The 463373-nt window shown below is 43.7% G+C and overlaps 5 protein-coding genes, 1 long non-coding RNA gene and 1 pseudogene across 13 annotated transcripts; 4 read left to right on the top strand and 3 right to left on the bottom strand.

Annotated features, from left to right (window-relative positions):
- Window positions 1-44586: 44586 nt before the first annotated feature.
- PEBP4 (phosphatidylethanolamine binding protein 4) lies at window positions 44587-313035 on the bottom strand (the record flags this gene model as incomplete). 4 transcript variants are annotated; one of them, XM_082200676.1, is made up of 7 exons in its annotated part: window positions 44587-45994; window positions 78451-78567; window positions 83969-84014; window positions 211789-211887; window positions 308069-308201; window positions 309452-309574; window positions 312916-313035. In XM_082200676.1, the coding sequence occupies 6 exons, from the start codon at window positions 309571-309573 to the stop codon at window positions 45903-45905; spliced, it is 609 nt and encodes a 202-aa protein (XP_082056802.1). In that variant the 3' UTR covers window positions 44587-45902. The 4 variants fall into 4 exon arrangements, with proteins under 4 accessions (XP_082056802.1, XP_082056800.1, XP_082056801.1 ...); XM_082200674.1 differs by having other exon boundaries at window positions 309452-309579; window positions 312916-313030; XM_082200675.1 differs by having other exon boundaries at window positions 309452-309579; window positions 312879-312999.
- LOC309519579 (organic solute transporter subunit beta-like) lies at window positions 118102-119084 on the top strand. Its single transcript, XM_082200724.1, has one exon. It carries the CDS (start codon window positions 118258-118260, stop codon window positions 118753-118755), a length of 498 nt encoding a protein of 165 aa, XP_082056850.1. The 5' UTR covers window positions 118102-118257; the 3' UTR covers window positions 118756-119084.
- An 18835-nt stretch (window positions 313036-331870) lies between the features above and the next one.
- LOC309519653 lies at window positions 331871-340748 on the bottom strand. Its single transcript, XR_014213936.1, has 3 exons — window positions 340560-340748; window positions 333693-333890; window positions 331871-333609 (listed from the first exon to the last, which is right to left on the bottom strand). It is a non-coding gene; the product is annotated as an uncharacterized lncRNA (long non-coding RNA).
- On the top strand, window positions 340730-370566 carry RHOBTB2 (Rho related BTB domain containing 2). Of its 4 annotated transcripts, none has more exons than XM_082200400.1 (10): window positions 340730-340846; window positions 358002-358203; window positions 359228-359331; window positions 360884-361069; window positions 362083-363095; window positions 364864-364982; window positions 366735-366885; window positions 367978-368066; window positions 368730-368835; window positions 369312-370566. In XM_082200400.1, exons 1-10 carry the CDS (start codon window positions 340791-340793, stop codon window positions 369542-369544), a joined length of 2259 nt encoding a protein of 752 aa, XP_082056526.1. In that variant the 5' UTR covers window positions 340730-340790; the 3' UTR covers window positions 369545-370566. The 4 variants fall into 4 exon arrangements, with proteins under 4 accessions (XP_082056526.1, XP_082056528.1, XP_082056527.1 ...); XM_082200402.1 differs by lacking the exon at window positions 340730-340846 and adding an exon at window positions 346986-347164; XM_082200401.1 differs by lacking the exon at window positions 340730-340846 and adding an exon at window positions 349792-350031.
- A 5692-nt stretch (window positions 370567-376258) lies between these two features.
- On the bottom strand, window positions 376259-396934 carry LOC309519508 (tumor necrosis factor receptor superfamily member 10B-like). Its single transcript, XM_082200577.1, has 10 exons — window positions 396787-396934; window positions 390769-390892; window positions 387749-387880; window positions 384669-384783; window positions 382959-383065; window positions 382569-382664; window positions 380995-381035; window positions 379700-379867; window positions 379041-379104; window positions 376259-376933 (listed from the first exon to the last, which is right to left on the bottom strand). The coding sequence occupies exons 1-10, from the start codon at window positions 396883-396885 to the stop codon at window positions 376641-376643; spliced, it is 1239 nt and encodes a 412-aa protein (XP_082056703.1). The 5' UTR covers window positions 396886-396934; the 3' UTR covers window positions 376259-376640.
- Window positions 396935-414350: 17416 nt separating this feature from the next.
- Window positions 414351-433766, top strand: CHMP7 (charged multivesicular body protein 7). The gene is made up of 10 exons (XM_082200538.1): window positions 414351-414730; window positions 416447-416621; window positions 418623-418808; window positions 421120-421253; window positions 422990-423038; window positions 424070-424189; window positions 426222-426320; window positions 426942-427002; window positions 428452-428637; window positions 429961-433766. The coding sequence occupies exons 1-10, from the start codon at window positions 414441-414443 to the stop codon at window positions 430023-430025; spliced, it is 1365 nt and encodes a 454-aa protein (XP_082056664.1). The 5' UTR covers window positions 414351-414440; the 3' UTR covers window positions 430026-433766.
- Window positions 433767-440434: 6668 nt separating this feature from the next.
- LOC309520365 (D(1) dopamine receptor pseudogene) lies at window positions 440435-442950 on the top strand (annotated as a pseudogene). Its single transcript has one exon. The product of its transcript is annotated as a D(1) dopamine receptor pseudogene (transcript).
- Window positions 442951-463373: the final 20423 nt, after the last annotated feature.

Raw genomic sequence — 463373 nt, 5'->3', positions numbered from 1 at the left:
ATTAAATAATATATCCTCTCCTGCCTCCCTAATCATCCCCACAATGAACGAGAGCTGTACAACGCCGTTATTTGCCCCCATAAGTCATATTTGTCTGTCTTCCTGTTTGCTGTGCTTAATGGCATGCAGAAACCTCACCTCATATTTCTAGTATTGCCTCTGCAAACAATCCCTTTCTAGTAACCAGCTTCTAGGTTTCTAGAGCTCTGCACCATCTTATGACATCAGCTTTGTTCTTAGGAGTCTACCAAAGCCCAGTTTCACTCCTAGTGCCTACTTAGGGGAGCATTCTATGGGATGGAGTCCCTTAGGCAACAGGAAGGGGTTTCCTTGTCTTGAAGCCCCTCCTCCAAAGGAATGGGAGATGGTAGAGGAAAGGCAAGTGGCCTGGCAGTGAGAGATGCGGAGAGGCCAGTCAACAGGAATGGGAGCACAGTGTGTCCAAGGGTGAGGCAGGGCGCATGGCTGATGTGAGGTCTAGTGTGGTGTGTTAGTAAAGTCAATGATTACAACAGCACTGTTAGCAGAATCACTTAAATAACAGAGTCCAAAAGGAACAGTCTTGGTAACAATTTACTGAGGAAACCTGAACAAAAGCAGTGTACAACTGAGCAGTGTACAGTCCTGCAGGCCTTGGCAGGGATATACTCAACCAAACCTAGAGAGGAAAAGCTCCCTGAGATCCACACAGCCAATCAGGGCACATGCTACCTCAGCAAACAACATGCTACTCTTCCGGGTTGCTAAGCAACACCCCCCACCCCCTCTTGGCTATTTCATAAGTTCTTAAGTTACAAACTGAATAATCCCTGCTGTTACTGTACACTTTCAAGATGATGTTGGGCTAGGACAGAGGAGACTTCAAGTTCAAATCCTCACTTGGTAATAAAACTCACTGGGAACCCTTAGGGCAGTCACTGTCTCTTGGTCTGCCCTTCCTCTCAGGCTTTTGGTAAGATAAAGGAGGGTGTAGATATTAGCAGCAATCTCCAAGCATGAAATCTTAGTACTCAAAACAGTAGCACACGCACAAGAAAGAGGTAGCAGTAGGCTTGGGGAATCTTAACGTTTGCAAGGGTAAAAGAAATATTTGGGGAGGGGGAAATGCAATGGGGAGAACCACAAAAACAGCCCAAGGAGGAGTGAGCATGCTCAGTGGCACACAAAATGCGGAGTGTCTGCTGAGGAGAGGAATGGAGGAGAAACAAGTGGAGTGTCCTGGAAAAGGCCATGGCTGGCTGAAACTTTGAAAGGGAGCAATCAATACTGCAACATTTTGTTGTAGGTCCCCCTTGTGTAATAAATAAGTGTGGAGGAGGTGACAGTGCTCTTTTTTGACAGGTACAAAGAAGAGAAGATTATCTGGAAACAACAACATGGGCTGCTGCTGCTTTGGCTATAAAAATGCAGGAAGGCTTTGGGTGATTGAAGTCAGCATACCATTCTAATATTGTGCATGTGGCAGCAAAACACCTAATGCCACTCCAGTAGGATACAAATATTTTCTTTCTTTATTGCTTTCCAAATACAGTCTATATAATAATTATGTGCCTTATCTTGGTGTGTTATGGCATGCAAAGGCTGAGGATATCAAGTCAATTGATACTTCTGTTGTCTGATTTGGGAGCTTTAAATCAGACTTGAGCTGTAATCCTATACACCCTAACTTGGGAGTAACTTCTTGACAAGTAAACATGCATAGGATTGGGTTGTGCTGCTTTTCAAACTCAGTGGTCTGGTGCTGGGGAGAAGCATCCTAAGGAGTACTGAAGGGGAAGGGCCATAGCTCAGTGGCCTCAGAGCACTGGCCTTGCATCGAGAAGGTCCCATGTTCAATGCCTGGCATCTCTAAGAGGCCCCCTGCCTGACATGTTGAAAAGGTGCTGCCAGTCAGTGCAGAGTTGACCATTCTGAGCTAGATGGACCCGTGGTCTGACTCCATAAAAGACGCTTCTTTTGTCCTTAAGCTCAGCTGAGCTGTTAAAAGTTAAAGGAAGACCCACCTCCTCCCCCGTGGTCTTCAGCACCTGCCCTTTGCATCTCCAGGCTTGCTTGGTTGGGATGACACACAGGCAGCTCTGGCTGGTGTCCACTGGGAGACCAACAGAAGGGAAGTCAGAAGGCAGGCCAATGGGGGCTGGCTGAGGGCCAACTGAGGTTGGTGGGGCAATGCCCCATTTGCCCTCATGTACCATGAGGGTGCTCTTAGTTGTGGCACTCAGATTGTGGGACTGCCTCCCTAGGGAGATTTGCCTGGCTTCCCTCTCTCTTCAGATGGGCTCTCAAGAATTTGTCTGGCTTTTGGGTTTGGCTATATTTCTTCTTCTATTGACTGACTGCATCTTATTGTGCTCTCAGTTTTAACTATATTTTTAATTTGGTTTTTGGACATTAAATTTTATTAGTGTTTTATTTTGCTTCTATTTTAACCTATGGGGTTGAAAATCAGGGTATATAACAAAATTTGGAGTAGCGCTTTAGTAGAAAAAATGACAAATAAATTGAGAGTGGCCAGAGGAAATAGGAAATACAAGTTTATCTCAGATTGGCTTAATTTTGTTATGTGTGATAACAAACAAACTATGATAAAGCACTACCACTACAGTATGTTGATCTTTGGAACTCTCTTAACTATTTGTTCCTGATGTAATATGAAAACACCTTCAAACAGGTCAAGTTAAAACTCTGGTGAAAATAGGAAAAGCAGAACCTTAACTAGTGATGTACCCAAATGTCTCTGTAACATTGTATTCACTTTATCATGTTTATATTTGGGTTTTAATATAGGAAATTAATAAAATAATGTAAAAATAAAATAAAAGAAAGACATAAATATTTTTAGAAACAAATAGATATTTTACATCTGATGTAAAAGCACCAGAGTGCAATTGGACAATTTCTAACCAATAGAAACTTGTAGGAGCTTCAGTATGGAAAGTAACAATAGGATATGTGAAAGATAGATATTTTTACCTTCTTGAGAGAGGGCCAAAGAGTTAAGTTAATGGTGTTGGTCCTTTCCACCTTCTTGGCCACATAAATTTCATGCAACAGCAACTGAATTCCCTATTTCCACTTTCTTCTAAGTCACCTTGGGCAATGGAACAAGGGCTTCTTTGCTATCTGCATCTTTGGACACAATGCTTGGTAGACGCGTCTTACAAAGAAGCTTTTAATAGGTACATTTTGTAGGTGTGTTTGGAACAGAACCAATTGTTGTATGGATAAATCCCATTACAACAGCCATCATTGCATCTTTTGTTTTTTATAGTAACCCTCCTTGCTCTAAGGGAAGAGAAGGGTTAGACATATCAGCTCTTGATTTACAGGTGGAGAACTGAGGCCGAGAGAAGGACTAATAGCTGCCTTTCACCCCACAAAAAGAGATCAGCAATGAGCGCACTCTTCATACATTCACGTTTATTCTGCTCCTGTGAAAAAAATCTGTCTAGCTCTTGTAAAGCCAGATCAGCAAGTGACAAGCTATGAGGTGCTACAAGGGAACCCTCTTCTTGAAGTATGGTTAATCCTTCCCTCCTCCCTCCCCAGCCTTGGGGGACTAAGATTGCACACAGGTGAGGTGAGATATGTGCAGATCAGGCCTGTTCCCTTGACTCTAAGCGCTGTGGTACCACCCACTTCCCCACGGCCTAACCCCAAACGCAGAACAATAACAATAAAAAAGTTGCTCCAGACTTTATAGTGGAGGGACTGAGTGTTTGCTTTCTTCTATTGGCAGGCACAGGTGAGAATTTTCATCCGTAATTACTGTGCAGGAGCAGGCAGGCACTGGCCCAAGCCGTCCTCACCCTGTGAGATGGTGAAAGGCAGGTTCCAGCCCTGCATCCATCTGAGTGCCAGGAAGCCCAGCCCCAAACCTGGCATTGCGCCACATGCATGGTACCAAACAGTATGAATAGAGAGAGAGAGTTGCCTGGGGAGATGATGAGTCTACAGTGGGTGGAGGGGCAAAAGAGCAGGCAGTGTGTGAACACATTGCTAGCTACACCTTTTGCCTCAGACATCTTCTGCCACCAAGTTCAGGGAAGGGGGGTGGATGGAGAAAAATACTACTCCTCGCTAATAATCTAAACAGATGGTTTAAAAAGACTTGCGCACAAACATTTTAATTAGAGACTGAGTTGTTTGATTGATAAAGTCCCTGCCTCTCAGGATGGCAGCTCTGTTCAGAGTGTAAAACAAAGGAGTTAATAGTTTACACAGAGAAAGAGAAAGAGAAAGAGAAAGAGAAAGAGGCCAGTCCTGAATCTCTTTATTGCTTGTCCAGCTGTTGGCTGTTCCTCTGCTCTGAAGTAGTATCACTGAAGGAATGTCCCAAGACTGAGGGATTGAGGTACATGTTCAGGGAGGGGGAGTGAGCAGGAAATGTGGCTTGCTCACTTTTTTCCAGTTATTTTTAAGTCTTTCCTGTGACTTCTACAAAACATGTATGGGCATATGAAGGCTGAAAATGACAAGGCCTTAAGTGTGAAATAAACTGTATGTTGAACCCTGTAATTGGGTAAGTTGCTAGAGTACTACAGTACTAGCTGTGTAGAGCTGCCTTTGAAGATTGCTTGAGGCTAGAATTGAACATGACAGCTCCTCTCCTTAAGGAGATGGTTCACAAGCAGCACATTCATTTGGTGCTTCAGAATTTGGAAAGCCATCAGTGGCTTACCTACTATATACTACCTGCTCTCTATGTCTTGATTTGATACTTAAATCAGCAGAGAGTGAGTGCTCTTTGGACTATGCCTTATGAGTGCCATGCTTGTTAGAGAAGGGGGGTGGGGGTGGGCTGTCCTCAGTCACTGCTCTATTATAATGGAATACATTTCCCTTTGGAGACTTGCCAAAGCAAGAACTTGAGCATATTCCAGAGGTGCTGAAAAATCTTTTCTATACCGCCAACACTTAAGGTGGTAGATATAAGTGCTTGTGTTTGGTTTGGGGAATATTCTCATTGTGTCATCCAGCAGAGCTTTTCTGAGTAGTGTGGGGCCTGTTATAGTCTGGCTCAAAGGAGGTGGCAGAACCAATGGCAGCTTGCTGTGACTTGTTTGCAAGGCATTTTGAGGATAAAATCGCTTGCATCCATCGGGATCTTGACTCTGCTGTTACAGCAGATGAATCTCAAGGGCACAGTCTAGTCCTGTTGTGCTGGATGAGTTTCAGCTGGTAAGGCTCGAGGATTCAGACAAGGCTCTTGGATTGGTCAGGGTGACCACTTGCGCTGTGGACCCTTATGCAACTTATGCAGGCGTTATGTTCCAGGGATTGTACCTAAAGCTAAAATCATGTACAGTCAAAACACATTGGGTGCAGTGACGGGTGGGAATGCCAAAGTCTTTTTTCCTGGACATCTGCCCCCTTTTTAATTTATTATTATTATTTTGTCAGGCGTATAAAGCTGAATGCACACAAGTTAAATATGTGCAAATTGCATGCTTACTGTCTCTGTTTACCGTCTTCTCCACTGATTTAAAAGCCAAGATGGATAGGTTTATTTTGGATAAAGGACAAGAAAAACTTACTTGCCATGCAATATGTTAGCTACAATGCAAACTCTACCTTGGGAGCTGCATAGTGTGCCCATGTGTGTGCTTTTACATGGCCTATGCACTAGAGCAGTAGTCGTCAAGATTTTCAGGCCCCCCATTTGGAAGCCAAGTCTGAAATGTTTTACCATATATTTCCATACTAGTACAGTACTGCTACTCTTGCGACCCACCTTACACCAGGCCTACAGATGGGTGAATCCTAAGGATTCTTAAGGACTGCCTGATCCCTTATATCCTAGCCTAGTCACTGAGATCTAAAGATAAATAGAATATACGGGTGGAATATATGTGTGAGAAATATGTACACTTGAGACTCATACATTTGGCAGCTAAAAAAGTAATGTGAAATATCCTCAATTTCACTGGACTCACAAATACAAAATCTTTGGTGAGTTTGAATGTTCTTACAACATTATCAATGAATGTGCCTTGATTTTCCACAATAAACATATCCACAATTCTGAGATCTTTAAGTGACAGGAGTCAGATAAATGGGGGAGGTGACAGAATGCATTGTTCAGACCGTCAGCTTCCACTGAAACCATACATTTTGAATATTAGCATCCATGCTTGTGTGCCTATGTGGTCCTCTCAGCTGTGTGGGTTTTCAGCATCACCTGGTATGCAAATTCTCTCTCGAGGTCTTGTGACTTTGGGGTTTGCTGCCCCAGTAGCCAGTGTAGATGAACTCAGGAAGGTCACTCAGATTTGGATGGTATACTTCCAGCCCAGGCAGAGTAAAAGGATGCACATGAGAGCAAAGGACAAAACCAACTCCAAGGAGGGATATAGACAAGAAGTAACCGTTGAAAACACTGTTGAAAACACCCAGTACTAGTCCTACCCAGAGTAGACCCATTGAGGTTAATGACCCTAAGTTAGTCATGTTCATTGACTTCAATAAGTGTATGCTGAATAAGGCTAGCACTGGATACAACCTATTGAGTATGTGCATTGCTTAGAAATGCTAAAGATTAAGTGATATATAAATGCCTTAAATAAATCAATAACTAATATCTCTGTGAATTTGCCATTTATGAGAGTATATATGTGGGAATGTTGTGGGTAAAAGGAGAGGATATACAGCAGAGTGCATTCCCCCTTTACACAGCAAGAAGCTGGTTGCATACTCATGTGAGTCTCTGAAGACAACAAACAATTCAATCTGACTTGCCCAGATTGGATATGTTCCTGGTAAGATCCCTTGAATTCCTCCTAAAATAATAAATCCCAAAAGAATAAAAACACAACTGTCTTATCCATAAGTAACAAAAAGAAGTTTTACTCACAATCAGGCAGAGCACAGTGTGACCCCTGAAGGCAGGCTTTAGGCTTAAAGTTACAAATATGTACAAATAGGTTTACCCCATATGGGAGATAACCTGGGGAGACTCTGGCTGGCAGCCATCAGTGCAGTGGAAGTGAAGCAGGAAGTAGGCAGAACAAAAAAGAAGGGAGGTGGCTACATGACTTGACCTTTTACCAGGTCTGGAAAGGTCACACCCACCTACTAGTCACATGCAAAAGAAGGATGCTCCAGCCAGGTGTAACAGGAAGTTCAACTGGCTGGACCAACATCCCCTGCATGACCACTCTAGCATGACCACTCTAGCAAAACAGGCAATGTTGTACTTGACTGCTCCAGTGGATTACATCTCACCAGGAATGGACAGAAAGAAGATTGGGATCTACTGGCAGATCTCTCTGTGATTTTCAGTACATTGGCAAGGATTTGGGGATTCCCAGTTGTTTAGTAATATTAATTTCCCACCTAAATTAGGCTGTTGAAATGAAGAAAGGTTTGGGATAACCAGGAAGGGACTTTTGGGTGAAAATTCTGATACTGAAAACAAATTCTTAGGCTCAGAGGCAACTTGTTCTTTAATTCTAAATGGATGTCTTTTGTACTCAGCTCGGGGGTTCTAGTAAAAACTAATGCAGTTCAAAGAAGCCTGAAGCCTACCCCTATTCTACACTATAGACATAAAATAAATAGCAGCCATTCTCCTGTCATTTTGTGACTGGTGTTTAGGATCTCTAGCAAAGGATTCTCTGGACCTTTGCCAAACTACAATTCTCAGGGTTCTTTGCAGGAAGTAATGTAGAATAAACCAATAAATGGATCTAGGTTTGTAGTGTAGATAAGGCATTATTTGCATAGGAATGTTTTTGGGTTGTTAATAATACCCAGCCATAGATTTTCCCTTAACGGCAGGAGGCTGGGGAAAATGGGCACCTGAAAGGATAGGATAGTGGTAACTGGATCCTTATTATGCATTTAAAGGATCTAATATATTCAGAATTTTACCTCTAGCCCAGCATGGCAGACTTGGTTCGTCCAAGTAAAAACCTTGACATCTGGCAAAAGTAAGCAAGATAACTGTGTGAGACACCTTGAATTCTGGCAGTTGTGTTGACTTTGAGACAAAGCAAGGGTTTTGGAAACTCTTATGTTGGTTCTATATTTTGTTTGGATTCATCAAATCATGTACCTAAGTCACAGAAAATATCTAAAGAATGCTAAGGCTGCTGACTACATGCCATAAACATAAAGGTAAAGGTAAAGGTACCCCTGCCCAAACGGGCCAGTCTTGACAGACTCTGGGGTTTGTGCGCCCATCTCACATCTATTGGCCGGGGGCCAGCGCTGTCCGAAGACACTTCCGGGTCACGTGGCCAGCGTGACAACGCTGCTCTGGCGAGCCAGAGCCGCACACGGAACGCCGTTTACCTTCCCGCTGGTAAGCGGTACCTATTTATCTACTTGCCCCCGGGGGTGCTTTCGAACTGCTAGGTGGGCAGGCGCTGGGACCGAGCAGCGGAAGCGCACCCCGCCGCGGGGATTCGAACCGCCGACCTTTCGATCGGCAAGCCCTAGGCGCTGAGGCTTTAGCCCACAGCGCCACCCGCGTCCCTGCCATAAACATAGGTGTTATTTAATCACTACACAGATTCAGTGCCAGATTTACGTAAAAGCTAAACAAGCTATATGATTTATGAGTTTGGTCGGGTGGCGGGATTTAAGTTGAATAAGCAAAAAACCAAGGTTTTGGGAAAAAATCTGACACCTTTAGAAACAGATGGGTTCCAGAAGGAGACAGAGTTAAATGTGGTTAAAAAAGTGAAATACCTAGGGGTTAATTTGTCTGCTAAAAATTTGAATTTATTCAAAGACAATTATGAAAAATGCTGGTCAGAAATCAAAAAGGATTTAGAAATCTGGTCAAGATTAAAACTTTCCTTGTTGGGTCGAATTGCAGCTGTAAAAATGAATGTATTGCCAAAGATGTTGTTTTTGTTTCAAACCCTTCAGATTGTGGACAGAGTGGAATGTTTCGGAAAGTGGCAGAAGGATATCTCTAAGTTTGTCTGGCAGGGCAAAAAGCCCAGGATAAAATTTAAAATACTAACTGACGCAAAAGAAAGAGGGGGATTTGCCCTGCCGGACTTAAGGTTATATTATGAAGCTGCAGCTTTCTGCTGGATGAAAGATTGGTTCCTCTTAGAAAACGCTGATGTCCTAGATCTGGAAGGGTTCAATAATGCTTTTGGATGGCATGCATATCTGTGGTACGACAAGGCAAAGGTTCACAAAATGTTAAAAAACCATATTGTCAGAAAAGCATTATTTATTGTCTGGACTAAATACAAGGACTTGCTAGAGAATAAGACCCCGAGGTGGTTATCACCAATAGAGGCTAAGGCCCGAAAAAGACTCAATATGGAGGCCAGTTGGCCGAAATATTGGGAGATAATAGAAAAAATTGGAGACAATTGGAGGTTGCAGAGCCTGGACAAATTAAAGAATAAGGTGCGAGATTGGTTACACTATGCTCAAATTCAAGAGGTTTTTAAAATGGACAAAAAAATAGGATTCCAGGTGGAAAAATCGAAGCTAGAGACAGAATTGCTTGAACCAAAGAATAAGGTACTTTCGAGAATGTATAACTTGCTGCTTAAATGGAATACCCAGGATGAGACAGTCAAATCAGCCATGATAAAATGGGCGCAGGATATTGGGTATAACATTATGTTTGAGGACTGGGAAAGGTTATGGACCACCGGAATGAAATTCACGGCATGTAATGCTTTGAAAGAAAATATTATGAAAATGATATATAGGTGGTACATGACCCCAGTCAAGCTTGCAAAAATATATCACCTGTCTGATAACAAATGTTGGAAATGTAAGGAGGCTGAAGGGACATTCTTTCACCTTTGGTGGACTTGTCCAAAAGTGAAGGCCTTCTGGGAAACGATATATAATGAGTTAAAAAAGGTATTTAAGTATACTTTCCCCAAGAAACCAGAGGCCTTCCTTCTGGGCATTGTCGGCCAAAAGGTATTAAAGAAGGACAGAACTTTCTTTATGTATGCAACCACAGCAGCAAGAATACTTATTGCAAAACACTGGAAGACACAAGATTTGCCCACACTGGAAGAGTGGCAGACGCAATTGATGGACTATATGGAACTGGCTGAAATGACTTGCAGAATCCGAGATTTGGGAGAAGAAACAATGGAAGAGGATTGGAAAAAATTTAAGGACTATTTACAAAAATATTATAAGTTATATGAATGTTAAGAATTTGCATGATTTGGAAAATATAGCTTCAGCAATAAGATTCGGTGATACAGGAAATTAAGTTACAATTATGAAATGACTAAAGTTTAAAGTAATTTTATATTTATTTTAAGGTAAAAGTAAATTGATAACAAGTATTTTAAACCCAAAATATAATTATTTGAAAGTACAAAGGAATGCATGAAACAAGGTAACAATTTGCTGATACTTTTATTGTAAAGAATGCAGGGTGAGGGAGATGTGGGGAAGTCCGGTTGGTTATGAAAAAATGTCTTGGAAAGGTGGATTTCTTTCTTTCTTTTTCTTCTTTCTGTTATTTCTTTCATATATCTGACTCTATATCTGTACCTGAAAAAAGCAATAAAAATATTTTTTTTTAAAAAAAAAGCTAAACAAGCTATAGCTTAGGGCCCCACTCTCTTGGGGCACCCAATTTTTTTTAAAGGGAAACAAAACTGGATGTACATTTCCAAAATATAAGATAAAAAACAAAATTAAACCTACATGCAGCAACAATGTTTTGTGTTGTGTAGTAAGTAATGCTAGCCTGCTCCCTAAAAATACCACATATAAAGGGCCCCATTTCCTTCAGTAACTTAGGACCTCATCAAACCTAAATCCGGCCCTGCATAAATTTCTCTCTTACCAAGCTGCCTGGGAGATGGAGCAGAATTTGATTCTTGCAAGTCCTTGGAAAACACAGTTTGGGCCAACCCTGCTTGCCTAGCTAAATGCCCTTATTTGTGGACTGACATCTCAAGTGTTGCTCACTGGAAGGACAGATCCTGAAGCTGAGGCTCCTAGACTTTGGCCACCTCATGAGAAGAGAAGACTCCCTGGAAAAGACCCTGATGTTGGGAAAGATGGAGGGCACAAGGAGAAGGAGACGACAGAGGATGAGATGGTGGGACAGTGTTTTTGAGGCTCCCAACTGTGGGAGGCAGTGGAAGACAGGAGAGCCTGGTGTGCTCTGGTCCAGGGGGTCATGAAGAGTTGGGCAAGACTAAATGACTAAACAACAACAACAACAATCTCAAGTGTTTGGAAGCAACAAGGCCCAAATTAATCTAGACAAGGTAACCAGTGCCTTGTTTCATTTCCAAATTTAAAAATGTGTTGCTTTTACATGCCTGCCTGAACTAATATAGCAGGATCTGTTTCCACTTGGAAACAAGAAGACTGAAACAAAGAAGAAAGATTATAATGGCCGGGTAGCACGGAGATGTTGGTTCTTCTTGACAACAGTTTGTCAAATCTCTTGCCTGGTCTTCACTGTGCACTAGTTTTTTGCTGAAGCATGCTGCTGTCACAGCTGATTTGCATCTCTTGATTAAAAGCTTTCCCTACTAGATGCTCCTCACATCTATGCTACCAATTCCCCACATTTCCTGCTGCACTTCGGGACAGATGCATTGCGTCAGGACACTGCTTTCTTCTGAGACAGGAAGTATTGGTCAATAGGGATGGGTTGGTGTTGCTGAAACAGTACCATGTGCTGGTCTGGTCTACTGCACACTCCACTGAGTCATTTGTTGACATTGTCGTAGGTGGCAGCTCAGAGGCAAGGCAGCTTGAAGCTTGGTGAACTTGTTAATGAGTAAGGAAAGCCGATTGTCATTTTTAGAAGAAGGACCAGAGGTGTGCCTAGATTTCATCTAATCAGAGGTAGCTGAGATTTCTGTGATTGGGAATTGTTCAGATGTCTTAGCCAGAACAGCCATATACTTTCACTGTGGCAGATAGACCATTCTTCAGGTAACAATATCTGGAAGCTGTGTGAAGTCATTAGATACAAGAACAATAATAATAATTTTTTGGCAGCTTCCTTTTTGGTGCTGTTCCAAATTCACATGATAGAGGAAACTGCCTTGTAGTGGGTAAGCCCACAGGTTCCCCTGGAAGCCCTCTAGAGACTCATAAGGTGGACAAAAATGTATATTAGAGGAGTGTGTGCATAAAAATTCATATATTGGTGAAATTAACATACAAAATATATTCTATTAAGGAAAATTACTTGTTGAAGTGTGCATATCAGGCAAAATTTCACTCAAAAATGTATATTAAAAATTTGCACTAAAATGCTGCTGAATTTTCATGAGGACTATTTAAAGAACACATTTGTAAACCAATGCAGAAATGTGGAAAATTGAATTGAAGATTGGAAAAATGAGAAACTGAGAGAAACCAAACAGATAGACTTTTCCATCCCCACATGTGGCTATAGGACAATTTTTAGTCCATGAGGAGGAGTGTGAGAATGTAACCTTGGGCTTATCCACACTTACTGTTCCTTCACTGTTTCCAGGCACAGTCCACACTTTAAAGTGCCGCGTCTGAGTCCTTTTTTCTTTCTTTTTTGCTCCAGAGCGTTCCCTGTGAAAACCTGCTCTTCAAAGCTCAATTGGAGCAAACAGCACTCCACAGAAAATCTGAATTTATGCTTGCTCTGATCGAGCACTAAAGAGAAGGTTTTTGTAGGGAAAGCTCTGGGGCAAAAAGCAAACAAACAGATGCATGATGGAGCAATAGGAGGCTGCTTTGTTGCACAGCCAGCAGTAATGCTCATTGTGCTTGCAGCACGGAGCATGTGATTTTTTTGGTCACATGACTTCACTCTTAACTGTGGAAATGAAAAGTCCACCTAATTGTGGAGATGCCACCTAGCAAATGGTGGGAGTACCGGGGACATCGGAGCAGAGTGTTGAGTCAGGTTTGGAACTTGGATAGAAAATCTGTGGAGTGAAGAGGTCCATCTGCCGCTGAAAGAGCTGAACCTGGAAGAGGGCAGCAGTAGCAGTTGGCTGATGGCACCCGGATGCACACACACGTTAGCATAAGGAACAAGAAGACATTCAAACAATTAACTGATATTGTTATAATTTGGCCGTTATTGGGGAATATTGGAAAACGAATGATTTTTTTTTTAAAGAAGACATTCAAACAAGTGTGAGTGTGTAAGGAATCACAGAATCTTAGAGTTGGAAGGGACCCCGAGGGTCATCTAGTCCACCCCCTGCAATGCAGGGATCTCAGCTAAAGCGTCCATGGCAGATGGCCATCCAAGCTCTGCTTCAAAACCTCCAAGGAAGGAGAGTCCACCACCTCCCGTGGGACCTGTTCCAGCTCTTACTGTCAGAAAGTTTTCCCGAATGTTTAGTGGGAATCTCCTTTCTTGCAACTTGAAGCCATGGGTTCGAGTCCTGCCCTCCAGAGCAGGAGAAAACAAGCTGGCTCTTTCCTCCTTTAAAAAATTAATAAATAAAAATAAATCTTTTTTATTCAGTTTCACACTCTACATTTGGATTCAAACATTAATCATAATCATCAACATTTAGGATTCCCTGAATCCTCAGACTCCCCCCCTCCATGCTTTCCATACTCAAACTTTTCCTACTGCATCACATCACTATTTTTTTTAGAACAGTCCATTTTTACCTTGGTTTTTAATATATTACAAGCGTTACTCTAATCCTGCCAAAGGTTTTAGCTGTTTACAGTCTTCTCTTAAATGAATTGTTAAATTTTCCCATTCCTTCTTAAAGTTTCTATCTTCCTGGTTTCTGATCTTCCTGGTCATTTTCGCCATTTCGGCGTAATCCATCATCTTCACCAGCCATTCGTCTTTGGTTGGGACTTTATCCTTTTTGCATCTCTGAGTCAGAAGTATCTGCGGTCATCGTATACATAATCATTTCAGCTCCCTTGGTATCTCTGCATCTAGAATTGCTAGTAAAAAAGCTTCCATTTTTTTCACAAACATTTTTTTCATTATATATAATTTCCCAGAATGCTTTTGTTATCTTGCACGTCCACCACATGTGACAGAACGTGCCTTCTTTCTCCTTACACTTCCAACATACCTTTGAAGCAGTTCTATACATCTTTGCTAATTTTGTAGGTGTAAGGTACCAACCATACATAGCATGCTGTAAATTTTAAGTTCTCCCTCCATAACTTTTCCCAATATGTAAATTGGATATTGTGCCCAATATCTTTTCCCCATTGTATCATTACTGATTTAAGTTGTTCATCTTTAGCAACACCTTATACATTTTAGAAAGTAACTTCACCTTATTTTCCAATAAATCTTCTTCAAACCTTGAAATTTCCTTACTAAATCAAATTTTCTTATCAATTTTAAATACATAATTTAATTGGTGATATTGCAACCAATCTGTTACTAAATGTCTTATGTCCTCAAATCCTTTCAGCTTTAATTGTTGTTCTACTTCCATTAGCAACTCTTTATAGGTTGCCCATTCACTTTTTGCATTAATCTTTTTCAAGGATAGGGACGCAGGTGGCGCTGTGGGTAAAACCTCAGCGCCTAGGACTTGCCGATCGCATGGTCGGTGGTTCGAATCCCCGCGGCGGGGTGCGCTCCCGTTGCTCGGTGCCAACCTAGCAGTTCAAAAGCACACCCGGGTGCAAGTAGATAAATAGGGACCGCTTACCAGCGGGAAGGTAAACAGTGTTCCGTGTGCTGCGCTGGCTCGCCAGAGCAGCTTCGTCACGCTGGCCACGTGACCCGGAAGTGTCTGCGGACAGCGCTGGCTCCCGGCCTCTAGAGTGAGATGAGCGCACAACCCTAGAGTCTGTCAAGACTGGCCCGTACGGGCAGGGGTATGTTTACCTTTACCTTTTCAAGGATATCGCTTCCAATGGGGAAAGCCACAATGGTGTTCTCATACCAAAGATATGCATGCCATCCAAATGTATGACCCCCAAGGTCTAAAATATCAGTATTTTTAAGGGTTATCCACTCCCGCAGCCAACAGAGACAGGACGGTTCATAATATAACTTCAAATCTTGCCACGAGAATCTACCTCTTTCTTTCTTTTTCTTTTTAATAAATATTTATTAAGGTTTTTACAATGTTACAAAATGAAAAAGAGAAAAGAAAAAATACAAAATAAAAATAGTTAAAAACAATTCAATCTTTTCATCACTTATCTTTCATTTACTTGTTTCCCGGACCTCCTCATGCCTCCCCTTTTTGTATTCCAGTTCAATTTATTGGTTCAGCAATTCCTTTCCCTCCTTATTTTATCCTGATCTTTAATCTTGATATATTGTAACCTAAATTTACCTGTTAAGAATCCAATTTTTTTTCATATTCTTTTATACCATTACAGCTAGAAACCCCTTAACTTCAATCCAACATCATTCTAACATTCATTAATTTTACAATGTTTCTGTAAATAGTCTTTAAATTTCTTCCAATCTTCTTCCACCGACTCTTCTCCCTGGTCCCGGATTCTGCCAGTCATTTCTGCCAATTCCATATAATCCAGCAGTTTCATCTGCCATTCTTCCAGAGTGGGTAGATCTTGTGTCTTCCAATACTTTGCAATAAGTATTCTTGCTGCTGTTGTAGCATACATAAAGAAAGTTCTGTCCTTCTTTAACACCGATTGGCCGACTATGCCCAGAAGAAAGGCCTCTGGTTTCTTCAAGAAGGTATATTTAAATACCTTTTTTTAATTCATTATAAATCATCTCCCAGAAAGCCTTAATCCTTGGGCACGTCCACCATAGGTGAAAGAATGTACCTTCAGTTTCCTTACATTTCCAACATTTATTATCGGGCAAATGGTAGATTTTTGCAAGCTTGACTGGGGTCATGTACCACCTGTATATCATTTTCATAATATTCTCTTTTAAGGCATTACATGCCGTAAGAGAATCTACCTCTTTCTTTGGCATCTGTTAATAATTTATATTTAATCCTTGGTTTCTTCCTCTGCCAGATAAATCTAGAAACATCTTTCTGCCATTGTTTGAAGTGTCCTGCTCCACTGACTATGGGTATTGTTTGAAATAAAAATAACATTCCTGTCAAAACATTCATTTTCATTACGGAAATTCTTCCCCATAGTGATAAATTTATTCTTCCCCAAACCTCCATATTTTTCATTATTTCTTTTCAAGTTGTTACAAAATTATCCTTAAAGATATTTATATTCTTGGCTGTCAACCATATCCCCAAATACTTCACTCCCCCTTCCCAATTGTCAATTGTGTTGCTAGTTGTAACTTATTTTTATGTTGTTCTGTCATATTTTTTTACCAATACTTTTATTTTGTTTTTATTTTACTTGAATCCCACTACCTGACCAAACTCAGGTATTTTATATTCCTTGCCAGAGTCTCTAGTACTAAAATAAATAGTAAAGGCAACAGGGGGCAGCCCTGTCTTGTCCCATTTGTGATTTTGCATTTTTCTGATATTACATTATTCACTATCAACATTGCCTGCTGCTCTGTAAAAATTGCGTCAATTTCTCTTAGAAATAATTCTCCAAAATTCATCATCTCCATAGTTTTTTTCCATAAAGGTCCATGACACATTGTCAAATGCCTTCTCTGCATTCACAGACATCAAGGCTGCTTGCTTTTTATTCCTGACTTCCAGATATTCTATTGTATCAGTTATGTTCCTTATATTATCCTTCATTTGTCAGCCAGGAAGAAGTCATCAAGCTGGCTCTCTCTTCCATGTGACAGCCCTTAAGCTATTTGAAGACTGAAGGAATGTGAGAGTTGTTGAAGCACATACTGTATGTGCCAATCTACAAATGAAATGACAGGGCACACAACCCTTCATGAAACACACCCCTCACTACACAAGAGACATCCTATACACTTATAGAGTTACAAAACTATGCATTAACATATAAACAAGTACCCCACAGACATAGGTTGTGCACTCATGGAGTTATGTGAACAACCTCCAGAGCAGTTTGCAAAAATGAGACTAAAATACAAAGAAAAATTAACATATTAAAAATTAATTCCTCAAAATACATGTAAAAGCCTGGGAAACTAAATATCTGCCTGGTACCAAAAAGATAACAATGTTGGCATCAGGTGAAACTCTCTGGGAAGGAAATCCACAAATGATGCCATCACTGAAAAGGCTCTCTTGTTCAGATATAGGCTCACACTGACAAGCTTATGTTCACTTGTACACATTTACATGTGTCCATTTCATATGCATGCAGAAAGAGAAATCCCTTGTGCGGGTAGGTGGGGGTTTTTTGTTTGTTTTTTAAGAGCATACCAATGTCATCAATACATGGCAAGCTCACTGCAGTCTTCCTCTCTCCTGTAGAGAGTTCACATTATTTAATCCTCTTGTAATATTTAGAAGTTGACTACATGTTTTGTGACAGTTACAACTCAGTGGCAACCCAGGTTTTTCTTATTGTTCAGTCTCTCCACAAATTGGTTCTGAGTAGGTAGCTATGAAATAATCTAGTAGGTTTTTGTTTGTACTAGGTTTGTTTAAATAAAACTAGATTTTGTTTGCCTTAATTTTTTCTGTCCATCTTCCCGACTCCATGAAGAATCTTGCACCTCCCTATACTACCGTATTTTTTGCTCTAGAAGACAACTTCCCCCCTCCGAAAAAGTAAGGGGAAATGTGTGTGCGTCTTATGGAGCGAATGCAAGTGGGAGGCTCTGCTCAGCGCTCCCTTTAAAGAGCACCGTGGAGCAGCTCTTGGGGGCTTTTGGGGGAGCCTTTCTCCCGCTGCCCTGAAGAGGTCCTATAAGCCAGCAGCGATCCCTCTTGCTGTCCTGGCTTCTGGCTTAGCCGCGCGCAGCCTCTTCCAGGCAGGGGGAGCCTTCATCCAGCTGCCCTGAAGAGGCTTCGCGCGGCTATCCCAGAAGCCAGAACAGCAAGAGGCTATCCCAGAAGCCAGATCCCTCTTGCTGTTCTGGCTTCTGGGATTCAGAATATTTTTTTTTCTTGTTTTCCTCCTCCAAAAACTAGGTGCGTCTTATGGTCTGGTGCGTCTTATAGAGCAAAAAATACAGTATTTTATCTCTGGGTAGTTTAAACTTTTAGTAGATGGGGGAAATTCTTAGCGGGAGTAGATAAAATGTGATAGTATACCAAGTATAGGAATAGTTTGTGAAATGCCCTTAATGTCTGGTGCTAGTTGGCTAGTATAATCATATATTTCCTTTTAGCATAGTTCATCTGTCATGTAACAATGGAATGATCACTTTATTTTCAGTTTCAGGGAATTTGAAAGGATCTGCCTGTGTAGAAAGTAGGATGACCACACTTGTTGCATTGAGAAATGCCCAGATAATGGCACCAGATAACATACTGACAGGAGCACTTCTCTTTAGATGACTTAGAATAGTAGTTAATCCAGCTCTGATGCCATCAAGTGGAATGTTTTATGTGATGATGTAATGAACAACCTGCATGTTCCAAACCTCTTAATAAACAACTGCATTCATTACAAGATATCATTGCAACAAGCAGTAGATTACTTGGTTTTGGAGCTGTTCTAAGTGTTCATACAAAGAAAACCAATATTAAACCAACAGAGGAAACAAGTAGGCAGATATGTGGGTATGCATGCAGGCAAACCCTGTAACTTCAGCATCTGCTGCTGAAAAGGAATGAGGAAATGAATAGGTAGCCTCTCCTTTGTTGCTCAGGACCCCCCTTTCCCCACCCTGCTCCCCACCTTTGATGAATGCAGCAAAATCCACATTAAGAGCCATGGGCAAGAAGGAATATTGTTTAATGAAAATTGATGGGTGAAAAGAGGAAGCAAAGACATAAGCATGAAAGGCTAGGGATGGTTCCACTTAAGAGCTGGAGGAGATGTGGGCTACCCATGATATATTTTGGTCACTTTTTGGTTAGTAATGCCAGAGGGTCTGGTAATGCCATAGGCTGATGTCTCTCCAAGGGAGCTTCCTGTCCAGCCCGCTCCTTGGCCTCCCCTGTTTGCTTTTTACTAGGCATGATGAGCTGAACTATTTTCTGACTGAGAGTGGCCTCTAGAGCCTTAAGGACATGAACACACAGGCAACCCTTCCTTTTCAATCAGAAAAAGGAAGCCCAAAATGACCACAAGAAGAGGCAAAAAACGATCAGGGTTGCAGTGGGCCTTCAAGATGGGCCCCCTCCTTGGAACATCTGCAGAATGGGATGCAAATGCTCAAGTGGCAGCTTATCCATTTACTCAGCTTATCCATCTTTAAATGGAAGCTTGTGATATTTCATTCCTCCATGGTCCACTCTAGGCCCAAAGAAAGCATGTTCACTGGCAGAGAGGAAACAGAGGGCACACTGACACTACATTCCTAGAGTGGCTTAACATCGGATTAACTGCCATGACTTTTCCCAGACCAAACCTGAGAATTGTTGTTTAGCAAAGCTGCTGAGAATTCCAGAACTACATTTCTCAGGATTCACTGAGAAGATGGCATGGCTATTAGAAAGAGCTTCAATGCTTTACTGATTATTGGCCACCAGTCAGGATGCCAAGTAGGGGAGAGCTCTTTCTCATGGCAGGAGTGAAGAACTGGATCTGACCAGTGGGTCTGATTCTTCTCTCCACACACTCAAACGTGGGCTGTGTTTGACAGGGGGTAGGGCTGCCCATGTGCCAATCACCTGATGCCAGGTGACATTTTTTTAGCTGCATTGGCAAAAAGAATAAGTGTGCACACCATTTCCCTAGCACCAACAATTAGCTGGTAGCACTAGGCAAGGGGTTTTGTAGGTGCTGCCCCTTTGATCTAAGTCCTGCCTTTAGCTGACAGATGGGTGTGGCTTGGCTGAAACAGTCTGGCTGACCAACAGGGAAACCTGGCAGGACTGGGGTCAAGGTTCCCCACCCCTGTCTTATGGGTTTCTCAGAAGCATCTGGCTGGCCAGTGTGAAGAGCTGCCCCTACCATTCGGGGGGAGATCTGAGTGTGCCACACAACATTCCCTAAGGTGCTGCCAGGTGTGGTGGAAGATGCTTTTCCATTACCAGTTGAAGCAAAATTCAGCCTACCTGACTTTGTACATAGAAAGGTGGAAGGTGATGTCTTGCCCATCACCTTAGGCAATGAAATGTATTGGGCTGGCTCTGTAAATACTGAATTATATAGACTTTCAATCTGATGCAGAGTGGCTTTTCTTGATTAAAAGCCCATTATAATTGACTAAAAAGATGTACCTGATAAACTTATCCAGGCTTTTTAATATTAAATACATTATTTTAAATCTAAGTACTTCTAAGCACTACAGCATCTTAGAAGGAAAAGGTAAAGGACCCCTGGACGGTTAAGTGCAGTCAAACTTGACCACGGGTGTGGGGCTTATCTCCACTTTCAGGCCAGGGAGCCAGTGTTTCTCTGCAGAAGGCTTTCCGGATCATGTGGCCAGCATGACTAAACAGCTTCTGGTGCAACAGGACAGCGTGACGAGTGCCAGAGCGCACAAAAACACTGTTCACCTTACCACTGAGCCTCTGGGACATCTTAGAAGATGCATTCCCTGGGATATATCCGAGAGAAAGACTGGGGGAACAGAGGGAACACCTTTTAGGATAATGCCTGCTGTGACAAAGGTGTGTATCCTCTAAAAAAGGATTATTGTTTTTCTCATATGCAAATGTATATAACCAATAAACTGACAAAAACTTGTGCGATAAAACTACTTTCTTTAACCAAGTGATGGCCCTAAACAAAGTCTTGAGTACCTGTGCTTAAGTCAGCACAGTCCATAGCTCCCCTGACCAAGCACATTCTTTTTCCGGCTCCCCTGTGGCAGTCACTTACACTGGGGATTCTCCCGTTCTGCCCCCCGCCCCTTTTGGCACCATTTTTGTCAGGCACATAAGTGGGAGCGCATGTCTTGATGGGAACCCAAGCAATGCCACTGCTCCGCAGGGCCAAGCTGATATGCTCCACCTTGGCAGGCCCAGCCTGCCTTTTCTGGAATTAGTGTGCACACGAGGGGGGCAGGGGGGGCAAAACATGATTAAGATCAGAAGCAGAAATATTTTGTTATTGCAGGGAGTGAAAGCGAGAAACACAGCACAGGACACACATGCAGACATGGTCCTTTCCTGCAACATCCTCACTGTCCTCATAAAGCTGTTAAGGAGGAGCATAGCAAATCCCGCCTCCATATGGAATCAATAAAATTGTGACCAATTTTAAAATCCCAGAAGGTTGTCTTGTCCAGTTTGTTCCCCGTCTTGGCTCAGGCCTTGCTCCCTGGGGTGGTGGGTCAATGAGAGTGAGTCCGCAATGGAAAGAGAGAATCATATAATAAATACAGAGTAGTAAGAGAGCAGTCCTGGAGTGCTGCTGCCAATCAGTGTAGACAGTACTGAGCGAGATGGTCAAGAATCTGACTCCTGTGTTTCTGATGAGATGCCTAGAAGCAATGAACCTCCATCCAGTCAGGGACGGTGTCTTGCTCAGCCAGTTCTGCTACTGCCTCACAGGCCATATGCTAAGGGAGGTGATGCTTCACTGCAGATTTTATCTTCTGGCCCAATTATTCTCAGGCACATGTAACCCTCTTTGTTTGCTGGAGGCCCTAGAGGTCCTGGCTGGGATATGTGCCACAGCAGGCAAACGTCTCTGCAGAAAAGGCCCTTGGACTCCATACAGCATAAGCAGGCGAGGCAGACTAGGGCTCGGAAGAGCCGGGTTAGTGGCAGTCGAGATGGAACAATTTACTTCGGGCTAAAGAGCAGAGGAGTGGCCAAGGATTGACTCCAGTAGGCTTTTCTTTTATAGCTTCTAGATGAGGCATGAAAAGCCTTCTCCAGTTCCCAGTGAAGTTTGACAGGCGAAAAGCTCTTCATGTTGGCAAAAGCTTCTTTTCTCACACCAGATTGAGGGTGGGGTTTTCTTTTTGGCAGACTTGAGCACAGCACAGTTTCCCGTAGTCAGGCCAGGTGATGATTCTATGATTCTATGGTTTGTGGATAAACCAGAGATTTTTAATATTGTTACGAGCAGAGCTGTTTTTTTCTAGAAAAAGAGGTGCCAGAACTCACCATGAATGCCTCCCTCATTCTTAGAATCATAGAATCATAGAGTTGGAAGAGACCACAAGGACCATTGAGTCCAACCCCCTGCCAAGCAGGAAACACCATCAGAGCACTCCTGACATATGGTTGTCAAGCCTCTGCTTAAAGACCTCCAAAGTAGGAGACTCCACCACACTCCTGGGCAGCAAATTCCACTGTCAAACAGCTCTTACTGTCAGGAAGTTCTTCCTAATGTTTAGGTGGAATCTTCTTTCTTGTAGTTTGGATCCATTGCTCCGTGTCCGCTTCTCTGGAGCAGCAGAAAACAACTTTTCTCCCTCCTCTATGTGACATCCTTTTATATATTTGAACATGGCTATCATATCACCCCTTCACCTCCTCTTCTCCAGGCTAAACATGCCTAGCTCCCAGTTTCCAGGCCTTTGACCATTTTGGTTGCCCTCCTCTGGACACGTTCCAGTTTGTCAGTGTCCTTCTTGAATTGTGGTGCCCAGAACTGGACACAGTACTCCAGGTGAGGTCTGACCAGAGCAGAATACAGTGGCACTATTACTTCCCTTGTTCTAGATGCTATGCTCCTATTGATGCAGCCCAGAATTGCATTGGCTTTTTTAGCTGCCGCGTCACACTGTTGGCTCATGTCAAGTTTGTGGTCAACCAAGACTCCTAGATCCTTTTCACATGTACTGCTCTCAAGCCAGGTGTCCCCCATCTTGTATTTGTGCCTCTAATTTTTTTTGCCCAAGTGCAATACTTTACATTTCTCCCTGTTAAAATTCATCTTGTTTGTTTTGGCCCAGTTCTCTAATCTGTCAAGGCCATTTTGAAGTGTGATCCTGTCCTCTGGGGTGTTAGCCACCCCTCCCAGTTTGGTGTTGTCAGGGGTTCAGAAGCAGAGAAGCAGAGAAGGGTGGAAACAGAGAGCGAGGGGGAGGAAGCCGAAGGGAGAATGAGTGATGATGACGACCCGAGATCTCCAAGCCTAAGCAGTGAGTCAGAGGACTCCCAAAAGGGAGCCCCAGTGAGCAGAGCAAGGGGGGGATCCGGGGGGACACCCCAGGAGGAAGGGAACAGAGGAGATTCAGAGAGCAGCAGCTGGAAGTCGGGACCCACGCTCAAGACTGAGAGCAGCAGGGAGGAAGGCAGCCAGGCATCGGGTTCCGGAGGCCGTCAGCAGGAGGGAGGGCACGAGTCAGGGGTGGTCACGCCCTCCTCAGAGAGCGAGGCAACGGTCAAGAGGAAAGTAGAGAGTTGGGCGCGCGCGCCAAGTTCAAATGCAGCGGAAGCTGGAGCAGTAAGCAGCCCGGAGAGTGAGCCAGGTCCCAAAGCCCGCCGAAAGGAAGCGGAAGGATCAGGGGGGTCAGCGTCAGAGGAGAGTAGAAGGGAGGAGTCCCAGGGGGGCAGAAGGACCCAGAGACGGAGGGAGAGGCGAAGGAGGTGGAGCAAGGCTAGGGTATTAAGCTGGTGTGCAAGAGGCGGGGACTCAGATGGGTCTTCGCCGACCTAGGGCAGAAGGTGTAGAGCTGCACGCTGCAGTTCGGAAATGAAACCTGTAACTCAATAAAGACTCTTTTAAAGTGGACGCTGTGTGGCGTGGTCCTATGTGAGCTGGGACCTGGTAGCAGCTCTGACAGTAAGACCCATCTCTTCAAAGCTTCAGAAACCTGAAACCTCGCAGCGGGAGCAGAAGCCGCTAGGGGAGGAAGAGGGGTGTCTGTAAGCAAGCTCACAAAGGTTAGCAAGATGACGGAAGAACAGAGGATCTCCGCGCTGCAAGAGGCAGTGACCCAGTTGTCCTCAGAGGTATTGGCTTCCAAGAAACGGGAGGAGGAGACTACAGCCGCCTACAGAGACCTACACGCCAGGTTTGAAATGCTTGTTAAGCAAGGGCAACCGGGACCCAGACCGGAGGGCGTGGGATTGGCACGGAGAGCAGGAGGGCTTGTGGCTCACTTCGATGGGACTTTGCAACAGTACCCTAATTTTAGAGCAGACGTAATGTGCGCACTGCAACTGCTGGCAAAAGACTTTAGAGATGAGGAAGAGAAGGTGGGGTTCATATTGTCCCATTTGCATGGGGATGCCAAAGCCTGGCTGCGCAATTTGTGGAGGGATAAAGATCCGGCGCTTCAGAATGCAGATGCCTTTATCAAAGCGATGGATGCGTGTTTTTTGTCTACTATTGATGTGGATCTTGCCAGACGGGAGATTCATGGACTAAAACAAGGGAGGGCGAGCGTCCGGCAGTATCACGCCCGATTTTTTGCGCTGGTCAGTGCTTTAGAATGGGATCGGGATTCGCCCCCTGTCAGAGACCTCTTCTGGGAGGGTCTAAGTTCTGCGGTTAAGGATGAAATTGCAAGGGGGGAGAGGCCCCGAAGCACGCAGGAGGTGGTCCAAAGGGCGCTGACTGTGGGGGTGAGGCTGGAAGAACGTCCATGGTGCAGAGATGAAGGACGTGGAGGGCGCGAAGCAGCGAGAAGTTTCTCTTTCGTTCCGAGGGAAGCAGCGCGTGCGCAATCCACACCTCCGCCAGGAGGGGGAGGGGAACCGATGGAGGTTGGAGGTGCAAGGGCTCAGTCAGCAGCCAGAGCCCTAGCACCGGCAGCAGTGAAAGCGAAGCCTCCTAGAGGGAACAGGAAGTGTTACATCTGCGAGGATCCAGGCCATTTGGCGAAGGAGTGTCCCCGGAGGCTCCACAAGCACACTGCAGCCTCAGCAATGGTGACTGCAGCAACGCAGCAAGGAGAACCACAGCAGGGAAACGACGATGTCTGGCTGGAGACGGAGGCACTGGGGCCCAGCCAGACGCATCTGTGAAGCAGTCCCCAGCGATATTGCAACCCACGGATCCCCTCCCACCCAAACCAGTAGTGCAGCTCACAGCATCTCTCCAGCTACCCGACGGCGTCACTATCGAAGTGCCGCTTTCTGTGGATTCTGGAAGCAACGCAGACTTTATAGCGCAGAGCTTTGTGGAGCAGCACGCTATACAGCTATTGCCTGCCACTCTGCCCCTGCAAGTCGTCACAGTGGATGGCAGAGAGTTGCTAGGGGGGCAGGTGGTGAAGCAGACGCCACCGATGGTGATGCGCCTTGGCAACCACAGGGAAGTCATCAGTTTTAATGTCACCCAACTGTCGGACACGCCCATTGTGTTGGGCATGAGTTGGCTGGACAGGCACAGTCCGACACTGGCTTGGTACCAGAGACAACTGATCTTCGGCTCCTCTTATTGCGCAGAACACTGCATCCTGCCCCGACGGGAGGGAGAGGAGGAGGAATCACAACTGCAGTTGGGAACGTTGCAAGCGGTCCCCCACAAATACGCGAGCTTTTTGGAGGTCTTCTGCGAGAAGGAGGCGGACAAGCTACCCCCTCACCGGCCATATGACTGCAAGATTGACCTCCTACCGGGGGCGACGCTGCCGAAGGGGCGGCTATACTCCATGTCTGAAGATGAAATGCAGGAACTCAAACAGTTCATCGAGCATAATCTGGAGCGTGGCTTCATCAGAGAGTCCAAGGCAGTGGGGGGCAGTCCCGTTTTCTTCGTGAAAAAGAAAGACACGCCCCAAAAAAGACTCGTTGTGGACTACCGCCTTTTGAACCAGATGACCAAACCGTCTGATTACCCCATGCCCAGGATTGACGACCTCCTCGCGACGGTGCGCAAGGGACGCGTGTTCACCAAGTTGGACCTGCGAGGGGCGTACAATCTCATCCGCATGCGGGAGGGCGATGAGTGGAAGACGGCCATGTTCACGCCGCTGGGCACCTACGAATACAGAGTTATGCCCTTTGGATTACAAAATGGCTCTCACTGTTTTCAAGCTTTTATGCATCACGTGTTGGAGGGACTCCTCTACAAGACATGCGTCTGCTTCCTGGATGACATCCTGATTTTCTCTGACTCGCAGCAAGCTCACGACCGAGACGTGAGGGAGGTGCTCAGCAGGTTGCAACAACATAGACTGTACGCCAAGCTGGAGAAGTGCCAGTTCGACACGACGGAGGTGGATTTCCTGGGATACAAGTTGTCGGACAAGGGGATAGCCATGGACAGCACCAAGGTTCGTGCGGTATTGGATTGGAAGAGCCCGCGCAACCGGAAGGAGGTCCAGCGGTTTGTCGGCTTCGCCAACTTCTATCGCAAGTTTATCAAGGGGTTCGCGATGCAGACGGCAGCAATTACGGACACGCTCAGCTCCAAAAAAAAGAAATTCATCTGGACGGAGCAGGCGGAACAGTCCTTTCAAGCGCTCAAGCATCTCTTCGCATCGGAGAAGCAACTGCTGCATATCGACCCCAGTAAACCGTTGAGGGTAGAGACAGACGCGTCAGACAGAGCCGTGGGAGCTGTCCTGCTGCAGCGAGACCCGCAGGGGGTGTGGCGGCCGGGAGCGTTCTACTCCAGAAAGCTCAGCAAGTCGGAGCAGAACTACACCATCTGGGACAGGGAGTTGCTGGCCATTCATGCAGCTTTCAAGGCGTGGAGGCACTTCCTAATCGGCGCCAAGCACACGGTGCAGGTCTGCACGGACCACAAGAATCTGGAGCACTGGCGCACGGCTCAGTTCCTGAACCAGAGGCAGATACGTTGGGCGGAGTTCTTTGCTGACTTCAATTTCCGAATAGAGTACGTCCCAGGCGACACCAACATCATGGCGGATGCACTGTCCCGAAAACCGCAATACCTAGAAGAGGTGACGCCAGCGGCGGCCATGCACATCTTCGCACCGACGGCGTGGGCGTGTGCCTCAGCTACAGTAGACCTGGATGCGGTGCGACGTGCATTGCGGGACGACTCATTCGCGCAAGACAAGATGGCGGAACTGCTCAGAGGCACGGCTACCACGGACGAGTTCCAGGTGCGGGACGGCTTGCTCCTACGCAAAGGGGCTGTCTATGTACCAGGAGACGACCTTCGCGCCAAGGTACTGCAACAGTTGCACGACGCACCCACGGCCGGTCACTTTGGCACAGAGAAAACGATGGAATTAGTCGCGAGAGACTTCTGGTGGCCCAGGCTGAGAGGAGAGGTCGCGGACTACGTCGCGAGGTGCGACACCTGCCAGAGGGCCAAGCCGGTACACAGACCACCGGCGGGACTGTTAGAACCGCTGCAAACACCGTTTGAACCGTGGGAGAGGGTGGCCCTGGACTTTGTGACGGATTTACCCAGCTCGAGAGGCAAGACAGCTGTGCTAGTGGTGGTGGACTTGTTCACCAAGATGGCACATTTCATTCCGTGTGCGAAGGTGGCCACGGCGGAACAAACCGCCAAACTGTTCATAGATCACGTGTTCAAAGTGCATGGCCTGCCACGGTCTATCCTGTCCGACCGCGGACGCCAGTTCATCTCGTCTTTCTGGCAGAAGCTGATGGGTTTTCTGAATGTCAAGGTCAATCTGGCATCAGCAAGACACCCGCAGACCAACGGGCAAGCAGAGAGGGTCAATGCCATCATGCAGCAGTACCTGAGATGCTATGCCAATCAACAGCCTGCGACGTGGGTGGATTACCTGCCGCTAGCCGAGTTCGCTTACAACAACACGAAGCACGTGTCCACAGGAGTGACGCCGTTCTTTGCCAACAATGGGAGGAATCCCAGAACCTTCCCGGGACTGGAGAGAGTGGGGGAAGGAGAACCACAGACGGCGGACGCGTTCGCGTCAGAGCTGCAGGCGGTCCACGATCAACTCAGACGGCAGCTGGAGCTAGCTAAGCACGCCTACAAGGTGCAAGCTGACAAGCACAGGCGGGTTGGCGAAGTGATCCAAGTGGGAGACTGGGTCTGGTTGGCAGCCCACGCAGTGCCGACCAGGTCACTTGCCAAGAAGAAGTTGGGGCACAAGCAGATCGGTCCGTACCAAGTCGAAGCGCAGATCAACCCGGTAGCCTTCCGACTGGCGCTGCCGGAGGGTTCCAGAATGCATCCGGTGTTCCACAGGTCGGTGCTCACTCCCTACAAGGCACCTCACAGGTTCCAGGAGCCAGGGACGGCGCCAAGTCCGCTCCGGGAACGGACGGAGACGCGGGAGGTGAAGCACCAGGACCACATCAACGAGGTCACGGAGATTTTGGACTCCAGATGGGGGGAAGAGGGAGTCGAATACCTCTTAGCCAGAGAGGGCACCCGGGCCAGCGCCAATACCTGGGTACCAGACTACGCTTTGGAGGAACCCCTGCTCAAGGACGAGTTTCATGCCCTCTTCCCACACAAACCCATGCCAGCGAGCTTCTTCGACGACTGGTTGTTCACACCCACACTTTCTTCCAGCACGTTCCATGGATTCGACTCAGAAGGGGAACCCGCACGGAGCACCCGTTCCCCAGAAGGTTCACCGGCAGGTTCGGCATCAGGCAACTCGTATTGGGGGGACGATCGACCAGAGGAGCAATGGCGCAGGAAGTGGCTGGAGATGCCAGGTCGAGCGACCGACGCAGAGACTGACATGGACGGGTTCGGGGAGGACCTCGGGTTCGAGCACGGCGGTACAGAGATGGAAGAGCAACAAGTCAACGTCGACGACCGCGAGGGGGAAGACTCGGAGGTCTTCAGTTGGCGGCCACCCACGGGGAGCGACCTGTATCCAGCATTCCCTCCCATGATGATGGAGCACCCAGCACCCACACCTGACAGCGGGGAGGGGGGAAGGGGGGGCTTCGAGGGGGGGATGGATGTCAGGGGTTCAGAAGCAGAGAAGCAGAGAAGGGTGGAAACAGAGAGCGAGGGGGAGGAAGCCGAAGGGAGAATGAGTGATGATGACGACCCGAGATCTCCAAGCCTAAGCAGTGAGTCAGAGGACTCCCAAAAGGGAGCCCCAGTGAGCAGAGCAAGGGGGGGATCCGGGGGGACACCCCAGGAGGAAGGGAACAGAGGAGATTCAGAGAGCAGCAGCTGGAAGTCGGGACCCACGCTCAAGACTGAGAGCAGCAGGGAGGAAGGCAGCCAGGCATCGGGTTCCGGAGGCCGTCAGCAGGAGGGAGGGCACGAGTCAGGGGTGGTCACGCCCTCCTCAGAGAGCGAGGCAACGGTCAAGAGGAAAGTAGAGAGTTGGGCGCGCGCGCCAAGTTCAAATGCAGCGGAAGCTGGAGCAGTAAGCAGCCCGGAGAGTGAGCCAGGTCCCAAAGCCCGCCGAAAGGAAGCGGAAGGATCAGGGGGGTCAGCGTCAGAGGAGAGTAGAAGGGAGGAGTCCCAGGGGGGCAGAAGGACCCAGAGACGGAGGGAGAGGCGAAGGAGGTGGAGCAAGGCTAGGGTATTAAGCTGGTGTGCAAGAGGCGGGGACTCAGATGGGTCTTCGCCGACCTAGGGCAGAAGGTGTAGAGCTGCACGCTGCAGTTCGGAAATGAAACCTGTAACTCAATAAAGACTCTTTTAAAGTGGACGCTGTGTGGCGTGGTCCTATGTGAGCTGGGACCTGGTAGCAGCTCTGACAGGTGTCATCTGCAAATTTGATCAGGATGCCCTTGAGTCCATCATCCAAGTCGTTGATAAAGATGTTGAATAAGACCGGGCCCAAGACAAAACCCTGTGGCACCCCACTAGTCACTCTTCTCCAGGATGAAGAGGAACCATTGATGAGCACCCTTTGGGTTCGGTCAGTCAGCCAGTTACAAATCATTCTCTTAGAATGGCCACCGGCGCTCACCTGAGAGGTGCCAGAACTGAGTTCCGGCTGAAAAAAGTCCTGGTTATGAACCACCCCAATCTCTTTTGAGCAATGCAAGATTCCACCAGGGTTTGTTTCCTTTGAAAAATGAGGCACTGTGGGGACACTCTAGAGTCTTTAGGATATATGGTTTTATTTACACCTATATATACCTGAGTTTATAGGGACGCAGGTGGCATTGTGGTCTAAACCTCTGAGCCTGTTGGGCTTGCCGATCAGAAGGTCGGCGGTTTGAATCCCTGCGATGGGGTGAGCTCCAATTGCTCGGTGCCTGCTTCTGCCAACCTAGCAGTTTGAAAGCATGCCAAAAAGTGCAAGTAGATAAATAGGTACCGCTTCAGTGGGAAGGTAACGCCATTTCCATGCGCCACTCTGCTTTTGGTGTTCCATTGCTGGCCACATGACCCAGAAAAACTGTCTGCTGACAAATGCCGGCTCCCTTGGCTTGTAAAGCGAGATGAGCGCCGCAACCCCAGAGTCGTCTGTGACTGGACTTAACTGTCAGGGGTCCTTTACCTTTTTACACCCGAGTTTACTGAGGAGAGAGTTCTGAGCATTCACATCTCAAGAGGGGCCTTCTTGCAGGAGGGCAGTATTAGATTCAAAGGCAGCCAAGCAGCCATCTCTGTTCTTCTTTAAAGCAGTTTGTTCCAGTCAGTCTGCATGGCTTCTGACTCCTTCCTCCTCCTTCCCAGAAATCCTCACCCAGCCCAACACAACTTCCCCTTCTGCTTACCATTGCCCTGTGTGACCCTGGCAACCTTCCCCTGTGTGCCTTGTTGATGGCTTCTATTGATGGTTAATGACTGGCCATTTCAGCCTTTGTTTCTTAATGGCTGATGTCAAGCTGTGCTAGTTTGTTACCCTAAAGTTAATCCAGCAGTGTTTGGCACAGTTTTAATCAAACCTTGATTAATCCAAACTTTTAATAAATGAAAGAATTATGAAGAGGATCTGGCATAGCCCCATCCCATAATAAATTTAGGGGGAGGCGCTGTAGGTTAAACCACTGAGCCTCTTGGACTTGTTGATCAGAAGGTCGGCGGTTCGAATCCCTGTGATGGGGTGAGCTCCCATTGCTCGGTCCCTGCTCCTGCCAACCTAGCAGTTCGAAAGCACATCAAAGTGCATGTAGATAAATAGGTACCGCTCTGGCGGGAAGGTAAACGGTGTTTCCATGCGCTGCTCTGGTTCGCCAGAAGTGGCTTAGTCATGCTGGCCACATGACTGTACACCGGCTCCCTCGGCCAATAAAGTGAGATGAGCGCCACAACCCCAGAGTTGTCCGTGACTGGACCTAATGGTCAGGGGTCCCTTTACCTTTAGTCCCCCCAACTTATAACAATATAATAGAAATTTGACTGCAGACAGTTTGTAACTCATGTAGGTAGGTACAATTCACATATTGTAAAGCTACTTAGTCCAATTTGCTTTATGCTATTATAACATCTCTGTCAATTTTATATTATTTGTTATTATTAGGCTACTTGCAGCTCTTTCAATTTCCCTAACTATAAAAATTGCTGTTACAGATGGGTAGCCGTGTTGGTCTGCCATAGTCAAAATAAAAAAATTCCTTCCTGTAGCACCTTAAAGACCAACTAAGTTAGTTCTTGGTATGAGCTATCGTGTGCATGCACACTTCTTCAGATACACTGCTAGTGTATCTGAAGAAGTGTGCATGCACACGAAAGCTTATACCAAGAACTAACTTAGTTGGTCTTTAAGGTGCTACAGGAAGGAATTTTTTTATTATAAAAATTGCTGTGATTGTTACTGGATTCATCTGGTAACTAATGTACCACAATAATTTTCTTTTGTTGGTTAGGCTTTCAAAAAAATAAATAATTTGTTTGCTAGCTGAACCTATAACCAGTGCTGATTCCAGGTTTTGGATGGCCCTGGAGTTGAGGTGGGGAATCACAGGCCTGGAAGCCAAATGCGGCCCTCTATATCTTTCTATCTGGCCCTTGAGACTCATCCCAGGACATACCCCTCCTGAGCCACATCCTCCTTCCCCACTGTCTCAAGGCTGCCCTTGCAGAATGCAGCAGGCAGGGAGGAGGATGAGAACAAATCCAAAGTTAGTTGGCTCTGTCTGTCATTGGTTCTGTTTCCACTTCCTGTTAGTCTCCCTGCCCTTTGCCCTACCATTCCCAATGGGCACCAGCCACCACTGAGCTCAAAGTATCGCAAATGGTTCTCCACCACCCCATGTTGAAGTAGGTTATGTTGAGAGATGATGGCTGGCCCATGATCATCCCGTGACCTTCATGCCTGAGTGGGCATTTGAACCTGGGTTCCCACAATACTAGCTTTCTTCTCTCACCTCTTTGGCATCTACCTGGGTGTTTTTAGAGACAAGATGCATCCACCAGCACTCCCAACTCAGAGGTTTCACATTGGGTGACTCTCAGTCTCAGCTGGAGGGTTGAAACTTGAATAATGGCAAATCTAGCAACACACACACACGCAAAAATAGAGACACAGTATGAACAGCAATTTACCAGGGAAAATTCAATACAATTTATTTTGCATTCTTTAGATATGAATTCATTTTGGCACAGCGTATGCCCAGTTCTTGGGTTTTCCAGCTGATATTTGTGACATTGCTGCTTTTGTGCCTTAACAGGTATATTGGCTCAGAGAGATGCTGATGGGTGCCTTAAAATGTCCCTGTTGTCCCTCCCCACCACTAGGCCCCTGCAGGGCCTGAGCAGTACAGGTGGGTCTGCCTGCTTCATCATGTTCCTGATGTTTGCTCCTCCTTTTGTGCAAGTCTGAGCATCCCCATTATGCCCCCACCCCAGTTACCTTGGGACAGACAGTGAAAGGATACCTTGCCGTAGGGAAATCACATTGCAGGCAGTCACGCACAGGGGTAGCTCATTAAGCAAAGGCATCTGAGGCTGCCCTAGAGCCATTGGTTGCAATTTTCATTATGATAATTATTTCAATAATTGTTAAAATAGATAATTATTACCCTGCTGATTTTTAGGCATCCAAATTTTGCACAAGCTTCCCCTGAACTATGGCCCAGTTTCAGATGAAATGACTCCTGGGACCTGCCTTTGGTTACAGCAAGAACACGCCCATTCTCTTTCCTCCTCTCCCACTTTTAAGCACGTTTTTAAAAATTGAGTTTATGACAATGTTTATACTACATGACTGCTATTCTTTCTTTTCTTATTTACATAAAACAGTCATCCAGAGGAATCAGAAATGTGGACAATGCAACTTGGGTCCAAGCAGCCCAACCTCATTCTTGCTTTGCCAGCAATATCAAGAGGAAGGCCATTTATTTCAGAGCTAGTTTTTACCACCAGTCAATGTTGCCCGAAGGCATGTGCAATGTGCATCTGAACTGTGCTCGCTAGATGTGGTATCATTGTTTTTTGCATGAGGGAGCATTCATATGAACCGACCCAGACCACGTGATCACCGTCTGAGGCCCTTCCTCAATGCCCACAATGCCCCCTCCACAAGAGGCCCAGAGTGTAGGAACACGAGAATGGGCCTTTTCTGTGGTGGCTCCCTGTTAGCGGAATGCTCTGTCTAGGGATGCTCACCTGACTCCTTCATTACAGATATTTAGTTGCCAGGTTAAAAACGTTTCTCTATAAGCAAGACGTTGGCTGACTGAACATTCTGTGGCTTTTAAATGTGCTTGTGGGAGGGGATTATTCATTTGCCTTTCTTTGTTATGTATTTGGTGTTGTTATTTTGTAATCTTTTGTAGCAAACCACCTTGTGATCTTTGGACGAAGGGGGGTATACAAATTTAATAAATAATTAACTAATAAAAGCATGTAAATTCCACACCTGCAGCCTAAACCTACAGAGCATTACTGCTGGATTTTGTTGAATGTACAAGCTGGTCCTTAATCAGGTTTATGTGTACCATGTGTTTAAAGATAAACAACAATAGTAATAATTATGTGCAGCCAGACGAAGGATGCTTGAGGAATCCGATCTTTGCAAATTCCTACATGAAATTACTAGATTCATACCTCTTAAGACTAACCTGCATATTGGAACTTGGCTATCAACTAGATTTCACACTTCTCAACAGCTGCATTTGTCAGAATGCATCTTTGAATAATATTTTGAAAGAAAATACACTTTCAAATATGCATTTATATGAGGATTTTAGTACACATTTTGAGAGGATTTTTTCTTTTCTTTAAAAACACTGATTGATGTACCTCGGGTTGAATGTGCTTCGGGATGCACACGTTCGAGTTGTGCTCCGCGGCAACCCGTAAGTAACGGAGAGCGTTACTTCCGGGTTTTGCTGCTTGTGCATGCGCAGACGCTCAAAATGACGTCACGCGCATGCGCAGAAGCGTCGAAAAGCGACGCATGTGTGCACAGATGTGCCGTCGCTGGTTACGTTTGCTTCTAGATGCGAACGGGGCTCCAGAACGGATCCCGTTCGCATCTAGAGGTACCACTGTATAAATATAATGGAACTATGCAAAATACGTGAGAGTTATACAAACTGGAAATTGCAATATCCACCCAATCCACTTATCTAGGCCATCCAAATTCTGCACCAATAAAAATCAAGTTCTCCAACCTGTATATTTCTTTTATTTCATAAAATTTGTATATTGCTTGATTGTAAGGAAAAACTTCAGAACAGTTTACAAAAAGCGGCCTATTAAATTATGCATATTGAGCAATGAAATTCTCTTCTCTTGCACACTGCAGCCCTCCCTTATTTTACTATTTTTCATAATTTTGCTAGTTGTGGAGCTATGCAGTGCACTGAAGCTGCACATCTAAGGGTTGGGAACATTTTTAAGTGAAACCCTTTTGGCTTCTGAGACTTCAGGAGTCATTGTCCACACTTTTAAGTGCTCAGCCACAACTGTGAACAAAGAAAAGTGAGATTCTCAGGACGCTGAACTGTATGCCCAACATACAGCTGTGCCGTTGATGGAACTGCAGAATATGCACAGGCTTCCGGCCACAGTATGTGGCTTGCTTAAAGCATCTGGATGCGTCTTACTGAGCCTATGGCTGCAGACACACCATTCCTTTATAGCATATTTAAAGCACATTTCCCCTCCCCAAAAAAGATTGCAAACTGTAATCTACCCCTCACAGAGCTACAATTCCCAGCACTCTTAACAAATCACTGTTCTCAGGATTCTTGGGGAGCTGGGCAGGAAATGTGCACCGTCTGAAGCCCACCAACTGGCCACAGGGGCATTTGCTTGTCAATGGGACACTATTCTGTTGTGCATATCATGGGTGACAGGAGTGATATTACTAACTGGGTCTGCAATGCTGACACAATGAGGTCTAAGGGACACAGTTGGGGAGAGAAGCAACAGCTGGTGACTGGGGGGAGGGTTCCCTTGCCCCACCCCTTCTGAGCAGTGCCCTGCAGAAAATGCTTAGAAGCCATCCATCCTCTGTAACCACTTCCTTGCCCAAACGTAGACAGACTAGAGGAAATAGGTTCTGTTTTCCTCTTCTTTTGTTTCCAGTGATTATTAATATAATTCTGAGAGAGCTCAGAGGAAGTCAAGAAGGGGCAACTCTGCAGTGGGCGAGACACAAATCTCCCAGGGTGGGGCCTGAAGATACATGACGAAGGGCTGTGTGGGAGCTCACTTGGAAACTCTACGCAGACTACTATGAGTTCCACATTGGAACATAGGAAGCTGCCTTATACTGAGCTGGACTTGTACACTGTCCAATCCATAGCTTCCAAGTGAGGATAAATATTAATACGCTGATTGGTGAATGTGGTTTTTGGAATGAACAAGACCACCTGTCCCTCTAGCTATGTTCTGTCTACACTGACTGGCAGAAGCTCTCCTGGGCTTGAGGTGGCGGACTCTCCTAGCCCTACCTGGAGATGCTGGGATTGAACCTGGGACTTCCTGCATGCAGAAGTAGTGGCCAGAGTATCAGACCAGGTCCTGGGAGACCAGGCTTCAAATCCACACTCAGCCATGAAGTTCACTGGGTAATCTTGGGTCAGCCACTGTCTCTTAGCCTAACCTGCCTTGCAAGGTGGTTGTGAGGATAAAACAGGGAAGGGGAGAATTATGCATGCCGTCTTGAATTACTTGGAGGAAAGAAGGGATATAAAGGTAATAATCAACATCACCCTTGTCATGTTTTGCCACTGAGCTACTGCCCTTCCCCTTTCTTACAAGAAAGGCTCATTTTAAATGAATAACACACACAAGCTTCCACAGGACAAGAGGAAATTTAGGGAAGGGGGGACATTTAGGGAAAGTTTGGGCATCTTTTTGGAGGTTTACCAATTTTAGACTAGCTTAGTGAAAGTTGGATAGGGGGTTGGACCCTCGGGATCCCTTCCAACTCTACCATTCTATGATTAAGGAATGATTCAGTGTCAGGAATTATCTATTGTATGTTATACTTTTTAAAAAGGAGGGGTTTGGGGCAGTTGCATTGAGCAATTTTCAGGTGGAATAGCAGTATTTAAATAACTACATCTAGCACAGAGGGGCTGGACCTCAAGCCTGGGGTCACATGTGGCCATCCAGTCCTCTCTAGATGTTCCTCAGAGCGCTTCCCAGGCCAAACACCTTCTCATCAGGCCACCAGGCCATCAGCCCTAACTGGTCTTGCTTTGCTACTATGCAGCAGTGTGGAAAGCTTTCCAAAGAGTTTCAGAGCGCCCGAGACTGAAGCAGAGCTACCCTGATTACACGAACACTCAAAGTAGTCATTTGGTGTAGCAATATTTTTAGAGCTGAAGGATCTCTTGAGTGATACACATGATGTGCATAGACAACTTAAAAAGGAACCTTTCAAATGTGCTAGAACTGGAAATCATGTAAGAAGTAAACACGAATATTCTTATGGGGATTGCATTACCAATATCCTGGCTTCTCTCCAGTGCTGGTCCTCTCAGCAGATATAGCCCCATGTTTCTGCATAAAAATAGTGGACATTCTACCTGTTGGAGCACTTTCAGGCCATGGAAGTTGAGAAGAAGAAAAGAAAAGAAAAGCCCCAGACAGTGGTGAATAGTTGGAGCCAGGAATGAAGATAAAAGTTTCTCTTGCAACTTTGCTTTCAATTCTGCTATCATCCCTTATGGCCAGAAAGAAATGAGTGACATGGCTCAGATACCATCTCCCTTCTAGAAATGTTGAGTGCAATCCAGCACATAATTAAGTGCAGTAATCTTGTGGAAAACAATGGGATTTAAGTATGCTTAACTGTGTGCTGGATTTTGCCTTGTATGCCCAGGAAGAACATTGTTTTGGATATTGTGTTGTTGTTGTTTAGTCGTGTCCAACTCTTCGTGACCCCATGGACCAGAGCACGCCAGGCACTCCTGTCTTCCACTGCCTCCCACAGTTTGGTCAAACTCATGCTGGTAGCTTCAAGAACACTGTCTAACCATCTTCGTCCCCTTCTCCTTGTGCCCTCAATCTTTCCCAGCATCAGGGTCTTTTCCAGGGAGTCTTCTCTTCTCATGAGGTGGCCAAAGTATTGGAGCCTCAGCTTCAGGATCTGTCGTTCCAGTGAGCACTCAGGGCTGATTGCCTTCAGAATGGAGAGGTTTGATCTTCATGCAGTCCATAGGACTCTCAAGAGTCTCCTCCAGCACCATAATTTGGATATTAGACAAGATAAATCCCTGTATTGTCTGGAGAAACCGGCAACATGCATGCTTGTTTTGGCAGTTATCAAGGTTCCTTCTATTAATCCAGTTGATGTCTTTGGCCCTACTTTCCAAAGAATTAGCAACATGGTAAGTATCAGAGACACCGGGACGAGGGTGGCGCTGTGGGTAAAACCTCAGCACCTAGGACTTGCCGATTGCATGGTCGGCGGTTCGAATCCCCGCGGCGGGGTGCGCTCCCGTCGTTTGGTCCCAGCGCCTGCCAACCTAGCAGTTCGAAAGCACCCCCGGGTGCAAGTAGAAGGTAAGGTAAAGTGGGAAGGTAAACGGCGTTCCGTGTGCTACACTGGCTCGCCAGATGCAGCTTGTCACGCTGGCCACGTGACCTGGAAGTGTCTGTGGACAGCGCTGGCTCCCAGCCTATAGAGTGAGATGAGCGCACAACCCTAGAGTCTGGCAAGACTGGCCCGTATGGGCAGGGGTACCTTTACCTTTACCTAAGTATCAGAGAATGTAGATTCTTGGCACAAAAGCATCATTTGTATATTCTGTTGTCAAACATATCCCACAATGTTTCTGCTATCATCAGAAATCAGGTGATACAGTATGTGACTCCCTCATACCTACAGTACTTAACAGAGCTGGTTCTAAAGCTTGGCACTCTCAGTGGGAACTATTCTCTCCAACTTCTGGTTTTAAACAGTGCAATCCTACCCATATCTACTTAAAATTAAGTCCCATTGAGATCAATGGGGCTTTCTCCCAGGAAAATGGATAAAAGATCAAATTCATTTCAAACTAACCAACTGATAATGCATTCATAATTTGCCTTACTGTAAGCTATTTTCTCATACTCATTCCATTGCAAAAACACGTTATAATGGAAATTCAGATTAACTAATACCAATCATACTTCCTCTGGATGCTAAAAATGATACCTGCACAAAGATAAAAGTAAATATTCTGGAGGGAATAAGTTTAAATCTATTTCAGTGCTGACCTGTTCCATTGCAAGACTGCTGAAGCCTAGCCTCTTCCTCCAGGATGTGACGTGTTTCCTTTCCATCACTGACTGATTTAGAAACAAAACTTTCTACATTTAGCCACAGAGAGAGTTAGCTTCTCTCTTTTTCCTTATGAGCAAATGAAAGAATAGAAGGGGGTTGGCCAAGTGATGACTGTACTTTACTATTTTAAAAAGAAGTTCATTAAGTAACAAAACCCACAATCACTATTTTCCAGACATCACAACACGGGCAAACACTGAAGTGAGAGTTTGTGGTTATGACCAGATTAATGTCCCTGCCATGCAATGTATAAGCTACAATGCATATTAACTACACCATGTAGACTAACCCACCCTGGGACTTTGAGATAAAGGTGGGTAAGAAATCCTATAAATAAATAAATGAGCATGGACTCGTGTATGTGCAGGGAGTGGTATTGACAAGCTTTGCGGAATCCTAAGGTTTGCAGAAATAAAGCGATAAAAAACAAGAACATTTAAAACAGGGCAAGCCTTGCCAAAAAAAAACCACTTACAAAAAGCAATCCAGTGAGGGCTGAGCATCCCGCAATCACCAGGAGAAGGTGCTAAGCGAACAGGTTTGCTTGAGGCCCCTGGAATCACAGAATGATAGCGCTGGAAGGGGCCACAAGGGTCATCTAGTCCAACCCCCTGCAATGCAGGAATCTTTTGCCCAACGTGGGGCTCGAACCCACAACCCTGAGATTAAGAGTCTCATGCTCTACCAAGTTAGCTTGGCTGGCTAACTGAAACCCTGAATAGGAGCACTTCTGTGGGTGGGTGTATACACTGCAATGCTTTTGTTGCTGTAAGTCCTACTTGTTAATCATAATACGAACAACCTGGGGGAAAACTGGACATGATGTCAAAAAGGATACAAGGAAGTGGAATACCTGTGTGTCAATTTTAGTTCTCATTTTTCTAATCTAACATTCAGCTTTCCACATTTCTGCAGTGATATGTGTTTGTTTTTTTAATGCTCATGAAAATTCTTCAGCAGTTTAGTTTCTCCTGTACATTCTCCTGTACATTTGTACATGAAGTATTGATTAATGTGCACATTTTTGTAAAATATGTTGCATTTTAGTGCATTATTTTCACCAATATATTCATTTTTATGCCCATTTCTCCCTAATATTATATGCATTTGGTAAACATTGTTTGGTGGGAGAACTGCATTGCAAGATTTGGATAAATGTGAATTTTGAGGGATGGTTGTGTTTTGGAAATTGTGAATTAGGTAAATTCATCTTTAAATCTGAAATTAATCAGATTTCTGCCTCAGTCACAAAAAGCTAAAGATCCCACCCCTCACCATGGGATGGGACTCCACAGACCATTTTCATCAAGCACTTCTTCAATCCCACTTCTAAATGTAGCACTGAGATGCTGAAACCCAGTATAGTTACTTATCACTACAGCAAATGACTCTGTAATAATTAACTGCCTTTGGTCTCACCACGTCTGTGTAAGTTGCTACTATTCCCATTTTACAGTTGGGGAACTTGAAGCTGACCGATGTGAGGAAGGGCTGGGAATGTAACCTTTGCAAAGTCAGGCCCCAGGACACTTTTGGGTGAAGGTTGACCCCACTTTTCACCACAGAACACAGCTGAGTGGATTATTAGTCCTCTTCCTCAGCCTGGTACTTTTTTGGCTGCCAGGGGATTTTAAGGACTCTTTTCTGGCCCTTGCTTTGTCCTCCCTCCTCCCAGTCTTTCCCCCCACTCCATTTTCTGGGGACCCATAAGCAGGGCCGTCTTTAGCAGATGCGGCGCTGGGGTGAAATATCCACCCAGTGCCCCCAAATTACCACGGATAGTGTTGGGGTGGCCATAGCTGTGCACTGCCAGCCATCAGGGGGGGGGGCAACTCTCCCCCATGCCACTGCAGGAGAGCGATCCCCGTAGAGGCTTGGGAGTGAAGTTGCACCCCTCCGAAGCCTCCTCGGGAGGAGAGCGTTCCTCTCAGAGGCTTGGGAGAGAAGCTGCACACCCACCAGCCATATGGTTGGCGGGGCACAGCTTCCATCCTAAGCTTGGCGGGGTGCAGCTGGTGGGTGTGCAGGGAAAGAGGAGGCCACTGACAAAGCCATGCAGCTCCCCCACTTGCTGGGGAGCCAAGGGAGGCCGGCAGCCTGGCGCAATGCACCACTAAGCCCTATGGGAAAGACAGCTCTGCCCAAAAGGCCCTTTGAGTCTGACTGCCAGAAATTTGAGTGCTCCAGGCCTTTCCTATTGTCCCATCAAGTTGCCAGTTCACCTCGCCCTATGCTCCATGACTCTCCTGTCAGCTGCTGAACTGAGCCTTTACCCAATGTGGCACAGTCAAATCAAGATAGAGGTAGGATGTGACCACATATCTCCTGGATGCAAGGCCAACTCTGTCAAGACTATCTGATGGGACCACACTACTTCTCAACACTTGCATTTTTGAAAATGGCTTCTACAGACTTATGTCAACCTGACTATGGACTTCCCAAAGCCATCTCATTGGCCAGAATAGACAACAGCATGATAGGCTGGTTCATGTCTACCCATTCTGACTTATGTATTCTATTCTAGTGGAAATTGCCATAACTAATTACTTCCCTGTGTAAATATGACAGGGACTGTGTTATTCCTCACCTGTTGAGGTTTTACTATGAAGTTTTCTAAGACCTCATCCTATCTCCTTGATTATCAATAATACCATATTCCTAATTATTCATGGTTTGTGGTCATTCTCATGTCCATGTATTTCAAGTCCATTCTTTGACTTCCCTGTTGCTCAGGACAATAGCAGAAAAGAATCATGCACTCTGACATACTGACAGACATTAGCAAAGAATTAGATTGAGGCAAAACAGAACATTTTAAATGGGTGCATATAATATGTTTGTTGGAGTGGCTGCCAAATCAAGTCTGACTGAAAACCTCAAGGATTTTCAATTTTAATTGATTTGTTCTTTAAATGTATTTGTGATCTGAAATGTCTTCAACACTAATATATTAATGCGTCTTACTCTGCACATGCACAAGCATTTTAAAAGATGTCTCATACTCCAGACAATACAGAATATAAGTAACTAGGATGGCAAACCAAACCCCACTCACCTGGGAATGTGCCCCATTGAATTCAATAGGACTTACTTCTGAATAGCCATGGTTAGGATTGCACTGATCCCAGTTGATGCTCTGATGCAACAAATTGACAGCACAAGGCTGCTCAGAAGTAAGACCCTGTGGGTCACTCCAAGCAGTGGGTTGTATCCAACTAACTTCTCCTCAGACCAGGCCCATTGAAATTAATGGACCTAGGTTAGCAATGTTTATTAATTTCAATGGGTCTACTCTGAGCATTGCCATTTTTCTCTGTATCACAATTAGAAGCAAAACAAGAAAAAAGGGACAGGGATAGTTTCCTAGAGAGTTAACATCTGACTCTCCCAACTCCCTTTCTCTCCAAAGTAAACATGCTCGCCACAAGGAATTAAAGGCAGAGAGGAAAGGATGACTATAGTCTGACGACAGGATGTCAACAAAGTGTGACCTTTCATTTCTACTGGCTCCTCAGCCTTAATCTGAAACACCAATTACACCCTCTACGAATGATAAATATAAAAAAGAGAGGTCTCACTTTAGCTGACTTCCATGACATGCTGAACTGTCATTTCCTCTTGCTTCTAATTTTAACTCACAAAGCAACTAGGGTTGTGTGTTTTGGACTTTCTTCCTCTTTGCTTGTGGTCTGTTACAAGCCAAAGCTTCCTCTTTCCCTCATCTATGCTAAGAACCAGTCCTTACGAAGCTTGCATCACTCTGGAAATGGAATCATGACAGACATTCATGAGACCTAGAAATGTTGTGGGTCGGAAATGCATATCATGCTATTTCAGCTTACGGCACTGTTTCCTTTCTAAGCTGACATGAGATACCCAAGTGGCCCCAGGAAGCAAGGAATGCGTAGGCCAAGGCCTGGCTGGTTCATCAGCTATGGCCATTTCTGGACCAGGCTCACCTGGTCACTATTATCTATGCCCCAGAATACAATTAGATTAGGGCAATGTTCTTTGTGTGGGGCTGCTCTTGAAGATGTCCTGGAAGCTGCACCTAGTGCAAAATGCTGAAGGTTAGCTGCTATATCATATTTCTAGGTGGAGTCACAATACCCCAATCCTTCAGGAGTTGCACTGGCTGCCCCCATGGCACCATGCCTTATTGAAGGTTTTGACTTTAGTCTACAAAGAGCCAGTGTGGACTCGTAATCTGGTGAACCGGGTTCGCTTCCCCACTCCTCCACATGCAGCTGCTGGGTGACCTTGGGCCAATCACACTTCTCTGAAGTCTCTCAGCCTTACTCACCTCACAGACTGTTTATTGTGGGGGAGGAGGGGAAAGAAGATTGTTAGTCGCTTTGAGACTCCTTAGGGTAGTGATAAAGCAGGATATCAAATCCAAACTCTTCAAAGCCCTGAATAACTTGGGACTCCAAATGCTTGTTGGAGCACCTTCTCTAGGATGTTTCAACCTGGGCTCATTGGGAAAAGCTCTGCAGGTGGTGCTACAAGTCAGCACCTTCTTCATTGTGGCACCCCAATTATGATTGCCCCCCTCAGTCTTGTCTTTCTAATACCAGGTGAAGACATACTTATTCACTCAAATATTTGGGAGGAAATGAAATAGTAAGGCCATGTTGGACATTTAGTATGTGACAATCTTTGTGGTGTTTTATGATGTTTTATGTGTTCTTGTAAGATTTTTGTGTGGTTTTATATTTTGTACTCTGCATTCTTTGGATGAAGGATGGTTTAGGAATATGCTGATGCTGGATGATGATGTTAAATTGTCTTGGGCCATCCAGCTCTGTTCTACAACCACTGGAACATAGCAGCTTTCAAACAAACATCTGACGTTTCTGCTTCTTTGATTTTTCTACTGGTTATAGAAGCCAATAGTCATCTTTCTAAATCTAGGTCTGTAGATGAAAACACAAGCACAATTTGGTTTTTCATGCTCTGGAACTAATATGCTGCCCTCTCTTATCATGTCAGAGTTCCTGGGGAAGGGGGCAAGAGGAGGATACCAAAACATGGCGGGGAGAGTGTTCACTGAAGAAAGCATGCACCTGTAAGCTGCATGTTTTGATTGATGGCCTTGCTGTGACAATTGTGTGTTATCCATAATTGTCGGTCCTGTTAGGATGACTGAGTCAGCAAGGCTCTGCTAGGCAGAAAGACACTTTTCCTCCTGAAGAGAAATCACAGGAAAGTGCCTTATACCTAAGTCAGTCCATTGGTCCACCTATCTCAGTATTTTCTTCACCAGAAGTTCTTAAACTCCTTCCCCTCCCAGGGGCGTAGCACTCTCCGCCAGTGTCCAGGGTGAGTGCACATGTGCCAGGCAGGGGCAGAGTGCACTCACTCAGCTCTCACCACTGGGCAAGCAGGAGGCATAAAGGGTGCTCTTCACTTTCCACTTACCCAGCCCTCACAGATCTCGGGGGGGGGGCATGTGCCTGGTTCATGCCCTCCCCCCAATGTGCGCCTGGAGCAACGGCATCCCCGACACCCCTACGCTACACCACTGCCCCCCACCCCTGCAGACCACTTGAAAATTGCTGAGGGTTTTGTCAGACCGCTTAATAAACTTTGTCATTCTACATTGTAGAGCTTCACTTGTTTTGCTTCTGTATTAAATATGTGGAAAAATAACATGGTCTTTGTTTTTTTCTTCAGCACCATCATCAAAATCTGATTGAAATTCACAGGTCCTAAGCCAGGCCACTGAAAAGAGCCACTTTAACTGGTAAATGGTAAGAGAAAGATTCATAGATTGCACCAGTGCCCTGATACAATACTCACATGCCAAAGGCCAGGACTTTGCTAACCAGTTCAGTAATCTTACACTGGTCAAAACAGTCTCAATCTCTGCTAGAAAAAAATTAAGCAAGTGCAGGGTCCAGGGCAGATTTCCTTGACTGTTCTGCAACTTTTCCAGCATAGACCATATCAATGGAGTTCATGGACCACCAGCAGTCCACACACCACACTTGGAGAATGTCTTGTCTACACTGATCAACTGTCCAGTCTGTGTTTCAGACCAAAGTCTTTTCCAGCTTTACCAGGGCAGGGCAGGGCAGGGCAGGGCAGGGCAGGGCAGGAATTGAACCCGGAGCCTTTTACACAGTCAAGTTGATGTTGAGTATGGTTGATGTTTTACTGTTTTGGCTATGATTTTATATACTGAAACATGCCAGGCGCTGCAAGAATGAGATTGTTTCACAACCCTGGAATAGGAAAGCTATAGGAAACCAGAGTCAAATCCTGCTGTTGCTTTATTGTGATTGCTGCAATGCATAGTAGGTATTACTACTTGGGGGTGTGGCAAACACACACACACAGAAACACCATAATGTCTGGAAAGACAACCATGAAGGGAAGTACTGTAAAAGAGTCGAGGTGGGCAATTTAGTGCCAATGAAATACCTAAAGCAAGAAGCGTCTGTGCAGCTCGAGGACACATGGCTGAAGCTCTGATTGGGCCTTTCAATAACAGTAACAGTTAAAAACAGCCTGTATAGGAAAGAACATTCCTGCTGTGGCTCTTAAAACTTTGTCAGCATTGGATAGAACTCAAATGATTTGAAAGGTCTCCAGTTGTTAAATATATTCTGTCTTCTAATACTGCTGCTACTTAGATGATGATATGTTGTGGACTGCACTAGAGGTTCTCTTGTTTATGCCTGACTTAAGAAATAATTAGTCTGAGACCAATTTGTATTATTAAACATGCTGAAGGCTCATGCATGCTTACCTTTTGCCCTGTTCTTTCTAGGCACAGGTCCGTGTGTTAAAGTTTGGTGTCTGAGCACAATTCCCCCGCACTCTGGAGCTTTCCCCAGGAAAACCTGCTCTTTAAAGCTGAATTGGAGAAACTGACAATTTGGGTTTTCCCTTGTTTGCTGTTTGCTCCAATTCAGCTTTCAAGAGCATATTTGAAAAACTTCGGAGCAAAGAAAAAAGGAGGGGCACTCCTGCATGGAGCTGTAGAGCCTGGAAAGAGCAGAGGAAAGGTAAGTGTGGATAACCCTGAGAGGGACACGTGTAAACAGTGGACTCCAGAGCCATAACCTCTACTTTCTTTTTATGCAAACAGTGTTAGTATAGAGGGAGCACAACCTGGCTTGCTGGAAAATATGCATGGTTATGATTTCAAGACCCATCCTCCAGGAATCTAGCTGGTTAGTGGCAGAGATGTGTGTGAGATACTAGGTTAGTTAGAAAAGCAACTGCTGGAACCAGACTGTTGTCATTTTGATCCAGGCTAATATAAAAAGAACCCTAAGGACACATTCAGCTCCACACAAGTCCTGCAGATTCTGCCTCCATCCCATATACTGCAAAATGTCTGGAAAGCTAGAGTCTTTTACATGTTACTCTTCATGCCAAAGTGAACTAGACGAAGGTTGGAATTGTAAGACTAAATCACAGCAACATCTATGATGTCCTCTGAGCTGGCAAGTCACACCAAGAGCCTGGTGCTGCATGGAGATGATTCACTCTTAGTTTTCAAAGAGAAAAAGGGATCAAGCCAAGCATTTCAGCTGAAAGGGGAATATTGCTGCCGATCTTGCTAGTTGTTGTAGTTCTTAGTGATAAACTGGGTTGAAGCCACAGGGGTCCCAAGGTGAGAGTAATCCACAAAGTTCTCCATGTCCCAGGAACCTGGAAAGGGAAGAGAAATGACAAATTCTTACTCTTACTCAGGATCAAGCTACATGTGATGATGGACAAACTACCTCAATCACATATCCAACAGGAGCGCAAGTAGAGCATCAGCTGGATCCTCCCTTTGCTTTCTGATCATCTGGAACCTCTTCAACTGTTGGAGGTTGGCTGAGAAGAAATGTGTCCTGACATTTGGTGGTGGGAGAAAGCAGACAGACTGTGGGGAAGTAAGCTGTGCGTGGCGACACGGTTTAGCTCAGGGGTCGCCAAACTTATTGGACCAGAGCATACATTTTGAATTTTCAGAAAGTGCTGTGGGCATCAGTCACAAAATGGATGTAATGGGGAGCATAATACAAAATTAGAGAGTACACTCATTTCAGCTTCCACCACCACACTGCTGCAAACAGCCTCAAGCTTACCATGGGAAGTTCAGATTGTGGTAGTCACATAATACTGTATTGATTTCTCTCTCACACAGTGATGCTGTTGCTGTCTAAGGTCACAACCAACTTGCCATTAAGTTTGGGCCTAGCTGTTTCATTTTTAATCTAGTCCGGGGCTAGATTTTACTTGGGGAAAGACTCCTGAAAACTCATGTTTTCCCATTCATTCCTCTAGTCAGCATTTCGTGTCGTCTCCACCTCCATCTCTGTCCACTTGTCGCAGCCAAGTTGAGCAGGCACATTCAGTCACACACACCCTGGAGGCATCTGTGTGCTAGACTCAAACTTCCAGACCTGCACACAAATGAAGCACCAGTAACCGTGGAAGAGGAGGAGCGAGCCTGTACATCGCTTTCCTTTTTCAAAATCTCATTTTGCAGGGCTGCAACAATCAATGGAAGTAAGTGGCATGCAAATTCAAGACCCACAAAGCCGAGAGGAAAAGGCAAGGATAAGCTAATCAAGAGGAGGGCTTTTAAATGTGTATCAAGGAATGACATCTACCCTTGTGGACAGCAGGGTCCAGAATCAATCTAAATTGAAGGCAGTATGTTGAGGACAAGAAGGAATGATTCTAGATTGGGGAAAACCTACATTTTAGTGCTACAAACAGGTTTGTGTGTACACAGCCTGTGGGAGAAGAGGACAACCAGTGGTTTTTAAATGAAAAACGTATTTCCCTCAAGCTTCTAATCCCATGACCTGAGAACCATGGACAGAGAACAACAACAACAGAGAAACAAGAAGTGAAATTGTATCTAGTCTCAGAGAGCTTGCTTTCCCGCCCATTAACTTGCTTGGGCAGCCATGGCTGCAACATTCTGTGAGGAAGTCACAGGGTGAGTCATGAAGTACGTATGGCTTCAAGGCCAAATTCTGCACAAGGGGGAAAGTCCCATTTCTTCTTCATTCATCAATAAAGCTGGCATTGGGTGGGGCTAATTTTTACAATGAAAGCTTTGTATAGATGAGGGGAACATCCTTCTCCCCACCTGCTGAGGCTTCATTGCCCCTGACACTTTTCACCCAGACCAACTCTGATACCTACTGCAATAGCTCCTGCTCCTATTTCTTCAGCTGAAGGCAGCAGGAAACTGCACATTTCATGTTTAGAGCTTTAAGGCCCTAAAGACAGAAATGCGCACACTGCAAATTGCTCTCATTGTGGCGAAGCTTTCCCATTACTTATGGTGCCTTTGACTGTTCATAAGAACACAAGAAAAACCTTTGTGGATACACCAAAGGTCCATCTAGGCCAGTATCCTGATTCCCAGAATGGACAAGCAGGTCTTCTGGTTAATTCCCAAGCAGGACACAAAGGCAGTAGACCTCTCCTGCTCTTGTTTCACAACAGGTGCTGCTCAGAGACATATTGTCTCTGAACCTCAAGGTTCCACATGGCCATCATGGCTTAAAGGAACTTGACCATGAGCCACTAGGTCAAACCTTGGCTAAGCTTAGTGTCCCATGGCACAAAAGAGACCAGCAAAGCAGCCACAAGCTCCTCTCCAGAAGCCTGCAGGCACATGCAGTTTAATTAACCAAGCCATTGTACAGGGATATAACTTGGGGGGGGGGTTGGGGGGGCACCCTTCCCCCTAAAACAAGTAAATCAATACAAAATACTTGAGGTTCTGTCCCCCCAGCATAAAGCCTGCCCCCCAATAAATCCTAGCTACACCCATGCCATTGTGTATTTTGCCTACACTTCCCACTGGTGTACACGCAACAAACATATCTATTGCTTAAATTGTCAAGCTCAAACTTCCTAATCTTTTAACTATAGAAGCAGCTAATCAATAGTAGGTCAACTCCCATTGACCCACAATAAAGAATAGGGTAGAAGTCCCCAAAGCATTGTCCTGCCTCAGTTACATTTAATTGTTAAGAAAAATATTGCCATGCGTTAGATAAAATGGCAGGGAGGCAGGAAATGACAGTAAGGTAGCTCAGTTCTTTTAATTCATTTCCTTCAGGCAGTGGAATTGGTAAAACTGCAGCTTCTGCCTAGACTCACCAGTGCTTAGCATCCTGGGAACTAAAGTCATTTGATTACAATCTTGACACATGACTGGGCTAGACCTTGGGTCTTCGTTTGGTTGGAGACTGGTTGTTATGGACCTGCTGTCCATGCTGCCTTCCTTGTGATTGTTGCTGGGCCAGGAAGACTGTCTGCTTTATCTAAATTCAGATCTTGAGGTTTAATGAACATAACAAACCAACCAACCAACCCTGCAGCTCTTGCAAAACAGTGAGCAAAATTTGGTTGCTTCATCATCTGCCTCCAAGGCAATGAGTCCAGCAATGAACAAGCAAGGATGCAGCTGAGTTCAAGTGCCTTCCCTTTGCTGCCACAAACTGAAAGAGGAACCAGTCGAGGTACATGCTTCTACGTGCCTGGTGGCTCCTTGTGGCTCAGTGCTGGAGAGCAAGAGCAAGGAGCTTCTATGCACTGCTGTTCTGCTACTAAATGAGAAGAAAGCCCCTGCTCTACAGCAATCCTTGTTTCTTGCTCCCTCCATACAAAGTTGGCAGTTTTGGGTTAACCCCAAGGAAGTGTCAGTCATGGAGCTTAAGCTGCTCCCATAACTGGGAGAGTACACATTGTGCAATGTCAGTTCATTCACTTTCCCCAAAGAGTCCTCCGTTCTTTACTGAGGGAGCAAACTCAAATTATAGCAGCAATTGATTCTGCATCTGGCTTGCTGCATGCATACACACCATACATTTAAAACGCATTTAAAGCACACAAATTTCCCCCAAATGAACCTGGGTAATGTAGTTTGTTAAGGGTGCTGGGAGCTGTAGCTGGGTGAGAGGTAAACTACACTTCCCAGGATTCTTTTTTGGGGGAGCGGGGCGGGGCAGGGAGGAAGGTGCTTTAAATGTCTGGTGTTTATGCAGTCTAATTGAGCTGATTCAGGAACACCACCTTGCATTGTATACAAGCAGAAAAAGCAACTTACCAAGTTCCATGCAAAATAAAAAAAATTCTCATGTGAGGTTTTCCTCACATGACAAAGAGGAGACTCCCTTTTATGACCTCTCACAATCACATATCTGAGTCGTGGTTGCAATGACAGGTACCATATTTAGTACTTGCCAACTTTGACCCTTACTCATGCCGTCAGAATGAACTCAGGCTTGCTAGAGAGGTTAAAAGCAACAAAAAAGGCTTTTATGGGTATGTTCGTAGCAAAAGGAAGAACAAAGAAACAATGGGGTCACTCAGAGGAGAAGATGGTGAAATGCAAACAGGGGACACAGAAAGGGCTGAACTCCTCAATGCCTTCTTTGCCTCAGTCTTCTCCGATAAAGAAAACAATGCCCGACCTGAAGAATTTGGAGCAAATGATTCAGCAAAGGAAACACAGCCCAGAATAACTAAGGAGATAGTACAAGAATATTTGGCTAGTTTAGATGTATTCAAGTCTCCAGGGCCAGATGAACTGCATCCAAGAGTATTAAAAGAACTGGCAGATGTGATCTCAGAACCACTGGCAGTCATCTTTGAGAATTCCTGGAGAACAGGCGAAGTCCCGGCAGACTGGAGGAGGGCAAATGTTGTCCCTATTTTCAAAAAGGGGAAAAGAGAGGACCCAAATAATTACCGCCCAGTCAGTCTGACATCAATAGCAGGGAAGATTCTGGAGCAGATCGTTAAGCAAACAGTCTGTGAGCACCTAGAAAGGAATGCTGTGATCACCAATAGTCAGCATGGATTTCTGAAAAATAAGTCATGTCAGACTAACCTGATCTCGTTTTTTGACAGAATTACAAGCCTGGTAGATGAAGGGAACGCAGTGGATGTAGCCTACCTTGATTTCAGCAAGGCATTTGACAAGGTGTCCCATGATATTCTTGTAAAGAAGCTGGTAAAATGCGGTCTTGACTATGCTACCACTCAGTGGATTTGTAACTGGCTGACTGACCGAACCCAAAGGGTGCTCATCAATGGTTCCTCTTCATCCTGGAGAAGAGTGACTAGTGGGGTGCCACAGGGTTCTGTCTTGGGCCCGGTCTTATTCAACATCTTTATCAACGACTTGGATGATGGACTCAAGGGCATCCTGATCAAATTTGCAGATGACACCAAACTGGGAGGGGTGGCTAACACCCCAGAGGACAGGATCACACTTCAAAACGACCTTGACAGATTAGAGAACTGGGCAAAAATAAACAAGATGAATTTTAACAGGGAGAAATGTAAAGTATTGCACTTGGGCAAAAAAAATGAGAGGCACAAATACAAGATGGGTGACACCTGGCTTGAGAGCAGTACATGTGAAAAGGATCTAGGAGTCTTGGTTGACCACAAACTTGACATGAGCCAACAGTGTGACGCGGCAGCTAAAAAAGCCAATGCAATTCTGGGCTGCATCAATAGGAGTATAGCATCTAGATCAAGGGAAGTAATAGTGCCACTGTATTCTGCTCTGGTCAGACCACACCTGGAGTACTGTGTCCAGTTCTGGGCACCACAATTCAAGAAGGACACTGACAAACTGGAACGTGTCCAGAGGAGGGCAACCAAAATGGTCAAAGGCCTGGAAACGATGCCTTATGAGGAACGGCTAAGGGAGCTGGGCATGTTTAGCCTGGAGAAGAGGAGGTTGAGGGGTGATATGATAGCCATGTTCAAATATATAAAAGGATGTCACATGGAGGAGGGAGAAAGGTTGTTTTCTGCTGCTCCGGAGAAGCGGACACGGAGCAATGGATCCAAACTACAAGAAAGAAGATTCCACCTAAACATTAGGAAGAACTTCCTGACAGTGAGAGCTGTTCGACAATGGAATTTGCTGCCAAGGAGTGTGGTGGAGTCTCCTTCCTTGGAGGTCTTTAAGCAGAGGCTTGACAACCATATGTCAGGAGTGCTCTGATGGTGTTTCCTGCTTGGCAGGGGGTTGGACTCGATGGCCCTTGTGGTCTCTTCCAACTCTATGATTCTATGATTCTATGAAATGTGGTATTGCAGAGAGATTGCTTAGTTTGGACACCTGAGTTTTCATTGAAAGCCCCTAATAATCTATAAAATTCACTGGGCGGACCAGCACTTTGTGTACTATAAAAGGGTACTTACTACTATAGGGGATTCAAAATTGGACTGGAGTTTAGATTAGTAGGCCCCCTAGGAATGTGTTGGTTCATGCCTCACACACCTCAGAGGCATAGCACTTGGAAATAGGAGTTCCAGCATTAGCCCCTTTGACCGACAGGCAATGTTGGCTAAGAATAAAATAAATACGATGTGTTTGGCTTTCTGCTCTTGCCCGGTCAATAGTGCAGCATCCTCTGCATGCACTGGCAGCTTCATCTCTCCAGTTCAGCAAAAGAAAACCCAATCCCTTAGTTGAGAAAGACCCTCATGGGTGTGGATTCAAATATGGCTTCTCAGAGTCTTGGCCTAGTCCCGACAATCACTAATTACAAATGGAGCTGAGGATAAAAACCTAACCAGTGCCATCAAATAGTAAACATGTTTATACTCAACAGACCACTTTCCAGTTTAAGGATGCATCCAGCCTCTTATCAATCTCTACGTTTCCATGGAAGCTGGAAAAATTGACTGGGATGTGGGGAGTAAGTGTGGGATGTGAAACACAGCAGTCAAGTCCTCATTCCTAGAGTGGACATGCAAGGGGATGCTTGGTTCAGCCAGTAGAAAACTTCCTGTTTCCTCCTGGGCTGGGACAAACTTCCTCTGCATGTGACTAGAGATGGGCGTGACCTTACCTGCCCAGGTGACAAAACAGATGGTGAACTAGATGGGACATTAGCTCATCTTATGTTCTTAACCCTTCTGCCAAAATGGCTAGATGACGGTGAAGCAAAGCTATGCACTGTATGTGCTGGAAAACTGGTGATGATGGTGCAAAGAACATTTACGGTAAGTAAGGGAGACTTGACCTAATGCTAGGTATTTGATATGGGTTCATAGAATAACAGAATCATAAAATTGTAGAGTTGAAAGAGACCATGAGGGTCATCTAGTCCAACCCCCTGCAACACAGGAACATGGGGCTCACACCCATGACCCTGAGATTAAGAGTCTCATACTCAACAGCGACTGGCAGTGATCTACCCCATTTTTGGGGTTCAGGTCAAAGTTGTTGAGCTGCTTTGGGGGGAGCCAGTGATCTATCAGTGATCTACCACAGATGTCTAGTAATCTACTGGTAGATCATGATCTACCTGTTGGATGTGCCTGCAATATTTCATTTCATTCCTTTAAATATTTGACCTTATAAAAAACAAGGCATGAGACGCAAGCTTCCCTGCCTCCCTCTGACAAGCCCACACTTGCTTGCTGAAGTGGGAATTCAATGAACTCCTGCCCTCTTCCCCAATCCCGCCTTACAGAGCAGAGATTGAGTTCTCTCTCTCTTGTGAATATGTTACAATCCTTATTGCTTTGATATGAAATGGCCAACTCATTCACTAATCTTGGGTGTTGGTGACTCACCAGAACTCTTTAATAACCAAAAAGGGGTCGGGGTGGGAAAGAAGGAAGGAAGAGTGAGCCACTGTAGGTCAGAAGGGCTGAAATCCATTCTGTGTCTGAACAATGAGGGACTTCACACTTGGCTTGGCCCGTGGTTGGAGCTCATTTCCTGCAGAATTATATCATAGTGTCTTGCCCTTATCGGAGCTCTTACTCAGCCTAAGAAGTTGAAAACATACAGCAAACATCTGCTCTTTCCATTGCTATCGTTTCTATTGAACAGATGGCAAAAGTGAAGCACAGTGGGGAGAGAACTGTTTTGTCCAAATCATAATAGCCAAACTGTAAATAAGAGCAAGAGGCCCAATGTTTGGCATTTGGGATGATAATGAGTATTGATGCTCCCAGGGTGATGCAGATTCTGCTCCCATTCTGCTGACATACAACTACTTTTAGTAAAATTCATCTTCTTCTCAAGGCCCATGATAGTGCCAAGTCCATTACCATCATACATCTTTCTTCCCTTCTGCCTGCCACAGCAACACTAACCAGTATCTTGAGGCTGAGATTTATCCATTGCACAGTTCTGCTCTTCACTGCTTGTCACAGCAATCCTGCAGTTCTTTTGCAGCCTACTTGCTGTGTGTTTTCATCAACCATTTCTCATATGGCAGGAGGTTGGACTCGATGGCCCTTGTGGTCTCTTCCAACTCTATGATTCTATGATTCATATGAACTGGATGTCTCCATCAACATTTCATTGTTTTGAACAAAACAGCTGAGCCTGGCTGTGGTATCACTGCAAATCCAAGGTCATGTTACTAAGCATGCAGACACAAGAAGAATGGCCCCAGAAACCATCCAGCATACAGCTTTGCAGGCTATAATATCCTGGATGTTGACTCTCACCACTGACAGAAGAACTCACACAGTCACAGTCATACTTTGTCCTGGTATCAGCAGAGTTGGTGCTTTATAATTTATCTGTCTCATCATTGGGACTCTTCTGGGTGAAAGGGGTCCTGAAGCTTTTCTGCAAAGATTAATGATGTCCCAGTGGCGGAAGGCGGGAATCCTTTTTGCAATTAACAGTACCTAGTCTTGTGTAGTTTTGATTACACTGCTGAACACACTCATGTTGTAGCCCAGTTCATTTAACTTGAGGAGACTGCCAAGTGGTAACCCCTACTGAGAAGCTAGCTGGTGAGTTTGGATGATGTTCTAGGAATTCCTTATACTTCTGCTTAATTCCTTTTTAATTCTCCAATTCCAGCTGCATAGGCAGAAATACTGGGCTCATACAAGTGTTGGCTGTGAAGGTCTAAAGGGACCGGGAGAGAATCAGTTTTAGAGCATGCCGCCATGGTTTATGACCAGCTGATTCCTTCTGGAACAACATTAGCTAATTCTAAAAAGACTGCACAAATATTAAGTTCTACAGCAGCAAAGGTTTGCTTATATTAAGATTATCTTTATACAGTCATTTACATATAATAACAATTCACCAATTGAGGAGTGGGGACCCAACAGCAGAGAAAAACCATGATGACATTATGGCTCCTTGGGATGTGTACTTAGAAGATAATGGAAACACATTTCATTACATCACCACCTTACATTTTTAGGTGCATACTTAAAACATAAAAGCTAAAGGATCCCTGACCGTTGAGTCCAGTCGTGGACGACTCTAGGGTTGTGGCACTCATCTCGCTTTACTGGCCAATGGAGCCGACATTTGTCCGCAGACAGTTTTTCCGGTTCATGTGGCCAGCATGACTAAGCTGCTTCTGGCGAAATCAGAGCAGCGCACGGAAACGCGGTTTACCTTCCCACCGGAGTGGTCCCTATTTATCTACTTGCACTTTGATGTGCTTTTGAACTGCTAGGTTGGCAGGAGCAGGGACCGAGCAACGGGAGCTCACCCCGTCGTGGGGATTCAAACTGCCGACCTTCTGATCAGCTAGGCTCTGTGGTTTAACCCACAGCGCCACCCGTGTCCCTATACTTAAAACATACTAGGGATTAAAAAAAAAAATTATGTGAGCTGACTCCTGTAGCTAACCATAACCTATCCCAATGTGATCTTTGCATTAATTCTTATCTTTAGTATGATCCACACAGGGATGCCCTATTCAAATTCTCACCAATGCAAGTCTCAGGATGTATGGAAGCACAGTGTGGTAGCTGGCTCTGCCCTAATCAGGGAAGCTGCAGTCTTGGTATGTAGCTTACTAAAATCCTCACTGGGTTTGGGATGTTCCAGTATCTACAGAATGAAGTTTATGAATCCAGTTCATAAACTATACAGCAGCAGAAATCCCTTTTAGCGAGAGGGCAAAGTGATCTTTCTATCTCAACTGCAGTCAAATAATCTTCTATTTTCATTTACTTTTCTCTATGCTGCTGAATGTGTCAGTTCACATTACCCCTGAAAAAAACTACAAATACATACAGATTCACCCTATCCAGAAAAAATCTCACACAGCTTGCTAGTATGCTGAGGACATATCAAACATAATTGCTACAATTCTGCAAAGATTTATTTGTCTTTAACTTCCTTCAGTTAGTGTCACTTTCCTCTTTCCATTTCCCACTGATTTAATGAAGTATTTAAATTAAAGACCAACAGAGGCCACAGTTTAGTGCCCTCTTCTGGACACTTGAAACTTTAGGAATGTCTGCCATTAAATTTTTCTGAAGCCTTTGCGTGATGAAATTTGATTCCCCACCACCACCTGGACCCTTGTTTGTACTGGAGGTTAAAACTGTACATTATTTTAAAATTGTATTTATTTTATACTATTTTATTTTATTTTATTGATGTTATTCTATGAAAGCAGCTCTGGGGTCTTTATGATAAAAATAAAACCTCTACAAAAAGAAGAAGTTATGTCTATCATTAAAAGTTCAGTCTGTTTTGTGAAATGGAATTATCTAGACTTGGAAAATAATATTAATAATATAAATGTAGAAAAACCTTTACTTGAATTTTACATTCAGTGTACATGAAAGTATTTTGGAAGGAAATTTAATTACAGAAGTATCTATGATCTCATCAAAGAAAGCTATGGTCATAATATTGGGCACAATTATATACAACTAAGTTTCAATGAAATTAATAGGACTTTACATACATAATTACAAGCAGTACTTTTGGCCAATGTTAATATGTAGTATTAAATTAGGGCTTGCTCAAAGGCAACGTTTCCCATGTCATTGAAGACATGAGGCGCTGTAAGTATTAGCATTCCTTGTGGTATGAGTGTTCATTGTAACAGGGCCATTGTCTATTACACACTCTTCTCCAAGAGAAACCGATCTGTCCAAAGAACAGAATGCAAAAACATTCACAACTCTCCTCTGCACCTGCCACCCAGCTACTCAGTCAGCGAACTGTGGGAGAATGTCTCTTTCCCAGGGGCATGGCATGTGGGGGGGGCAGAGGGAGCCTGGCCCCGGGTGTGAATTTTTGAGGGGGGCAAAGCAGGTGCCCCTAGTGCTGCCCAGCCCATTGGAGAACCCAACCCTGGTGGAGAGGAGCACCAGGACAGACTGTGCTGGGGGTGCCAGCATGGGGGCTCCTGCTCCATGCCCACCAAGAGCTCTGAGACTACCATCATTGGGGTGGGGCAGGGGCCTGCTTCAATAAATGCCCCCACTGCTAATATGCCTAAGACTCAGTTGCGTTTCATTGGCCGGACTATGCTTTTCAAATGGAAATATATTATTTATAGTCCACCTGTTGCCCTGCACAGAACAGATCACAACAATAATTCCTAGATCCTTCTTAATCTCAGAGTATTTTTAAAACCATGCTTGATATTTAACAGTTTGTCTTACAAGATCAGATAGAATATGATAAGTCAAGGTTGCTAGCTCAACTCCCACATGGTTCTTGGGTCTCAGTATCGTCACAGCAATGGATGGTTTTATTTGCCAATATATCTCCAAGTAATTCATTGGATTCTATTGTCTTTTTATATTTCTGACAACAATGTAAAAGTCACTATGTGATTTTTATCTGTCTTTACTGGTATAGAAGTCAAAATACAATGTTGGGCAAAATGCTTCGCAATGGAGCCATATGGTGGATGATCAGGTCATCTGTTTCAACAAATTTTATCTAAAAAAAAAAAAACCCTCATAAATGTACTCTGTGAATTTGGCAGAAAATTCTGAGAATAGCTTTATGATTCAGCAGTGAAAAAAAGCTAAAAATAATCTTACATCAAGTGTTTTAGTAGCAGAGCCTCTCTGGTAAGAGTCAACATCCTGGCACAGCTGTTTGACAACTTATAATACTAATGTACTAGATTATTCCAAAACTGTAGACACAAGAAAAATCCACAGTTTAAAAGCTCAACAGCCTGTAGCTGAATGATACTGCAATAGGATTATAATATTACCTTTTTAAAAGGTTTGATACAGAATCTTTTGGGAGTTGGTTTTTGCTACTAGTCTTGTACTACACAGAGTCTTCTCTCAGTTTTCTGTGCTTTTGGCTGCTTTTGGCAGAGAAGCTATATCTGCCATACAGAGAAGTAGTAGGGAGTGTCAGGTCTTTGATATCCCATTCTTGGGAATTCTTGCCGGACAGTAAGATTGCTGTAATTCTTTTTTCTTGAAAAAAGTAAGGCAGATCTCCTTAAATAACTCTGTCAATGGATATGCTGTGCCTTGTGTACACGGATGCCTTCTTCAATCCCTTCTCAAAGTATGCCTTGCTAACGCTGGGAAGCAGGGCAATCAAGCAACTTTTCTCTCCATCCCTTCCCAAAGGAAACTTTTAGCACCATTCTGTGGCTCTGTGTGCAGTTAGATGCACTTTGTTGTTGTTTAGTCGTTTAGTCGTGTCCAACTCTTCATGATCCCATGGATCAGAGCACACCAGGCACTCCTGTCTTCCACTGTGTCCCGCAGTTTGGTCAAACTCAAGCTGGCAGCTTCGAGAACACTGTCCAACCATCTCGTCCTCTGTTGTCCCCTTCTCCTTGTGCCCTCCATCTTTCCCAACATCAGGGTCTTTTCCAGGGAGTCTTCTCTTCTCATGAGGTGGCCAAAGTATTGGAGCCTCAGCTTCACAATCTGTCCTTCCAGTGAGCACTCAGGGCTGATTTCCTTCAGAATGGAGAGGTTTGATCTTCTGGCAGTCCACGGGACTCTCAAGAGTCTCCTCCAACACCATAATTCAAAAGCATCAATTTTTCAGTGATCAGCCTTCTTTATGGTCCAGCTCTCACTTCCATACATCACTACTGGGAAAACCATGGCTTTAACTATACGGAACTTTGTTGGCAAGGTGATGTCTCTGCTTTTTAAGATGCTGCCTAGGTTTGTCATTGTTTTTCTCCCAAGAAGCAGGCGTCTTTTAATTTTGTGACTGCTGTCACCATCTGCAGTGATCATGGAGCCCAAGAAAGTAAAATCTCTCACTGCCTCCATTTCTTCCCCTTCTATTTGCCAGGAGGTGATGGGACCAGTGGCCATGATCTTCGTTTTTTTGATGTTGAGCTTCAGACCATATTTTGCGCTCTCCTCTTTCACCCTCATTAAAAGGTTCTTTAATTCCTCCTCACTTTCTGCCATCAAGGTTGTGTCATCTGCTTATCTGAGGTTGTTGATATTTCTTCCAGCAATCTTAATTCCGGTTTGGGATTCATCCAGCCCAGCCTTTCGCATGATGAATTCTGCATATAAGTTAAATAAGCAGGGAGACAATATACAGCCTTGCCGTACTCCTTTCCCAATTTTGAACCAATCCGTTGTTCCATATCCAGTTCTAACTGTAGCTTCTTGTCCCACATAGAGATTTCTCAGGAGACAGATGAGGTGATCAGGCACTCCCATTTCTTTAAGAACTTGCCATAATTTGCTGTGGTCGACACAGTCAAAGGTTTTTGCATAGTTAATGAAGCAGAAGTAGATGTCTTTCTGGAACTCTCTAGCTTTCTCCATAATCCAGCGCATGTTTGCAATTTGGTCTCTGGTTCCTCTGCCCCTTTGAAATCCAGCTTGCACTTCTGGGAGTTCTCGGTCCACATACTGCTTGAGCCTGCCTTCTAGAATTTTAAGCATAACCTTGCTAGCGTGTGAAATGAGTGCAATTGTGCAGTAGTTGGAGCATTCTTTGACACTGCCCTTCTTTGGGATTGGGATGTAGACTGATCTTCTCCAATCCTCTGGCCACTGCTGAGTTTTCCAAACTTGCTGGCATATTGAGTGTAGCACCTTAACAGCATCATCTTTTAAAATTTTAAATAGTTCAGCTGGAATACCATCGCTTCCACTGGCCTTGTTATTTGCAGTGCTTTCTAAGGCCCATTTGACTTCACTCTCCAGGATGTCTGGCTCAAGGTCAGCAACCACACTACCCGGGGTGTACAAGACATATCTTTCTGGTATAATTCCTCTGTGTATTCTTGCCACCTCTTCTTGATGTCTTCTGCTTCTGTTAGGTCCTTTCCACTTTTGTCCTTTATTATGGTAATCTTTGAACGAAATGTTCTTTTCATATCTCCAATTTTCTTGAACAGATCTCTGGTTCTTCCCATTCTGTTGTTTTCCTCTATTTCTTTGCATTTCTTGTTTTAGAAGGCCTTCTTGTCTCTCCTTGCTATTTTTTGGAAATCTGCATTCAATTTCCTGTATCTTTCTCTATCTCCCTCGCATTTTGTTTGCCTTCTCTCCCCCGCTATTTGTAAGGCCTTGTTGGACAGCCATTTTGTTTTCTTGCATTTCATTTTCACTAGGATGGTTTTTGTTGCTGCCTCCTGTATAATGTCACTAGCCTTCATCCATAGTTCTTCAGGCACTCTGTCCACCAAATCTAAATCCTTAAACCTGTTCCTCACTTCCACTGTGTATTCATAAGGGATTTGATTTAGATTATATCTTACCGGCCCAGTGGTTTTTCCTACTTTCTTCAGTTTAGGCTTGAATTTTGCTATAAGAAGCTGATGATCTGAGCCACAGTCAGCTCCAGGTCTTGTTTTTGCTGACTTTATAGAGCTTCTCCATCTTTGGCTGCAGAGAATATAATCAATCTGATTTCGATGATGCCCATCTGGTGCTGTCCATGTGTAGAGTCGTCTCTTGTGTTGTTCGAAAAGTGTGTTTGTGATGACCAGCTTGTTCTCTTGACAGAACTCTATTAGCCTTTGCCCTTCGTTTTGAACTCCAAGGCCAAACTTGCCAGTTGTTCCTTTTATCTCTTGATTCCCTACTTTAACATTCCAATCCCCTATAATGAGAAGAACATCCTTCTTTGGTGTCATTTCTAGAAGGTGTTGTAAGTCTTCATAGAATTGGTCAATTTCAGTTTCTTCAGCACTGGTAGTTGGTGCATAAACTTGGATTACTGTGATGTTAAAAGGTCTGCCTTGGATTCATATCAAGATCATTCAATCATTTTTGAGATTGCATCCCAGTACAGCTTTTGCCACTCTTTTGTTGACTATGAGGGCCACTCCATTTCTTTTACGGGATTCTTGCCCACAGTAGTAGATATGATGGTCATCCGAACTGAATTCACCCATTCACGTCCATTTCAGTTCACTGATGACCAGGATGTCAATATTTATTCTTGCCATCTCATTTTTGACCACATCCAACTTACCAAGGTTCATGGTTCTTACATTCCAGGTTCCTATGCAATATTTTTCTTTACAGCATTGGACTTTCCTTTCGCTTCCAGGCATATCCGCAACTGAGCGTCCTTTCGGCTTTGGCCCAGCCGCTTCATCAGCTCTGAATCTATTTGTACTTGTCCTCCGCTCTTCCTCAGTAGCATGTTGGATGCCTTCCGACCTGAGGGGCTCATCTTCCAGCATCTTAACTTTTATATGCCTGTTGCTGTTGTCCATGGAGTTTTCTTGGCAGGGATACTGGAGTGCCTTGCCGGTTCCTGCTCCAGGTGGATCATGTTTGGTCAAAACTCTCCACTATGACCTGTCCATCTTGGGTGGCCCTGCACGGCATAGCTCATAGCTTCTCTGAGTTATTCAAGCCCCTTCGCCACAGCAAGGCAGTGATCCATGAAGGGGAGATGCACTTTAGTCTACTAGTTTCAGCAGGACTGTAGCTTGCCTAGCTCTCTGTTTGTGTGGATTTTTGATGCTGAGAATTTTTGACAAGTTGTTCTCTGTAAGCTATAATAACTTTACTCTGCTTGCTACTCAGCCCCAATAGAAGAATGATAACCTTCCAGATAACCTGTTGACTTGATGCTTTTTTTATTTATATGTTGCAAGTTTGAAAGCTGTAGGGAACATTGTGGACAGTTTGGGAACTCCTGCTCTTGAACATTGGCTGTTTGCTTCAAATTATATGCCTCTCAAGCCATATATGCCCTGATTCTGGGGGGCTGCCTGAGCCCTTCAAACTCCTATTGAAATAATAAGATCATTTCTCTGCATGCAGCCTTTTATCTGATCAGGAGCTGTCTGGTGTAGAAAGCTCTTTGATAAAGGCATCTCAATTCTGTTAATCACTGAGGCACAGGTGATCAGCACCTTTCCGAATAAGGACACACATGGAGGTGAGACTGCGTGATGCACTGTGCTGTACCACACTACCACCTCTACAAAGCAATTTCTTTCAAATATTCCTGCCCATATTACAGCAAAGTGGAGCGTGCTTAAGAGTGAACTGTCTCTATAGTGTAAGTGCCCAATTATCTTAAAGACTAACAACTCAGCTAAAGTTTCCTGATCCATCTAGGAGAAAATAAGTGAGTGTTATAAACAGCCAAATTTAGCTTACAAGGAGCTGGGAGGAGCAAAATAAACTGCAGATGAAATAATTAAAAAACAATTTTGGACATAATTACAGGAGAACACTGCAGAGTAGCATGGGTCTCAAGCTTTCCTCTTCATTAAGTAGAGTAGATCTAGCATTAGTGTATTTAATTACTTGCAGAGATTCAATGTATCATTATAGCTGAAAGAGAATAGTTTTTGGGATATGCAAATTTTGCTCAGCACATCTATAGAATGTTTGCTAGTCCTAACATCTAGTATACATCTGAGCAACGACTACAGTATGTCCAGTGGCGTAGCGTGGGTTGTCAGCACCCGGGGCAAGGCAAGTAATTTGCGCCCCCTAACCCGTGGATTTGCGCCCCCTTATCCGTGGATTTGCGCCCCCTAACCCTAACCCCCAGATGTTGCGGCCGGTGCGGCCGGCCCCCCCTGCACCCCCCACGCTACGCCACTGAGTATGTCCAACAGAAATCTCAATACATGCAGGTCCTGCTGTCTGAATGCTCATTACATGAAAATTCACTTATCCAAACAAGAGGAATTTGTACCCAAACCTCACTATATAAACAGCTGATGCAAATACCTGAACAGCCAGACCTGTGAAAATGACTTTCCTTAATGCTGCATTTTATTGGTAAAGAAAGCCCAAGTTTTTCCTATTGTGTTATTTACACCGGCAGGATTCTCCCGTTACTCTCCCCCAGATCTTCCTCCACTTCCGATTTGTGCTACTGACCTGTTCTTGGTGGTGGCCTGGCCTTTTTCTGCTGGTTTTTCAACCAATCCCCACTCCTCCCGCATTGTTGCTGTATGAGCCTCTGAGAGCAGCCAAGCAAAGGTGTGAGAGAGCCAAGCTGAGTGACATGGTGGACTCTCCTCGGTTGGGGCAGCCACTGCCCCCTTCCTCCTCTGCTGCTGAGGAGGCAGCAGAGGCTGAGAGTGAAGCTGCCTCCTCGGTTGTTGAGATGGCGGCTAAGTCACCGCCTCTGAGTGGGGAAGCTGCAGAGATCCCGTTGGAGCCCAGTCTGCAGAGCACCAGCCAGGCTGGCAACTGGGATGGCCAGGGCGAAGAAGAGGAGGGCCTGGGCTTCCTCTTTGGTAGCCTTGCTGCCGCTGGTCCCGTCACTGCAGCAGCCGCTCGCTCTTGGTCTCTCTGGATCAGTTCAGACATTATGCAAAACACTTTTAAAGAAGAAGCTGAATGGTGATTTACAGAGTTACAGCTACCCCTCACAGAGCTACATTTCCCAGGATTCTTTGAGGGAAGCAATGTCCTTTCAATGTGCATTAAAGAGCCAACCTGGCTGACCAGAAAAGACAAATACTGTACATGGTTGGGATTGGATTTGGGGGTGTAGTGAGGAGGAGATTGGATAACAGCCACATGTAAGCCTATTTAAAGTCAAAGGCAATATAGCAGCTAGCTTAAATTCCATATATTATTAAAGTTGCAGGTTAGCAACTTTATATTAATAATATCAATATCAATATTGATGATATTAACCTTGATGATTCTATACACACACATACACACACTTAACTATTGCAAAGTGCAGCCATATTATGGACCATCTACTACCAAGCCAGGTCCAAAGTCCTTGCATTAATTTACAAATCCCTCATCAGCTTCGATCCAGAGTATCTCAGGGGCTGCCTGGATCTTTATCCCAGCTCAATCAGCGATATCGTCAGCAGGGGCGTTGCTGGACATTCCCTGAGTTGGTGAGGCTTATTGGACAACAACAGGAAACTGTGCCTTTGGTGTCAACGGCCCATTCTTGTGGGATGCTCTGCCAAGAGAGGTTCAGCAGCACCTTCTGCTTCAACACTTATACGCCTGGTGGAAACATTTCTGTCCTCTCACGAAGATAAAAGGAAGGGGTCTGAATTAAGACACCAAAGTCAAGTTTCCCATCCTGATGTGCATTTGTTTCCCGTTTCATCCCCACATAAGCGAAAAGAAATTATTCCTGATAATTTCAAAAACTAGAAAGGGGTTGTCAGTCTGAAATCCACAGCTGGGTTCATCTAAATCAAACTTGGCCCTCCAGCTGTTTTGGGACTACAGTTCCCATCATCCCTGACCACCGGTACTGTTAGCTAGGGATGATGGGAGTTGTAGTCCCAAAACAGCTGGAGGGCCAAGTTTGGCCATCCTGATCTAAATCTTTGATGGAGTAACACTGACACCACAATATGCTCTAGAGCAGCAGTTGCCAAACTGCCCCTAATGGACCACTTGAAATTTGCTGAGGGTGTTGGTAGAACATTTAATTTGAAAGGAAAGTTGAAGTAATTTTAACATCTTTTAGTATTTTTACTTTTGTATGTTTTAAAGTTTGGTTGCATTTTTTCTTGATTTTTTTTCTTTTATCTTTTTGTAAACCACTTTGGGGTTTTATAAAAATTAAGCAGTGTATAATTTTTTAATAAAATAAATAAATACATTTTAATTGTTTGTTTTTTGCCTTGTAATGTGTTCTGTCAAAAGCTGCATAAATTTAAATGTATTTTTATTGCTTTTGTTTTAAAAAATCATTCTTATTGTATTTTATTGTTTCATGTAATACAATAAAAGGAAATAAAAGAAATAAGAAAGCAATATAAACACAATTAAAATTTCAATATACATATTTAATTTGATAGATCTCTCATTTTTAACCACAAATCCAGAGAACGATTGCAGGCCACCTGAATGATGTCTGTGGACCACAGTTAGGGAAGCTCTACTCTGGAGCACTGGTCTGCAGGAATTCCCTACTGGGTCATAGTCTGGTCTACAATGGCTACAATTACACTATTGCCTTAGTGGTAAAAAGAAGGAAAGAAAAGAAATGGGTCCCCAAATACATGTTTAAGTTAAAGGCAGGTCTCAGGACTGAAAATGTTGAAGACGTGCTCTAGAGAGAACACTGCCCATAAACAAAAGTGGACTCCCCTTGTTTGGGGAGAAAATAGCATATTTGACTCATATATTTATGATACTTTTTAGCAAAGAGCCTTGTATTTATTGGGAAATACCGTAAATTCTGGCATATAAGATGACTTTTTAACACTAGAAAAGAGGTTAAAAAGTCAGGGGTCATCTTATACACCGAGTATCCACCCCCCCGCTGTTGCTGTGGCAGCTCCGAAGCTGCCGCAGCAGTGGCGGACTCAGCTCCACACTGGGAGAGAGCCGCCTGGCGCGGAGCCCGCCCACTGCTGCTTTGGAAGCAGCAGCAGGGGCGGCGTGCTCCGCTCTGGGCAGCTTTCTCCCGGCGTGGAGCTGCCCAGCGTATTAGGCAACTGGGCTTATAAGACGAACCCCCAAATTGCAGCTGCCAATTTGGGGGGTCGTCTAATATGCCCAGTCGCCTAATACGCCGGAATCTACGGTACATCCACCTGGACCAAGCAGGGTTTGTTCCAGGATGCAAAATTACAGACCCAATTAGAAAATTACTGAACTTAATATATCATAGCAAGCAGATAACTTCAACATTAGCCTGTCTATCATTGGATATATTTAAGGAATTTGATTGTGTAGAACCCAGGTATTTGATTTGATTGAAGTGATAAAAAAGTTTGGATTTGGCCCAAAATTCATTGGATTATTAGAGAACATAGCAATGAAAGGATTAATATCATCCCTATATAAATCAACTACAGAGGCATATTTCTCTTCCCAGAATAGTATGAGAGAATGGTGGGAATCAAATTGGGATTTAGAAATTGAGGAAGATGCATGGAATGGACTGTGGATCAAAGCCTGTATAAATCTATTTTGGCAACGACAAGAGAAAGAGCCCTCAAAATAGCACAAAATAGCACATTTAATACCTAGACCTCTAGCTTATATAAAACCCAACAGCTCTCCTATGTGTTGGAGAGGGTGTCCCACTATCGGGACATGCAGACATATGTGGTGGGAGTGTTCAAAAATAGAAAAATTCTAGGGAAATGTCTTTGCAGATATATCTTTCATTACAAGACAGACAGTCCCCAGGACTGGAATTGCTTAATTTGTACAGCCAGGACTCACCAAGAATTAGAAATAAAGTTCTTATACTTTATAACGACCATAGCCAGAACATGGAAAACATTGCAACTGTTAACCATAGATAAGTGGTATGAAGCAGTCTGGCAGACAGCTTTGTTGGAAAACCTAACCTGGAAACTGCGGGTAGCAAGAGACCAAAAGAAAAATGATAACTTCTATGCAGCATGGGACAATTTTATTGAACACACAGGTAGTGAGGCACATGCGTTTGGGGTGGGTAACATAGTTTGGAATAGAAGTATACATTTTAACCTTTAAAATTGTTGCAAATATAATGTACTCCTTCCTTTTAATGAGATAGGAGCACATGGTATGTTATTTTATGGTTTTTAAGATTATGAGAATGTTTGGCAAATAAACGATTTTTAAATGAACAAGAAAAAAGCTCAGGCCTGCATACAAGCCCCACTTGCCATTTGAACTAACCATTTGAGCAACTATGAGAGGTAAGGTTAGGCTCAGAGCTACCCCAAGACCAATGTGTAAGCTTTGTGGTAAAATGAAGATTTGAACTCAGATTTCTCCAGTTTAAATCTAGCACTCTACCCTGTACACCACACTGGCTTTCACCTGAAAGCATAGCTCAGTTGTTTTAGAGCATGGTGATGATAACGCCAAGGTTGCAGGTTCGATCCCCATATGGGGCAGCTGCCTATTCCTGCATTGCAGGGGCTTGGACTAGATGATTCTCAGCGACCATTCCAGCTCTACAATTCTATGATTGCTATGATTACTTACTGTCCAATTCTAGACACCCTAGTATTGTCTTTAGCCATTAGATTCCTCCATAGGCTGCAACTAGCACACCTCAAAGAATAGCACTATTCATAATACTTCCCCCATCCCTCTTAAGATGAGTGAGTGAAATTCTGGCTTGTATCCCATTCCTGGAGGTATTTAGGTCTGTGGGTTGCTAGAGCAAGGCCTTTGCAATGGTGGTCCTTTTATCATGGAATTGCCTCCTATATATTAATTAGTTCTGTAGCCGCAGGCATTCAGTAAGACTCATAAATCCTTCCTGTTTCAACAGGCCTTCTGTTTACATTGTTGCTGCTTACCTGCTTTCAAATGTGCTTATTTTGGCCTCTGTAGTTGTTTTTGCAGGTAATGTTTAAACTGATGGTTCTGTTTCAATTGCATTTGTTTTTATGATGCTAACAATTTTAACATAAATGTTAAAACAGTGCTTTGAACTAAAGGATAGAGCAAGACATTCTTTTAATAATCAATAAATAATGGACCCAGCTGTGGGAGGCCTCCCTGGCTATCAAGCAGCTACAGGTTGGATTCTGAATGCCACCCTGATGCAGTCCTGAAATTCAAACCACATGTTATGCAGGAGATCCAAGATCAGATCTCTCCATGTTTTCTTAATTTTAAGACAGGCGCAGGAGGCTCTGAATTTCATTGGACCACTGACACTTGGGAGAGGAGCGTTCTTCTCCTGATCTAATGCACTGAGGACAGTGAAGCAGGTCCAAAGACAGATATAACAGGTGTATGCCCATTGTTGAACCTACTTTGTGGTGGTGATCGCAGTGAAGACTTACGTCTCTGCCTCTGTTATGTCCTTCGTCCAGCACAGCTTTAGAGGGTCTCTTACATTCTGGCCCAAAGGTGGTGGAGGAACCCTCAATAGCCCACTGTGATTTACTTGCAAGTCATTTTGAGGATAAAATCGCTTGCAACCATTGGGATCTGGACTGCAATATATATATATATATGCAGGTTTTGGTGTCTTCGGGTGTCTTCCCGTGTAAGAGTCGGGGTGTCTGGGCGACGTTTCGACGAGGTCTCACTCGTCATCTTCAGGCTGGTGCTTTCGGCTTCTTGTTACTGGAACAGAGCAGAATCTGGTGTTTGAGTTCCTATAAATACTGTTGAGGGGTGTGGTGTATAGCCTCCAACGTTCTGGGCAGAGAGGAAGTTCCTAGATTAGTGTGCCTTTTCTTCTTTTGTTCCTTAATTACTTGAGGGATATCTTGAGTGATTTCATGAGTGATATTCTGAAGAAGAAAAGGCACACTAATCTAGGAACTTCCTCTCTGCCCAGAACGTTGGAGGCTATACACCACACCCCTCAACAGTATTTATAGGAACTCAAACACCAGATTCTGCTCTGTTCCAGTAACAAGAAGCCGAAAGCACCAGCCTGAAGATGACGAGTGAGACCTCGTCGAAACGTCGCCCAGACACCCCGACTCTTACACGGGAAGACACCCAAAGACACCAAAACCTGCATTCCTGTACCCGTGAAAATCTACGAAAGCATATATATATATATATATATATATATATATATATATATATATATATGATAATTTTTATTGATTTTAACAGATAAATTATAAAATGTACCACAAAACTTATCACTTATACAATCTTTTTAGACTTCCATCAGCACCTCTGATGATCCACCGTTTTATCTACTTCTTATACATTTCTTAACTTTATATTGCCTTTAAGTCTCTTAACAAATTATCCTTCCCCTTATCCATTTTTGCAATACTTCTAGTAGTACTCCTCACAAAACTTCTTGCAAACCTACAAACGTTGTCTGATCTTCACAAATACTTTTCAAATAGTCCATAAATTTACTCCAGTCTTCCGTGAATTTCTGGTCCCGCCGGTTTCGAATTCTTCCTGTTAGTTTATTGGGATCTGGACTGCAATATTATAGCAGGACAGTTTCCAGCAGTATCCAGAGCATTGTCTATTCAAGTTTTAGTGGCTGAATTTCAGTTGATAAGGCTTGGGGATATTGATACAATAATATGGCACTTTGATGGGTGTGGGTTACCCCAGGTCCCATATTTTTTTTCTGTGGGTGCCCTGGGTGCCCAGCTGCCTCCACCCCCTACTGCCTCCATGGCCACCTCCGCACACTGCCTATCATGCACAGCCACCTCTGCTCACCACCCACAGCGGCCACACTGCTGCCATTTCTGTGGCCTCCTTTGCGCAGAGGAGGCAGGTGGCAGCAACTGGACCGGGGCCTGCAGCTCTGCTAGTTGCCACCACTGCGCCAAAGCGTACAAGCAGCACCGCCATTATGGTGCCATGTGACATGACATCATCACATCACATGTCGCAATGTAATACATCGGCGCACACCACGACATTGGGCACCCACAGTGTGGGGTCCAATCAGCGCCTCTGTCCAGTAGGGGCAAATATTAATGCGTCTCTAGGAGAGAGAGTGATTCCAGGCTGTCTGAAAGAGGCAGCAGTAAAACCTCTCCTTTTAAAAGCCTCCTTGGACCCAGAAGACTTGAACAAATCTATGCCAATTACATATATCTCCTTGAATAATGTTTTGGACCAGGCAGTCACTGATCAACTTTAGATTCCCTTGGATGGGACTGTTTTACAGATCCATTTCAATTGCATTTAGGCACCAAGATTGCGAGAGGGACAGGTGAAGTATGCCCCTGCTGATTTTTCTTGACGTCTTTGTGGCCTTTGATACCATCAGTCATGGGAGATGATCTAAGATGGGAATAGAGGGTATTGCTTTGCAGTGGTTGTGCTCCTCCATGGATGGTCGTCTCCAGACGTTGCTGCTTAGAAGATTTTGCTTGGCCCCATGGAACCTCAGGTGTGAGGTTTCTCAGGTTCAATTTTATCCCCCAATCTGCTCAATATCTACATAAAACTGCTCAGTGTGGTGTAGTGGTTAAGAGCGGTAGTCTCGTAACCTGGGTAACCGGGTTCGCGTCTCCGCTCCTCCACATGCAGCTGCTGGGTGACCTTGGGCCAGTCACACTTCTGTGAAGTCTCTCAGCCCCACTCACCTCACAGAGTGTTTGTTGTGGGGGAGGAAGGGAAAGGAGAATGTTAGCCGCTTTGAGACTCCTGAAGGGGAGTGAAAGGCGGGATATCAAATCCAAACTCTTCTTCTTCTTCTTCTCAGTATGGACACTGGGAGTTTTAGAGTTCATTGTCTTCAGCATGCTGATGACACACAATACTATTTCTTAGCAGCTCAAGCAGGTGAGGCAAGGGATGTGCTGAGACTGGTGCCTGGCCTTAGTAAAGGACTGAATGAAAGCCAATAAATTGAAGGTCAATTGAGCCACTCTTAGTGGGTGGTTCCTCAGTATGGAATGCTTCCTGTTCTGAATGGGGTTATACACCCCTTGAAGAAGCAGATATGCAGCCTGGAAGTACCTTGCATCCAACAATGTCATAGAAAGTGCCAGTAGCCTCCTATCAATTTTTACTGGTAGTCTAGCTGCAATCCTATGTGCATGGGAATAGCGTGGCTTCAGTGATCTATGCTCTAGTAAACTGCAGGTTAGACTGCTGCAATGAGTTACATGTGGGGTTGCCTTTGAAGATGATCTGGAACCTACTGTTAGTGCAGAATATGGTGATTGTTAATTGAGACAAGAAAGCATAAACATGCAATACTGGTTCTAGCTTAACTGTACTGGCTGCTAATTTGTTTCCAGGCCCAATCAAAGTGCTGGTTTTGATTTTTAAAACCTTATACAGCTCAGGCCCCCTATTACTACAGGATCACTTCCTCCCAAAGGCCCCTTTCCATATGGCACTTCTGATGGAGGCCCAGAGGGTGGTGATGAGAGAACAAGCTTTCCCGAGTCGTTCTTTGTCTTGGGATGCTCTCCTGAGGGAGGCCCATCATCATTTTGGCACCAGACCAATAGGTTTTTGTTTTTCTGGGTCTTTGGGCAGCACCTATAACTGGATGTTTTTACTTTGGATGTTTTTAATGTCTATGTTTCATTACTGTATTTTTTCATGTTGGGATGCTTTCATTGTAGGGAGTGATACATAAATCCAACCCACCTAATAGGAGTGGTCCATGGGGAGGGGCAGAAATGCTTACCTGGCCTCCTGGCAGGGACTTTGCTATGGCTTTTGGGTAGGAAGAGGGGCAAGGCGGTGGGGAGGGTGCCACAGTATGAACATCTTGGTGGAGCCAGTCTGGCATCAGTCCCTCTGGTGTGTTTATAGTGTGCCGCCCTCTCTGCCACCTTGCTGTTCTCCCTCCTGGTAAGCCAGTGGCCCTTCCTGCTGACTGCTCCTGAAACCTAACTTACGTTCAAGTCATGCAAATGTTGTATTATGCCCACTGAAGAAAAAACTGATGGCTAATTTTGTGAAAAATAAATGAGACACCCATGATTTTTCTAGAATCTCAGAACTTATCAAACATACCTGTTCCTTCCACAGCGCTCTACAAGCCATATACTGATTTCCACAGGGTGTTCGCTGATGTTTAAGAGAGAAGAAAATCATACTAGAACATAGGGACCCTTTCCTGACAAACCAAGTGAAATCTGCTATGTTATGACTAGGGTGGTGTGATGCCAGAAAATATCCAACATGGCATTCATAACAAATATATTACCATTGTTTGGATGATCATTATAATTATTATTATTATTAGGACTAAGCTACTTGAAACATTTGTGTCTGAAAGTATCATCACAGCACATCAACCAGCTTAGTTTTTAATAAAAAATCCTCCTTAAAGCTATTTAAAGATTCAAAAAAAGGAAAAAAGAAGAAGACAATGAATGGTAAGGGACAAAATGATTGAGCTCAGAGAAGAGACACATCTTCTTTTAGAGTCATATTTCATGACATTTGGAAATCTATACAGAGTGGGAGAAAATCCTCAGAACAGGGATTTGACAGTACTAATGGAGAAGAGAGTCACACTCAAGCTTCACTCAAGAGGCAGCATGAACTCCAACAAAACTTTCTTTAGAGTGAAGGATATATATAAAAAGCTAAGAATGAGATGGGGGAGAACAGATACACAAACACAGTACAGCGGGCTTCTGTTCCTGCACTTCTTAGCAGAAACTCCATCTAATGCCTACTCTCAAAATAAATAGTAATCCTACCACATATTATATAAATCACAAAAGGAAGAAGAAGATAATAATAATAATAATAATAATAATAATAATAATAATAATACTTAAGCATATCAAAACCTTTACTCACTGCAAATGAAAATAATTGCTTCCTGCTTCTGGTAGGCCACTTGGATTGCAAACCTTCCAAGTGCCCTGATTTTTCAAGGACAGCCATGCTTTCCTTGAAGGTGCCTCCAGCTCTTTGTCCTGGGGCACGCCAATTTCTCAACTGGCTGTGGATGGGGCTCATGCAAGCAGCTCCTGCAATGGCAGCAACATTGTGAAGGAACGCTTCCTGGCTTTTGGGAAGGAGGCACGAGGCTCTGACAGGCTCCTAGAGCCCTCCTGCCTCCTTCCCAAAGCCAGCAAGCACATACGGGGTTTGGGGAAGGAGGCAGGAGGGCTCTCACACCCTGTCAGAACATAGCACCTCCTTCCCTAAGTTGGGCAGAAGTTTACAGGGCTTTGGGAAAGAGGCACAAGGCCCATGTCCCAAATTTTATCAGCAGCATGTGGGGCACATGGGATGAGAAAAGCCAGGCAACTGGGATCAGCAGCTGTCAGGGTTCAGCCCCTCCCAGAGTTTGAACCTGATGAGAAGCAAGGCGTGCTGGGCATTCCAGCAGAACTCCACGCTGCCTTGACACTCTGGTTCAGCTGCAGACCCAGGACTTGAGAATAGGAATGCTTCATGGATGGGGACTGCCTCATGGGTTAAGTAACCTGAAGCCCTGCATGCCTTGGGGAGCGTCCAGAGCCGTATGCAAATGGACTGCTACTCTGAGCACGAGACTCAATTCTGGAACCTCCCAGGTGGGCACCACTGCCATAAGAGAACCAGGGGAGTGTTCATGGTGCGTTCTGGAACCTCTTTTTCTAGAAGAATAACACAGGGCCTTTCACATATGCACTCATCCACCACCCAAAGATTCTGATCAATTACCTCTCCACACACGTCTGTATACCTGAAGAAGCATCTCCACCCCCATCGTTCAGCCTGGACACTGAGGTCCACATCTAAGGGCCTTCTGGTGGTTCCCTCACTGTGAGAAGTGAAACTACAGGGAATCAGACAGAAGGGCTTTTTGGTAGTTGCACCCGCCCTGTGGAAAGCGCTCCTGGCAGATGTCAATAAGACAAACAACTGTATAATTTTTCGGCAACATCAGAAGGCAGCTCTGTTTCAGGAAGCTTTATTGTTTGCTGGTGTTGTTTTATTGCTGTTTTTCCTGTATTTTTGTTCAAAGCCGCCCAGAGTGGCTGGGGCAACCTGGCCAGATGGGTGGGGTATAATAAATAAATTATTATAATATTATTATTGTCCAATAAATGCAAACTTATTAGGCATTTGTTGCACACAGTCTTATCTATACCACTGATGTTGGACTTACACTGTGGGCATTTTCTGAGCAGAAATAGCATAACATTTTTTAGCTGGGAAAATGTGATACTTCCCTGGTGTCCAAAAGGGTACAAAGCTGTTGGCATTCCCTCTTGCACAGCCCCAATGCAACTCAGCATGAGCGCCGAACTAGCAACACACATGTAGTAAGATTATTGATGCCTGCTATTACACCTATACCCTTCCTACCCGCCCCCCCCAATCTATAATGTATGGATGAGGTACTGCACTGCTGCCACTGTGCAAAAAAGCTTGGAGAAGAATCCTAGAAAGAAAGAAATGCTCAGCTGTGTGTAGAAGGGCCCATGAACCAGGGTCTAATTCACAGAATCATAGAGTTGGAAGGGACCCTGAGGATCATCTAGTCCAACCCCCTGCAATGCAGGAATAGGCAGCTGTCCCAGACGGGGATCAAACCTGCAACCTTGGCATTATCCGCACGATGCTCTAAGCAATCATAGCAACACTAGTGGCCAACAGGGTTGGAAACTTGCTGAGAGGCCCAAACCACCTTAGGAGTACAGTGGTACCTCGCAAGACGAATGCCTCGCAAGACGAAAGAGTTTTCCGTCTTTTGAGTCGTTCCGCAAGACGAATTTCCCTATGGGCTTGCTTCGCAAGACGAAACGTCTTGCGAGTTCTTGCGAGTTCGTTTCCTTTTTCTTAAAGCCGCTAAGCCGCTAATAGCCGTGCTTCGCAAGACAAAAAAACCACAAGACGAAGAGACTCGCGGAACGGATTAATTTTGTCTTGCGAGGCACCACTGTACATAAAAGGAACACAGAATAAAGTAAGGAAGAGGACACCTTAGATTTCTTCTCCATTATTCAAAAGTCAGAGGCAGAAGTGTCCTGGTAGTATTCTACTTCAGGTCAAAAAAAGTGATCTGACAAATCAGTTCCGCTTCCAAGTGGGACCAGGTTGCGCTTGGGCGACCAGGTCCCTCCCCTGCCTCCGCGTGGTGTGGGGTAGCGTCCCGCTGAGGGGGTCTCAGCCACGCCATTTGCCAGGCGACCAACCAGGGCGCTGTGGGGGCGTGGCCGGGGCTAATTTAAACCACGGTGTGACTCTGGAAGCTCCTCTTTCAGCCTCACACCACCCTTTTTTAGGCGGCGGCGCTGGCCTAAAACTTCAGTTGGTTGCCGTTGAGGGGCCTGGTAGGACTTTTTCCACTTGGCAAATTGGCACTGGCCACTTGGTTTTTGCCTACCTCGTAGCAATCGTCACAACTTTGCAAGGTTTGGCGGTTAGGCACTGGAATAGCGATGGGTGGGGGAGGGGAGGTGCGGCCATCACCTGCCCCTCCATGCGTAAGGGTATTCCGTTAAAGGAATCCGGGGGTGTGGATCTTGTCCAAAGCCTGGCGAGGGGCTAGGGACCATGCCACGACCCCAGCAGGAACCCGGGGGGGGGGGGGCTCGAGTCGATCCGCATCAGCGGGGCTCCCCCTGCTGGTGGTTTACCCTTCCAGACTTACTGCAAGATGGGCAGATATAGTCTGTTGATGCCAATGCCTAAGCCAATACCGCTCACATTCTGTAACCAATAAAGTTGTGGCCTAAATTTTGCCCATTAACATTAGCCTAAATTCTGTGTCCTTGTTTCTTTATTCTCCTGGGGGGTGGTCTGGGGGCCTTGAAGTGCAATAACAATCATATCCAAAACTCTGAACTGTCTTGCTGGACTCTTCAGTCTAGCTAAGGCCAACAAGAGGATGTAACCTAATAGCATTTGGTTTACAGGTGGAGAGGGAAGTGCAACCTTGTTTGGAAAGTTGCTCTTCTTGCAGCTTGCACAGACTTTGACTCTTGTAGAGGTGACTAATGCCTCTTACAGTTTGCACCTGCTGTTTCTCTGGCTCCACAAACAGATTTCATGTATGGCTGAGGATTCTCGTGTGCTGCAACGTCGCCATGGGTGAGGCATCCACATTCCTTTCATCTCCCTCCTGAAATTCTGCTTGTGCAAAAATTCTGAATGCAGTGTTTTGCTCTAGGAGCCTAGCTGTCCCCGTGTGACAAAGACGTGCCTTGCTCAGCAGAGCTGTTATTTTATAAGCATTGTTTCAAGACTGTTTGTGCAACCTCAATTGCCAAATCTAATTATTCAAGATTTTATCTCATTGCTTGATATGCATAATAGCTCTGAGGTGTCACTGATGAAACTCCTGCAGCTCTTAGATGTACCAGCAAGGTCTTGTTCTCCGTTTCACAGCCTCTAAGACCCCTCCTCAAAGTGGACAAGAAGGCATATATGGGGCAAAGCGTCCCTTCAAGTAAACTGGCCCCAAGCAGTCTAGGGCTTTATATATGAATAGTAATACCTTAAACCTGGCTACTATTACTTACCCTGTCAATGGCTGGATAATTAGTGCAAAAAAAAAAAAAAAAACCAACCCGAACCAAAACAACAACGCAGCAGACATTCTGTGCTTCTCAGGTAAAGTGTTTCACAATGGGTGCTTCTGCTTCCATTATAGGAGGATTGGGGAAACTGATGGCTTGCTGTGCCCTGCTAAGCCTCTTGCACTGGCCCACCAGCCTTCTTGGCAGCAAGCCAAATAGGCCTGCAAAAGCACCTTTTTCAGCTACCACCACTTCAAGCACTACCTGAAGGGAAGAGGGGACAGAGCAATCCAAGCCTTGTTAACAACGCTCTGCCTCCATCCCTCTTCAGCTATCACTTGAAGCAGCAAGTTCACGAAGCCTTCCATCACCTTCCCACCTTAAAGCAGCAGTTCCCAGGGGCTTCCCTCACTTTTCCTGCTGGGAAGACTAAAAGATGAGAGGAGCCACTGCCTCGAGGTGTACTGCATGCCTTGAAGCAGTGGTTCTCAAAGGAGCAGCTCCTTCTTTGTCCTGGGCTCACTTGTGTCAGCTGAGTGGAAAGAGGAATCCAAGAGGGGAGTTTAAACACCCACTTTTGATTATTGCTCTCGTCTCCCCCCTCACTGATCAGCAAAAAGTTGAGGATTGTGCAGGTTATAGGTGTGTTTGCTGTGTGTAGGGATGGGCAGGGCTGTCAAATTTTGTTTCTCATTTTCCCACTCTTGTTCAGCTCTCTACATTTTCAACCAGTTTGCATTAAAAAACAAAAGCTCTCACAACAATTTATGAGTGTTTTAGTGTTAATTTCTCCTAATGTACATAATTTTGTATGCAATTTCCCCTAATTTTTGAATGCTATGTCACTAACAACCCACCTCACCAGGTGGCTGTGAGGGTAAACGGGGAGGGAAGAACCTTGAGCTCTTTGGGGAGAAAGGCGGTACATAAATGTAAGAAATAAAATGAATAAATAAATGCAATTTAATGCATGTTTTACCCTAGTACATGCATTTTTGTACACATTGCTTGGGTGGAGAACTGCAGTACAAAATTCAGAGAAATGCAAATTTTGAAGACAGCTGTGATTTGACTTGCATATTGTTTTAGAAAGTGTGAATTAGTTAGGTTCACCTTTCAATGTGAACTGAACTAAATCTCTCCCCACCCCTAGCATGCATTCATTTGTAATAGTGACCACATCCACTCCAGCCACTTGCACTTTTGTCTTGGCCTTCTGTGATGAAGGTCAGCAGAGGTGCTATTGATAAGCATTGTTTAAAGACTGTGCAACCCCAGAGGGCTGGCCAAGAGGAAATGCAGCAAAGAAGGTCCCCTGCCCCTGGCATTGCAGCTCCATCCTTGAGGAAAGACCTGCTCTTTCAACACTAGAGTTGCTTCCTGTTGCTTTTCCCAGGTTCATACGTCTCCCCACTGGAGATCATAGTCATGCTCATTTCAAAAGTACATCATTCTCTGCAATTTATTTCCAAGTATTTCTCACTCTAAGAAGAGATTTGGAGGAGGAGAAAAAAGGCAGCCTTGCCCTCTGCTGCGCTGTTCTATCAACTGGCTTGAAAGCAAGATAATTATTATCACGATGATTATTTTTGAAAAGTAGCCAGTTTTCCCCTCCTCGGCCATTTCGAATTCTAACTGGGATAGATCTATAGTCAAAATGTTGCAACAGTTCTTGTAGTGATGAGATCAGTCTGTGACATTTATGATTCCACATTAATAGGTAGGTAGATACAGATACAGACTTTTTCCACGGAGCTCAAGGTGACATAGAAGACTCTTGCCCCATGTCCGTGCTATCTTGGATGCAGCTAAACCGGGCAACACAGATTAACCCATGGTCACTCCTCTAAGCAATTCGATTTACAAGGTACTCTTACTCTTAACATTCAACCAAAATCTATCCTCCTCTAACTTAAGACCATTTGATCTGGTCTCTCCCCCCCCCCCCAGGGAGTAACTAATGATATGCCTATGGGAAGCCCTCTGTAAGGACCTGAGTGCAAGTCATCTTCTACTCTCAAATCCCAGAAACTGGTATTGAGGGATTTGCCTTCTTCTATGTGACAGTCCTTTTATAGGGTAGGAAGGGATGCAGGTGGCGCTGTGGTCTAAACCACTGAGCCTCTTGGGCTTGCCGATCAGAAGGTTGGCGGTTCAAATCCCCACAACAGGGTGAGCTCCCGTTGCTTGGTCCCAGCTCCTGCCTGCCTAGCAGTTCGAAAGCACATCAAAGTGCAAGTAGATAAATAGGTACTGTTGTGGCAGGAAGGTAAACAACGTTTCCATGTGCTCTGGCTTCTGTCACAGTGCGCCAGAAGTGGTTTAGTCATGCTGGCCACATGTTTGTGGAAAAACACCAGCTGCCTCGGCCTGAAAGCGAGATGAGTGCCGCAACCCCATAGTCGCCTTTGACTGGACTTAACTGTCCAGGGGTCCTTTACTTTTTACCCATAGGGTAAGGCCATTCCATATGACATAGGAATTAGGACTTTTCTGTGAGAGCACCTACTCTTCAGAACTTCATCCCATTACATAGCAGACAAGTGCTGTCTTAATTATCATTTCAATGCCTTTTGAAAACTTTCCTTTTTCAACAAACCTTTTAAGTGCAGATTCTTAATGCAGTCTATATCTGTATCGGATTTGAAATTACACACACAGAGAGAGAATCATTGATGTTTTTATTGCTAATCACTTTGGGATGTTTCATGGGAAGCTATTTATAAAAGAAATTAAAAATAGATAGATAGATAGATAGATAGATAGATAGATAGATAGATAGATAGATAGATGATAGATAGAGTATCTCATGGTCATTCCTACCTCGTCAATTCAAAGAATTAAGACTGGTGATAACAACAGGAAAAGCTGGTTCCCATGCTGTCATGAAATGCATCCTTTACATAGTACACAACCATGCCCGCTGCTAGGGTATTTTTGATTAGCTCTACAAACATTCTAAAGTACCTCCACATATTCACAATTACATTTTATCATGCTGAAAACAGAGACAGAGATACAAACTGGAGAAAATTAATACACTGATGCATTATTTTTGCAATGTACTAAAAGAACAAATGTCCTTTTCTGCTTATGGAATAAAGTGACATAATCCCTTACCTAAAGATGCACTTTTCTCTGGGTTCAGGTATATAGTTTCGTCACCTGGCTGTTCATAGAGGAGGAACTGGTAGCGGTGGTAACCACTGTTGGGTGGTGGTGTGGGTCTTCGGTAGTCTATGAGGTATAAAACAATGATGTTCAAAGGATGCATTGTATTTATTCTCTTAACAACAGACACCCACCCCTTGACAATCCAAGATATGGCCTCTTTGTAATAGAAATCAGCCAAAGTTTCTTTCTTGCGCTTTTAAATCATCCTATTTATTTACTTATTCCAGGAGCTATATACCCAGTCTCCTCCCATCTGCAATTTCCCTTGATTTCTTGGTCAAGTTCACCTGTTATTCAGCTAGGGATACTGGAGAATTCTGTTGAAAATGTAAAAGGAAATGGAAATTGCTGCTTTTCATGTGTTACTCTGTGGTTAGAAATGGACGTTAGTCAAGTGAACAAGATCAACATTCACTCACATTGCTGTTGTTTAAGTCTGTAAAAGATATGTACTTAATTACTTTTTAAACATTGTTTTGACTTTCCTTTACATTGAAATGAATCTAAGTTGTGTGTTAAATAATTATTTAAGTTATATAACTCATGTTAAATAGTGGACAATGAGCCAAATAATGTAGATTGAAGAAACCGAACTGCAGCTAAACAGGGACAGCGCTGATTGTGAAGCACACAGGTTGGAGTGGAAATTGCTGCCTTCCCGCATTCCTATACCAAGATTGATGTGTGAGTACATCCTTCTTTCTTCCCTTTCCCTCCCAGGCATGTGGCTGTATTTTTAACTCTATATTGCTCCATATCAATTTGTTTGTGTTGCAATGTTGCACCAGACTTTAGGACTAGATTATTTTATTTTATCCAGCTAAAGCTCTGATTCCTATTCAGAGAGGCCCTATTTAGCCATCATTACAACCCTGTTATGGTTTTTAAATGGGCAGTTCTGATTAAGAGAGCAGATGGGGATTTGTGGTGTAAACCTCACATCTCCTTGAAGAGCACCTGGTGTGTATAGGTGCGCTCTGAGCACCTTTCCCACCCTTCCCACTTCCCTCCTCTCCTCTGGTGCCTGGCTCCTTGCCATGTGCTCACAAGCGTGCTCTTGCCTTTTTCCCTTTAGAAAAACTTCCCTTTAACCTTACCTACTTTTCCCAGCGACTGGAGCTCAGATCAGTTCCTCTCTCCAAACCCCACCTCTCTTTACCTCCCTTAACCTGTCTCCCAAAGGATGACATCCAAGCCTTAAAGCATTCCCTAAAGGGATCATTTAGACTCATTCCAGTCACTGTCTGCTTCTCAGTACTCCATGCACACAATCTATCATGTTGTTCAACATTCTGCAGCCCCTCCCCTAAGCAGCTATTTCTCCCTCAGGTTTTTCTTTAGGCACTTTCTGTCGCATTCTCCCCCCCCCCCATGTTGGACTGCTAGAGTGCACTCTGTGTGGGTCTGCCTTTAAATATAGTTTTGGAAACTGGGTTGCAACCACCTGATTAGTGGTTGGTGCCAGGCAGGCAGAACATAACACACCTATATTATACCGGTTGCACTGGTTACTCGTGTGTTTCCAAGCCCAACTGAAAATATTGGTGGTGATCTTGAAAGCGTTAAATGGGAAATTTGGGATGGGATATTTAAAGGATCACCTCTGCTCATACCCTACAATCTGCTTCAGAGGTCCAGTTTAAGTGCCCACCTGGGCGAACAATCAGAAGAGGGCTTCTTGGTGGTCTCAGGAGGGCAGAAAGACTGTTTGACTTCCATACGTTTGAGTCTAGTGCAGGCATAGGCAAACTCAGCCCTCCAGATGTTTTTGGCCTACAACTCCCATGATCACTAGCTAACAAGACCAGTGGTCAGGGATGGTGGGAATTGTAGTCTCAAAACATCTGGAGGGCCGAGTTTGCCTATGCCTGGTCTAGTGCATGGGTTGTACTATATCAGCAGATGGAAGCTACACTTGATTCCTGGAGAGCTCAGATTTAAATGGAGCCAGGATATCACTTGCTATCAACCTTCAGTGCCTCCCTAGTGAGTTGACAATTCCCCACTCCCCCTGTGTCATGAAAAAGAGCCTAATACCAAGCAGAGCTATTATGTATGCAGATGCTACCGGTTTAAAACCCCAATCTTAGCTTGAAGGGCATTTCAGATTGGATTCAGGAAAAGAAGATGTGATGTGAAGGGACCGGACCAGAGAGGCTAAAATTCCTCCAGAGTGTATAATGATTTTTTGGGTGGGGTGGGGGTGGGAATCTTCCTTGAACAGCATCTCAGATGGTTGAACACATTTATTGAAAACATATTTAATTCACAGCTGATGCTCTTTCTCCATTTTGTTTTCTTTGGGCAACAAGACTCCTGCTTGGGCCCAATCCTGAAAACCCTCCAGCTGGTGGAAGATGCTGCAAGGTCAAGCTATTTGTGCCATGTGCTTATATTGTTGATGCAGAGTAGTCTATGAAAGAAAAATCTAGGTAATCAACATTCTATCTAATGTAAGGTTTTCACTTGTATTAAGTGCAAACCATTGTTAGCATTGCATATACAAATGCTCAAATAAATGGTGGTTCACATTTTTCAAATGTTCTGCATGATTTGCTGCTGCTATTAACAGGGATTAGAGCTGAGAGTGTACAGGCTGTCACTGCTGGCATAGAGTAAATAATATGAGCAGATATGTTACCCATGGTTTTCTCACTACAGAGTATTTTAATTTACAAAAACCATCTCTGAGATGATGAAATGGGAGGGTACAACTACCAGCCCAAGATACATCTCTGATGGAAAGGTTTATCCACACTACTTTTTACCACCTCTTCATTTTGTTGTACTAGATAAAGAAGAGATTAATATCTGCTGTCCAGCCTGAGTGTACAAGGATTCCTTAGCTTTGTTGTTCAGCTGAGATCTCCTCAGGGAGTGCCCTGAGACTGCAATGGGTAGGGCAGGGAGAATTCTGCAGACCTATACATGTCTACTCTGAAGTAAGTTTCACTGAGTTCAATGTGACTAACTTCCAGGTAAATGTGTGCAGGAGAATAGCAGCCTAAGGGCATATCTGCATCATGATGCACAGCACATCCCAACCTCATCCCCCTTTCTAATGATCCTCCTGCAAACAATCATATATTGAGTCACTGTACCATGATAGAAATGGAGCCTTCAGCTTGCTTATTGGTGTCTTTTTTTGGTCAATTTCTCTTGCGATCAAAAGTAGAGAAGTTCAATTGACAGTTTTATTATTTTTTTTAAAAAAAAGCATTTGAAGAAGATGTGTGCTGCAGTGTTTTTGGGGAAGGTGGTGCATAGTCCTACAAACAACTTTTTTTATTTTAAGGAAAGTGTCTAAGCATTAGTGGTGGCACTGCTGCACTGGAAGGAGGTAACGTTGTTAATACTGTATTTGCCACTTCTGTTTCTTTGGTGCTTGAATGGGGTGGGATCAACAGGTAAAGATAAATGATTAATTAATGACTTACTGTACAGAGCACCATCAGTATGTATGACATCTTACAGAGTTACACAGGCAAAACAGATTCCAAAGGACCAAATAGTCTAAGATATATATAGCTATGCACACACACACTGGGGAAAACAGCAAAGAGAAAAACAAGACTAGGAAGGTATGCAGATATAAATGCTGTTGTATGTACTTAAAGCACATTAGCTGCAGCTGGAAATAAGGATTAAGGGGATAAGCCTCAGACCATATGGAATAGGAGGTTAGAGGAAGGATTTAAAGGCAAAGAGAACAATCACTTTTAGGAGGAATACAAAATACCCTGGGTGAGGAGCTGTGTGTATGGTAGGAACATGACACTTTCTAGAGGGGCAGCCACATTAATCTCAGACTCCATGTGGTCCTCACAGATGCAGTGGAAGGCCTTGCAGGGTGTGTATGTGCACACAGAGGGGTGAGTGATGGTGGTAGTCTTCCATAATAAAATGTTTCTGGGAAATGTTTAAATTCTGGGGCAAAGTGGTTCCCATCTTGGAGAAAGTCATTTGTATCCACCTGTAATTATCCATATCACTTTACTCAAACCTCTGTTGTTTTAAACCACCATTTGCCTCTCAGTTCCTTTTGTCCTTGCTCTATTCAAACTTCTGCCTTTGTTTTAAACCAGGGGTCAGCAAGGTTAACCTTGCCTGGGCTGGTTCACTCCAGTGGAGATCCCTCTGTGGGCCGGATTGCATGTGTGTGCTTGAGCATGTGCGCCCGCAATTTCTGGTGTCTGCGTCTGCACAGACATGATTTTTGACATCTGCGCATGTGTGATTTTCAGCACTGCGGAAGCGAGTTCCCATACCAGTTTAGCGCAGCGCACGGGGACTCGTCAAGCGAGTGGCTTGGTTCGGGGGCGGCTGGTTAAACAACCCCCATGGGCTGCTTGTGGCCCATGGGCCTTAGGTTGCCGACCCCTGTTTTAAACCACCACTGTTCCCCTTTCAGTGTTCCACACTTCTCGTTTCCATGCCATGGCTGCTGCTATTGGGCAGCCTGTCTTCATGCAAATCCAGGATTGCAATGTGGCACTACAACACCTCCAATAGGGGCTGTGCCATGGCATTCTTACACTGTTATTATAAAGAATGAAACAGTTTACCATGATAATGTATTCTGTATGTGCTTACTTTGATGCTTACTTTTGCTTTATGATATTGGTACAGTGGTACCTCGGTTAATGAACTTAATCCATTCCAGAAGTCTGTTCTTAAACCAAAACCATTCATAAACTGAGGTGCGCTTTCCCTAATGAGGCCTCCTGCCGCCAGTGCCCTTCCCCTGTTCGGATTCCATTTTTAGACCGAGGTGAAGTTCTCAAATTTCCGGTTTTGCGGAGTTTGTAAACCGAATTGTTCTTAAATCGGACTGTTCTTAAACCCAGGTACCACTGTATTAGCATAAGTGTATGTATACTTATGCCTGATTGGCCAAAGTGCAACCAACTATTTTAATAAAATATTATTTTAAAAGTGTCATGCTGCAGATTGGGAAAAGGACAGGTGCCAGGTCTAAGATCATTAACTAGTCTAGGGAAAGAAGTGGAATCCAGAGAGGTGCTGTGGGTTTTGTGTCTTGTGTTGTCTGGAATTTTTTTTAAGGATTCTGAACAAAAGACAAGGTAGTGAAATGCTTCCTTCTGTGGGTTTCCATTGGATTCTTTTCATTCGTGAATAAGGATCCTTATGTTCCTTGGATTTATTAATCTGCTTTCAGGGAGCTATCTTCTTTCTAGTCAGCAAGAGCACTAAAGAAATACATTTTTTAAACCACCCGACTGCTTCTTAACGGATTAGAGACCTGGTGGCTGTGTCACAATATCCAAAGCCCTAGGGATTCATTTTCCTGTACTGAGAAGGGCTGTGGCCTTATTTGACTTAAAAGCAACCAAGATCACATACATGAATGGGAATCCATAACGCCTACACAAAAATAGAATCCAGAGTCTGCTTTCCATTCAATGTCAAGACTCTTGGTAGGAGGTGTCCAGTTTCTGTTTACCTGTTAATACACGGCCTTTTGGATTCCCTTTCTTCAGGTCAGCACCCTGAAATGAGAGGAATAATTTTGCAGCTCAGTGTTGTGCCTCACCAAGAAACAAAGCAGTCAGCCTTTATGTTTCATTATTCTGCATAGTCCTTGTTTAGTCAAACATAACAAAGCAGGTACAGAAGCTGGCAAAGATGGAGTGTTGCACACCAGCCAGAAGCCAAAATAACTCGTACAAAGCCAGCAAATTGATCTCTGGGCTAGAGGTCCTCATCTCCTGACACATGCTGAAAGCAAAACCAATAAAATGGACAGTCCTACTGTTTGCAGGCCACTTCCTCCCAGGGATGCCAACTAGAATTAAATACTGGTGTGTGTGTGTGTGTGGGGGGTGTTAGCCCTGCCCCATATGCATGCACACCATTTTAATGGCAATGGTATTTTACTGGGGTGTGTGTGAAGGGAGCTGAACCCCTAGGAGTTGGTGCCTATGCTTCCTCCCAAGGTTCCCATTGCTTCCACCTCATTGGTCAGTTCTTCCCTGTAAATGAGGTTTCATGGTTGCCACTCCTAACCTGTTATATCTCTGTTATATCTCTCCACTCCTAGCCTTGAGGGGTTGCAGAACTAGGGAACAGCAGTCTGACTACTTTCAACTGGAAATTTTAGCTGTGGCAAATAACCGCTACAACCTTTGATGAAAAGCCTTTCATACCAGGAGAATAAATGTTATTTTTAGCTGCTTTATACAAAACAGAGGATATAATAATTCACTACAAAGTCTTGTCTGGTTGTTGCAACAGAAGTTTCTTCAAGTTTACTTAGCATTCTTTAACTTTGTTTCCCCCTCAAAAAAACCCACTTGACACATTGTTTTGTGTCTAATCTAAGCAGAAATGATGGAGAGGGCAAATGTACTGGTGGGAGCTGTAGTTTGCTTGCTAATTTATATTTAAAGTGTCATAGCCTTGTATATGGCAGCCCAACACATTGTAGAGTTCCCCTGAATCACAGGCTGTGCTGTCACTGTGCCACAGAGGAACTGACAGACTGATCACACTGGACCTGTTATCTGGGCAACAGGTTACTAAGAGGGCTACAAAAGCTTGCTTTTAAAGCCCTGACACCATTGTGTGCACAGGTATTCAGGCAGTAGCTAATTAATATCTTTGCAATGGCAAAAAGGTCACTGCAGTTTTAGAAAGCACATCAGCTGGCACACAGACAGCAGGTACAGTATGAGCAAAATGCCTGCAAACCTTGCAAGGCCCACTTCCATATTTCTATATGTTCATCAACAAAGTTCTAGCAAATTCAGTGGGGAATTTCATATGTGATGCTAAAATGTGTATTTGATCTCTCATGTTTTTGTGTGTCACATATGAACGCTGTTAATGTGAGAGAAAATTCAAGATGTGTCAAATGTACAGTGTAGTCAAAGTAGACTTTATGTAGACCCTGGAGAACTACAGCCCATCAGTGTAGACTGTAGGCAATACTGAGCTAGACAGAGCAATGGTCTGATCCATTATAAGGCAGCTTACAACTACAATGAACGCCTGGTTTTGGAGGAGGGTACGGGTTCTGGGAAACTCCAATGACAGCGTGTCATTCAACTGCTGCTCAGGCTTGGCCTGTCCATACTATGTGGTTCCTGCTCCTCCTCTCCCATTATTTCCCAACTTCTTCCTTCCTTCCTTCCTTCCTTCCTTCCTTCCTTCCTTCCTTCCTTCCTCCTCCTCCTCCTCCTCCTCCTCCTCCTCCTCCTCCTCCAGTATGCCCAGTGGCAAACCAGTCCTATAGATCTATACTATCTGCCCCTTCCTCCTCTCTGGAAGGCTCCTGGGGAGGCTGTCTCCACCACTCCTCTTTGTCTGTCCAGTCCCTGACACTTCCCCTATCACTGAAGAGCCTTCCCCTTCAGAGAAGGCATCTGGGAATAAATCTTGTCAGTGTTCCAGCCCAGCTGACTACATCTCCATCTCCAAGGCGGTGGCGGCGACAGCACCAATGTGAGCAAACCATGCCTGCCCAGCCTCTATGGAGGAGAAGGACCCAGTTGCTTGCCCAGTCCTGATGTAACCTGTGTGAATATCTATGCCTGTCCTACTCTATGCCTGGCATGTATAGGGCACATGACAAATGGTGAACCAGGGTCTTAGCTAAGCCTGGCCATATATCACAGTGCTTAGTTGTGCTTTAGCCGTTTGTAACCTGCAGACCCATGTTGGAATGCTGTACTGATTTAATCAATAGAGCTTTAAATTTTTCCTGTTATGGTAATGGTTCAAGTTCTGAGTTTGAGGAACTCGGAAGCAGAATAACAAGATACAAGAAATCATTATCTATGGGGATATTGATTGCAAAAATGTGAAAACTGCGTACAAAGGTGTGTTTTTGGGGAGAAATCTGCACTAAAATGCTGATGAATTTTAATGAGGGTTATTTTCAAATCACAAATTGGTATAGAAATTAGATAACTGAATTTAAGATTTTCTAAAAATGAAAAATTTAGAGAACCAAAGTATTATTGGTCTGTTTCCAGTGTTTTGGTTCCCTCACAAAGTACTTGCTCCATTTTTTCAGTCCTAAAGTAGTACTGATTGTGGTACAGACCTAGATGTTCTGAAAGGCAAAGCCATAAGCTTCTGATACTATTTCAAGTGATAACATGTACTGTACTACAATGAAGTATAATGCAAATAGACACATTTCTAAAATCTCCTGATTAGGCTATAGGGTAATCTAAAAAATAATATTTTTTTAAATAAATCAGCAGCTGTTTAATAATAATTTAACTGCTGTTGAATAATTAGGTAGCAAGTAAGTACAGAAATAGGTTAAGGAAGCTAACAGTAATGAGACATAAGGAACAAGGTAGTAATACAATAAGGAATAAGGCAGTAATACAAAGCAGCGCTTGCATGCATTGTGTGCCAAATGTTTCTGTGTAATTTCCTGCCACATCTGTTGCTACTGTACTCTTATTTCCCCCTCCCACTCAATTCTGCTTTGCAACATCCCCTGTTAATGCAGTCATACCCACACACCTCTGAACCACTAATACATTTCAGGTCTGACCTGCTCCAAGTACAGCAGTTGTTAGCATTTGAAGATGCATATTGATTACTGTTTGAAATAACTGAGAATGTTGGGTTCCAAAAAAAATGGAATTAAGTCCCCCCCCCCCCATCATGAACTGGGCATTTATTGTGGAATAGCAACACTTTGTTCACTCAATTTTTACTGGGAATCTGCACAACACCATGAACAAGACATCCTCCTCTTATACTGTATTTCCCTGTTCAGCTTCACTTTTTCCTCACAGTTCAGACTGTGTAAAATTCAGTGTAATAGTAACACACGTAGAGATGGCATATTGTGCTCTATGATGGCTAGTAATAACTTTTCAACTTCTACAAGATGACTCTATAGCCCCTGTATAGATGACTCTAGCCTCTCTGTGATTTGGTTCTCCTTTCTGGGAATCAATTCTATCACATCTTGTAGAAGTTGAGACATATTTGCCAGGTCAATTCAAATACTATGTTATGGCCTGCAGGTGGAGGTTAAGAATTAGAGAACTGGGCCAAAACAAACAAGATGAATTTTAACAGGGAGAAATGTAAAGTATTGCACTTGGGCAAAAAAAAAAAAAAAAAAGTGAGAGGCACAAATACAAGATGGGTGACACCTGGCTTGAGAGCAGTACATGTGAAAAGGATCTAGGAGTCTTGGTTGACCACAAACTTGACATGAGCCAACAGTGTGACGCGGCAGCTAAAAAAGCCAATGCAATTCTGGGCTGCATCAATAGGAGTATAGCATCTAGATCAAGGGAAGTAATAGTGCCACTGTATTCTGCTCTGGTCAGACCTCACCTGGAGTACTGTGTCCAGTTCTGGGCACCACAGTTCAAGAAGGACACTGACAAACTGGAACGTGTCTAGAGGAGGGCAACCAAAATGGTCAAAGACCTGGAAACGATGCCTTATGAGGAACGGCTAAGGGAGCTGGGCATGTTTAGCCTGGAGAAGAGGAGGTTAAGGGGTGATATGATAGCCATGTTCAAATATATAAAAGGATGTCACATAGAGGAGGGAGAAAGGTTGTTTTCTGCTGCTCCAGAGAAGCGGACACGGAGCAATGGATCCAAACTACAAGAAAGAAGATTCCACCTAAACATGAGGAAGAACTTCCTGACAGTAAGAGCTGTTTGACAGTGGAATTTGCTGCCAAGGAGTGTGGTGGAGTCTCCTACTTTGGAGGTCTTTAAGCAGAGGCTTGACAACCATATGTCAGGAGTGCTCTGATGGTGTTTCCTGCTTGGCAGGGGGTTGGACTCGATGGCCCTTGTGGTCTCTTCCAACTCTATGATTCTATGATTCTAATTTAAGTAAAGCCCTGCTGGATCAGGCCAAAGGCATCTTGATCCAATAGCCAGTGCTGTAGTGGTAATTTATGAAATGCAGGAGCCCTTACAGCCACACCCTCAGAGTCCCATGCCATAGCACAAAGAACAGTCAAAATAGATTAAAGATCAGCAGCACAATAACAGAATTCCCACTTTATTAGTATCAGGTGACAAAAATAGATTACTGAACTAGCAAAGCATGATGTGGTGGTTACTACATTGGACTTTTAGCCATGACATCCATTGGTTTATCTACCTTAGTGCTGTCTACACTAGACTCCTGTTTAAGACAGGGGTCCAAAGGCCCATCATAGATATGACACCATTCATGAAATCACCAATTGCATGGATACCACCCACCAAAGTAAATGGGGGGGGGGGCTCCCCACCTCCACAGTCTGCATTCTATCTTTAGCAGAGGGGAGAAATGGGGGAACTTAACTGTTTGCCTCCTGTTGTGCTCCTAATCCTGACCCCAGTCCAGAGGATTCACACAGCTGTTAATTGTGTGAATAGTGTCATGTCTAGTTGGGCTCCTTATTTGGAGATTGAACCTGCATTCTTTTTGCATGCAAAGCCATGTGCTCCACCACTTAGCTACTGCTCTTCCCTTCACTTTTTGGCAAACTTCCATGACCCCAATTCATAACTGGGAATCATATCAGTAACCAGAAGCCTTTTGACTTTTTTATTAGCTTAATGGTCCTTGTTTGAATAGTAAGTCACTAAGAATCGAGGATGCCTCCCTCTCCCACCCAGCAAGGAAACTAAAGGGACCAGCAACAATCTTCTGGACAGACGGGGTCCCAGCAATGGCACAGAGCATTTCCTCATTCCACTTCAATTACCGACTGCAAACTGCCCGCCCACTGCGAAGCTTTCTAGCCCCTCATTGCTGACTCCTCCTGACCCTGCCAGAGCATGGGGTCAGCAGCACATTTCTGTGAGTGCAAGGAGAGATGATTTAATCTTTTCATCCACTTTTTCCCATTTATCAGGAGGAATAAATCACTTTCCTTTGCCTGCCAAGCTCATGGGCTGGTGGAAGATGGAGTCAGGCAGAACCCGCCTCCTTTGAAAATACCGTATTTTTCGCTCTATAACACACACCAGACCATAACACGCACGTAGTTTTTAGAGAAGGAAAACAAGAAAAAAAATCTAAACGAAATAGTGGATATATGATTTTTGTGGTTCATGCTGTGGCCACAGACATGTGATCTGACAGTTTGGAGTAGCCCAATGCAAAAATCCTGAGGATCCATGTGGATCCATGCTTTGTAACCACGGAGGAGGGAAGGAAGGGGAACCATGGATCCTCCGCTCATGACTGCAGCAGATCCCCCTGCCATCCGTAGGCATTCCCTCCATAACACGCACAGACATTTCCCCTTACTTTCTAGGAGGAAAAAAGTGAGTGTTATGGTGCAAAAAATACGGTAGCTTCCTGGTGTTTGCTTCTGCCTTTGGCATGGGAGTTGCTGGCTTCTGCTGTTTCCTTGAATGTGCTGATTAACACCTCAGTACAACAATAAACAGAACCCCTAAATACAAAAGTAAGTCATTTAATTTCCCCCCAAAGGTAAATATACTAGGTATTCCCTGAGGGTACCACAGTCTACTACTCGAATTCATGCTTGTGGCACATGGACCCAAAATGGAAATAAAAGCATTGAGTCTAATTGGCTGGAAGGTACCTGACGGTCTTGATGTCCGTGCCTGGTTTAATTCAGATTGTAGGGAACAGATTATTTATTTTGAAAAAGATATATTGGATTGATGTCTCAGAAAAACCGCACAAAGCAAACAATATTGTTCCAGTAGTCAGCTATCTTAGAATAATGTCTCTACTACTAGTTTTACGTAGCAAGAGCATTACTCTTGTTTTAAAGTTTTGTTTCTTGTTATTAGATTTTTTTAAAAAAATCTATTTGTACAATCTTTTATATCCTGATTGTTTATCCTAATTAACCTTGGATTTCTTTTGTGTAAGAATGGCAGAACAGACATATTCTAATAACTAAATAGTGCATAGATAATAACACGTTGTTATTGTTGTTTAGTCATTTAGTCGTGTCTGACTCTTCATGACCCCCTGGACCAGAGCACACCAGGCACTCCTGTCTTCCTCTGCCTCCCGCAGCTTGGTCAGACTCATGTCCGTAGCTTCGAGAACACCGTCCAACCATCTCATTCTCTGTCGTCCCCTTCTCCTTGGGCCCTCCATCTTTCCCAACATCAGGGTCTTTTCCAGGGAGTCTTCTCTTCTCATGAGGTGGCCAAAGTATTGGAGTCTCAGCTCAGGAAGTATGTCCCAAGCATTTTGTTAATAGCAACAGCTATTTGACGCATATAATGAATTTGTCTAACCTTTTTATTGAACTCTACTGCAGCAATACCTAAGCATTTATACAAAGCTTCACCATGCTCAAAGCGCTTCACATACATTATCTCAATGATCCTCAGTGTTCTGTGAGGAGATAATTTTATTTCCCTCTACCACACACCCAAAGCTTTTTGAATTGAAAAACCCAAACCCTTTTAGCTTTTCATCGAATAAGGGGAATTTTGTTGCCTTGTGTTTTGTGAAACAGCCTTTGAAATAAAGTACGTGTTTTAAAATAAAGGACACCTGCCATCTGTAGTGCAAAAGATGTGCAAAGGGAATAAATTACCACTTTTCTAATCTGCTGGTGTTGTACACCAATTCTGTCCTGTCCTGTTGTTCTGAATCTCTCTTTACTTACTTACTCAGCGTAACACACGTGGCTGTTCTGAAAGCACAGCACTTTTGGAAATCTGGGTATTTGAAGATTTGGATTATGAAAGCAAGTGCTTTTTTCTGAGGGGTCGCAGGGGTATGCATACCCCTAAACATTTTGTGAATCTAACGGGAGAAGAAACTAAAAAAAATAATTTTTTTAGTTTCTTCTTTAGCAAGGTGAATCGTCAGTTCTGTTGCTACCCCCGATGGCGGCCTCATTTGCTGTCACAGTGTTTCCTGAGTCTCAGATGGAAGCGGGTGTTTAATGTGTGAAGTAGGAGTTGGAATCTAGCACAGTGATTGGTATTTATTTGTTTGTTTGTTTTTCCTGATTTGAACTATAAAATGATGATTTTCTTGAGTCGAAATGAGAGTACCCTTAAACATTTTTAAAGGAAAAAAGCACTGATGAAACCTCCAAAACAAAACACAAAACAAAACAAAAACATGGGTTTTATTCCCCTCAAATCTGGCTGTACATAGTGCACAGCAAAAGATGAGCACTATGTTCTTCTTACTCTACATATATTGCTAAGAAAGAGAAGACTTGCAGTGCAATCCTGTCTACTCAGAAGTATGCCCAACTGAGTTTAATGGGATTTACTTCCAGGTAAGTGTGTGTATAAGATTTTGACATGCTTTAGAAGTCAGAAGTCTTAGGAATTATAACTCCTAGCTCATGCATAGTTTGCATCCATAGTGGTACAAATCTATTGGGAGAGTTGGCTAGGCTTAACTAAAGCTTAAAACCATAGAAATCTTGTGGTACTCTGCTCCCTGAATAGCCAACACAGATGTTGCTTATCTAAGGCCCACTCCAGAATGAATGGTCATTGACAATTAAACTAAGTACTGGTAAGTGGATTTGCCTTGTGAAGATATTGCTGGTGGAAATCAGAATTGGCATTTGTTTCCCCTGTGAAAAGTGTTGCGCAGTAAGTGTTGGATTAATGGCCAGATGGAATTAACCTGCAGTGAATTACCCTTTCTCCAAAATCTGTGTAAGAATAGAATTTCAGAAAATGATGGCAGGCTTAGCATGGCTGCTATTTGAGTCAGTGTGTTTGGCTGTTAAGCAGAAGGTTGGTGGTTTGAGCCCACTGAGGGACAGCGGTGGGTAAGAGATAAAAAGAAACTTGGAAATATGGGACAGGTTAAGATTATCATTTTGGGGTAGGCTCTCCACAGTAAAAATGAATGTGTTGCCTAAAATACTTTTCTTATTCTAAGCCATCCCAGTAGTGGACAGTGCAAGACATTTTAAGACCTGGCAGAAAGATATAACAAGATTCATTTGGCAGGGCAAGAGGCCAACAATAAGTTATAAACTTTTGACAGACAGTAGAGAAAGAGGAGGCTTTGCACTGCCAAATCTTGAGTTGTATTATGAAGCCGCATGCATTTCTTGGATCAAGGAATGGCTAGTATTAAAAAATACTGATATTAGATCTAGAGGGCTTTAATAATCATTTTGGCTGGCATGCGTACTTATGCTACGACAAGGTGAGAGCCCACAGAGACTTTACAAATCATGTAATAAGATCTCTGTACTCTGTCTAGATAAAAAACAAGGGTATCCTGGAACAAAAGGTAGTTGTTACCAACAGAAGCCATGACTGTAAAAAAGGTCAATATGATGAATGATTGGGTTACATATAAAGAAATTCTTTGTGAAGAAGGCAACCAATTAAAACTCAAATTTTTTGAAGGAATAAAAAGTAGAGTCAACAATGGGTTACAGTACCATCAAATGCACGACTTATTCAAACAAGACAAACCAAGAGGCTTTAACAAAGAACTACCAAAGTTCAAAAGAGATTTGATATATAACAATGAGAAAACATTGTCCAAAATGTATAAAATCTTATTAGAATGGTCAGTGAAGGACGAGGAGGTAAAATCAGCCATAATAAAGTGGGCAAGAGATTTAGGTCATAACATATAACTCTCAGAATGGCAAAAATTGTGGAGGGAAGATCTTAAGTTCGCAGCATGTTATTCTATTAAGGAAAACTACATGAAGGTATTCTATCGCTGGTATATAACACCCGAGGAAATTAGCGATAATGTATAAAAATAATTCAGACCAATGTTGGAAATGTAAGGAGGTGGTGGGATGTACCATGTCTGGTGGACCTGAATAAGAATGAGAGAATTTTGGGATTCAGTCTATAATGAGTTGAAAAAGATGTTCAAAATTTCATTTCCCCAAAAACCCTGAGGCATTTCTTTTAGGGATTATCAGGAGGGAGACACCAAGAAAGTTAAAGAAATTATTTATGTACACTACCACAGAATTGCACAGAATTGGAAAAGTGAGACGATACCATCAAAAAAAGATTGGCTGATTTAACTTATGGAATATGCTGAGATGGATAAACTGACAGGACAGATAAGGGATCAAGTGAATTTTTTTTAGTAAAGATTGGAATATATTTAAACAATACCTGAAAGACCACTGCAGAGAATTAATTTTTTTGACTGGTTTAGATTAACTCTTGTAATGAGAAACATAAAAAAGTAGCAAAAAATTGGTTACCAATAAACTAGATTTATTATGAAATGCATTCAACCAAGAACTCTAAAGGACCCAAGCAGCAATCTAAGCTGCTGTCATCTTGGAAATTTTGGTGGTGTGCAACAATATAATTTTTTTTGTCCAAGTGGTGTGAAATTTCAAGGGTTCTAGGTCAGGATTCATGTTTCCTTTTGGAAATGAGGCATGACAGAGACTGTGGTGTCTTTAGGATTTATGGTTTATTTACACATATATACAACCTGAGCCTGCGCTGGAGGGGCTCACAGCATTAATACCACAAAAGGGTCTTGTTTCTCCCATAGATGGAGCCTTGGATTCCAGCAGAAAGTAGTCATGACACTCTCTGCCTTTCCAGACGGCAGCTGTCCTTCCAGCTTCTGGCTCACATAACAGCTACTCCCACTGTCCAACTCAGGTTTTGTCCTTCTAAATATTTAAGAGTTGAAGGAGGGGCCCACCCATTTGTCATCTGGCACAGAGCCCCCTTCCCTTTGTTCTTTTAATGGCTCATCACCCAGGCAATTACCTCATCAGGAAGAAGCAAACATGTAACACTATACATTCTTGTTGCATGTTCCAATATGTGTACAAATGTCTCCATCTGTGTCCTGTTCTGGCCTGTTGATGCAAAATGTATTATATAATGGGGCCAAAGAAGCAGATTCACCAAAGGGAGGCGTCAACCTCTGTGAAGCTTCAAAAGCTGCTTTATTTTCCCGGCGCTCTCTGAAATGGCTAAATGCACAAGAGAGTTGTGGTAGGGAGTTGGGCTGGGCTGCGACACATCAATGCCACCTAGGATGAGCAAATTTTACTTTAATAGCACTGTCAACATGTTGTCTGCTGGGAGGCTACTCAGCTGTAACTGCCGATAGAGATTCACATATTGCTGCATAGCCACTGCTCTCCTCTAACGCGAGTTAAGCTAATGGACACTGATGGGCTGCCATGGCTCTTAATGCTCATTGATGACCACATTAATATTTCTTAATGACACCATTTGGTTTTAATGTGTCTATTTTTTAATCCTGCGAATAAGTTTTGTGGCCAGCTCTAAGGGGAGAAGGAGAAAGGCATGGCTTCCCTAAGTCTGTGGGATAAAGGATGATCAGTGATGCCACCTTCTACTTGCTAGGTATTATGTGTCAGGAGCTCGTCCTACACTCGAGTAGGACCCTGGCAGAGACACATGCCCGACTGGCATGTTCTCTCCCTCCTGGTCGATCGGGAGCTTCAAAAACTTTCTTCAGCCCAAACATCACAGCGACCGATGCCAACAGACACCAACAGACTTAGGGATCCGCAGAGTCTGCGCAGTTCATGTAACAGATCTCAGCAACTCAGCATTTTGGCTAATCAACTTTATTTACATATAAACACACATGGAACACTGCAACATGGTTCCCTCTCTCTCTAGTATCAGACAGCAAAGAGAAAGAACAAAGGGCAATAGTCCCACCTCAAGGAACACAGTAACACAAACATCCTGTCTCCATCACTTGCCACTCTGTGGAGTCAAAACATACACCGTCATGTGATAGACAACAATCCCATGACTGCAATCACGGAGCAGGAATTCTAACACTATGCTGTAAGTGTGGGCCAATTCACCCTTGCATGTTCCTTACTCAATGAATACAGCATTAAGTCATGATCTCCAAGTGTCTGGAAGAAAGCCACAAAACAGGACACCACCTCAACCAGATCTAAAGGAGAAACAAAGTTATTGTAAAAAAATGTTTTTCAAGTGCTCATCCATTCAATCAATCGCTCTGATGGAATCTGAGCCTGCATAGAACAACTTCAAAAATTTGTAAAGCTTTAATCAGGTAATTGGCACTCACTCCTTCCTCCCATTATAGGATGAGCATCTTCACGCTCAGTTCCTTCTAACTGCCTTCAGAACATTAGAGAGAGGCATTTTTATATTTATTTATTAAATTTGTATACCGCCCTATACCTGCAGGTCTCAGGGTGGTTCACAGGAAAAAAACCCACAACATAAAAACACAAAATACACAATCAAGATAAAGGGAAAACAACCCAATAACTCCCCCAACACATTTAAAAAGGGCATTGGATGTGAATCAGCCAAAGGCTGGTGCCTAAAGGTGTACAGTGAAGGTGCCAGGCATGAAGGAGAGAGGGGTGTATGAATGCGGATATGACCACTTGAAAAACACCAGTAACAAGTAAAAACATAAGAAGAGCCCTGCTGGATCAGGTCAGGTTATTTTCACTAATATATGCATTTAATGCACTAGTGCATGGATTTTTGTACACATTACGTGGGTGGAGAGCTGCCCTGCAAAATTCAGAAGTGTGCAAATTTCTAAGAATGGCTGCATTTCTGTTCCTATAGTTTGGGAAAGAGTAAATTAGGAAGGTTTGCCTTTAAAAGCAAGCTGCATCAAATTTCTCCTCCTACCCCAGCCCTAATCATAACAGAAGCAGATTGCTTCAAGACAGTTGTGACTCATTTGCTGTTCAGCGGCAAGGCTCCCTTAGCTGGAATGGCTTTGGCCACTGCCACAATTTCTTCCATGGCTGAAAACTGTTGGGGAGATGTGTGTGAGGGACAAATAAAGTGAACTACTCCTTCCCTACAGTAAGTCATCTCCAGAACATGTCTGATCCTGATCAAGGGCAAGCAGGGTGGAAAGGAAGGAACGTGGAAGACAGAGGAAAAAATGCTTTCTAAGGACTCCAGCTACAGGAAAGTGGGTGTGGGAATTGACACAATAACTGGCAGGAACCCAAGACCGACAGATGACTGATTGGACTGAGATCTGTGAATGAAAACAGATAGCATTTGTTATACATTCCCCCCTCCCCTCCCCCCACCCTCAGCCTTGCAGTTAGCAGAGAACAAGCAGCACATGGCAAGACAGGATGGAGCACTGCTTCTCACACTCCTGGTACCTCTAGTGGCATATATGGTTGGTCAAGTGTCATTCCATAATGTGGTTGCATTGGCAGTGCTGTTCTAACAGCACACCACTAGGATTAAGCAACAATTAGTGAGAGTTAATCTCCAAACAGGCCGCTACCTCCTCCACTACCTGTTTTAAAGCACACTAGAGTAGTAGTAGTGGAGGGCAGCTTTAAAGTTTGTACAGACAGAAATCTAAATGTATGTATTATTCTTTCACACACTTTCTCTTGAATATATTTACCAAGATGATATTGCTCTTATAAACACAAGGAAGGATGATATGGGCTAAACTACTTTGAAGAGAATAAAACCTCAAGGGATCTCCCACAAAATCAGTTCTAGAGCTGGAAAGTGGTCTTGATAGGAAAGACAATTATGCAGATGACTGTAAAGACTGCTATCTATTTGGCACTATGAAGCCATCTCTTGCAGCCTCTGTTTTGTTTGTTTTGCCTCTTCTTCCAAAGCTTTGGAGCTCAAAATGGAAATGTGGCACCGGTCACTAAATTAGAGAAGAATATCAATTCAGTCATACGTTCTAAGTGCAAGATCTGGTGACCCGCAATACATGAGAAATGGGGAGGGGCACAGCCCGTACTTTGTATGCAATGAATCTTGGCCCCAGGCACAGTTCTCAGCTTCTCTAAACAAAAGGCTATCAGATTGCAGTTCCAGGAAAGACCCTGCCAGTCAGAGTAGACAACACAAGGCTAGATGGACCATTTGTCTGACTCAGTGCAATAAACGCTGAATGTGCCTTGCTAAATGTCATCCTTGCCCTATGTGCCTCAAGCTTTGATTCCCTTCAATGAATGCTAGAACCCGGTCTTATAGCAGGCTATTTTGTTCTATTATTCAGTCCAATTTGTTGGATGCCACTGGTGGATTTTAATTTAGAGGGCTGGGGCACTTTTAGTGGTTGGAAGTCACAGGTTTGTATGTTAAAAGAAGAGGAGGAGGAGAAGCTTCCAGGTGCCTAATTTTACAGTGCCTAGCCAAAGAGGATTCTTCTGCCTTACTCACCTTCATATACATTTGCCAAACACCTCCCCGCCCCCCAGTCTATTTTCTGCAATTTTGCCATTGGATTCTGTTTGTGCTCTATGTCTGAATAACGGTGAGCATCAGGAGAGTCCTGCTGGACCAGACCAAAGGCTGTCTATTCCAATATCCTCTTTATTTTATTTTGATATAACTAGGGGCTGCCCTGCTTGCTCGCTCTGCTTGCCAATGGTACATCGTCACCAGCTCCTGCCAAAGCCACCTCTTCCCCCTCACTTTCCCTCACTCCTTACCAAAGCCATCCCTCCCCCTGACACCTTGCCACCCACACTTTCTAAGTTGCCAACCGTCCTTCTCCTTGCAGCTCCACAACCCCTTTTCCCTTCACCAGAGGTGGGACACCTTTTCTGCCCTGAGGGTCAGATCTTTATCTCCCCCACCCCTGGTGGACCAAAGTTATCACCTAATGTCATGGCATGTCAAGTGGTGCTTCCCTTTGAAGTCCCAATTACTGTACTGAGACAGCAGAGCAAACAGTGGGGCTTTCAAACAGCCTTTTGTAAACAAAAAAGGTTCGAAATTAAGAATCACATTTGCTTTTTGAGCCCCTCTTCTACTTGCTGTGTTAACTACAGAGGCTGGTTTTCACCAAAGAAGGGAGTATATGCTCTTCTTTTAAACTTACTTTCCCCTCGATTATTTCCATATGTGGTGGACTTGCGATAAGGTAAAAAAATTTTGGGAAGCAATTTATAATGAACTCAAAAAAATATTTAGATATACTTTTCCCAAAAGACCAGAGGCGTGTCTATTAGGCTTAATAGGAACAGAAATTAAAATAGAAGATCAAAATTTGTTCATGTATGCTACAGCTGCCGCGAGGACCCTTCTGGCCCAAAGATGGAAAGTACAAGATATACCAACTATACAGGAGTGGCAGGCGAAGTTGACAGAATATGCAGAACTTGCCAAACTGTCAGGGAGGATCCGGGACCAGGGAGATCAAAGATACCAAAATAACTGGAGTAAATTTATTGAATACTTAAAGAAGAATTGTAAAGAGGTCAAGACACTAGCAGGATTGACATAATACCTCCAATGTATAATAGTACTAACTTGAGAATGATGTGTGTGATGGAAAGAGGATAAATATACCAGTTGTGGGGAAGGAGGGGGGTTGTGACTCGGCAGAGTCAAAGGAAATGTATGGTGCTATTACAATTTGTTGGAAAAGAATATGTAAGGAAAACAATAAAAATTTACTTGCAAAAAAAAAAATAAACTTACTTTCCCCTCCCATGTCTAAAACAATTTTTTACAGTGCAATCCCATGCATAGAATTTCATCGAATTTCATAGAATCATAGAGTTGGAAGAGACCACAAGGGCCATCAAGTCCAACCCCCTGCCAAGCAGGAAACACCATCAGAGCACTCCTGACATATGGTTGTCAAGCCTCTGCTTAAAGACCTCCAAAGTAGGAGACTCCACCACACTCCTTGGCAGCAAATTCCACTGTCAAACAGCTCTTACTGTCAGGAAGTTCTTCCTCATGTTTAGGTGGAATCTTCTTTCTTGTAGTTTGGATCCATTGCTCCGTGTCCGCTTCTCTGGAGCAGCAGAAAACAACCTTTCTCCCTCCTCTATGTGACATCCTTTTATATATTTGAACATGGCTATCATATCACCCCTTAACCTCCTCTTCTCCAGGCTAAACATGCCCAGCTCCCTTAGCCGCTCCTCATAAGGCATCGTTTCCAGGCCTTTGACCATTTTGGTTGCCCTCCTCTGGACACGTTCCAGTTTGTCAGTGTCCTTCTTGAATTGTGGTGCCCAGAACTGGACACAGTACTCCAGGTGAGGTCTGACCAGAGCAGAATACAGTGGCACTATTACTTCCCTTGATCTAGATGCTATACTCCTATTGATGCAGCCCAGAATTGCATTGGCTTTTTTAGCTGCCGCATCACACTGTTGGCTCATGTCAAGTTTGTGGTCAACCAAGACTCCTAGATCCTTTTCACATGTACTGCTCTCAAGCCAGGTGTCCCCCATCTTGTATTTGTGCCTCTCATTTTTTTTGCCCAAGTGCAATACTTTACATTTCTCCCTGTTAAAGTTCATCTTGTTTGTTTTGGCCCAGTTCTCTAATCTGTTAAGGTCGTTTTGAAGTGTGATCCTGTCCTCTGGGGTGTTAGCCACCCCTCCCAGTTTGGTGTCATCTGCGAATTTGATCAGGATGCCCTTGAGTCCATCATCCAAGTCGTTGATAAAGATGTTGAATAAAACCGGGCCCAAGACAGAACCCTGTAGCACCCCACTAGTCACTCTTCTCCAGGATGAATTGCTTTTAATTACTGTTTAATTGCTTTTAATTACTGCTTTTAAAATATAATTTTAGATGTTTCTATTTTAGTTTTAAGCCACCTTGAGTTCCATCAATAAAAAGGCAGGGGACAACAACAACAACAATGTTCTTTGGTGTTCAGAGGTGTATTGCTTTTAAACCTGGAAGTTTTGCTTAGCTATCCTGGCCAATAACTGCTTATTGACCTACCCCTATGAATTTCTCGTCATCCCCTTTTAAACCCTGTGCAAATTGGAAACACAAACAGCACCTGTAGAGGAGTTCCTTGATAAGTTCAGACCTCCCAAATATTTAAGATCTGTCCAAGAAGCAAAACTCCGAAGGGCCAGTGAGATTTCTCTCTTGTAGGAGCTCTAACTACTCAAAGGAAATTACAAAGAGCTGTGCAAACAGAAGTAAAACTTCCCAAATCTCCTCCCTGTGGCTTTATTTCATAGGCAGCCTGAAGGCGTAGCTGATGCAGCGGCTTTGCAAATGTTTAAAGTACAGCTGACAGGACGGCCTGCCAGCCTTCTCAGGCCCCGGCCAGCCCTTTCACTGAAAAGCAGGTGGTCCCTTCAACACTCTTGGAATGTCTAGGAATGCTCTGCCTTAGCCTTCACCAGCCTAGTGCCCTCCATATGCTTGGAATGACAACTGCCACCACCTGTGGCCAGTGGCCATGGTGGCTGAGGCTGATTGGAGCGGCCTGGTGAGAGTTCTACAAACTCCTTGTACATCTCTATGGAATATGCAGGCATGTGAAAATCTATGAGGTACTCAAGCAATATAACGACTTCCATGCAGATGTTTTGGAATGGTGATAGATAGAGGACTTTTATTATCTTTGTAGCTTGCCTCCCACCTTTTCCTTCCCCAGCTCTCCTCCTGAACTATTGCTTTGTTCTTGCCCAGTCTCTGCCACACCAGATCCAGCTAAGGAAGACAACTCCAAGCAGAAGGTGAGAGAAGTGGCCTGCCATACAATACTAGGCCTGTAAAAACTGCACAAGTTTCTTCCTGCACTGGGGCTACAAAATCATAAAAACCCTTTTGTTGACTGAGTGTTGGCAACCACAAACCTGATCTATTGATTATTGATTCTCACCCGGCTTCCTATTGAACTTTCTGCTTCTTTTAGATATTTTTAACTGTCTTCTGGGCAGCCCTGAGGTTCTTCAGAAGCTTACTGGAGTTTCTCAATAAGCAGATCAGTAATGTATTTCTTTTATTTAAGAAAAAATATTAATAAAGAAAGGTGCAAGGTGGCTTACAACAAATTCAACAAACCAATAATTATAAAATCAACAGAACACAAAAGACTGAATGGAAACAAGCAAAAGAAAAAGGCAGTACCCAACAGCACAAAAGCAAAATAAAAGCCTCAGCTGATCAGGTTTCACCTGTTGTCTGAAGGTTGTTCCTCAGTGTATAAGGAAAGGACAGAAAATTTGAAAACTGTTATCCTAGAATATGATAGTTCTGAATATCAGCAGCCAGTAATGACCACTGATAGATCTCTAAGCTATACAGCTAAACTTAGAGTGCTTACTGTGTAGCTATACTGATACATGCCTGATCAAAAACTGGTGAACTTAAGTGAGTTCCTGATAGCATATTGTGACCTGCTACCACAACACCTTGTAAGGTACCCTTACCTTTTTCATATCAAATAGAAGGGATCAGTAATGACATAAGCCTGTACTCTTAACATTTTGCTGATGTGCACATGCAACACCCACCCGCATGCTGTGAATTGCTCATTCTTCCATCCCTGACTGATGATTTCTAGGATTACACACCCTCCCGATTTGAGTATGCAGTTAAATGACCCTGTCTGGAAAACATCAAGTCGTGGAATCCCACGCAGATGGTTCCGTCCTCTGGATGACTCATCTCTAGCTGGGCTCTGAAATAGGACAGGGGACTCACACGGAAGGGAGGGGGAGAGGAAGGAGAAGCCTGCGGAGGCTGAGGTTCCCCTAGAGACCTCCTTCAATGGTTGAGTTAATCTAGCAAAACTGATCATCTGCCCCAATTCAAAGGCAGGTCACACAGTTATGGTTTCCTGGTGCTTACAATCTCTGCTCTCTGATGCTTCCCCCCACTGGGAACATGCTTGCTGAAGTTTTATCAGACCTTACTCACTGCCAAACTAATAATACCTCAGATGCTTGCTTTTAAAAGTGAAATTAAACTGATAGTCTCGTGACAGTATATAAGCAGAGGTTTTCATATGTATTTATTTATTTATTGAATTTATATACCGCCCTATACCCAGAGGTCTCAGGGCGGTTATGTTGACACATAATAAAGTAATTGAACAGAAATTCACATTTCTCCACTTCTCTGCATCCTTCAAACTTAAGAGTTCACCCAATATGCCTTATTTTACTGTTTCCTTTGCTGCCCTGCCACAATTCAGATTATTGTGAAGTGTGTTGCACAGCCACAGACTACATTATGGGACAACTGTGATCTATATGGAATTTCCTTTCTGCATGCAACAGATAAAGCCCAGCATGGGAGAAAGACACCATATTTTCTCTACTTTACTCTTTACCCAGTAAAGACTCTACTCCACAGGTCTGTTATAGTACGGGTCATAACAAACAGGACCCCAAATTCTAAGAGGGCCCCTTTGCAGAAGAAGAGAATTTTTTAAAACCCTTAGAATTTAATGCAACTGCTTCTGAAATAAGAAGCAGAAGAAAATGCTGCTTTTTGCTCTGAAGAACAAGAAATAGCAAGACTGGTAGTAGGAACTATAGTCTGACAAATTTCATTCCTAATACATTCTAGCATACAAAAGAATGTACAATAATTTATGAAAACACTGATTCCAATCATTATAAAATGCTTAATTATATTCAATGACATACGTCATAGTTTGATAAAATAATAATAAATTAACTTTTCTTTGGGTTAGGATCCAAAGAGCTATATAATTAGTTTCATGCACCCAATGGTGTGTCACTTTGATAAGTTGATCTAACTGTGGTTTCTCATGCAGCACATTTTGAAATGATGGGGAATTTTAATGTGGGCCTTCTTTTCAAAGCAAAATGTAAATTTACTAGGCGTGGACATGCCCTTGGGTGTGCCCCAAATAACTTTGATCTTTAGTCTTGACTTGATACTTTCACCACTTTTTGAGTTATGTTTTAGCCTTGCCAACAGTATCATCAGTATGTTCTGGACTATCATGTACTGCAGGAATGCTGTCCTGCAAATCCCATGGGTAGTTCTGGAAGGAGGTGGTGATGTGATCCACTAGGAAGAAAATCCAGGAACTGTGAGTAAAAAGAAGAAATCCATAGTTTGGCAACTGCCACAAGCAAACAGGAAACTGTATCAGGCTTAGCTGAAATCCACCACACCTTTCTCTTTGCACTGGGCAAAGGGAGATAGGAACCACTCCTAAATTTCAGCATGGCAAGACATTGCCCCATCAAACTAAGGGGGTATTAGTGTCACACTGTTTGGATTAATGATAATACAGATGTCTTTCTGTGGACATTCTTCTGCTCTTGCCTCAAATCTGGGAAGGACCAGAGTTCAGATGTAGACCCCATACTTTTCATGAAGATGGTCTAGTTAGTCCCCAGCATCTCCAGTTAAAAGACTCCTGGGTGGCAGGACTGGTTGGATAGCTATAACCAGTCAGACTACAAAATACTGGGCTCAATGATCTGAATCAATGTAAGGCAGTTTCCTCTGCTCTTCTGGAAACCTGATTAGCAGTGAGAAGTGAAAATGGGCACTTACAGAACAATTGTATGCATATCTCCTCAAGTCCGACTTGCTAGTTTCCCATAGGCATCTGGTTGGCTTTGCAAACAGGATGCTGGGTTAGACAGGGTCTTAATCTGATCCAGAAAACTCTTATGTTCTTAGGTAAATACATCCAACTGAATTCATATATAAAGGATTGCAGCTATAATATCTTATTCCCATGTAACGTTTTTGAAAGTTCAATAATTATTACATATATATAGAAAAGTAAATAACCATGGAGAATGAAAATACGGATATTATAAACACTGAAAAGAAAATGTACAGTTGAATATTATATTGAAAATTATTGTGGGGCATAATATACCAAGAGATGCTATATGTACCCTTCTATATACATTATAAACAGAAATAAAAACCACAGATATCCAACTGGTTTCCAGCTTACTAAGCACAAGGTTAGGCATTCTCAAGAAATGGACAAAGTCCCCTCCTACTACAAGAAACTGGCTGGAAAAAATTGGAAATTCCATGGATGAAAAATGATGGGGGGGGGAGAGAGCTCTAATCAATATTCAACATGACAAATTGATAGAAAGATGGGCATTGTTTACTAGAATGATAAAGTTAATGGTAACATATCTATCACAAGGGCTTATTATCCACATTTACCTTTTCTTTATGCTTTCCAGGCACTGTGTGCACCTTAAAGCTCCATGGTGTACACCCCCCCCCTTTTGCTTTCTCTGTGAACAACCACTCTATAAAGCTCATTCGGAGCAAATGTCAATCCACGGGAAACCCAAATAGCTGTTTGCTCTCATTAAGCTTTAAAGAGCAGATTTTTGCAGAGAAAACTCCAGGGCAACAAAAAGGTGGAACTTTAAAGTTCGAACCTGTGCCTGGAAAGATGAGGGCACTATCCCTGAGTAGATAATTTGTAGACCTCTCTTTGTCAATGGGGGACAAGGAGTAAGTATAAACGCTTTTTAAAAAAGTGTTTAACTTATTTGTGTGTGTGTGTTTTCTTTTTGTGAAGTTTTTTGGGGAAATACTGTAAACTAAAAAAAGAAAAAATAATATTGTTCTAGAAAGTCTTCTTCCTTTTCCCTTTTCCCTTCTTTGGGTTTGTGTTTTTATTGAGATTAGTTTATTTTATCTTTGATAAAAAGATACTGGATATTTAATATTAACTTTTGCATATTTTCCTTCAAACTTTAATAAAATCTGTTGGGGGAAAATAATGCTGAATAATTTGCAAAACAAGATTATGAAAGGATTACAAAATATTCCAGGTATTTTATTCTTTCCTCCATTCTCTTTTCAAAGCTATCCTTAAGGCCCCGGAAACTGATAGCAAATACTGCAGCAAATACATTCCTTCCAAAATGCTTAGGCTCTCATATCTCAGCAGGGGTCGGCAACCTAAGGCCCGTGGGCCAGATGCGGCCCAATCGCCTTCTCAATCTGGCCTGTGGATGGTCCGGGAATCAGCATGTTTTTACATGAGTAGAATGTGTCCTTTTATTTAAAATGGGTTATTTGTGGGGCATAGGAATTCGTCACCCCCCCATATAGTCTGGCCCCCCCACAAGGTCTGAGGGAGAGTGGACCGGCCCACGGGTGAAAAAGCTTGCTGACCCCTGTATTACAGACTAATCTGCAAGAAAATTATATAAGATTAGCTCCCCCCCCCAATATATTTTCTCATCCAGGATATTTTTCTTTGTGGAAAACATATATGTTGATGCATCATTCAATGAACAGCAGGCGATTCTTATCTTTAGCATGCAGCAGCACTCTTCTCACCCTTAAAAGGATGCAATGCAAAGTGTGGTGATTGAAATCAGTGAGCATGTCCCCAAGTATCTGGGTATCAAAGAATAGCTGATTTCAGCTTGGCTCAGGGACAACCTTCACCACGTTGTGGTTCTTTTTTTGTTTGTCTAATATTGGCAACACTAGTTGGGAATGATAGGATTGTGTTGACTTTTGGCTGGTTTTTTATTAGAAAAAACTCCTGTGCAGTTGACTGAGCTACTAGAAAGGCAAGAGTGTCCTCAATGTACTGTCAAGGGGAAGGAAGAAACAGAGACCTGAAAAGCAGAAATATTTTTCACACTGCAAAGTATTTGCAGTGGAGGCTGGTCCATTGGGGAGAATGGGGTCCTGCTCACCAACCCCATTCTGTCCCAAATCAGCATCCACACGCCTGCCAATCCTGTTGGTGGCAACATTCTCTGAAGTCTCATCAGGGACAAGGATATGGAACAAAACTAGAACTAGGTGACTCTGCCTGTCATGGGCTCTGGCCCAGCAGTCCCACTGAGTGCCAGCCCCCATGGGCTACTTGCACCCTAAACATCCAAACTAATGAAACAAATGTTCTGGCTTTCCATGAGGGAAATACCTGGGGGAAATCTAGCTCAGCGGGTTTCTTTCATTCACTGACAAGGACCAAGTCACAAAATGGTGTCCCAAGAGGACAGTCTGAGGGTGGAAATACAGTTTGGAGGAGAAAAAGGAAGTTGACAGTTCTAGTTGTCAACACATTTGCCTTAGATTGGGGAAAGCTACTTATAAAACTAATGTAACTTACATTTTAAATGTTTCTCAGCAGATTGGAAAATAGGAAATGTATAGCTATCTTAGAGTGGGTTGTTGTGGGTGATAGGACAACTGCAACTAGTTTTGTCTCTGAGATGTTTGGAAATTTGAGATTAACTTTATGCCTGCAGCTAATTGCCCAGACACTTTGATCCATCTAAAGTGAATTGGCTTTAATGAATGTAAATGACAAGAGATCAATCAGTCACTTGAGAGCTGTTGCTCCTCTCTGCTGGGTATCGCCACACTTCATTCAAATCATATTCCACTATGGTCAGACTGTTAACCTATTAATACCACAGTGCAGTGGCTTGACGCTGGGATGTAAAAGGGCAGACAGGGGTGGAATTTCTGCTGCCATGGGATCTGATTTTGTATTCCTTGTCCTTGTTGGTTCAAAGGATTTTGCTCAGTTTCATGGAATCAGTTGGCTTGGAACTCTACAAGGTCTCTTAATTTTGTTGCCAACAAACAGAAACCAGGTCTACCAATATCACCAGACGAATAAAACTATCAATTTTCAAATGTTATAAAATTAAAATATTGTAGAGGTCTCAACTTATAACAATTGCATTTCAAAAGGGTTGTGCATAATGTGTATAATGGCTCCTGCTGAAACTGAGAAGGTTTACACAAGCTCAGCTGGTGGAGCATGAGGCGCTAATCCGTCTTCTGTATCAAGTGATAGAAACTAGAATAGAAGAACCAGGAGCCAAACGTCTAGCTGCCATTTGGGGGAGGGGCAACACTTTTTATTTATTATTTTGATAAGCATGAACTCATACGCAATTCATATGTGACACTGTTAATATCACATTTTTAATAGAAATTGTTAATGCGTGTTTAATTGGGTGTTTACAATGAAAATATTGATGCCATACTTTGGTTTTCAAAACTGCTCTTTATTACTAAACTCCTTAACATATTGTCCATCCTTAACATATACTTCAAGGCTTCAAAGCACACACATTTCAGTAATCCTTGAGGGTCAACCGGGTGCAAAAAATGGCACCCAGGCTTTTTGAGGTGCTCGCAAATGGAGAATCTTTAGGCACAAAATGCAGCTATTTTCAGCCCCTGTTCTCATCTGAAACATCCCTTTTTAGCTGTTGTTGGAGTGGGTGGGATCAGATGATTCTTGGGGTCCTTCCCATCTCTGCAATTCTAAGTTCCATGTTTCTCTACTGCTTCCTGCTATTGCTTCCCTCTTTATTTTGGAAGTGTTTATGCTACTTACTTTTAAAATGTATCAGTTCTTTTGCTGTTGCTTATCTTTCTTTTTTTTAATTTCTGTATATTCTCATTCTTGATCTGTGAGTTCCTTGGTTGTCAATTGCTAATTAAACGTATTTTTCCCACCCGTTTTTCATCTTTGCAGCCCCTTTGTTGCTTCTTATTAATGGAATTCATTTCTTGTGGGAATTCAGCTAATTGATTCTATTTCCTGGTTTTAAAAAAGGACCAAGAATCATCTGTTTAAACTAGCCTATGACCAAGTTGCTATGGTTTTAATTTTGGCATTCTTCTTTTGTTCCTCCAGTTTTTAATTATTTTAGTCTTGTTACTATATTGCATTGTAAACTCAGGCAATGCTTGTTTCTTTAGGACAACACACCCAGTTCTTCCATACTGGGTGCTGAGCAGAGAAGGAGCCTGTGAAACACTTTCCCAGCTACAGGAAAGAGGCATAATTTCCTTAACACATACAGTCCTCTTTTATTTTTTATTTTAAATGGGCTTGTGCAACAGCACCAAATCCTCTTTAATGGTGCAATATTATCAAGAGTCCCCTGGAAGTGTCCTGGAAGGGGTGGTTGGATGAAGAGGAGGAACAGGAGGAGCACAAAAGCTTGCTTCTGATAATACCAGAGGGGATCCTAGTGGGCTGGGACAGGGTCCATTGGGCCCCCAAGAAGTCTCAGAGCTGGCAGAGGAGGCTGTGGGTCCCAAGGGTGCAGGAGCGGATCCTGGGGAGCGATCAAGAAGAATGTCAGGGAAAAGTCTGTGTTCTGTGCTTTCAGAAGACCCCAGTCAGGCCAGTCCCATGCCAGCCCATCTTGTTTCAGCTGTGGTGAGTTAGGCTGCAAAAGAAGGCTGCAGTGATGAATGCAGCACTCAGCATTCCATGAAATGATCATCCAGACCAGGGGTCTGCAACCTTTAAGACAAAAAGAGCCACTTGGACCTGTTTCCGAAGAAAAAAAACACTGAGAGCCGCAAAACCATTGTGACATTTAAAACAAATATATCTCCGGAGCCGCGATCTGACAGCGGGCGGGAAGGTGATGTCGGGGCGGTGCGTGACTAACGCACACACCGCCCCCATGCGACGTTACAGCCAGTACAGCGCCTGCCACAGTGGGGAGTGTCGGGGCGCACAATGCGCCTCCTCCCCTCGCTAGTATCCACCCTGGAGCCACGGCAAAGATGTAAAAGAGCCACATGCGGCTCCGGAGCCGCGGGTTGCTGACCCCTGATCCAGACACTCTTGTGCTCAGATAACATTGAAAAGATCATTGACTTGAGGGGCAGAGATTACACCCTGGGAGATCTTTCTGTATGTCTGAGGAAGACATACCTTCCATCAGCCCCAAGGCTTCATCCCTGTTGGAGCTGATGGACTGGTCTGATGGGGTATATGAACCTCCTTTGACATGTAAACTTAATACAGCAGAAGTAAAGATGAAGAAGTTCATTCCCAAGCCTTTGCAAATTCCATAGTCAACATGTTCAGTCTATAGAATGTTGTGTGAAACATGTCACAGAGGCAGCAGGCAGGGTTTATACCCATGAGAAATGCGAGGGCTACAGAGGCCAAGAAGCAAGTCATCAGCTGAGGTCCAAGAATGAATCAAAGCCACACTTGATGAAACTTATTGTTTAAATTTCTTATTAATTGATGTCTTACTTTCTGATGTTGTTTTATGATTACAAGGTAACGTTGTATGCTTAGTGGGACGTGTTTTATGCAGGGAAACTAACAATTTTGTTAGCATTAGCTGACATTTTCGGAATGTAAAATTAAAATAATTTGGTTTTGCGAGGACAGTTAATGTGCTTTTTAATCAAATGTAGATTTAACTAGTTAAATGTTGTCCAATCACAAAAATAATAACAGATTTGAATTCCTCATACCTAAAAACGTATCTTAAGACCCCTCACCAAAGAAATTTGCAAAAATTAAGTTCTATCTCCTAAAATGACACGCCCTACTGCCCCACTCTTTAAAAGCAAGGAGCGGGGGGGGGGGCACGTTGGATCAACCTCTTCGTAACCCTCACCATGCAATCCACCTGTTGTGTCTCTTAACCCTTGTCTTCAGTACTGCACTGATTTGAGCATTACATATTTTGGCAGAAACTGACCCCAAGTTTGAGTTCTTCATCTAGTGATGAAGATGTGTGACTTTGCCAGTATGCAATTGAATCCCTCCTGCACAATAGCAGCAGTCCAGTGAATGTCTGGAAGCACAGTCTAACCCAGCCTGTTCTGCACTGAGCTTTTTCTCTCCTTATTGGCATTAAGTGTTTGGATTTGTAAGCGCAATAATAGCAAATCTTCATTTGCTATGGAGGAAGGCTGTAAGGGTGAGCATCAGGCTAAGGCACTCAGGATATGCCTATCATCTACCCATACCTGCTTGCAGCTCATCCAACAGAAATTATTAGGCTCTCACTAGTCTCTCCCCTTCACAAATTATAGTCTGCATACATTCATACATGCATGAAGGCAAGTGCTACTTATGTGACCAAACTAAGCCCTTAATGGCTTCAGCCCTGTATACTTGAAGGAGAGTCTCTGCCTTCATCATTCAGCCTTGACACTGAGGTCCAGTTCTGACAGCCTTCCCTCACTGCAAGAAGTTGTATTTTTGTAGCTGCAATTTTACTATATTATGGGGAAATCTTCATAAAAAAATCTTATAAAACTGACTTATCAGAATACAACCCTAGTTACTTAAACAATATTTTATAATTTAATATGTGTTATTTTCACATTAGTTGTTTTAAATGGTTGATTAATTAGTAAATGGGATGGAACAGACTTAGGAACAGACATACATAGAATCATAGAATCATAGAGTTGGAAGAGACCACAAGGGCCATCGAGTCCAACCCCCTGCCAAGCAGGAAACACCTTCAGAGCACTCCTGACATATGGTTGTCAAGCCTCTGCTTAAAGACCTCCAAAGCAGGAGACTCCACCACACTCCTTGGCAGCAAATTCCACTGTCGAACAGCTCTTACTGTCAGGAAGTTCTTCCTAATGTTTAGGTGGAATCTTCTTTCTTGTAGTTTGGATCCATTGCTCCGTGTCCGCTTCTCTGGAGCAGCAGAAAACAACCTTTCTCCCTCCTCTATGTGACATAATTTTATATTTTTGAACATGGCTATCATATCACCCCTTAACCTCCTCTTTTCCAGACTAAACATGCCCAGCTCCCTTAGCCATGAAACTGGAATGTACTAGATACAGATCCATCCCTACTCCCAGAGCATGTATTGGATATTTTAAAATCTCCGTTTTGCATGCCATGTAATCAGCAAATTCTGCTGTGTCCACTAATCACTGCTTTCTGTTTAATAGCATTTATAGCACAGCAAAACTAATAATCATAACCTGCATTTCTATAGCACCTTTCATCCTGCAAGATACCAAGGTGATTTATATCACCCAGGCATATCACAACAATAAAGCTAATTAGTATTGCTAGAATACTTGATTTGTTGAGTTTTGTGTAAATATCAATCAATCATTCCCTGTGGCTTCCCCTGACCAATGAGGATTGCTGTGTAAGGGCAAACACAAAACTACACTATTCCATTCTAGATTAATTCACAAGACCTCACTATTCCAATCCACAATAAATTATCACGTATCCGCAAAATTAACCATGAATTAAAATCATGACTGCATACATATAAAAGGAGGAGGGTGAAAGAATATAAGAAAGGCACTCTTCTTTCATTCTTTAATCGCTTGAATCATGTTGATAAAACAGTGCTTAAAGAATGTTAAGGGATAAATAACATTCATTAGGGATCTTGCAAATACAGCCGCCTCTTCAGTGGAATAGGGCAGCTAATTAGCACCCACAGCAATTGCTGAGGGGTTTGATAATAAGGAGTGCAGCATCTTTGTTCTGTGCATGTGTGGTAGATGATGTTATGACTGTGTTGCAATGTGTCCCTCAGCCTTGCATGAGAAGCTATATGGAAAGTCAATGGTGAATTCACAGGGCCATTTTTTGTGCAGCAAAGCCAACATAAACATGCTGGGGAATTAAGAGAAGCCTCTGAGGTGCTGATCTGGATCCCGCCACCTTCAGAGATTACATGGGTGATGGCAGCAGATGCGGCTTTTGTGCTGTGGCATCCCATCTTGTAGTATTTTTCTTTAATTCTTTTTGGTGTGAAGGGAAAACTTGTTTCATTTGCCCAACCCTTATAAGTGTTTAGTAAGGTTTAATGAGGGGATGCGGGTGGCACTGTGGTCTAAACCACTGAGCCTAGGGCCTGCTGATTGGAAGGTCGGTGGTTTGAATCCCTGTGATAGGGTGAGCTCCCATTGCTCAGTCCCTGCTCCTGCCAACCTAGCAGTTCAAAAGCACGTCAATCTGCAAGTAGATAAATACCGCTCCAGCAGGAAGGTAAACGGCAGAGTGTGCCGCTCTGGTTTCGCCAGAAGCGGCTCAGTCATGCTGGCCACATGACCCGGAAAAACTGTCTGTGGACAAACATTGGCTCCCTCGGCCAGTAAAGTGAGATGAGCGCCGCAACGCCAGAGTTGTTTGTGACTGGACTTAACTGTCAGGGGTCCTTTACCTTTTAAGGTTTAATGCTGCCATTTTATCCTACCTTATTCCCCAGTCATACCTTGTTTTGCGATGTTTATGATTCATTTTAAAACTTAATTTTAAAAGATTTTTCATACTGTTGCAGCTAAGTGTTGAGGCATTAAAAAATTGCTCAGTATGCTAAAATCTACTAAAGACTGGAAATGTTGACATTGCTCCATTAAAAAAGGTTGTGTAAATTGTCCCTAAATCTGTTTCCAAAATCAGTTTGCCATCAATTTGTTTTCCAGAAAACAGCAATTGTCTCTTTAGGCACATTGTTCAGCTTTCTTAGTGCCGGGTCTCATAGCTGCACTGATGGGCTACTGGACATCCAAATAGCCAGAGCTTTGATAGCTTCTCCTTTGTCTTTTCAGGGTCAGCCTGGAATTGCCTTGATTGCTTTTGCACTTATAGTAACTGCACCTCCTTGCTTCAGACCCCCATTTTCCTCTAGATTGTCTTAAATAGAGGAAAACACCATAAAAATATATTGAAAAATAAATATTGCAAGCTACACTTTTTCTGATGCCCCTTGTTGCCCAGCCTCATAGATGGACATACTGTAGGTCATTTACTAAATCAAAGAAGCCTAAATTAATTCTCAACTGGCTGTTCATCACGTTTTACAGTCTAGGGGCACTATGCCATCCTAAGTGTGTACTAAATAATCCAAAGAAGCTGCAGCTGCAGCACATGAAAGCCACTTTACATCTTTCAGTAAAATATCTGTAAACAGCGCACAAAAAGAACATCTTAAATGAGTGTTCTGAAGATGTAGGATTGAACAGACATCATTCCTCCTAACAGTGAACTTGGGTGTTGAGTTCCTTTCAGCCTGAAAGCAAAATACATAGGTCTACCCAAAAATAAGGTAATGGCTTCTACTTAAAATCATAGAATCAGAGTTGGAAGGTCCCAAGGGTCATCTAGTCCAACCCTCTGCAATGAAGGAATCTCAGCTAAAGCATCCATGACAGATGGCCTTCCAACATCTGTTTAAAAACCTCCAAGAGTCCACCACCGCTTGTGGGAGTCTGTTCCACTGCCAAACAGGTCTTACTGTCAGAAAGTTTTTCCAAATGTTTAGTCAGAATCTCCTTTCTTACAACTTGAAGCCATTGGTTCGAGTCCTACCCTCCAGAGTTGGGGAAAACAAGCTTGTTCCCTCTTCCATGTGAGCGTCCTTAAGATATCCTATTTCCTCTCAGTCTCTTTTCCAGGCTAAACATACGCAGCTCCTTCAAGCGCTCCTCATAAGGCTTAGTTTCGGCCAGTGTGGTGTAGTGGTTAAGAGCGGTAGTCTCCTAATCTGGTGAACCAGGTTCGCGTCTCCGCTCCTCCACATGCAGCTGCTGGGTGACCTTGGGCCAGTCACACTTCTGTGAAGTCTTTCAGCCCCACTCACCCCACAGAGTGTTTGTTGTGGGGGAGGAAGGGAAAGGAGAACGTGAGCCGCTTGGAGACTCCTGGAGGGGAGTGAAACGTGGGATATCAAGTTCAAACTCTTCTTCTTCTTAGTTTCCAGACCCCTGGTCATCTTGGTTGCCCTCCTCTGCACACCTTCCAGCTTGTTAACATCCTTCTTAAACCAGGTTTTTAAAACACCTTTAGGTGCAGGTTTAATATTAAGTGATTTAAAGGGAATGGTTTATACCTGAGAACACAGATCTCAAGTGATAACACCAATTCCCACAAATCTTCTTAAATGGATGACCCCAGGTTCTAGAGGGAGAAAAATGTCTCTCTATTCAATACTATGCATCATTTTATACATCTCTATCATATTCCCAACTTCACTGACCTTTAAAAAACCCCTAAACAACTCCAAACAAAACGTTTCCTCATAGTGTGTGAATCTGGCTGGGTGTATTGAGAAAGGTGCTTTTGCTCACTTTCCCTGGCGTTATTACCTTAGGGCTGCTTCCCATATTACACTTTGAAGTCATGGGAGTGTTTTACACCGTGTGTGAGAGGGTTTATATAAATGAGCACGCTAAGGTAGAAATAGGTACTGCCAAGCTGCTCTCCCTTCTTGGCATCTTCATACATTTTTTAGAATAACACCCTCTAACTTGCCCTTCATCCATACATCTCAGGGTGACATACAATATTATAAATCCTTTACCACTTGTGAGATATTTTCCAGTCATTTATCACTATAACAAGATACACAATGCCATATCTTTCTCCTTCAGTCTCTCAGAGCCATTTCACACATTATACAAAGATAAACTGAGATTTGCCATCACGGGTAAACCCAACCAAGAGGTGCAGAAACTTACAGCTCTCTGCTAAGTGGACCTGCCTGGTGCACATGTATGCAAGTTATTTTTACATGTAACATTTTCAGAACCATCCCAAGAAATGTATGAATTGGCCCTCAACTCACAGTCTCAGAATGCCACCCTCTGGGTCCTCCCTCCCTCCTTCAGCAAAACAAGTACAATATTTTAATAATTGAGGACTTACCCTCACATTTGGGTTTGAGAGGTTTTTCTGTTGTCCCACTGCTTTCCCCGGGAAAACCTGCTGTTTACTGCTGAATCAGAACAAATGGCATCCACAGAAACCTGGATTGACGTTTGTTCCAATTCAGCAGCAAACAGCGGGTGGGACAAAAGAAAAACTTCTCAAACCCCTGCCTAGAAATCACAGGATAAACAGAAGTGCAGCTGAGCCGTAAGTTTCATTTACATAGGAGTACAACTCTTGAGCTGACTGTATTTCTGCAGTGGTGGATGATACAATTTTAGATGATATAATTTCTAAGCTTTGCTCAGCATGAATCATCATGACCCATTGGCCTCACAATTCCCCTCCTGTGTGGTAAAATCCTAAAGGGGAGGATTCGGGGCAGGTGGGAATTCAGCCAATATACCTTCCCTTTGAATCCTTGTAGTGAAGTGGTTGTAAGCCAAGAGTGGAGATCCTGTAAAGCACGTTTGAGCGCTAACTCCTATTAGGACCCCATGCAATGGGTGTAGTGCCCTGAGCTGAGATAATTATTGTTATTGCATTACATGTGTCTATGGGAAGATAAGTGGCTGGCAATTAGGAGGACCCTGGGGGAGGAAGCAGGGAGGAGAATACATGGACTACTCCAGGACTCATGTACATTCCCTGTAGGTGAGATAAAGAGGAAACTGGTAGGCAAAACTGAGATGGTTCAGAGTGAGCCTGAAGTGTGAGGTAGGGAGAAAACCATGCTATTCTGCTCTGGCACCCGGCCTCAAGGGCCAGGAAGATGGACCATAATATTTTAGTTAGTGATATTTTAGTGTATTTTTGGTTTTTATGGAAGCCGCCCAGAGTGGCTGGGGAAACCCAGCCAGATGGGTGGGGTACAAATAAATAATAATAATAATAATAATAATAATAATAATAATAATAATATGGCATGGGAAACTCTACAGAGGGAGACTTGGTCTCAAGTCTTTCAACTCTTAAAAGCTCGTTGGGAACCATATTATTCTTTTGAACTGTAGATGGCTTCCTTCTTACCTTTTTTAAAAGGCTATAAATCTTCCTGATGACTGTGGCCCCAATCACACAGCACTTCAGGAATAATTTGAATGCAGAAACCACATGGGCTAGCTTGGCCAAACTGAGTTCCTTCATACCCATAGTTTCTGGGTTCCTCTAGACTTTGTTATCCTTTCTTCTAGACCACACGTTGAGAATATAGAGAGATGCTAACATTATGCTGCTGATGCACCCCCCTACTCAGGTCTACGTGGACAAATTCAAACCTGGAAATGGCAGGAGAGAGCTGGAAAGTCCTTGTGGCTCACAAGGAGACCCTGCCCAGAGCCTGAAGAGGATGTCAGTGAGCCAAAAGTTCATAAACAAACATGAGCTCCAAAATGGTGTGTGGGAGCTCTCACTGCTGCTGTGCTATCCTGTTCAACAGATGTTGGGCGGGAAGCGGTATTGCAGTGGGTCTGAATGCACTGTTCCTTGTTATTTCTGGCAATTTGGAGGCAAAGGTAAAAACAGGCGTTTAGAGGCTTTTTAGAGGGTGCTCCCCTCTTTATTTTGCTTATGGCGTTGGGGCCTGGAACGTAACCCCCTCGTATGTGGGGAGTCGCCTGTATTAACAGGGGCACATCAAAAGGACAAGATGTCCCCCACTCATTTGGATCATGACACTGTTGCAGACCAAAGAATCCCAAGCCGTACTTTGCTAGAAGTTTGACTCATGTTGAATCCCTGAATATGGTTCAGGACTTGGTGTCAGGCTTTGGAATCAGAGACTCAAATATCATGTATGAATCCTTAGTATAGAGTGCCCTTCCCTGCCACAGTTACCAAGGTCAGCCTCCAGACATCTAGAATTCAGGAGAATGTATTCTAGGCAGGCTCTCTTCACTGATGTCTCTTGAGTATTCAACCAGAGCTCTGTGAGTTTTGGATTCTGACATTTTAGTGGGCCCCTTGGAAGTTGCTTCCTGACTGGGAGATATTATTTCTTTGATTGTTTTTGGGAGTTTGCAAAGTGAGAAACCAGAACTGCCATCAGGATGTTATAACCAAACAGGAAACGTCTGTAATTTGAGCAACATGAACCCATTCCCATCCGTTTCATTATTCATTTTTTATTGATGGGAACTTTTGCATAAAAGTAAAGTTTGCTTTGCTGAAAATTATGTGAAATTAAAGTTCCCAACCTCTCCCTGGCTTCCTTTGCTTTCTCTGAGCTCAATTTCAGGCTAACCACTTTGTTCTTCCAAGCTACTCCCACCATATCCTCCATCCTTTGCAGCCTGGCTTTAACTTCTGCCCACAGACAGTGTAATGATCTCTAGAGGCATCAGAAAGAAAGATCATTCCAGGAGTTGCTTAACCCTTGCTGTGATGACTCAGCTGTAGAATTTGGTCTGATCATGAGGCAAAAATAATGGAACCAAACCAGGCTGCAGTAGTAAGAGAAGCACACTTGCAATCATCGGGCTGAGGCCAATCTACAGCCTGCCAATGGGACTTTGCTTGCTGTGAACTCATAGAGACTTGAGACTTTTACTGTAGCAGAGAGATTAATCCTAAACACTATTATTATTGCCGCATGGTTTTAATCCTGGCAGGAGTTGAGCAGCAGCTCTTGCCAAGGCAGCAGAGACAATGCCCTGCACTTCGTTCTTCTCCTTAAAAGCCAACCGGAACAATGGTTCCCATGGGGCTCAGGGCTTTCTCAGCAGACAGAGAATTTGGCACAACCCCCCAAAGAACTCTCTTCCTGTGGTCCTGGAGGGAGCTCAGAAGAGAAGGAGCTGAAATTTCCCACCTAGGGAGTACATGAATTGTGAGATGCAATGCTTAATTTAAAAAAAAAAAATCAGAATAATTTATTTTTTACTGAACCTAGCCAGATTGCAAGAGCTGATTTGGAATCCCAAATTCCATGTTAACATGTGAGATTCCCCTCTCTCCATTTCAGTAAGAAACATGCAAAGAAATGTGCAAAGGAAGATGCTTAAAAACTACATAAAACCTAACAAAATATTTATTCATTTCTTGAAACACTTTCCCCTGCCTTTCAACTTAGTCCAAGGTGGCTAAGAACAACTAAAAGACCAAAACAATACAATACAATACAGCAATACAAAATAAAAACACAAAAATCAACAAAAATTGCAGGAAGCAGAGCTAAAATAAAAAGCACCTGTCTTAATTCCAAATATTCTAATCAAAAGCAGCAAAACTGTAATAAAAAGTAGTGTTCAGAAAAGGTATAGCATCAGTATATCAGAAATGGGTGTGTGTGTAAAAAAATCTTCTTGTCTCTAGAAAGGGAACAGGCAGGTAGCTTGGTGTGTCCCCCTGGAAAGAGGGCTCCAAAAAGTAAGAGCCTTGCAGTGAAAGGGATTCAGATACACTGCTGAGCTTCTGAGATAATACTGTCTCAGCGACTCATTGTGTAGTTTTAACAAAGTCCTTTTTCTGCAGTCAAATGTTCTGGGCCAACTGCCTCCTTCTTTCTTTATTATATGTGTACAATGCAATAGAGTACAAATACTAGCATGATCTGTCTCTGTCGCATCCCAGCCTGGTCCAATATCTTGTACTGGGATTAAAGAATGTCCAGTGAGACAGCTAGGAAAGGCACTTCCATTTCAGGATCTGATGAGCCACTCCCAAGCTGAAACAAACAGTCCAGCAGTGAACACAGACCTGAGTGGTCACTCTGCCCTGGTCATGTCTAGCCCACATGCTCAAGATCCCCCAGAGATCAGTGGTAAGCCAGAAACAGAAGAGAGGCCTTCAGCGATGCTTCAGGAGCTGCTGTGGTTTTTCTGGAGAGAAGAATCGGCTACATGGAATTACTGCATTGTCGGCCTTTCAGTGCTGGTTCTGGTTGTAGGCATAGTCCTTTTGTGGAAAAATATTGCAGCAAACAGAGCCCAGAAGATTGCCCTCATGCACCAAGAAGGGTATGTAGCGGGCCAGCCTGATGAGACGGAAATGAAGCAAGCTTTTGTGCCTTTGAAGGAAGATAACAACTCTGGTTCCCCCACAGAGAACTTCCTTCCAAAAGTAGAAAATGCAGGGCAGGTGACGATCCATTGGAAGGATGGGAACGTTACAACCATGTTTGCAGATGCGCCGGAAGAGGATGCATAGGGTTATACAAGATTGCCATTAGTTTTTTGGAAATTGGGTTTCTAAGCCAAGCAAAATTCATCAACTGGACCCAAAGTAGCTGCAAAGGGGGGAGGTATTAATGTTACATGTGGTGCAAGGTACCAAATTGACCATTTCTATTCATGCAGTGGGTGTAATTATAATTTAAAAGTGCTCCTTTAGATTTTCTTTACAGGGGGTTTGAGATGAAAAGAGAAAATAACTCAAAAGTTCCATGGTCTGGTGTACATCCAGGAGTGGAGGGCAGGTATTATTCTGTACACCTGTATGATCAATAAATGCTTTCCATATTTTCTTAATTAAAAAAACAACAACAAAACTAAGTCCTTTTTCTGATCTCTGCCTTGCTTTCCCAAATGTAAAATAGGAGTGAAACATGTGACAAAAGTTTACAAATGTTATGGTAACTTTACAATGTTCATACAAAAAGTGTAATAAAGGAGTAAGTACAATATAATTCAGAAATAAGGGAAGATAATGATAATTAAATAAAACTATAAAAATTTTCAAAAAGATGAATAGGTAACTTCTCTTTACTATGTCGCCTTACTTTAGAATGAGCAGGAAAATTATTTTTTTTAATGTCTCACATCACTGACCTTTGGAACTAGTTGTCCAAACAGTAACAGGCCTAAGTTTAAAATGGAGAAAAGTGAGAAAGCCAAATGAAAGATAAAAATATCAACCAGCCTCCCAGCCAGGCAGCAACCCCCGTCTGAGCTTTGGGGGTGCCATGGCCAATTCTACCTCCAGGCCCGATATGGGGTCCCCCTTTCACTATGTTGATCCTGCCCAATGCTATTTCTGCCCTTGAATATATACAATGTTATTTTGCCTAAGAAAGAAAAGCCATAAATTTCACTGAAGGAAAGGCAAAAAAACCCTGTCAGTCAGGCTGACAGAAAAAGTCATTTCCAGCCCTGTCAACCAGCAACCTGAGCACTCTAGGGGGAAGCCTGATAAAGGGTTCTTTCCTCTTCCGCTCCCACGAGGGCCCATGGGAGAGGTTTTCTCTTACTTGTCCTCATGGGATCAAAATGTGGGGTGGAACTCTGCTCCGTTTACTGTTTGTTGGGCCAGGCACTGCATTCCTGTGTGGATTAGCTCCAGAACAAGACTTATCACAAACAGGCAAATTCCAGTAATGAGATCAGTGCAGTCTCCACATCCAGGTATCAGAAGCACTTTCTAGATGCAAGTTTTGCGGAAGACTCTCGTGATCTCGGGGGGGGGGGGTTCAGCTAGCCTGAAGCAGCCCTCTGACCCATTGAGTTATGACAGGGAGAAGAAGGGAGTAAGTCTACTCTCCCATGAAGGGTGGTTTTTTATGTTTTGTCATGATGTGAGCTGCCACTTCATGGGCTCTCTTTTTGTTCTAAAATATTGATACAGGGAGAAAAAACTCTAACTAAAATGTTGCATGACTGTAATACAACAGTTAGGGAGACGAACAAGATTCCATCAGTCTGAAATGCAAGGTTTGTAATGAACAGTGCTCAGAATGAAGAAATCCACAATATATCTGCACATGTGCGCGCGCACACACACACAGCCTCCATAATTAACTTAATAGGTCTCTTACAGTATGCCCATGTGAGTGATGTTCAACATATTCAAGTGTTGACAAGACAGTGCTGAATTCAACGCCCATATAATGGGCAAAATCAGGTGCTGAGCTCAGACACACCTTCATTGTCTGAAACTTGTAGTAAAACTACAGGAGTTGCATTGTGAAATATTCTGGAAGTAGATAGGGTTGGTGTTGAGAGGTTGCAGAAAGTCAGCTCGTTAACCCTTTTGCTGTCACAATTTGGAGCTCGTTCTGAAGATAAATAAGCTCTTCTATTGAAGGGTTGCACCTTATGAGCTAAAAACCTTCTGTGTTCAGCTGGTTATCAGGAAAGAGTTTGGCCCACACCTGCTATTAATACTATATTATAGAATGAAGTTTTACTATTATTATTTTGGTCAACTTTTCTGAGATTCTTAGAAATGTGGTAGTCATGAATATAGAACACTGAGCAATATTCCATGTTTGAAACACTTCTGAAAAGTAAATCTGCACCACCCAGATTATTCTGAGACTTAGACTACAAGTAAAAATGAGAACTGTGAGCTACATTACAAGTACCAGGGATGAAAAGTAAAGGGTTTCTTTTTTAAAAGAAACCACATGACTCAAGTAAGGAGCTATATTATTGTTTTCTGGTAAAGCTTCTAGTAACTGCAGTTTTACAATAATCTGAAATTGTTTTGCCCAGTGTATATTTACAAGCATGTGAAACAAACACACACATCTCTGTCTACAACATGCATGTAGTTTGCATTATTTGTTATTAACTACTACTGCAACGCAATCTCACTACAAAGGGCGAGTCATGACCTACTAAATCCATCTAAATTACAAAAGCGTGCAACAGAATAGATGGTGAAAAAACACAGTTCTCATTTAGGCATCCTTAATAATGACTAGATTTCCCACCAAGCTGGTCACCTGGGAAGGAAAGGGAACAGGATCTTTTTGAAGCCTTTCCTCTTCCATATATTACATATGGAATGACTTTCCTACTAACAGATGATTCAAACTGGACAAATCTGCTTCAGGGAAAAATCAGGCATGTTTATTTGTGATTACGTTACCACTTCCTATGTATGTGCATATTTGAGCTACCATGTTAATTTCTACCAAAAGGATTGTTGTGCTGATCCCTCCAATATGATGTGAACAGAGATGAGGAACACATTAGAACTATTTGAAGTTAACTTGTCCCAGAGAATATTCTGTCATGTATTGTTGGTGCAGGTGAGAGAATAACCTGTCTTTAGGGGGTGGATGTATCAGTCAGTTTTGCTTTCTTTTAGTTTCTCTTTTTTCAATATTCAGTTAAGTTCTCCACATTTCTGCAGCAATTTGTGAAGCTTCTTTCTTAAAAAAAACTAATATACTTATTTTTGTACACATTTTCTGGTTGGAGAACTGCATTGCAAAATTTAGAGATATGCATATTTCAAAGGATAGTTGTTTCAGTTCACACATTGATTTGAAAAGTGTGGATTGGTAGTTTCTCATTAAAATACAAACAAAATCAAATTTCTTACCCAACCCTAGATGTCATACAGCCATAGCTGTCAACTTTTCCCTTTTCTTGCGAGGAATCCTATTTGGAATAAGGGAATTTCCCTTAAAAAAGGAAAAACGTTGACAGCTATGCATACAGCAAATCACTCTATTCCCTGGAAGATACCTTGTTAGGGAGAAATTTAGCATAGGACTAGAGTTAGAACTAATTAGTCTTTCACTAAAAGATAGGTGTGAATGTATTCACTGAATGGTAATTCTGAAAATACTTCAGAATTACTTCCATCTACGACTATTCACAAACATCTTTTAATGGATGAATTGGTTCTGAATGTGGATTTCCTACCACTGGGATACATAAAGTTCCTGCGCATATAAATTGTACAGAATAGCTGACTCTATCTGCATGAATCTACCAGTCTGAAGATGTATGAAGAAAAGATACTACTAATCTTATGTCCAGATATGTCCAGATAGCTGGTATTTGTCTAGCTCGTGGTTCTCATGCATCTGCAGCAGCACAACCACATACCTTCCTCTGCCCCAGCTGCAACAAAACATGTCTCTTCTGTATCATTCTCTACAGCCACAACAGGCGCTGTAACTCTCCAACGGTCTGACTTCACTCCAAAGTCGCACTCCTCCACTGTCAGATGGACGTCAACATAGTTCTCAGTTGTACTACACACTGAGCACCATTTCCCCCATAAGTTGATTGTTGTGGAACAACAAAGCCTATGGTTTTATAGGTGTATGTACATAACACTAACCTCTTACTTTCTATAGAACTCTTATTAATTTGTTAGCAATGTGATGAAAGTATGTGACCAAACAGCCTTTTATTTGAAGAGCATATTCTCAGTTAGCTAGCTTGACTAGTCCTTATACACTGTTTTATGTGACTTTTGTCCTCCATACAAAACTCATTTGTTTCTGGATGTGTTTGGGGACTTGAAGCAGTTGACTTTCCAGGCCTGGCTGCTGCTGGGTGCAGGGCAGGAGAAAATAAGCTGTAATTCCCAGTGGACAATATGGTAAAGTGCATGACACCACCAGCACATAGACACCAACTTACAAGCTGGGAGAAAGCCCTCTTAGACAACAAACTTTTCCCGTGAATTATGTAAACAAATTCTGAGTTGAATCAAGGACAGTTCACCCCTAGCCATGTCTATAGCATGGAGACCTGTGCTTTATGGTCAAACTAGATGGGCCCTTAATACCCAATACACAGTTTTGCATTTTGTTCTTCCTTAACTAATTACAGGGAGGCAATTTTCACTGTGAAGGCTGCAGAAATGGGACTTCTCTTTTCACTTCCCCACTGAGATTGGAATGGAGATCAGCTTTCTTCTACAGAGCTAGGAGCCTTAGAAAGGAAGTCCTCATTGGTGCAAGCCATACTGGGGAACTTTACTTCTGCCCTATAGCATTTGCATTATGAGATCCATTCTGTTGGTGCTGAGGTCATCAGAGGCCTTTTACAGCTGAATAAGGTGAGGCAGAAATGCTAATTTAGTCTTCAGAAGCAATAAGGTGCTGTATGACAATTAACGCCCTCCCACCAGATGTCAAAGAGAACAACAACTACCAGACTTTTAGAAGACATCTGAAGGCAGCCCTGTTTAGGGAAGCTTTTAATGTTTGATGTATTACAGTATTTTAATATTCTTTTGGAAGCTGCCCAGAGTGGCTGGGGAAGCCCAGCCAGATGGGCGGGGTATAAATAAATTATTATTATTATTATTGTTGTTGTTGTTATTAACTGAAACTCAGTCCTGACAAGATGAAGATCATGTGCCCAGGAAGGTGGTGTTTAACCTAAAAGGTAAGGTGCATCTCTAGAGTGAAATGGGATTTGTCTTCCCCTTTTGAGGCTGAAGTAGGCCTAATGGTACAAATAACCTTTTATCACTTGAGGCTGTTATGCCAACTGTGGCCCCTCACAGAGAGAGATAACCTAGCCAGTTATCTATGCCCTGGTAACCTGAAGGATGGATTGCTGCAATGTGCTTTAAGTGGGGCTATGTTTGAAGACTGTTCAGACATTGCAGCTAGCCCATAATACTAGGGTCTGACTGTCAGATGTTTTGCAGGAGAAATTTCAGAGCTTACCAGAAATTTAGGTGTGCACAATTAAAGTGGATTAAAGTACATTGTCATCCAGACACATCAAGCCCATTTTTAAAGGACCTGTTTGCTGTTAGGAAAGTGATAGGGAAATTTGCTGCAAGGTGTGGGATGAACGGGAAGATGTATAACTACTGTGCAAGCAAATTGGGATGAATTTATGATTAATGGTCACTGTCATATATCAGAATGAATGCTCAATAATGATTGGACATGTAAGCTTTATGCAAACAAATCAGGATGAATGCTCAATAAGCAGGTCATCCAGAGGAGCCTGAGACTTCTGACAGGGATTCGGCAAAAAACTAATATATTGCCTGTATTGAAATGAGCCCACTCTTTCCCAGTGAATTTCTAAGCTCTATTCATGGTGGTGGTCTCAACCTACATGACTTAAGTCCCAGAAATTAGTTGGACCCATCTACTGAGGTTGCCATCTGAGGCCTTTCTCCAGCTTCCCAAGCCACCTAGAATGGCAGGTTGGCAACTGGACAAAGAGCCTTTTCTGTGGTTACTCCTTGCCTTGGGAATGCCTTCCAAAAGGAGGCCTGCCTGGGGACTTCATTACTATCATTAAGGTGCTGGGCAGAACATTTCTGGTTTCCCAGGTTTTAACTAAAACTGCATGCATTCTTTAACTTAAAACAGAACTTAAAACAGTTTGCTTTTATCATTTGTTTAAACTGGTGGGTGCTGGTTTAGTTTGTTATTTTAATTTGCTTTATCAGTTCATATGCTTGATATTATCATTATTTTGATTTGTACTTTTTGGTTCTTACTACTCTGTTAGCTGCCAACATATATCTATTTTGAAAATGCAGGATATAAAGTAAGTAAGTAAGTCTGCCTTCCCTTTCCATGTGCTGCCTTCACAGTGAGAATTGTGCTTCCCGACTCCTGTAATTAGTTAAGAAAAAAACAAGGTACTTTGCTGCCTGCTATGTGTTTAAGCGCATGTCTAGTTTGGCCTGAGTGGCAGGTGGAGATGTGTGTGTGTGAAAAGAATTGCACTCCTGACTTAAGGATAATGTGGAAAGGTACTGTCTTATGAACACTGTTGTAAAAGCACAGTCTCCTGTACAGGTTTCGCATTAAGAAAGAACCTCTAGTTATGCAATTCATGTTGCAACCAAAGATGGTGTAATCATGGCAATGAATGCAGAAACCTGCCAGTTCAATGAACAGCCCTCCTGCCTTATTTGCTTTCTCTTATGCTGTTGCCATCACCCTGTCTCACAAGGAAAGTTCCCATCATGTTCATTGGGAATGGCTGGCAGTTGCCTCCAAGGCTGCACCCTTTCCTAGTGCCTCAAAGACATCTACAATTGGCTTCATGGAAGGGGAGGGGGGTCTTTTAGCAGAAGTTGCTGGTGGGGCTTCACCTTGCAACGATTCCAGACTAGGCAGAATGCCCATTCCAAACATGTCACACCAGTTGCAGGTATCTAAAACTTTGATTGGTGTTTTTAAACAAAGATACAAAAGAGGGTGCATCATGTGCCCTGGTCCTGGCAGTTTCAGGCATTGTTTTGCTTTGCTTTAAGGCAGATCTCCTCTTCCACATGCACAGTGGAAGAACTGCGGGTAATTCCCCAAGGCAACCTCCTTCACAATAAATGCTTTGCACTTCTGCTTAAAGTGCTGTTAATCCAAGGAACTCAAAGTGTTTTGAAAGCCATAGTTAAACCTGGTGACACATTTGAGAAGGTAACAAGTCTGTTTCCTCACTTTACCACTGAGGAAAATGAAGCACAGAAACATGTGGCAAGTTATCCAGACTAGCAGAAAACAGGAAGATTGAGGGACGATTGCAGAGGTTTTCAACCTTTGTGAGTCCATGGCTCCCTTGACCAACTATGTTCTTTCTGCGGCTCCCCTGTGGGGCTCAGGAGCCCAGTTATGTCCCCCTTTGCCTGCAGAGCTGGCAGCCTCTCACCCTTTTTCAAACATTGTCCCTTGTGGAGTGTTCCCTCAGCCTCCTCTCCTCTTTCTTTGGGAGTCCTCTGGGAAGTTGCAGCAGCCGCCCCGGTCTCTGAGCTGCCTGCCCCACCCCAAAGAGAGGTGCCTCCTCATACTGCACCCCCTGGCCAGCCCCAGAAGCACGATTCACCTGGGAAGCTTGTAGCCAGGGCTACAGCCACAAACAGCTGTGCAAGCCTTTGGGAGGCAGAGACGCAAGAGGGCATCAGAGGAGGGAGGGAAGGAAAGAGGGACCCCTGAGCATCATTCAAGGTGCCCCAGGGTGCCATGGCACACTGGTTGAAAAACACTGATGTATTGTATCTTGAGGCATCTCTGGATGTTTGGACACAAGGTAGGGCTGTCTTTAAGATAGAGCACAGGAATATGCACATTCCAACGCTTGCCTTAACTAAAACTAACTCTTTCCCACTTTCTTCTTCTGAGAGGATTTCTACTATAATGATGATTCTGCTGGTGCCATCTATATAGCTTGTCCATTTTCAGTGCTCATCTCTGTAATGTTTACAATCTTGTTCCATATGCCTTGAAGCAGACTGTTCAGGATTCTCCCACCAGATTTCTTCACCAACCCCACTCCTGAAATCCCTTTCTTGGGTGTTCACAATACCACTTCACATGCATACCTTACTGGAGATTCTGCCAGCTTACACTTTATACGGCCCCATTTTGGGAATGGGCCTTGCACAAAGCCCCCTCATTAGGCTTGGTTTCTCATAAGAAGGATCACTTGTAAACCTGTAAGGACTGCATCCTTCTTATGAGAAACCAAGCCTAATGAGGAACAAGGCAGGAAAAGAGGAGATACGATAGCCATCTTCAAGTTTCTAAAGGGATGTCACATGGAAGATGGAGCAAGCTTGTTTCCTCCTGCTCTAGAGGCTAGGACCTGATCCAATGGATTCAAGTTACAAGAAAGGAGATTCCAACAAACTATAAGGAAGAAATGTCAATAAGAGATGTTTGACAGTGGGACAGACGAGAGGTGGTGGGCTCTCCTTCCTTGGCCATCGGTTATGCATGATCTAGTTGAGTTCCCTGCACTGAAGGGAGCTGGACTAGATCATCCTCAAGGTCCCTTCCAACTCTGCAATTCTATGATTCTGCAATGCACATGCTGGTAAGTCATGCCCCAAAGATCATACAGCCTAAACCAGACCTGCCCTCTCAAAGAACGAACTGCTTATTTGTCAAGGAGAGGGTGTGAAAACACAAGATGCACAGGGCTGTGGTACACTGGAATTAAGGAGTTATCTGGGAGTTAGCTCTGCATTGTTATGGAATTAAGGTTTACCTGAGTGTTAGTGTTTGGAGCTCTATATGCACATTAGGTTTAAGCCTTGAAGACATTTCAACACAGCCCAATTTCCCTAGCTAAATGGGATTTCATCCTAGTCTCTTTAGGTTACTTCATTTGATGTGTGTACGATTATAAATGACTCTAAACTGCCCCTCCCCTGTGCCCAAAATGGTGATAGAGATTTGTTCTTTTTCTTTTCTTTTCTTTTCTTTTCTTTTCTTTTCTTTTCTTTTCTTTTCTTTTCTTTTCTTAAGATTATGTATCCCTATCATTTGATTCAAGTTCTCAAGGTGGCATATTCCACTGCAGGGGATGTGGATATTTACTGTATATACATGGGTCATTTTATGCAGATCTTATAATAATTTTTGACACGTTAACATTGCTCCTTTGTTAACTGTTGTTAACTTTGTTGCTGTCTCATTCTAGGAGACAGCAAAAAGCAACATTATCATGTGGCAGCACTGAAACACTGTCGGTCCTGGAAAAGATATAACCCCAAATGAGTTGGGTTACAACACTAGCATTATAACACTTATTGTTTGCCTGTATAACCCACCATTCTTCAATTCTGATCCCCATTAGGGCTTACAATAGATCAAAGCCAATCAGCAACAATAAAATAACAAACTGGATAACAAAACTGATGATAACAGAAGAGCAGCAACCAAGATCAATAAATAATCATAGATTTCATCAATAGATTTCAAAGGCTGCCAAAGATATGTGCAAATAAAAAAGATTTTTAAAGGTATCCAAAATCCGGATTGTACGCTCGGCCTGCATGATCATGAAACAGGGTGAGGCAGCCGCCTCGGGCAGCGGATCTGGACCCTCGGGGGGGGGGGGGCAGATCCACCCGCCTCTGCCTCTGCAGTCACCTCCTCTCCACCCTCCCCTTCCATCCAATGCTGATTTTCGCTCTCCCCTTCATTCCAATGCTAACCTCAACTCTCTGTTTTCACCCCAATGCAGATCTTCACCTCCTCCCTCTCATCTCAGTGTATGTGTATGTATGTATGCTATTTTTGGCTTGATTCAGGTGCTAAAATATATTAGGCTGGCCCTGATTATAGACAACTGACATATGGACCTAACCTGGGAGCCACTAATAGTAAGAACTTGTCCCTGATGGCCATCTCCACACATCTGAAGGAGAGGACCCCCCAAGAGGGCTGTCTGTGGATGATCTTAATCCATGGGTCAGAGACTCCTTGAGGCATCCTAGTCCTAGACCATGCTGAAGCCTCTTGTTTCTTTTCTACGGTCATTTGTGGTGGTCTTCTCCATTTTCTCCCCTTGCATAAACCCTTGCATAAAACCACAACCATTTAAGCAACAACCTTTCTGAACATTTCACAATTGAGAAAGATGAAGCAAAATGTTGGGAAAGAGCCTGGTAGAGTCTAAAAAGACAAATTCAAGACTTTTTCTTAGCTAATCAGAATGCCCTCTACTGGCCATATTTAGCATTCCATGCCAGATTCATTCCAGATTCATTCCACAAGGATTCATTCCAGATTTCAAGCAGCACTGGGCTGGGGTTTATAGATGAGACCAAGTGAACACACTGGACCAACTAGGATCAGAAATGATCTTGTTCTCTCTCTCACCTCCCTTCCATAATTATTCAAATTTGTACATGTCATGGTCCAATCTCTATGAGTACTACTAAATTAGTCTGATGATACTTTAAAATGTAACAGAAATACAGTGGTACCTCAGGTTACATACGCTTCAGGTTACAGACTCCGCTAACCCAGAAATAGTACCTCGAGTTAACTTTGCTTCAGGATGAGAACAGAAATCGTGCTCCAGCGGCGCGGCAGCAGCAGGAAGCCCCATTAGCTAAAGTGGTGCTTCAGGTTAAGAACAGTTTCAGGTTAAGAAGGGACCTCCGGAATGAATTAAGATCTTAACCCGACGTACCACTGTATTCAAAAGGGGTTTGGTCACCAGCTTACATTACCGACTTCTGTTTACTTGTATTGAATTAATCGCAAGAGCTGATTCTATGCCTGTTGGGTACCTTCAGCATCATGTTCCTTAATAGGAGGGAAGGAGAATATGTTGCAGTCGAAGCTACCCTCAGTATACAAGGGTATACTTACGCTGCCTCACTCTTCCTGGGAAGCAGCCCCACCACTCAAGGTCATCTTGAATCCTGATTCTGTCTTCTGCAGAATTAGCTACCCCTCCCAGTTGGGTGTCATCTGCTAATTTGATGAGCACCCCCTCAATACTTTCATCCAAGTCATTTATGAAGACATTGAGCAACAGTGGGCCCAGGACAGAACCCTGTGGCTCCCGACCCAGAGCCTCCTAGTACTACTTTCTGGTAGCAGCCCTGCAGGTAGGAGTGGAATCAGTGACTTAACCTTAAACCAGACTGAACTGGATATAGACAATTGTACCATCAATCCTTTAGATTTCTGGATTTTTGTGTTGTACCTCTTTGTCTGAATACATCTCTATGCCAAGGTTTCAGTCAAACTAAGGCCTTCTTAGTGCTGAAGAATTTTCATACTTAAATAGTGCAGCTTGGATTGAACGGATCCAATGTTACTTTCTGTACCGAAATTTCACCCAAACTGAGCAGACGTTCGTCAGAATGGCTGCATTAATGCACTTGTACTGAGTAACAGCAAGGCTTGCCAACCAATTAAAATTATTTTTAGCTGGTTAATCATTTGCCTTTTGATCAATTAATCAATTACATTTTAATAAATTTGCTTATTACTCAAACCTCAGTATGAATGCCTTTTTGTGATACAGAAGGGCAAGATAAATTACAATTTAATAAAGCAATAGCCTAAAAATGATAAAGAAAAAACATGCTATGCCTTTCACACTCAGACCTAATGATTTAAGTTGCCCCATATTAGTTACTTACTGCATAGAGCTTGCATTGGTCTACCTAAAGAATAAACACCAATTTGCTGGGAGGGGACAGAGACCTTGTTTGCCTAGGCATGTCTTAAAGGATTGGTGAGTTGGTTTGGATGAAGTCTCTTGGTCACAACCAAGTCTATGATTTGGGATCTGTGAGATGTGGGGGTTGTAGCCAAAGGAACTGCTGCACTGGTCAAACAAATTTCTTTGCTAACTTCATGGCCTAGTAAGGTTAAAAAAAAAAAGGTAACGGACCTCTGGACAGTTAAGCCCAGTCAAAGGCGACTATGGGGTGTGCTGCTCATCTCACTTCAGGCCAAGCGAGCCGGTGTTTGTCCACAGACAACTTTCCAGGTCATGTAGCCACCATGACTAAGCCGCTTCTGGCGCAACAGAACACCGTGATGGAAGCCAGAGCACACAGAAACACCGTTTACCTTCCTGCCACAGCAGTGCCTATTTATCTACTTGCACTGGCATGCTTTCAAACTGCTAAGTAGGCAGGAGCTGGGACAGAGCAACAGGAGCTCACCCCGTCACGGGGATTCAAACCACCAACCTTCCAATCGGCAAGCCCAAGAGGCTCAGTGGTTTAGACCACAGTGCCACCCGCTCCATTATGGCCTAGTCAGGCCTATAAACACACCATCTCCATGACTAAAGAGTGGGCCATGTTGCTATATAAGAGAAGGGGGGCTGCTGTTCTTTTGTTCTTCACCTGGGCTGAAGCAAGAAGCTGGAAGCACGATCTAGTGGTGTCTAAATGCTGTGAGCCCTTCCATCCTATGCTCAGATTGTATATGTATGGGGGGGGAACCATATATCCTAAAGCTACCACAGCCTCTATTGGCCTTCATCCAAGGAAACTAAATCCTAAATCCTGGGTAAGCATAGGCACTCTGGGAGTCTGTTGCTGCTTGGAGAGCAGGGTGCATGGAATCACAGTGACTGCATTTAGTGTTAAGTTATGGCCTTTTGGTTTTCCTTGTTTTACGGTGAGTTATGCTTTAGTTTTACAATTTATGTTTAGCATTATATTCTACAGTTGTGGTAATTGGCTGGTGTGCAGTCGACATTTTGTGCCATATTACATCCCATAGTAAAAGGTAAAGGTACCCCTGCGCGTACGGGCCAGTCGTGTCCGACTCCAGGGTTGCGCGCTCATCTCACTCAAGAGGCCGGGAGCCAGCGCTGTCCGCAGACACTTCCGGGTCACGTGGCCAGCGTGACAAAGCTGCAGCTGGCAAGCCAGCACCAGCGCCGCACATGGAAATGCCGTTTACCTTCCCGCCATAAAGCAGTACCTATTTATCTACTTGAACTTAGGGGTGCTTTCGAACTGCTAGGTAGGCAGGAGCTGGGACCGAAAGACAGGAGCTCACCCCGCTGCAAGGATTTGAACCACCGACCATACGATCGGCAAGTCCTAGGCACTGAGGTTTTACCCACAGCGCCACCCGCGTCCCTATTACATCCCATAGCTAATGTCTAAAACAATAATACTGTTTTGTAAAAAGAAAGGCTGCAATCCTATGTTACACATACCTAGGAGTAAGTCCCATTTAACACAGTGGAACTTATTAATTCATAGACATACAGTGGTACCTCAGGTTACATACGCTTCAGGTTACAGACTCCACTAACCCAGAAATAGTACCTCGGGTTAAGAACTTTGCTTCAGGATGAGAACAGAAATCGTGCTCCCGCGGCGCGGCGGCAGCAGGAGGCCCCATTAGCTAAAGTGGTGCTTCAGGTTAAGAATGGACCTCTGGAATGAATTAAGTACTTAACCCGAGGTACCACTGTACATAGAATTGTGCTGCAAAGTGTGCAACTCTTAACAACAGTCCATTTCAGCTTTAAACCAGACTTAAGCTTGTGCAAGTAAAATCACACACCTCATCCCAGCCAGTAGTTAGTTAATTTTAGACTCTATGCTTATGGAGGTCTCCCTCGTTAGATGGTAAACTTCACTTTGACCTATGCTCAGCCAACGCTGCTGCACATGTTCCTTCTGCTGTGTAGGTCTCTCAACCTTTGCCCCAATGTCCACTAACCCCACCCCACTCATGGCATGCATATACCCACACATCTCACAGTACAACCTTCTACAGTCCCCAATATGTCTCACAAAGTTGATCTTAACTCAGTTTTTAAGCTAGTTAAGACTACTGTCGTTTTAAGTCTACCCTGTGTCTTATTCAGCTAAAAGCCTCCCTGCAGTTTAAGACTGCAAGGCTCAACTGATCTCCTACTGCAGGATGAATGGCACAGGAAGCTTTGCAGCTTGTGGGACCAGCTGTCCCATCTTGTTCATTCAGACTCTCAAGCTGAGCTTTTTGTAGTCCTCCTGCAAACACACTGTGACTCAGAAAAGATGAATGAACTGGGGGCTTATGAGGAGATTATAGCGGCAGTATAAACCCATCTACTGACAGAGAGGTGATAAGAGGACGTGGCAGGGCAGCTAGGGCCGTTCATGGAGTGTGGGGGCCAGGATGACAGAGTGCCTGAAAGGACCTCAGGGAAAAGCGGCCAAAAAGTGGCACTTGGCTTAATTTTATGCAACACCGGCCCCATGTGGGTGGGGATAATCAGACTTAAGGAAAAGTCATATTCCTAATAAGGTTCAGAGTAAATACTGGGGTCATCATCAAAGGAAGGAGTGCAGCCCCATCTGGAACATCAACTTAAGACTTTGGTGCGAGGACAGATGACAATCGCATTTCTATAAGATACTCTTCTTAAGCACAGGAGCCGCATACTCTTATCTGCCAGTCCTGATAGAACATATCTCAAAAGAGTGATTTTTGGTTACTGTTGAAAAGGTGCTCGTATATTTGACTGGTGCAGCAGAGTCAAGGCTGGGCTGTTTTTTTCAGTTGTGGCTCTGGGGAGCAAAATCTGGTGCCCATGGGACCAGGGACCAGGGACCGGCTTCTGTTCCTTGTAGCAGCAGCAGCAGCAGCAGCAGCAGCAGCAGCAGCAGCAGCATCTTAAGCTACTGTTGTCTCTCGGAATGCTATTACAAAGTCAGACGTTTACAAAGACAACTGGCTTATTATTTAGTTTCAGGCATAATGTAGACAAAGCTCTCTGATGGCTGAGGACACAGGGAAACTGCTTCACTCAATTAGTATTTCTGACATTAAATTGTCAACTTTTTTCACTGTTTGCTAGTTTAAGAGTGCGTTTGTTTGAAGCTTTCTATGAACCTCATGACCGAAATATGGATCGAAAGAGGATATTGGCCTGGCAAACTGTAGAGGAGAATGTGAGTGGATTTTGTATATGTGATCAATTTATGGGTTTCACTGTATAAACGCTATAGCATTATCTATATATTGAGTATTACTGTGTACTTAGCATATATTGGCTTGCAAACTTTTTAGGCTTTTCAAACAATTTTATTTTACCCTTCTTTCAACTGAGGCGCAGAATAATGTGAATTTATCATCTTAAATTCTGAGATTAGCACAGAAATTAACTTGTGGCCATTGCATGGGAGAAGAGGCTTGTCACAATTATTCTACACCTGCTGGAGTTGGAAGGAGGGATACTGGATTTGACCCCAAGTTAAACCCTTTTCTCCCCTATGCTTTGACAGAGAAAGCGAAAGCACTAGGATCAATTTTGTAAGTAGAAACAGCCTAAGACTTTCCTGCTGGTTATTCAAAAGGGAACCCTCCTTGCACACTATCCTAATGGTTCCCAAACTCCTTTCTTTCAATAAGAACAGGTAAAATAATTTAGAGAACCAGACTATACAGAATATCCATCAACTGAAGGGCTCTATGACTTAATCTTGCCATGCCAGTTAAACTAAGACATAGGTCCAGCAGAACAGACATTTTGGTAGAATTTCATGTGCTGACACACATGGCCATTCCACCAACAAAGATACTCCAGCAGAGCAGCAACAATGGGGTGAAGGCGTGGGCAGGAAGGACAGAGCAGACTTGCGCCAAACCCCACACCCTTTCAATCCACAGCCACCCCCTCACTGATGGTGCAACTTTAGATCAGCCCCACTGACTTCAAGGGGAAGGGAGGAATTAAAATTAGCTGCCCTGTGTCATTTCCACACACCCCTACATCACCCCAACTCTATCATCATCATCATCATCATCATCACAGGGTGGTTTACAAACTAAAAACTCAAAAATATATACCATAATAACAAACAAAAACAAACAACAAACCCACCACAGTTTAAAAGGCCACATATTGTTTAATCAGCCAAAGGCTTTGGAGAAGAGGAACATTTTTGTCTTGTGCTTAGCAAGGCAAGCCTCCCTGGGGAGAGCATTCCACAAGCAGGGAGCCACTGCAGAAAAGGCCTGTTCTTGTGTTGCCGCCCTCTGGACTTCCTGCAGAGGAGGCGCGCAAAAAAAGGCCTCAGATGATGATTGTAGGATCTGGGTATCCTTCTAGGAGTTCCACATACCAGTGAAGGGAAAGAAGGGAGCCTCAAAGTGCTCTGGGTCAAGACCACATACACACCCTATTTGCATGAAACCCATACATTCACAACACCACCATCACCCCACCACCCATTCTCCTTGTCACCTCATTCTGCCTCTCCTCCTCCTTGTAACATCTGCCTGCTTATCACCTCCCACTATGGAGTGGAGAGTCTGGGCTGGTGATGCAGAGCAAGATCACTGGGGTGCGTGCCTTCTTCTTCTTCTCCTTTGTGCAATATGCATCAAAATGTTTGTTATAAGGAGCACGAGAGGATTTGAATCCCTGCCCGTAAAAATGTCTGGGGACTGGAAGTACTAGGGTCATGTGCCAATGGGGATAAAGTACTGGGAGTGCTCTGATGCCATGGTGTGTGTGGCTGTGCAGGCATGTATGCTGCTGATAGCATGTCCCCCTCATGCTGAGTTCACTGGTGCCTCTGTGCATGGGAGGAAAGTGGGTGGTATTGGCAGCACCTAATTTGTCGCGGGGCTTTTGTCTTTCCTCCTGGGCTAAGCACACATTGGATTGGGTGGCAATAGTAGCAGGATATCGCTCAACTTGGTATAATGCCAGAGGTGGACCAAGGCTCCTTGGTGCCCTTGGAAAGGAGTTGTATCAGCAGACACCCACCCACACCCACACCCACACCCCCGTCCCTTGGCCAGGAGCTGTACCGGGAGAGACCATAGACCAGAAAGTCTAAAAGTTTGCCTTTCATGCTCCACCAGGGACTAGAGGTGTACCAAGGCTTCTTACCCCCTCTGAGCTCTGCCCTGGCTGACTTGGAAGGGGCTCCTGCAGGGCTCCTGCAACAGCCCATGCAGGTGACCAGATTCCTCCACTGAGGGGCCCAGAGGAGCCTGCGCCCCTTGCCTGGCTGTCCAGAGGAGCAGCCCAGGGAGCGCACACATAGGCTCCCAGCCGCTCCAAGCCAGAGTGGAGAGGCACAGTTTTGGCACCCTGCCTGCGCCTGCCCCTTTGGTAATGTTACTATAAGATTGCTCTGCTTGTTAATACATTGTCAGTTACATATGCTGATGGGTAAAAGCAATGGTTTTGAAGCAATTTTGTTTTAGAAGAGGCATCCCACCTATGTAAGAGAAAACAGGAAATGCATCTTTTAAGATGGTTCTTGCCATATGCAGTTTAAATAAATAAATAAATACTATTTATAATTTTTTTATAAATTAATTAAAAGAAATACTATTTTAATAATGTGCTGTCTGATAAATCAGGAGTACCTTTTATATCAAGTATAAGTTGTTTTAATCTGTTAAACACTGCAGCCCTAATATATAGGTTGTGTACAGCTCAGCTGTAATGCAAACCTTTACAACCCCATTTTTCTTTTGGTTGCTGCAAATACTTGCATTTATTCTGATGTAATAATAATAAATGCTTCTAACCCCCTCAACAGTTTTGATTTCTTTTTTAAAAAATGCTGCTCCTGTTAACTTTCTTGCTCATAATCCCTCCTGTGTAAAGAAAGCACAATATCTGGTCAAAGCATGCTTGGAATATTGAGACGTGAATCAGTAGGTAAAAGGGATCCCAGGGTGAGCTTGCTTCTCTATCTTTCTACTTGAAACATTTCTTAACATGTGAAATACATTATAAAAATATAATGTGTGAACATGGCAATCATGTAACATATATATACTCATCTGATGGGCTGCAGTGTTCTGTTGAGTGTGCAGTTGGTGACAGTCCTGTTTGCCTTTATGTAATGCGCGAAAAGGCCCCCCATGGGAATTGTCTTTGTAGGCATGACTCTGACAGAGCCTTAGTCATTGTGGAGAACGTTTTGTTGATACTTTGCATCAGGCCAACAGAAGAACAGGGGAGTGAGAAATAAAATACCATTTAAAAGTCTCTTTGTCACACATACACTTATAGAACAATTATGTATGTGTCTGCTCAAGAAAAATTCCCACTGAGTTCAGTGGGGCTTACTCCCAGTTATGAGGGTATAGGACTGTAGCCTTATACACATGCACAGCCATGTATAATCTATGCATAGACAGCCTGCCCAATTTTGTCAAGGAATAAAGCAATGAAGATGCATAGAAATGCTTTGCCCTGTGTGTCTTTGGCCTGTTGAAGCCCCTTCTGCTCACCGCTCTGTTTATACATGATAGACAACTAATTAACATCCAAGCCTCTTGAAAGGTCTTTTCAGAGGTAATGTACTGACAGATTATGTCAGTAAGGAGCACTGATTTGTCTAAGCAGTGATCACATTGTTTCAGACTGAATGAGGTGAATATTAAACTGCTTTAAATGCACTCTTCATAAAGCACTAATTACATACTCCCAGGGGAGAACAGGCAAGGAATACTAAACAGCAGAAAAGTCAACAGAGTTCTTTTTATAGTATGTTGCTGGGTTCTGTGTTTTTCTTTCTCTTGCACTCTCTCTCTCTTACAGTAAAATCACAGCACGCTGAAGAATACACATTTATAGCACAATGGTTCACATCTAATTATATGGCAATCATTAGTTTTAAACTGGCTGCATTATATTTTCTTTGATATACTGTGCCCCCCAGCATCATTCTGCATCAAACATTTCTAATGGCAGATTTTCTCCTCTTCCTAACAAATGATTTTTCACTAGAATTTGCTTATTGTCCTTGGTTTTTTTTGTAAATCTGATTTAAATTGGCAGGAATAAAAAGGGCAAATGGGGGGGGGGGAGACGTCTGTTTAAGCAAAATACAAATCTGCATGCTCCCTCCTGGAATAGTACATTTTATTAACTGCTAGATACTGTATTCATTTTTTAAAACGAAAAAGAAGCAGTAATCATGTAGCACTACTTTCCTATGGCTCTTGCTGAACCCCTGGGTTCAAATATACAGTTATTCCATAAAAGACTTTGCTCTTTTTCTTTTCTTTTTTGCTGCTGCTAGGGAATTAAAGCAACCATGAGCCAGATGCAAACTGCAAATAAAACTCTGGAATTCTATTATTCTGAGGGTATCAAAAGAAGCAGGGAGAAGCAGTGGTAAATGGCGCTACTCCCACCAGTACTGGGCTGCTGCATTCATGGAATGCAGCAAAGACAAGAGTTGGAGTAAGATGGATTTGGTCAACTAATCTACTGGCCAAGACAAAGAAGGATGGGCTGGTTCCCTGGCTGTTCCCCAGCTATTAATCCCAGTTTGTCATATTAAAAAACCACAAGCTTTAAGAAACATGGGCACAGCAAAGAGGACTAGTGATGCTAACAGCCAATGAAAAATTATTTTGATGGTTTGTAAATATTTTCTAGAATGCCTCCAAAACCTTGGATCAAAGCAGGTGGGATGCCTAACATTCCTTTTCTGCTTCTTTCTGCCCTGCCCTGTGTAGTGTAGGGTTGAAGCGTGTGAGCTGTTTGTTAAGATTTACCTGGTTCACACTTCATACCTGCCAAATTATGATCTCTCAATTGAAAAATATAGATCAGTATTAACCTACCTTAAAGGATTGTTGCGTAATTTCAGATTATTATCTCAGTAATCACTATTAAGTGGTTTGAACATACTAGAATACTATATAAAAATGTTAAGTATTACCTTTCTTAATCTGTTTCGGAGGACTATTTGATCTTCGATTCATCTTGGTTTATATATTCCCATTCAGAGAATGGGCTGGTTGAGTTACAGTAAGATTTTGATTTCATTTAGGCTGCAAAATGATTATTCAATCAGTATAACACATGCAAAGCTTCTAGCATGGTTGATGGAAAACTCAATACAAATTCAAAGTACCCTATTTCTCATATATGAATATACTTGCAAGTCAGCAGAATCCATTTCCAATTTTTATTATTTTCCATGTACCTGAATCAGGAGAGCCTGGCACATCTCCAGATTTAGCAGATATGTGACAGTTTGGAGGTCAACGTATGGAGAAAAAAAACCTCTCAATTTATAATGCCACATCTATGGGGGTGGGGAGAGATTGCATTACTTGCTGCAATGCCCCGTTTACAGGTTTTTATTTCTTTATCAGAAAGGACCACTGGTAAACTTAACAGCTCTTACTTTGCTTTAATCAAACCATTTGCTTCAAATGCCTTTGTTGTCGCAGAATAATGCCAAATAGTCATAGATTTATATCTTATTGATGGCTTTATGATAACTGATTTCTGATGGCTTCAACTGTTTCCTCTCAGCATGTGATTTATTTGTTTTTAATATTTGTTCTGACCTCTGTGTTTGTTTGTTTTTACTTACTAACAACCTTCTTCTGATTCTAATTTCCCCCATCCCACTTTACTAAATAATGAAAAACCAAACCATTGATAGCAAAGCTCATGTGCTGCTGATACAATATTCTGGCAGGTTCAGCCCTCAGGGCACAGCCATTGCCTAGGGACAGAAGCTGGTGGGAATTGACTCTCGTAGACACGAATACATGCTGTGGCAGTGATGAGCCGCAGGTCCCCTCTCTTCCACATGTTGTGGCAGGCCTTTATGGCTTCAGCCTTTCAGGCACAAATAGACATCCAGTTTTCTCACCCATCACCAGCTCTTAATATTCATGAACCTGGCTCAGGAAATGCTTTGGGTGATAAGGTCTAAAAGCAACCCTCGGGGACATGATTTTGTGATATTAAGACAACACAGTATCAAGCTCCCATAGTAATTATGAGCTGGGAAAGTGCACTTACCCATGACAACAGAGGTTGAATAACAGACACCCTGTTAAATCAGCTGACTTTGGATCTCATACTTGCCACCAACAAAACTCTTGGTGTGGATAATGCAAACTGTCACTATTAGAATGCCTTATGCTCTTTGCACAAGGGCTCTGTAGGATGGCTTTCCCATGTAAGTAAGTAGGTAAAGGGGTGGTTAGATGCCTATTACGTATTGATGGTCAACAAAAATGCTAAAATGATACGCTTGCATTTTGAAAAGTGGAAGCCCCTCCGTGCCTCCTAAACGCTGCAGCAGCAGCAGCAGCAGCATGCCACCAGCTAGCCTTTCATTATGTACATATGCAACTTTCATAGAGTTCTGGAGAAAATGACTTTTCATACAGGCACATGGTAGTTGACCAGATATTCTTAAACTGCTGTAATTCTCTTTTCAGTCAAGTTTTGACACCTGTCTGATGGGGACAAGAATAAAGAGGGGCAGGAAGAGTGCACAGGCAACCAAAGAGCAGCATGGGCAGTAGTAGAAGACTGTGGCAAGCCTAGGCAAGAGTTGGAGGGCTGGTGTACCTGGTTATGAAATAAAGCCATGCTTGCACTTCGGTGTGTTTTTTCAGTGCTGCTGCCAGCTCCTAGTGCAGCAGACAAAAGGCAAGCAGAATAAGGGAAAATAGTAAATGTAGCATGCACAGAAGTGATACTATGTCTTGTTTTGGAATTAACTTGTGTGGTACTCTTGCCAGAAAGGCGGCTGAATTGTTAGTTTTTCCATCTATGTGTTCCCACCTTATAAGAATTAAACATATCCCCACTTTGATGGAATTCCATCAAATTCCATTCAGTTTGGTCCTCAAAGAAGTACAAACAGGAACAACCAACAGAATTATGCCTCCCTTCCATCGCTGTTCCTCTGGCTGGTCAGACCCTGCTTTTGGGGGACACAGTCTTCTTCAGCACAGTGGATTTCAGCTACAGGTTGGTGTTGTTGTTTAGTCGTTTAGTCGTGTCCGCCTCTTCGTGACCCCCTGGTCCAGAGCATGCCAGGCACTCCTGTCTTCCACTGCCTCCTGCAGTTTGGTCAAACTTATGCTGGTAGCTTCGAGAACACTCTCCAACCATCTCATCCTCTGTCGTCCCCTTCTCCTTGTGCCCTGTATCTACAGGTTGGTAGATACAGGTTAAATAGTAGGGTGCCCACCATGGGCCTTGCTTTGGGGTTCTCCCACCACCACCTCGCAGGTCTTCCAACCAACTGTGGAGGAGTATTTCTGCCTATATAAATCTGGGACTGTTTAATTCCCCACCCCCCCTTTTAAGTGACCAAGGAATCCAGAGTAGCAGAGGTGGTGGTGCTCCTCTTCCATTGCTGGCCAGCTACTTCCACTTCTGCTGTCCCCACCCACAGAGAGTAGCACAGGCAGCAGCCCAGCAGCAGTGAGAGAAGAAAGATGATGGCCGCCGCTGCCACAGCAGCAGCAGCAGCAGCAGTTAGGACTGCCTAACTCCGCACTCTTCTTGAATGCACTTGGAGGCCAGTGTCATTTCCTGTGGGTAGCAGCCTTTGCCTTACCATGATGCAGGGCCTGTAGTTTCAGGTTTTAAGGGGAATTCAGCAACAGCCTAGACCAGCTGTCCAGGTTGGCTATGGAATAAAAATCCTTATTCAAGAAAAAGCTGGACGTTTATCTTCCAGAGATGCTTCAAAATGAGGTATAATTAATATCTTGCATAATTACTTTACGGAGCACATTGCCAAATAATATGATGATGGTCAGCAGTTTATTTTTTTTTTTGTAAAATTTTTATTAGTTTTACAAGAGTTTTTATAACAAACAAACATAAAAGAAAGACAAACAAACAAACAAATATAATTTCAAAATGTCCTTTCATAGACTTCTTTCCTCGGACTTCCCCATACCTCCCCTTTCTGCATCCTCATGTCCAAATTTTTATAGCAACTTATAAATGTTTTTTCCCGTCCTAATTCATCATAGTCCTTTCTTAATCTGATCTTATATTACTGCAACCCTTTCTCTCTGTAAAATCTCGACATTCTAAACTTCATCAAGTTTGTAATAGTTCTTAAGATAAATCTTAAATTTCTTCCAATCTTCTTCCGCAGTCTCCTTTCCCTGGTCACGAATTCTGCTTGTCATTTCCGCCAATGTCATATAGTCAATCACTTTCATCTGCCATTCTTCCAAGGTGGGCAAATCTTGTGTCTTCCAATACTTTGCGATCAGTATTCTTGCTGCTGTTGTTGCATACATGAAAAAGGTTCTATCCTTTTTTGGCACCAATTGGCCGACAATGCCCAAGAGAAAGGCCTCTGGTTTCTTAAGAAAGGTATATTTAAATACCTTTTTCATTTCATTATATATCATCTCCCAGAAAGCCTTAATCTTCGGGCATGTCCACCAAAGATGATAAAAAGTACCTTCAGTTTCCTTACATTTCCAACATTTGTTATCAGGCAAATGGTAAATTTTTGCTAGCTTAACTGGGGTCATGTACCACCTATAGACCATTTTCATCACATTTTCCTTTAAAGCACTACATGCCGTAAATTTAATACCAGTGTTCCACAACCTTTCCCAGTCAGCAGACATAATATTATGACCAATGTCCTGTGCCCACTTAATCATAACTGATTTAACTGTTTCGTCTTGTGTATTCCATTTCAACAGCAAGTTATACATTCTTGACAAATTCTTAGTATTGGGTTCTAACAATTCTGTCTCGAGTTTTGATTTTTCCATCTGGAAGCCAATTTTCCTGTCTTGTTTGAAAACCTCCATTATTTGATAATAGTGGAGCCAATCTTGTACTTTGGGTTTTAGTTTTTCATGGCTCTTTAATTTCATTTTCTCTCCATCCTGTTCTAAGATCTCGCTATACTTTGGCCATCCGACCTCCATATTAACTTTCTTGTGGGCCTTAGCCTCTAAGGGTGACAACCATCTAGGGGTTTTGTTTTCCAACAGATCTTTATATCTCATCCAAACATTAAGCAACGCTTTCCTTACAATATGGTTTTTAAAGGCACTATGCACTTTGATTTTGTCATACCATAAATATGCATGCCAGCCAAATGCATTATTGAAACCTTCTAAGTCCAAGATATCTGTATTCTCGAGGAGCATCCACTCTTTCAGCCAGCAAAATGCTGCTGCTTCATAGTACAATTTTAAGTCCGGCAGGGCAAATCCCCCTCTTTCTTTTGCATCTGTTAATATTTTATATTTTATTCTGGGCTTTTTGCCCTGCCAGACAAATTTCGCAATGTCTTTCTGCCACCTCTTGAAACAGTCCATCTTGTCAATAATCTGCAAAGTTTGAAATAAAAATAACATTCTAGGCAATACATTCATCTTAATCACTGCAATTCGGCCTAACATTGACAATCTCAAATTTGACCATATTTCTAGATCTTTTTTAATTTCTGACCAACATTTTTCATAATTGTCCTTATACAGATTCAAGTTTTTAGATGTTAAATTAACCCCTAGATATTTCACCTTCTTGACCACCGTCAGACCTGTCTCTTCTTGAAACTTATTCTTTTCCATATCTGTTAGGTTTTTCCCTAAGACTTTAGTTTTTTGTTTATTCAATTTAAATCCGGCTACCTGCCCAAATTGTTGGATTATTTCCAACACTCTTTTTGTACTAGTGTTTGGCTCCTGCAAGGTCAATACAAGGTCATCTGCGAACGCTCTTAACTTATAGTGTTTGGTTCCGACCTTTACACCTTTAACTTGCTGGTCATCTCTAATCATGTTCAGCAACACCTCCAGGACTGAAATAAAAAGCAATGGGGAAATTGGGCACCCCTGTCGTGTTCCTTTTTCTATCTTAAGTTCCTCAGTTATTACATTATTTACAATCAACTTAGCTTTTTGTTCGGAATATATTGCACCCATACCATTCTCAAATCCTTGTCCTACCCCCATCCCATGAAGATTCTTTTTCATAAAACTCCACGAAATATTGTCAAAGGCTTTCTCCGCATCCACAAATATCAAAACTGCTTTAGTGTTTATGTTCACCTCTAACTTTTCCAGAATGTCTATTATGTTCCTAACATTGTCTGAGAGGTGTCTTTTTGGGAGAAAGCCTGCTTGGTCTCTGTGAATCTTCTCCATCAGTACTCTTTTAAATCTTTTTGCTAAAATGTCTGCAAAAATTTTGTAATCCACATTCAATAACGAAATTGGGCGGTAGTTCTTCAGTTGAGTCTTTTCAGTCTCTGTCTTTGGTATGAGTGAGATATATGCTTCTTTCCACGATTCGGGTGCCTTTTTCCCCTCTAAAATCTCGTTACAAACTTCCTTTAACGGTTGTATCAGCCATTCCTTTAAAGATTTGTAATATCTGGAAGTCAGTCCGTCTGGCCCTGGAGATTTGCCCAATTGCATGTCCTGAATGGCACCCTCTATCTCTTGTTCTGTTATTCTCTGATTTAACTCCACCTTGCTATGATGAGAGATTTTTTGTAATCCATATTTATTAAGGAATTTATCTATGTCCTCTTCATTTTGTAATCCTTGGGAATAAAGTTTTTTAAAATAACTCACAAAACAATTTCTTATCTCGTTGGGTTTAGATATATTTTTTCCATCCACTTCTAGACTTGTGACTGTATTTAATTTCTGTCTTTTCTTAAGTTGCCATGCCAGAAGTTTACCACATTTGTCTGCCGACTCAAATGTCTTTTGTTTCATTTGCTTTATTTTCCATTCTATCTCTTGGTTCATCAATTCCATATATTGTGTTTGATACAACTTAATCTCCCTCAAAATCTCCTGGGACTTTGGTTTTGATCTTAATTTTTTCTCTCCTTCTTTTATCTTTTCCAAAAATTTTTCCTTTTTCTCATTCTGTTTTCTCTTCTTTATTGAATTTTGTTGAATCAAAAATCCTCGCATCACAGCTTTACTTGCGTCCCAGATCACTCTTTTTTCCACATCGCCCTTTAGATTGATTTCAAAATAGTCCTTTAGAGTTTTTTGGGCCTTCATGTGGATCTCTCTATCTCGAAATAGGGTGTCATTCATTCTCCATCTAAACTGACCAGTTGTTGTAAATTTCATTTCCATCTTCACGGCGTTATGGTCGGAACAGGTTTTTGGGCAGATTTCTACCTTCTTAATCTTCGGAGCCATTCCACTAGTAACCCATATTTGGTCGATTCTGGTCCAGGTCATCTTTGCATGGGAGAAAAAGGTTCCCTCTCTTTCAAGAGGGTTCCTTGTTCTCCAAATGTCTATTAAGTCCATATTTTCAGTCATTTCGAAGAAAGTCTTCGGGAGTCTCCCTTCTTTAGTAAGTGTCAGTCTTTGTGTCTTGTCCATGTTTGTAGAAACTACACCATTCATATCTCCCATGATTATCATATTGTATTCCAAATAGTCCATCAAAGTTTCATGGAGTTTTTTGAAGAATTCTGCTTTACCTTCATTTGGCGCATAAATCCCAATTATCAAAAAATTTTCTCCTTGTACCTGAATCTCCACCGCTAAATATCTTCCTTGTTCATCTTTGAACATCATTTTTGGAGCCCACTTCTCTTTTACATAAATCACAACTCCTCTTTTTTTCACTTTGTCCGACGAAATAAATTCTTGTCCCAATTTTTTATTCATAAGCAGTCTCCTGTGTGCTCTAGTTATATGAGTTTCCTGTAAGCAAATCAAGTCCAATTGTTCTCTGTACAAAATATGGAATATTTGTCGTCTCTTCAAAGGACTGTTCATCCCATTACAATTCCAGCTAAGGAATTGCAGGGCCATCTTGTTATTTTTCTGGTATTCCTCCAACAGCTCCCAGTTGTTGTTCCTCCTCTGTTGGTGGTGGAAGGTTCTGTCCAAACGAAAGGTTCAGGATATCTATTACACTCTTTTGCTCAGCAATTGGGTCTACAGTTCCTTTCTGTAAGTCTTCTTGATTTCTTTGCAGGAACCTGTCTTTATCCTGTATCGTCTTTATTTTCACCTTCTTCCCCCTATAGTCAAAAGACAGTCCCTGTGGAAATTCCCACCTGAAGAGAATGGTGTTCTTCTTCAACAGGTAGACCAAATCCTTATAAGAAGCTCTCAAGTCCAAAATATGTTTAGGAATGTCTTTAAAGATCTGTATCGGTGAGTTCCCAATTTGTAAGGCCTTTTCAAAGTGCAGTCTTAGAATTTTGTCTCTTTCCTCCTTCGATCTCAAGGTAATCAGACAGTCTCTCGGCGCCTTTCTGTTCTGTCTTCTGCCCAGTCTAAATGCTGTTGTGATTTTAAATTCGTCTTCCTCTAGATCTTCCCAGGAATCAGCAAACTCTTTCGTTAAAAAGTCCGTAAGATTGTCTCCTTCGTCCTCTGGAATTGATCGTAATTTCAAATTCCTTTCTTTTCTTTGTAGTTCCCACAATGCCAGAGTTGCGTCGTGGTCATAGACCTTCCTGGCAATCGGTTCTAATTTTTCCTGGGTCTCTCCAGCAATAGTTCTGGCTTCCTCCGCAATTTGGCGTGTGGCAGAATTTTCTTGCGTAAGCCTGTTTATAGATTCTGTATTCAGGTCAAGTCTTGTTGTTAAATCTGTCAATTTCTGTGAATTCTCTGTCAATTTCTTGGTATTTTCTGCCGTCTGCTTTGTTAGATTCTCCAGAGACTGGTTTATCTTAAGAAGGGCTTGCGACACTGCATCCATGGAGACTGCTGTACCTTTTTCTTGTCCTGTTGTCACTGTAGGAGTTATGCCTGAGATCGAGCCTCTTTTCTTGTGTTGCTGTAGCTGTTGTTGATATTGCCTTGTCTTGGCTCTCGTGCTTATCTCGTCTGCTGGGCCACTCATATCCCAAGGTCGTTTCCCACGAGAGCCTTCTCCTCAAGAAAAATTCCACTGTCCCAAAGCGTAGCAACTTTTAATTTACCCTCTAGAGGGAGCAAATCAAAATGTCCACAAACAAAGGCAAAGAGTATTTAAAAAGCAAATTTATCGGGAGGCTTCTATATGTATATTGCAACACTTTCCCAATAGATAAAGTCCCAGCCTTCCCTGATATATTGTGTCCAGAAAGTCCCAAAACTTTGTATCAAATAGGCAATGAGACTTCCACTTTGTTACTTTCACAAGAATCTCAAGTCAGTTCAGTGTTCCTTTGTTCTAATAGCAGTTTGTGCCAGGTTGAAGGCTGCAGAGAGTTCCCTTTCCTTTAAGTTGGTCATGCAGCTTATAAAGTCACTTATTCCTCCCCTCTGCCCTGCAAGCTAGAGGGGATAGTCAAAGTCCAAATGTCGGATTCAAGCAGTTAAAAGCAATATCCCATACGGATGCAGCTCAGTAACTTTCGTTGCTTTAATTGTCATGCAGTCGGGGGAAGGCAGACTTCCTTAATTTTCGCCTTTCCCGTTTTCAGCCTAATTTCAAGTAGTTTTGGCACGAATAGAGGTCCAATCTTACTCACGGGTCTTTTTTGTCCAGATTATTCAGGAAGGGAATCGGCGCTCTCCACTAATGGCGACGCGGCTTCACCCTGCGGGCTGGGTAGCGATTCTCAGCACCGCGCTCCCCGTTGTCGTTCCGGAGCCTTTAAAAAGGCTCTTTCTGCGGTAAAGGGGGGCGCTTCAGGTGCCCACCGAATCTCCTTGTTCACAGGCTCCGTTCCTGTGATTTTAGGGGTCCCCCGCTTGCCGTAGAGGGTCAGACCCGAACTCGCAGAGCCGTCCTCTCTCCGGAGCTCGGAGAGGGAGCAGCCATTAGCGCTGGCGCCGAACCGGAAGTCCTTGATGGTCAGCAGTTTAGAGGACTGAATATACTCAGTAGTCAGTTATTGAAAAAGAAAAACAGAAACCTAGGAGTAAAATTTCCTGCCTAAGATCCTTACAGCTCATAATTTTCTGGAAGAGGGCATGACTAGCTGACAGGAACTCTGAAAAAGCACTGCAACAGTACTACAAATACTTAACCATTTCTTCCATGTAATTCACTTTACATTTAAACAAAGACTGCTTCACATTAAGTTATTAAGACGCTCACAGCTTATACACACACTATAGAAAGAACTTGCCAAAGTAGTAGTAGTAGTAGTAGTAGTAGTAATAATAATAATAATAATAATAATACCCCGCCCATCTGGCTGGATTTCCCCAGCCACTCTGTGCGGCTTACAGAATATCTACAATCATAATAAAAACATCAAGCATTAAAGAGGTCCTGATACTGGGCTGCCTTCTGATGTCTTCTAAAAGTCAGATTGTGGTTTATCTCTTTGACATCTGAAGGGAGAGTGTTCCCAGGAAGGGCACCACTACCAAGAAGGCTCTCTACCTGATTCCCTGTAACTTCACTTCTTGCAGTGAAAGAATCAGCAGAAGACCATTGGAGGACCTCAGTGTCTGGGCTGAACGATGGGGGTGGAGACATTCCTTGGAGATACACACACACACACATACTTATTAAAAAATTAAGACGTGTTAATTTCAAAGGAAAGCTGTTTTTCAATTTATTTATTGGTTCAGGAAGCATGAATTATGTAGATTCACATTAAAACGTGAACTGAACAAATTTCTCCTCCATGTCTACTCTTGTACTGTCAATAATAAATCTTAAGTCACAAGCCTGATTTAGATAATTTAATGTTTATCCTATTTTGTGAACTGCTTTGTGGTCCTGGTACAGGCTGAATAGCAGGACATAAATAAATAACATAAATCAATATAAATAAGGCACCATCTTAGCAGTTGATATGACCATACAAAGCTTTCCTTCTGAGGTGCAAAGATTTCTTGGAAAGGGAGAGTCATCCAGCCTTTATATTTCTTTCTCTCTTCCTCTCTCAAAAGAACATGAAAGAATCTGATAATTACTTCTATCTACCACTCAACTGTACTAATTACCAACCTATTTCTTCACAGTATGACAGACACAGGCTCTCCAAAACACATAGAGATAAATTAGCACTAATTGGTTTTCCTCTGGCTGTTTGAATTAGTATTTAAAGCTCCAATTACAAAGCAGAATAATTACTATTAATGTCCTGTCGCAGTACAAAAGGCAGATATCTGGAGAACAAAACCAGGTGTGTTATTACACTGATTACAGAATATTTAACCTGGCTCATTAAGACAAAGGAAAAAAGGAGAAAGACAGACAAAAAATTGGAAGATGCTGGGAGATTCCTGCTGGGATTAGAACCCTTCAGAACCTGGGACAGTGGCGATTCACCGGCGTGAGAGACAGAAAGCCACCAGAAAAAGCACCACTAGAACAAAACAGTGCCATTATGACAGAAGGCGAGCACGGTGGTGTCGTTTCAGGAAGTTGAGCCAGTCAGCTCCATAACAGGCAGGAAGGTGTGTGAAACCTTCAGACGGGAACAATGGGAGAAAGCTTGCCTGCTCCTCCGGCACGCTTTCCAGCTTCCACTTTCTTGACATTTCAATCACACTAAATTGAGATACGTTGGGGAATACAAATAGCTGCCATCTCTGTTAAAAATCAGAAGCATAAAAGGAACTTGAAAAATCTGTGGTTGTTTCCCCTCCCCCTCCAGCTCTCCCATTTGTCACTACTCCTGCTGTTTTTAGTCCCAAAGTCTGGCTTTCTGTTCACTTCATGTGGCCCTCCTCTCTAAGTGCAGGCATGAGACAAAGCGTCTATCAGAATTTGCTCTTTATAATGGGGACAATGTGCAGATGCATACAGAAAGTGGCTGTAGCTGAAAAACATGGATTTAAATAGGGTGATCAACCCGGTTTTATATAGACTACATAATGGTCTGTCACATTTGCTTCCGTTCACTACAACAGCAATGTCCTCTTTGATGAATGGAATGATGATGGGGCAGAACTGAGCCTGCTCCCTGCCACTGTAACCCCCGTCATCAGGAACCAAGTCTATTCCTATCTGCATTAAGTTTCTTGATCACAGGAGAGTGTGATGGAATGCTGTTGTTGCAGCTATATTCCACATTTTAGCAAGAAATGCACAAGGCAGTTTTGTTAGGAGCTGGTCTTTAAAATACATAGACAGCAAGCTTCATAAACCTTCTTGAAGGTAAATTTCAAGAGGCTTGCAAAAAGGTGCAGTATCTTATTTTTCTGGTTCTTGATGAACATGATTGTCACACTACCAGATATTGCAGAAGTTTAACATAGATGTGCGGGAGGGTGGGGGAAGCACCATGACTTTTCCAAGTTGGTTCTTGAGTTGGTAAGATGTTTAGTTCTATCTCTCTGAACATAAGACATATTACTGCAGATGTGATATTAACTTTTTATGATGTGAACATCTTTTATTTGTTTAAGAAATTTATACCCGCTTTTCACCACATGTCTCAAAGCAGCTTACATCTTGCAAACTTGAGTCTCTCGGAGCCCCCTTGACTCTAATCTGGAATGTGCCCATTCAGTTTGTACAAATCAAGGATGCATCACATGTCTGTACCAGCAGTAGAATAGGACCACAATGAGATCCATCCTCTGAAACAATAAGGTTTAAAATATGGACAATGAGGACCCCTGAAACATATGTCTCTTGAATTTTTATTTAGGCCCTCCCTTTCCATAGAGGCACAGGTTACAGCAACAGCCAAGGCAACATTTTTCCACCTTCGCCACATCAAGCAGTTGGTCCCTTACCTTTCCCACCCCGACGAGGCCACAGTGATCCATGCGATGGTCACCTCCAGGCTTGACTACTGTAATTTGCTCTACGCGGGGCTGCCCTTGAAGCTGTCCCAGAAACTCCAGCGGGTGCAGAATGCTGCAGTGAGGCTCCTCACGGGGTCTCTGCCATGGGAGCATATTCACCCAGTGCTTTTCAAGCTGCACTGGCTCCCGGTGGAGTACAGGGTCAGATTTAAGGTGCTGGTTTTGACCTTTAAAGCCCTTCACGGCCTAGGACCCTCGTACCTACGGGACCGTCTCTCCCGGTATGTCCCATGGAGGACTTTAAGGTACATAAATAGCAACATCCTAGAGGTCCAGAGCCCTAAGGAAGTTAGATTAGCCTCAACCAGAGCCAGAGCCTTTTCAACACTGGCCCCGGCCTGGTGGAAAGCTCTGTCTCATGAGACCAGGGCCCTGCAGGATCTGATTTCTTTCCGCAGGGCCTGTAAGACAGAGTTGTTCCACCTGGCCTTTGACTTAGAGCTAATTTGATCCCCCCCCCTCTTTCTTTTTCCTTTTTTCTTTCTCCTCCTGTGATGAGGCTGCATTTTAATATTTTAATGTTTCAATATTTTAACGTTGTATTTTAATCTTGTTTTTAAGTTGTATTCATTCAACTTGTTTTTATTATTGCTTGTTAGTCACCCTGAGCCCGGCCTTGGCTGGGGAGGGTGGGGTATAAATAAAAATTATTATTATTATTTACTCTCACTGATTTCCCACAACTTTTCAAATACAAATTGAAAAGTCATTTAGTTGGCTTACAAAAGGAATACACAGTTCTAGCTCTTTAGGTCCTAGAGACCATCTCCTTGCTCAATGCACTCCCTAACCAAGAACACCGCTTGACAATATTACTGGCGTACCAACATAGGGCAGTATTCCCAACTAGCAGCTGCATTCCTGGCAGTGCTCAGGAATTCTAAGAAAGAAAAGAAAGCACAGTTCTGGAATCAGTGGTTAAAATCAATGCAGTTTTGAGAGGTTCAATTCAAAATAGCATCCAACCATAGATGAGAACCCACTCCTTTAACTCAGAAGCCACCAGGCAAAATTTGGTTATGACATCTTCCTAGGTATCCAGATGCATAGCAAGCAGACAAACTTTCCAAAATATATGGCAGATTTTGGTCTAAAGCTTATCTCAATTTCTTTCCCTACATTGCTTCCATAGAAATGCATACAAAGCTGCCAGAAAGCAGCCAAAGAATGTCTTCTTTGTAGGGTTTGAGTGGCCAGATGTGAATATGAATTACCGGTATATAAATTGTGGAGAAGGTTCCAGCTGACATTTCCAGCACTAAAAAGACACACAATTTCTGTCATTTTCTTACATATAGTTTCAAAATCCACATAGGGAGAAAGCATCAGTATGTTTAGCAGCAACAGTTTGTTTAAGCTGGCATCTGCTTCTGGGGCTAAGCAGGTAGGGGGTTATTTTTATGCAACGTATTTGTTTTTAAAACATGCTGTTGCCTGCCCAGATCCTTTGGGATGATGCGGGATGCAAATTGAAATAAACAAATTGCGTTTTATTTCTAATCGATCTGTGTTGAATGCCAAGCTACAATAGTTGGACATGTTACAATTTTGGTGTGTGATGCCCTTGTGTAGCTTCTGCTGATGAGAGATGAAGGGCTTTCCCAAACAATCAAAGAAATCAAGCTCCCACTGCATTTTAAACTGAAGTGGCAACACTTCAGCTCATCTCTCTCTGCTTTCAGGAAGCAGATTAAAGCTGTTACATTCCAGCTTTCTTATTGGATTCATTGCATGCAAGGTCTACGTTGATCTCTACTGGTTTCAAATTGATCTTTTAACATTATTGTATTGTGGGTTGTTAATGCTGGCATTGTATGGATTAGAAGCTACTCTGAACATCAATTTGATGGAAATGAGAACTAGAACATTCAATAGGACAGGTAGTGTTTTTGAGGGGTTGCGGGGAGGAAGCTAGTGGAGAGTCTCTTAATCCAGGCAGCAAATTAGGGGAAGAGCGAATTGACTGATTGTTCAAAAGCCTGTTGTGGGAAGAACAGCTAACTACCGGTATTTATTTCTGAGATAAGGTAAACTGACTATCAGTAACAGTAGGAAGTCCTACTTGTTAGATTGGGGTGGAGAAATGAAAGAAAACTTGCACTCCAATCTGAATGGTTTGTGCAGTTTTGAAGAAACAGATTCGTAACAGCTGTAAGATTATGAATTAATGCTCTTGCTGCCTTGATCTGCCATATGATTGTGGCCAGCTCTGTCTAGGACTAGGGGACTAGGGCTCGTGGCTGTTTGTATACCTCCTGCGCATGCACAAAGGTGCTTTGATCTTTGTGCAAATTTCTACTGTTGCACAATAACTGATCACACTATTTCATTAGGTGACCTGAAGTTTTGGGGAGAAGGGGAACATGAAGGTCTTCTTTAAGATTCGAAAATAAGAAAGGAAGCAAGAATGTAACTGAGTCTTCACATAACAAATGGATGTTTAACAGAACTTACAAGTTTTCCAAAGCTGCATAGATAAGTTATTTTCTTTAAAATCTTTTTAGCTCCAGACATTTTTATCACACTTACATTAAGTCTTCAAACATCAATAGCACTTCATCATTAACAAATAAGTTGACAGCATATGTTCCCTAAATCTTAAACAGAATGCTTAGAAACAGGCTGGTGGAGAGAAACTGTAATGGATGTTCTTAACTTAGATGATATTCTAAGAGGTCTGTGCAGTCAAGCCATTGAGCTCTGTGCCTGCACACAGCATCCTCAGAATTTTTTAGAGCAGTGGTTGGGAACCTCTGCTGATCCTAACTGGACCTACCCCATTTGGCGCATTTGGCCCATTTGGCAAAGCCAAACTCACGTGCCTTACACCTGATTTACATATGACATCAGGTGTGGGGCAGGTAAAGACACAGGTCCCTGCCAAAACTGAGCTTTGGAGGCACCACTGATCAGTGGATCCAACAAAGACCTGTGTTTCTGCAAGGAACAGACTTATCACCAGCTCTTGCAAAGGCACAGCAGGGATTGCAAAGTAATGTGTCATTGGCTGTGAAATTGATTTCATACTGTGTGGACAAAGGAAAATGGGTCATTTTACATCACTGGGACATCAGGTGACTGACAGGTGGGCGGGTCAAATTGGCCCTCCCACCTATCCATGTTCTAAGCTTTTAAGGAGGCATGGAGTACCGTATTTTTTGCCCTATAGGATGCACTTTTCCCCCTCCAAAAATGAAGGGGAAATGTGGGTGCGTCCTATGAGGCGAATGCAGGCTTTCGCTGAAGCCTGGAGAGCCCCAGCGCCAGCCCCACAAGGTCGGGGGACAGAAGGAGGCGGAACGCCGCCATCCCGCTGTCTCCCGAAGTGGTTTGGAGGCTGACGGCGGGGAGAAGAGCGCTTCTCCCCGCTGCCTGCCCCACCACTCCGGGGACAGGAGGGAGACGCAGCGCATCTCCAGGCTGTCCCCGGACCTGATCTCAAGGCGGGCGGCGGGGAGAAGAGCGCTTCTCCCCGCTGCCTGCCCCACAAGCGCCTGGGGGGGGGAATATTTTTTTTCCTTTATTTCCCCCCCAAAAAACTTGATGCGTCCTATGGGTGGGTGCGTCCTATGGGCCGGTGCGTCCTATGGGGCGAAAAATACGGTAAGTTCTTGCCTGGTGCAGTCCAGGAGGCTTGCTGAAAACATTCCTCACTTGCCTGTTACAGTTCCATATCTTGAAGGTCCCCTGGCCCATTATCCTGAGAAGAATCGAGGTTGTGGCAAATCACTTAGAAGTAAAATAATGCTGAGTGCTTTCTAAGTTATTTAAGAGGAACGTGAGTGCGCACCACATCACTGCACTGTCCCCCCTTAGGGAGGGAGACCCAGACTTTGTGCCTACGCCAAGAGGTAGCAGGAGTGCATTGCCACTGAGGGCACAAGAAGACATGACATGTCCAGTTCATGAAGAGGATCATCCCATGTTTTCTAAAAATACTGACTAGCAGGTGTTTTGTGTGGGTCAGCACCACAGAGCTGAGACGAGTGCTTAACCCTTTTGTGCCATTTCCCCAAAGAAAGTTGCTCTCCTCCAGAAGCTGCTGTTTACACCATCGGGAAGAAAGGGCACCTGAATGTTTTGCCCTTTGGGGAGAATAGCTATGGGCATCTCTACTAGGAAAATAGTTGGGGGAAACCTGTGGTCACAATCTGCATTATCCACCCTAGTGGATGAACCTCATTTTTAAAAAATGCAGCAAACTCTAATCACAGATGTTTAGTGTCATGTCTGATAGTAGCTATCTGGTTATCTTTGTAAAAAAAATATTATTATTAATAGAATTCAATGACATAAAAATACAGAAAGGATTGATGTAAATTATTGTTTTGTTATTAAATTCATTTAATTAATGACCATCTTCCAAAACCATGCCATTAGATGACACTCCCACCACGAGTTTTTATGGGGTGTTTTTTTTTACGGAGCCAGCATTTGAGGGGGTTAATATATGATTGAATTAAGGATGTGTAGTGCCATCTAAAGATTATTTTAAGATTAGATTCTTGGGTGATCTGCCCTTTGGTATTAAAGTCATGGGCCAAAATCAAGTGTTCAAGCAACATTACTTCATTTTTTCTTGCTGTTTAATAATATATTTTGCTATAAAGGAGCTGACTTGATTAAGTTCAGACCAAGAGTGCTCTTGTTCATTTAAAATTTCTTAGATTTCTTGTTCTATTTTAGGTTGGGCATTACTGTAGAAGTCCCTATAATCACTTTATGGAACTTTTAAAAAAAATCTGGTTTCTATTATTTTATAGAATATAAAATATAGATGATAAAAAAGAAGAAAGCGAGTAAGTGGGGACTGGATAGGAACCAGTTGTTTCCATGTAGATTTGAAAACGTATTGTGGTTTTTAGAAAGGGACTTTGCATCCATTTGAGGTCCTTAAGAGTCTTATTAAGGAGAAGGGCTGCAACTGCCAGTACAATCATCTTCTATACTGACCCACATTTTAACATTTTCTTTCTTTACTAATCACAAAACTTGTCTAAAGTGATTTGCCTTGTAACATCAATGAATACTAGGCATACCCTACCCTGTGCCTTGTGGCTTGTATAGATAACTTTTTGGTTATCGCTCCTGCCAGCTCGGGTACAGATATAGATATAGATATAGATATAGATATAGATATAGATAGATATAGATATAGATATAGAGATGCAGGCTCCCATTATGCTTTGACAAGAATATACCATTTCATTGGAAATAAAAAATGGTAACCCCTGGAAAAGATACAGCGGTCTTAATAAAGAATACATAGAATCATAGAATCATAGAGTTGGAAGAGACCACAAGGGCCATCGAGTCCAACCCCCTGCCAAGCAGGAAACACCATCAGAGCATTTTAATTGCTGATATCTTCCGTAAGATTGATACATTGTCTTAGACATCTTTTAATAGCTATCTGATTCTCCACCACTGTAGACTATTGAGTACATACAAAGAAGCATTGTAAGTCCTGATGAGGTTAGAACTGTGAAAGGAGCTAGATTTTCAGAGGCCTCGTCCTCAGGAACCCCAGGCTTCTCTGGCCAATGGACTCTTCCCAGGCCACACACCCCTCCCAAGCCATGCCCCTCACCAGCCTTGCCTCACACTTTCCTTGAATGTTTTTTGCCTGGCTGGAACGTGTCCTTGAACTCTGATTGTGAGCAGTGTTGGAGCTTCATGATCCGGCACCGGGGGGCGGAGAGCAGGCGGGGCTGGGGCTGGCATGCATCCTGGGGGCGGGGCACGCTGCCTGCAGGAGCGGGCGCCCAGCGCGGGGGGGGCAGACGTGATGGCACCCTGCCGGGATCGCGCTGCCGGGGGCGGTGCGCTCCCCCCCCGAACTCCTCTTCCTCCACCAGTGATCATGAGACTATCTTGCCTGAATAAAGGATGCAAAGGTGTGTGCGAGTGTGTGTAGAAACTAGCCTACAGTACAAAGTTAAAATTTATATTCCCTCTTTCACACACTTTTGTCTCTGGTGCAGCCCACGACTGGCATGTGACTTTTAGGAAGCTGCCCGAAGTGGAATGCAGCCATTAAGATGAAAAAGGTTCCCCACCCCTGGCATAGCGAATGACAAAAATGGTAGATTCTATGAGAATGAGAAGGGACGGAGCGCCAAACACTTGGGGTTGGTTGGATACTGAAGAAATCAAAAGAAATCAGAATGATAGTTTGCTAGCCCCGTGGAAGGCAGCCTCTTGATAAAGAGCCTTAATTAATGAGTCTGGCAATACACAGACTGAACTCAATGATGTGATCTCAGAGAAAAGTCTCAGTAATGTTGCTTGCATGACAACCGGAGAACCAAATAAGACGGCCTCATCCCTTAAACGGTCACAGAAATACTGGACCTCCTTTGACTGAGAGAAAGATCAAGAATACCAACTTTCTGACTGGAGTGCTAGGATGCAAGATGCTCAGGTACAGAATCTGACTGTGGGATCACAGAATAGAAGTTTGTTGGTTTGTACTATAACTGGCAATCTGGTTGAGCTTCTGCCTCGTGCAGTGAATGCTCAACCAGGGAACTTGATCTCCAGGGATATTATCACTCACTTAAAGTGCAGAATGTTTTATACACACATGCACTACTGGTCTCACACAGCATCATTTACTCTGACCAGGGGAACCAGAACGAGGTCCCCTTCTATTTTGGTCTGAAGGAAAGACCTAGATCATCCCAGAAAGCAACCCACCTGCCTGAGTTTACAGAACCCAGATCAAACTTAAAGCTGCGTTGAGATGACTCTGTACAGACTCGTGGGTGTGGAATGAGTGGGGAGGAGGGAGGGATTTCTTTTTAAGAGACAAGGTGGGTGGAATGCGGGGATGCCAGCTGGCAATGGTCTATATTTCTACTGACAAGGCTCTACCCTGTAGGTGTGAGGAATTCCAATTAAATATGCAGCCTATTTGTCTGTGTGTGGGAGAAGGTTTGCTATGAAGGAGGGAAGCCTCACATTCAGCTACAGAGCAAACTGCTAAAACAAAAATCAGCTCTGTTCATCAAGGGAAACTGGTGGAGGGGTTTCCCACAGTCTCTGAGGTAGCTTGACTGAAAGCAAAAAAAAAAAAAAGTTTTAAAAAAGGTCACACACTACTCCCAAGGGTCAGGTGTAAGCAGGATGATCCTGACAATGACCAGTAATAAAACTAAGCATTTTATGTTGATTTCTACATTAATGCAGTGTGTTCAAAAGCCAATAAGCAATATACAAAAGCCAATAAACAATCAATACAACTAATAGTCATACCAGAAGAGGAATGATCAGACAGTATGCTATCATAATTATGTACCTTCATGTTACTGGTCCCTAGGAAATGGTATATTAATGTCAGGAACTTGTGCAGCATACAAAGGTGCTCACAAGCCTGAGACACAGGATAGATTTGAGGTCTTTGGGGGCCCATGGGCACATCTGCAAACAGGCAGATTTAGGGGAGCACAACTGGTTTCCCCACACTGAGTGCTGAGCTGAGAGGGCACCATAGGGGGTGCTGCAAGAATGATGAGCCACAGAGGCAAGAGGTGGGGGAGCACCTGAACTTTGGTGTCACACAGGGTGCTACTGAAATTTTAAAGCCCAAAGGGTGCCACTGCTGGCACAATATGCACACCACAACCTATTTTATTGGCTACAATATAATGCTTCTTTCAAGCCTAACTTCAAGGGGTAGGCAGAATAGAATAACATGATTACTTCCCTTGATCGGAACACTATACTTCTGTTGATACAGCATTAGTTTTTTTGATGCTGTTGATTCATGTTAAGCTTGTGGTCCACCAAGACCCCTAGATCCTTTTCACATGTACTACTGGCAAGCCAAGTGCCCCCATTTTATATTTATACAGTTGCTTATTCCTGCCTAAGTGTAGAACCTTACATGTATCCCTGCTGAAATTCATGTTGTTAGTTTGAGACCAATAGTGGGTCCAATGGTCAAGGTTTCTGCAGAGACCAATAGTGGGTCCAATGGTCAAGGTTTCTGCATGTGCTGTAGAGGGAAATGTGGGGCAGATGGGACTCATCAGCCTCAGAAGGCAGGCCACCCAGGAGAAGGAAAACTCTCAACCTAAACCTCTGCTGTTTTGTGGGATATCTTTGGGAGAAGAAAAGGCTAAGGGGCAAACCCTACACAAATCTGGAGTTGAGTCCCTCAGACAGGTGGATATTGTACACCTCCTTCCGGAAAATCCTGTGGCCAAGCTGGTGCCAAATGTATTGTTCTGCTTTATTTTGGACCACATCAGCAAAGCTGATGGAAACAACATTTGTCGTTTCTGGCCAGACCTTGCCACTTCTTGCTTCTCATGACTTTGAACTCTCGGCTTTCTTGACCCCCGGACCGTCTGACTTTGTGAACTGAGATACTCCTGACCTTAGGACTGGACTGGACCTTGCATATGGACTCTGCCTCCAGGCAAGAATCCCCCTGAGACTTGACTGGTTGGCTGGCCTGTCCCACCACTGAGCTCTGCCATGGCTGGGCAGCACGGAACTACGACATTTGCAGTTCCTATGTGACACACACACCCCACACCCGGCGCAAGCCTGGACAGTGTGTATGGAGGGCTTGGGCTGCTGAGACGATGACATCCTCAGATTGTCCACAATAATATCACAAGGGGCTTCGTCAAAAGCCGAACTGAAGTCAAGATGCGTTATGTCCACTGCATTCCCCTGATCCACCAAGCTTGCAACTCTATCAAAAAAAGAAATGACATTCACCTGGCATGACTGGTTTTTGAGAAACCAGTTTCTGCTCGATTTGACCATATATCATAAAGCCATCACAGTCTCCACTGTCTCTCATTCCAATGAAACCTGAACCCTGGGTAAGCACCAAAAACACCTGCAATCTCGCACTGCTTGGAGATTGCGGTGGCATGCAACAGAATGTTACTGAATTATGAAAAGATGAACACTTCTCTGTATACCTTTATAGGTGCTTGCATAATAAACAGCAAAGATTACCTGCATTTTAGGTCATTCCAACATGGTGGCAGAGGGTGAGAAACAATGTCAATCTGGAATGTGACTAGCAAAGAGAAAAGCATGCTGAGTTTTCACAGTTGGCAAGAAGTAGCCCTAATGAGCAACAATGACATGATACTGTTTCAATGCTGCTTTAAAGATGACTGAATGCCAATCTATTCCCCTCCTCCCCCGTGCTAAATATGCATTAAAAAAACCCCAAAACCCGTCAACATCATCCAGATATTAAAAAACTAGTATAAGTCTCTATTACTTTCTCCTCCAACAATGAGGGTCCGAATAGAGGCACAGCTAGGAGACCAGTCAAAGCTGATGGAGGGCACTCCATGCCACTGAGGTCACTTGGGCCTTGAGTGACAGCAATGAATCCCCTAGCTACATACTTGTTCCTTCAGAGGGAGTGTAACCCCATTCAGAGCAAGTCCCAATAATAAGTTAAGCTTCAGTGAGGGATCCCATAATTTCACTTAAGCTTTATACTTGCATTTAGTATAACAGCCTGTCAGGCAGGCAGGGATATTATTCAGGCAGTGGAGTAATTTATTTAATCTACTCATTGAAAATTGGGGTTTTATTTGATTGTGTTTGGGGGGTGGCAAAAGATATAATACAGCCCAATCCTCTCAGATATGAAAAGCTCACCAACAGTGATTCTTCCAATCTATACTATCACTTTATCATTGAAATCACCCCACAGCAATCCCCAGGGTCCTGATCAATGCAAAACTGTGGTCATACACTAATAGGCTACACTGAATTAATTGCTCTTGTATATGCTGTCAATCTCATTAGCAAGATATTAATTAATCTTATATTTGTAATTCTATCAACAGTGCCCTCCAACAGCAAAAGCTGTATTGATTAAACTCCTTTCTTCAGTAATTCTGGCATTCACAAATGAAATCAATGGCATGTAATGATTTATTTTTTTATGTGTAGGGGTAAATCTCAGAAGAATTAGTGTTGAGGTATCTAGTATGTTAGAACAGGCACAAAGATTCTAATAGCAGTAATTGTTACACCAACTAAGACAAAGTGCACTCTCATGAAGTCAGCAGCCCCTCCTGACCAGGCAAATTTACGGAGGACAGTTTGTTAGCAATGCCAAGTAATTCCTCTGGCACAGAAGCCTAGAGTCAGTTCTGAGGCAAGATATTTATTCTTAAACTGCCTGGGTGTATGTTTAATGTCTCTAACCCTCTCAGATATGCGACTTGTGATATGCTAACCAGCTAATACCTTTAATAATTATTCCCCGGAAAACAACATTTAAGAGACTTTGCCCTCTTCTACTAGATGTTGTTGGGGTGGAGATGAACAGTTGCATCTATTTAAGAAAAGTTCATTTTTTAAAATAGTAAATAATATGCCCGATGAGAAAATTAGTTTAATCAACAGGAAATCCCCATTGACTCCACCCCTGCCACATATAAGCTGTTAGCCTAAGTTCCAGAACTAGGCATCTTGACTCCGGGAAAAACTTTTCAATTGCATCGGAGGCCAACCACAAAATCAGTAAGTAAGGAAAGAACCCAGCAAACGTCTTCTGAGCATGTTCCTTCCTCAAAGGCCCTTTCTAAAGAGGAGCTGGTGCACTTTGCTGCCATTTCCCTCTACTGTTTAACTGAACTGAAACACAACCCTGAACCTAAGAACACTGGATAAAATATGCTTTTAATATGCTCAAGCTATTTACATATTTACAGGTTGAAGTAGCGTGGTGTTGTTACACGCCACCCCAATTTCCACAGCAGTGCGAGACTTACCCATAGTTTGTGTTTCCTTTAGAAGTGAGGCACAGTGGAAACTGGCGACTTTTATATACTAGTTTATTTACACATACTGTATATACAACCTGATCAGTGGCAGACTTTGGGCTATCAAATGTCACACATGCCCTGCACAACACTAACATTTGGCCCCCCTGTCTCTCATGCTCCATTCCACAGCACTGTTGTGGTTCCCCCCTGCAGTGCAGCCAAACCAGTCATGCTACCCTAAAGCCGCCTCTGATCTGAGCCTCTGATGGAGGGGCTTACATCATTAAACTCCAGGAGAGTTCTTGCTTCTCCCATTGTCACTGCCTTAGTTGCCAGTAAAAATCAGCCCTGGCCCCCGCCTTTCACTCCCCTTCAGGAGTCTCAAAGCGGCTGTCAGGGCTGCCTCAGGTCCCAGCTCACAAAGGACCAACGCCAAGTTCACTTTATATACAGAAATGTTTATTGCAGTTCATTTTCCGCTCCACAGCCGAGGCGTGCAACCCCACGTCTGTTACGCTTAGACCGCTGAAGTCCCCTCTGAATCAGTCCCTCCCCTGCACCAGTTTAAGATGCTTGCTTTACTCCACCTCCTCCGGTCTCTCCTTTTCTGCAGGGTCTTCCTGCCCGCTGGGGTTTCGCCCCTCCTGGATTCCCCTGACGCTGAATCCCCAGACTGCTCTCCCTCCCTTCTGCGGGCTTTGGGACCTGGCTCCTTCTCCGGGCTCTCTGTTCTTCCGCGCGCCTGCACATTTGAACTTGGCGCGCGCGCCCAACTTCTAACCTTTCTTTTGACAGTTACACTACTCCCTTCACTGCCCTCCTCCCCTTCCGGGAGGATGGCTTGTTCTGACCCCTCCTCCTTCTCTGTTGCCGGAGCTGCTTCCCCTGACACACTGGGACCTCCCCCCCCCTCACTGCGCTCTGGTGGGGAAGCTGGCCCTGATTCCCAGCTGCCACTTTGGGGTCCCCTGCTGGCCCCCTGCTCCTGATGCATCCCCCCTGGGACTCCCCTTGTCTTGACCACAGGCGCCCCCTTCTGGGAATCCTCTGATTCGCTGGAAAGACTCATGGAATCCCTGGAGTCTTTGTCATCCTCCTCCTCACTGTCCTCGGACTCTTCCCAATCGTTGTCCGTCTCCTGCCTGCTCTGTGCCTCTCTCCCTGAACCCCTGACATCCATCCCCCCCTCGAAGCCCCCCTTCCCCCCTCCCGCTGCTCGGGCGCTGGTTCCGGGTGCTCCATTGCTGCGGGGGTGAGTGCTGGAAACTGTTCATTCCCCCGGTCTGCCGCCCCCCAACTGGATCCGGCCAGTCCTGGACGACCTCGTCTACGTCGATCTCCTCTGCTTCCAGTTCAGTGTATGTGTGCTCGAACCCGGGTTCCTCCCCCAATACGTCCATGTCCGCATCTCCCCCAGTTACCTCGGGCGATGCTGTTTGCCAAGGCCCCCTTAGCCACCTCCTGCTCCACCCCACTTCTGGCTGATCGTCCCACCAGTAAGAGCGGTCCGTGTCCACCCCCGAGCACGATCCCCTTGGAGGGCTCGATTCCGGCGTCATCTCCTCTACGGAGGAGAACCCCTGGAACGTGCTGTCAGAAAGTGTGGGTGTAAAAAGGCAGTCGTCGAAATAGTCCGCTGGCATGGGTCTGTGTGGGAGGAATGCATGGAACTCGTCTTTGAGAAGCGGTTCCTCCAGAGCATAATCCGGCACCCAACTATTGGCGCTGGCCGGGGTACCTTCCCTGGCGAGGAGATATTCTACTCCCCCCATCTCGAGTCCAGAATTTCCGTGACCTCGTTGAGTGTCGTGGCCCTCGGTGACTTCCCCCCTCTGGTGGCTTTCTGCGTGGGTCTGGTGCTGTCCCTGGCTCCTGAAACCTGTGTGGGGCCTTGTAGGGTATGAGCACTGACCTATGAAAGACCGGGTGCATTCTGGAACCTTCTGGGAGGGTCAACCGAAAAGCTACAGGATTGATCTTGGCCTCAACTTGGTATGGCCCTAGCTGTTTGTGTCCTAGCTTCTTCTTAGCTAACGACTTGGCTGGCACTGCCTGGGCCGCTAACCATACCCAGTCCCTCACCTGGATGTCTTCCCCTGCCCTCCTGTGCCTGTCTGCCTGCACTTTGTAGGCGTGTTTAGCTAGCTCCAAGTGCCGTCGGAGCTCCTCGTGGACCTCCTGCAATTCTGCTGCTAAATGCTCAGCTCCCTGCGGTTCCCCCTGCACCGTCGTCTCCAACCCCGGGAAGGTTCTGGGATGCCGCCCATTGTTGGCGAAGAACGGTGTCACCCCCGTTGACGTGTGCTTCGTGTTGTTGTAGGCAAACTCGGCCATCGGTAGGTAGTCCACCCAAGTCACAGGCTGTTGATTGGCGTAACATCGCAGGTACTGCTGCATGATGGCGTTGACCCTCTCTGCTTGGCCGTTGGTCTGCGGATGTCTTGCCGAAGCTAAGTTGATCTTGACGTTCAGGATACCCAGGAGCTTCTGCCAGAAACTGGAAATGAATTGGCGACCCCGGTCGGACAGGACGGACCGTGGTAAGCCGTGAACCCTGAACACGTGGTCTATGAACAGCTTGGCGGTCTGTTCCGCTGTAGCCACCTTCGCGCAAGGAATGAAATGCGCCATCTTGGTGAACAGGTCTACAACCACAAGTACCGCCGTCTTGCCTCGCGAACTGGGTAGATCAGTAACAAAGTCCAGCGCCGCCCTCTCCCACGGCTGTAGTGGCGTCTCCAGCGGCTCCAGCAGTCCCGCTGGCTTTTTGTGCACTGGCTTGGATCTCTGGCAAGTGTCACACCTGGCGACGTAATCCGCGACCTCTCCTCGCATCTGGGGCCACCAAAAGTCCCTGGCTACCAAGTCCGCCGTCTTTTCTTGCTGAAGTGACCCGCGCTGGGTGCGTCGTGCAACTGCTGTAGAACCTTTGCGCGGAGATCGTCCCCCGGCACGTAGAGAGCACCTTTGCGGGTTAGCAGGCCGTCGCGTATCTGGAAATCGTCGTCCTTCGCTGTGCCCCTCCGCAGTTCCTCCATCTTGGATTGTGCGAACGGATCCGTCTGCAGCGCGCGACGCACCGTGTCCAGGTCCACGGCGGCTGAAGCGCATGCCCATGCCTGCGGTGCGAAAATGTGCTTGGCTGCCACTGGTGCCGCTTCCTCGAGATATTGTGGTTTCCTGGAGAGCGCATCTGCTATGACATTGTTGTCTCCCGGGATGTACTCTATCCTGAAGTCGAAATCCGCAAAGAACTCCGCCCAGCGTATGTGCCTCTGGCTCTGGAGCTTCGCCGTGCGCCAATACTCTAGGTTCTTGTGGTCCGTGTGGACCTGCACGGTGTGTTTGGCTCCGATGAGGAAGTGCCTCCACGCTTTGAAAGCCGCCTGAATGGCCAACAACTCCCTGTCACAGATGGTGTAGTTCTGTTCCGACTTGCTGAGCTTCCTGGAATAGAAAGCGCAGGGCCTCCAGTTCCCTTGCGGATCTTCCTGCAAGAGGACGGCCCCCACCGCTCTGTCTGATGCGTCAGTCTCAACCCGCATGGGCCTGCTGGGATTCACATGTAGCAGCTGTTCTTCGGATGCGAAGAGGCTCTTAAGCTTCTGAAAGGACTGCTCCGCCTGGTCCGTCCAGGTGAACTTTTTCTTCTTGGAACTGAGGGTGTCCGTGATAGCTTCCGTCTCTTTCCCGAAACCCCTGATGAACGTGCGGTAAAAGTTGGCGAAGCCGACGAACCTCTGGACCTCCTTCCGATTGCGCGGGCTCTTCCAGTCCAATACCGCGCGAACCTTGGCGCTGTCCATGGCTAGTCCTTTGTCGGACAGCCTGTAGCCCAGAAAATCCACCTCCGTCACGTCGAACTGGCACTTCTCCAGTTTGGCGTAAAGTCTGTGCTCCCTTAGCCTCTGCAGGACCTCCTTCACGTCACTCTCGTGCGCCTCCTGCGATTCCGAGAAGATCAGGATGTCGTCGAGGAAGCATACGCACTTCTTGTAAAGGAGTCCCGCTAGCACGTGGTGCATGAATGCCTGGAAACAGTGGGAGCCATTTTGGAGACCAAAAGGCATAACTCTGTATTCATAGGTGCCCAACGGCGCGAACATGGCCGTCTTCCACTCATCACCCTCCCGCATGCGTATGAGATTGTATGCGCCGCGTAGATCCAACTTGGTGAAGATCCTTCCCTTCCTCACCGTCACGAGCAAATCGTCAATCTTGGGCATGGGAAAGCCCTTGGGCTTTGTCATCGAGTTTATGGCCCTATAGTCCACAATGAGCCTCTTTTGGGGCGTGTCCTTCTTCTTCACGAAGAAAACAGGACTGCCCCCCACTGCCTTGGATTCTTGGATGAATCCCCGCTTCAAATTGTGCTCTATGAACTCCCTGAGTTCTTGCATCTCATCCTCGGACATGGAATACAGCTTCGCAGTCGGCAGCGTCGCCCCTGGTAAGAGGTCAATAGCGCAGTCGTAGGGCCAGTGGGGTGGCAACTGGTCAGCTTCCTTTTCGCAGAAGACATCCAAAAACCCCTTGTACTTGTGGGGGACCCCCTGCACCATGCCGAGGTGCAACTGCTGCCCTTCCTCCTGGCCCTCCTCCTCCTGGCCGGTCTGGATGCAATGTTGTGCGCAGTAGGATGAACCAAAGGTGAGTTGTCGCTGGTACCACGCTAAGGATGGGCTGTGTCTATCCAGCCAACTCATGCCTAACACTATAGGCATGTCTGACAGGCGGGTGATGTTGAAACTGATGACCTCGCGGTGATTTCCAATCTGCATCACCATGGGTGGCGTTTGTTGTACCACCTGCCCCCCCAGCAGCTTCCTGCCATCGACTGTGACGACGTTTAAGGGCAGCGTGGCTGGTAGAAGCGCTATGCGATGCTGCTTGATGAACTGCACCCCCACGAAGTCTGCGTTGCTACCAGAGTAAATTGTAATGGGAACTTCCAGGGTGAGTCCATTAGGTAGCTGGAGAGTTGCAGTGAGCTGCACCACTGGCTTGGGTGGTAGTGGGTCTGTAGGCTGCAAAAGCGCTGGGGACTGCTTTACTGACTCGCCTGGCTGAGCCCCAGCATCTCTGCTTCCAGCCAGGCATTATTGTTTCCCTGAAACTGCTCTTCGTGGTGCACTGCTTCTGTTACTGTTGCTAAGGCTGCAGTGTGCTTCTGGAGCCTCTGGGGACACTTTTTGGCCATGTGTTGTGCACTGTCACAGATGTAACACTTCCTGTTCCCTCTAGGAGGCTTCATCTTGACTGCTCCGGACGCTGGGGCTCCGGCTGCTGTCTGAGCCTTAGCACCACCAAGCTCCATTGGTTCCTCCCCCCCCCTCAGCGGAGGCGAGGGATGCGCACGTCCCAGGTCCCTGGGAAGAAAAGGAGGCGCTCTAACTGGTGTGCGCAGCTGGCGACCCTCATCACTGTTCCAAGGGCGCTCTTCGTGGCGCACTCCTATCGTGAGCGCTCTCTGCACGACGTCTGCAAGGGTTCGAGGCCTGTCCCCCCTTGCCAATTCATCTTTTACGGAGCCAGTGAGTCCCTCCCAGAACAAATCTCTCACTGCCATGGAGTCCTTTTCCCAGCCCAGCACATTCAGCAATGCAAAAAAGTGGGAATGGTACTGTCGTACTGTAGCCTTGCCCTGCCGCAATCCATGCATCTCCCGCCGCGCCACATCAACGTCCACGGTAGATTGGAAGCAAGCGTCCATGGCCGCGATAAATGCGTCAGAATCCCTGCGGGCAGGACCATCTTCGCGCCATAAATTGCGCAGCCAGGCTTTAGCTTCCCTATGCAAGTGGAATACAATGAAGCCTACTTTCTCCTCCTCATCTCTAAAGTCTTTCCGAAGCAAATGCAGCGCATATACGACGTCAGCTCTGAAACTGGGATAATGCTTCAGGTTCCCATCGAAGTGGGCTACTAAACTGCCCCCCCGCCGTCCAAGCCCAATTCCGTCTGACCGGGACCCCGGGAACCCTTCTTTGCACGCACGTTCCCACCTGGCTTGCAGATCCTGGCATCGCGCTTCTGCTTCTTCTCCTTTCTGCTTGGAGACCACTACCGCAGTGGAAAGCTCCGCGACTGCGTTTCGCAGGGCTGCTATTTGCTCCTCAGTAGTCATGTCTGCCAACCTTCGTGAGCTTGCAAAAAAAAAAATATTGCGGTTTTGGAGAGGGGACTTACTGTCAGGGCTGCCTCAGGTCCCAGCTCACAAAGGACCAACGCCAAGTTCACTTTATATATAGAAATGTTTATTGCAGTTCATTTTCCGCTCCACAGCCGAGGCGTGCAACCCCACGTCTGTTACGCTTAGACCGCTGAAGTCCCCTCTGAATCAGTCCCTCCCCTGCACCAGTTTAAGATGCTTGCTTTACTCCACCTCCTCCGGTCTCTCCTTTTCCGCAGGGTCTTCCTGCCCGCTGGGGTTTCGCCCCTCCTGGATTCCCCTGACGCTGAACCCAACTTCTAACCTTTCTTTTGACAGTTACACTACTCCCTTCACTGCCCTCCTCCCCTTCCGGGAGGATGGCTTGTTCTGACCCCTCCTCCTTCTCTGCTGCCGGAGCTGCTTCCCCTGACACACTGGGACCTCCCCCCCCTCACTGCGCTCTGGTGGGGAAACTGGTCCTGATTCCCAGCTGCCACTTTGGGGTCCCCTGCTGGCCCCCTGCTCCTGATGCGTCCCCCCTGGGACTCCCCTTGTCTTGACCACAGGCGCCCCCTTCTGGGAATCCTCTGATTCGCTGGAAAGACTCATGGAATCCCTGGAGTCTTTGTCATCCTCCTCCTCGCTGTCCTCGGACTCTTCCCAATCGTTGTCCATCTCCTGCCTGCTCTGTGCCTCTCTCCCTGAACCCCTGACAGCGGCTAACATTCTCCTTTCCCTTCCTCCCCCACAACAAACACTCTGTGAGGTGAGTGGGGCTGAAAGACTTCAGAGAAGTGTGACTGGCCCAAGGTCACCCAGCAGCTGCAGGTGGAGGAGCGGAGATGCGAACCTGGTTCCCCAGATTACGAGACTACCGCTCTTAACCACTACACCACACTGGTGAAGTCAAAGGCAGGGGATAAATCTATGAAGACAGCAAACAACATATACTTTTTATTTTTAGTATGCTTTCTGATAATGTGATTTAGCATAAAGCAGGCATCCCAAACTTGGCCCTCCAGATGTTTTGGGACTATAATTCCCATCACCCCTGACCATTGGTCCTGTTAGCTAGGGATAATGGGAGTCCATGAGGCATCCCAAAGCGATTTACAATATAGTAAAAACATACATAAAAACAGTTGAAACAATTGGATATATAAAACATTTTTTTAAAAAATTGCATATATATAAAATCAATTCAGATCCAACAATTCAGATACCAACTGGAATAAAAATTGTCATTTAGAAGGCTAGTTGAAAGGGATGTTTTTAGTGGGAGCTAAAAAGAAAACAGAGAAGGTATCTGTCTGATATATAATGGGAAAGATCTCTAAAGGAGAGGTGCCAACACATTAAAGGCCCTGTTCTGACACTGGATGGAATGGACCTCCCAATAGGATGGTATTTGCATCCTCTCCTGCGTAATACACAGTATGTTGGGGCATGTGTGCGACAGAGACAGAGAGAGAGAATATCTTTCAGGCATCATGGTCCCAAGCTGTATAGGTCTTTCATAGAATCACAGAATTGTACAATTAGAAGGTACCCCAAGGGCTTATCTAGTCCAACCCCCTGCAATCTCAATCTCAGCTCAAGCATCCATGACTGATGGCCACCCAACCTCTGCTGAAAAACCTCAAAGGAAGGAGAGTCCACCTTTCTTTCTTTTCTTTTAAAAAATGCTTTATTAAACTTAAACAACAACAAAAAACCATACATTTATGTCGTTTGTTACAAGGGAAACAAAGTTAGAGTACGTTCCACTGTCAAACAGCTCTTACTATGGTCTGTATTCAACTAAGTCCTTCTCAGAGTAGACTGAGTAGATCTTTACTAGCTAGAGCCACAACCCACTTACTGAGGATTTGGGGGCAGTGGGGGTGGGGGAGAGAAAGCTCTGGGTTTGAATGCAGCCAGTGAAGGAGGCAGGGAAGTTTTGGGTTTTGCTGATGGTGGGGAAGAGGCAGACTTAACTGAAGCTGTTTTAAAGTCTGACACCATGCCCAACTTACGTAGTACAAATAGCTAGATCTTTACTAGCTAGAGCCACAACCCACTTGCTGAGGATTTGGGGGCAGTGGGGGTGGGGGAGAGAAAGCTCTGGGTTTGAATGCAGCCAGTGAAGGAGGCAGGGAAGTTTTGGGTTTTGCTGATGGTGGGGAAGAGGCAGACTTAACTGAAGCTGTTTTAAAGTCTGACACCATGCCCAACTTAAATATTACAAAAATGCCAACAGTCTTCAGCACACTCATGAAAAGAGAGTGGGAAATGACTTTATAAAAGGATGGCCCAGTGAAACAACTGCTTTTAGGCAGAGCTTACACTAAGCAAGCAGCAGCTTAACAGGAAGTGATCTGAAATATTGGGGGAAAGCTGTTTTGCTAAAACACACCACTTCCTCCAATATTCCCGAAGACATACAGTGCAGCAAATCAGATCTATGATCCCAGCACTGTCTATGTTGGTTTACAAGAATTAGAAACCATTATAAACTGCTTTCAGATTTCAGACCCTGACAACAAAGAGGCTAGTTTTAATCACAGCTTTTTTTATATACTAAGAATGGCAAACCATAGTGGGAAATGCCTGAGTGGATGTAAAAAATATTTCCTGATTAGCAGAGGCAATGGATTTACAAATGAAAATGGAACAGCTGAAAGACTGACTAGTGATTAGAAGAGTGACTAGTGGGGTGCCACAGGGTTCTGTCTTGGGCCCAGTCTTATTCAACATCTTTATCAATAAAAAAATTCCCCTCCCCACCTTCTCACTATATAGAAGGATCTGGCAACTTCTGTTTCAGTGTATCTGAAGAAGTGTGCATGCACACGAAAGCTCATACCAAGAACTAACTTAGTTGGTCTTTAAGGTGCTACTGGAAGGAATTTTTTTATTTTGACTATGGCAGACCAACACGGCTACCTATCTGTATCTTTATCAATGACTTGGATGATGGACTCAAGGGCATCCTGATCAAATTTGCAGATGACACCAAACTGGGAGGGGTGGCTAACACCCCAGAGGACAGGATCACACTTCAAAACTACCTTGACAGATTAGAGAACTGGACAAAAACAAACAAGATGAATTTTATCAGGGAGAAATGTAAAGTATTGCACTTGGGCAAAAAAAATGAGAGGCACAAATACAAGATGGGTGACACCTGGCTTGAGAGCAGTACATGTGAAAAGGATCTAGGAGTCTTGGTTGACCACAAACTTGACATGAGCCAACAGTGTGACGCGGCAGCTAAAAAAGCCAATGCAATTCTGGGCTGCATCAATAGGAGTATAGCATCTAGATCAAGGGAAGTAATAGTGCCACTGTATTCTGCTCTGGTCAGACCTCACCTGGAGTACTGTGTCCAGTTCTGGGCACCACAATTCAAGAAGGACACTGACAAACTGGAACGTGTCCAGAGGAGGGTCTTTAAGCAGAGGCTTGACAACCATATGTCAGGAGTGCTCTGATGGTGTTTCCTGCTTGGCAGGGGGTTGGACTCGATGGCCCTTGTGGTCTCTTCCAACTCTATGATTCTATGACTGTAAGGTGTTCTCCCATATCTGGGGATCACATTGTAGGAGGAAATAGAGCCCAATTAAATATTTGGTTTTCTAGAGTCTGTAAGTGTGGGAGAGGAATCCTCCTATTACATTTCTGTATGGGAACTAGACAGACATCAGACCATTACAAATATTCATTTTCATACTAACTCTACTATCCATCAGAAAGTAAACAAGAGAACTCTTCCTTCTTCACTTTCCTTCAGTGTAGCAATATGGGACAAAATAACCTTCCAAACTTCTCCCCTCTTCATTCCTCATTGTGAGTCATGAGGGTAATTACCTAGCTGCTTTCTCAACCTAAGCAGGTTAACGTTCATAAGATGGAGCCCAATGAGACTTACAAAGTGAGGGGGGGCAGGGAATAAAAATAAAACCAAGTATAAAAAGCAAAACAAAAACCTAAATATATATCTATAATATATATAAAAAGGAGATGGAACTCAATCCACCCCACTAAAAGGATAAATGATGCTATACAGATGGTACATCACCCCCAGCAAATTGGCCAAAATGTACAAAACCAACTCAAATTTATGCTGAAGGTGTAGAGAGCTAGAGGGAATGATGTACCACATGTGGTGGGGTTGTAAAAAAAGAAAGAACTTTTGGGAACTTATATATAATGAATTTTAAAAATTATTTAAAACAATGTTTATAAAAAAAGCAGAAGCCTTCCTCTTAGGTATTATGGCATCAGACATTCCAAGAGAGAAAAAGAGGGGGTTTTTGTACAAAACAACGGTAGCAAGGATGCTGATTGCCATGCAGTGGAAAGGAGACAAAATTCCATCAAAAGAGGAGTGGCAAGTTAAACTGCTTGAATATATGTTACTAGAGAATATGATGGAAAAGATCAGGGACAGATCGACCCAAAAGTTTAAAAAGGAATGGGAGATTTATAGGCAATATTTAAAAGCACATTGTCCCCATATTAAAACTTAGAATGCTTTGAATAACTCTTGGAATTGCATAAGGTATAAAGAACACAAATAAGATATAATACAGGCTAAGTTTAATGAAAAATAGAGGCAAGTAACAAGGAAACAAAAAACCCACACCAAGGAGGTTAGAAGTCGATGGCTGAAATGTTTTTGTGTTCTCGTGTTGTACTGTTTTATTTTCTTTTTTGTGAGTTATGTGCTGTGTGTGTTTTGTTTTCTCTGTGTGTCTGTGTCATTTATAAACCAATAAAGATTGAATTTTTTTAAAAAAAAAGGATAAATGAAAAAGACACCACATATATGTCTAAAACCCATTAGATTAATGGTTAAAAACTTGGGGGAACAGAAACATTTTTGCCTTATTTTATTGAAATTCTATCTTATCTTTCATCACGCAACAATATGAAAGCAGATAAAACCATAAAACAAAACAATTCAATTCAATAAACATCCGTTACAATGATGGGCATAGCTAAGCCAGGGCAGGGAAGGCAAATGCCCCCCATCAAGTAAAACAATAGAAATACAATAGAAATATAATAGCAATGCAAATAACTGACCAATCACATCGGTTCTGCTCCCCCTCTAACAAAGTTCTCTCCCCCCCCCTAAAATCCTGGCTATGCCCATGATTACAAAACAAAAAAAACCAAGACTAATTATCACCATGTTCTCATTCAGCCTGCTCTGTTTAAAAGATGACAATACAATTGCAGCTGGCCTCACCATCTGAACTCTCCTCTACCAAACACTCAAATGGTAAAATGAAGCCAAAGGGTGGGGAGGGCATACCACAGCCAGGCTCCACCACTAAGAAGGCCCTGTCCCGAGTTATTGCCCAACATGCTTCACTTGTGGAATGACAAGAAGGTCCTCCCCAGAAGATTGTAAAGCACAGGCATAATGATACAGGGAGGTATTTCTGCAGAAGACTCTAATCAATTTGGCTCCAACCACTGGCCAAAGAAACAACAACTGCAGAGAGTTGTCTCTGCCAGAAAGGACACTCGGCTCCACGTGCTAGTTCCCCTGGAGCTGAGAAGCAACGGAGAAAGGAAACTCTGAGCCCATCCACCTGCAAAGGGAAAAGACGCATCTACTGCCATTCAAAAAATAACATCTGCAAGGGAAGATCAGCCTGCCTGAGGTCCATATAAATGCTTTCTTTGTTCTGCCCTTGAGGAGAAATTGCTCTACCTTTCCCCTCCTCTCCTTTGGAAGCTTAATGGCAGGACTATATCTCATTTTTGTTAATGTTGTGAGCCAGTCTGGGAGATAATAATTGTCTAAAAAGCTATGGAAAATATAGTATTTAAGTAAGTAAATAAAGCTTAGATTTGGCAAACTAGTATGTGTGGGACTGTACACAGGTATGTGCTTCTTGAAGCCAGCTGCAAGGGTTTCTGGTTCAGTTCATACAATTTTATCTATGTCCTCAAGTTTTTCCATCTGTAAAACATTAAACAGTAACGCTAATGTTCACCAGCTAGAAGGTAAAAGGACATATTTGGATTTTAAAATTCCGTGATAACACAGTATTTTAATAGCTAGTTTCGTTAGTGGCTCTTAAAGCATTTCAAACAATAATTTTAAAATTCTCTCCCCACTCTATATCCAATGGGTAGGCATATCGTGGATACTTAAGTGGGGTGGATGCAACTTGCCCTACCTGAGCCTGCGCCAGAGTTGGAGACTGCCTTGTTCTTTTCCACTTCATTGTCATATGTATACTGTAAGCATCCATAGTGAGTGCACATGCATTCTTCTTCTTTTTTAATTCTAAAGCTGGAAGCTCCATAGCAACCTGCAGCTCCCAGGTTCCAACTCTGGTGCTTTGATCACCCTGTCATTTCATTTAAAACTATACATCTCGAGGTGTGAGGAACTCCAATTAAGTATTCAGACTCTTTGCCGAGGGGGGAGGGCAGGCTTTGCTGCGGAGGAAAAAAGACTGGGCTTTATTGCAGTGACTAATCGCTCAGATTCCAATTGTCTGGTGCTTTGGGAGTGGGAGCACAAGAGAGGGCTTTCCTCTGCGGTACAGCTGCCTCTGCATTCCCTTTTCTGGAAATGTGCTATTTTTCACTGCTTCCGGGACTCCTTACATTGTCAGAAGAACACACTTCCTTACTGAGATTTTGCTTGTACTTGGAAAAAGCACAAGCTCCCTATTCACTGGGATGAACTACATACATCATCATGCGTTACATGGGTGGCGCTGTGGTCTAAGCCACTGAGCCTCTTGGGCTTGCTGACTGGAAGGTTGGCAGTTCAAATCCCTGCGACGGGATGAGGTCCCATTGCTCTGTCCCAGCTCCTGCCAACCTAGCAGTTCAAAAGCACGTCACAGTGCAAGGAGATAAATAGGTACTGCTGCGGCGGGAAGGTAAATGGCATTTCCGTGAGCTCTTGTTTCTGTCACATGTTCCGTTATGCCAGAAGTGGTTTAGTCATGCTGGCCACATGATCCGGAAAGCTGTCTGTGGACAAACGCCGGCTCCCTTGGCCTGAAAGCAAGATGAGTGCCACAACCCCAGTCCAGTCGCCTTTGACTGGACTTAACCATCCAGGGGTCCTTTACCTTTTTTACCTTTACTGTCCCAGCAGATATTCCCTCCCCTAACTGCAGAGTTCAAGAGGAGTACATGGTTCCTAGTATCTGTACTATAGGAAAATCCTCTAAATTACAGCTCTACTGAATTGTAGTCTCCAGCGGCGTAGCGTGAGTTGTCAGCACCCGGGGCAACGCAAGTAATTTGCGCCCCCCCTAACCTGGGGCAAGGCAAGTAATTTGAGCCCCCCCTAACCCCTAACCTGGCGCCCGAACGACGCCGCTTGCCCGGAGGAGGAGGGGGGCAGAGAGGCGAGGAAAATGCAACGGCCCAGCAGCTGCAGCAGCACCGGCGGAGGCGGGGCTGTGAGGAGGGGCTGCCTGGCGCGTCCTCCGCGGCGAGCGCTGAGAGCCGCTGCCTGCCGGACGCCTTCAGCCCGGACGCGCGCACAGCTTGTCGGTTCCGCGAGACATGCGGCTCCGCTACAGCCTGCGCCTGAGGCTCTTCGGTGACTCCGGAAGCAGCGAGCGCGCCCCCCCAGATGTTGCGCCCGGTGCGGCCGGCACCCCTGGCACCCCCCACGCTACGCCACTGGTAGTCTCCCTCTGAGCCCTCTGCTTAGCATCAATATACGAACATCCTTCTGATCACCTAAATTAAGTCAGTGTTAACCAACATCTTGCCTAATCATAGTTATCACTGTATCATAAACAAGCAACAGTTTCTTTACTCATAGAGATGAAGGAACAGAATGATAGGCTGGAATGTGGTAGCTATTTCAAATGTATGCAAATTTAACTTACTCATTGGCTTGTAATGAGGTTGAGTTTCAATACATCTAGTTGGATGGAGGAAAGTTCTCTAGTCAGGGTACTTTAAGTGGCCCATGTGGCAATACTACTCTACTGATCTTATCAACTGTCTGACTGCAATGTATATAGATAACATATAATCAAAGCATTTAAATATCTCATACAAAACTAGGCAACAAAAATCTCAGATCAAAGCTAAGGAAGAGCATCATCTGATATTAAACCTTCCACCCATGAGCTTGAACTATCGTTTGTCTGAATGAAGGAGGCTCCACTATCAGTATCACCCTTGAAAGAAGGTTGTGCTGTTATTAATTAATTAAGCACCCCTATGTGCACACCATTTCACAAAGAAAATATACCATAGGTCTCTGTCCTGAGAAGTTTACACACAAGGAAACAAAAGAGGGAAATGGAGATAAGATTATTGCAATTACACATAGCATGGCTCACAGAGAAAGATACAGGTATATTGTGCGAGGGAACAGCAATTCCAGTGGAAACAGCAGAAGGGAAGTGTGTGTGTGTGTGTGTGTGTGTGGAGAGGACAATTAGTTGGAATGAGATTAGGAAAGAGAGGGGGATGGGGATGCCATAGTGTTTGAAACAGGCATCTGAGGCAAAATCAGGAGTTCAAGCAGTCTGGGCATAGGAAGGCTTTTCAGGGCCTCTGGAGAAACCCCTGTTGTACCCAAGCAGTCTCCGTTGTATGGCTGTTCTTACTTGACCTTGAGGAGGAGTGTATGGGGTATACCAGACTGCAGTCCAGGAGGTAAGGTTGCAGTTTCAAGAGGAGGAGTTTGGATTTGATATCCCGCTTTATCACTACCCGAAGGAGTCTCAAAGCGGCTAACATTCTCCTTTCCCTTCCTCCCCCACAACAAACACTCTGTGAGGTGAGTGGGGCAGAGAGACTTCAGAGAAGTGTGACTGGCCCAAGGTCACCCAGCAGCTGCATGTGGAGGAGCGGAGACGCGAACCCTACCGCTCTTAACCACTACACCACACTGACTCTCCAAGTCCTTGAAGAACTCCCAGCACACAGACACAAACCTTTCCATTGTTGAGTTTTCCTGATTTTCTTACTAATGGGTTTCAGTGATGTGTTCACACCATACATGATTCTCCATTGCAATGTCATGGGGGAGAAACATGTCTCAAGGCAACCACACCCATAGAGGGGTGCACATTTCCCCCTCCCCCTCTTGGCCACACAGCTCCTCCCCTCCCCTCCCCTCCTTGCAAAGGTACCTGTACTGCAATCCCAACTACTTCTACTCAGAAGTAACCCCACTGAATTCACTGGGAAGCAAGTAATCTTAGAACTGCAGCCTCCAGCTTTAGCCTTTCCCATACCCTGTGGAAACCACTTTCCACTTGTGTGGGGGCTAAACACAATCTTAGCTCTTTCACTCACCCCAAAAGCAGAGAAGCTGCAAGGGCAGGTGGCCTGCATGCCCTGCAAGGCAGATGTGGCTGGGCATGTCCTGCCAGTCCTGGAATAACCCAAGACTTACTTTCAAAGCATGAAACAAAAAGGTGAAGGGGTTTTTTAATGACTGTCTTAGAATCAGAATGGGAGCTGAGGAGGAATCTGGGTAGTTCAGAAGTCCAGACGACACCCACCTCAACATCACAAATCAGGTGGGAAGTGGAGGGCAAAACCCAAGTGCTGAATTAGTGTTATGAAGAATCGAAATGTATTTTCTTTGTCTGACCCAAAATCAGAAAACTAGAAAAAATCCAACAACAAATCCCTGCAGGAATTGTCTGAAAGTTGTCTGAAAGCACTAATAAAAAGAAGAAAATAAGGGGAAGAAAGACAGACTAAACCAATGTTTGCTTGCACCCTAGGTCTGGAATCCAAATGAGGCTTTTATCCATCTCATTCCGGGCTGCTGCTCTCAGGTCCTTCCTCATGGAGCATATCGAGCTCAGAGGATCCATTTCCTGGCCTGGAGTCCAACCCTCTCCATCAGTTCTCTCCTTGTTTGTTCCCTGAAATCCAGTTATGAAGAGCACGTGATTCCAGGTGAAAAGGAACCTTAGGCTCAGAGGTTGTGGTCTCTGTAGGTTCCTGTTCCATAGTGCTTTGGTTGACAGACTGTGACTCTGGCTCTTCTGTGGCCTTCGCTGCTGGTACTTCTGATTTGGCTGGCCTCCTCCTCCTCATTCAGTCGAAGATGCTGTCCAGGGTAAGGGTCATGACATATAGGAAATTCGCAGCATAGCCAAAACCTGAACCTGACTCTCTTGAACAGCAAAACAATCTAACCACCAAGCAGGTCCTTGAAGCCATGATAATTTGCATGGTTTAATGAGGATTCACATTTAAGGGCTCCATCTTCCCTTCTTCTTGCTTCAGGACTTCATTCAATCTTACAGGATTTATTTATTTAACAAAATGCATAGACCAGTTGATTGTGAAAAAAGTGGTTTTCAACAAAAAGTTCACATAAGCAATTCTATTTCATAGAATCATAGAATCATAGAGTTGGAAGAGACCACAAGGGCCATCGAGTCCAACCCCCTGCCAAGCAGGAAACACCATCAGAGCACTCCTGACATATGGTTGTCAAGCCTCTGCTTAAAGACCTCCAAAGTAGGAGACTCCACCACACTCCTTGGCAGCAAATTCCACTGTCGAACAGCTCTTACTGTCAGGAAGTTCTTCCTAATGTTTAGGTGGAATCTTCTTTCTTGTAGTTTGGATCCATTGCTCCGTGTCCGCTTCTCTGGAGCAGTAGAAAACAACCTTTCTCCCTCCTCTATGTGACATCCTTTTATATATTTGAACATGGCTATCATATCACCCCTTAACCTCCTCTTCTCCAGGCTAAACATGCCCAGCTCCCTTAGCCGTTCCTCATAAGGCATCGTTTCCAGGCCTTTGACCATTTTGGTTGCCCTCTTCTGGACACGTTCCAGTTTGTCAGTGTCCTTCTTGAATTGTGGTGCCCAGAACTGGACACAGTACTCCAGGTGTGGTCTGACCAGAGCAGAATACAGTGGCACTATTACTTCCCTTGATCTAGATGCTATACTCCTATTGATGCAGCCCAGAATTGCATTGGCTTTTTTAGCTGCCGCGTCACACTGTTGGCTCATGTCAAGTTTGTGGTCAACCAAGACTCCTAGATCCTTTTCACATGTACTGCTCTCAAGCCAGGTGTCACCCATCTTGTATTTGTGCCTCTCATTTTTTTTGCCCAAGTGCAATACTTTACTTTTCTCCCTGTTAAAATTCATCTTGTTTGTTTTTGCCCAGTTCTCTAATCTGTCAAGGTCGTTTTGAAGTGTGATCCTGTCCTCTGGGGTGTTAGCCACCCCTCCCAGTTTGGTGTCATCTGCAAATTTGATCAGGATGCCCTTGAGTCCATCATCCAAGTCGTTGATAAAGATGTTGAATAAGACCGGGCCCAAGACAGAACCCTGTGGCACCCCACTAGTCACTCTTCTCCAGGATGAAGAGGAACCATTGATGAGCACCCTTTGGGTTCGGTCAGTCAGCCAGTTACAAATCCACTGAGTGGTAGCATAGTCAAGACCGCATTTTACCAGCTTCTTTACATGAAATGTTTCACATTTTCTTTCTGATTTATATACACCAAAAATTCCAGCTAGTCATTGCACCCAATATATTAATTAGGACACTGACCAGATGTTATACCTAATTGCCTAGATTTCCACAAGGAAACACTCAGCAGTATTCCAGATTCTGTTTTCATGCAACAGCTTCTATAGTTGTCTTTACCACTGAATGTACTGGCTGTGATCCAAACTCTAGGTTTCTAGGCAAGCAGAAACAAAGATCTTCCTAAATGGCTTCCATGTGACAACAGGTATCTCCGCATTCAGAACTGACAGCTCCACATATATGTTTTTGTGTTCTTTTTACATCATGCGGGTCTTTCCATGCAGCACAGCTGTGAAAAATGTGTGTCCATATCTACTCATTAGACAGGCAGATAAACCAAGAATGCCAGAAGCACTGTTGCCATTGTATTATTTGTTTTCATCCCAGAGTGGTCAAATACTCCTACAATAAACCTGACACAACCTCCTTTGTTCCATATCACCCATATATGGAGGCCATTTGAAATCTGAACAGTGTGGCTCCATCCCTTCTTTAATTCATTCCGCAACCCTTAAATGGCACCTAAAAGAGTGAGCTTGCCAACGCTGAGTGCAGCATGTGTTGCTATGGGGATGAATGTAGTGTCACACAAATTTATTGCTAACACTTCCTTCAAAGCTTCACATTGGAGAGGCAGAGACCACAAATGTGTGTAACAGTTTGGAAATCTGCTCATAAAAGTTGATGGTAGCATACTGCACTACACTGCCAAAATTATTCCCAGTAGAAAGAACTCTTCCAAAACTGATGGGTGATAACATAGGTGTCAATCTTGGTAATCCCTACTTTTTTATATTAGTAAAACAGTGTTTTAGAGGCCATGCCTGCTGCTGGGGCCCAATTTAAGCATGACGTGATGCAGGCAATACCGTACCCATGAAGCAATGCTTGCACCCAGCATCTTATTTATATCATGTATTTGGCTCCTACATGTACAAACCTGCCATTCTAGTCCAAGGCCGGCTTAGGACAGGATTCCTGGAATATTAACATTTCAACTGCATGCAATGCAACATGGTTTAAATGACAAGTCAGGTGCAGATATCTTAGGACAGGTAAGTTCTTTTTGATTGCCAGGCTTGAGGCTCTGTGGAAAACAGGTCAAGTTCAAGTCTGAATATGGTTTTCATAACAGGATTCTAAATGTGTATACCAAGTTTCAGTCCAATCTATTCATCTCCAAAGCATAGATCACTATGATATGTTTTGCTTCTCTACCCCGAGGTTTTGAAAGCAGGTGCAGGGTTGAGCAATTACCTTAACTGGAGAATAACATTGCTAATGTATGCAACATGTTTCAATGTGTTCCCTCAATATTGATGTTAGATACTGTATCACAATATGCTTTATATTTTTCCTGGTGCTCTTGAAACTGGGTGCAGGGGGTCAAAATTAGATTTTTTAAACTTGAAATGTTGAATGTTGTCATCAATAAGCACACTATTGTTCATTCATTTACTATGCATTTAATATTTCCTAGGCCTCTTTGAAAACATGTGTGGGAGTTGAGCTGTTGACTCATCTTAAGTTGTTGACCTACTCAGACCTCTAGATCTTTTTTACATGTACTGCTGTCAAGCCAGGTGCCCCCGATCTTATATTTGTGCATTTGATTGTTCCTGCCTAAGTGTAGAACATTACATTTGTCCCTACTGAAATTCATTTTGTTAGCTTTGGCCCAGTTTTCCCATCTGTTAAGGTCATCTTGATTCCTCGTTCTATTTTTTGAGGTATTAACTACCCTCCCAGTTTCATGTCACCTGCAAATTTGATGAACAAGGGTGATGGAAGTTGTAGTACAACATCTAGTGGAAATCAAGCAGGCTACCCCTGCAGGAATGTGTAGATAGAAGTTTTTGTAATAGTTGAGCAATGCACACAAATGATCATGCTTAAACACATATATCAAGGCAAAACCACTGGTATAAAATCTGTGACCGGAACAAGTTTTATCAATTGTTATGTACTGAGCTGAATCCTAGAACAATAGGATCCAGAATGCAGCAGTTTGATTGGTCCGCAAGAGCCACCCAATCTAGCTCCAGGTGAAAGTGAATCAGCAACCTGATTGGCCTGCAGGAGCAGCCAATCAGGCTTATGGAGGAGGTGAATCTGCAACCTGATTGGCCTACAGGAGCAGCCCTGAATTAGCCAATCACACCATTGTGTAAATAATGTACAGTGGTGCCCCGCAAGACGAATGCCTCGCAAGACGAAAAACCCGCTAGACGAAAGGGTTTTCCGTTTTTCGATGCGCTTCGCAAGACGAATTTCCCTATGGGCTTGCTTCGCAAGATGAAAACGTCTTGCAAGTCTTGTGATTTTTTTCGCTCCCCACCTTTTCTAAGCCGCTAATAGCCTTTTAGCCGCTAAGCCGCTAAGCCTTTAATAGCCGCTAATAGCGCTAATCCGCTAAGCCGCTAATAGGGTTGCTTCGCAAGACGAAAAAACCGCTAGACAAAGAGACTCGCGGAACAGATTATTTTCATCTTGCGAGGCACCACTGTATATATAGCTAGATGTTTTGGGGAAAGGTTCATTCATTGCTACTATGAGCTGAATAAAGAGCGTGAAATTCACACTCAACTCCGAGTATATTTCATCAATGAGCTGAGGTATTGTGTGATAGCAACTCTTTCACAGCCGCTAGTTTAGGCTTTTAAATAAAGGGACAAAATAGGCTTCCCTTATTGAGAACTTCCTGGCAATTTCCACAATGAGCTCTGAAACATTTCCAGAGTGGGAACTGCAGAGCAGTGAGACCCTACTAGTGTTTGATCTTTCCTAGGCCTATAGCAACACTGTGCCTCACAATCTACCTGAATTAACTTGGAAAATCTAACACAACCCTAAATCACTAAAGTGGTTCATAATCTCTAGTTTACCCACAGACCTACATTGACATGATAAAAAGGAAAAATCCTACCTCCCTGATTATATGACAGGGTAGCTGAAGCATATCAGGAGTCAAGGCTGGCACTTCCATGGGGTGACGGAAAGCAATTTGCCATGGTGGCAGCCATGGGCAAGGGTGCAGTTGGAGTGGCGGGAGCAGCAGCAGCAGCAGCACAGGCGTGATGGCGGGGCAGGGAAGGGACATGGGTCGGGGGTGGGGACAGAGCATTTTGCCTACAGTGGCACCATGTGCCCGGGGCTGCCCCTGTTAGTTGTAAACAACTCCCATTAAGTGATCTTGACCATGCGCTGTAAGGTCGTTTCATCCTCATTGGACAAGCCATCCTCTAAGGCTGAGCCATCCTCAGGGCAGCATATCATGAGCTCTGAAGGCAGGCCCACCAGTCACACAGGCACACAGTTGTGTCCCACCTCCAAGCCTATAGAAGCGCACTGGTTCTCTCCAGTCACCACACCTGCAGACACAGCTGACGCAGCACTACATATTGCTCTAGCGCTCAGGGGACAGTATAAGCAATGAAAGGTCAGTAGGATCTAGGACTGGCAAACAGCAAAACGTTTTGAGCCTTTCCCAAAATCTGTTAGGATTGCCACCAACTCCAAGCTGAAAAAACCCCTTGTCTATCATCATTTACATTTCCTTATGTTAATAGATGTGAATTTTAAGTGACCCATTGTCTATCTGTGGGGCCAAAACACACACACACATCTGCATGGCTAAAAAGAATTGGCCAGGTGAGATCTCAGCCAAGCTTCTGTCCCAGGTACACACACTTGGGCTTCCTGTGGGCAACAGCTTCCTTTACTGGCAACCCTCTAGGAAGAACGCCCCCTTTTGAGCACCTTCCTTTCCTCCAAACATGATCTGTGCTTCCTTTCCCCAATGACATGATCAAAGGGCTTACTCCCTCTGAGTAAGGATGTCACAGCAGCTGTCTAACACCCCGTAGGTGGAAAGCCCCCATGTGCTCCCCCGGGATAGGATTTAGCAGGCCCTCCCCTGCACTTTACATAACTTCTGTTGCTTAGTCACAGCTTTGACTCCTTTTTTAAAAAAATGTGGAGCGATTTTCTCAGCAGCATCAGAGCACGAGTCACTCCAGCGAGGGAAGTCCCTTCCTTTCTCATGTTCCCTTGGTAACCGAGTGCATTTGCCTTTCAAATGATACATGACCGGGGTGCTGTAGGAGTTCCCTCCTGCAACACAGAGCTCTCCCACACAGACACATATGCCTGATTAATCACTGATTAGAAAGTCTCTTCCACAAGGTAAACCTGGGAATCAAAAATCCCGTCTGAGCTCTCCTCTACCACCTCCATTTAAATGAAGATGGGAACTGGTTGCACACCAACTTGGACCCCGGGACTTTGGCATTTAGATGCAACACGAGCAGAGCCAGCTACAGAAGAGATTTTGGCCTAGAAAATGGTCTAGCCTTCAAAGCCTTCTTACCCCACTTTAACAACCATGGCTCCCCCCCCCCAAGAATCTTGGGAATTGCAGTTTGTGAAGAGGGCTGAGAGTTGTTAAGGGATCCCTCACAGAGCTACAGTTCCAGTACCCTTAACAAACTAAAGTTCCCAGGATTCTTTGGAGGAAGCCACCACTGTGTTTTAAATGTACGGCATTTAAAACAGTTCTATCACTGAAGCTGAGTAGGAGGTCTGGCTTTATATGCTGCCTGGATCACACCATCTGGGCCTTGGGCCTGATCCAGCAGGTTCTTCTTAATGTTCACAGTGTTAGTTTCGGTTTGTCACTGAGCAGTGCTTTGGAGTCACAAGACTCTGTTTACATTCCACACATCCCATACTGTTGGAAGTTTCATGGGAGATGGATGTGACATTAGTGTTTTCCTGTTCCTTTATTTCAGTTGTTCTCTGCTCTGTGAGAGAGGATGTGTTTTTTGTCTGCATAGTTAGGAAAATAAAACTCTTTGCAATGTAGCCATAAATCTCATCACTTCTGCGTGCTGCTTTAATTCTCTGCTGGATGGGAATGTGCCTGAGGCCTCATCAAAGGCTCAGGTCATTAATCAGAGGCAATTCCAAAAGACTCAGCCAGAGGGAAATGAGCTTTATCAGCTTGGCCGAGCGGAGATCCCGACATTTTTGGTTATGGGCCCAGAAGAGCGGAATGCAGATTATTTTCTCTGCATGTCGAGAGGGCAGATCTCACTGCCTGAACTAACCTTTGCAAGAAGGAGTCTGAGGAATTGAGGCAGGTAGTGGTAATGACAGATTAAGTTCTGGGCCTAATAAGCAAAGTAGTAGCTGACAAATACCCAGATCCAGATGATATCTACATGAGAGTTCCCGAAGACCTCATATGTTAAATTGATTATCTTCTAAGAAAAAAATGTGTAACTTGTCCCTTGAAGACTGTAAAGTAGGAAATTTAACACCATTTTTAATAAAAAGGGATCCAGTGGGGATCCTGGAAATTATAGACTGGTTAGTTTAACGTCTGTCCCAGGAAAACTGGTGGAAATTATTGTTAAAAATAGGTTAACCAAGCAAGAACAAGCCTTGCTAAAGCAGAACCAGCATGACTTCTGCACGAGTAAGTCCTGTATCAAGAACTATTAGCATTCTTTAAGATTAAAAACAAGAATGTGCATAGAGGTGATCCAGTTGACATAGAGTATAAGAGAAGACGTTCACTTGTGGATTAGGAATTAGTAGGAGGAAGCAGAGAGTAGGAATAAATGGACAGTTCTCCCAGTGGAGAGATGCAGAAAGTGGAATTCCCCAAGGAGCAATATTGGGACGTGTGCCTTTTCACTTGTCCATAAAGGATCTGGAGTTAGGGGTGAGCACTGAGGTGGCCATGTTTGCTGATGATACTAAAATGTTCAGGGTTGTTAGAACCAAAAGTGATCATGAAGAGCTCTGAAAGGACCTCTCCAAACTGAGTGAAATGGCAAATGTAGTTTCAGTGTAAACAAGTGTAAAGTGATTCATATCAGAGCAAAAACCTTAATTTCACAAATATGCTCATGGGGTCTGCATGCGCAGTGTCTGACCAGGAACAAGGCCTTAGAGTCATAATGGATAGCTTGATGATGATGTCTGCCCAGTTTGCAGCAGTAGTGAAAAAAGAAAATTCCATGAGGTCTAGCAATCTAGAGAAAATAAAACGGCTGCTATCATAATGCCATTATACAAATCTATGGTGCAACCACATTTAGAGAAAAGGTGAGTAAGAAAGAGGTGACATGGCAGAAGTTTATAAAATCATGCCTGGAATGGAGAAAGTGGACAGAGAAGGGTTTTTCTTCCTCTCTCATTATCTCATTACTTGTGGACATCCAATGAAGCTGAATGGTGGAGGATTTTGGACTGAGAAAAGAAATTATTTATTCATGCAGCACACAGTTATACTATGGAATTCTCTCCATAGTATAGGGAGGCAGGGAAGGCTTTACAAGAGGAAGAGACATTCAGGAAGACGAAGGCTATCAATGGCTATTTGCCACAATGACCATGCTTTACCTTCACTGTCAGAGCCAGTATGGCTCTGAGTAGCAGTTCCTGGGAATCACAGGTGGGCAGAGTGCTGTTGTGTGCACATCTTGCTTGTGTGCTTCAAACAGGCATCAGGTTAGTTACTGAGAGAACAGGATGTTGGACTCAGTGGGCCACCAGCCTGATCCATCAGGCACGTCTTGTGTTTTTGTGCAAGATGCAACACTACTTGTTTCATCTGGAAACTAGAACCAAAACACTCTCCCTATTCATAAAGTGCAAGGTGCAGCATCACTGCAAAACATGCGTGTAATACTGCGTGTACGCATCTAGTCATAGCTCACAGATCTTGTAGGTGGTTCAACACAGTGAAGACAAATCAACAGCAAAGACTTAAATGGATTTAATAGTCAACCTCTCTCCACAGGAAGCTAATTCTGTGAGAAGGGCAACAAATCTGTAACAGGGAATCTTACCACCCTGCACAAGCTACTGTTCCCAGGAATACTGATGGGGACTACAGCGGTACCTCGGGTTACATACACTTCAAGTTACAGACGCTTCCGGTTACAGACTCCGCTAACCCAGAAATAATACCTCGGGTTACCTCGGGCGGCACGGCGGCAGCGGGAGGCCCCTTTAGCTAAAGTGGTGCTTCAGGTTAAGAACAGTTTCAGGTTAAGAACAGACCTCCAGAACGAATTAAGTACTTAACCCAAGGTACCACTGTACAATGATAAAGTCAATTCAAGCTTGCCGTGTACATTTGCCTGAGATATTCTGTAGCATCAAGCAGAGACTGACCCCAGCTAGGGTCACTTCTGGCTAGCCATTCAAACCCTGATTCATACCTTCATATGCACCCTTTTCATGGCACCCCTTGAAGTACTTTGTTTATTTATTGACTTTATATAACACCCTTAATCTGAGGATCACAAGGTGAATTACAGCATAAAAACACAAAAATACTTAACATAATAACAAACAAAACAGTAAGCCATGCACCCCACAGTTGGGAACTGGCACCTAAGTACCTTTAATGAAGGTGCCAGGTGAGCCTCCCTGGGCATTCCATGAATGGGGAGGCACCCCAGGAAAGGCCCATTGCACCCTCCAACATTTCTCTGATGAAAATAGGGATGTCTCATTCCATAATAATAATAATATTACTATTTATACCCCACCCATCTGGCTGGGTTGCCCCAGCCACTCTGGGCAGCTTCCAACATACATAAAAACATAATAAAACATTGAACATTTTTTTTAAAAAAACCTTCCCTATACAGGATTGCCTGTATTGGCTCAGGGGTTGGATAACTCCATACCATCCAACATTTCTCCAATGAAAATACAGTGGTACCTCTGGATGCGAACAGGATCCGTTCCGGAGCCCTGTTCGCATCCTGAAGCAAACGCAACCCGCATCTGTGCATGCACGGGTCGCGATTTGCCACTTCTGCACATGACGTCATTTTGAGTGTCTGCGCATGCACAAGCAGCAAAACCCAGAATAATGCGTTCCGGTACTACCGGGTCGCAATGGAGCGCAACCCGAAAACGCTCAACCTGAAGCGTATTCATCCCGAGGTATGACTGTAGGGACAGCCTAAGGAAAAAAGGGACATTCTGGGATCAAATCAGAAACTGGGATGGCTTAAATCAGGGAGGTCCCTGGCAAATAGGGGCATGGAGGGTCTGCGCTCAATGTGCAGCCGCTCTTGGAAAATTCAGCTAATGTGAAATGTGGCAGCCAGACTATTGCCTGGTACTGCTTTGTGTGTTGTGGATCATATTACACCAGCCATATATCCACTGGGCTGGCTTCCAGCTTGTCTCTAAGCACAATTTGAGGTCCAGGATTTCTGGAAGGCCTCCTCCCAAACAATCCTAAAAATTCAACATCTTCACCAGAAACACTGTTTTATGTCCCAGCACCAAGAGAGGGCAGGTTTGCAGGCGCTTGGGACAGGGCCTTTTATGGAGTAGCTCCCCAGTAATGTAACTCCTCCCTCCCTAAGGTGGTCAGGTGCTCACATCTTTGCTTAGGTTTAGGCAGCCTATAAAAACTGTTTTGTCCTACCTTTGATTTTAAAGGGTTTCTAATGTTTCTAACTCAATGCTTTTGTTTTAAAAACAGTTCTAGTTTAATAGGCACTTTTGTTGTTTAATACAGTGGTACCTCGGGTTACAGACGCTTCAGGTTACATATGCTTCAGGTTACAGACTCCGCTAACCCAGAAATAGTGCTTCAGGTTAAGAACTTTGCTTCAGGATGAGAACAGAAATTGTGCTCCGGCGGCATGGCAGCAGCAGGAGGCCCCATTAGCTAAAGTGGTGCTGCACGTTAAGAACGGACCTCCGGAACAAGTTAAGTTCTTAACCCAAGGTACCACTGTATACACACACACACACACACACACACACACACACACACACACAAAAGAAAAGAGGGCTATGAATATAGTAAATAAAAAAATTAAACTGAAACTCAAATGCTGTTTTAAGAATTATGCAAACTAATCCACACCTCGTACTATGCTCACTGGCAGAGGAAGAGGTGTGCGGGGGGAGCGCACCACCCCCGGCAGCGCGATCCCAGCAGGGTGCCATCGCGGCTGCCCCCCCCCCTGCGCTGGGCACCACGCCCCTACAGGCAGACACCACGCCCCCAGGACGCGTACCAGCCCCACCCCCGCCTGCTCTCCACCCCCCCCCCAGTGCAGGAGCACGAAGCTCCGCCACTGACTACGCTAACATTCTTCAACTCCCTCTCCCTACATAAGGTTTGTTTCTTTGGCACAAAATTGTTAGGAGAGTATTCTCAGCTCTAAATATAAACTGCACTGGGTGGTGGTAATATGGTGCAGCCTTAGTGGTGCACTTTAGTGTGTAATCTGAGACAACTTTCCCCATCTGTAAAGCAAAGCAGAAATATTCATAAAAAACCAGCCTGGGCAGTGTCAAGATCTGAATGAGATTAAGGCAGGAGTGTCATATACACAATTAGTTGCTGTCAGAGCTGCTTGAAGATCCTAGCTCACAGAGGATCACGCTAGCCAGCGATCATTTAGTAAAAGTCTTTATTGAATTACAGTTTCCATTCTCACGCTGCTGCGCGCAACTCTACGTCTAGTAGCTAGATCGACGAAGCTCCGTCTGAGTCTCCGCCCCGTGCGCACCAACTTAATATCCTAGCCCTGCTCCACCTTTTCCGCCTGACTGTCCTCCTCTGGGTCCCTCTACCCCCCGGGGCTTCTTCCTTCCGGGATTCTTCTGACGCTGACCCGGACCCTCCTGCCTCCTTGCGCCGGGCTTTAGGACCTGGCTCCCTTTCCGGGCTGCTTACTGCGCCGCCTTCCTCTGCATTTGAACTTGGCGCGCGCGCCCAACCTTCCACTTTCCTCTTAACCGTTTCTTCGCTCCCCGATGGAGGTGTGGCCACTCCTGACTCATGCCCTCCCTCCTGTGGTGAGCTGCCAGCGCTTGCCCCCTGGCTCCCTTCCTCTTCCCTGCTCTCTGGCGGTGACGCTGGTCCCGATTTCCAACTGCTCTCCTCTGAGTCCCCTCTGGCTCTATCTTCCTGGGGTGCCCCCCTAGACTCCCCCCTTGCCCTGGCCACTGGTGCTCCTTTCTGTGAATCCTCTGATTCACTGGAAAGACTCGGAGATCTCGGGTCGTCGTCATCACTCATCTTTTCTTCTGCCTCCTCCCCTTCGCTCTCTGTTTCCTCCCTTGCCCTTGCCTCTGCTCCTAAACCCCTGACATCCATCCCCCCCTCGAAGCCCCCCATTCCCCCCTCCCCTCCTTCCGGTGCTGGAGCTGGGGTGTGCTGTTGCAAAGGGACGAACGTCGGATATCGTTCGCTTCCCGTGGCGGGCCTCCATCTGAAGTCTCGCGGGTCTTCCTCCCTGCTCTCGTCGACGACGGTCACCTCCGCTTCCATCTCTGTGCCGCCGTGCTCGAAACCAGGGTCGTCCCCGAAAACGTCCATGTCCGTCTCTCCCTCACTTCCTCCTGGCGGCGTTGCTCGTCCTGGGCCTTCCAGCCACCTTCTGCGGAACTGCTCCTCTGGTCTATCGTCCCACCAATACGAGGGTTCTGATGCAGATCCCGAGGGTGACCCCTCCGGGGAACGGACGTCTTGTGTCGGGTCCTCGTCCGAGTCGAACCCCCGGAAAGTGCTGGCCGAAAGCGTGGGCGTGAAAAGCCAGTCGTCGAAAAAGTCTGCTGGCATAGGTCTATGTGGGAAGAGGGCATGAAACTCGTCTTTGAGTAGAGGTTCGTCCAAGGCGTAGCCCGGCACCCAGCTGTTCGCACTGGCCAGGGTGCCCTCCTTGGCGAGAAAGTATTCTACCCCCTCTTCCCCCCATCTGGAGTCCAAAATCTCCGTGACGTCATTGATGCGCTCCTTCTGTGCCACTCCCGCGTGCCCCGTTCTGTCTCTGACCGGACTCGGCGCCGTTCCGGGTTCCTGGAACCTGTGCGGTGCCTTGTAGGGAGTGAGCACCGATCTGTGGAACACCGGATGCATTCTGGAACCCTCCGGAAGTGCCAGTCTGAAAGCTACCGGGTTGACCTGCTCTTCGACTTGGTAGGGTCCCAGTTGTTTATGCCCTAGTTTCTTCTTGGCCAACGACCTGGCCGGCACTGCGTGGGCTGCTAACCAGACCCAGTCTCCCACGTGGAGCTCTTCGCCAACCCTTCTGTGCCTGTCCGCTTGTACCTTGTATGCGTGTTTGGCCAGCTCCAGGTGGCGCCTCAGCTGATCGTGGACTTCCTGCAGCTCCAACGCGAACGCATCTGCTGTCTGCGGCTCCCCCTCCCCCATTCTTTCCAGTCCCGGGAAGGTTCTGGGGTGCCTCCCGTTGTTGGCGAAGAACGGCGTGACCCCCGTGGACACGTGCTTCGTGTTGTTGTAGGCGAACTCGGCAAGCGGCAGGTAATCCACCCACGTCGCAGGCTGTTGATTCGCATAGCATCTCAGGTACTGCTGCATGATGGCATTGACCCGCTCCGCTTGCCCGTTGGTCTGCGGGTGTCTCGCCGACGCCAGGTTGATCTTGACGTTTAGGAAGCCCATCAGCTTCTGCCAGAAATTCGAGATGAACTGCCGCCCGCGGTCGGACAGAATAGACCGTGGCAGACCGTGAACCTTGAACACGTGGTCTATGAACAGTTTGGCGGTTTGCTCCGCCGTGGCCACCTTCGCACACGGAATGAAATGTGCCATCTTGGAAAACAGGTCCACCACCACCAGCACTGCCGTCTTGCCCCTCGAGCTGGGCAGATCTGTGACAAAGTCCAGAGCCACCCTTTCCCAAGGTTCGACCGGAGTTTGCAGCGGTTCCAACAGTCCTGCCGGCGGTCTGTGCACTGGTTTGGCCCTCTGGCAGGTGTCACACCTCGCCACGTAGTCTGCAACCTCCCCTCTCATTCCAGGCCACCAGAAATCCCTGGCTACTAATTCCACCGTCTTCTCCTTGCCAAAGTGCCCGGCCGTGGGCGCGTCGTGCAGCTGCTGCAGCACCTTGGCGCGAAGGTCGTCTCCCGGCACGTAGATGGCCCCTTTACGGATGAGCAATCCATCTCGTAGCTGGAAACCGTCGGCCGCAGCCTTGCCCCTTTGCACCTCCGCCATCTTTGCTTGCGCGAAGGAGTCATCCTGCAACGCTCGTCGCACCGCCTCCAGGTCCACGGTGGCCGCGGCGCACGCCCATACTGTTGGTGCGAAGATGTGCATGGCGGCCGCTGGCGTTGCGTCCTCCAGATACTGTGGCTTACGGGAGAGGGCGTCCGCCATGATGTTAGTGTCCCCCGGGACATACTCTATGCGGAAGTCGAAGTTCGCAAAAAACTCAGCCCAACGTATCTGCCTCTGGTTTAGGAACTGTGCCGTGCGCCAGTGCTCCAGATTCTTGTGGTCCGTGCAAACCTGCACCGTGTGCTTGGCGCCGATCAGGAAGTGCCTCCACGCTTTGAACGCTGCATGAATGGCCAGCAACTCCCTGTCCCAGATGGTGTAGTTCTGCTCGGACTTGCTGAGCTTCCTGGAGTAAAACGCTCCCGGCCGCCACACCCCCTGCTGGTCCTTTTGCAGCAGGACCGCCCCCACGGCTCTGTCCGAGGCGTCTGTCTCCACCCTCATCGGTCTGCTGGGGTTGACGTGAAGCAGCTGCTCTTCCGACGCGAAGAGACGCTTGAGTGCCTGAAAGGACTGCTCCGCCTCCTCTGTCCAAACGAACTTCTTTTTCTTGGAGCTAAGCGTGTCTGTGATGGCCGCTGTCTGCATAGCGAAGCCCTTGATAAACTTGCGATAGAAGTTCGCAAAGCCGACAAACCTTTGGACCTCTTTTCGGTTGCGTGGACTCTTCCAATCCAATACCGCTCGAACCTTGGCGCTGTCCATGGCGAGCCCCTTGTCAGACAACTTGTAGCCCAGAAAATCCACCTCCGTCACGTCAAATTGGCACTTCTCCAGCTTGGCGTAGAGCCTATGTTGCTTTAGTCTGGTCAGCACTTCCTTGACGTGTCTGTCATGCTCCTGCTGCGATTCCGAAAAGATCAGGATGTCATCTAAGAAACAGACGCACGTCTTGTAGAGAAGTCCCGCCAACACGTGATGCATGAAAGCTTGAAAAACGTGGGAGCCATTTTGCAATCCAAAAGGCATAACTCTGTATTCGTAGGTACCCAGTGGCGTGAACATGGCCGTCTTCCACTCATCTCCCTCCCGCATGCGAATGAGGTTGTACGCCCCTCGCAGGTCTAACTTGGTGAACACTTTTCCCTTCCGCACCTTCGCCAGGAGGTCGTCGATTCGTGGCATGGGGAAGTCCGACGGCTTGGTCCCATTGTTTAAAATGCGATAGTCCACGACCAGTCTTTTTTGGGGCGTGTCTCGCTTTTTAACAAAGAATACAGGACTGCCCCCCGCTGCCTTGGACTCTCGGATGAAACCGCGCTCCAAATTATGATCTAAGAACTCTTTGAGTTCCTGCAGCTCGTCCTCTGACATGGAATACAGCTTCCCTTTGGGCAGCGCCGCCCCCGGCAGCAGGTCAATTTTGCAGTCATATGGTCTGTGAGGGGGTAGCCTGTCCGCCTCCTTCTCGCAGAAAACTTCCAAAAATTCTGCGTACTTGTGGGGAATCGCTTGCAGCGTGCCTAGCTGCAGCTGTGACTCCTCTTGCTCCCCTTCCTGCTGGGGCATGATGCAGTGTTCAGCACAAAAGGAAGAGCCGAAGGTCAGCTGCCTCTGGTACCAAGCCAGCGCCGGGCTGTGCTTGTCCAGCCAACTCATGCCCAATACAATGGGCGTGTCCGATAGCTGAGTGACGTTGAAGCTGATGATTTCCCTGTGATTCCCAAGTCGCATCACCATTGGCGGCGTCTGCTTCACCACTTGCCCCCCTAGCAACTCCCTTCCATCCACCGTGACAACCTGCAGGGGCAGCGTGGCAGGCAGCAACTGTATAGCGTGCTTGTCAACAAACTCCTGCCCTATAAAGTCCGCGTTGCTGCCCGAGTCGATGGTAATTGGCACGTCCATGGTGATTCCATTGGGCAGCTGGAGAGATGCGGTGAGCCTCACCACTGGTTTGGGCGGGAGGGGGTTCACGGGCTGTAAAATCTCTGGGGACTGCTTCACTGACATGTCTGGCTGGGCCCCAGTGCCTCTTCCTCCAGCCAGACATCGTCGTTTCCCTGCTGTGGTTCTCCTTGCTGCGTTGCTGCAGTCACCATTGCTGAGGCTGCAGTGAGCTTGTGGAGCCTCTGGGGACACTCTTTCGCCATATGCCCTGGCTCCTCACAGACGTAACACTTCCTGTTCCCTCTAGGAGGCTTCGCTTTCACTGCTGCCGGTGCTAGGGCTCTGGTTGCTGACTGAGCCCTTGCACCTCCAACCTCCATAGGTTCGGCTCCTCCTCCTGGCGGAGGCGTGGATTGCGCCCGCGCTGCTTCTCTGGGAAGGAAGGAGGGGCCCCTGGCTGATTCGCGCCCTCCACGCCCTTCGTCCCTGCTCCACGGACGTTCTTCCAGCCTCACCCCCACTGCCAGTGCCCTCTGAACGACCTCCTGGGTGGTTCGGGGTCTCTCCCCCCTCGCGATCTCATCTTTAATCAAGCTGTGCAACCCCTCCCAAAAGAGGTCTCTTACAGGGGCCGAATCTCTGTCCCATTCCAGGGCACTGACCAAGGCGAAAAAGCGGGCATGGTACTGTCTGACGCTGGCCCTCCCTTGTCTTAGCCCATGCACCTCCTTCCGGGCAAGATCCACGTCAATACTTGATAAAAAACACCCATCCATCGCTTTAATAAAGGCATCTGCATTCTGGAGCGCCGGATCCTTATCCCTCCATAAATTGCGTAGCCATGCTTTAGCATCCCCATGCAAATGGGCCATGATGAATCCCACTCTCTCTTGCTCATCTCTAAAGTCTTTATGCAGCAGTTGCAGTGCGCACAGTACGTCTGCTCTAAAGTTGGGATACTGTTGCAGGTTCCCATCGAAGTGAGAGACCAGCCCGCCTGTTCGTCTCGCCAACCCAATTCCCTCCTGCCGGGGTGTCTGCTTCGTCAGCACGTCTAACCTGATCTGGAGATCCCTGCAGGCGGCAGCTGCCTCCTCCTCTCTCTTCCTGGATGCGAGAGCCTCGGCATTCAGTTGTGCCACTGCTTTTCTGAGTTCCTCTATCTGCTGCTCAGCCGTCATGTCGTCTGCTGTTCGTGAGCTCACTAGTAGGCACCTGTTTCTCTCCCCTCCTCGGGGCTGTAGATGCCCACAATTTGGAGACGGAGCTTACTGTCAGAGCTGCTTGAAGATCCTAGCTCACAGAGGATCACGCTAGCCAGCGATCATTTAGTAAAAGTCTTTATTGAATTACAGTTTCCATTCTCACGCTGCTGCGCGCAACTCTACGTCTAGTAGCTAGATCGACGAAGCTCCGTCTGAGTCTCCGCCCCGTGCGCACCAACTTAATATCCTAGCCCTGCTCCACCTTTTCCGCCTGACTGTCCTCCTCTGGGTCCCTCTACCCCCCGGGGCTTCTTCCTTCCGGGATTCTTCTGACGCTGACCCGGACCCTCCTGCCTCCTTGCGCCGGGCTTTAGGACCTGGCTCCCTTTCCGGGCTGCTTACTGCGCCGCCTTCCTCTGCATTTGAACTTGGCGCGCGCGCCCAACCTTCCACTTTCCTCTTAACCGTTTCTTCGCTCCCCGATGGAGGTGTGGCCACTCCTGACTCATGCCCTCCCTCCTGTGGTGAGCTGCCAGCGCTTGCCCCCTGGCTCCCTTCCTCTTCCCTGCTCTCTGGCGGTGACGCTGGTCCCGATTTCCAACTGCTCTCCTCTGAGTCCCCTCTGGCTCTATCTTCCTGGGGTGCCCCCCTAGACTCCCCCCTTGCCCTGGCCACTGGTGCTCCTTTCTGTGAATCCTCTGATTCACTGGAAAGACTCGGAGATCTCGGGTCGTCGTCATCACTCATCTTTTCTTCTGCCTCCTCCCCTTCGCTCTCTGTTTCCTCCCTTGCCCTTGCCTCTGCTCCTAAACCCCTGACAGTTGCGCATAGGACTCTTCCTATACATGCTGCACCTGATTATGTTTGCTAACTTGTGCAAGTAGTAGTATATTTAAGCCCTCCCATATGTAATCAACTATTTGCATTGCGCTATAATGTTGATTCATGGTTATTTGTTCTTGTAGTATGTGAACAGGTGGAAATCTGAAAATATATTTTTTCAGATCTTCAGACCCAAGAGGGGCTTATTCTGACCCCTGTGTGGGACAGCCGCATATTTCTGCCTTGCAGAGGGTTGGACTAGATGATCCTCAGGGTCCCTTCCATCTCTACAGCTTTACAATTCTAATGCAGGAAAGCCCCACTTTTGAATTTTGACTCTAGGACCTGCTGATATCACCCAAAGGGCTCCTGTATGAATTACTGTTCCAAGAATGAGCAAACGATTAACTCCCACTCCATAATCAGTTCCCCTCATCCCTGGTGTAATGTCAGGAGTTCCAGCCTCCCTGTTGCTGCTTCATGTTTTTGAGGTTCAAGTGAACTCAATTTCAAACTGGCTTAAAGCCAAGGCACCTGCGCTCACACTGTGCTTTTGACAGGAGAAACCGGTTAAGGCTGCTTGTTCAGAACAGCTCAGAGACCAGCAAACCGGCCCTGATCTTGCAACTTACAATGTAGCAATGTTCTGTCAGCTTTCTTCCTGATGTATAAATTTTGCAAAACTGCAGGGCTGAGTCCCATTGAGTGTAAGATTAACAATTAGGCCTCTTTCCGGCATCCCCAAAGAACACACGTGGGACTGAATATGTAGACTGCCCCTCATTTTTAAGATATTTAACAATAAATGTCACAGGAGATTTGTACCATCTTTCACCTCTGATATCATATGAGATTTACCGCATACGGTTTAGGGCTCTTTTGGGTATCTGATCTCCACAGGCTGCCTTCTGCATTTGCAAGAATTCTGGAACTCCCTGCCTAATGGCATCAGGCAGTTACTTTCGCAGTACAGTGGTACCTCGGGTTAAGTACTTAATTTGTTCCAGAGGTCCGTACTTAACCTGAAACTGTTCTTAAGCTGAAGCACCACTTTAGCTAAAGGGGCCTCCCGCTGCCGCTGCACCGCCGGAGCACAAATTCAGTTCTCATCCTGAAGCAAAGTTTTTAACCCGAGGTACTATTTCTGGGTTAGCGGAGTCTGTAACCTGAAGCATATGTAACCTGAAGTGTATGTAACCCGAGGTACCACTGTACTGTTTTTGGTGCCTGCTAAAAGACAAGCTTTGTTTAAACATGCCTACCCAGATATGTGGAATGATATGTGGTTTTAATTGTTTTTTTGCTTATAATTGTTTTTATTATTTTTGAATGTTTTAAATAGCTGCTTTTTACTGTTTTTATTGATACTTTTATTGTTTTATTCTTTTTTGCAAACTGCTTACAGGTTTCTTTTATCATCAGGCAGTACATAGATTTTATGAATTAGATAGAAATAATTTAATAAAAATAAAATACCACCTTGCTGTAAGGTGCACTTAACATTTGAAAAGGTTAAACAAACTTTCCATAAAACAGCAGGCCTGAAGTGGAAGAGGGACATTGGCATATTTTTCCATTATTAGCATGTCAAGAACCGCATGCACTTGAATGGGACAACACTGTCTTATGCGACCAATGCCTCTGATGTAGGAACAAGTCAGCTGGGATTTACAACAGGGTTGGAGGGGCAGGGTCTGAAATAAAGCCTGAGAGACATCAGGGCAGATCCCAACTATTCAACCTGTTCAAATTGCTCACTAGATTTCAGGACTGACAGGCACAAAATACGCTGGCCCAAATAACACGTTTGCAAAAATGCTGCGTTGCCATTTTGGTATATTTTATCTGTCCCCCCCCCCCCTTGATGAAAGAAACTAATTAAAAAGCCATCCTTTAAATAAGCAGAGGGAGAGTTTGCAACCTCTGTTTTATTGAATTGAGACAAATTATTAGCCTTTGCATGCTAAATGAAATAGAAGCATCCTGGAAAAACCCTAAATTCAGTCTCCATAAAGTAGGTACCTGCTGTGAAAATGAAGGCAGAGAGAACTGATTCACTATCATCCTCAGAGCAACCTTTGCAGTTGCCTACTGAGTGGGGTGGGTAATCTTTGTCACAGCACTGAAAAACAAATGTTAACAAGTCAATGGCTGCCTGTGTTGAAATTTCTTCCAAGGCATTAACTGGCAACAGGCACAAAGTAATAGCATTTGGACCCTGGGCAAGTTGGGAGGCACCCACATCATTTTCATTTGAGGTTGAAACGGAATTGTATATGAAATTGTTAGAAATACTGTAGGCTAACAGCTCTTATTTGAGGAAAATTATTTCATCTGTAGCAGAGCAATAAATAAATAAATAAATAAATAAATAAATTTATATGCCAAGGTAGTTCAGATTCTGAATTATATAAGGCTGAATGTTATAACATTAATTATATAAATTCAGGGAAAGTGCGGAAATGTGCCCATTTTTGCATCATTTTGATTAATTTTATCATACGAGTAATGAAAACAGTTCAAAGCTCTTTCTTCTTTATCTAGATATTGGTTGTAAATGACTTGTAGGCCTAAGAAAGGTATTTTTGTGTTAAACACACAAAGTTTCTACAGCTTTTTCCCATGAAATAAGAGGTGCATTTGCACTTGTGCTCTCAAAGGGCAGTAGGCACAGCAGTAAACTACTTTTGGGTTTTATCCAACATTAGTCACACTCAAAGTAGGCCCACTGAAATTAATAGATATGACTCACCTGGGGCCATTAATTTCAATGGATCAACTCTGAGTAGAATGTAGCTGGCAACTAATTTTTGTACTGCCTGTGAACTGTTATTACTCTCTACACTAACATGATGCTGCAGAGAGGTACAGAAGTTGCATAATTTACTTCTGAAATTGCCCCTGGAGTAAACTGTTTGAGAGGGTATGGGTGTAAATGCACCAGAAATCCTTCAGCCCAACAAAAGGTGACCTTGTTCCTTCTCACCCAGGTTCAAATCCCAAGGGTGGGCAGAGTGAGAGAGATGAAGCAGGTAAGCCCAATCCACCTTCCAGAGTTGTCTGAAGCAGTAAGTTTCAGTTTATTGGCGATCATCCAGATTCACCAAAGATAGGCAAATTATGAAGAAATTATGATGGCCTTTGTTAGCCTCATCCTCTGGCATTTGTTTTATGCTAAAATATTACTTTTCCTCTTGGCATTAAAATTAGTTTTCTTGGGAAGGGGAATTGTTAAGCAGTTGTGCTTTAGATTGTAATTACCTGCAAGCATTAATTACAATTCAGAAAAGAATACACCTTAGTGGGAGCTCAAACAGAGGCTTGGCCCTTTTACAGAAACAAACAGAGTGCCTGGGCTTTGCAGTAAATATTGTGTTAATTCTATGCTCTTGTTAAACTGGGGACAGGAATGAGCCATCGGCATCTCTAGTTACTCATCCGTTTGAATATATTGTTCATAACAGCGCAAGTGTGAGGAGCAGGAAGCCCATAATGTACCAAAAGTCTTGAACCATAGTTCATTTGGAGTAATGCAGTGCCCAGGTAGCAACATCTATAATTCAGGAAATAAACCAGACATTTATCAGAATCTGGGGATAGCAGCAAAAGATTCTCCAAAGATATATACACAAACTGATTCTAAGGGTTTGAACAAACAGTATGTTTTTATAGAAATGAGAGTACTCTTGTTCTCCTCTAGTGGCCAGCAATACCCTCATTCTTTTTCCTTTCTGTTGAAATTTGGTCAATCCATTTTTCATGTTGCTCTTGTGTTACTTTGAAAAAGCTGAATCACTCGCCCAGGAGTGAAACTAGGACTACTCAGTAGAACCATATGCTACTACTGTGCCCCTGTAATAGTGCCACAGGCACTTATCGGAGAGTTCCTGTGGCCTCAGTGGTGAGAAGTATTTGCAAGGATACAAATGGTTGGAGTGTGGTGCTGATAATGCCAAGGCTGCAGTTTCCATCCTTGTATGGGGCAGCTTCATATTCCTGCATTGCAAGCATTGAACTAGATGATCCTCAGGGTCTCTTCCAAATCTATGAAACTACTTTCTGGACACCACAGGGCTTATCTGCCACCCTTTTCACCATTTCCATTCAGCAGCTTATCTCTTGTGGTTTGGGGGGGGGGTGTCCCATTGCTTTTTCAGAAGAGATAAACGTTTTCCAAGAGTAGAACTTTTTCTGTGTGGTTCTGAATGTCGACAGCTGCTCTGGGGACTCACTTTGAAAAGTGTATTGAGGGGACCAATAAAGTTATTACCAAGCAGGTGTCAAGCTATGAATGTTGTCCTGTTCCTTAAGACAAACTGCGATGGTTAAATACTGTCATTTTTAAATCATTCATATACTGAAGCTGTGATAAGATGTGTGTGTGTTGACCCTTTAATAGGGCCTTTAAAAAATGCTTATCTGAATAATGTAACATGATTTGAGAGTTCACAAACCTTAGTCACCTCACCTTTTGCAATCTCCAAAGCATGAGATGGGTTTTTCACTGCCAGGGTGCCAAAGTTGCCATGGCTGAGATTTATGAACATCCTTGCTCACACTGCCCACTGGGTCACACAAGCAATTAACTTCTTAAAAGTGTACCAGTTCTGTCATGTAAAATAGTGTGAGCATCCTTCATTAATTGAATGAACTGACTAAAGGTCTGTCCATATTGTGTGATACAAGCAGGGTCCTCAGCCCTAGTGGGACACAGGGTATAAAAGCTGATTATAATCCCTATCTCCCACCCCTTCACCCCATTCCCAAACTTGAAAAATATGAGGTGATCATGTAGCTCTGCCTCAGTACCATGATGCATTAACACTTCCCCCAGGTGCAGGTGGGCGTCTGAAAAGCAGCACAGCCAAGGGGGGATTTAAGAAATTGCTCTGAAACATGCAGCAGGAATTGTACAGTAATGACAATAAAGCACCATAAACCAGTACTTTTATGTATTTAGGTGTGCACCTGTACACACACACACACACACGCTCAACTCACCTTTCCCTCATACATATTTATGGCCTGCCCTGCACCCCCACCTTTTGTCATTAACTTTCTGGAGGACTAAAAGGAATGCCACACCTCCTCCCCTAAATCCAACATGCATGTGTCAACTCTCAACCTCTTTGCAAGCCTAGGTATGGCACCTTGTTCTCCTCAAAGCTATATAAAAGCAGCACTTTGCCTTAATGGTGCCCATGAAATTACAAAGATTAGCTGTTCTATTCTTCTAGTGTGCTGACCAATCACATTTTCACGTTGGTTCCCCCACCTCCTTCATCAGTAATAAGTTACTGCTGTCATATTGTTCTGGCATCTTAGGCTGTAGGGCGGCATTGTATCTCTCAGCCATTCACTGATCCTAATGCTGTTGACTAAATACTGTATTTAAAGGCAATATAAACAGTTTGATTTTTAAAATACACTTGATCTATAATTTATATACATACTTTCTCAACTTTTATTTTAAAACAATTAGCCAAAGAGCTCTTTTTTCCCTGTGATATTTACAGCTAGGCTGACAGTAACAGCAATTAAACCCCATCTGTTTGCAGGGCATGAATAATAACAGTTGACACTCAACTTCCAATACAATTCATGGAAAACGTGTTAAACACAGAAACTTGTTGCAGCAAGTATGTGCCCTCAGGGCTGGTCTATGCCACCCTCACACATGGAGCTCCGAGGCAGCAGCACCAAAGCTGAGATTTGTTTCCTTACTCTGGAGAATTCTCCCCACCACCACATTTATCTAGATGTCATTAAATAGCACCATTTCCAGTGAGAAAATAGTTTTCTCTGATACCAACAAGGAAAATTAAAACTAGAAAACAAATATCTTGCCTTGAGGACCATATAGTTGTAGAAGACATCAAGAGGGGGGCAACTGCCTGACTTCTGCCTTTTCCCATTTCTGCACTCCGTATACCTTGTTTGCCCAAACCACTTGTGTTTCCCAGTGAAATTAGGACTACATGATTGATTACAAATAGCAGACTCTGTCAGGGACTCCGTCTTCCCATTGGCTTCATGAATCTGGTTAAATTTTCTCAAGGGCTTCTGGAAGAAGGGGAGAAAAGAGGACTGGTGAAGAAGGGAAAGTAGGGGGTCTCTACTTTCTGGGTTTAAGAAGATATAGAGAAGTATCTCTTCAGTTTCTTAACAAACATAGGGCTTTTAAAGTTAACACGCATCAAGACCTTCCTTATTCTGTTCAAACCTGTCTGAATATGGAGTTCATCATTGGAAGTTCTGCTCTGCTGACCTCTTTTATTAGATTTCATTAGATTATTAGATGTATAATGGGTGAATAAAAGAAACAGTATTTTCTGTTGTGGTGCCTAGACTACAAAATTCCCTTATGAAGCAGAGTTGCTTGGCTCCATCTCACTCGCCTTTCAGAATGTAGTTATGGCATGTGTTATTCTGTATGCTTTTAGGATGCCCTTTAATTGATTGATACTTTAATGGTATTGTTACTGAGAGTTCTTGCAAATTCTTAACAATTTTAAAATAAATATTCTGTTTTAATTCTATAGTTTATAGTATATTAATTTTGCTAGCCACTTGGCTATTTTTAAATGGAAAAGCAAGACTGGAATATTTGGAAAGAAAAAATCAGTCTGACATGATATTTCCTTGTTTCCTGCTCTGGTTGAACACTGTAGTTGTCTCAGTAGAGTGCGGATGAAGTAGGTCACATTCACACCATACTTTTAAAGCACATCCTTCCTCCCAATAAGTGTCTTCAGAGCAACATGATGCCCTGTGCTGTTGCACTGCTCTGGAACCTCTTCAGAAGCAGGAAAGATTAGAACAAGTAAACGACCCTCGGAGACTTTGTGCATTTAAGGTACAGTGACCACAGAGGGAGGGGTGGAGTAGCCAGAGTGTAGTGGGGCAGAAAGCATCTGATCTGGGAGGCTCTCAAATGTTTCTGCCTCTCTACCACCATGTTCCATGGTACCTATTCCGGGTTAAGTGTGCATCAGATTACTACATAAAGCATTCTGCATTAATATACTTTTAGGGTGTGATGAAGCAAGCGCTGAGCAATGGAAGATTTTTAATACTCCTTGTATGAGACACCCGATAACTGAAATAACCCTGACCTTATTTCTGACTATGTGCTTTGGCCTCGCAATGGCAGAGCTCTGGCAGGTAGAATGTGCAAATGACACCCCAGAATACCAACACACAAGGAGATTGCATGCTATAGGGAGAGGGAACCAGCTAACTGGTGATTCACACTGATAATCTCTAATGCTGTGGTCAGCAAAAGCCTCCATCGCATTGATTGCCAGTGCAGGAATCAACGAACAAGGGCAGCACAAATCACACGTGGAAATGTCCACTAACCAGGTAGTCTGGAAAGAAGATTAATGTAAGAACCTCATGCAGCACTTCAGGAGATAACCCAGTACGCATGCAAGCACCCCCCTTCCTTCTCTCTCACTCCCCACCCCAAAAGAGCAGAAGGTCTAGCTGAATTCCCCCTCCAGCAAACTTATAACTCAGTTCCTATAATTTCTGAAATACTCTACTACTCTTAATGTTAATAAAGCTCTTGTTTGCTTAAGTTAGCACTTGTTTCTATGGTGACACTTGCCACCCAGAACCTATTCATCAGCCAGTGAGAGGAAATTCACTGACAAAGTCAAGCAACAATAAGAAAGAAACTGCTTGCAAAATCCTCAAGGGATGAGTGCCCCTTTAATGGAGAGGCCTGGTTCTTTCACAGAAGGGTGCTGTAATTTGTCCCTCCCTCTGCACAACTTCTCACATGTCCAAGACAGAAACATATACACAAAGAGGATTAAGAGATCATTGCTGATGAAAACAGCCATACTCTTCATGTCACAGAAGCAGCTTGCTAGCCTAACATCCTACTGGGGCATGCATTTCACACTGCTACCGTACTGCACAGAAGGAACAGCTGTCTTTGTACCATGTTCCTCGCTGAACAGATTGTTTCCTTTACCGTCCCTGCTGCTTCACCTTCAGGCATCAAAGCCTCCTTAATGAGAACACCTGGAGCGCTAAGAGAGAGGGCGGATTGCCTGTGCCCCAGGATGGGCACAGTTGGGACCCCATTCCCACACTATATGTGTCAAAGAAATATCCTGCAGTGAAAATAGTGCTTCAACTCGGCAATGGCAGAAGTAAACATAGATTCGTGTGGACTACCAGCCAGCTCTTGGGTGTACAGCCTTCCATGTGGGTGAGAAGCATACCTAGCCATTTCTGTAGAAGAATATGGGGACCAAATCTCCAGAACACTCTCTTTTGTCACTGAGCAAAAGTAAGACGGGAGAGAAGAAATGTGACCCTGTGGTTAGAAATGAGGAGTGAAATTGACTGGGTTCTGTTCCCAACTGCCCAAATTTATGCTTGATGGAAGTCCCGGCTCTTGCGCAGGCCAGATAGCAGGGCAGATCGGTAAGTCTGAGTAGTCAGTTTTCCCAGACATCAAATTCTGTTGTTAGAGCAAATAGTTTATTGCATTCTGCTGATAATCACAGTTAGAGTGTTCTTTTCCCCTCCCCCTTTCACTATATCACAAGAAGGAATTATCTAGGAATTCTCCTCTGACAGAGTTGTTTTTTATAATCATTTTTAACTACAAAGTACTATTCTAATAAATATTAAAATGAGAACAGCAAAGGTTTGCAGATTTACTGTCATTCTCACCCTTATTCCCCGTGATTGGGTAGGAAGCAAAACAGAATTTGAGGACACAATTTGTCCTCTCTTTACACTTTTATTCTACCTACTGATTTTTAAAACAACAGTGCATTATTTACTGGATCTCTATGTATACCAGTTCAGTCTCTGCCTAGTTACCTGATACTCTTCAGTATATGCAGGATAATGTGATAAATTTATTTCTAATTCACTGCATTATCTTTTGAATATTTTAATGACTCATTGAATGGAATAAAAAAAGCTATTTCAAATGAACAATTATGCTGCATTAGAGTAAAGGCTGATTATATTTAAACACTGCTTGCATGGATAACGGGACATATCGACCTCCCGCCTTTAAGAGCTAATTTGGCTCTTATCTCTAAATAATTTTACACTGCAAATTACCATGAACACCTAAAGGGCTTTAAAAACAGTCATCAAAAGATATTATTCCACTTTGTAGCAACATTTTTAAAATATATACATTATTTTGGAGTTAAAGCACCCTCTTTCTGACAATTCAAGAAACAGTGTCGTCAGTGATGATAAGCAATGAATGGTGAATTGTGTAACAGAAGGTGTTCAACAGATTAGGCTGCTAAAATTTACAACATGATGGGTGAAAATTCTGGCTGAAACCCTACAGCAAGGCTGAATTCACCATGAAGAGGCTTGGTGAAGTGCCAGAGAAGGGCAGGGCACAAAATGTCATGAACAAGTGGATGCTACTGAGCCAAGTCTTATCTTTCTCATTAGGGTTTCACCTCACCTCTATTTTCTATATGTCGGGTTGGGAACCTGTGGTCCTTCAGATGTTGTTGGACTCCAGTCATCTCTGACCACTGGCCAAACTCACTGGGGCTGATGAGAGTTGGAGTCCAACAACACATGGAGGGTCACATGTTTCCCTATCCAGAAAATACCTAAGGCAATGGCAGGATGGCAGAATTTAAGAGTGATCTCCTTCTTCAGACATACACAGGTCTCCTGTTTACATGATGTCAGTTATCATAATCTGCTCCCTGTAGCAACTGCTTTTCTCTGTGTGGAAGAACCTATGGCAATGGGAACTTCCCAATTCTGAGGGCATAACTGCATACTCAATTATTTGCAGCAATGTTGGAGAATTTGTTTTTACAGGCTGTTTGTGATAGATTTCCATTGGAATCGCAGTGTCTGGAGAGGGGGGATTTAACCCTTTCATCCCCAGCTGCAAGCCTGATGAAAATCCATCTCCCCACTGCAATTAGCAATAGAATAACATCGGTAAAGTAGAATTGCTAATTGCAGCAAGGGGTTTTTTCATCAGGATTGCAGCTGGAAAGGGTTAAACATACATACTGAGGTCCTGAGGAAATCACTTCCCCGCTTGCCTATGACTATGTCTTTAAAATCAAGGGACATAGCGGCATGCCATAGTATTAATATAAAGTGCAGTTAGGCCCTCACACTGCTATGGCTATGGAAAAAAAGAATCAACAAAATATTGCCAGATACATGGATGCATTAGACTGGGAAAGAAAGAGCAGATTTGGAGACATACACAAAAAGCCCCTCTGGTTTAGTAGAAAAACAGTTACATTGATTCCACTCAGACATAGCTCAGTGATTAGATTTTTTAAAAATCTGGCTCCCAGAAGATCCCAGATGGAAAGGCACAATTCAACACCATAAATTTATTGCATCTCGTACCAGTGTATATGGATGTAGGAGAATTCAATCAGAAAAGGAAGCAGGAATGGAAATTGCATGCTCAAATGTTTGGGGTGTGGAACTTAAATCACACATGCAAATATGAGCAGTATCATTTTTAAATGTATTACTACTGTATTATCATTCTAATTTATTACCTGCCCTTCAGCCAAAGGTCCCAGGGTGGGTTACAATTTTAAAAATTAAGTCTGCAAACATTATGTATATAATTATGTTGTTTTCTGCATTGTTTTTGAAGTTTCCATTCAATTGAAATGCACAAAAATCATTATATAATCAAATGCATAATTCGGCCACAGCAGATAGTGAGGTGAACAAGGTAGGGTTTAGCAGAAGCCAAGCTGTAGTAGGAAAGCAACAGTGATGATTCCAACAAACACGGAATCATCGGTTTCCTTACATCCCCACAAGTGTCAATCTCCCCCATCTCTCTGTTCATGATTTCCTAAAAATGTTATTACGATACAAATCTACGTCTTTCCTCCTCTCAGGTATAAGTGTTGTAGCTATGAAGAAAACAGAACTTCCACTGCACTGCTATCTGAAACTGCACCATGTCATTTGAGCAAACATCCTTTCCAGAGAATTGTGTTGGATTTCAGACTTTCTTTCTTGCCTTAAAAGTTACTTTTAATTACAATAATTAGTAACACTAGAAAGATCTGCACACAGAAGGAAGAAAGCTAGCTCCAGCTTTTTGTGATTAATAAATTAATAAATATTAAAATTAATGAGAGACTTTCAGGACCTCATTGTTCAGGAATGTGTAAGGATTCCTGTGAAAGAATTTGTATGGGAGTAAAATTGTACACAAGCTGCTACAATTATTCTGAATGCTTTATTTCTTCAGCCAATTATGAAAATCATGGAAAGTATTAATATCCAATTTTAATTTGCTCAATATTCCCATTAACAATAAAAAGTCTAATTAAGGTATCTGTACAAAAAGCCCTTGGCAGTAATTTCAGAGAAGAATAGAGAACAACTAGATATTTCTTTTTAAATACAGGTTGCAAATTAATTGATGTCTTAATTAGGCTTTAGTACCAAGACTATTAGATCAAATCAGAGCTGAAAACATCTAAACTTTTCAACAAATTACAAAATACAAGAAGGCATGAAGAAGCTGGTTTCCTAGATGGCTTTATCTGAAGCGGGTAACTCATGGAAGGGAAAGTCAGAGACAATGCAACATATTAGTGGAAATAAATAGTAATAGCTTTCCTTCTGCCCCCCCCCCAATCTATGATTCCCTGACATTTAAGAAACATTCCTGAATTAAAGTTCATACTACTCTAGTCTAGCACAGAACTATGATTACTAACATTTAAAAGCACGAAGGACTCCTCTCTACACGATCTCTTAATTCATTCAACATTCATCCCGATTTGCTTGCACAAAGTTTATGCGTTGCATTATACATTATTTAAATTTTTCTAGTTTTAATAGCTTTTATCTGTTGTAAAATATCATGTTAAGTTGCTATGAGACTTTTTTTGGTACAAACTGACTAACAAATGTAAATAATAATAATACACAGTAATAATAATACACAGTAATTAGACAATAGCCAGTCTTTATTGAGCTTTTCTTCTGAGTTGTTTATGGGGCAGTAATATAACAATTACTGGGATGCGGGTGGCGCTGTGGGTAAAAGCCTCAGCGCCTAGGGCTTGCCGATCGAAAGGTCGGCGGTTCGAATCCCCGCAGCGGGGTGCGCTCCCGTTGTTCGGTCCCAGCGCCTGCCAACCTAGCAGTTCGAAAGCACCCTCGGGTGCAAGTAGATAAATAGGGACCGCTTACTAGCGGGAAGGTAAACGGCGTTTCCGTGTGCGGCTCTGGCTCGCCAGAGCAGCGATGTCACGCTGGCCACGTGACCCGGAAGTGTCTCCGGACAGCGCTGGCCCCCGGCCTCTGAGTGAGATGGGCGCACAACCCCAGAGTCTGTCAAGACTGGCCCGTACGGGCAGGGGTACCTTTACCTTTACCTAATATAACAATGAGCATCAACCCTGCATTCATTTGCTTGTGGAGTATTACATAACTTCCCATTAGTCATTTGTTCATCCTAGACTTTTCCATTTATTTCCCCCATCTCTTTCCAAAGTCCGTTTTTAAAGTGGAGTTGTTAAACTAGTGTGCTTAAAACCACTTTAACTACACAAACCTAAGGTTCCAATATGTACTTGAACCTCTCCTGATAAATGCTGGCAGTCTAGTGGCACATTAACTGAAATCCCTTGGCCACATCTTCTCAAAGTGAAAAGAACAGATATACTCCGATATCTCACAGAAGCAAACAGGGACACACTTGTAACTCACTTTTCTCATAGAGAGCATCTCTAATGAAGCTCCACTCCCACATTACAGAGAAGAATCTGCGCCAAATGCTATATTCATTTACTCTGCAATTATGTGCTTAACCTTCAAACCCCCCAAAGGTAAAGTTGTTTGGGGCACAGATATTCTGGAAAAAACATAATTCTCCTAAAATCAATGTGAACTTCACCAGTATATGAAATGGCAGGTAGTATACAACTCAGCAACTTGCTGTTTTGTTTTTTTAATTTTACTGAGGACTGTAAGTATTTACAAGTATCAAGTAGAAATATAAACAAATAAAACTCCAGACAAAAGAAAAGGCCAAACAAACTAAATTTGCCTCTGCACAAATGGAAGCTAAAAAATTCTTAAATCAAGTGGGACTTGCAACCAAATGAAGACAAACAACTGGGAGACGAAGGCAGTGGAGAGAAAGACACAAAACTGGAAGGAGGAGACTGGCAGCAAATGGGGGCGAAAGATGGGGGGGGGGGAGAAAAACAAGATGAAGAAGACGCCTGCAAAAAAGACTCAGCAGCAAGAACAGAAAAGACAACACACAGATGGCTTCTTCTCTGCTAAGGTCCCACTGAAACTACCAACTTCTAAGTTTGACCAAGAGCTTTATAAGCAAAACAGGCAATAGGTGCAGTGGCGTAGCGTGGGGGGTGCAGGGGGGGCGGGCCGCACCGGGTGCAACATCTGGGGGTTAGGGTTAGGGGGCGCAAATCCACGGGTTAGGGGGCACAAATCCACGGGTTAGGGGGTGCAAATTACTTGCCTTGCCCCGGGTGCTGACAACCCACGCTACGCCACTGAATAGGTGGCCTATTATTCTCTTCTTTTGCTTTCAATACAACCATGTAAAGCGTTTTCTGCTTCTGTGGGAAAGGAGGAGGGGGTTAGTGTTTATGTCCTCTAATTTCACCTTAGCTCATGAGCATTTGGCTCATGAAGGAAGAGACAGGTTATTTCCACTCTCAGCCATAGGTATAGAGATTATTCTGTTGGGAAGGTTGGGAGGATGGGGGGAGGGGGAGCTTGAATGTTGAAATTAATCCCTATAGGAATTCAGAGCATTTTTATTTTTTGTTGATGGAATATGATAACAACACTAAAATTAATATGATGCATAATAGATCTGCTGCCTTGAATATGTTGCATGATTTAAAATTAACCTATAATGCTACACTTAACTGCAATAAATCCATTTGCCCCTTCTTGGCTGTGTGGCTTTGCAGGCGGGCACCAGACCTCCATTGTGAACTGGCATATGGCAGGCTGGATCACCCTCCTGCACCAATTTGGCCAATGGCGGCAGGAATTGGAGGGCATTCCCCTGGGCATGGGACCAATTGCCTAATGATGATGATGATGATGATGATGCCACGGTATATTGAAGGCCTGCCCAGCCTTTCAGCCTCTCCTTTTGCTGTGCCAGTTCTCCCACCCTAACTCCCGCAGTTGAGGGTTGTTTTGGATGGTACGGCCTTGCTATGGACAATGCTGGTCACCATATTTCAGGACTGGTTAGGAATTTTTCCCATCTGGCAAACTGGCATCAGCCATTTGGTTTTTCACCTACCTCATAGAAATCATCACAACTTTGTAAGGTGGATAGGCATTGGGTAAGCTTAGATCTTGGTTGGTGGGGAGGTTGTAGCCTCCACCTGCCCCTCCCTGGGTGAGGGTATCCTGTTAAAAGGATTCAGGATGAGTGACTCCTGTCCAATGCCCTGAAGTGGGCTAGGGCCATACCCCTCCATACCACTACGGGGACCATTTGGGGGATGCCCCAATTTGATGTAGGTCATAGAGTGTCCTTTACCCTTTACCCTTAGTAACACTGGAAGCAGACGGGCTGGAATGATATATGCTGCTGCTTACCCCAATACCTATGGCCAAACCTTCACATCTGTAACCAATAAAGTTGTAGCCTTATTTAATCCCAAAACATTATTCTGTGTCATAGCTGTCAACTTTTCCCTTTTCTTGGAAGGAATCCTATTTGGAATAAGGGAATTTCCCTTTAAAAAAGGGAAGCATTGACAGCTATGTTCTGTGTGTTGTCTAGTTATTTGAGCTTTAAAGCGAGATAACCCAGAGCTTGCTTTTTTCTTTCTTTTCCTTTTACAAGAGATGCATATCAAACAATGGAAAAACAATACTGATACGAAATCCTTCCTTCTAAGTGAAAGTAGAAATTGGGACACCTCACAAGGTACTTCCAAAAGTAGGAGGTCAGCAATCTGGATTTCTCTCAAACTTGATTTTCAATTAAAAGATATACTGAGTGACCCTAAAGATTTATCATCCTAAAAGGTCTGTTAGATAACTGCTAGCTGACATTATGCTCTATTTATGGATCTAATACTCAACAAGAACAACTTCTGGATGAAACCTTGCCATTACTGCACTCATTTAAACAAGGTGATGATAGGTGGTGACTTAAATCTTGTCCTTAATTATTATTTTGATAAATGCAGAACGTTTCACCTATCACAAAACTCATGCAAACTGCCTCCTTTTAGAACATCCCTCTAAACATACAGTCGTACCTTGGAAGTTGAACGGAATCCATTATGGAAGTCAATTCGACTTCTAAAACATCTGAAAACCAAAGCTCCTGCAGCCACGGAAGCCCCATCAGATGTTCGGCTTCCAAAAACAGTTCGCAAACCAGAACAGTCACTTCTGGGATTACAATGTTCAGGAGCGAAAACGTTCGAGAACTAAGCTGTTTGAAAACCAAGGTACAACTGAATTACATAAACACAATTACTTTGATGACTGGTGCATAGCCAATCCAGAACTAAGGAAGTATACATGTATGTCACAAGGTCAAAAATTATGCCAGATTGGATCATTTATTAATCACAGAAGGCCTTATCTCTCAGGTTCACAATGTGGACAATGGTCTTCTTAATATCTTGGACCATGCCACTGTTATCACATGAATACAATGGGGAGTACACAAACCTAAACCTTTCTATTGGAAATTAGACCCTTGATATTAATTTATTTATTTTTTTACTAAAGAGAAACTCCTTAAAGAGATTTATGGATTTTTTTCAGATTAATGATATGGGAGAACAGACAACTACTGTGGTTTGGGACAAGTTTAAAGGTGTGATGCGTCACATACTTATAAGTGAAAAGAAAGGAAAATTTTAAAAGAGAAATAGAAGGTAAATGCCAATCTAATTCAGGAAATACAAGATCTTAAAACTGAACATAAATGCACACGAAGAGTGTACAGAAGACTTAAGAAAAAGAGCAGAACTAAGATCTCTAGAAGTCCTGCAAATACTTAATTCACTTCAGAAGATAAAGCGATATTATAATGAATATTCTGCCTAGCAAACAAGTATGCATAAATCAAACAAAATGAGTTATATATTGTGTTAAATGCAAAAAGGTAAAAAAATAGAAAGATAAAAAAAATTCTGGAGGATAAAAAAGGGTATACAAAACTTTATTAATCTGAACCACTGGACACAACATTCCTAGAAAACTAGGGAAAAAACTTGGAATCATTAGATCTTTTACTCTAGCAGTAATCCAAAATGGGATTAAAAATATGTTCCGCAAAGCACCTGGTCCTGACAGATTAATTAGCCTTTTTAATTATTATTATTTTTAATCAAAACAAATCTCACCTGAAATAGTTTTTCTGCATGAATAGAGGGCAAGTTCCTGAAACTTGACATACCTGAGTTAACACAGTTAGACCAAAACCACAGAAAGACCGCAAACAGGTTGAATCACATAGACCTAATTCACTGATAATCTGCAAGTGTACTGGCCATATACTGGCAAGATATCTGGGTTCACTGTAACCTTACCAAATCTAAGCTGATGTGTATACACACCCCACCAAAGCTACAACCACACTGCCACATTGGCTTGAAACTCAACCATGAAGAACCATATTAGATAGGTATGCAAAATACACACAAATCTAAAGTGTTTCTCTATCTTCATACAAATCCCAGACAACAAGCATAGGGTTGGTTTTTTTGAGCTCAAAGGTAGTTTGTAGTCCCTGGGCTAGATCACAGAGCACAGATAAGGGATGTTCCCATGCCTTTGGAGAAAGAGGCCCATGCACTTCCTGAGATGGTTCATGAACACTTTAAAGAATCTCCTTGGCCGGACTGAGCAAAAGCTGAAGAAGAGTGATTTTACATATCACCATCTCCCCTTCATCCCACCCATGAGACCAATAGTGGCCCCAGCCCCACCGACACTAACTTGTACAGTGGACGCTCGGGTTGTGAACGTGATCAGTGTGGGATGCACGTTCGCAACCCACATCTGCACACGCGGGGGTTGCAATTCGGCATTTCTGCGCATGCACAAAGCATGATTTAGCACTTCTGTGCATGTGCGACTGCCAAAACCCGGAAGTAACCCGTTCCGGTACTTCTGGGTTTCAGCGGTCCATAACCTGAAAAAACGCAACGTGAAGCGGCGTCTGCAACCCGAGGTAGGGCTGTGTAGTGCTGGCCATGATGTCTTTACAGGGCCATCTGTCTGTAGACAGACCTCTCCTCCAAAATAGTTGCTAATTAATTAACTACTGTTCATTTAATCACTGTTAACCACTGAGTAAGGTGAGATAATGATGGAGGAAAGAGCCAGGTATATCTGAACTCGGCAGTGTTTCTAAGCTACTGATGCATCCTCATGAACAATGTAATAACATAAACACACATGCTACTCACTCTGATTCCAACGACAACCCAATGTCTCCAGAAACGGTATTCTGGATTCGCTCTGCTAGGGGCATCTGGATCTACCATGATGAGAACATACTTCTTCCCCTGTAAAAAATATAGATATTATGTATTTAAAGTATTTCAGCCTGCTCTTCACTACAAAAAGCAGAGAAAGAAAGAAGAAAAACTGTTTGTACGTGTTTCATCTGGTGTAATGATGCGAACCGAAAGGTCGGGCGCCATTGTGGGATGGCGACAACGCCTCCCCTGGATCTGGTAGACATGCTTGAGGCGGGGGGTTTTCCTGGGCTTGGGTGATCCCTTTGGGGCTTCACTCAGGCCCAGGAAGTGGATCACAGCAGACGCCTACTTGGCCAATGGCAGGTGGGCTGTGGCTCCAGCACCAGCCCCAGTCCTGGGGCGGATCAGACTGAGCCAGCAAGCTTAATTTGTTGGCTTAAAGAAGGTAGATTTCCAGGGGGGCGCTGAGGCTTCCCCCCAATAAAATGGGGCGGTAGGCCAAATAAGTTTGGGGACCTCTGGTCTAGATCCTCAGGGGGAGGGGGCAGCCTCAATGCTCTCTAAATCTGTTTCCACAACAGACTAGTTCCTAAGCTTCTCACTGGTCACACACAGTGATTGATTGTAAAAGATGGGCAGAATAATTTCATAACAAAATCTAGAGGATTAGCCAACAGCCTTTTGCAGCAAAAAACTACTAAGAGTCTTAAAGACTAACCAGGTTATGATGTCATAAGCTTCATGGACTTAGCTTTGTTCTTGCATAATATCCAAGTGGTCTGTCATTAGGCAGTGATATCGCAACTGTCTCTGAAACTTTAACAATCTAATCTAAAGACACATGAAACTAAAAATCATTTTATGCTTAAACTGGTTTGCAAGGAGGGCATCCAGTTTCAAATGTGTGAATTCTAAGCTAACTCAATGACTGTTGTTTTTTTCTTCTTAGAAACTCAGGGCTGGGGGTTAAATGTGGGCCTGGAGAGAGTGTGGATCACTAGTTTACAGGAGCGGGAAAGGAGATCAGAAGAACAAAGGAATACTCATCTTTTTCAAGGGGGGGGGGAGCTAATCACACCTTGGTCAGGGGTAATTCAGTTAGAAGAACAATGCAGTAAATGCATGTGCCCCTCCCTAGTGCATTAAATTAGCAGCTTCCCAACAGTAAATCTGATGTAAAGGAGGGGGGAATGTAATTAGTAATTTGTCTTCAGACAAGTCATTTATTAGCTCCTTCCCCTATCTGCAGGATGGAGATAATAATATTGGCCTAAATTACAGGACTATTGTAAACATTATTTACATAAAAATGTGAAACATTTTTGAGCTTTCTAAAGCACTATATAAATGCTAAATATAACTCTATTATATTCTTAGCAGAGAGCTGTCACAGAAGTGTTTGTGTTCGAATACATGGATATAACATAAAGCACGGTTGTATGATTTGGGGCGAGTTGCTCAGCAAAGCCTGTAAAGCACTTTACATAAGCAGATATTTCCTGGATACCTGATTCCACATCCCCATCCCACTTAGGACCCACTCCAGGGTTCTCCAGCTCCTCCTATTCCTTCTCAAAATCTGACCACTCCATGACACCTCCATGTTGCTCATGACATACCGGTACCTACAAACACAGGAATTTGCTTTATGCTGACTCAAAACATTGGTCCATCCAGCTCAGTCCTATCTCTCGCTGAATGGCAGGGGCTTTCCAGGGTTTCTGACTGGGGTCTCTCTCAACCATGCTTGGATATGGGGGTTGAACCTTCTGTATGCAAAGCAGATGTTCTGCCCCTGTGTCATGTCCCTTCCTGTCTTTTAGATTCCATTAGGAGCAACTTCTGATTCATTCACATCTTACAAAAAAAAACAAAAAACCACCAAAAAAAAGGCCAAGCAAATCTGCTGCTCAGCTAATATATATATTATGTCAGCACAATCTTAAGAGTTAATTATTGTGATTGGGGGAGATATAAAATTCTTGGTTTACCATGCTTGTGCTCCCTTTATTGGCCTGTATTTCCTTCTCACACATTCATGCCTAATTTCTATCCTGCCAACCATGCTGAAATTTATAACACCACACCTTAAATATGAAAATATTTTGAAATGACCATGAGGCAGGAGATTACTGGGGGTGGGGTGGGGGGAAACCTACACTGAAAAGTGTGAAGGAATTTGATTTCTAACTTTAGGTGGGTTCTTGGTTTTGCTATTGTTGTGAATCTCTCACTTCTGCGTTGGTGCCCAGCTGGTGGGAACAGAACGTGTAGTCATGGGACTGTCATCGTGTGCTGTCCAGGTTAACATGTAGCATTTCTATTACTATTAACAGACTTTCTGCTCCTCACTCCATCTGTTCTTCTAAATAATTGCAGTTGTACAGACCATGTCTTCACTGCAGGCAGGCTCTAGGGAGATAGTGCTTTTATGCACAAAAAAGTGTTAAAAAATAATAGCAAACACAAGAATAGAGCGCAAGTGAAGTTAACAGCAGGCTTGGATTTCAGTACAGATTGTGGTCTACAAAGGCAACAGTACACACAGCTTTGGGGTGGTCAGATGAGACCCTTAAACAGGAAGAAGAGAAAGTTGGTAACCTTGTGACAATGCTGGGGTGCTTCATCTCCATTTGTGTATCAAATTTGTCATTTATATGATGGCAAATTATATATTCCATGCCTGCATTAGATTTTTTTTTTAATGCCATAGGAGGAGTGGGACAAATAAATTTCAGACTAGATAACACTTGCAGCTTGTAAGATAGAATTATATCCTTGCCAGCACAGGGACATGATGCCCACTGCAGGTGCAGGGAGGGCCACAAGAATGGACACAGGAAACTGGTTTTAGGTTGAATTAAGCCACAATGTTATTGATTACAGGAAAGAGTAGGTTTGGCTAAGGCACTGGGCATGTATCCTGCATCAGGCAGCCTGCCTGCTACCTGATAGGAACCTGGTGCTGGGGAGTCGCCTTTGGGAGACGTGTATTGGCCCACTGGTCCCCCTCCCCCATGGACTCTCAGACAGAGTCACCCCTTCTGGACCCTGCTAACAGGATACTCCTGCGACTAAGGATCCAGCCACATGCCTTATCTCCCAATGTTGTGATGAGGTAGGCAAAAACCTGCAAGCCAGCCAGTTTGCTTGCAGGAGAAAATTCCTCCCTGTCCCCGAATATGGTGACCATGTAAACCAGAGCTTTCCAAATTGTGTGTCATGACACGTTAAGTGTGTCGGCTGCAGTGTGTAGGTGTCGCACGAACACTCCCCACACCCCTTTCAGGGCTGGAAAGGGGTTAGTAATATGAAAAGTTTGGAAAGCTATGGTGTAAACTATAGCAAGGTCCATAGGCAACACACCTGCTCCCCCACTGGGTGGACCCCTAAGGACTAGGTCGCTTGAAAATCCCATGACGATCAGCCCAGAGGGTGGACTGCACTTGGCTGCCCGTTTAAATAGGCATGGAGTGGGCTGGAGACTGATTGGCTTGCAGGCACTGCCTGTCCTTACCTGGGAGCCCAATGCAGTCAGAGTTGGGTGGCACCAGGTGACCATCCCCTCCCCTGGCCACGTCAGAAGATGGCAGCCCTCCATGGCCACACCATGCACCAAAGAGCGCCCACCCAGAACCCTAGGTCAGCAGGTATTGCTAAAGAGAAGGGAATCTTGAACTGGTCTTGTTGACCAGACAATGCTGCAGACAGGATCTAACAGTACTGTCTTCACATTTGTATCTGGACCATCTACCACTGCTTGCAGAGCTCTTTTGTTTTACAGGATCTGCTGTTCCAGGCCTCCAGTGTTGTCACCTGTACACTACTGCACTAGTCTGCAGAAGAAACTTCTCTACACTGGCCTTTTCCTCTGAAATGTGTGTTTTCAGTGCCCCCACCACAATTTTTGTGACTATAATCTGTTTTAACTGTTTTGAATTCTGAATTCTAAATTGTAGTAACCCACCCTCATAGCTGCTGGTGAAGGGCAGGTAAAACCATTATTTATAACATACGCTCAGCATTCAGCTTACAGTTGGAATAGGTGAACCCAAACATCCCTCTGTGGCCTGTTGTGGAAGGCAGTGACAGGTTTTATTAGGAGGCATAGCTCTTGAGCCACGCACACCGGCTTGCCCCTGCACAGCTTGCACGAGTGTCGTGAGCACATTCTGTGGTGTGCTCACACTGCGTGGACATGTTGCCACAGGATATTGAGGGAGCCCAGACCCTTCCTGGGGTTTTTTTTGGGGGGGGGCCAAGATCCCTCAGCACCCCTGTCTTGAGCTATAGGAAGCAATGGTCTGACAGCTCCCAAAAAACCAACCTTCCTTCCTTCCTTCCTTCCTTCCCAGCAAATGGCACTGGAACAAACTGGAGACCCCCCCCCCAATAATATGTTTGTTTCTTGCAATCTAATATTTTAATCAGCTGCAATCAGTTCTGAGTTCTACAACCTTGGTGATGAGGGGGGAAGCTTTCTGAATATTCAGCTAAACATAGATAATGAGGGGCAAGTGTGTTGCAAAGAAGTTTCAGCACAGCTAAAAACCAGCACCTTAATGTGCAGTTCACAAAATATTCTACCTGAGTCACTGGGGGAGCTGGGAAAGTCTAAGATTAATCAGATAGGAACCAGGGTAGAGACTCCATTTGAAAATGAAACTCTCTTAGGAGTGGGTAGTTGACCTCTTATTTCTACTTGAATGGCAGATATTTTGGATGTTGCATCCTTTGCATAGTTAAGCAGAGCCAGCCACTGTCCAGCCTTGATATTCTGTGTGCCTTAATTCCCCCATCTACAAAGGAGAAATAGCCACCTTACTGTGCTTCATTGCAATATTTGAAGGATTAATTAGTTAACGTCTGTAGAGTGCTTTGATGATGGAAGTGTTAAGCATCACATTTGAGCTACTAATTGCTTCTGGATGGGAGAAGCCGTGTATATAATTTGAGTTATTATTGTTAAAGGCACGAGCTGTTCAGATTACCCACAGGTTTGGAAACTTGCTCCGAGCAGGCAGGGACTTTTTTGAGAACCACAGCCAGAGAGGCAAGCAGGGCAGAAGGAGAGGGATTAGTGTATGAAGACAGGCGACTTGAATAGATCCAGAGGAGATGGGGCAGTGCAGAAATTAAAGACTTATCCAAATGAAAGCAAATAGGGTGTTAAGTGACACACATGTAGAGCTCATGGTTTCCTAGGTAACAAGTGCACTAGGGAACTGCCATACATGCGCTATCTAATCAGCCTAGCACATATCCACAGCAACTGAACAATACCAAATAAATGTGTTGGGTCCAGGCTGGATCGACACTGGTTCCCTAAGAAATTACTGCCTGCCCTAAAGTACAATCTAAAAGGGAGTGGGGCTGGACTAGATGAATTTGAAAAGAAAAGAAAAAGTCAGCCCCATATCCATCTCTGCATAACAGCAGCCCAGGAAAAAGCTTTGCTGGTCTGGCTTTCATCACGGTGTTCCATTGCACCAGAAGCAGTTTAGTCCTGCTGGCCACATGACCTGGAAAGCTGTGGACAAATGCCAGCTCCCCTGGCCTCAAAAGAGAGATGAGCACTGCATCCCATAGTCACCTTTGACTGGACTTAACTGTCCAGGGGTCCTTTACCTTTACCTTACCATGCTATAACAGGCATAACTTCTAAAAATGTAACACAGGAAGGATTTATGTGTTCACTAACTTCTGAAAGCAACATCTAAGCTAAGATTAGAGAACAGTTCAACATAACCATGCTTATCTCAGAGGTAAAAACCTTCCCATGTTACATTTTTAGATATAGAAATGACTTGTGAGAACACGTCTGCTGCAACTAAAAAATGCATTATAGGTTAAGCTTCAATTTCTGCACAATCAGAGAAATATTTTCTATCCTTTTTACAATATTCTTACATGTTTGTTCAATGACAGCCTTGCTGTCATAGCACTCGTGGCAGGACATGTGCTTGTGAGGAGAAAGGCAGCAACAGCGGTGAGGGTGGCTAGAGAAGTTGTGATTTCAAAACACACACTAAAGGTTCACAAAATGGTGCAGGTAAGGGAGGGGCAAAAAAGTTGCATCACTTTACACTAACTGCCTCACAAATAGCTTATATAGAATAGGCAGCAGTAACACCTGCATTAAAAAAAAAGAATGAGCTCTCTGGGGGAAGCATGTCATTTTCCCAGCTACAAAAATTTCACTTTCAGTGTCGGGGAGATGAAACACCCCTGCAACAAAAGACCAATCTTAGGGTTTATTGCGCAACAAACTGGATGTGTGGTATGGTGTCCATTCAGTCACTCTTCTTCACAAAGCATGAAAAGACCTGCTGTGAATTTTCATTCCTGCTAGTGGTGTGAGAATTTGTTTTTGGGATGCCACTTGTAATTCTGCAGCCGATAGGCCCATTTTAGGTTGTGCCACCCACCTGTTGACGACAGGTGACTGTCAGGCACTTGGGGTGGGCATTGTAAGGGGCTTTGCCAGTTCTAAAATAAGCAAAACACCAAGCACAGGGCTGGCAGAGATGTTTCCTGGAACTCCATTGTGCCACAAATTCAGCAGGGCTGAAGTCGCTGCCCATCCCTATCTGAGCCGTGATTTCAGCCCATGTTTTCTGTAGGGATCAAGTCCCGCAATAGAGCTGCTTCTCTACCATGTCAAGGGTGGGGCAGGTGCATATGGCTTAGGAGAAGCAGCCTCATGATGGCCCAGTTTGGGAGGTGTGCAGGGGCCAAATTTGGCCCGTGGGTCAGAGGTTACCCACCCTGAGGTATGAGAAGAAAGTATAGAGAACTTTGTTATATTGGTTAAGCATGATTTTATGATGTGTCAGATGAGCATGAATACCAGGGAGACCAATAGAAGCAGCTTGTGGCGTGACATTTAAATAAAAACCAAAGCTAGAAAAGTTTCAGAAAAGAGTAACTGGAAACTGATCAATGTTCTGAGGCCAACTCCCCTATGAGAGGGAGGATACAATATCTGAGGCTTTTCAGTGGAGAAAAAAAGGCAACAGGGATATGATGGGGGTGTTTAAGATTACCGTATGTATGGTGTGGAGACCGTGGAAACAGGGTAAGTTGAATGTTGGAAGATTGGAGATAGGCAAAAGGAAGTACTTCTTAGTTAAACAATGGAATTCACTCCCCACATATGAAGTGATGGCAACTAACTAGGATGGTTTTTAAAAAGGATTAAATACGTTGGAGGATAAGACTATCAAAGGTTTAGCTAGCAAAATGGTGATGTTCTACCTCCAGGGTCAGTGATGAGATGCCTCTGAATAGCAGCTGCTGGGAATCACACCAGCAAGGGGGGAGCTTTTGCACTCAAGTCCTGTTTTTGGCCACCCTGAGAACTGGATGCTAAACTAGATGGGCCTTTGGCCTAATCCAGAAGAGATCTTCTTATGCAGTGTCATCCTTATGTTCAAAATTCTATAATACTCTAGGAATAGTAACTAAATTGCCATCAAAAGCCTGCTTACACGCCAAGTTTCTTAGATCTTCTGTAAAGGGTTGCATATGAATTATTATTATTATTATTATTATTATTATTATTATTATTTATTTCTACCCACCCAACTGGCTGGGTTTCCCCAGCCCCTCTGGGCAGCTTTCAACAGAACATTAAAAACAGAATAAAACTTCAAACATTAAAAACTTCCCAAAACAGGGCTGCCTTCAGATGTCTTCTAAAAGTCGGATAGTTGTATATTTCCTTGACATCTGACTGGAGGGAGTTCCACAGTGCTAAATTGCTGCACACATAAGAGAAGGGCGTTGCATAGGTACTCTTAAACAGTAATCTGATTTCAAATTTTGCAGAAGACAAATGCAAATTCTTACACTTCTCCATCCTGACTCCTGCCTTGCTGGCAAGAGGCTGGTAGGGTGTTGGAGTTGATGGTTTGCCAACCTTCACTTTTCCCTCAGGCCAGCCTTAAGATTACAGAGTTAATGACTTTTCTAATGGGAAGGTAAAAGAAAACCAACAGCCTACAAGCCCTCTTATCTAGCCAGTAAACACTCGTCCACTGTACTGTGCAGCTCAAGGAAGCTTTCATTAGCTCTGGAACAGTCTCAATTCCAGTGCTATCTGTGGCACCGCAGATCTGTTTGCTATATAGTATTTATATTATACACATTCAGCCTCTTCTCTCCAGGGTCCAGCAGTGCTAAACCAGCCAAATATTTGTGCAGTATATTGTTCTAATAATAAATGATTTATTCAGCATCATTGTAGCCAATTTGTTAAAAGCATTTTCCTAGGCAGAGTTCATGGACACAGTAAAAAGAGATGCCATTTAAGAATGTGTTATTTTAAAATTTACAAAGCCGTGACCATTACATTTTTAGGGGATTAATTGTGCACATAGTCATACAGTCCTACCGAATGGTCAGGGCAAGCATTCAGGGGAGAGAAGGCCAACTTCAGGGCAGGGTGGCACACACTTATTCAGATATTTCTCCAGGAGCCAAAAATGTAGTGTGCTACATCAACTCCTTTATGGGTCGCTATAATAAAGTTGTTGCCATTTTGAAATAAGGGCTTCACAGTAATAAAGCACACATGCTCAGGCACTACATTACATAAATTGCGTGTACACAATATGTATATATTGCAAAGTTTACATGTTTACAAAGATAACAACAGAAAGTCGTGCGGCACCTTAAAAACATAATAGGTTTATTATGGCATAAGCCTTTGTTCATCATATGAACGAAGTGTTATTCTGAGTTGCAGGTACACATAGTCATCATTATATATCGCAGTTGTAGGTACATATACTCATCATTTAGAGAGAAAAGCCATTTATCTCTATATATATTGATGGCTTTTATCTCTAAATTCAAGTAGTAGACTTTCATAGAATCATAGAGTTGGAAGAGACCACAAGGGCCATCGAGTCCAACCCCCTGCCAAGCAGGAAACACCATCAGAGCACTCCTGACATATGGTTGTCAAGCCTCTGCTTAAAGACCTCCAAAGTAGGAGACTCCACCACACTCCTTGGCAGCAAATTCCACTGTCGAACAGCTCTTACTGTCAGGAAGTTCTTCCTAATGTTTAGGTGGAATCTTCTTTCTTGTAGTTTGGATCCATTGCTCCGTGTCCGCTTCTCTGGAGCAGCAGAAAACAACTTTTCTCCCTCCTCTATGTGACATCCTTTTATATATTTGAACATGGCTATCATATCACCCCTTAACCTCCTCTTCTCCAGGCTAAACATGCCCAGCTCCCTTAGCCGTTCCTCATAAGGCATCGTTTCCAGGCCTTTGACCATTTTGGTTGCCCTCCTCTGGACACGTTCCAGTTTGTCAGTGTCCTTCTTGAACTGTGGTGCCCAGAACTGGACACAGTACAGTACTTTCTCTCTCAATTATTTCTGCCAACTCAGAATGTCTCTTCATCTTTCCATCCTCCTGCATTATTTCATCAGAGTTTTTCTATACATGCTCATAGCCTTTTCTATGCACAGATGTTTTAGAAACCTCTTGAGGTGTGTCTGAAATGTTGATCCCTCATATGAAATAAAATAAGGTGCAAGTTTTAACATGCAATGGGTAAAGGTGGATCGAACATGCAATGGAACAGCTTCGAGGGGAAGTGCCATTTCTAAAGAGAATTAAACAGTTTAAGACAAACAAACAATTTTTTTGTTTACAGATATACCAGGTTAAATTCAAGTTTCCATAATAGCTGTGTTTGCCAGATGTAAGCAAAATCATCATCATCAATCTTTATTACGGTCCAGAGACCCAACAAAACATTACAAATTAATACAGAGTTCATACAGTCTACCTCCAGGTTAATCAAGCACTTTGTTTGGAATATAGGGCTCGTTTGTTCTTGCAACCACCGATAAAAACTTTGCCACTGCCAATGTTCTAGCTTTTGTCCAGTCTTCCAGTAGGAACCTGACATAGTGAGTCTCTGACTTTCCCGGGAAAGGCACCAGCAAGGGTAGTATCAGTTCAGCCCTGGTCTGCTCATACTTCGCACAATGTAACAAAATATGATCTATGGAATCAATGTCTTGAGCACACGATCAAAGTCTGTCCTGGTAGGGAACTCCTCTCAACCTACCATCCAGCACTGCAGAGGGGAAGACATTCAGTCTGGCTTTGGTGAAAAGCCTTTGATAGTTAGGTACTGTTAGGTTTTTGATGTAAGATGTTAACTCAAAGACATACCCATATTGAACTCCTGCTGCCAGCGGACTACAGACTGCGTGTGACCGAGATCGCAAGTCACTGTGTGCATTGTCCCATAATCTTTGCTTTAAAACCTTTGCTTTAAAATCCGCTCCCTAAGCTTTTTTCCATTGAGAGCAATGGAAGGGAAGCATCATTCTTAAAACTGAAACAAGCAGGGATGGAAAATAGGAAGCCTTGCCTCAGTGCTGCCTTATACAGTGCTGCAATATACCATGACGAGGGCAAATTTATACTTTTCATTTTTCTGGAGATAAAAAGCAATTACAAATATAGGTTATAGATATAAAAATAAGTCTGTAAGGGACAACACTATAATTTCTCATCCTCTGTTTCCCCTCAACATACTCAATCATCTCTATCACATATGAGGTATAATTGGGTAGCATACTTAAACTTCCACTAAAATAAAACTGCTGGAGAAAGCCTAAATCAAGTACATGGCAGCAAAAAGAGACATTAAATGAAACAAAACAAAACAAAAATACTCTGCCTGTAATGGAAGTTTGGGGATTTCTTCCCCTTCATAAAAGTTGCTTTGGCTAGACCAGGAGAAATTACATTCTCTCCCTTTTAGCATGTAACCAGAACTGCTTTTATATCTGAATAATGCTGTCAATAAATTTCTTTCGAAAGTTTAATTATCAAAATCATGTTTAAAGCCATGCCACTCACAATATGTTTCTCAGCCTGGATCGAGACAGAGATGTGCCTATTCAGAGACAAGGAAGTCACCTGCATTAATGAAGGAAACTCAATACATTTTAATATCTTACCAAGGAGGAGGCAGGAGGCGAGCAGAGCCTTCGACAGAGCAGGCCCTTCCAAGCCAATTACTATCACACAGGGAGACAGGCAGATTGGTGACATTTGACATTTTCTGGGAAATATTTTCATGCAAAATGGCACCTCCATCACAAAATATTTTCATAATTCTGAGATTTTGTTAAGATCTCACTGGGGGACATTTACAAAAAAAAAGAAGCAGCAGCAGCTACACTTACTATTCTCTGACCAGAAGCTAAGGAATAGCTCTGCATAGCTATGGCCTTCCTGCCCTGCAATTCATCTTTTACTGGTATATATTTACAATTGTGAAGAGTAACTTAAGGGTCATTCACAATGGGTAACTTGCCAGCCAAATAACTTTACCTGGAGGTTGGAGGGAACATTCCTTCCCACCTTCAGATCATGTAAGATCCACTTCCTCAAGCTTAGGATCTCACTGTTAAATGGCTAAATTCAGAGGTCTCCACGGCACATATCAAGACAGCAACGTTCATCAGACCAGATGATAAACAAAGTGGGGTGGGAGAGATGGGCATATGCTGGCTTTTTAAATTACCTAGCACCACTAAAAATTAATTTGTGCCTTTGCTCCTTAGTTTCTCAGCCTACAAAGGAAACTCTGTATTTTTTGCTCAATGACAAAGACTGACCTACGTACTGTAACTACCATACTGTTTTTTGTAGTTCTGGAAATGGGGAATCGTCCATTGGCCAAAAAGACTTTGAGGAACTTGAAGCCTGCACAGAGACTGCATTTGAGCTACATTCTACAGTGGTACCTCGGGTTAAGTACTTAATTTGCTCCGGAGGTCCGTTCTTAACCTGAAACTGTTCTTAAGCTGAAGCACCACTTTAGCAAATGGGGCCTCCTCCTGCTGCCGCGCCGCCAGAGCACGATTTCTGTTCTCATCCTGAAGCAAAGTTCTTAACCCGAGGTAATATTTCTGGGTTAGCGGAGTCTGTAACCTGAAGCGTCTGTAACCTGAGGTACCACTGTATCTTAAGACTCCTCATAGTTTTACCACCAGTCAACATTTTACCCCCCCCCCCCCTTTCCTGCTTGACTCTGGCCTAATGAATAGTTTTGGAGAACTTGAAATATAATTTGGAAACATTTTGTTTCCAAAAGCAATGCCCTGGAATGTATTTAGGATTTTTTTTTCTTATGGGCCAAAACAGCTACCTTTTGTGCAGATCATAACAAATACAGTGGTACCTCTGGATGCGAACGGAATCTGTTCCGGAGCCCCATTCGCATCCTGAAGCAAACGCAACCTGTGATCACAATTTGCCGCTTCTGCGCATGCACGTGACGTCATTTTGAGCGTCTGCGCATGCGTGAGCAGCATTACTTCCAGGTTACTTCCAGGTCACCGCAGAGCGCAACCCCAAAAATGCTCAACCTGAAGCAACTTTAACCAGAGGTATGACTGTATTGGTTCACCTGGTAAGCTACCTGTGACCTCTCCTCTCCTCCATTATTTTGCATTTGTTATTTGTTCCTTGATAACCTCATGCCTGGATTACTGCAATATGCTTTACATGGGACACCCTTGATGCTTCAACTAGTGTAGAGCTGACTTGTTCATTTATTTCCTGGGGTATGGAACAGAGATCACATAACTTCAATCTTACAGTATCTGTTTGCAACACAGGAAAACAGGAAGCTGTCTTATACGGAGTTGGGTCCTTGGGTCACCTCGCTCAGTACTTTCTCATCTCCATGGTTTCTGGTAGAGATCCCTGCCAGAAATTGAACCCGGGGCCTTCTGCATGCAAAGCAGCTGATCTACCACTGGGCTACAGTTCTTCCCGGACAAAGGCAAGGTGTAAGTTTTTACCACTAAAGCCCTGAACAGGCTGGATCCTTCCCTTTCCTGAGCACCTTCTCTCATATTATTTATTTACAATAATTTTATATCACTCAATATAATATAAAACTCAAGTATTTTCCTTAAAAAAATAAAAGTACAAAAATATCATTCAATAACACTACCTAAAAACTAAGTAAAAAACAACAACAGAACACTATGCTTGGGCATGTTAATAGAGACAAAAAAGCACCTCTAAAAGAATTTGTGGGTCCTCCTGGTGAATTTACTGTGAGAATAATGTCCATATACAGTTGCCCAAATAGGCTGGCCTTACCTTATTACCTTACTATTCTGAAACCTGATGCACCAGCTTATCTCAGGGCGAACCTAAATTAAATTTCTAGAGCAGAGATTATATGTGTGTGTGTGTATGTATATCTCACAAGATTCTATCTTTTACATATCATGCTAACAATGCCTATAACTGATCTATAAGTTTTACATGACAGACTGAGGGTGCAAAGACTTGGCTATAAAGAGGATCTTCTGGGGAGGGAGGCCGGTGTCGACCAAGACTTGTTGGGTGGGAGGCAAAGAGCCCAACAGAGATGACAAGCAAAGCCAACTAGTTCTAGTTTTGTCTCTGTCTCGCTCGCTGCTGAGTTCTACAAGGGCGGCAATGAGACTGAAGAAGCTCACTGCCTATGCCAGCCTATCCTATACTGCAAATATAATTAATATCTCACCTATTTCTTCCTGATATGATCCTGGATGAAAACCCACTAAGACATTCCACACCCTTGTTCCTTACAATTTAATGGGCACTTATAATTTAGGGTCCCTAAACTAATTGAAGGAAGGCACCAGCACATAAATGAAGAAAAGAGGACTCAGAGGTTCACAGAAAAATAATTTATGAAGAACTAATTTGTTTTTAGTTGTAACACTCCTTTTCAAGGGCAACTGAATCAATCCAATCAAGACTGCAGACTATTTGATAGCTTCCGTTGCTTTATGAGTTAAAGCACGTTGGACCTTAAGAACCAACTTCCGTATACTTTTGAGGTCTCCTTTTCCCTTATTTCCCAAAATTAATAACATGTCCAGTCCTTGATTCTGAGATCACTATATACAACCCAACAAAGTTCACAGGAAGACTTTGGTGTTCAAACAACTGTGAGAAAATGGGAGTCTCTCTCTCTCTCTCTCTCTCTCTCTCTTTCTCTCTCTCACACTCTCTCTCCGAATGGCACGTTTTAAGCAGCTATAGCAATGAGGAACCATTACTTTGCTTTTTGAAAAAATAATAATCTTAAAGATGGGTATTAACACCATGAACTCCTTCACTATGATGAGAGCTGCACAGCAGCTGTAATTGCTGAACCCTGTGCTACCAGACACCTCTAAAAAGCTGAAATGACTTTAAATGCCTAAACATTTTAAAACAAACCTTGGAGCAATTCAGCTTCTACCTCCTTGCCAGATCTCTCTTTCTCCCCCCCCCCTTTTTTTACAGTTTCCAAGAGCTGTTTTATGCCTCATTACCTGCACACTGTGAGTGATGTCTGTCGGTCCTAGAGCTGTAAATACCTTAAATCATGCTTCATTAAGAATATCTATGGTGCTATTAAAGAGCTATAATAGACAACGAGTTAACAGATGATTAAATATGAACTCCATTTGTGTCAGTCACCAGCTTGCAGGAAAAGGCTTTAAGGTTTTTTTAAACTCACACTCATTAGCTGCTGAAATGTGGCTCAGTCAGGTGCTGTCGGTGGAACTGGGAGAGGCAACACTTGGCAGAGTGGCAATAATAGTTTCTTTAAATTAGAACAGTTTATTTCCTGTTTTGTTTGTGGAAAGAGGGGCAAGGGGCCATTTTCCTTTATCAGCAGAGCTTCACATCCCTGAGGAATCCACATGTCCCACTCCAGAGCTAAACAGGACCAGCTTGTGCCCTCCTTGCTGCTGGGGTTTGTTTTCCCAAACTGACAACACTGAGAGCCCTTGCCTGGCTGTTTCCAAGCATGCAGTGGAATACCACTTTGAGGCACATGCAACAGATCCATCTTTAATGTTTGTTAGCCAGAGACAAATGAGAAGGGGAGCAATCAGGACAGCGGTTCATTCCTGAAAACAGGACAGTGGATTTGCTGCACACATCTACAGAAACACTGTGCATTCTTACCTCGTTAGCTTTTGAAGTACCGTATTTTTCGCTCTATAAGACGCACCAGACCACAAGACGCACCTAGTTTTTGGAGCAGGAAAACAAACAAAAAATATTCTGAATCTCAGAAGCCAGAACAACAAGAGGGATCGCTGTGCAATTAAAGCAGCAATCCCTCTTGCTATTCTGGCTTCTGTGATAGTTGCGCAGCCTGCATTCGCTCCATAAGACGCACACACATTTCCCCTTACTTTTTAGGAGGGGAAAAGTGAGTCTTATAGAGCAAAAAATACGGTATTTTTTGCCCCACAGGAATGTACCCAAACCTAAAAGGCTAAATTAGTTTCCTCCACATTCACCTACTCTATAATAATAATAAAAAACCCTATAGACTTCCTTACTGTTTCAAAATCCTGAAAATCTGTTTGACCAGTAGAAACAACATTAGGCTGTCAACTTTCAAATTCCAGAAGTGAAGGGTGCTAAAAAGTTGTAACATGACTTGGGAAGTCAAAAGATATTTTGGTTAAATTAATATAATTTGGTTCAGCTTGGTAAATAATTATATAAAATTATTTCCTTTTTACGTTTTTGTGGAATTTCCCATAATTTTAAACTTATTAACATTTTTGTGAAAAAATGTGTGTAAAATAGCATAGAAATCAAAACTTCAGAACTTGACAAGCATCCTCAATTGCAAGTGTGTGTGCAGTGAGCCTGGTGGAAGATATATCTACCACTTCACTCTGGAGAAAGCCTCAAAGAGAGAAAAACCAGCTGAAGTTATTGCAAATAATCTTATAGGTCTCATGAGGAAGAAGGGCATTGACAGGAGCCTGCAGGCCATTGGAGGTGATTTTTCAAATATTAACATGGGCTGGGAGGGTGGTATCATGCGCCTGGTTGGTTTGTGCCCTCCAAACCAGTGAGAGCACCACTTGATCACAGCAGGTGATCACAGATCACGTGGGCAGGTAACATTGGCAAGATGTGAGAAACTTGAAATTGCTATTGAACTTGAAATTGATCCTTCATTCACCAAACTCTCAACTGGAAAGCCTCTTACTTCACTGAGGGACAACATCATGATGAATGATCTGTCTACTAATCAAGAGTAAGGATATCAGATCATACAGGACATAAGGACAAGAAAACTTCCCATGGATTTGGCCCTTCTTGGTCCAGTGAGTCATTCTAGGTGGTTAGTAGCATCAAAGAGGCTTTGTCACATATGGGTTTCAAAACATGGCCTTAAAGGCAAAACCCTCAACAACTTACGACTGGTAGTAGAATACATTGTTTGCATGTACTACCCCTGCTGGTTCAACATCAAAGTAAAATACTACTGGGTGGAAAGCCCACGCCACATCTTGTTTCAGAAGGTCAGCGGTTCAAATCCCTGCGACGGGGTGAGCTCCCGTCGCTCGGTCCCTGCTCCTGCCAACCTAGCAGTTCCAAAGCACGTCAAAGTGCAAGTAGATAAATAGGTACTGCTCCGGCGGGAAGGTAAATGGCATTTCTGTGCGCTGCTCTAGTTTGCCAGAAGTGGCTTAGTCATGCTGGCCACATGACCCAGAAACTGTACGCCGGCTCCCTCGGCCAGTAAAACGAGATGAGCGCCACAACCCCAGAGTCGGCCATGACTGGACCTAACGGTCAGGGCTCCCTTTACCTTACCCCTGTTGGTTCAACATCAAAGTAAAATACTATTGGGTGGAAAGCCCACGCCACATCTTGTTTCAGCTGTGGCAATTTAGGCTGCAAAAGAAGGCTGCATTGGATACTGTTTTGCCAACCAACCAGCATTCAGCATGGCATGCATTCCATGAAATGATAATCCAGACACTCTTGTGCTCAGATGACCGTGAGGAAAGGTGTCCAAAAGATTGTTGATGAGGAGTGGAGATGGTGGCACACTGAGAGAGCTTTCTGTATGTCTGAGGAAGACATACTGCATCGACCCCAGGGCTTCATCTGTGTTGGAGCTGGTCTGATGGGGTATATGAACCTCCTTTGACAAGTAAACTTAATACAGCAGAAGTAAAGATGAAGAAGTTCATTCCCAAGCCTATGCAAATTCCACAGTCATGTTCAGTCTATAGAAAGGTGTGTGAAACATGTCACAGAGGCAGCTGGCAGGGGAAATGCGAGGGCTACAGAGGCCAAGAAGCAAGTCATCGGCTGAGGTCCAAGAACGAATCAAAGCCACACTTGATGAAACTTATTGCTTGAATTTCTTATTAATTGATGTCTTATTTTCTGATGTTGTTTTATGATTACAAGGTGATGTTGTATGCTTAGTGGGATGTGTTTTATGCAGGGAAACAACAATTTTGATAGCATTACCTGACATTTTCAGAACGTAAAATTAAAATTACTTGGTTTTTCAAGGTAATTTATGTGCTTTTTAATCAACTGTAGATTTACCAAGCTAAATATTTTCCAATTACAAAAATTAATAGCAAATTTGAATTCCTCACACCTAAAAACATATCTTAAGACCCCTCACTGAAGAAAAGTGTAAAGATAAAGTTTCACCCCCTGAAGTGATATGTGCTAATACAACATCATGGGGGAGAACTGCTCTCAAACCACTTTCAACTCGCTTAAAAACTACCGTCAGCTCTTGACTAAAGCTCAAGCTCAAGAGTACACAGATACAGCGGTATCTCGGGTTATGAACTTAATTTGTTCTGGAGGTCCGTTCTTAACCCGAAACTGTTCTTAACCTGAGGCACGCTTTCGCTAATGGGGCCTCCTGCTGCTGCTGCTGCCGCACCGCTGCCGTGCGATTTCCGTTCTCATCCCGGGGCAAAGTTCTCAACCCGAGGTACTACTTCCGGGTTAGCAGAGTTTGTAACCCAAAGTGTTTGTAACCCAAAGCGTTTGTAACCTGAGGTACCACTGTATATGTTAAAGATAACTATGTTTAAATTGATTCTATATTATGTATTAAGTTTACGTGCTAAGTCCCATTGAATTAGGTGGGATTTACATTTGAAGAGAATGAGATTGCGATGTAAAAATATTTTAGGTACGAGGTACATGGAAGAGTAATCCTGTGATAAATGCAAACTAGTTTAGAAAAGTCTCACAAAGTAATAAGAACAGAACAGAAAGGTGTTCCTTTTTCCTTGCCCTGCAGCTTCCCCCCTGGAGTGACTCCATTGGCAAGAGCACCTCACGGCTTCAGATCACTTTAATTCACAACAAGAAATATGTGATTTCTGCAACAGGATCATGACTATTTGTGTCCATCCTAATGAAAACGCCTTGCCTTGATCTGATTTTTTATATTTTCTTGTAGACAGGCAGATTTAATACATTTATTAACATCAAGCCTTCTTTCCTTGTTTCCAGAGCCAAAAGAGAAAGAGATCAAAAGTTCCTTCTGTGAACCCATTCCAAGGTAAGCAGGTCCACTTCTTGCCCAATCATTCACCTGGAGCATCGTACCTGATTATTAATAGGACTGCAGTATTTGGAGTATAAAGTTGAACTGCATGAGAAGACTAAAACACTTATTCCTGGGGGCCGTGTTAACAGATACAGTAATTGAATCCTGTTGCTTCTATTCAGTTAGATATCCTTCTATGATTGAGTTAACTGGAAATGCCATTTCCGTCTTGTTCAAACTCTAAGTGGCAAAAGCCCTTTATCATTTACTCCCAGTCTTTTCTAGTCTTTCTTCCTGACCTTCCTGTCCAGCTGGGCCAGAGGTCAGGCCAGATCGGCCGGGTGGGTCAAAGAAAGAAATTAACTCTGGTTCCCCTTGGGACTGCGTGCTGCCATGTCATTCAGAGAAAATTACACGTGTTGGGGGGAAATTGAGCACTGTCGCTGGAGGACTAGTTATTAGACTTCTTCAAAAGCATTTCAGAAGCTGCCAGAACAGACTTCTCTGCCAAGCCCACCCCTGAAATTTAATGCCCCTTTGCCTACGACTGTTTGTTTATCTGCAGAGAGGTTGACTCAAACCTCTTCCGCAATCCTTGAGTTCAAGGTGATTAGCAGAATGGATCTTTCCTGGAATCTGAATGAAAGCCGCACAATTTAAGATCCCATCAAATCCATATTGGAAAAGGTGGGGAGAGGGGAACGCACACAAGGAGCCTCTTTCCTGTGATTAATTCAGTGAAGCAGGCAGATGTTAGTATTTCATTTGCAACTCAACAGGGCTGGCTCTACCACTAGCTAGAGCAGGGGTAGGCAACCTAAGGCCCGTGGGCTGGATGCGGCCCAATCGCCTTCTCAATTCGGCCCACGGACGGTCCAGGAATCAGCATGTTTTTACATGAGTAGAATGTGTCCTTTTATTTAAAATGCATCTCTGGGTTATTTGTGGGGCATAGGAATTCGTTCTTTTTTTGCCCCCATATAGTCTAGCCCCCCCCCCAAGGTCTGAGGGACAGTGGACTGGCCCACGGCTGCAAAAGGCTGCTGACCCCTGAGGTTGAGTGAGGTAGTGCCTCAGGTGGCAGGTGCTGGGGGGGGCGGGGGGGCAAGGTGTTGGCGGAGGGAGCAGTGTCTGCCCCTAAGCTTGGGTGCATTGCAGAACACTGTTCTGTCTCCAGACCTGCCAGTCTGGTGGTGTCTATATGTGGAATGGGGGTTGTCCCATGGGGGGTGCCTCAGGCAGCAAAGTTTTGGGGCTGACTCTGCAATGCGATCCTTGATATAATGTGTTTCTTTTCTGTGAGCATAAGAAAAATGAATTACCTTGGAGATTCCTACTTTCTGGCTCCACTAAGCCTAACCTAAAGATGTCACCTAGCTGTGAACTTACATAGGTGAATGGCATCCCAAAATGAAATGGGTCCTAAGTGGAGGGGGTTTTTTTAAGTTCCAAATTTTCAATAATATTTTAAATGTGCAAAGTGATAAAATGTCAATGTTAATGTGTTAATTTCTACAATGCCTTGTTTCTCTCAAATCTGTGAAAAATGTGAAGCTTAAATAAGTCCTGTGAAAAGGAACAGTGCATCATTAACACAGCTAGATCTATATCACAGACTGAAGCAATTACCATTCGGTGAAACACTGCAAGCTGTGAAGAGCTTTCATTACCAGAGGTTTTACAGGTCATTCACCTTCGTCCAATCTTATGCTAAAACAAGCATTTTCTGCTCTATAGATTTCAGCTTCACTTAAATCAGTAATTGCTTTGATTTTGGTACATATGGAACATGGGGACTTCATGACTAAGAATTCTATTAGTCAATAAGTTTGCTGCTTTTATGAACCATTAGTCATCTTGTCTCCGTTCTTTCCCACACTGGGTTATGGATGGAGATCTTCATTTTCCTGTCCAGTTAAACCTGCCTTAAGGACTACCTATCTGGTCCAATTATGCTTCCCAGGTCAACCAGCAGCTTAAACCATAGGCTTTTATTTTTTATTTTGTCACACTTGGCTGTTCCTTTGTCATTTAGAAACAATGGTTGAAAAGAAGAAGGTTGATATTTCAAGTCAAAACCTGAATGTTCACTTTCAAATGTGAACACAGGATACGTGCTTGCTCTGCATTTCAGCACGCATTTTGCAATTTTTTAATCAGAAAAACAGGTTGCTTCCCTGTAACCGCAGTTCCTTGAGTGATCATCTGTACAGTCACACAGATTGTACAGCCAGATTGTGGTTGCACAGCTTGCATTCTGAAAACTTCTGCAGCTCAGAAGATCCTGCCGCCCCTGCAGCAGCTGAGCAAGGCAATCCCATGCTAGTGCATAGCCACGCTTCACACCTCAGTTATTTAGAGACCACCACAAGCCCAAATCAAAGGCACTGGGTAGCTCAGCTGGTTAGAGCATGCTGCTGTTAACGCCAAGGTTGCAGGTTCGATCCCTGTACAGGGCAGCAGCATATTCCTGCATTTCAAGGGGGTTCGACTAGATGATCCTCAGGGTCCCTTCCAACTACAACTTCCAACTTTTAACTTATGCATTCTAGACATGGGGCAAGTGGAAGTGTGGACAAGCCTTTGGTTAGGATGGCACTACAAGTGCCGTTTACTCAACTGCGGAAACCTGTGCCTATGTGCCGGATGGGCAGTAGGGGATCAGGGAGCAGCCGTGCAGCTAAGGGAGGGATGAAAACAGGATGCAGCTACATAATTGTGCAGCCACTCCTGTTGCTGTGACTGAAAGGCAATTTTTGCTGGACGTTGCAATGGAAAACAATGCATGGTGTGAAAGCATTATTGAAACCACTAACAAGAAAACCAGGAGAATTCACACAAAAAAATCCTCCTGTCTGACTACACCCTTTATAGTGTCTGTGCAGGTAAGACATGCAAGCTGTAGGCAATGTGCGTCACCTGTCCAACCGAGAGGTGGGGGCATATTACTCAAAGGCTCTGTGAGAGACCCCATAGGAAAGATACCCCCACATATCACGTTACCAGCTCCTAGTAATACCTTTTCATCTATGAAATGATATCATGTGTTCTGTTGAGATGCTGCAGGGGGTGGTCAGGTGCCAAGGAGGAATGGGGAGAAATTGGGGAGGGGGATGACCCTGGGAGGATCATAGCAGGTTGTGGCATGAGAATCTGAGCCAGAGGAGGGGGTCCAGCAGGCTGCGAGGAGGAGATCTGGATCTGTGATCCCTCAGCCCCCATGTCCCTGGATGGCCCAATCCTGAGTCACTCACTGTGGAGCTGCCTCTAGCATTTTCCCGTTAGCAAAGAGCCCTCCCCTCCTGGGACAGAGCAGGGGGGAAAGTGTAATGTTGAACCAGCTCTGGCTCTGCCCCATCACCAAGGATGTGGTGGCACACCTCACAGAGGCAGCCTCTGCAGAGGGGGAGTCCCTTGCTTGCCCAGTCCTGAAGCTCAGGGTGTAAATTGCACAAATAGAGGTGGCCACATCACTCTTCAAAAGAAGGTTACAGGGGGCATGTTGAATGTTGGGTCAACATCTTAGCTATACCTGGCCATGTCTTGCTATACTCTGCCATTCCTCACCTGTTTGTAGCCTGTAGGCCCATATTGGGAAGCTGGAGTGATTTATATATATATATATATATATATATATATATATATATATATATATATATATATATATTTGCTTTCGTAGATTTTCACGGGTACAGGAATGCAGGTTTTGGTGTCTTCGGGTGTCTTCCCGTGTAAGAGTCGGGGTGTCTGTGCGACGTTTCGACGAGGTCTCACTCGTCATCTTCATGAAGATGACGAGTGAGACCTCGTCGAAACGTCGCACAGACACCCCGACTCTTACACGGGAAGACACCCGAAGACACCAAAACCTGCATATATATATATATATATATATATATATATATATATATATGCTTTCGTAGATTTTTTTTCGTAGATTTTCATATGTTTTATATATATATAAAACATTTTTTTTGGTTTTAGAAAATGTTATACATTTTAACTTTAACCATTTCAAACATTAAAATAAAAGGTTCTGTTGACCCTTTGGACCTCCTTCCCTCCCTCCATGGGTTCCCTATTTAAATTTTTCTGCATCTTTTTCCTTCATCCATCTTTTAAATATCTATAGTTGACACACTTAATTCCACACTACAAGTGTCATTACATCCCTGCCAATGATTTTAACTGTTTACAGTGGTCTTTAAAATAAATTAAGAATTTACTCCAATCTTTAAAAAATACTTGATCTTCCTGGTTTCTGATCTTCCCCGTCAATTTCGCCATCTCTGCGTACTCCATCAGTTTAGTCTGCCATTCTTCTCTGGTCAGCACTTCTCTTTCCTTCCATACTAGAGTGATTTTATCAGTAAAGCTTTCATAACACTCAGATGTAATACAGTACAGTGGTGGTGGTGGTGTTTAGTTGTTTAGTCATGTCCGACTCTTCGTGACCCCATGGACCAGAGCACGCCAGGCACTTCTGTCTTCCACTGCCTCCCACAGTTTGGTCAAACTCATGCTGGTAGCTTCAAGAACATTGTCCAACCATCTCGTCCTCCGTTGTCCCCTTCTCCTTGTGCCCTCCATCTTTCCCAACATCAGGGTCTTTTCCAGGGAGTCTTCTCTTCTCATGAGGTGGCCAAAGTATTGGAGCCTCAGCTTCACAATCTGTCCTTCCAGTGAGCACTCAGGGCTGATTTCCTTCAGAATGGAGAGGTTTGATCTTCTTGCAGCCCATGGGACTCTCAAGAGTCTCCTCCAGCACCAGAATTCAAAAGCATCAATTCTTCAGCGATCAGCCTTCTTTATGGTCCAGCTCTCACTTCCATACATCACTACAGGGAAAACCATAGCTTTTACTATACGGACCTTTGCTGGCAAGGTGATGTCTCTACTTTTTAAGATGCTGTCTAGTTTGTCATTGCTTTTCTCCCAAGGGTACAGTGGTACCTCAGGTTAAGTACTTAATTCGTTCCGGGGGTCTGTACTTAACCTGAAACTGTTCTTAACCTGAAGCACCACTTTAGCTAATGGGGCCTCCCGCTGCCGCCGTGCTGCTGGAGCATGATTTCTGTTCTCATCCTGAAGCAAAGTTCTTAACCTGAAGCACTATTTCTGGGTTAGCAGAGTCTGTAACCTGAAGCGTATGTAACCTGAAGCATATGTGACCCGAGGTACCACTGTAATGAGTCCAGTTCCAAATCTGACAAAAGCAGCCAGAACAAATACTACAGTAATGGGTCAACCAGGACTATTTAGTCTTAGAAAAATGAATCGTTGTTGTTGGCATCCGTCTGTCTCAAGAGACAATGGTATGTACCTCCAGGGGTGAAATCAAACATTTAGCGGCACTGAAATGACCTCTCTGGGGTGCAAGCCTGTGCAGTGCAGATGGAGGTCCTGGGCTGCCCCAACAAGAAGACCCCCCCCCTCTTGTCCTCACTGAGGTGATTCAAAGGAAAGCAGAGCAATACGCCTGGCACCAGCCTGGCTGCAGGAGTTGATGGAAGGAGGAGTACAGGTTGCCATTCAACTGTCCTAGGGATTCCACTCTGGATTTGTGTAGCATTTATTCCTTTGCCTTTTCTTCTCCCAAAAATATCCCGCAAGGCAGCAGAGGTTTAGAATCAGAGGAGTTACCTTACCAGGTTGACAAGCCCTATCTGGCCCTCAAGCGTGTGCTGAAACTGCCTTCTTGACTGTTGGACTTACTATTGTTCTCGTCCACTCTATCTGCCAGAGCTTGTCTTCACATGCTGGGGAAGTCCCTAACTCACCAAGGGTTTGAGATAAGGCTGCCATACATCCAGTACTCATCAGCTGGAAATAGCGTCCGGGCAGAATTTTTGAAAATTGGCTAAGAGGTCTGGGGAAACCCATATGGCAACCCATAGTAGCTCCAAAACTCAACAACTTTTGTGTCCAAATTTTCACTTTTTGAAACATGGCAGCCCTAGTTTGAGACCCACTGGCTATCCTCGCCTGCTTTAGTTGGAGAGTTGAAGCCATTTCCCAGAGTGTGACCACTGTCACATGCTGACAGCTTTTAGGAGCCACAGGTGAGAGCTGAGTGCAGAGTGGGAACCAAAGATGTCAAACTAACCCAGAAGCAGCACAAAGTGTTTCCCCCAGCAGAGGTCCTATCCCTTCCCCAACACTCCATAATAGGTCTAAAATTATGCTATGGACAGGCAATGAGTAGTCTCGTCAAAAATATGCTTATCTTCTCTGATGAGACTTTCCTTTTCTACACTGAAAGCTGATTTTCTGATTCTAAAAATGGCCTCGTCTTAATTTAATTATTTATTGGCTATATTTATATAGCCTTTCTGCTCACAACTGCAGCCTGCATATTATATATTATTTCTTTATAGCCATTTATTAACATCCCAAAGCTCCTTAGCAATAAAAGCATCAACAGTGAAAACATGTATAAAACAATTTTGTATATAAAAACAATTTCTAATCCAATACAGATACAGACTGGGATAAAAATCTCCACTTAGGACAGCTTGTTGAAAAAGACAACAGAGACACCGCTTGTCTGGTATGTACCAGGAGGGATTTGCAAAGGATGGGTGCCACCACACTAAAAGTCCATCCTACGGAACAGAGCTCCTGATAAGACAGTGTCTGGGGGAGACCCCCTCTGACACAGTCAATGATCATTTGGTTACATAATGCATGAGACTATAGTTTAAATATCTGCAGGTTGGAGTACTTTCCTTTTTGTTTTTCTTGATATTTATGTTATAGTTATGCAGTATTTTTGATGATCTTGAAATGTGGCATTCAGGAGACTGCAGGTATCCTGTCAGGGAACTGCCATCGGAGCTAGAGGTAGAGGAAAGGCGCCAAAGGGATGCAGGAGAGGGTCCCAGTAGGGAGAGAGGCAGCCCATCTGCTGGGGAAGGAAATCAGCATAACACCAGTGGAGAAGGGGGGCAGATGGGGGAATCGGAGAGGAATCTCCAAGACTCTTTGCCGGAGACCAGCGGAGAGAGTACGGGTACTCCGCTGCCCACACCCTCCCTGCGCAGAAGACTTCCGCGCAGGGAGAGTAGGAGGAGACTTGGCGTCAAACAACTTTTATGCTGGAAAAGGTTTAAGAAACGCCCACTGACGGATTCTGCCAGCGACTGAGACAGCCACGATGCTGGAGGCTCTTCAGTCAGAAAGGGTTAACCAGGTAACCTCGCCAGGAGTGGCGGCAACGTACGCACGAGCAACCCCTAAAACCATTACATATCCCTTAATGGATACTGCCCACCATGGTCAGTTTTGTGCCTTATGCTCAAAATATGAAGCCTGGTGGCAAAAGAACTCTGAATTACAGAAATACTCTAAAGTGTCTTTAGGCTCAAGTACTTTCTGTCTTTGCACATTTACTAGGTTACTAAAATAACCTGACTGTAAAGAAAAGTTTTCATCATGGTAGCATGGAATTCTCAATGTGACCAACAAACTGAAATCCCATGCTAGTTTGGGTTGTTTGTACAGCTCACAACAGCAACTTAATGACAAAGGGAAAAAACCTTTGGAAAGTACCCAGGCTTGGAATGTCTAAGGGGATGTCTAAGGAAAGGAATGCCATATGAGTTCTTATACACAGTGTTCAGGGGAAGACTTCCTCTGAACAAGCTTTAAGGCAGAGCTTTCCAAATATTTCATTTTGGTGACATACTTTTTAGACATGCATCATTTTGTGACACAGTAATTCAGTTTTACTAGCAAACTGGAGTGCAGGGAGCAGTCATATGATACACAGCCAACATACTAACGTGTCACGACACATAGTTTGGAAAGCTCTGCTTTAAGGCATATCCAACGCTTGGTGGGGATAAAAAAAAAACACATTGGAAACACTTTATATCATAATAAAAGAGTTATAGCTGCACATTCCTGAGTATTCAAGCAAGGAAATGTGAAGTTCTCATCATGGAAGCTGGCTCCAAATTCTTCCAGTCCACATACAATAATGCTTTAGATTAGCAAAAGGATTTCATAAAACACCAGTGCCTACTTGCTAAGGAACTGATATGATTCCGAAAGTGACAGTGTGACTTGAAAACATCACCAAACCATTAAGCTGAAGCAAGCAAGCAAGCAAGCAAGCAAGCAAGCAAGCAAGAAAGAGGTTAGTGATACCCAAATATCAGCATTAATGACTGGATCAATATTAGAGGACCTCTAAACAGCAACTCATGAAATTAGTATCTTTGTGTGATCAGAAGCTGGAAAGGTATGTGAAATTGCTTCATGGATAATGTATGAGTATGATCACTACTGCAAGATTAACATAATAGGGTAAGAGAGCAAGAGGTGAAACCAAAGAAGGACAGGTTTACAGAAATATGGTTCCTATTCCTTGGATATACCATTGTAGAAGATGGAGAGCTTTGACTCCCCAGCAACTCAGTATTCATTTTGGCATGATGCAGCTCTGTAATGTGTGACAGTTCTTAATTTATTAGTCTTAATTGTGTAATACAACAATTCATTGATAGTATACTTGTAAGATTGAAGACGCCTCTGATTTTTTTTTTTATGACTGTATGTTTGTTATGGGAAGATTTCATTTTTTAAAAAACTAAAAATGATATCAGCATCTTTCAAAATAAAGCAGTAAGCACATGGAAGGAAATAGTTAACTTTTAAAAAAGAATGGAGATGCTCTAATTGGTCAAATATTGAACCTTGAACAGACAGAGCAGTACGACTAGAAAGCAGTTTAGCTAATTGTTCTGAAATATCTTTAATTACCAATTTCATTAGCGCAGTTGGAACCTGGTCCCTGGGGGCATCCCTGTTCAAACAAAAGAAACCGGAGGAAGCGCAGAGGAGACCTGTCTTGCCTCCTGCTGTTCTCAGACATACAAGAAACAAGCAGTTCATCCTCTTCATCAATATGACATTTGGGAGATGAATCAATTTTTGCCCTAGAGGAATCAAAAGTGATGTATCTACAAGCAATATATACAATAAGCTCAGCTGAAGTGACAGGTATGGATGAAGCAAAGACTTTCTTCAGAAATATTATTTTAAAGTTGCCCAATTTGAGGTGCTGATTATAACCTTTATAACCCTGAACAGGCTGGGGCTGGTGGGAGTTGGAGTTTCCCACCCGTGCCTTAGAAAGTGCCTTCTTCACACGTACCTCCCTAGTGCCTGCAGCCTGAAGGAAAACCACTTACACAGCCATTCTTTTGCTGAAGGATCTGCTGATCCACAGGCAGAGCCTTTTCAGCTGGGGCCTCTACCCACCAATATATTATCTATTCAGGGGACTTTGTGTGGTCTCTTGACAGTTTCAGGCATTTTAAGTGTCAGAATACAACTTATTTATAATTTAAAAAGCTTCTTTCACAGCTCATGTTTTAGCATTATCACATTAATTAATTAATTAATTAATTAATTAATTAATTGTGGCGGTTTTATTTTATTTTATTTTACTGTCTCTGTGAGTTTCACTGTATAGAATTCATTGTAAATTGGGGTAGGGAAAGGGTAGTACCCCTGGTGGGGGACATGTCATGCTCCTTCTGGGGTAGCTTGTCCACCTTTGGTCCCCACCCTGCACTCTGCTCTCACCTGTGGCTCCTAGAAGCTGTCAGCATGCGGCAGCTGCCACACCCTGGGGACGACCTCGACTGGCTGGCTAAACCAGGTGAGGGTAGCTGCTGGGTCTCAAACCTTCTGTGAGTTAGGAACGTCCCCTGCATGTGAAGACAGGCTCCAGCGGATGGAGCAGACGAGACCAATAGTGGGCCCAACAGTCAAGAAGGCGGTTTCTGCTGTAGAGGGAAGTGAAGGGCAGATGGGGCTTGTCAATCTAGGAAGGTAGGAGAAGGAAAATTCTGATCCTAAACCTCTGCTGCCTTGTGGGAGATCTTGGGGAGAAGAAAAGGCTAAGCATTAAACCCTACAAAATCCAGAGTGGAGTCCCTAAGGCAGTTGGGTGGCGCCTTGTATGTCTTCTTCCAGCCAAGCTGCTGCCAAATGTCTTGCTCTGCTTTCCTTCAGACAAGAACAGCAAGGCCGGGGGGGGGGGCGGTCTTGTCGTCTGGGCAGCCCAGGACCTCCATCCACACAGCCCAGGCTTGTGCTCTCGGGGGGGGGGGTTGCTTCAATGCTGCTGACACAGCGGTTTGACTTCACTCCCTGAGGTGCATCCATTCTCTCAAGGAAGATGGATGACAACAAAATTCTAAACTATATATTTCTGTGTTTTAATTGTATGTCACCATACTGTATGACAGAAAGGCAACTCGGATTAAATAAGTAAACAAATAAATAAAATTTTAGCACCTGAAGAATAATAAGCAGAACTTTCTGTGAAAGGGATGCATTTCTCACAGTATGGACACTGGTTCTGTTTGGTTGGACTGATCTTATATAGTTCTCTTTGGAACCTTTTTTAACTAGAGGGCATTGTTTCTCTCTCAAGAGATACCCTTCTGAATCTTATAAAGCAGGAATGCTACCTAATTACAGAAATCTCAGTTGCTCAATTAATTGATTAATGAAATCTTCATTTTCATGTTATTATACAGAATCATCACCAAATTATGCATGCCTATATTGCAGCAAGCAGCACCCTAAATTCCCTTTTTCTTTTGCACAAGGGAGGGAATGCCTCTGCTACAATGACACTTTCCACCTGCAGTTTTTATATGTACTTGAATTAAAAGTAATAAAACTTTTGTGTGTGCGCGCACACACCACCTGAGTAGTCAGGGGTAGCTTTTAAGGGTTTTTAAATCAATTACTCACTAATTGTTTAATTGATTTAAACATGGCATTCAAAGCCTGAAGTCACTGGCTTTTTAAAGATGGGAAGAAGAATCAGATCCAGTGAGATGTGTGATTATTCAAAACTAAGTCTCACAATGTCCAGATTCAGAGTCATTCCTCTCAAGTCATAGCCATATGAAAATAAAGTTAATATCCATGGGCAATACTCCCAGGAACGTTTGCAGAGGAGTGCAGCCTTGATAACCAGCTCTCAGGTCCACTCTTCCCTGGAGAAATGAGCACCAGGCTCCCTTAATATGTGGGCAGACTCCTCTGCTCTGTCTGTATATAGAGCATTGTCTCTTTCACTCCACAATTGTATGGCAGTCTATTCACTGCAAAGAGAAACAGAAAAACTTTACAACAGGCAAACTTTAATCTCATTTCTCCCTTCCTCAACAGCAGGATTAGAGGACCCCAAATTCGAGGGGAGAGTCAAGTTTTCCAAGCATACCAGATTAAAATAGAGCTCCTGATTTGAAAAGATTTATTTATCAAATTTGTAACCCACCCTTTCTCTCAAAAGAGCCCAGGGTGGCAAACTCAAATATAATAATACAATACATAATAAAACCATATTTAAAATATTTGAAAACAATGGAAAACATTAAAAACATATAAAATATGTAAAATTGTCCTTCTGAAACTGTGGTATCTTTTGGGCACCCCACATGAGGTAAAAGAATAGCAAGGGGGAGGATAGATTTTTAAAATGCATCTTAAGTTCCAAAGAGATGAAAAATTCTTGAACAGTGAATGTTTTCCCAGGGGTGAGTCAAACGTTATGGATTCTTGTGACAGCCTGCCTCCTACTGGCTGAACAAGGAAACTACTTTCAAATGCTGTGTGAGAAACAGCAAGACGAGATATGAGCCCCACCCAGGACAGATCTTCTGATGTGTTCCATTACCGAAGATAAAAACTTCAGGCGCCCCTGTTGGTCCATGGGGAAGACCCAGGCAGGAACACCATCGTGTTAGGACTAACCAAGAGTGAGCTAGCTTTTTAACCTCAGTGTTGAACAAAAAAGGAAGAATATAAAGAGAATGTGTTGATGGTAGAAGCAAAGTCTACAATGAAGTGAGGTATCTTTGGCAGGGATATAAGTTTTAGGGGAAATGTTGAACTGGAAAATTGCCCACTGCGCCCTAAGCAGATGAAGATCGGGTTTAGAACCTTTACTGGACTTACATCTAGTAAACAAGAATAAAAAGAAGCCATGCTAATTTTACATGCTGCATAAATATCTGAAAAGTTTTTCAAAAGTAACAGGGGTGGGGGTGGCTGCCTAACACCTCTGCCCCAATCTTCCCTTGAGAAAAATAGCCCTCCCACAGCAGACAATTTACCCTTTTCCAAAAGAAAATTGTGGGACAAGATTGTTGGTGAATGTTACCTGGCTTTCAGAAATCCAAGTAAAGTATTCTGACAGATTATTTTACACCAGTAGATCCTGAAGGCCCAAACTCCGCAAAATGTGCTTTGCAGAGAAATTGGCACCCAGCTTGCAGAAAAATGTGAGACTGGTATCTGCTGCAAATAGAGCCCTGGTGTCCTAATTAAAACACATTTTGTATCTTTAAGAATGGTTTTAGTACATTGGCAACCCAAATAAGCAGAAGAATTTGTATTTGGCAACCCAGTAAATTAATGTTTCACATATATTCATGCTTGTTCATATATAATGTATAAAACCACTTAATTTTTCCCCAAACCTTTTATTAAGAACGTTGTGTTTTTAACTTAGTTTGATTGAAAGCGTTGTCATCTTTGCAGAGCAGAATGTTTCAACTTTGAAGAGAAATAGTGCAGGCCGTGGTGATGGCACAGCAACCAGAAGAGAACAGCTACCTTTGTGGGCCTGCCTGGGCGTGAATGGGTTTTTGCTTATAGGAGGGCAGAAAAAAGCTGGGCCTGTGATGCAGGCAATCTGGAGTTTTTGCTACTTTAAGAAAAGTTCCCATGCATATGGAAAGAACTGGATCTATGTGTTGTTCCTGTGCATGTGGAGAGAACAATATGGAGACAGTTCAAACCTGGGTCTTGGCAGAGAAGAATGCGGTTTTCACTAGACAATTGGATTTCTGGATTATTTGGGGAATAACTTTTGCTTGCTAAGACATCTGACTATTAAAACCTGCTCTCAGTGTCAATTCAGAGAACAACCAATTCACAAAAAGGACTACAATATTTGGAGAATACTGCACAGCAGAGATTTCAAAAGGCAACACATGACTTCGTTCTTCCACCTCAATTATTTTTTCCATTTTTATGGAGCTCTCTGGCCAGGGTCCTCTTCCTGTGCAGAGGCACCAACTTTAAGGAGTCCAGATCCTTTTGCCCCACCCCCAATATCTGCCCCTTGCGCCCAAATTGTCCATGCCAAGCCACTGCAGCCCCCTTCTCCACCGCTGCTGCATGAGAGCACAGGTAAGGTGTCCCGTTGCCCACCTGCCTCCCTCTCTCTCGGGGTACCTTCCCTCCCGGCTGGGGGGCTTTACCCTGGGCTGGGCTCGCTTGGCTCCAGCCTCCCTCCCTCCCTCCGCCTGTCCTCCAGTGGATTCACTGTTCTTGCTGTGTTCCTTCCCCTCCTTGACGAGCGTGTGGATTAGGGCAAATGTGCTACCAATTTATATTCCTCCTTTCCAGAACTTCTCTTCACAAGAAAGAGAAAATTCCTAAACTGTGTAATTTCAGCTTTAGGAAAGAAATTTTGGAACCTTCCATTTTGTTCCTGTTATTTGTTGTTATATTCCCTTGCAAAAGCAATACCCCAGGTTGTTGTCTGCTTGTTTATTCTGGTACTTTTGCACCCCCTTTTTGCAAAGAAAGATTCCTAGCTGTGTGTCCCAGGCCCTGTCAACTTGGCACACAAAGCAACATTGTTCACTAACTCCATCCCCAAACCAGCTGAAAGAAGAAACAGTTGTGCACTTTCAAACACTGCTAATGACAATGCTACAGAGTAACTAGGCTACTTTGGGCCCATTGCTTCTTTGACCCAATAAGGTTTCAAATAAGCTGTGATATTTTTGCACTGGGCATTGACTAACCTATGAGAATTTGCCAAGAGCATCTTGAATCACCATCTTAAGACTGACATATGGCAGCCAGAGGTTTCTAACATGCCCCCTTTCAGCAACGTACTTCTGCCCCTCCCCCCCATTGAGTCTGAGGAACAGTGCTATGAAATTTGAAAACTAGCTTATGGCTTTGCGATTTTTTTGTGGCCCTAATAAAGGGAGTATGATACAATATGAGTCTATATGACTCTGTACATTTATTGCCTTCCTGTAGACGTTGCAGACAGATTCTATAATAGCTGGGAACTAAGCAATGAGAAATATAGGACGAAATATACCATGCCTTGGGGTCATTGCCTTCTCTTAATCTTACAGAGTCCTAACATTGCATGGCCAGATTTATATGATTGTGAAAATCCTCCCCCCCCCCACCACCACCAACACCACCCAAATACATACACATCAGTTTAAAGTGGGGGAAATGTACAACCTGACACTGCACCTTTTACGTGTCAGCCTTCGTAGCTGTCAAAATGAAGCCGTTAAGTGACGGCACCCTCATTTCCTTGTTAAAAATCTGACTGCTCCCTTAGGCTACAATGGAATACATCGCCAAATTAATGAGGATGTGACAAAGTTTATGGGTCACATTACATTCATCTCCCATGGTTCTGCTTGCACAAACCTGAAAAAATGACTGAAAACAACAGGAGCCAAGGGTGAAAGACCACTGGATTTTTTTGGGAGCATGTGCATTCACCAAAAGAACAATCCTGTACATGTCATAATTAATCAGCCACTTGTTAGACAAGCAGAGAGCACTCTGCCCCTCTGGTAAGGGAGCTGGATTAAAGCCTTGTCTATTTGCTGTCTCCCTCTATGCAGCTGTCTTCCCAAGCCCCTCTCCTGAATATGCCGCACTGAAAGGGGGCTGGGACATTATGAAAACTCTCACATCTCATGCCATACATTTCCAAAATATTGCCCACATTTATTCCATGACATCTCCCACTACTCATACTGGAAATTGGACTGTTTCAGAAGAATCTTTTTTAAAAATAATAACAACTGTGCTGAATTCCTAAACAGGCACTAGAATTTAGAGAGACAAACTGATAAAGACAATAACTTTTATTGGGGCTACATAATGGCACAAGGGGTATGTGAGCTTTTGAGTTACAAAGAGGTCTTCGTCAAACAGAACTAAACATTCATTCTCATTTATTTCGAGTGCAAGAGTACAACTAGTGCAAATATTTTATAACCCTGAAATCAGTAATGTGCTTGCTAAAACAAAATATCTAGCACCAAAAAATAAAAGCCAGTGAGATTTGGCAAAGCAAACCCAAATTGTATATTATAAATTAAATTAATGTGAATTAGATTATGAACATCCATTCATTAATACAATTGAAGTATCAATCAAGAATGTCTTAACATGATACTCGTATACCAAGCAAACCACTCAGGTAAATAATTAAGTTAATTATTAATAATTAATAATTAAGACAATTAAGTTACAATGTGGTGGCTATATACCGGTAAATGTATTAGTTGTACATGTCATGCCACTGAAGCTTATTAAAGAAGCTTCAAATCGAATGTGGCCAGAAAATTTGTATCTGCATTTCAAAGCTAGGCTTGCATACCAGAGAGGTCTTTGTTCTAACTGGCTTGACTCATATGCATTTGCCTATTTTGAACTTGGAAGTGTCAGGTCCCTTCCACTACAAAGGTGAGCCCAATAAGTGTCTTTTCCTTGCTCAGGGAAGATCCAGATTACCTAATTAATTGGATGTTCCTTTCCATGCAGGGTATTCATAGCTTTGCTTCCAACCTGCAAGCAGTGCTAGTGCCAAGCTACTTTGCACCCTTGGCAAGGCAAACTACTTGCACACCCCCCCAAAAAAAATTTGCTAACTCAGTTTGCAAAAACAGATGTCGTGTAATGAAAAGAAAAGCACAAAACTCGAAGCTGCTAAATTTATTTTAAATTTGAAGAATAAGCAATACAGCAATCTTTATATTTCTCAAACACAAAACACAATACTATATAGCACAAAAATAATGTTGAATAAACTTGTGAATTGCGATGTTAAAATTTAAGCCTCCTAAAAGTTTCAGTTTCAGGCGCACTAAAATCTCACTTTGAGTGCCCTTTCCTTTGCAAATTTTGGCACCAATTCCTTCAGGTCAATGCTTAGGAATGTTCAATTGATATAGGTGCTAAGCCAACTAGGCTCTTCGGCAACATGGTTGGGTGTATGTAAGTTTTTATAACTTTGAGCTTTAAGAAACTGTGTTCACTGCTTGCCACTGAGAAGTGAGAAGGATTCTTAGAGCAATAGAAACGTTAGACACATTATCCAGGAGTTTTAGTTGTAGTATAAAGAGAAGTACTCCTTGTGATGCCCTAGATTTCAAAGTCTTCAAGCTATTGCTGTAAGTTCACAGCACAGACCTTCAGCACCAATATGTTTGTTTCCAATTGTGCATCAATGATTTTTTCCAAATTCTCACAGGTCTTAAATACATCTTCAGTAGCTTTTTGTTGATACTGTTTATATCATTCAGGAAGCCAAATAGGGAATTATATTGTTGTAGCTGTGGGAATCTCTCTTCAGCAAACTGTATGGCCATGTCTAAGACGTCTAGTAGGGACCTACTTTAAATTTCTGCTTTGGATCTTGTGGTGACTCTTCTTGCCTCAAATTCAAACTGTCATTTCTTTCTCCTTTTTTCTAACTTATTCTGTCTCAAAGTTTGGTATTATTTCTAGCTCCTTTGCAATCTCAGTAGCCTCTATCAAAACTTGTTGAAAAGCCTCATCACACCTTCAACCCACAAGGTAATTCTTGGTCACTTGCAATTGTCTTATGACTGAATTTAAATCAGCTCTTTTGCTTGTAAGACCGACTTCAAAAGGGATGTTGTGCCATGTAACAAAGGACACCACAAACTTGAACTTACAAATTGCATTGGTAAGGGCCTTAGCTTCAATTCAGGAAGTATTTCCAGATAAACCTAGCCTTGTGTCATCAAATATATTTATTAAAGCATCATATGTACCACCAAGCTGATATCTCAGTGTTTTCAAAGGATCATTCCAACTGTTCCATCTTGTTTTGCAAAATACTCAAATTTAATGGAATACAAACCTTATGGTTGGTTCTACCTATAGTTCCTGATATCTTTATGTAAACCACCCTATCCCAAAATAAAAAAATTCCTTCCAGTAGCACCTTAAAGACCAACTAAGTTAGTTCTTGGTATGAACTTTCGTGTGCATGCACACTTCTTCAGATACCTTCTTCAGTATCTGAAGAAGTGTGCATGCACACGAAAGCTCATACCAAGAACTAACTTAGTTGGTCTTTAAGGTGCTACTGGAAGGAATTTTTTTATTTTGACTATGGCAGACCAACACGGCACCCTGTAACTGCACCCTATCCCATTTGTGTTTCCTTTATCAGGAAATCTTTTGTGCTTTGTCCAACTAAGGTAATCAACATCTTAGTGCAAAGAGAAATGAGATGTTTTCAGTATGTGGGTAGTTAAAGTACTTTTCATTGCAACCCTGTCTATGTGTACACAAAGTAAGTCACACACACACACACACACACAGAGAGAGAGAGAGAGAGAGAGAGAGAGAGAGAGGTGGTGACAACTGAGACAAAGAAGAGATGCATCAGAAACGCATCAGAGGAAAAACAAGGATACAGATTTGCATAAATGTTGGATATATTAATTGATATGTAGATGCAAATTTAGAAATAATTATTGCAATTTAAACAGAAATATAGTACTTCTGTGACTAGGTTACCTGATTGCCTACTAGGTCTTCTGCCTCCATACTAATGGCCGGTGGGCACCTTCCATGCTCTTGCTTTCCCTGCTGATGGTTCTTTTATCTCTTAGCCAGAAATGGACTGGGCAGACTTTCAAACAGAGCAGGGGTGGGGAAAACGATCCAGGCAGCAGACTGTGCACTGTGGTCCCTGTCCCACACCCCACTCCATCAGCCTCCCCCATGTCAATCACGATGACACCAGGTGGACCAAAACAAAACAAATAATAATTGGTAGGGGCAGCTCAAGCCACACTTACAATGGAAGATTCTTTTCATTGCCAGCTTCAGTTCAAAACAACGTAGTCAGGCCTCAAGCTTCTGAGCCAAAAGTTTCCCATCTTGAAATAGAACAATCCTTCAAATTATGTGTCATCCTCTGACAGACCTTCCAATATTTATTCATGTTTTCTATGTTTTTAAGGTTTCAAATGTTTTTGTTTTGTTGTAATTGTATTTTTGTTGCTTTGTTATTTGCCACTATAGGCTCTCAGGAGAAGAAGGGTGAGATGGAAATTTAATAAATTAATTTAAAAGTTTCCAAAATCAAACTAAGACCCTACAACTTTCTACCCTTTGGAAGGAACACAAAAACACATCCAATGAGAATATATGAAGTCTAGGGCAGGAATGAAAACTCCAAATATAATTTGTGAGACAGTGGAATTAAAAAAACACTTTCTCACCAAGTGCTTATCTGCTCCGCTTAGTGAGCTAGGAATTATTAAACTTGTTTCTTCTAATGCCATTTTATCAAACCCCTTGTTCCCAGTGTCAGTATCACTACTACCAAAAACTTATTTTTATGAGATGTTGTTCCTTTCAGAAATGCAGGGAATGGGAATAGTTCTGGGTGTTGGGCTGGATTCCTTTTTCACCACAGCCTGGAAGTCAGTACATGGCATAAGCAGAGAAGCATGAAGGACAAATCTCCCAGGAAACAAGAGTGACATTATTTACCTGCAAAGATGCGTTGCCACAAAAATGATTGTTCCAACCCAAGAAAACGTGTGTGTGTGTGTGTGTGTGTGTGTGTGCGTGTGTGCGTGTGTGTGTGTGTGTGTGTGTGTGTGTGTGTAAAGCTGGGGGAGGTGGCGAACGGAGTCTTTGACCCAGATGAAAGAAAGCCAAGTTTCGCCCCTGAGTTCCAGAAAAAGGTGTTGGCCTCAGCATTCGAATTATGTAGGCCTTTTAATGGCTCCCACCAAAGTCAGCCAAATCATGTCTTCTTTGTAGCCTTCCAAACATAATAGTTAAGGGAGCCACCTCCCCCACCCCCCAATAATCTGAGCACTGGTCTTCCTTAATAAACAGGAACTGCTAGAGTGGATGTGACTATTATCCTTGCATCACTTACACCAGACTACACCTTTGTAATCACTCTGCATTCAGCCAGTAATAACTACCATTGCCACATTCAGTACTCACAATTGTTCAAGCCTAAAGTGTTATAACACCCAAGGATCAAACTGAAATTTTATGTGGAGGTTTATTAGGCAGTTACTAAAAATAAGCCTCACATCACAGATAATTCAGAGGAACAATCAACTATGGACTTGAACGCAGTGGGGGCAGGATTTAAGATTTCAGCAGTTGCAGGGCAAGATTAACAGCAAGGTTGAGCCTGCTGTTAGATTCACATTTAAAATATACTGCAAAAAGGAGTACACTTCAAGAACATTTGTTGTGTGCATGTATGAGGATTTAAAACAAAACTGTTCTCCCATAATTTTGAACTAGCCAGCCAGCCATGAACACATTCCCACATTTTTGCATGCCAGCCAGAATTATGCACACACAAACCCACGCCCAGCCAGGCCTCCTGCCCAGATGCCTGACATATTGATGCCTCTTTCCTTGGTCATAAGACACACACACACACACACACACAGTCCTGCTGGGTCAGACCAAAGGCCCATCTAGTCCAAACTCCTATTCCCACAGTGGCCAAACAGATGCCTGTAGAGTAGTGTCATGGCTGTACAGACCCAGAGGTCCAGCAATAATTATTCTCAACCACCCCCGTGCTCCTTATCCTCAATGCAGTCCTCACCAGCCACTCCTGATCTACTATTGCTCCTCCTCCTCCTCCTCCTCCTCCTCTAAACCCAGAGACTGGTGGAGAAGGGGATGAGCCAAGCGAGGCAGCAGTAGGACAGGCAGGTGAGTGGCAGCTAGGTTGGGAGCAGCAGGCAGTCAGCAGCTGTGGTAGGGATGGCTCTGCCAACTAGCACAGCAATATTTGAAACTGCTTGCCTGCCTCCCCCTCCTTGAGAGGAGCCTGCCCAGCCTGCATCTGCTTTGTGTATCCTGACCCCGTCGCTTCTTCTCAGCCCCTGGGGTAAGGCCAAGAAGAGGGAGCGAAAGAACTGCTCGGAGGCTGGGACTCTTCTCTGATGGCAGCAGCAAGGGAAACAATTCAACACCATCATGATTATTTGGAACATGGCAAAGGCATAATCCACCCCCCTCCCTGCTCTCAAAACAGGACTCAAAGCAGCCGGCAGCTATGCGAGAACAAGCAGGAGAATCCAACTTTCTCTCTGTTATTAACATCTGAACAGCTGCTGGAAGAGAAGCCATGTGAAGGAGCAGAAGAAAGTGGCATTATTTTTAAATGTTGCCAAGCTATTTGACAGAGCCCTGAAGAACATAACTTAGCAAAATTAGGTACCCCAAAAACCACATGTAGTGCCTTGCTGTAGTTCTAGCTCTGGAACATCTCCTATAATATATTTGTGCAGACTAGACTATAATTCAACATCCTTTTGCAATCAATAGGAATATATATACGCATAATTGCACTCTTTTACCCAATCATACATAAGTATTTTGGCACCGAAGATATGCCCACTCAGTCCACTTTCATACAGGTTGATATTGTTAGGAGTTTGTGGCACCAGAGTTTGTGGGCACAAGACACCCATAATTCCTGGATTTAGTAAGAATTTAATCAATGCTTGGAGAGTTATACTGAAAGTCAGACGCTTAATAGCTGGGCTCAGCCACCTGTGTCAGGAGATTGCTTGAGAGATAGGCCACTAATAGAAAACAAAGTTATGGAGATGGGCCAATCCGCAAAGCAGAGACTCTGTGCCAAGAAGCAGATGGGTGGAGTTCTGCCCTAAGCTTAGGGTGAGTTAGCAGAGACAAAGCAGAGTTGAATTTAGGATTGCAATTGAGGATGGTGTAAGTTTGAGGGAAAATAGTTGCAGGCTGTAAGCGTCAGCAAGTTGGAGAGAAAAAGGTGTCAGTCTGTTAAACACAGCAAACAAATAAGAGGAACAGAGGGGCATGGCTGACATCCAAGACTGTGGTCATGGGAGGAGCAAGAACCTCTGGGAGTGTAATGCTGTGAGGCCTTCCATCATAGGCTCAAGCTGTATATTTGTGTAAATAAACCATATATATCATAAAGACATAGTCTCTGCTGCTCCTCATTTCCAAAGGAAACATGAACCCTGGATAAGTGACTGGAATCTTGTACTGCTTAAAGATTGGTATGGTGTATAACAATATCTAAACATATCACCAGCACCCCATGAGAGGCTAATGAAGGAAGTAACCACATAATTCATCCAACCATTATGGTTCCTGATGTAACATGCAATATGGAAGTGGCTTCCATAGGAAAATGATAATGTACAAATCTCTATCGTTATTAACAATAGGGCTGCAGAAGGAAATGCACATTTAACCCCCGCCCTCCTGGGGGATTCTAACTCATGTACATATTTAATTACGATACATTCTTACCTTATGCTCAGAGATCATTTTACCACCACTGTAAAGCAACTACATCTGAGCTAGAAACCAGCCTCAAAGCTATGTTTACAGTCAATTAAACATATACTATTCTCAGCTGACACTATGTGAGAGACACAAAGGAGAGGAAGAAAATGTATTGCAATTATATTTACTTAGAGAGATGATCTAAAACGCTGGTGTGGGAATTGTAAAAGGACAAAGCAGTGAATGTTTGGGAATCAGATTTCATCCAAAACATATCACCATACCCAAAATGTTACTCCCCACCCCCACCCAGGAAGAAAACCCTCTGCTAAGTCACAGTTTCAATTTTCTGCAACTTGTTAGCTCTACGAGTTTTCTCTAGACACCAGTTGCTGGGACAGCTCTATAAAGCCTGCCTGCCCTGGGGGTGGGGCTCGTGGCATTTGGGGGGTGGAACAAGGGGGTGGCCTAGCCACCTTGTGCTAAAATTATTGTTTTTTTAAAAAATGGGGATGGGATTTTAACTCAGGTGACTGTAGTGTTGCTTTCTTTAAGGGTGGAGTGGAGTTGTTTTTAACTGTTCTTAAATTCGTATTTGTATTTTTTGGTTTTATAAGTTTATTTGTTTTAGTGGGAGTGGGACAGGGCAGCCCAAGAGTGGGCCCCAGCCAACAGAATGCCTGAGGCAGGTTCCACTGGAGGCGATGCTTTGGGACACGCAATCTCAGTGATCACAGGAAGGAGGAGGCGTTGCCAAGGAGGCAAGTCAAGGCATTGTAGGAAGACTATCCCTGCCTCTGGGTCAGGTCCTGACCAGGATACAAGTATCAACAAGAGTGTCCCTCAAGGTGGCTCTGTGCAACGCCAGGCCAATGATACATAAGACCGCTGCCCTCCAGTACGTTTCCGAGCACAATTCAAAGTGTTGGTGCTGACCTTTAAAGCCCTAAACGGCCTCTGTCCAGTATACCTGAAGGAGCATCTCCACCCCCATCATCCAACCCGGACACTGAGGTCCAGCACCGAGGGCCTTCTGGCGGTTCCCTCGCTATGAGAAGTGAGGTTACAGGGAACCAGGCAGAGGGCCTTCTTGGTGGTGGCACCCGCCCTGTGGAACGCCCTCCCACCAGATGTCAAAGAGAAAAACAACTACCAGACTTTCAGAAGACATCTGAAGGCAGCCCTGTTTAGGGAAGCTTTTAATGTTTAATAGGTTATTGTATTTTAATATTCTGTTGGAAGCCGCCCAGGGTGGCTGGGGAAACCCAGCCAGATGGGCGGGGTATAAATAAATAAATAAATAAATAAATAAATAAATCCATGATTTGATAATGGATGGAAGAATTGACCCAGCATGCGTAATAGAGACTTGGCTGGACACAGCAGGTAGGCCTGTTCTTGCTGCTGCTTGTCCACCAAGTTTCTCTTACGCAGAGCAACTCAGGTCATGTGTGTGGGAAGGGGGAGTTGCAGTGATTTTTAGGAAGTCCTTAGTTTTCACCAGGTATCCTATTAGGAAGACCCAGCTTTTTGAGTACATGTTCTGGAAGTTGGGTAATAGGGGCAGTACAGGATTCCTATTGGTGTACTGACCAAGGATTCCCTGCCTGAGTGCTTCAGGTCATGGCGGATGTTCTTCTGGATGTTCTAGTCTGGTGGTCCTGGGGGATTTTAACAACCATGCCATCACAACCTTATAAGGGGTTGCTTGGGACTTTGTGGAAAGCATGGTCTCCACGGAGCTGCCCCTGAATAAATCTGGCCCTACTCACAGCTGTCGACATGCCTTAGATCTGGGGTTCACCTCTGTGGACACAGGAGATCCAGCATTAAGAAGTGCCATGGTCAGATCCCTTCCTGGTGCAACTAGACTTCTTTGCGACCCTTTCTCTCCATAGGGAGGTGGGACAAAATCGAAGTCCGCCTCTGCCACTTAAATGATCCTAATGACTTCCGGGGGGGTGTATTATCCCATGTTGATGGCTTCTCAGCTGATTCCCGGGTGGCTCGCTGGAATGCGGAGTTAACCAGGGCTATTTACTGTCTGGCTCTAAAGTGCCCTCTCCAACTGCAAGGAGCCTGGAACTTGGAGCATGGTTTTCCTGGATCTGAGGGAGATGAAACAATTGTTCAGAAGGCTAGGGCATCGGTGGCAAAAAACTCTCCGAATCGGACTGAACACAGGTTAGAGCTCAATGTCGAGTACACCAAGTGGCAATGGAGACAGAGAAGAGGACCTTCTTAATTAAATTAACACTGAACATTCTGACCTAAGAAATGCAATCTTATCAACATGGATAAAATGTGGCCTTTTGCCCTAAATTACACAGGACCATCCTGGAGATGTAAACTAATATTCTACCAAAGAGAAAAATAATAAAAATCTTGATAGGCCTGTGCAGTGATAGAACCATAAACAGACATGTTCAGCAGCTATGAACTGACACATTCAGTTCAAGCTGGCATACAGCTTCTGTCTCGTCCCTCATTTTCTAACACTGAAATCATTATGGGTGCTATTGAGACTGAGCACCCACTCCTTCCTGCTGAGGAAAGTATAAGACTGAGTATATACTGAACTGCAGGAGGCATATTTAAACCAAACAATTTGTCACTCCATACAGCACACTAAAAGTTTAAACCTGTTTATTTTTGTTCAGAAAAACATGAAGTTGCAGCAGGTAAATATCCATAAGTAAATATACTGCAGGAATGTTTTTTCTTTCTTTCACTATTATGACTCGGAAGCAAGATCTCATCTCATAAAATGATTTAATCACCGTGTGATGATAGCTGGCTAAGATACAGTTGAGCTCTGGGCAATGCCAAGAGAAATAATGAATATAAAAGAGGAAGCCTTAGTGACACTGAGGACACAGATTGACAGCAAATTAAATGAAATAGCCAGATTCTGTTGATGTGGCTTGAAATCCAGAGACAGAGTTGGTATATGAGAGATAATTTCCTAAGGTTTTGCCAGATCTACCTTACACTTCTCATTTCTTTCTGAGGACATTGATTTTTACATGCCGTGGTGCAGAATGGGTGACAAATACCTCAGAGGAGCTTTCTTTTATGCACTTGGTGCACACTTTTACACAAGGGCGGGGGGGGGGAGTCTCTGTTGGTAATTCCTCATGGCTTAGATGCACAGCTTGTAACTACAGGTGGCAACCATTTTGCAGTTGTCCAATTGACGTGTGACTGCCAACATACTTTCAGCCCTGGAACGGGGCAGGGGGCAGGCTTATGCACGACCCCTGATATGCACAACGACCCAGAATGCAATCCCCCTGCAAACGGTGAGTTGCATGCAATCAGTGTAGCAGGCCTATGCCTGGATATCTCCATACCAACTGAGATTAGACTGGCATCCCCCTTGCTGAACTTCAGCCTCATGACAAATACTTTCATGTTCCAACAGGCATTTTAAGGTAGCGTTCAGTTTTATGATGAATTCTTACTGTTCTATTGTTCCATTAGTATGATGGGATGATTAGCTGCTTGTGCTTAAAATTGTGCCCCCTCAGAGTTTGTGCGGCCCCACAAACCTCTGTGTGTGACAGAGCTCCTCAGACATGTCTGCTCTAGTCACTCGTAGAGTCTGACAGTGGCTGCCTGCGGAAGCGCTTCCAGCAAAGAAGCTCCTTAACGGAAACGCGTCTCCTGGACTCACGACGTGGCAGCTTCCGGCGAAGCATGGGTCTCCCTGCAGTTGCTTCTGACACCTCCCCGCTATTTTCGCTGGAAGTGTCTCTCACCCCTTTCTCTCCCCTGCTGTTCCCTGCCTGGGCTGCTGCGTCTCTCTCAGCATTACTGAGATCCTCCTCCAGAGACCCCTCGCTCCCCCTGCTGGTCCCTGCTTTAGCTGCTGACTCCCTTCCAGCCTCTGGGAGCCCTACCAACTCCCTTTCCTCTGATGTCAGTTCCCTGACAATTAGGAATGTGTTGGACTAGTTGATCCTCAGGGTCCCTTCCAACTTTAAAAATCTATGAGTCTACATAAAAAACACAGTAAAACATTAAACATATTAAAAACTTCCCTATACAGGGCTGCCTTCAAATGTCTCCTAAAGGTTTTATAGTTACTTATCTCCTTGACATCTGCGAGCACCACCAGCGAGAAGGCCCTCGGAGCTGGACCTCAGTGTCCAGGCTGAACGATGGGGGTGGAGACGCTCCTTCAGGTGTACGGAGTCAAAGGCACTTAGGGATTTGAATTGTGCTCAGATATGTACTAGTCTCCCCCCAGAGTACAAAAAGACACAATACCCATTGTAAAATGATGTGTTAAAACACTTCCTTGTGTACTTTAACTGTGTTGTTTTACTGTTTGCTGCCCTAGGCTCTTTTGAAAGGAAATGCAGGACAGAAATTTAATACATTAATAAATATTTAGATTGCTTTTATGTTGCCCTTCAGTTTAAAAACTCTCAGGGCAGCTCACATAATTTAATACAATAAAATAATAAATTAAGGTATTTCCTGAAAGTGGAACCAAGAACATGTCCAAGCTTCTGCTGTAGTTGTGCACTGCAGGTGAAATTCAGTACGTGGTGGTGGGCAACCTGTGTTTCGGAGGAGTTTGTCTGCCTGGCACTACCAGTCTTCTCACTGAGGAGCCCTGTCAAGTTTCCAAGGAACAACAGGATTCCTTAGAAACCAACTTAGAAAACAGCGGGTTAAATAAATGTTTGTTGAAGTAGAATTTAGATGTACAAATGGCCAATGCCATACAGGTGGGCAATTTCTTTTACATCACTTCACTGGAAGCACAGCCAGGGGAATTACCTTTGAGGCGAAGGAATAGCACCTCCAGTTGAATCATGAATACCGGCATAAAGAGATTTACAGCAGAGTAATTTCTACTGCTAAGATCCTGATGGGTCATCTCTATCCTATATACATATCAACTAAAATAAAGACTCATCAACAAAGCATGGATCCTCAGCAGGAATAATATTCACTGTGCATGTCTGAAAATTCTGTGCTCCCAATTACAGGATCTTCACTGAGGAAAAACTATCTTACAGCCTGTCAAGCTGCAGTAATTACAGTGGACAGACAATATTCATTAAATGACATCTGCTGAGTGCATGTTTTAAAATGTGAGACTCATATGTCATGGTGGTTCCCCATCATGGTAATGAAGAGTTAAGAGTGGCACCTGCCTTCAAAGCATGGTAGCAGAAGAAAAAACTGTTTCAGAAAGGAATGAGTGAGTGTGTGTGCGCACACACACATACACAAAACCACTGGATTTGACAGTGCAGTACCCTGAATTTCTCCCCAGGCCATAGATGGCAAAATAGAAATGTGCCAGCATTGCTTAGTAAGACTGCAGTAAATGTGAATGTAAGAATGCATCAGAACAAAAAAATATGATTTCCTGAGTAACGAAGCTTCAATGAAGTTTGAAACAATGTTCAAAATAACCCTTTGAACTCCTGTCTGACAACCATTCCAGGAGGCTGGCTAAATTCTGCTAACCAGACTCCTTTACACTAACAGTTACTGTTTCTATCTGCATATTTATTGGCTTTTATTAACAGGTGGCCTCAGTGGCCCAGAGTGCCTTCCATCAGCTTTGTCTGGTAGGCCAGCTACTGCCCCTATCTGGACAGGGATAGCCCAATGCATGGGTGGGCAACCTAAGGCCCGGGGGCCAGATCTGGCCCAATCGCCTTCTCAATCCGTGGACGGTCCGGGAATCAGCGTGTTTTTACATGAGTAGAATGTGTGCTTTTATTTAAAATGCATCTCTGGGTTATTTGTGGGGCATAGGAATTCGTTCATTTTTCTTTTTCAAAATACAGTCCAGCCCCCCACAAGGTCTGAGGGACAATGGACCAGCCCCCTGCTGAAAATGTTTGCTGATCCCTGGCCTAACTTCTGTTGCAGACGCATGGGGGGGGGGCAGGAATATGTGGCTCTGAGTGCACAATTTTGAGGTGGTGCAAACCAGCCCCCCCCACACAGGGACCCCAATCCTGTCCTGCCTGCCACTAGGGCCCCTGGCCTGGCCTCGATTCCACAGGGGCAGCCCCACGTAGAATGTGTTGCAGTATCTAACCTAGAGGTGACTTGGGCTTATAAGTACTTAGAAGCTACTGTTGGAAACTTGGGGCCTAAATTTTGGTAGACAGGCGGAGAATCACTGGGCTTCAGAATCAGAATCCTTCTTGTTGATTCTTAGTTATTCCAAAGCCCAGCACGACATCACCCCATCCCTCCTCCAAGTTGGAAGAAGAAAAGGATCAGTTGTGACCACAACAAATTCTGGCTGACTACCAAGGCCAGCCAGAATTTGTAGATTTGTGATGTGTGTTGGCTGAATTTTCTACACTGCCTTCAGATCTCATGGGAAACACAGGATATAAATGTTTTAATTAGAAATAACCCCTTTCGTGGTCACAAGCTGTGTTCTTGTCTGAATCACAATCTGAGAGGAAATTCATTTTAAAGAGATTATTTAAGTAATGTTTATAGACTTTTGCAAATGGATATATTTTGCCTCAACTTACAGAATTATAGACTTCTGCTAAGTCAGAATTCTATATATTTTTACATACCTAAATTGATGCTCTGTTTTTCTAAAATGCATCTTAAGTTTTGCTTAACATATGATTCTTTATTACTTAGAAGCCTTCTGCCACTTGAAAACAATACTTTTTATTTAATAGAGGAGAGAGGAAAAGTACAGACGGAACACTGAGTGTTATACTATTTACACCAGGAGTAGGTAACCTAAGGCCAGTGGGCCGGATGCAGCCCAATCGCCTTCTAAGTCCAGCCCGCGGACGGTCCGGGAATCAGCATGTTTTTACATGAGTAGAATGTGTGCTTTTATTTAAAATGCATCTTTGGGTTATTTGTGGGGCATAGGAATTCGTTCATCCCCCCCCCCCCCGAAAAAATATAGTCCAGCCCACCACATGGTCTGAGGGACGGTGGACCGGCCCACGACCGAAAAAGGTTGCTGACCCCTGCTGACCCCTTTCCCAGGGGTGGGAAACCCATTTGGCCCACAAGGGACTTTGGGGAAAGCCACTCCCACCAACCCTACACCTGATATCATGTGTGATGCCAGGTGTGGAGTGGGCAAGGGCAGAGCTTCAAAGGCACATTTAATAGCTTAGAGGGAGCCTCAAATTGTTCCTTTGCTCCAGCAAGGGGCACTCCCACCCTGCACATCAACGGAGCATGCTTTGCTTAGGAAGGGAGGAAGCAGTTTCCATTCAGTGGAACAGAGGTTCAAAGAGCACTGTGTGGCTCTATACTGGGGCTCTGTACAGTGCTTCTTAAACACCTGGGGATTCAAAGCACAGCCAATCTGACATCACTAAGACACTAGGGGACCCTGCCCACCTGTCAAATTTGGCTCGCCAGGGGTGAGGAGATCTGGCCCAAAAGTTTAGACCTATGTCAGTGCTTCAGAAACTTTTTCTCCCAAAGAGGTTTGATATCGTTAGTAGCCATAATTGTGATAACAAATTTATCAGAAGTATCACTGGACTTCCGGTGCTTCCTGCCTTAATGGGTGCAGCTCCCACATTAGCGGGGATCATTTGCAGAGAATAAACAAGGATTATTTGAGGGCAACTGTCCTTGCAAGCTCCCCCCAGGGCCCGGGGGGAGTGAGCTTCACCCGCAGATTGTCTTGATACCTGGCTCTCACTCCGGCAAGGAATCCGGGAGGCAGGAAGATGCTGGCTGCCAAAGAACTTCGCTTACCGGTAACTCCCTAACACAGCCATTCAGATGCAGAGGCTCTTCTGTTTATTAGGATGAAATTGGCTCTAATTTACAGACGTGTGCAGGATGGATGGGACAAGATTATAAACTTCCATGTGAAGCCGCTACTGAGTCGCAACGTTTCAAACTAGAAAGAATATTTCCTTTGTAGAAAAATACGGTATGTTTGCTACATAAGTGATTCGGCAAACTTCCCCCTGAATGCCAACAAACTCATAAAAAGCAAGGGGAGAAAAAGATGGTGGGATTATATTTATGGATTAATATGAAAATAAAACTGTGTGAGAACACTGAAATGATTTAAAGCACCAAACTCCCACTTATCGCAATTTGGACTATGGTCTTTGAAGATCAGCCGTGGCTCTGGCAGGACGCTAGATCATTAGTGATCTAAGAGTTGGAGGAGAAGGAGAAACTGGAGAATCACCCAGAGCTCTGGCAAGGACACCAGATTACTCCTTATCTATACTCAAACAAGCAAAGATGCTGTGTGCACAGCTGAACTTACATGGGAACAGAGGAAGAAAAAGAGCAAAAAAGCAGAAGTAGAGATGCTGTGTAGGACATGATCAGAACAGGAAAGATGAAGAAACAAATGGAAAAATAAACTTCTCACACAGGGAATTTACAGGATATAGAACTCCTTCTGCGGAAATAAAATTTATTAAATGTGTTAATACGAATGGAGGTCAAGAACTCTGTAGCTGTTGATAAGGGACTAAGATCAGGACTGAATGTAATTGGATTAATCAAGATTTCGGAAGCAGGAAGAAATAAGAACTTTGCACCCTGAAGCCCAGCACATGGGAAGTCTCACAAATTGTATAATTGCTTTATAATTGATATATATTTGGATATGAATTGTAATTTGACACTGATAAAATGTGGCTGTTATTGAACTTTAGTGATTGAAAATGAATAAAAATTATTTAATAATAATAATGATAATAACAACAATTAATATCAGAAGTATCAGTGGGTTTACTCCCAGGAAAGCTGTGAATAGGATTGCAGCTTCAGCCTCCTCTCTCATGCTTGAACATTAAAAGTCTTCCCAGAGCAGTTCTAAATAGGACATTTGATAATTACTTGTTGGGTGTGGCATTATAGAACACAGCTGAGTAAAAAGGGGGAAACTCCATGTTACAACATTAGGGAAAGGTCAGAAAATAAAACCAGCAATGCTATATCACCACTATGCCATCTACAGTGAGACCACAACTGGAATACTGTGTATTGTGCAGGTTGCCTCACCTCACAAAGGATATTGTACAGCTGAAAAATGGCAACCAAAATGATCAATTCCTCTATAAAGGTTGGACCTCTGGTCCTGATCCAGCAGGACCCTTATGTTAAGAATTTTGGTCAAGAGAACACCATTGCTAAATAATATAGTAATCTATTATGTGCTGAGTGGAACCTCCACTTTAATTCCATTTTTAATTAACTGTAACTGTCTCAGTGACAGTAGAATGCTCTAGCATGGATACAGCTCAAGTCTCATATTACAGATCAATCTCTGAACAGCATTAGAATGGTGGGTCAAAAAACTGGATATACATTTCCATGAAACAACCTCTTCAAGCTTTTATCTGCAATGTAAAATATATGAAACACCAAGGACTGAAAGGATGAACTTCCCTAAAAGATTCCTGGGAAACGTGGTTTGGATTCCTATTTCCCTGTCCTCCAAATAAGTATTGTTCCCTAGATTTCCTGTTGGATCGGGAAATGACGGATAAACAAGTTTGACTTTGTAGTGTATATGCACACAGATTTTTTTTAAAAAAACCAAACAAACCTGAAGGCTGAGGAAGAAAAGTTTTATAGCTGTATCTTTCCACCCTTTCTAAAATTCAGGAACCTGGTCAAATGACTTCAGTTGCCTTTGGGCAACCTGAGAAATGTTTTGAAAATTGTATCAGTGCAGATGTGTTGATTATTCCATCAATGGGACATTATGGTTTTCTGCTGAGAGCAGCTAAGGACCAGCTCCATCGAGAGAGGGAAGAATTTAGTGGAGTCTCTTTGAGAGTATTCTAACTCCCTGCTGCTGTGGCTGCTGCTTATCTGAAAAGGAATCTGCAGGAGAGGGCAGTGGGATCTCCAGGTTGTGGCTGTCAGAACACCTCTGCAGCATTCCCTCTCCTCCCACTTGCCAAATACTTGCTTAATAAGGGAATCCCAGCTCTATGTGGGCTCTGTAGATAGTTCTCTAACTGCAGGAATCTATTAAATGTAAAAAGACTAACCGTTGCAGTTGGCAAAGCATCAAAAGAGAGGCTGTCATGAGACTGCTGCTCTAGCTCCTGCAGATTAGATTATTGATCAGCTATTTTATGAAACTCAAAGGAGGATGGCAAAAGGAGGGGAATCTCCTTTCATCCAATACAGAGTCAAATACCTCCTCCTTTGTACCTGTCCCATAATCCCCTCACTTGAACTAGCAACATCCTCTGCACTCTGATGCTGTACTTATGCAAGACAGACCGACCGCGGCAACTTATGTAACAATGAACCGATGACCAGGAGCTTGCTGTTGGTCTCGCTGTCTGAACACAAGCAAGCCTCTAGCTAAGGACCATCATTCAGATATCTTTTAACCTATTGATTCCTCACCATCTCCATGGGCTAACTGGATGAGTCTCTTTATCCAACTTGAGGAGGTCTCACTCTCACCCGCATTTCAGTCACTGTCCTTTCTGAAGTGATGAGCTCCAATTCATTTAGAAAACTTCAGCAAAGTGCCACTATGTATAAACAAGCAGGTACTCATGGAGCATACTAGAAAAAGACATTAAGCAGCCGCATCATCCTTACCAATTTTCTATTAGCAGCTGGTCAATGGGACTGTCATGAACTAGCAGGATAACAGAGGAAAGGAAGGGGATCCTGGCAAAGGGTGCAGCTGTGACTGGGACCCACCGGGGCAGGCCAGGTATGGGAAAGTACACACAGGACGACAGAGGACGGTGAGGGGATGGAGGTCAGTGTGCAGGACAGAAGAGCAGGACCCATCATCAGAGCCAGAGAGGCCCCCGTCTCCATGAACAACATGGGCTCTGAGGCGCAGGAAGCAGAGGGACATATGCTCTGGTAGGCCGAGGCAAGCCAGGACACTGGTTGGCCAGGTGGGGCTCATTAGCTCAGCAAGGAGGCGAGTGGTTCCTCCGCGGGATTATGCTCAGGACAGGTAAGGGTCACATAACTTGTGAAGCCCAGGTGCTACAATCAAGACAAGAGAGAGAAAAGGGGAGCAGGGCTGTGGGGCTGTGTCAGCTCAACTGCCCATGTTGATGGACCTCTATAGGACTGTGTTTCAAGTCTGACCCTGGACTGCATTTCCTGACTGCTGGACATTGGACTTGACCTACTGTCTATGTCAGGGGGACTTGCTGCCAGGTAGGCCAGTTGCTCATAGGGAAATAACAGAGCAGTATCACAACATCTCAGGTGGGCTTCCTAATCACCCATATGATATCTCCTATGGGGGGAAAACCCCTTTACATGATGTTGAAGTAGCAGACTCCTCTGTAATTCCCACAGGAGGAACCTGTCCAATAGCCAAATATGTTTGGACAAGGGCAATACATTGCCACCTGGCTATGGAAGATGAGGACACCTTAGACCCTTTTGGAGCCTGAGCAAAATATGCAAACAGAACCTCTGGCTTTCTAAACTCAGCTGTGTGTTTCAAACAGAAACTCAGAGCATAGCAAGCAAGATGTGGTGGGGTAAAAAGGAGGCAATACCACCTTCTGAGCAATGAAACAAAGAGTTCATTTTAGGCATGAAACATGGATCAGGTCCTAACACCACCTTATCCTGGTGGAACACACAGATGACAGGGCCCCCAACTCAGAAAGCCACCAGGCCAAAGTGATGACCATCAAAATACAGTTTTAAAGCTCAGGATATTCAGTGGCAGGAAGCCATGGGGTCAAAGGGAATCATAGAATCATAGAATCATAGAATCATAGAGTTGGAAGAGACCACAAGGGCCATCGAGTCCAACCCCCTGCCAAGCAGGAAACACCATCAGAGCACTCCTGACATATGGTTGTCAAGCCTCTGCTTAAAGACCTCTAAAGAAGGAGACTCCACCACACTCCTTGGCAGCAAATTCCAATGTCGAACAGCTCTTACTGTCAGGAAGTTCTTCCTAATGTTTAGGTGGAATCTTCTTTCTTGTAGTTTGGATCCATTGCTCCGTGTCCGCTTCTCTGGAGCAGCAGAAAACAACCTTTCTCCCTCCTCTATGTGACATCCTTTTATATATTTGAACATGGCTATCATATCACCCCTTAACCTCCTCTTCTGCAGGCTAAACATGCCCAGCTCCCTTAGCCGTTCCTCATAAGGCATCGTTTCCAGGCCTTTGACCATTTTGGTTGCCCTCCTCTGGACACGTTCCAGTTTGTCAGTGTCCCTCTTGAATTGTGGTGCCCAGAACTGGACACAGTACTCCAGGTGTGGTCTGACCAGAGCAGAATACAGTGGCACTATTACTTCCCTTGATCTAGATGCTATACTCCTATTGATGCAGCCCAGAATTGCATTGGCTTTTTTAGCTGCCGCGTCACACTGTTGGCTCATGTCAAGTTTGTGGTCAACCAAGACTCCTAGATCCTTTTCACATGTACTGCTCTCAAGCCAGGTGTCACCCATCTTGTATTTGTGCCTCTCATTTTTTTTGCCCAAGTGCAATACTTTACATTTCTCCCTGTTAAAATTCATCTTGTTTGTTTTTGCCCAGTTCTCTAATCTGTCAAGGTCGTTTTGAAGTGTGATCCTGTCCTCTGGGGTGTTAGCCACCCCTCCCAGTTTGGTGTCATCTGCAAATTTGATCAGGATGCCCTTGAGTCCATCATCCAAGTCATTGATAAAGATGTTGAATAAGACCGGGCCCAAGACAGAACCCTGTGGCACCCCACTAGTCACTCTTCTCCAGGATGAAGAGGAACCATTGATGAGCACCCTTTGGGTTCGGTCAGTCAGCCTGTTACAAATCCACTGAGTGGTAGCATAGTCAAGACCGCATTTTACCAGCTTCTTTACAAGAATATCATGGGGCACCTTGTCAAATGCCTTGCTGAAATCAAGGTAGGCTACATCCACTGCATTCCCTTCATCTACCAGGCTTGTAATTCTGTCAAAAAACGAGATCAGGTTAGTCTGACATGACTTATTTTTCAGAAATCCATGCTGACTATTGGTGATCACAGCATTCCTTTCTAGGTGCTCACAGACTGTTTGCTTAATGATCTGCTCCAGAATCTTCCCTGGTATTGATGTCAGACTGACTGGGCGGTAATTATTTGGGTCCTCTCTTTTCCCCTTTTTGAAAATAGGGACAACATTTGCCCTCCTCCAGTCTGCCGGGACTTCGCCTGTTCTCCAGGAATTCTCAAAGATGACTGCCAGTGGTTCTGAGATCACATCTGCCAGTTCTTTTAATACTCTTGGATGCAGTTCATCTGGCCCTGGAGACTTGAATACATCTAAACTAGCCAAATATTCTTGTACTATCTCCTTAGTTATTCTGGGCTGTGTTTCCTTTGCTGAATCATTTGCTCCAAATTCTTCAGGTCGGGCATTGTTTTCTTTATCGGAGAAGACTGAGGCAAAGAAGGCATTGAGTAGTTCAGCCCTTTCTGTGTCCCCTGTTTGCATTTCACCATCTTCTCCTCTGAGTGACCCCACTGTTTCTTTGTTCTTCCTTTTCCTACGAACATACCCATAGAAGCCTTTTTTGTTGCTTTTAACCTCTCTAGCAAGCCTGAGTTCATTCTGTGCTTTAGCTTTTCTGACTTTGTGTCTACATGTGCTGGCTATTTGTTTGAATTCCTCTTTGGTGGTTTCCCCCCTTTTCCATTTTTTGTACACATCCTTTTTTAATCTTAATTCAGTTAAAAGTTCTTTAGATAGCCACCCTGGCTTCTTTAGGCACCTTCCATGTTTCCGTCTCATTGGTATTGCCTGTTGTTGTGCTTTTACTATCTCCCTCTTAACAAACTCCCAGCCATCATGAACTCCCTTTCCTTTAAGTATTGCTGTCCATGGGATCTCACCCAGCACTTCCCTAAGTTTTATGAAGTCGGCTTTCTTAAAGTCAAGAAATTGAGTCCTAGTATGCTTGGCTGCTCCTTTCCGCTGTATAGTAAACTTCAGAAGAGCATGATCACTCGCGCCTAATGATCCTTCCACATCTACCCCACTAACCAGGTCATCAACATTGGTTAGGACCAGATCTAAAATGGCTGTTCCTCTTGTTGCTTCTCCCACTTTCTGGACAATGAAGTTGTCTGCAAGGCCAGTGAGGAATCTGTTTGACCTTATGCTCTTGGCTGAGTTTGACGTCCAACAAATATCCGGGTAATTGAAGTCCCCCATTACTACTATCTCCCTTCCTTTTGCATGCTTGGCCATCTGTTCCAGGAAGGCATCATCTATGTCCTCCGTTTGGCTTGGGGATCTATAGTAAACTCCCACAATGAGGTCTCTGTTATTCTTCTCTCCCTTAATTTTGACCCAAATGCTCTCACTTTGGCTTTGAGGTTCTAAATCTTGGATCTCTTCACAGGTATACACATCCCTGACATATAACGCCACTCCTCCTCCTTTCTTGTCTGGTCTGTTTCTCTGAAATAGATTGTATCCCCCCATTATTACATTCCAATCGTGGGACTTATCCCACCAGGTTTCAGTGATGCCTATTATGTCATATTTAGTTTGCTGTACCAAGAGCTCAAGCTCATCTTGTTTATTTCCCATGCTTTGCGCATTAGTGTACAGACATTGAAGTCCATTAATCATTCCCCCGTGTCTCTTATTTAAGGATTTTTTCCTCCCACCACTAGGTCCGCGTGCTGTTTGCTCCATTTGGTCTATGACATTTGGATGATCATCTTCATTAATTGATAGACTCCTACCTTCAGGAGCATTGTCTCCCTCCCCCACATTAGTCAGTTTAAAGCCCTCCTGATGAGGTTTCTGAGATTTTTGGCAAAAACATTTCTCCCAACCGTTGTGAGGTGCAGCCCATCGCTTGCCAGAAGTCCATCTTCAAGAAACTGCAGTCCGTGATCTAAGAATCCAAACCGTTCCTGTTTACACCATTTGCGAAGCCAGCTGTTCACTTCCACTATTTTCCCCTCTCTCCCTGGGCCACGTCGTTCAACTGGGAGGACAGACGAGATGACAATTTGTGCATTTAGTTGCTTCAATTTCCTGCCGAGAGCCTCGTAGTCTCTTTTGATCTTCTGGAGGCTATTGCTTGCAGTGTCATTGGTTCCCACATGAACCAAGAGGAAGGGGTATTCGTCAGTGGGTTTTATGATTCCTTGCAGTCGTTCAGTTACATCTTGGATCTTAGCCCCGGGGAGACAGCACACTTCCCGAGACATCTTGTCAGGCCCACAGATCACTGCTTCTGTTCCCCTCAGTAGGGAATCCCCTATCACCACTACACGCCTCCTCTTGGGTTTGGTCGGGGTTCTTCCGTGAGCTGTCCGTTCCAAGGTCACCTGCACATTCCCTGAGGACTGACTTTGCTGCTCGTCTTCATATACCTGATCGACTGTAATGAGGGAGAGATCCTCAAATGGAGTCTGCTCTTCGTCTTCCATGCTAGGGGAGAGGACCTCAAAGCGATTGTGTATTTCTAGACAATCAGAGTGGACCCTGGGCCTCCTACTTCTTTGAGTCACGTTTCTCCATATATCTGGCTCCTGTGTTGGTGAACAAGCCTCCTTCTCAGGGGAGTCCCCTGTCTCCTCCTTGGTGGGGACGGTGTGCTCTGTTGCTTCCAAGAAGAGCTCCAGCTCTCTAATTCTTTAGAGCGTAGCTACACGTTCCTCCAGTTGCTGGACTTTGTCTTTTAATAGGGCAATCAACATGCAATTGCTGCAGGTAAAGCTGCCTGCAACCTTTGGCAAGATGGCAAACATTGCGCAGGAATCGCAGGCGACTGCAGCTGTTCCCTCCCCTTCCATCATGAGATCGTGTTGTTGGGGGTGGCTACAGAGGTCCTCCATCATAAAAAGCTTGAAGACAGGACAAATAACTTCCCCCACAAAAAAAAACAAAAAACCTAGGTCTCCCCCAACAAACGTTTGAGACTAGCTCCCCTAAATCTAAAAGCTGGGTATAACTGCGCGCGCCGCTAGGCGCGCGCCGCTGCCCTACAAACTCTGATAAGCTCCTCCCACAGCTAATCCCCTGCCTCAACAGAAACCCTGCCCCCTCTGACCTTTACACAGGGAAAACAGCTAATCAGCCACCAAGAAACACACACACACAAGAAAGCCCTTTTTGCTCCTTGGCAGGGAGAACCTGCCAAGACTGAAAAAATGCAACTGAGGTTCCAAGCAGGGAAATGATGACACACTCTGGGAGAAACCATCCAAACTCCTTCATGAGGCTTTTTACCGTTGCATTAGAAGACAACACAGGGCAGCACTCAACCCTTTGTCAAAACCAGACTGAAGAAAATCTAAGAAGTGCTGCACATTCCTTGTCAACTAGCACCGAAGTTCCTCCTTCAACCTCAAAGAAACCTCTAAAACCATCTTCAGTCTTGAAAAGGGCAGAGTTGTTGCCCAAAAAAATAGGTCAGAAGCAGACACCAACATCAACTCCAACTTGGCAGACAAGACCACCTCAGACAGAACTTGAGAAAGCAAGAACATGGATGGCCCTGAAGACTCTGCTTGGCTCCAGTAGCAGCAATCCTCCCTTCAAGCAGGCCATGCTCGCTTGCCTGGGGCCCAGGGACGGAGTTTCTGTAGAACAAAGGTATAAACTCAAACACAAAAGCAGCTGGTCCTTGGCGGGGGGGGGTGGCAGCTTAGCCCTCCAAGGCCTGGGGCAAGTGTACCCAGCTCCCTCTGCCCCCCCCCCAAACAGGCTTGCCTACAAGGTACATGCTCCCCTCTGCTTGGTAATTTAAAATGAATGAATGAATGAATAGATAAGCAAGCAATTGGGCTTTGGTCCTTACTATCATGTGAGACATCCTCATGATATCTCCACCTCTGCTCTCTACATCACTTCCCACACCAGTCAGCGTTTGCTAAGGAGCTCCACATTTTATCTGCTTTCTAAAAGATTAAAGAATGAGCCAGGAAAGGGGATATAAGCAAGTAACTGTTTGAGGGTTGAGGTGGCAGAGGCAACTATGAGATTTTTCTAGAAAAATAATGCAAACAGCTGCTTCCACAGTGAGTTGAGACAGATGGTAAACCATAAAGATATGCAAGAGGCACAGCCCTTCTGGGCTCATATTACTAACTTGCTTAAAAGCCAATCTCTGTGGAACCAAAACCCTATAGACGGGTAAATGTATTTATTTCAACTTCATTCTGGGATGCCATTTTGTAGCAGAGCAGCAGACACTGTGTGCCTTGGATCATATGGGAGAGAATTAAACCTTCTCTTTTGAAACTTAAACTATCTCCTGAATACCGGTAGTTAGCGTTCTAATTTTGTAAGCCGTCCAGAGGAGTGTTATAGGGTGGCCTATAAACAAGGTAATGTGTATGTATTCACATAAACAGTCACCCATATGCTACATATGCTAACAGGCTTTCAAAAACGGATCCCATAATGTGCACCCAGTGCTCCATGTGGAAATGCATTTATTTTCAGATAGAGCATTTGGTCTTCCTTTCCCTGGGATCTCTCAGCAATGTAGTTTGAAACTACTTAGTGCGAATACTTAAGACCAGAATCCTAATCTTCAGATTTCCCCCCCCCCAAACGACAAACTCATTAAACCAATATGCAATTTCCATAAGTAGCTCAGTGAGCACAGATTTACTGCATGCTAATAGCTCCTGATGTGTAGAGAGTTATTGAAAATGTTAGCACTGTAATTAAAAACATTAGAGTTGGTCTTAGTAAATCATAGCTATCTTACTTCCTAGCTATCCTAGCCTCTTTAAGCATGATGCCAAAATAGTGTGAGGAATGGTACAGCAGAATTATCTTCTGTGTTACAGTTTGTCCGTGCCCATTCTAAATTCAGCTTACACAGCATCTAGCATAAGAAACATCATTAGGGCAAGACTCTTGGCTGCTACTGTCATGCAAGTAACAGTTTCCACTGTCCTGTTCACAGGTGCCCCTGGCTACCTTTCCTTCCCATAGGGATGTTATTTGCAGTGATGCATTCTTGTCTGACTATCAATATAGCCTAGTGAGTTCAGTGACAGTTCTAGAGAGGAAAGCTAGCAGAAATGTCAGATTCAGCCAAGGCATTAGATAGACAGAGAGACAAACAAGAGTATTTAGTACTGGGTAGAAGTTTCTTTATTTTCCGGGTGGCTATCAAGAGGGGCTGGAGCTATTTTGCTGTAGCTAGGCAATCAGCTAATGAGCTTTTGGAAATATTCAGAGTTTTAATAACAAATTATACAAGATAGTAAAAACAGAGATTGGGTTCAAAACAATCCACATTTTAGAAAGAGACCTGAGAAGATTATTAATTAAAAACTAAAGGCATTAAAAGTATTATTTCAGTTACATGAATATGCATTTTATTTTAAAACCAAGATACAACTTTGACACTTTATGCCATACAAAGTATAATACCCCAGGTCTCCTCCACACAGGCAGAATGAATGATTAAACGGGGAGATGAATGGCTTCCACAGTTAGCTTAACTGTCTTAATTAAAAAGTAATAGCCATTAATTCACTACATGGCTCAAATCAGCTCCCATTTCAAAGAAATGGGCCACCAACTCTGTATTTCTATGACTTGTGAAAATTCAGGAGGGGAGTTTTCATACTAATGAAAAGCACACAAACGCACACACAGAATCAAGAAACCTCAACCTCCCCCTACATCCCATACCTTAAGAAACAGAAGGAATAAAAATAACCCAGCTGCATACAATTCAATTGTTGAAAAATAGCGAGGATGTAAATGAAGGTGTATTCTTATGTATAACAGTGTTTCCATCAGCTCCCCATGGCAAGGCGAGAAACTCAGCCTTTCTGTTCTGCATGAATAAATATGTATAAAAAAATCCAATATTGCAAAGAACTAAAATCCAAGAACCACAATAGTGTTTCTCAGAGGCTGGGAGGAAAACAAGCCTCCAGCTTTTCTGAATCTTCAGTATTTATGTAAAGAACCATTGAAATGATAATGTGGAATTTTCCCCATCCATGTGCAAGAATTCTATTTTTCTTTGTAGTGGCCTAGAAAAATTCAGATGCTAAAGTCATCTGTACAAACCTGTTAACAGTAGCAATACAGGCATGCTCTATCTTTCACACCACTTTTGTTAATTACTTTTAAGATAATGCCAATTATACACAGGGAAAAGGACTAGGCCCTTTCATTTTTTAGTCAGACCACACCTGGAATACTGTGTCCAATTCTGGGCACCACAATTTAAGAAGGATGTTAACAAGCTGGAACATGTGTAGAGGAGGGCAACCAGGATGATGAAGGGTCTAGAAACTAAGCCTTATGAGAAGCGCTTGAAGGAGCTGGGTATGTTTAGCCTGGAAAAGAGGAGCCTGAGAGAACATATGATAGCCACCTTCAAATATCTTAAGGGCTGTCACATGGAAGAGGAAGCAATCTTGTTTTCTCCTGCTCTGGAGGGTAGGACTTGAACCAATGGCTTCAAGTTACAAGAAGAGAGATTCTAACTAAACATTTGAAAAAACTTTCTGACAGTAAGAGCTGTTCAGCAGTGGAACAGGTCCCACGGGAGGTGGTGGACTCTCCTTCCTTGGAGGTTTTTAAGCAGAGGTTGGATGGCCATCTGCCATGGATGCTTTAGCTGAGATCCCTGCATTGCAGGGGGCTGGACTAGATGACCCTCGGGGTCCCTTTCAACTCTAAGATTATATGATTCTACTTTAGACGTTCAACACGGGCCTCTGAAGACATAACCTGCAGTGTACCATAGGCTCTCTGGTCACAGGGTGAGAATATGTGCAGGCAGGCCACTGGTACTCAGCTGCAAATTGTATCATGCTGCAGATGTCCTTAATTTCATTCAGGGCATTATAAAAAGATATAGGTATGGAACCATTCTACAAATCCAGCATCAGGACTTTATCACCTTATACCAAAAAGAAAGAAATAAAGAGTTTGCATTTTATTTTATTCATTATGTTTGAGCAGTTGTACAAGCTCAAATTCAATGGAGAACACTAAAATACAAAAGGCATGTAAATATATCCTGGAAGTCTGAAGCAACCCTGCTCTGGTCAAAAACAACATGAAAGTAGCATTATAATTTAATGCAGGGGTATTTCACCTCCACGTAGTGTCTTGTTTAGTCATGTATCCCTAAATCAGTGGTTTTCAACCTTTTTGATTCCACAGACCCCTTGATGAACCACATTCTTTCTGTGGCTTCCCTGTGGGATACAGGGAAAGCCACTTACATGGGTTTTTTTATGGCCTGAAATGATGCTGGAGAGGACCAACATTTGTAACTTTTGGGTTGCTGCTAATATTACCAGGCAGAGGACCTTCTCGGTGGTGGCACCTGCCCTGTGGAACGCCCTCCCATCAGATGTCAAGGAAATAAACAACTATCCAACTTTTAGAAGACATCTGAAGGCAGCCCTCTTTAGGGAAGTTTTTAATGTTTGAAGTTTTATTCTGTTTTTGATGTTCTGTTGAAAACAGGGTATGTAGAAATAATAAAAAATTATTATTATTATTATTATTATTATTATTATTATTATTACCCAAGTATGTGCTCCGGAGTAAATTAAATGTCTTACAGATGCCTCTATCTCTGTCTAAATGTGTGGCTTTATGATCAATAGGTTGTCCCGTTTTGAAGGTAGAAAAATTGAAGTAAAGGAATAATGATCAAACCATCCAGGGGGCCTGGGGCAACCTCTGGGCTTCACATCCCCCCCTCGGCTATGAAGCTCACTGGGTATGACCTTGGCAGCCGGTCACTGCCTTTCAGCCTGGCCTTCTTTGAAGGGTTGTTGTGCAGATAGAATGGGGAGTGGTGGGAGAACCACATACACCACCTTGAGCTCCCTGTAGAAAAGATGGGATATCATTGTGATCACACACACACACACACACACACACACACTAGCCCTGAACGTGTGAGGCACAACCAAGCAGGAAGTTCTCCTGTACAAGCCCCTTTCAAACCAACGGGAACCCAAGCAATGGCTTAACTCTGCTGTCCACACTCAGCCTGCCTTTCCTGAAACCAGCAAAGACAGCAAAACAAGATTAAGAAGAGAAGTAGAAATGCTTTGTTACTGCAGAGAAGGAAAGCAAGAAACACACAGCACAGGACACACATGCAGACACTGTCCTTTCCTGCAACAATATCCCTGGCTCCATAAAGCTGGGTAAAGGAGGAAGAGGAGGGTTGCTGGGGAGAGAGGTAAAGAAGAAGAGGGGGAAGGATGTTGGGGGTAGAAGGAGAGAGAAACACAGATACACTACCCACTTTCAGGATTATTTTTACATCCTTCCTTATAGAACTGGGGGACTCTCAAAAAAGGAAGGAGGTTATTGGTGCTGGTGGGGGTTTGGAATGGGGGCATTACTAAAAATCACATACACCAACCAGCTATTTTGCTATTTTCTTAAATTTCTCAGTCCCTCTGGATAAAACAATTTCCTTTCTTTCTCTATCAAGCCACAACAGCCTTCCTAGGCTGTTTATTTATAAATTACTATTTTATTAGAAGAATTTCATTTACAAAGAAATAAAGTGATAAAAGAAAAAGAAGGAAAAGGGTGTGGAAAAGAAAAGTGCAGAAAGGACAGTGTAGCACCATTAGTAACATCAGTTACTTTTCCATACTTTGTTATATAGATGTACGTGATGTTATCATCTTAATACATACATGGTTATTAATAACAGACTACATTCAGTATAAACTCATTCCAAATGTCAATATATTTATCCAGAAAAAGGCTACGTTTATAAGCGATCCGTTTATATGTTGAGAGTGTTGTCATGTTGTTAATCCGTTGATTTAATGGGATCATATCCTTATTCTTCCAGTTCATCAGTATCAGTCTCTTAAACACCATTTCAGTGTGTAGTATCTATTTTCATTGTCCTGTTGTCAGATTCCATACAATAGGTATATAATTCAAAAGAATATTCTCATCTGCAAATTTTAACTTTCTCCATACACTCATATTTATATAGTCCAGCATGTTCTTCCAAAACTTAGTAAGTATACAACACTATAAAAACACATGTTTCATAGGATCATAGAATTGCAGAGTCGGAAGGGATCCCGAGGGTCATCTAGTCCAACCCCCTGCAATGCAGAAATCTCAGCTCAAGCATCCATGGCAGATGACCACCCAACTTATGCTTAAAAATCCCAAGGATGGAAAGTCCACCACCTCTCCTGGGAGTCTGTTCCACTGCTGAACAGCTCTTACTGTCAGAAAGTTCTTTCTGGTGTCTAGTTGGAATCTCCTTTCTTGTAATTTGAAGTCATTGGTTTGGGCCCTCCCCTCCAGAGCAGGAGAAAAGAAGCTTGCTTCCTCTTCCATATGACAGCCCTTGAGATATCTGAAGGTGGCTATTGTATCTCCTCTCAGTCTCCTCCTTTCCAGGCTAAACATTCCCAGCTCCTTCAACCATTCCTCATAAGGCTTTGTTTCCAGACCCCGGGGAGGGATAGTTAATGAAGCAGAAGACAAAATTGGGATTCAAGATGACTTTAACAGATTGGAGAACTGGCTCCAAACTAGTGTCCAGATCAAAGGAAATAATAGGACACGGGTGGCGCTGTGGGTTAAACCACAGAGCTGGGGGCTTGCTGATCAGAAGGTCGGCAGTTCAAATCCCCGCCACGGGGTGAGCTCCCATTGCTCGGTCCCTGCTCCTGCCAGCCTAGCAGTTCGAAAGCCCATCAAAGTGCAAGCAGATAAATAGCTACCACTCCGGCGGTAAAGTAAGTGGCATTTCCGTGTGCTGCTCTGGTTCGCCAGAAGCGGCTTAGTCATGCTGTACGCCGGCTCCCTCAGCCAATAAAGCGAGATGAGTGCTGCAACCCCAGAGTCGTCCACAACTGGACCTAATGGTCAGGGGTCCCTTTACCTTTATTCTGCCTTGGTCAGACCACACCTGGAATACATGTCCAGTTCTAGGCACCACAGTTTAAGAAGGATGTTGACAAGCTGGAATGTGTGCAGAGGAGGGCAACCAGGATGATGGTTAGTCATGGTCAGTCTGGAAACTAACCATGATTCTATGATTCATAACTGTGTCTTGATATTATTTAAGCTGAATTATGTTCTGAATGTGGAGTTCTGGGATGAAACGGTTAAATCTGCAATGATCAAATGGGCACAGGATGTTGGTCATAACATTATGTTTGCTGACTGGGAACAGTTGTGGACCACAGGTATGAAATTTATGGCATGTAATGCCTTAAGAGAGAATATTATGAAAATGATTTACAGATGGTACATGACACCAGTCAAGCTAGCAAAAATCTATCATTTGCCCGATAATAAATGTTGGAAATGTAAAGAAATCGAAGGTACATTCTTTCACCTTTGGTGGACGTGCCCAAAGATTAAGGCTTTCTGGGAAATGATATATAATGAAATGAAAAAGGTATTTAAATATACCTTCTTGAAGAAACCAGAGGCCTTTCTCCTGGGCATGGTCGGCCAATTGGTGCCAAAGAAGGATAGAACTTTTTTTATGTACGCTACAACAGCAGCAAGAATACTCATTGCAAAGTATTGGAAGACACAAGATCTACCCACCCTGGAAGAATGGCAGATGAAGGTGATAGAGTACATGGAATTGGCAGAAATGACTGGCAGAATCCGAGACCAGGGAGAAGAGTCGGTGGAAGAAGATTGGAAAAAAATTTAAAGACTATCTACAGAAATACTGTAAAATTAATGAATGTTAAAGGGATGTTGGATTGAAAACAAGCGGTGTTGGTAAAAAGATTAATAAGAATATGTAAATATGGATTGATAATGGTGGAAAATATATATTTACTATAGGTTAAGATGCTGAGTAAGGTTAAATGATAGAGGATAAGGATTTGCTGAACTAAATATCTGAATTGGAATACAAAAAGGGAGGTATGAGGAGGTCAAGAAACTAGTGAATGAAATATAAGATATGAAAATACTAATCTTTTTTCTGTTTTGCTTATTGGCGTTTTTTATTCTTTTTTATTCTATTTTGTTAACTGTTCTTTATTGTGTATTTTTTATGTGTTTTGTTTTGTATTTTTTATTTTTGTAGTTTTTCTTGGTTTTTGTATTCTATGTTTAAATTTTGATGCCTTTGATTGTTTATGAAACTTCAATATTACTTTTAAAAAAATGAATGTGGAGTTCTGGACCTCTACATTGGTATGACCAGACTACGAATCTCTGAACCAAGCTTTCAAAGCAGAATCTAGTACAAATAATGGTTCCCCCCGCCAAAAAAAGTCAAGTTTTTAGCTCTTGTTATTGCAGAATCTTTTTAAATGTAAAAATCATCTATAAAAGAAATCAGAAGGTCAGACAGCTTGGATGAAACTGTGGTATATTATTACATTTAAAAGCAGTGCAGTAAAGGAGGTAATGCTGAATATTATGGGAATAGATCCTGAGAGTGGCAACACGAGAACAGACCTTCTCTGCTGCCGTGGTTCCTCATTTGTGGAATGCCTTCATCATGCATCTTTAGGGACAAGGCCTTTGGCTGATTACATCCGATACCCTTTCAAATGTGTTGTGGGAAAGGGTGGGGGAGGGGGTTATTGGTTTTTGTTCTTGTTTTTATTATGTGTTTTGTGTCTATCTTGCATTATTATGTTGTGAACCACCCCGAGATCTATAGAGGGTGGCATGTTGTTGTTGTTGTTGTTGTTGTTGTTAGCTGCCAGACATTTGTGGCTCTGTAATGTTGTAAGTTAGTTTAGTGGACTTGGGTGGCTTCCCTACTAGAGTCTCTGTGTGTTGCTGTATCTTATCAGCTGCAAGGGGACTTGAAGTAGTGGTTCCACACAGCACTATATTCTTCATAACTTGCCCATCCACAAGGGGGAAAGTCTAAGAGAGTTTACTCAGAGGTCAGTCCCATTTGGCTCAATAAGGCTTGCTCCCAGATTGTAGCTTTAATTAGGCATCTTCTCCTCCTTGGCATCACTCAGAAGATTCCCCATTCAATAAGAGGCAAAAAAAATAAACATCACAATTTTGCAGCTATGCAATTAGGATTTAAAAAAATAAAACAACATGTTCTAATCACCCCACCACATTTTGCAATGCTGGGTCAAGCAATGGTGGTAGCCCCAGTCAATGTGCAAGCAGAGAGAGAGATTAATTTTGCTCCAGAAGAATACAACATTGCAAGCTCACTCGTTGGCTGCCACAGATGCGAGGGAGCAGACAAGATCGCAATTCTGAATCAAACAACACTGGGAGGAGAGAGTAGCCTAAGGTGAAAGAACCACTGGTGAAAAAGTATTTTGCCACACCAGCTTATTCCAGTCAAATCAACCTAAATATGGGTAGGAAACCGACAGCAGAGAAGAATCTTTCAATCCCAAACCAACCTCATCACTATGCCTGCTCTCCTCACAGCAGGAGCAGCAGCACTCCTGACAGCTGGGGAAATTTCACTGGTCTACAGCCTTCTCCCCATTGCTAGGACTATGGCGGACATAAGAAGAAAGGGGGGGGGACAAAGGAGAGGTGGGGCTTCAAATGGGTATTTTTTGGCAGCATGAATGCGTGCCTGTACCGATAACATAAAAATGTTTGCATTTTTGTAATTTTAGGAGCGAACTTTATACCATTAGTTTCACCTGCTTTGGTGAGGGAATACAAGTAACTGAGAGCATAATTAACTGCTCCCCTGTACAAAAGTACAGCACTGTGACTGTTATAAGAATTCTAAGGTCTCAAATATAGATTAAATAGCCATAAATGCACACATATCTAAATATATAAACCAATAGTGCAGGAGAGCAATATTGAAGACATTTTGACTCTCCCAATGACCTTAAATACTCCTTTGCCATAAGGGAGGCAAATGGGGAAAGCCTTCCCATTGTCTTACAAATTCTGTCTTAAGGGTGTATTTGTGTATGAATAGGGTGAGCCTGTGACCTGGATTCAAGAACTAAAGTATTAACCATCACAAAAGAATGGCCAGGCTGCCGAGGTAATGCAATCAGCGACCATTATCAGGTATCCTGGCAGACATGATTTCTTCTGTAGACCACCTCCTATGATGTATGTGTGATGATTTTGGGTGGACTTTGGCTAAGGGGGTTGGGCAATGTTGAAAGTCTTTAAAAGTTCCTGCACACTTTTCTTCAGGGTCTCTCCCTCCTTGGAAGGAGGGGAGGGAACTCTGCCTTGCTTTCCACTGGATCCTGCCTCCATCCATTCTGACCGATCATGGATTTAGGGGATTCAGAGTCCCATGGGGAGTTGGGCAACAAAAGCCAAACCCCAATTTTTACATCACTGTTTACACCTGAAAATATTATGCCACAGATGGAATGAATATATCATTGTAACACAGAACCTCAAAAAAACAACTTCAGGAAGACATTCCAGAAAGCACTAGACTGCGATGGATTAGCAGCTATGTTATTTGGAATGTCCAAAATAATTGGGTGTCAAATGACATTAATTTCTGGGGGTGGGGAAGCCTTAATGTGGAAGCAATCTGGTTGAAACTTTTATTAAGAATTGACTGAGGCGGATTTAGGCAAGTTATTTTGTTACCTGCACACCTAAATCAGGAAAACGACCTGCCTTGGTCATTTTGTGAATAAGGGGTTGTAGCAGTCTGCATGCCTTAAACTGCTACATAAATCAACCACCGAGCATTCTGGGCTGCTTTCTCCCCCTGGCAGCTGAATATGCAACTCTGTTAAAATGTATACTCTACAGAGGAGGAGGAAATGTACATTCCACCAGCAGCAGGAGCTCTAAGCAAGCGAAGGCCAGCCTGCTCCAGCGCCAGGGCTGCTTGCCTGCCTGCCTGCCCCTCCTCCCTCTTGTTACACAACCCTGCCTGGGAGTTCCTGTGTGGGCAGACGTGGGCTTTCCTCGGAACTGACAGCAGCTTCTCTCAGTGGCTCAGCAGAACCTGAGCAGCTTACATAAACAGAGATACCCAAGTGTGGGCTGCAGAAAGTCAAAGAGGGGGAAGAAGGGGGAATTAGCAGTCTCACCTCTTGCAGTGGAGGTGAAAGAGAGAAAGATGACTCAAGTGTTTTATAACTTGTCACATTCAAAACTGCAATTTGTAGGCAGGGAATACATCTCCAAAATAATCTCCTCTCCCCCCCCCCCACCTCCCACCCCACACTGTCTAATTGAGATCCTCCTCTTCACTCCACCCCCAGGAAAACAGAAAATCCATCACAGTGGCAGCTGGAGAGGAGCTAGAAAACCCCAGGACTTTCGCAGGCTGCTTGGCAACAAAGGAGGATCCCCCTAATTTAGAAGAGTTACTCATTTCTGTCAGAGGATTGTAAGGAGGCAAACAGGAAGCAGGGGAGGAGGAGGAAGGGCACAGAAGGCTGCAGGAAAAGGGTTCGCCACAGAGCAGCCTGCTGCACTCCTGGCCTCCTTCTCTGCAAGCACTTCTGTCTCTTTGGGACGGACACTCAGAGCTCGGTCAGAGACGACCCTCCCCTTTTCCGGCAGTAGAATGCCCAATCAGGTTCTACCTCACAAAATGGGATGCTATTTTATTTATTTGCGTACTGCCCTTCATCTGAAGATCACAACATAAAAATAAAAAATGAGAAAAGAAAATACATAGTCAAAACCAAAAATAAACCAATAACCCCCCCTACCATAAACATATTTAAAAGTACATAGAATGCTAATCAACCCAAGCCGTGGTTAAAGAGATTCCTTCTTCTTCCGCTAGAGCCTAAAGATATGCAATGAGAGCACCAGGTGAGCCTCTCTGGGAAGAGCGTTCCACAAATGAGGAGCCACCACAGAAAAGGCCTGCTCTCGTGTTGCCCCCTCCAGACCACGTGCGGAACAGGGGCATGAAGAAAGGATGGATGACGCTGTCACTTGAGGTTCTTTCAGGATCTCATTTTTGCAATCATAAATTCACTTCTCCACATTTCTGCAGCAATTTCCAATTTAGGAAAAACCTCATGAAAACTAGCATTTAGTGCGGATTTCTCCTAATAAACACATTTTATATGCACTTTTGATTATATACATATTTTTCAAGCAGATTTCTGCAATATAATGCATTTTGTGTGTTATTTTCACTAATATGTGACTTTTAGGAACACTTAACATAATACATGCATTTTTGCACACATTACCTGGATGGAGAACTGCATCACAAAAACAGGAAAAGTGGATTTCGCCTTTAAATAAAAACTGAATTGAATTTATCCCCCATTGCTACTAACAGACAATACATACACATTTTATTTCTTCATTATTAGCTCGACTCCTACTGCTGTAATTTCTGTGGAATCTCGTTTACTCCTTGCTGAAAGGTAACAGCAGTAACTGAGCAGCCAGCACCAAGAGTATATCTGAATAGATGCTGGATTCAGATGGAGTTGGTCACCTCTCAACCTAATTGTTGGATAAAATGATCTTGTAAAGTGCAGTCTCTTCCATACTCCATCTACTGCAACAGAATAAAGATGTCTATGTTTGAGCAAACTTGTACAAAACCAGGTGAACTTTGAGTTCCACACCCACAATGGGGCTTTTGAGGCCCATGTCACTTTAGAAATCAACCGTCTCCCACCTCTTGGAAGAACAATATACAGCAATTTTCTTGTAGAAACTTCCTGGGGATCAATGAAACCCCTTACTGGGGTCTGCTTGTGTTCCACTGATATCCCATGTACATCTTTTATGTATGTGTTGCAGAGATTACTGAAATGAAGTAATTAAAGAACTTGGCCACTATACAACTGGGGTGGGGGTGGGGAAGGGATAGAAATGGAGTTTCCTTTCATCCCTGGTGAGTGTATACAAGCAGATTGCTGCATATTGTTCCAAGGTGTAGGAGGGTGCCGGTGTCTTGAGGGGGCGTGAACCTCAGAAGGCCTGCTGTGTTTGTGGCACTCATATCAAGCCCCATGGGATGGAACCTCAGTAACTTGCAAACCTTCTACTTTCTTGGAACCCTGTTTGAATCAATTCGGATGCCAAGGAATTCTAGCATGCTACACAGGATTCCAGAAACCCAAAAGACACTTTCCAAACCTATCAGGCTTCTGCTGTCACCACTCATCAGATAAAACCACCACAAACTGCTTCCAAATCCACCTGAGCAAAGGATGGAAAGAAGCAATGCCTTCTTTGCCTCAGTTTTCTCCGATAAAGAAAACAATGCCCGACCTGAAGAATTTGGAGCAAATGATTCAGCAGAGGAAACATAGCCCAGAATAACTAAGGAGATAATACAAGAATACTTGGCTAGTTTAGATGTATTCAAGTCTCCAGGGCCAGATGAACTGCATCCAAGAGTATTAAAAGAACTGGCAGATGTGATCTCAGAACCACTGGCAGTCATCTTTGAGAATTCCTGGAGAACAGGCGAAGTCCCGGCAGACTGGAGGAGGGCAAATGTTGTCCCTATTTTTCAAACTTTAAAGGACTATTTTGAAATAAATCTAAAGGCCGACGTGGAAAAAAGAGTGATCTGGGATGCAAGTAAAGCTGTGATGCGAGGTTTTTTGATTCAACAAAACTCAATAAAAAAGAAAAAGCAGAATGAGAAGAAGGAAAAGATCCTGGAAAAGATAAAAGAAGGAGAGAAAAAATTAAGATCAAAACCAAAGTCCCAGGAGATTTTGAGAGAGATTAAGCTATATCAGACACAATATATGGAATTGATGAATCAAGAGATTGAGTGGAAGTTAAAGCAAATGAAACAAAAGACATTCGAATCGGCAGACAAATGTGGCAAACTTTTGGCATGGCAATTGAAGAAAAGGCAGAAACTAAATACAGTTACAAGCTTAGAAGTGGATGGGAAGAACATATCTAAACCCAATGAGATTAGAAACTGTTTTCTGAGCTACTTTAAAAAACTTTATTCTCAAGGACCACAAAATGAAGAGGACATAGATAAATTCCTTAATAAATATGGATTACAAAAAATCTCTCATCAAAGCATGGTGGATTTAAACCAGAGAATAACAGAACAAGAGATAGAGGGTGCCATTCAGGACATGCAACTGGGCAAATCTCCAGGACCAGATGGACTGACTTCCAGATATTACAAATCTTTGAAGGAGTGGTTGGTTCAACTGTTAAAGGAAGTATGTAACGAGATCTTAGAGGGAAAAAAGGCACCAGAATCGTGGAAAGAAGCGTATATTTCACTCATACCAAAGACAGAGACTGAAAAGACTCAACTTAAGAACTACCGCCCAATATCATTACTTAATGTGGATTACAAAATCTTTGCAGACATTTTGGCAAAAAGATTTAAAAGAGTGTTGATGGAGAAGATTCATAAGGACCAAGCAGGCTTTCTCCCAAAAAGGCATTTATCAGACAATGTAAGGAATATAATAGACATTTTGGAATTGTTAGAGGTGAACATAAACACCAAAGCAGTGCTGATTTTTGTGGACGCGGAGAAAGCCTTTGACAATATTTCTTGGAGTTTTATGAAAAAGAATCTTCATGGGATGGGGGTAGGCCAAGGATTTGAGAACGGTATGGGTGCGATATATTCTGAACAAAAAGCCAAGCTGATTGTAACAATGTGATAACTGAGGAACTTAAGATAGAAAAAGGAACACGACAGGGGTGCCCAATTTCCCCATTGCTTTTCATTTCTGTTCTGGAGGTGTTGCTGAATATGATTAGAAATGACCAGCAGGTTAAAGGCGTACAGGTCGGAGCTAAACATTACAAGTTGAGGGCTTTTGCAGATGACTTAGTATTGACTTTACAAGAGCCAAACACTAGTACGAAAAGGGTGTTGGAGATAATTCAACAATTTGGCCAGGTAGCTGGATTCAAACTGAACAAACAAAAAACTAAAGTCATAGAAAAAAAATTAACAGTCATGGAGAAGGAGAAATTTCAAGAAGAGACAGGTTTGACAGTGGTTAAGAAGGTGAAATACCTAGGGGTTCATTTGACATCTAAAAATTTGAACTTGTATAAAGACAACTATGAAAAATGTTGGTCAGAAATTAAAAAAGATCTAGAAATATGGTCAAATTTGAAACTGTCAATGTTAGGCCGAATTGCAGTTATTAAGATGAATGTATTGCCTAGAATGCTATTTTTGTTTCAAACTTTACAGATTCTCGACAAGATGGACTGTTTCAAGAGGTGGCAGAAAGATATTGCAAAATTTGTCTGGCAGGGCAAAAAGCCCAGAATAAAATTTAAAGTACTTACAGATGCAAAAGAAAGAGGGGGATTTGCCCTGCCGGACTTAAAACTGTACTATGAAGCAGCAGCGTTTTGCTGGCTGAAAGAGTGGATGCTCCTCGAGAACACAGATATCTTGGATTTAGAAGGTTTCAATAATACATTTGGTTGGCATGCATATCTATGGTATGATAAAATCAAAATGCATAGGGCCTTTAAAAATCACATTGTCAGAAAAGCGTTGTTTAATGTTTGGATAAGATATAAAGATTTGTTGGAAAACAAAACCCCTAGATGGTTGTCACCCTTGGAGGCTAAGGCACTGAAGAAACTCAATATGGAGGCCGGATGGCCAAAGTATTGGGAAATTCTGGAACAAGACGGAGATAAATTGAAATTACAGAGTCATAGAATCATAGAATCATAGAGTTGGAAGAGACCACAAGGGCCATCGAGTCCAACCCCCTGCCAAGCAGGAAACACCATCAGAGCACTCCTGACATATGGTTGTCAAGCCTCTGCTTAAAGACCTCCAAAGAAGGAGACCCCCACCACACTCCTTGGCAGCAAATTCCACTGGCGAACAGCTCTTACTGTCAGGAAGTTCTTCCTAATGTTTAGGTGGAATCTTCTTTCTTGTAGTTTGGATCCATTGCTCCGTGTCCGCTTCTCTGGAGCAGCAGAAAACAACCTTTCTCCCTCCTCTAAGAGCCTGAAAGCACTGAAACTATACCGCAAACCACTCCCCCAATGTAATGAGAACTAGAGACCTGCTTTTAAAAACCAGCCCTGCCCTATTTCTACTGATCCAACATATCAGAAATTCTGTCTCTGAAACGATCTCCACCCCCTTCCTGCCCACCCGGCTAACTTGCCGTTGATGAATACATCATTTATGTATGCGACCACAGCTGCTCGGATGTTATTGGACCAGAGATGGAAAGAAGATAAAGTCCAGACCAGAGAATAATGGCAGATTAAGTTGATGGATTATGCCAAAACAGCAAAAACGACCGGAAGAATCAGAAATCAGGAAGACCCAAATTCTAATAAAGAATGGGGGAAATTTATAATTTATCTTAAAAACCATTGTAAACAGTTAAAATTGTTAGTAGGATTGGAGTAACACCTGTAGTTCAGTGTTTCCCAACCTTTTTTGGGCAAAGGCACACTTGTTTCATGAAAAAAATCTCGAGGCACACCACCATGCCAGATGGGGAAAGGTCACTTTTTACTTATGTAAAAAAAAATAAAAAAATAGTAACAGCATAGAAGGTAATGGTTATCTCTTGAGAAATTGAAACCTAAAGATGAGAAATTGAAACCTAAAGTACGAGATTGACTCCATTATTATCAAATAATGGAGGTTTACAAACAAGACAAGAAAATTGGCTTCCAGGTGGAGAAATCAAAATTAGAAACTGAATTGTTAGAACCCAATACCAAGAACTTGTCAAGAATGTATAATTTGCTGCTGAAATGGAATACACAAGATGAAACAGTTAAATCGGCTATGATTAAGTGGGCTCAGGACATTGGTCATAATATTATGTTTGCTGACTGGGAATGGTTGTGGAACACCGGTATAAAATTTACGGCATGTAATGCCTTAAAGGAAAATATTATGAAAATGATCTACAGGTGGTACATGACCCCAGTCAAGCTAGCAAAAATTTATCATTTGCCTGACAATAAGTGTTGGAAGTGTAAAGAAACCGAGGGTACCTTTTATCATCTTTGGTGGACGTGCCCGAAGATTAAGGCTTTCTGGGAAATGATATATAATGAAATGAAAAAGGTACTTAAATGTACTTTCCCTAAGAAACCAGAGGCTTTTCTCTTGGGCATTGTCGGCCAATTGGTGTCAAAGAAAGATAGAATTTTCTTTATGTATGCCACGACAGCAGCAAGAATACTCATCGCAAAGTATTGGAAGACACAAGATCTACCCACTCTGGAAGAATGGCAGATGAAAGTGATGGACTATATGACGTTGGCTGAGATGACTGGCAGAATCCGCAACCAGGGGAAAGAGACGGCGGAAGAAGATTGGAAGAAATTTAAAATCTATCTTAAGGACTATTATAAACTTGATGAATGTTAGAATGTCGAGGTTTTGAGAAAGAAAGGGTTACAGCGATATAAGATTAGATTAAAGGAAAGACTAAGAGGACAGAGCTTTGACAGAACTATTTAGAACTTGCTGAAAAACTTTGGACATTGGGATACAGAAAGGGGAGGTATGGGGGAGTCCGAGAAACAAGGTTTATGAAAAAAAAAGGGTATGAAACTATACATGTTTGTATGTCTTTTTATATGTTTGTATTGTTTTAAAAATTTTGTAAAACCAATAAAAAAAATTGAAAAAAAACAAATGTTGTCCCTATTTTCAAAAAGGGGAAAAGAGAGGACCCAAATAATTACCGCCCAGTCAGTCTGACATCAATACCAGGGAAGATTCTGGAGCAGATCATCAAGCAAACAGTCTGTGAGCACCTAGAAGGGAATGCTGTGATCACCAATAGTCAGCATGGATTTCTGAAAAATAAGTCATGTCAGACTAACCTGATCTCGTTTTTTGACAGAATTACAAGCCTGGTAGATGAAGGGAACGCAGTGGATGTAGCCTACCTTGATTTCAGCAAGGCATCTGACAAGGTGCCCCATGATATTCTTGTAAAGAAGCTGGTAAAATGCGGTCTTGACTATGCTACCACTCAGTGGATTTGTAACTGGCTGACTGACCGAACCCAAAGGGTGCTCATCAATGGTTCCTCTTCATCCTGGAGAAGAGTGACTAGTGGGGTGCCACAGGGTTCTGTCTTGGGCCCGGTCTTATTCAACATCTTTATCAACGACTTGGATGATGGACTCAAGAGCATCCTGATCAAATTTGCAGATGACACCAAACTGGGAGGGGTGGCTAACACCCCAGAGGACAGGATCACACTTCAAAACGACCTTGACAGATTAGAGAACTGGGCAAAAACAAACAAGATGAACTTTAACAGGGAGAAATGTAAAGTATTGCACTTGGGCAAAAAAAATGAGAGGCACAAATACAAGATGGGGGACACCTGGCTTGAGAGCAGTACATGTGAAAAGGATCTAGGAGTCTTGGATGACCACAAACTTGACATGAGCCAACAGTGTGACGCGGCAGCTAAAAAAGCCAATGCAATTCTGGGCTGCATCAATAGGAGTATAGCATCTAGATCAAGGGAAGTAATAGTGCCACTGTATTCTGCTCTGGTCAGACCTCACCTGGAGTACTGTGTCCAGTTCTGGGCACCACAGTTCAAGAAGGACACTGACAAACTGGAACGTGTCCAGAGGAGGGCAACCAAAATGGTCAAAGGCCTGGAAACGATGCCTTATGAGGAACGGCTAAGGGAGCTGGGCATGTTTAGCCTGGAGAAGAGGAGGTTAAGGGGTGATATGATAGCCATGTTCAAATATATAAAAGGATGTCACATAGAGGAGGGAGAAAGGTTGTTTTCTGCTGCTCCAGAGAAGCGGACACGGAGCAATGGATCCAAACTACAAGAAAGAAGATTCCACCTAAACATTAGGAAGAACTTCCTGACCGTAAGAGCTGTTCGACAGTGGAATTTGCTGCCAAGGAGTGTGGTGGAGTCTCCTACTTTGGAGGTCTTTAAGCAGAGGCTTGACAACCATATGTCAGGAGTGCTCTGATGGTGTTTCCTGCTTGGCAGGGGGTTGGACTCGATGGCCCTTGTGGTCTCTTCCAACTCTATGATTCTATGATTCTATGAAAGCAAGGTTGTAGCACCAACCCCATTCATTCCAGCAGCTGGCCATCACCCACTCACTCCAAGCCCTGCAAAAAATATCATCACCATTATTATTATTATTATTATTATTATTACTACTACTACTACTACTGCCCTCCACCCACAGATATCAGGGCAGCTCACAGCCTGAAACTACGGTACTAAGCACATGCTAGAAACTAGAACAAAGGCAAACCAAACCAAGCCAGCAACCCTCCTTCTCCCTTTTTTGTGAAACAAGCCTGTTAATTGTCCATTCAACTAAAAAAAAGGCACTGAAGGTTTCTGAGATCAATGCAAGCTAAAAAGCATTGCAGGGGTTTGGGCTAGATGACCCGCAGGGTCCCTTCCAATTCTATGTTTTTCTGAAAAACACACACGCACAACCCAACTATGCAGTGGCGTAGCGTGGGTTGTAGGCACCCGGGGCAAGGCAAGTAATTTGCGCCCCCTAACCCATGGATTTGCACCCCCTAACCCATGGATTTGCGCCCCCTAACCCTAACCCCCAGATGTTGCGCCCGGTGCGGCCGGCCCCCCCCTGCACCCCCCACGCTACGCCACTGCAACTATGGTCCCTCTGCAGTCTTCGCTCCAAGCAACTGTGTGTGAGACTTGCTCCCCAGAAAATGTGCCTTGTCTTGCTACCAGAGGTTTTTGGTCTCTTGTCAGCCCCCTCCCCCCCCCAATCTATTCATACTCCTTTCTCCTTAATCTCCAATACAGTGGTACCTCCGGTTACAGATGCTTCAGGTTACAGACTCCACTAACTCAGAAATAGTACCTCAGGTTAAGAACTTTGCTTCAGGATGAGAACAGAAATCGCGCAGCAGTGGCGCGGCGGCAGTGAGAGGCCCCATTAGCTAAAGTGGTGCTTCAGGTTAAGAACAGTTTCAGGTTAAGAACAGACCTCCAGAGCGAATTAAGTTCTTAACCCAAGGTACCACTGTGTTACATTTTCCTCTGGTTGAGACTTAAAACAGAAAGCCCTAATTCCCAACTGTGTTTCTTGCTGCAGTCCTACTGTCTACTCAGAAGTAGGGTCCTATTAGATTCAGCAGGGCTTACTCTCAGGTAAGTGCAGTTAGGGCTGCAGCCTTTGTGACCCAAGTTTTGGGTCCTTTTTAGGTTCAGGATGTCACTGCTTTACACCCACACCCCACAATATTTGAAAATGTAAGCTTTGTACTTAAACACAAATTGGCCAGGAACTTCATTGTCTGTGTCTTTATTAATTTATTTAAAGAACAACAAACTGGTGGTTTCTTTAAATTTTTGATATGTGGTGATTTGAATCATGTGGATGAATTAGAAGAACTGCTGAGTCTTGAATGAGTCTTGCTTTGCAATTGAGAATTTCATTAGATTTTCTTCTGCATTTTCATTTTATTTTGTTCTAAGTGCTTGTTAGAGATAACGTGTCAGCTTTCCCAAAAAAGTCAACAACTCTGGGGTTCCCCACCCTTAAAAAAGGTCAACAACTCTGGGAAACGGGGGGCAGTGGCGCCGGAGGGATCTTTGCACCATAGTGCCGCATATGCTTAAGACAGCCCTGACTATACCAAGCCCAATCTCTGGTACCTTGCCAGAAGAATACAATTGTTCCACAGCTTCCCTTCGTAATCCTACTTACTAATTTCTGGGTTTGCTTCTGCCCATGCAAAAGCCTTTTAGAATCCCTCCTACATGCACACCATTTGTAGCACAATTCCCATTTCTACACTCAGAGTCTACCCTGCATGCAAGGCAGCAAGTGTCAATGGCAGGAGTACCACTGTGGGGGGGTCTCACACGTCTGCGGCAGATAACCGTGTGGGAATGACTGTCTCCCTCAACCGGTGAAATTAACAAAAAGAAGAAAAATATGCTTTTGTATGTGGAATGTGGGCAGGGCACCTTGTCCTTTGCCTGCAGCTGCAAAGTGCACTGGGCCAGCCCTGGTATCACTGCTTCTCTGGTGCCCATCTTGCTGAAACAGCGCAGTGATTCTGGAGGCAAAGGACAAGGTGCCACAGTTGATGGTAGCCAAAGCTGCTGAGTCCAGAAAAATCAAATTGGGCAAAGAACATCATCAGCAAGAGTAACCAATGCTGCTTCTGTCCCCAACCCGTCTGAAACAAGGATGGAGTAAGTCTAAATAATCAATTATCTCCAAAAACATCTGAAGCTGTCCGGCCACTCATCTCTCCAACATTGTTGCCTTGAAAGGGAATACTGGCGACTGGGCAGGCATTGCCCTATAACTCTGCATCCACTTCATTATGGGGAAGGGTTCCTTCAATTAGCGCAGGTAGGACTGGCAGACAGTAAACGGATGATGCGATGTACCTGATCAAGATGGAGAGATCTTTTTGCAAATGCCAATGTGATGTGAGTGGCAATGATATAAGGAAGCATTTACACAGTATTCCCGGGTATATATTTTCTTCATGCAAATAGCTCATCAACTCTTGGTTGTTCTACAAAGTGACACTGGCGACAAGGTTCAAAATAGATTGGCAGTCTGCCAGTTTAGCAAATGTTCCTTTCTCCTACTTTGCCTGAATAGAGACAGGCACAAGCCATTTTGCTTTAATTGTCAAAGACAGAGCTACAGGGGCACCCATCACCCATCAATAGCATTTAGGGGCTGGGGACTCTCCAACACCCATGGGGAATGCCAATTAGGGTTTCCTGTGCATATCAGTCTTAATTTCATGTGGTTCCTAACTCTGTTGTCTCATTAATCTATCTAATCCTTTCAAGTAACATTAACTGATTTGCCTTGGTTTCCTGACACCAAGTTGTGGGAGCTTTTGCACTGGATCCGCAAATTCCTCCTCTAGCAATGGGGTGTTAAAGACAGTTGCTGTTGCTAAGATGCATTTGAGTGAGGAGAAATCACTCTCCACTCAGTGTTTTCATCAGGATAGATACTCACAAGGTGTTTTTGCACTTAGAAGTTACAAAGAGATAGCTTAGACAAATTCAAGCATTAGACATTTCCCACCCCCTAAAATTCACAGCCAACCTGTTAATGAGTCTTTTTGACCCTTGTGCCATGTTACCTCTAATTTTACAGCCTGTTGGGATTTGAGTTCTGTGGACAGCCTCACATTTAGTTTAGAATTATAGGCTGAGTAGCTGTTCTCTTCTATTATTGTGCTGTCAATCTTGAATTAGCACATTAAATATGGTACGCTGAATGCATCTGTTCTGTATATCACAAGTCCTAATTGTCATTTGTTGAATAATTTTGTTTTTATATGATTGTTAAGCAATTATTTCATCCAAGGCGGCTTAAGCTTTGATTACTGTATACTGTTTGCAGGGATCAAAGTAAAAACCATCAACATCCTTCAAGCTTTGAGAGGCACAAATCTCTTTCCTAAATGCACACTTAAGAACTGGAAAAATGGGCTGTGCATGACCTAATAGGTCTTTCACATCTCTCCTTCCGCCTATCCTGCCTGGAGGGGTGGAATGTGTTTGTCTGGGGTAGTTAAGTGTCTGGTCAGGGTGTAGGTAATAATGTGGATATGAAGTGACATTTCTGCCAAGATTGCTCATGAAAGGAGGTACTTATCATAAGAGGCACAAGCTGCTCAGCTCTGCCTGCACCAACACAATTCTTTATGTGCCATTTATTTGGGAAATGCAAAGTACCGCACTGTTGGCTATTAAAATCTCAGGTAATTCCATTCTCCTCCATAGAACAGGCATAAATTATGTTTGTTTTAAAAAGAGGTAGCACAGAAGATGCTGAGATTTCATTCAGAAGGACCACAGAATCCAGCAGCAAGATTATTTTAATTCTGAAAAATCTTCCAGTTCAAATTTCTGGAATAAGTTATGACCTTTTACACTCAACTATCCCAATTCATTCAGGCCACAGTATGACACAAATAGAGAGAAATTATAAGAAAATAATTAACATGAACTACAAACTGTGTAATAATTTGCCCCACAAAGTTTGCCAGGCCCTGTCTTTAACCATCTTGCACAGGCTAGTAAAATTTGTTTTCTTATGGTACACTTTACTCCTCTTGGGGACATATTTTTATATGAGGTTCACATAAAATTGAGGTTATGCCTACCTCCATTGTATTTTGTTTGATAGTGTGTTGTATACTGGTACTGGGTATGTATGTATGTATGTATGTATGTATGTATAACATTTATATTCCACCTTTATTCTCTCTCCAGGGAGCTCAAGGTTCTCACTCCTCCTCATTCAGTCCGCACAACAACCCTGTGAATTAGGTTAGACAGGGAGGTGGTGACTGGCCCAAATTCACTGGGTGACCTTGGGTCAGTCCCTGCTTCTTTTAATGGTTCCAATTTTTGCAAGTCACACTGCCCCAACTTGTGCCCCAGGGAGGTAAAAACCAACATGGAGGCAGCAGTTAGAATCATAGAATCATAGAGTTGGAAGAGACCCCAAGGGCCATCGAGTCCAACCCCCTGCCAAGCAGGAAACACCATCAGAGCACTCCTGACATATGGTTGTCAAGCCTCTGCTTAAAGACCTCCAAAGTAGGAGACTCCACCACACTCCTTGGCAGCAAATTCCACTGTCGAACAGCTCTTACTGTCAGGAAGTTCTTCCTAATGTTTAAAGCTCTTACTGTCAGGAAGTTATGAGTTACCAGTCTCTGCAGCCACAGCAAGCGCTTTGACCCACCAGAGGTTTGACTTAATCGGTGGAGGCGTGTTCCGTTGTTTCTCAAGACAGACAGATGCCAACACTGCAACAATGTATAAGCATGTTTGGAATGTATATTATATTTGGAACCAACTCTGGGATCACATGTGATACAGAACAGCACAGGAATCAATCAGTCAGTCAAATACATACATACATACATACATACTGCACATACATACATACATTCACACATATATACTGTTCCTTTTAATATCTCCCTTGGTTTGAAAAATAGGTCCAGGCACATAATTTGCATACCATTTGTTAGTTGCTGTTTTCTGTACTGAAAGAATATGAAATTAAATCCAGGAAAAGCTTGTCTAGCTCTGGAAGTATCCCACTTGAATCCTTTGCAGGCTAAACACATTGTTAGACAAAACCTGGAAGGAGCCCTCAGCAGTTTTGTTCACACCTAACAACAAGCCAGACTTTCTGCTTTATCATGGTTTCCTGTGAATGAGGACCATGCACAAGAAACCAAAACAAGCCAAAAAGTTTAGCACATGGTTACAGGTGAATGCAGTCATTAATGAGATCAAAGCATTTATTTTATCAATTTCTGTTGAGATACTGAAAGCAAAAATAAATGGGGCAGCTTCAGACATGTGTGTCAGAAATGGATTGTAGCTGAATCCCTTTAAAACAGTGGTGGGAATATGATTTAAATCATGTTAAGGTTGTTGGAAGAGTTTCTTGTCTGAGTTTTCTTCCTGCCTTGTCTTCCAGCTGTTTTTCTTCTGCTGGAGCTCCAAGAATAGAAGTAGCACCCACTAGAGAAAAAGCAGTTGGGGCTGCTGAGGGAGGAATTGAATATTCTTTTTTACACTGGACAGCAAATTGTTAACTGTTCAAATGAATTAATCCTTGCTTAAAGTAGCACAAATGTTCCAATTCCAAAACATGGGTTTCTTTTCCTAGTGTATGTGGTGCTTCACATGGTCATTGTGCAGCTAACTGAAGGGAATGGCAAATACATACACGCAACCACTTAATACGTGGTACCTTCCTTCTAATTACAACAGTGAGGCAAAAGAGAAACCAAATATATCCCGGGAAGAAGACGCTATTGACCTAAGTGAAGAGGGCCAGAGTCCGCAGAGCCCTCTGAGGAAGTCGTCAAATGCAATGATAAAAAGAGAAATGTGGAAGAGTAGGTAAAAGGTAATGCCATAAATTGCAGCTTAAAAACATCGCTGTGGGTAAATTGCTTTTTAACAAGCAGACAAGCTCTATCAATAGCATCTACCGTATGTTTTTATAAAGTGCCGAAATATGTTTTTAAAAGGCCAGTAAATAAAGTTCCTATCGATTTGATCTCAAGTGTAATCTGTTTTTCTGTCTGCCACCAACACTGGTAATAAAGCAGAATCATGTAATACGGCATTTCAGCTAATGCGACTATACATCACTACAAGGACTGCACGTTTGCTGCCGATCTATCATTTTCTATTGGGATTGCTTAGCTGTAGAATTTATAAACTTGCTCCAAATTGATGCAATGTCCAATTTTCTTTTCCAATTTATTTTTGGTTGAGCAAAGCAATATTGAGGTGTCTGCAAGACAAGGAGGGAGCATTTCCCATCTATCCAGATGTTCCTAGCCTAACCCGAACTTCCTACTGAACAACTGTATGCCCATCATGGAAGGAAGCATACCTGGCAGGAGGAGAACCATTTCGACAAGTGGATGTTCTCTGCTCTTGGAAACCACAGTGATGCCTACATATATAAAATAATAATAATAATTTATTATTTATACCCCGCCCATCTGGCTGGGTTTCCCCAGCCACTCTGGGCAGCTTCCAACTGAATATTAAAAACAGTACAGCATCAAACATTAAAAACTTCCCTAAAGAGGGCTGCCTTCAGATGACTTTTAAAAGTAAAATAGTTGTTTATCGCTTTGACATCTGCTGGGAGGGCGTTCCACAGGGCAGGCGCCACTACCGAGAAGGCCCTCTGCCTGGTTCCCTGTAACCTCACTTCTCGCAGGGAGGGAACCGCCAGAAGGCCCTCGGCGCTGGATCTCAGTGTCCGGGCTGAACGATGGGGGTGGAGACGCTCCTTCAGGTATACAGGACCGAGGCCGTTTAGGGCTTTAAAGGTCAGCACCAACACTTTGAATTGTGCTCGGAAACGTACTGGGAGCCAATGCAGATCTCTCAGAACCAGTGTTATGTGGTCCCGGCGGCCACTCCCAGTCACCAGTCTAGCTGCCACATTCTGGATTAATTGCAGTTTAAAGCTCAGAAGCTTTAGAACATCTCAATAGCTGATCAAACACTGACAGGATATTAGAGGGCTATAGCTATGCTGCAAAAACCTACCACCAAAAAGTGATGACATGGATCAATCATGCAAGAGGCATATTTGTAATATTTTCTCTCTCTCATGGAGTAACTCTAATTGTGTTTCAAAAAATATTGTAGGCCAATTTAACGGTGATTCACACAAAGTCTAGAAATCAGGCCATGTCACTTATACTTAAAGGAGAAGATGCTGTAGTTTAAATAACTGCAGATACTCCAATAAAGAAAACAGTCTAATCTATACCTGAAAATGCCTCCTGAAGTGGTCTTGCCTTTACAGAATTAATACTATGCAATACTCATTTTCCATTCAAATCTGCATGACAACATTGGATACAAGTTTACTCTGGTATTTCTCTTTAGCAAGTTTTGTGACCAGGGTAGAATCTACAAACATATAAAAAACATTCTGAAAATGCTTTTTTTTAAAAGCGTTTTTTAAAATACATTGAATTTTCCATAAGGCTCACCATTGCCATCTAGTGTCACATTGTATATTGTACTTAAAACACACTTAAAATGTTTTATTTATAGCTGAATCCCAGGACTACATAAGTGTCTACATAATAGTTCTTACTGCACTAATACATCAAACCGAAAATGAGAGCAGATAGACCCATCCACTTAATTGTTATAGTCACCTTTCAGCCACTACTCTAATTAGCACAATAACATTTAACACACAAGGGCCATAGCTCAGTTGCACAGCTTCTCTTTTGCATACACAAGCTCCAGGAGAGACCCCTGCCTGAAACCCTGGCGGGCAGCTGCCTGTGCATTCAGGACAGGGTTAGAGAGGCCATTCTTGCACAGCTATAGAGCGCTGTGCCTCCCCAAGGATTGAACAAATAAAGGGGACTACTACTGTAAAATAGTAGGAAGAAGATTGCTCTTTACTGCTTTCTCGTAACAGGAGCAAGGGAGAGTTGACCTAGTGCTTCTATTTCCATCTTTATTACACTTATATCCCCCTCTTCTCCCACGGAGCTCAAGGCAGCACACACAGTTCTTTCCCCCTTCCTTCTTACCCTCATACCATCCAACCCTGAAGGCTAGACTGAGAGAAAGTGACTGACCCAAGGGCACATGGTGAATTTCATGCCTGAGGGTGAATGCGAACTTTGCCTCCCCAACCCTAGGTTCACATCTGGGCCAAGCATTTAACACACTCTGAGACCCCCTTCACACTCATGGCTCCTCCCCCCGCACACAATCCTGGGAACTGTAGTATGTCCAGGGTGCAATAAACTGTAGCTCTGTGAGGGGCTCTCCTAACAACTCTCAGCAGCCTGAACAGACTACAGTTCCCACGACTCTTTGGGAGAAGCCCAAGTTAAGGTGATGGGCTCTAAATGTATGAAGTGGATATGACTCTGGTTCAATGCTCTTAACTATTATACTGTGCCTTAAACTACTATACCTCTCTTTCTCTCAGTGCAGTTGCTAAGTATATGAGAAGTCTCTAATTCAAATGTTACCTCAGCCATGAATGTGGCTTTTGGACTCATTCTTTCCTGAATTGAAATATGTAAATCCCAAGAGAAAAACTGCACTTATTGCATCATACTTTGATCACTGACAAAGAAAGAGATACCCAATGAAGATAATACACATGATAATTTGTGTTTTCTTCTTACAGTTTCATAATCAAATTATAAAACTAATCACCAAGTTAAGAGAACAACCCAGGGGAAACCTTGGTCAGTATCCAACCGAACAGTTCTGCTAGTGCAAGGACTTTTAGCATACCCTCCAACATTTATCTGATGAACGTAGGGACGTTCCATTCCATAATGGTAATTTTACTATTAAACATTAAAAAACCTTCCCTATATTGTACAGGAATGCCTTCAGATGGCTTGGGGGTCAGATAACTCCATACCTTCCAACATTTCTCCAATGAAAATAGGGACGTCCTAAGGAAAAGCAGGACATTCCAGGAGGGTTGGGAGGGAAGACCCCCAGAGCAGATTAAGGGGTTGAGCACTGACAAACCTTTACAGGGTAATTGAGCTGGCCAATACACCCCCCACCCCATTGATCCTCTGCTCTGGACTTGCTCATTGTCCTCCATGAGCCACAGAGGGAGATGAGAGGGCAGGGAAGTTCCACTGCACATATAAAAGTCCTTGAACTAGCAGAACTGCTTCGCTGGATACCACTGACCAAGGTGTCCCTTGGATTGTTCTCTTACATGATATTAAGGGCCATTTTGGATTTTTCTTCTTTTGTTTTTAAATTTACAAACATATCTTCTGTATACCTGAGGGGTCCACTGAAATCCCTACTTTGCATGAGGGCAATTCCAGTTTGCTTCCCTTCCCACAGACATGGGAGCATCTGGATGCTATTAGAAGAAGCAATAGCAAATCCAGGTTTCAATTAAGCAAAACTAGAAAGTTTGCTAGTCATTGTGGCCTTTTTCACATTTTCAGACAGGAACACACCCTGTCAACTGGAGAGATGCTGCTTTCTGCTCAACCTTTCCTGGTTTACAAATAGAAAATATTCCTCTTGAAACTGAATGGAATAAATGTGTAAAGCACAGTCCTCGTGGATGCAGGTGTTAATTCTGTTTCCAGTAAAAGGGACTGTAGGTCAATTACTCTCTGCAGAGCTCATTCTTCAAATGGCAGAACTAGGAGAAAAATCACCCAAACAAAATTATTTGCAGCTAAGTTAACTCAGTGGTGGCAAACTTCTGCTTCTAGCTGATTATTGCCAAGAGAAAAAGGACTGCATGACCACAAAGGATCATAGGCAGTAAACTGACTGAAGTTCTCACAGGTCTCTCTGCTATCAACTGTTACAAGAGTCTTAAAATATTTAAATTGCTTTCCCCACTTTTTTTTTTTTTTTTTTGTTCCTCTCCCTTGGTACAGAGTTAATAATTTCCTCCTGAGACATTACTGGATAACTAGTCAGTGAACAATATCCACATACAGAACAATTCTCAGGATCTCACATTTTCTTAGCAGACAAAGTGCTGTATTTTGAACCTGGGGAAAATTAAATTACCTCCCAGTCTCTATAATTTTCATGTGCATTGTGACTGCAGAAGTATAATTCTGATGCCTATTTCTCTGCTTGTAGATGTAGCCCGCAATGGAGTTCAACCCAACTCTTCCTCTTCTTCTGAAATACTGTATTTAACATTATTTACTCTACTACTTACTGCTTTGTATTTCCCTCTGCCCAAAATTGTTCAACAACTAGTTTTACTGAAGGGGCTGTGTAATGTACTCCCCAGTGAACTGCCAACACAGCTCTTTGCTACTCCACAATTCTGAATTAACAAACTAAGGTTCAGACAACGGAATATATGAAGCTTCCACATGCCAAGTCCATTTAGTCCATCTACTCCAATAAGCAGCAACTTCCCCAGCATGACTGCCTTTTATCTGGAATGCCAAAGATTGGACCTGGAAGCTCATATGCAAAAAGCAGGCACTCTACCATAGGAGCACAGCTCCAAAAAATACTCCTATGGGGATGAATTTGGCCCACAGGCTGACAGTTGCTAATATCTACCATAGGATGTGAACACCATCTGCAATGGCTGGAAGAAAATGTCTTTTTAATATTTTAAAGAGAATAAATACAATGGCACTTTAGATTTTTGAAATGCAAATGGGATTTTCACTGAAGCTTTGAATGAAGCAGGTCTTTAGATCCCAGAAGCTACACCTTCGACTATGCTTTCTGTTGGTGTTTCAGTGCAGAGATTATGCTTCAAATCCATATGCGACCTGCAAGGGGGGGGGGACCTGATGTCCAAGCAAGCTCAGTCCAGAGGGTCACCTTCTCAAGAAGGTTACACAGAGCTAAAAGCATATGTCTCGCTTCAGCACGACTTCTGGTCTGGCTGCCAACTGGCTGGAACCCTTGATTTCAGACAGAAGATCCTTCCCTTTGACTGATAAAACTCCAACACCCTTTTAAAGATATACAACTGCAGTAAAACCCCTAAGCTCCTTCTCCCTTTCTAACATCTTGCCATAGAAATATCTCAAAGACTGTTGCAAAAACTTTCCAATTAAATCTAACATTATGCCTCTGACAGTATGGGAGAATGTTCAGTACTGGGCAGTTTTTGCTGCATTCCAGATAACAGGTGTCCATTTACGCACACAGAAACACACACAGGATCCTGCACTGTACAGTTCAACTCAACATGCATGTGGACTCTCGTGTGCTGCTATGCTCAGATTCCAGCCATTATCTCACCTGCAGACAGTCCTTTTGACGAAGGAGGCACTACGGGGGCTCCTCCAACTTCAGAAACATCCCATGGTATTCAAAGGTTAAAATGTGTGTGCGTGTGTATTCAAACAAAATCAAAAAGAAAGACAGGGAACATGGACTCTCAAAGCCAGCTTTCTGCTTCTCATCGCAGTGCACTTCTTCCATTGCCTAATTTAAAATAATAAAAAATACCACATGCTGCAAACCTTAGCACATTGTGTGCTATTCATCCTCACTCAAAAGAGACTTGTTTGGAAATCTACCAAGCTATTTGGGAGAAGTCTAGTAAATGAGCCACATGTAGGATTTAGACAGGCAAACTCATAGATATACCATCCACATAGCGCCCCCTGCTGGCTGCCTGGATGCCTGCACTTAAAGAGATTTCTATTGAATGGAATGTCAGACAAAAAACAAGAACTCTACATCAATGGAGGGCATTTTAGTGAAAACCTAGACTGATAATAAGGTCTATTAAAAACTGCTGTCTTTTTGTAAGATTTTGAAACCTCAGTTTCACATTCTAAGGACCACAACAACTCAAAACTGTTATTTTATGAAAACAGACTACAAAATTCCAAGTATCTTATTTCAGGAGAGAGGTACCTCTCTTCCCATCTTAGCTCATTTGAAGTAACCTCAATAAATGCTCTTACAGTGCCTTTTTCTTTTCTTTTCTTTTTGCAATTCCATCCTTAAGCAAATTGAACCTTGTTGTGAAATTCCCCACCACCATCTAATAAATCTCATTGTCTTCTTTCACAGGTTTAACATCAACAACTTTCCTGCAGCCAGAGTGGAGGTTCAGAATGATTTCCAAACAGTTATTTTTAGGACCATTAATTTTAAGCAGCATCAACACCTATGAGGTTAACCATTAACTGACTGCTAAAATTCTTTCTTAAGCTATACACAAAGTAATTATAACAGATGCTAATTATTGCCTTTACATACTTAGAAGAAGGAATCCTATATTCACATTATGCTGTTATCCAATCTGGGAAAGGAAATACACACAAGTAGAAATGGCTCCAGAGCACCCCTGATAACTCTGCCGGTGCCCACCTGTCAGGGGCTGTGCCAGCAACAATGGCTGCCCCAGTGGTTTGGCCTCTGGCAACCTATGGGAACCTTTATTATTTTGCCTGCCAGGCCAGCCCCTGCCAGTAGCATCCCAGCTAGCTCCACTAGCCATCCTTTTATTGTCCCTCTCCCCCTTTCCTGACTAGCTCGTATATCCTGGCAGCAGAATGCAGAACTCATTCCACTTGTCGACCACGAGGTGCCTCTCCCCTTAAAGTGTGCCAAAGGGCCACTTCCCTTGAGTCCAGCAGCGATCAGCAGATTGTCACTTGGCAACAACACAGAAGCAGTTCTTCTTGGTCCTCTGGAGTGCCCTTCCTTTGGTAACTTATGAGGCGGTAACAGTTATGCCCTGAACACCTCTTTTAAAATGAAATGTGTCCCCATGGATTCCTGGCCTCTTAAATTTAGTTTTTGCTTTGTAAACTGCACAGTTTTATTTGTGACAGACAACAGCGTTATGTTTTTATCCAGTTTTTAGAAATTTTTATTGAATGATGTGGTTTTTAGGCATTTTATTATATTAAGTGGTATACATTATAAAATAAATAATAAGATCAATGAAATGTGACTATCAGGCTAACCCATGTATAAAAGGCTGTGCCCTCTGGGCTATTACATAACATTTGGGCTTGATATCTTCTAACTGAAATCCTGAGACGCTGGCTTGCTGCAGAAGGTACAGGAGATACTAAGAACATAAGAACAGCTCTGCTGGATGAGGCCAGTGGCCCAGCTTTCTGTTCTCACCAGATGCCCACGGGACCCAAGGCCACCAGCAGCTGGTATTCAGAACACGACTGCTTCCCACCATGAAGACGGAGCGTGGCCTTCTTGGCTAGCAGCCACGGATAGTCTTATCCTCCATGGATCGGCCCAATCCTCTTTTAAACCCATCCCAGCTGGCAGCCATTACTACTTCCTCTGGGAGTGAATTCCATAGTTGAACTATTTTGCTGTGTGAAGAAGTACTTTATTTTGTCTCTCCCAATCCTCCAACATTCAGCTTCATCAGAGAGTGATGAAGTGAGTGAGAGAGAAACTTTTCTCTATCTGCTTTCTCCATGCCATGCATAATTTTATACTCTTCTATAAAGTTGCCTCTTGCTCGCATGAACTATAAAGGCCCAAATGTTGTGATCTTTCCTCACGAGGGACTTGCTCCATCCCCTTGTTCATTTTGGTTGCTCTTTTCTGAACCTTTTCCCGCTGTACAACAGTATCCTTTTTGAGGTGAGGCAACCAGAACCTCTTAGAGGGAGGTGGCCCTTTAGACAAGGCAGCAGAACTCAACAGAAATTCTGCCCACTCGGCTGAAGTTAACTTTTGCATGAAACCTGTGGGAAATTCCATATCAATTTATAATTTCCCTGAAGAAATGTCAAGGGTAACAGTACCATCTAGTGGTCTTTCCATCATAAAATAAGCATTTCAAACTTGTGTGAGAATAAACAAGTCCACCTGCTTGCTGTTAGCAGTGATGTCTGCCTCTGATACTTCTTCCATATATTCCCAATATCTTCAGCTACAGAAGATTTGATCTAAACAGGAAGATACCATGCATACTTGAAACCGTGTTTATGTGAAGTACCTCAAAGACTTGGAAGTCCTGTGAAAATGTGAAGGTGTGAAATGCTCCAATTCAAAGACATCCAGCCCAAATATTACTTAGCTTAAGTGAACTCTGACCAAGCAGTGGTCACAGGCCTTACTGACTGTCATATCTTATTATTTATAATAAACAAGATGTGAATGTTCCCTAAAACACCTTAATCCTGGCAAGCGGGCAATATGTAATTGAATATATAATCTGTAATTAGATTAGTAAATTTGTAATTTCAAGTAGGTACATCATTTGTGACATGCAATCTATGTCTTACTGGGTTTGAACTTGTGTAAGAAATTATTTTAATTGTCTTTATACGATACAATGATCTTTATTGTCATTGTCCCATACAAAACAATGAAATTGAAAAAATCTACATCAGACATTCAAAAACCAACAAGCCTGCTATCCCAGCTATCCCAGTCCGGTCAACCCCCTAAAAACTCTGATACCCCATAATTAAATACAATATAGTCCCATAGAGATTACCTTACACTGTGTATAAGTTGCTTTGTATGTGTTTATTGTTCTATTGCTTCAAGATGTTTTGCAGGAAGTGATTCATAAATGGAAGGAAATAAATAATGAATAATTTAGCAAGTATGTAATTTAAGGCACAGTTGTCATCTGGAGATCTACCTGCCACAGGGTTCCATGGAAGATCTGAGGTGACAATGGAACGCCAAATACACAGAAATTAATCCGTTCCGCGCGTCTCTTCGTCTTGCGGTTTTTTCGTCTTGCGAAGCACGGCTATTAGCGGCTTAGCGGCTATTAACGGCTTAGCGGCTTTAAGAAAAAGGAAACAAACTCGCAAGAACTCGCAAGACGTTTCGTCTTGCAAAGCAAGCCCATAGGGAAATTCGTCTTGTGGAACGACTCAAAAAATGGAAAACTCTTTCGTCTTGCGCATTTTCCGTCTTGCAAGGCATTCGTCTTGCGAGGTACCACTGTAATTAGTAGTAGTAGTAATAACTTCTGCCACTGCATCCTCAATCCTATCCCATTTGCCATATGGGAATGTATTTAAAGGGGTTGACGGGTGTGTGTGAGAACAAGCAGCAACAGTGTTAGGAAACGTATTTGAATCCTACCTCCCCAAGTCAATCATTTTCTTACAAAACAATTCTTCCCCCTTTACCAAAAGAACGGGAGGCAAAGGATGAGCAAGTAAAATTCTCAATGGTACACTGGGCAATAGATATTGGTCATAATATAGATATGGAAGCATGGGAACAATTGTGGAATATGGTTATAAAATTTACAGCATGTTATGGTCCAAGAGGAAATGATATGAAAATGATATATCGATGGTACCTAACACCAAGTAAAATAGCAAAAATGTATAAATCCAAACCAAATAAGTGCTGGAAATGTAAAGAGAAAGAAGGTTCTTTTTATCATATGTGGGGGTCTTGTAGTTAGGTTAAAGCTTACTGGGAAATGATACATAATTAATTGAAAAAGATGTTTAAAATAATGCTTGTAAAAAAAACCAAAAACCAGAAGCTTTATTTTGGGGAGTTATAGGGACAGAACTACTCAAACGGTATAGAAATTTATTCATGTATGCAACTACAGTGGCAAGAATGTTACTTGCCCAAAAATGGAAAGAAGAAGAAGTCCCAGCAAAAGAAGAATGGATACAAAAACTTACGGAATATGCAGAAATGCCAAAACTTACCAGAAAAGTAAGAAATCAAGATAGCAAACTTTTAATAAAAGAATGGAAATGGTTTATTGAATATTTATAAATAAACTGTAATAACCTGCAGTTTTGTAAGAGTATAACAGTCCTACCTTGGGTTACAGCCGCTTCAGGTTGCGTTTTTTCGGGTTGCGGACTGCCGAAACCCAGAAGTATTGGAATGGGTTACTTCCGGGTTTTGGCGGTTGCGCATGCGCAGAAGTGCTAAATCGTGCCCTGCGCATGCACAGAAGCGCTGAATCGCAACCCGCACATGCGCAGACACGGGTTGCGAATGTGCATCCCGCACGGATTATGTTCACAACCCGAGCGTCCACTGTATATTTAAAATAGATGAATAAATGAGCAAATTAAGTTAATTTAGATATGTAGAAAATATTAAAAAATAAATTTAAGGAACTGCAGAAAGAGGGGGAAGGAAGTCAAGTTCTGAATGTTAAAATGATTGTAATTTTTTTGAAATGTATACAATTGAAAATCATAAATAAAATATTAATAATAATAATAATAAGGGAGCCACTGCAAAGCGGTGCCACCCACCCTTAGTTCGGAGAGTCGCTCCAGAAGGATACCATGATCAATGGTATCGAAAGACGCCGAGAAGTTGAGAAGAATTAACAGGGACATGTTTCCCTTGTCTCTCTCTTGACAGAGGTCATCATATAGGGCAACCAAAGCAGTTTCTGTGCCAAAACTTGGCCTAAATCCCGATTGAAATGTGATTCAGAAAATCAGTTTCTTCCAAAAGTGCCTGTGATCTGAAATTGTCCTTGGGTGGATTTCTGCTTTTGTAATATTATTTAATAAATCCTTTGTTGTCCCGATTGTGTCGATTCGTCCCGCCGGTTTATGTGGCTCTGAATAATGTGTAAATTCTTTCTCTGTTGGATTCTTAAACCTCCAAGCGTCGAACAAATTCAGGAGTTCTATTAATTGGAAAAATGTAGTTGGGAGTTTGTTCTGCCTCTTTTCTTTCTTCTTTATTGTTCTGTCCATGTTTGGATTGACTACTCCATTAAAATCTCCTAATAATATAATTTCCCCCCCCTAAATATTCTATGACTTTTTCTTCCAGGAATTGATAGAATTCGAATTTTCTTTCATTTGGTGAATAAATTCCAAAAACTATCACTTTTTCATTATTGATCTTAACCTCTATAATCACTGTTCGACCTTTTTCATCATTGTAAAGCAGTTTTGGCTCCAGCTGAGGTTTTACATAGATTACCACCCCTCTCTTTTTTCTTTACTTGATGCAATAAACTCAAGCCCCAATCTCTTATTTATTAATACTCTTTTATGTTTTTCCGCTACATGAGTTTCTTGCAGACAGATTAGATCAGTGTTTTTCAACCTTTTTTGGGCAAAGGCACACTTGTTTCATGAAAAAAAATCACGAGGCACACCACCATTAGAAAATGTTAAAAAAATTAACTCTGTGCCTAGATTGACTATAAATAAACTTACTGGGCTGCTGCTGCTGCACAGGGCTGGGACTCACTCGTCTCTCTTCCGAGACCTGACCGTGACCGACTGGTTCCAGATGACCTCCTCACCTAACGCTGCACCTGCGGCCTGGTCTGGATCCTGGATCCGGATGCGGAGTATAGGAGTATAGCATCTAGATCAAGGGAAGTAATAGTGCCACTGTATTCTGCTCTGGTCAGACCACACCTGGAGTACTGTGTCCAGTTCTGGGCACCACAATTCTATGATTCTATGATTCTCTCTGCAGTGCCGACTCCCGCCGAGTCCTGGTCTCCATCTGTCTCCTCCTGCTCCGGTCCTCCTGGTGACTCGAGTCACGAAGTCTTCTTCTCTCTGCTGCTGCGCACACTGTGCTCGGGCGGGAAGGAAGTTGGAAGATGATGTGCTACTGTGATAGGTCCAGGCTGGAGTCTGGACCAATCACAGCCCAGACATCAGAAAAGTGGAGGGTGTCCCCCTGAGGAGCGCCAATCGGCGCCCCTGCTGGCCGAGGGCAGGGTCAAAAACCCCACCCCACCCATACCCAGGACACAGTCTGTCGCCCGCCTAGAGGGCGAAAATTTGACATTTTTTTGGTTTTTTAAATCTTTTGAATTTTTCAATTTTTCCCACGCCACACCAGGCAACATCTCACGGCACACTAGTGTGCCGCGGAACAGTGGTTGAAAAACACTGGATTAGATCATATTTTTGCTTAACCAGAATATGGTCCACCTTGTTCCTTTTTGATTTTTCATTTAAACCATTTACGTTCCAAGTAATAAATTTATAATCCATACTTTATTTCTTATGATATGTCAAAGGATTAATAAATAAATAAATTACACATTCAAGGTCTCAGTATACATTTAATAAATTCCCTTCCTAGATCTGTCTCCTAACTCTCAACTGTTTGTCCAATTTCCTCTGATTCTCCCAACAATTGCCTTTTTCCTCCGAGGTCTTTCCGGTACTTTCTCCAGAACTTGTCCGCATCTAATGCCGACAAGCACTTTCTACATTTCCCTTTAAAGAAAAAAGAGATGCCTTCAGGATACTCCCACCTATAGTCCACTGCCTTTGCCTCTAGTGCCTCGGTGAGAGGTCTGTAAGTTTCTCTCTTTTTTATCAACCGATTTGGGATAATCTTGTGGACGATAATATCATTTCCTTCCGATTGGAATTTCTTCTTGTTACTAGCTTGTAAAATTCTATTTCTGAAATCCATAGAGTTAAAAGAGACTAAACAATCAGCCGGCCAGTTGTTTGCTACATTAGATTTGACTCTGAATGCTTTTTCTATTTTTTTAAAATTTTTTTTGCTACTTCTGCTTCTTCTAGGTCTAACCAAGCTGCTAGCTCTTTTGAGATTTTTTTATCAATTATTTCCTCTGCGTCCTCTGTAAGTCCTCTGAATCTTAGGGTATTCTCCCTTCTCTGCATTTGCAACATCGCAATAGAGTCCAAAGTTGAATCCTGCTGTGCTTTCAGATCTGCTGTTTCTTTCCTTATCTTATCACATTCCCTTTTCAACTCTCTATTTTCATTTTGTAATTTTTTCTGAGCTTCCTCTAGGTTCTGTGTTTTACCTTTAAGGTCTGGCACTATTTTCGTCAGTTCTGAATTTTTTTGTACTAAATTGTTGACCTGAGTTGATCACTCAGCTGCTATTTTCACATTTTCATCTATTATAACTCCCATTGAAATAAGTTTTTCTTCTGTTGCTTTTGCCTTTTCATTTACATTATTTTTTAAAATCTTGGATATCTTCCTTCAAACTTAAAATTAATTTTCTCATATCTAGTGGTTGATCTGACATCATACCTGATGTCAATTACAGAGGTTCTCCTGATTTGTGAGGCTGAAATTGCTGCAGAACATGACACAGTTGTTTTTTTACCAGACATCACTAAGAAATTAAATTAGCTCACTAGGTAATTTCTTCTCTTTCACGACAATTTTACCAGTCTGATAGTAATCTCCAGGCTATGTATCCACTAATTTTTTATATTCCCAGTTTCACTAAATATATTTTAAATTGATTATGAACAATTATCTAATTAGTTACAGCCAAGCATCAATACAGCTATATCACAAATTCATCAGATCAAAGAAATATAATAAATGATTGCAATCCTTGCGTTCACTTAATCATTCAGGGTAATAGATCATATATATAAATCTTCAAACAGGTTAGTGGTTCAGTTAAACAGCACCTTGCAACAAAGCTAATGACATCTGATACTAATGTAGCTAATGCAGTTGGTTGTGTCTTCTGAGGTATTAGCTACCCCTCCCAGTTTGGCGTCTTCTACAAATTTGATGAGCATCCCCTCTGTTTCTTCATCCCACACTGTGGAACACCCTCCCACCAGATCTCAAGGAGATAAGTAACTATACAAGCTTTAGAAGACATATGAAGGCAATTTTTAATGTTTTATTATGTTTTTGTATATGCTGGTAGCTGCTCAGAGTGGCTGGGGCCACCCAGTCAGATGCGTGGGGTACTAATGTTGTTGTTGTTGAATCCGAGAAATGATTGAGGGTATGCAATCCCTCTCCCCCCCAAAAAAAAAACAACCAAACCCCCGTCTATATTCACTTATTGGACATACACTTTCCAAACCAAGTCATTAAAAAGATGTTAAACAACACTGGGCCAAGAACAGAACGCTGCAGCACCCCACTTGTCACTCGTTTCCAGTACAGCAGGGAGCTGTGGGGTTCAGCCAGTCAACCAGCTACAAACCCACCTAAAAGTACACGTGTCTTGCCCACATTTTTCCAGCTTCTCTGCAAGGACAGCACAGGGGAATATACTATTTAATTATCTGTTCTAGGACCTTTCCTGTTACTGATGTAAAGTACTTGCCTGGATACTGTTTCTCCCCACCCTTGACAATGGGGACAACATTTGCCTGCCTGCAGCTGACCTGTTCTCAAAGCCTTCTGAAAGATAATAGGGCAGGGGCTCTGTGCCTGTGGGCCTCATGTTGCTTAGTCTAGGCTGAGTCTGATATTCTCCAGTTTCTACCAGATTGTGTACATGTGTTTATCCAGCCTCCCTTTTTATTATTCTGTGTCACCAATTGAGAATTGTGTGACTGAAGAACAACAGTGCCAATGCAGTTCTTGGAAGCTGTTCTTTGCAAGCTCCACTGAAATGGACTGGCACTGTCTGAGAACCACAGGACCTCTGCAGAAGGACTTCCACATAAATGGTGCCCCAGACCCTGTAGGAAATTTGATAATGAAATTCTTTATCCCAGACTAATAAAGATATACAGTACAGAGAAATGATACATTTAAAAGCAATATATTATGGGGCCACTAGATGTCACTGTGCACCATATGGCTCACCATGCAAGTTCCAGGGTCTGGGAGGCAACAAAGGAAATGCTAGGGATGAGGGGGTGTGGAATTTATACCAAATTATAGCATTTCCAGTATAGAATATAGCCAATACCTCTCCCACTATCTCAAGTTATACCTCCAGAAAAGTGACACTTTCGTGCTTTTTGAAGGATCTGTGCATGCTTCTTCTAAACAAACATTTCTGCAAGTGTGATCCCTCCCTTTCGCCTGGATCCTTGTAAAAACAGAAAAGAAGAAAGAAGCAACTAGCAGAGCTCCTCTAGAAGAAGATGTGCCTAGGAATCAACAGTGCAGGAATGATGCCAAAGTGCCACAAGAGGGGCTCCCAGCCCAGGGTCATTTGTGTCTGATGCACTTTAGTGCTGCTTGTGTACCAATTGTTTTAACTTACCCGGCTGTTTATTCCTTTTTATCATACCCTTCCTCTAATGTGCACATAGTACTCAGTATCCAGTTATTCTCACAACAGTCCTGTGAGGGAGATCAAGCTGAGGGACAGTGACTGGCTCTCACCCAGGGAGCTCATGTTGGGGGGGGGGCTCTTCCAAATGACCTGCTTATTGTACATGGTTTACATGGAGCTTATGCAATGTCCGCTCTTAACTGAGTGTTTGTTCTGATTTGTTGCAGGGGGTTATACAACAATGAACACAGAATCCTGATTTGCTTGCATGGAAGTTATAAATCTTCTTGTCAATTATCTCACATTTTTGGTGCATTTTCCCTTTGGTTTCCTAACCACAAAAAGTTTTTTTTAAGTGGATTTATTGCAAGAGAGCACTTTAACATACTTTAATTGCACAAACCTAAATTCCCAGTATATGATTAAATCCCTCCCATTGACATGCTGAAAGCAACCTGAACATTTGAACCTGGATTTTCCTGATCATGCACTGAAATTTTATTCATGTCACTACCTTGTGAGAGTACAAACAGGATTTCATGAAACAATCCCTGGGCTGCTGGCTTTTCTGATATTAAACACTATTACAAAAAAAAATATTAAGATGATATGTGATTTGATGACAGGTCTGTATTCAAAATATCTCTGACATGAACAAAAACATTTTCACAAAATGACACCATTGCTGCCTTACCTCATCTGCCTGGTGGTATCTGATATCTGGGCTGGTCCATTCCGTGCTGATCCGTTGACGGTACTGGTTGCACTTTGGAATAAATGTACAGCCAACATCTCCCAGCTCTGGATACAAAACTTCTAAATCTCCTCTGTAAGCAACATAAAACTGGAGTGAGATCTTACAAAAGACTCCAAACAAGAAGTGAGTTGAAGATCAGCAGCATTCTATGAAAAGTATAAATTTTAAATATATTCACCTTGTCCCCAAAAGAAAGCTTGCATTGGATAAACTACTACAGAATAAAGTTTATACACCTGAGTTCTGTGACCACAACCAGTAACACATCGTACAATAATTACTTCACACATCCATATTGAAAATGCACCTTTCCTTGTACACACTATTAAAGTAATTAAAGTGTAGCTAATTGGTTCTTTTCATTTTTTAGATTACGTCTATACAAGCATCCTAACAATCCCATATTTGACTCCCTTATTATTTATTTTTCCAGGTTAATTCATCCGTCTCTTTGCAATCTGCTCCACATCACTGAAAGCTCTCTTCCTCCCCTTCCCCTTTAATGAGCAAATTAACACATTCCCCAAAGTGCCCCTGATGCAGACCAAGAAGGGCCTGTAATATAGTATGCTAAATAGCAGAGGCTTTCTTAATGTAGGCAAAAGTTAACCCAAAATGATGTGATGTGGCCAAGGACTTCTCAAAGATTACATGATTCTTATAAAATCATTTCTGTACAGAAAGGAATTTACAATGGAACTTTTTTTAATAGCTTAGTACAGTAGTGATGGAGAATTCAAAGTCAGAAGGTGTGAGTAGCATGATTACAATATTCATACTATAAATCAGGGCAGGGGACCCTCAGGCCCATGGACTAAATGCAAAAAACAAGCAAACCACGCCCTGCTGGCCCGCAGGACTCCTCAGCTCCCCTCCCTACAACGCTCTAAATTCCAGAATAAGAAGCAAGATGCAGCCAAAGTTAAGTACAACTAATTCCAGTTTGTTTCAATAGAAGAGTTAAGCACATGCAGACCTTCTCCTACCCAAAAACTGTTGCATCACATCTCCCAGAAATGTTCTGGCACAATGTGTGCAAACATGGATGTAGCCGGGGGGGGGGGGGTGCAGTGGGCAGTAAATTAATAAATAAATATACTTAACTAACTGAGGTTCTGCCCCGCCCCGCCCCCAGCATAAAGCCTACCCCCCTAACATAAATTCTGGGTGCACCCATTGTGTAAAATATGAAAATGTCATTGCCATGCACCACTATGATATTCAAATAAACTGCTTATCACATTGTCAGGGGCCGTGATGTAATAAAATGATCCCTTGGGCTGTGTTTCTATGGGAAATGCGAGGGAATCATGAGCTCACCTACAAAACTGGGCATCCTTCTCGTTCAGCCTCTCAAAGAGGCACTCCTCTCCCTGTGCAGCAACTTGCACACCAACACCCATCAAACCAGCTGCCAGGAAATAAATGATCAGGAGCTTCATCCTGTCCTGTGAAAGACAAAGGATGTAAAACGTACAGCTTCTCAAAAATGAAGCCACACACCAAGCCTGTGTGCAGTTTTGTAAGTTATAGGAAGGCAATTACTTCCGAGGTCTCTTGCCAAGTGCCAAATCCTCTCTCCAGGCCACTTGTTTGCATTTGCTGTAGTTCCATCACCTGCAGAATAATAACAGTCTCTCTTCATCTTCCCCTGCTCACTAAATTACATTGTTCTTATATAAGGAAGGTTTTTACCAATCTCACATTAATCCCACTTCTATCTGTCATCAACTGCATCTATTTTAACATGTACATTTTTAAAGACCTTGGCCAATCTTAACAATGAACTCTTTCATATTATGCTTCTTTTGTGGGATGATAGCCTAAAAGCAGCAGTTTATAAAATGCTTTTTACTACTTGGATGTGATGTAAACCAGCGTATGTATCCAGTACCTCCTGATCCTACTCAAATGGCATTCATATTCAGCTACATCCACAAAAGTGATTAATGGAACTCAGGGCTACTGACAACCATTCAGGAGAATCTGCCCTTTTTTGGACTACATATTGACCAGCTAATTGAAGACTACTACTGCTTTTGAAATGCCTCTAGAGCAGCTATGCAGATTTGCTGCCGTCCCAAACTGAGATCCTTTTTTGTGTGCATTCATGATGATTTGCGTTCATGGTAGTACCAGGGCAATCATACACAATCCCACTTTCAGTGCTGTTTCTAGCGACAACCATTTTGGGGCAGAAATACTGCTTCCTTTCCAATCAGTGCATGTCTTCCTGTAACTGGCTGCTGAAATCCTCTAAAGTCTTAGACCACAAACAGTCCTGTTGCGCTATACTACAAGAATATCTCTCGACAGCAATAATGCATTAACACTGGGAAAGCATCACAGAACTAATAAAGCAGTGATATGTGGGCAGTCAAGTATGAACCCGCTATTAACTGAGTCAATTTCGCATCGGAGAATACACCCACACAAAAAAACAATAGCCTTGAGTAGCTATTTTCCTCTAGAGAATAGGAACATGGTGCGTGGTACCTCTAATATGATTTATTGCAGTGTAAGCATTTGTGGAATTGTACCCATTCATCAGATGCACGAAAACGTATCCTACAATAAATCTACTGGCCTTTCAGATGCCACGAGACTCTCTTTTTTGTTAATAGACTTACATGGCTACCCTCTAGAACTCATTTCATACGAGAATGTTCCTAAGACTGTTGTTTAAATCACAGAGATATAGGCAAGTAAACTTTTTTAAATGTATATGAAAATTTGTCCCAGAAAAACTAATTACGTAGTATTGATATCTTCCAAATTTTATACTAAGGGCTCATGTCAGGTTGCCACCTTGGGTCAGGAATAAGACAGGTTGGGGGAACTGGAGAACTAAAAATTCCTTAACTGGTGCAGATACGGTGAAAAAGTCCAAAGATGAAATGGAGGGGACATTCTGCAGGCTTCAATGTTAGGCTGTGCTAAAAAAAATCTCTCAGGTTGTACCGATTGCTGCTCTTCCTTTAAAAATACAGAAGCCAGCAGCCGGATGTTTCGGACTACTGTATAGCACTAATTGAAACACAGGTCTCTCACAGCATAGCTGTTTTTTTAAAGCGGTCATCCATATACACAATGACCTAAAATCACTGAAATTACCTGCCCTATAGGACCAACTTTACCCATCTGGTGACATGTGCACACAGAATTGCACATAGAACTTCCTGGATGTTGTTGTTTAAATACAGAGAATTTAGGGTGGTCTCACAAAGATTGTAACGAGACACCCATAGGCAGAGTTAGAAGAGGGGAAAGCTCTTGTCTTCTCTGCCACTTCCTTTTGATAACACCTTCCATGGAAAGCACACAAAAGATAGCAAAGGCTACAATCTCATGTGCACTTACAGTGCATGCTTATACATAAGAAGAGGCCAAAGACCCATCTCTCCCCCGGTCTGCTCTCAATGGCCACTCAGGTGCCTCTGGGAAGCCTGCAGGCAGCCCTCTCTCAACTTCCGTTTCCCAGCCACTGGCATCCAGAGGCATCTGCCTCACACCCTGGACGCAGAACACAGCCATTACGGCTGGGAGTCACTGATAGCTTTATCCTCCCATCAAGTTCTCTTTTGAAGCCATCCAAATTGGTGGCCGTGACTACTTCTTGCAGGAGCAAATTCAATATTTTAACTATGTGCCCTGTGAAGAAGTACTTTATTTTGTCTTTCCTGGATCTTCCAACATTCATCTTCTTCTGTCCCCAAGTCCTAATGGCTTCTATCACATTTCTCCCCACAGGTTGCATAATTGCATACAAGTATATCATAGCTCTCCTACTTTTCTTTTCTCCAGTCTAAAAAGTCCCAAATGTTACAACTTTTCCTTCTAGGGAAGCTGCTCCAACGCTTTGTTCATTTTGGTTGCCCTTAGTAAGCCCCATTGTCTCCCTCCCTCCTGCGTGTGTTTATGATTGCTGCTTTAAGCATGACTGTGAGTACATTACTGTATGCCCTTGAGCACTTAGGGGGCCTTTACTTTTGGGTAAACATACCTAGGATTGCGCTCCTCATCTTGTCCCTGCTTCCCTTCCAACCCTTGAAATGCAAAGGTTCTCATCTGAACTCCCGCTAGATCAGTCCAGCACCGCAGCTGAATCTCACAATCATGTTTAAACAGAAGTTTGAATGTGAATTTACTCCTTGCAGTTGGGATTGCAGCCCTTGAATCCTTCTGGCTTTTGCCTTCCCCCTTTCACACTGCTTCCTGGGGGATTATTAAGGAAGCCAGCACACCCTCACAAAGGAAATGCAGCTACTTAAGGCACTTAGTAGGAAGCAAATCCCACCCAACTCAAGTTTATTTCTGAGTAAGTAGGACTTAAAGGTAAAGGTAAAGGGACCATTAGGTCCAGTTGTGGACGACTCTGGGGTTGTGGCGCTCATCTTGCTTTACTGGCCGAGGGAGCCGGCGTAAAGTTTCCAGGTCATGTGACCAGCATGACTAAGCTGCTTCTGGTGAACCAGAGCAGCCCACGGAAACGCCGTTTACCTTCCCGCCGGAGTGGTACCTGTTTATCTACTTGCACTTTGAGGTGCTTTCGAACTGCTAGGTTGGCAGGAGCAGGGACCGAGCAATGGGAGCTCACCCTGTCGCGGGGATTTGAACCGCCGACCTTCTGATTGGCAAGCCCAAGAGGCTCAGTGGTTTAGACCATAAACATGCTTCAAGATCACACATCACCTCTTAACAGCGCAGGCCTAACAATGCCTACTCAGAAGTAAGTCCTGGGGCTTACTCCCAGGTAAATGTCTTCCGTTTCTGGCCGGGGTTACCTGGAATTGACGTGTCAAAGGCAGGGCAGGGCAGAACAGGGAGCTGGAGGGACGTGGCCCGTCCAGACGCAGCGCAACCTCCCAAGCCGCGCCCGCCGCTCTTACGTCAAGTCGCCCAGCTGGCAGGTGCGAGGGCGGGGCGGCCAAGCAGGAAGGGGCGCGGCGCCCATTGGCTCCTGCAGCCGTCCTTCTCCCCCGCCAGGCTGGCAGTTGGAGCGCGATTCGGGCGCTGTCTCCGCCCCCGGGCGGGCGGGGCTGCCCAGCTTGACTCGGAGCCCTTTGGCTTGTGGTCAGATGACGGCAGGAAGGGATGGAGGCCGAGGGAAGGAGGGTTGAGCAAGAAGAGCAGCCCAGGAGGTGTCGCTTAATCCTATGCTCGCTGGAAGAGTAAAGGCTCTGCCAATTGATGAAGCAGCTTCTGTGGCAACTTTTTCCACGGAAATTTAATTAGCATACATTTAAAGCACATCTGCCCCACCCGCCAAAAGAACCCTGTGAATTGTAGTTGGTGAAGCTCTGCGAGGACTCTTGCGCCTGGGCTGGGCTGGGCTGGGCTGGGGGTGATGCTTTAAATGTACGGTGTGTCCACAGCCATCCCAAGAGCCACGCCATAGATAAACCACCTCCCTGTTTTCTCCCTATCAGACTTCTCTTACAGGGACTGAAACATGATTTGTTCTTTTAGTTGTTTTGGCTAGACAACATCTCTAAATGTAATGGACCTTCTTCCAAACACAGTTAACAAATTCAAGTTCATTTAAACTTGGATGTTTTTAAATGAAGTTCCAGTGATTTATTTGTTTATTTCCAAGTAACTGTGCATAGGATTGCAGTCTTACCAGAAAGTGTGTTCTTTTGAAGTACATGACACTTTAAAAAAATAATTTAAAAGTTTTTAAACGTTTATACAGTTAGGCAAGAAAAGGTTTGAACAATGTGAAACGCAGAGCGACAACCAATCTGATTAGGTCATGGGTTGCCAACATGTCACCTGTAGGTTCACATGTGCCCCAGAGGCCTTCCCTGACCCTAAAAACATCACTCCCCCATGCCAAGGTCAGACTTGAAAGAAGAATTCTGTTGTAGCCAATAGAACAAGTTGCCATGTGTGCTTGAGAAGGGGAAGTCGTGTCCATGACAGTTTTTGCAGAAGCACCCACAGGCACAAAAAAGTTGGCAAAGCCCTGACTGAAGGCGCAGTTCAAAAGTTTGGGAAACAACACCCTTCTGCACACATTTACACGTACACAACTGTAATGACAGTGCGGGAGGGTTGGCTGCTCCAAAAGACGTGAAGCTAGAATGCTTTCACATCAGAGTGGACACTGGCAAGAAGTCATGTTTTGAAAATGGGAGAAAAGGAAAGTTTAATTATAATAGAGTTTACATTTTGCACTTAGCCCAACAGTTTGTCTGTGAGGTCAAATGACCATCAGCTAATGCACTGAGAAATTACCCAGAAGGCACACTTAACTTTAAAATATGTACGGGCATTCAGAGTAATTTCTGTACAGTGGCCTCCAGCTGCTTCCATGGGAAGAGACCATGCCATTTACTGTAGCAACAAAAAATTGCTCTCCCACAGAATAGAAGAGCATAATAGACTGAGCTGCAATGCACATTGTGGGAAACTTGTTGATTCCAACACATCAAAGTATGCAAGAGATGTTAAAAAATGAACACAAGAAAAACTGGAAACTACTTATTCAAACCTATACTTAACATGGTTGCAGTTTCATTTTAGACTTCCTTCAGTTGAGGGAAGGGGAAATAGGCCACAGGTACATAAACTTTCTTGCTTTTGTGTGTGTATATACATTACACAAACAGACATGCACATACTTTCTTATTCTTACCAAATTTTACATTTTCCCTGGGTATATGAGCCCTCGATTTTTGAGCACGATCAGTTATTAATTATGATGACAGTGGTTCTGGTGCACAGAAATTCACAAGTGTAGAGAGATGCATAAATAACTGAAAAGGAGATATAATTCATTCTCAATCAGGCAAAAACCCAACTAGAAAATTACACACACACAATTTTTATGAAGAGATCCAGTCTTGAATGTGATGTCTAATCTGGCCTTAAAAGTTCTCTTAACAGCTTACCTCTACATGTTAGGTGCAAGCCATCATAATGTTTCAAATTTGGGGTAACAGAGTTTAGGCGTGCAAGGGCACCTTTAACTGCTAGAGTTAGTGATGTTAGCAATTAATAATATTGTAGAATTTAGATAATACTTGGGGTATTGAAGGGAAGAAGCTGGGGAAGCCAGCTCTTGGATAAATACAGAAAATACAGAAAAAATAAGCTTCCTTTCCAGGCCAGGGCCTCACCTGGGATACAAGCCATTAAGCATGACCAAAGGTGTTGAGGGAAATGCTTGGGTCTGTGCCAAAGGAGGAGGTTCCCAAGGTTACACTGAGCAAGGACAGTCGGTTACAGGGAAATCATCACCTTTTAAAAGTAGGCTTGGAATAGCAGAGAGGAGGGGGGCAAGCAGACAGAAGGGGACAAGTTGCTTGGAAGGGGTTTCTGCAAGGTTGCTATATTTCAAAAAGTAAAAACCAGGTTTTGAGCTCTTTTTAGGAAACCCACAAAATTGTTGAGCTGTTTTTTTTTAAAAAAACACCCAAAAAATGGTAATTTCCAAACCTAAGGCAGCCGTAGTTCTTGGGAAGGAGAAGCAGGGAATAGGTAGAGAACTGCATGTGGAGGCTTCTTGAATCTGGAGGGCAAAATCATCTTGGCAGGCTGGCTGAAGTCAGGCTGGGACAGAGACATAGAAATGTCTGCTGTAAACTTTGCACTCCCTCCATTGAAATTCTCTGATGTACATACGTTTAAAAGAAACCATATTTCTTAAACGGCACAACAGTTTCTGCTCCGTCTTGATTCCCAATGGAAAAAACTCTGGAGAAGCAGCTGGTACCCTTTGCCATCTTGCTACCACTTGACAGAGATCGGGGAGACACGCAATCCTCGTAACAATATGTTAGTTCCAATTATGTTCCACTGGAATCAAAAAGAAGGAATTATTCAGCTGTAAAGTTTGATCCAATTTATTTCTCTGGGATTCAGAACTTTAGCTGGTGTGCACTTGTTACAGAAGTGCACATTTTGAAGAATGGCTGTTTCTCTTCCCAACCTCTTTTTTACTTGCCTCTTTAAAGTGGGAATATGGAAAGGTGATGCCTGAGACGTCAGAGCCTTTGCAAGTTCCAAGCAGAGGAAGCTTTTGGATCTGCCTGTCCCAGAAACAAGACCTAAAGCAACCAACAAATGTTTGTCTTATGCAAAACATGGCACAGATGAGATGAGATGTGTGTAAAATGCAGCTGAGCATTTTCAGCCAGTGCCCATGCAGTGATTCAAGCACAGCAGAAGGTAATCTTAAATAAACCAACTGGTTCACGGCGTATGTCCAATAGTCCTGCCAAATTGTCTTGGCCTGGGTGTAAACACAACACATAACATTTCTGGCAGCAGATTTACAGCAACAACAGGCTGCCAGCAGTAGAGATTAGCCACAAGGATTTTTTACCTACCAGGCTTTGGGATTTTATCTGCACCATTTGCTAATGGGCAGCTACACTCAATCGTGCTGGATTAAGCTTTTGCAATGTCATGGGTTGAAGAAGAGACAGACAGGCCAGTGATGAAGTTTATAACATATAATTTTGTTTTCCCAGAGACTGTTGTTAAAGGAGTTGTGCATATCAGACAAATGACAGAGAACACTATATTCCTGACTATTTATCACCATTTTGTATAGTCCCGTCACTTTGTCAATAACTATCACTCTTAGGCTAGTTAGTTTGATTAGATGTAGACTTGAACAATGGGCTCCACTCCTGAGGGCCACACGATTGCAATTATTTTTGGACTGCATTAATTGGATTGCAAAAGATCATGTCCTGTGCATAAGACTTGTGGCATCACCTTCCTTTATCCTGAAGTTACTTTTCTATCAAGCCTCAAGCAGCCTCCTTGCAAAGTGAACCAAACAGAAAAAAAATTTTAAAATCACACAGGCAATGGAGCAGAGTGTCTCCTAGACTCATAAACTGCTAACCCCACCCCGGGGGTGTTTTTTAAAATATATATACATAATCAAGAGTTTATTCCTTTAGTAATCTTGCTGGATGGTTGCTGCTGTTTGTATCCTTACCTTTATTGCAAATTAGAATTCCATGAAGATAGGAAAATAATACTTTTATTTTATTGTAACTTGGGCACATGTAAAAGAGAACAGGTTTTGACATTTACTGTGAGACATTCAGGTTCAAGAATGAGTAACTACCCCACAGTAACAAACCTGCAGGAAAATAGATTCAGATTCTTATTCCTAGCACAGCGGCAAACCTTACATTTCAGTGGTTCCCCATGCGAGACCAAAATTCAGAGCCTCCCCTTTCCACAACCAGTGTCACCAAACTGGTTGTGCACCCCTAAATCTGCCTCTGCCTAGTGCATCATTTCTAATATTAAATAAGTTTAGTCCTGACTCTCACTTTGCAGCTCAATGTCTGTTGGCTGCTAAAAACCACCACCTCCAGCCAAATCCCATCTGCCAAAGCCAGCTCCTAGTCTTGAACCAGAGATCGTTAACAGCCCGATCCAAGTGGCCTTCTGTAGAAAATGCACCCCTACCACAGGTTACCGTTAGAAGGAGCTGTTGGCCTGCTTTCTTCTGTGCTTAGGTGCCACCCAGGCCAGAAGGACGTACTGCAGTTGATTGCCTCTGCAATGGTCAGGCGACATAAGCGGCCAGTGGAGTTTTACCTGTGCAACTTGCCTGCTGACTTGAAGATTGTTCTTGGATTGCCTGAATCTGCTTGCCAGCATACCTGCTCAGCTTGCCTGCCTTGCTTCCTGCCTATGCCTATCAAATGACAGCCAGCCTTCCTCACTAAGATGTGAGCCTTCAAACCACCAGTTCTGACTCAAAAAGATGTGCCCTAATCATTTATTCAGAAGATTATGGAGCCCGGTGTCCAGAACACTTTCCATTCACATGCAGAAACAGACAAGGGTGTAAACAGCCTGGCTGGTTGGCTTCCTGAATGGCAACTGAAGCTGGTAAGTGAAGATGGTAGACTCTAGAGCTTCACCTGTCTCATTTGTATGTTCCCATCCTTGCATAAGAATATAAAGAGCCTTGATAAGTCCAACATCCTTTCCCCACAATGTCCAGTTAGAAGATTTGCAGAAGCCCACAAGCACAGGACACAAAGACAACCGCTCTCTCAACTATTGTGCCTCGGAGGAAGGCTGCCATCTATCGCCATCATGACTGGTAGCCACTGCCTTCTCCATGGATGTATATAAATCCTCTTTTAAAGCCATCCAGGCCAGTGAACAGCGCTGCATGTTGTGACAGGAAATTCCCTAAATTAATTTTGCAGTATGTGAAGCATTTGGAAACCTGATAATTTGAAGAGGAAACTTGACCATTTTACTCTCTTGCTGTTACTGTCCTTCGTAGGGTTCCCAAAAGTTTATAGCACAGCCAATACTCTGATCAAATTAAGGTGACCAGATGCAAAGGTAAAGAGATCCTGCGTCTTTGCTGGCTGTGTAGAAGGGAGTGTTTTGGCATGCTCAGCTTGTCACAGAATGCTGCTGCAAAGGCAAAGGAAAACTGCATCTGCTGAAATCGCTTCTTTCCCAGCAGTCCCATCTGCTGCTTTGTACCTGGTCACCTTAGGTCATGTGCACATGTGCGCGCACACACACACACCTCAAATCTGCACTGGCCTACAGCCAAATAGCCTGGGAATCACATGCTGGGCAGCTCTTTTTATTGTGGTCACCTGACTGCTCTGGTATGCATGGACAAATTCCCCCAAATAATCACACAGCAAAGGCTGTGGGAGATGACCTTGGGATCTTGAGGAGGCTGGAGCTGCAGCACTAGCACACAGCAGCAGCAGCAGCAGCAGCATTTCTGGGCTTCTGATATTCCTGTGCAGGGATTACATAAAGCACCTGACAACACCCACCCACCAGCCACAGGCACCTCCTGCCTGGGCAACGTTTATACAGCTGCAGATCTTTCACAAGAGGAAAGGATTCTATTTTGGGAACAGTCTTTTCATTTGTCACACACACATACACACATTCAGTCACAAGGCAGGTGCTGAACAACCACATCTAGAAGAGACTCTGGGTCTCGTTTCAGTAGCTCAGAGGTTTAGGACATTGCCTTGGTGCATCTCAAGAGGTCAGGCAGCCAAGCAGGGCAAATCTCCACTTCGTCCCTCTCTGCAGAGTTGGATGGGCCAGCCTTGCATATTGCACAGCATCATCAGCATCATCAGCATCATTAATGAGTTCAGAAAAGGGCTACAATGATTATAATGATGAATGATTATTATCATTGTAGCCCTTTTCCAAACACACACGCACACACACTTATGAAAACTAAAAGCTCAGACTTTTTCATCACCACTGGAAATATGGCTACTACTATTCCAGTGACTGGAATCTTAAGACACAATAATCACACTACATGGGCAGCATGCTGAGCATGAGTCAGCAGTGTGCTGTAGTGGCACAGGAAGGCCAGGACCACGTCAAGTTGCATACTTCCCCAGGTTTGTGAAGTAATGACACAACTCTGCTCAGAGCAAGGAAGACTTCTTGTTCAGTTCTTGCAGTCACCGTTCCAGAAGGATGCTGAAGAATGGTTCAGGGTTCAAGACAGGAGGATTATAAAGAAGGGAAACCATTTGAGGAAAGAGAGAGAAAAATGAACCTTCAGAAATCTGGTATGTTTAACTTTTTAAAACTATGTGTGATGCTCATGCTATGCTAATGATTATTCAAAGGATCTGAGAGGAAGGGAGTCTGTGAGGTGACAGTTCACCCTGGAAAAGGATAAGCAGAACTTGAATAGGCCATTAGACTAGGATAAAAAATATTGGGCTTAAATTAACATAAGGCAGATTTATCTTAAAAACCAGGAAGAGCTTTTTAAGGACAAGAACAAATTCATTTTTTGAAAGAAGTTATGATACCAGAAATGCAGGAGATGTTTTTATTTTTCATAAGGTTGGTCATTAATTTGTTTGAGATACTTTAAATTTAGATCTAAGTAAGGGAGTTGAGTTGAGATGTGATGATCCAAAAGGATCTCCATGGATTTAATGTTCCAAGCCAGGGAAATTAAATTAAAGGAGCCCAACACAGGGAACACAGAGTGCCCTGCTCTAGAGTACAGATAGTTTCTTATAGTTGAAATGATTGCAAAAGGCTTCCAGTGTGTCTCAGATACTGTTGGGTTTCATAGACCCCCTTCTGATGGCCACATGCCATTGGTGGATGGCCAGAGACTAAAGGGTGCAGACCAACAAACATAAACATTACCTTTGCGCAGTGGGCTGGTTTCTTCACACACGCCTCCCTCTCATCCAGGCAAGAAAGAAGCATTCATGTTTCCCAGTAACTCATACCACCTCAAAGTGTGTGTGTGTGAAGAAACCAGCCCACTGTGCAAAGGTAATGTTTATGTCACACCACTTCAGAGACCAGTAGCCATCTTTGGTTCACAGCAGCTGACTATGGCCAAGTCTTTGGAACATATCTCAACCGCTTTAAAGGAGCTACACTTGCTACTACTCATTTCCAGGCACAATTCTAAGCATTGGCTTTGACCTTCAGAGCACAATGCTACAATGGGGAATGAAAGTACCTCCCCCCCCCGGCCAACACACATTTCTCAACTGATCTATAGCAATCGTTGGGAAAGGGCCTGTGCACTTGTCTGCATGGTGAAGGCATGTGCCTGTGTAAATGTGGCCCTGTCCATTCCCAGCTTTGCTCCCATTCACATGCTCATCGTTGGCATGTAGTCCTCAGAGGGTTGGGAATGTGGTGGGGTAAAGCCAGCTTCTCCACCCCTGGAGAGAGAGGGAAACTATTATCAAGCACTTCAGTTTATGGTGAACAAATCCCATTTGTTTCTTCTCCACCCTTCCGTATTGTCTTCAGCATCCAATCACAGCATGCAAGTGGTGACCCACCCACCTGCCTCCATGTGATTCCTGATGCTGAGAAATAACTGCCCTAGGTACTCTTGTCACATGCATACAATTATTATTACTGTAATAACAGCATGCTTGTAGGTGAGGTAAAAATCTACTTAAGCAAGGTGTGGGAAAGCCCTTGAGCCAGACAGGGAATCACAAGCCATTTCCCGCCTATGAGATAATCACAACTGCAGCAGCTGAGAGCGTCCGTGGGTCTGACTCACGCATCTGAAGTTGAGTGTCGGTCACATGACCTTTTTTACCAACAGGCACCTGTGCTCCACAGTATATTTGCTAGAGTGCATGTGCAGGATACATCACTGCTAGGTCACGTTAAACACATGCAAATGGCTTTCAGGGCTCAAATACGCTCGCAGCCTTTCATGGCTTCACCAATTCTCAGAGATCGAGTATCACTGGAGCCTTTAGTAGTAGTAGTAGTAGTAGTAGTAGTAGTAATATGCCACCCATCCACTTTGGCGGCCCCCAACAAAATATTTAAAACACAATAAAACATCAACCATTTAAAACTTCCTTATGTAAGTCTGCCTTCAAATGTCTTCTAAAAGTCAAATAGTTGTTTATTTTCTTGACATCAGACAGGAGAGTGTTCCACATGGCAGGCACAATTACCAAGAAGGCCCTCTGCCTAGGGAGGGAACCGCCAGAAGGCTCTCGGAGCTGGACCTCACTCTCCAGGCATTACAAGGGGCTTGGAGACACTCCTTCAGGTCTGCTGGGCCGAGGCCATTTAGGGCTTTCAAGGTCAGCATCAACACTTTGAATTGTGCACAGAAATGTACTGGGAGCCAATGTAGGTCTTTCAGGACCAGTGTTATATGGTCCCAGCAGCTGCTCCCAGTCACGAGTCTGGCTGCCGCATTCTGGATTAGTTGTAGTCTCCGAGTCACCTTCAAAGGTAGCCCCACACAGAGTGCAGAGGTTGAGGGTTTTCAAATCCCTATAACAGCCATTTTAGTTACAATGGACGTATCCTCCCTTTATACTACTATCCCCCTTGAGGAAGCCCGTATGATTATAGATAATATTCTCCAAGATAGAAAGGATCCACATCTACCTAACTTTTCCTCATGGAATTAGTTGATCTTATTTTTGAACTTTTTTTTTTTTTAATTTCAGAAGGATTTCTATTTATAAACTAGAGGAGTTGCTATGGGCAGTGCATGTGCCCTCTGCATGGCTAATTTATTTATGGGAAAACTTGAGGAAGATTTCTTTAATAACTGAATGGCTAATCCTTATTTTGATGAAATACTTGTATATAAGAGATTTGTGGATGACCTTTTCTTAATATTTAGGAAAGTCAGTAATATCAATAATTTTTTTATATGGTGTCCTAACATTCATCCTAATATTAAATTTACAACTCACTTTCATAGCCAACAAATAACATTTTTGGACACAGTTGTATATCGTGATGGGGCAAATAATCTAGCAGTTCAGCCGTTTAAGAAACCAACAGACCGGCCGTCATATCTTCATTATAAATCATTTCATCCTCTTCACCTCAAACGGAATTTACCCTACGGTCAATTCCTAAGAATAAAACGTAACTCTACCGCACATAAGGATTATACCAAAAATTGTGCACAAATGGCACGTGATTTTGTTGGTAGAGGTTATCCACAACAGGTGATAAAAACAGCACAGATTAGAGCACACAATAGGTCTTGCTATACTCTTCTGGAAAAACAGTTTAAATTTGAAGATAACCATCTGACCTGGGCTCTAGACTATACCCTGTTATCCAATTCAATTGTTAAGATAATCAGAAAACATTGGCACTTGATACAAGACGTACCAGGTTGCCCTTCCATACCTCCACGGATCAGTTTCCGTAGAATCAGGAAATTTAAAGACATGCTTGTACACTTGTACACGCAGATATAACGGATAAGAACCAGACATGAGGTTGCGATATAAAGGGACATTTTAAATGCAGAAGATGTGCAGCGTATAGTTTAACAATTGAGACGAAAGATTTTATTATACCTGGAACCAACAGCATTATTAAACTGGAAGCATTTACCAACTGTAATTCCCGAGGAGTGGTATATGCAATTCAATGTACCGTATTTTTCGCCCTATAGGACGCACTTTTTCCCCTCCAAAAATGAAGGGGAAATGTGTTTGCATCCTATGGGGTGAATGCAGGCTTCAGGAAGCTATCCGCAAGCCGTGGGAGAGCTGTGCAACTTTGCGCAGCCCTCCCACGGCTTGTGGAGAGCTGCCTGCACCCCAAAGCCTGGGGGCACGCTGAGCTCAGCGCCCCCCAGGCTTCCGGCTTCACGCACCTCTCCGCAAGTCGCACAGCTCTCCCATGGCTTGCGGAGAGCTGCTTGTTCTGGGGGCTGGGGTCGGGGGGAGCTCAGGCTTCCCCCACCCCAGCCCCGTGCCTGGGGGAAAAATAATTCCCCCCCCAAAACTAGGTGCGCCCTATGGGCCAGTGCGCCCTATGGGCCAAAAAATACGGTACTTGCAACCTTTGGTACATGGGCAGCACTACAAGAATGATTAAACCTAGAATACTAGAGCACAAAAATAGTATTCTTAACAAAATGTTGGAAGCACTTCTTACATCTCACTTCTTAGAAGCTAAACATAAGGCAACAGATTTCAGATAGTTTATCATTTATAAACATCAAACTCCTGAGATAAATACGGATATCTTAAGAAAGCAATTACTACAGAAAGAAATGTATTGGTTTTTTAGATTTGGTTCCTTAACTGCGTCTGGTCTCAATTCTTATATTGACTTTAGTTCATTCTTATAATAATTTTTTACAACTCTATTCAATATTATTCTTGTTATTTTTTACAAACCTTAACAATCCCGCCCATTGTTTGAACTAGATGGCCTGTCCCTTTAAAAAAAAATTCACCCTATAGTATATAAACCTGTGATTGGAAACACCCTGTACAGTGGTGCCACGCAAGACGAAAAGAATCCGTTCTGTGATTCTCTTCGTCTAGCGGTTTTTTCGTCTTGCGAAGCAAGCCCATTGACAGATTAGCGGATTAGCGCTATAAGCGGCTTTTAGCAGCTTTTAGCGGCTTTTAGCGGCTTTTAGCGGCTTTTAGCGGCTTTTAGCGGCTTATCGGCTTATCGGATCAGCTGATAAGCGGCTTAGCGGCTTAGAAAAGGGGGGAAGGAAAAAAACCCCACAGGAACTCGCAAGACATTTTCGTCCTGCGAAGCAAGCCCATAGGAGATTCGTTTTGCGAAGCACCTCCAAAACGGAAAACTCTTTCGCCTAGTGAGTTTTCTGTCTTGCTAGGCATTCGTCTTGCGGGGCACCACTGTATCAGTCTTTAACATCAGCAGTAACATCTAGACCATGGGAGCATTTTAGCCCTGCTCTTGAGTTTATTTAAAATCTAAAACATCTTATCTTGTATTCCTTTCTTTGAATTTCTGCTATGTGGGTTTTTTAAAACCTTTTTTAAAACCTTTTTGTAAAGGCAATACTAGAGTTTTCACAGCCAAGTCCTCAACTCCTTATTACTACTGCTTGGCTTTCTTTAAACTGGGCCGAGTCTAAAACTTGCCATTTAGGTTTTCAGACCTTTTTTGTAAACTCAGGGGAGCGTTTCAGCCCTGTTCTTGAGTTTGTTTAAAATCATTTAAGTTTTATTATTTCTCTATTTCCTCCTGAGGAAACTGAATAGTTCAGTGAAATGAGGTTTGTAGCCGGCATCCCGTTAAGGCTTTGTTCAATTCTAGGTTTTTCTAATTTTTTCCTTAAACTTTTTTATTTTTGTTATTTGGTTTAATTCTATAAGATAATATTTCTAGTCGATTACTTCTCGTTTCAGGGATTTTCACGGTATTTCATTTGTTTTGTATAAGTTCTCGGTTCCATGACTGTCTTTTTTTCTACCAACATACCAGATGGAGCTGGTAGATAGCCTCCCTGGACGCAGAATTAACCAGCACCTCCATGGACGACTGTGAGTCCAAAATGACCCCAAGGCTGCACACCTGGTCCCTCGGGGGCACAGCTACCCTATTCAGGACCAAGGAGTCCCCCACACCTGTCTGCCCCCTGTTCCCCAGAAACAGGACTTCTGCCTTGTTGGGCTTCAACCTCAATCAGTTGACTGCCATCCCTCTTCTAACCACCATCAGATACTCACCCAGGGGGTAGTCTGCAGATGGTTCCAAGCCATTTGCAGGTAGGCAGCTACCTGTGGTAGTAGTGCTGTGTAGCGTTCTATTCCTATCTGGTTCTTGGAACCTTCACCAGGTCACTCACCCTCTCAATCCACATCCCTCACTAGCCTTAGTTTGCACTCTCCTGGGGTATTTCTCCTGGCTGGAATATGTCCTTGAACTCTGGTAATATTTCTTAATTGCCTGGATGGATGGAGAACAAAGGGAGACATGAAGAAACTACAAAGGTACAATTCACATCTCTTGCTTCTGCCTACTTCTGTCTCCAGCCCTACTCACCACTGGCATGTGGCCATCAGAAAGTTCTCTGAGCTTAAGGCTGCAGCCATGACAGGAATGGTAGCAGAACACATGTTTTGCACATATAGGAAGGTCCCATTCTCAACTGTATTGGCGATTCTCATGAAACCAAACTGGGAAAGACCTTGGAGGGCCACTGCCAGTCAGAACAGGCAAGACTGGGCTGAATAGACTTCTGGTCAATGGCAAGAAATACACTACTTCTTTCCTACCATTGTGTCCACAGAATCACATTCTCATGGGGACCATTGTGCATAGTTATCTGCTAACCAAGTTACACAGATTCTTGTAAATAAAGTAAATAAATTATGTCATTTTATTTTTTAAAAAGTTGCTCATGCAGGGGCTGTCAGGGTCAATTGCTTGTCACTATTGCTTCAATCAGTGCAATGTTGTAGACAGGCACTGTGAGACCCACAGCATGTAATTTGGATTCTTGCCCTTCATTGGTAGTAAAAACCAGCCTAGAAAAGCTTGGTGGGAAGCCTTGGCGGGAAGCCAGGGTGATTAATGCCTCTTTGGAGAAAGATAGAATTCCTCCCGTATTCTCACTACTTAAAAAAACACCCACCAACCACCCAACCAGGGATGGTTGGTGGTTAAACAGGGATGATCTAGTCAGTTTTAGACCAGCATCTAACTTTACCTTTTAGGAGAAGGCTGTGGAGTGTGTGATAGCTGAGTGGCCTGTGCATTCTTCCTCAACCCTTTTAAATCTGGCTTTGCAGATGGGCAGGAGACTGAGGCAGCTTTGATTACCTTGGTGAATTAGACCTTTTTTGAGATCAACAGAGACCATGTCCCCCTGTTTTTCTTGCTGGATTTCTCTCTCTGTTTTGATACTGTCTGTAGACAACTTTTTTAGGTCCATGGGCACATTTGGATTTTTGAGCAAGTGCTATGGGCATCACCCCTCTGGAAACGTCTCTCCCCTCTTTCTGAGATCAGCAACTCCTACACCCTAGACACTGAAGGGGAGAAAGTGCATGCATAAAAACTTCACTTTTTAAAGGAATCTGTGTAAACCTCAGAGCCAGTAGAATTAGTCTGAGCCTGGAAAAACACAAAGAGCTTGAAATGAAACAGGAAAAGGCATCACATTTCCAACTTCCTCCTCCTGCTCTATGTACTTTCCAAGGGAGTAAAAGTTAACCTCCCTTGTCACCTCATGACCGGGGGTGGGGGGCTTAAAGGCTTCAGAGGTGCGAGAGGACCAGGTCTCAATGGCACCTTTGTGCCAATGGGTGGCCCCTTGGTGGCTTCTGTTGTGGAGCCTACCATTAACCCAAGCCAGTTGACACATTCAGTTCATGTGACAAGGCAGGCTCTCCTGTGTTTGGGTTTCTTTCTGTCCGAAGGTATGTAGACTCAACATTACCTAGCTTTGTCTCATGGGAACCAATTAATGTGGTTTCACAGGGTACAATGTTGTCACCAATGTTATTTAATATCTACATGCCAGAGCTTTGGGGCTGGGCATCATTGATATATTGGCAACACCCAGCTCTCTCTATATCATTATCTAATTACCCAGGAACTGCCATCTCTATCCTAAACCAATGTTGACTACATAAAAGGAAATGCAGTCAAGATAGAAGTGACACTGGTGGGGAATTCTTGGGTCTTGAAAGAAATTCATTTATTGCCACCCAACTCACCATTCCCCCTTCCCCTCTTCCCCCCTCTTTTCTTCCCAACCTAATACTGCATGCAACACTAACGTCTCACAACAAATGAAACTGATCTGTAGAAAATGCAGCTTGAAAAAAGAGACAATGCATGTATTCTTGTAAACTAAGAAATCTTTAATAAAAATTATTTAAAAAGAAAGAAAGAAAAGAAAGAGTGGTATCTCCACCTAACCAGGTTAATCAGCCTTGGGGTATTCTGGGACCCAGTTTTGACTTTTGAGAAACAAGCTGTGGCTGTCACTAGGAGTATTTTTGGCATCTGTTATATAGATTCCACCCCTTTCTCCTACCCTGATCTACACTTTGTAATCTCCAGGTTTGACCATTGTGGGATTTATGAGAGTTTGCATATGGCTAATACATGGAGAGGCAGTCTCTCAGCCATGGACCCAGAAGCACACCAGTGGTCAGTGCAATTGGTGCATTGCTGTTTGGCTGAGTAAGCACCAGTAATATTTGAAGAAATTTCAGGGCCTTAATACTTTCTTGAACATTGAAGAGTGGCCATCCAACATCTTTCTAATATGCTACTATCTCAGCTGTTGCCTCCGCCTGAGATAAGTCACGTCCTGATACTTTTTGTGCCCTTAATGATCGACAACAAGCTGCACAACGCATGGGATGCAAGAAAGTGTTTATGCAATTAAGAAAGACTTGGGGAGGATGGGCAGGAACCTCAAAGGACCATGACTGCCCACACATAAAAAAACTAGTCCATCAACTCCCACACTATCATTGTGAAACAGTGTTGTCTTTGCGCTACTAGCTCATCAGTACTAGCCGCACAATATCACTAAATTCCCCAAACGGACACAAACAAATGTGTTTCCTGAGGCATTAAAGGAACTAAGGTCCCTACACTGGTGAAAATTAAATACAGTGGTACCTCGGGTTACATACGCTTCAGGTTACATACGCTTCAGGTTAAAGACTCTGCTAACCCAGAAATATTACCTCGGGTTAAGAACTTTGCTTCAGGATGAGAACAGAAATCGTGCTCTGGCGGCACGGCGGCAGCAGGAGGCCCCATTAGCTAAAGTGGTGCTTCAGGTTAAGAACAGTTTCAGATTAAGAACGGACCTCCAGAACGAATTAAGTACTTAACCCGAGGTACCACTGTAATCCCACTACTGTTTTGTATACTTCTTTTCACACAACCTTAGCTCTAAGTGGTGGGGGAATTACACAGGGTTGAGTGTATTTTGTAACAAACTGGAGATGAAAGGGTGTCCATGTAAAACAATGGGGAGGGGCAACAGAGAGGGAGAGGCTTCTCGAAGACGCTGCAGACAGGAACTAAGAAAAAGAAGGATAGCAACATTGGGAGGACCAACTAGAACAGGTGTGGAAAAGCTTGGTCAGCCCATGGGCCACATTCCTTCATACATGACCTTATGGGGGGCTGCACAGCAGTGGCAGGTAGGATCAAAGGCAAACATGTGCAGATGAAAGGATGTGATTCTTACCTTTGCACCTTAAGCTACATTCCAGCCACACACAAACCAGGTTTCTATGGACACATCCACCCACCTCCATCCAGATGAGCAGGAGGCATTCCTACACTTCAGAGACACATTCTTGCCTGGCAAAATCACTAGAAGAGGGAGGGACCTGGGTCAAAGAATAACGTGGCCTGGAGGAGGCGTTACAAGCGTGATCAGGCCTTGCTCCTTGCGAAAAGCTCTCAAGCTGCATCAAAGAAAGAAACAGTAGCTGCTCTACCTTTGGCAGTATCTATGGGTGTCATTTATATTTTCAAAGGAAGAGCGACTAACGTTGCTTGGTCTCTGTAACTTTGACGGCACCAGCCATGACCTAACCTGAGAAGGGCTGTAATCCTATGCCCACGTTTCTGGGAGCAAGCCCCACTGAACACAGTGGTACTTTTCTCTGAGTAACCGTGCATAGGGCACAACTGCAAATCTGTGCAAAATATATCTTAATACACTGTAAGGCTGTTTTCCATTTGCTTTTCCATACGCCTCAGCAACACAGATCTCTCACACCCTGCTTTACACATTTTCAAATATTTTGCTTAACCTCCAGTCCATTTAAGAGTTTGTAGAAACTTGAAAGCTTGCTTGCTTGTTGCATCCACCTAAGCATTAGGAAGAACTTCCTGACAGTAAGAGCTGTTTGACAGTGGAATTTGCTGCCAAGGAGTGTGGTGGAGTCTCCTACTTTGGAGGTCTTTAAGCAGAGGCTTGACAACCATATGTCAGGAGTGCTCTGATGGTGTTTCCTGCTTGGCAGGGGGTTGGACTCGATGGCCCTTGTGGTCTCTTCCAACTCTATGATTCTATGATTCTATGATTCTATGATTTTAGTCAGTTTTGATAAAGGTATTGTTCTACTGCAAAACCAGGTACATGCCTGTCTCTGATTCAGTCCCTCCAACTGCAATAATAATAATACTGACTCACCTTACAGAGTTTTTGTAAGGAATAAAATTAGATGGTGCATGTGAAGTGCTTTGAACACTTACAAACACTCTGCTAATAAGCATTTGTTTATTTAAAAAACATGTTTGTGATTGTTGGGGAGTGCCAGTTGCTTGATCAAAAATATTATTATATAATTTAATTTAATTTTAAGGGGATAGGAGTTCTCAGAACCTTGGAAGCACACTATACAAGTGCTGCTATTAGAGAAAGAAGCCCTTGTTTACCATTCTTCAAGAGCTGTACTTTGTAAACAGAACAGAAATTTACTAGTTAATTGAGGAACTAATTAGGGACCAGATGCAGCAGTATTGAGTCTTGTATTTTTAAAAGTATGTGCGATCACAGACAATAAAATCTACGTGGACCAAACAGGAACTACACTGGCAAAACAGGCATTTTCTGTACTCATTTGACTTTGGCTTGCCAATCTCTTGTTCCAAAAGAGGGAATATCTGTAATTAAATGGCATTTCATTCACCTTACTCAAGAAGAACAGCAATTTCACCAGCAGCTACTGGCATTTGCAGCATACAAACGAGATGCACTTTTGCCTGCCCTCCACCTCCGCAGTTAGAGATAGATAGGCACGGAGATGGTGGAGATCAAATTGTGGGCTCATTGGCTGCACAGATGCCAATCTGAAGGCTAAGAGTAGACTGAATGCACAAAGTCTTAGTGTGGCATAGTTGTTAAGAGCATTGGACAAAGGCTATGGGAACCCAGGTCCAATTATCAATTCTGTTATGAAGACTGGTCCAGTGAGTACTGCTCAGCCAACCCACCGGACAAGGTTCTTGTGGTGATAAAATGGGGAAAGGGAAGGAGGAACTGTTCTGAACTCCTTGACAAAGGGCAGAGTAAACATGTAATAAATAGTAAACAGCATGGCTTAAGAAGGCAGGCAGGTTGTTGTAGAAGTCTCTCTCCAAAAGGGCAGTGCAATATTAGAGGTTTGCAGGTGAGAAGTCAGGCAGGGTGGAAGGATGCATTAATATGCCAGAAATTTTACGTCGCCTGAAGGCTTGATACTCAAAGACTGGCTTTTTCTAGATTTAATTGCAATCCAAGCAAGTGTTGCCATGTAAGGAGAAAATCTTTGCCCTTGGCCCCTTGTTCCTGTACAAACTACTTTGCTATTCCTTATTTCTCTGAAGCAGGCTGGGAGGTTTGGCACTGCCCCATTTCCTGGTGGAATATTTGCGATTACAGTTCTGAACGTATGCCTCTATAACTTTTGCCACCTGCATCTGAACAAATAGCACAGACTTCTGTATACCTAGTAAGGTCGCTAAAGATCAAGAACAACAGCTGTGGATGCAGAGATGCCCCAAGGCCCAGCAGTTTATAAATTAAAGAGTTAGCTAATGCATGCACCTGCAGTAAACAACATACAAAAATGAATGCATATACTGGCCTGATCTCCATAGCTTGAGTGCACTTAAGCTTTGTAGGCACATTGTCATTTTCCATTTAAATGGAGATTTCTTATGGATTCCCGCCCCCTCACTGAGTGGCAACATACCAGTAATTCATTAGTGTTATGCCATTTGCAGTTCCTCCACCCCGTTTAAATAACCTGGTCATTGGCCATCCTTTGCTGACTCTACATCTTTTGGTTCCCATTGAATCACCTTCATCTCTAACATGTTCCCAGACACTTAGCCGTACTCTGTGGGATGCTCACCTTTGAGGTTTACAATTACTCAGCCGTCTTTCCTTTGCCACTACTGCCTCCTCCCCCTCTTTCCCAGGACTTAATTGCATTCTTTCTTATCCTAAGTACCTGTTTGCATGACTATAAAACAAGAACCAGAGGCAAGGTGTGCATTTGTGATTCTGTGACTTGCCAGGGATACACAACTGACAGAGGTATTGTTGTGAAGAAGACTTCACACTCAAGGATTCAAAGACTACAAGCCCACTGAGGTTGCTTGGGAGACACCCTTTTGTAAGTAGAAGACTCTTGGCTTTTTGGAGACTATCAAGGGAGACTATTTCCTGCTGTGTTCTGTATAGAATGCTGCTCCACATTTTTCTCGTTTCCTGGTCTAACATAGATTCTTTAGGAAAGTTGTTATGTACCAATTATTACGTTTTAGAGACTAGTAGTGTGATGTGTAGTCTACATTACTGGACACTAAAGATTAAAAAGCAATGTGGGGTCTTGCAGGAATGTTCCCTCTTTATTGTCCTACTCAGTAATGTGTGTTGGAAATACAGTATATGCTGCATATTTATTTGAAGCCTTAGGTCTTCTTTTAGTGCCAAGATTGGAAGTGGATAATGCTACTAATGATGCATTGTTCACATGGGCCAGTTCTTTGTCTTTTTAAAAAAATGTTTTTATCAAAGATTTTATTGGGTTACATAAGTACATTCAACATCTCTGTTTCAGTCCTTTCTACAGATCAGTTATATTCAATGTGAGGTGCTAATCTTATAGACAGTACAGTATAAGACTGGGGGAGAAGAGAGGTGGGGAGAGAGAAAAGGGGGCAGTATACTCTCTTTTTTTTTTACACAGTGTATGTACAAGGATTTGGGTTCAGTGTCACATGGGTAGGTTCTCTTTCTATTTGTTTATTAGTTTTTGTTGTCGGTGAGAAAACTTGGGGGGACGGGTATGGTTGGTTGACTTCAGTTGACTGCATTGGGTGCTGTTTGGATGTGTGAGGGGGAGGGGTGGTTAGGTCAAGTTAGCCATATCAATTCTTACACTGTTGGCGAGTTCTTGCTGTTGTCTTGTTGGGCTGTGTATGTAGTAAAGGGGAGCCACCATGGAGTGAAGGTGTATGGGCCAGTTCTGAATGAACATCTGGTAGAGGCACACTCTGTTCTGTGTCAGCTTTACTGATTAGCTTCCAGGCCCTCTTGAAGGTGCCCATATAGACCCAGCCATGGGCCTGCAAATGATGCTGAACTACAACTCCCATCAGCCCTGGCCATTGGCCATGCTTGCTGGTGCTGACGGGAGTGGTAGTTCAGCAACATTTGGAGGACCAAAAGTTCCACACACCTATGACAGATAGCCCCTTTCCCAAGTCCTCTTGTTGCATGAGGCAAATAGATAGGATTGCATCCTAAATCCCTATGACAGAAACACCTAAAAAAAACAAAACCCAAACAGTATATATCATAAAATTAGCAAATGACAAGATCCTGCCCACATGCTTACAGTTTAAATAAACAGACACCCAAGGACCAGGAAGGAAAAGACACAAGAAAAGCAACTAAATAAGAGAACCACTTACATTCTTAGCAAAATGCTGAGGGAAAGTTATGGGGAAACGGATATGCCTTGAGGTCCCCCTTAAAATAGTGGAAAGGAACTTGTCAGTGCAATCCTATGCATTTCTACACAGAATACAAGCTCCACTGTGTTCAATGGGACTTACTTCCAGGTAAGAATGCATATGATTCTGGCCTGAGTTTCTCTTGTTTTGCATAAAATACATAAACTCAGAAGTAAGCCGCCTTGGCATTAATCAGATTTACTCCCAAGAAAGTTCAAGATTGCAGCCTTGTTCTGATTTTGCTATCCATGGGGAAGGAACTCTGTATGCCACCAGGAAGCCCTGCCTCCACCCATAGGAAATTTTAATTAGCCCCCTTCCCTGCTTTCACTTCTGAGGCTTTGGCCCACCACCCTTAAAACATTATCAGTGCATCCTTGAGCACTATGTTTTCCTTTCTTCCTTTCTTTTAAAAAAGCTGAAGTTCTCTGGAAGCTGCAATCTGCATCCTGCACTTTCTCTGTGCTCTCATGCACTCAAATGGCATCCGCAGAGCCTTGTTCTGTATTCTTTTCTTTTATCCATCCTCCTGCCCTGGCTGTGATCTCCTGTTCAAAGGACCAGGCAGTTTTTAAACACAGAGGTGTATTCCTGTTAGTGGAAAATTCCTTTCTACTGAGTTGAAACCTTGATTGTGGTTCAACAGGTTTTAGTTCCCAGCTCTCTCTCTCTCTCTCTCTCTCTCTCTCTCTCTCTCTCTCTCCTTTTTCTTTTTCTTTCTCGCCCTCTCTCTCCTACCGAAAAGAAAAGAAAAAGCTCTCCACCTTGGGACATTTGTTCAGATCACATGGGCAGTTGCTTATAAAATGGAGCTTACCTGTGTGCTCACCAGTTAGCATTCACTGGAGCTTCAATGCAGTGTGACAGATCAAGAAGAACAGAGAGACTCACGCTACCCGGGGTGTAAGGCAACAAGTTCATCGCTTGCAGAATTTGTGTAGAGGTAACCATCTGGGTCAGTCCCATCTTTTCTCACAGCTCATCTCCTAAGGTTTTCCCCTTTTCTGCTGGTGTTCTGCAAATGGGAATTCTAAGGAATGCTTTTCTTTATAGCAAAAGTAAGACCCATCAGGGTGTAATGGAGCATTTTCCAGTGACAGAACTGTGGTGGTGAAACTCCCCATGCCTTGGAGGTGAGAAGAGGTGTAAAGCAAGAGCTTCTCAACCTTTGGCAATTCCTACCCACTCGTCACATGGTTGGGCTGCTGGCTGCAAAGAGGATAATGGATTTTTCTGTGCATGGGGCAGTTTTAGTATTATATGGCAGCAGGTGACTGTGTGAGACAGCCTCTCTCAACCAGGTGCCATCCAGTTGTTAAACTACAGCTCTCATTGCCCCTGACCAGTGGCCTTGCTGACTGGGGCAGATGGGAGCTGATGTCCAAAACATCTGAAGGGTATCAGGTTGGGGAAGTTTGGCGTAGGGCAACAGTTTGCAGGAGGCAGCCCATTTCATGTGACAGTGAAGCAGATATGGTGGTGACATTGAAATTGTTTTGCAAGCATTGTATACTGTTTGTGCTGCTTCAGCCAGGACTCTCACATTTTCATCTTGACTGCCAAGATATTTAAGGCCAGCCCCATGAGCTCTTACATCTGGGGCTTGACCTATCTCTGATCAAAACTAATGGGCATATATCTATTTAATTTGATGGAACTAAGCTCATACCCAAGTTACATAATAACATTCCTTCTGATTGTTCTCCATTTCTCTTCTTTGCTCTATGACAGTGTAACATCTCTTGTGGTCTATCTTTGTTTTGTATTTCAAGAGGTCTGGGGGAAAGGGAGTGAAAGTTTCCCCTAAGCAGGAGTCAGCAAATGGGCGTTAGTCATCAAATTAATGCTGTAGAGCACCGTTAATTATAATATGTTGGGGGTTAATATCCAAGCTAAACTTAATGCCCCTTCTGCCCCTTCACCTTGTGACCTGAGCTTGTCTGCTGGACCTTCAGCCATCAGTATGAAGGATGGTGTTCACTTTGCCCTTCTTTTGTAGCAACATGTAAAACCCACCAAGGAAAGCTTGCTAATTCTTTCTGAGTCCCTAACACTTGCCTTGCGTTTCTTGGGAATCATCAACTTAAACATCTTGTTAATCTCATTATATATCATTTTCCAATAGCCCTTAGCTTTTTTACAAGTCCATCACATATGAAAAAAATGTCATTTTGCACTCCCAACACATACTTGAATTAGTTTTGTACATTTTGGCTAACTTAATTGGCTAACTTAATAGGGAAGTAGGAGTGTATGTGGGAGCAATGTGATTGTCTCTGGGGTGTCTTTCTGATGGGAGAGAAGCTTCAGTGCATTTTTGGTGACTGTAACACATATCTTTTCAAGATCACAAAACCCATGTTTCCATCTTTCTCTCCAAAGTCCCATATCTGTTTTGTGTGTATAGTAGCAACTCTGTTTTCAACAGAGTTTTGACAGGGAAATTAAAGTAAAAACAAGTAAGAGATGGTGCAAACCAAGATGGACATGGACAGTCAGCAATCATTGCTCAAGAGGCAGCTGTGCGTAGTACAGCTTCTGTGGACCTGGTGTCTTCTTTTCTTCCCTGTTCATTGTTGCCAGAAAATGCTCCTTATAATTGCTTTGATTAGTTTGCTTAATGTGTTTCACTCTGGATTGATGTTGTAGATGCTAAATCTCTATCTCTGTTCCGAATAATGCCAGCTCATGGGATCCACTCTTTTCTCCAACACTACAAAGGAATTTCTATTACTGTATAAATCCAGCTTTAAGTCTGATGGATAGATCCTAAGTTTTGTGATCTAAAGTAATGGGGTGTTTTGGATACACTGTACTTGGGGGCCTTATCCTCCCTCCTCCCGTGGAAGTACAGGCAGAGCTCTTGCCTCATCAAATGTAGCCTTGGGTTCTTCCCATCTCTATTCTCTAATCATCTCTCTCAAAACTGTATCGTTTTATACCCTGCCCTCTGTTCTCCAAGCCCAGTTCTTTTGAGGTTCACTCACCAGCAGCAAGGAACACTGGCAAGGTTCTACTTGTGACATGCATGAGCCCTCAACAGTGATGAAGTTTGCTTATACCAGAGGTAGGGAGACCATGTGTCCTACTTTGCATAGGACAGTTCTCTGTTTGCAGAAATCCTCTGTGCTGCCCAAGTGCTAACGTCAAGCCTAGCCCCCCACCCTGCTCTCCCTTCTTATTGTTCTTTATCTTTCAAGTACTGTAGAGCTGGACTGTCTCCTCCAAGTCTGGTTTAAAGATAATAATCAGAAGGCAGAGCGAGGGGGGGAGGGGGCTTAAAGTTGTCCATCAGGAATTGCCATGTGGGCTACAGACTGAGAAGGCACACCAGCCACTTGGTCAAACTATGGGTTTTTGTGAGGATAAAACAGGAAGACAGGGAGAAACCAAATGTGCAACCTTGAACTCCTAAGATGAAAAGCAAGATGTAAATGTAACCATAAATAAATTAGATTCAATGAATCTCTTAAAAGTCAAGCCACATGTTTCAAAACACAAGCCTTTTGCTTCTCTGCACTGCAGTTTTCCACTGTTTGGGGGGGTTAAGAAAAGAAGGGGAAAATGAGGGCATTGATAACACTTAGCTGTCTTATGAATGCATGGTGAAAATTAATGCATTGCAAAGCACTTGAAAAAGAAAAGTGTGAAATATTACTGGTAATATTACCTTATTTTTATGCAACTTTTCTTGGTGATTAAAAAAACAGAGGGAGGGAGCAGCAGGAGGTTGGAGAGAAATTATGGGATATGCTATTAAAAGCAAAACCATGTCCAAATAGAACATTTTTTTCCACAGTTTTTCATATGGCACTGGCAGCTCTTAATACTGTATGAGGCTGTGAATACTGTATGAAGCTACAGTTCAGTGGGGAGTCAAACCTTTAAATGTTTCATGCCAACAGCTGCACCTCTCTCCCTGGACTCCTGCCTTGCCTTGCCTGCGTACATGCTCAGAAAGCAGAGCACACTTACGTCTGGGTACAGCACAGTCATTAGCATTATTTCATAAGGATCCCATCCTTCTTCAAAGCTGAAGGGAGCTCTGGCACTGTGAATCAGAGGCCAGCGATTTCTCTGGGTGACATTGGGCAATCACTTTCTCTTGGCCTAGCCTACCTCACAGGGTGGTTGTGGTGACAGAAAGAGTAGGGGGAGAACCATGCAAGCCTTCTTGGAGGAAGCACGGGATACAAATGTCATAAAATCAATGCGTATCCACCAACTGAATGGCTTGTAGCAAGAGCAGGTGGGCCCACTAAGTGCACTGTGTCCAAGCCCCCGCTGCCTTGTTTGTTCACTGGAATCTGCTATTTAGATGATTTCATAGAGTTCCTGCTTGATTGTTACGGCTGAGCACATTTTGTTTGTCACATACGCATCTCTCACCCCTTTCCTCCAAGGTGCGTGGCAACATAAATGGTTATTTCTCAGATTTTATCCTGTGAGGCAGTTCACCTGAGGAACAGGATGCTGCCTTGTGTCAAGTGTAAACAGCTCAGTCCTGTTTACACCCGGAGGAAGGAACCTGTGGTCCTCCAGATGTTTCTGGATGACATCTCCTTTCATCTTTGACCACTAGGGGTAACAAGAGTTGGCAATCCAACAATAGCTGGAGGGCCGCCCCTAGTCTACACAGACTAGCAGCAGGCAGTTTCCAGTGGTTTGGGGCAGGAGCCTTTTCCACCAGCCCTACCTGGAGATGGGATCTTCTTAATGAAAAGCATGTGCTCTGCCGTGCAGCCTCCGTCTCTCTGTTGAGGCGCGAGGTCATTCAGGGGGGTTTGAATCAGGTTCATGTTTGAATCTGGGTTTCTCCAGTCCTACCTAGGCACTCTTAACCGCCATTCATTTATGTCAATTCAACGTCAACTTTTAACCTATGTTTTTAAAATGGAACTGAGGTGAATTAACATTACCTGCAAATTCAGACGGGCAGCAAGCCCCACCCACAACTGCTGAAGGCAGGGAACCTGGCGCAGACAACGGGCTCTGCCTCACCTTCCCCCATTTAATAGGGGGAGTGGACTTTTGCTTTTCCGGCTTGAGGTTTTAAATCTTATCCTGAGATTTAGTATTGTGTTCCTCACATGCCCCTGCTGCTATTTTGTTCCTCATGCTGAAGGCACACATCTAATACAAATGCAATTTTGGAACTAAAAATGCTATTTATAGATAACCTTGGTTTCAAATGTTAAGCCAGACAGCCATTGAAGCAGGATCTGGTCTTAGTGAACAAACATTCCTGATAGCCTAGCCTATACAATAAAAAGAATACAGCTCCTCTAACTTACGCAAATCTTTTGAGTTACAACCTACAGTTGTGGTCAAAGTGCACCACAACAGCACTGCCTCTTCATTACATAAGCCGTGTTTCAGGCGTTGTTTGAGACATGCCAGAAAGAATCTGAGGTGTGTTTGCCAGACACATTGGGAAATGGCAGGTCACACCCAGGTCCACTGTCCCCCTGATTTGAGCTGTGAGCTTCATATTATTCCAGCCATGTGACACAGCACTTGACTGTTGCTTTGGTTATGGTTAAAAACCTTAAATCCTGTGACTCTAATTTTACTTACCCTCAGATTTATTTAGCAAATATATCAGTTTGAAGGCACAGTGCATGTGTACGTCCTCCTGCTTATTTGAATACTAACCAAAGAACTCAGAGTAATGATTTATTTTCCTCACAACGTATGAAGCAAATTAGCCATATGAGGTAAATTAAGCCAAAGAGACTTACTCAGAGCCACTACCTTACTCTGGCATTGAGAGATGGTATAACTCCCCTTGTGTTTTGATACAGGGCTTTTGGCAAATCTGTGGGGGTTCCAGCCATGTATCTGGGTCCCAGAAAGAGGGGGAAGTAGGAGGTCACCTCCACGCTTATTTAAACACTTGTACCCCAGGACCCTGTACTAGATTAGATGACATTGGTTCATGGCCATAGGCATGCCCACTATTTTCAAATGGCTCTAGTATACACAACTGGATCCTGCCACAAAAGGTTGCAGTGTGACGCATTCCTGCTGGGCATTTGTGTCAGCCATGCCCCCCTCCACAACAACTCATTTCACCATCCTCCACCCAGCCAGTCACATTCTATGATCATGTGCAGTCCTAATAACTGGACTGTTTTATTTATTTGTTTGTTTTTATTGGAACATAATGTACAGTATAAATATACCTGCTAAAACATTATTTAGACAGGCCTACCCAGATGCTGAGAAAGTTGAGGTGATAGTATTTTAATTTTTGTATGTTTTAATGTAGGCTTGTAAAATTTTCTTGATTTCATTGTCTTATCTTTGGGGTTATTTACAACCAAGTGGTGTATAACCACCACTTCATTATAAGGAAACCTCCAAGCCTCCCTCCAGTTGAATATACTTTCTGGCTACTTTGTGTGTGTGGTAAAAATGGGTTATTTCCCTTCATATCACCCTTGAATGCTCCCATATGTGAAGTTAAAACTCCCTGCAAACAGACAATAAGCAGATCATGGATGGAGAAAGCTGTACATCAGGTCTCCACTGCTGCTATTTCAGCTTTCTAATCTGAATTTGCTATTTCCTTGTACTCTGATCATATTTGCTGAAAACTGTGTATCAGAGATCCTTAAAACTCTGCTCCTAGAGTTGCTCAAAGCTGAGCCAAAGAAGTTAAAAACAACATCTCCATAGTGGAAAACTTGGATACTGCCAACAGCTGTCTGTGTGTATCAGGTATCAGGACTGCCAGGCCTAGTTCTGGACAGCTTAGAAACAGTTGCTATGGCAACTAAATAGAGAGAAGAGGACGTGGAAGAAAAAACACCTTGTGCTACTTTACAACAGAGTGCACAGAAAGAAAGCTGTGTACAAAGTAAACATAAAAGAGGTTCTCTTTAGGTGCTTCAGCTGTATGAAAAGCTAGGTTATGCTTAACAGTGGCGTCGGTCAAGACACCCTAGCAACAACAGTGCTAAAAAAGGCAGACGGCAACACCAAAGTAGGATACTAATTTATATGTATATGTGCACATTTAGATTATATTTCTAGTTAAGTTACAATGTTTCTATCTACCAGGTGGCCTCTGTGCCTGCTAGGTTTGCTTTAGAAACCCTACTGCAGAGGGGCGTCTTCCCCTTCTTAGGGTTCATTATCTTTTCCTGGTCCTGAACTGGACAGCCCTTCCAACAGAGGATGACCCTCTCCAAAGTAGTCCAGCTGATCATCCTGACTTATAAACAAACTGTGGTTTACAGCTGCTTTCTTTTTCAGTCCAGTCCAAAAGTGCAGAAAACTTTGTTTTGCACAAATAGAGTTTATACCTAGTACTGGCCCCAATCTGCTTTCTGGGCCCGCAATCAATCTGCTTTAGTAAGTGGCATCTACATCCAATGCACACTGGATTCTGGATTTCTGAAAAGTTAATATTTGGGAAGAAGTTGCAGAATAAATTATGATATATAAAGGTGATTTGAGGACTGGACAAAACTCTTCATTTTTTATAGGTTGTGTCCAGTGCTAGTTCTACTCAGAGTAAACTGATTGAAATCCATGGACTTAAGTTACTTGTGTCCACCGATTTCAGAAGATCTCCTCTGAGTAGGATTAGCACTGTCTACAAACCTATGTCCCAACATTTGGAAGCCTCCCACACACAATTTTTGTTTTTCAACCACAAACATAGTGTGAACTTTACCTATTTTCTCAAATACTGGAGAGTGCACCCACTGGGACCAGTATGATGACAATCCAGTAAACTCAGTTTAAGAGGTCGTTTTGAGTATTCTGTCATGCTAAACAAACCATTGGCTGATACAGACCACCATGTTGGGGAGATAAGCTACTTCAAAGGCAGTTCTCACTTCATCTGCATATATCTTTCTTCTGCTTTCAGACTGTTGAGAAGAAGGAGGAGGAAGTAGAAGAGATGGAATCCAGAGGCAAAGCCCAGCTCAAACTGAAGACCAAGATGAACAATGCCTTGTGAGTACATAGATTGGTTTCAATTTATCTTGGCCATGTTGTTGTTGTTGTTGTTGTTGTTAACAACAACAACAACAACAACAAAACAATAATGTTGTTATTATTTTATTATTTATACCCCGCCCCTCTGGCTGGTTTCCCCATACTACATATATATGCTACATATGTGAATGGCCTATGTTTAGACTCCAGAACATTTTCCTTATTATTTAGAAACTGTGTCTTGCTTTTCAAGTTCACTGCCACAGAACTGCAACCCTGTACACCTGTATAAATGCTCCCCTCCCAGCTAGATGAATTGAACTTTTCAACTCCAGGGCTGTATTCAGAGAGCTTTATGTAGTGCAAACTTAACTGTGCTGAGTTAACGTTACAGCTTGGAAGGAGGAATGTAGGTGGGTCAGATCATGGTCAAGATAGCAAGCACCCTATATATTCAAAGGTGAAAGGAACTGAATGTCTGATCTTGAAGTGTGCACTGATTTCCTTTCCACCAAGACAGTCCCTTGCCCTTTGTGAACAGAATGTGAACTTTACCTCTAGGGGATTGTTCTTAAACTGCAGTCTCACCAAGCTGACTCAGAGTTGTCTGTCAAATGCTGACAGGGGTCTGGCAGCAAATACATCAAGCTCTCAAGAGATCAGCCAGACTAAATGGGGGCTTTGTAAGGTTTCCTACAAGCCTCTGGGCTAAAGCATCCAGAGAGAACTGGAAAAGGTGGGTAGAACTTTTAAAGCATTTGCTTGTATGTATTAAAACCTTTATATCCTGCCCTTCTGGTGCAAAGCACCTCTCAGGGCACCTTACAACAACAATTAAAATTACAACTTTAGAGTGTTTAATTGGTAGCTATTTAAAGTCAAGCATACAATCCAAGGGCTTCTGGGTATTATACTGTAGCAGCTGTGCCAAAAACACACAGCTGAGGTTAAGCAGGGACATTGAGGGATTTGGAATATGTTGACTGTGTACTGGAGTTTACAAAAAGGCACAAAGGATTTTCGTTAAGAGTGTGTAGCAAAGATGGTGAAGCTCAGATCCAGGGGCTAAATGTGGCCCTCTAAGCCTTTTGACCCAACCCTCAGGATTCTCCTCAGATCTGATCCCCTCACCAGTCAACTGGCCCAGCCTAGTACAAAGCACCAGAGCTAAGTAATGGAGCGTATTTCTAGTGCTGGCATAAAGAATTCTGGGTAATGTGTAACACTGAGGCTGGGCAGACCCAGTGGGATTTTGGGAGGCAAAGGACTCAGCTATACAGGGCCAAATAAAAAGTTTTAAGTGAGTTTTAATATACAATGTGACACTAGATGGTAATGGTGAGCCTTATGGAAAATTCAATGTATTTTTAAAAACCCTTTTTTAAAAAGCATTTTCGGAATGGTTTTTATATGTGTGTAGATTCCACCAAAGCAAACAAGGTGGAAGGGCTTAGTAAGATGACTGATAAATGCATACCCTAGTATCTTGTTATATAGGGTGTCTCATTATAGCTTAGTTAGTTAGAGTGTGGTGCTGATAGCACCAAGGTGGCAGGTTTGATCTCCATAAGGGACAGCTGCATATTTCTGCCTTGCAGGGGGTTGGACTATCAGTGTTTCCCAACCTTGGGCCTCCAGCTGTTTTTGAACTACAATTCCCATCATCCCTGACCACTGGTCTTGCTAGCTAAGGATGATGGGAGTTGTAGTCCAAAAACAGCTGGAGGCCCAAGGTTGGGAAACACTGGACTAGATGATCCTCAGGGTCCCTTCCAACTCTATAATTCTTTGATAAAAACTCTCTGTGCAGCTCCCAACCAGTAAAAACAACACATATCTGAACCTGCAACAACAAAATTAAAGCAGCAGAATGGAAAAGCAACAGGAATTGGAGAATAAAAGAAAAGAAAGGATAGATAAAATCAGATATGAATGATGTTTAAAAAGCTCTAGGAAGAATAAAAGATACCAAAATGGCATTAAGCGTAGGCACCATCCAGATCTCCCTAGGCAGAACAATTCAAAGCCAGGAAGCTGCAACTGAAAAGGCCTCTCACTTGTTCCTTCAGACCAAGGGCCTCCGTCAATGCTATCAACACAGGAACAGCTACATGCAGTATTATTATTATTAATTGAATTTATATACCGCAGTAGAGACTAGTCCATGAGAGCGAACAGGGCACTGTCCCACCAACCTCAGTCTGCCAGCCACAAACATACCATACATTTAAAGCACCCTGATACTGCTTTAACAGGCATGGCCTCACCCCAAAGAATCCTGGGAACAGTAGTTCATTGACAGTTCTGAAAGTAGTCAGGAGACACACACACCCTGAGCTACAATTCCCAGTTCTTGGGGTCTGCCTCAGGTGCCAAAATGTCTTGGGCCGGCCCTGTCACCAGACATACGTGCAACTGTGGCAAGGCTTTCCCTTGGTCCAGAAGGGAGCTGCCACAACAGCCTCAACTGGGGGCAGGAGGTCACCAACTTGGGGAGGCTGTAGAGAAGAACTGGAATTTTTAATGGCAAATAAGGCTACCAACAGCTACTAACTATGACTGCTATGCTCTGCCTCCATAGTCAGAGGCAGTAATGCTTATGAAGACCAGTTATAGGAAACCACAAAGTGGGCCACCAGCTCCAGGGTCAGACAAGCCCACAGTACTTTGTCTTGTTGGGATTGCACTTCAATTAGGAAACTGTGATTGTTAATCTGGGAGAAGTCAGCAAAACTGGATGGTAAATAATGCATTTCTTAATGCATTACAGATGAATCAGATAATTTCTAGAAGCTTTCTCTCTAAGGTTGCCTGATATTCTGCCCTCCCCACCATACTCCCTCAGCATACCTCCCTGTTTGGCCTGTGGTTGTTGCAGTGCTCAGGACAAAGCAACACAGAATCTTGCATTTGAGTTTGGAGTTATCTGCCTGGAACAAGGACGATTAACAAGCAGGGCAGATGGGGAATCTTTGGGGATAAGATCAAGAGGCTTATATCAGGGATACATGGAAACAGAACAAACTGCATTTTAATTACAGCTGTGATAAAAGCAGAAGGCAGCGCGGGGGGAGGGGAATTCAGCCCCTGTTTTTTGTCAAATCCAGCTTTTGACTTGGAGCTGAAACTGCATTGGTGACGTGTGTGCGTGTTCCCTTTCAGCTCAGCCAAATGCCAGCTTCTTCAGAACCCCCAAGAAACTGTAGGATGGGTTGTAGTTTTTAAGCCGTTTGGACAGGTGGTAGATAAGTGCCCATTACATAGGGCCAAATGAGAGGATACACGATTTACACAATTGGAAGTTCTGTAAATAGCTTTTGGGGAGAAAATATATATTTCCAATAAAGGTAAAGGTACCCCTGACCATTGGGTCCAGTCGCAGATGACTCTGGGGTTGCGGTGCTCATCTTGCTCTATAGGCCGAGGGAACCGGCGTTTGTCCGCAGACAGTTTTTTCTGGGTCATGTGGCCAGCATGACTAAGCCGCTTCTGGCAAAACCAGAGCAGCGCATAGAAACGCCGTTTACCTTCCTGCCAGAGTGGTACCTATTTAGCTACTTGCACTTTGACATGCTTTCGAACTGCTAGGTTGGCAGGAGCTGGGACTGAGCAACGGGAGCTCACCCCGTCCCGGGGATTCGAACCGCTGACCTTCTGATCAGCAAGCCCTAGGCTCTGTGGTTTAACCCACAATGCCACCTATGCCTCTTGACTATGAAGCAGCAGAACATGGGAAGGTGCCTTACGCCGGCTCCCTCGGCCAATGAAGCGAGATGAGCGCTGCAACCCCAGAGTCAGTAACGACTGGACCTAATGGTCAAGGGTCCCTTTACCTTTTTAGGTACACATACTTGTGAATCACATGTACACAAACACTGTATTCCTGACTGTTCAAAAGAAATGTTAATGTGTTGCGCACCAACTTGACACACACATACCACCTAAGGCATCTAAATGTACAGCCCAAGTATCTGCAGCAAGGAAATCTTCCTGCATACAGTATGAAGGAGCTAGTCACCATAGACTTGCTCACACATTGATTCAGTTGGGAGAGCATTTCCTGTTACTAGGACTTAAGTCAACATGCTATCAGAGTCTCCCTTATCCTATTCCAGCATGCTAATTCAATGTCTGTTCTGAGTGGACATGGTAAGGGTTGGTGCTGTCAGTGTGTCTATTACATCATTATTATATACACCACTACTTTCAATCCATATCTCCATTTTGTGCCAAATCCATCTGCATGTGCTTTACATAGGAACTTACAATGTTTTAGAAGGTTGCATCACACTTTTCAGATTTAATCAATCCAAGTTTAATAAGAGAGAGCTTTTAGTTTTGGAAATTCAATCATTGCTAAGAGAGACCAAGAGCAGCAATATATTTTGAATCATTTGCTTCCCTGTTTTCCCCTAAGCCCAGTTCCTCCTCTTATACCCCTTGGCTTCCTTTCTTCTCTTTCAATATTTAGGTTGCCTCATTGTGATTTTTTTTTCTACACATTTCAAACATGAGTCCAACCCCTGCCAAGGAATGGTGATCCAATATTATTCTGCAGCCAGGATGATGTAATTTAACAAAAATTGCATAATTCCTTTGTACTTGCTACGTTTAAAGCCCTGTCCCTGCCCTTCATTACCTTCGGACATTATATGATTGTGGAGAAGCAGGAAGTGCACAGCACTTTCTTCTTGCTGTGTGGCTTGTGCCAGGCTTTCAAAGGAGCTTGAGAGGCAGAGGAACACAAACTGGGTCCACATGTACAGAGTGGGCATCTCCCACATGCAAATGCCTTTTGGCAACATTCCACTGGCTGGTAAAAACAGAGAGTGCAGCTCATGTTTTGCTTGCTCTCAAGAGTCATGTGTTTAATGGCGGTAGGTCATGCACATTCACATTTTGTAATATATGAATAGAACTATATTAATGTTGATAACCACAATGTTCCTAAGAATCTCCCATCTATTTACTGGCTAGGCCAACACCTGCAGGGTAAGACATTTTGCTGCTTGAAGTGAAGAACAACATGGCACCAATTCTCAATCCCATGTACAAAACCTGAGCAACAGGACAGTGTTGTCTACTGCACTTGAGGGCAGCAGATTAGCTTTGGAGACACAGAGGAGCAGGGGGCATGGGACAAAGCATTCTGCCTGCTTCTCGCCATCTGCTGCCTGAGGCAGACATCTCACTCTACCTAATGGTTGGGCCAGCGCTGCAGACTTGCTCAGTAGAGATGCCAACTTTCCACCCACCCCTTTCTAGCTGGGCTTCATATTGCAGCCTGATGATGTGCAGATTAGCAGATGGCAGTGTTTATCTCCCTGCTGTGAAAAGCTTCTCCCGCTGATTTCTGCACATCTGCCACTAGATCAAGCCCAAGAGCAGGCCAGAAGGATTTGGGGTTAGTTTGGTTTCAGGGAGGGGTTGTTTCTGGTCAGCTGGGAGTCCTACTTCTTAGTGTCAGAGACGGCACCTTCAGGTAGTTCTCTAAATTCTTGAGTTTGGTATACACAGAGTTAAGTGTTGTGGAAAACGGATTGTTTTGGTGCAGAATGTGCATTTTCTGCTGCCTATCATGGCAAAGGGGACTAAACTGGGTGAGCATGTAGAACCAGAGGCTTAATCTAGGATGTATCAGTGTGGAGAGGGACAATTATTTCACCCTGCTAGGCCTGGACCCTGGATGGAGCCCCACCTGGCCAACCCCTAGTATACCCCTGGGCAAAACTGTGCTTTGTGGAGCTAAAAGAGCATAGCTGGAATAGCTGCAACTCCGTTTTCTTCATCTCCCCCTCTTCCCAGTAGCAGTATTTCCTCCTTCTCTCCTTACTGTACTCCTCGGCGCCTCCTACTGGGAAAAGAAAGAGGGGAAATGCCAGCGCCCAGCTCTGGTGTTGTCCTCTAGCAGTTAACATGGAGCGAGAATTGTTTTGACCCAAGTCACAATTGTGCTATTGTTTTGCACCAGGCAGGGGTCCAGTCCGGAATGAGGCTAGCGGCGAAAGCTGCCAGGAACTCTTTATGCCACAATTAAGCACCTGCTACGAAAGGAGTAAAATAAGCCAAATCATGCGGCTGGCAAGCGAGCTTTTATGCGTCCCTTCCCCCGTGACCCTGTCGGAGAAGGAAGCTAAAACCTGCGTCTCAGCTGCCTGCAGATTTCATTCCAGCCCAATGCAGGGAAATAAACAGCTTGGGGCTTGAAGCCGGTGGCCTCGGTGCTGGCGGGCTTGGCTGGGGAGCCGGCATTCCGAAACCCAACACAGCCCTCCAGGACCCCCGCCCCCCTCGAGGAAGTGCTATGGAGAGAGAGATCCCCGTCTTGCGAGTCCGGTGAGAAAGGGGGCCGGGGCTGGCGGGGGGGAAGGGGCGCGCGGGCCGGAGGCCGAGGCCTCCCCAGGCGGAGCGGGGCTGCTGCGCCCGGACTGCAAAGGTGCGCAGGGAGGGAGGCAGGCAGGGAGGGAGGGAGATGCTGCCGGAGCGCTGACGCGAATTGACGCGCCTTTGCATCAGCGCCGGCCCTTGGAGCGGCTCGGAAGGGCCGCGGCTCCGCTGATCCTAACAGGAAGAGAGCAGGGACAAGTTTATTTTGGTTATGCATGGGGGGGGGGGACGAGCCTTGAGTGAGGACAATGAGGGATCACATGATCTCAAGATGCTGGATCGCAGCAGCTGGTCTTGGCTGCGGCGGAGCTGGGGCGCTGATCCGCCTCCCATTGGTCAGGCTCCAGTGATGACTTGAGCTTTTCGTCTCTGTCCTCATCCTGCGGGGAGGAGGGGGCGGGAAGGGCAGCAAAGCAGCGCCAGGGTGGAAGTAGTCGAGTGGGGCGGGCTGGAGAGGGATTCCAGCACAGCAGAGCTTTGTCGGGGGGTGTAGAGGGCTGCAAGAGAACCCGTCCCGCTGGGCTGTGCGCTTGAGGCCAGGGCGCGCAGGGGAGCAGAGGAGACTGGGCCAGACTTTTGCCAGAGGTGAAGTATAGGGAGGGTGCTCCTTAGCCCACATACATTCTGTGGACTTGTGGGGAGAGACCGTAGCTGAGTGGCAGCGCAGAGTGCCCCAGGTTCAGCCCCCGATTCCCAGGCATCTCCAGGTGAAAAGGGAGCAGGTGATGGGTTGAGAGAGAGCTCTGCAAGAGACACTGAAGAGCTGTTAACTATCAGGGTTGGTGAAATCTGACCTGGTATAAGGCCAAGGAGGTGAGATAAAGCTGTCTGGACCAGGCCCTGGTAAAAGAAGGCCAGCCTTGCAAAATACAGCCATGCACTCCGTTTGTGCAAAGGAACCAACCAGACATATATTTTGCTTTTGAATCTTGTGTGGTTCTGTTGCAATGGGAATGAATGAATATGTGCCACTTGTTCCTCTGTCAGACATCCCTAGAGCCCAAGGCTACTGCAGGCAGAAACTTAGTGGTCTTGTTTTGTCAGTGCCCAGAGGAGACATAAGAAGGGGCAGAGAGAGAAAAGTCACTCCTGCAGCTTCCTTGAAAAGAAATGGTAGCTCAGATCTGCATAACTTGGCATGCAATTAGCTTCAAATGACAATACTGGCCCTGATCTACTTACTATGTGACTTGCAATTGTTGGAAAGTACACACCCTTATTTGCAATGGCCATAGTATGGGAGGGGGAGCTGGTCTCTCTGTAGAGCTGAAGGCAGAATCCTTGGATGTGGAGTGTTCATTCTCCACTGAGCTCAATAGGTTTTTTGAGTGCTCTCTGGTGTGCATTATGATAGAACCTTTAGTATGAAGTCAAACTGACTGGGAACATATGAAGAATGGGTAGGTACAAGCTAGATACCAGAAACATCCGTTAGAAAAAGTGAAGAGGGCATTGGGAAGGCTTGAGAGAAGCATTTTTACTGGACACTGTCAAGCTAAGGCATAAAAACCTTTTCCCCTTTCATAGGTACTCAGTATCAGGAACAGCAAACAGGCAAAGGAGGTGGATAGATGAGGCAGGTTAAGACTGATGAAGAAACAATAAATGGATATAAAGAAAACTGGCTTGTTTATGTATCTGGTTGTATAATGCAAAGGTAACAATTACATAAGGAGCTGGAAGAAAGTAGAAAACTGCATATACCTACCGAATATGCTTGATTTCATCTCAGGTCCGAAGTTGCCCCCCTGTTTACCATTGCACTCTCTCTATTTGAGGGCTGTTTTTGTTTTTGCCATATTCATCTTGATCTACATGCGACCTTGTCTAGACCATTTGGGGACATCTAACATCTAGGCTGGATGTTCTTAACTCCCCTCTCCTCCCCAGGGTATCCATGTCAATAGCAGAACTAGGCTTTTCTAAGTCCCAGCAGCCCCCTTGGGACGCTCCACCCCTACAGGAATTCCTGAACTTAGGGAAGGGCTTTTGCTGTTGTATAATTCTGCCCCCCCCTCCAATTTAACAGAGCTTGATGTTGGGTAACTGTGGTACACGAAGCTTTTCTTATTATTGTTTCTGCCCTGCTCGCTCCTAAAGAGCCTCTGCTGCCTTCCACATAAATTGGGGCCGAGAGTGATGAGAAAGGGATGAATGGCCCAAGATGTATAGAAGGGGAAAGGTGCGCGCGGGGGGGGGAGGGAGAAATGTACAGGGTTGAGGGGCGTTGCAGCAGGGCGGGAAGCACAGAGGGGAAGCGTGCTTGAGCTGCATCTCTCCTCCTCCTCCTCCCGCCCCCCGAAGCCCGTGGCCAGAGCCCCCTCCCCGGAAGGCCCGGCCGGCGCGCGCCTGGCCCCTGTCTTGCCCGCTTTCGGCCAATGAGCGGCGGCGGGGCTGCGGGGCGGAGCTTGCGCGGCGCTCCCGGGAGGGGGCTCTCCTTTTTTGTGAATGAAAATAGGCGGTGGGCGAGTCTCCGCGCAGGACTGCAGTTGGCGCCCCGCGGCCGCCAGGGAGGGAGGAGGGCGGAGCATCGCCGGCCGAGGAGGGGCGCAGCTTGGCGAGGGGGTCCAGGCGCAGCCGGCCTGGGGCGAGGAAGATGCTGCTGAGGAAGAGGCAGCGGCTGCCGAGGCCGCGCGAAGGGGCGCATCCGCTCGGGGGCCGAGGCGGACTGTTAGGTCAGAGCATCTGAGCCGGAGGATTAAGCATCCCGCCCAGCAGAGCAGGATCCGAGCTGGGCGCTCGTGACCGCCACCATCATGTCTCCGGGGAGGAGGTCGGCTCTTTCCGCTGCAAATTGCCCCTTCATATGTGTTGGCGTAAGTAAAGCGACCCCCGCGGGACTCCCTCGGCCTCCCTTCCGTTCTTGCAGGCGCGGGCGCAGAGGCTCAGGCCAGGGTCGAGGGTCCGCTTTGCAATTCGGGTCAATAGTGCCGATTTTAGGTGGGGTCGGCGAAAGCGAAAGGGGAGCCGCGTTTCCGCCAGGTGTGCGCGGGCGAGAGACTCCAGGCGCGCACAGATTGCCCGAGCCTCTCCCAAGCGCACCGCGTCCTCCCGGCGCTGCTCTTGGGGAAATGGTTTCAAACCCAGAGGCACGCCTGGAGAGCGGCTTCTCTTCAAGGCTGCGCGCTTTCCTTGGGTCTCTGTGGGTAGTTGCTGCACTGCCAAAAAGGGAAACAAACAAACGGAGTGGTCGCGCTGCTCTGGCGGGACTGGGGTGGGATTTGCCAAAAAGGAAAACAAAGCAAAACCGAGCAGGGTGGAGAGAGCTCTGTTCTGCTCCAAGGGCAGGCTTGGCCAGGAGATCTTTCATTGCATAAACCTTTTCGCAGTGTGTGGAGAGCTGTGTACGTATCGGGTTTCTCTCTTCCTTCAAGCAAGCCAGCTGCTCGTGCAGCCTCCTGTACTTTGATGTGCTTGTAATGTGGAAGAAATGTGCAGTGTGCTTAGAGAGTAATGTAGAGTGTGTGTGTGTGCACGCGCGCATATGGGTAGACATAAATAAACACGTATTTGCGCCCCACTCGGCTTCGTTTGCGAAAGCATCGCTCCTATTAAGCTTTACCTCTTCAATCTTCATTAGCATAATTTTGCAGAGTAGGCACTGATCGTAATCTGCAGAGTTCTTTGACCATGCATCCCTTCCTGGTCTCGGGGGGGGGGTGTTCAAGCCCGCCCACCCTTCTTCCTCTACAACCCCCCCTCCCGGAAATGCTCCGTAACCAAGGGATATTTTTACTAATTATTTTTGTTGCGCTATTTTTCCCGGTCCCCCATTTTGTGTTTTGTGAAATGAGATTGAGTGGGGTGGGGGCACATTTAGCCTGTCGGTTGCTAGGAAACAGGTTAGGCTCCCTGAGAGATTCTCTAGTTTCCTTGGCAACCGAAGACTGGGGCAGCTTGCGAGGAACACAATTCTACTCTCTCCGAGAGATAGCGGGCAGATTTGATGGCAAGGAACTGAGGACATGTCACCAAGAGTGGATGGGGTGAGGGACAGAAAAAAGGGGGCACATAGCGGAATCAAATGAGCAGGAATGACCAGTAGTCCTCGAAAGACTGCCATTGAAATAAGAGGGGGTTGAGATAAAGGAGATAGGAGGGAGTTGGCAAAGGAGATAAGGCCAGAGAGCGTGTGTGGCAGGAGATGTGCTGGGAGGGAGGGGAGCATCTGGATGTGGTGGCGATTACAGAGCCTAAGTGCAGGTCCTAGAGAACAAAAGCAACTAATGGATTTTGTGCACTCAGACAAAAGAGCTACAGAAATAGACAGGGGCTGAAATGGAGAGGAAGAACGACTTGTTTGATTATCTCTCCTACTGGTGTTGGGATCCTTGGAGAGCCCGTTTCTTTTTAGGGGAGGGAAGTGGAATCATAACAGCAAGGAAGGAGAGGGGGGAGGAAAGAGGAGAGGCACAAAGCAACAGTGATAGGATTTGTCTGGGCCAGGATTGTCCCCCCCCCCCAAATGTCACATGGGTGCTAGTTTGCTGACCGCCTCCACAGCTGCTGCTGCTGCTGCTGCAGGAGTTTCACATAGCACTTGCCTTCAGTTGCCTTTATTCCACCTCCCCACGTGTCTTGCGCACTCATTTCGAAATCCGCTCCCACTAGGAGTGAGTTCTTTTAACTGTTAACACACCCAAGGAGCTGACTGTCACAGGGGGAGAGCTTGCTGCTAACGCTTACTTGGGTGAAATGGGTTTGGGGTTCAACACATCCTGTTTTGTGCTTAAGAAATAAGCTATGAGGCCAAAGCCCACAAGGAGATTTGGGCGTACATGAAAATCTATTCTGCCTCTTGGTTGTGATCACAGGCTCTCCAAAGAGAGGCAGCCACTATTCGCACACCAAACAGGAACTGGCCCAGTTCTTTCCCTGTTCTAAAATTTGTTCTTTGTTTCAGCAGACTGCATATTTCTGAAGCACATGAGTAACATCTTTATAATACCTATTTATTATTTTCTCCTCCTTTTCTCCAAGGAGTTCAAGGCAGTATGTATGGTTGTTCTGATCAGATTTATTGTATTTCTATGCTGCTATTCATTCAAATGAATTTCAAAGTGGCTTACGAACAATAAATAACAATAGCATTATAGAATATAATAGAACACCACAAATATAGGATAGTGCAGCCCAGGGTCACCCAGCAAGCATGTTAGCTACATAAGGTTTTGAACCTGAGTCTGCCTGAGTCCAACACTGCAACCGCTACACTCTTTTTTGGTTGATACAGTTGCACAGCACAATTTCCTAGCTCTCTTGCTCTTTTCCCCATGGAAGGCTGGATTCTCCAATTCACTGAGAAGCCCTATAAAGGTGTAGTTGAAGAGCTGAGGGTTCTCAGTGCCTCTGGGGCTGAGAATCACAACACCATGTTATGCAAGTATACTCCAAAATAAATCCCACTCTATTCAATGAGGACCTTGTCTCAGGGAATTGTGTTTGGCTGCAGCCTTAAAATAAGGATGAGGAGGTGCTGGCTGTCCACCTCTTCTTGGAATGCCTCAGACAGCCTGGCCAATGGGAGCTGCAGCCCAGCAACATCTGGAGAGCCACAGGTCGCCCATCCCTACCTTTAAACCTCAATCAGCTTTCACTCCATTGTTGCATGAAGACAAACTGCCCTTGTTGTCCAGCCTCCTCCCACCCTGGCAGGGTTGCATATCAGGAACTTTAAAGATGAAAGCCTCACAGTGTGTCCACAATGGCAGCACATGTTTGGTTTTTGGTTTTTGTTTTGCTATGCATGTCTTGTGTGTTCACATTTTTATCACAAGTGCTGTTTTGTTGTTCTTGTTAGCATCAACAGGTACCTGAGACTCAGATATTTTAGACCTATTTCTGGGTGGTGCATTGACTACCCTCTGTCTTTTCAGCACTCACTGGCTGAGAAATTAATTGCATCTTTTTAACTGTATTTTTCTCCCTTGCCCCTTTAACCATTTGGTAATTATCTTTTATAATAATAATAGTAAGAAGATCACTTTGCCGCACAATAAATGTACACTTCTTTCTCCATGTACAACACCAAGTCCTCTCACATCTTTTATGGAGGCTGTTCTTCTGCTGTGAATATACCTTAATTCCCTCTACATGAGAAGATGTTACACTCCCCCAGATAGCCCATTCATTGCTATTAGTGGTGTTGTGTGGGATGCAGTTCTATGTGTGGCAAGGGCCTTTGTTGACTGTAGCTTGTAATAGCCGTGGTAAAGGTACCCCTGACCATTAGGTCCAGTCGTGGACGACTCTGGGATTGCAGCACTCATCTCGCTTTACTGGCCGAGGAGCCGGCGTACAGCTTCTGGGTCATGTGGCCAGCATGACTAAGTTGCATCTGGCGAACCAACGCACGGAAACGCCGTTTACCCTGCCGCCAGAGTGGTACCTATTTATCTATTTGTACTTGATGTACATTTGAACTGCTAGGTGGGCAGGAGCTGGGACCAAACAACGGGAGCTCACCACGTTGCGGGGATTCGAACTCCCGACCTTCCGATCAGCAAGCCTTAGGCTCTGTGGTTTAGACCACAGTGCCACCCACGTCCCTTAATATCTGTGGTAGCAGAGAGCAATAAGAATACCTGGGCAAGGAAGCACTTCTGTTGTTAGGTGAGTGGAAGTTCTGATCCTGGAGTTCTTGAAGGCAGGATATGGCAGGAAGAAAACCTTGCATTAAGTAAGTTTATCAAATGTGTCAGGCCACAGTTACCTCTCCAGCTCCCCAAATTAGCTCATCTACATGAGATGCTGAAGAAGTTGTCTTATTCTCACAAATTTGATAAATGGTGAAAAATTGTTTTTGAACAAGAATATTAATTGTGTGAATAATTGTGCTTCACGGGTTGCACAACCATCTACATGAGATGGCAGCAGATAACAGCAAATTTGTTCAGTCCATGTGCATCAAAGAGCCTCAGCAATGTGCCAGGCATTAGGACTGCATACAAACCATACATTTATAAAGCATGTTTCCTCTCTTTACCCCAAAAAAGAATAATGGGTATCATGTTTGTTAAGGGTCCTTGGGTTTACAGCTCTGTGAAGGGGAAACTCCAGTTTCCAGGACTCTGGGGGAGGGATGGATACCATGGGCCTAGCAGCAACTTTATAATTATAATTATTTGATCAGAAATGTCAGAATCATAGAATTGTGGAATAGTAATGTTGGAAGGGACCACGAGGGTCATCTCGTCCAACCCCTGCAGTGCAGGAATCTTTTTGCCCAAAGTGGGACTTGAACCCACAACCCCGAGATTAAGAAATATCTCCAAAAGGTAATGCCATGATTTTAAAACGCATTTCCACTGATCAGGTTGTTGGGGTGGAGGTTGTTGCAGTATGGCTTGGAATTGATGAAAGTGGGCTGAACTATCCAAGCCTTTCCAGAGGCTTTTACCTGTCCGGCCCCTTGGTTAGAAGACTCACAGGCTTCTGCAGGCAGGATCTGATTCTCAGCCAAGGGGAGTTGGCAGCACCCCAGTAAAACTAACAGCCACTCTGATTTATGCAGGCTGGATTGCTGAGTGGTGGTGCTCAGCCTGCTATGCACTTCACCTCCAAAGTCCCCCTGATGCAATGGAGGTTGAAGGATTCCCAGTGCTGGCACCATTTAGCCTTTCTGCGTTGTAAATGAGAGGAAAGTACATGGAAAAATCCTCTTTGTACTTTTAGGATAGATGAAGCTGCACCTCTTTAATATGGATTTTTGTTGTCATTGCTTTTATTGGGGTTTTATATCTTTCTTTTTTCTCTTCCTTTCTTTCCTTTCCTTTCCTTTTCTTTTCTTTTCTTGCATTTACACCCCACCTTTCCACCAAAGAGCTCAAGGTGCTCCACCTTCTCCATTTTATCCTCACAACCCCCCTGCTAGGTAGGTTAGGTTAAGATACTTTGACTGGCCCAAGGTCACCCAGTTAATTTCATGGCTGAATCAGGTTTGAACCTGGTTCTCCCAGGTCCTAGCCTAACGCTCTAAACACTGCACTGTACTGGCTCATTCTCACTTCTGTACCAACCTAATATTGAAAACACACCAAGAAACTGACTGCATTTGAGGAGAGCACCTCCTTCTCATGTCAGTGTTTTAAATACCCCATCCTGAGCTATGGTGTCGTAATACTGTTTTGAGTAAGACACGGCTTCATTGCATATCTGGACTTCATGTCTGGCAAAATACTCTGCTGAGGATTCATGTCTCTAGTGACTACAAACTGGCTGTTTGGTTGTGGGCTCCTGTTTTCAGGGTCTGTGTGCCCATACCTGCCACCAAAGGTCTGTAGTTCAAAGCTTGAGTAACTGTTTTGCATGCAGAATGTCCTAGGTTCAGTTTTTGGTATCTCCAGGTAGGAGTGGGAAAAACCTCTCTGGGAAACCTCTGTTAGTCAGTGTTGACAATACTGCTCAACTTGGTATAAGGTAGCTTTCTATGTTCCTAAAGGATACTGCTAAATATCCATACTCTCCCATGGTAGTGTCCCTGCTTACAACAACCTGTGTTGGGTCATTCTTCTGTGCTATGATTATCCCCAGCTGGGATACCTTTGCTGTGAACTGCCCTATCATAGAAAACAAGGAATGAAAAAGTCCAGATGGAAGCCTGAGTCTTGCTGCTTTTTACTGGAAACACTGTAAGATATGCCATCCCAAATGCCAGTTGTTGCAGCCACTTGGGCAGATAGGCAGGAGCTTGGCTGCTCTGCAGTTGCCCTGTTATGCCCCAAATGCTGCTTCTATTATGCAAGTGCATGCACACACGTGTGTGTGTGTGTGTGAGAGAGAGAGAGAGAGAGAGAGAGAGAGAGAGAGAGAGAGACTTGTGCAAGCACACATGGTTGTGGAGCAGAGGGGGGGGATGGTGCTGTGGGTGGAGAGAAGGAAGGGATAAATTCCGTGATCAGTCAGGTGGATCTGGAAGTTTCTTTAACCATTGCTGGAAAGGGAGGGACCGGTGGGTGGGGGAATCTCACATGAACAGGCATGAGAGATAAAAAGGAGGAGGCAGAGGCAGCTAGAATCAAATTGGCAGGGCCTGTGGTCTTATCTGAGGCTAAGGATGCATGCTTCAGAAAGATTACATTTTAAAGGGACCCTGCTTGGATGGAGAGGTGTAGAGCTGCCTGGGCTCCAGGGCCCTCATGAAGGCTCTTGCTTGTTGCTCTCTGGGTTGCATCCGTCTGGAGGAGGGCAGCTGTCCAAGTCTTCTGCATCTTGGGAGGCTTGTCATGGGGGGGGGGAGATCCCTTCTTGTTTGTGAGGGACAACCAGGTTGGGGAGCTGGTGCTTGGGGCAAGACTCCCTGCTAGAGGAGATTATTTTGGACACATTTCTGGAGCAGGCCATTCTGTTCAGCTGATGTCTGGAGGGACAAAAACTCGGACAATGTTCCACCTAAACATTAGGAAGAACTTCCTGACAGTAAGAGCTGTTCGACAGTGGAATTTGCTGCCAAGGAGTGTGGTGGAGTCTCCTACTTTGGAGGTCTTTAAGCAGAGGCTTGACAACCATATGTCAGGAGTGCTCTGATGGTGTTTCCTGCTTGGCAGGGGGTTGGACTCGATGGCCCTTGTGGTCTCTTCCAACTCTATGATTCTATGATTCTAATGTGGGAATCCTGCTGAATTGGATTTGGGTGAGCTTGGCAGAGGAGAAGACCAGGGTTGCTTGTTTTGTACCAGTCTCTGCCAAAGTGAATTGCCAGAGTGGCCAGATGGTCCAGTAGCCTCTGCTCATCCTCCTGCCATCAGAAACCAGAAGAATTCAGGGCTTCACACTGGCTTACCTATATTCCATGTGCATTAAAAAGGAAATATCCAGTAGGTGTTATGTCTCAGACATCAAATTTTAATATACTTGTTTGAGGTAATTTCTTTCATGGTTTCCTTGTGTTACTTCATATTTATAAGCTTTTGTTTTGTGTTGGTTGGTTGGACGACATAAACAAATCTAAATTTTTTATTTTGCTCTGAACTCCAGTTTCTGCTTTAGGAAATTTTACCCATGGCAAGATTGGAGGATAAGGCTATCAATGGCTCCTAGACATGACACAGTCAGAGGCAGTAATGTTTCCGAATGCCAGTTGCTAGGAAGTCCAGAAGGGGAGAGGGCTCTTGAGGGTTTCCCACAGGCATATTGGTGGGCCACTGTGTGAGAACAGAATAGACTAGATGGCCTGATCCAGAAGGCTGCCTCCCTCCCTCCCTCCCTCCCGGGGTGCTCTTTGTTTTGGACTTTACGTCCACTTGTGGAATCTGCTCTTGCTGCACTGTTTTCTCAGTGTGGAATTATTCTGTTTATGAATTGGTATGGAGCAAGGGAGGACAGAACAAAGCACAGCCCTGCAACCCATTGTGAAACAGTGAGTTGGTAAGACTGCTACTGCTGGGTAGTCTTTGTTGTAGGATGCTGTAACAGTCAGTAACATGGCATTCCTGGGGGAGTTTCCTACCTTACTTTAAACTCATGGGCAGCTGGCCGGAGAAAGAACCTAAACCATGTAAGTATTTCAGAGTCTGGGGGTAATTCCAGACTGTTGCTATTTTGGGGGTAGGAAATTCCAATCCTGCAATTTTCTCTGGCATAACCAATCTGCTTTCTTCAGAATTAGATATCATGCAATAAGGAAAGTAAGAGGAAAATGCACTGGAAAGTGTGGGGAAACTATTGCTTGATGTAATACACCATTTGCAAAGTTGTATCACCTCGTCCTAGACTGTGCAAACAAATCAAGATGAATGCTCAATAAACTGTTTGTCTGGTTCTGTTTTTTCTGTGTTTCTTGCTACAGGTCCCAGTTAATGGATTCTGACATGGATTATGAAAGGCCAAACGTAGAAACTATCAAGTGTGTTGTGGTTGGGGACAACGCAGTGGGCAAGACCAGGCTTATTTGTGCCCGTGCTTGTAATGCCACACTGACTCAGTACCAGCTTCTTGCCACCCATGTGCCCACAGTCTGGGCCATTGACCAATATCGTGTTTGCCAGGAGGTGAGTGGTATCTTTGTCAATGGATAAATCACCTAGGAAATCTCACTGGTGGAAAATCAGTCCCTGGGCTTATAAGTGACACAAGCAACTGCTTTATACTGAGTCAGACCAACAATCCCCCTAGCCCAGTATTGTCTACAGTGACTGGCCGTGGCTCTCCAGGGTTTCTCCCAACCCCCTAGAGATGCCAGGGATGGAACACTGAATTTTCTGCATGCAAAGCAGATGTTCTGCCATTGAGCCACGACCCTTTCCCACCTCCTCACTTTAATCTGATTAATCCTGGGTTTGAGGAGAATCAGAGTCCCTCCAGTAATTCAACAGTAATTCTGGGCAAAACATTTTCCCCTGTTCTGTTTTTCTGTGAGGAAGTTTCCTTTTTGAAAATAATAATAATAATAATAATAATAATAATAATAATAATAATAATAATAATAATTTGACTCAAGTAATTAATACAGTGCTAATCAAATTGGGCAGCTTCAAAGTTGAGTCGCCTTCCCCCCCACAATTTCTGTCCATACAGAGCTTGTGTATATATATAATAAACAGAAATGGATAGCTCATTTTTGACATGCTAAAATTAGTAAGCCTTCATTTTTTCCATCTGAAATTTAAACAATGTAAGGGAAGGGCATGTGATTGAATAGCTGTGTCCATACTGTGAGAGTGCAAGCCTACTTAGAAGTAAGTCTCATTGCTTTTCGTAGGCTTACTCCCAGGTAAGTGAATGTAGTATTGCAGCCTAAATTAGGTATATTAAATTTATTTTGCCCTAATCAAATCTTCCATTCAGATACTTCTGATGGGTGGAGTGGGGGAAGCTTTTGAGATTGTGCTCCCAATCAAATTAAATAATTGAAAAGATTTCTGGGGAGGGGGGGTGAAATGTGGAGAGAAAAATATTCAGCCTTTTCCTGTAATCCTGCATCACTGCTTATCAGACTGAAAAGCTACTGGGCATTGCAGTCCTCCTAGTCCTTTCTATTCATTTGAAGTATGTAATCTTTTTGCCTTCTCTCAGGTATTGGAGCGCTCTCGAGATGTGGTAGATGATGTTAGTGTGTCCTTGAGGCTTTGGGATACCTTTGGAGACCATCACAAGGACAGGCGCTTTGCTTATGGAAGGTCAATATTGATTATCTGGTGCAGTGCTAATGATGAACCTGGAGCAGACATTCAGTCTTGGCTTAGACGCTCACTGGGTGGTCACGTGCAAGCAAACATGTCTCAGTCTGGTGTGTCTTGCAGGATGGTTGTGCCAGTTTCGCCCCTCCTGGAGGGGTGTCCTTCATGGGACCCGCTATACAGTTGTCTTTCATTGCTGTGAGAAAAGCTTTGTGCTTCTTGTGGTGAGACAAAACCTGCTCCCACCTCTCACTTATGCTTTAAAGACCTGGCAATCACTGACAGACTCCTTCAGGGTGGAGATGGGATATGCAATGTGCAAGGGAAACAAAAGGGGAAGCCAGACCTGATCTCTGACCTGATGGATATGCTTGAAATCCATTACACAAAATTAAAACAATAATCTAAACAAGTGAAACTCAAACCTAATCCATCAACAGGAACACTAGTGCTAAGGAGTAGAGAGCTCAGCCAAGGTAATAGTCTCAACTCTAAAAGGTAAAGGTAAAGGTACCCCTTTAGTCTCAACTCTACTTAGAGATAAAAAGAATTATAATCACACAAAGGCCTTCAGAGCAAATGTCAAGTGGCCTTTGCAAAGTGTTGCAAGTTAGAAATGACAGAGCAGACTGAACCTCCCTAGGAAAAGAGTTCCCATGGATTTGGTGCAAATTTTAAAAAGGCCCTGTCTCAAGAAAACACACTGTGTATTCCAGGCAGTTAGGGAACCTGGAATAGAATGTTGGAGAAAGATCTTAATATGAGGCTAGATTGATATAGCAGGTGATTTCATATTATACTCCACTGGTGGGGAGGGGAATGTCCTAGCAATATACCAGCCCTTCCTCAAAATACACACTATGTATTGATATGTAGTAGCAGGCATCTCAGATGGAACAAGTGGAAGATGGGTGGTTACCAATCCTAAAATATACATAAAAGCCCACTCTTAGGGTTTTACTGTCATGGAGAATTTAACCAAGAAATGAAACTCAAGTGGACATATGCAGATGAAGGGGTGGGGGCTATGCAAATAGGACCAGGCACATTTTTCAGTGACTCCAACCAAGTTATCTGGGACAGAGCAAATGCTCTTTTATCTGAGACAACCCCTTGCCATAAACATGGGGGGCTGTTGGGACAGGAAGCAGCTTTAGCCTTTGCCCCAATGTTCTCCCCAGGTTCCTCCCTTAATTTGCTGATACTTAAATTAATGCTTGCCACACACTCCTATGAGAACAAATAGAATTCTCCATTGGGGGGGGGCAATGTACCACTATGGTGGTAGTGGTAACAATGAGTACATGGTACACATAGACCCATTACAAACACACACACACACACACACACACACACACACGGACAAACACTTGCAAGGACATCACTGGATTTGCACCAAACCTTGGGGAAAGTTGGGGTGTGCATTGCACCTGGAGGGACTGGGTGTCATCCTGCAGGGTGCATGCTTACACCAAGAGGTGCTGACTAATGTAAAGAGAGGGCTTGCAGAGACCAAAGTGATAACTAACTCTTGCCTCCTCTCTGTCCACAGATCTGACGTTGTAGTATTATGCTTCTCCATTGCTAATCCCAACTCCTTACACCATGTGAAGACCATGTGGTACCCAGAGATCAAGCACTTCTGCCCCCGAGCTCCTGTCATCCTTGTAGGCTGCCAGCTTGACCTTCGCTATGCTGACCTGGAAGCAGTAAATCGAGCTAGGCGACCTTTAGCCAGGTACAAAATAACCCAAGGATGGCTTTGGTGGGCTGGGGAAACTAAACTGTGGTTGGGCATCACAGGTGCCACATTTCATAGACGACAGGACTGGGAGTTTGTGGCATTCCTGGGCTAGAGCACAAAGACTCATTCACTTGCCTATGGCACAGTGTCAGGTCTGTCCTCCAGTGCTACACTGTTAACTGCTCCCTGGCTCAGTAACATGGAAGACAAAGGCGGGGGTGCTAGATTTAGATTTGACTTGTGGCATCATTGTCAGAAAGGTTGGCTATCGCTAGTGAGGCCACGGAAGCTGATCCTTTAGGCCAAATGGGATCCTGTCCCACCAACCTCAGCCAGCCAGGCTGCCTTCTTACTTAGTCTAGGGGGTGACACTGCTTATCAGTTCCTCCTCCTCAGTCTTGTTGTTGCACTTGTAGAGCACAGCAGGGAAGAGGGTGGGGACAAAACTAGAATTGGTTCCATCTGCCACTGGCCTCCCTGTATTCTGCCCTAACAGTCCCAATGGACACCAGTGACCACTGTAGTTAAGCAGAACAAGCAAATTGAATAATGGTCCTTGGTTGAAGGAGAAAGGCAGTATGTGCAGGGATTTAGTGTGTATCGAACCTTCTAGTGTACAAGTCTTCAGCTTCTGCAGGTTCCTGCTCCATCTACATTGTGGGCAGGGACAATTGGGCAACTAGTGCAGACTGTTCCCTGGATGGCCCCACACCTGTGTTGTTGTTTTTTAATAATACTTCTCATGCTTCCAATTTAGCTCTGGTACCAGGCAGAAAGCTCCCTTGGCTAGGGCCATGGGACACATTCTGAGAGTATGGAGAGTAGAAAACAAACTGCAAAAGTAAGAGAGGAAAGGCAGTAGAGGCAAAGGCAGGTACAGCCAGATAATGAGGATCCACACCTGATAGTTTTCTCCTTGTGAATTGCCACTTTTCTAGTTGCCTTGGATTGCTGAGCAGATGTAAAACTAGTTTTCCCCTTCCTGTTTTTTTCCTCTCTCTCTCCAGACCGATCAAACCAAATGAAATTCTCCCCCCAGAGAAGGGGCGAGAGGTGGCCAAAGAGCTGGGGATCCCTTATTATGAGACCAGCGTAGTAGCCCAATTTGGCATTAAGGATGTCTTCGACAATGCCATCCGAGCTGCCCTCATTTCCCGCCGGCATCTCCAGTTCTGGAAGTCTCACCTGCGTAATGTCCAGAGGCCATTGCTCCAGGCCCCTTTCTTGCCCCCCAAGCCACCCCCACCCATCATCATTGTTCCTGACCCTCCTTCCAACAATGAGGAGCGTCCAGCCAACCTGCTGGAGGACCCCTTGTGTGCGGATGTCATCCTGGTGTTGCAAGAGAGAATCAAAATCTACGCGCATAAGATCTACCTCTCCACCTCCTCCTCTAAGTTCTACGACCTGTTCTTGATGGACCTGAGTGAGGAGAGCCAGCAGGGGATGACAGGAAGCGGCACTGGGGCTGGTGTTGCTGAGCGGACCCTCCATCAAGAGGAGAGGCATCACCACGGCCGGGAATTCCTCCTGAGAGCTGCTAGTTTTGATATCTGTGAGAGTGCTGAGGAAGCTGGCTCTGGCCAGCAAAAACCGTGCCTTAGAGCCTCCACCAGCGATGGGATATTGCGGGGCAAGAACTATGGGGAACGAGGGCTAAAACGGGGGCGGATCCTCTCCTCTTGGAGCCGTGCCTTTGTCAGCATCCAGGAGGAGATGGCAGATGACCCCATGACATACAAGCCCCGACTTATGGTGGTGGTGAAGATGGACCCTTCCATCCAACTGGGGCCCTTCAGGGCTGTGCTCAAATATCTGTACACAGGAGAGCTGGACGAGAACGAGAGGGACCTGATGCACATTGCCCACATTGCTGAGCTGCTAGAAGTCTTTGACCTCAGGATGATGGTGGCCAACATCCTGAACAATGAGGCATTCATGAACCAGGAGATCACCAAAGCCTTCCACGTCAGGAGAACCAACCGGGTTAAGGAGTGTCTGGCCAAGGGGACTTTTTCCGGTACGCTCTAGAGCACTGGGTAGCCTTGTGGGACATGGCTATGGGGACCAATGTCGTTTGATTTCCAGGACGTGGGGGGCTCAGATGAATTTGGGTAATGAGCTAAAGTAACAGGGTGGGACGGGACATTGTTCTCACCCTGACTTAAGTGTTTCATCAGAAGCCCTTTAGGAGCCACCTTCGTCAGGAAGAATGAATTAATAGAATTTCTGACTGCACTACTTCAAATGTTTCTGAATGTCCAAGTTGGGTTTTTTTTTAGTATTCTTCCATGTAATCAAACTCCTTGCATGTGGTAAATAGTATGTCAGAAAGAAGATGGTTCGCATTTTGAATAGCATTAGCTTTTTCTAAGCTCACCCATCTAAATGAATCCTACTTAATAGGAAAAAACATTGGGAAAATGACTAGGGGAAACCCAATATAAATAATAATAAAATTATTATTCATATTTTTAAAATTATTATTACATCATTATTAGGTCTTCTCTGTTTTGAATAAACACGAGCTCTTTTTTGTTTTTAGTCTGGAGAGCAGATACACACACACTTTAAAGTGGTAATGTCTAGAACAAGCTTTGGCACTTGGTTCTGCTGAATATATGAGCTGGCCCTCATATAGCTCTTCTGAATAAATACGAAGGCTGCTTTTGCCACCAGATGGTTGTCTGTTCCATTACTCAGGGCTTCTTGCTGTTTCCTGTGCAGGAGCCAATTTAATTGTATTGTTGCTTGCCAGTCATAGTGCAGAAAATTCTGTTGCATTGTCCAGTTTCCTGCTATTCCCCTGTCATCCATATAGTTCTGTTGCTATGAAGGCCTGGTGGTTGTTACTGGTGCTATTATTTGGGGCTACAATCACTAACATTCAATGAAATTTCCCTTCTGATTAATCCTGTAAATCAGGGGTGGGGGACCAATAGTCCTCCAGAAGCTGTTGAGCTCCAACTCTCACCAGCATGACCAGTAATAATGGATTATGGGAGCTGTAGTTCATCAACATCTGGAGGGCCACATGTTCCTCACCTCTGCTGTAGAATAAACACAAAGGCCAGGAGAATTCATTCCCTCCTGTCCTGACCATTTCTGGATTATGTGAAATACCATCATTATCCTATGCCTCACCCAGTTCCTGTTTGTGGGATGCCTGAATTGCCTTTTTAAGCTTAAGAAGCCTTTGCATCATATTTACAGAGCAATTCTCAACATGTTTACTCAAATATCTCATTATTGTTTCATGTGATAACTTCCTAGTAAATGTGTTTAGGATTGTGCTGTTGGTTTTGGCTAGCTTTGGCACAACTTGCTAGCCATTGAGGTTGCAGATGAGCTTTGCTGCATAGCTAAATTAGGGCATGATATGGAAATTTTATTGAATGTTAGTGAATGTAGCCGCAAATAATAGCTCCCAGAAAAAGATCAAATAGATATAGAAACCCAAAACTCACAGCTCAAAGCTAATCTGCACAATTACTTTGTAGATGGGGGAAATTGCTGTAGGTGACTTTATTCCTTTTTTTGGGGGGGGGGATATGTTCTTGTGGAAGTGACATCTTCTAGCCCTTAGCATCTCATTAGTTTTTTCTGAGTTGTATACGGTGCTAGTCCTATTCAGAGTAGATCCATTGAAGTTAATGGCCATGACTAGCTTAGGTTGGGCCTACTCTGAGTAGAACTCAAGTTGGCTACAACTCCCTGTTACTCTGTGGTGGTAAAGCACAGTCCATGAACATAAAAACATTTGCTTATGTTTCTTTACTTGTTTGCAGATGTCACCTTTATGCTGGATGATGGTGCTATCAGTGCCCACAAGCCCTTGCTAATCTCCAGTTGTGACTGGATGGCTGCTATGTTTGGGGGTCCATTTGTGGAGAGCTCAACCCAAGAGGTGAGGCCACCGTGAGCATGAAAAGCTCCAGACTGAATTATCATCTCTTTAGTTTTTCAACTTAGACATAGCTCCAACTAATACTTGGACCCCATTTCATACTGTGTGCAACTTCAGTTTTTTGTCCACACTACACCAGAGCAGAACTTTTGATGAGCAAATGTTTTCATTTCTTTCAGCTGCTGAGCTAAGATCCCTGGGGTTCGGGAGGGAGTAGAGTGCCTGCTTTTTGCTTTTTACACAGTACTCTCAGCATCCAGGCTCAAGGGAAGAAAAGGGGAGATGGGAGGGAAGGGTTTTAGGGCAAGTGCCATTATGTGGGGCTTGGAGGGGAAGATCCTATATGTTTTATACAGTAATAAGGGATGGACTGGGGGCAGTGCTCTGATTATAGGGTATCCGGCTCCCTGACCTTTTGTGGTTTTTAGAAGGCTTTGGCTAAAAAGAGTCAAGACTTATAGTTTTTACTGAGGGCCTCCTACCTTTTCTCCCACAATTTGAGCTCGCTTCAAGCAGGGGAGCCTTGTATTGAAAGCCAACCCTATGATGAGGTGGCCATTTCAAGCAATAGATTTTAGGTGCCAGTAAAGGTGGCAGAGTGGGAGACAGCCAGGACCCACCAAGAAATCCTTTTATACAAGCTCCATGGAAATAAATGGAAGCTATGTAGATTGTGTCCCATTTTAATGAGTGAGGAGGAGAAATACTGCTTGAATTTTCCAACTTCAGAAATAAAATGTCCTTGGCCAGCACTGTGGTCAGCACTTTGGAAAGGTCCTTTCCCTTCTGAAACCCTTGCAAACGGCAGACAAAAGACCCAATCTGTGCAAGACTACCTATTTTATGTCAACCTTGGAACAACATACAAAGGGACTTTTAGGACCCTGATTTGCCTATTGAATTTTCATATGGCAAATTCACACCCATTTACAAGAATATATAAATTTTGTAACCTGGGAATGGTGGTGCCCATGTATCTTTTTCACCAGGATGTAAACATTGTAAACCAGATGCAGAGAGGGAGCTAGTACCTTACTAGGTATGCTGATGTGTGCGAAAAATATGCAACTTCCTGATGCCCTGCTGTATATTATTGAGGAAGTAAAATGATCACAAACTCTGCAGTTTCAATGGCTTGTCCCTCTTGGGGCCCAAACAAAAGATATGGTAGGAACTGACTGTGGCTGCTTTCAGAGTGATGTGAGTGTCTTCTGGACAGGCTCCATTCTGGCCTAAAAGTATAAGAAGATCCTGCAGAGAAGAGATGAGAAATCTGTAGCTCTCTAGATGTTGTTGGACTCAAAATTCTATCAGCTGCAGTCAGCATTGCCAGTGGGCTGGTATGATGGGAGTTGTAGTCCAGGGGCACCTGGAAAGCTGCAGGTTCCCTATCTCTATTGTGAAAGCAACAACAATCCATCCCAGCGAGTAGGGGGGGGAAACCCAGTAGCCTATTCTCAGGGCAAGCTTTTATAGGGCTCAAGCAATATCACATGATCCACTCTAGTCTATAGCTGTTAAGAGAGTTTTGTGCTAGGCTGCCTGAACTCTCTATAATTCCCCTCATTAGCCAGAGCAAACGAGGTGGTACACAGGCTGGACTCCCTGCCCTCAGCCATTGGGTTGAATAAAAGGGTAAATAGAAGTGAAGAGTTGTTGTATGATGAAGGATGAGAACAACTATGCAGTTTTTCTGTATCCCAGTATGTTGTGAATTTAACCCCTCTTGTGTGCATGTTCTTGCTCTTACAGGTGGTTTTACCTTACACCAGCAAGAGTTGCATGAGGGCAGTGCTGGAGTACCTGTACACGGGGCAGTTTTGTTCCACATCAGACCTTGATTACATGAAGCTTATCATCCTTGCCAACCGCCTGTGTCTGCCACACCTAGTTGCACTGACAGGTAATACTGGAGAGCTGCAGGCACAGTTCTGACTTCATCGCTGTGATCAGGCACAATATGTGATCAGGCACAAATGAAGGAGCTTATGCCTTCTGCTTAACAGCATGAAAGTACTGTGCTTTGATCCTTCTCCTCACCTTTTGGAGTGACGTTAGCTTAGGAAGGGGTGATGTCGTTAGGTGTCATTGAATGATATGGAGAACCTTCACTGAAGGCACTGGTGGGATTATAGGGTTTGAGGCAAGCCATATAGTTTTCAGTGTTCAAAGCAGGCTTACTTAAGAGATAGACAACAAGGGTGTGACTTTCTGGCTGACCCATTGCTTGTCTTGGTCTGGCCGGCAGGTGGCACACTGTGCCCCTCTTCTGCCCTCTCTCAGACCCCAGAATGAGGAGAGGCTGAGCTGGCAGAATGAACTGCTCTGCTTGAGAGAGGAGGTGGCGTATCACATTTGTGAATGCTCCATAGTTTAAAAAGTTTCCTTTTTAAACAAAAGTAGAGTGGACTGACCTAGAACCTCTCCCCTTGATTGAGAAGCTCGATTTTTACTTGCAAGGTTTAAAACAAAAACAAAAACATTTTAAAAAATGGCAGGCCCTACCTGACCCTGAAGGGGTCTGTGTCTTATTCAGTGGAGTGGTGGGCTGCAGGTGCTGAGCTCTGATGATGTTGTGGAGCGTGTCAAGGGTGAGTCCAAACCCACTTAGCATTTACTGACATACTGTGGCACCAAATACATAAGCAATTCACTGCTGTCCACAAGATTGCTTTCCTTTGGAGTTGCCCGTTTTATTTTATGTAGGAAAAAAATTCCATGTAGAGAATCAGGCCCATGTGCTTGTTAGAACAGGATTCAGTTTTGTCTCAACAAATGCAAAGTGAATATGGATTTCTTTTCAAACTGGGTAATTTAAAAACAAACAAACAAACTCCACAGCAATAATCCCACAGCTGTGTTAGAAAACTTAGAATCCAGTTTCTTCCTTGCTTAAAAACTGAAAGAAAAAGATTGGTCTTTACCTATTCTGCCCTATTAGTCAGGAGGCCACACTGATGCACTCTGACCTTATTGTATGTGTGTGTTTTTACAGAACAGTTCACGGTGTCTGGTCTGATGGAAGCAACTCAGATGTTAGTGGATATTGATGGTGATGTCCTTGTGTTCCTGGAGCTGGCTCAGGTATAATAAACGATTTGGTCATAGTGAATCCGTAGTGATCCCTTGAGGTCAGTCACATTGAACTCTGAGACTTGCTTCCCAGTCAACTTGTACAGCAGTTGGCTCAAGGGGCCAAATCTGGCAGGTTGCTACCAGGGACTCACTTGTCAGTTACACGTCACATGACTGACAGGTGGGCAAGGTACACCCCCTGCTCACCTGCTTCAAAGAGTGTTTGCTCTTTGCAGCAGTTCAGCTTTTCCTTTAAGCAAGAGGGTAGGAGCAGCAGTGGCAGGTGTGGGAGTCCCCCCCCCCCGCACCCACCTCCCACTAAGGAAAGAAGTGAGATCAACTGATGAGAAGGGATTAAATTCCACTGCCTGGGCTGTGTGATCCTGTTCTCTGTTGGGAACAGGGCACACAGCCAATGCAAGATTAAATCCTGCCCTTCTGCCCATCGGCTGACGTTACCAGTGGTAGGTGTGTTTTGGGGGAAATGTCCTTGTGGGTCAAGCTGGACCCTCTGGTGGGCCAAGATTGGCCCATATGCTGAAGGTTCCCTACCCATTCTGTACAGAATTGCACTGTTGGTAGCCCCATTCATTTCCTTAGCAGTACTGGCTAAATTACCCTGTGGTGTTGTGCTGTGACTCATGTCAGTATCTTATTTTCCCCCTCCCACAGTTCCATGGTGCCTACCAGCTAGCCGACTGGTGCCTCCATCATATCTGCACCAACTACAACAACATCTGCCGCAAATTTCCTCGAGAGATGAAAGCAATGTCAGCAGGTCAGCATGGAAGAATTATGAGTTGTGCATTGCCTTGGGTGTCCATGAAGAAAAGCAACAAATAAGATTTTTATAGCCGTTTCTTAAACATGCACAAGAGTATCAGTTTCACCTTAGAGCCAATTTGTAACCCTTGTAATCTCAGCAAAACCCTTTAAAATGGTTTAGAACACATGAGGCCTGTTCCCATCCCATTCCTTCTAGTAGGATTCGTCACTGCAGTTGGTGATCCTCAGGGTTGGCTCCTGTCTGCGCCTCTCTTCCACTGAAAGCTGTTCTAACCCTTTCAGGTCAATGGCGGATGCCATCTAGTTTTGCTGCAAATAAATTGCACATTGACAGTTCAGAGCTTTGCAAACCATCCACGTTTCCAGATTGCTTTCCCCACAAACTTCAGCTGCATGTTTGCAATTCTGACTTTTCTTTTTTAACTGTAATAGCAGGCTTCTAAAGTTCCTTCCTTCCTCCCATTGCAGAGAACCAGGACTATTTTGAGAAGCATCGGTGGCCCCCAGTTTGGTACCTGAAGGAGGAGGACCACTATCAGAGGGCCAGGAAGGAGCGTGAGAAGGAAGACTACCTCCATCAGAAACGGCAGCCTAAGAGGAGGTGGCTCTTCTGGAATGCCTCCTCTCCCGCCCAGTCACCTTCCTCATCAGCAGCCACAGCTTCATCTTCATCTTCCTCCTCTTCCTCTGCTGTGGTCTGAGAGATGCACTGCCCCTACATACACACACACTCCTCTGTCTCTCATGAGAGAAGGGCCACCCTGACCAACATCTGGCTTGACAGGCTTAGAGAGGACACCACCAGCTAAAACCCTCAGTGGAGAAAACAAGCATGAATGTCCCTGGGAGTTTAGCAAGAACCTGTGCAGGTGGAGCTCAGGGTCTGGAGCATCCTACATCTTCACCCAGAGCTCTCTCCATAGGGTCCCAGTCCTTGCCTCGGCCAGTGTTGGCGCACAGCCGTTGGAGGTTGCCCGGGTGGAATGGCAGGCAAGCCAGATTTCTTTAGAAGGGGGCTCACTCATCTAACAGGACACACCTCATGTTTACAGGAATGCAAGAGGTTTACTTTGAAAACCTGCTACAAGGAAAATGCAGCAGTTCTTCATTGATTTAATGAGGGTTCCCACACCTTTGCAAAAAAGAAATAATGGGGTGCCTCACACTGTCCGCCCCTCTGCACCATGTCATTTCAAGCTGCTGAAGACAGGCGCTGTGCCCCAGAATTTTTTTTCTGGGCTTCTTTTCATGACAAGGTGATCATTTTTCTGTTGCACGTCCACCCCTGGGGCCTAGCTCTAGGATGTTTGCTAGCAGCAAGGCACAGATCCTGGGAGCATCAAACAGCTGTGGACCCTCCTCCTGAGAGGCAGGCCCTGCTAGAGGAGGCCAACAGATGCTTCAGTTCTGCACTGAGACTGAATTGCAACAGGAAAAAAGTCCTAGAACACAGAACATGCCTGCTGTGGCTGGAAAGATGCTGTTTTCTTTCTTTCGTTGCTTGCACACTACAAGATACCAGGTTGGCTAGCCCAATGAGAGCAAGTTGGCGAGGGAGTCTCTTCCATCCTGGCCTGTGCTGGCCATGATGCTTGGGAATGTGCTGCTTCTGAAAGAATTGGAAACTCCAGCAGTTGATACTGTTTTTAATGAAGCAAACCAATACACCAACTTGGATTTTAGTGTGCAAGGTTGTGTTGTAATAAATGGTATTTTGAAAAGATGCTTGTGGCCTCCGCCTCTGATTTGGAGTGAAGGACCATGCTCCTTTCTGGGAAACCTCTGGTGGTGTGGAAGTGGGTGGAGTGATCTATGTAAATTCTATCATTGTACAGTAGCCTGGTCCTCCGTCCAGGCAGGGAAGAGGCATGACCAAAATTCAAGGACATTCCAGCTGGGTGAAAACTTTCGAGGTGGGTGTGTGTCTGGGGGCAGACCCAAGGGACAGTTGGAAAGGTTGGAAAGCCAAACTTGGCCCCAAGGTCCCGTCCCACCCCCAAAAGTAGACAAAGACCTAGCTGAATAGTATGGGCTCTACTGATTCACGACCAAAACTGTTACAAACTCCTGACAGTTGACAAGCTTTATTTAAATTGTAAAAGGAAGTTTGAAAATATTCCATATCACTGATTCACCATAGAGAATCCTGCTTTTCTCCCATGCTATCCCAAGCAGTCTCCCACCTAGGTCTGGCTCAGCCCCACTAACCCTGGTTGCTGCCTTCAAAGTGTCACCTGAGACCCAAGCCTAGGCGTACATGAAACCTACCTTGAGAATGTGTGTACAGACTGCAAGGCAATGTATACCATTTTTAAAAATCATTTAATTGCTTTGTACAACTCCAGTCCGGACACTTTACATAGCTTCATAAACAAGGTAAAAAGCTTCTGCCTTCAAATAAGTTGTTTTTGACTTTCAACAGTAAGAAATGGCAAGGCAAAGCACTAAAAGTTATTTTATATATTCACATATCAAACTTGGCTTTTTCAATCTGTAGTATCAAAAGAATAAAATCACTAAAAACAGAACACCTGAATACAAAGACATTAATATACCATATCTAGAAATAAATACAAACTTCAAGTATTTTTTGCCAAACAGGCTACATAATTTATCAAGCATATTCTGCTTGTTCCACTAACCCATAGGTAAGTATGGCATAGTGTTGCATTTGGAACAGCTAAACCCAGGTCAAAGGACTCACCTGTTCATTAAAGCTTAACCAGTCTCTGTCTCTCTGCCTTACCCAAGTTGGGTGGATAAGATGGGTCACCCACATGCACATTCTTGAACTGCTAGAAGCGTGCCAGTTTCCAGTCTGTGCATGCTTAAGCCACACTCAGCAACGTAGCTAGATACCAAACACTTCCAAATGCTTCTGCAATGATGTCCCTTCTTCCCCTTAATACACATTTCTCCAAAACAGTGCTATGTGCAAAAGAACCATAGCACACTTCTGCATAGACGCTTTCTGCATATTTGCCACAATTCACTCCTTCCCATCAGCTTCTACAGTCAGGTAGTTCAAACAGGCCAAGGGACCATGCTAATCCCCCTTACCTAAGAACAGGTGGCATTAAATGCAGTAGGATCTACAGTACTCAAGAGTATTTTTCCTTAGCCGTTTGTCCAAAAATATGGAGGCACTGCAAACAGAAATCTCAGCAGCAAGAGAGTATTCAACAAGATAAGCTACGTTCCTCCATGAATTTGTCTAATCTCACTGTAAAGCCCGAGGGCAAGGATAGCCTTGTCTTTAAGTGTCTGTACAGCACTTGGGAAAAGCATTAAACAATACTCAAAGCCAGCAGCATGTCCTTGTGCAAGCCAATTCCATCAACATGATGTACAAAGGTATTTTTGCTTGATGGTCAAAGTTCTACTATACAGGAGCGGGGAGGGAAGAATCTCATTCCACTTTTTGCACATCTATTTTGTTTACCGCCTGCTTGTAATAAAACCTCAAAGTAGTTTACAAAATGTATAGGGACAATCTTTAATCATGTGCCTCTTTTGTCATCTGGCCCAAAATAAAAAAGCAGCTGACATTTCAGTCTCTTGTTGTAGGGAAGGTTCTCAGATTCTATCATTTCTGTTCTTCCTTTTTCCTGTACCCCAACCATTCCAGTCTGTGACACCCTCTTTGAGACTTGGAAACCTGGAAGAAGAAGAAGAAGAAGAAGAAGAAGAAGAAGAAGAAGAAGAAGAGTTTGGATTTGATATCCCACCTTTCACTCCCCTTCAGGAGTCTCAAAGCGGCTAACAATCTCCTTTCCCTTCCTCCCCCACAACAAACACTCTGTGAGGTGAGTGGGGCTGAGAGACTTCAGAGAAGTGTGACTGGCCCAAGGTCACCCAGCAGCTGCATGTGGAGGAGCGGAGACGCGAACCCGGTTCCCCAGATTACGTGATTACCGCTCTTAACCACTACACCACACTGGCTCCACACTACACCATACTGCTGAAAGAGATCTAGAACCTAGAGTGCTGTAACAATCAATCCCTCTGCCCAGGAAACTGAGAATTGCAGCTCTAACTCCTCTCAGCACCCTTATAGTTCCCAGGATTCTTTTGGGGAAGCTATGACTGTTTAAAGTGTATAATACTGCAGGAGGAGCCAGTCACCATACCTTCATAGTAACTGGCACAGATCATTACTGGGCCATTTTGGACCAATTAAGAGTTAATGCATAACTAGTTCCTTCCTTCCTTCCAGAAGCAAGTAAGTTCATTTTGCACACACAGACAGCTCAAAACAATAACCTGCAAAAAGCAGGTTAGGCAGAGGTTACAACACTAATACACCACACTGGCTCTCCAGTGTGTCAAGATAGCAAGGCACAGTGAGAGAACGGAAAACTAAAAAAATGAGGTATCATAGTGTTCAACCTACTATAAAAAACAGACATCGACTTACAGCTACTCAATATCTAGTTTTCCTTCATGGTAACACATACAGGGTTCTGCCTTATTCATAACTTTCTACAGCTGGAAGCAGGTGAGGATGGAAAAAGCAGACGGGCAGGGCCCACAGGAACAGAATCAACATCCTGGTCTGGGGAGAACCTGTTGCTTTCCAGGTGTGGTTGGTGGACTCCAGCTGCCATCAGCCCTAGCCAGCATGGCCAATGATCAGGGATTCTGGGAATTATAGTCCAACACCACCTGGAGGTCAAAGGTGCCCCTCCCCTTTTCTAAATAGTTGTTCACATGTGAGTGGACCGACTATGGCATGTTGACTCATGAAGTATAATACATTTTATTAGTTAATAGCCACAGGCCTTGGCAAACCTCACATCCATTCATGCCACAAATCAATAATTTACAAAAGAAAACTCTGTGGCAGCATTCACAAATAAAAACCACAGTCATTTTATTTACTGCACACATAACTTGTTCAAAATCATTAACAAAACACGTGCCTGATTTTCCCAGCAGCTGTGACCAATAATGCCACATCAATAATGCAGCACTTGATTATCTCATTATAGCTGTTAATAGATAGGCAGTTTTGTGGTGTGCAAATCTGGATAAAGTTTAATAGCTTCCCCCCACCCACCCGCAAGGGAAGTTGTGGGGTCCACCTGGTAGAGGTGAGCACTGGGAGATTGAGAATATTAGAAACCCTGGGTTTTTGCATGGCTGGAATGCTTCCTTTTATAGATAAGACAAGTTGTGTCCACTTCTTCTCTCGGGCCCTGCCCATCACTAGAAAGTGACTCCCAGGTTAGCCATGAAGGCATGCAGCCCATGGACTGAAAAAGGCTCCCTGCGCTACTCTAAGATTCCGGCTGGACAATGAGCTGCAAAGGTGCAGCACCCAGTGCAGGTGACTGCAAGAATGACCACAGGAGGAACTTCAGGTCCAGGAAAGCAACCTGTCCTCCTAACGTAAAACAACAACAACAAAAAACAGCCACACAAATGTTTGACACACAACAAACATTTAAAAAGTATAAATACATTAACAATTTACCTAAAAATGCTTCACACCTTGTACAGGGACTGCGTCTGCACAAAGACACTATTTAACACAAACCATTGTTACATAGTAAACTGGAGGCAGAAAAATCATTTGATACCAAACAAAAGAGGTTCCTGGATACCTCCAAAGTGTATAAAAAACAATGGCTTCTAAAAAGACTAGCTTGCCTTATTGGTAAGGCTGAGTGCAGGTTGTGATTCCTATGGACTTCCAGGAAAGTCTTGAACTAAAGTACTGGTTACAGAATCCAATTTCCTGAGGCTTTCAAGAACGTTTCTTGTTCTTGCAGTTGCAGAAAGCTGCTTGAATGTGGAGCCAGAAGTGGTGGTCTCAGAAGCCACAGGGATTGCTAAATAAGGCCCCATCTGCACTGTACATTTAAAGCAGTATCATACCACTTTAAAGAGTCATGGCTTCCCCTAAGAATCCTGGGAACTGTAGTTTGCTAAGGGTGCTATTCCCCTCACAAAGATACAATTCCTGGGAACAGAGAATGATTGTTAAACTACTCCGAGTACTGTAGCTGTGAGCAGAATAGGGGTCACCTAAGCATCCTTAACAAACTATAGTTCCCAGGATTCTGTGTGGCAAGTCATGGCTGATGGAAATGGTATGATACAGTTTTAAATGTATAGTGCAGATGAGGCATTGATGCAATGTGTTGAGGGGACCTAAGGTTCTATTCAACTAGGTCCTAAACCCATTGAAATTAATGAATCTCAGTTTGCCATACCCGTTAATTTCAATAGGTCTTCTCTAAGTGGGACGAGCAATGGATATCACCTATAGATTATTGTCCTCTCCCATGAGTAGCAAAACCAACTTTCTGGGGGGAAGCAGAATAACTCTGCAAAAGCTTCAGTGTACTGCAGCCCACTTCATCAGATGAACCACGAATTATAGTCCACAGAGCCGTAAGCTATAACATTTGTTAGTTTTAATGCACCACAAGACACATTTTTGCTGCAACAGCTACGCCTTTGGAAAATGTTTGTGGAAGTACTCAATCTGCATAACAGAAATGAGAATTCTGTGCCGAGAAAAGCTGGATTCTGCAATTTGCTAAATGTTTATACTGGGGCTGGCATTGTTTCAAGATGGAGAATTGTTCATATTCTTGGGGGGGGGGAGTCTTTCAGACATGTAGCAATGAGATTTGATGGCAAACATTTTACATCCACACCTCCTGAAGACGTTAGTCGAAGTAGACTTTAGCAGCACCAGAAACCCCCCCCCCCCCATTCACAGCAAATACAAAAGGCATACTGGGTACCCATTTTATAATAAAAAGAAATGGGAGCCACAATGTTCATTGAAAAGGCTCAGTTTGGCAGGATGTTTTACACTGCAGCCTGTGCACCAAGTGAGATAACAATGTAGTTTGGTGGCAAGCACCTGGATCCATGAGCTTGTCAACACCCATGATCATCAACAAGAGCAATTCATCCCTTGTCCCTCTCTAAAAACACACACACACACTTTCCCCTCAGGCGGAAACACCGCATGGCTGACGAAGTAGGGGAGCAGCAAAGGCAGCCTCATGCTGGTCTTCAGACTTCCACCTAGGCAGTTATCTTTCCACAAGGGCCAACATTGATGCCGAAATCCAGCATTGCCTGAGCTCTATGAGTGTGGCTTTCTCCCAACTGAAGTGCAGAGTGTTTGACATTTGCAGGAAAACCAAAATGCCTGTTTACAAAGCTATTGTACTTCCAACTTTACTGTATGCTTGTGAAACATGGACCACTTATAAACGCCATCTCAGACTCCTCAAAAGGTTCCATCGACGGTGTCTCTGAAAATTTTTACACATCACTTGGGAAGACAGGCGAACCAATATCAGTGTACTGGAAGAAGATCATGAGTATCAAAGCACTGATTCTTCAACATCAGCTTTGTTGGACTGCTCATGTTGTGCGGATGCCTATTCCGAACTTTAAAATGGGAAGCGTAATGCTGGTGGTCAACCAAAGAGGTTTAAAGACTGTCTCAAGGCAAATCTAAAAAATGTAGTATAAACACTGACAACTGGGAAACACTGGCCTGCGAGTGCTCCAGTTGGAGAACAGCCTTTACCAAAGGTGTCCTGGGCTTTGAAGACACTTGGAACTCAGGACACAAGGGAGAAACGTGCTAAGAGGAAGGCACGCTTGGCAAATCCACACCATGATCAACTCCCACCCAGAGTCTTTTCACAAGTAAACTGTATATAGCCTTAAAGAAGAATAACACTCTCCTCCAGGCTGAAAACCCTAAGCCAACTGTTTTTAGAGAGGCTTCACAAGAACAGAAGCTTCGCATGACTATCAAAGTCACTCTTCAAGGACATACAGGCCCTGGGTAATCAGGGCAGCTCTTATTTTATCCTCAATGCCTTTGAGGTCCATGTTACAGAGCGCCTCCAGCAAAGAGCCCAAAGACGCCCCCTTCCCGTTCATGTCGTGCCAGGTCCGTAGCATCTGGAACTGCTGCTCTTTCATATCTCCGACATGCATCAAAGCAATAGCATCCATATCGTTATCCAGCAACCCAAGGGCCCTCATGAATCTCTTCCAGTCCCTCAAGGGAACCTCTTTAATAAAGATGTCGAAAGACAGGCGCAAAGCTGGAAGGAAAGGAGAAAAATTAGGAGCTTTGTGTCTGTAGGAGAGAGACAAAAGACAGAATGCTATGGCACCAAGCTCAGTTTCCCTGTGGGCTTCTCCTTTAAGGTAACAATGAAATAAAAGCACAAGTTGCTTAACCCTTATTAGTTCTGGGAAGGTAAATTGGAAATGTGCATGTAATGACTTGTGAATTTCAGAAGATGAACTGGAATCTAGCATCATCACCATCACTTATTAGTCAAAAGCGACTCAATGCACCTTATTGGGGGGGACATTAGAATAATGATAAAAGGAGTAAACTACAAACAACTTTATTGTGTGCATGCATGCATGCGCGTGCGCACACACACACAGATCCAACTGAACCCACATGATGAGCAGAAGAAAGGGCCACATACACACTTAAATACCCTCCAAATTAAGGTCCAAAAGATTGGATGCAAAAGAAAATTCACTGCATACAATGTCCTGCACACTTTTCTTGCCCCAGTATAGTGGCACGACTAGCCTGAAACAATGTTCCCATTGAAATCATGTAAGCGGCCAAAGTCCTGATATCTTGCCACATGCTGAAAATGTTAGTTCTGCCAAGCATTTATGGTGTTCTAGTGATTCTGCGGTATACCAACACATGTAAATGTGTGTGTTTTGGGGGTACAAACTTGTAACCCAATCCCTTGTCTTACTTTCAAAAATTGGGGAACTGTTTGGTCTCATTCAGCTACTTTAGGTCTTTGTTTAAACTCCTAACATTCCTGGATGCTTAATTTCTATTTATAGCCTGACACGGCAGAATCAATTCTATGCCAAACTGACAAATAACCATTTAGATGTTGTTCTCTGTCCCTGGGATCTTGTGCCAGTTATTCTCTGTCTATGGAAAGGGCTGTAGCTGCCTGGTGAAGCTTGTGTTTTGCATGCAGATGTTCCCAGGTTTAGTCCCTGGCATCCTCAGGTAGGGCTGGGATGGAAGTGCCTGGATCTCTGGAGAGATGCTGCTGGTTGCTGTAGTTCAGGGGTTGCCAACATGGTGCCCTCTAGATGTTGTTGAACTCCAGTTCTCATCAGCCTCAGCTAGTATTGCCAATGGGCAGAGATGAAGGGAGTTGTAGTCCACCGACATGTGGAAGATACCATGCAGGCTGTTACTGTTAGACAGATCAATGGTTTGAGACAGCTGTTGTTGGCATCCATCTACCTTGAGAGACAATGGACTGCGCCTCCAGGGGTGAAGTCAAACCACTGTTAGCAGCACCAAAGTGACCTCCCAGGGGCACAAGCCTGGGCCATTTGTATGGAAGTCCTGGGCTGCCCAGACAACAAGACCCCCCCCCCCGGCCTTGCTGTTCTTGTCTGAAGGAAAGCAGAGGAAGACATTTGGCAGCAGCTTGGCTGGAAGGAGACATACAAGGCACCATCCAACTGCCTTAGGGACTCCACTCTGGATTTTGTAGGGTTTAATGCTTAGCCTTTTCTTCTCCCCAAGATCTCCCACAAGGCAGCAGAGGTTTAGGATCAGAATTTTCCTTCTCCTAAATGGACTACCTTCCTAGATTGACAAGCCCCATCTGCCCTTCACTTCCCTCTACAGCAGAAACTGGCTTCTTGACTGTTGGGCCCACTATTGGTCTCGTCTGCTCCATCCGCTGGAGCCTGTCTTCACATGCAGGGGACATTCCTAACTCACAGAAGGTTTGAGACCCAGCAGCTACCCTCACCTGGTTTAGCCAGCCAGTCGAGGTTGTTCCCAGGGTGTGGCAGCTGCCGCATGCTGACAGCTTCTAGGAGCCACAGGTGAGAGCCGAGTGCAAGGAGGGAACTTGGCATAAGGTAAATCAGCAGCACTGGTTCCCACTATTCCCAGTTATTCAAGCACTCATATTTCTTTCTGAAAATGCTATCTGAACTAAGGAAGTTATATTTAGGGTGGTATTCAACCATGTTTTACTCAGAGTAAACTCAATGAAATTAATGAACCTGATTGAGTTAGGTCCATTAACTTCAGGGGGTCTGAATGTGCCCTATTGGTCAAAAAAAGCTTGGAGACCCCTGATTTAGCAATATATTTTAAATGACTGTGCAGGCTAAGAATGTAAGGACATTTACCAGTCATTTGATCCTTCCCATTTGCAGGAACCAGATTCCTTCTCTGCTCTGTAGAGACCTGAACCTGCAATGGGTCAGAACAGAAACAAACCACATGTATTACTAAAATGAATGATGGAAGAGTACTGAAAGGATATTCCACCTCTAGGTAAAGTTGCTTTCTATCTCTAAAACGAAACAAGCTTTAGATAGAGAATATTCTGTTCAGCTGCTGGCTGATGGGCAAGAGATATCCACCAGCCTCTTTGCAGTCTGAATTAGCACTGTGCACCAGCCTCCTTTGTTCCAAGGAGCTTTAGACAGGTAATGCTAGAAGTGCAATAGCAGAGATCATTCTGGGTTAATTTTCTGTTAACAGTAAGTAAGCAAGCTGGGGGGGGGGGGCGGTTGCTTCGCAACCAAGCAGAGTGGCAAGATGCTTGCTGAGGTAGCACATGCACTGATTGGCTGATTAGTTCTGAGAGTGTAAGTTGGGTTGAATGTCTCTGCTCTGTACAAGGCCTGAAATAAGAAATACCTCTGTTCCTTTCTCCTCAAATTATACCGTTTTTGTTCATCTTTCCTCAATAAAGTGTTACCAGATTTGTCTTCTCTCTGAACTGAGTTATTTATGTGACTTGGCTAACAGGCAATACCTTGTGCTTTTTCATCCTGTTTACCTCCTCTGAAGAGCCAGTTGTTTGCAGAGGTGTGGTTTCAGACCTTCTTGCATTGGAATTGACATGTTCAAGTGAAGACGATTGGATCCTCTGGTTAACCTGTACATCCCACAAGACCTCTACTTCCTGTGGTCTACGAGTACACTTTCGCCGCAGTCCTCGGAAAATCTTGCAATAAAACGCAATGGAATTTTAGCCCACCAAAATGTTACTTGCCTGTGCATGGGTAGATTATGCCTTTTTAAAAAAAGATACCTAACCTACCACCTTTACAAGTCATATCTATCAGAATCCTGTCCCACCAAGTTAAATGAAATTTATTATTGATTATGTTTGCATAGGCTTTCAGTCTAATCTATCCCCATGGGCCACGTTGGCCAGGGCTGATGGGAATTGGGAGTTCAGTCACAACTGAAGGGCCACAGATTTATCACCCTTGATTTAAGGGAAAATTATTGTTCCAGTACATGTCTTTTCTATGGATCCAAAATATGAACTGCCCTGAGACCTGCAGGTATAGGGCAGTACAGGTATATATTTTCAATAAACAAATAAATAATTTTACAAGAAGGACTGCTGTGAATAGGAATGCCCCCTTCTAAAAAAGCAAGTTATGTTTTGAGGAATGAGGCACTCCAACTTGATAGAAAACAAAGTGCTATTTCTACAATACACAAAGAAATGTCACTAAATTTACACATGACCATTTAGTCTGGATACCCAATTTGGAGAGGAGGGATTCACACCCAGATTTTGACATTCTGCTATACTGAATAGATTTAATGAGTTAAAATCAAAATTATGCAACCCACTATATTCTGTGGGAGGAAATCTTTCTGGAATTTTGTGAGCTAGAAGTAGGACTTAGGTTCCCTGTTCTGCCTCTTTGAAAATGAAGTAATAGTAAAAAATAAAAACAATAAGGCCTTCCAACTGAGAAAGGAATCCTGATATTTTTGTGCAGTAATGCAATAGTGAAGTCACAATGTTATAACTAATATTGTGAAATAGGGGAAGGGGCATAGCTCTATGGGAGGGGACTTGGTTTGTATGCCAAAGGTCCCAAGTTCAACACCCAGATATCTCCAGGAAGATCCCACCCCGATACCCTAGAGAGGGCTGCCAGTCAGTGTACACAATACTGAGCTAGGCAGAACAGAGGTCTAAACTTGGTATAAAAACAGCTTCCCATGTAACTTTTTAAAGATGTCATAATCTTGCAACCAAAAAATAAAATAAAAAATCCACTTATTCCTAATGATTTTACCCTCTCTAAAGAAGGAAGCAGGCCTCACCTTGGAGTCCCACACACTTGTTACAGATCCTTTTCTGCTGTCTGTAAGAGAAAATAGGATGCCATTACTATTTATTTAGAAGCATTTATGTACTGCTTAATATTTTAGCAAGCTTCCATCTGTAGGGTCCTGACCCGACCTTGGCTTGCCCAAATGTTCATCTATTAAAATGACTAGCCAAGACCAGACGTTTCCCCATCAGCTTCAGGCCTCACATTTCAAAAGGGAAAACCCAGGACCACAGTGGCCAGACCTCCTGATTCCCTACACCACACACAATGGGGGAAGCATGTTAATCAGTGAGGCAGTGGTGAGAAGCCAGTCCCTGGCCACTTCCTGGCTGCCCTGGAACTGCTGACGGCAAAAGAGATGCATGAAATCAAGGGCAGGCAGGCTTTGCACTTCTGTCAATGACCAACAAAATAAGCACAACTTCACATTTCTCCCTTGGCAGGAGGATTATTACTGCAAATAAATCCTACCCAAACTCATGCCTTTCAAGTGTTTGTTGGGTTACAGCTCCCATTCTTCCTCACCAATGGCCATGTTAGCTGGGGCAAATGGTTATTGTAGTCTGTCCATCACCAATGTCATCAGGGTGTGGAGAAAAGACTTGATCTCTTGCCCTCTGTTTCACCTGAGCAAGTCAGGAATATCCAAATACTTCCCAAATACATGGGCATAGGATGAGTATTGTCTGCCAGCAACATTGAGAAAGGTGGCAATTAACACTAAGGTGACCAGGTTCCAAGTTGAAGATCTTGCAGTTAGCCACCAAAAAACCTTCTTTGTGTCATGATCACCAAACCTAATGCCGCAGTGATATCAATAAGATAAAGGTGGAAGGAGGTCCTGGGGATTGTGGTGGGACACAAATGGGTGGGTGGGGGAGCAGAAAATAAGGTGTGTAAATCATACGAGCAACTTAAATTGGGCCTGGAAGAGAACAGGGAGACAGTAACATAATACTGGCATCAACAACTGTTATTGACCCTCAAGATAAAAAAGGTAAATTCCATAAATGCAAGATCAATTTGTCGTTTCCATGGCAACTTTTGTTCCTTTGATCCACATTAGTGGATTCTAAGCTATTCATAACTCCAACAGAAATAGTATTATCAGCATGTGGATAATCTCAACTTTGATGCAACAGAATCCGCCCCCCCCCCCCAGCTATGTGTGCAGAAATCTCATGCACCCAAGCAATGGCTGGGTATGATTTTCAGTTGTTGGCAGGGCAGGCTTTATTGTCCCTTCTCTCCATTGCATGTCTAGAAAAGCAAATTAATGGGGGGGGGGCAAAACCTGTAGAATTAGGCAGATATGGATTTAATTCAGATTGACTAGGTGAAGAATTCTAGTTCTTTTCAGTTTAGAGGATACTTGGAAGCCCTCATCTTAGGACACAGAAAAAGGATTCTGTAGGATTACTGAAGTTAAGCAGATGTGGACCATGTTGGCAATCTGGATGGATGGCCACAAAATCCCCATTTAGGAGCACAATATACAATGCCCTGGTCTTTCCATGACCATTTGCAACCTCACTCATAAAGGAGGCCAGAAAGATTTCTTACCTTTAGTACGGCACTTGCAAATTCCAACAGCAACAGCAACAACCAGAGCGACACAAGCCAGAATACCCAAAATCAAAAGTATATGTCCACTGGAACCTCAAAAGAAGAAAAACAGCAAGTTCCGTTACATATACAAAGTGATAATTTGGATTTTATGTGGGAAACACAAAATAGCTGAAACAAGGACTATATACACTCAGTGGGAGGAAACAGGCAGAAAGCTAGTGGGGAAGATATGGAATGGGAAAGGGCTGCCTGGAAACCTGAACAATATTCTACACTAAAGTTTGGTTGCAAGTTCCGCTTGTTCTGTTTGAAAATCCTTGGCTAAACAGAATACTGCCCACTGCATTAACTCTGCACACACATAGGGACATCTACTGGTCTTACCTGCTGCAGGAGTTTGAGAGGTTGCATCAGCAGGACCTGGGGCCTTCGCGCACTGCATGTCACTTTCAGGGGTACAAGGCTGAACCATCGTCTCTCCATCAGGACACCTGCCAGGCAAAAGAAGAAAACCAATGTAGATGGAACTAAACATTTTCTTGACTTAAAGGAAGCTGGAATTTCAGGTGCTTCCCTTAGAGATGGAAATAGTTTCAAAATAATCATGTGGGTGGACAAATTAGGGATGTTTTCATGCAGCAACAAAGAATCAAACTGAAACAGTCCCTGGACTTTTGAATCTTGCAATAAGGTTGTCCTTTGCTGTTATGATAGTTCTACTTTTTGCACCCTGCTGCCTGGTGATGGGCAGCTCAATTTTAGCCCTGTAGGGGATGCATATTTAGGAAGGTGTACCTAATCTATGTCACCCTGGACAATTTAGGGAAAGAGGATAGGATATAAATAAATGTAAGGTAAAGGTAAAGGTAAAGGGACCCCTGACCATTAGGTCCAGTCGTGATCAATTCTGGGGTTGCGGTGCTCATCTCGCTTTACTGGCCAAGGGAGCCGGCGTACAGCTTCCAGGTCATGTGACCAGCATGACCAAGCCGCTTCTGGCGAACCAGAGCAGCGCACAGAAATGCCATTTACCTTCCCGCCAGAGCAGTACCTATTTACCTACTTGCACTTTGATGCGCTTTTGAACTGCTAGATTGGCAGGAGCTGGGACAGAGCAACGGGAGCTCACCCCGTCGCGGGGATTCGAACTGCCAACCTTCTGATCGGCAAGCCCTAGGCTCTGTGGTTTAAACCACAGTGCCACCCGTGTCCATAAAAAAATGTAGTAAATACTTAATAAATAATAATCTGCCTTCAGACATTGTTTAGCTCTCTCAGGACTGCATTATTTCAAAATGTGGATGAGGTAGTCTATAGGTTTGGAATCATCTTCAATATATAATGCCCTGTGATAGTATTATATAGTATTATATAATTATAGTCATGCCTTCATCTTGAAAGGCTAGGTTTCAATATAAAAGGGACCCCTCCCCACCCGGCCCCCCAACGTGGGAGTAAGGAAAGGATTCAAGCAGGTAACTTCTAGCCTGCATCCTGAAGAGACAGTCTTGGGTACCATCATGCTCACAAAGGACTTCATTAGTCTCCCCAGCCTCTGTGCTTTCATGACAAATAAAACCTTATAGTACTGTTGCATACATGTCTGCTTAGAAGTAAGCCTATCTGTGTTTAAAGGAGCTTACTCCCAGGGAAGTGAGTACAGGGTGGCAGCCTAAGCTTTGTTTTAGGGTTAGGAGGCATTTCTATGAAATAATTTATATGACAAAATGGGTCCCATGCAGTTTACGAGTATAAAATCCATACAATTAAAGTCCATAAGAAAACAATTCTCTCAAAGTATTAAAACATTCACAATTTAAAAATACAATAAAACTAGCCAGTTAAAAATGTAAAAAAAAATAAAAAATGTAGCAATTAAAAAAAGTTCAAGCAAATCCTTGCCTGAACAGGCATGCTGCCAAGAGCCAAGAGACAGGATGCCAATACTGATAGGGTCTTCCATATTTCGGCAGGGAGGTCATTCTACAATACTGGTACCAGCAGTAAAAAAGTCGGCCCTTGTGTTGCCACAAGCTGATAATCAGGTTGTGGCAAGAGTAACTGGGTTCCATTTGCTTATCTTAATGCCTTTACCTGGTTGTGCATGTATGGCATGTTTCACATGGAAGGCTAGGGGAGCAGAAGGTGCCGCTCTTACAAGCACACTGGGTATCACTGGTTGTGGTGCACGGCTGTAGCACCACCTCATCTGGAAAGACAATGGAACTCATGTAAGTGGATCACCCTTTTCTCCAGAACAAGGAATCCTGGGAGAATTGGTGAAATGTGCCAGATTGATTACAGCATCATAGTAGTTGCTTTGATGCAAGTGGAGCTATGCATGAAGTGAGATTTTTCAGTAATAACAAAAACACACTCAGCTTTCATAAAAGAAAAAGAAAAACAAGCTTCTAACAGGCATTATTACTGTGAAGAACCTTGAAAACATGTGGGAAGTATCTGGTGGATCTCAGAAATCTGCTCTGGAATTGTAATAAATTATTAAGGGGAAGATGGTTTATCAGCAATTATAAAAAATTAACAAGACTTTTTGATACAACCGCTGAAGGATGTAATGAATAAAATATTAAATACAGGAAAAATACCAGATTCATGAAAAGAAGTATATATAACATTATTTCCAAAACAAGACACAAACCTGCTCTTAGTTAAAAATTATAGGCCGATTTCTCTGCTTAATAATGATTATAAATTATTTGCCAATATAATGGCAAATTGTTTGAAACTGGTGTTAAAAGAGTTAATTCATCAAGATCAATCTCGCTTTCTTCCTGGCTGACAGATGAAGGATAATATAAGAAATGTAACTGATAGAATATCTATCAGGTGAGGAATGAAAAGCAAGCAGCCTTGATGTTTGTGGATGCAGAGAAGGCCTTTGACAGCGTTGTCATGGGCCTTTATGGAAAAAACTATGGAGATGAAGAATTCTGGAAATTTATTTCTAAAAGGAATTGATGCAATTTATACAGACCAGCAGGCAATGTTGATAGTTAATAATGTAGTATCAGAAAAATGTAAAATTACAAAAGGGACAAGACAGGGCTGTCCCCTGTCATCATTGGTTTATTTTAGTATTAAAGAATCTGATGAACAAACAAAAGGTATAACAGTTGGGTGCAAAGCATACAAGCTAAAAGCATTTGCAGATGACCTTGTATTATGTGACAACCTGGAAAGAAACAAAAATAAATAAATAGATGTTTGGGGAAGGATGAATTTATCACCATGGGGAAGAATTTCAGTAATGGAAATGTATTGCCAAGAATGCTATTCTTATTTCAAACCCATAGTCAGAGGAGTGGGACACTACAAACAATAGAAAGATGTTTTCAGATTTATCTGGCAGGGGAAGAATCCAAGGATTAAGTATAAATTATTAACAGGTGCTAAAGAAAGAGGCAGTTTTCCCCTGCCGGACTTGAAATTATATTATGAAGCATCCTGTCTCTGCTGGCTGCGGGAGTGGATAACCTCAAAAAATACTGATATCTTAGACCCTGAGGGTAATGATAATAAATTTGGTTGGCATGCATTTTTATGGTATGAGAAGACCAAAGTGCATAAAGGGTTTCTGAATCACTTGGTAAGAAAATCAATTTATGATGTATGGGGAAAATATAAAAAACCTGTTAGAGCAGAAGACACCATGGTGGCTTTCTCCATTGGAAGTGATATCCCTGAAAAAGACTAATGCAAAAAGTGAATGGGCAACCTATGGAAGCAGAACAACAATTGAAATTGAAAAGTTTTGAGGACATAAGACATTTAGTAACAGACTGGTTGCAATATCACCAGTTAAATGATGTGTTTAAAATGGATATGGTAAGGAAATTTCAAGGTTTGAAAAAGATTTATTGGAAAATAATATGGAGTTACTTTCTAAAATGTCTAAGTTGTTGCTAGAGTGGCATATTAAGGATGAAGAAGTTAAATCAGTAATGATACAATGGGCACAAGATATTGCGCACTATATCCAATTTTCATCTTGGGAAAAGTTATGGAGGGATGACTTAAAATTTACAGTATTCTGTGTGTTGAAGGAGAATTATATGAAAATGATGTATCTGTGGTATTTAACACCTGTAAAATTAGCTAAGATGTATAGAACTGCTTCAAAGGTATGTTGGAAATGTAAGGAGAAGGAAGGCATGTTCTACCATATTTGGTGGATGTGCAAGATGACAAAAGCATTATGGGAAATTATATATAATGAGTTGAAAAAAATGTTTAAAACAACATTTGTGAAAAAACCAGCGGCTTTTTTACTAGGAATTTTAGATGTGGAGATACCAAAGGAGCAGAGACTATTATTTATGTATGCAACGACAGCAGCGTGCATACTACCGGGAAGATCAGAAACCAGGAAGAGGACCCATGGCAGGTTTGACATAATCTTATGATGCGCAAACCTTTAACAATGAAGCTGCAGAAAAAAGAAAGAAGTTTTATTAAGAAGCCCGAAATCAGGAGGGAAGGAGGTCAATAGGTACGTAGAGGAAAGATCTAAAGAAAGAGACAAAGAATTGTAATGAAAAATTATTTTTATGCTGGGTATGGATGCTTTTTGACATTGTTGATTTGTTTTCTTTTGGTTATTTAAATGAAAAAAATATTTTTTTTAAAAAAAAAGAAACCAGGAAGAGAAGAACTTTAAGAAGGAATGGGGAAAATTTACATTGTACTTAAGAGAACACTGTAAACAATTAAAAACTTTGGCAGGATTCAAGTAACGTTTGTAATGTACTAAAAACTAAGGTAAAATTGGATTATATAAGAAAAACAGAGAAAACAAGTGAAGCAGTGGAAAAAGATTGAAAATGGTAACCATGAAAGGGTGGAGGGGAATCAAAAGATTCAGGGAATCCTAAATGATGGTGGTGTTGTTTATTGAATTTAGATTTGCAATGTAAAACTCAATAAGATTATTTCTAAAAAATAAATAAATTATTAAGTACACATTGCCACTGTCTAATGTAAACTGCCTGCAAGTTTCAACCAACTTGGTTCTGCAGTACCTATGTAGTAACTGCAGAGAAAATCCTTTCGCCCTCATGTGCAGCTCATAAGCATTGGTTCAGCTGTGAGCGCAATGCAAGGCTGTGCTCTGCCTCTAGGCCAAAAGAGCCCCCACGCTGCCCCCCCCTCAGTACCTAGAGGTCTGCACTCTGTGCAGGGGAGGCACCTGTCAAAATCATTCAAGTATTTGGAAAATCTATTATTTTCACAGGGGTGGCAAACCCCTTCAGTTCCTGAACTCTTGCAATGTTGGAAGACAGAATGACCTGCAAAAGAAAAGAAAGAAGTGTATTAGAAAAAGAGCATAGAAACTGTCTCACAGGCCAGGAACTGCTCATTGACTCTTCCTGTAAGAAAACTCAGTCTCTGGGAATACAACCAAAGCACACTGGGCTCTGTGTGTTTTCGATTGTGTGCATGGGTGTTTGCGTGGTGAGAATGTTCACAGAACTGAATCTTAGAGCTGTAGGGTTGGAAGGAATCCCAGGGATCATCTAGTCCAGCCCTGCAATGCAGGAAACTTTTATACAACCGTATATTGTATTTATAGCTTCAAATGTAAGTTGCTTGAAGACCTTGGTAACAAGAAACTACCAGTAAATATTGCTAACTACTACTACTAATGTAGTACACATAATTTGTGAGCACGTGACTTCACTGAGGGGCCCCAAACTTTCCTTTTCTTGCAGGCGGGTGGGAATGGCGACCCTCCAATATCCCCTTCTATCTCATCAAGTAAACTGGCGGCTTTCTCCACAGCTTTTCATCCCTCAAAAACCAACCACACTTTGAGTGAGCACGGTCATCAAACTGCTCCAAGCCTATCAATTGTTTCAGTTCTTCAAATTTCTGAACTTTACTTCCTTCATCTATTCAAGGCTCTATCTAGACAGCGAGTCAATTGGGCAAAAGTTTCACCAGGTTTTCTTTTAATCTCTTTAGAAGTTTTTCTACACTATTCAGCCGTAAGCCCAACATGGGCGCTCGCCCTTTTCTCAAAGAGCAAATAATCTGAGGTTTCTTCATCCCTCATTTCTGAGCAAACCTCAAGGAGAATTCCACAAATCTCTGGGTGCAAATATGTTATTCTGGCTTCATCTGGAACCTTTAAATCATTACAAGTTCTCTCAAAACTAAATAAAGTCTCCACATCACCCCCTTTTTTATAACATGGAAATTTCTTTTGTTTCACTGAGGCAATTTCCTCACTTCTCTGTGGACTTGGTAAATCTGCTCTTAGCTGTATTTCTTTTATATTTTTATATATTTCTGTTTCTTTCTCTGACTGTATTTTGGCTAACTGAATCTGCTGTTCTGCTTGAAGCCTGTCTTTTCCCTTTTCTACTTCTATTTTGGCCATCTCAAGTCTTATTTTCATAAATTCTAACTACTGACTAGAACTTCCCTCAGAAGTCACTCCTTCTGATTTTGCTCTGTTCGTGACTCTTGAGTTTTATAAGGGAGTGCCATTTTCTGCCAGTAATTTTCCTTTATTCCTTCACAAAAATATAAAATACTTTATTGTATCCTTGTATTTTACTTGTGGGACTACTGTACTTAGTTGTGAGTTTTAGTTTCAGATCCCACTGCCGCCACCACCACTGTAGTGTGCTCCCCCCCTCCCCTTCTTCTGGCTTTTTCGAAAAAGTAAACTGTCACTTAGAAACTCTGGGAAGTTAAACAGAAAAAGGATTTATTTCACGATGAGAATGGTAAACCGAAATATTTCAGAATTGGAAGTCTTCCAAGAATCTTCCTCTCTGCCTGTGTAGATGCCACAGGCTTCTCAATCAGATGGTACATTTACAGCTTCGATTTTCTTCAGTTACTTAAACTTGCCCCAAGTCTTAGAGAGCTGAGGCTTCCAGTAACTTGAGGGTCCTGAAACAGGCGGGCACTTTGTCCTATTGTCTTTCCGTTTCCCAGCCTTTAGAAATCTCACACCTGAGGCTCCTCTGCTAGTCTATCAGAGCAGCGGAGAAGCACATGCTCCCTTTCTAACTGGTTTCGGATTAGTCTCCTCTCACTAGGAGATCTCTCTCCTTCCTATTGAATTGGGATTGAAGTGGAGAATTCCTTCACAACTCCGCTTCTCCTCTCCCAAAATTCACCTTCCCAGTTCTCTTGTGTCTGTATACCTTCGAAAGAAATAACCACTGTCTTTCAATCTAACCCCCAGCTCAGAGACTGCCTTCTCGGGCTCTAAATATTTCCTTCACACAGAGCAGATACTGCTATCCAGTTCCACCCGCTTGAGTGACGCTCCAGCTCAGCCCAGAGCTACATCCCTCAGGTGGGATTCTGCCTGCGCTGCACCAACAAACTCTGCTTGGTCTGAACCTTCTGTCACAGAAACATTTCCTTCCTGATGGAACCAAAGGCAAAGTACATAAGAAGCAGGTACCCTGGGTTCCCACCCTGACCAGACCTAAACTGGCTTTGGTTTGCTAGGTGGCGCATCACACCTGAGGCCATTTCCCTGAAAATCAGGAATGGGTGATGCAGGGGAAATAGGGGCAAGTTCTTTGTGGTATTTGTGCTCTTTTTAAAATTCTGTTATACTGGAAGCAGACACTCTAGTGAAGGAGGAATATCTGATGTGACTTACCAGACTAGCCTCACTCAGAAGCAAGAGCAGAATGAGATTGAAGATTATTTTTGGGTCACAGAATGTATTTTATTTTTTGAACCAGGAGGAGGATCGAGAACCTCCGAGTCACTTCCTTAACTACAGTAGGCTGAATTCAGCGGCAGCATTTTTCTCTCAAGTAGACCTATTTTTTCCAGTCCTCACTTGTAGCTAAATGTGGATTCCAGGACTCCTAGACATGGTTTTCCTTCCGGATTAAGAAGCTGGGCTATTTCCAAGTTCTAAACTGCTGTTACGTGGACCTCCTGGCAGGTATAACAGGACCTGCTCAGCTTCAGCAACGTCCGGTGCTCCGAAGCCTTATGCATTTCTAAAAGCTAGTTAAAACAATCAGTATTTTTGCTTGTATATACTATATGAAAACTCCTTCTTACACAGCTATTCATCAGCTACTCTGGTTAATGCTTTTCAGAGTCACCAAGATCAGAGGGCGAAAACCCAAATGGAGCCAAGTAGGCAGGCATGCAGGGCAGACCGAGTCAGATCAATTTGAGGATACAGTACCTGCAGGGCATTTCTTACAAATACGCCCTTTGTGTTCATAGAACTCATCATTCTGTTTCAAGGCCACAGATACGGCGTCTTCTGGGTTCTGGGTTGCACCAAGGCTTGTTGCCTTGGCTTCAAGCTGATAGCAAAGACAAGAGGGGACAGGAGTTACCTTAGACTGCCTCTGTCCTAAGACTTTCTGCTGAACTGGCAACGTTTATGATCAATGCCGCCATGGTGTCCACACTTGTTAACACCCCAATTCTCCTGTGGTTTTGGAGGGATGATGGGGACACTTTGAAAAATTGTTGCCATGCCTGGAATGTTTCAGACTTCTGCTCCCTCCCCAAGGAATGAATCTTACATCCAGACTTAGCTATCCAGACTAATTTTAACAGGAGTTCATAGATCTTCCAGCCGTTCTCCGTGCCAGATGCACAAATGTCCCCCAACTAGAAAGCAAAAGTCTTCACTGCTTCTGCTCTGGTCTCTGCTCACCCCTCCTCTCAGAGCTGCTTATATGCATCAGGACTATCTAGGCGGCAGTGGAGAGCTGGGATTTCAGGAGGAAGTCCTTCCATCCCTACCTGGAGATACCAGAAATTTAAACTGGGACCTTTTCCACACAAATGGGAAGAGTCTGGCTTTTCATTAACAAAACAGACATCAATGGGACATCTCAGTTCCTTTCTGTCCCCTACTGATTGGTGCATCCCAATCTTCTCTGTCCAAGCAGCCCCAAGAGCTCAGCCTGTTCTGACTCTATAATGGCTAACAAACACTTCTGGATTTTTTTATATATACTCATATTAAACATCTTTATCTCACCATGTATTATTTCCCCAAACACCCTCACTTTCTTGCAAGTCCACCACATGTGAAAAAAGATCCACATACCTGTTTACACTTTCAGCAATTATTAGGAACCTTCCTACACATTTTTGATAATTTGTTAGGTGTTAAGTACCATCTACATAACATCTTCATATAGTTTTTTTGTTTTTTAAAAAAGCATAGCAAGTGGGCAAAACAAACTTCTCGTGGTAGAAGAAATTATGCAAGATCATTCCACACCCTTCCCCAACTGGCCACATTTCAGACCAGGGGTCAGCAAACTTTTTCAGCAGGGGGCTGGTCCACTGTCCCTCAGACCTTAGTTTGCCTACCCATGTTTTAGTTAGACAAATAAGAATAATACAGGAGCATAAATAGAGAAGTGCTCTCTCCCCTGCTGCTCCAAGTACCACCTCCAACTATTTTCTGAGGGTGAAGCATTACATCATCCTCTCCTTGTCTACACATTTCAGAACTGCTTCTTTCAACCACTGATAAGCTGCTGCTGATTGCTCAAAATTGAACTCCACACACCCTTGTCCGCCTCCTTGTTCAGACAGCAGATAAGATATCCAAGAAGCTTATTTAAAAGTAGAAAACAAGCACAAATAACAGAAAATAAAGCTCTCCGTTAAATGGACTAATGCTGAAAACCTAAACAAACTTGCTATGAGTAAGTCTGTGTACACACTAACGGCTTAAAATGCAGCGAGGTTCAAGTTGCATTTTCACATTGCTTCACATACCAGAGGGGGGGAAGGATGTGTTCATCTGATGCACATTACCCATCTGGTTTCCCCACACTTGCGACACCCCCCCCCAAAAAAAAATTTGTTATCTGTGCACATGCACCAACCATGTCTCATGTCCATGCCTCAGCTTAACTGAATGTGGCTAAGTTTTCAAATTGAATGGATACCAATTTGAGAGGGAATGCATCAAATAGCAGTATTTGTTAAGAAACTACACAACAAATATAGATTGTGGCTAATGTCATGTATACGTGTCTTCAAACACCAGCAATGGGACACCAGCTATGTTCAGTGGTGTTTATTACTGTTTTAAGAACACGCAAAACAGAAGTGCTAAATGCCAACCAGTTATCCCAGTGGCTTTGGATCTACCAGATAGAATATTGCTTATTAATAATTGCTTATTAATAAGCAATATTGGGGAGAATACTGGCTGGACAATGTTTCCTTAAACTGCACTAAGTAAAATACTTTAAAATAAATAAATGCTAAAAATTTGAGCAAACTCTGAGGGGGCCCTCCCCTGCAACCCCCATCATGGCTACAGGTCCAGCTCTCCAGTTTTGTTCTTCATCACTTCAGAAAAAGGCAACATGCTTATTCAGATGTTAAGTCCCACTTTGTTCAATGGGGCTTACTTCCAGGAGTGTGCAACATAAAAAAGTCGGCTCATAGAATTAAAGCAAAGTCCTGATGGAACTTACTTCTGATGCACAGGATTCCACTACTGATGCACAGGATTGCACCATAAAGCCTGATGGAGAATGCCCAGCACTGCCTGGGAAATACCTAAATGGGTAGTGTAATTTGTGAGTTTGGATCCGTCAAGCCAACAATCATGTTTCAGTCTGCTATTCTTGAATCAAAATGGTACTTGGCACCCAAACGCTGATGTAGACCCTCAGGAACCCTCAGTGATGATATCTCAAAAGCTGGCCAAACCTATGTCCAAAATGGGCAAAGTCACACCAAAGTGATGCTTCAGACAGGCATCTTGATTCAAAATGAAAGAAGCTGTACATGATACCAAATTCTGTGCATTTCTCAGTGAAACAAAAACAAAAGAATTTATCTGATTTGAATGAGACAATAAACGTCTTGTGCTGAGAAAAATCACAGTGATGCTATCAAGAGGGTTGGTGGAGGCTTCAGAAAGGAAGGTCATAAACTTGCCTTGATTTGATCTAGTGTCTGTTTTGAAAAGTGGTTTGTCTGCCTAACCATCTGTTTGCTATGGGTTTGGCAGTCACTCAGAATATCTTCACCAAACTTGGCACAATGGTTCCCAAGGTGGGGACTGTGGTTTTCACTGGTGTTGGGATGCCAGCCACCATATTATCACTTCATCACATTGTTTTTACCTGAAAGGGGAACAAGTTAACCAGCAGCAAACCATACTGCCTAGAACCATTTCAGCTTAACCCTCCAATTCCTGCTGATTAGGTACAGCCACAATAGCAACAGAATCTGGTCTACTAACCATACATAAAAGCTTCTTCCTACGACAGTAATGTAGATAAGAACACCGCCTATAAGAAAAGCCTTGCTGCATCTGGCCAAAGGCTCATCTAGGCCAGAAGCTATCCCTCACAGTGGCCAACCTGCTGCATCTGGAAAGTCAACATACAAGACCAAAGCACAATGACTTTCTCTTCACTTGTGATTCTGAGAAACTTATCCAGAGGCACACTGCCTCCGACAGATTAAGCAGAGTATGAAGTCCTGTGTTTCCATTAAGCCATAAGCATCAAAAGGTAACTGTTGGTCCATAGGAAAAACTCCAAAATACTCAGTTGGATAATGTCTATTAGGAGCAACCAAAATGTCACATAACTATGGCAACCTTTGAGTTTTCCAGAACTCTCCATCAGGCATTAAGTTGCCACACCAAGCAGGTAGAAAGGGGTGCAGGAAACCACAAAAACATACAAAAATTAGAAAGGATGTTGCAGTCATGAGGTCAGCTTATCCTTTAGACCAATTTTCAGAAATAGGTAACGATCCTTGTTTAATTCCAAAATCCTAGGTGTTTAACTCAATGCCTGTAATGCCTGTGAGAAAAGTATTCCCAGTGCAATCGCCATCTTGGAAGCAAGTCTGCAAGTTGATGTCCTCGCAGTAACAATCAGCCTAATTTCTGTACATCCACATAAACCGCATCAATCTCTTGCCTGATGAAGACTTATCGAGCTCTCCAAAGTTTGCACAATTGTATGACATTTTGGTTAGAACTAATGAAGCTACTACCCAACTATACATTCTGGAACTTTTCCACTAGAAAAGTTAACTGCTTCTATTCACCAGTCTATTTTATTTTTAATTCTAGAATTTATGCCCCACATAGCTTACAACTATTAAAAAATGATGCCAATATCTCAAGATTACAATATTAGATTTAAAAATAAATAGCAGAACAGCAAAGCAGTAAACACACTAACCTTTTAAAAGGCCCTAATGGGGGGGAAACATGTTGTATGTGATCCAAAACACAATGATTCACCGTCTATGAAGTTGTCAAATAGTGTCTTGAAAGGAAACCACATTTTAAAATGTATTACTAGAATGCAGCCTCTACATCTTTAATTCCAACCACCTTCACAAAACCTTCATCTTCTCCCTCAAAGAACTGTTTTAGCAGAAATAGAGCAAGAAATATAGAAGTTTATAAAATGTATTTTACAGTATTTCCATGAGGAAACATGAGACGAACTAAGTGTCTTAACTCAAAACTACCATCCTGAAAAGCTTACACCAAAGTAGGCCCATCAGCTCATAAGTGCCTGTTAATAATTTCCTTTTATGCACCTCAGAATCAAAATTAAGCAAATCATTTGAGAATTTAATTTTGTCAAAAGTCAGCAGGAAAATTCAGGATTAAACCCCACTGGCATTTGCTGTTGCTAAACTTATGCACCATAAATCTAGTGTTTCATTCACCGTTATTTAACTAGGGCTGGCAAGTTGATGAATTAACTTTCTGCCAGCTTCTCACCAGGCCAGCACAGCAAATGATAAAATACTGAACTATTATGTGGCAACCAAAATTGTGGGGAAAGGAGCGGTCCCACGAAGTCACATCACTGTAAACCTGGATGCTGCCTATGCCTGCTTTACCTAGGAGAAAGCCCCAGGAAGTCCCTAGGATAGGCAAGAGCCGGGATGCTGCAACACTAAGTCTGGCTAGAAGTGCGTGAATATTGCCCAGTATTGCATCAGAAATAGGTATGTGCCGGCTGGGCTGCGCAAGGGGGCCGTCTCCCCCAATAGGAGGGAGTCCTTCCTCCGGGGGTTTCCAATATTTCCAGAATCCAGCCTTCTCCTTCCCCCTTTTACATCCCCCGTTATTTAAAAACCGGGTCTGGTTTCCAAGGGGTTGTTCATTCAAAGACCGGACTGGTGAATTTTCAAGGCAGTCAACACATCCTACCTGCCGCGCTTGGCCATCTTTGTCCCAACGTTTCTTGCGCGACCTAACCGGGTCTACTCGAGAGCAAGTCCCACCGAGTTCTCAATAGGGACTTTCACCTAAGCGCTGAGCTCTGATAAGCAACGCAGCACCAAGCAGCAAAATCCTCGACGGTAAATACCCCCCTGCACCCCCCCCCCCACTTTAAGGCACCGAGACGTGCCTCTCGAGTAAACCCACGGAACACCGGCAGGAGGCGAAGAAGCGCAAAAGCACTTTTCTTGGGTACCTGCGAATGCTACCAACTCGGGACAAAAATTCAGAAGCGGGACAAGGTACAGGCCTTTAAAAGAGGCCCGGAGGACACATGTTCCACAGGGCCCCTTTTTAAAGACTCACCCTGTATATCTATGCCAAATTAAGCACCGATTTAAGTCTCCAGTGTGAACACTAAACTTTCTTCACCCGCACACCAACAGTCCAAATCTGCAACCCGCTCCGACGCCTGTTTCTAGAAAGACGGGCCCCGGTGGCCAGTCCCGCTGCAAATTCCCCGATTTCCCTCGCCTGCTCCCCAGATGGAGAGGCGAGCAGACAGGACTTGCCCGGGCATGTTCTGGGTGCAAAAAGGGACTTCCGAAGCGCGCGATTATCTGAACTGCTCGATTACGCGCCCCCAAACCGCGAGAGGGGATGGAGCTGCCCGCCCCTAGACAAGTGGGGGGGGGTTCATATCTAACCCCCCCCCCCGACTCCTTTCCCTACAAGGCCAGGTTTCTTCCGAGAATCTTTCCCAACCCTCTTCCCGAGGGCATGTCAGAGTCGAAAGTGGGGCACCACGCGCGGAACGCCTTTCCACGCCCAGCGCGCACACGGCCACCCACTAACCGGGGGCCCCTTCTGTTCTGCAGTAAGAAGCGGCGTCCGGAGAGCCACAGGGCGCGTTTGAGGTCTATTTTGCAAAGAGCTGAAGCTCTTCTCGCGCAGTCGCGAAGGAACCCAAAGAGGAGCTCAACGGAGTCGGGGAAGTTCGCTACTCACCAGAACGCACAAAATGACCCAAAGCGCAAGAAGCCGCTTGGCTGCCATGGCAGATCTGTGGCGATGGTGGAGCTCGCTTTCCAAGAGACAGGAACACATCCCGGGCGGGCAGAGAAGATCGCGGGAAGGAAATGTCTGAGCAACAGCGGCGACACTCGAGCGCAGCGCCACCCCTTCGCCAGCCCGAGACGCACTGCCCGCCCGACCCGCGCCCAGCGCCCTTTAAGGGCCCCGAGGCGCCGCCCATCACCTGACGTCGCGTCCAGGCTCCAGGGGATTCCCCACGCGGCGCTCCTTAGTTCGCACTGCTCAAGAGGGATGGCATTATCGCCCCGAAAGGTGCCAAAAGACTCCGTGGGGCTTTTTGCCGCAAAAACGAGTGAATTAATTTCCATTTTAGCTCTTTTTCTTTGCTTGCCATTTCACCAAATGGTCCCAGGATATCACCTACACACAAAATAGCACCTATCACAATTAAAATGAGTACAAAACATAGTTAAAGTCATAAACTGAAATCACACACAAAAGCAACCGCTATTCGGGGGGCGGGGACAGCATAGAACAAGGCAATTATTATTATTATTATTATTATTATTATTATTATTATTATTAATTTGTACCCAGCCCATCTGGCCGGGTTTCCCCAGCCACGCTGGGCGGCTTCTAACAAGGATTAGAAATACATCAAAATGTCACACATTAAAACCTTCCTTGAACAGGCCTGCCTTCAGGCAAGAGGATCCCTGCCCGGCCTGAATAAAGTGGTGCGTCTTGACTGACTGTCGCAAAGGATACAGTAGCACAAAGGAGACGCACAGCCCTAGAATTCACTTCTCCAGGTGCACAAGCCTGTCGTGGCAAAAACAAAGGGACATGTTGCACCTGAGGACATCATGAGGTTGTGGTCCTTGCCCAGTTTTATTTGACTTACTGCTGAGTAGACATGGTTAGGACTGTGCTGCACATTTGTTAGTCTTCTGAAAAATACCACAAGAATCTTTACTGGTGATTTGGAAGCTGCTCTGGGAGCCTTTTTAGCAAAAGAAAAGGGAAAGAACGGTTTCCAATCAATTAAACTGTTGCTGCAAAAACAACATAGTCCAGTAGCACCTTAATTTGCAACTCTGAGCAGAGCTGAAGTGATCTGCTGTTGTTGTTTAGTTGTGATCTATGCCTCTGATAATTGTTACAAAACCAGGAACAAAGCATGCCCAGGCCTCAAATCTACAATCCAAAAGATATGACAGGATTGTACTGACACACAAAGAGGAAAGGGAAGAGAAGGGGGGAAACAAAAACAAATCCAGACATTCACTCTTAAAGTTACAGTCTATAGCCAGCCGGGGTAGGAGCCCATTTGTGTTGGGACCACCACAGATTTGAGCTGCTGAGACTTTTGTGCTGCCAGCATTTTCTCCTCTGTATCCTGTCACCTGCCTGACTGGCAAGTGAAGGTAAGTATGGAAAAAGTGTCAGGCCTCATCTAGCACCCAGGTGGTCTCCTAACCAGGTACCAGTGATCCTGACTCTGCTTAGCTTCCTTGATTGGACAGGATGGGGTCTAGGGATGAGCAGCAAGCTGGGCTGTGGGCCTTCGCAAATGCCCAAGTTAAGCTCCAAGGCTAGATGGTGGTGGTAGGGAGTTTAATTGGAAACTGCTTTACAGTCATGAAAACTAATTTTAAAGTCATGATAGCTCTCATATCACACTAATTTTGGCCCCAGTTGTCTTTAACCTCATCCTCATTCCTGCTTCCTGTATTCCCTAACCCCCAAAAAGAAAAGAAAATTTCTTATTGAGATTTTAATTGCTACACTCCAGTCCAGGGCTAGAATAACCATTAAGCAAAATAAGCATATGTGTGGGAAAATGATTGCTTGTACATGAGAGCATGAGCAAAGTTCTTATTGTTGCAGGGTGATTTCATAGCTAGAAGCATCCTTGGAGCATGAACAGCGCGTGAACAGCTCGTGCTGTCCTATATGATTGGCTAACGTAGCATGGCCTGATGCTAGTGCGAAGGTCCTTATCTTCTGGCTTAGAACAAATTGCTTGGCTTGTATTTTGTATCTTTCTGATTTCACACAATAAAAGCTGTGCTGCATTAGCCCTATGAGCAGCCATATTTCGGAACCGATCATGGTGCGAGACTGATTTTTCTTTGGATGCCGAGCTGCAACTCGACAATTGGTGCCCCGTGTGACTGCCTTCGGACTTCACGTTGTTTTTCATTATTCAGCACTCACCAACACGTCGTTCATCCACGTAGTGGATCCCTGGTGAGTGCTCCCGTGTGATTTCTTTTGGATTTCATGCTGTTAAACAACGTTCAGCCTCACCTCGCCTGGCAAGGGCTGCAGACGCGTCGTTCATCCACGTAGTGGATCCCTGGTGAGAGCTCCCGTGTGAATGTGATTCTGGACTACGTTACGGACCTATCAGCACTTACTTCCGCCCGGACAGGGCAAAAAGGCGCCTCCCTCATCCTTCTAAGGATCCCTCCGGTAAGTGCTCCCTGCTCTTTTTGCAACTCTTGCAATCATGGGAAAGTCTCTCTCTGCACCACAGAAAAAATTTTATAAAGACCTTAAATTCCTTTTGGCCAGTAACAACTTTGCTGTTCGGAAAGCTGACCTTAAGTCCCTTATAAAAGCCCTGGACACTCACTGCCCCTGGTTCCCCCAGGACGGAAATTGGGAGTTAGACGATTGGAAAAAAATTGGACACTTCTTTCAAAATCATCCTCAGATTGATGTCAAGGTTTTGCATGCCTGGAGTAACGTCTACAAAGCTATGTCGTGCTTAACTCCTTCAAACATTCTTCTGGCTGCTGCCACAACTTCTTCGCCCGCCCTCCCCGCTCCTGCTTTGCCTGCCTCAAAACTACCTCCTAAACCGCCGGACATTTTCCCTTCGGCTCCTCCTGTCACTCCCCTGCATTCTTCAAATTCTGCAGCACCCCCAGCTCTTCTACCTCCTCCGCCCAAGGCATTTGGCACCGCTCCTACAATTCCTCTTCAAAGATCTCTCTGTGCCACCGCTCCGTTGCTGCCTTTTGATTCTGATACTCCAAATCTCTTTCCTGTGATTGCTCCTGCACCCCCAGCCCCCGTCATGCTGACCCAAACCGATGTTCTCGATGGGCTGACGGGAGGAGGAAATTTTCTTCCTATTGCCCAACAGTTGGCCCTTGATCCTATGTATTGGGCAGCCACCACAGCCTCATTTCAGGAGGCTTTAGCTTCTGTCCCTGATGACAAAACTGAGCGCGGTGGCCGATGGGGGAGCGTTAGACAAGGTCCTGCAAAGCTCTATGGACAATTTGTTGATCGCTTGTACAATACCTTCAAGTGGCAAGTTCAGGACCTGGCAGCACAAGAACTGATTGTACGCCAGCTTGCATTCGCTAATGGAAATGAGGACTGTACGCAAGAGCTGCGCCTTCTAATGGCAACATCAAATATAGCCATTGCTGATATGCTTAAAGCCTGCCAGTCAGTGGGCACTGCTAGCCACAGCCTGCTAGCCACGGCCTTGTCCTCCGCCGTGTCCCAAATTCCTGCAAAGGCTACAACCTGTTGGATTGACAGTGGCTAAGGAAAGAATCCAGCGGACTTTACGCATTACGTACCTGGGACACAAGCTGACACCATCTGCAGCCATTCCAGTTACACCTCAACTACAGTTTCCTGGTTATCTTAGACTGGTGGATTTACAACAAATCCTTGGACAGCTGAATTGGATAAAGAGTTATTTGGACCTGCCCACCTCTACTTTGTCTCCACTATTTTCTGCCCTTAAAGGACATAAGGATCCAGCGGACAAGATCACAATCACCTCTGCAATGGAAGAGGCTCTTCCACAGCTGTTCCAGTGTTTCTTGGCACGCTGAAAGGCCATCTTCATCCCTACTGCATTGGCCCCCCTTTTCCCTGGGAAGCCACTTCAACCACCAAACATCATTACAGTTTTGCCTCCTAATAGCAACCATCCCATCTGTGTCATCACGTTTCGTTGGGCTTGGACTTTTGACTCAGAAGTACAAGGAGCAATACATCAGACTTATTTACAGCAAATGGGCTCCTGTATCTGCAGAAATGGTTGTGTGACTTCTCCTGGATTGTGGTTTTTACATGCCAATAATTGAGCCACGAAATATCACACAGGTTGCTCAGAAACAGCCATAGGACTAATTTACCATTCTCATCCTTATTGACATCACTTGGATTTTACCCCCCAGATATTTTTTTTTCTTTCTCCTCCCTCAGGAGTCCTGCCCTATGATGTGTTCCCCTGAACATGTACAGAGGGCTGTCTTGGCACTATTGTGGACTCTTGGCAAGGGAGGGGGTGAGGGAATTTCAGTGTGTTCCAGTTTGTTTCATTTTTGTGCTTTGGCATGGTTCCCGGACAGAAAGTTGCAATATGGTTCTTTAGCAAGGCCTGCGACAATGGGCTCTGTTCTCGACCTTGTTGCAATCTTTTTGGTTACAGCAAGTGGAATATGCTTGAAGCGAAAAAAATATGCTTGGCTAGTGCCTTTTAGCTGCTGAGAAAAATGATTTTAAAAAAGCTATTAACAAAAAAATATCAGAAATAAGAAATGTAGTTCTTCAACATCATTATGCTTTAGATGTGATCCTTGCTTCTAAAGGTGGAATTTGTGCCTTAATTCATTCTCATTGCTGCATGTATATAACTGATCAATCGACCAATATCTCTGCTACTATTGATTATATGGAACAAATGATAGCCCATAATCCTTTGAATCCACCTGAAGGTTTTGATCCATGGGATTGCTTATTTTCTTGGTTGCTGTCAGGGGTTCAGGAGCAGAGACGCAGAGAAGGGAGGAAACAGAGAGCGAGGGGGAGGAATACGAAGGAGGGATGAGTGGGGATTACGACCCGAGATCCCCGAGCCTGTCCAGTGAGTCCGGGGATTCCCAGAAGGGAGCGCCAGCGGTCAGAGCAAGGGGGGAGAGCAGGGGGAAACCCCAGGCAGAAGGACCCAGAGACGTTAAGGAAAGGCGCAGGAGATGGAGCAAGGCTAGGGTATTAAGCTGGTGTGCTAGAGGCGGAAACTCAGACGGATCTTCGCCGGCCTGACATAGAAGACGTAGGGCTGCACATTGCAGTTTGAAAATGGAACCTGTATAACGTGAACGCTGGTAGCGTGGTCCTATGTGAGCTGGGACTGGGTAGCAGCCCTGACAGTTGCCTAATGGATTATGGTTAAGAAAAATATTATTGATTGTAATTGCATGTATTGCTGGCTTCATTATGGTGTGTTGTTGCATTCAATGCATACCCTCTTTGATTTCCCAATGCACTGCATGGTGGTACCGACCACGGCCCACCACAGGGGTTACAAGAGGAATTTATGTTGCAAAGTGTAGACGCTTAGGCAATGAAGTGTACGATTTGGACTAATGGTCCCTCTTTTCCTCTAATAATATAAACAAGAAAAGGGGACATGTGGGAAAATGATTGCTTGTACATGAGAGCATGAGCAAAGTTCTTATTGTTGCAGGGTGATTTCATAGCTAGAAGCATCCTTGGAGCATGAACAGCGCGTGAACAGCTCGTGCTGTCCTATATGATTGGCTAACGTAGCATGGCCTGATGCTAGTGCGAAGGTCCTTATCTTCTGGCTTAGAACAAATTGCTTGGCTTGTATTTTGTATCTTTCTGATTTCACACAATAAAAGCTGTGCTGCATTAGCCCTATGAGCAGCCATATTTCGGAACCTATCATGGTGCGAGACTGATTTTTCTTTGGATGCCGAGCTGCAACTCGACACATATGCTCAGGGCATCAAGGGAAGGGGGGCACCACAGAATGTTTCCATTGCCAGATTTTTAACATTAATGGTCACTAATTGCTCAGCTGAGCATTCATTTTTTCAGCTGAGGTACATTAAACATTATGCAACAAGGCAGATACAGAAGCAGATGTGTTACGTAAGATTAGTTTTGAGGATCTGATCAAAGACTTTGCAATTAGAAAATGTAGGAGAAATTTTGTCAAATATAAATAAAGTGCAAGTATACAAAAATAAACTTAGTAGGTTTTGTTTTATTTCAAAAAATAAAATTTTATTTTACAGTTTATTATTGTTTATATTTTGAATATTTTGTCTTCACAAAAAGTTTCAGTAGCAAATTTCAATAATTGGCCATGTTCCCAAGCATGCTGACTGCAATGTAAACTTTATTTAAATTTAATATTTAGCCTTAGTAGGACTTCTATAGGACTGTATCTGCCCTTGGTGTTCCTAAATGCTGGTGGATCTAAATCTGCAAAGAGAAATTAGCATTATAACACAACTGAAAGTCAATTAACCCCTGATAGTTACTCTAATTTTCTTACCATTCTCCTACCTGTGTCCTGTATATTTAAAGCATATATTGTCTGTGTGATGTTTTGCCTTAATTCCAGTATGTTTTCTCTTTTTTGCATTTATATTGTTATTATTTCGTTGTTATCAGATCATTTCTGTACCCTTTAACATATGTTGTGAATCAATCTTTTTATACTGTAAAATGACTGTGATCTTCGGGTGAAGGGTGGTATATAATTAAATTGTTATTAATAATTGAAAATAAAAAATTGGGGAGGGGGTGGAGAGCCCAGAAAATCCTGTTGCCACCCCATAACTCAAAGTAAGCCCTAACAGCAAGAGTCAGCGTTTGTGTCCCCTCCCCTTTGAAATTCCACCTGAAATTGCATCTACAGTGGTACCTCGGGTTAAGTACCGGTACTTAATTTGTTCCGGAGGTCCGTACTTAACCTGAAACTGTTCTTAACCTGAAGCACCACTTTAGCTAATGGGGGCCTCCTGCTGCTGCCGCACTGCCAGAGCACGATTTCTGATCTCAACCTGAAGCAAAGTTCTTAACCTGAAGCACTATTTCTGGGTTAGCGGAGTATGTAACCTGAAGCGTATGTAACATATACCCTTTAGAAAATTGCATATGCTAATTTATCTGTATACAGTGGTAACTGTATACAGATAAATTAGCATATGCAATTTTCTAAAGGGTATTTGTTGCTGCCATTTATTCCTTTATGGTTTTAACTAACTATATCTGAGTAGTTTTAAAAAGCCTATCTTCTGTTTGCACCTATATGTTTTGAGTTTCATACTTTAAGCATGACTCGTACATTGAGGTGACTCATACCAGTAAATGAATAGCCGCAACAGACCGCCTTGAGGTGTTCCTTGCGGTGTTGTGCTGGGCAAAACTCCAGCTCGGAATTGTAATGCAGCCAGCATTACATTGATAGACATTTTTGCAGATGGGCAGGGCTGAGATTAGGTTGGCAGTGGTTCCACAGGTATGTGGTTTAATTTTGGGGGAACTGATGCTGCTTTGAAGGCTAGCACTATCTGACTGGATGCCAGCTCGCTCCACCCTGCTCAACATGTACATTTGTGGATAAATAGGTACCATAAAAATGACAGAAATCTGCTAGCTGCTCTAATAAAAAATGAAACTGAACTCTCGTACAGGGGTAGCCAACCTGGTACCCCCAGATGTTGTGGATTGCAGCAGCCTTTCTCCACCTGATGGCCTACAGGTGTTCTACTCTACAGCTCCTATCAGTCCCAGCTAGCATGGCCCATGGTCAGGGATGGTGTGAGTCTCAGTCTCAAAACATCTGGAGGGAACTATGTTGGGAACCTTTCCCAAGCTGGTGCCTTCCACATGTTGGCTGGAGCGGATGGGAATTATACCCAAAATAACTGGGGGGCATCAGGTTGAGGAAGATCGCAATGGTGGCTCGAAAACCCTGCAGCAGGCATGCATTTTAAGAGCATTGCCAGGAAGTTGCATATAATTGTGTTACCAACATCTGTTTGGTGCTTGAATCAATAACCAAGGATCACCAAGAGCTTTCTAAAACATCTATGGTTGTTTTCTTAAAGGAAAGCTGGCCCAGAAATATGTTTAAATACAGCCAAAAGCAAACCATTTCTTGTGTTTTAGGCCGTAGGCAAGCAAAAAACTTTTTATTTGTATGCGAAACTCAGGCTTCTTTATTATATTATATCATTCCTCCATGGAACTCAAAGCAGAGAGTGATTCCGCCGCCCTCCACTGTTTAGTTTCACAATTCTGTGAGGGAGGTTAGACTGAGAAATAGTGGCTGTGTTAAGATAGCACATTTATGTAGTTATTAATTTATCTGGCCAAATCATAATTCTATGATTCTATGATTCTATATACCACTTAACCAATAAAATAAAATAAAAACCATTTTATTTTTTTTATTTTTTTAATGATATTTATTGAATTTTTTTTAGAATTACAAAAGAAAACAAAGCAGAAAAAGAAAATGAAAAAACAAGAAAAAACAAACCACATCAAACAATACAAGTTCAAAAAACAAAAATACACCACAAACACTCAAAAACGAATCCATCATTCTCAAATCCTCAACTGTCATTACCTTCTTTCTTTGACCTCCTCCTCCTCCCTTTTTTGTATCCTGGTTGTCGCAGCAAATCCTTTCCATATTTCATAATATTCTGTCATTACATTACCTTAATCTATTTTAATAATAATAATAATAATTATTATTTATTTATTTATTTATTTATTTATACCCCGCCCATCTGGCTGGGTTTCCCCAGCCACTCTGGGCGGCTTCCAAAAGAATATTAAAATACTATGATACATCAAACATTAAAAGCTTCCCTAAACAGGGCTGCCTTCAGATGTCTTCTAAAAGTCTGGTAGTTGTTGTTCTCTTTGACATCTGCTGGGAGGGCGTTCCACAGGGAGGGCGCCACCACCGAGAAGGTCCTCTGCCTGGTTCCCTGTAACTTGGCTTCTCGCAGTGAGGGAACCGCCAGAAGGCCCTCGGTGCTGGACCTCAGTGTCTGGGTAGAACGATGGAGGTGGAGACGCTCCTTCAGATATACTGGACCGAGGCCGTTTAGGGCTTTAAAGGTCAGCACCAACATTTTGAATTGTGCTCGGAAACGTACTGGGAGCCAATGTAGGTCTTTCAAGACCAGTGTTATATGGTCTCGGCGGCCGTTCCCAGTCACCAGTCTGGCTGCTGCATTCTGGATTAGTTGTAGTTTCCGGGTCACCTTCAAAGGTAGAGCACATTGCAGTAGTCCAAGCGGGAGATAACCAGAGCATGCACCACTCTGGCGAGGCAGTCCACAGGCAGATAGGGTCTCAGCCTACGTACCAGATGGAGCTGGTACACAGCTGCCCTGGACACGGATTTAACCTGTGCCTCCATGGACAGCTGTGAGTCCAAAATGACTCCCAGGCTGCGCACCTGGTCCTTCAGGGGCACGGTTACCCCATTCAGGACCAGGGAATCCCCCACACCTGCCCGCCTCCTGTCCCCCAGAAACAGTACTTCTGTCTTGTCAGGATTCAATCTCAATCTGTTTGCCGCCATCCATCCTCCAACCGCCTCCAGACACTCACACAGGACCTTCACCGCCTTCACTGGTTCTGATTTGAAAGAAAGGTAGAGCTGGGTATCATCCGCATACTGATGAACACCCAGTCCAAACCTCCTGATGCAATACTTGGCAATATTCACGCACTTCTAGCCAGACTTAGTGTTGCAGCATCCCGGCTCTTGCCTATCCTAGGGACTTGCTGGGGCTTTCTCCCAGGTAAAGCAGGCATAGGCTGTATGTAGATGTTGAAAAGCATGGGGGAGAGGACAGAACCCTGAGGCACCCCACAAGTGAGAGCCCAGGGGTCTGAACACTCATCCCCCACCACCACTTTCTGAACACGGCCCAGGAGGAAGGAGCGGAACACTGTATGACAGTGCCCCCAGCTCCCAGCCCCTCAAGACGGTCCAGAAGGATGTTATGGTCGATGGTATCAAACGCCGCTGAGAGATCCAGCAGAACTAGGAAACAGCTCTCACCTTTGTGCCTAGCCCGCCGGAGATCATCAACCAGTGCGACCAAGGCAGTTTCAGTCCCATGATGAGGCCTGAATCCCGATTGGAAGGGATCCAAATGGTCCGCTTCTTCCAGGCGTGCCTGGAGTTGTTCAGCAACCACTCGCTCAATCACCTTGCCCAAGAATGGAAGATTTGAGACTGGGCGATAGTTGGCCATCGTGGCCGCATCTAAAGATGGTTTTTTAAGAAGTGGTTTAATAACCGCCTCTTTCAGCGGGTCTGGGAAGGCTCCCTCACGGAGGGAAGCATTCACCACCCCACGATTTTATAGTAATCTTATCTTACTATAAAAAACCTTAAAGCTTAAAACTTAAGTCTTATTTTTACCAACTTCTCATAACCATAATATTCTTACATAATTCTTTAAACATTTTTGCTAAAGCGAAGTAATTTCGTTCCAACATTTTTCTAACATTCATCAATTTTATAAGACAATCCTAGTAATAAAAAGAAAATAAAAACAATCCAATCTTCATCCAACATCCCTTCCTTCTGGTCGAAAACTTCTATTTGTTCTTGCTTTTAAAGACAAGTCTGACAACAAAGTTTCCTTTTTCAGATATTTTGTCAATATTTGTTCCTTTAAAATGCGAAGGGGAACAACGGAATCACTATGTTTCTCTTCTTTTAGCTATCTGTCAAAGACGTTTGTCTCTGGTCAATGAGCTTCAAAAAACGTCAGTCCTGACACCCTGCTCCAGGATCAAGACGGTGGAAAGTTACTTTATTTTGCACTCACTTCTGCAGGTTTAAACAGTCCAAAAAAAATCCCTCCTCTTCTCCTGCTTCCGAAGGGGGTTCAACAATTTTAAATGATGAAAGTTAACCTTTTACAAGCGATTTTCTGAGCTCTAGTTTGCCATATCTTTGCTTTAATCTATCTACAAAGAAACGGAAGGCTGACTTCCTGTTTAGACCTTCCCGTTTCAGTGCCAAATTGAAGTAAACTTTTAAGTCCAATTTTCCTTTCTGCTCGCAAGTCCTTATTTAAAGTCCAATTGTCTGAGATTTAAGTACTCACGGGTGATTATTTTAGAAGCCAAATTGTCCCAGGAAAAAGGCAGCGCTCTCCGGCAACGGCTGTGCGGCTTCACTCCACGGAAGAAGCAGTTGACTCTCAGCAGCGTGCCATTTCCCCCTCTTCGCTCCAGAGTCCGTTAGTGGGTTCCTTTGCGGGTTGGGGGGGTGCTAAAGGTGCCCGCCGAGTCCCATGGTCAAAGGCTTCATCCGCTTGTGATTTTTGAAAGGGTCCCCGCTTCGCCATAGCGGAAAAGACCCGTTTCGCATGGAGCTAGTCCCTCCAGATCAGAGGGAGTCCGCCATTGCCGATGGCGCCACCCTGGAAGTCAAAATAAAAAAAACCATTTTAAAATGGGAAAAAAATTAAAAACCATTTTAAACCATAAAATTGGAATTCATTTAAAATGCCTGCAGGAATTTCAAAGTCTTCAGTAGGTGTACTGATGATGACAAACCATTGCTTGTTATGATGGGAATGCGTCTAGCTTCTCTCCAGGCTCATACACTCCTCTTCCTCCTTCCGTGCAGCCATAAGGAAATGCTCACAGAATAGCTTGTGGTGCTGTTTCATGATTACTATAGCTTGTCACCTTGCCTACAAAGGTCCGTATTGTTAAAGCTATGGTTTTCCCAGTAGTGATGTATGGAAGTGAGAGCTGGACCATAAAGAAGGCTGATCGCCGAAGAATTGATGCTTTTGAATTATGGTGCTGGAGGAGACTCTTGAGAGTCCCATGGACTGCAAGAAGATCAAACCTCTCCATTCTTAAGGAGATCAGCCCTGAGTGCTCACTGGAAGAACAGATCCTGAAGCTGAGGCTCCAAGACTTTGGCCACCTCATGAGAAGAGAAGACTCCCTGGAAAAGACCCTGATGCTGGGAAAGATTGAGAGCCCAAGGAGAAGGGGACGACAGAGGACGAGATGGTTGGACAGTGTGACTGAAGCTACCAACATGAGTTTGACCAAACTGCGGGAGGCAGTGGAAGACAGGAGTGCCTGGTGTGCTCTGGTTCATGGGATCATGAAGAGTCGGTCACGACTAAACGACTAAACAACAAACAACAAATAGCTTGTTTAAAACTAGCCTTCTCAGCAGTGGCGCCTGCCTTCCCATCAGATGTCAAACAGATAAGTAACTACAGTATTCAACCTTTAGAAAACATCTGAAGGCAGCTCTGTACAGTATAGGGGAGTTTTTTTTAATGTTTAATGTGTTATTATGTTTTAATATGTGTTGGAAGTTGCCCAGAATGGCTGGGGCAACCCAGACAGATGGATGGGGTACAAATAATAAAATTATTAATAATTATTATTAAGACAACTTAAAACCATTGTTTACGAAGCTGGTTGGTTTTCAACAAACCACTGTTTACAATTAACAAGAGTGTATGGTTCAGATCCAGCAGTGAACTCTGTTTAATCAAATCAGAAGTGAAAACTCCCCATCTTATCCTTGTGACCATGCAGCAGGAGGAGAGTGCAAGTGTGGGGAGAACACATTGGCCCAGGGGGAAACTGGGTTTGTTTTCATCACAATAAAAACACACTATGTCTGGATGTGGTGACTGGTCCAAGGTAACCCATGAGCTTCACTGCAGAGATGTACCATATTTTTCACTCTATAAGACACACTTTTTCCCTCCTAAAAAGTAAGGGGAAATGTGTGTGCATCTTATGGAGCTAATGCAGGGTGCGCAGCTATCGCTGAAGCCAGAACAGCAAGAGAGATCGTTGTGCAGCTGTTTTGCTGTTTTGGCTTTTGGGATTCAGAATAATTTTTTTCTTGTTTTCCTCCTCCAGAAACTAGGTGCATCTTCGCTCTGTGGAAATTAGGGTCTAGACCGCCACGGCAAGGCGGAGACCCACTAAAAACCACAGGCAGGAGAAGCCTGTGGACGTGGGATTAGGCTGGCACCTTTTGCGCCTCCCCTACTCGCGGGGAAACCCGGTTTTGGGGATCCGGAGCGACGTGGGGTGAGCGGCGCGGTGCTTCGAATCGACTGCTTCTTTCACGGAGTGAAGCCGCATTGCTGTTGCTGGAGAGCGCTGACTTTTTCCTGTGGACAATTGGACTCTAAACAACTACCCATGAGTAGAACAGAAAATTGGATCTCTAAACTTCTTAATTTGGCATCGAAATGGGAAGGTTTCAAACAGGAAGTCCGCCTTCCTCTTTTGTAAATAGATTGAAGCAAAGACGTTGCAAGCTAAAGCCTGGAAAGTCTTTCGTAAAGGATTAAATCTCCATCGGTCAAAATTACTAAACCCCCCTTGGAAGCAGGAGAAGAGGGGGGAAATGTTAGATCGTTTAAGCCTGCAGGAGAGAGAGTGAAGAAAGATAAATCACCACTGTTTCGAACCTGGGAACGGGCTGCCAGTAAGATTGACGTTTTGGGAAAGTTCATTGACTGTGAATAAAACGTATGTTGACAGATAGTTAAATAAGAGAAATATATTGTTTCCATTGTTTCCTTTTGCACTTAAAAAGGAGCAAAAAAGTAACTGAAAATTGAAACTAACTCTGTCGCTGGATCTGTGTTCAAAAGGATGGATACAAATAGAAATTGTTTCTCCTAGAGGGAGCTTTTGAAACTGTTGCAGGAGTGGAGCTGGGGAATTTCCCAGCTGCAGAGATTAAAGATCGTGAGAATCAGAGACTGACCTTGGACAAGAATGTTGACAGAAGAAGCCTTAGTGATTGCATTTTGCAAGACAAGTGCTTTATTGGAACAGCTTCATGAGAAGACGGATGTGATGATTATTAAAATTGACAATTTGGGACAAAAAATGACTGAGTTGGGACAAAAAGTGAATACCTATACAGAAATTACTCAGGAATTGACTCAGGAATCTGTTTTGACATGGCAAGCTGTGGAGAAGTCGAAGGAGAAAGTTGTTTTTGAACCTCAAGTAATTCAAGTGGAGAGAGCCCCGGCCTTACAGAGGCAATTTGATGAACATAAGCTGTTGCCCTTTATGATCGAATCTAGAGAAAGCCAGAGTTGGTGGGATGGAGCCCTGCTTGGATTGGAGAAGGAAAGTTGGATAGATCTCCTTATGCAGGGATGCTCTGGCCTTTGGAATCTGGATTTAGGTCAGGGGGAGAGTGGCGCTCTGAAATATCTTTTGGACTTTAGTTCTGACTATGGAGAATGGGCTGACCTGTCGAGAAGTAATAAAGACACTGTTAGGTTGGAGTTTCCCCGAGATCTACTCCTCAATGCCAAAGGAATGAAATTAAGAACAAGATCAGCAGAAGATACAGTAAAGTAAAGTGCATGTATAAATATGAAGAAGATCTGCAGAAGGGACATGGAAGAGAGTTAAGAGCCTCGGACAGAAGGTCACCAGGTTGATGGACTATATGGTATTGATAGAAAGGACTGACAGAATCCGAGACCAGGGAGAAGAGACGGTGGAAGAAGATTGGAAAAAAAGTTTAAAAAAAATTATTTAGAGAAATGTTGCAAAATTAATGAGTGTTAGAAAAATGTTGGAATGAAATTATATGGCTTTAGTAGAAATGTTATAAGGAGCTAAGTATAAATAAGTTTTAGGGTTTTAATGGTAAGATAAGGTTAAAAAAAATAAGATAATTAAATGACAGAAAACAGTGAAAGATGGAAAGGATTTGCTGAAATAATTAATAACTAGAACACAAAAAGGGAGATGTGAGGAGGTCGATGAAACAAGTTAATGAAAGATAAAGATATGGAAATATTGGATGTGTTTTTAATTGTTTTTGCTTTTGTTTTTGTTTTGATGTATTGTGTCTTTTGCTTTTATATGTATTGTAATGTTTTGATTTGTATTGTTTATTTTTTCTCTTTCTTTTTTACTGCTTTTTTAATTCTTAAACTTTGAATAAATATTATTTAAAAACAAAAACAAAAACTAGGTGCATCTTATGGTCGGGTGCATCTTATAGACTGAAAAATACGGTAAATTGAATCTGGAGCACTCTCACCACTATAACACATTATCACCAACAATCCTGCAACGGAGCCCTATATTGTAGCTCTATAACACAACTGGTGTTTCTTTCTGTTCCCTTCATTTCTTTGCTTCCCTTTCTGCAAGGAATTTAAGTCATTAGTGTGATCTGTTTGAATTATGTATAGTAGCTATTTAGGGTGTCTATACTGGCCTGGGCAGGATAGAAACAGTTTGTTTGTTTTTTAAAGCCAGAGGTTTATTATTTATCATGCCCATTCAGCTCTTTGCTCAGGTACAGCCTGCCATATACAGCCATGGCGTTGCTGAGCTGAGTCATTCTCTTGACTGGAATTTCCAGCTTCCCAAAGGCCTGTATCAGAGCTTTCCAAACTTTTCATGTTAGTGACACACTTTTTAGACATGCATCATTTTGCAACAAAGTACAGCAATTCACTTTTACTAGCAAACCAGAGGTTAAACTAACCCCTTTCCAGCCCTGGCAAGGAACGTTCATGCGACACACCTACACATTGCAGCCAACACACTAACGTGTCATGACACACAGTTTGGACAGCTCAAACCTCTACAGGCAATGAATACCAGCAATTTTATATCCCAGGGTCCGGCTGCTAGACAAAACTTATCTCTCAGATGCAGGCTGGCTGTGCGCCTCACAACTCTGCTAACGGAAACTGTGCAACTGGCTCTCAGCAAGCAAGAGGGATGGGCAAATGAGGCCCAAGCAAGGCCGTAGGCAGGATTTATTTTAGGTGGGGGAGGCTTTGTGTTAGAGGGGCTGCAGAACCGAGTTATCAGTGATGCAATTGGTTAGTTAAGTATTATTATTTATTTATTTGCTTTAAAGGGGGCACCTGCCCCCCCGCCTATGCCTATGGGCTCATCTGTTTTCATCTGGTGTCAGTGGGGTTTGTTACAGGGGCCTCAAAAACAGGCAGTGTCCCAGCCCTCTCTGGGCCTGTGAGAGAGCCTCTATTTTTAGCTTCATTAACTAGGAAACCCGAAATTTTGGGTCCCGTCCAAACAAGTGCCAAAGTTTTGTAGTTGTTTTGTCAGGAGTTTGTAATGGGGACCCTGCATTTAGTAATGAGTAATTGATACATCCTACGAAACTGTGGCACTGGTTTTGGAGGGGATCCAAAATTTCAGGGTTTGTAGCTACTGAAAGTCATTTTCCTGAAACATTGGGGAACTTTTTTGATTCTGTTGGTTTAGAATTCAAGAGAGACAATAGTTTCCCCTCCTAATGGTCTGTTAAAATTAGCATGGCAAAGCTACAGTTTTGTCACCACTAAATATGTAGTGCAATTGTGAATCACCACTTGTACACTTTCGTGTTTTGTATAGCAATGCACAATACTTCTTAGGTTAGACTGTTTCAGAAGTATTTTTCTCCACTTATTTTTGTGTGTGTGTAGAATGAACGAATTTACAAAAGCAGGGCACATTTCACGTCTCTGCAAAAGCTCATGCCGCTAGTCCTCTTGAAAGCCTAAGGTTGAGATGCTCCCATTAAACACGGGGCGGGAGGGAAGCGCGCACTTCTGAAGCCTCCAGCTGCCGCTTTCTTCTCTGACGGTGCGCTTGTCAAGCGCTATCCTTGCGCAGGCGCCGCCCGCCCGCCGGGTTCACTTTGGAGAGCTATTTTGGGCGCTTCCCAGGGCGGAAGTGAGAAAACCCTGGAGGAATCCGTCTTTAGCATAGCTGCGCGAGTGTGTTGTTCACCCACCCACACATACACAACATGTAGCAGTAAAGGCAGGAATTATTATTCCGGCTAACTCAGTTCTTATTTCCCTTTTAAAAAGTCTTACTTTTTTACGATTGCTCAGAAATAAATGACCTTGTGGATCCAAAGGGGCTTTGCTCCCAGGTGGGTGGGTGCAGGATCAAACCCGGGGCGCGCTGATTCAGTTCATCATTTACTACCCGCGCTTCACCCTAAGGTGCACAGCGCAGGCTCCCAACATTAAAACACCTTATTTAAAACCGTGCAAAACAATTCGCAATCACAATCTTCGGATGAAGGGCGGCATCTAAATTTATGACATCACCTGCCGCTAAAGAGGCGCGTCTTTAGCTTGGACGGCTCCAGAAAACAAGGCTTCTGCAGCGGCTGAGCTTTCTGTCGTAACCTGCAAACGTTGTATGAGGTTTTAAAAAAATTATTATTATTGGACAAGGCTCTCCCCTCCCCTCTGCCTCTAGCGGGACGACACTGCTGGGTTGTTGTGAGCCGCGCAGTCGCAGACCCTTGGCGCTGCGCCACGTGGAAATCCGCGCAGACACACTTTGCGCGTGCACGTTGCGCCCTGTCTTTGCCTTGACGTTTTTGGTATCTGCGCCCCGAAGGGCTGACGGGCAGCTTTCGCCCCTTTAAAACAGCTCCCGCTCCCCCCTCCCCCCCCGGAACAAGGCCCGTCACGGCTTTCTTCCCGCGCTCACTCTTCGAGGGAGAATTCCCCGCCCACATGAGGAGTTTTCTTATTTCCTGCTCCGCCAGGTGGGGAGGGGACTCGCCCGGGAACCCGGAGGCTCCCGCCGCCCGCCCCGAGAGGCGCCTCTAGCCTTTTCTTTTCTCCGCCTTTGGATTCCCGCCAAGCGCCTCGCCCCTCTGTGCGCATGCCGGACGGGGGGGGGGCGCATGCGCCGTCCCACCGACAAGGAAACGCCTGGCCAAGCGGGAGGAGGTAGGCCGCGCCCGAAGCCGGGGGCTCGCCTAGATGTCTTCGCCGGAGGAGGCGCAGGTTGCGCCGGCCGCGGAGGGCGAGCTGCCCCCGGAGTGGGAGACGGACGAAGAGCGCATGGCTTTCCTGTTCTCGGCCTTCAAGCAGAGCCGGGAGGTCAACGCCACCGAGTGGGACAGCAAGATGCTCTTCTGGGGCGAGCTGGTGCTGAAGTGGGGGCGGCGCCGCGGAGGCGTCCGGACCTGCCTGCGGGAGCTGCAGCAGGCCTTCGAGCGGCGGGGCAGCGTCCCCCTGGGCCTGGGCACCGTCCTGCGAGAGCTGCTCAGGTACCGGGCTTCTCTCTCTCTCGCCTTCCAGTCTGCAGCTGTGCCTCTGAGCGCGTGCAGAGGGAAGTTCTGGCCCTGCTGGGCGGGGGGGGGGCAGGGGGAGGACGAAGAAAGGAGGGGGCAAGAGAACACTTCTTCTTGTTGTTGTTTGTTTACACCCTGACTTTTCCCTTGACAGGGACTCAAGGCGGTTGGCAGAGAAAAACAACAGCTAAAGAACATGGGGGAAATCCCACAATCATTAAAATACATGATTAAAACTATCAATAGCTATAGCTCTCTGTGTATCTATTTAAGCTCTTAAAATATACAGATAAGTACAATAAAAGCAGCACAGCACCAGCTGTTTCATTAAAAGCAGTCAGTTCCCAAAAGCTTGTTGGAACAAGAAAACTTTCACCTGCTGGCACAAGGACCATAATATGTGATCTAGTAACCTGTTAGTTCAGTTCTATTTAAACATCCATCAAGGCGTGACTGCATATTAATGTCAGCCAAAATATTTATTTCAACAGCTAGCAGCTCCGTTCAGCTCAACTTTGTCAAATAATAATAAAAAATCCTTCCAGTAGCACCTTAGAGACCAACTAAGTTTGTTATTGGGTATGAGCTTTCTTGTGCATGCACACTTTGTTTTGTTTTGACTACGGCAGACCAACACGGCTACCTACCTGTAACTAGATCTGTGTCAAATGATACTGATATTCAGGTCTCTCTCTTGCTTTTTTGTTCTTCTGTAAGGTACTTAGTGAGTCCTTTGCCTAAAGAATGTGGTTAATAAATAAAATTAACTCTGCTGTCGTGAATAAAACTAGCAAAGATTTCTGGCCATATGAGAATTTTACTGGTCTTTAACATCAACTTATTCTTATTCTTATTATTACTGGTCTTTAACATTCTACAAGGCTCTTGTTTTCCTGCCACTGCTTCTCTTGCGGAGGCTGGTGTGCTTATCTTGTATGCATTTGAGTGACCTTTGCATAAAAAATTTCATGGACTTTAGCTCAGTTAGGGAATGCACATAGCATGTTGGCTAAACAAGTGAAAGGAGAGGTTGTGGATAACTCAGCTCTGCTCCCCCTACAGGGTCCCCCAGTAGCTCTCAACACCCTCCAACTATTTTAAAGGCAACTATAGGCTTTAAGGTGGCACAACATTTACTTACTTACTTACTTACTTACTCTCCCATTCTTTTAGGGCCAGCCATTGCAAAACATTTTATAATATATATATTTTTAAGAAAACAAAGTAATTAACAAAACTCGACATATTTGTTGTTGTTTAGTCGTTTAGTCGTGTCTGACTCTTCGTGACCCCATGGACCAGAGCACGCCAGGCACTTCTGTCTTCCACTGCCTCCCACAGTTTGGTCAAACTCGGCATATTTAGGGAGCTATAATATCCTGGTCCCAAACTGTTCTGAGCTTTGTTTACATCTGGCACCAGAAGTCACCTGGAGCCCACCTTTAATCCAAACATACTTGGAGACCCATTTCTTCTTATTATTATGATATATTTGCATGGTGGTAGTGCTGCTGTTGCCCATCTTGAAGACTACTGCTTTACAGTATCCTCTGCATTTATCATATCCATACTTCTTTAGTACGAGATAGCAGTAGCATGGCAGTCACAGGCGGCTGATTTTTGTCAATTTAGATAAGTATTCCCTTTGGCTTTGCTGAAACTTACAGCATTTATATATTGCTCTTCCCTCAGACGTGGCAAGTTGCAGAGGGAATCTGACTTCATGACCAGTGTAGACAGCAGCTGGATCTCCTGGGGCGTCGGGGTCTTTATTCTGAAGCCACTGAAGTGGACCCTGTCTAATGTATTAGGTGACAGCAAAGTGCCAGAGGAGGAGGAAATTCTGATCTATGTGGAGTTACTTCAGGTAGGCTTTCTGATGCTTGGCGATCACATATCATCAGGATGTTGGGGAGAGCTGAGGGTTTCTGTTATGCAATGATAAAAAATATTGTTGAGTGTTTGGGAAACACTTGAAGAGACCTGTAGCTGAAGAGACCTGTACAGTGGCACCTCGAATTAAGTACTTAATTTGTTCCAGAGGTCCGTTCTTAACCTGAAACTGTTCTTAACCTGAAGCACCACTTTAGCTAATGGCGCCTCCTGCTGCTGCCGCGCCACCGGAGCACAATTTATGTTCGCATCCTGAAGCAAAGTTCTTAACCCAAGGTACTGTTTCTAGGTTAGCGGAGTCTGTAACCTGAAGTGTATGTAACCCGAGGTACCACTATAGTTGTTTTGATATACAGTGTTACCTCAGTTTTCGAGCGTCTTGGAAGCCAAATGTTTCAGAACCTGAACGCCGAAAATCCGGAAGTAATTGCTTCCGTTTTTGAATGCGCCTCAGAAGTTGAACGGCTTCCGCTGTGTTTTTTCCTTTTTTCTCCACTGAGTTTGCAGACTGCCCTTTGCACCTCGGTTGTCAAATGTTTTGGAGGTTGAACGGTCTTCCGGAATGAATTGTGTTTGACAACCAAAGTACCACTGTATGATCAGGAAATCACTCAGAGGATCCCTCATGCAGACATACCCAACAGTTCATAGAGCTGTTGTGGATTACCAGGAACATGGATATTTAATGAATGTGTACTGCAAATTCTCCTCATGCTTTTTCAGAGCTCTCTACCATACTTGCAAGGGATTTCCATCTTTATACCTTAATGTATTTCTTCTTTAGTTTTAAGTTCATGTATCTGCTCCCTGTGGTGCAACTTGAACCATATAAATATAGATTGGAGTGGCACTTTCCATAATTCCAGGATGTCTTCAGTCAAGTGTAATTTACAGTAACCCAGCCAATCACTACGGCTTTAACTCTGCACTAAGAACAGCATACTGTATATCTTTCCTATTCAGTATCATCTTGCTTAAATATTCAAGTGACTAATTTTTGAAGAAGCCTATTTTCTCACCCATGTAGGTTGAGAATAGAATAGAATTATTGAATAGAATTATTGCATTGCAATTTGTGATCATAGTCTGACTGGGAATCAGTAGGAATCCTTCAGAAAGTGAAGGAAGAGCTGTAGGCCAGTTTACTTCCATAAACATGTTCCATTATATATTTGAGGAAGCAGAGAAATCTGACCAGATTAGCAGTTTCCCTTCTCACCCTATAACCCTCAAGTGTTATTGTATCTCTGCTTTAATATTTAAAAGTTTCTCCTTTGCTCTTCACACCCAGAAACCTTGAAGATGAAGGTAATCTTAGGGAGTAGCAGAGTGTAAATTAATACTAATTTTAAAAAGCATTTTTATATTGTTCTGCGGCTGAAAAAACTCCCCCAGGTTGTTGTTTTTTGAGATCAGTAGTAAACAAGATAGTCCCTGCTCTCAGGCTTTCAACCTAAAAGACATGATACAGTAGGGGAAAGGGACGAAGATGTAAAACAGGTGAACCCAGCCACTCGTTTTTATAGTCAAAAGGCTCTTATAATTGCCAGTTTGAATGGAAACAATTTGGAGAAAGAAGGAGCCAAAGTGAGCTGGCCGCTTAGCAGAGTTGCCTTGCTTCTGGTCTTTCCCTGTGCTGCCCATAGTTGTTTATTAACTGCATACCTTAATTAGACATGTGTGCTGACTTATACTGACTGTTTATTTGCTGCAAGCTAGAGACCAGAAACAAGTGGGCTACCGATTATCTAATGATACTCAAATCTAGTCTGTAGCTGAACAGTAAAAACCACTGATCTAAACTGTGGTGTGCTCTGTACTGTATTGTGAATGAGGTTTGAATGTCATCTGTAGAAATGGCCTTGCCATTTCTGAGTCAGGTTAGGATATTAATCAATTCTCGTTTAGTTTGTGCATGGTACCCACAACAGAGGCAGGGAATAAAGAGTTCAGTGCAAATGGTTATTTTCTTTAGGAAAAGGCAGAAGAAGTGTATCATCTCTACCAGAATTCCACACTTTCTTCACACCCTGTGGTTGGCCTGTCAGAGCTGCGTTCCCTGTGCACTAGCATTTGTTCAGACGAAAGGACGTTCTGTCTGGTGCTGCTGCAGCTGCAGAAGGAAAAAAGGGTCACGGTGCTGGAGCAAAACGGCAATAAGGTAGGGTTTTCATATTTTGAAGAGCAAGACACATTTGCCGACTTCTACTTTTAACTATGGATCGCTATGATGAGACTTATTTTACATACCCATGAAAAGGAAGACATGTCCTGGAAAAAGAGGATATATGGCAACCCTAATAAAGAGTTAAAATGTGAGTTGCATTTCTGGAAGTTGTGCCGTCTCTAAATGGAAATAAGTTGAGCCAAATAAAGCCAGTCTTCCATTTGCCTTGTGCTCACTCATTCAGCAAAAGGTTTCCCCCTCTAAAATGAAAACCCAAAGTGGCAATGAAGATATCTGCAGCATTTAGTGAGATAAGGCAGCATTAAGCTGAATTTGTCATTTCATAATTAAAAAGGGAAACATGGGCTTCTGGGCAGGAGAAGGGTTGGTCATATCCTCATCTATAATATACTGTCATCCCACCTCCCCCAAATAATTCTGAGGTTAATAATAATAATAATAATAATAATAATAATAATAATAATAATTTATTATTTGTACCCCGCCCATCTGGCTGGGTTTCCCCAGCCACTCTGGGCGGCTTCCACAGAAACCAAAAAACACTAAAATATCATACATTAAAAGCTTCCCTGAATAGGGCCGCCTTAAGATGTCTTCTGAATGTCAGGTAGTTGTCCATCACCTTGACATCCGATGGGAGGGCATTCCACAGGGCGGGCGCCACCACCAAAAAGGCCCTCTGCCTGGTTCCCTGTAGCTTCGCTTCTCGCAATGAGGGAACCGCCAGAAGGCCCTCGGCGCTGGACCTCAGTGTCCGGGCAGAACGATGGGGGTGGAGACGCTCCTTCAGGTATACTGGGCCGAAGCCGTTTAGGGCTTTAAAGGTCAACACCAGCACTTTGAATTGTGCTCGGAAACGTACTGGGAGCCAATGTAGGTCTTTCAAGACCGGTGTTATGTGGTCTCGGCGGCCGCCCCCAGTCACCAGTCTAGCTGCCGCATTCTGGATTAGCTGTAGTTTCCGAGTCACCTTCAAAGGTAGCCCCACATAGAGCGCATTGCAGTAGTCCAAGCGGGAGATAACTAGAGCATGCACCACTCTGGCCAGACAGTCAGCGGGCAGGTAGGGTCTCAGCCTGCGTACCAGGTGGAGTTGGTAGACAGCTGCCCTGGATACAGAATTGACCTGCGCCTCCATGGACAGCTGTGAGTCCAAAATGACTCCCAGGCTATGCACCTGGTCCTTCAGGGGTTCACAGTTACCCTATTCAGGACCAGGGAGTCCTCCACACCAGCCCGCCCCCTGTCCCCCAAAAACAGTACTTCTGTCTTGTCAGGATTCAACTTCAATCCATTAGCCGCCATCCATCGTTGTTGGAATTTGAACTTTTTTGGCTATGACGTATGGAATGAACATAATAGTTAAAAAGGCTTGGTGAGCTCTGGATTGCAGAAATGCCAGGAAGGTCTGCTATTTTCTTCTAATTGTACTTCAGGCAATATCTTGTACTGCCCTGAAAGTACAAGATAGCTGATTGAGGAGGGATGGTGGGATCTACTGTATAGACTTTAAAATGTGGTTCATAATTTTACAGAACTTGGTTAATGCAAGATATTCAGTGTTTCACAAATGAAGATAGAGACATGCTTATAACAGCATTGGTGCAAAAATCATTGACTCCCCAAATCTATGTTGCTGAAATGTCTTCTCTGATGGCTGTATTCATCACTTACTCTTCAGTAGACTTCCCTCTTTAGATAACAAGAGGATGTTTCTTCTTTTGGTTAAATATAGGCTAGAAAAAACACATGTTGCCTCATAACATGGGTAGGCAAACTAAGGCCTGGGGGCTGGATCCGGCCCAATCGCCCGTGCACGGTCTGGGAATCAGCATGTTTTTATATGAGTAGAATGTGTGCTTTTATTTAAAATGCATCTCAGGTTATTTGTGGGGCATAGGAATTTGTTGATTTTTTTCCCTTTCAAAATATAGTCCAGCTCCCCACAAGGTCTGAGGGACAGTGGACTGGCCACCTGCTGAAAAAGTTTGCTGACCCATGTCCTACAGTTTGTTAGCAACATATTCAAATAGGGTGTGTGTGGAATGACAGCTTGAGCATTAGAGATAAGATGCATCCACCTCGCAGCTCAAATTTTAATTTCTGTCAACCAGGGAAAAAGATGTTGAAACCTGAAGAAGTCCAGCAATTCGAATAAAGTATCTCTAAAATACAAAAATAGGGACGTATACTGGAAAGCAGAAAGTCTCCCTGGGAAATAAGAGACAATTGGACCTTAAGATGATGGGATGAGATCTTATGTCATAATGAAATTTTCTTTCAGATAATGAAATTTGCTCGAGGTCTTCATACCAAAGTATCTCCAGTGAATGATGTTGACATTGGGGTTTATCAGCTCATGCAAAGTGAACAGCTGCTGTCTCAGAAAGTGGAGTCCCTGGCACAAGAAGCAGAGAGGTAATATGGGTGTGTGTCCTTTACAACTCCTGCGTTGCTGAGCTGTGGTCCTTCAGGCAAGGGGCATCTTTTAATCAATTTTTATTAAAAGTTTTCCACATAAAATACAATAAAAGCCAAACTAATCCAGAGAAAAGAGATAAGAAAAAAGGAAGAATAAGAATATAAAGAAGAAAGAGAAGGAAAAAAAGAGAAAGTGAATACAAAGCCCTTTATCAGAATTATATCTTAACCCTTTATCCACACACAGAAGAGTGAACCCTCCCAGCTCTCACCTGCGTGCTTCCCCTTCTTTCCCCAGCCTCCCACCGTGGGAGAGCCCCTCTACCCTGCTCTTCACGCAGGGCCCCCCATCTTCTGCCCACCACCTTCCTGTGTGTATCTTCATTAATCCAAAATAGGGAACTTCAAAAAGCAGAGCATAAATGTAGATAGAATTAACCAAAGAAAAACAAGAATTGGAGATGATAGAAATAAAAGAAAAGAAAAAGAAGGGCAATTGTGTATATGACAGTTATATGCACTCCAGGATAACAATCTAACTATTATACAGCTGTTTCTCAATCTGCTAGGTGTTGTTTTCTCAATCTTCCATCCTGTTCATCTCAAATTCACCTTTTCCTACTCAAAAGTCAAAAAGTAGCTCTTCAATTATTATAATTAAATGTCTTAAATAGTCCTCCAATCCAATATGATGAATTTCTTCCCAACTGTTCTGAGAAATCTAAAAAGCGTAATAGTCCATATTTATTTGCTTGTTGTGTCTTCATTACTTTGTACAGTAGTACCTCTAGATGCGAACGGGATCCATTCTGGAGCCCCGTTCGCATCTAGAAGCAAACCTAAACTGTTTCACCGCGTCTGTGCATGCGCAAGCGGTGAAACCTGGAAGTAACGCGCTCCGTTACTTCTGGGTTGCCTCAGAGTGCAACTCGAACACGCTCATCCCGAAGCACATTCAACCCAAGGTATGACTGTATTCAGTTCCATATATTTCCGTCCCATTTCCTCTTGACCATGCTTACTCTTAACTTAAAGGAAAAAGGAAAAAATCCTTTTTCCATTTTTCATCGAAACCAATTGTCAAGAGCTTTATTCACTTCAATTTGTGCGCATGGCCCTTTCTCTCTCAGTTCCATCTCTGCCATCTTTGGTTCTCTCTTAATGTCCATCTTCATAAATCCATTCATTTCTTCCGGCATCACAACAACATCTTTCAATTCATCATCTGCTGTTATCCATTTCGCCTTTACCTTCTCATATTCCATCAGAAGAGGATCCATCTCTTTTTCCACAGGTCCTGTGCGTTCTTTAGTCTGATGCATCTCTGATCCAATCTCTTTGAATGTTCAGTGCATTTCAGCTCTTAATTTTGTCAGCTGTTCATCCAGCAGCTGCTGCATGACACCAACAATAGATGAGGCATTTAGCGTTGCCTTTGCCATATTCATCTCCCCCTTTGGCAGTCTCTGCATCCAGGAACTTGTGCATGTTCAGGCAAGGGGTGTCTTCACTGCTGAACTACAGTTAAGGCATTTGGTAAATCATGACCTTGTTTTTATAAAGCTTCTTTATAAAAGGGTACAAAAAATATGAGCGGAGCAGATCTACAGTTGCTTCAGTAGTGATACTGAGATGCACCACATGTGGGGGGCTACAATCTCCCATCAGTCTAAGAATGACCACCTAATACGTAATAAATAAGAAACTGAGCTGCTTACACTTTGCTTTTCTAGATGTAAAGAGGAGGCCCGGAGTGCATGTAGAGCTGGGAAAAAGCAGCTGGTAAGTCCTGTGTTTTCTCAACTAGGCAACCAAAAGTTGTGTGGGATGTGTACGTCCAAAGCCAACCTGCTTCAAACGTCATGTGTTTTCGTGAGGTTAGCATATGGGTAGGCAAACTAAGGCCTGGGGGCCAGATCCAACCCAATTGCCTTCTAAATCCGGCCTGCGGACGGTCTGGGAGTCAGCGTGTTTTTACTTGAATAGAATGTGGGTTATTTGTGGGGGGCATAGGAATTTGTTCATTTCCGCCCCTCAAAATATAGTCCGGCCCCCAACAAGGTCTGAGGGACAGTGGACTGGCCCCCTGCTGAAAACGTTTGCTGACCCCTGGTTTAGCACTTGTCAAGCCTCTTGTTGAGGTCACTGCAGCACAACAACCTTGTCATGTGGCTGTTCATGGGCATACATGATCTCATTTTGTAGTATGGGGTCTAATGTGTCTTCTGTCAAGGTACTGCTTCGTTTATAAAAATGTTGTGCTTTCTTGGGTGTTCAGAGCACAGTCTCTTCTTTCTTTAGCTAATAGAACTATTACTTTACCTGTTGAATATTTTTGGTGACGAGAATAATTGTTACCATTCAATGATGGTGTTGAAATAAACAAAACCCTCTTCCTTTTTTTTGCTTTGAGAAACAATGCTGCCTTACTTGTACCACTTAGGCACTTCAGAAGAAACATACACACAAAGTAAATTGTACCAACAAGGTACTTTCCCCTGCATATATAGCAGAAGCTGACGGTTTCAGGACTTTTCTCTGTAACTTGTTAAATGCTGTGCATTTCACTCTCCAGCACCGAAATGCACATTTACCTTAAAAAAAACCAGCAACAGGGGCAATTACTTCTACCTCTCTCCCAGCAGCCAGCAGACAAATGCAGTCTTAAGGACATTCATTCACTTAGCTGGATAAGCTTTGAGGAGAAGACAACCACTGTGCATGTCCTCCTGCACTGAGATGACTGTTTTAAATAGGGAGTTATTTCAGGCTGCTCTTGATGGTTAATCAAAACTGTGCCTTTATGTTCTTAGGCACTTAGGTCTTTGAAATCAAAACGAAGAACAGAAAGACGTATTGCAGAACTTCACTCCAAGCTGGACGTAGTACAAGGCATCCTGGACCGGATCTACGCCTCTCAGACAGATCAGATGGTATTCCTTTACTGATGTGTCACCATTGACTCCGCTTTGCTCTGTTTAATTCTTCTGTCTAAGATTTCTGCTTGAAGATCTGCTTTATGTTGGAAATACACATTCTTTCCACTGCAGTGTTGACTGATTTGTCAGTCTGGGGCTTGTTCACACACTTCTTACCCCTTGAAGCTATAATGGAGGTAGCCAATGTGGTACTGTCCAGGTATTACAGTCCAAGTCAGCATGACACATAGTCAGGCTTGATGGGAACTATACTCTAGCAGCATCTAGAAGGCATCACATGGTCTTTCCTGAACTCAGATATTTCTTCCTTTCTATCTCTCTGCTTCTCTTCCTGACACAGAGCATGCATTGGCTTTGGCACATCTCTGGCCGGTTGATCCCCATTTGCCTGTTGTTGTGTGTCACTGCTGTTAGCGAGATGCCTCAGTAGACATGTGTTTCATTCTAGAAGCTTTATGAATCATAAGCTTTAGACATTGGCAGTAATACCTCTTGGCAGATTTACCCAGTAACTTAAACTCACACAGTATTTAATTTATAGGGTAGGATATTTATTGATGTACATAAACATCATCAGTGAGGAATTGCTCAGTAATGATAAACATTTCCTTGATCTGGGAGAATTAGTTGATTAATTCTAACCAATCAAAAGCATGCAAAGCGTAAAAGGAAATGGAATTGTGTTTATAAAGCACAGCTTAGGAAGGCATGCTAACCTGCTCTCTCACTGGGCTCACTTTGCATACTAAGCTTCAGTCTAGGCCTAATCAGGCCTGCGGCAGGGAGGACCAGTGAGTGGCTTCTGAAATACGGACACATGTGAAAATAGGAAAAAGAAGCAGATGTGGAGGCTACGATTTGTAGTGAAAGTACCTGTGGAAGACAGGATAGGGAGCAAGCTTGGTGGAGAATCCTGAAGAAGAAAGAACTGGGTGCATTGAAACTCCTGAGTCTTTCAGAAAAATGTTGAAAAAAGCAAGTAAGAGGTCCTGAAAATGGCTCCTCTGCAAAAGTTCACTGTCCCAAGCATATGGCTTGCAAAATATTTCAGTTGAGATTACAACCTTAACTCCCTCATCTACTTTTCCCTCAGGCCTCAAGCGGCCACCTGACAAAGTAAATCCAACTGAAGTCATTTTTAAAATCATATAGGCAATATTGAGGTGGAGTGTCTGCCAGAATCAGTATTATTTATTATTTATATCCTGCTCCAGCCAATGCAATTCTGGGCTGCATCAATAGGAGTATAGCATCTAGATCAAGGGAAGTAATAGTGCCACTGTATTCTGCTCTGGTCAGACCACACCTGGAGTACTGTGTCCAGTTCTGGGCACCACAATTCAAGAAGGACACGGACAAACTGGAACGTGTCCAGAGGAGGGCAACCAAAATGGTCAAAGGCCTGGAAACGATGCCTTATGAGGAACGGCTAAGGGAGCTGGGCATGTTTAGCCTGGAGAAGAGGAGGTTAAGGGGTGATATGATAGCCATGTTCAAATATATAAAAGGATGTCACATAGAGGAGGGAGAAAGGTTGTTTTCTGCTGCTCCGGAGAAGCGGACACGGAGCAATGGATCCAAACTACAAGAAAGAAGATTCCACCTAAACATTAGGAAGAACTTCCTGACAGTAAGAGCTGTTCGACAGTGGAATTTGCTGCCAAGGAGTGTGGTGGAGTCTCCTACTTTGGAGGTCTTTAAGCAGAGGCTTGACAACCATATGTCAGGAGTGCTCTGATGGTGTTTCCTGCTTGGCAGGGGGTTGGACTCGATGGCCCTTGTGGTCTCTTCCAACTCTATGATTCTATGATTCTATGATTCTATGATTCTATGCTCTTCAGCCCAAAAGACTCCCTGAGCAGCTAACATGAAATTAAAACAAGACACTCCCTAACCACAGACTGACTTACTTATAAATAAATAAATAAATAAATAAATAAATAGGCTATTTAAAAAGGTGAAGAACTGCAACAGATTACTGAAAATACTTGTAAAATAACAAGCTATTCTCTTTCCTCCCAATAAGGTATTTAATGCTTACCAGGCTGGAGTTGGAGCTCTGAAGTTATCCATGAAAGATGTCACCGTGGAAAAGGCAGAGAACCTGGTGGATCAGATTCAAGAGGTACTATAAAGAGGAAAAACAAATAATCTCTATGCAAGTGTTAGTTAAATGAGAATCACATTCGAGCTGCAGGTTGCTTCTTAGCTTTCTGTTAAGTGGTTTCCATATCTGCCTTTGCTTAACCCCTCTTAGCAGGCTTTATTTCAGATGCCAGGGTGGTGTAGTGGTTAGAGCAGGGGCCAGTGATCTCCCTCCAGTCCTCTGTCTGGCCCTTCAGACTCTCCTCGATCTGCACCCCCACCGGCTCTGCTGCACATCGCCCTGCAGTTATTTTGGAATCTGTCATACTGCAATAATGGAGAGGTGTAAGTGTAGAACCCTCTGAACTGTTTGTGACTAGACTGCAGTCATTGGAAGGTTGCCCATGAGGGGATGCCTCCCTCAGGCTTGAAAAATGTTCCCTAACCCTGAACTAGAGTGTTGTACTCAGCTAGGGAAATCCAAATACTTGCTCACTCACGAAGCTTGCTAAATTGCTGTGGGCAAATCACTATGGTCTAGCTTAGCCTACCTTGCAGGATCATTGTGGGATTAAAGTGAAGGATTTGATGTGTGCCAACTGAGCTCCTTGGAAGGTGGATTAAAAGTGTAATAAATGGCAATATCTGCTGCTTTTTTCAGCTTTGTGACACCCAGGATGAAGTAGCGCAAACCTTAGCAGGAGTTGGAATCAATGGCTTAGGTGAGTCCAAACTCTTAAGCCTCCAAACCCTTGTTGTTGGGTTTTCTATCTTACAACCTCATATTCAGACATTTGAACAGAATCTTCCTCAAATGGTGGTGCTGGTCAGCATGATGGGAATTGTAGTCCAAAATATCTGGAGGACAGTGGCCTAGCATGGGTTGCCAGTGCCCTAGGCAAGGCAAGTATTGCGCCCCCTAACCTGTGAGGAGAAGCAATCCTACATCACAGGATTGAGGGAAAAGTTTGGGGAGCCCCACGATGCGAGAGTCTGTCCCTACTCTGCACTTGAGGGATATGGGGCATCTAGGACCAACTGCTGACATCACAGGTTATGGTGAGCACAGAGTAACCCTTCAGATGGGAGAAGCACTCCAGTGGTGCAAACCTTTCCCTTGTCAGCATGCACTCTGCACAAGCGCTCTGGCTCCTTCCTTTTCGTGCACCTGAGGAGAGCCCCACACTTGGAGAAAAGGTGGTGGTGACGGTGGATTTGGTTTCAAAGAGGGGCACGTGGCAGCGGAGTGCCGGGCCACCAGGGCTGTCCTTGAGTGGGCTGGGCAGCCCTATCCTCACTGGAATGGGCTGAAGCGAGTGGGAGTGTCTCTGCCGAGGCTCAGGACAATGGGCGGAGGAAGCTGGCAGCAGGCAGGGCGGAGGTGCTGGCTGCCACTTGACCATCAAAGCGTCTTCATGCAGCACTGCTGCTGTTGCCAAGCAGAGCCATGGAGCAGCGGCAGGACATGCATCCATGCCTCCTCGGGCTGGGGTGCCGCCGCCACCCCGAGTCAAGGTGCTCGCAGCCAGCCTGCTGCTGCCTGACAGTGAGTTGAGGTGACCCACTTGTAGCTTGCGCTGGTGCAGCAGACCTGGGCTTGAATGGGAGAAAAAAGTGAACAAAAATTGCAAGGGTCCAGTGCATGTGTTGCGCACAGACACGTTTCCTGCTCCCTGCACACACAGAAGGAAGCCTTGAGTGCTTTGTCCTTTCACCATAGTGGTGGCGAGGATCAGTTTTGCGAGCAGAAAGAAAACTTTGAGAAAGGAGCTGAGTCGCCACAGTAGCTGAGGCTTGGAGGTGGGCAAGCATCCCTTACCCAACTTGCCACCCACCACATACTTGCATGAGTGAGGTGGGTCCCATTCTCAACTGTAATATATTGCCACTATTTGACGATTTTTTTTTTAGGGAAAACAACAAGAGCGCATTCTCAGTAGGACTGAGCAGAATAAGAGAACCTTCTTCAAGCTCTTGCCCTTCTTACAGATCTTAAGAAGGTTATAGTACATCTTACAGCTATGTGTACTGGAGCTGATCTCTCTTGTTGAGCATGTCTTCTAATCCTATGTGCAGTTAACAGGCACTGTTGAACTCTGTGGGACTTGATTCTGAGTAAATTCACCAGGAGCCCAAGCTGTATGTCACACTGGAATGTATTTGTTCTCCAGTATCAGAAGCTGATGCCGAGGAACTGGAAAAGGAGCTGGACACTCTTCTCCTGGACTCCTCCAAAGATCTTCTGGACCTGCCTTCCGTTCCACAGAAGCCACTGTTTCCTACGTCCGTAGGGCTTCCTAGCATCTCAGATGCTGAGCTTGAAGCAGAGTTGGAAAAGCTCACCCATTCAGTTGGAGGTATGTTTCTGTTGTATTGTTTTCCAGAGTCTAATGTTACCTCTTAAAGACCCAGCTTACTATAGCTAATTGACTACCATGAATGTGCTACTTGGCTTCTTAATTAATGCATTAATTCCATTCATTAATGAATGGAAGAAAGACTCCACAATTTCTGGCTTTGCATTATGTCCGAACTGGAGGTTGTGGTTGGTTTTGCTAACAAACCACAATCTGTAGCCATGATTTATTCTTGGCTTCCTGAAAGTCATTTGTTTGAGCAAAACAAACCACAGACCCTGGTTTGGACATGATGCACAACCAGGGATTGTCGTTTGCTTTCCCTTCAGCCTAGTGGGGAAAAGCAAAGGTGGCACAGTCAGCATGTTTGCGGTAAGCTACAGTGGTACCTCGGGTTACAGACACTTCAGGTTACATATGCTTCAGGTTACAGACTCCACTAACCCAGAAATAATGCTTCAGGTTAAGAACCGTGCTTCAGGATGAGAACAGAAGTTGTGCTCCGGCGGCGCGGCAGCAGCGGGAGGCCCCATTAGCTAAAGTGGTGCTTCAGGTTAAGAACAGTTTCAGGTTAAGAACAGACCTCCGGAACGAATTAAGTACTTAACCCGAGGTACCACTGTATTGTGACATGCAAACAAGGCCAAAAGATGCAGAGACCCCATTAGCAGGCTCCCTGCAGGGTTATGCTCTCTTTCTTCCCAAGTGTGCTACTCTGGGCTTCTTAGCTAAGTCGGTTGCATGCCAGTACAGAATACTTTTTCTAGAGGGTAATTAAAAGGACCTGAATTTTGTTCAGTTCCACGCCTCTCTCTAGCTGCCCTGGCAGTGTCCCTCCAACTCCTATAGCTCCTTGTGCTACACAGTCATCTCATTTACCCTCTGAGAATAAAAATACCTGCTTCTCTGTTGCTCTTCTTAGGATTTAAATCTGAGCTTGGATGCAAAGGTGCATGAAGGCTGGTAGGCCAGGCATTCCCTGGCCACAGGTGGGAGGCCTACCCAAAGACTTGGGTGTGTAGTAGACGTGGCCTATTGCCATAGATCCATAGGGGCAGACCTTCCTGCTTTCTAGCTTTGAAAATCTCTTATATATCCAACTAAGGAGCAAGAACTGTTGGGGGTATGCATATACTTTTTTATTTATGTAATTGTCAGTGGAAATGGTGCTTTACAAAATAATAAAAAAAGACAGGCCTCTTCCCCACAAGCTTAACAATGTAAATTTTAATTGAGTGTAGGCATGTCATTATGCATACTTAAATTTGCTTCTACCGCAGTTGCAAGTGTGTTTGACCTTCTTCCTTTTTGCATCATTTACAGGATTGGCACTAAAGACTGACTCAAAGGCCTCTGAGCCCAAAGGAGCTCTGGAACTGCATCTCTAATGACTCAATACCACCTTCGTGCTATGATGATGTCTTAAATTTTGGTGATCGTAACTACAAAAGTAACTTGTGGAATGTGGGCTTATGTCCCCTCCTTGCTAGATGGCACTTTTGTAAGAGACAGGATGTACCTGCCATGACAATCCATCATCTTTCAAACAGATCCCAACTGCTGTTGCTGTTGTCTTTTCAGTGCCAAACTACAGTGTCTCCGGTTGACATGTTCACCTGTGTTGCCAGTCATGGTTGCCCTTCCCTGGCAAGTTGACACTCCTGCTGAGATTTTAACTTGTCACACAACACGCTGAAGGCCCTCTTTCCACTACGTGAAACTGAACCTAGTTGTGCCAGCTTTGGGGAGAATCAGAAATGCAATAGGATCACAGCATTCCTGGCATCCAGCTGTTCTGTGTGTCTGTGCAAAACACTTGCTGCACATGAGAAAGATACTGACTCTGGTAGCTCTTGCTGGGCAACAGGCACACACACACACACACACACACACACATACATGTTGATGGTCTTTCTGTTCTTCCTTATCTGTGTTTGCACGATGTGGACAACATAGATGTGTGACAGTTTTATTGTAGGATACTTTTTGTTGCTGTTTCCACAAGGGGGTAGTATCTGCAAGCACAAAATGCCACGTAACCCTTTTTCAACAATAGTAGTGTAGCCTTAAATGGGACCTGCAAAGGATTCTAAAATGTAGGGGTTTAGGGCTTTTTGTTGCTGCTTGATTATTATAATCTTTTGATGTTTAAGAAAGTACTTTTCAGTTTATCTGTAGGAAGAGCAAGTAACATTTATCTTCTGCTTTGGTGGAATGCTCCCTTTAATACTTCTGAGAGATTTAGGGTGAGCTTTTTAGCCAGAAATTTACAGACTATGGCTTCATATCTTCTGGGAGGCTATTCAATCATGTATGTTGGAAGACCTTTAAAAATGGCAGAGCTTTGGATTGATATCTCTGCATCGGATGTATTTCTTGGGGAGAGTTGCTGTTTCCTTTTAACACAAAAAATGTTGATGGAATGCAGGATGGAAAAGTGAGTGGGCAAGGGCCAGTTAGCCTATTGAGATGACTTTTATTCATCTGGGGGGAAATGCAGTTCTTGCCCTCTGCAGAACACCTTTTACAAAGTAAATTATATTCTGAGTAGAGCCACTGAAGTGAGTTAGTCATGTCCTTTAACTTCCCTGCTGGGTTGACTCTCTGTATGTAGGACTAGCTTTGGATGCAGCGCTATGAGACAGGCCTGCACTTTTTCTGGATGGAAGTTATTTTCTAGCCACATTAACTGCAAAAGGAAAAGGTGGCACTTTGCTTGTGTGTCAGTGCACTGCATGAAGCACACAGGTGGTGGGAACCATTTATATAATGAGAAACTGTGGGTCAGTAGTGGCTGTTGGTAAACTTGCAGCCTATTCCAAGACTGAGTGTACACTCAAAAGCACAACGGTCTGGATGGTGTTTGCTGCTGAGTGAGCTGTGATTCAGGTCAGGAAACGCAAAACGTTTTTTTTCAAGGAAGAGATCTGCCTAAATTGCAGGTGGGAGAAACAGCTGGCCTTGTCTTCTCAGTGTGCTGTGCTAGAATCAATACTTTGCCGATTCCCTGCAAGACACTTTTTCTGAAGGCAGATGGCAAATGGGAGTTGCATTGAATAATTTTAATGCCATAATCATTAGTTAGAAAAACAGTTAAGAGAGGGAGGAAAGGTAATCAATCTTTAAAATAACCAATGATGTAATAAAGGGGAGGAAAGTCTTCAGTTCCTCTCTATTGTTGTTTAACATGCTTCACTTTGCATATTATTCTCCCTTCATGGTTTTATTTGAAGCAGACTGTCCATTTAGATATAATGAACAGGGCTTGGAGAACGCAGCCATTTGAACAATCAGCATATTGGATTCCATGATGCATCTAAACCTTTTCTTGTCTCGCAATGAGATCTTCTCTGTTGCCTCTAGCTGGAGTTGCTATTTACACTTTAATGTCATAAGGTGTGCTTTTTCCTTTGCTACTTTTGGACAATGATCCTCATTACAGATGTAGATTGATTTTTTTGTACAAAACTAAAGGAAAAAATTGTGCCTCAAAATTGTGGAAATGCCAGCTATAGGAATGTTGAGTCTTGCTGTGAATCACAGAAATGTCTGGGTTTAGGTGTGCTGAAAAGAGTTAGAAAGCTGACAGCATTCCTGGTTTCTAGAGCTGAGCTAAATGTGATGTGTGGTCCGTAGTTCAGCTTTGCATAGCTTCTCTTTCACAGATAGCTGAAGTGGGGACCTCTGAACTGAAATGGGGTCATAGGGGGACGAGAGATTTTGTTAACCCTTTGCTCCTGCTCTTGTTGACCTGATTGGAATTGTGTCTCCTCTCTTGCAACCTGCTGTTTGCAGTGGAAGGAAAGCATAAATTCCTTCCATTGCAAATAGTAAGCTTGGAGCGGGGTGGGTGGGTGGGTGTAGTTTTTGATTGGGACGGTGGCAAGAGCAAAGGGTTAACCCCCACCCATACCACAGTCTCAGTCCAGCTCCCCCCCCCCCTGCACTGGCCACTGTGAAATAAGAATGAGATTTGCAATGTCAAAAATATGTCAAAGGTCACATCTCATTTGCCTCTATGCCTGCCTTTTTAGTACTCTGTGGCAGCTTTAGTCCTCCCCTGGAGCACTATCCCAGCCTAGTTTGGATAAATGGAAAATAATAGGTATCCAATCTTTTTAGCAATTTCATTAGGCTTGCTGCGAGGTTGACCAGCAATGCCAGTTTGGAACCAAGGAAGCCCAGTGAATTCTCATTGAAGCAATAAACCTCTGCAGACCCCCTCATTCACCTGCATGGAAACCCTGGTTGCCTGTTGCTGCTGGGCTAGTACGTAAACACACAAAGCTATCCTTTTGTGCACTGTCCTTAAAAACAAACCACAATTCTGTGCCTTGGCAATCCAAATTCTACTTTCAGGTGGGGAGTTGAATTATGTGACCCAATTAAGCAAATTCACACAATTCTGCAGTCCGTGTGTGTGTGTAATAGTTACTTTTTTGCTACTCGTGGGAGGAGGAAGGATACTGAAGTCCTGTTGCCAAATACTAGAAATCCGATTCAGCCAGGTTTCTGCCTTGTGAGACTCAAGGTGTCAGTGCCTGGACCCTTTTAAACCCCGTTTAAAAAATCAAAACAAAAAGCAGATTCCAAGAATGCTGAATTATTTGCCCACCACAACAAAATGGCATACATTCATGCACAGCCCTGCCAATAGGCAATAATTTTGAGAGGATTTGAGTTTCAAATGCATTGTAAACAGCTCTATTCTGTGGTTCTCATAGCAATTTACTCTAAAGGAATAATTACTTTCCATGCCTAGCCTCAAATCCTAGATCATTGGGATCAGTACTGTTTTTCTGCTGCTTTCAGAACCAGGTCCTGCTTCTCCCTCTAATCTGTACAACATGCAAGAAGTAGAGGTTTTATTGTATGTGTCCCTAATGTGTCTGTATCTAAAATATTGCTGCTCAGAGGGCTGGAAGAGGCATTCAACAGTTAATATTGAACAGCTTGTTCCTTTCTAGAAGTGGCTTGTAATTTTCATGCTCCGGCACCAAGCGGGAATGTAATCAAGATGAATGAAGAGAAAGGAAATCTAAAGTCTCAATTGTTTAAAAGTGGGCAATTTGTAGAGAAGGCAGTTCTGTTGGACGTGAGAGAGAGATTAAAGAAACTGCAAATTTAAATAGTGTCCTAGTGGTGGGTGAAATGTAAAGTGTACTGCATTATAGTTATGCAACCACACAGAGATCAGAACTTTGTGTATGCTTGAACTCTCACCCTAATCCAAATTCTGTACCAAAATATCTCCAGCTTCATTCTCCAAATGTATGCAAACATTTTAATTTTCTTTGTAGCTAACTGGAACCATAGAATAGTGGAGTTTAGAGGGACCACAGATCTTTTGCCCAATGTGGAGTTCGAACCCACAACCTTGAGATTAAGAGTCTCATGCTTTAGCAACTGACCTAATTGGCATGTGTGTTGTGTGAATTTGAACTTTTTGGAAGAATATATTTCAACTAAGAAACAAATGGGAAGGATAAGAACAGCACATGGGTGAGGGGTTAGTACGGAATGTATGAGGAAGGAAATGTGACTTAGTGATTGAGTGGGCAGTATCAGCAGTCCAAGAGTTCACAGCTTTGCTGCCCCTTGGGGGCATGAGCCCTTTGCAGGCACTGCTTTGCGTTGTTTTTTACAACCTTGAGAGCTCCCATCAGCCCGATCCAGGTGACACTAGTGAGGGATGGTGGGAGTTGTAGTTCAACAAAAGTTTGAGGGCCTCAGGTTCCCCATCCCTCCTCTAGAGAGTTCATGGCAAGCTGTCCCCCTCTCTCAGCCCTGCCCCAGGCTCTGTAATATGGGGATAAGGCTAGTGTACTTTACATAAGAATCTTGTAAGGATGACAACCAGAGAACGCATGGAAAGTGCATTGAACCTTTTAGCCTCTCTTACTGACTTTGGGTTATTGCAAGGATATGATGATAATAATAAACATTTGCATACTATCTAACATCACCACCATGTTATCCTTGCAATAATCCAAATAAACTAAGAGGCTTAAAAGATAAGTGAGCAGCTCAAGAACACCCACTACTGAGCAAAGAGTTGAAGCCAGTTCCCCCTGCTCCAGTACTCCTTGCACATTGTCTCTGTCTTTATTTCTGGCCTGAGATTGACTATCCATGATCTCTCTTGTCCAAAGCTGGTTAAATTGGAAACCATGTGCTCTTTTGCCATTTTCTTTTTAAAAAAATATCTTGTCTGCTGTTGACAAAAACGTCTCCGGAAATGGATCTGTAATTGTGCTTTAGTCAAACTCCAATTTAACCAGCAGTTGTTACCTTTTCTTGTTGGATGTGAAAATGGTGTTTTGATCCCCCCCCTGGATTTCAAAGGAAACCTGTGGCTGGATGCGCATTCCTCCCCACTATGACAGAGGCATTATTGCCTGTGCTCTAGACACTCAATTCACTGTAATCTCTCCTACACATGTTTTTGTGGGTGTTTCATTGTGCTTAAGACCTGCTTGATCAGAGAGGATTGTGGGCACAGCGTCTGCACACCAGAGGGAAGGATGCCTGTATGGCAGCTTTCACAGCTTTCCTAAACTACAGCCTTTGATGTGCCCCCCCCCCATATTAAAGGCAACACATCAGATGTAGAAGCTTTCTTTTTTAAAAAGAAAAAAAAAGAAAAACTTTTCAGATGGTTTGGTTTCAAGCCTTTGGCATAACATCAATGCAAGATGCCTAAGTCGGTATACCTGTTACAGAGATCGTGCACACAGGTGGGTTCAGTTCTTCAATATTCTTTGTTTTGTCTGCAAAGTAACCTGCATTCCAGAACCAAATCACCTTGTTCTCACTTTAAAGAATCTAGCCACTCTTTCAGATCACTGGGAAGGAAGATGTACAATTTTGCAGCTGAAAAGAGGTCTGGCTGAGAGGCTGTTTTCATGCATGGGGGGGCATGGGGGTTGTCATTGGAGGACTGCTGTTTCCTTTGGAAGAGGGCACACGTTACAAGCTCAGATGAAGGTCACCATGAAGTGTTGCAGCAGAAGCCCAGGGTAATTAGAGCAAGGATAGCACTGCAATCTTTTTCTTGGGGCTGGTTTCCAAGGGAAAGCTTCTACCATGTCACTATTTTTCTATAGGAACTTGCCAAAGTACGGGAGCTGCCAAGCCTCAGAAGTTATTTTTCCTTACAGCAACAATGAGCAAGTTGCTTCCTATAGGGTAGGTACAATATGGCTTAGCTGTTGTGCTATGTGTTAACATGGCACACTTAACATGGTCCCCCCTCCTTTTTAAAAAAAAGTATAATGAGTATGGAGAGGTGGTTTTCTTTGGTAAAAAAGCCACCAATTTATTATTCTATAAAGGGTTAGACAAGTTAGGAAGCTGGCCTTCAGTTGCTCATCTACCCCAGAACAGTCTGAGCAGCAGCAGCAACAGGCTCTCTGGTACGAATCTCCCATAGCTGCTATATCGGGGGGGGGGGGGCGGCCTAACCTTGGGGGGCTGTTTGCCAGCAGTGAATGTGGCCACCCCACAGAGACTTGGAAGGAATTTACTGTAACTAACAATCTGCAGGTTATGTGTTAAAGCGAACCTCTTGAAAAGCCAGCTCCCAGCACCAAAAGCATGTCTGTGAATTATAGCAGCACTCAAGCACCTGAGAATTGTAGAATTGGAAGGGACCCTGGCGATCATCTAGCCCAACCACCAACCTGATTAACAGCCAGACACTATAGAGTTGTCCCAATGGGTTGGCCCACCCACCTGCCAAGTAAGGCATGCTCACTCATGACACCCTCTTGCCTTGCAAGACTGCCAAATGTGAAGGGAGAAGGCGTCAGTTCAGCAACAGAAGCACCGCTGGGTCTTGGGTGACCCTGCTGTGCCCTCGCTTGTGACTCTAGTTCCTCCACTCCTAGCAGTGGGTTGACACCTGCCCCCCCCCTGCTGCTCTGCTCTGCTCCTTTCCCTGGGAAAGAAGAAGAGAGATGGGAATCCTGCTTCCCTAGCCATGGAGGGGGAAGTACCTGTGTCTCTCCACCCCCCAGCCTCTGTTCTCCAGTCTCCCCGCCCCATGTCACGCTCCTGTCCCCCCTCATCTGCCAGCCTGCCACGCTACTGAGGCTGGCAAAACCTCAAGATTTTTGACATGAAAACTCTTCCATGTTGAAAACAACTCACTGCACATAGAAAACTAAGCTAACATTTCAGCAAGAGAGACTCTAGCACTCTGCCTGTTGTGATTTCACCCACAAGTTATAAATAGTTTTGGGGAATATTTAAAAATGTGGTCTTTACCCCAACCCTGGGTCTGCTGTCTCAAGTGGCAAGTCTATTCTTCTGCCTCATTCTGCTATGCATGTAGACTCAGCATAGCTGTTAACAGTTCTTATGTCTGCCTCCCTGTATTTGGGGTGGGTGGGTGGGTGGGTGGAGGGGACATGAGTCATTTTTCTTTGTGTTGCTTTTGTTTTGTTTTAAGGGCCAAAGGGCACAATGTTTTTAAAAGGAATTAGTTCTAGTTCTAGTTCAGCATGTCCACAAAGGAACTGATTCCAGTTTGCTTTTGGCCCTTTGCAAAACAAACTACTATAATTCAGTTCAGTTCAAGTTTACCCAAAGGATCCTCTGCAAATTTTGTTCTGCATTTTGTTCTACAAACTGTTGTGCTGAAGTAGAAAACATACTTAAGATGACTAAGAAAACATTGAAACGCATGCAGGGTGGAATGTGAATTGTTTATTTTCCCTGACAATTACGATTTTTAAGCCTAACAGCCCCAAGAGTCTAAAAAGTTTTTTTTAAAATGGATAAGAGAATTATGTAGAAGGTGATCTAGAAAACATCTGAAGTTCTACCCCAAAACAAACTTAATTCACATCCAGTTCACCCAGCAATAATGGGAACTACTTTCAGGTGTAGTTCATATGTTTTTGAACTAATTCAGTGAACATTGTTAAACAAAACTAGTTAATTCCAAGCTCTGATATTATTAATGGGCTGGGAAGGCGGTGGGAATAGGCTCTGTATTCAGGTGGTAGAAACAAGCTGAGTATATGGGGGACATAATATATGTAGCTGAATAAATTATTCAAGAGCCATTGTTTGAGGCTAAAACTTATTAAATAGACACTCATGTTCTCACTGATAACAGTTCCCTGCACTTAAAGATACGTTTCTTGATTTTTTTAACATTTGTATACTGTAGTTTCCAGGGCATATTGTGACATAAAACACAATAAAATAAAATTAGGAAAATTATATGCTGAAATTGCCAGTAGCAATCAATAGTAAAAAAGAGGCTTAAACAATTTATACTTTAAAAAGCCTGGGAGATTAAAGCAGGTTTTGCATGGCACTGAATTTTTATTATCTTCTATTTATACTTTGTATCTAAGGTGAACTTTGTAATTCACACTTTCACAAAATAATGCCTGGACTGAAATGCTTCAAAATAAGCACTTCTTTGAAATTTTCAAGTAGTGTGTAGGAAGTGCAGATAGTAGGTTGAAGTATACCTAAAAATGCATATATTGGTGAAGATAACATAACACAAATGCATTGGATGTGGGGAAAGAGGCTTTTAAAAAAATGGGTGTATGATTCAACATTGTATACAAAAATACATATACAATATTAGAAGAAATTTGCACTAAGATGCTGGTGAATTTTCATAAGGACTTTTTTTAAAAAATCACAAAGTGGCATGGAAATGTGAAAAACTGAGCTTAATACTAGAAAAAGGAGAAACTGACACTGACAGATTTGCCCCTCACTCAAAAGGAAGAAACGCAAAGTGTTGGCACCTCGGAAGGGCTGAGAATGGAAGGCTCACATGAGAGGAGAGGCTTCTGCAGCTGCCTTGGCTTCAGGCCTGGATGGCTACCAGTTTGGGTAGTGACTTGCACCTTCTCCTACCCTTTTTCTTCTACTGTGTAATAACATCCAAGCCTTGTGGGTCACATCGAGCCCTGCAGGAACCCAAGTGAAATTAGGACAGAATATGGGCCATTAATTTGAAGACTAACCTGAACTTAAATGAGGTCAGTGCTGCTGATTCCCAGCCTTGTTTTAAAGTGCTGCTGGCAGACTAGTGGAAGAGAATCACTTCGGACTAGTAAATTGTGCTCTGGAACTTCAGTCCGGCAGATATTGCAGACACACCTGACTAACCTTGAATTCCGACCAATTTTCATAGAATCATAGCGCTGGAAGGGACCCACAACCCCCTTCAATTATTCTATTATTGTTAATTTCATACCTGACATACCTGCATACCTGACATAGTTGGCCCTCAGGGGTGGGGAAGGGAGATACGTCCTGAACCGTATTGAACCCACCATGCTCACCACTTCCTGCAGGATTCGGGAACTGGCTGGTGCACCAAAACGGAGCAGGATAGAACTTCCTGTGTCTCAGCTGATGTGCAGAGGGTTCAATCCTGCTTTCTGCAGGATCAGTCATGCCAGCCAGTTGCTTCCTGGTGCACACAAACCAATCAGGATTGAAATCGCTGCACATCATCTGATGCATGGGGAGTTATCCTACTTTATACAAACGCATCTGTACCTACCCTGGTGCCAGATATCACATCTGGTGTGAGGCATGTGGGCATGGTTGTGGGACCACTGGGAAATTCTGGTGGGCAAAGTCTGGCTCACAAGCCAGAAGATCCCCATCCCTGCTTTGGAGTCCAGGTAAATTATTTTAGTCTGGCCTTTTTGCTGGATGTCATCTCTCCTTGTAGGGAATAAACTAGGAAAAGGCTGTGGGATTTCTTGCTTTAAAAGTTGCTTATGTTCACGTTCATAAAAAAAAAGAGAGAATGATCAGATTACTCAGTACTGAGGGAGATTATAAAAAGATATTTAAACTGAGTATACAAAACACACACACACAAAAACCCCAAAACCCACATACCTGAAGCTTTTCTGCTAGGGATTATAGGTATAGAAATAATAATAGTAAAAAAAGATGGTCAGGTTGTTTATGTATGTAACTACAGCAGTTAGGTTCCTTTATGCTCAGAAATGGAAAGATGAAGAAGTTCCCACAAAAGAAGAATGGATAAGTAAAGTGATAGACTATGTTTAGTCAGTGAAGCTAACAGCTAATGATTTAAAAATAAATAAATAAAAAGAATGGAAGCTTTTCTCAGATTATTTAAAGAAATACTACAACATGAAGAACCCACAAGCAGGTTTTGAACTATGAGCAACAGAACACTTAAAGATTATTGTGTTATGACTATGCTAAAAAAAAGAGGAAAGACAGGCTGCAGCAAAGGGGGAGATAAGAAAAACATCACAGAAAATGGGATAATATAAATATAATATAAAGTCGATAATATAAATGGAATTTTTAAAAAATACACCGAGGAAAGCAAATACCTACCACAGCAGCAGCAGCAGCAACAACAACAATCAATACATTTCCCAATACTGTACATGTAAGGAATCCAAAGTTCCACTTGGAAGAATATTCTTATTGGAAGTAATTGACTGGAGTTTATAGGAAATTCGGGGACCACAAACCAGAGCAGAGATTATGGGGCAAAAGGGAAGGGGAGTCCGTAACCAAATTATTGTAATCCCTGTACTGACGGCAGCTAAGGGGATTTGTATTCTGTAAGGAATGGGGCCCCGGCTGCCTCTGTTCCCCCCCTTAATTCACACACTGAACACAAACCTCTTCTGACTGCCCTCATCTGCTTCCTCTCCCTGCCGCCTCCAAGAGTCTCTTTTACTGAATTTGAATTTCCACCCTTGACTGCCACTAAATGAAAGACTGCATCTAACTGCTCATTCTCTTGCTCCTCGCACTACTCTTCCTGAGAGCCTGTCTGTCTGCTAAAATGCACCTTGCCTAAGGTCCCAGAGCAAAGAGTGCACAGAGATAAGGAAGGATTCTCACCAAAGCCTAGCAGGAACAGGAGCAACAGCAGCCACAGTGAGCTCAAAGGCAGAAAGAGCATCCAGCAACAGCAGCAACAGCGGAGAAATCCCAGGTCTTGTATTCATCCCATATAAAGCCTCATCCAAATCCTAGCCAGCACAAGAGGGTCGTGCTTGGGGGGGGGGGTAGCATAGAGAAGCTGATGAGCTCCTAAAAAATAGAGGGGAGGGGAGGTGGGCTTGTTATATAAGAGTCCACTTGGCAAAAAGTGTAGTAGGTGAGAACTGGCTGGCTTTGAGTGGCAGTCTGAAAAGCAAAGTGGGTGGGGGAAATGCCAGGCTGCCGGTAGGAATCTTGGAAAGGAGTGAAAGGTTGAGCATTGCTCCTTTGAGCTGAAGATCTAGCGGAGATCCTGGGGGTTGGGGAGCCAACAGCGTTTGCTTCTGAGTTTCAAGCAAAGAAGGAGAGGAGCAGGGATATGATGGGCCGGTGGTGATGTAGCAGAAGGTGAACACTCTGGACGCTGGAGGACTGCAGGTAGGCATGGATGAGCTTTACCTGCGAAGAGGAGGACGTTTTGGTGCCTCAGCCATGACTAATGATACCCTCAATAAAGAAAGCCGAGCAGAGGAAGAGCACTCAGAGATGTCCCTACAAGTGGTGTTGGCCACTTTGCTCCTCCTCCTCATCCTTTCCACCCTACTGGGAAACACCCTTGTATGCATGGCAGTGGTCAAGTTCAGGCACCTGCGCTCAAAAGTCACCAATTTGTTTGTCATCTCCCTGGCTGTTTCGGACCTCTTGGTAGCCATGCTGGTGATGCCGTGGAAGGCGGTCACGGAAGTGGCTGGCTTCTGGCCCTTTGGCAGCTTCTGTGATGTCTGGGTGGCTTTTGACATCATGTGCTCCACGGCTTCGATCCTCAACCTGTGCATAATCAGTCTGGACCGCTACTGGGCCATCTCCAGCCCCTTCCGCTATGAGCGGAAGATGACCCAGCGAGTGGCTTTTGTCATGATTGGGGTGGCTTGGATGCTCTCCGTCTTGATCTCATTCATACCCGTCCAGCTGAGATGGCACCAAGCCAAGGAGCTTCCTCCTGCCCACCAGAGAGACTCCAACATCACCTGGAGCTCAGAGGAAAACTGTGACTCCAGCCTCAACAGGACCTATGCTATTTCCTCCTCCCTCATCAGCTTCTACATCCCTGTTGTTATCATGATCGTGACATACACCAGGATCTTCTGCATTGCTCAGCGACAGATAAGGAGGATCTCCTCTCTAGAGAGGGCCGTGGAACACGCCCAGAGCTGCCAAAGCAACGAGTGTCCCCATGAAGTGTCCTTGAAGAATTCCTTCAGAAAAGAAACTAAGGTCCTCAAGACCCTCTCCATTATAATGGGGGTCTTTGTCTTCTGCTGGCTTCCTTTCTTTGTACTCAACTGCATCATCCCCTTCTGTGACCACAACCTGCATCAGCTGGCAGAACTGCCGTGTGTCAGCGACACAGTTTTCAACATCTTTGTTTGGTTTGGCTGGGCAAACTCTTCTCTCAACCCCATCATCTATGCCTTCAATGCGGACTTCCGAAAGGCCTTTACAACCATTCTGGGCTGTGGCCGCTTCTGCCCCAACAATGCTGTGGAGACGGTGAACTTCAGCAATGAGCTGGTTTCATACCATCACGACACCACCTGCCAGAAAGACCTGGTGGTCTTGAGTGACCCACAGCTTCTACCTCACACCATGTCCCTCCAAGGGGAGGATAATGATTTGACTTTTGACAAAGTCTCTGAGATCTCACGTGATACCTCCCATGATAACAAGGGAGCTGCTTTGTCAGCTATAGTGCATGTGGAGTATGAGACCGATACGTCACTAGAGAAGATCGCCTATAACACGCTGGATTAAAAAAGACAGACAGGAGGCTGTGTGAAGGGGGATGGGACACAACGAGAGAGCCTCTTCACATTTAGTCCAACTTCTGTGTTGTGTGATGGGGAGGGGTTGATGGAGAGGGGGATTTTTTGGGGGTGTGTGTGACAAATAACTGACTCTTTGACTGGAAAGGAATGTGTTTGCAGATGATGCTCTCAGAGCCTGGAGATATATCCAAGAGGGAGACTAAGGTACAGCATGGATGCAGAACATTTGTGAGCCTGAGGGGCAAGGTTCCAAGGGCCACATACCAGTGGTGGGCAGGGCCAGAGGCAGAAGTGGGCGGAGAACTGGATGTGCATTGTACCTTCGTATAGTAGGCTAATTTCTACACATGCTTGCACACCCCTCTATCCTCCATCCAGGCAAGCAAGAGACATTATCAAGCTGTCAAGGACACAATCCAGCCAGACAAAAGCACCCAAGTTGGGTGCGTAGTGAAAACAATTGAATATGTTCTACAGTAGAAGTGCAGGCAGTGGCTCACAACTAAAGCATCTTTGATGGAAACAATATGCACAGAAAGCTTGTCTGTAGTACTGAATGGCTTCTATACTTAGAAGATTGTTCTGAAGTTTTAACATTGTCTTTTCGTCACCGTGTTGATTATTTTCATGTTAAAAATGGCAGAATAGTGACAATGGGACAAAGATGATCAAGCTAAGAACAGTAAACAAAAGGCCTTTCTGATGTAAGAATCATGGCGTCCTAAACCATGATGTTGACTTGGATGCTGTGACCCTAGTGACAAAAAACCACGGTTCCTTGTTGCATCCACAACAGGATTCAGTGATTTCACATTGGCTTATGAACCAGAAACAAGCTATGGATTAAGTTCCAGGTTAATAACCCAACAGTAAACCTCACTTTCTCGATTCTAGTTTTTAGAGGCCAGAACTAAATTGCCATAACTGGTGTGTGACTGAAGGTGACAGAGATGGAGAAAGTGCTTGCTGTTTGATCCCAGCTTAATAAACTATGTGATTTTACTGCTTTATAAAGGTTACACATGAAGTGGCCAAAAGGGTTCCTAAATTGTTATAACTCTGTTGCTTTTGAAGTAACAAATTCCTTCTAGTGTGAGACATAACTGCTTTCCATCTTCATTTACATTTATTAAAATTTTATACATTCTTGACAAATTCTTGGTTTTTGGATCTAACAATTCTGTTTCCAATTTTGATTTTTCCACCTGGAAACCAACTTTTTTGTCCAATTTGTATGCCTCCATTATTTGGTAATAATGGAGCCAATCTCGCACTTTGTTTTTCAATTTTTCAAAGCTCTGCAATTTTATTCTGTCTCCATCTTGTTCCAGAATTTCCCAATATTTCGGCCATTTGGCCTCCATATTGAGTTTTTTCTGTGCCTTCGCTTCCATTGGTGACAACCATCTTGGGGTTTTCTTTTCTAACAAATCCTTATATCTTATCCAAACATTAAACAATGCTTTTCTAACAATATGATTTTTAAACGCTTTATGTACTTTTACCTTATCGTACCACAAATATGCATGCCAACCAAATACATTGTTAAAACCTTCTAAATCCAACACTTCAGTGTTTTCAAGAAGCAGCCATTTTCTCAGCCAGCAAACAGCAGCTGATTCATAGTAAAGTTTAAGGTCTGGCAGGGCAAATCCACCTCTTTCTTTAGCATCAGTTAGTATCTTAAATTTTATTTGAGGCTTCTTGCCCTGCCAAACAAATCTAGAAATATCCTTCTGCCACTTCTTGAAACAATCCATCTTATCCAAAATTTGCAATGTTTGGAACAAAAATAACATCCTTGGCAGCACATTCATTTTTATCACAGCAATTCGGCCTAACAATGATAACTTCAAATTTGTCCATACTTCTAAATCCTTTTTCACTTCAGTCCAACATTTTTCATAATTATCCTTAAATAAATTCACATTTTTAGCCGTCATGTTAACCCCTAAGTATTTCACTTTTTTAACCAATGTTAGTCCTGTCTCCTCCTGAAACTTCTCTCTCTCATTCATAGTTAATTTTTTCTCTAAAAACTTAGTTTTCATCTTATCCAACTTGAAACCTGCAACCTGTCCAAATTCTTGAATCAGTTCCAATACCCTTTTAGTACTAGGCTCTGGCTCCTGTAGAGTCAATACTAAATCATCAGCAAATGCTTTCAGTTTGTACTGTTTAGCTCCCACTTGTATACCTTTAACCTCTTGGTCCTTTCTAATCATGTTTAACAAAACCTTGAGGACCGATATAAAAAGCAATGGAGAAATTGGGCAACCTTGTCGTGTCCCTTTCTCAATCTTAAACTCTTCTGTCATCACATTGTTCACAATTAATTTTGCTTTTTGTTCTGAATAAATTGCACCTATACCATTTTCAAAACCTTGTCCAACCCCCATCCCCTGTAGATTCTTCTTCATAAAACTCCAAGAAATATTGTCGAAGGCTTTCTCTGCATCCACGAATATCAAGACTGCTTTAGTATTGATATTCACTTGTAGTTTTTCTAGAATATTAATTATATTCCTCGTATTGTCAGACAAATGTCTGCCCGGGAGAAAGCCCGCTTGGTCTATATGAATTTCTTCTGCTAACACCTTTTTTAATCTTTTAGCCAAAATATCTGCAAAAATTTTGTAATCCACATTAAGCAGCGATATAGGGCGGTAGTTCTTAAGCTGTGTCTTTTCAGTCTCTGTTTTCGGTATAAGTGTAATGTAAGCTTCCTTCCACGACTCTGGTGCCTGTCTTCCTTCCAATATTTCATTGCAGACTTCCTTCAATGGTTGTATTAACCATTCTTTCAAAGATCTGTAATATCTTGAAGTCAAACCATCTGGTCCTGGAGATTTGCCTAATTGCATGTTTTAGATGGCCCCTTCCACCTCCTGATCCGTTATCTTATAATTCAACATTAGCTGTTTTTCCTGAGAGATTTTACGTAGTCCATTCATTTTAAAAAATCGATCAATATCCATTTCTTTTTGCTTCTCCTGTGTATAAAGTTGTTTGAAGTATCTCTGAAAACACTTCCTGATCTCCAATGGGTTCTGTATATTCTTTCCTTCCACTTCCAAGTTTGTAATAGTATTGAGTTTTTGTATTTTTTTTATCTGTCAGGCCAACAATTTTCCACACTTATTTGCCGATTCAAATGTCTTTTGCCTCATCTGTTTGATCTTCCATTCTATTTCCTGATTCATCAGCTTCATATATTGTGTTTGGTATAACTTTATCTCTTTCAGGATCTCCTGTGACTTTGGTTTTGCTCTCAGTTTTTTCTCTCCTTCCTTTATTTCCCCCAGGATTTTATCCTTTTTTTCATTCTGAATTCTCTTATTAATTGCATTCTGTTGTATTAGGAATCCTCTCATAACCGCTTTGCTTGCGTCCCAAATTACTATTTTTTCCACTGTAGTGGAAAATAATCTCTTAGAGTTTTTTGGGCCTTCTTAGTCACCTCTTCATTCCTGAACAGAGTATCATTCATCCTCCATCTAAAGGAACCAATTGACGTCAATTTCATTTCCATCTTCACAGCATTATGGTCAGAACAAGTTTTAGGGCAAATCTCCGTTTTGCAGATCTTCGGAACCAGTCCCCTGGTTACCCAGATTTGGTCAATTCTTGTCCAAGTCATTTTAGCCTCAGAGAAAAAAGTTCCCTCTCTTCCCAGAGGGTTCTTCATTCTCCAAATGTCAACTATGTCCATACTTTCAGTCATGTCAAAAAAGGTTTTTGGTAGTCTACCATCTTTGGTGACTACCTGTCTCTGTGCCTTGTCCATATTTGTGGACACCACTCCATTCATATCTCCCATCAAGATCATATTGTAGTCCATATAGTCCATCAGTCTCATGTAGCTTCTTAAAGATCTCTGATTTTCCTTCATTTGGTGCATAAATACCTACAATCAGGAATTTCTCTCCTTGTAATTGAATTTCAATTGCAACAAATCTTCCTTGATCATCTTTAAATATGAATTTTGGTGATAGGCTCTCCTTTGCATAGAGGACCACTCCTCTTTTTTTAACTTTATCTGATGAGATAAATTCTTGGCCTAATCTTTTATTACTCAATATCTTCCTGTGTAGCCTTATCACATGTGTTTCTTGTAAACAAATCAAGTCCAAATGCTCTTTTTTCAATAAATGAAATACTCTCCGCCTTTTTGGGGGGAGTTCAGTCGATTCACATTCCAGCTCAAAACCTGCAACGCCATCATGTAATTACTCTGGTACCCCCCCCCAACTGCACCCAATGCTTGCTCTTCTTCTGTTGGTGGTGGTGGTGACACGTTCACTGGGAGGTCCAATCAAAAGGATAATGTCGATATATCCAGTATTCCCCTCTTTGGTGATCTTCTGTCCGATGCTCTTTGCTCTGGTCCTCTATCTGGTGATCTTCTATCCAATGCTGTTGGCTCTTTTCCAATTCCCTTCTGCAGATCTTTAAACAAAAACTTTACTTTATCTTCTACTGATCTTATTTTTATTTTCCTTCCTTTGAAACTGAAAGATAGACCTTGGGGGAACTCCCACCTGAAGATGATTTTATTCCTTCTCCGCAGAGCAACAATATCTCCATAGTTAGGTCTAAGATCCAAAAGGTATTTCGGAACGTCTTTAAAAATTTCCACTCTTGACTGTTGTATTTCTAGGTTCTTCTGGTAGTGCCAACCCAAGATTTTGTCTCTCTCTTCTTTGGTCCGGAGGGAAATCAGTCAGTCTCTTGTTCTATTCTTCTTTTTTTCCCCTCCTCTTCCAAGTCTAAATGCCCTCACAATTCTAAACTCTTCTTGACCCAAGTCCCATTCCCAAAAATCAGCAAATTCCTGTGTAAGAAAATCTATCAAACTTTCCTTCTCCAATTCTGGTATGGCTCTAATCCTCAAATTTGTCTGTTTTTCTTTAAGTTCAATCATAGCAAGCGTCACCTTGTGTTCGTCAAGTTGCCTCTGAAGGGTTGGAACTACCTCTTTCTCCAATTGAGTTACTTTACAATCAGCTGCAGCTGCCTTCTCCCTAGCTTCCTCCACAGTCTGCCGTGTCAAGGTAGATTCCTGTATCAATTTCTGAATGGATTCTGTATTGGTGTTCACCTTTTGTCCCAAGTTATTTATACTTTCTGTATTTAAAACAATTTTATTAGTTGCAGCATCCACTTTCTTGTTAAGCTGTTCCAGTGAATTATTTATCTTACTTAATGCAACCGCTAAAGCCTCTTCTGTCGACATTCCTCTTGGTTTTAAATGTACTGATGCAGAAACAGCAGCCGCAGAAGAGGCAGAGGGGCCTGATGTTGAAGCTCTCCTGGGTTGCTGCCAAGTCTTACCAGATCTCAATGTTCCCCCCGCTGTTGGCTGGTCTGCTTTTCCCTTTTCATTTGCCATAACACTTGACAAATTCAAGGTCAGTCCCAAAGTCTCACGGTTTTTTTTTATCTTGTGACTGGAAATTCCCCTAGCCCAGCTCTTATAAAGCAACCAGTTTCAAAGACTTCCACTAGGGGGAAACAGTTTCTATTTATAATAGTCAATTAGTATCCTCTTTCAAACACAAATCCAAAGTTAATTTCAACTTTTCAGTTACTTTTACTCCTTTTTAGAAACAGCCGGAGACAATAGAAACAATGTATTTCTCTTATTTTACTAGCTGTCAAAGAACGTTCTAAGCGCTGTCAATGATCATTCCAAAACGTCAGTCCTGCTAGCAGCCCATTTCCAGGGTCAGAGTGGCGGTATTTTAACTCTCTTCACTCTCTCCTGCAGGTATACTCTGTCCACAGCTTCCCCCCTTCTCCTGCCACCAAGGGGGGGGGGTTATACTCTTTACCGATGGAAATTTAGTCTTTTACAAAAGGCTTTCCAAGACTTTAGCTTGCAGCCTTATTGCTTCCATCTATTTGCAAATGGGGAAGGCGGACTTCCTGTGTTGAGCCTCCCCGTTTCGATGCCAAATTAAACGTTTAAAGTCCAATTCTCCCGCTTCCGCTCTACTCACGGGTAATTACTTTGAAGTCAAATTGTCCACAGGAAAAAGTCAGTGCTCTCCGGCAACAGCTATGCGGCTTCGCTCTGTGGAAGAAGCAGACGATTCAAAGCACCGCGCCGCTCACTCCACTTCGCACCGGATCCCCCGAAACCGGGTTTCCCCGCGAGTAGGGGAGACGCAAAAGGTGCCCGCCGAATCCCACGCTCACAGGCTTCTCCCGCCTGCGGTTTTTTGCGGGTCTCCGCCTTCGCCGTGGCGGCCAGACCCAATTCCTACGGGGCAAATTCCTCCCGATCAGAGGAATTCCGCCATTACCGGAGGCACCTCCCCGGAAGTCCCCTTGCTGTTGAAATGGAACACTCAGAATGAAATGGCGAAATCAGCTATGATTAAACGGGCACAAGATGTTGGACATAACATAATGATGGCTGACTGGGAACGGTTATGGACCACAGGTATGAAATTTACGGCATGTAATGCCCTAAGAGAAAATTTAATGAAAATGATTTATAGGTAGTACATGACACCAGTTAAGCTTGAAAAAATTTACCATTTGCCCGATAATAAATGTTGGAAATGTAATGAGACTGAAGGTACATTCTTTCACCTTTGGTGGACGTGCCCAAGGATTAAGACATTCTGGGAGATGATTTATAATGAAATGAAAAAGGTATTTAAATATACCTTCCTTAAGAAACCAGAGGCCTTTCTCCTGGGCATGGTCGGCCAATTGGTGCTAAAGAAGGATAGAACTTTTTTTATGTATGCAACAACAGCAGCAAGAATACTCATCGCGAAGTATTGGAAGACACAAGATTTACCCACCAGGGAAGAATGGCAGATGAAGTTGATGGACTACATGGAATTGGCGGAAATGACTGGCAGAATCCGAGACCAGGGAGAAGAGTCAGTGGAAGAAGACTGGAAAAAGTTTAAAGACTATTTACAGAAATATTGTAAAATTAAGGAATGCTAGAAGAATGTTGGAATGAAGTGATATGGCTTTAGTAGAAAGGTTATAAGGAATTAAGTACAAATAGATTAATAGAGTATTAAAAGAAAAATAAGGTTGAAATGTGTTAAGATAATTATAGGATAGGAAACAGGGGAAGATGGAAAGGAATTGCTGAAATAATTAATAGAAGTGGAATACAAAAAGGGAGGTGTGAGGAGGTCGTGGAAATATGTGAAAGAAAGATAAGACATTGAAATTTGTTCCCCTTTTCTTTGTTGATGTGTTTTTAAATTGTTTTTGTTTTGTCTTGTTAGTTTAATGCTTTAGTGTAAGGTAGTGTCTGCAACTAATAAAATTGTTTTAAATACAGAAAGCATACAATAAATGGGTCCAAGTTAATAATCTCATGAGATCTCGCCAGAAATTGGCGCCAATGGCAGTGCCACTTCTCTGTTGCTGGTGGAGGTGGCAGAGTGGGGTGGCAGTGGCCGGGCAGCACTTCCCAATTTGCCTCAAGTAGCAAAATGAGAAGCATCACTGGGGCCTTTTTTTTCAGCTGGAACTCACCGAAACTCAGTTCTAGCACCTCTCAGGTGGGTGCCATTGCCATTCTAAGAGAACAAGGGAGGCCTTCATAGTGAATTCTGGCACCACTTTTTCCAGAAAAGAGCACCGAGCATCACCTCTTGTCATCACATCCCACCCCAAAATAGCCCCAGTCCAGAAACCCTCTTTCTCTCCACGCCACAATCCCTACAGAAACATCCTCTCTGAAGTTATTGGCAACTCAAGAGAAGCCTACTTTGATGTGAATGGGAATCTCCTTTGAAATGCAAGTAGCAGCTTGGGAGAAGTAATTTCCCTGAGACTATGGCAGAGTGAGGAGCAGTTAGACTTACCCACCACTTCCCAGAGTCCTAAGGCTGGTCACAGTTACCTGGGCTGCTACTAACTTAGCGAAACAAACAAGCACACTTTAATTGTATTCACATAATTAACTTCTTGTTTGGTTGCAGCAGTCTGGATTTACCAGTTAACCACCACAGCCCTGCCTATCTGAAGAAATTTCATCAGGGTTGCAGCCTTAAGGCTCTCCCTACACCAAGGGGGCGGTCTCATTTCAATAACAATGGCTTTTAAAGTGGCTTTTCCTACTTGTACCATTTAATTACTGTCTTCCTTGCATAATCTCATCCTGTCTGATAGCTTCGAGTGGCAGATGAAGGTGGGAAAGGAGGGCACCTGCCACCATTTCACTCTAAAATGTGACAGATGTTAGGGTTTTTAATTTAATTTTTAAAAAATACACACACACACACACACACACACACACACACTTTGAAAAGCCAAAGCAGAAAATGGCAGATGTGCAGATGTGCCTTCCTCCATGGTGGGACAATCTCCAGTGCCATTTCTTCCCCAGTTTTTCCTTTCCAACAAACTTTTAACAGAAAGAAAAAGATGAAGGTGATAATTACTGAGTTAACTGTAATGACTAAATACACCCCAATTACAGTCAAGTTGCTGCTCAGTTGGTGTGGGTGGGAGAAAGCCTTTTGCTGACGCTCTGTGGGGACCATCCTGGTTTCTCTTTGTTGCAGCACTGACAGATCTGCTGTTTAATCAGCTGTTTAAAAAGTGAAGCTGCTTTTCCCTTCCCTCATCTCAGAAAAGGGCAACCAAAATGATTCAAGAAACTCCCCTAAGAGAAAAGGTTGCACCTTTTGGGTTTTTCAGTTTAGAGAAAAGGGTCAGCAGGTGATGGCTTCTCTCATCCAAACCTGCCCATGTTTTAAGGCAGGGATGCAGAAATTGGCCCTCTGGGTGACAGCTCCCATCATGCCTGACCACTGCCCTTGAAGGCTGGGGCTGATGGGTTGGAGTTCAACAGCACCTGGAGGCTCACAGATTCCCCCCTCCTTGTTGAAAGGTGTTTAGGACAGGTTCTCCTCTTTGTCCCATCAACATCTGAAGTGCATTTGCAGATGACCTGAGAAAATGAGCCACCATCTTACTTTTCCTACAGTTCTGCCGAATGTCCAATGTAGCTTTGCCCCAAGGCATTGTGGGAAATGTAGAACTGGAGCTGCTTGCTGCCACTAGAAGCCCAAGGAGAGCATCAGCCACCTCTGCATTTCCAGGCCAGCTCTGTCAGTCACACCAATTGTGAAGAAGGCTGGGTTCAGTCAGGGGCAGCCAATGTGTTGTTGGGACTTCCTTCACCTTCAGTCAGTATTGCCAGTGGTCAGGTGTGGTGGGAGTTCAACCACATCTGGATGGCACCACATTGGCTACTCTGGTTAAGGCCTCTAGTGAAAAACCTGCTGGGAATTTGCTTCAAATATGGCACTGTCAGGCAAGAAATGCCCAAAGTGAGGAATTAACTCTTTATTGTCAAAAGTACACTTACAAATTAGGGAAAGTCCACAGTGCTATGTGTTTCAGCTACTCCTAATGGTAAAGGTAAAGGTACCCCTGACCGTTAGGTCCAGTTGCGAACGACTCTATGGTTGCGGCACTTATCTCGCTTAACTGGCCAAGGGAGCCAAGTTTGTCCACAGACAGCTTCCGGGTCATGTGGCCAGCATGACTAAGCCGCTTCTGGCGAACCAGAGAAGTGCATGGAAATGTCATTTACCTTCCCACTGGAGCAGTACCTATTTATCTACTTGCACTACAGTGGTACCTCGGGTGACATACGCTTCAGGTTACATATACTTCAGGCTACAGACTCTGCTAACCCAGAAATCATAGAATCATAGAGTTGGAAGAGACCACAAGGGCCATTGAGTCCAACCCCCTGCCAAGCAGGAAACACCATCAGAGCACTCCTGACATATGGTTGGCAAGCCTCTGCTTAAAGACCTCCAAAGAAGGAGACTCCACCACACTCCTTGGCAGCAAATTCCACTGTCGAACAGCTCTACCTCGGGTTAAAAACTTTGCTTCAGGATGAGAACAGAAACCGTGTGGCGGTGGCGCGGCAGCAGCAGCAGCGGGAGGCCCCATTAGCTAAAGTGGTGCTTCAGGTTAAGAACAGTTTCAGGTTAAGAACGGACCTCCGGAAAGAATTAAGTACGTAACCAGAGGTACCACTGTACATGCTTTTGAACTGCTAGGTTGGCAGGAGCTGGGACAGAGCAATGGGAGCTCACGCTGTCGCGGGGATTGGAACCACCAACCTTCTGATCGGCAAGCCCTAGGCTCTGTGGTTTACACCACAGTGCCACCCGCATCCCCAGCTACTCCTAGGTGTGCACTTAATGATGCAGTTGCAGCAACAGAGAGGCTCTGCCCTGACGTCGGCTTATATATCTCCCCTATCTGGGGTGCACCATCTAGCTCAGGACTGTTGACCAGCAGGGACTTTCCACAGTTTCGGAGAGGAATCTTTCCCCACTTTATCTGGGGATTGAACCTGGGACCTTATGCATGCAAAATAGATGCTCCACCTCTGAGCTATGGCCCTTTCTTGAGACTGCTGAGTGGAAAGGAGCAGGCACAAGGGGTAAAAGGAATACAGTTGGTGGCTAATGCAATTTCTTGCCTGAGGAAATTTAGCTCAAACAGCACCTCAGGTGGGATCAGGGTCTTGATAGGGTGTGTGTGAGTGAGGGGGGAGAACAGGGGGACAGTTTTAGCACAGACTTCCAGGGGCTGACTGGAAACAGCCAGATTTAAATCAATCATCATCGTCACCTCCTTAGGTTCCTTTCCAAATTGGAGTCCTTAGAGGCCGTTCTCATCAGAGGCAGGTGCCGAGTGAGGGTCTGGCTGCAGGCTAGATCTTGCTGAAGGTCTTGGCCACTTGAAGCAAAGGCTCTTGAGCAATCACAGACCTGGCTTTCTCAATCTGTATGGTAATTCGCAGCAATCAGAAATGAAGAGAGAAATGCAGAGAAAGATTAACACTTTCTGGGCAAGAAGCTTCTCAAGAGGCCGGCCATGGAAGAGAAAGGTGGAGTTTGCACATCGAGATAAACCAGGCTTGCTGGCTTATTGCGATTTGTCCTAGTGCCTGATTGCTCCTGCTTCACTCCCTGTCTGGCAGGAGAAAGAAGCAGGAAGCTGCAATTAAGTCTGGCTTCCTTGCAATGTTTGTATATGAGATCATGCTTTGGTTCTCTCTAAGATTCCAGGGCCAACACCAACACACCATGGTGTGAGGCTGGGGAATGACTCAGGCTTCTTGGAGAGAAACAAGTACAGTCCAAACCATCCAAAGTTTGGATGTCACAAGGAAAGCGCTTTTACATGCAATGTTCACGAGTGTGCATACTCTGTGTGCAATAGTTAAGCTGTACAATCAACCAGCACACACTCTTTCACATAAACACTTGCAGATGTGCAGAGACAGTTTGTACCTGTGTTCAGTGTAACATGTGAACAAGCCAAGCTTAACTGTGGCTTCCTGGCTTGTTTCTCCTGCTTGTGCCAAGCATGGTGCATGCTGCATGTTCACAATAAACCACAGAAAGCCAGCAATCCTAGCTTATTGTGATGTGTAAATTCAGCCCTCACTATCTGCTCACCCAGCAGGGTTGTGGAGAAAAGGAGACCTCAGTTTTGTTTTGGGATCCTGCAAAAGATGCATCGGGTGCCTGGGAAGGAAATAAGTCATACAAAGCAGTAGCAGATAAATACAGCAACATATGTTTAAAACAAGCAGCAGAAAATAGTTTAAAATAAAAAAGCAGCACTAAATTCCCAGTATAAATAGCAATGAAAAGCAGTTTGCAGTAAACAGGTATTCAAGGTGCATTTAAACTCAGTACTATTCAGCAATTATTCAGTGTAAAGCAATGGAATATGCCACAGCTTGCTTGTTCTTTATTTATTTTATATCTCACCCATCCTCCAAGGAGGCATACATAATTGTCCTCCCTCATTTTATCCTTACAACAACCCTGTGAGTTAGGTCTTCATTTCAGAGTAGGGGTTTGATCCCGAGTCTCCCAGGTCCTATTCCAACACTTCAGCCATGACACCACACTGGCTGGATTGCATGTTTACTTCAAAACTCTTATAATGTACTGTCAGCATTCCATAACCCCTCAGTTCCTCCAGTTTTGTCCCTGATTTTATACAAAATAGAAGTGCAGCTCCTTACAGAAAGAGGCTTTTGCTTTCAGCTCATTTCAAAGGACTAATGGCTGTGAGATCTGGTTAACTTGTGCATCGTCTAGGGATAGTCTCTCTCTAAAACAGCACTTGCAAACTGAGATGGGTTTCAGTTGCCTCTCAGTCATGAAATAATGCATAACAATATGACCCACAGATTACAGACTACTGAAGATTTTGTAATTGTATTATTTGTCTGTGCAACCTATCTTGGGACCTTAGGGCAAGCGAGAAATAAGAAATAAATGCATAAATAAATAAATAAATAAATAAATAAATAAATAAATAAATAAAAAAGAATAGCAGTAGAAACAAACCCTAACATAATAATAACATGATGGGTTTTGCATCAGCTCCCCAGGGAAAGTGCTCCCACATTAATCAGTCCATGGAATGGCAAGAAGGACAGCCAGGTACTGCAAAGGGCGCAGGACCATGATGCACACCTGCATATCATTTGCATATGCTACTTCATGCTGAATGGGCAGCTGGGGTCTCATCAGCATTGCATTTTGCAGCATGCCATAAAAGCAAAGTTTTAAAGTGTTTGCTCAGCCAGCTTTAAAGTCAGCAGCACAAAAAGTGTTATGTGCTTTATGTTTTTATTGTTATGCTTTACTGATGATTAAGGAAACAACTGCAAAACATCAGTCTTTGTCAGTCACCCTGGGAGCCTAGGCTGAAGGGTGGGTAAGAAACACCAGAAATACATAAACCAACAACTAAGGGCAGTAGAAACAAAATCTAATCTAATAACATGATAATGTATACAGCATTATTGTCAGCTTGAGGTCACATTCATGCTATATATCCATTGTTGACTGTCATGCTTTCTTCCAAAGAACTGCAGGTAGGGAGTTACAGTGGTGCCCCGCAAGACGAATGCCTCGCAATACAAAAAACTCGCTAGACGAAAGTTTTTTCCGTTCGCGATTTGCCTCGCAAGACGAATTTCCCCTATGGGCTTGCTTCGCAAGACGAAAACGTCTCGCGACTTTTTTTCTTTGACTAAAAACAAAGACATGTTTTGTTTATAAAGTTAATTTATTTTCCCTTAAATTTTTGAACTGCTCTTTACAGTATGTGTGACTTTAAAGAGCAGTTAATAAACTGTTGTTGTACCAAATTTGGCTTTGTTTGGACTTTTTTTGACCATAGGAACACATTAATTGATTTTCAATGCATTCCTATGGGATTTCGTGCTTCGCAAGACGAAAAATTCGCTAGACGACAAAAATTGCGGAACGAATTAATTTCGTCTTGCGGGGCACCACTATATTCTTGTTTGCTGTTATGTATTTTTGTGCTTTTATACTGTAAACCACCCTGTGATCCTTGGATAAAAGGCAGTATATATGTTTTTAAATAAATAAATTATCTCCCACAGAGATCCAATTCCCAGACTATTAACAAACTACAGTATAGAATTCACAGAGAAGCCATGTGTGACTGAGATGTGACCTTATGACCCTGGTCATAAGGTCACTTGCCAGTGAAGATGCTGCCAGAGTCATTCACGAGGCACTGAATGGTCCCCTGGCAGAAGCCAATCTGATGTGATGGAATCCAGGCCACACCCACCCTCTCCGAGAGAGCCAAAGGGGCCTAGTGGTGAGAAGGTTGGACTAGGACCTGGAAGGCCAAAGTTCAAATCCTGCAGCTCACTGGGTGACCTTGGGCTAGTCATTGTTCTCAGCCTGCTCTAACCCTTGTGGTCCCTTCCAACTCTACCTCACAGGGTTGTTGTGAGAATGAAATGTGGAGGGGGACCGGCCAGGTATGCCCCCTTGAGCTTCTTGGAGGGAAGGCGGGACAGAAATGAAATGCAACAAACAATGTTTGTGTAGAATCCTCAGGTGAGACTCACGGATCTGGCTTGCCGCTGTGGGAAACCGGATACAGGATTAGGAGAATTTCCAGACTCACTCTTTTTGGGTGGGATTCAATCACTTCCTAGCAAGGTGATTTGGAGCTTTCCTCCAAAAGATCAGAATGAATGAATGAATTTATTTGCAATAAGGAAAGTGGACTAGAAATTGTGGGATAACACTTGCTTTGACACAACTGCTGTCTCATTTCCCCACGAATAAATCGGGATGGATGCTCATGAAACAGCTGGCACCATCTAATCTCTCTGGATACAAATCAGACGGAATGCTGGTTATCTAGGACTGGAAGCAGGGATGTCAGAGGGAAGCAGAAATGGCTGAGGTTTGCTTGCTTGCTTGTCCCTAAGTGGAAAGGTGAGAGTGTTTGTGTGAGAGGATGAATGAATGAATGAGCTTTGTGTGTTATGTGTGCAAATGTGCACAAATATGTGTGTGAGAGAGAATGAGAGGGATGGTCACCCCACTCTCTTTTTGCTTTAGTTCTTCCCATCCACCATTGGCATGTGGCCCCCGGAAGCTTAGTAAAAAGGGAACCTGGCTCCCTGGGCTAAATATGGGCCTTGCCTGGAGCAACAGAGAAACAAATCATCCCAAACGTCTTCTTGCGCACAGCATGGAAGTCTGTCCAAGACAGTTGTGGGATTGCAAAAGGCCCCTTTAAGGGCCCTTTAAGACAGACAATGGGCATTCTGGAATCAGGGGAGATTCTAGGAATGTTGACCACAGAACAACTGAAACAGCTTAAGGGACTACTACCCTCTATCAACTGAAGTTCGAGTAAGTTTTCTAATAAAGGGGGCTATTAAACATTAAACGCCAAAACTTTAGCAATTCCTGTGTGTGATGGACAATGATCTGATATAGTTTTTAACTGATACATGTGGCTTAACATATTACCAACAAATGTGGCTTAACATATTACCAACAAATGTAGGGCCCATCGTGGGAGATGAGGTGTGGTTTGAAAGAACCTTATCTTTCAACTTCCAGCTTCTATTTTTTTAAAAAAACAAAAACAAAAAAACAAAAACAAAACAGTTGCAATTTTTATTTTATGTCTCCCATTCTGTCAGACTGCAAAGAACTGGGTGTATATGATTTTCAAAATATTCTTTGAAAGTACTTTATTAAAGTTTAACAAAGAATTAATTATTCAACAGTTTCTTTTCCCTAAAACTCCAGTTCTAAGAATCCTACGCAGTCGCAAAGATTTGTAAACTGATGTGACAAGCAAATATTTATTTCATAAATTCTGACAATCCAAGAGTTATATTTGATGTATTTCTTTACAAGGCTTCATTCCTCCTTTCAAATGGGGTTGTCACTAAATTCCTCAATTTGGTCCAGTTACAGAAAAATCCCTGCTCCATCTCGCATATTCGGTGAATTTATACAGCTCAATTATTATTATTACATTTCTAAAAAGCAAGAAGTGTGACCACAGTTCTTTTTTTAAAAATAGTTTCTACACGATCACGGAGAAGACTTACAGAAAGGAGCGGCAGCTATTTGGCCACCACCAGAGTTAGGAAAAGAGTTACCACCCTCGGATTCGGACAAAAAAGAAGATACCCAACAAGAGTAACAACAGATTGACACAAGATGTCTCTGCAGCTGTATAGTTGGAACATTAATGGCGCGAATTCCCCTGAAAAACGCAAAAGGATCTTCCATATTTTAAAGAAAGAGAATTTGGATATAATTTGTTTGCAAGAAACACATGTGACCAGGCTACACAGGAAGGTGTTAACAAATAAAAGATTAGGCCAAGAATTTATCTCATCAGACAGAGTAAAGAAGAGAGGCGTGGTGATTTACGCCAAAGAGAATCTTTCACCAAAATTTTTGTTTAAAGATGAACAAGGAAGAATCCTGGCTATTGAAATTTCGACCCAAGGAGAAAAAGTTTTGATATTGGGAATTTATGCACCAAATGAGGGGAAATCAGAATTTTATAAGAAGCTGCATGAGACATTATTGGACTATCTGGACTATTCTAACATCATTATGATGGGAGATATGAATGGGGTTGTCTCTACCTTGATGGATAAGTCACAGAATCAGAACTTGACTAAAGATGGAAGACTACCAAAAACTTTCTTTGAACTAACTGACAATATGGATTTAATCGATCTATGGAGGACGAGAAACCCCCTAGGTAAAGAAGGAACTTTCTTTTCTGAAGCCCACCTGTCATGGACAAGAATCGACCAAATTTGGACAACTAGAGGGCTGGCACCTAAGACTACAAAAATAGAAATCTGCCCAAAGACTTGCTCCGACCATAACGCTTTGAAAATGGAAATGAGATTTACTACTGCCAATTCCTTCAGATGGAAAATGAATGACAACCTGCTAAGAGATCAAGAGATTGTAAAGAAGGCCCAAAAAGCTTTAAAGGACTATTTTGAAATCAACTTAAATACCTCGGTGGAAAAAAGAACAATCTGGGACGCGAGTAAAGCTGTTATGAGAGGGTTTCTGATACAACAGAATACGATCAAGAAAAAACTCTGGAATGGTAAAAAAGACAAGATATTGGAGAAGATAAGAGACGGTGAGAAAAAATTAAGATTGAATCCAAAATCAAAAGAGACTCTAAGAGAAATTAAATTCCACCAGTCACAATATGCGCAACTGATCAACCAAGAAGTGGAATGGAGAATTAAACAAATGAAACAAAGATCATTTGAGTCGGCAAATAAATGTGGGAAACTGCTAGCTTGGCAGTTGAAAAAGAGACAAAAATTAAATTATGTTACCAATCTAGAAGTTGAAGGAAAGAACATCCAGAAACCCGGAGAAATTAGAAAGTGCTTCCAGAAATATTTCAAAAAACTATACACACAAGGATCCGAGGATGTAGCCGAGATAGAACAATTTTTGAAAGAAAATGGCCTTCCAGAACTATCTCAAGAGAAGAGATCAATCTTGAATTGCAAAATAACACAACAGGAAATTGAGGATGCCATTCAGAATATGCAGTTGGGCAAATCTCCAGGACCGGATGGACTCACCTCCAAGTATTATAGGACGTTAAAAGACTATTTGATACAACCACTAGAGGAGGTTTGCAACCAGATTATGGGGGGAGGGAAGGCACCAGATACGTGGAAAGAAGCATTCATCACACTGATTCCTAAAGTGGAAACTGAAAAGACTCAACTTAAGAACTACCGCCCCATCTCACTCCTAAACGTGGATTACAAAATATTTGCGGATGTTTTGGCTAACAGATTTAAAAAAGTATTAAATGAAGTAATCCATAAGGACCAAGCAGGCTTTCTCCCAGGTAGACATTTGTTTGACAACACCAGGAATATTATCGATATTCTGGAACTTTTACAAACAAATATTAACACCAAAGCAGTGTTAATTTTTATTGATGCGGAGAAGGCCTTTGACAATATTTCTTGGAAATTTATGAAGAAAAACTTGGAAGGGATGGGAGTGGGAAGGGGGTTTGAGAATGGAATAGAGGCAATCTATTCTGAACAAAAAGCTAAGTTGATAGTGAACAATGTGGTGACAGAAGAACTTCATATTGAAAAAGGAACACGCCAGGGGTGCCCCCTATCCCCTTTATTGTTTATTTCGGTCCTGGAGGTTTTGCTGAACATGATAAGGGAGGATCGGCAGGTACAAGGAATACGGGTCGGAGCGAAACAATATAAACTGAAAGCATTTGCAGATGATCTGGTTTTAACACTACAGGAGCCAGAACCCAGTACAAAAAGAGTTTTGGATCTGATCCAGAAATTTGGTCGGGTGGCGGGTTTTAAGCTGAACAAGCAAAAAACTAAGGTGTTAGGGAAAAATCTGACGGCTATGGAAACAGAAGGGTTTCAGAAAGAGACAGAACTAAACATTGTTAAAAAAGTGAAATACCTGGGGGTGAACTTGTCTTCTAAGAATTTGAATTTATTTAAAGACAATTATGAGAAATGTTGGCTAGAAGTTAAAAAAGATTTAGAAATTTGGTCAAGACTGAAATTATCCTTGTTAGGCCGAATTGCAGCTATAAAGATGAACGTTTTGCCAAAGATGTTGTTCTTGTTTCAGGCCCTGCAGATTGTGGACAGAGTGGAATGCTTTGGAAAGTGGCAGAAGGATATTTCTAGGTTTGTCTGGCAGGGCAAAAAGCCCCGAATAAAGTTCAAAATATTAACTGATGCAAAAGAGAGAGGGGGGTTTGCCCTGCCGGACTTAAGGTTATATTATGAAGCGGCGGCCTTCTGCTGGATGAAAGATTGGATTTTACTAGAAAACACTGATGTCCTAGATCTGGAAGGCTTTAACAATTCGTTAGGTTGGCATGCGTATTTGTGGTATGACAAGGGTAAATCATATGGAATGTTTAAAAACCATATTGTCAGAAAAGCAATATATATGGTCTGGAAAAAATATAAAGACTTATTGGAGAGTAAAACTCCGAGGTGGATTTCACCAATAGAGGCCAAAGCTCGGAAAACAACCAATATGGAGGCATACTGGCCGAAATATTGGGAAATAATAGAAAATATTGGAGGTAATTGGAGATTGCAGAGCTTTGAAAAACTAAAGGATAAGGTGCAAAATTGGCTGCATTATGCCCAAATTAATGAGGTTTTTAAGTTAGACAAAAAAACAGGTTTCCAGGTGGAAAAATCGAAACTTGAGACAGAATTGCTTGAACCAAAGACCAAGTTATTATCGAGAATGTATAACTTGCTGCTTAAATGGAACACTCAGGATGAGACAGTTAAATCAGCAATGATAAAATGGGCCCAGGACATTGGTTATAATATTATGTCTGAAGACTGGGAAAGGTTATGGACCACCGGTATGAAATTTACTGCATGTAATGCTTTGAAAGAAAACATTATGAAGATGGTATACAGGTGGTACATGACCCCGGTTAAGCTAGCTAAGATTTACCATTTGTCCGATAACAAATGTTGGAAATGCAAGGAAGCTGAGGGGACATTCTTTCACCTCTGGTGGACTTGCCCAAGACTGAAGGCCTTCTGGGAAATGATCTACAATGAGTTAAAAAAGGTGTTTAAGTACACCTTTCCCAAGAAACCAGAGGCCTTCCTTCTGGGCATTGTCGGCCAGAAGGTGTTTAAAAAGGATAGAACCTTTTTTATGTACGCTACAACAGCAGCAAGAATTCTTATCGCCAAGCATTGGAAGACCCAAGATTTGCCCACACTGGAGGACTGGCACTCGCAATTGATGAACTACATGGAACTAGCCGAGATGACTGCAAGGATCCGGGACTTGGGAGAAGAAGCAATGGAGGAGGACTGGAAAAAATTTAAAGACTATTTGCAAAAGTATTATAAGTTATATGAAACATAAGATGTCGTATGATTGGGAACTTAGCTCCAGTAATGAAACTTGAACATTTAAGAAATTTGATAAGATTTATGAAAGAACCAAGATTTAAATGGGTAAAAATGATATTATGGTATATTTTTAGAGTATATGGTGACCAAGAGATTTAAATCTAAATTGCAATTGAAAATATAAAGAAATACACGAAATAAGGGTATAATTTGCTGATAAATTTATTGTTAAGAATGCATTGTGCGGGGGACGGGGGAAGTCCAATGGAAATTTGAAATAAGTCATTGAAGTGGTCGTGTTTCTTTTCTTTTTTATTTCCTTTCTTCTTGTCTTTTCTTTTTATTCTTTGATTGTTCTGTTATTTCTGTAAAAAATGTAATAAAAATTATTATAAAAAAAAAAATAAACTGTTGTTGTACCAAATTTGGCTTTGTTTGGACTTTTTTTGACCATAGGAACACATTAATTGATTTTCAATGCATTCCTATGGGATTTCGTGCTTCGCAAGACGAAAAATTCGCTAGACGACAAAAATTGTGGAACGAATTAATTTCGTCTTGCGGGGCACCACTATATTCTTGTTTGCTGTTATGTATTTTTGTGCTTTTATACTGTAAACCACCCTGTGATCCTTGGATAAAAGGCAGTATATATGTTTTTAAATAAATAAATTATCTCCCACAGAGATCCAATTCCCAGACTATTAACAAACTACAGTATAGAATTCACAGAGAAGCCATGTGTGACTGAGATGTGACCTTATGACCCTGGTCATAAGGTCACTTGCCAGTGAAGATGCTGCCAGAGTCATTCACGAGGCACTGAATGGTCCCCTGGCAGAAGCCAATCTGATGTGATGGAATCCAGGCCACACCCACCCTCTCCGAGAGAGCCAAAGGGGCCTAGTGGTGAGAAGGTTGGACTAGGACCTGGAAGGCCAAAGTTCAAATCCTGCAGCTCACTGGGTGACCTTGGGCTAGTCATTGTTCTCAGCCTGCTCTAACCCTTGTGGTCCCTTCCAACTCTACCTCACAGGGTTGTTGTGAGAATGAAATGTGGAGGGGGACCGGCCAGGTATGCCCCCTTGAGCTTCTTGGAGGGAAGGCGGGACAGAAATGAAATGCAACAAACAATGTTTGTGTAGAATCCTCAGGTGAGACTCACGGATCTGGCTTGCCGCTGTGGGAAACCGGATACAGGATTAGGAGAATTTCCAGACTCACTCTTTTTGGGTGGGATTCAATCACTTCCTAGCAAGGTGATTTGGAGCTTTCCTCCAAAAGATCAGAATGAATGAATGAATTTATTTGCAATAAGGAAAGTGGACTAGAAATTGTGGGATAACACTTGCTTTGACACAACTGCTGTCTCATTTCCCCACGAATAAATCGGGATGGATGCTCATGAAACAGCTGGCACCATCTAATCTCTCTGGATACAAATCAGACGGAATGCTGGTTATCTAGGACTGGAAGCAGGGATGTCAGAGGGAAGCAGAAATGGCTGAGGTTTGCTTGCTTGCTTGTCCCTAAGTGGAAAGGTGAGAGTGTTTGTGTGAGAGGATGAATGAATGAATGAGCTTTGTGTGTTATGTGTGCAAATGTGCACAAATATGTGTGTGAGAGAGAATGAGAGGGATGGTCACCCCACTCTCTTT

This window comes from Podarcis vaucheri (genome assembly GCF_965113315.1).
Source record: "Podarcis vaucheri genome assembly, chromosome: 15".
Taxonomy (NCBI): Eukaryota; Metazoa; Chordata; class Lepidosauria; order Squamata; family Lacertidae; genus Podarcis; species Podarcis vaucheri.
The sequence above is the reverse complement of the archived record's forward strand: the minus strand, read 5'-3'. Positions and strand labels throughout refer to the sequence as shown.

What these genes read in the sequence shown, in the direction of transcription:
- LOC309519508 (XM_082200577.1), bottom strand. Translation starts at nt 396,885, where the DNA reads ATGTGTTCCTGTCTCTTGGAAAGCGAGCTCCACCATCGCCACAGATCT. An exon ending in GGGTCATTTTGTGCGTTCTG is followed by an intron (nt 390,893 to 396,786) that starts GTGAGTAGCGAA and finishes CTTTGCTATCAG; the next exon opens with CTTGAAGCCAAGGCAACAAG. An exon ending in CAAGTGTGTGGGACTCCAAG is followed by an intron (nt 379,868 to 380,994) that starts GTGAGGCCTGCT and finishes TTTTATTGCAAG; the next exon opens with ATTTTCCGAGGACTGCGGCG.
- LOC309519579 (XM_082200724.1), top strand. Translation starts at nt 118,258, where the DNA reads ATGAGCCACTCCCAAGCTGAAACAAACAGTCCAGCAGTGAACACAGAC.
- CHMP7 (XM_082200538.1), top strand. Translation starts at nt 414,441, where the DNA reads ATGTCTTCGCCGGAGGAGGCGCAGGTTGCGCCGGCCGCGGAGGGCGAG. An exon ending in GAGCTGGGAAAAAGCAGCTG is followed by an intron (nt 423,039 to 424,069) that starts GTAAGTCCTGTG and finishes TTATGTTCTTAG; the next exon opens with GCACTTAGGTCTTTGAAATC. An exon ending in AGTTGGAATCAATGGCTTAG is followed by an intron (nt 427,003 to 428,451) that starts GTGAGTCCAAAC and finishes TTTGTTCTCCAG; the next exon opens with TATCAGAAGCTGATGCCGAG.
- RHOBTB2 (XM_082200400.1), top strand. Translation starts at nt 340,791, where the DNA reads ATGGAATCCAGAGGCAAAGCCCAGCTCAAACTGAAGACCAAGATGAAC. An exon ending in GGCCAAGGGGACTTTTTCCG is followed by an intron (nt 363,096 to 364,863) that starts GTACGCTCTAGA and finishes ACTTGTTTGCAG; the next exon opens with ATGTCACCTTTATGCTGGAT. An exon ending in TGGAGAGCTCAACCCAAGAG is followed by an intron (nt 364,983 to 366,734) that starts GTGAGGCCACCG and finishes TTGCTCTTACAG; the next exon opens with GTGGTTTTACCTTACACCAG.